We start from the raw sequence: 576,716 nt of genomic DNA on the forward strand, positions 1-576,716 counted from the left end.
GCAATCAGTAAGAATAAGCAGCAATACGTGCTCCACCATAATTTTCAACACCTGTGTCCCGCAAGGCTGCGTACTCAGCCCTCTGCTATACCCCTTTATATATTCATGACTGTGTGGCCACATTCCACCCCAACTCCACTTACAAGTTGGCTGATGACACCACCTTTGTGGGTTGGATCTCGAACAATATCAGAATACAAGAAAGAGATGGATACTTAGCAGCATGGTGTAAAAACACCCATCTCTCCATCAATGTCAGCAAAACAAAGGAACCGGTCATTGACTTCCGGAACCAGAGTGGAGGGCACACCTCAATGGCGCTGAGTTGGAGATGATCAAGAGAATCAAGTTCCTAGGAGTGGTGATCACCAAAAATCTGTCCTGGCCCACCCACATCAAGAAAGCGCAACTATTTTTCTACTTCCTCAGGAGGCTAAGAAAATTTGGCATGTCCACAAGGACTCTTACCAATTTTTATAGATGCATCATAGAAAGTATTCTTTCTGGAAGCATCACGGTGTGGCATGGAAACTGCTCTTTCCAAGACTGCAAGAAATTAACAGAGAGTCATAAACACAGCCCAATCCATCAAACAAACCAGCCTTCCATCCATTTCCTTCATCTATATTTCCCTCTGCCTCAGGAAAGCAACCAACATAATCAATTTGCCTCCCACCCCATTTATATTCTCTTCCACCTTCTTCCATCATGCAGAAGATATAAAGGTTTGAACACATGCATGAGTAGCTTCAAGAACAGTTTCTTCCCCACCGTTATCAGACTTTTGAATGGACCACACAAACATTACTTCTGATGTATCTCTCCACACCTTCTCTGCAGCTCTAACAGTGTACTCTGCACACTGTTCTGGGGTAAGCGGGACCTCTATAAATGGGATGGTCTACACCTGAACCAGAAGGGTAACCATATCCTGGGGGGGAGGTTTGCTAATGCTCTTCAGAAGGATTTAAACAAATTCAGCAAGGGGATGGGAACCAGGATTGTAGCTCCAGTGTACAGGAGGTTGAGAGTAGTGAGGTCATGAATAAGGTTTCAAGGTATCAATACTGTATCGGCAGGCAGAAAGGTGGTTTGAAATGTGCCTATTTCAACACCAGGAGCATCCGGAATAAGGAGGGTGAACTTGTAACATGAGTGGTGCCTGGGACTTCAAAGATGTGGCCATTTCATAGATATCCATAGAGCAGGGACAGGAATGGTTGTTGCAGGTTCTAGGGTTTAGATGTTTCAGTAAGGGTAGAGAAGATGGTAAAAGGGGAGATGTATGGCATTGTTCGTCAAGGACAGTGTTACAGTGGTAGAAAGGACATTTGATGAGGTCTCATCTACAAAGGTAGTTTGGTCTGAGGTTAGAAACAGGAAAGGAGAGATCACCACGTTGGGAGTTTTCTATAGGCCTCCAAATTGTTCCAGGGATGTAGAGAAAAGAATTGCAAACATGATTCTGGATAGAAACAAAAGTAACAGGGTAAAAAGAAAAAAAGTAACAATCCAAATATTGACTAGAAATGCTATAGATTGAGTACCTTTGATGGGTCAGTTTTTGTCCAATTTGTGCAGGATGGCTTCCTGACACAGTATTTAGATAGGCCAACAAGAGGCGAGGCCACATTAGTTTTCGGAATAAAGAATGACTAGAGTAAGTTTAGGGCCTGTCAAGGACAGTAGTGGGAAGTTGTGTGTGGAGTCTGAAGAGATAGGAGAGGCGTCCAACACCACTCCGCCCCCCCCAACACTGCCCCCCTGCAACACCGTCCTCAACCCCGCCCAACACTGCCCCCTGCCACACCGCCCTCAACCCCACCCAACACAGCCCCTGTCACCCTGCCCTCAACCCCACCCAACACTGCCCCCGCCACCCTGCGCTCAACCCCGCTCAACACTGCCCCCGCCACCCTTCCCCACAACCCCGTCCACCACTGCTCCCTGTCCAACACCCCCCTGCCACTACGCCCTCAACCCCGTCCAACACCGTCCCCCGCACCCGTCCCCCAACCCTGTCCAAAACTACACCCCGGTCTGCCCCCACCACCTCTCTGGGACAGCTGGACTGTACACCAACAACTAGACTGCTGCTGCAGCTGCCTTTGTGGGGTAAGTCTCCAAATAGCGCGCGCGCGCACACACACACACCTTTTTTACTGCAACTTTTTGACAGGTTCCATGTTTGCTCTGTACAGGACAATGTTGGAGAGATTATCTGGGGGTGTGTGGTTAGGGTACACCCCTGTGTAGAACTCCAGGGAAAGTGTGGGGTGAGTGAGACGGCGGAAAGTCAGTCATTTGGAGACGCTGCTTGTTTAATCACTGTAAACAAAGACGCGATCACTATTGGAAACACGTCTTTGATGTAATGTTTCTATCGGGACATCAAGATCTCTTTCGGATAATCCAATTTTCGGATAATTGGTATTCAGATAATCGAGGTTCTTCTGTATATGGATTTCAGTAAAGTGTTTGATAAGGTTCCCCACAGTAGGCTATTGCATAAAATATGAAGGTATGGGGTTGAGGGTGATTTAGCAGTTTGGATCAGAAATTGGCTAGCTGAAAGAAGACAAAGGTGGAGATCTACTGCATCTACTGCTCTGCCCTCATCAATCCTTTTTGTTATATCTTCAAAAAACTCAATCAAGTTTGTGAGAATGATTTCCCATGCACAAAGCCATGTTGACTATCCCTAATCAGTCCTTGCCTTTCCAAATACATGTACATCCTGTCCCTCAGGATTCCCTCCAACAACTTGCCCACCACTGATGTCAAGCTCACTGGTCTATAGTTCCCTAGCTTGTCCTTACCACCCTTCTTAAATAATGGTATTACGTTTGCCAACCTCCAGTCTTCTGGCACCTCACCTGTGATTATCGATGATACAAATATCTCAGCAAGGGGCCCAGCAATCACTTCCCAAATTTCCATCGAGTTCTAGGGTAAACCTGATCAAGTCCTGGGAATTTATCAACCTTTATGCACTTTAAGACATCCAGCACTTCCTTGTCTGTAATATGGACATTTTTCAAGATGTCACCATCTATTTCCCTACATTGTATATCTTCTATGTCTTTCTCCACAATAAACTTGAATGCAAAATACTTATTTAGTATCTCCCCCATCACTTGCGGCCACCTTGCTGAGATTTGAGGGGCCCTATTCTCTCCGTAGTTACCCTTTAGTCTTCAATGTATTTGTAAAAACCCTTTGAATTCACCTTAACCCTATTTGCCAAAGCTATCTCATGTCCCCTTTTTGCCCTCCTGATTTCCCTCTTAAGTATACTCTTACTGTCTTTATACTCTTCAAAGGATTCACCTAATTTATCCTGCCTATTCATGACATATGCTTCCTTCTTTTTCTTGACCAAAACCTCGATTTCACGAGTCATCCAGCATTCCCTATACCTACCAACCTTTCCTTTCACCCTAACAGGAATATACTTTCTCTGGACCCTCGTTATCTCATTTCTGAAGGCTTCCCATTTTGCAGCTGTCCCTTGACCGGTGAACATCTGTGTCCAATCAGCTTTTGAAAGTTCTTGCCTAATACCGTCAAAATTAGCCTTCCTCCAATTTTTAGATCTGATCTATCCTTTTCCATCATTATTTTAAAACTGATAGAATTATGGTTGCTGGGCCAAAATGCACCCCCACTGACACCTCAGTCACCTGCCCTGCCTTATTTCCCAAGAGTAGGTCAGGTTTTGTACCTTCTCTAGAAGGTTATCCACATATTGAATCAGAAAGTTTTCTTGTACACACTTAACAAATTTTTCTCCATCTAAGCTCTTAACACTATGGCAGTCCCAATCTATGTTTGAAAAGTTAAAATCCCTATCATAACTATCCTATTATTCTTACAGATAACTGAAATCTCCTTACAAATTTGTTTCTCAATTTTCTACTGCCGATTACAGGGTCTATAATACAATCCTATTCTTATTTCTCAGTTCCACCCAAATAACTTCCCTGGATATATTTCTGGGAATATCCTCCATAAGTACATCTGTAACACTATCCTTTATCAAAAACACCATTCCTCCTTCTCTCTTGCCTCCCTTTCTGTCCTTCCTGTAGCATTTGTATCCTGGAACATTAAGCTGCCAGTCCTGTCTACCCCGAGTCATGTGTCTGTAACTGCTATGATATCCCGGTCCCATGTTCCTAACCATGCCCTGGGTTCAACCACCTTCCCTGGTAGGCCTCTTGCACTGAAATAAATGCAGTTTAATGAATCAGTCCTACCTTGTTCTCTGCTTTGTCTCTGCCTGCCTTGACTGTTTGACTCACTTCTCAACTGTACCGGCCTCAGATTAATCTCTTTTCTCACTGTCTCTCTGGGTCCCCCCTCCCCCCCCACACAAACACACACACACACACAATAGTTTAAATACTCCCAAGCATTTCTAGCAAATCTCCCTGCCAGGATATTAGTCCCCTTCCAATTTCGGTGCGATCCATCCTTCTTGTACCGGTCACTTCTACCACGGAGGAGATTCCAATGATCCAAAAATATGAATCCTTCTCCCATACACCAGCCCCTCAGCCACACATTCATCTGCACTATCCTCCTGTTCCTACCCTCACTAGCTCATAGCACTGGGAGTAATCCAGATATTACAACCCTCAAGGACATCCTTTTTAAATTATGTCTAGCTCATTATATTCTCCCTTCGGAATCTCACTCTTTTCCCTTCCTATGTCATTGGTTCCAATGTATACCATGACCTCCTGCTGGTCCCTCTCTCCTTTGAAAACATTCTGCACCCTCTCTGAGACACCCTTGATCCTGGCACCAGGGAGGCAACGCGCCATTCTGATTTTTCACTGCTGGCTGCAGAAACGTCAGTCTGTGCCTCTGACTAGAAAGTCCCCTAACACAATCAATCGCTTGGAACCCCACGTACCCCTCATTCCATTAGAGCTTGTCTCCCAGAAACTTGATTATCCATGCTACATTCCCCTGAGAATCTATTGCCCTCTACATTTTCTAAAACAACATACTTGTTTGAAATGGGGATAGCCACAGAAGACTCCTGCAATACCTGCCCACCTCTCCTACCATTCCTGGAGTTAACCCATCCATCGGGCTCTATCTGCAGTTTTTTTCCTTTTTTTCCTTAACCAAACCCTCAATTTCTTTAGTCATGCAGCATTCCCTATACTGACCAGCCTTTCCTTTCACCCTAACAGGAATGTACTTTCTTTGGATTCTTGTTATCTCACTTCTGAAGGCTTCCCATATTCCAGCTATCCCTTTACTTGCAAACATCTGCGCCCAATTAGCTTTTGTAAGTTCTTGCCTAATACCGTCAAAATTGGCCTTTCTCGAATTTTGAACTTCGACTTTTAGATCTAGTCTATCCTTTTCCATTACTATTTTAAAACTCATTGGCCCCAAAGTGCTCCCCCACTGACACCTCAGTCACCTGCCCTGCCTTATTTCCCAAGGGTAGGTCAAGTTTTGCACCTTCTCTAGTAGGTACACCCACATACTGAATCAGAAAATTTTCTTGTACACAGTTAAAAAATTCCTCCACATCTAAACCCTTAACACTATGGCAGTCCCAGTCTATGTTTGGAAAGTTAAAATCCCCGACCATAACCATCCTATTATTTTTACAGATAGCTGACATCTCCTGACAAATTTGTTTCTCAATTTCCTTCTGACTATTAGGGGTCTATAATACAAACCCAATAAGATGATCATCCCTTTCTTATTTCTCAGTTCCACCCAAATAACTTGCCTGAATGTATTTCCAGGAATATCCTCCTTAAGTACAGCTGTAATGCTATCCCTTATCGAAAATGCCACTCCCCCTCCTCTCTTGCCTCCCTTTCTGTCCTTTCTGTAGCATTTGTACCTGGAACATTCAGCTGCCAGTGGTGTCCATCCCTCAGCCACGTTTCTGTAATCGCTATGATATCCCAGTCCCATGTTCCTAACCATGCTCTGAGTTCATCTGCCTTCCCTGTTAAGCCTCTTGCATTGAAATAAATGCAGTTTAATTTATGTGTCCTACCTCGTTCTCTGCTTTGTCCCTGTCTGCCTTGACTGTTTGACTCACCTTTGTTCTCAACTGTACCAGTCTCAAATTGAAATCTTTCCTCACTATCTACCTGAGTCCCACCCTCCCACTTTACTAGCTTAAATCCTCCCAAGCAGCTCTCACAAATCTCCCTGCCAGAATAATAGTCCCCTTCCAATTTAGGTGCAATCCATCCATCTTGTACAGGTCGCTTCTACCCCAAAACAGCTTCCAATGATCCAAAAGTGTGAATCCTTCTCCCATACACCAGCTCCTCAGCCATGAATATCTGCTCTATCCTCCTATTTCTGCCCTCATTAGCTCGTAGCACCGGGAGTAATCCACATATTACTACTCTCAAGGACCTCCTTTTAAAATTCCTGCCTAACTCTCTGTAATCTCCCTTCAGAATCTCAATCTTTTCCCTTCCTATGTTGTTGGTTCCAATGTGTACAATGACCTTGTGCTGGCCCCTCTCCCCCTTGAGAACATTCTGCACCCTCTCTGAGATATCCTTGATCCTGGCACCAGGGAAGCAACACGCCACTCTGATTTTTCGCTGCTGGCCACAGAAACATCTGTCTGTACCTTGGACTAGAGAGTCCCTGAACACAATCGATCTCTTGGAAACCGAAGTACGTCTCATTACATTAGAGCCAGTCTCTATACTAGAAACTTGGCTGTTCATGCTACATTCTCCTGAGAATCCATCACTCCCAACATTTTGCAAAACAGCACACTTATTTGAAATGGGGATAGCCACAGAAGACTCCTGCACTACCTGCCTACTTCTCTTACCTTTCCTGGAGTTAACCCCAATGTCACTCTCTTGCTCTTGTAAATGCATCACACTCTCTTGCTCTTGTAAATTCCTCATTGCTTCTATCTTTCCAACTGACCCATTCGATCTGATAGGATTCGCAATCCGTGGCATTTGTTGCAGATCTAATCCTCAGTAATCCGTAAACTCTCCCTAAACTCCCACATCTGACAAGAAGAGAATATCACTCTACTGAGGGCCATTTTTGCTTCTTCCAATCTACACACCCAGAAAATAGCACTGTCTTGTTCCTCTACAAAACACTGCTCCAGGCTACTTAATACTTATGACTTCAGAGACATATCTCAATAATACATATAATCAATACAGAACTCACTCTACTCACTATTATAGATTTACAGCAAGGCTATTCTTAAACCAATTCATTTATTTGTTTCTGTGCTGTGACCTGTCCCAAACTTGTTCCTCCAAGATCAGTTCTGAATTTCGCTGTTTGTTAAGTTTTTCTAGACGCACTCTGATGTCCAGCGATGCATGAATTCAAACAGCAAACGCAGTAACTGTGCAGGTTCACTGTTGTGTCGGTTAGCAGTGTGAGTTTCTTTCTCTCTTTCCCTCTTCCTGTCCCTGTCCCTCTCCTTCTCCCCCTCCTGCACTGACGTGATCATGTGCTGCCTTTGTGTGCTCTTCTCCCTTTTTAAGAGTGCTAATGTTTTGACTTCTTTTCTCCAAAGTTCCAAAACAATGCAACAGCATATAAAACAGTAATTGCTGCTCCTGGAATTCAAGCAAATCATCTCCAATACCTAAAATACCTCAAAACATGAGCAGCCTGTTACAGCCAGAAATTGTCCCGTCCTCCATCTTGGATTAAAAGGGACCTCGATCCTATTGACTTCATTTTGGAATGTAGTCCCATGAACATCCAATACAACATTGTTCCTCCAGGCTCCCATTATACATGCTAAATCTTAATAGTGAGAATTTAGCCAAATTGGGGTTGAGGTAGCATAGTAGTTGAGTTTGATCCTCTTAGTTATTGAGCATCCAGCTCAATACATTCACACATCCAGCAGGGGTCACTACATAGCAATCAAGAGGAGGAATCAATTTTTATTCCTGGCACTAAACCAGTTTTCCTACCTCTTCTTCCACACCCTACCAAGGTTAACTTAGCGCATGCAGTGTACTCAACTTGGGCAGGATTGTTTTGTATGGTTCTGCTTATCATGGGCTAACTCCATCCATTAAGCCATTTACTGATGTCTAAACCTGTACATAAAACATGCCCTGTGTTTTATATCTGCTTATTATACCCAATTTTATTCATTCATTGGGTTATAGACGATGGTGGTCAGATCAGCTTTTATTGCCTATTCCTAACTGCTTTCGACAACATGGTGGTAAACCATTAAAATAGAAACAGGAGTAAGCTATTCAATTCTTCGAGCCTGTTCTGCCATTCAGCATGATAGTGGCTGGTCATCTAACTCAGTACCCTATTCCCACGTTTTCCACATAGCCTTTGTTGAGCTGCCTTCTTGAAACACGGCAGCCCTTGGGCCTTAACGAAACCCATTGGAATTCCAGGAGTTTGACCCAGTGACACTGAAGTCAGGATGGTATACTTGGAGGGGATATTGCAGATGGTGTTAGTGTATTTATGCATCTGCTGTGCTTGTCCTTCATGATGACAGAGGTTGTAGATTTGGAAAGTGCTGTCAAAGTAGGCTTGGTGATTTATTGCAGTGCATCTTGTAGATGGTGCAAACTGCTGCCACCGTACGTTGGTGGTGAAGGACATGAATGTTTAAGTTGGTTGATAAGGTACCCATCAAGAGAAAAATACTATTAAATGTAGATAAAGTACGACGTAAATGAAAAATAATATAATTTTGAAGCAAAATAGAAACAGAAAATGTTGGGAACAGGTCTATACCATCTGTTTGGAGTGAAAGAAAGAACGTTTCAGCTGTTGACTTTACATTCGCTCAGTCGACAGTGTCCATCACCATTCCCTCACACCGACTCCCAATTCACCTCCCCCACACCCACACCCACACCCCATTTTCTTCGCCACCTCCACAACCATTCCCCACTCTCTATCTGACAAAACCGTGGCAGAATTTTCTTTTGAGTGTCAAGGGGAAAGGGTCTCAAATGTTCACTGTACATTGCCTGACTTCATTGAGTATTTCCAGCATCTTACTCATGGAAAATCATGACCGAGGTCGAGTTTCCAATTGTCAAAACCTAGCAACATTGTTATGGTTTATCAATGCCCGTAGGATGAATTGGTTTGTAACAGATTGATTAATCTAGACTAAACAAGATTAATCCAGTGTTTCGGATTGGAACAGCCGTTATCTCACTTTGCAAAGAGATAGTGCAGCTCCGGATAAGCTTATAAATCTCGGGCCTGGTATCGAGGGCAGTTCTCGCGTTGCGCCTCGCGGTGGAAATTGATCCCGGTTCAACTTTCTTGAGCAAGTTTCACTTCATTCTCGCCCTCAGGATCTTAAAATGGCAACATACGCGGCGAGGCGAGAGTTACCCAAATGCAGATTGCAGGGAAACGAGAAAAGCCCAAAAGACTCCGTTGACACCAGGAAAAGGGGCTGTGATATACTCAGGGACCCGCACTTCAACAAGGTAAAGTGCGAGGTCAGCATTGTAGGAGTGGGCGGAAAGGCCGCGAGCTCAGCGGTGATTGACAGGTCAGCGCGGGGGCCCGGGGGCCGGTGATTGACAGGTCAGCGCGTGGGGGTCCGGGGATTGATAGGTCAGCGCGCGGGGGGCCCGGGGGCCGGTGATTGACAGGTCAGCGCGCGGGGGCCCGGTGATTGACCAGTGCCTTTGCACCATTGCAAGAAACAGCATATGTTTAGGAGGTGGCTGGTTAATTTTTTTTATATGGGGGGCGCGGTGTCGGTGGTGGAGGTTGTCATCTTGGTGCAAGGTATATTATATGCGGTGGCACTCGTGCTTTTACTTTATTATCTCCAAGCTTCCGAGGAGTGAGTCACTCCGTGAAATTCTCAGTGAAAACGGAGAACCTATAATTCACCTCACTGAAGGGTGTGGCAGCTGGTGAAACCCCCGCCCTGGAGATGGGTTATCTTGACTTCTTCGATCCATTGACACTCCCTCGCCGAGATCAGATCTGTGGCCTGTGGGTAGCGGGTGTGACTGCATCAGCTGGGAGCGTGGAAGCATCAAAAGTGATTTTTAAAAAAATGATCAAACGAGACTAACGACTGTAATCTAATTTAAATTCACAAAGATAGAGATGCAATAATTCAAAACATTAAAGCAAACTTCATTCTTGGAATAAGCAAACGTGGCTCGATGTCAGTGTAGTTCGGCTGCACTGTGGTCTGCCGCAAAGCATGACACATTTAGTTATACAGTATATGTTTGCAGGTTTGTGGTTCCATAAGGTTGAATCTGTACTTAAATCTTACATTAATTCAGCTTTTGCAGGATGACATATCTGTTGGGCTTTTTCAATGTAACAGGCTGAAGATTTAGTTTCCGCAGGGCATGAAATGCAACGCAACTATGTTTCCAAAGTTGTACTGTCACCATGCAACTAAAACTGTTTTGTATGGATATGAAAATTCTAGTCTGTCCGCACTTAACTTACATAGCGTAGAGCCGACTAGTAGTGCTCTACTGTCGCTGACTAAATAAAGAAGATTGACTTTCATCTGGATCCATCCTACTCTTTAGGAAGTTTAAATTGTTTGATTCCTGGGGTAGCAGGGAGTACCTCTCTAATGTGCTTGTAAGTTTGTTCAGTTGCAAGTTAATGTCTTTTCTGTATGCTGAACCCTTTTACTTTCATTGCATTGTTTTGAAAAAGCTACTTTGTAAGAATTTGCTCTGCCTTTACAAACTTCCAATGCACAAGAATGTGAAGAAATTGCATCAATAACTTCCCTTTTTGATTTTCCGTCCTTACTTGTTAAGGAAATGTACTGGTTTTCTTTTTGACTCCTCACTGTAGAAAGCCTCCCACAACTAGTGTTTTTTGTCATGGATTTGTAGATTCAAGTTTTTACCGCACAGAAAAGGCCATTGGCCCATTTTTTCTCTCTGCTAATGATCAAGCATCTACTCGCACTAATCCCTTTTTTTTTGTATTTTAGCTTAGTTTGCTATGGTATTTTGTGTTCCTGTTGTCCACCCCCTCTGGGTGGGTGGGGGAGCCTTTCCTAAATTGAGTCCCTTGCTTCTTTCTTTAAAATTATGCTCCCTAAAACGTTTTGCCCAGTCTATACCTCTCGACACTGTACACCCCAATTAACCTCAGCCTACCTTGTCTCCATAGCTCAATTGCTCCAGTCCAGGCACATCTTGGTGAATCTTCTTTGCACTCCCTTGTGCAATCACATTCTTCCTATTATATGGCACCAAAACTGCATTGTTCCAGCTGTGGCCTAACTAGCATTATATTTGGCTCAATTACGACTTCCTTGAATACAACAGCAATGCCTTGAATAATAAGGCCAAGTATCCATATGTGTTCTTAACTATTTTGTTTATCTGTTCTGCCTTCAAGAAACTATGGACATGCATGCCAAGGTCCCTGTGATCCTCTGTACTTTTGATGGCCCTGCTACCAAGTGTATTCTTTTGCTTCTTTATTCCTTCCAAAATGCATCACCTCAAACTTTTCAGGATTAAATTCCATTTGCCAGGGACCAGCCCATCTATATTGACCTTTAGTCTAAGGCATTCCTCCTCCCTATTTAGCACACCAGTTTTCATGATGTCTGTGAACTTGGTGATCATGCCTTCTATGTTCATGTCTAGACTTTTTGAAAGAAGTATACATAGGTTTGGTATCCTTTTTATCTACATGTCCAATAAAACCTAAGGGTTTTTCAAAAGTTGATCTGAATGACTTGTAGACTTACTGAGTTTAGGAGAAAGAAGCTTTGCTTTGACATCCATTTGAGTTAAGCAAACCTTTTTCCAAGAGGGTCTGACTGATCTGCAGGAGACTTAAGTATATCTTGTAAGTCTTTTGGTGATTGTTTTGTGCCTGATTCTTCTCCTCTGTAAATAGTTATGTAAATAGTAAATAGTAAATAGTTCCTGAAGAAGGGCCTGTGCCCGAAACGTCGAATCTCCTGTTCCCTGGATGCTGCCTGACCTGCTGTGCTGTTCCAGCAATAAAGTTTCAACTTTGATCTCCAGCATCTGCAGACCTCACTTTCTCCTCAATAGTTATGTACATCCATGCACCCAATCTGATTGATTGATGATAATTGGGTGCATGCATCACATGAGGTAACAATCACTCTGAATTATTTAACTGACTCCTTTAAGCAGATTTCCCAACACAATTGTAGAACTCGACAGGTCCCAGAAACACTCTCAGACACTGTCACCTTGATTCTTAACACTATTTGCTGAATTAGGATGAGTTTAAAATGAAGTGCCAATTGATTTATTGTCTTCTTTCTGAAAACCAAAACTTTCCTTCATCTGAAAAACCATTAGTTCTGAGGTTTTCAGATAAAGGATACTTAAGATGCATTCTGAATTGTGTTCAATTACATGTGTTCCTTGTGCCTCTTGATTTCTGTACTCTCTAGCCTCACAAACCTATGTAAACATTTGTTCCTCCATTACTGGTCTGTTGTGCATCTGACTCCCCTCTTCACAATGAATGATTGTACCATAACATTCATGCATTGTGAAGAGGGAAGCCAGATGCACTTTTCACAATCAGGCTTTTGGTTATCTGCAAACTGGTCTTAATTTTTGTCCAATTATAATTTTATGTAGTATGTTGCAGTTATATTTAAAGCCCTATTATAAATGGTTGAGATTGGTAAACTAAGGTACATTCTTTTCTCTAAGTATTTCCAGTTCCTTTTAACACGAATATGTTGTTGGAAATTTTATTTATTTTACTAATGCAAAGGTGGAAGAATGTTAAGCAAGTAAATAAGCTTAAAATGGTAAATTTGGTTTCCTTGAATTTTTTATGACACTTAACAGTACATATCCTGGTTATAATTAAATCAGTGGTTTGCTTGATTGTATGGTTAATGTTTAGGGTTATGACTGCTCCATATTGATGATTCTTGCAGTAAGCATGGTACTTGTGCTTGAAATAAAAATGCTCTTTGAAATGTTGTTAACTTCTGAAGTTTACAATAGTTAGCGTGCTGCAGAGCCTTTTGTTGCAATGCTGTTTTTGGTTATTATGTAGAGCTTTTATTCACTTCCATTGTTAGGCACACTTTGTTCAGTTGCATTATCTGCTTTTTAAAAAAAGGTTTTAAATTTGCAAACCAATACTGTAGTGAAAGCTTTCTATTGGAGCAAGGTTTAGTTGAGTCTCTTGCAGGATGAAATTGGATTCTGACAGAAAAGGTTCACATTGTTTTGCTTGTGTGAACTGTCAAAGTATAGAAATGCACTCTGATGGAATGTCAACTTTGGCTTTTATGATCATTTTTTTGGGGCTTGTTTTGAGCTTTGTTCTTAACATTTGTCAAATTTTTATTCAATGAGATTTTCAGGTAAAACCTGAGCACTTTTCACTTCAACTTCAGATGGTGGTTGTTGAAATCATTGCTTACAAGCACTATGGAGACAAATTTGCAGAGTCAAAATAATTAAAGCAGTCTTTTTTGGAATGCTTGCTTCATTGTATAATATAGATTGTTTTAAATTTTAGTGTGGCTGTTTGATTTTTGACAAAGGCCCTAAGCAGTTTGTTATAACTACTGAAAAAACTGATTAACCACCTGAGAATTACTGTATCTGAATAAAGCTAGGTTAGAGCTTCTGCGATCACCTGAAAGTGCTACTAAATTTAAAATCCTGCTAACTCCTCTCTCCACACATAGCACATAAAATATGTTCTAGATCCAATAAGAAAGCAGGAAGTATTAGTGTTGATGATTATATCCTTGCATTGTCAACCCAACAGCAAAAGGAAATTTTTTTTTTTATCCAGCGATGCAAATTCAGTTTTTCATTTGAACAAGAGAAATTTAATGCTGTCACTAACATTTTGGATTTTGATCAGATTCATTGTTTTTTTTTGAGAAATGTCAGAAACTGGCAGTGACAAACTAATCAGGACTGTGATCTCCTGACCCCAGATAATTGGGGAGGTATTCAACAATTGAATTTAAATACATGACCAGCCTAAACTCCTGAGGCTGTGGCACTTGTGTTCTTTGGATTGAAAGATTTCTTCTCAAATGGATTCTTGGGATGCACCATTGCACATTTATGTTTCTCTCTATCTTGGTATCGTTTTAAAAGCATTCAAATTTTGCCGCGTTGTCCAACATTGAGGATCTGCAGCTAATTGCTGTATTTCTTAGGACTAAACCAATATGGAATGTCACATTTGCCCAAGTTTGATACACTGATAGAAGCATAAAATTGTAAGATTTCAAACAAGTCCTGTAGTTGTAATGCCAAATAGGCTTCCAGGCAGATATGTGTAAGACTGTTTGTTTTTGACATTTGGATGATTGGGCACCACAGAGGCATACTTTCCATTTAATGTGGTAAAGATGAGCCAGTGTTTTATTAAAACTGCAAAGGTTAAATTATGATGGATTATACAAAGGTTTATTTCCTAGCTTATAGAAGGTCATGGGTGATTTGACTTGGGTTTTCAGGATTTTGAAAGGAAGAGATAAAAACTTTCTGGTGAAGTTTAGGAAAAAGAGGCATAACCATACAGCCAGGCTAGGCAAAAGTGAGGACTGCAGATGCAGGAAACCAGAGTCAAGATGAGTGGTGCTGGAAAAGCACAATGAAGGGCTTTTGCCTGAAACGTTGATTTTCCTGTTCCTCGGATGCTGCCTGACCTTCAGTGCTTTTCCAGCACCACTCTAATCTAAACTATAACCATACAGTCAGCTCATTTCAGGCAATTAATTTGGATTAGCTTCCCACAAATGGTAGTAAAATGGCAGAAAACATTCTCTCCAAAAAAAAATCAGAGCAACTAAATTTTAAAATGTGAATGATAGAATTTTGCTAACCAAAATTGTTGGAGAATTATAGAGCCAAGACAAGTGGATGGTGTGAAGTCACAATCAGCTGTGATTTCATTGGATGGTGAAACAGTCTGAATGAGCCGAGTGAGTAATTCCTTTTGCTAGATCCTCTTTTGTAATTTCTGTTTTAATTAACTTTTCCAGAAAAACTATATACTGTGCTAGAGTTGATGTTTCAGTCAACTTTTGGTGGTTTTTGTATTTCCAGTTCCAGGACCTGTAGTATGTTGCTTTATTCATTCCTCAGCAATTGTTGCTTTTTTCATGTTTACTTATGCCAAGTGTGTAAAAACATTAATTATGCAAACTTTTGATTTTGTAGAAGTTATTTCTTGATGGCTTATTACTGACCTAACCAAATAGAGTGCCTACAGTAGAGATTGCATTTCAATCTTGATGTCCAGCTAGATGACTATTATTTATCAGTAATAAAGCTTTATCTGTCTTTTTTTTTGCCATTTAACCGTTGAATCCACTGGTGATTGATTTGAGACATCATGTTTCTGGCCATTTTGAAACCCCACATTGTGATTGTGCAGCTAATTTTAAGCAAGGGGGAGAACAAAGTTGGCTGTCAGTGGCTCAGTGGTTAGCATTGCCTCACAGTGCCAGGGACCTGTATTCGCTTCTAGCCTTGGATGACTGTGTGGAGTTTACACGTTCTGTGTTTGCGTGGTTTTCTGCTAGATCCTCCAGTTTTCTCCCACAAAGATGTGTAGGTTAAGTGGGTTAGCCATGCTAAGTTATCTGTACTGTCTAAGGACATGTAGGCCAAGTTGATTAATCATCGTAACAAGGGGTAATGGGAATGGGGTGAGGGGCTGGTGTTCTTTGGGGAGATGGTGCAGACTTGATAAGCTGAATGGATTCTTTCTGCACTGTAGGGATTCAATGATAAATTTTAAACCGCATTTAATGAGTGGTGTGCACTAGTTCCAGGGGTCTGTGATCCAGTGATCCCGCACCCCACTTTTTAGTTTATACTGCCTTCCCATGCTCTGCAAATCTTTGACTTTGAATGGGTTGACAAATGGCAGATTAACATTTGTCAGTTTGTCCCTGTTATCCTCATCAATACTTCCAAGTGGGTTGTATCACCTGCACATTTTGAAATGCTGCTTTGTCACACTAAGATTGGGGAAAAGTGGTGGTCTTGGCATGAACCTTACTGCACTTCAAAAAGTAACTGCTCACCACTACCATGCTCATCACAGCCAACCTTGTATACATGGGCCTCAACTTGACTGATGGGCAGAGTTTGGTATGGATGACATGGATCAGTCTATTGTTGGGAGAACCAGGTAGTAACCCATGTTCCTTCAAAGGATGCATAGTACTGGCGGTGGGCAGCGCTTGACCTCCAAGAGATGAAAACCTACCCAAAAAACCGCCAGTCATGCCAAAGCTGGCAACTGGCGATAACTGGCAGTGACGCTGGGAGCAATGATTGCTGCTGGTAGTGCTCGGTAACTTCACTCGGGGATTGCTGGATTCCTGGAGAAAGGGAAGGGGGTAGCAGTGGAGGTGTCCTTTGGTCTGCACCCCCTTCCTGAAGCTGAGTTCTGCAAACAGTGTGCCTTGAAAGAACCCCTCCAGGAGGTTGATGGAAAACTCAGCAGTGAATTTCTGAGTCACGACTATATTCTGGGAGCTAAGATTAGTGGCTTTTTTAAGTGGCTTAATTAACGTAGTATGTAGTCAGTTTCCAATAGCCTGTATACAACACATTAACTGCATTACGCTCATCAACCTTCTCTGGGTTGATCTTGCCAGTAAACTCAACTAAATTAGTTGATTTGCTTTTAACAATTCAATATCAATTAACTTTCCTCCATTAATCCTTGCTAAAAATGTGTTGCTGGAAAAGCGCAGCAGGTCAGGCAGCATCCAAGGAACAGAAGAATCGACGTTTCGGGCATAAGCCCTGAAGGAGGGCTTATGCCCGAAATGTCGATTCTACTGTTCCTTGGATGCTGCCTGACCTGCTGCGCTTTTCCAGCAACACATTTTCAGCTCTGATCTCCAGCATCTGCAGTCCTCACTTTCTCCTCAATTAATCCTTGACCAAGTGACTGAACTTTATCTTGTGTGAAGACTCTTGTTCACCAGACAATAATGTAAGAAAACTGAGACAGGATTCTGAATTCCACTCATGCAGCAAAGAATGACTTGCGTTCACTTATTGCTTTTCACAACACTGCTTATCTGAATACTTAAGCCAATTTGTATTTTGTCTAATTCAAAAGTTGTAGTTTAGAAAAATAGCAGGTGATTTACATACAAAAATCTGTTTATTGACATAGCTGTGTGATGTAATTTGAAGAATAAAATTTGGGACATTGGGGCTAACTCCATTGTTTTCCTATAAATGTGTCATGCAATCTTTTTTAACATTCATGTGAGCTGGCAGGTGGGGCATTAGTTTAACATTTCCATTGAATCCTCTCTGTAGATGTCGCACTGTGTACTGCACGAGAAATGTCCACCTTGATCTTTGTTTGCTACCTCGGGTGGAATTCAAACCCAAAACATTCTAACTTGGGAAAGAATGCTACCAACTGAAACCAAAATACGATTAAAGCAGACTGAATTTGACCTATCTTCAGAATGTTTCTAGAGAAGTTAGTTGGTGCAACTTCTTGTTTTCTGGGTATTTTCTTTTCGTTTGGGAAATTTGAAGCCTAATGTTAAGACAACTCATTTGTAAGAGCGATATCAGAAATAAATCTTCCTCCCACAGGGTAGTGGCAGGATCAGTTTAGTTGCCAAGAGTGAAAGAGTGGCAATTTTGCAGGAAAGTATTAGTTGCTTGCTGTTTGAAATCTGTGATGCACTTTACTGTGATTATAGATGGAAATTGAAATAAAATGTAAAATAAATCTCCCCGTCTCGCTATGTGGAAGGTTGTATTTTTTAATGCATGTTATCTCAGAATGGTAAACATTTTGACAATTTTCGTTAACCACTGCAGGGTGTTGAACATGCTTGCCTACATTGGCTGATATGGTTTTGTGTAATAGTGGGTGAAGGAATTTTAAACTTTCCAATTAATGTCATAAAAGGTCAATGCTCCTTTTGTCTGTCGTTTTACATCTGAAAATCTGATGTGTGGTTTGAACAGTGCCCTTCTAACAATGGCAGTGTTAAGAAAAAGCTGCTTAAGCAGGAACCACTTTTTTATACTGTATAAATGGAAGGGCTTGTGGTGTGGTTTTACTTTTGTGGAGCTGAGACCACCCAGAGGAAGCAGTCTTGCATAACTTGGCTTCCAGTTGTTGTAAATGAGCTGGTGCGAAGCCAAATACTTAAACTCATTCTCCCCCCACCCCACCCCACCCCGAATGTCTGGTGGTCCACTGTCTCCTATGGAAACCAAGTACACTGGAGTTTTGATAATATATGTGCAAAACATCTGTGGATCACTTGAAATATGTTGAACTATATGTTTGGAGTGTGTTTTTTTTTGTTTTTGGGCAGGGTGTTCTACAGGTCACTGCTGACCAGCCTTCAATCCTGCACGGTCTGTAAATGTAGTTCATCCAATAGCTCTGCTTTCAATGCCCTGTTTTGCACCTAGCTGTATTCCGATGTCCCGTGCTGATCTGTAGTGGCGCCTGGCTTGGCAATGACTGTCCTTTTTAAAATTAAATTTAAATTTTGAATTCATGGAAGGAACCTTCTGACCTCTGTGTAACCACCTCTAACTCTCAACCTTCCAGGTTATCAATTAGTGCTTCTAACTTTCAATCATTCACCTATTGGCCTTCAATAGTCTAGATCCTAACCTCAAGTATTCATTCACGGAACCTATCAGACATGCTACCTTGCACATCCCTTTTGTGATGAATTCTAATTTGATTTGTACCCATTTTGTGCTGTCAGCTATCAAGCTGTGAAAATTGTAACATTTTAGGAAACTTGTCATTCCAGTATTTTTGATTTTTCCTAGCAATATGGGCAGGATTTGTACACATTGTTAAATTGGTTACTTAACACTGACAACAGGTGGGTGTATATGACAGACAGTAAGAGTCAAAAGCAGGGCCCATGCAGAAAATTGCTGTTGTGCTGTGCTGCTGAGAAGTCATTAGTTTTAAAATCATAGAACCATACTGTACAGAAGAGGCCCTTTGACTGAGTCCATGTGGTTGAGATTCAGGGTAAAGTCTCAAGAGAAAGAGAGCCCCGTGCAGTTAGGACTTCCCTCCAGTCCTTAAGAGCTGGTTGGTGCAAATAAGTGTTGGCGTTGGAGCTAAGGAAAAGCTTGGAAGCAGCCTGCAATCAATTAATATTTCAGTGCAGCTGAGTATGGGGATTGAAAAGCCCATCAGAACTTGCTTGAAAAATTAGCAATGACGTGGGCTCACTAGCATCTTGAGAAAGCTAGCTGTTTGTTTGTGAAATGCTGGAATATCAGTGGGTGGATGCTGGAATACAGTTCTGAGAATCCAAACAAGTGCAAACCAGAAGGGAAGCTGAACAACTCAACATGAGCATTGGTTGAATCATTGACATAATGAGGTGGCACGATGGCTGTGGTTAGCACTGCTACCTCTCAGCTCCAGGGACCCAGGTTCAAATCCAACCTCGAATGGGCGATTTGTCTGTCAGTGTGGAGTTTGCACGTTCTCCCTGTCTGTGTGGGTTTCCTCCCCGAATCCAAAGATGTGCAGGTCAGGTGAATTGGCCATGCTAAATTACCCATAGTGTTCAGCGAAGTGTAGGCTAGGTGCATTAGTCAGGGGTAAATCTAGGACAATAAGGTAGGGGAATGGGTGTGAGTGGGTTCCTCTTCAGAGGGTTGATGTGGACTTGTTGGGCCGAAGGGCCTGTTTCCACACTGTAGGGATTCTGTGATCAATAGCTTAGAGGGGTATCTGAAACTATGTCCTTGGAAGAGAAGAATTAGGATCTATTGTCAAGTTTTTGAATGAGATTGGATGATTCAGTGTCCATGGAGTTGTTGAGAAATTCATAGTATTGTCTTGACTGCATTAGCTATTTAATATGCTTTATGGTGTGTTCAGCCAGTTTCTGTTACCTGTATTTACCACTGGTTTATACCATATGTAAGAATACCAGGTGCAGGGATGTGGGTGAGTGTGTGTGCTTGCCTGAACCTTTCTCTTCTTCTCAAAATTTGGGCTGTTGTAAACTTTGTTCTGGTCTGGGGTCAATATACCAAGTGCTCCTCTGCAGTCTAACTCTGTTAATTCACCTTTGGCCTCTGGCCTGCTCTAATTTAATGTGGCTTCCAAATGTTGGGAGTTCCGGAGAGTTGGTGGAGGAAGAAATGGAACACTTGGGTGGATGGGTAAACCTTCAACATACCTGAGGAACTCTACACTACCCAGGGCAAAGCATGCCGCTTGGTTGGCACTTCAGCTACCACCTTCAATGTTCACTCCTTCTACTTCTAATATCCAGCAGTAATGTACACCATCTACAAGATGCAGTGCAGAGATTATCTCAGGCTCCTGAAACAGTGCTTTTCATACCCTGACTACTAACTCCCTAGAAGTACAAGGACAGCAGATATATGGGGATACCACCTGTCCAGACTACTTGCCAACCTGATTTGGGATTGTGTTGCTCTTCCCTAAGTGCTGCTAGATCAAAATTCTGTTACTCCCTTAGTAATGGAGATGGCTGCAGTTCAAATGCTAGTTCACCACCACCTTCTGAAGGTCAGCTAGTGGGTGGGGTAAATGCTGGCCCAGCCAGTGACACCCACATCAGTGTTTTTAAAAAAGAAATTCAAAAAATCAAATGCTACATGAAAAACTTTATACCATGTGCAGTGAGAATCTAGAGCAAGCTGCCTGACTGTGGTTAAAATAGATTCAACTGCAGTTGTAGGGATGTACAGCACAGAAACAGACCCTTTGGTCCAACTAGTCCATGCCAACCAGATATCTCAACCTAATTTACTCCCATTTGCCAGCACTTGGGCCATATTCCTCTAAATCCTTCCTATTCATATACCCATCTAGGTGCCTTTTAAATGTTGCAATTGTACCAGCCTCCATTTCTGGCAGCTCATTCCATACTCTCTCCACCTTCTGTGTGAAAAAGTGCCCCTATCGTCCCTTTTTATATCTTTCCTCCCTCACCCTAAACCTATGCCATCTGTTTTTTTATCTAATTCAGAAATTTGAAAGGATATGGAAGGTGTTGGGGGGGTAAGGATTGGCATTAAATGTATTAAGTGATGTAAGGAATTAGCACTGACACAATGGGCCAGTGGTTAAAGTGCAGGAGGCTGTCATTTTGTGATTCTGTTGGTTTATAAATTTGTAACTCCCAAATGAGATTCCACTTGACATCTCACTCAATAACTTGTGATCAGTAACCTCTTTTGCTATGTGGATATTGGTGGGGAGGTTATGTAGGGTTGGCACTGGTATTTCCAGATAGGTTAGCCAATAATCCTTGCATCTACAAAGATGCATATCGATTGGATGACCAGATAGTTGAACTGAAAAAACTGGCATGAGAGAATGGAAGGGGTGGAAAGAGCTGGGGATATGTTGTGGATGGAAAGGGAAGCAAGCCAACAAAAACATTGGTCTTAAATTTTAAATGAAGTAGTTGAAAACTTTTAAAGCTATGAACTAAAACTGTATCTTTTAGTAAACCTATACCCAGAATGCTATAGCCTAAATAAATGGCATTTTTATCTGAAAGCTGCCTGCAACAGTCTAAGCTATAGCATGCTTTTCCTATATCCAAATGTAAGCTAGTTGGGAGTTTAGCAGCTGCCTGCACTTGGAGAAGACTTGTTTGTACTTTTCACATTTTCTTTGAAAAACATCTACAATTATTCAATTATCTGAATTCATATTTTGGAAAAGTTGGAATTTAAAGGAGGCAAAACAAAAAGATTAGCATTGAATTTAGATAAATGTGAGGTGCTGTATTTTGGAAAGGCAAATCAGAGCAGGACTTATTCACTTCATGGTAAGGTCCTAGGGAGTCTTGCTAAACAGGACCTTTGAGTGCAAATTCATAGTTCCTTTGAAAGTAGAGTAGCAGCTGGATAGGTAGTGAAGAAGGGGGTTGGTACACTTTTATCAACCAGAGCATTAAGTATAGGTGTTGCGAGGTCATGTTGTGGCTGCACGGGATATTGGTTAGACAATTTTTTTGGAATATTGTGTGCAGTTCTGGTTTCCATCCTATTGGAAGGATGTTGTGAAACTTGAAAGGGTTCAGAAAAGGTTTGCAAGGATGTTGTCCGGGGTTGGAGGATTTGAGCTATAGGGAGAGGCTGAACAGGCTGGCGCTGTTTTCCCTGGAGCGTCTGAGGCGGAGGGGTGATTTTATAGAAGTTTATAAATAATGAGGGGCATGGGTAGGATAAATAGGCAAAGCCTTTTCCCTTGGATGGGGGAGTCCAGAACTAGAGGGTACAGGTTTAGGGTGAAGGGAAAAATTTAAAAGGGACCCAAGGGGCAACTTTTTCACCCAGTGGAGGTACAGGTATGGAATGAGCTGTCTGAGAAAGTGGTGGAGGCTGTTACAATTACAACATTTTTAAAAACTCATTTGGATGGGTATATGAATAAGAAGGGTTTAGAGAGACATGGGCTGGGTACTGGCAGATGGAACTAGATTAGGTTAGGATATCTGGTTGGCATGGACGAGCTGAACTGAAAAGTCTGTTTCCCTGTTGTACGTCTCTGACTCTATGATCTTTTTATCCCTGGTTGCAGTGTGAGCACTAGACATTATTCTGGCTTTTGTATTGAGCTCCAATCTGAAGAATTATAATCAGTCCACTATAATGTGTAACTTCCTGTTAGTTTATTTACTGAACTTCATTGTAGATTGGGATGACATGTTGTCACAATGTTTGGTTTAAAAGTGACCAGTCAACAGTTGGAAAGCTTTCATATTATGTATTTTAGGTGCATTTATTTATGAATAATATAGATAGTGCTATCTAACATTGCTATGTTGGATTATACCTCTGTACAGAGAAACCATGCCAATTGTGTAGACAGTGGTGTTTAATGCTTTCAATGGTATTGGTTCAGTTCTTAGCCTGCTGAGAGAGACTGACTGAGATCAACTGACAGGAAATCTAATCTGTTAGTTGCACACAACTATGGGAGTAAGATTAGTTAAATTAAAAAGTGCTCTGACAGATCAGATAATCAGCATTGAATCAATCGGCCATTCAAAGATCGATCCATTGATAGTTCCTTGATTAGGATAAAAGAATAACAGGACTAAAGGACAATAACGAAGCATTGTGTGTTGTCATAGGTTAAAATCTAAAGTTCTGATGTGGCTGTCTAAACCACTGCTTTCTTTTGAGGAAAGTGCTATCAACTTAGTCCAGCTACTTAGTATTTGCCATGCATTCGTGGTATGTGCAATATTAAGTTGTTTGTTTCTGATACTCCTCTTTGGGTTCATGCTTGCTTTAATATTTAACGTAAAATAAGTGGGCAAAGAATATTGGCAACTTGGGTAGTTTTTTTATCGCACATTTTAAGTAGCATACGTTAGTAGATATGTTTAAGTAGCATATCATGAAACTCTGGCTGACAAAACAGCATCGATCATTTATGCACTTAGCACAACCTAGTCTCTGCATTGTATGAACCAAAGTACTGCCTTCTGCATACAGTATTTAATGAACCATTACTGTTGAAATGGACCACTTTAGTTTCTGATCATTTGTCACTGGAAATGAAGCAAGCGTTCTCTCTCTTCTTTGCCTTTTTGAATGATAGCAAAATAACTGCCACAGCCTACTTATTCCCTGTAGAAGTATTTCAAAGCAAATTTGTTAATTTGGCTTGTGCTTCAGTGAGGGGTTGCCAGTATTTACTTGCATGCCAATAAACCAATATTGTTGAACCAACCGCAAACTGTTAAATGAAAGACTACTAGTTTAATCCTTGCCGTGATATCCCCTTCTGCAAGAATTAATCCTTGACTTAATCTCTCTTGTTTGCAATATCTGATAATTAAAAAAAGGTAGCACATGGCTTCTGTGGCTAAAAATGAACTCCTGAGCATCCCAATCTCTAACATCATACTCATTTTCTGAGGAAATGTGTACATTGTTTATCATGAGGATTTGCGTGATGGCTTGGAGTCATTACTTTATAAATGGCCATGCTACTGATTTTGATTGAGCAGGCAGAAAGATCCATCCATGCATTAATGAGTTTTTTTACCTTGTAGGGTATCTGAGGTGTAACTTGATTTAAATCCCATAACATAAGAACAAGACTTGGGAGATGTCATATGAAAAGTTCAGTGGATTTTTATTACAGCTCCTGGTATTTATGCATTACAATCTCAGACACAGTAAGTAATTCGGGTATGCACTATGGTGATTTCCCTCTGTGTCATTTTGCAAGAGGACACAGCAAGATGGAGATTGAGACCATTTTAATAGGCCGGTGAGTCTCACTTCTGTTGTGGGCAAAGTCTTAGAGAGAATTGTAAGGGATAGGATTTATGCACATCTAGATAGGAATAATGTGATCAAGGATAGTCAGCATGGTTTTGTGAAGGGCAAGTCGTGCCTCACAAACCTTATTGAATTCTTTGAAAAGGTGACGAAGGAGGTTGATGAGGGGAAAGCGGTAGATGTGGTATATATGGATTTTAGTAAGGCGTTTGATAAGGTTCCCCATGGTAGGCTACTGCAGAAAATACGGAGATATGGCATTGAGGGTGAGTTGGAGGTTTGGATTAGGAATTGGCTGGATGGAAGAAGACAGAGGGTAGTAGTTGATGGCAAAGTTTCTTCATGGAGTGCCGTCACTAGCGGTGTTCCGCAAGGATCTGTTTTGGGACCATTGCTGTTTGTCATTTTTATAAATGACCTGGAAGAGGGGTTAGAAGGTTGGGTGAGCAAGTTTGCGGATGACACGAAAGTTGGAGGAGTTGTTGACAGTGAGGAAGCATGTGGCAGGTTACAGCAGGATATAGAGAAGCTGCAGAGCTGGGCAGAAAGGTGGCAGATGGAATTCAATGTAGCTAAGTGCGAGGTGATTCACTTTGGGAAGAATAACAAAAAGATGGGGTACTGGGCTAATGGTCGGATACTTGGTAGTGTGGATGAGCAGAGGGATCTTGGTGTCCATGTACACAGATCTCTGAAAGTTGCCACCCAGGTAAATAGTGCGGTGAGGAAGGCATATGGCGTACTGGCTTTTATCGGTAGAGGAATTGAGTTCCGGAGTCCTGAGGTCATGATGCAGTTGTATAAGACTCTGGTACGGCCGCATCTGGAATATTGTGTGCAGTTTTGGTCGCCATACTATAGGAAGGATGTGGAGGCATTGGAACGGGTGCAGAGGAGGTTTACCAGGATGTTGCCTGGTATGGAAGGAAAATCGTATGAGGAAAGACTGAGGCACTTGGGGCTGTTTTCACTAGAGAAAAGAAGGTTTAGGGGTGACTTGATTGAGGTGTACAAGATGATTAGGGGGTTAGATAGGGTCGACAGTATGAACCTTTTCCCGCGTATTGAGTCGGGTATTACAAGGGGGCATAGCTTTAAATTAAGGGGGGGTAGATATAGGACTGATGTTAGGGGTAGGTTCTTCACTCAGCGAGTCGTTAGTTCATGGAATGCCCTGCCAGTAACAGTGGTGGACTCTCCCTCTTTATGGGCATTTAAGAGGGCATTGGATAGGTATATGGAGGATAGTGGGTTAGTGTAGTTTAGGTGGGCTTGGATCGGCGCAACATCGAGGGCCCAAGGGCCTGTACTGCGCTGTATTCTTCTATGTTCTATGTTCTATGTTCTATTTGATATGCAATGATCCAATGATTACCTTGTGCGTAACTCTTTGAAGGCATGCTGCATATTAGCTCAATGACAGAGGTATCACAATAGGCATCAGTTTTAACAAACAACACACTTTTTCCCCCCTCCCCCCCAACTGCCTCAGCCCCAATCTCCGACTGTTTCTTCATCTAAAGTTTCTCTGATTTAAACTACATATTAAGTTTTAAATGCAGCTTTATTTTCAATTTGGGCTGGACAATTCCCAATGTTTGTTACAGGACCCTCCCTGCCCCATTATTACTGAACAAAAGCAAAAAACATGTTCCTAATTTAATGAAACAGCTACTTGATGCATGTGCTGGTAGAATTTGCAATTTCAATATTTTCTTTGTTTCAAAAGTCTGATCCTTTCAGAGTTGATGTGCTGTTTCACAGCCTCACACAATGTAATAGCCTCTAGAAAGGCATAACTTGTACATGTGAGAGTGTTAGTTCTCACAATGTAAGAAAATTCTGCCATATGTTTTTGATTTGCACTGACTTTGCAAAATTGTTAAAATTGGTCACTGGCTGCTAGAACTGCAGGGCTTCTTGCATGTGCACTGTAGGAGTTTTAAAAATAGGTTCAAACATTCACTGCCTTTTTGTGTATGGCACAGCAGTGTGCTCAATAAGTGAACTTTCTAGAAGTGAAGATGTCTGCGTACAGAATGCACACCTCCAATAGTAGCAGTCGCGTGAAGGGATGTTTGTACATGAATCAGTGTTCCAGCACAGAGCAGCCATTTGGCCCATTAATTCCTGGATCGACTCATGAAGTGAGCATCATTACCTAGTGCCGACCTCCTGCTTTTACCCCATACCCTTTGTGTTCATTTTTGTCCAAATAATTATCCAGTGCTCATCCTTTATGCCTCAATTGAACCTGTCTCCACCAAATATCCAGGCAGTGAATTCCATACCCTAACTACTACGTGTGTGAGAAACAAGCTTTTTTTCCTCTGATCACCTTTGCTTGCTTTTGCAGATCACTTTTTAAGTACAATGGATTTCAATCCAAATAGGCCCATTTTTGCACAAAAAATTATAATTGATTAAAGTCAGCAAATATATACATGCATGCTCTTAATAGTAATAGTTCATTTATTGCCTTTAAATAATTGGGTACATATGAATGTTTTTGTCATTGGCTGTTCATTCTGGTGGTGTCCTTTTGGGAGGTGCTGGTCTTATGACATTAGCTATAGTTGTAGTCATACTGTTGTTTGGTTGCCAAGGATCTCTGGGTATAATGGTTGTATGTTCTGCACAGGTGGTGTGTTCACCTGTTCCTGATCAGCCACCTGCTGCTGAGGAACAGCTTCTGCAGTTGGGTGTGTGGTATGTGCCTGCTTCTGTCATACACTTCTACTGAGTAGCAGCAAGTTGCCACTTGGGCTGGCTTTTATTGACCGTATTAATGGTTTATAGATGTTTTTAATTAACCTGTTCTGATGTGCTCTGACACACCTCCAGAGCTAGTGGGAGTTGACCCCAAGGTGGTGTAGTGGCAGCATCCCTACCAAGAGCTCGGTAGAGATTTTTATATCTTGACTGGCTCCAGTGCTGAACTCTGGCAATTGCTTAGCCAATTTTTCATTTTGATAAGATTGCTCTCTGTCTTTATTTTAAAAACTGGATTTTGTCACTCTCACCCATTAATACCTCAGGCTTTAGTAGCTTTTACGGGCTTGGAAAAGTTTTCTGTGCGTTGTGACATTTGTCTTTTGCACTGAAATACTATCCATGCCTTCAGTAGCTATGTTTCTTTGCTGGAGGATTATCTTGTATACATCTTATATGCTTCTTTGATTCCTTTGGTGATTTTTCACTGCCACCTCTGCCTTTCCATTCGATTGGGTGTGGTGTTGAATTTCTCATCCTTTATGAAGCAACTGAGTTCTTCACTTGTGAACTGAGGACCTTTTGTTGCTCATGACAAATGTCAGGAATGCCATAGTGGCTGAATTATCCTTTTAACCATTTGACAGTCTGTGGTCATTGAAATCAACTGGTTAATTTCCCAGTAATCAAAGTAAAAGTCTATAGGGGCAATATATTCAGATCCTGGGCATGTGAAGTGATCTACTCTCTGCTTCTTCCATGGTCTGACTGGGATGTCATATGTCATCAGTGGCTCTCTAGCTTGCGTAGCTTGGTACCTATTATGAGCACTGCACTAGTTGATGCTGTCCTTGATTCTAGTTGCTCCTGTTCAGCCAGAAGAGTATACATTTCTTGCTTTCCCTTGACTTTAATCCATTCCTTGGTGACTTTCATAGATGCACTATAGAACCTCTTGTCTGAATTTCTTTGGGGATAATTTATTTCCATTGTATACTATGTCATCTTGGATTGTCAATCCATCTCTGTACACTCTTATAGCAACAGGTGTGTCCTTGATGCTCTTGGGTCACCCTGGCAACATCTTTGTAAATCTTTTCTGAACCCTTTCAAGCTTCACATCTAACAGTAATGCAAAAATCAATTGTAGATGCAAAGCAACACTGCTATAGCCATTTTTAGGATATTGGCAAAGACCTTTTGCTGTCAGCACACTTTTTTAAAATAACATTTCTGAATCCTTTCAAGGCTGTTGCAAGGGTTTAGAGAGTTTGAGCTTTAGGGAGAAGCTGAACAGGCTGGGGCTGTTTTCACTGAAGCATCAGAGGCTGAGGAGTGACTTTATAGAGGTTTATAAAATCATGAAGGGCATTGGCAGGGTAAGTAGACAAAGTCCTTTCCCTGGGATTGGGAGGGTGGGGGGGTGTGGAAGGAGGAGAGGAGTCCAGAACTAGAAGGCGTAGGCTTAGGGTGAGAGGGGAAAGATATGAAACGTAAGGAGCAACTTTTTCATGCAGAGAGTGGTGTGTGCCAGAGCTGCCAGAGGAAGTGGTGGAGGCTGATACAATTGCAACATTGAAAAGGCATCTGGATAGGTATGAGTAGGAAGAGTTTGGAGGGATATGGGCCAAGTGCTGGCAAATGGGATTAGATTAATTTAGGATATCTGGTCGGCATGGATGAGTTGGACCAAGGGGCCTGTTTCGCTGCTGCACATCTGACTCTATACATCGCCTACGTATTTGACTTCAGGCATCTTTTTAATTCTCTTCTTATTCAGTTTTAGGTTTGTTTGGTGAACTCCATCGAACACTTAGGTTATTCTAAGCACAATAAAATCTAACTCCAGTCTCTCTGCACCCATCAATTAGTGCATCATCCCCCACCATAGCTTCCACTCTAGGAGCATCACTAACTATCTTGTCTGCACTGGCTCATTTCCTCTAGAGCAGTAGATATGCCAGATGAAATATGCAACCATCTGTACCTCCCAAAGGACTTTGAGAATGTAGTTAGAAAACTGTGGCTTTCATCCTGCTTCACCTTGCCAGTAACCATCCCTTGTATCCTAGGTTGGTGAATTTCTTTGCATTTCGTAAGTTATGGAAAAATCCCTTTGGTTGGCTTGGGGCAGTGGGAACTCTTTAGGGCTTTATTTGGCTTCTTTGGGTCTATACATAATATGTTTCATAATAGTTTTACAGCAATCATTATTGTCTTGTTTAGTCCCTTTATTTTCCAGCTGTTCTATCTTGGCTGGCCTTGAGGGTAGCTAGGGGATTAGTTTTGCATTCTTGTCTTTAAGGAGATAGTCTCCTGCAAGACATCTTCACACTGTGAACACATCTGTGTAAATTATTTAGGATCTCTTCCACAGTCAATGATTGTGTGCTGTGACACTTTTTTGCACATCTTTTGTACATTGAGGGTGATCAGTCCAAGGTTTTGAGTTACTCTGGCTGAGGTGAGGGGCACTTTTTTTTCTTTCCAAGTATTCAAAGTTTGTGCGAAAATTTGTAGCTCGGGTGCTCGTTGTTGTGGTTCTGTTTGCCGAGCTGGAAGTTTTTGTTGCAAACGTTTCGTCCCCTGGCTAGGCGACATCATCAGTGCTTGGGAGCCTCCTGCGAAGCGCTTCTTTGATGTATAAACACCGGAGGAAACATCAAAGAAGCGCTTCGCAGGAGGCTCCCAAGCACTGATGATGTCGCCTAGCCAGGGGACGAAACGTTTGCAACAAAAACTTCCAGCTTTCCAAGTATTATCTGGTGTTCCAGATCCTGATTGATATTGCATTGGGTTTGCAGAGTAATCTGTCCTCTTAGCATGAGAATGGTGCCTTACTATAGTTTTTTTTTTTAGTTTGAGTGCTTCACTTACGGTGAGTGGTTCACTGAATCTTTTGAATTTCAGAATAAGTGACAGCTCAACTGTGAAATGTTTAAAAAATCTTATTAGATAGCAGGCTCACTGAGTAATGGGCCCTGAGACAGAATTGGAGTTGGGTTAACTGATTAACACAGTTGTTCGGTGCGCAATGAGATTAAAAACTTCACAAACAAACCTTCGGATTTTGGTTAGAGTTGTCTACCTGTAGTATGGAACATAGAACAATACAGCACAGAACAGGCCCTTTAGCCCACGATGTTGTGCCGAACATTTGTCCTAGCTTAAGCACCCATCCATGTACCTATCCAATTGCCGCTTAAAGGTCACCAAAGATTCTGACTCTACCACTCCCACAGGCAGCGCATTCCATGCCCCCACCACTCTCTGGGTAAAGAACCCACCCCTGACATCTCCCCTATACCTTCCACCCTTCACCTTAAATTTATGTCCCCTTGTAACACTCTGCACCCGGGGAAAAAGTTTCTGACTGTCTACTCTATCTATTCCTCTGGTCATCTTATAAACCTCTATCAAGTCACCCCTCATTCTTCGCCGTTCCAATGAGAAAAGGCCTAGCACTCTCAACCTATCCTTGTACGACCTATTCTCCATTCCAGGCAACATCCTGGTAAATCTTCTCTGCACCCTCTCCAAAGCTTCCACATCTTTCCTAAAGTGAGGCGACCAGAACTGCACACAGTACTCCAAATGTGGCCTAACCAAAGTCCTGTACAGTTGCAACATCACTTCACGACTCTTGAATTCAATCCCTCTGCTAATGAACGCTAATACACCATAGGCCTTCTTACAAGCTCTATCCACCTGAGTGGCAACTTTCAAAGACCTATGAACATAGACCCCAAGATCCCTCTGTTCCTCCACCTCACTAAGAACCCTACCGTTAACCCTGTATTCCGCATTCTTATTTGTCTTTCCAAAATGGACAACCTCACACTTGGCAGGGTTGAACTCCATCTGCCACTCCTCAGCTCAGCTCTGCATCATATCCAAATCCCTTTGCAGCCGACAAGAGCCCTCCTCACTATCCACAACTCCACCAATCTTCGTATCATCTGCAAATTTACTGACCCACCCTTCCACTCCCTCATCCAAGTCATTCATAAAAATTACGAACAGCAGAGGACACTTTATCTGACACTTTCGTTTGGTTTGATATTCTCCTGCAGTCTTTGTTCTGATACTTCCAAACAATCTGTCACCTATTGACTTGCCTGATCCAACTTGTTGTATGGTGTGTAGTGATTCATCAGAATTTTCAATATCTCTCCAGTGGTCATCTTTGCTTGTTGTAGTTTATTTTAGCTAGCTGGTCATCTGCACAAAATGATTTGCTTCTTGCAGTGAAAACACTGCTATCCCCACACTGGATGTGCTGCCTTCTCTTTTGTATGATGCCTTTGCATCCTGCCCTTTGTCTGTGATTGTTTTACCATCTGTGCCTGAAGGATCTGTCAGCATCATACAAGACCTGCTCTGTTCTAGCTGTTGATTCTCAACCTTTGCACATCTGAAAAAATCGGTATGTTGCACTCCTGAGAGTATGCTTCTCTTCTCTCTCTGGGTCTCTTTTTTATATTTAATACCTTATACATCTCCATCTTTAATCATCTAGTAATTGTTCAAAATTACACATTTCTGTGAGCTGAGTTAATGTCACATTGATCAATAGCCTTCTGTTCACTTTGATCTTGAATATTGTGTGTGTACCATTTTAATGGTAATCAAAGGGTCCTTCAAGGCTTGTTAAATTTCAATAGTTTTTTCCTGGAGAGATTTAAGATGAAATATAGTTTGAGATAGTAATTCTTCTGGTTTGCAACAACAAATCTGATGCTATTTAATCATTCCACCATTGTGCATGGAACGACTTGCAACTTTTGCTTCACATTCCCCGTTGTTTGACCAGGAGCTGGGAGGAGAAAAGATGTGATCATTTTCTTTAACGAGTTTTGTTAACTGTGGTGGCTTGCTCCAATGATTCTTTTTAAAAGAAAATTCTACTGATGGCTGTTTAATTCTGCATCTACCAATGTCTTCCTCATGGCTAGGCTTGCTACCAGCTCTGAAGCACTTGCATCAATCCCACTTCTGACGCCATGTTTTGACTGTACTGCACAAAGATTTGGAAATAGAGGTTTGCCTACTGTGACTATGCTGCTGCTTGACCAAAGTTATGCTGTCCCTGGCTTTCCTGTTTCAGAGAGATCATAAAAGTAACTATTCAAGTATCTGGCGTGATGGGTTTCAGGGCCAATTTGATTATAGCTAACAGATACTGCCTCAGGCAAAAGCTTTTCAAGGTTTTTAGTTTTAAACAAAAACCCTTGTACAATGAAAGGGGAGTGGCCTGTCCTCCCAGCTCCGCTTACCTCTGGTTTGGTTTGGGTTTTTAGCAGTCTGGCTGTTCACTGAAAGCAGTCTGTTTGAGGCTGCTGATCCAAGAAACAGAAATGTGTAAGAGGGTGGTCTGTATGTCCTTCCCTTTAAACTAAGTGGCTTGACCAGCTGCATCCCTCCTGGCATTTCAACTTAACACTTGCTCAAAACAACTAGCCCAGTTCGGGTCTGGGCTACTTTCTTCAAAAGTTTGTGTGAGTGTGTCCCAAAAGATAAACTGAGATCTGACTGAACCTGTTTACACAAGTCCTGAACAAATGTTCGTTTAAGGTGTTAATGGTTAGTCGCTGGCAGGCCTGTGATTGGTACATGGTTTCCAGTCAGAAGTTGCCATGTATGCTCTAACACCAATGTGCATTGCTGCCAGTGAATTATATTCTGTCTTGGATCACCTAACTGCAATTGGTCATAACTCAATGAACTGACTGCTAATCTTTTAAGTCATACAGTATTAAACCTAGCCGGATATGCATACAAGATGAGAAAATGTGTTGTTTGAATTTCATTTGAAATAATGACTTGCTTTAGTTTGTTTAAATGAAACAATCTGTTACTGATGACTTTAAGAATCCATCCACTTTGTTTTAACATTACATGTAACCCTACCACTGAAATGTTTCAAACGTGTTGCCGTACTCTCTCAGTGCATTGCTCGCAAAGCAGTCTCAATACACTTTTATTTCCTTGAAAATATTTGTGATGCAATTTTGAAAATCCTATTATGTTTGCTTTGAAAACACAAATATGAAATAATCTAATGCTTTCAAACATTTTAGGTGAAAAATATTTTCCCAAGAAGTGATTTTTATTTAATGCTGCAATTGAATCTTTCTTTTTCCTTTTTCGCATAATTTATAGTTTGTTCAAATAACACATTAAATTTTCTCATCCAGAAGTTGCTGTCTAGGAAAATTTTCTTTTTTCACTTGTTCTATTGTCAGTCTCTTGTTGCATGTTTCCTATTAGATGTATGTAATCTTAAGGCTGCTTGTTTGTTGCTCATATAGAACGGAGCTCCACCTATTGCGATGGTAGGTGATGTGCATACAGATGGTGGGGGTTGGAGAATCTAGGAGAGATGTGACAATATTTTTAAGTTTATCTGAGAATTTTGTTTTGCTCTGAGCTTGACATGAGGAATTGTTCAAGATTATTTTGCTTAATACAGGTGTTTGATACTTGTGTTTCCATAAGCTTTTTATATATTGTAATTGTATGCCTTTATACGAACTTTCATTATGAAGCTCACTTCAGCATTGGAATTAATAACTTTTTATTGTGTAATTTCAAGTGTTTTTAGTGCAGTCATTGACATTTGTTCTATATTACGCATTAAGGGGGTATCTCAAATATTCTGCTGGCTTCATGTGAATGGTGCAATTAGTTTGGTGTCAGCTCAGTTATCAATAGCATGAGTCTTAAGTGTTCAAATCCAGTTCTCATTTGCATTGGGAAGACTAGCTGCGAAGTGCTAAATGATCCGGCCATACTATACCAAAGACCAGCAAGGAAGAAACTATGAAGACTTGGGATGAGGGAGCAGGGTTGAATTAGTTTTCAATTGATGACATTGATTAGACTGCTGACCTTTTGTGCTTGGGGCTTCTGTAGGGTTCACAGTCAAACCCTTCAATTCATCATTAACAGCAGCTACAAAGAGATTTTGCTGTCTGTCAGAAGATGTGGAGATTAGTTTGCCAAGAATGCTCCTGATCTCCTAGTCAATTAAGTTGTAAGTGCAAGGTGCTCTGTAACTAGTAACAGCCCCCATACTTGAGAGCAAGAAAGCAGATGTACAGACAGATAAAGCTTGAGGTCTAACCAATAAAGCATGGCAAAGAACACCGGAAATAAAGCAAGTTGCTGGCATCTCTCATGTGCTTGGATTCTTCATTGTAGTCAAGGCCATCTGAGGATCAGTGATGCTCATGAAGGACAAAGGGAATGAGCGCTCTCATTGAGGGAGTACTTAAAGCCTCAATCTTGACTGGAATGTCTTAAGTACATCCCACAGTGAGGTATTCCTCATCAGCTCAGCATGCCCCTAGCCTGACATGAAGCTGAAAGTACCATCTGATAACTGAAAAACAACAAGGTTGATGGGCAGATGAAATCCCTGTGAAATTGCTAACATATGTTGGGGAAAGCATTCTTTGCTTGGATGCACGATCTCGCGGATACAAGGAGATCTGGTTCAACTGATCATTTTATTAAATTTTTGAAAGTAGGATGGGGATTGTTAACTTTTTTCCCTCTAAGAAGGAAAGTGGATAATTGCTCAGGATAGCATTACGTATGTGATTTGTCAGTCAGGAAGATTGCATTACTGGCATTTTTATGGTTGTCTTAACCTTCAAGACAGAATTGAGGCTTGAGCCTCTGAATTCAATTGCCTGGATGGAAAAAAAGGTGTCAGCTGCAGGAATTCGGTCAGGGAAATGTGCTCAAACTCAGTCTGAGATTATGATGCCAAATTAGTAATTTTGGAAACATTATTAATTCACACTTGGATATTAATCATTGTACTGAGACATTGGGGAAACTTGATTCTGGATTGGATTAATCAAATTTAAATTAGTATCCACATTAATGACATGAAGTTACTGGATTGTCCATCTAAAAATCATCTGTTTTACTGTTGGTCTTTTTTTCTTTAAGAAAAATCTGTCATCCTTGCTCAGTCTATTTGGTATGTGACTCCAGACTACATGTGGTTGCCATTTAACAGCTTGAAATGGCCAATCTTGTATACAAGAAGACAGGCTCATCACCACTTTCTCAAGGGCAGTAAGTGCTAGTCTTCCCATGATCAGCCCACATCTGATGATTGAATTGGGCGGATGGAGGTGTGGAAAAATGATCCTGCATCACAACTGTTAATCACAGCCATGTTCATGATGAACCAGCACCAACTAAGTATTCTAGATGGACCATGAGCATTACCTGTTGCTGTGAGGCACAACACACCATGCAAAGTACCTTTTTTAAGGAACATATATCATATCATGGTCTAAATGTTATTCTTTTTCAGCACAACATGGAGGGAAGTGTTACAATACATCAGAATTGCTTCATTTGAGCCAAGACATTTAAGTGCCTGTGATTGTAGTGTACGTATGTAAATACCAGGTGCTGTAATAGAAATCTCACGTGGTACTGAAGAATTCAGTCAACATGCCGCATTCATAAAAACTAACAAGGGTTGCATTTATTCTAGTTGAAGATCTATCACTCAATACTGTGACAAAAATTCCTGTCTTTTTCCTCCTTGATCTCCCAAACAGTGTACCAGCTATTTTGGGGGTTCTGGGCTTTTCATGCTGTAGACTAATAGTTTAAAGTTTTGGGTAATTTTCTGCAAACTGTTTGAAGATCTTAAGTTATTTAAGAGGCTATTGCAGTTCAGATTTTTATGGGCCAGACCAAATCTCCTTAATGTGTTAAGATAACATTGACCTCAAATTTTCCTTTTTTTTTAAAGGCAAGTGTAAGGCATGATGTTCCAGATGTAATTGGATTAAATTTCCAAGCTTGAAGCAAAACAAAGAAAGAACTGGAATAACTTTATTGGAAACTTTTAAAAATAGATAATGTAACTCCTAAACAGCAACTGCTCCAATATATTAACCTAAACACACCCTTGACAAAGGCAAATTCAGTAAAATAGATTGTCTCATGTACAATCCTAGCAGCAGGAAGAGAACCCCAGCTTTTCTCTGTAACCGAGGTATAATGGCTTCCACATCTGGCTTCAAGACCTCAGCAACTGAAAATTAAGTTAAAATCCTGGTTCTGTGGGAACTTGACCCCACCCCTTCAGGCTGCTTCTATTCTAATTTCTAAAGAAAAAGCTAAGGTACCTCAAACTGTTAACTTTACCTTGGAACAGACTGCTGGCACCTCTTTCAATATTTCTCTTCATTTAAAGCAAAAGCCAGGGCAAAATACACCTGAAAGCCATTTATCTCAAGTTCTTGATTTCAGTTTTGAACTATTATAACTAAATAATCAGGCCTTTTGAGTGTCTTCCTGTAATATCTTAACTGTTGCTTTCTGTTATATCTGGAAAGCTGGATTCTTTAAATACATTAGTGGCAAAGATATTGGAAGATATCAACTGGATTTGCACCAGTTAAAAGTAATGTTTATATCTCTCTGTTCTGTGGAAGTTGACTTTCTGTAGCATTTCTGATTTATTTTTGGCCTTGAAAGTTGACCATAACTTAAATGTTCCAGATAATCTGATCTATCCACACAATATCACTATTTTCAGCACTACAATGTAACTTGAATAATGTTTACTGGTCTTTAAAAGTTGATACTTCCAGACAATTAAAGCTTTCACTTTAACTTCCCGTGCAGATTGTGCTCCCAAAGGAAAATGCCTTGCACTGTGATTAGGTAAAAACAATGACTGCAGATGCTGGAAACCAGATTCTGGATTAGTGGTGCTGGAAGAGCACAGCAGTTCAGGCAGCATCCGAGGAGCAGTAAAATTGACGTTTCGGGCAAAAGCCCTTCATCAGGAATTCCTGCTTGCACTGTGATTTATTTTAAACTTCTACATATTGGGCAATTTGAGACTTACCAATAACTCCATCTTCAATTTAAATTTGACAAAGTCCAGAAACATGGCCTGATCATAATTAACATCCTGCTTGTTAATGAGGCAAATAAAATATTAAAATAAAAGGCAACTGAGATCTGCTTGACCATCATTTAAGGGAGGTACTCAATGTCACAATGTGGATTCTGTCCATCAAGAGGAACGTGAGCAAGTCTTCACAGCCGGTTCATTCTAAGAAGTAGAGTGCAGGAACCTCTGATCAAAGTCTCTGTTTTTGAGCTCAGTGGCCTTTGGTAGCAAGGAGAGATTATAGAGCAACATCTTCCAGTTTGGCTGTCCAGAATTTTGTTGGCCTGCTGTATGACGGTGTGATCCTTGATCCTTACCTTGGATCCAACGCATGCCCAGTATGAGTGCATTCTGGGGTCTCAGCTGTATTGGGCAGGCCCCATCATCCGCAGGCTTGACACAATAGTCCTGGAACTTTTTTCCCCTTTCCAGTCTGTGTTGTGGCAGATGGTTAGCAGGAAGACTGAGGAATCTCTTCAAGAATGTCTAGCACCAGGAAAATCATGCATCCCCACCGACTTAATTTGGAATCTATTGTCAGAAACTGCCCATACTGGAGAATTAGTTATCCATGGTCATGAGGGATGGCCTTTAAGAAGCTATTCTTCATCTGCCGTGCTTACTATTTTCACGGCCAGGATTTTTTCATAGCAGTGGATGTCTGCTGTCTGTGACTCGAGGCAAGAGGTTGACTTTCCTTCAGCAGGTGACATGACCCAGGGCTGTATTTTACTGGCAGCAGCTAATTAAATAATTGCAAAGGGTGAGGGAGGGGGCTGTCTGCCCACTAATGAAGGGTACAAGTGCAATGACATACCTTCCCACTTGTATCAGACATGAGCCTTCCTGCGTCTGAGTTGATTCCCACAGACCTGGTAAGATTCCAGCTCGCATTCTTGTAGTTGAAATCAGAAACATGCATTCATATGGTGGGCTTGCTTTCTTTGGATTAAACCCAGACCTCTAGATTATTAGTTATGCTTGGCAGAACTGTTACACTGAGTCTGACCTTTGTGGTGGGTAAGTTGTTGGAGACAATTCTGAAAGGTAGAATTTTATATGCATTATGAGAGAAAAGGAATGATTAGGGATAGTTGGTGTGGTTCTGTGTGAGGGAAATCATGTATGTTAAACTTGTGTTTTTGAGGAAGTAACCAAAAAGATTGACTATGCAGTGGATGTTGTTTTAGATGGACTTCATTAAAGTCTTTGATAATGTACTGCATGATAAACTAACTTAGTAAAGTTAGATCACATGGGATTCAAGGTGAGCTTGCCAATTGGATGCAAAGTTAGCTTGATGGTAGGAGATAGGGTAGTGGAGGGTTTTTTGACCTGGAGACCTGTGACCAGTGGTGCTCAAGGTATTAGTATTGGGTCCACTTTATTTGTCACTTCTATAAATGCTTTAGTTCAGAATATAGGAAGCATAGTCAGTAAGCTGATAGATACCACCAATTTTTGGTTATAGTAGACAGAAAGGGAAGAAGGTTAGAGCCAAGAGTGTGAAGCTGGAAAAGCACAGCTGGGTCAGGCACCATCTGAGGAGCAGGAAAATTGAAGGTTCAGCCAAAAGCCCTTCGTCAGGACTTTTGCCAAATGAAGAAGGTTACTTCAGAATGCAAAGAGATCTGAATCACTTGGGTCAATAGGCTGAGGGGTGGCAGGTGGAGTTAAATTTGGATGAATAAGAGGTAAAACCAACAAGGACAGGACTTGTACAATTAATGATAGGGCCCAGGGTAGTGTTGTAGATCAAAGACCCAGGGATTCAGGTATATAATTCTTTGAAATTTGTATCACAGGTAGACCAGGTGGCTTAGGTGTTAAGCACACTTGCCTTCATTGCTGCGACCTTTTGAGTATCGGAATTGGGATGCCATGTTGACGTAGGTGCAGGATGTTGGTGAGGCCTCTTCGAGAGGACTCTGTGCACTTTTGGTTGCCCTGTTTATAGGAAGGACATTATTAAACTGGGGGAGGTTCAGAAAAGACTTACCAGGATGTTGCAAGGAGTGAAGAGTTTCAGCTATGAAAATAGGCAGGAGTATAGGAAGTTGAGAAGTGATGTTTTGAGGTTTATAAAATCAATGTTTTCCTTTTTATTGGTCAGAGTATGAGTATAGGAGTTGGGAGGTCATGCTGTGGCTGTACAGGACATTGGTTAGGCCACCTTTCAAATATTGTGTGCAGTTTTGGTCTCATTCCTTTTGGAAGGATGTTGTGAAACTTGTAATTCTTTTCTGAACCCTTTCAAAGATATTGCCAGGGTTGGAGGATTTGAGCTACAGGAAGAGGCTGAATAGGCTGGAGTTGTTTTCCCCAGAGTGCTGGATGCTGAGGGTGACCTGATAGAGGTTTATTAAATCGTGAGGGGCATGGATAGTTTAAATAGATAAGGCCTTTTCTCTGGAGTGGGGAGTCCAGAACTAGAGGACATGGGTTTAGGGTGAGAGGGGAAAGATATAAGAGACCATAGGGGCAACTTTTACATGCAGAGGGTGGTGTGTGCATGGAATGAGCAGTCAGAGGAAGTGGTGGAGACTGGTACAATTACAGCATTTAAAAGGCATCTGGATGGGTATATGAATAGGAAGGTTTTTGAGGGATATGGGTCAGGTGCTGGCAAATGAGACGAGATTAGGTTGGGATATCTGGTAGGCATGGACGAGTTGGACCAAAGGGTTTGTTTCTGTGCTCTACTTCTCTATGACTGTGTATGAAGGGCACCCACAATAAGATGAGTTGTAAATATCTTTATGCTAAAGGGGGGGGGGGGGGTGGAGGAGAGAAGAGGAAAGAGTTTTAAAACTGGGGAGGAGGAAAAGATTTTAAGGATTTGAGGGGCCACCATTTTTTTTAGTGGTTAATGTGTGGAATGAACTGTCAGAGGATGTAATTGGTGCAATTAGTGTTTAAAAGACATTTGGAGAAGTGCATGAATAGGAAAGGTTTGGACAGATATGGGCCAAACACAGCCAGGTGGGGCTAACTTAGTTTAGGAGCATGGTGTGCGTGGACGGGTTTGACCGAAGAGTCTGTTTCCATGCTGGAAGTCTCTGACTGTACTTTAGGTACATTTTTTTGCCTCTTTAGAGCGCGGGCAGATTTTGGTAGATTCTCAAAGCTTTACATTGATGTCTTTTTTTAATAGTGACTGCTTATTACATTAAGACTTTTTTTAATTCCATTTTTAATGGGAAAGCAAAAAAAATCCTATTTTCAGTTTTTTGAAAGGTGAAAGTCCATGCATTGTATCCAACAGCAGCCACCTCTACTTATGAATCTATCGATTAGTGCAGTGAATGATTTCAGACTATCTCCGGGATCTCCGCTGGAGCCCCCTTCCCTTGTGGTGAGAGATGAACAATTTATAAAACTGAAAATCCATGGCCCCAAGCTTCACAATTTTCTTCTGGGTAATCCCTCCTTGTCTATTTGCAATGACACAAACTGACTTCTGAGATCATCCAAGGAATTTGCATGTATTAACTGTAAAAGGTTTGTCAATTAAATCTATTCAGTTGCCTTTTGGATTATGACCAAGTTAAATATATTAGTGGGAAATGGGGCCAAATAGAGGCACGTGGGACTAGATTAGTTTGGGAAATGTTGGATGGCATGGACACATTGGACAAAAGGGTCTATTTCTGGACTCCATGATCTTAGTCTGTAACTGGATTAAATTTGGTTGGCTTTCTGTGTATTTCCAGTTCTGCACTTGCCAGCCCCCAATTTTCCATTAGTTGAAATGAGCAGATAGGAGTCTCTGGATGGCAAATGTTACAGTAGAAAACTGTTGTGTATTTATAAGAACTAATGCCCCTAACTAAATTATCACTTTGTCCCATTCTTTTTCAACTACCTTTTGCTCTCTCTTCCATCTCCTACTCATAAATTCAAGCTCATTCTTAAAACATCTCTACCAAAATAAAGTTGAACAGGAATTTCTTTCACTGCCCATTTTGAATGCTCCTACAATTCTAACCATTTTACAGAAAGTTAGAATAACCCACTTCTGCTTCTCAACTTTTTCAGAGCACTGGTGATTTTTGATGCTATTTTGATAAGCTAATTAGTTACACCAAACTACATTTGTCTACTCTCTCAGCCACCGAACACAAATGTTGACAGCCAGACTATTGAGGTACCTGTGGATTCATGCAGCAATAAATCTAAATTAGACTAATGCCTATAAACACCAAGGAATAATTAAGATGAATTTTGATGTATTAAAGACTACTTCAGATTCTCTTTACTGTATTTAACTTATCAATACTCTTTGGCTGCAGAACCTTAATGGAATTGGACGTATAGCTATATCAATTTTGATGTGTTTGCCTCCAATAGGGGTTACCTGATCATCTGCTTTTGTTACCTTCCATAACGCATTGGGCATGGATAACATGATATCAAAGAATCCAAAGGCCATGTACTACAAATAACTGCACGTTTATATTCCATGGGACCATAATGCTGGGCTCATATTAAGCTGTTAGTTTGCAACGGAGACACATGTTTCCAGTAGTGTTGTGCTTCAAGCAATGAAGAAGTACATTGGAGTATAAGGTCTATATACCCCAGAGTAATATACACCATGCTATCGCTATATCATAACATGTCTCTGTGAAAGGCATATTGACATACTGTCTCAAGGGTATACTGATTTGTGAGCCATAATACAACAATGCAAACCTTGGGAGCCCATCATAACAAAAATTACATCATATAAGCAGAACTTTAACTTAGAACAATTTCCAAACTGTCATCTTCAATTATGATCAGAATGGCAACGATAAATCTGTAATCTCTAAGCATGAGAAAGCTCCTTGGCTAAGTTCGTCAAACAAGAGCTGAATAATTTTAAGTTGAATAAAGTCATAATTTGTCTTTTTTTTAGTGAAATGCGGAAAAGTGTGTCTCTGTGTCTCTGTGTCTCTGTGTCTCTGTGTCTCTGTGTCTCTGTGTCTCTGTGTCTCTGTGTCTCTGTGTCTCTGTGTCTCTGTGTCTCTGTGTCTCTGTGTCAAATTTGCAAGTACATTCTGTTTTGTTCAAAAAGCACACAGTTTGTAGACGGTCAATGTGGCATTTTATTATTTCATATTTTGCAAATAAAACCCGGTCTGGCTCCAGGATGACATACAAACAGACTGGAAATGTTAAAAATCTCACAACACCAGGTTATAGTCAAACAGGTTTAATTGGAAGCACACTAGTTTTCGGAGCACTGCTCCTTCATCGGGTGATTGTGGAGGACACCATTGTAAGGCACGGAATTTATAGCAAACATTTAGTGTGATATAACTGAAGTTATATTTTGAAAAATACCTTGATTGTCTATGGAGTCTTTTGTCTGTTTGAATACCATGATAGGTGTTGTGATTTTTAACTTTGTGCACTCGAGTTGAACACCAGCATCTCCAAATCATGACTTGAAATGTGGCCTCACACCTAAAATGCATTATCTGACTTAAGGTGTCACCTTTTTATTCTGATTTAAAACCTGAAGTTATGTTGGGGCAGGGATATTAATCAATCGAAATCTGCACTGCCATTCTAACTAATTAAAGACTTAATAGCCATCTAGGTTTGTTTGCAGTATGACACTTTTACTAGAAGTCCTGTGTTTGATATATTCTCGCTAGCCGCCTGAGGAAGGAGCAGGAGCTTCCGCAAGCTTGCAGGTTCGAATAAACCTGGTATTGTGATTTTTGACTCTATTCAACATTGCATTGCAGTTGAGTTGAAAGCAGAGTTGCCTATCAAGCAAAGATGATTTACATTGTCCTTTGGATATTGTTACAGCTGCTGTCTTCTGGCTTTGTTTTAGAGTTTTTGATTTGAACTTTTTTTAGTCTAGACATTCATAAATCCCTATACAAGTATTAATTAGCTACTTTTTTTTGTTTTTATAAAGCTGATTTGAAATGTTAAGATTTCTGGGCTCCTATTAAGTGTAACTCCCTATGTTTTTAAGATGTCTGGTTTAAGGTAGTTATGCCAATTTGCTTCACCCAGATATATGCAAGTTGTTCTGTGTGTGTTAAAAGTTTTTTATTTTAGCAGCTGTTTCCTGTTTTGGATCTCAAGTGTTGCTGACTATCTGATATTAGCTTTTAATTTCAAAAATTAGTGGAGTTCAGGTTCACAGTGATACATGGTTTTGTCAAAATTCAGTTGTTGCATGCTCGTTAATGTCACCACAGTACTCCCCTACTTCATCTTCTAATCAGAAGATAAAATTGGGCTTTCTGCTTTCAATCTCAAATACGTGTGGTAATACGCATAAATCATTTGCTTAGTAACATATTTTGTACAGAATGTGTTCGGAAATCCACTTAATCTTTTTGTGCTTGTTTTACTGTTTAGATCCAGAATGCTTTATTGTGGTTCTTGTTAGAAATTCTGAGCCAAATACTACAAACAGATACCAAGTACAGAAATTCACGGATTATATCCATCAGCTCTGTGGAGTCACTGTCTGAAAGTGCTCAGTAAAGAATTAATCGTAACTAATATAATAAAAGGAGCATGAGGTAGGATTTGAGTTCCTAATCGGAAAAGGGAAAAATATTTTCCATCCTGCACAGTGCAGGATATTAGTTTTCCAAAGATTTGGTGCCAATGTCATCTAAAGCCACTAATTTATAAGTACTGTTCAGTTCTATCAATGCAAGAAATCACAAATTTTGTTTTAAGTTACAGATGACTTTAATGCAAATAATAACATTTTTAGTGTTTTTCTTTCTGTACACATGAAACATGTATACACCTGAGCAATCCTATTTTAATGTTTTGTTTTGATTCTGTTTTTCTCCATTCTGTTGTTCTTCCAAGACTATTGCACACTATGAAATAGTGCACGCTCTTTAATGAACTTAGTGTGTCTCCATTAGAAAACTATATCCAACAGCTATCTGGTGCTAGGGCTGACCAGTATGATCGATTTTTTTTTTTTGATCTGAAGAAGCTCTATGCTTCTGTTCAGTTGCTGAATTAACATTTAACTGATAACTATTTATCTGGAGAGCCTTAGCTGCACAGTTCTGACTCTGCATACTATGCCTGTGCTTGCTTGCCATTCCATGCCTTGCATGCTAAATAATTCATTAAACTAAATTTGTTTTGGATTGAAAATTGATTTAGATCAGTGAGGGCAGTGGGATCAGAACCTTGGGCCATTGATATTTGCAGTGAGTTTGGAATCTAGGAGAAAAACCAAGCCTAATCAAATTTGGGAAGCTTTCAAATAGAGGTGGACTAAGCATTGAGCATCTATGTAGGCTTGGAAGGTACATTGGTAATAGATGTTGTGATGAAATGAAAAAATGAGTTTGGAGAAAGGCAGAATAGAAACTGTGGCTGTAATCTTTCCAAGCTCTGGAATAAAGGTGTTCTTATTTTGAAAAAGCTTCTTTACATGAAAGTCCTGTGCCCTTTGGATCTCTTTCCCTCTCTCTCTCTCTCTCTCTCTTTCCCCTCCCCCTCCAGCCCCAAGTGAGTAGTAATCTATGCCTTTAAGCATCTTGGCCAGGCCTTGGAGAGAAAATACTCCTGCACAACTGCTAGCTGTTTATTTTAATGTAATGGTACATCTCAAGGCCCCTTTGGGGACTTTGGAGGTATATGTGCATAATTCACTGAAAAAAGCAGGACAAGTGTATAGAATGAGTAGCCAGAGGAAGTGGTGGAGGCTGGTACAGTTACAGTATTTGAAAGTCATCTGGATGGGTATATGAATAGAAAGGGTTTAGAGGGATACGGGACAAATACTGGCAAACAGGACTCTATTAATTTAGGATATCTCATCGGCGTGGACGAAAGAGTCTGTTTCCGTGTTGTACATCTGACTCTTTCTCTCTCTAAATGAGAGGTCAGTTAATAAAGTAAACAGTATTCTACACTTTGATAGGGGCCTAAGGCAGAAGAGCAAGAATGTGATGCTGAGTTAGTACAGGATACTAGTTCAACCTCCGCTCAAGTATTACCCACAGTAATGCAGTTTAGCAAGGACACAAACATAGCACAGGATGCAGAAAAGATTCAATAAAATAGTTTCAGGGATGAGGGGCTTCAGTTAGGTTGGAGAAGTTGGACTATTATTCCTTGAAGAGAACACTAAGAGGATTTTTTTGTGGAGGTTTTTAGAATCCTGAGGTACAGACTAGATAGTGAGAAATTGTTCTCACTACAAGGAACAAGAATGAGAAGGCACTGGTTTTAAACTAAATGACAAAAGGAAAAGCAACCTGAGGACAAATCTTCACACTGGTTATAGTCTGGAACACATGGACTGAATGTGGAGAAAGCAGGTTCCGTTGAAGCATTCCTAGTGATGTTAGAAGTTAAAAATCACGCAACACCAGGTTATAGTCCAACAGGTTATTTGGAAGCACTAACTTTCAGAGCACTGCTCCTTCAGGTAGTTGTGGAGTATAAGATTGTAGGACACAGCTTTTATAGCAAAAGGTTTACAGTGTGATTACATATTGAAAAAGACGTGGATTGTTTAAGCCTCCTCTTTTGGAGTGGCCATCTTGGCTTCAGCTCTTAATATGTAAATCCCAGAATTTAAAGTTACATTCTCAAGAGAAGTTAATCTGGGCCAACATGGCACCTATTGTTACTACATTGAAGGTGTGAGGTGCCCTGTGTGAGGCTCTCTATGCCCCAGTGTTCAGACTGATCCTATTTCTAATAAAAGGATTTCCAGAATCTTGCATGGATTCATACATTTTATTTTGCTCAAAAACTGTAATTCTGCAAGTACTAATTCACCCCACATACTTGTGTGCCTGCCAGTTGAGGGGGCGGGGTGTGAGTGTAAAGAGGTATAAGTCTGAGAGGGTGCAAGTGTATGTGTGAGCATATGAGAGCGAGAGAGAGCGCTTGTGTATGACAGAGGGTCTGCATGAGTGTATGGATCTGTAGGAAAGTGTGCCTGTGAGGTGCAGTGGGGGTCACCTGTAGTGTGACATGAACCCAAGATCCCAGTTGAGGCTATCAGCCTCTGCTCGGCCACTTTGCGTTGCCTGTTCCGAAGTCCGCCTTTGGAGGATGGTCACCCAATGATCAGAGGTCGAATGTGTCTGACTGCTAAAGTGCCCTCTGATTGGGAGGGAGCACTCCTGTCTGTTTAAGTGGTAACCAAGGGAAGTTAGCTGTTGGTTATAAAAAGGAGGGTGTGCAGGAATGTGGGGAGAAAGAGTGTATGATATGGCACTTGGTGAAATGGAGATCAAGTACATCTATGAATGTGCAGAGTGGCTACCTTTGACACTGTAACAATTCTCTGACTCAGTTGTTTCCCTCCTCTGTTTTGAGTTGGTGCTTTAGCTTGGGCTGTTGGCTTTTGCAAGCTGTTTTTCAGCTTTTGAGTTTGAGTTGGGTGTATTAGGCTTATGCTGGTTCAAAATATTTAACCTGTCATCCTTTTTTTTTTAAAAAGAAAGTTCTCTATGTTAACTTTCAGTTCCAGTGCATCCAAGTGTGTGCACATGTGGGAGAAAAAAAAATCTATACACCAGTATCGGGATGGGCTTAGTTTCCTATACAGTTCTAATGGTGTCCCTCATCTCCAAGCTGGAGGATGTTTGATTCAGTTGGATTGATAGCTGTTACTCAATTACTTCTGTTCCCATGAAATTATGGAATATTCCAATTAGGTAGGAAACCATACTCCAATCAATAATCTAGGCTTTAGAATTTTTGTTCCCAACTGGGGAGGGACAGCACTTAAGCAAGATGGCTCAATCAAGAATTACAAATTCACTGTCAAAACCGAAGGGGTAATGTGGGAGATTGAAGGTAAAAGCATTGGTGATGCTCTTATCATTACTGTACAGCTTTGAAATGGTGATATTACTGAAGGACTGCACTCCCCAAAATATAATTGGGGCACCCACCCTTGCCATTGCCCTGTCGAGAAGGGAAGGCTTTATAAAGTAGTGGTTCTGAAAGGTTAATTATGGAACTGCATAAGCTCCACCCAATCTGATGCCAAACAGTTTTGGATGGGGAAACCTAGGACAATATCTCCTGGATGTTGAAGGGTGAATGTTTTCTATGCCTCTGAAAAAGTCTTTAGTAATCATGTTTTTTTTTAAATGTGCCATTTGTACCTAATTGCCGTTGTGCAATAAACTGCATTGTGATAAGGTGAGGGCCTCCTCTTGTTAAGACTCTCTAGTGGCTGTTTCTCTAAAATAGGCCCTTACTCCTAGTTAAAGGAAAGGGGAATAGTGGCAGTATCCTTCTGCTCCCACGCATCACTCTAACTGGCAGATCTGGGGCTGGATCAATTTGGCTCAGTGTTTTAACCCCTTACTCTGATCTCCTGGGATGAGTATCTGCAAATACTTGCTGCTCCTCAGACAGGGTTCCTCACATGGCATCTCCACCCTTGTAAAATGAGGTGAATTGTTTTTTGTAATGTGAATGACTAACAGGATAAGTGGGTTTTTTTGGTATGGAGAGAAGATCCTAAACGTAAGTGATAAGGTATTTTCTGAAATGCTTCAAATGTATCTTGAGGGGTGGAGCAAAACTAAAAGACTGTTTTCTCCATTGACAGACTGCATCTTCAGTCACAAGGAGAAAATCCATAAAGCCAAAGTACAAAGGGATCTTTGTGTATTAGTACAGGATTCTGTAAAGGTTGACTTGCAGGTTGAGTCCATGGTTAAGAAAGCAAATGTAATGTTGTCATTTATTTCAAGAGGGTTGGAATGTAAAAGCAGTGATGTGCTACTTTATGAAGCTCTGGTTAGGCCTCATTTAGAATACTGTGTCCAGTTTTGGGCCCCACACCTCAGGAAGGACATACTGACACTGGAGCATGTCCAATGGCGATTCACACGGATGATCCCTGGGATGAGCGGTTGAGGATCCAGGGATTGTATTCATTAGAGGTCAGGAAGTTGAGGGGAGATCTAATAGAAACTTAGAAGATAATGCATGGCTTAGAAAGGGTGGACGCTGCGAACGTGTTTCCATTGGGTGGAGGGATACCAGGACTTGTGGGCACAGCCTTAGAATTAGGGGGGGTCAGTTTACAACAGAAATGAGGAGACATTTCTTCAGCCAGAGTGGTGGCCTGTGGAATTCACTGTCACGGAGTGCAGTGGAGGCTGGGATGTTAAATGTCTTCAAAACAGAGATTGATAAATTCTTAATCTCTCAAGGAAATGAGGGATACAGTGAGAGTGTGGTTTTAGTGGCGTTGAAATGCCCATCAGCCATGATTGAATGGCAGAGTGGACTCTATGGGCTGAATAGCCTTACTTCCACTCCTATTTCTGATGGTCTTCAGGAGATTTCAAATCTAACATGATTGAAGCATCTCAGTCTTTAGGTTGGCTCCTCCCAATAGAAGCTGAATTCGGCAATGCTAACAGCTGTCATATCCATTCTATTGCCTCCATATTAACAATGTAATCTGACCCCAGTTGCACCTGAAACATGAGTTCACTTGCATGGAACTCTATCTAATTTTTTTATTAATTCCTGTCAACCATCTTGCCATTCCTTGTATGTGTTCTACAAGTCTAAACAAATCTGATACAATATTCTTTGACTAAAATGTTGTTTGGACTTTGCAAAAACATTTTTTTACTGTTAATGTTGTTAAGGCTAGCGTACATTGCCTTTTGAGGAAGTAGTGATGAGCTACTACTTGACTGTACCGTCCATGTGAACATAAAGTCATACATAGTAGAAACAGACTCAAACAACACATACCAAACTATACTCATTCTGTTTACCTGCACTTGGTCCATAGCCAACTGTGGAGGAGTACTCATCAGATGCTGCTTAAATGTGAGAGCACCAGCCTCCACCATAAACCTACCACTCTGCGGATGGAAAATATCTTTTCTCCAGCCTCCATTCGCTCTTCACCTTAAACGTGTGCCCATGTCTGACGTGGGAAAGTAATTCCATGCTATATATGCCCCTCAATTTGTATACTTCAGTCAGATCCTGCCTCAGCCTCCTTTGCTCCCAGGAAAACAAACCCAGCCTACCTTGTCTCTCCCTCATAACTGAGACCTTTCATCCCAGGCAGCATCCTGGTGATTCTCCTCTGTATCCTCTCCAGTACAATCATGTCTTCCTGATATTGTGATGATCAGATTTAGGAAGGGAAGGTCTAGGAAGGAGAGGGAGGAGTCTGAGACGGTCCAGGTAAATTTGAGGTCGGGGTGGAAGGTGTTGGTAAAGTGGATGAACTGTTCAACCTCCTCGTATTGGCGCTGCCTCGTGCTCCCACGAGGAGGTTGAACAGTTCATCCACTTTACCAACACCTTCCACCCCAACCTCAAATTTACCTGGACCGTCTCAGACTCCTCCCTCCCCTTCCTAGACCTTTCCATTTCCATCTTGGGCAACCGAATCAACACGGACATTTACTATAAACTGACCGACTGACTCCCACAGCTACCTAGACTACACCTCCTCCCACACTGCCCCCTGTAAAAACGCCATCCCATATTCCCAATTCCTTCGTGTCCGCCGCATCTGCTCCCAGGAGGACCAGTTCCAATACCGTACAACCGAGATGGCCTCCTTCAAGGACCGCAATTTTCCCCCCAGACATGATCAGTGCCCTCCACCGCATCTCCTCCACTTCCCGCCCCTCCGCCCTTGAGCCCCGCCCCTCCAATCGCCACCAGGATAGAACCCCACTGGTCCTCACCTACCACCCCACCAAACTCCATATACATCATATCATCCGTCGTCATTTCCTCCACCTCCGAATGGACCCCACCACCAGGGATATATTTCCCTCCCGTCCCCTATCAGCGTTCTGAAAAGACCACTCCCTCCGTGACTTCCTCGTCAGGTCCACACCCTCCATCAACATAACCTCCTCCACTCCCGGCACCTTCCCCTGCAACCGCAAGAAATGCAAAACTTGCGCCCACACCTCTTCTCTTTCTCCCCCCCCCCCCCCTTATTTCCCTCCAAGGCCCCAAGGGATCCTTCCATATCTGCCACAAATTCACCTGCACCTCCACACACATCATCTATTGCATCCGCTGCACCCGATGTGGCCTCCTCTATATTGGGGAGACAGGCCGCCTACTTGCGGAACATTTCAGAGAACACCTCTGGGACACCCGGACGGACCAACCAACCCAACCACCCCGTGGCTCAACACTTCAACTCCCCCTCCCACTCCACCAACGACATGCGGGTCCTTGGACGACTCCATCGCCAGACCATAGCAACACGACGGTTGGAGGAAGAGCACCTCATCTTCCGCCTAGGAACCCTCCAACCACAAGGGATGAACTCAGATTTCTCCAGTTTCCTCATTTTCCTCTCCCCCCACCTTGTCTAAGTCAAATCCCTCGAACTCAGCACCGCCTTCCTAACCTGCAATCTTCTTCCTGACCTCTCCGCCCCCACCCCCACTCCGGCCTACCACCCTCACCTTGACCTCCTTCCACCTATCGCATTTCCAATGCCCCTCCCCCAAGTCCCTGCTCCCTACCTTTTTATCTTAGCCTGCTGGACACACTTTCCTCATTCCTGAAGAAGGGTTCTTGCCCGAAACGTCGATTCTCCTGTTCCTTAGATGCTGCCTGACCTGCTGCACTTTTCCAGCAACACATTTTCAGCCCTGTCTTCACTTATCCCCACTTCACCACCCTGACCCCACCACCCCTTTTATCAGCAGCTCCCCATCTAAATGTCTCCCCATTTAGATAATAGATCACCTTGCCATTTTTCCAATCAAAATGCAAGACCTCTCTCTCATCCACATTAAGCTCCATCTGCTACATTTTGGCCCACTCTCCTAACCTATCTATATACACTTGTAAGGTTCTTACTCCCGTCTATTTTTGTCTTTTGCATATTTGGCTCACGAGCCTTCTATCCCTGTATCCAAGTCATTAATGTAGATTGTGGATAGCTGGAGCCTGTGGACTGGACCCTGTGGCACCCTACTAGTTACAACTAGCCATCCAGGGAGAAAAAAACACCACTTAAGCCGATTTTCTCTTCTGTCCATCAGCCAGTCACCTATCCAAGCTAACAAATTATTCCTAATCCCATATGATCCAACCTTGTGAATTCACATTTCATACAGCACCTTATCAAATGCCTTCTGGAAGTCCAGATATATTACATCTCCAGGATCCCCATTATCCACTTTGCTTGTTACATCTTTGAAGCAAAGTGGACCAAATGATCTATATCTGTGTTGTACAACAGTCCATGATTCTGAGATTAAAAAGCCCTGCTAGAGGTGGATTCACATTGTAGCTGTGAGAGCTCACATTGTTCATCATTAAATGGTCTTGAGATTGTGGCGACATGACTTGAATTGCTGCCATCATTGATGTATAGTGTTGCCTAAGTCACTCTGGGTTTTATCCCTGATCTGTTTGGCTTTGTCCAGTCAGATGTATGTTGTGTTATGTTAAGTGCGATCATTCAAATCAGGTATCAGAGCTGCTTTTTTTCCTTGATTTTGGTTCAGGTAACAGTCGTTGTGTATGTGACTGTTAGCATGTCCACTCAGCTTGAGCAACTAGCAGTCTCTCCACTCTGTTTCAGCCCTTTCCAGTCCTGGCCAACAATAGTTACAACCAAAGTGGAAGGATGTTCGATTTGAACCCAGCGACAGTGGGAGAGTGTGATCTAATTTCAAATCCAGCATGGTGTGATTGAGGGTAACTTGCAGGTGGTGGTGTTCTTATGTATATGTTGCTGTCAAAGTCGTCTAAGTTGGTTACCAATGACACAATTGGGGGGTGGTTGGGGGTAAGGGTAAGTTTTTGCATGGTATTGAGGTGGTTGTTGTTGTTGGAACTGTACTCATTAGGTAAGTATACTATCACACTCCTGATGTGTGCCTGGTAGATGGCTTCACATCTCGTGACTGAATTGTTGTAAAATGTCTGTCTGCACTAAACAAGTAATATTCATAGGCAGTCTGCTTTTGTAATTTTTTTTTGTATTTACATTTTCCCCATGTAGGGGATTGATAAGTTAAAATAATGAATAAGTGATCCATATTGAAGAATAAATGTAGTGAAAAACATATACAATTTGTTTGGTGATATATGCAGCTGGGTAGGAAGGTTATGGGTTCAGAGCTGGCTTGAACTATAATATAGACTAAAATGCTGATGCACTACTGAGTATGTCATAAGGTGTCTGTTTGTCTGAGACTGACCACTTCCATCTAGCTTAGAGCATAAATCATCTCTTGGATTTATTTTGAAGAGCATTAGGAAATTTCTCCTGTTATTTGTAATATCACAGACTGCAGCTCACTATTTCATTGTTTGAGACCTTGGTGAGTGCAACTTGGCTGAGATTGCATTTTCACAATAATTAATTTGTTTGTGAAGTATGATGGATTTGCAATGCATAAAATCAAAGGACTTCAGTCTTTGTTTGCAGCTCAAGGCACCAGCCCAATGTGCTGTTATCACTAAGAAAGCACATGAATTTGACCTGGCTGAACATCTTATCTAAATGCCAGAGAGGGAAGAACATTGAGTCAAATGTCTATTTATAATCATTAGGTCATACAAGCTTGAAACACTGTTAAATGCCACTACACAGATGCTAATCTAGGTCATTATGCTGGCTCTTCAAGGCTGCTTGTGAATCATCTAATGTATTAGTCTGTGTCTCGTTTATTTCGTAATGGTTACAGGCATGGAATTTATGTTGCTTTCTTTTTAAAAAAAAATCTCCCTTCCCATCTCTAAATTTCCTCCCAGTTTTGTTTTTGGTTTGTTCATGAGATATAGGGGTTAATGTCTCGGTCAACATTTTATTGCCTGTTTTTATTGCTGAGGGGCTGCTGCCTTAAACAGCTGTTATCCTTATTGTGCCTAGGGTGGCCTGTGTAAGTGAATCCCACTGACTATGACTGTGTCATACGGGTGAATAGGAAGAAAAGTTTTTAGAAGCTCTGGAGGAGTAAGAGCTGGCATCAGTGTCCTGTCTTATTTTTAAACTGATGAGAATGCATTTTTTTGTTTTAAAAACCCAGCATCCAATTATAACTTTGTTTTCCCCCGATTCCTTCAGGTAGGGGTGGAAGAAATATTCAGGTTATCCTGAAATGTTAAGTAATTGTATTTTGGTACATTTATTTGTGTATTTCTGGCATTATAAACATGTCGTGTGATAGCCATTTATAGTTTGTTTTTTTGGTATACTGTATTGTATGCATGCATCTTAAGTGTGTGCCTAAGCTTTATGGTCAGTGGCAGTGCCGTAGCAGTCATCGTAACTTTAGGGAAAGCTACCAACTGAATCTTGTCCGATCGAATGGATAGGTTGGAGAGACCGTTAGAGGCAATGATGAATTTGCAACAGCAATGGTATGTGATGGATGGCAGTTATGGGGGCGGGGAGGGCGTAAGTCTCAGATACAGACACATAGATGGGTTAACTCCAGGAAAGGTGAGAGAGATAGGCAGCTAGTGCAGGAGTCTTCTGTGGCCATATCCATTTCAAACAAGTATGCTGTTTTGGAAAATGTAGAGGTGATGGATTCTCAGAGGGATGTAGCACAAACAGCCAAGTTTTGGGTATTGAGACCGGGTCTAATGCAACAAGGGGTACATCTGGTTCCAATAGATCAATTGTGTTAGGGGATTCTGTAGTCAGAGGTACAGACAGACGTTTGTGACCAGCAGCGAAAAAGCAGAATGGTGTGTTGCCTCCCTGGTGCCAGGATCAAGGATGTCTGAGGGAGCAGAATGTTCTCATGGGGAGAGGGAACAGTAAGAGATCATTGTACACATTGGAACAAATCCAATAGGAAGGAAAAGGTTGAGATTCTGAAGGGTGATTACAGAGAGTTAGGCAGGAATTTAAAAAGGAGGTCCTCTAGTAGTAATATCTGGATTACTCCCAGTGTTACGAGCTAGTGAGGGCAGGAGTAGGAGGATAGTGCAGATGAATGCATAGCTGAGGAGCTGGTGTATGGGAGAAGGATTCACATTTTTGGATCATTGGAATCTCTTTTGGGGTAAAAGTGACCTGTACAAGAAGGACGGATTGCTCCTAAATTGGAAGGGGACTAACATACTGGTAGGCAGATTTGTGAGAGCTGTTCTAGAGGATTTAAACTAGTAAGGTGGGGGTTGGGACCCAGGGAAATAGTGAGGAAAGAGATCAATTTGAGACGGGTACAGTTGAGAATGGAAGCGAGTCAAACAGGTAGGGACAAGGTAGGACGAATAAATTAACCTGCATTTATATCAATGCAAGGGGCCTAACTGGGAAGGCAGATGAACTCTGGGCATGGTTAGGAACATGGGACTGGGATATCATAGTAATCACAAACATGGCTCAGGGATGGGCAGGATTGCAGCTTAATGTTCCAGGATACAAATGCTGCAGGAAGGATAGAAAGGGAGGCAGGAGAGGAGTGGGGGGAAGAGTGGCGTTTTTGATAAGGGATAACATTACAGCTGTGTTGAGGGAGGATATTCCCAGAAATACATCCAGGGAAATTATTTGGATGAAACTGAGAAATAAGAAAGGGATGATCACCTTATTGGGATTGTATTATAGACCCCCCCCCCCCCCAATAGTCAGAGGGAAATTGAGAAACAAACTTGTAAGGAGAACTCAGCTATCTGTAAGAATAATAGGGTAGTTATGGTAGGGGATTTTAACTTTCCAATCATAGATTGGGACTGCCATAGTGTTAAGGGTTTAGATGGAGAGGAATTTAAGTGTGTACAATAAAATTTTGAGTCAGTATGTGGATGTACCTACTGGAGAAGGTGCAAAACTTGACCTACTCTTGGGAAATAAGGCAGGGCAGGTGACTGAGGTGTCAGTGGGGGAGCACTTTGGGGCCAGCAACCATAATTCTATTAGATTTAAAATTAGTGATGGAAAAGGATAGACCACATCTAAAAGTTGAAGTTCTAAATGTTGAAGTTCTAAATTGGAGGAAGGCCAATTTTGATGGTATTAGGCAAGAACTTTCAAAAGCTGATTGGGGGCAGATGTTCGCAGGTAAAGGGACAGCTGGAAAATGGGAAGCATTCAAATAAGATAACAAGAATCCAGAGACAGTATATTCCTGTTAGGGTGAAAGGGAAGGCTGGTAGGTATGGGGAATGCTGGATGACTAAAGAAATTGAGGGTTTGGTTAAGAAAAAGAAGGAGCATATGTCAGGTACAGACAGGATAGATCGAGTGAATCCTTAGAGTATAAAGAGCAGAGCAATATTTATTGGGGACTCGATAGTTCGGGGCACAGGCGGTTTTGTGGGGGCGAGAGAGACTCACGTTTGGTATGTTGCCTCCCAGGTGCAAGGGTACATGACATCTCTGATCATGTTTTCCGAGTCCTTAAGGGGGAGGGGGAGCAGCCCGAAGTCGTGGTCCACATTGGCACCAACGACATAGGTAGGAGGAGGGCTGAGGATATTAGGCAGGCTTTCTGGGAGCTAGGTTGGAAGCTGAGTTAGAACAAACAGTTATTGTCTCTGGATAGTTACCCGTGCCACGTGATAGAGAGTCGAGGAATAGGGAGAGAGAACAGTTAAATGCGTGGCTACAGGGATGGTGCAGGAGGGAGGGATTCCGATATCTGGATAACTGGGGTTCTTTCTGGGGAAGGTGGGACCTCTATAAACAGGATGATCTACACCTGAACCTGAGGGGCACCAGTATCCTTGGGGGGAAGTTTGCTCGTGCTCTTGGGGGGGGGGGGGGTTTAAACTAACTCTGCAGGGGCATGGGGACCTGGAGTGCAGGGAGGTTAGGAACATGGCATCAATCTCTAGGAGGGTGCCTGTAAACAGGAAAGTGGCTTGAAGTGTGTATACTTCAATGCAAGAAGTATACGAAATAAGGTAGGTGAACTTGCAGCGTGGGTTGATATCTGGGATTTCGATGTTGTGGCTATTACGGAGACATGGCTAGAACAGGGACAGGATTGGCTGTTGCAGGTTCCAGGGTTTAAATGTTTTAGTAGGGTCAGAAGTGGGGGTAAAAGAGGGGGAGGTGTGGCATTGCTTGTCAAAGATAGTATTACAGCGGTGGAAAGGACGATGGATGAAGACTCGCCATCTGAGGTAGTTTGGGATGAGGTTAGGAATAGGAAAGGTGAGGTCACCCTGTAAGGAGTTTTCTACAGGCCTCCTAATAGTCCTAGAGACGTAGAAGAAAGGATTGCGAGGATGATTCAGGAGAAGAGTGAAAGTAATAGGGTGGTTGTTATGGGGGCCTTTAACTTTCCAGATATTGAAAGGGAAAGCGATAGCTCGAGTTCGTTAGATGGGTCGATGTTTATCCAATGTGTGCAGGAGGGTTTCCTGACACAATATGTAGACAGGCCAACAAGAGGTGAGGCCATACTGGATTTGGTTCTGGGTAACGAACCAGGCCAGGTGTTAGAATTGGAGGTAGGTGAGTACTTTGGGGACAGTGACCACAATTCGGTGACTTTTACTCTAGTGATGGAGAGGGATAAGTGTGCACTGCAGGACAAGTTATAGCTGGGGGCAGGGAAATTATGATGCGGTGAGGCATGACTTAGGATGCGTGGCTTTGAAAAGTAGGCTTCAAGGGAAGGGCGCAATTGATATGTGGAGCTTGTTCAAAGAGCAACTATTGAGTGTCCTTGATAAGTATGTACCTGTCAGGCAGGGAGGAAAGGGTTGTGTGAGGGAGCCGTGGTTTAATAAGGAATTGGAATCCCTTGTTAAATGGAAGAGGGCGGCCTATGTAAAGATGAGGCGTGAAGGTTCAATTGGGGCGAATGAGAGAGTGAAAAGGTAGCCAGGAAGGATCTGAAGAGAGAGCTAAGAGCAGCAAGGAGGGGACATGAAAAGTCTTTAGTTGGTAGGATTAGGGAAAACCCAAAGGCTTTCTATAGGTATGTCAGGAATAAAAGAATGACTACGGTAGGAATAGGTCCAGTCAAGGATAGTAGTGGGAAGTTGCGTGTGGAGGCTGAAGAGATTGGGGAGACACTGAATGAATACTTTTCATCAGTATTCACTCAGGAACAGGACATTGTTGCTGATGCGAATACTGAGTTACAATTAATTAGAATGGACGGCTTTGAGGTATGTAGGGAAGAGGTGTTGGAAATTCTGGAAAGGGTGAAAATAGACAAGTCCCCTGGGTCTGATGGCATTTATCCTAGGATTCTCTGGGAAGCAAGGGAGGAGATTGCAGAGCCATTGGCCTTGATTTTTATGTCCTCGTTGACTGGAGGATAGCAAATGTGGTTCCCTTGTTCAAGAAGGGGAGTAGGGATAACCCTCGTAACTATAGGCCGGTGAGTCTCACTTCTGTTGTGGGCAAAGTCTTAGAGAGAATTGTAAGGGATAGGATTTATGAACATCTGGATAGGAATAATGTGATCAAGGATAGTCAGCATGGTTTTGTGAAGGGCAGGTCGTGCCTCACAAACCTTATTGAATTCTTTGAAGGCGACGAAGGAGGTAGACGAGGGTAAAGCGGTAGATGTGTATATGGATTTTAGTAAGGCGTTTGATAAGGTTCCCCATGGTAGGCTACTGCAAAAAATACGGAAGTATGGCATTGAGGGTGAGTTGGAGGTTTGGATTAGGAATTGGCTGGCTGGAAGAAGATAGAGGGTAGTAGTTGATGGTAAAGGTTCATCTTGGAGTGCAGATATTAGCGGTGTTCCGCAAGGATCTGTTTTGGGACCATTGCTGTTTGTCATTTTTATAAATGACCTGGAGGAGGGGCTAGAAGGTTGGGTGAGCAAGTTTGCGGATGATACGAAAGTCGGTGGAGTTGTTTACCGTGAGGAAGGATGTGTCAGGTTACAGCAGATAAGCTGCAGAGCTGGGCAGAAAGGTGGCAAATGGAGTTCAATGTAGCTAAGTGTGAGGTGATTCACTTTGGTAGGAGTAACAAAAAGATGGGGTACTGGGCTAATGGTCGGATACTTGGTAGTGTGGATGAGCAGAGGGATCTTGGTGTCCATGTACACAGATCTTTGAAAGTTGCCACCCAGGTAAATAGTGCGGTGAAGGCGGCATATGGCGTACTGGCTTTTATTGGTAGAGGAATTGAGTTCCGGAGTCCTGAGGTCATGTTGCAGTTGTACAAGACTCTGGTGCGGCCGCATCTGGAGTATTGTGTACAGTTTTGGTCGCCATACTATAGGAAGGATGTGGAGGCACTGGAACGGGTGCAGAGGAGGTTTACCAGGATGTTGCCTGGTATGGTAGGAAGATCGTATGAGGAAAGGCTGAGGCACTTGGGGTTGTTTTCATTGGAGAAAAGAAGGTTGAGGGGTGACTTGATAGAGGTGTACAAGATGATTAGGGGTTTAGATAGGGTTGACCATGAGAATCTTTTTCCACGTATGGAGTCATCTATTATGAGGGGGCATAGCTTTAAATTAAGGGGTGGTAGGTATAGGACAGATGTTAGGGGTAGATTCTTTACTCAGCGAGTCGTGAGTTCATGGAATGCTCTGCCAGTAGCAGTGATGGACTCTCCCTCTTTATGGGCATTTAAACGGGCATTGGATAGGCCTATGGAGGATAGTGGAGAAAGTGAGGTCTGCAGATGCTGGAGATCAGAGCTGAAAATGTGTTGCTGGAAAAGCACAGCAGGTCAGGCAGCATCCAGGGAACAGGAGAATCGACGTTTCGGGCATAAGCCCTTCTTCAGGAATGAGGAAGGTTTGTCCAGCAGGCTAAGATAAAAGGTAGGGAGGAGGGACTTGGGGGAGGGGTGTCGGAAATGTGATAGGTGGAAAGAGGTCAAGGTGAGGGTGATAGGTCAAACTGGGGTGGGGGCGGAGAGGTCGGGAAGAAGATTGCAGGTTAGGAAGGCGGTGCTGAATTCGATGGATTTGACTGAGACAAGGTGGGGTAGGGGAAATTAGGAAACTGGTGAAATCCGAGTTCATCCATTGTGGTTGGAGGGTTCCTAGGCGGAAGATGAGGCGCTCTTCCTCCAACCGTCGTTTTGTTGTGGTCTGGCGATGGAGGAGTCCAAAGACCTGCATATCCTTGGTGGAGTGGGAGGGGAAATTGAAATGTTGAGCCACGGGGTGGTTGGGTTGGTTGGTCCGGGTGTCCCAGAGGTGTTCTCTGAAACGCTCCGCAAGTAGCCGGCCTGTCTCCCCAATATAGAGGAGGCCACATCGGGTGCAGAGGATGCAATAGATGGTGTGTGGAGGTGCAGGTGAATCTGTGGTGGATATGGAAGTTTCCTTTGGGGCCTTGGAGGGAGGTGAGGGGGGAGGTGTGGGCGCAAGTGTTGCACCTCCTGCGGTTGCAGGGGAAGGTGCCGGGAGTGGAGGTTGGGTTGGTGGGGGGTGTGGACCTGACGAGGGAGTCATGGAGGGAGTGGTCTTTACGGAATGCTGATAGGGGAGGGGAGGGAAATATATCCTTGGTGGTGGGGTCCGTTTGGAGGTGGCGGAAATGACGGCGGATGATGCGCACCTTGTGGTTGGAGGGTTCCTAGGCTGAAGATGAGGTGCTCTTCCACTGACACCCTCCTTTGACTGCCTGAACCCTTCCACTGACACCCTCCTTCGACTGACTGAACTGGTCCTCACCCTGAACAACTTCTCTTTCCAATCCTCCCACTTCCTCCAAACGAAAGGAGTAGCCATGGGCACCCGCAGGGGCCCCAGCTATGCCTGCCTCTTCGTAGGATATGTGGAACAATCCATCTTCCGCAACTACACTGGCCCCACCCCCCACCTTTTCCTCCGCTACATCGATGACTGTATCGGCGCCGCCTCGTGCTCCCACGAGGAGGTTGAACAGTTCATCCACTTCACCAACACCTTCCACCCCGACCTCAAATTCACCTGGACAGTCTCAGATTCCTCCCTCCCCTTCCTCGACCTTTCGATTTCTATCTCAGGCGACCGAATCAACACGGACATCTACTACAAACCGACCGACTCCCACAGCTACCTGGACTACACCTCCTCCCATCCTGCCCCCTGTAAAAACGCCATCCCATTCTCCCAATTCCTTCGACTCCGCCGCATCTGCTCCCAGGAGGACCAGTTCCAAAAACGCACAACCCAGATGGCCTCCTTCTTCAAGGACCGCAATTTCCCCCCCAACGTGGTCGATGTTGCCCTCCACTGCATCTCTTCCACTTCCCGCTCCTCTGCCGTCATTTCCGCCACCTCCAAACGGACCCCACCACCAAGGATATATTTCCCTCCCCTCCCCTATCAGCATTCCGTAAAGACCACTCCCTCCGTGACTCCCTCGTCAGATCCACACCCCCCACCAACCCAACCTCCACTCCCGGCACCTTCCCCTGCAACTGCAGGAGGTGCAAGACTTGCGCCCACACCTCCCCCCTCACCTCCCTCCAAGGCCCCAAAGGAAACTTCCATATCTGCCACAGATTCACCTGCACCTCCACACACATCATCTATTGCATCCTCTGCACCCGATGTGGCCTCCTCTATATTGGGGAGACAGGCCGGCTACTTGCGGAGCGTTTCAGAGAACACCTCTGGGACACCCGGACCAACCAACCCAACCACCCTGTAGCTCAACATTTCAATTCCCCCTCCCACTCCACCAAGGATATGCGGGTCTTTGGACTCCTCCATCGCCAGACCACAACAAAACGACGGTTGGAGGAAGAGCGCCTCATCTTCTGCCTAGGAACCCTCCAACCACAAGGGATGAACTCGGATTTCACCAGTTTCCTCATTTCCCCTCCCCCCACCTTGTCTCAGTCTAATCCATCAAATTCAGCACCACCTTCCTAACCTGCAATCTTCTTCCCGACCTCTCCGCCCCCACCCCAGTCTGACGTATCACCCTCACCTTGACCTCTTTCCACCTATCACATTTCCGACGCCCCTCCCCCAAGTCCCTCCTCCCTACCTTTTATCTTAGCCTGCTGGACAAACTTTCCTCATTCCTGAAGAAGGGCTTATGCCCGAAACGTCGATTCTCCTGTTCCCTGGATGCTGCCTGACCTGCGCTTTTCCAGCAACACATTTTCAGCTATGGAGGATAGTGGGCTAGTGTAGGTTAGGTGGGCTTGGATCGGCGCAAACATCGAGGGCCAAAGGGCCTGTACTGCGCTGTATTTTTCTATGTTCTAAAGGCAGTAGGAGTATACTTAAGAGGGAAATCAGGGCAAAAAGGGGACATGAGATAGCTTTGGCAAGTAGGATTAAGGAGAATCCAAAGGGTTTTTACAAATATATTAAGGACAAAAGAGTAACTAGGGAGAGAATAGGGCCCCTCAAAGATCAGCAAGGCAGCCTGTGTGTGGAGCCGCAGAAAATGGGGGAGATACTAAACTAGTACTTTGCATCAGTATTTACTGTGGAAAAGGATATGGAAGATATAGAACGTAGGGAAATAGATGGTGACATCTTGAAAAATGTCCATATTACAGAGGAGGAAGTGCTGGATGTCTTGAAACGCTTAAAGGTGGATAAATCCACAGGACCTGATCAGGTGGACCCAAGAACTCTTTGGGAAGCTGGAGAAGTGATTGCTGGGCCTCTTGCTGAGATATTTGTATCATTGATAGTCACAGGTGAGGTGCGGGAAGACTGCGGTTGGTTAACGTGGTGCCGGTGGTAAGGACAAGCCAGGGAACTATAGTCCAGTGAGCCTGACGTCGGTGGGCAAGTTGGAGGGAATCCTGAGGGACAGGATGTACATGTATTTGGAAAGGCAAGGACTGATTAGGGATAGTCAACATGGCTTTTTGCGTGGGAAATCATGTCTCACAGACTTGATTTGAGTTTTTTGAAGAAGTAACCGAGGCTTGATGAGTGCAGAGCAGTAGATGTGATCTACATGGACTTCAGTAAGGCATTCAACAGGGTTTCCCATGGGAGACTGATTAGCAAGGTTAGATCTCATGGAATACAGGGAGAAGTAGCCATTTGGATACAGAACTGGCTCAAAGGTAGACAGAGGGTGGTGGTGGAGGATTGTTTTTCAGACTGGAGGCCTGTGACCAGTGGAGTGCCACAAGGATCGGTGCTGGGTCCTTTACTTTTTGTCATTTACATAAATGATTTGGGTGCGAGCACAAGAAGTACAGTTAGTAAGTTTGCAGATGACACCAAAATTGGAGGTGCAGTGGACAGCAAAAGGGTTAACTCAGATTACAACAAGATCTTGACCAGATGGGCCAATGGGCGGAGAAGTGGCAGATGGAGTTTAATTCAGATAAATGAGGTGCTGCATTTTGGGAAAGCAAATCTTTGCAGGACTTATACACTTAATGGTAAGGTCCTAGGGAGTATTGCTGAACAAAGAGACCTTGAAGTGCAGGTTCATAGCTCCTTGAAAGTAGAGTTGCAGGTATATAGGTTAGTGAAGAAGGATTTTGGTATGCTTTCCTTTATTGGTCAGAGTATGGAGTACAGGAGTTGGGAGGTCATGTTGCGGCTGTACAGGACATTGGTTAGGCCACTGTTGGAATATTGCATGCAATTCTGGTCTCCTTCCTATCGGAAGGATGTTGTGAAACGTGAAAGGGTTCAGAAAAGATTTACAAGGATGTTGCCAGGGTTGAAGGATTTGAGCTATAGGGAGAGGCTGAACAGGCTGGGGCTGTTTCCCTGGAGCGTCGGAGGTTGAGGGGTGACCTTGGAGGTTTACAAAATTGAGGGGCATGGATAGGGTAAATAGATAAAGTCTTTTCCCTGTGGTTGGGCAGTCCAGAACTAGAGGGCATAGATTTAGGGTGAGGGGGGAAAGATATAAAAGAGACCTAAGAGGCAAACTTTTCACAGAGGGTGGTACATGTATGGAATGAGCTGCCAGAGGAAGTGGAGGCTGTTAAAATTGCAACATTTAATAGGCATTTGGATGGGTGTATGAATAGGAAGGGTTTGGAGGGATATGGGCCGGGTGCTGACAGGTGGGACTAGATTAGGTTGGGATATCTGGTTGGCATGGACTGAAGGGTCTGTTTCCATGCTGTATATCTGACTCTGACTGTGGTATGGACTTGGCCTTTCCCAATTTAGCAGTTTTAATCCAGTGTCAAGTCCAGGTGATCCCCAGCTGTGTTGTTGCAGTGGATGCTAGCGTGTACATAGAACATAGAAGAATACAGCGCAGTACAGGCACTTCGGCCCTCGATGTTGCGCCGATCCAAGCCCACCTAACCTACACTAGCCCACTATCCTCCATATGCCTATCCAATGCCCATTTAAATGCCCATAAAGAGGGAGAGTCCACCACTGCTACTGGCAGGGCATTCCATGAACTCACGACTCGCTGAGTAAAGAACCTACCCCTAACATCTGTCCTATACCTACCCCCCCCCTTAATTTAAAGCTATGCCCCCTTGTAATAGCTGACTCCATACGTGGAAAAAGATTCTCACTGTCAACCCTATCTAAATCCCTAATCATCTTGTTCACCTCTATCAAGTCACCCCTCAACCTTTTCTTCAATGAAAACAACCCCAAGTGCCTCAGCCTTTCCTCATACGATCTTTCTACCATACCAGGCAACATCCTGGTAAACCTCCTCTGCACCCGTTCCAGTGCCTCCACATCCTTCCTATAGTATGGCGACCAAAACTGCACACAATACTCCAGATACGGCCGCACCAGAGTCTTGTACAACTGCAACATGACCTCAGGACTCCGGAACTCAATTCCTCTACCAATAAAAGCCAGTACGCCATACGCCTTCTTCAACGCACTATTTACCTGGGTGGCAACTTTCAAAGATCTGTGTACATGGACATCAAGATCCCTCTGCTCATCCACACTACCAAGTATCCGACCATTAGCCCAGTACCCCATCTTTTTGTTACTCTTACCAAAGTGAATCACCTCACACTTAGCTACATTGAACTCCATTTGCCACCTTTCTGCCCAGTTCTGCAACTTATCTATATCCCGCTGTAACCTGCCACGTCCTTCCTCACTGTCTACAACTCCTCCGACTTTCATATCATCCGCAAACTTGTTCACCCAACCTTCTAACCCCTCCTCCAGGTCATTTATAAAAATGACAAACAGCAATGGTCCCAAAACAGATCCTTGCGGAACACCGCTAGTGACGGCACTCCAAGATGTAGGGGAAGCAGTGTGTCAAATTGAAAGGTTTCTCAGTAAATCAGGAATTTTGAATGCTTTTTGAAATCTTTATTTAAATTTTAGATTGAATGCTAAAAGAGACAAAGTGATCACAATGACAAAGCTTGACATTCCGCAAACACATTTCAGGACCTCTGGTTGTTGCAGTAATTGTGAATATGATGCAATGGTGTAACATTTACAAGGATGTTGCCAGGGTTGGAGGATCCAGGCTACAGGGAGAGGCTGAACAGGCTGGGGCTGTTTTCTCTGGAGCGTCGGAGGTTGAGGGGTGACCTTTTTTTAAGAGGTTTACAAAATTGAGGCGCATGGATAGGATAAATAGTCAGTCTTTTCCCTGTGGGGGGGGGGAGTCCAGAACTAGAGGGCATAAGTTTAGGGTGAGAAGGGAAAGATGTAAAAGAGACCTAAGGGGCAACTTTTTCAGAGGGTGGTGTGTGTATGGAATGAGCTGCCAGTGGCTGTGATGGAGACTGATAGAATTGCAACATTTAAGAGGCATTTGGATGGGTATAGGAATAGGAAGGGTTTGGAGGGATATGGGCCGGGTGCTGGCAGATGGGACTAGATTGGGTTGGGATATCTGGCCGGCATGGACGGGTTGGACCGAAGGATCTGTTTCCATGCTGTACATCTCTGACTCTAGTATCCTGGGCATAACATGAAGTTAGCCAATTCAAATGATTAAAACTGCAACCAAAACTCCAGTATCCATTTAACAGCTATTTGCTACATGTATCTATTTTGGAACAACTCATTTCTCAACCTGTCCATCAGGCAGCTGAGCCTGCACTTCAAGTTTACTTAAATTCAGAAAAGACTTTGTATTTTAAAATAAACATATGTGCTTTTGACTTTGTAACACTCGATTAACAATGTAGAAGTGGATATTCTCACCAATTCAGATTTGGTATGACTAGAAGGGATGTGCGGATGCTCTTTTATATCTCTGCAGTGGGTGCTCATGATCTTTGTCATGACTTAAACCAAGCACATCTGATAATGAATGATTCCAAAACTAAATTGGATGGATACTTAATGGTAAGCTCCCAAGGGAATGGGATTGATTAGATTGTCCACTCAGTGTATGGCATCGATTCAATGAGCCAAGTGGCTACCTTGCACAGCGATGTCTTTTTTTTTATTGGTTGCTGCTTGTGAGGACCTCAACAGCGTATCTTATGAGGAGAAAGGGAGGACTGCAGGTGCTGGAGATCAGATCTGAAAATGTGTTGCTGGAAAAGCGCAGCAGGTCAGGCAGCATCCAGGGAACAGGAGAATCGACGTTTCGGGCATAAGCCCTTTTTCAGGAATGAGGAAAGTGTGTCCAGCAGGCTAAGATAAAAGGTAGGGAGGAGGGACTTGGGGGAGGGGCGTCGGAAATGTGATAGGTGGAAGGAGGTCAAGGTGAGGGTGATAGGCCGGAGTGGGGTGGGGGCGGAGAGGTCAGGAAGAAGATTGCAGGTTAGGAAGGCGGTGCTGAGTTCAAGGGATTTCACTGAGACAAGGTGGGGGGAGAGGAAATGAGGAAACTGGAGAAATCCGAGTTCATCCCTTGTGGTTGGAGGGTTCCTAGGCGGAAGATGAGGTGCTCTTCCTCCAACCGTCGTGTTGCTATGGTCTGGTGATGGAGTCGTCCAAGGACCCGCATGTCCTTGGTGGAGTGGGAGGGGGAGTTGAAGTGTTGAGCCACGGGGTGGTTGGGTAGGTTGGTCCGGGTGTACCAGAGGTGTTCTCTGAAACATTCTGCAAGTAGGCGGCCTGTCTCCACAAAACAGGAGGCCACATCGGGTGCAGCGGATGCAATAAGTGGTGTGTGTGTGGAGGTGCAGGTGAATTTGTGGTGGATATGGAAGGATCCCTTGGGGCCTTGGAGGGAGGTAAGGGGGGGAGGTGTGGGCACAAGTTTTGCATTTCTTGCGGTTGCAGGGGAAGGTGCCGGGAGTGGAGGTTGGGTTGGTGGAGGGTGTGGACCTGACTCGGGAGTCACGGAGGGAGTGGTCTTTTCGAACGCTGATAGGGGAGGGAAATATATCCCTGATGGTGGGGTCCGTTTGGAGGTGGCGGAAATGACAGTGGATGATACGCTGTACATGAAGGTTGGTGCGGTGGTAGGTGAGGACCAGTGGGGTTCTGTCCTGGTGGGGTGGGGCTCAAGGGCGGAGCAGCGGGAAGTGGAGGAGATGTGGTGGAGGGCATTGTCGACCACGTCTGGGGGGAAATTGCGGTCCTTGAAGGAGGCGGCCATCTGGGTTGTACGGTATTGGAACTGGTCCTCCTGGGAGCAGATGCGATGGAGACGAAGGAATTGGGAATATGGGATGGCGTTTTTACAGGGGGCATGGTGGGAGGAGGTGCAGTCTAGGTAGCTGTGGGAGTCAGTCGGTCGGTTTATAGTAAATGTCCATGTTGATTCAGTCGCCCGAGATAGAAATGGAAAGGTCTAGGAAGGGGAGGGAAGAGCCTGAGACGGTCTAAGTGAATGTGTGATCGGGGTGGAAGGTGTTGGTAAAGTGGATGAACTGTTCAACCTTCTCGTGGAAGCACGAGGCAGCGCCGATACAGTCATCGATGTGGTGGAGGGTGGTGCCAGTGTAGCTGCCGAAGATGGACTGTTCCACATATCCTATGAAGAGGCAGGCATAGCTGGGACCCCTGCGCGTGCCCATGGCTACTCCTTTGGTTTGAAGGAAGTGGGAGGATTGGAAAGAGAAGTTGTTCAGGGTGAGGACCAGTTCAGTCAGTCGAAGGAGGGTGTCAGTGGAAGGGTACTGGTTGGTACGGCGGGAAAGGAAGAAGCAGAGGGTTTTGAGTCCTTCGTCATGGCGGATGGAGGTGTACAGGGACTGGATGTCCATGGTGAAGATAAGGCATTGGGGACCGGGGAAGAGCAAATCATAGTGGAGGGTGTGGGTGGTGTCCCGAACGTAGGGGGAGTTCTTGGACTAAGGGGGACAGGATTGTGTCGAGGTATGCAGAGATGAGTTCGGTGGGGCAGTAGCAGGCTGAGACAATGGGTCAGCCGGGGCAGTCAGGTTTGTGGATTTTGGGCAGGAGGTAGAAATGGGCGGTGCGGGGTTGTGGGACTATGAGGTTGGAGGCGGTGGATGGGAGATCCCCTGAGGTGATGAGGTTATGGATGGTCTGGGAGATGATGGTTTGGTGGTGGGAGGTGGGGTCATGGTTGAGGGGGCAGTAGGAGGAGGTGCCTGCAAGCTGGCGTTTAGCCTCAGCGGTATAAAGGTCGGTGCGCCAAACTACTACCGCGCCTCCCTTGTCTGCCGGCTTGATATTGAGGTTGGGGTTGGAACGGAGGGAGTGGAGGGCTGCACGTTCTGAGGGTGGGGGGTTGGAGTGGGTGAGAGGGGTGGAGAGGTTGAGGCAGTTAATGTTGCGGAGGCAGTTGGTTATGAAGAGATAGAGGGCCGGTAAGAGGCCAGCACAGGGTGTCCAGGTGGATGGGGTGTATTGGAGGCGGGAGAAGGGGCAGTCAGAGGGTGGACGAGAGTCTTGGTTGAAGAAGTAGGCACGGAGGCGAAGGCGGTGGAAGAATTGTTCAATGTCCCGCTGCGTGTTGAACTTGTTAATCCGAGAGAGTAGAAGAATGAAGTTGAGGCCTCTGCTGAGGACGGATTTTTCATCCTCAGGGGTAGTTCTGGAGAGATGGTGAAAACACGGCAGAGCTGGGAGCTAGGACCTGCTGTGGGGCTGGAGCTGGGAGTGGGGGCGGGGTTGGGCGTGGGGGCGGGGATGGAGATCAGCGTGGGGGCGGAGTTGGGTGTGGTGACGGAGATTGGCGTGGGGGTGGGGTTAGGCTCAGATTTCTTCAGTTTCCTCATTTTCCCCTCCCCCCACCTTGTTTCAGTCAAATCCCTCGAAGTCAGCACTGCCTTCCTAACCTGCAATCTTCTTCCTGACCTCTCTGCCCCCATCCCACCCCACTCTGGCCTATCACCCTCACCTTGACCTCCTTCCACCTATCACATTTCCAACGCCCCTCCCCCAAGTCCCTCCTCCTACCTTTTATCTTAGCCTGCTGGACACACTTTCCTCATTCCTGAAGAAGGGCTTATGCCCGAAACTTCGATTCTCCTGTTCCTTGGATGCTGCCTGACCTGCGCTTTTCCAGCAATACATTTTCAGCGTATCTTATGAGATGACTATCTTTCCCTCAACGCCCGCAAAATGAAAGAGCTGGTCATTACTGCAGCAAACAAGGTGGAGGGCACACTCCTGTCTGCATCAATGGACCCGAGTTGGAGATGATCAAGAGCATCAAGTTCCTCTGGTGATCACCAACAATCATCAGTCCTGGTCCACCATCTTGATGCAGCAGTCAAGAAAGCTACTTTCTCAGGGGGCTAAAGTAATTCAAAGTGTCCATAAAGACACACCTATCAATTCTAATAGATGCAGCATAAAAAAGCATTGTATCCAGATGCATCGTGCTTTGATATGGCAACCACTCTGTCCAGAATCGTAAGAAACTAGAATTGTGACCACAGCCCTATCCAGCACGCAAGCTAACTTTGCGTCCATTGACTCTATCTGTACTTGCTGCCTGAAAGGCAGCCAACATAACCAGGTTTAGAAGTAGTCTTTGATTATAATCTCTTCCAACCTTTTCGGTCAGGTAGAAGATACAAAAGCTTAAATACATACAGATTCCAAAACAGCTTCTTCCTCACTGTTTAGATGTCTGACCTCTTAAATTTAAAATTTAATGTTGACCTTGCCCTTTGTCACAGCTGCAGAGAAGATCTGCACTGTATTCCTAGCTCTGTTCTATGGTACGATTTGCCTGCAAATCAACGTTTTTTCATTGAATTTGTTGTCACATGTACCTAGATACAATCAAATTTGAAAAGGAAAATGGAATGCAGCCAGCCTTCACTAAGTTTCCTATTTTCTTGAAGTATATGGCTGCTTTCACCTGGAGTAATAACTGTAAATGCTGAATATTTTGTTGTCTGAACCACTGCAAAACCTGAAGCAGTTTATCATTTTGTCTTTGTAGATTTAAAAGAAAATTTGCATTGCACAGCAAATTTAAATCCAGCATTATGTAGAAAGCTCCTTAATCATGACAAACTGCAAACTAAAAGGGAGCAAGCCATGTTGAAGATAAGCACTTATCATTTACCATGTTGGTTCCAGTCAAAAGCAAAAATAAACATTTTGTTTGGTAAATCCTTTTTGAAACCATGTTAATTGCTTCAATTTCAGTTATCAAATGCTTTAGATCCATGGTACGAGTTAATTGAACCTAGACTCCAGCTTCCTTTTAATTAACATTAACAGATGCTTGTGAAGTATTTTAAATAACAATAAATCAAAAGCCTTTTGAAGTTATTGGCTTGATTTGTAGTAGTTTCTTAAGAGGTGACTTGAGGACTGGCTAAGTGTTGATTTTTGCCTTGCTTTTTAAACTAGCAACATTTTGGAACTTGGTTAATTCAAGTAACACTTTCAGATCTGAAAATCCACAGCAGGGCTGAAAGGGTACATCCTCTGCCAAATTCTGCTGTGATGCGAACGGGTACCAGTTTCTGGTAAATGCAGCTGTCACTTTCTATTTGGCTTGCTTTGTAACTTACAAAATTAAACCAATTAACACAAAATGTGAACCTCTTGAATATTTGAAGTTCTTTGTTTTTACAAAGACCAATCTGTTGGTTGAGAATTAACACTCTATATTCAATGACTATGCAAAATACTGAGGGGGTTGAAACTCCTTTCCTTTCTAGAATGAGGTAGTGTTTAGTGCATTGAAGGGGGAAGAGGAGAAATATATGTTCGGGCAGCTGCTGGATCTCTAAAATCAGCCCATGCTATGAGTCATTGTTTCCTTCCTACTATATTAATTGCAGTTTTTTTTACCAAAGTTTTAATTTTAACAATGAGTTTTATTTTAAAAATAAAATAAACAGTGGCTTCATTAAATACTTGTTCAAAAATGCTTTGTGATTCAAATGCTCATTTCAAACTGAGATTGTGGTTTGTTTAGCTTGGAATCCAGTGTTAACAAAAAAAATCAACCGTTCATGTGTCTGGGAATGCTGATTTTAAGGAATGTAATTAAGTGAAATAAGATCCATAATTGCAAGCAAACCAATCAATTTCCTACTTAAACAGAATCCTGCTGAATATCTCCTCACTGTTGCATCTGTGCTTTTAAGTGTGCTCTTGAATTTTTGAAGAAGCAGCATTGTTGAGATGAGGGAAGGCAAATATAAATTGATACGATGTTGTTTTGATTTACTTAGAACTGGTCTGGTCATTAGTTGCTAATAATGAAGTGATACCACAGGTTTTGACCAATTCTCTACAAAGCCCAGACTTCAGTATTACACCCCAAATCATAGATGTATAGCATGGAAATCGACCATTTGGTCCAACTCGGCCATACCAACCAAATACCCTAAATTAAGTGGGACTAGATTAATTTCGAATATCTGGTCAGCATGAAGGAGTTGGACTGAAGGGTCTGACTCCATGATGTACACCTCTATGACTCTCATTCATTCAATTTTGGGGCCTAATGAATTCTGGGCTTTGAAACCGCAGCAGTCTGCAGAGATTATTTAACACTAAAATTGGGTAAAATTCTGGACTTTATCCGTTCTTCAAATATGCATGGAGCTATCCAGCTGTTTGCCTCAGCTGTGAAATTATCGTTCAGGATTCATTGTAGGAAACACTTTTGTATTCTGAACCCAATATTTCCAGTATTTTAGTGGGGTAATGATTAACTCATGTTTCAGTTTTGCTAACCGAAATCCTTTTGCAGATCTTTTCAAGTACCATTCCTGTTATGAAAGCTGTGTTAACCACTTTAGTTAAATGTTTAAACCAGTTAAATTTCCAGCACCTTTTTTTAAGTGTACACTTGGATGCTTTTTCTAAAATTGCTGTCTCTACTTGCTACCTAAGCACTCCACAGAAAATCAAGGTTAGTATGTAGGCAACCACATTAAATTTAAATATCTAAATAAATAAAATATATCACTTGTGCAAAAATGCATATGGAGTCATAGAGATGTACAGCATGGAAACAGACCCTTCGGTCCAACCTGTCCATGCCGATCAGATATCCCAATCCAATCTAGTCCCACCTGCCAGCACCCGGCCCATATCCCACCAAACCCTTCCTATTCATATACCCATCCAAATGCCTGTTAAATGTTGCAATTGTACCAGTCTCCACCACAGCCTCTGGCAGCTCATTCCATAAATGTACCACCCTCTGTGTGAAAACGTTGCCCTTTAGGTCTCTTTTATATCTTTCCTCCCTCATTCTAAACCTATGCCCTCTAGTTCTGAACTCCCCGACCCCAGGAAAAAGACTTTGTCTGTTTATCCTATCCATGCCCCTCATAATTTTGTAAACCTCTATAAGGTCACCCCTCAGCCTTCGACGCTCCAAGGAAAACAGCCCCAGCCTGTTCAGCCTCTCCCTGTGTAGCTCACATCCTCCAACCCTGGCAACATCCTTAAATCTTTTCTGAACCCTTTCAAGTTTCACAACATCTTTCTGATAGGAAGGAGACCAGAATTGCATTCAATATTCCAACAGTGGCCTAACCAATGTTTTGTACGGCCGCAACATGACCTCCCAACTCCTGTACTCAATACTCTGACCAATAAAGGAAAGCATTCCAAACACCGCCTTCACTATCCTATCTACCTGCAACTCCACTTTCAAGGAGCTATGAACCTGCACTCCAAGGTCTCTTTGTTCAGCAACACTCCCTAGGACCTTACCATTAAGTGTATAAGTCCTGCTAAGATTTGCTTTCCCAAAATGCAGCTCCTCGCATTTATCTGAATTAAACTCCACCTGCCACTTCTCGGCCCATTGGCCCATCTCGTCCACATCCTGTTGTAATCTGAGGTAACCCTCTTCGCTGTCCACTACACCTCCAATTTTGGTGTCATCTGCAAACTTACTAACTGTACTTCTTTGCTCGCATCCAAATCATTTATGTAAATGACAAAAAGTAGAGGCCCCAGCACCGATCCTTGTGGCACTCCACTGGTCACAGGCCTCCAGTCTGAAAAACAACCCTCCACCACCACCCTCTGTCTTCTACCTTTTGAGCCAGTTCTGTATCCAAATGGCTAGTTCTCCCTGTATTCCATGAGATCTAATCTTGCTAATCAGTATCACATGGGGAACCTTGTTGAACGCCTTACTGAAGTCCATATAGATCACATCCACTGCTATCATTAAAATCCCTAGTGTGGAAACAGGCCCTTCGGCCCAACAAGTCCACACTAACCCTCCAATGAGTAACCCACCCAGACCCATTCCCCTACCCTATATTTTCCCCTGACTAATGCACCTAACCTACACATTGCTGAACGCTATGGGCAATTCACCTAAGCTGCACATCTTTGGGTTATGGGAGGAAACTGGAGCACCTGGTGGAAACCCACACAGACACTGAGAAAGGGCGAATATCTGTGTGGAGTTTGCACAAAGCTAGACTTGAACTTGGGTCCCTGGCGCTATGAGGCAGCAGTGCTAACCATTAAAGTCACCTTGTTGCCCCCCCCCCCCCAAAGTTCCAAATTTGTTTTAAACTGCAAATAAGTAACAACTACGTGGAATATGTGAAGGGATAATTTTATGTTGCATTTTACATGAAGTAGCAGGAAACAAAGTCCTTGACAAGATTGAACTCCACTTTTTGGGTCTAGATTAGAAGACATTTGGTTGTAAATTCCTCCACTAAGTATATCCAAAGCATGCCATTTAAATGAAGTAGTGGTAGTTTAAAGTGCAGCTTGTTAGTTAGAATGTGCAGACTCCCAAAGTGGTTTACCTTGTTCGTATTCTTTTATGGAAGTTTCTTGCACTACTGATTTACTATGTTCTTCAGATGTAATGAAGTATGCAATTCCTGCTTCAGCAGCTTGTAAATACTGGCACATGCCCTAAAACTAACCATGAGATCCTGTGCTTAATGGAGGGGAAGGGAGATGGGAGGACATGCTATCTATTTGCAGAGGGTGAGGCAGGGTGAAGAAAAACTTGACACAGCATCATAGTGTTGATGAGATGGCTATGACACTGTTTAAAGTTACATTAATGTTGTTTTGCTTTTAATGTTAACAAAATAGTGACAATATACTTTAGTGCTGTTTTTCAGTTTAGTGTTATTTGACAGTCTAGCTGTCTTTGTGTTCAGCCTTCTCTTGACCCCTCTCATCATGTTTGAGCTCCTGCACTCAGCCTTTAAGATCCCCTGAGTATCCTACCCCTGTGCTCTGCCCTCAAACGTTCTTCAGCATCCCCACAACTTCCATCCTGTATTATCCTTAAGCCTCTAGTGTTAATTGCCACCACAGGGGAATTTTGCTGCCCCTCTTATGGCTCCTGCTCTGAACTTGCACTGATGTCCTGGGCCCCATCTCCACCTGTTTGGAGCAGGTAATTTTGGAATTCAGCTGCAATGGCACTGACCAGCATTTACCACTAGATGGTGTTTTCTCTATTAAAACTCTACTAAAAAAAATGACTTTTTTACACTGAAGTTTTCTGAAGAGTCACATTGGATTCCAAACAACATTTAACTGTTTTTCTCTCTCCACAGACATTCAGGCCTGCAGAGTTTCTCCAGCATTTTCTTTCCAACTTTCAGCATCTGCAATATTTTGCTTGAGTGTAATTTTTTAACATTTTGACAATACTTTTGTGTTTGTTCTATAACTTAAATGTATTTTGCAACTTATTTTGTTTGAAATGGAGGCATTTAGGAATGTACCCCATTTTTTCAAATGTGGTAAAGTTGAAAGGTCCTGGTATAGTTAGTTGTATAGTGTTTTTATGTTTAGTGGTTTAAGTTATTTCAGCTAGGAATACACAGCACAGAACAATATTTCCCATTGTTCTTTGATATTTCTTGCTTAAAATCAAAGGAACGAAACTCCAATTTTTGATTTATTTTGCAACCACAGAATGAAAGCCACTTTTAATTGAGAACCTCTCAACACCAGCCCATTCAATTACTACAAATTTTCATACCATCAAATCTATGGCTTTCAGGATATAAAATGGACATTTTGCTGTTTTTAATTAAATTCTTTTAGTTTCTTGTGTTGAAATGTGTGTGGGCAAATGTCTGCTTGCACAGCCTTGCTAATCAGACTCATTTATCTCTGGTTTGGAGTCCTGCTAACCTTGTGCAGTCTGATCCCATCTCATACTGATTATGATTTAATCTTGCTTGCCTTTTTGAAGTGACTTAGTTGGCCGTTGAAAATAAATCCTTCCTGTTCCTCTTAATGTATGTGTCGATACTGATGCCCTTTTTCTTATGCCCAAAACATCGATTCTCCTGTTCCTTTGATGCTGCCTGACCTGCGCTTTTCCAGCAACACAATTTTAAGCTCTGATCTCCAGCATCTGCAGTCCTCACTTTCTCATACTTTGGGGTCAAGTGACCCAATCAGACTGATCCAAGGCTCATCAGTGATATAATGTTCAGTTTTTTTCTCTTCTATTACTGAAATTTTAAAACATTGAATGAACTGTTATTGCTCTCTTAGCAAATAGCACCACCTTCTGCACATTGTATTCATTCCTGTCTTTTCTTCTCCTACAATGACATTTCTTTGAATTAAATGTTTCGTGCACAATTAGAAATGTATTCTACGTAGTTCAGTGACTTGGACATGGGGCATGACCTGACTCCTGTTGTGACCTACGGCTTAAAGTTCTGATTTTGGCCTTGATATTGAGGATAGTAGCTGTCCACATTCTAGGTTGGGAACATGATATGGAGGTGCTGGTATTGGACTAGGGTGGACAAAGTTCAAAATCTCATCACCAGTTTATAGTCCAACAGGTTTATTTGGAAGTACTAGCTTTTGGAGCACTGCTCCTTTGTCAGGTAGCGGCTCTCCGAAAGCTAGTGCTTCCAAATAAACCTGTTGGACTATAATCTGGTATTGTGATTTTTAACTAGGTTGGGGAAAGCATTGAACAAATGTATTCCTACTACTGTAGGTCTCCTCAAGACTAGCTCCGATCTAGAGTTTGTACTGATTTGGTGACCATCTGCCCACCACGTTTTGGGATCAAAATGCCATTTAACATAGTTTTTGTCCAATTTTAAGTGGACAAATCCCCAAGTCTGGATGAGTTGTATTTTGGGCTGCTGTGGGAGATAAGGGAGGAAATTGCAGGGGCCCTGACCCAACTTTTTAAATCATCAGTTACCGGGGAGGTGCTAGAAGATGGGAGAACTACTTAGGATGTTCCACTCTACAAGAAAGGTGGTAGAGATAGACAAGTAAGTCTAACGTAAGTGGTAGAGAAACTATTGGAGAAAATAATAGAGAATTAATTTCCATTTAGAGAGGCCGAGTTTGATGCATGCTTTGTCAGAGAAAGTCATGCATAACAACACATTTTGTGGAATGTTTGGGTGACCATTTATTTGGATGAAGCTAGGGCAGTTAATGTAGTTTGTATGGATTTCAGCAAGACCTTTGTCAAGGTCCCACATGGAAAATTGAAGATAAATGATTTTGGGATCCAGGATAAGTTGGCAAGATGGACCCAAAATTGACTTAGTAACAGGAGACAGAGTGATGGTAGAGTGCTATTTATGTACAGAGAGTCCAGGAATCCGTGCTAGTTCCCTTTTTATTGTGTGATTGCCATCTATATAATTTATGAATATGTGGGATGGATGATAGTAAGTTTGCCGATAACAAAATTTGGCTGAGCAGGTGATGGGGAAGGTATTTAGATTACAGGAGGATATAAACTGGTCAGATGGGCATATTATCTGTGCTTTGGACACTATGAATGTTATTCATTAAAGAACACTATCAAACCAACTCATCAGTGAGAGAGAATTTTGGTTTGCGATTCAACTTTACTTTTATTAACAAAGTACACCTTCTTAGAACACCTGAGCATTTTCAAAATTCTCTCTATTTATTTTCTGTCTAGCTCTATGCGTCTCAAGATATTACCTGCAAAGATGCACCTTTTATTGCAAAAATATACTTTATTCACAAGTCTTTTGGTGTCATTAATGGTACATGTGCCATTGAGATCTATACTCTCTTTACTTAGAACAAATTAAGTTTTTGTTTACCATTCTCTATATTTACTCATGATTTGGAGATGCCAGTGTTGGACTGGGGTGTACAAAGTTAAAAATCTCACAACACCAGGTTGTAGTCCAACAGGTTTAATTGGAAGCACACTAGCTTTCAGAGCGATGCTCCTTCATCAGGTGATTGTCGCTCCGAAAGCTAGTGTGCTTCCAATTAAACCTGTTGGACTATAACCTGGTGTTGTATGATTTCTAACTATATTTACTCAACCTCTTGGCCTTTAGCTGAGGTGTCAACAGCGCCCAATTACTGAATGGACCCCTGTTATACTTCAGCAGAACACTGCAATGATCCACATGTTTTGAGATGGACTGTTGGAAGCTTCTCCAAAGTAGGGTGCACTTCTCAGGCGCTCACTCCACCTCCCTTGCTCTCCCTTTCTCTCATGCATACTCTTTCACTCTTGTTTGTTCTTTCTCTTGTGCACTTTGGTAGAAGGAACAAGAGGGAAGCATTTAGTATTTTATTTCAGATTTCCTACATTGGCAGTCTTTTCATTCTTTTTGTGCTGCTGTGTAAATGTTACTGGAGATCTAGATTCCACTTCTAGAATTTAGATTGCAGTCTAAAGATGTGCAGGTGGAGTGGATTGGCAATGTTAAATTTCCCTTTTAGTGTCTAGGAATGTTCAGGCTAGTTGGATGAGTTGTGGGAAATGCAGAGTAAGTGGGATAGTGTGGGTGGATAGGTCTGGGTGGGATGCCCTTCAGATGGTCTTTGCGAATTTGGGCTGAATGGACTGCTTCCACACTGGATTCTGTGATGCTATTGCAATTAGATCTCCTTTTTGAATCCTGGTCATTTTGATATCTGCATTTGCAATCATGGTTAGGTTTACATAATGGATTTTCCAGCAAAGGTAGGAGGGAATTCTGGTGTGGGTTCTTTCCTGCAATTAAAGTCCTACTGATGGGATCTGTCAGCAAGTGCATGTGAATCGTGAGCAGAAAATGGGTAAGTTCAGCTTAACAAAAGCAAATACAAGTTTTAGTCACTGATTTGCAGAGCTTTGTGAAGCACTGAATGTTTTATAGTAAAAGTATAGTAAAGGCAGTCCTTTCCTGGCCATCTTTCCCTTTCAAATGTAAACTGGTTGCTTTGACAACTAGAAGCCCTTGGTCTTTTCAGGTACAATGGCATGCAAGGCTCGGTCTTCCTCGAAAAAGAATAGTGACAGGCTGGAGCATTGTCAACTCGACTAATATTGTGACCATGCTTCAGCTCACAGCTTCGCATATTAAAAATGAATTATTTTGGACATATCATCAGGCTGGAAGCTTTATTCATTATTTTCACAGATGTCTGTTTATTGAACGGATCTGAAGTAGAAATAATCTGCAGGGATAATCCACACTGCACTGTGTTTAAAAGCAAGTGGGTTAAGTCCTTGCCTTTCTGGAGGATCCATTGTCCCTCCTTAAACCTGGAAGGATGTAGGCAGTAATGAAATCAAGCAGGAGGAAGCGTGGTTAGGAGTGGGGGTGGCAGGAAAATAACTAGATTGCAGTCACATAATGTCGTTATGTCCTTGATTTTTAAATTGATTTAGAAATCTGTCTGAAAGAGTGACTTTCTAATAGGACAGTAGTAGCATGAAACATCAGCACGGTTTAAAACAATCAGATAATAGTGTAGAGGTCTGGACTAAACTGGGTGGTCCCTCTTAACGAACATCTCTCTTCTCAGCTTTTTGCTCCATATGAGGCATGGTGACCCTCCGGTTAAACCACACCACCATCTCTGTAATGGGAGAGAAACCATGCGACTTGTTAGGACCGTAGCAACTTTACTTTTACCTAGGAGGTCAGGATACAGCATGGAAACAGACCCTTCAGTCCAGTTTGACCATGCGGACCAAGTTTCCCCAAACTAATCTAATCCCATTTGCACTTGGCCCTTATCTCTCTCAACCTTTTCTTTATTCATATACCTGTATAACTGTCTTTTTAAATGTTGTAACTGTACCTACATCCACCACTTATTCACTCAAAATCCATCGACCTGACCAGTAAACAAACAACTTTACCTTTTAAGTCTGCAACCAAGACTTCCATTCACAGCAGCTGAAGCAGTTGTTCTGAAGCTAGAGTCACCTAATTCCTGTAGAGGCCCTTCAGTTATTGAGTCTGTATTGCCAAAACTTCAATAATCCTATAGATTCCAATGTTATGACATTCCAAAGTGCTCATCTAAGGACTTTTACATGCCTGGACTACCTTGTAGCCAGTGCATTGCAGACCCCACCAACCTCTGAAAATATTTCCCTCCAGTTTCCTCTAAAACCCTTCCCTTTCACCTTTTAAACTGCACCCCTTTGTTATTTGCCCTTCAGCCAAGGGCAACATCTGCTATCCATTTTGTCCATGTCCTTAATCAGGTCCTCTTCAGCCTTCCCTGCTCAAGAAAATCACCAAAGTTTATCCAGTCAGGCAATATCCTGGTGAATCTCTTCTGCATCCCCTCCAGTATAATCCCATCCTTCCTATAGTATGATGACTAGAGCAGCACCATGTACTCCAGCTGTGGTCCAAATTCCTGTACAGCTCCAAGTTAGAAAATAGGAGCAGGATGAGGCCATTTGACCCTTTGAGCCTGCTCCACCATTCAGTATGACCACAGCTGGCCAATTTAGAATGAGCCATGTTGGCTTCCTCGTTGATTGCTACCAGCTTTTAACTTTCTTGAATATCGGCTGATCTAATTGGCTTGTAAAAATAAATTAATGTATCTGAAGATTTAAATTTTTTTGTTCTAAGGTGACGGCTGTGGATTCTTTTAAAAAAAATTAGAGCTGTGGTTTAAAGGTTAAAAGGGATGTTTTTATTTCATGAAAGCCATATGTGATCCATCTGGATATTTCAGTTATCTCCTTTTAAAAACTGAAATTCCTGTTCAGTTCAGCAATTGCCATATGCTGTTCACATTTCCCTCATTTTGTAGTTTTCATTTTGTGGGCAAACTACTTGCATTTTGTAGCAGCTCAATGTGTTAACATGTTGTTCCTTTGGGATGCACTGCACAATAGATTTTATTTTTTTTACTTCATGATGGTTTACCCTGTACTTTTTAGGTTAGCACTGCAACTAGCATAGTTATATACTACTTGTCTCTTAACCAGACTTGCTAACCTGGCTTTTAAGTGAACTAAAGTTCTAGAGTAGTACTAATTTCCTGGTGTATTTTACCATTTTGGTTTCTTGAGACCATGAAACATAGCAACATAGAAAATAGGAACAGCAGGAGGCTGTTCGGCCCTTCAGACCTGCTTCATCGTTCATTATTATAGCTGATCATCTAACTCGATTGCCTCTGGTATATCTGTTCATAATCCCCTTCTGAATTCAGCCTGTGAATATTCATTTTCTAAATAGTGTGGCTGTCTAACTGATTTGAGCTAATCCTCTTTTTTTTTTTGTTCCTTTGCATCAGTACCTTTTTATAGTCTTGACCTTTCTCTACCTCATTTGAAGATGAGATGGAGAGCTTGTCACTTTAATACTTGCCTCTGAAATGAACTGTCTGAATCCCTTGTCTAGATTAGTGGTGCTGGAAAAGTACAGCAGGTCAGGCAGCATCCTGATGAAGGGCTTTTGCCGAAACATTGATTTTTCCTGTTCCTCAGATGCTGCCTGACCTGCTGTGCTTTTCCAGCACCACTCTAATCTAGACTCTGGTTTCCAGCATCTGCAGTCCTCACTTTTGCCCATCTGAATCTCTTGCCTACTAATGGAGGTCCGTTGTTTGATTTGTTTCCCAGAGGAGCTAATCTTTGTTCAGGGAAGGCAATTTTCTGCAACTATTAGTCCATTGTGTTCAAATCCAGTCTTGCTACTTCATTCTATCGGGAATAGTATCACTGGATGGTGATGGCCTAGTGGTATTATTCTGGACTGTTAATTCAAAGACACAGGTTATGTTCTAGGGACCTGGGTTCAAATCCCACCATGGCAAATGGTAGAATTTAAATTCAATTTAAAAAAAAACTGGAATTAAGATCTGTTGATCATGAAACCATGCTCAGTTTAGGGAAAAACCCAACTGGTTGACTCGTCCTTGAGGGAAGGAAACTCCCCTCCTTAACTGGTCTGGCCTACGTGGGACTCCAGACCCACAGCAATGTGATTGCTCAGAGGGTAGTTGAGAACCAATTAGGGATGGGCAATAAATACTGATCCAGCCAGCGATGCTGTCATCCCATGAATCAAAATTTAAAGTAGTCTGCTGGGACTAAACAAATCTTCATCTTGAAGTAGAATAATTCTGTTCTTAGCCTTGCTGGAAATTTAAGAAATTTGATGCAGTTGCCACCTGACTAGTTATGATATGTGAGACACCAGATTAAATTTTCTTTCTTTTAAATTGCCTGACCGCCATACTGATTGGTGAGCTGTTGGTCTGTCTTGTGTGTGTGTGTGTGTGTGTGTGTGTGAGAGAGAGAGAGGGGCACGGCTCCCGTACACCCCCTTATCCCGATGACATGGGAATAACTATTGTACCTGTACACATGGCGGCCTCCACAGCTGTTAAATGTTTGTGCTTCTGGTACCTGTTTTTTTTAACAATACATGATCTACTGGACTGTACTTGGACTGCACTTGTACAACTATCTGACTTTGTGTACTCCTTATCTGATTTAAGTTGCACAAATTTCTTTTCCCTCAGTTGCTGGCTGTGTACTATTAATTGCAGTGGAATGTGACTCCATTTTATGTAACTTCATAATCTCGGAATAGTAACACTTTCTGTTCCTAATTTCTTAGATTTGCAGTTTACCTTATGATTTCTGGTTTGGCTGGAAGTTTCCCTTGGTAGGACTTTTGCTTTGTTTTATACGGTGATGAAGGTACTGCTTCTACCCTAGCTAAAAATGTGTTGCTGGAAAAGCGCAGCAGGTCAGGCAGCATCCAAAGAGCAGGAGAATCGATGTTTCGGACATGAGCCCTTCAGGAATTCCTGAAGAAGGGCTCATGCCCGAAACGTCAATTCTCCTGCTCCTTGGATGCTACCTGACCTGCTGCGCATTTTCAGCTCTGATCTCCAGTATCTGCAGTCCTCACTTACTGCTTCTCCCCTAGTCAGGACATGTTGTGCTTGAGTGCTGCTTTAACATACATCTTGAACAAAATATGGAAATAGATGTGGATTGCTGTTCTGTTTTGATGGGTATTAGAGAGGGTGTCAAAGCTATCTTGGAGCCTATCCATTTAGTGGCATCAAAGGATCCCTGTTGTTTTTCGTGAACAGTCCGATATTTTGTGCCTTGGTTTTCACCCGATTAGCAAATTGGATCCCTGCTGTTCCTTAGATTGAACAAAATTTGAAAATTATTTGTCTCTTACAGCAACTACACAATGCAAGTTTCTCAATTATTCTAAGACTTCAAATGCATAATATTCTGCTAACGCACATAACTGTGCTGGAAGGGCCTCCATTGATTCTCCCTGACACTCACTCATAAAATTGGATCTCTTTCATAAAATTTCCCTTGCAAGTTTTTAATTTACTCTTTCTGTAGTACAATGATCCAGGCTTTGTCTTAGCAGAACATCATCTGCTGTTGGATGTACAACATACAAAAGTGTGCTGACATGGTATGGTTGCTCCTTTTGTGTGGAAGTATGGGACAGTTTCTATTGTGCTGAAACTGTCACTCTGAAGTCCCATTTCTGGCCTCCTTGTAGGCCTTCCATGTTTTCAAATAGTTGTGAAAATGAAATGTTTCTATTTTTGAAGAAAAAACCTTTTTTGCTCATCTAGAGGGTTGCAGGGGTCTGGAATGCATTGCCTGGGAGGGTAGGTGAGGCAGAAAACCTCAAATCTTTGGACAAACTACTTTGAGCATTTGAAGTGCTATGACATTGAAGGCATAGTTCAGGAAAGTCTTACTAGTATAGGTATATTTCTTGCCCTACAGACTTGATGGGATGAGAGGTCTCTTCTAGAGTATATGATTGAGCTGCTATCTGGATCAGTTATTGCATTGCGTTGACATAGTTGAATACTTGGATTGTTTTTCCTTGTTTTAGTTGAAGTGTTTTTGTTCGCTAGAATTTCTCAACTTTGGTTTCCATGTCTTCTTAGTTCTGTCATGCACTTTGGGATCTTCCTGCTCCTTCTACTTTGTCTGTGGACTATAATCTGGTTTAGGAGGTTGACCCAGTTGCCACGATGCAGCTATGGTTTAGGCTAATACTGCAGGTCACTAAAATGTAGTTCTCGAGTGCCTTAAACATACATCTTCACATACTACAACCTCGTCTGACATCCAATCCATTTTTACTCTTGTTGATTTCAGAGTAACATCAGTCTTATCACAGTTAGACATGACATTTAATGTCTCTGGGCTGTGGGTGTCTGCAGATATGCTCTTGAAAACTAAATTCCTTCTTACCTTAGAGTAAGGTTTTGCAATCTTTATTCCAGTGTTACAGCTATACATAGGTTACTAAATTTAGCTCTCTAGTGCCTTAACCTCTTTGCCTGCTTTTTAGTCTGACATCCACTCCACTGTCCGAGTAATATCATTGTTATTTGCATCTTCCATTATTTCATGTTAGTTTGCCATTTTGAGGTGACCAGTCCCTTGTATATGGGTTGTTGCCTTTTGAAAGGCACTTTCTCTTTCTCTTTCTCTTTCTCTTCACGTTTCTTCAGGGAAGAAGTTCTTGCTTTGCCTGCACTCAGTTCTTGGTTTTTATGTAATGTTCTGTAGAAATCTATTGAGCCTTCCCCTGGAATACACCAATTGTTTTTGAAGTGTTCTGGTTTCCTAATGTAATAAAACTACACTGTTAATACTGAGAGTGGATTCTACAACATTGTATAGTTGCTCTTGGGTGAATTTTGGATTTAATGAAGTTATGATGTGAATGTGGCTGTGAAATGTCTCACTGTTCTCCTCTTCACTTCAAGAGGATAGGGTTGATCTGAACAAGCCAGCAATAGTGAAAACACTAGTCCATGCAGTTGAGCTGAAAAGTCATCTAGAATGGTGACTTTACTTGAAATATGCTGACAGTGGAAGCATCTGACTATTTACTGTCTCACATTGAAAAGTCTGAAGTATTGGGCAACGTAATCCCTGAAAGTTTTCTGCTGCTTTCCTTAACACTGGTACTACTTGTATAATACTGTTTGATGGGAAATGCTAATCTATCCATTCTCTTTGTAGACCTCTGATTTTATTATGATTTCCCTTTTTGGTTGCTTTCCCTTGCAATACAGGACTTCAGATCTGAACCATGTGGTCTTCGCATCTGAGACATCTGGTTGACTAAATTTGTGGAGTGCAACAGAGTTTTGGCTTTAGGACTAAGTTTATTTTAAGATGTTTCTTTATCTTAATCAGTTTTGCTTGTGCAGTGTTTTTAATTCTGCGAAGGATACAGCCACAACTATTTTAGAGTGGATGGTTTTCCCCATATAGCTACACCAAGTGCTAGCATGTTTATGGACTTAATAAAAAGGAATGGTCAGAGTACAGCTTCTTTTCATATTCCACGAACTGTTCTCTATTTAGTGATGTCGACAAAGCCTGCATAGTTTCAAACTTTGCACAAGTCAATCAATTTATTCTCTAATATGTCCAATGAACAGCCATCTATTATAACAAACCTGCATTAGAATGAAATTGAAAGTTGTTGTTTCTTTTGGATTTGTACAGGCCAATTGCATAAAAATTCTACTTCCAAATTAATACTGTTATGCCCAAGTGATCAATTTGCTCCTTGGGAAATGGAAACCAGGGCAATGGGGACAATGCCTCTGCCTCTGCCTCTGTATAACAACATCTAATTATTTATAACATCATCACAACTGCTGGCTTTGAGCGTGCTTTTTAAGATTTAAGGATTTCAAGAGCGGTTTCTTGCCATTGCCAATTTTAAACTTTTTTATTTGTGGAAAGAAGCTTTGAAACATTGTCTTTTGTGTAATATGATTATAAATGGAAACATCATACTGCTTTTTAAAAAGTCTTATTTGCAATTATCAACTGCAGTAAATCATACTGAAATGATTAACCAGTCTGTGAATTGTCTACACTTGAATATGCAATGGCCATTATCTAAGTTTTGACCACAGATATAAATGCGAGCCAAAAGACACATGGAAATAATGAGCTCATGCGAGTTGTGGCATTAACATTTCAATCTTGTCGATTTTGTTGTTTTTCCACTTCATGGAAATAACCTGTGAAATGGGTTTTTGTTTGCATTGATTAAGAATGAACTGAGTTTGCACTTTTTTTTCTTAAAAGCACAATGGAGGGCATAAGAGACTGATCACGAACACTGGTAGGAGGTACAGGAATAATGTTCCCCTTGACCCACCTTATACAAAGATTGCACAGCCAGCTATCACCTACATAAGACTGGGGAGGGACATTCTTGTGCTTGCTTAATTTCAGCTGGTCAGAATTCAAAGCCTGAGCCCACAACGTGGATTTGTTTGCTCTGAGGATACTATATATTTTCTTTGTTTTGCAAAGAGATCTGTTGTGATCAAAACTGATTGATTTAGGTTTTGTGCAAAACTTGTCAGCTGGATGTATACTGAAGTGGCTGAACGATTTTGCATCGAAGTTGTCTTCGATGTTTCAAACAATTTTCATGGGTGGTATGTCTGAGACTGATATTTGGTTGTTCAGGTCACAAGGGGTCCCTGACTGTTAAATTTTTGTTTTCATGTAATTTAGATGTTGGTCATGGAACACTCCTGATGAGAAATAGCTTTGACCTCTCTTTTAATGAATGATCAGTGTCACTGTCCCCAAGTCAAACTCCAGACACAGACAGAAAATCTGTGACTTTTGTATTCCAGGTGCGCATAAGGTTGGAAAGTTTTAATAAAGGTGAGAATTGAGCAAGTCAAAACTGGGCTAGGTTTACCCAACATACACTCTGCAGAAAGAGTCTTGTGCATAATAATAGTAACATCCTTATGTATGAACCAGAAGCTCAGCTTCAGCTTCAACTTCAACTTCAACTTCAACTTATTCCTGAAGTTTGTCATTACATGTCTGAGTTGATTGATTAATTATCAAACTTGAGACTAAGGCATATAGAACTGACATGATGAAATTGGCGATTGGATTGGTTCACCAAGTAAATTTTGGAACATTTAATTGTAACCATTTTTGGTCCATATTGTAAATGAGCAAATTTAAGATCTTCTCTGATGCACTGCTTTGTTGATAGATTCTGAACACAGATTGGTGCACTTGTTATGAGTGGAAAAAGCTGCTGAATCGCACCTTGTCTATGAGCTGCAGCTGTGTGCTAGAAATTTAAAAGTTGGCTTTATTTTTGATAGTAGGCATTGATGCTGTAGAAATAGGAAACTTGAGTGATGGGCAGTATTCCCAACTAGGAATGTGCATTTGGAAATTGCTAGAGCATTGGCAATCTTGCTGTTCTCACTCATACTGTGAGGAAAGTCTGGCCCTATGGGATTCACTCCTTCGCTTTTCTGAAACGTGAAATAATTTTAAGCTAGTAAGGGTTTCAGTCTACTGCAGTGTTTCCCAAACTTTTTTTTTCCCCCTCTGTATGACCCCATCTTCATGTCCTGGTTTTAGAGTTAGTGAGGGTGATGTTAAGGGTGGCCTTCTGCTTCTGAGTGTGAGAGTAAAGTGTTCCAGTTGTCTCTTTTTTTTTTTGTCTTCCTTTTCTCACCTCCATCTTCTTTCCTCCCAACTCCCCACCCCCACTTATTCCTCACACCCACCCAATCTGTCTACTTTGAATCTCTCTCCCTTGCTTTTGGAGGAATGATTGAAAAGGCCAGGATTTTCCAAAACACATACATTTATATCTGTTCAAAGGATTGTGCTTTTTTTAATTTTTTTTTTCGCAGCAATTGGATCTGGGGAGAGCATTCCATTAGGCCATGTTCACCAAGAAACAGCACATTCTGCCAAGGATAACCCCATTCCCATGTCATCAAGGAATTTAAAGGGTTTCATAGTTGTCAGAAAGCCGTCCAAGCTCCATGTTAGTCACTGCCTCTGACCTTTCAGTCCCTTCTACAGGCTGTGATGCACCATTTGTGGAGCCTGGTTGGTTATGTCAACTGTATCCAATTAAATTGTGTTATGCAATTAATAGTAACTTGGCTGTGTACACAGCTTTCAACTCATTGGGCCAACACCACAGGTTATTCAGCCAGTGCCTGCTTCACGTTATGTATTTACCTAGATGCATTCCGTAACACAGAATGTTTTGATTTGGAAACCGCGATTGCTTTAGAAATCTTAAAACCAACCTGTAAATGGAAGTGTACAAAACACTGAATGCTTGTGATGGGTGCAAGACCATTCCAATTTTAGTTGTCTCATCCTCTTGTAAGATGGGCAGTGAAGAAAGCGTTGCGAGCTTTGTACAAAGTTTCTGTCTGGATTGTGGTTAGATGAAGTAAAAAATTGACTTATGGAAACTTTATGGAAAACGAGTGTTATTTGCCTATTCAAGCAAAGCATAACTTGTCACAGATTAAAATAGTTTACACATTGGCTAAGTACATGTTGCTAGGGCAAGGAGTATCAATGTTTTCTTGTGGAAATGAAGTGTCAGCCATTAGGAGATGGATATTTATGGACTTTGCCCAAGCCACATGCATATGGCTGTATTTGCATTCTTGTGTGCTGAGGCTGCCAAGCTTGTCCACAATTTCCCACGCTGAGATTGCCAAAGTTTTCCTGCAGATTTCCTCTGCCTCCTGGATGTGGTCAGACTCCTGATTCATGTGTGGGGTTTCTGTTCCAGTATACTCGCTAGTCTCTTTTTTAAAATTGCCTTTTTTGAAAACTTCCACATTTTTAAAACCAAATTTTAAGAATACCAATTTCATTTTATTAGTAGTGACTCATATAATGGGGGGGGGGAGTTAACCTTCTGACATTCAAATGACAAACCTGCACACAAGTTGTTCAAAGTAAATCTTTTCCATGGATTCTTTTGTAGCTGCCATTTAATTTTTTAAAAGTCTTTTGTATCATGAATTCTGTTAAATGATAATATTGCTAAACAATCCCCATCGTGCCTGACTCATTTTTAATTTCCCACTTGCCACCATTTTCCATTGGCACAGTTCTCAAGATTGAGCAGAGGGAGAGGGGAGTGGGATTCATTTACTTAGATCTTGGAAAGGGGCAGCACACATTGTGTGTGTGTGTAGTTATCAAAATATCTGGACTCGATAAACGCTATTATTGTGTACAATAGCAGGAAACTTGTGCTGTTCTTTATGAAGCTGTTACTGAAGCCACAATATTGCATTCACTTGTAACCAAAATGTGAGGATCCGTGTGCTGGTGCACAGGACATTTATCAGAATGGTTTCAGCAATGAGGGATGTTAGTTGCAATGTTGGGTAGGAGAAGCTGGTAATCCTCCTCTGAGCAGAGAAGGGTGAGGGAAGATTCAAAACCGGATTACAATGGCTTTAGATAAGGCAGGTAAAGAAAAGCTTTTTCTATTGGTTAATGGTGGAAGCTTTAGTGGACAGCAGACTTTAGACTTTAGGCAAGAGGAAGCGGTGTTAATCTTAAGCCTACTGCTTATGAAAGTGGTGGAAGCAGAGATGATGAATGGGCGGCACTGCTGCCTCACAGTGCCAGAGACCCGGGTTCAATTCCCGCCTCAGGCGACTGACTGTGTGGAGTTTGCACGTTCTCCCCGTGTCTGCGTGGGTTTCCTCCGGGTGCTCCGGTTTCCTCCCACAGTCCAAAGATGTGCAGGTCAGGTGAATTGGCCATGCTAAATTGCCCGTAGTGTTAGGTAAGGGGTAAATGTAGGGGTATGGGTGGGTTGCGCTTCGGCGGGGCGGTGTGGACTTGTTGGGCCGAAGGGCCTGTTTCCACACTGTAAGTAATCTAATCTAATCTAAAAAAAAAATTGGATAGGTGCTTGCTGGAAGCAGATTCTCTTGGCTGTAAGCATAGCATAAGGGAATGGGCTAACTGGGTTGCTCTGTGCAGCCATTGTAGAATTAAATGGCAGAATGATCTCCCTTTTTGTGCTGTTATGACTCTGAAAAGAGGTGCTGAAATGCCAAACCAGTTTCATGTACCTGTGATGGGAAAGTGAGTCTGTGCTGCATGGAATACAGGGAGTTTAAACTTCCAAGCTTGGCTGACAGAATGAGATGTGGCTACACTGCCTTTCCTCAGTATTCCTTGGATAAGCTTTACCAGTATTGTCAGATCAGCTCTGACAAATGAGGACTTTATTATTGTTGAAAGTTTGAAATGTTCAAAAGCTCACTTCTGGATTGTTGCCAGATTTTCTTTCAAAAATCTAAGTTTTGATAGCTGGGGTGTGAGAACACTACATGCCTTGCAGTGTGCTGACGATAGTGCTGCCAAATTAGAGCAATGCTTAATGCTGGGTTATTAAGTCTTAAAACTGATTTTGAAAATTCAGTGAACAATACTCATTGCCACAACAAGTTGAAGCTAAGCTGGAGATTGACTGCCTCGCGTCAGCTGTCCATGGAGTGACTTACAGGGAGATTGCAAACCTTTCAAAACAGTCAGCCGAACAACACAAGTGATTTTAGGGAGGCAGTCTATGTAGAGATAAGGAGTAACTGAAAAATGACTGTACTTCTGTCCAAAAAAAAAACAACTTTTATGCATAGTTAATTTTTACATCACTAAATGTTGATCCAACTCTGTTGTAGAATTAGAGAATCATATAGAGCTGTTACAACATGGAAAAAGCTCCTTCGGTCCAACTCATCCATCCCAACCAGATTTCCCAAATTAATCTAGTCCCACTTGTCAGCATTTAGCCATATCCTTCCAAACCCTTCCTATTCATATACCCATTCAAATCCCTTCTTTAAATGCTGTAATTATACAATCTCCACCACTTCCTCCTGGCAGCTAGTTCCATATATGCACCACCCTCTGCATGAAAAAGTTGCCCCTTTGATCCCTTTTAAATCTTTTTCCTCTCACCTTAAACCAATGCCATCTAGTTTTGGACTTTTCCCCTACCTTATGGAAAAGATCTTGGCTATTCACCCTATCCATGCCCCTCATGATTTTATAAATTTCTAACTTCATCCCTCAGCCTCCAGTGCTCCAGGGAAAATAGCCCCCGCCTATTCAGCCTCTCCCGATAGCTCAAATCCTTCAACCCTGGCAGCATTTTTCAAAGGGTTCAGAAAAGATTTAAGTTTTGCAACATACTTTCCACAATTAGGAAGTATAATAGGAAACACAGTATTCCAAAAGTAATCCATGCACTGTACAGCTGCAACATGTCCTCCCAATTCCTCTACTAAATGCACTGACCAATAAAGACAAGCATACCAAACATCGTCACCATTATCCTGTCTACCTATGATTCCACTTTCAAGGGTACCACATTAATTTCACTCTCCAAGTTTATCACAATTCAATAAATGTTTCTGTCCTTCAAATATTTGTCCAATTCTCTTTTGAAGCAACTCTTATATCCCATTTCATACATTGCATTCCATATTACAATAATTTACTTTAAAACAAACCGCTCCTGTCACCTTTGCATCAATCTTCAGCCTGTCTTCTAATGACCTTTTCTGCCACTGGAAACTGTTCCACCATGTTTACGCTAAGGATCACAAATCTAACCTAGCCAGCCTTTCTGGCTCTTGAGAACAACTACAGTTTCTCCGGTGTCTCCAACTAACAGCAGTCACTCATCCATGGCATCATTCTTTGAGGTCTTTTCTTTTTTTTAGATTACATTACAGTGTGGAAACAGGCCCTTCGGCCCAACAAGTCCACACCGACCCGCCGAAGCGAAACCCACCCCATACCCCTACATTTACCCCTTACCTAACACTACGGGCAATTTAGTATGGCCAATTCACCTGACCCTGCACATCTTTGGACTGTGGGAGGAAACCGGAGCACCCGGAGGAAACCCACGCAGACACTGGGAGAACGTGCAAACTCCACACAGTCAGTCGCCTGAGGCGGGAACTGAACCCGGGTCTCTGGCGCTGTGAAGCAGCAGTGCTAACCACTGTGCCACCGTGCCGCCCACAAGATAAAACAATTGAATTAATGTTTCAGCCAAAAGTAGAATGGTAAGGAAAATTAAGCATTGTTAAAAGGAGACAAGAAATCACAGCTTTTCGTTATTAGAACAAGGAAACAAACTTGAAAAAAAAGGGTTCTGGATTAGTGGTCTTGGAAGAGCACAGCAGTTCAGGCAGCATCCAAGGAGCAGTAAAATCAACGTTTCGGGCAACGATTCCTGATGAAGGGCTTTTGCCCGAAACGTCAATTTCGCTGCTTCTTGGATGCTGCCTGAACTGCTGTGCTCTTCCAGCACCACTAATCCAGAATCTGGTTTCCAGCATCTGCAGTCATTGTTTTTACCTCGTTGAAAAAAATGGTGCCGAGTTACACCAAAATAAACCATTTCAAAACATCAGCTGAGCCCAGTGTTATTTATTTGTACATGCCAGAGACTAAAACCGAACTACTCAAGGCCCTGTTTTCTGTAGATAAAGCAATTTGTATATACATTGTCCCTTTCGGAAATAAAGGGGTCATCAAGACAGTCAAACACTGCCGTCACACCATGGCAACAGTCTGACCAATCAAAATCTACCTGCTTGTTGGAGAATATTTATAGGTGGCAGATTCTTCTTGCTTACCTCCATGTCAATTATCTCACACACAAACTGACAGCATCCTCTTGTTACTCTGCATAAAACAATGTCTCTTTTCTTCACACCAATTTCTTGCATCTTGGTTTGAATGAGCACAAAACAAAAAGCTTCAACTCCTAGTCTCCTTTCAAGAATTTTAAGTTCTGTATTACCAGGCATCTTTTTAAGGAAAGTGAGCAATTCCTTTAAAATACATGTGGAATCCACAATTGTTCTTAAAGGATATTTGTAACTTTTATAAACAGTTTGCATCAATTGTAAATGCAGTGATTGCAATTCTGAGTGACAAGAAATACTAGTTCTGTGACCTGATGACTCTTGGCCTAGAAGCAGTACCAATAGGATAGATCAATACTGGAGATGACAAAGGAATACGGCAGACAATCGAGCATTGCAGCAGAAAGAAGTACACCGGCATGTCTACAAGGAGCTGTGTGTAAAACGGTTTTTAAAAAGGACTGAAATCCAAAAGCAAGTTTACAGCAGAGTCAAAATTTGACAGTTCCATTGCTTTACTTTGGTTTTCCCAAAACCGACCAGATTGCGTTATGATGTTTATTAACTGGATTCAGATGAAGAGGTCCCTGGGGGAAGTATGCATTGTCAAGATTATGAACCTAGCTAATGAGTTACTGCAGAGGACATTAGAGTGACAACTATCTTCAGGAGATTCTGATGGAGTTGAGCCATATAGCAGGTGACTCCAGTTGATGTTAAACAGGCAATTCTATGCTTCAAATTCAGGTGGCCCACTTTCTCTGAAATTGAGACAAGAGACTAGAGCTTCAAGTGAACAGCAGTCATTGGCTGATTGCTGCTCCACATGACTGTAAACCTGCCTTTTTCAGCATTATTGCTGTTTAGACAACTGGGCTTCTATTTTTGGTCTAATGTTTCTGATATAACATTTCAGCTGAATTGCATAGAACTGTCAAAGTCTCCAATTTGAAGTTGGAACTGGAAACATTTGCAAAGCATCCTGGCAGACAATAGAACAGCCCATAATTGAAACTTTGCAGACTATCGCCATTGGTGCCAGCACGCTGTGGAGGGTCTGGATGCACATTTCCGGTTGTACACCTGGTCACCAATCTGAGCCTTTTTGATCTTTCCTTTTTGAGATGCTGGAAAAGTGTAATTCTTTTTGTTCCGTCTTTTTTTTTTCTCTTATGGATGGCACAGGACTCTTACCATTTTTTTTCTTTTCAATCACCTGGATGCCTGAGGAGTAAAGCCTTGCCTCCACTGTGCTCCCTTTCCTCTCCAAAGTCCCTCAGTCCTCGTGCATTTGCATCTTACCTGGAAGTCCATGTTTGAATCGCATCAACAACTATTCCAACTCCTTCCTCAACACCAAAAACATCTCTTATGGCATTTGTGTGACTGAATCCTTGGTATTTTTCTCAGTCTGTATTGAGTCATGGACATCTGCCTCTAATGTCTTCCCAGGATCAGTCACTGAGGATGATTCTGCTCATAATACAATCCTAGCTAGAGAATTGCTTGCCATGACTTCTCTCCCTGTTTCTGAACCATTTGCTTCTGTCTCCCAGTGGTCTGACCTGGGGCCCTGCCATGCTTCTGTTGAGAGACAGCAAACATGATTTGAAAGCATAGTGGTAATCTTTGCATGTACCATGATGGTTTCCTGCTTTACCTTCTATCTCTTGTGACCTCTCCACTGTTGTTAAGTTAGTGGGCTGCTTATTCATCACTAAGAATTGGATGAGCACAAGTTTCCTCCAATAAAATATTGGAAACTGCAGTTGTTGTTTTTGTCCCCACTCCAAATTTTGTTCCTTGGTTTCAAAAACAATTGTGCTGTTGCCCAAAAGAGCAGTTGTCATATTAGTCATTAGTTATCTTGACACAGACTGCCTCCACTAATCACTCTTCTGCAGTTGTGCCAGCCATTCTGAAAGTTTTACAACATTCCTGTTCAGTCACTCCATAGTCAGCTGACACAGTCGCAAAAGTTCTTGGCTTTAGCTCATGAAACTCACATCTGCATTTGTACAGTAAGCATCATAGAGATGTACAGCACAAAAATAGACCCTTCGGTCCAACCCATCCATGCCAACCAGATATCCTAAATTAATCTAGTCCTGTTTGCCAGCACTTTGTCCATATCTCTCTCAACCCTTCCTGTTCATATATCCATCCAGATGCCTTTTTAAATGTTGGAATTGTACCAGTCTCCATCACTTCCTCTGGCAGCTCATTCCATACACGTACCACCCTCTGTGTGGGAAAAGTTGCCCCTTGGGTCTCTCTTTTTATCTTTCCCCTCTCACCTTAAACCCATGCCCTCTAGTTCTGGACTCCCCAGCACAAGGAAGAGACTTTGTCTATTTATCCTATCCATGCCCCTCATGATTTTGTAAACCTCTATAAGGTCACCCCTCAGCCTCCGATGCTCCAGGGAAAACAGTCCTCGCTTATTCAACCCCTCCATAGCTCAAATCCTCCAACCCTGGCAACATCCATGTAAATCTTTTCTGAACCCTTTCAAGTTTCACAACATCCTCATAGGATGGAGACCAGAATTGCACGCAATATTCCAACAGTGGCCTAACAATGTCCTGTATAGCCGCAACATGACCTCCCAACTCCTGTACTCAATACTCTGATCAATAAAGGAAAACATACCAAACACCTTCACTATCCTATCTACCTGTGACTCCACTTTCAAGGGCCTATGACCCTGCACTCCAAGGTCTTTGTTCAGCAACACTCCCTAGCAAGACTTATACACTTAATGGTAAGGTGCTAAGATTTGCTTTCCCAAAATGCAGCACCTCACATTTATCTAAATTAAACTCCATCTGGCGCTTCTCAGCCCATTTTCCCAACTGATCAAGATCCCGTTGTAATCTAAGGTAACCTTCATCCATTACACCTCCAATTTTGTTGTCATCTGTGTGTCACTGGCTGCCATCCTGAAAAGGACCAGTGTCCTGCTCTCTGCCTTCTGGCAGTCAGCCAATCCTCTATCAATGCTAGTCTAGTAATTAACCCTTAACACCATGGGCTCACATCCACTGGTTCTCCTTTGTCTCAACTGTTTATTACCACCTCCAAAAAAAAAACAGGTTTGTCAGGCATGACTTTCCCTTGAAGGAGCTGTGCTCTTTTTATTTTATCACGCACTGCCAGGTACTCCGCAACCTTTATCCTTAATAATGGATTCTAAAACCTTACCAATGACCAAGATCAGGCTAACCAGCATATAGTTTCCCCTTTTGCCTCCCTCCCTTCTTAAGCAGGGATGTTGCCTTAGCTATTTTCTAGTCCTTTGGGCCCCTCGATTCCTGAAAGATCACCACCAATAACTTTCTTGAGATTGTGGGGCAATATCCTTCAGAACTCTAGGCTGATAGGTTTGAAGGCAGATAAATCCTCTTTCAGCTCCTCCACCACCACCTCCTTTAAATGGTCATTACATACACCTCTGCCAACTCTCAAGTTCTGGTACTCTGCTGATGTCTTCCATTGTGAAAATTGATGCAAAGCAACTATTCACTTCCTGACATTTTGTTCCCATTACTCCATTTTCCAAAAGTCTATTGTCTAGACTTGTCTTTTTTCTTTTTTGAGATCTAAAAAATTCTTGCAATCTCATACATTACTAGCTAGCCTACTCTCATTTCATAATCTCCCTTCTTATTGCTGTTTTATTAACCTCTGGTCCTTAAAGGCTTCCTACTAATCTTCACCACACTGCTTTTTGTTTGCTTTTATGCTGTCTAACTTCTTTCAGTCATGATTGTCTCATCCTCCTCTTTGGATGAATTTCTGCTGTATCTCCCAAATTTTCTCCAGAAATTCTTGCCATTGTTGCTGTACCATTTTTTTCCCTGATAGACTCCCCTTCCAATAACTCCAGCCAGCTCTTCCCACATCTCCATTGTTTGATCTGGGAGAAAACTACATGCCTTGTAATGCTGCCAAATGGAACAAAGCTTCATGCAGGGTTAATGAAATTTAAATTGAATCGTGCAGTAAATTCAAAGGTAATTACATTCATGAGGGGCATAAATAGGGTAAATAGACAAGATCTTTTCTCTGGGGTGGGGGAGTCCAGAACTAGACAACATGGGTTTACGGTGAGAGGATAAAGATTTTAAAAAGACTGGGTGCTGACAGGTGGGACTAGATTGGGTTGGGCTATCTGGTCGGCAAGGACTGGTTGGACCGAGGGGTCTGTTTGTGCTGTAAATCTGACTCTGACTGGAGGTATCCAGGGGTCAGTGGAACACTACTATTCACGTAATACATTTAACGATCTGGATGAAGGAATAGAGGGCATTGTCGCTGAGGTTGCAGATGACAGACAAACATAAATAGAGGGATAGATGGTACTGAGGAAGTTTCGAGGCTGCTAGGAGAGTGGGCAAAGAAGGGGCAGATAGGATACAATGTAGGAAAATGAGAGGTTCTGCACTTTGGGAAGAATAGAGGAGGCGACCATTTTAATGAGGAAAGGCTTCACAATCTGCAGCATAAAGTTCAGGACTCCCAAGGTTAACACGCAGGTTCAGTTGGCAATTCGGACAAATGAAATGTTGTTTATTTTCAAGAGGGCTGGAATACAAGAGCAGGGATATACTGCTGAAGTTGCATAAAGCTCTGGTCAGACTGTTGAAAATATTGAGAGCAGTTTTGGGCCATGTATCGGAGGAAGGATATGCTGGCCTTGCAGGGGTTCTGAGGAGATTTGTAAGAATGATCCTAAGGTTGAAGGGCATGTCTTGAGGCGTAATTGAGGACTCGGAGTCTGTACACGATGGCGTTTAAAGGGTGAATCTAATTGAAACTTAGAGCATATTGATAAACCTGGATAAGTGGAGAAGATCTTTCCACCAGTAGGAAAGACTAGGCCCCGCAGGCACAGCCTCTGAGAGCTTCAAGAGTTATGGGGAGAGGCAGGAGAATTGTTTACACAAACATATCAGCCATGATTGAATCGTGGATCAGACCAAGACTGGCTTAGTTCTGCTCCATATTTTATAGTTTTATGGTCTTTAATCTATCATTCCATCCTCTTCCTGGCAACTGTGTGCAATTCAGCCAATCTGTTTTGAGTCCTAGTGTCATGTTTGACACAGCAATAAATCCCACCATGATTTATGACTGTCTATTTCCACCTTTTGGTGACTTTTAGCTCCTGACCCTACTCATCTGCTGAAGTCCTCATTCAAGCCCCTTGTTCACCATTCCACTGCACTCCTTGCAGATCTTCCATAAACTTCAGGTCATCCTATCTTTACCTGTTCCCTAACTGGTACCAAGCACTATTCACTAACACCTTGTTATCACTGGCCCACCATAACTTCTAGTCAGGCAACATCTTTATTCTTTTAAAATTCTCATCCTTTGTTTTCAAATCCCCAGTTCCTACCTGTTTATGTAATGTCCTCTGGATCCACAACCTTCAGAGGGTTATCTGTGTTCGTCTAATTCTGATCTCCTGTGGATCCTGAATTTGCTCCAGCATTGTTGGCTGATGCTTGGGGTCAAGTAGCTTTAAGTTCTGTAATTCTTTCCCTGAACTCCTCAACAGCTGACCTTTCTGCTTCATCCTTAAAACCTACCCCTTTGACCAAGCTTTTGATCACCTACATAACATCTCCTTATGAAACTTTACCTTTTTTTTTGTTTTTGCTCTTTTTGTGATGCTGTGAAGTTCTTGGGTTGTCTTTTGTACATTAAAAGCCCATTGCAAACATTTTTTATGGCTGACTCTTGCCTCTTTAAGGTAAAAACAATGACTGCAGATGCTGGAAACCAGATTCTGGATCAGTGGTGCTGGAAGAGCACAGCAATTCAGCATCCGACGAGCAGCATTGTCGCTGCCTGAATTGCTGTGCTCTTCCAGCACCACTGATCCAGAATCTTGCCTCTTTAAGACCTACACATGGGCACATTTTTTTGTTTTGAGGAATGTCTTCACTGTATTGCAAGTATGGTCCTAATAGCTGCACCCACGGGACTTGAGCACACATTCTTTAGATTATTGCCTGCACATTTCCATAGTGAGCTAGCATTGGGCTTCTTAGCCAATCTCTAAATCTAGACACCTCCCTTAAGGCATTATTTTGCAAGTAATATCAAATACACAATGAGTGCCTGTACCACCAACACACAACGTTCCAGTCTTGGCAGTTTTGTGTTTCTGACATTTGAACTCTGTTCAGACATTTGTTCATCTATTTTCAATTTTCCAATAAAGCCCAGTTGAGCACTTTAGTGGGTATATTCTTTGAGCAGTAATTGCTGTTCTGAAAATGTCTTTGACCTGTTGAGTACCTCTGTTCTTATTTGGGATGTATAATTGAAGAGTACATACTGTTGTTTATATCTTGACTTCAGAACAGCATCTTTAGGTCTTGCTTAGTAGAAAATCATTCCTTTTTAGGATATATGCATTTGTCTTACTTCTGACTTAATACTGTAACTCTTCCACATTCCCTCTTTTTATATATAGCCTGTATTAGAAGCTCTTGTCTTTGAATTTACATTGGTACTGACTAGAGTGTTGCAAACTATAAAGCCCAAACATTAGATTTCAGGATCAACTTCCTCCAAGTAGGAGTCCAAAAAAGCGCAGGACATAAAAGTATACATTTTTGAAGGACAAATTGTGTAAATCTGGATTTAATTCCTTAAAATGGTTGAGTGCCAGGTGATCCAATGAGGGTATTTTTAAAAGATAAAAGGATTCAATGGCATGTAGCTGCTCAGTGTCTATTCCTTCACGGAGTTATCCAGAATGAGGAGCTATAACCTTAATTAGAGTTGGTCCATTTGGGAGTGAAGCCAGAAACATTGTTTCCGGGTGAGGGGAATTGACATCTGGAATGTTCTCCTTCTGTGGTTCCATCTCTCTTGATGGGCATCCCTTAAGCAAATCATCAAACTTCTCACCAAAATAAAACCAAGAGCTTTCATCTGTTTTGATTGTAAATTAAAGAGATGAGTGATACAGACTATACGAAATCTTTTCAGCAGCTCTGAAAACAATTTGATTAATTGTCTTGATTTAACTTCACCAGAAAGTTTTTTTAGGTTGTAAAAGATGAAAGCGTAAATAAGGCTACAACCTCAGCAGGACAATTTTCAAAGAATCTGGAAGTGTAGTGCAACAATGATAATCAACTGTTATCTGCATCCATTGCATCTTGAAGGGAATTCCAAAGATTCTCAACCCTCAAATGTTTCCTGTTCTCTTATTTTCAAACTATGACCACCTAGTGTTCAATTCTCCCACAAGATGAAGTATTTTTTTACCATCCACCCCCCTCAGGATCTTGAATATTTCATTTAAGTCACCTTTATCTCTTCTGGGCCTAGCTTGTTTAGTCTTTACTCATGATGTAATCTGCCTATCTAGGCATGAATCTAGTAAACATTCTCTGAACTGTTTCCCAAGATTATTTCCCAGGGGTAAATTCTGGGGGTGTGGGTGGGATGCTCTTCAGTGCAGACCTGATGGACTGAATAGCCTCTTTCTGTATAACCTTAAGCATAACATCCCTATGTATGCATTCAATTCCCTCTCACAATAAGCCATAATATTTTAAAATTATCACTCCTGATTTAATGTGCTGTACCTGCATACTAACTTCCCTTGATTCATGCGTTAGGACACCCAGATCTCTCTCCATTTCAGATCTCCCCATTAGATAATGTTTTTATACTTTCTTCCAAAGTGGGCAGTTTCACCTTTGGTACACTGTACTCCATTTGCCAGATTTTTGCTCACTCATTTTACTTATCTATATCTCTTTACAAAATCCTTTATATCCTCTTCACAACTCCGTTTTCCTTTCTTCCTAATCCTTTTATCAGCAGATTTAGCTACCATACGTTTTGGTCACTTCCCAAATCATTCATAAATTCTAAAAAGTTGAGGATCCAACACTGACCCCTGTGGGACACCACCCATGTAGCAGGAGCTGAGTTACTCACTGCTGAATTCCTAACCTCTGACTTGTTCTTGTTGCCACTGTATTCATATTGCTAGGCCAGTTCATTTTCTGGTCAATTGTAAGCCCCAGGATGTGAATTGTTGGGGATCCAGTAATAGTAATATTGAGTGTCAAGGGGCATTGGTTAGATCCTCTGCTTGTGGAGGTGGTCATTGCCTGACATTGTGTGGTACAAAGTTACTTGCTACTTTTGATTTCAAGCCTGGATATTGTTGAGGTTTTGTTGCATTTGGACACTAACTGCTTCAGTATCTAATTCATGAGTGGTACTCAACAATGTGCAATCATCAGGTAAAGAAAATCCTTCTGACCTTCTGATGGAGTGGAAGGTCATTGAAGCAGCTGCAGGTCAGGTGTTGCATTTAGGACACTACCTTCAGGAATCCATGCAGTGGAACTGAGATAACTGATCTCCTCCAATAGCTACAGCCACCTTACTTTGTGCCAGTTACATCTCCAACCAGTGGAGTGTTTCCCTGATTCCCATTGACTCCAGTTTTGCTAAGGCTCCTTGATGCCATATTTGGTAAAATGTGTCCTTGATGCCAAGGGCAGTTTTGTCCCTCCCCCTGAATCTCTTTTTTTTTCCCCCATGTTTAGACCAAAGCTGTAACAAGGTCAGGAGTTAAGTAGTCCGAGTGGAATACTGTCTGTGAACAGTTAATACCTCTGCAAGTGCTGCATGGTGCCACTGTTTATGACACATCTTTATTTTGCTGATTGACGGTTTTAGTGATTTAGAACATAGGACATTACAGTGCAGAACTGGCCCTTCAGCCCTCGTGGCTTTGATTTGTTTACAGGGCATAATTTCACATTTTGGTATCTATTGGATGGTGTTGTGGTTGTACTGGAAGGGTTTGGCCAGGGGTGGGGCTAGTTCTGGAGTGAGGATTTGCAGTACTGTTGGTGAAATGTTGTCGGGGCCCATAACGTTTTACCAATTCCCATTGTCTCCAGCTTTCTCTTTACTGTATACAGTAAATCAAGTTTATTGAGGACTGATCTATATGTATGGTGAAAGCGAGGACTGCAGATGCTGGAAATCAGTCTAGATTAGGGTGGTGCTGGAAAAGCACAGCAGGTCAGGCAGCATCCGAGGAGCAGGAAAATCGATGTTTCGGGCAAAAACCCTTCATTGGGTATCTGTAATGCTAGGGATTTCCCTGGAGGTGGCCAAGATGGATTGTCCATTGGCATTTGCCAGAAGTGCCAATGCTTCAGCTTTCTTTCATGTAATATGCTGGACCCCTTTTCACTATTTGAGGTTGGCAATATTTATGGAGCAGCTTCCTCCAGTGAGTTTTATTGTCCACCATCCTTCATGACAGAATATGGCAGGACAGTAGAGCTTTAGATCTGTTTTTTTTTGCTTGTGAAATCACTTGGCTATGCCTGTTGCATACATTCTGTTATTTGGCATGTAAGTAATACTCTGTTAGTGTCCTCATGCTGACTCTACATTTTTAGGTATGCTATCAAAGAGCTGCTGTCCATTGGGCGTAAATAGAACTATTAGATTTGAAGAGAAGCAAAGACAGACAATAGAGTCCTTTTGAAGCAGTGGTAAAATTTAGAATCTGGCATATCAGATTATTGTCTGATTGTAGATGGTGTTAATATGTAATAAACAATCCTACATAAGTCCAGTTTTGAAGATGATTCTTGACTTTCCTTTCTTCTTGACCGGTCTATCTTAAACCCAAACTCTCGGTGTGACTCTTAGACGCAAAACACGCGCACTTTTTTAACTGAAGTGAGTTCCAAATGTCTGCTCGTCCATTGGGCAAGATAGTTGCCAGCTGCAAGCCCATCCACTAGCTTGGGCAAGTTTTTTTTTTGTTGGAGTTAGAATTTTCATACATTTAGCATTTCCCACTGGCTTTCCAGGTGCAAGATTTGTTCATCTGCTCTTTCATTTGTTAATTTCAAAAGGAATAGTTAATGTGAACTGAATCCAAATGATAGCTGCAGTTGTTGAATGGAAATCTGACAATCCGTGGGAGTTATCAGAAACTGGCCAGAAACTCAACTGGACTCGCCATATTAATACATGGCTACAAGAGCACATGAGGCTAGGAATGGTGTGGTGAACAACTGTTCTCCTGCCTCCCTAAAACCTGTTCATCTACATGTCAGGAGTGTGATGGAATACTCCCCACTTGCCTGGATGAGTGCAGCTCCAACTGAACTCTAGCTTGACACCATTCGGATAAATCAGATTGCTTGATTGGCACCATATCCACAAACATCCACTCCCTCAACCACTGATGCTCAGTAGCAGCAATGTGTGCTATATCTACAAGTTGCACTGCGGAAATTCACCAAGTGTCCTGAGACAGCACCATCCAAACTCATGACTACTTCCATCCAGATGGACAAGGGCAGCAGGTACATGGGGACACTCCCCTCTGCAAGTCTCCCTCCAAATCACTCACCACCTGACTTAGAAATTATATTGCTGTTCCTTGACTCTGGCCAAATCGAAATCCTGGAATTCCTCCCTAAGGGCATTGTGGATCTATCTACAGTGCATTGGACTGTAGCACTTCATTAAGCCATAACTGAACCAATTCACTTCTAAAATTAATGTCTTCACTGAAAGCGACATGTTGCTCTCTGTTTTGATGGCTTTAGTTGTGAGTAAGAATTTCATACGTTGTAAGATGGGATAGTATTAGATTGCACAAGATTTATTTCTGGTCATTTGTATGTCTGAGCTGATTCAGTCCAATTACTTGACTGTAGAATTAATAGAAAGCATATTTCCTGATGTCAGTCTTGCTCATGGTCTTTTTTTGGTTGGTAAATACATCCTGGTGTTCTATAATTACATTCCTACAACAAACGCTACTGCATCAAAGTTTTCTTATTCCACTTAGAAGCAAAATACTAATGTGTTTAGCAGCATGAAATATTATTTTTGAAAATCTAGCCGCTGGGCTGCTGACTCGCTAAACTTTTCTCATCCTACTTTCTCAGTAGCATGGGGGGAGGTCAGTGGGGTGATGGTGCAGTGAATATTCACCTCGTTTGCCAGGGGTTATGTGGGAATGGCAGACAGGTGTAGATGAGTTAGGTGAGTATCTGGAGAAGATAATGTGGAAGTGTATTGAGTTAAAATCAGACACATTTATGCATAAATGGAGTGATGTACCAGCCAGATGACTGCATGATTTACTGCAGTGCTGTATCTGTAGGTAGTGAGGTCCATTGCATGCTACATACCTGTCTGCTGCTCTTGCTCTTCCCTGTGTATATGAACTTTTTGCTGATGCCACATTGGGTCCTCTCCTGCCTGGGCAGAACTGGTGCCTGGTCTCTAACAGTCCTGAGTGCCGGTGTCAGTATTTTGGGCTAATGGATAGTGTCAATGCTTCCTCTGTGTCCTTGGTTCTATCATTTCAGATGTCCAGGAAGGCATTTCTTTGCAGAAGCCACACCAGGAAAGCCAACAACAGATCGAAACAGCATACCGCAATACAGATTTCGTTTCAGCATTTTAAAGAACAAAAGATTAGAAAAAGATGAATTGCAAACATCTGAGCATAAATTTACATTCTGATTCTCTCAGTAACTGGAAGTCAATCTTTGACTATTTACATTGGTATGAGAATTCAATGTTGTTGATGAACTTCTTCAAGACAACAAGAATTTGAAATATTGTGTGCAATTCTGGCCTCTCTGCCTGAGGAAGGATGTTGCGAAAGGGTTCAGCAAATATTTATAAGGATGTTGCCGGGAATGAAGGGTTTGAGCTATAGGGAGAGGGTGAATAGGCTGGAGCAGCTTTTCCCTAGAGCATGGAGGCTGACTGGTAGCCTTTTAGAGGTTTATATAATCATGATGGGCATGGATAGGGTGAATAGACAAGGTCTTTTCCCTGGGGTGGGGGAGTTCAGAGCTAGAGGATATGGGTTTAGGGTGAAAGGGGAAGGATTTAAAAAGGACCATCGGGGTAACCTTTTCATGCAGAGGATGGTGAGTGTATGAAATGAGCTGCCTGAGGAAGTGGTGGAGACTTGTACAATTACAACACTCAAAAGCCATAATGTGTTAGGCTAGGGTGGACAATTTTAAAAATCTCACAATGCCAGGTTATAGTCCAACAGGTTTATTTGAAAGTACAAGCTTTCAGAGCTACCTGGCAAAGGAGCAGCGCTCCAAAGACTTGTACTTTCAAATAAACCCATTGGACTATAATCTGGTATTGTGATTTTTAACATTTTTAAAGGACATCTGGGTGGGTATATGAATAGGAAGGGTTTAAAGGGATATGGGCCAAGTACTGGTAAACGGGACTAGATATCTGGTCTGCATGGACGAGTTCTATTGAAGAGTCTGTTTCTGTGCTGTACAGCTCTGACTCTAACTCCGACTCTGTGGTATGTTAAGGTGAGCTAACATACAGCACAGAACTTTGACAGTGTTATGCTGGAGGTAGTGTTAGACTGAAAAGAGATCACATACCTGACTTGTCTTGGAGGTCTTTATATCTGATTCATAGCCTTTTTTGTGTAGTTGAGATGATGTGTCATGTGCTTCTGTACCACAAAACTGTCAATTAAGTTAAGTATAATATGAGTGGACTTAATAAAGGATTTTCAAATGTTTACAGAAGTTGTCTAATCTGCTTTTAAGAGCACTTAGTTTGAGTATATTATGATAAATATAAGGCAGTTATTGTGGATATGACCACCATGACATTGCTTTCTGCCAGAGTTTCTCTGATCTCTAGGGATCATATGCTCTGCAGGGTTGTCTTCCACGCTCCCTTATGCTTTGATTCATATTTCTGATTCATTTGGCTAATCCCTGTCATTCCTTTCTCAATGTCCATTCTTACTCTAATTCCTCTTTGTCTTTCTAACTTGAGAAAAATGAGGATATGAAATGGAAAGGTCAGCTATTTTGACTCACTATTTGCTTTTGTCATTCTTGGCCATGTTCCAGGCAACCTTTCCCAAAGAGCATCTATACAAACTGATTTGTGTATATGAATCATTTTTGATCAGCATGGAAAAAGCAGACTTAGTAGAAAACAGCTGTTTGTTTGTTGGAAACTGGCAAAGTTAGATATGTTGTCCTTCATAAAATAAAATGCAGAAAACTCTCAATTAGGTCAGGCAGTATATGTGAAGTGATTATATTTCAGGATTATGATCTATCTTCATTATTGCTTTCCTTTGCAATTTCGGAGCAAAATATTAATCAAGTACATTATACCCTTGGGGAATCTGTGGTTTTAGTTATCTTAGAGGCTTACATTTCTAGTTTCTTTCTTAATCTCAGGATGTCTGAAAGCACTCAACATATGGTATTTTGAAATGTAGTTGCTATCGTGAGTGCAACCTTTCTTGCTTTTACCCGTCAGGGGTTGTAATACCTGGGAAACCTATTTAAAGATGGAATTATTTGTAAAACACCATAGCCCTTTTTTTTAATCTTAAGTTTCACTGCCCGACCTGCCACCCTGATGCACATAAGCAGGATGAAAGGCCAGCAACCAAAGTAAAAACTGTTTCACTGTTAGGATATTAGTATTCTGGGGCATACCATTGACCAGAAGTTGAACTGGATCACCCACACGCCTACTGTGTGGCTAGAGGAACAGTTCAGAAATCCTGCAGTAGGCAACTTGCCTCTTGTCTTCTCAATGCCCCAATCACCATCTGCATGACAAAACTAAAACGTGCTCTGAGGAAGTGTCGTTGATGGACTTGAACATTAGCTCTGTTCATCTCTCAGATGCTGCCAGAGCTGCTTGGTTTCTCCAGCACTTTTATTTGTCTTTCAAATTTTCAGCACCCACTGCACTTCTGTTTTTATCTGAGGCAGAAGTCAAGAATTTAATGGAATACTCTCCACTGACCTTAATGTGTGCAGCTCCAACAACACTTGAGATGCTTGACACTGTCCAAGACAAAACATGGCTCTTGATTGATTTTCCCCATCCACCACCTTTTAACAGTTCACTTCCTCCAATTCTGTGCAATGGATCAGCAAGACTTTTTTCCCCAAGGTACCTTCCAACCCCTTGACCACTACCATCTAGGGCATCATGGAAAGCAGATACATGGGAACATCATGAGTTGCAAGTTCTCCTCCAAGCAACAAGTCATCCTGATTTGGAAACACATGTTATTCCTTCACTGTCACTGGATAGTAATCTTGGAACTTCCTTAACAGCACTGGGTTTTCTACACATCAGAGAATAGAGCCATTCAAGAAGACAACTCACCATCACCACCTTTTAATGCAATTATGGATGGATAGTAAATGCTGGCTTTTATTCAGCAACACACATTGCTTTGAATGAATAAAACATTCAGTCCACCTTTAAGCGACAAAGAGCATAAAGGTTTCAGACTGCATCTAAACTTCGGCTACTTGAAACATGACATTGATTTAAAAAAAAAAGTAGCTCTTTTGGGTTAACCCCAAACTACCCTGTTCTAGATACTGACATGTTTGTGAATGTTTGTTTGGTTTGCAGCTTTTAATAAAGTTGGCTTAATATGTAGCTTAGTGTTCAATCTGTGTTGCTCTGTTTGTCAGAGTTAAAGGAATTTGTAATGAAAATCCTGATTACATCAATCTGTAATTCATTGTTATTAGTTATTTTCCTCTGGACTGCAGTTGTATTGATGTTGTGAAGGAGTGCTGCATTGAAGTGTTACTGGCATAAAAGCTAAGTACAGAAAACTTGGATCTGAACAATGCTGAGGCAGATGTAATAGTGCCTTGATTTTTAAAAAACGTAAAAGCCTGGAACTTAAATTACTACAAAAGGCAAGTTCCACATTTTTAATTAAGACAATGGGGAACTTCAAATAAAGTTTTTTTACTTTTTACATCCAGTGAGCTGTAAACATTGTTGGATCTTTCAATACCATGTTGCCTACATCTGGATTCCTGTGTTACAGGAGATAATAGAAGCATTGCTGCATCATCTTCTGCCAGAGGCAAAACTGGAAATGATGGGTTGGAGATGGACAGGGTTCCCTTTTTTTGTTTGGTTTTGAATTTCTTTTCAACCTTGAACCAGATGCATCTATTTGGAAAGTTTTTAAAGCTGACCCCCTCTAAATCCATCATGGTAAATAATGGGGAAATTTAAAGATAAATCTTAAATGTATAACTAATGGAGTAAGAGAAGGATGGCAGAGGGTAGAATTTTAATAAACTAAGTGTTTGCATCTTGGCAAGAATTTTGCTGTAAAATTACTTTGGTGGCAGAGCTAAACTGTTCAGGGTAAATCTGGAAATTTTACACTAAGCACAGATCTTTATTTTGAAGCATATAATACTATATTTTAATGTCATTGTACATGTTGTGTCCTGGACTTTTTAATCACTTTTTAAGTGCTTACTGTTGAAAGCAATCTGCTTTAGTGCATTGCCACATTTTATCTGGAGCTTGACGTCAATTATCATTCAGTCACGCATCCCAGGCTGAGGGGGAGATGGGTCAGCAGTCAAATAGATTTCTGTTGTAGCAGGCATATTGCCCAGGACATCCCTTGCTGTTGGATCATGTTGGAACCAGCTTCGCAGGGATCCCAGTGTTTGGGGCTTCCCTTTTGCCATTGTTTTCCATGTGAACAGAGACAAACTGAGGAGCCTGCATTTGTCCTTATCATTTAAATAAAGATTGGAAATTGTTTAAAGTATTGCTAATGTTTCTGGATTTGTTTGAGGTTTTGCGAGGTACTACGCTTATAATCTAAAGAGATTTATTTGCTGTTGCATCTGTGTTTGTAAAGTTGGCTAATTTGTAGTTTAAAGTGTTCAATCTGTGTTGCTGTTTGTCAGAGGTATAAGGAATTTGTAATGAAAATCCTGATCACTTCAGTGCGTACTAAATTCATTATTATAGCTATTTTTCTCTGGACTACAGTTGTATTGATGTTGTGGAACGATATTACACTGAAGTGTTATTGGCATAAAATGAGTACAGAAAATCTGTATGATCTGTGAACAATGCTAAGGCAGATGTAACATGGCCATAATTTAAAAAAAATTAAAAATCAGCAACTTAAATTGCTTGAAAAGGTAAACTCCACATTTTTAGTTAAAACTATGTTGAACTTGTGAATAAAATTTCACTTTTACTTCCAGTCCCATTTTTCCCACATTGATTCCTTGATGTGTGATAAGTGTTTTATTGGTACTGCAATTTAACCAAAGAAATATTGTGTATAATGCAGGCTGCATTACAGACAATAGCATTACAGACAATAAGTGTTTACCTTTTTGAATATGAATTATACTGAACAGGTAATTTTGAAATGTTTTTGGCTACTGTATTGTAAATATATTAAGGCAATCCTCTCATTCCACATGTAGGAGCAAATTACTGCAGACGCTGAATTCTGTACTGAAACCAACAAATGCTGGAGGTCACAGCAGGTCAGACAGCATCCATGGAGAGAGAGCAAACTAAAGTTGCGAATTTGAACAGTCATCTAGACTCAATGTTAGCTTGCTCTGTCTCCAAGGCTGCTGTCTGACCTGTGATGCCCAGCATTTGTTGCTCTCATTTGACATTGGTCTCAAACCTTTTCTGAATTGCTTCCAACAAATTAACATTGTTTTATCCATATGGTGAACGGTACTGTACATAGTGCTCCAGATGCAGCCTCACCAACAGCCTGTACAATAGAAGCATGACCTCCCCACCCTTGTATTCAGTTTACCTCACAATGAAACAGTGTTATTAATTTTCCTGATTGCAGATACAGCAAGCATACAGTAGCGCCTCAACTTACGAACTTAATCCATTCTGGGACCTGGTTCGCAAACTGAATCAATTTTTTCCATTTGAATTAATGTAATTCCAATTGATCCGTTTCGTCATGTCGTACTGCTTAGTGAGGTCAGATATCCGAGCACCATTCTCGTGTTTAGCTATTATTTTCTTCTTCGTTTCCACAGTAATACATTTAGGCTTCTTAACACCAATATCACTACCACTTTTCACTTTCTTGGGAGCCATAATGAGGGCTAATTTAATGCAAAAAACAAAAAAACAACAAAAAGTGTAAGAATGCTTGGATGTAGCAACAAACTGTGTTCACAGCACGCGCGCCAAAGACTAACTGAATGAGATCACGTGGGGTCCGAGAGCTTTTGCGTTCAAAGTGTGCTTAGCAAAGCAAAGCAAAACAATGAAACCACGTGGTCGCACACTGGCGTTTTGCGTTTGTACCTTCGTTCGTACCTTGAATTTCGTACGTATGTTGAAGCAAGATTTTACGTGCAATCCTGTTCGTAAACAGATTTGTTTGTGAACGGGGTAATTCATATGTCGCGGCACTACTGTACTAACCTGCTCTGATTCATATACTATGGGACACCTAGATGTCTTTGCATTTCAGCTCTGTAATCCCAATGCCATTTAGATAATATGCTTTTAAAAAAATATCTTACTACTACTTTTGTACTCTCATTTGTCAGATGTTGGCCCACTCTTAACCTATCTATATCCCTCATGTCCTCTTCATAGCTCAAATTCACTTTCTTCCCTGTTTTTGTCATCAGCAAACATAGCTACGATACCTTTAATCCCTTCATCCAAATCATTTAAATAGATTGTTGAAGCCTCAACTCCTTATTTCAACCCTGTGGGATACTACTCATGACATCCAACCAGCCTGAAAAAGACCCATTTATTACTACCCTTGGCTTCCTGCTATCCAGCTAATCTTCTGTTAATTCCAGTATGTTGCCCTTGACTGCTTTTATTCCCGCAATGACCTGTTGATGTGAGACCTTATCAAACACTTGAAAATTGAAATCCAATACGGCTACTATCTTTCCTTTATCCATAGCACAGCACTTTTTCAAAGAAGCTGCTTGCCCTTTGATAAAACCATTGTGGTTCTGCCTGATCACTTTGAAGTTAGCCAAGTGCCCTGTTATAACATTTTAGCTTCTAATGTTTTCCCTGATTTTAAAAGACCTGATTTTAGAACACCTTTTATTAACCAAGCTATATAAAAGATAAGAAAACATTCCATGTGCATCATAGGATTAGAATAAAGGAACACCAAACACTAAGCCACTGGAACTTTACAGCTAAGGACATGGGCAGCAGAGTTTGAGTTCCTCAAAATTACTAAGGCTGGAATGTGTGGGACCAGCATGATCTTATTGGAGATGCCAATGGCATGGATGAGGGTTTCTGTAATGGATGGGCTGAAACTAAATTAAGTCTTTAGCAGTGTTATACAAGTGAAACCTGGTGGCTTTAATGACAGCACAGTTGTGTTTGAAGCTATGCCTAGTGTTATTATCAATAGACTATTCATCCAGAAACCCCACAATGTTCTGGAGACCTGGCTTTAAAACCTGCCTTGGTTGTTGATAGAATTGGAAATTGAATTCAGTTTTTAAAAAAACCTGGAGTTACCTTTGACAAAAACAATTGTTGGCAAAACCCATCTGGTTCATTAATGCCTTTAGGGATGCGAATTGCTGTCCTTACCTGGTCTGGCCTATTCGTGACTCCATACCCATAACGATGTTGACTCTTAAAGTTCTCTCTGGGCAATAAATGCTAACCTAGCCAGTGATCTTGTGAATGAATGAACATAAAGCCAAGGTTGTGAGTTGTATAGTTCGGTCGAGGATTCCTTTCTGTGGAAGGATAAAGCCAGCAGTGATGGAATGGTATTTCCAATTGGGACAGAACACCAATGGCTCGTCTTTCCCAAGTGAAGTACAGTAGTTTGCTTTTTGATGCATACAGGAATTTGTGCTGTCATTTGAAGTCAAAAGTGAAAAAGTTGAGGAAAACCATTCAGACTAACCTTGGTTCAGTGACCCACCAAGTCAGCACAATTTCTCTCTCCCTTAAAATATTAATTTGCATGGATAGAATTGATTGTGTGAAAGGTTTCTTTTGTAATGGCCTTTAAATTTGCTCCTTTGGGGGTTGTTTGCAGGGGGAAGTCAGGAACAAAATACATTCTTTTATTGATAGCAAGGTCAGCATTTATTACCTGTCTCTCATTGCCCTACAAGGTGAGGGTAAGGCTCCTCCTTGAGTCACTGCAGTCCGTGAGAGTAGGTACGCTCTTGGTGCTGTTAGGGAGAGAGTTCCAGGATTTTGACTCTACAACTGTGAAGGAGTGGCAATTATAGTTCTAGGTCAGCATGACGTCTGACTGGGAGGGGGAATTGCAAGTGGTAGTGTTTGCAAGCCTCTGCTGCCTTTGTCCTCTGAGGTAATAGAGGATGTAAAGGTCTTGTTAGAGCTTCTACACTTGCTCTGCGCCTCCCTCCCATACGATTTACTCGTTTTTGTTTCTGTAGCAGAAAATTTGAGTTTCTTCTAAGGGAAAACCCAAGTTAGTTCAGTCGTCTTACTCTGGATTAACTTGAATTACCTTTAGTCCTTTTTGTCTTTGGTTTAAAACTGGATACTATGTGAGGAGTCGTTTTGGATAGTGTGCACACTTCAATTTTTCTACCTGGTAGGATTCTGTTGAACTTTGGGCTTTTTTTGTTATATTGAAGCATGTAGAAAACAGTGGTGTTAATCACTAGTAACTAGTAGCTTGTTGAGTCCATCTCCATGCATAAGTAGGCAAAATGATAAATCAACCATTGAATGTATTTTGACAAAATAATGATGAGGATTGAGATTAACTTCAGTTGTCTGGCTTTGTATAAGCAATAGGCATATTTTATGCTTGTTTAACCCTAGTAGTGATGTCTATTTTGCCACTATGATGTTTTACTGCCAGCTGTTTATATCATAGTGACGTACTTGATTGCCATATGGAATAGTGGCAGGTTTCTTTTACTATGTCAAAACTTGTACAGAGTCCAAGCTGTAATGTCTATGGTATGCTCTCTGACACTAAATTGCAAGGTATTGAAATAGTACTTTAAAGGAGTGGTGGAAACTTTGGGGTTGAGGTTTGTATCAAAGCCAACAATAATCTCTTGACTTAGAAACTTTAAGTAGAGCCATGTGACACAAGCGGGCCTATTATTTTATCGTATGGTTTGACTTTCTGATAACATGCAGTTCCCTTCTCGTATCTTTGACTAGTTTGACCACTTGGGCATAAAATCTTCAAATTGTACTTTTATGGTATGGGAATAAATGCAATAAAAATTCAGCTCAAATATCCAGAATTGTTTTGCAAGCATCTTGTGCTGAAATACACTAACAGTCAGGAAACATCCTAGCCCCAGATGTTAGAGTAATATTGTGGCCGATCCACTGTGTTGGAGATCATGGGAAAATCAAAAAACAGAGCTTTTGGTTTTTTTTCTTACACCCCTGGATTGGCATTTGAGTCCTAACCCTGATCATTACAACTGCTTATATTACCAGCCCCCATACCACCAAATACTACAGTCAGAAATAGTATGCTGGTGAAACTCAGCAGGTCTGGAAGCAGTTATTGAGACAGTTATGTTGCCAATTCAGTGTGGTTCTTCGGGATTGAAGAGAGGTGGAAATGTGGGTTTGATGCTTTTTCCAAAACAATAGGAAAAGGTGGCACAATAGTCAGGGACAAGTTGGGGACCAGGGGAGATTGAAGGACTAAAAGTAATTTTAAGGAATTATGTTTGTAGGTAAAGAACAAAGCGCAGATCCACAAAGGGTGTCAATAGTATAACTGAATGAGAGACAATAACTGCAGATGTGGAGTCTCAAGTAGAAAAGCAGGAGGCTGGGAGAGCACAGCAAGCCAGACCGCATCAAGAGGTGGAGAAGTAAACACTTCAGGTGTAACCATTAAGGACTGGGGGTGGGTGTAAGGGGAGCTGCAGATAAAGGGGATGTGGGGGGTGGTGCAGGGTGATGAGGTGGGAATAGGTGGAGACAGATGGTATGATCTGGTTTGTCAATGGGAGGGGTCAATCCAATAGGTGGCTAGGAAGAGTGAAAGGGATGGAGCTGGGCTGGGAGTCGGGGGAGTGGTTATTAGAGATTGGAGAACTCGACATTTGAGTCCTCCAAGCTGTAGGCTGCCCAGGTGGAAGATGGAGCAGCATGGTGGCTCAGTGGTTAGCACTGCTGCCTCACAACACAAGGGACCCAGGTTTGATTCCCACCTCGAGTGTCTGTCTGTAGTTTGCATGTTCTTCCAGTGTCTGCGTGTGTTTCCTCTAGGTGCTCTGGTTTCCTCCCACGTTCCAAAAGATATGCAGGTCAGGTGAATTGGCCATGCTAAATTGCCCATAGTGTTGGTGCATCAGTCAGGGGTAAATGTGGGTGGGTTAATCTTCAGAGGGTTGGTGTGGACTTATTGGGCCAAAGGGAATCTAATCTAATCAAGGCGAGGTGGTCTACCTCCAATTTTTGGTTTGATGCGTTGTGGCAATGAGGAGGCCAAGACCATTAAAATGGACGGTGACTGGGAGGTCAGGTCGGTCCCTGCAAGCCCAGCTGAGCTGCTCAGCAAAACTGTTCCCTCAGTTTACGTTTGGTCTCCCTGATGAAGAGAAGACCACCGGGAGCACTGAATACAGTAAAGTAGGTTAGAGGTGAACCTTTGTTTCACCTGGAAGGACTGTTTAGGGGCCCTGGATGGAGGTGAGGGGGGGGGGGGGGGTGGTGTACCAGCGGGACTTGCGCCACTCCCCCACCCACCCCAATCAACTCTCAGGTACCTTTCCCTGCGACCAGAAAAGATGTAAAAACTGCCAGCACACCACCCCCCTCAGCTCCATCCAAGGCCCTAAACAGTCCTTCCAGGTGAGAGAGGTTCACCTGCCTCTCCTCCAACCTAGTTTACTGCATCAGGTGCTCCCCCTGTGGTCTTCTCTACATCAGGGAGACTGAACATAAAGTAAGGAAACGCTTCGCCGAGCATCTGAGCCGGGTTTGCAGGGGCCGACCGGACCTCCCAGTCACCGCCTGTTTTAATTCCCATTCCCACTCCCTTTCTGACGTGACCATCTTTGGCCTCCTCCATTACCACAACAGATCAAATCACAACTTGAAGGAACAACACCTCTTCCACCTGGGCAGCCCACAGCCTGGATGATTCTACGCTGAATTCTCCAATTTCAAATAACTTTACTTCCCAGCCCCTCCCTTCCATTCCATTCCACTCAGCCACCTACGGATTTGCCCCTCCCATTGACTAACCAGGTCATACCCCCTGCTGGTTTTCACCTATCCCCACCTTGCCACCCTGCTCCTCCCCCACCCCCGCTCCCCTTACACCCATCCCCAGCCTTGAAGAAGAGTTACTTTGAAATGTCTACTTCTCCACCTCCTGATGCTGCCTGGCTTGCTGTGTTCTTCCAGCCTCCTGTTTGTCTACCTCTAGCAGAACTGAAAGCAAAGACATGAAACCAAGAAACAGGTATGGGTGGGGTATGTGGGGGTGGGCGGTGCGGTGGGGAGAGGGAAATGGGGATAGTGTAAAATGGCGGACAGGGTTCATGGGAAGAAGTTGAACTTCATTTTGAGTTCAGAAGACTGTAATGCGTCTAATTAGGAAATGCTGATCCTCCAGCTTGTGCTGGGCTTCACTGGAATGCTGTTGAAGGTTTCTGACATAAATGAGTATGAGGGCAAGGTGGTGTATTGAAATGACCAGTTGGGCTTATGCTTACCAACTGAGTAGTGTTCTGCAACCTGATCATTCAGTCTGCACTTCACTCTCCTAATATACAGAAGACCACAATGAATACAGTAGATTGAAAGTAGTGCAAGTGCTGGTTCACCAGGGAGGAGTGTTTTGAGGTCTTGAACACTGAATGAAGGAGGTGTATGTGGAAGTGTCAGATACCCCAGCAATTCTGACTGGGTTACTTGAATAACTGCAGATCATGTATTTTTATCCTCCATTTTGATTTTTCTCCCACTGACTGAAAGTATCTTGTTTTCAAGGCTTTTTGCTTTCAACCAGAGTTGATTTGTAATTCTGCAATAATGCCTGCTGTGGATCCATGTGTTGCCTCTGCTGTACAACCATGACTATTCTTTCTTCTATTCTGACAGCTTTTGTCCTTTTTAACCTTTTCCCTAACCCACCCTCCCCCTTCTGAATGATATAAAACCGTCATATTTCTGCTTCTCATTGTTTCTGAAGAAGTCCTTTCTAATTCGAAGCACTAACTGTTTTTCTCTGCACTTTGCCAGATTAGCTGGGTTTCAATCACCAGCAACCATAGTATTATGCTCCTGTTGACATACTGTACGTGGAAGTCACTGTTTTTGTCTGTCTCCTCCTTCCTGTCTCTTGGGTCTATTCCCATCACCTCTGTCCTCAGAAACCAGAGGCTGTGTATTGAATTCAAAATCCTTATTCTAGTTTGCATAAGGTTTTACCTGTGATGTCAACCACCTCCTCTCTCGAGCTGCCGGAGGAAGTGTTTGGAGGCTGGTACAATTACAGCATTTTAAAAGGCACCTGGATGGGTATATGAATAAGACAGGCTTAGAGGGATTATGGGCCAAATGCTGAGAAATGGGACTAGATTAATTTAGGATATCTGGTCGGCATGGACGAGTTGGACCAAAGGGTTTGTTTCTGTGCTCTCCATCTCTGACTCTGCTCTGTACCCCAAATTGTGTGATTTGAGCTCCATGTCTGGCTGCTTGTACACAGGCAGGCTCCTCCAATCCTCTGCCATTGGGTAGCTCATTCATCTGTTTTTTTTTTCTCTACTCTTTGGAACACACACCTTCCTGTGACTCATCTCCTTTATTCTGTCTACCATTTAGATGGAATTTTCTTCAAAAACCTTTGAACAATTTTCTAAAAAGAGTAAAAGTAAAGTTCTTCTGATTCTATAGCAGCATTCACTTCCTGGGGAAATGCAGTTAGTGGTTTACGGAGGTGTAATTATTTAGAAATGTAATTGCGCAGTAAATGTAGTGGCCAATTTGTACACAGTTAGGCAAATGACAAATAAATGAATGACCAGATAATATGCATTGGCGTTTGAGGGGGAATGTTGGCGAGTATGTCAGAGACACACCCTGGTTTTTATTTGTACGATGTTGTTACAGCTTGCTCTCGATTTAAGGAGGCAGACAGCACCTTGATTTTAATCACTTTTTAATAACTGACACATTTTGACTATGCAACATCCCCATGATTCTGCACTGATGTGTCAGCCTGGATTATGTGCTTCTGTAAATGCATTTGAACTCTCATTGCTCAGGCTGAAGAAGGGACAACAGACCAATTGGTGGCATTTATAGTTTACATTAAAAATTTATGGCTGGTTTTTTAGTAAAGATATGAAATGCACTAAATGGAATTGTAAACAGTAACACAGTAGTGCTTCAAAATAATTTCATATTATAGGACAAACATTTGTAAACAGAATGTTCCAAACTGAAATCACTAACTATAGTGAGCATTGCTATCTCCTGTTGTATTCCAGGTAGAGATCATAGAGCACAATCTCAAGGTGATAATAAGTGGTGTTTGGGATGTTATGGAGAGTACTGGGAATGATGGTTTACTTTTCCCTTTTATCCCTCCATCGTTCAGTTGATCACCAGGTTTTTTTTCAGATGGAATGTTTTTATACCACTTTTTCCCCCTCATGATGTGACTTTGAAGAATAAACAAGCAACAGGCTTTGTCAAACTTCAATCAAAAGGAAAGATGAATGTTTATTCTTGCAATACCTGGGATGGGAGTGTCGCTGGCTAGCTTAGCATTTATTGCCTGTCTGTAATTACCCCGGAGAAGGTGGTGGTGAAATGCTGCTGGTGGGGATGGAGTTTGAGGATTTTGATGTGGCGACAATTGAACAGTGATTATGATTGTAGTCTAGGATGATGTGTGGTTTCAAGGCGAATGTGCATGTGACTGAGTTCCTGTTTATCTGCTGTCTTTGGCCTTTTTAGGTAATAGTTATAGTTTGGATGGTGTTGTCAGAGGAACTTGGTGATTTCATGTAAAACTGTGAACAAACTTTTAATAAAGACAAATTTTGCAACCGAAGAAAAATTAGCTCCTCTCAATACCTGGGATAACTAATTGTATTCAACAAGGTTCCTTTCTTCCAACTGGAGGATGTTCCTCTAGAGCTCTTTGCCTACCTCTGGGGAGGAAGTTTGAGGATTTTGACTGACACCTGAAGAAATTAATGAAATATTACCTAGTCAGGGTGGTGTGTGACATTGAGGGGAACTTGTTAGTGGTGGCCTATCTGTCACCTTTGCCCTTCTAGGTAGGATGGTTATGGGTTCAGAAGGGGTTATCTGAGCTTTGGTGAATTTCAGTGCCATTTTGTAGATAGTGCACTGCTGTTACTGTGTGTTGGTGGTAGAGGAAGTGAATTTTGGTGGATGTGGTGCCAATCAAGTGTGTTGCTTTGTCTTGAATGGTGGCAGACTACTTGTGGTGTTGGAGTTGCACCCATCCAGGCAATAGGGGAGTGTTCCATCACACACCTGACTTGTGCCTTGTAGATGATGGACAGACTCTGGGGAATCGCTAACTGTCACTGCGTCAAAATCCTCAAACTCTATTTTTAACAGCACGGTGTGTCACCCTGTGACCCAGGGACAGCAGCATTTCAACATGGTGCCTGGAGTAATTAAAAACCAGCAATAAATGTTGGATTAGTCAGCGACACACCCATCCCTTGAACAAATAGATTGAGGTTTGCAGAGAACCAAAAGGAACTCTGGCTTTGAGAAGTCAGGAGATGAGATATTTGCTGCAGAATTCCTAGCTTCCAATTGGCTCAAGTAGCCATGGTATTTATATGGCAACTTTAGCTAATCGTGAGGAGAATCAAATATAAAGGAATGGAGATTTTGCTTAAATTAAACAGGGCAGTAGTGAGTCTGCAGCTGGAGTGCTCAGTGTTGGTTACCTTTTTAATTTAAAGGATATAAAAGCATTGAAGGTCGTTAAAGATTTTTTATTAGACTCCCACCATAAGTGGTTGGGCATGTTGGATCTGTGCCTGCTGGAGTTCAAAAGAGTAAGAGTTAGCTTGATTTGGAAATGTGAAAACATCCGAGATATCTCCAGTGTATATGTGAAAAGGTGGTTTTCTCCTATGGAAGAATCTAGAACTTGGGGTCACTAATTAAAAGTCAGGGGCTGCTCACCTAAAATTGGAGGTTATGCAAAAAAAAGTGGGGAATGTGAGCCTTAGAGCTATGCTTTAAGGAAGAACATTCTTCAATATTATGGCAAAGGCACATAGATTCCTGTTAAACAAGACTGTTCAGGATTTTTGCAAGGTTTGAAGCTCAGGTTGAGATTTAGGATGTAGGTTTGCTTGCTGAGCTGTAGGATCGATATCCAGACGTTTCATTACCTGGCTAGATAACCTCATCAGTGGCGACCTCCAAGTGAAGCGAAGTTGTTGTCTCCTGCTTTCTATTTATGTTTGTCCTGGATGGGGTTCCTGGAAAGAAAGGACAACGGAGAACTACAAACCTGCATATACAGAAAACTGACAAACGCTGACCAAATACTTAACTACACCAGCAACCAGCCCAACACACATAAACAAAGCTGTATCAGAACACTATTCCAATGAGCCACCTCACACTGCAGCACAGACGAACTTTGGAAAACAGAGGACAACCACCTATACAACGTATTCAAGAAGAACGGATGCTCAAATAATACAGTCCGCAGTTTCCTCAAGAACAAACCACGACAAGCAGACCAAACACAGCTAGAAACCCTAACCACCTTACCATACATCAAAGAAGTTTCAGAAATGACAGCCAGACTACTAAGACCCCTCTGAATTCTAGTAGCCCGTGAACCCACCAACAGTCAAACAAAAACTAACAAACTTAAAAGACCCAGTACAACCCATGGACAAAACCAATGTCGTCTACAAAATTCCATGCAATGACTGCCGCAAACACTACGTAGGACAAACAGGAAGAAAGTTAGCCACCAAGATACATGAACACCAGCTAGCCACAAAAAGACACTACCCTCTCTCCCTCGTAGCCCTACACACGGATGGAAAAAAAACACCATTTCGACTGGGACAGGCTCTGCTAAGACATGCCAGAGAATTCCTAGAGGCCTGGCACTCCAACCATAATGCCATAAACAAACACACAGATCCAGATACCATTTATCACCCCCTCAGAAAATGAACAGGAAATGACATCACCACAAACCCCAGGAACCCTATCCAGGGCAAACATATAAATAGAAAGCAGGAGACAGCAGCTTCGCTTCACTTGGAGGTCGCCACTGATGTTACCTAGCCAGGTAATGAAACGTTTAGATATCAAACCTACAGCTCAGTGAGCAAACCCACACCCGAAGTGAAAGACTATCACTGGCAGATGTGAATGTGGATTTGAGGTCCCAATGATCTAGTTGAATGGTGGAGTGGGCTGAATGGCCTACTTCTCTTAATTCATGTTTGTATGGAGTAGAACTTGACGTGAAAATATCCTGCAACAGAAATAAGGGTAGAAGAGGAAAAAGGGGTTCTTATTGTGCAATGATAATCAGTCTGTCAGAAGGGCAGTATTTGCTGCAATGACCTGTCATAATCTTCAATCTGTTCAGATATGTTTAACTTTTTAGAGAAAAAATAATTTCTGTAGGCTAAAGACAGGATTCCTCATCTCAAAGACAGAACCATCCAGAAGGCCAGGCAGTGTGCCGGTTCAGTCAGCAAAAATATATTGTTGGTTTATTAGTCAACAATACATCTGAGCTGAGGATAAAATCCTGAGTGAATTCAGAAGTAACTGACAGGATGGAAAATGTTTGATCTGAAATAAGAAAGTTCCAGAAACAATGATAACTGCACTGAATTAACATGAAACTTTAAAATGGAAGCAATATGATCTGTTATTGAGGTTTCAATGTTTTCAAGGGTAAAAAGTTTGCATCTTTAGAAGGCCATTTTTATTGCTGCTTGTTTGGTGTACTACAGTTAAAGTTCTTCTTCCTTTTGTGTAGAATTAACTCTGTTCTTGTGCTAAAATAATGTTTGCAGTCTTTATGAATACTTTCAATGACTCATCATCGTTGTAAACAAATTGACCTTAAAATGTATTTTTGCTATCAAACTAGCTTTTGCTTTGGAATCTGACTTTCTCATATTACCATTAGCTTGAATCCTAATACTTACAAACTTTTAACATTAGGCAATGCCTAAATATATTGAAGAAAAAGCGTACATCTCTGGAAGCTAAGGGTCAGGAAAAATGTTGTGTGGGATAAACGATTACCATATTGATTGGCAGAGTAGTCTGTGAACTGAATGGCCTGCTTCACCTATTTGAGACTTAAAAATGGAAATTAAATTCCATTAGCAACCATGACTGGATATGACCCTAGAGCATTAGAATGAACCTCCAGGATTACCAGTCAAGTAATATTATCATTGTCACCATCAAACCAATTAAAGCAAGCATTTATAGCTTCTGTCTAATTGCCCTGATGATTAAGTAGTTACCTTGGCCATTTCAGAGGGCACTTACAAGGGAACATTGCCTTTGGCCAATGCGCCATTTGTCCCTCCCTTTAGTGGATAGTTGGAGAAAGCTGGGAGATGATGGAAGGGAAGTTCCCCATTTACCCTCTCCGTTGCTGAATTCACATCTTCGGGGAGACTAGAAAGTGAATTATTTAGGTAGTCTAGATTTTAAAATCTAAACTGTTTGCCATACTGCAAAGTTAAAAATCTCTCAACACCAGGTTATAGTCCAACAGGTTTAATTGGAAGGACTAGCTTTCGGAGTCATTGCCTCCTCTTCATGTAGTTGAACAATCAAGTCACACCATACTGCAGGATTTCTTCTGTGACTATTTTTTAATGTGCAACCTCTTGAATTTATTTCTGCACTGATAGAACAAAGGATGCCTCCGTTTTAAGGTAGAATTGTGCAGGGACTTGAGTCTTTGAAACTTTTTGGGGCAAAGTTATTGAATATTTTTGAGTGCGTTAGATTCTTGACTAATGAGGAAATCCAGGGTACTGGGGAGTAGGCAGGAAAGTGAAGTTGTAGGCACAATTACATCAGCCACAAAATTATTGAATGGCTGAGCGAGCTCAAGGGGCTGAATAGTCTACTGCTCCTAATTTAGGGTGGTTGTACTTCCAAATGGTTACCTGACATCTTTTCCATAGCTATCATTGTCTTTCCCCTATCATGGGTACACTTTTGCAGTTTACAGTGCAACAGTGAGATTGTCATAGTTTGGTACTTTCACATTCAAAGCTGCTGTTTCCATTTGCTTTCCAGGAAACTGAGTTGGAGTAGCATTGCAAAGCATTTACTTTTCTGACTAATTTGAAAACCTTCAAATGAAATCAAATCATACACTGGTTTTGATCAACTCTTGTTTACTTTGACAGCCATGGTACTTGTACAACTAATTTTTATGCTATTTGAAATTGTTTCTTTATCTCCGTTGTAACTGATGTTTGGAGCAGCATAATGGCGAATGAATGAGTGGGAGGAGAGGAAGAACATGTTGATTTGTCATTTGGGAGGTGATCTTCCTGCTGGTTAAAAGTTTGCTTTTATTTTTTCTCCCTTGAGCATGAAAAATGTTTCCTCCAGACTTACTTAGTAAGTTTCTTGATGCCAAATGTGATGTATTAATTTTGTTTAAAATTGACAGGTTAACTTTATAGGTTTCTGAAGATTTGGTATGAAGTTTCTAAGCAGTATGTGCAAAGTACAGTGATTTGAGGAATCCTGTTGATGCATCTGTATTGAATTCCATGCCCACTGGCATTCTATCCAATGTTAATTACAAACCTTTTCATTATTTAAGTCTTGTGCTGTTTCTATTGTAAGGATCTCAAATTACCCCTGATTGAGCTACTGCAGAGTGAAAACCATTTGCAGTGATTGCCATTTCCTTCCATCTGTATTCTTTCCACATACCACCTTCAGACACACATCTTGCTAAGATGACCCTTCTTACTGATATAACAGAATTATCCATTTTATGAAGGTAATGCTGGTTTACACGTCAGTAACAAGGCTTTGAGACTGCCTTTTGTTGGGTCCTTTGGCTTGCTTGGCAATGGTTTGCTTTAAAGAAAGTAAGAACTGCAGGTGAGGACTCTAAATGCTGGAGATCAGAGTGGAGAGTGTGGTGCTGGAAAAGCACAGTAGTCAGGCAGCAGCCGAGCAGCAGAAGAATCAACGTTTCAGGCAAAAGCCTGGTGAAGGGCTGACCTACTGTGCTTTTCCAGCACCCCATGCTCGATACTGGTTTGCTTTGGCACATTCCTGACAGTGAGCACTGACTTATCTGGACTCCAGTTTTGCTATGCCCGTGGGCATTGCTGAATTGAAAGTTTAGGTTGCTTTTGGAAATGTCAGTCAACTGTTGCAAATGCTGTTCCGTTTTAAACCACATACAAATCTGCCCCATAATGCTCTTTCTTGAAATGCTCGAATATTACAATCTGTGGATAACATTTTCCAAGCCACAATACACACTCCAATATTGTCACTAGGTAACTGATCATGGTTGTACTTTCCCAGTCTCCCAATAATAGCTGTTAATGCAGCTATCTCTGAAGATCAGTCAGTGCACAAACAGCATGTCTACAAAGATCATATCATATATTTTGAAAAGTATTTTTCAGCCAATGAGAAACCATAATTCCTCTACTGACTTGCTGCCAGTTTATTGAACCCAAATGTGTTTGGCTACCTGAAGAAGGGCTTATGCCCGAAACGTCGATTCTCCTGCTCCTCGGATGCTGCCTGGCCTGCTGCACTTTTCCAGCACCACACTTTTCAACTCTTGTCTCCAGCATCTGCAGTCCTCACTTTCTCCTTTTTACCACAAATTGTACCTTGTCAGCAAATGTGATTCCTTTTGCAGGATAGCCTAAAACAACATGCAGTATGTAAGAATGAATGCGATCTATAAACAAGCTTATCTTATTTGTACAGGTGTTCAAATAGCCACAAGATACTATTACAGTTAGCAAGGCAATTTTGATCACCCATTCCTAGTTGCCATGTGTGCTAAGAGTCAGCAGAACTACATTGAGTCATGTGGGTGCCCTGAGCTAGTACCTTCAGTGCTAACCTACACAGTATCAGGCTGATTCAATGGCAGGGTGAGCGTTTTGGATATCTGGTAATGTAACCCATTAGGTTGCTATGCCATTCTATTATCCAAGTTACAATATGCTTGATCTATTTGCAAGCTAATTCATAAGACTGTGTAATGGGATATTTCTGCTGTTTTTGAGATTTTACTTGTTATTTATGCAGATTCAGGATTTGCATTTTAATGGACAAGCATTTATTTATAAATCAATTATCTTCACATCTGTATTATGAAATTCTGACCAATTTTCCCTCCAGTTAGATTTGAATGATGCAAGTTCACAACCTGATGGATGAAAATCTATAAATAGTATGGACATAGACAGAGACTAATTCTAGGCTTCGGGATGATGTTGGAAGGTGAAATGGCCAGTAGCATGGCAGATCAGGTCAGTCCGCAATGCTACACGATGGACTATCGGAAAATCACTATCTTAATGATAGATATTTTTAAACTCTGCAGACATGTTATAATGCACTTTTTGGTGCAGATCGGACTGAAACTGGGTCCCAGGCTAGAGGTAGTTACACTACCACTCTGTCACAGGCATTTGCTAAAAATGGTATGATTCTGATCAATGTGGATGAACAAAATGACCTGTGTCCACATGCAGATGACAGGCTAGGGGTTGATAGTGGTGAATAAATTGAGTAGGTTATAAAACCAAAGATCATACTAAACACTTTTTTATAAGTGACTAATTAGGTCTCTTCTGGATATTGTGAATAATTCTGGGCATTCGAAAAGAGGAGATCAAGGATTTTAAGGGCATTGAGGATGTTTAGCTTTGAACTGCTTCAGTTATAAATGGAGGTTTGAAAAGTAAAGACTGCCTAAATACCTCTGGCCCAAAGAAAACAATGATTAGGTTTTCAAAAAGATGGAAAAGCATTTCCCGGGGCGGGTGGGTTAATGGACTTCCTAAATTAAAGATCATTCTGAAAAGGAATGAAAATGTTTTACTGAGTTGTCGATCTGGAATGCTCCCTTACAAAGGTGGTGAAAGCTGATTCCATAAAGAAATTTTAAATAAGCAAGTATTGTATTTGGGGTCCATGAACAAAAAGCAGACATATAGGGTTAATTACCAATTAGTCAAAGAAGCCGAACATACTGGTAGAACAAAAGACTTCCTTTTGTGCTACAGTTTAATGGTTTTCTACCAGGCAAGATGCAGGTGACTCACTATTTGCAACATCTTTTGTGAAGAGCTCTAGATTTCTGCAAACCTTCTTTCGGTGAAGGAATTGTTCCTCATTTCACTTCTGAAAGAACTAGCTTTGAACTTTGCTCTATCATAATAATGACCTTCCAGTTGTGAAACCCTTTAGCAAACTCACCACTCACTTTTAACCTGAAGGAAGTACACATCAACTTTTTGCAACCTGAACTCTTAACATAATCCATCAAGACCTGGTATCTTCCCTTGGGCAATACAATTTTTCCTAATACTGGGTGCTCAAAACTGAATGCATTATCCAGATGGGGCCTAACCAAAGCTCTGACTGAAGTGCCACTTCACTTTCTTTGAATTCTACCTCTTGAGATAAGCGTCAAAACATTCCTTTAACGATATGTACAGCTGTTGCATATCTGTCCAAATAATACTGAAATGGTGATAGGTACCAGTAATGTTTATAATGCCCTGATTCAGAGAGCCGAAAGGTTAATTTTTCTTGAACTGGTGACACTACTTGCCTTCCTCTGAGAATTATACATGGATTATTGCTTGTGAAGCTAGAAATGACAAACCCAATTGCCTTTTGTATATTTGTTTTGCATGCGAGGAAGCTGGCTTGCATTTTTAACCTTGCATATCTGGAGAAGGAAAATTATTTTAACAGGAGCAGTGTAGGTGTTGGAAGTGGTTATGGACATAGGAACAGGTTACCATTACTGATATCGCATAACAGGAGCAAGAGGAAAATTAATTTCCATCCCATATGTGAATATGAAACAAATGAATGTTATCCCATTTTGTTTTGTTCTTCTCTGAAGCCTCTTGTAAAACTCTTGAAATATTTTAAATGAAAAGGTTAAACCTGTATCCAGGAAGAACCAGGAATGAAAATTTAGTTAGAAATGACACCTCAAACTGTAATTGATGTTTTTCGGGGTCAAATAATTAGAAGAAATTAACATCTCATGAATTGAGGTAAACCGTAGTGTTAGGTGCAATAAATTTGGAAATCTGAACTGTGCGCAGGATAAATGACAATATTTATAATATGAAAAAAATGAAGTTGGTTCTGTACCAAAGAATTCAAATATGATTAACTGTTGATGAAATAGGTGGGGAGTTATTTTGCCGCCATTTCTTCCACATAAAACCATCTCTGATATACATCAATGCAGAAGTGGCAGTATACAATAACTTGATTACTCCCTGCGTGGTTACCAAACGTATTTAAAGACAATAAATGGAGTTTGGTGTACTAAAACCTGCGTTTTAGGACCATGTATAGTCTAGAAATATATAAAACTTGGAGTCTTATAATGCTGTAATGAAACCATTGTCTCTACATTAAGTACAATGTATTTGTATTTGAGCAGTTGGGATCCCTTCTTGTATCCACTGAAGGTCTGTTAAGGATATATTGAGATCTATATTTCAACTGTTATTGGGGAAGGCATCTGAAATAGATCATATAAATGGACTCAAGATAATTGTGGTATGTCAGTGAAAATGGGAAATAATGGATTGAAGAATACAATGAGAGGATTTGTTGACTGAAATGGATTTTTCTTTAAAACTTATCAGTTCATGTATTGTTTTTTGAGGCAATTCCTTCCAAGAATTATTGTTCGTTTGAAACACTTTTGAGAAGCTGTTATTTGGGTGCATGCTACTCTCTCTTTTTGTTTTTAAGATAGATGTTAATGAAGGAACAATATAATTGTTTATGTTGTGATTTTCATGACTTCAGGGTATCAACACCATTACAGCTAATTCAATACTTTTTTGAAGAATTGTCCTCATAATAGTGGAAATATGACAGCCAAGTTGTGTATGAAAATCCTTTTGAAGTTTTATTATCTGAGGGACAAATATTGGTTTAGGCATTGCAGCCAGCTCTCCCTTTGAAAGGTAGTACTGAGATCTTTTACATTTACCTCAGCAGATAGATGGAGATTTTTTTAAACAACAACTTATCTAAATGACAGATGATTGTTACAGCAGTATTTGCTCATTGTAGTGCCGATGTCTCATTTTGGATTGCTTTAATTCCTGGAGTAAACCTAGAACCATCAAGCCAAGTACAATGATTAAGTTACAATAAAATACATTTTAGAAAGGTGAAACAGGTCAACTTTTCTGTATCTAATTCTAGTTCCTTTATAGTTTGGGTATCTGAGGCTATTTATTGTCTGGGTTGCATTGTTGTATTTCTGCTGTGAAGATATAAATATGATAACTATATACTGTCCCAAATGGGATTAACTTAGAGCATCACTAAGTTTAACCCTCCGACCTCCTTGCGCTGTCTGTTGCGAGTTGAAGGGAATACAATATGGCTTACAAAATGGTAATCTGCAGTGAATGCCTTATGGCAGAGGCCACATGACTACAGCATGCCAGGGTAGATGTTTTGTACATGATTGTATTTCAATTCAAACATCTGTCTCTTCAATCACTTGTAATTTAGTTATTGAAGTTCCACACTATACACAAATGTTTCTCATAATTAACAAATGTTTGTATCTAGTAATGGTATACTTCCCCCTGCCAATATCTTCTGGTTAGAATGATATGCTGTGTGTTTGAAAATCTCAAAAAATGCTGCTGATTTGTTGTTGCTTTGGGCATCTCTCCCTCTCTTTTTTTTTAGTTTGTCTCACCTTATTTGGCTGATCATTGGTCAACGTTACCTCTGAAACCCCCTAAACCTCTTCTGACTGTTTTAAGGGATTTCCCTTTCTTCGAATTTTTGACTTCTGCTGGGATGAGCTGCTTTAGTTTGCAGTTAATATTTGGAAGTCCAAGCCTTCATTATAATCATAGCATTGGGCTCTCCGATAAATTTGTCACCTTGGAGTGAGCATTGTTCTGTCACAGAGCTTCATCTTTTACTACTTTTCAGGGTTTCATTTTTGGGCCACTATCAATAGAGTTGCTTCCCTCAACTCTGAGCTTCACAGATCTGTGTAAAATAATAGGATCTATCTTGCAACCATACTGAATGTGAGACAATGCCATAGTGGTAATGTAACTGCATTAATAATCCAGAACCTAGACCAATATCCTCGGTTGCATCAAGTTCAGAGGCTTATTGATCCTTAGCTGCATTTATTTCCCTAGTATTTTTTAACTAATATATTATGTTAATTTCCTGTCCTTGCGCCCCCTTGAATATTTAGTAATTTAGGGATTTGACTAGTATCTTCTAATTTGAAGATTGATGTAAAGAGATGAATAAATACTATTTTTCCTGGTTTCCCATTATTATTTCCCAGCTTTGTTCTCTAGGGGATCTGTTTTTTTAAGCTTGTTTTTCCACATTTTCTCCTTCTTTATTCCCTTGGTTATCTTTTGTTTTGATTTTAAGACTTTGCCAATTCTCTGCCTTCCCACTAATCCTTACCACATGGTATTTTGTTTCTCTAAATTTGATGCTATCCTTAACTTACCTGGTTGGCTTATCCCCTTTTCTAGAACCCACCTTCCCCTCAATGATGTTTTTGCTGTGAGCCATGAACTATTTCCTTTTAAACATCTGCCATTGATCCTCAACTGTCTTTGCTGCTGAACTTCTTTCCCAGATATCTTATTTAGTAAAGGAGGTGATGCTGAGGCTGTATATAGTGTTTAGTTATGCCATAGCTGGGGTACTGTGTGGTGTTCTGGTTGCTACGTGGGAAGGCTGTGATTGCACTAAGAAAGTGGAGAGTAGATTTGCCTGAAATGGAGTGTTTCAGCTATAAAAGATGAGAGGCTGGGGTCATTTTCATTTTCCTTCGGCCGAGGGGGCAGTTATATAAATGATTTTGGAGGAAGGTTGCAGGTGGTCTGATTAACAAGTTTGCAGATGACACGAAGCTTGCAGAGTAGCAGATAGTGAAGGGAACTGTCAGAATACAGCAGAATACAGGTAGGTAGGAGTTGGGTAGGTAGGTAGGAAGGAAGGAGTTGGGCAGAGAAATGGCAGATGGAGTTCAATACAGGCAAATGCAAGATGATGCATTTTGGAAGATCTAGTTCAAAACCGAACTACACCGTAAGTGGAAAAGTCCTGGGGAAAATTGTGCAGAGAAATCTGGGTGTTCAGCTCCATTGTTCCCTGAAGGTGACAATGCAGGTCACTAGTGGTCAAGAAGGCATACAGCATACTTTCCTTTATCGGACGGGGTGTTAAGTACAAGAGTTGGCAGGTAATGTTTATAGTTGTATTAGACTTTGATTCGGTCATATTTGGGATACTGCGTACAGTTCTGGTTGCCATATTAACACAAGTATGTGGTTGCTTTGGAAAGGGTGCAGAGGAAGTTCATCAGGATGTCGCTTGGTATGGAGGGTGCTAGCTATGAAGATGTTGAGTGGATTAGGATTATTTTTTACTAGAAAAACTGAGGTTGAGGGGGGACCTGATTGAGGTCTACAAAATCATGAGAGGTGTAGACAGGGTGGATAACAAGAAACGTTCCCCCAGAGTGGGGGACTCGCTCACTCATGAATTCAAGGTGAGAGGGGAAACGTTTAAGGGAGATGTGTGGCAAGTTCTTTATGCAGAGGGTGGTGGATGCCTGTAACATGTTGCCAGCGAAGCGGGTAGAGGTGGGCACGATAACTATATTTAATCTGTATCTAGACAGATACATGAATGGGCAGGGAGCAAAGGGATCCAGAACCTTAGAAAATAGGTGGCAGTTTTAGATAGAAGATCTGGATCAGTGCAGGCTTGGAGGGCTGAAGGGCCTGTTCCTGTGTTGTAATTGTCTTTGTTCTTTGAGTCTGCATGGTCTGCCAAGTTTTTTTTTCATGGGTGTAGAGGAGGAGAAATGTTTTAGGAGAGTGGTCAATAATCAGAGGTGTAGATTTAAAGCAAGAGGTAGGAGGTTTAGAGGGTATTTGAGGAGAAAAAGTTACCCAGAGGGTGCTGGATATTTGGAATGTTCTACTTGAATGTTACAGATGGGAACCCTCTACACTTAACAACTGTTTAGATGAGCATTTGAAACATCAAAAACTATGGGCCAAGTGGTGGAAAATGTGATTGGGTTAAATGGATATTTGTCTAGTGAACATAAACTGAATGGCCTCTTTCCCATGCTGTAAAAACTCTGAATTTATGATAAAGCTGCTTGATTAACACCAATCCACCATTTTTAACATTCACTCCCTGTGCCACTAATGCAGTGGTAACCACATTTTACACAATCTACAAAATGTATTGCAGTAAGTCATCAAGGTTCCTCTTCCAACCCCATGACCTTTCTAAGGACCATGGCAGCAATTCCCTTCCAAGCTGCATACTATTCTGACTTAATTGACAATTAAGGAATAGTGATGCATCTCCGTCAAAATACTGGCACTCACTCCCTGAACAGCATTGTAGGTGTCCCTACACTAGAGGGAATGTAGTAAATCAAGAAGACCGTTCACCACCATCTTCAGGGCGATTAGGGATAGGCAATAATTCCTGTCCTAGCCAGGAATAAACTCATCCCATTAATGAATGAAAAATGAGGTACTTTGTTTTTGGAGTAAAATGTAGTAGTCAGCTCTTATATTACAAAAGTTTAATGTAATAATGACTTTTACATCCAGAAGGAAGTTTTGCTCCAGCTCTACAATGGTAGATTATGTTACATCTGGAAGAGTGTTCAGCTTGTTTTGAAAGTTTTATATATTGGCATGCTGATCAGATGTAACATGAAGTAGGCTTTGGATATAGTGTAGAAGTTTAAAAGCTATTTTAATTGAGGTCTTAAGATGTCAAACAATTGATGAGGTCAGTAGAGGGAATTTTTTTCTCTGGGGTGGGGCAATCTATCACAAGGGGACCTAACATCAAAATCCGAGCTTGGCTATTTGAGAGCAATGTTAGGCTGCATTGGATATTCAGTGTGATGGAAGTTTGGGAATCTCTCCCACAAAAGACTGTACATTCTAGTGGCATTAATAATTTAACATCTGTGACTGGTGATTTTTTTTTCTCTGTTTGGGTATTAAAGAACAGAGCCAAAATGTATGGTGCTTGAGATTAAGCAGATCTTGATGGCCTACTTCTGTTTGCACCCACAGAATGGGTGAATGTTTTGAATGAATTACCAGGGGGTGGGTTACATGATGAAGGCGAATCACATTGGTTGTTGGTGTGTCTATTGTACAAATTAACCGCTTTTGATGGATAGTGTAATTGTCCTTGTAGGTAAAAGATTCCGTGATTTGCAACTGTTACAAGTGCCTGGTTTCGGTTGAATTTTATACAGACTACGAATGCCCTGCTGAGTCCAATTCTTACTTGGAACCTTTTGCTCACCTCAGCTGGCCAAGAGCAAGCCCTTCATCAGAAATTCTGAAGCAGCGATTCTCCTGCTCCTTGGATGCTGACTGACCTGCTGTGCTTTTCCGACACTACACACTCAAGTCCACCTCCTGAGCAAAGGGGAAGCTTCTAGAGATGTTTAAGCCAAACAATATGAAGAGGCTCCTGACCCCCTACCCAGCTGAGTTTGATGTAGAAAACTGTTGATCAGAATTCTTTTGTCCCGTAAATGTCATTTTGCCACCTTTTACAGTTTTCAATGTTTTAACCTCTGCCCCCCTCAGTCATGAGTGCACACATACAATTTTTTAAATTTCATTCACTCAAACAATATGGGGATCCCCAGCTAGGCCAGTATTTGTTGCCCCACCTGCTGCAGTTCATTTGGTGTAGGTACATTGGTGCTGGTAGGAAGGAAATCTCAGGATTTTGACCCAACAAGGCTGTAGAGATGGCAATATAGTTCCACATGAGGGGATGTGGGGATAGGAGGGGCACTTGAAGGTGATGGTGTTCTCCTGTATTTGCTGTATGGTGACAGCTGTAAAATAGTCGATCAATTTCTGACTTTCATTGTGTAATTTTTGTAAGACCTTTCACAGAGTACAGTGGATTGCAGATAAGAAAATCAAACTTAGAATGGTCATGGACTAGCTGGAGCCAAGCTCATCAAACCATCTATATACAAGCTGCAGTCTGAAATGAAATAAATATGTCAATCACTCTGATCTGTAAATCCTGCTTGGTTCACATCTTTTGAGCATCTTCACATTGAGATGAAAGTCACGTGCAGGTTATCCAGCTTGGGGGAACAAGAACAAAACCAGGTATGGGAATATACAAAGGAACATTAAGGTGGGGAGGAAGATGGTTGGGTTTTTCTCTTGTTTTGAGAAGGTCATTGTCTTACACTAGAATGATGCAATCTCACTTGCCACTTGTCAGACCAAGCCTGAGCGTTATCTTGGTCTGGCTGTCTCTGGACGTGGGCTACTTCAGTACGTGAGGGATCATGAATGGTGCTGAATGTTGTGAGCAAGCATCCCCACTTCTGACCATGTACTGGAGGGAAGGTCACTGATTTTAAACAGTTGAAGATGGTAGTATCCGGAACATCTGCCTGAGGAATTCCTGGAGCTGAACTGATTTTATTTCCAATAATCTCAATCCTCATTATTTTTGTGCTGAGCACCACTCCAATCAGTGCAAAGCTTTTCTGCTAATTCCTGTTGGCTCCAGTTTTGTTAGGAGTCCTTGATGCCACACTAACAAATACTGACTGTCATGAGCAGTCACTCTTGCCTTGTCTCTGGAGTTCAGCTTTTTTCTGTTCAGGTGTGAACTCAGGCTGTAATGAGGTCAAGAACTGAGTGGCCATGGCAGAAGCCCAAGTGATCATTCTAAATACATTTAATAAAAATCTGAGTAAAGTACATCGTACTGTAGTTTTCATTAAAAAAGCTTTTGTCATGCTAATTAAAAATTTCATTTTGCTAATTAATTATGTAAGTGGGAGATATGTGAATGCTCCTTGTATTGCCAAGTCAATTTGCTGCTGTTATGACAAGTGTGTGAGCCATGTAGCAACTGAGTGAATTCTTTCCTTTGTCATTTTATATTCTGACTACTCACTTGTCTCTATGGTTATTGGGTTGTTCATTGATTTCTTTTACCTATTCTGCCTGTGAATATACCAAAGGTTAATCAGTTATTGGATCATAGAACCATAGTGTACAGAAGAGGCCCTTTGACCCATCAGGGGCAGCATGGTGGCTCAGTGGTTAGCATTGCTACCTCACTGCATCAGGGCTTTAGTTTGATTCCAGCCTCAAACGACTATCTGTCTTGTTTCCACATTCTCCCTGTGTCTACATGGGTTTTCTCCCACAATCTAAAGATGTGCAGGTTAGCTGAGTTGGTCATGTTAAATTGCCCATTCAGGGATGCATAGATTGGTTGCATTGGTCATGGTTGAAAAGTGTGGCGCTGGAAAAATCCAGCAGGTCAGGCAGCATCCAAGGAGCAGGAGAGTCGAAACTTCAGGCATAAGCCTTTCATTAGTCATGGGAAATGTAGAGTAATAGGATAGGGGAATGGGTCTGGTTGGGATTCTCTTCAGAGGGTCAGTGTGGACTTAGGCCAAATGGCCTGTTTCCTCACTGTAGGGATTCTATGATGATTGAGTCTGTGCCACCAAAGATGAATTTAGTACATTGGATTTATATTTGGAGATGAGTGTAAACAAAAGTTGGGGAACAATTTACCAAAATCTTTGACACTTGTCTTTCAATAAGTATTGACATTTTAAATTTGAAGCTATGCAATTCGCCCTTAGTAATGGATAAAGACTGGAAAACCATTTTGTTTTCGGAATGAAAAATAAGCAGAGATGATTTACTGTTTAAACTTATGATGGGTTAGGACCGTAAATAGAAACAAGAGAATTTTTGAGCAATTGGAGTCAAACCTAGAGATGTACAGCATGGAAATAGACTCTTCGGTCCAACTTGACCAGATATCCAAATTTGGCCCATATTCCTCTAAACCTCTCCTATTTATATACCCATCCAGATACCTTTTAAACATTGCAATTGTACTAGCCTCCTTCACTTCCTCTGGCAGCTCATTCCATACATGTACCACCCTTTGAAGGAAAAAATTGCCCTGTTGGTCCCTTCTTTAAAATCTTTCACCTCTCGCCCTAAAACTATGCCCTCCAGTTCTGGACACCCCAATCCAGGGAAAAGACCTTATCAATTTATCCTATCCATGCCCCTCATGGTTTTATAAACCTCAATAAGGTCACCCCTCAACCTCCATCACTCCAGGGAAAATAGCCCCAGTATATTGTGGGATCTGGAACAAAAGGACCACCACCCCTTGACAGTCAATAGTTACCTTCACTGAATCCCCCCCCCCCCACTGTTAACATCCTGGCGGTTACCACTGAACTGGACTCACCATTTCAATACTGTGGCTACAAGAGCAGGTTAGAAGCTAGGAATACTGTGGCAACTAATTCACTGTGACTCTTGAAAGTCAGTCACTATCTGCAAGGCACAATTCGGTAGTGTGATGGAATGCTCCCTACTTGGCTAGATGGGTGCAGCTCCAACGACATTCAGCTTGACACCATCCAGGACAAAGCAGCCCACTTTGAATGGCATGGTCTGCATTGGTGCCACCTCGTGATCCCGTGAGGAGGTTGAGCAATTCATCAAATTCATCAACTCATTCCACCCCGACCTTAAATTCACCTGGACCATCTCTGACACCTCCCTCCACTTCCTGGATTTCTCCATCTCCATCAACAACGACCGACTCAACGCTGACGTTTTTTTACAAACCCACCGACTCCCATAGCTACCTGGATTACACCTCTTTCCACCCTATCTCCTGCAAAAATACTATCCCCTATTCCCAATTCCTCTGCCTCCGCTGTATCTGCTCCCAGGCGGACCAGTTCCACCACAGAACACACAAGATGGTCTCCTCCTTTTTAAAGACCACAATTTCCCCTCCCACGTGGTTAAAGATGCCCTCCAACACCTCTCATCCACATGCTGCACCTCCGACCTCCAACCCCAACAAGAACAGAACCCCCTGGTCCTCACCTTCCTCCCCACTAACCTCTGCATAAACTACATCATCCGCTGACATTTCTGCCATCTACAAATGGACCCTCCCACCAGGGATATATTTCCCTCCCCAACCCTATGTGCTTTTTGCATAGGCCGTTCCCTCTGTAACTATCTGGTCAGGTCCACGTCCTCACCCTCCACTCCTGGCACCTTCCCCTGCCACCACAGGAATTTCAAAACCTGCACCCACACCTCCTCCCTCACCTCCGTCCAAGGCCCCAAAGAAGCCTTCCACATCCATCAAAGTTTCACCTGCACTTCCACGAATGTCATTTATTGCATCCGCAGCTCCTGGTGCGGTCTCCTTTACATGGGGACGCCTTCTCGCAGAGCGGTTTAGGGAACATCTCCAGGACACCTGCACTAATCACCCACACCAATCAACCCCACCGCCCTATGGCCGAACATTTCAACTCTCCCCTCCCACTCTGCCGAGGACATGCAAGTCCTGGGCGGCCTCCACCGCCGCTCCCTCCCCGCCCGATGCCTGGAGGAAGAATGCTGCCTCTTCTGCCTCTGAACACTTCAACCCCAGGGCACCAATGTGGACTTCACCAGTTCCTCATTTCCTCTCCCTGACCTTACCCCAGTTCCAACCTGCCAGCTCAGCACCATCCACATGAGCTGTTCTACCTGCAAATCTTCCTTTCCCACCTATCTGCTTCACGCTCCTCTCTGACCTTTCATCTTTATCCCCACCTCCATCCACCTATTGCACTCTTCACTACCTTCTTCCCAGCCCCCCCCCTCCCATTTATCTCTCCACCCCGGAGTTTCCAGCCTCATTCCTGATGAAGGGCTCCTGTCCAAAATGTTGATTTTCCTGCTCCTCTGCTGTCTGACCTGCTGTACTTTTCCAGCACCACACTAATCTTGACTCTGATTTCCAGCATCTGCAATCATCCCTTTTGCTTACCACATCTACAAGCATCTACTCCCTCCACTGCCAATGCTTAGCAGCAGTGTGTACTATCTATAAGGCTCTCTGCATAAATTCACCAAAGTCCTTTAGACAGCACCTTCCAAACCCACAACGCCACCTATCATCTTGAAGCACAAGGGCAGCAAATACATGGGAACACCACCTTCAAGTTCCCCTCAAAGCCGCTCACCATTCTGACTTGGAAATGTATCACTCTCCCTTCACTGTTGCTGGGTCAAAATCCTGGGCTTTCTTAAGGACATTGTGGATCTACCTACAGTGTATGGACTGCAGCAGTTCAAGAAGGCAGCTCACCAGCACCTTCTCAACGGCAACTAGGGACAAGCAAACATTGGTCAGTCAGCGACACGCAGATCCCATGAGTGAATTAAAAGAAAGCTTAGACAAAATGATAAAGGGGCATGACCAAGACTTAGAGTGCATTAACCAATAGTTGGGAGTAGAGTGGAATAGACAACCAGAGTTGGTAATTGACGCAGCGACTGTCACTATATTTTTGAGGATAGTAGATGAAGGGAAGAAGAGAATATGGAAATGGGTGCAAGAGAGCAAGGATACAGCAAGATGAGAGGAAGGCAAACACCAGTGGGCAGGATTGTTCTCCTATGCCATATAAATGGGAATACAAACTTAGGCTGCCCAATTTGTTCATACACAATCACAGAATTGTATATTAGTAAGCAGACTTTGTATGTATTAATTGTTATCAGCATGTTGGTTCTGCTAACTGGAAAACATTTTAATATTAAAAAAAGTCAAATTTTATCCTTGTGCATGCACATGAAGCAGTGTGGCACCAGTTGGTACCGGACTGAAGTGGGTGTGTATTTGGACAAGATGGATGCAGTTATAAAATTACTGACTATTTTTGAACTTCTAGCAGGATGAGATCATCTTGTGGCAAATGTAATGTGTAATTGGAGCCTGGAAAACCCTGTTATAATATGGCTCAAAGACGTTTATAGTACTATAACACTCACCGGATGAGGAAAATCATGAAAAACCTACAACTATCATCTTGCAGCAGGTATTTTGCATTTAATTATGGTTTTTAGGTGGAAAAAGTGATCGAATCTGACACAGGCCAAGTAAAATATTGGCCGGAAATGAAAGTTCAGCCTTTTGAGATGAGGAATCCTGCTTTCCCTATTCCCATGTGCTTTCAAAAAGTAGTACACTGTAAGATTTAACAATAAACAACAAAGTATAACTTGCAAACTTTTGTCACCACTTGTCACGCTCTGGTTGTCCTGTATTACAGTCAGTAAGAATGCTAGCACATACTTGCAGGCAGCTGTATTGAACAGCCTTCTTTGCACTGCCCTGCACAGCAGAAAAGGCAATAGAATCAAATGCTTCAATCTTCCTGCACTCTGTCCCACAACTTGACATTTTCATGCACAAATTATTTATAATGGTGCATGTACACAAATTCCCGGAACACAACAGGACTAAAATCAACCTTCAACAGTCTGTGTAATTTAGAAGGTTGGTTTGCTTTTTGATGATTAAAAGTTGCTGAAAGGAGCGAGTAGTTGAAGCTTTTGTCTTGCATCGTCATCCTAAAGAATGCAAGGAGGAGAGTTTGGGGGAGAAAAGGGATGCTTGTTTTTATTATGATCACCACTAAAGCATAGTCAAGAGAGGAGTCTAGGTATCTCTCGCTATTAGAGAGCGAGACTGTTCAGGTATAGCTTAAGTGGCACTGCTCTGCAAGTGTGGGACAAGCCTAAGAGGCAGGCCACCATGAACCACTATGGTCGGTACGCAGATTGAATCCATGCTATGATCCACAACCACCTGATGAAGGAGCAGCACTCCGAAAGCTAGTGCTTCCAATTAAACCTGTTGGACTATAACCTGGTGTTGTGATTTTTAATTTTGAATCCATGCTGTTAGTGTCATTCTGCATCAGGCTTGTTATCTCACCCACTGAGCTAACCAATTCCCACTGATGCTACCTGAGTAGTTTACATGTAGATGGAAAAATCTGAACAACAATATGCATATAACGTAAATATCAGCATATTTGACAATTATTAAAAAGAACAATTTATTTCTTATTCATTTTAGTAATGCAGAACTTAATATCATTGAGGCTGAAAAGGTTATTGAAGTTTTAAGCTTGCATTCATCAGGACAACCCCAGAATTACCATCGGAAAAGGAAAACAACACTTCATATGTGAGCATCATTGGCTGGTTGCTGTCTGAGATGTTTGCGCACAGTTTCACTTCAGCAAAACAGGTAACAGCCATAATCAGAGTCCCTTCTCAGGGCAATACCTTGATCAATCATCCAACCTACTGGTTGAAAATTTAAAGCTCGGCTGTTAACTTTGTCATCATCCAACTGATGCATTTTCCACAGTAGCTTTACCACTCTGAGACTCATTGCCATTCAATCATCATTCTTTTCTTCAAGAGTACAGGTGAAGTTTATCTTTGACATTGGTAGTTTTTGCAAATAGTCTGATAATTGCAAGACAAAAAGTTCCAACAAATGTCTTTTTACTTGTTTTTTTCCTCCTTTCCTACATTTTTTTAAACTAAAACTATGACTTCTTTCCCTTGCAATACAGATTGTTCTGTTATAACAAGCATTTTGTCAATTCAAATTCACTGTAGCATGATGCATTGGGGAGTGCTGTTTTTACTGTGTGAACTTTGAAAATGTATTGGCTGTAACACGATTACAGCACTAACACTGTAAGCAGTTTCTAAAGTGTGACCTTTCTATAACATAGGGTGTACAAGAATGCAGCTATCTCAGAAGAACTGATTTGTATTTGTTTCTCTTTGTCTGGGTAACTCCTTCTGCTCTGTTTAAAATGGCTGCTCTCTAGGCTGCTGTGTGAAACCTCAACCTCAACTTTGACCATCAATTCCACTTAATGGTTGGGACTGTGACGTGCATTGATTTAAAAAAAATTTTTTTTTGTTTTTAATAAAAAGCCTGATTCACTCTGCTCTACTTAAGTAGGACTAGTAATTTTTTTTAAGTTTCTTTTTGACTTTTCACTTCTGTTTTGGGACAAGTGAGGAATTAGGGGGGGCGGTGGGGGGGGAATATTGGAAATTTCTTGAGCTCAGATTTCCTTTTTTCCAAAGCCAAAGATGCATACGATGTTGACAAACTGTGGTCTTCACTAGATCTGATGTACTTAGACTCTTTACTCCAATTGCCTGCTTTTCTCTCCTTTTATCACTGATTTTTGTTTCACATCTGAGCACTTGATTCTGAGTTTCATTTTTTTTTGATTCATGATTCATTTACACTTTGACTTGACTTGCCTTTCTCATTACTATTGGCAGTGGACCGAAGCAACCTAATCCTCTCATAAGCACCTGTTTCAGCACTTGTTTTGTTTGGTGAACAGCCTGTCTTGGGCTATTGAGCTATTCTGTTGGAGAATGCTCCATTTGTGTGAAATACTCCTGCCATTTTCTCAACACTTTGTTTTCAGGCCAGCCACGCATGCCATAATTGAATAATCAAAATAGTTTTAATAACCACACAATGTAGTTTTGATTTGGAAGAATCAACATGGATTTGTTAAGGAAAAATAGTTCAACTTGTTAGAGTTTTTTGAAAACTTAACAGAAGGTTGAGGGGGAAGGCCATTGATCAGTGTACATTGACTTCCAAGCACGTTTAATAGACTTAAGGTAAGTTGTTTTTATCTCATGGAGTAAAAGAGTCAGCAACTGACTGTGGGATAGGAAACAGTAATAGTTTATGGAATTTCTTTGGGGATTGAAGGTTTTTAGTGGAGTTCCCTCAGGGGTCAGTATTTGAATAATTGCTTTTTCTGATATTTATTATATTTTAATCTTGGTGTACAGGGGACAATTTTGAAGTTTGCAGGCATCAATGCTTAGGAGAATTGTAAACCATGAGGAAGACTACGTAGGGCTTCAAAAGGACATTGACAAGTGGGTGGAGAGGGAGGATAAGCAGCAGAGGAGGTTCAGGATAGAAGTATGAGGTGATGTGCTTTGGTACAAAGAACAAGGTGAGATAGTTAACTAAAGGTTACTATTGAATGCTATGCAGGAGCGGAGAGACCTGCGTGTGTACATTTGTAAGCTATTAAGTGGACGAAGGCAGGTAGGGAGAACTGTTGTTTAAGCATACAATATTCGAAGTTTCGTAAATGAGGGTAGAGTTCAAGAGCAGGGAAGTTGTGCTGAACTTTAAGGCATAAAGTCAGTTGGAGAATTGTGTACAGTTCTGGGCGTCATATTTTTTTTAGCAAGCATGTGAACGCATAAGACCTTTTCGAAAAGGCTCCGTGATTCCAGGGATGAGAGATTTCCTTCATTTCACAGAAAATATTGGAGAAATTGAGACTGTTTTTCTTGGAGATTTAACAGAAGTTTTGAAAAACATGAGGAATCTGGACAGATTGAAATAGGAGAGACTGTCCAACTCCTAAATGGATTAAGGAGCAGAAAGCACAAATATAAAGTTTTGCAAAAGAAATGAGAGGATAATTTTTTTTCTCAAGTGAGTAGTTAGGGTTTGAACTGCACTGTCTGGAAATGGAGGCAGATTAAATTGAAGTGTTCATGTGAGCGTTGTTTCTATTTAAATAATTATCCAAAGTGCGGGGGAATGGGCTGGACAATGTTAAAATGCACAGAAACTGAAACAGGCACATTGGGCTGTAACAATTCTGTGATTGTGATTTGACTTCAGGCAGACACTGGCTTATCATTTTGAGTATGAAAAATAATTAAGTGGTTAAAAAGATTCTCAATGGGGAAATTCAGTAAAAAAATTTTAAATTTGCTTTGGGATTGGGTGTCACTAGCTGGGTCAGCATTGATTTCCCATGAAGGTGGTGGTGAACTGCTGCCTTAAACAGCTGCAGTCTGTTTGATGTAGGCAGACCCAAATGAGAAAGGGATTGAATGATGTCCACAGTTGCATAATCTGCTGATTTTCAGGATATTAAATATCTTGATGGCTGGCTGATTTTAATCTTTTTTTCCTCCTTTCTCAATTACCTGTGCTGTCTGGTGATTCCTGAATGTTACTCTTAATCTGTGCCGTAAATATCTTGGCCTGTTTTAACAACTACTTTGCCATCCCAACGCATCCCAATGCCATCCCAACCTTATTCCCAGTAACTACCAGTGACAAGTAATTGAATGTATCATGTTGTACCTGCACTCTGAATTGACCTAATACTGGAACACTGTTATTGGATTACTGTGTCAGTTTCACACCAGTTTTGCATAAGCAAAAGTGACTTTGGGATTCATGTATTCTCCATCTGAGGTAACAGACTGCTGTAGCTGCATCAGTGATAACAGTAAGCTGGGAGTATCCAACTTCATTTCCATGGTGAGCACTGAAATTATATCATCTTCTCATCTTCCATGTCCTGCTTAACATGTTCTCTGAATGCGTGTAACCGGAAAAGGTTTTCTTCCATGTCAGCTTACAGCCATTACTCAGAAGTTTGGTATGGATTTTTATCATTGTTTAGATCACCAGTGAGCATGTTTAAGTTCATCCTGTGTTCATGGTGACATGCAAATACCTTCAACTTGAGAATGGAATCTGAGACAGTCCCACTTTATTAACTGAAGCAAATGAGCATACAGGTTCCTGGAGGAACTTGTCAGGTGTAGCAGCATGCGGGGAAAGAAAACAGTTAATGTTTCCAGTCCAGTGACCCTTCTGAACTTCTGAAGGAGGATGGAAGTTCAGAATGCTCCATGTACTGGAGTCTTATGGGCATGATTGCTATTCAGTAAGTCAAAAACATCCTGGCACCATTGCTATGAGGAAAACAATTACTTTAACCACTTGCAAAAAGAACAAGAGGGCATAGATTAAAATTTAATCTGCAAAGAGGCAAGGTGCAGTGAGGAAAAACTTTCACTCAGTGAGTAGTTAGGGTAAGGAATGCACTGTCTAGTAGTGTGGCGAAGGCAGGTTCAGCTGAGGCATTCGTTGCGGGGTGGGTATTGGATGATTATTTGGATAAAAATAACATGCAAAGGTATATGGAAATAGAAAATTGGCACTAAGTGGTGATGCTCCTTGAATGAGCTTGCACAATGTGCCAAAAGGCCGCCTATGTGATTTTGGGATCTGCAGTTCCAGTTTTATTTATTTATTTTTTTTTTTACACAAAGTGCACTAATCTTTATTGCACTCTTTTTTTTTTTGCTTTTTTTTTTTAACCCCCACACTACCACCTAAGTGCGGTAGTGCTTATTTTATCCCCAGCACCCATGGTGTGTGTGTGTGTGTGTGTGTGTAAGTGTGAGACACAGTGAAAGACATAAAGTGCACGAATCTTTATTCAATTTCCACCACCAGGAAGATAGGAAAACACCCGGGTGGCCAGTGACAAACACTGCCCTTCACATCAAAGGGCAGTGCTGTGTGATCAAAACAGTGAAGGGGAGGGTAGGGACTAAATCAAAATAGAGTTGGAGGGAGAGATGATGCACTCCACTCCCTGCAGCGCCCACCTCTCCCTGAACAACTCCAGGGTGTTGGTCGACACCGCGTGGTCCTTCTCCAAGGACACCCGGGCTCTCAGTTCCAGTTTTATTTGCTTTCAGCCAAATTTGTAACTTTAATTGCTAATTACAGCTGCTGTCTTTGGGTTGAATTCTCCAAGATCTCCAAATATGTCGCTATTGCCATTTTGTTTTTTATTTTATGTACCATGCTGACTCATTTCTGCACTAACTTGGAGTTAATGAAAAATGACAGCATTTCACATCCCTTACTTTGAAAGAAAAATGTAAAAGAAATTTCATCCTATCCTCATTGTCACTACTTTGTTGTGTTGTACTGACTAAAATTTAATGCATGCTTAACTTCGGGCTCAACAATATTTGATTTATTTGCACTCTCCAGCACAGAACAATTTTAAAAAAAAAAGCTCAGATCTTGCAATATTCTTCACAGTTCTCATCATGAGATCCACAGCACAGAAAAGGCCATTTAGCCCATCGGATCTGCGCCAAAAACAACCACCTAACTATTCTAATCCCATTTTCTGACCCATAGCCTTGTATGTCTTTGTAACAAGTGCAGATTGAAATACTTAAATGTTGAGGGAATTCAGACTTTTGAAAATTGAGGTTTTTTTTTGCTGTAGTACCAAAATAATGCTTTGTTAACTTGAATTCCTAGACATGAAAGCATTATTTGAAAGCAGAAGATAATTACTTCACAGAATCCCCTTTACTTTAAGGTGGAAAGCTGACTTTATTTTTAAATCTGAGGCTGCGGTTTTTAGGACTTCCACTCAATGAGTTCAGTTTGTACCAACGCATCATTTACAAATAATTGTAAATGTTAAGGCTTGTTTGTTTGACAGCCGAATAAGTGAGAGTTAGAGAGGCAAAAATATACCATGAAGTGTCAGTATTTCTGTCTAAAATGTTTGCTTTTTCTAAACAAAAAAAAAAATCTTTTACTGTTGAACAGGCTGGAGGATATCCAGTGTTTCAGCTAAGTGGCTGTACTGCATGTGTTTATTGATACAGTGGCCAGTTACTAATGGGAGCTGGGAACCTGCAGTCATGACAAATCCACTCCACATATGCTGGACAGTAATGGGGGCACACCCTAAACAGAATACTTGGTCAGCCACAATTAACTCCCTCCCTCACTCATTCAAATATGCTGCTGCCATGTTTCTACTTGTAGTTTGGTGTTGACCTTTTCATGTGGCTCGTTGACTTGGTTTCATGGAATCTGCTAGAATTTATTGTTGCAGTTCAAACCATTGAATCACTGCAGGTATCTGTGCTCTTTTTGTGTCAGTGACCCCAAGAGCTATGTCAAATTGTTGCCTTGCGTAATGTGTGCTGGTGTGGCTGTAACAGAAAAAAAAATTAATCTTGCCTATGTCTATCTCTGTCTATATTGTAATCTTACAAATGGCCCCTTGCATAATAATGTAACATTGGGAGTGGCATAGTTATCATGGGTGTACTATGGTGTACGAAACCTCCTATCGATTCAGTAGAAAGGTAAACTTCGATTTCTTTTGTGGATTTTATTTTTCTCCTGAGGTCAAAGGGTAGGGAAATGATTTCAAAACTGAGTTTGATGTAGTTCTTGGGGTGAAAGGAATCGAAGGGTTTGAGGGGGGACAAAGCCAGAATGGCAGAGTACCATCAAAGGGCCGAATGGTCACTTTTTTAAAAAAAAAAATTCTTTAAAATGACCAGAGGGCAATGGGAACCCACTTAAGTGTATATGAAGACCTGCAATCAATAGACTGCTTATTTGAGATGTTGTGCAATGGGATTGGGTATATTTGTCTACCATTTTGGAAAGGATCTGGGCAACCATTCCAGGCCAGTGGAGAGAGGCTTATTGGTTTCAAGGTTGTCCTGTTTCCTAAGTAGGGCCTGTAATTGCATAATTAAAGTAAATAAACTTAAGTGTTGCAAGAAGGAAGCCTGTTCATTCAAGCTGCTAGTTTTTGTTTGTTTTTGGACTAAAAGCAACCAACTGAGTCAACTGTAACCCATGGATCACAGAAATAAGGTGTGTAAGGAAGCAAACTCTTTGTTTTGAAGCATGATACTTGCCTGTCTTTAATCTTTTGATTAAAGGTAAAATAATTGGAAGAAAAGAAGTAATTTTGGTTGTCTTGGATGGGGTGGAGAGGTGGGGGAGTATTGTGAATGTTGCAGGGCCTTTCTGCTTTTTCTGTTCTCACAGCTGTCAGGAAGTCCCACAGCAACAAGACAACTGTTTTTGAAAAGTCGTCCTCCACAGCCAGCTGTCCCTGTGACTGCATCCGAACCATTTCCGGGGTCAGCAGTCCTGACCTGAGCCAGACCAGACCCTGGGGATCACTACTTCCAAAGTGGATGCATGAAGTCCAGAATTGTGCTGGCTTCGGGTGAAGGTCTGGCCTTTTTTAAAATCTGGCCATCTCTCCAAATGGCTTTGCTATGTCTGAGTGCAATGCCTCATCCAGCACTAAAATCTCGGTAATGGGAGAAGTATGTCCCTCTATTCTGCCCAAGTATTACAACTACATCAGGTGTGCCCTCGATGGGTGAACTGCATGTCTGCGTAGATCCCTTTGCAGTTTTTCAGTGTTTTCAATTTGAGAGAAAAACAGCACTTTAAGCAAGTCAAGAGGTTTTGTTGCATGCACAATTGATGCACTGTTATTCCACTAAGGGTAAAGCTATTCGCTTAAAAAGTACAGATGCAAAAATTAAAAGTTGGTTAGCATTAAAATATTTCTAAAAGATTGATCTTAAATCTGAGATCATGCAGATCTGGCTTATTTGAAGATTTTCTCTCTTCCCAAGGTGAAGGGGTTGAACACTTGAAATCAGATTAAACAACTGCAATGACATCTGTAGTCCTCAACAATTGCATTCTGGGTGAGGCACTTCCATGTCCAACACCAAGACTGGCTCAGTAGATTCCTGAAGCACATATCTGCTCAACTGGGTCTGCAGCAGGGATTGAAGGAACCATCTAGATGGAAAAATTACTTGATCTTGTCGTCACCAATTAATATGTTGCAGATGCATCTGTCTGTGATAGTATTTGCAGGACTGACCATTCCACAGTCTGTCTTGTTCCTTCAAGGCAAACCCTCCATAATGTGTTGCATTACCATCACCCTAAGTAGGATAGAATTCCAGCAGATCATGCAGACCAAAGGTGGACATCCATGACCCAATATGGGCCATCATCAGCAGCGGAATTATAATCCCTGCAATCTGTAACCTTATCACTTGTTAGTCAGTGAGTTGACTTCGATAACTCTGTCCTCCATTATTATCCTGTCTTTATGAAGTACAGTCATGATCAGTAGTTTCTATAAATGGTAAATGGAATTTGAGTATTACATTGTTAATTTCTACTATCACTATTGCCCCCTATATTCAACTTTACAATCTTATTGCACAGTTATGAAATTCTAAATGACTACATTTTGTGTAAAGTAGGGATTTGACTTATTATGTTTTGAGGCTCTCTAGTATCTGGTTAGTAAATGAGAAAATGTGAATTTACCAGAGGTGGTGATCCAATTTACTTAGATCATATATAAAGCAAGGGGAAAGTGAAGACTGCAGATGCTGGAGATCAGAATCAAAAAGTGTGGTGCTGGAAAAGCACAGCAGGTCAGGCAGCATCTGAGAAGCAGGAGAGTTGACGTTTCGAGCATGAGCTCTTCATCTCCCTGTCCCCTTGGGGCCTACCCCCCACCAGTCCTGATGAACAGGGTGGGGCTTGGGGGTGCGGGGGGGAAGGTAGCTTGGAATAAGAGAGCTAGATGAAGGTGAGGGGTGATGGTGCAAGGTCTGAGTGGATAGGTGGGCAGGAAGATGGATAGGTAGAACCGTTCAAGAGGGTGGTGCCAAGTTGGAGGGTTGGATCTGGGATGTGTTTGGGCGAGGGAAGATCAGGAAATTCGTGAAATTGACATTGACATTGATCCTGTGTGGCTGTAGGGTCGCAAGGCAGAAGATGAGGTGTTACACTCGATTCCTTTGCCACATCTGGCTCCCATTAGGACTAATTCTACTCCAGAACATCTCAGATCGCCTCCTATTTCAAGGACCACAATTTCACCTCCCACAGGGTCAACCATGCCCTCTAGCACATCTCTTCCACTTCCTGAACCTCCACCCTTGAACCCCACCCCTCCAACCACAACAAGAATAGGACCTCTCTGGTCCTCACCTACCACCCCAACCAGTCTCCAGATACAATGCATCATCCTGCCACCTCCAGTCAGACCCCACCACCAGAGAGTTATTTCCCTCCCCACCCCTTTTCAGCATTTTGCAGAGACCATTTCCTCTATGACTCCCTTGTTAAGTCCATGCCTCTCCTGACACCTTTCTTTGCCACCGTAAGAGGTGTAAAACCTGCACCCACATCTCCCCCCCCCCCCCCCCCCCCCCCCCCCCCACCCCCAAACTCCCTCCAGGGCCTCAAAGGATCCTTCCACATCTAGCAGAGATTTTCCTGCACATCCAAACACCTCATCTACTATGTCCGTTGCTGTCAATGTGGCCCCCTCTATATTGGGCAGACCAGATGCCAATTTATGGAAGGTTTCAGAGAACATCTCCAGGACACACGCACCAAACAACCCCAGCACCTTGCAGCTGACTGCTTCAACTCCCCCTCCGCCAAGGACATAGAAGTCCTGGGCCGCCTCCACCGCCCATTCCATGCTGCCTGGAGGAAGCATGCTTCATCTTCCGCTTTGGGATCCTCCAATTATACGGTATCAACATTGATTTTTCACTTGCTTCATCTCTCTCCACCCCCCCAATCCCAGATCTAACTTGGCACTGCCATCTTGAACTGTCCTACCTGTTCCATCTTCCTTTCCACCTATTCGTTCCATCCTCCTCTCCAACCTATCACTATCGTCTCCTCTCACCTTTATCTACCTATTGCATTCCCTGCTACCTTCCTGCTCCCCCAGCCCTACTCCCTTCCTTCCATTTATCTCTCAGCCGCCTTCTCCCCCACCCCTCACCCCACATTCCTGATGACAAGCTTATGCTCAATATGTGGACTCCCCTGCTCCTTGGATACTGCCTGACAGGCTGTGCTTTTCCAGCACCATGCCTTTGACTCTACATAGAGATGTGGTGTTTGAGCCAAACTGGTAATGATGAAACCCTAGTAAATACTTCATACAGGTGCCAGGAACATAACTGAGTACAAATACAAAGCCCATTGTTTGACTATAAAGTTTGTACTGGAACTTAAACATTTTTCCCATCTGAAAACCTGTGTCCAAAAATGCTTAGATGTTTTTAATTCTACTGCCTGTTAGAGGACATCCACTTCAGATGGTACTATATTATTTTGGGCACCCATTTTGTTTGGTATTGACTAAAACAGTCAGCTGATTAATACTATTGTAACTTTGTTTTATAAAACAAATTGTCTCCTTGTGGGCTGCTGCTGTAATAGGCCTTTGCTTATTGCAGAATACCTCTTGCTACTTGTTCCCTCCATTACATTTGACTGAGACTCCTAATGTGAAGTCTGAGTGTTGTAAATGAGAAAATAGGGCAATAAAAGAGGAAGGACAGTAACTATGATTGGATGTTGTACTCTGCTAACTTGTTTTCTAGAACTGGAAGTCAACATTGTGAAAGACATTGGCATGTTGAATGCCTTATGTGGACTTGGGGATGTGGGTACTGCAGATGCTGGAGACTAGAGTCAAGATTAGAGTGGTGCTGGAAAAGCACAGCAGGTCAGGCAGCATCAGAGGAGCAGGAAAATCGACCTTTCAGGCAAAAGCCCTTCAGGAGTTTCCCATTCTTCCCTGAATTATTACAACTTCACAAGTTCACACTCCACATATAAGCACATTCATATGCTGGACATAGACAATAGCTCATTTCTACTGATCAGTTAATTTGATCTCTGAATGACGATTTCTGGTGCCTGACATGATAGGCCCTGTTGTTACTTGAATGGATTTAGTGACTCAAAGTAGAAGTGATGTAAAGTTTGAGCCTGGTCATCAGAATGGCAAACACCCAATTGTTTAGTTAGGAATCTATTGGGTACTGAGATGATGGTACAGACCCTGAACCTGCTATTAATTGTATGACCTGTGAACCTTTCTGGAGCCCATGATGTCTGGTTTGCCTGGAGGACACCATTGTGGGGATCTAGATAGTGGTCGTTGAGTTCCAATCTTTCAATTTGTCCAGTATGACACATGCAGAGTCTGAAAATTTCATAAAATTTGGACACTGACACATCCATAAGCAGTAAGATGTGAGTTCCACAGTGAACTGAGATGCTGTCATCTGTGTCCAATGTCAGTGATGTATTTGCTGTTTGGACTGTCTGTAGTTAAAATGCTAAAAGGTAAACTATCCACAGAAGCCATCTTGATAGCTAGTTGGTTTCCAACTTTTTAATATTGGCTGAAGGTTTGTGATTTGACATTGTATTTGGCCTGACAAATATGGATACAAAGGGAGGTAGACTTGCCACAGCCAGATACTTCATAAGGTGCCACGTAAAAAGTTATTGCACATGAATGGAGCACAGTGTATTAAGGGTCATGTATTAGCAAAGATGGAGGACTGTGCAGAATATAGAGTGAGAGCACTAATAGACGTCTTTATTTACCCCTAGGGTTGGGAAGAAATGACTAGTGGAGTGCCATGAGGATCAGTCTTAAGGCCTCGCTTATTTGCCACCTATGTTAATATTTGCTCTCTCCTGCAAGTCAATTTGTTCAAACTTCCTATCAAATATAGGAAGGGGCAGCAAGCTCTGAGGACATACAGAATCTGCCAGGGGATAGAGATTGAGTGAGCGGTCAAACACTTGGCAGATGGAGTTTAATGCAGGGAAGTGTGAGGTCATGTGTTTTGGTAGGAAATGTCAAAAGGAGACCAACATTTAAATGAAGATGGGCTTCCAGTAAGAGAGGGATCTGGGTGTCCTTGTGCTTGAAATGTAAGAAGTTAGCATGCAGTTGCAATAAGGAATTAAGAAGATCAGTTGAATTTTGGGCTTTATTGTTAAGGGTTTGGGGCTTAAAAACATGAACTTGTTTCAGTTGTAGAGAGTGTTTAGTAAGGCTGCAACAATTTTGCTTCCCATACTTCAAAAGGATATACTGACATTTGAGACGAGTTTAAAGGAAATTTGCTTGGAAATAAGGGGCAGAATTGTTTGTTTTTAAAAAAGTAACCTTGTCTCATTAGACATGAGAAGAACGAGGCTGATCTTACTGAAACTTAGATTCTGAGTGGGGTTTGACTGGGTAGATGTTGAGAAGACAATGGGAAGATATCAAACTAGGGAAATGGCTACAGAGCAAGAACATTCTTTTAAAACAGAGTTGCAAAGAAATCTCTTCACCCAATGGACAGTTTGTCTGGAATTTTCTATTCCAGAAAGTTGTGAAGAGGCACAGATTTTTGAAATTTTGGGGAATTGAAAATTCAGTGCATGAAAGAAGAGTTGAGGTCTGGGGCAGATCAACACGATCTTGACCTTGTTCAAAGGCAAGGCTGGCTTGAGTGGTTGAATGGCCTACTCCTAGTTCTTATTTTGGTATTGCTAGTCTAAAGACCATCATATTGATCTGATGAAGCACTTTATACAAATAAAGTTCCTTAGAACATCAACTTTTGCTCAACTGCAACAACCAACTTTCCATAATTTACAGTATGGGAAAGAAGCTGAGTATTTCCATAGATTAAGTTAATTAAATAGACGACAGTATTATGGATTCTATGGAAAGAATGAGCTTTACACATTGCAGTGCTTTCACATTCCATTTCCTTGTGATAACTAATTCCAAAGTGAAGACTTTCCACTTACTATCAGCAGGCATTAGAACATAGAACATAGAAGAATACAGCGCAGTGCAGGCCCTTCGGCCCTCGATGTTGCGCCGATCCAAGCCCACCTAACCTACACTAGCCCACTATCCTCCATATGCCTATCCAATGCCCGCTTAAATGCCCATAATGAGGGAGAGTCCACCACTGCTACTGGCAGGGCATTCCATGAACTCACGACTTGCTGAGTGAAGAACCTACCCCTAACATCTGTCCTATACCTACCCCCCCTTAATTTAAAGCTATGCCCCCTTGTAATAGCTGACTCCATACGTGGAAAAAGATTCTCACTGTCGACCCTATCTAAACCCCTAATCATCTTGTACATTTGATTACTTTGAAAACTTTTCTGGTGGCTGGTGCACCAGATTTGTTCCTGTATAATACATTTTTGCAAAATCTTGATGCTATGTTTTAATTTTAATTTAGAAAAGTAAAAAGATTTAAGTTGAATGTTTGCACGTGTGTCAGAGTTGTAGCCTGATGCAAAAATGGGTCAAAATGCAGACTACCTTTGCCTTCAATTAACTTTTCTGACTGGACAAATTCAAACAAAAATATGCTTTTTTTTGTTTCAAGAAGCCCCAATTGTGCAAATGAATCCATGATTGATCCATGACCTGATATTAATATTAAGTTTAAAAAGTGATTCGCGTTTACCTCCAACAAGGTACTTTACCTGATTAGGAGATGTAAGTATTGCTAAGACATAGAAACTGGGTATGGATATTATCATATTAAAGAATCCAGCAGATGTTTATTGCAGCTAACGATTATATACACGTTAGATTCCCCAGGCCCATAGTGTCTGGTCTGATGTTAAGCTATTCTATTTATAAAGAGAAGCATGCTTCAAGTGAACCCTAAATAAAATGGTGAATGGGATTGTTGTACTCTGTCACTGTTAGACCATGTGATGTATTTCATCATCATGTCTCCATGTATTGACTGAGATTAACACCAAGTTCCCCTTTTTCAAGAGAGAAAAGCTTATAGCAAGCAGGTATACATTGGAGTGACAACACGTGTGTACATATAGATGTCATTTATACTAACTAGTACAACAGTTTGCAAGATTACATTGAAACTTGAAAAATGTTAATGCTTTGAAGGTTTCACAACTTGTGGTGATACACCCACCTGAAGAGGACCACGTTGTTCTCTTCTGCACAATTTTTGGTTTCCTTTGTTGCTGGTAGTTGTCACGCAATAACAGCGCAATCATTATTGTCTTAAGTGTTCTTCCTTACTCTGTACATGGGTGGTATGAATTGGTATAAATTGATCTGAGCTGGTATCTGTTCCTTTGCAATCTAATGCTATAATCAGGAATAGATTTTTGATGTGGGCTGGTTGCGATTTTCAAAACCCTTCCTGGTATCAAAGTATTTGTATTTTCAACACTAATGCTACTCCGTCCACTGTTTTGATAGTTCCGTACTTGATCGTACGTTGTGCTTCTCTCTTTTCTACAAAGACAAAGAAAAATGAAAGTCGAGTGTTTTTGGAACAGTTTGACTATTGATTGGGCATGGTCTTTTGCACTTTCCCTCAAAGCATAGGTTGTGCTAGGGATGGTAATCCCTTCCACATTGGTGTTGGATGAAAATGCAGCAATGCTTTGTTGCTCAACCCAATGATCATTGATTTGATGGTACCCACTGTAATTCTGGGAGCACCAATAGTGGAGTGATGTGATATGGGTTACTCCCTGCTTTGTACAGGTCTTGAAATGGTTCGCCAGTGAACTGCGGTTTTTGGTTTGACATTACTCTTTCCAGCATACTGAATAAATTGAAAATAGCCCTCGTGTCAGCAGTGATCTTGCCTGTTGTATTGCAAAGTTGTAGATAATGAAAACTTATTGAGGAGGTTTGACAAAACTCCTCCTGGCTGAATTACTTGTCATTGATTAGGCAGAATTTATTTTCAACAATACAGGATGTCTTAAGTAATCTTTAGAATACAGGCTGTTCCGCTATAACATGCGTTTTGTCTGCATGAATTCACTATAATGAGTGATGAATTGGCGGCACTGTTTCTAAAGTGCAAACTTTTAAAACGTGTTGGTTGTAATGTGATTACATTGCCAATACTCTAAGCGCTGTTTCTAAAGTGTGATTTTTCTATTATGTGGCTTTGCATAAGGATGCAACCATCACTTTTTATAGAATAACTACCTGTATTTCAATTTGCTTCATTTAGTTTCTCATTAGCATTTCCATGTGTTTGAGTAAGACCGATTTGTACACCACGGATTTTGGTGAGCTGGAAAATTTGGGGGTTTCCTTATGCTCCATCTTGGTTCCAGAAATTTGAACACACCAAAAGGTTCCCTGTGGATTGAGACATGTGGGTCTTGTTTCTGCTTTCGGCTTCTACATTCCTCCACCACCACTTGCTCATCCTTTGCATAGGATAGTATTAATCCTGCTTGGCATGGTTTGTCACTAACATTGCTAACTTTGCTCAGGTCCCAATGAGAAGCTAAACATTAAAAATCCCACAGATTGTAACACCAGATAGAGAACATTGATTTTATTTGATTTTTGTGTTTCTGAGAAATGAAGTAATTATTAACTCCAGCAGCCAGTTTACTGACCAGGTCCCATACAAATTGTAGCAAATGTATATGTCTTGGGAAGTGTATTTTTCTGCTGGTGCATAAATTATTCCTGTCTGACCTGACGCTCCTTATCGTTGATAATGGCTGTAATATTCAAATGTAAATGTGCTACATATTTGTTACCAGCCAGTGTTCAATCAAGTTTTTAAGGGGTGAAATCATTTTCTCATGATGAACCAGGAAAGTTTGGATGTCTGCTTTTCCTGTTCTCCCAGTTGATGGAATTATTTGTTTTCGGTTTTTGCTACTTAACTGTAAATGCTGTTGGCCAACGTTTTAATGGATTTTTAATACCGACCATTGGATACAGATTTTTACAGTATTCCAGTCTTCATTAGATTAAATTCCTTACAGTATGGAAACAGGCCATTTGGCCCAAGAAGTGCACACTGACCCTCAGAGTAACCCACCCAGACCTAGTCCTTCTCCTGTATTTACCCCAGACTAATGCACCTAACACTGAGCAATTTAGCGTGACCGATTTATCTGCCCTGCACGTAGTTGGGCTATGGGAGGAATCCAGAGGAAACCCATGTAGACATTGGGAGAATGTGCAAACACCACACAAGACAGTCACCCTAGGCTGGAATTGAACCTGGGTTCCTGGTGCTGTGAGGCAGTAGTGCTAACCACTGAGCCACCATGCTGCCCTAAAAAAAGGATGTAGAATAACAACAGATGTTGTGCTGAGCTTTTATAACACAACATGATTAGACCTTGGCTGGAGTATGTGTACAATCGTAGCACCATATGATCAGAAAGATGTGAATGCATTGGGGACAATGCAGAAGAAGATTACAAAAATGGTTCCAGGGATGAGCTATTTCATTGAGGATAAATTGAAGTTGGGGCTGTTTTTTCTCTGGAGAATGAAAGGGGTTTTCAGTTATGAATCTGGAGAGAGTAAATGGGGAGAAACTGTTCTTGCTTGTAAAAAGAAAATCAAGAGCCAAAGAGTACAGCTTTTAAAATGTTTCCGAGATCAGTGTGGGGCGAGAGAACTTTTTGATACGAGTAGTTAGGGTATGAAATGCTCAGAACGAAGGTCTGGACTTCTTCAATGGAAGCATTCAAGAGTACATCAGGTGATGATTTTTAAATGGAAGCAACATTCAGGTTTTACAGGGAAAAGGCAGGAGATTAAAATACTAAGAGCTAGTGCAGGCAAGATAGGCTGAACAACTTCTGCACTCTGAATTTGAAAGATCTGCTTTTCTTTGCACAAGACATGTGGTAGTTATCGAACAGTGAGGAAGTTAATTTTGTTGCCTGAATGCAAGCAATAATTTTTCTGTAGAGCCAGATTATGGTATACGTTTGAGCCCCGAATCGCATCTGAAATCTGATTTTAGATTCTTTTGGAGGGGAAGCAAGCAATTTGTTGGCAAAGGTCAGGCAATGCAGATGGCTTTCCCTGCAAAGAAAAATAACAACAGTGCATTTCGTGCCATTGTTTTGCTCTGGATATATGGAGCACCAGTCCAATAGAATCGTTTAATGTTTGTGCATCATTTGTTTAGCTTTTGACTGTTAAAGAATATTCTTTTTCTGTAAATTTTTGACAATCTAATAATTAACTAACTGGCTGGCTGACTGACTTTCCCATTGGTGTGTGTAGAGATCAGCAATGTGCTTCATATAATCTGATTAAACCAGGTAACTCTAAAAGCATGAAGTCATAAAATTCATTTTTTAAAAACAAAACCTACATTCATAAGAGAACACGACTACGAATAATGCCACACCATCTCAAATAGGAGTTGTGTTAGCTATATTAAAATTACAGTAAAAGGGAGGCTGAAACTTTTAAATCCAAACTTTCTAATTCCACCTTCCTTCTACATTTTGATTTACATCTCCGATAAATTCAACTCTGATACTTATCAGTAATTGGATGATTAATCATTTGCCTGAGTAGTGTTATAATGATTTATTTCAGGGCTGATGGGTGGTCATTGTTGGCCTAGCAGGTGACCTTCACATCCTGAGGAAGAATTAATAAAATTTACCAGGCCCTTTTACTTCATTATGGCAAGGTTTCCACTTCAAAACCCCTCCACCCAATCCTCAGTTGTGTAATCCACAGGCATTGTTAACATCTTGGCCCAGAACTATATTGCTATTTTATGTTAAATCTGGAGTTGTACTTCTAAAACTTACACTTGTTTTTCTCTCCAGATCTCGCTCTCATGCTCTTCCTTCCCCTCCCCCAGTCTGTCTCTTTCTATCTCTTTTTCTCTCTTTTTGTCTCTAAGTTAAACTCAACTCAAGGGCTCCAAACAGTAACAAGAAGTTTAAACTCTTTTAATGGTTGCACAGAATTTCTAACAAATTGTGTTAGAGATTTTGAGATGTTCTGCAGCTAGATTATTCTAAATTCAAACCTAGGGACCAAGGCAGCTTGATTAACTGCTTTTACAAGAAATCCGTCCAAGACACCTAGTCCCTTTTTAACAATCATCTCGAGGAAGTACAGTTCTTTTCCCCAGAAGTACCTGGGTCTCCACACAGAAGGGAACAGAGTATCCAAGTTGTATGTTCCCATCATGAGCAACACACATCAACCATGTACCTTCAGTAACCTTTTTAATGTACACCATTGTATTTGCTTTTGGACAATCTGCATCAAGGGACCATACTAATCCAAAATCACGTTCTGTGCATTTTTTTTTCCATTTTATGTTCCCATGAAGTTGGGAATTGCTGGAGTGGAGTTCTTCTGATGGATTTGTGACAATTTGTGCATTTTGAGCAATGCAAAAGGTTAGCAAATTCCCCATGGCAGTGATTACTTGTGATATTGGTGAGCAAATAAGAATTGCTTTTATCATAATTGAAAACTATGCCTTCAAGTTTTAGCTTGTATTCACCTGGTTAGCAAAGGAGATTCGGTTCTTCCACAGCGCAATGGCTGCGTTCTTGTGCAACCCCATGTTATAGAAAAATCATGCTTTAGAAACAGCGCTTAGTGTTGACAATGTAATTGCGTTTCAGCCAACACGCGTTTTAAAGGTTCTGGCTTTAGGAGCAGCATCCCCAATTCCTCAATCAAGTTATAACAAATTTGCATTGACGAAACGAGTGTCCTAGCAGAACAGCCTGTAATTTAATGTTTGTGTTTAAAATATACATTTCAAAGCCATGCAAAAAGAAAAGCAAATTTTGTATTTGCAGGATTAGCAGCTTGAATGCAACTTGAGACTTCACTCTGCTACCACCCCTACACACAACAGTACTCCCCCTCCCAGTCATTGATCCAAATGAATTTCTGCTTGATATTTCCTCAGGAGCTGATGAAAGATATTTGTTCTTGATTTTTAATCAATATCTCAATGAAATTAGTCCTGTTTCCCCTAGTTTGTGTTTTTCCTCATCCATTTTGGAAGAAGGTCAAAAATAGTCAGTGCTGTCTCTCGAGTTGTGTAATCTTCAGGGTAGACAAATGAAGTACAGAAGGTCATGCTTCAGTTGCATCAAGGTTGGAGTGGGTTTACTGCATTAGCTGGACTCTTTTTTTTTTGTTTTTCTTCTCTTTTTGTCTCCTTATTTATATGAAGTCTTGCTTCTTGATCATCATCATAAACTTCGAAGAAAATGTCAGCTTTGTTCACTTGGAGGTCAAATGCTGGAATTTGCACTCTGGCAGGAATTCAAGTGAATTCTGGTACATTTTCAAATAAAAGCTTTAGCTGTCTCTGCTGGTGGGAAATGATACGTGATGATAATACAATATGACACGCTGACATGGCAGTCAAGAAACATGCAATAGAAGAAAAACTACATACTGACAACAAGGTCAAACAACTAGGATTTAGGATGTCATTTTGGAAGTTTTATAGAGATGAAATTAATTAAATTTGCACTCTTGCATATGCATAGTTATAAGTAACCTGAAGTAGATAAAGGTAAAGTCCCAATAGTCCCATATTAAAGCTGCTCTCATTAGAGGGAGACTACTGCTGTTGAATTTAACTTGAAGGTCATCACTCCTCTGGTGAGGTTGAGAAGGTGGGACCTTAATGATGACCTCTGGGAGCTGGACCCACTCTGAAATACTCTGCATCCCAACCTAGCTGTCCAGCCAACCAAGCTAACTGAGCTCCTAATTTCATCTGTGTAATTTAAAATCTTGACTAAATTTGTGTTAGAATCCAATAAGTTGGCTTCATCAGTCAGCATTGAGTTGGGATATCATTTTACAGCAATACAAGGCATTGGTGAGGCCATCTTTGGAGTACTGTGCACAATTCTGGTTGTCCTACTGTAGGAAGGAGGTTATCAAACTGGAAAGATTGTAAAAATGATTTAAAAGGATGTTGCTGAGATTGGAAGGTTTGAATTACAAGGAGAGGCTGGATAGGTTGGGACAATTTTCCCTGGAGCTTAGAAGGCTGAGAGGTGACTTTTTTAATAGAGGTTTATAAATTTTAAGAGGGGCATAGATAAGGTGAATAGATGGGTCATTTTCCCAGGGTAGGAGAATCTAAAACTACTGGACATAGGTTTAAGGGGAGAGGGGAAAGATTTAAAAGGGACCTGAGGGCTATTTTTTTCCCTGCAGAGTATGGTGCATACATGGAACGAGGTACCAGAGGAAGTGGTAGAGGCGAGTACAATTACAACATTTAAAAGACACGTAGACAGCTGCATGGTTCGGAAAGGTTTAGAGGGATATTGGCCAAATGCAGACAAGTTGGACTAGATTAATGTAGAATAACTTGCTGGCGTGGTCGAGTTGGGCTGAATGGTCTGTCTCTGTGCTGTATGACTCTTAAGTCGATTTGTGTAAATGTTGACTTCTCAAGTATGTAGTTTTGAAGTGAGAAATACTATTCCTGTGATAAGAACTTGATTCTGAAAAGTCTACCTCAAATGTTCCCTCAAGGTAACGGAGTTGTTGGTTTAAACATTTACCTTGAATATAACAGCATTCTGAGAATTGTCAGCAAGACCAAGTTTTTCAAAAAAAAAGGACAATGTTGCAGTTCAGCTTTATGATACAATTTTATAGCATTTTGCAGGCCTCCAGCTTAGGAATAAAGCAAACCTGTTAGCTACTGGAAATTTCTAGAACTACTTTAAACCTAGACCCAATCCATATCATTGGCACTGCTGGCTCTATATGTGTCTGAATTATATGTTTTAAATAGGAAATGTGTTTGACATCTATAAAATAGAGACGTGTTGATATGGTAGATGGAGAACATATGGGGGAGAAACATTTTTCACCCTGGAGACTAGTTGGAACCTGGAAGTCACTGCCTGTTTGGGTGGTGGAGGCAGACACCCTCGTCACATTTAAGTATTTTAAATGTGTACATCCAATGCCAAGGCATACAATATTTTTGGCTGGCATGGTTGCGTGGGTCCATGCTTTTCCTCCAAATTATGCAATCAGCTTCTATAATAACTCTAAAGATAAAATAAATTTCTGCTCCTAGACGTTTTGCAATGAAGTTAAGCAAATTACTTCCTCTCTCTTTTTAAATGCATTGCTTCCATTCATTGTAAACTCAAATGCTGGATAATGTGTGCTGTATTTATGCAACACATTTCACTGTAGTTTGTAATAAAATACACATGCCAATAAATAAACCAGTAATCAAAATTTAAAATGTTTGGAGGTGTGAAACATCAGAGCAAACTTATTGAATAATTCCTGTGATGTCAAAACGTGTAGTTGAAAATCTTTTGGGGAATGTTTCCACCTCAATTTCTTGGATACATGTTTAATTTGTATATATTTTGTGCATGGTAGGCTTGCTTACCACAATGCTTCCTAAATGTTTTTTTTCCTCTCTAACTGCTTTTCAAGTCTGAAAAGTCTGTGTGACCCCTTCAGGAAGATGCTGAGATTGGTGATTGGGAGCAGGGTTTGAGGCTGAGAGCACAGGCCTGTTAGAGAAACCATATAACTGTTTAACCCAATTGGAGCTGCACCGCACCAGTGCTGCCTCACAATAGATAACCACAAACTTGCAGGTCCCAACACCAACCCCTCTGCCCCCTTTGTTTTGCAAGTTTTCCAGCTTGTTGATTGGGGTTTGGCCTCTGTATTGGTTGGCAAGACCTGAGAAATCCATATAACCTGCCATTTCTCTCTTTTAAAATCTTTTTTTCTAGGGCTTGGCCTTCACGTTGGAAGAGAGACAACAACTAGGTATCCATGGTCTTCTGCCCCCTTGTGTTCTTGACCAGAATGTTCAGGTTCTTCAGGTGCTGAAAAACTATGAAATGATAAAAGATGACCTTGACCGGTAAGAGTGGCACCACAAATTTACATTTTTAGTAAGACTGATTTGCCTCGTTAAAGCTAATTCCATTTTATTCTTCATGGGATGTTGCCCATCCCAAGCGTTGTCTTTGAAATGGTCTCTCAAGTCATTCAATTTAGAGTGCAGTTAAGATACTATTACATTGCTGTGGGTCTGGAGTCACGTAGGCCAAACGAGATAAGGATTTCCTTTTTCTTAAAGACCTGTTAAACCAGATGAGTGTTCACAAAACTTGACCATGGCTACATGATCACCATTGGAGTAACTTTTTTTGTTAAATTTCCAAGCTGATCATTTTTACTGAACTTTTGTCACTTCAAATAGCTGTCTATCTCCCTTGAAGAGCTTCTGTAATATTCACATCAACCACTCCCTGTCATGGAATTTTCTCATTGGATTTAAAGAACAAAACCATACAGCACGGGAATAGGTTCTTTGACCCTTACATACTAAAACTGTCTTCACTTCTAGGATCTGTATCCCTCTATTCCCTTCCTTCCCATTCATGTATTTGTCCAGGTTCTTGAATGCTGCTATTGTCTGCTACCACCACCACTTTTTGCCAGCCCATTGTAGGCACTCACCACTCTTTTTGTGTAGAAAAATTTGCCTCGCGCATCTCTTTAACTCATCTCTCACCCCAATTCCTTCAACCTGTGTCTCCTTTTAATTGACCCCTCCTTTCTAGGAGAGAGTCTCATACTTTTCACTCTATCCATGCTATTACCAATCTTTTAACCTTCTTTCAGGTCACCCTCTAGCCTCCTGTGTTCCAGTGAAAACAAACCCAGTTTATCCAACCCTTTTGTTTTTCATAGCTGAAATTCCCCCATTGCAGGCAAAGTCATGCTAAGCCCTTTCTGTACCCTCTACAAAACATCCACCTCCTTTCTGGTAGTGTGGCGATCAGAACTAGATGCAATGTTCCAAGTGTGGCCTCACAGTCTATAAAGTTGCAGCATAACTTGCCATCCTTCTCAATGCCCCTTCCAATGAAGGCAAGCAGGTCATAGGCATTAGCTTTTAAACTACCTTTATCTACGTGGGCTGCAACCTTCAGTGATATGTGGACTTGTAAACCCAGATCTCTTGGCACATCAACACTCCTATTGGTTTTGCCATTTACTGTATAATTTCCACCTGTACTTTACATTTGAAAATGCGACACTTCACATTTGTCAAGATTCAACTCCATCTGCCATTTTTCTACCCATGCCTCCAACTGATCTATATCCTGCTCTATCCTCTGACAATCCTCCTCACTGCTTCAGTTCCACCAATCTATATTGTCTGCGAACTTGCTACTTGATCTTATTGACTGTTTTAAGCTAAGATCTTCTCCACAAAAGGAAACATTCTCTCCAACAAAAACAGAAGTTGTTTGAAAATCTCAGCAGGTCTGGCAGAATCTGTGAAGAGAAATCAAAGTTTCAGGTCTGGTGACCCTTGCTCAGAATTAGAAGACTGGAACTGAAATATTTTCTCAAATCTATCAAAACCCCTCAAATGTAAAGATTTTGATTTGGTCAAGAGACAAAAGACCCTGCCTTTCTTGACACGTCTACACATTTCAAATAAAATCCTTGAATATCTTCTGCAAATTCTTGAATGCATTTTTATAATATGGCAACAATATATGGCAACAAGTCGGTGCATAGTACTGTTTAACTGTGGCCTAACCAAGGTTCAGTACAGCTTTCTTTTAACCTTCCTACCTGTTTACCCTTTTTATTTTTTAAGGGAAAAAAAAATTAATACTGGGTTGTTCTCCAAGATCCCTTGTTCCTCTACCCCACTTGTCCTCTCCAGGTAATGAGTGACCACCTTATCCTGCCCAACAATACTAGCATATATTTATCTTTTGTCTTGTTTTTCCATTCTGCAAGTTTATTCATGATCTATAATTTTTTTCTGTCATCTTCAGTATTGATATAATTCTCAAATGTAGAACTTGCTTTTGATTCTAAAGTTCAAAACATAGTTGTGAACAATAGTAGTCCCAGCTGATCCTTGTGGGACATGGTTCTGAATAACTGATCTCTAGTTTCATTCTCTGCTTTCTACTTAGAAGCCTACCAACAATCCATTCTGCAACTTGTTTCTTGGACATTGTTAATCAGCCTACCACGAGAAACCTTATTGTCAGATTTTAGAAAGCCTAGATGAATGACCTCTACTGCATTACTGTTAACCACCATACAAAAAGAGCCAAGCCAGTTGGTCAAGCACCATTTTCCCTTTTGAAATCCAACCTGACTACTCCTACTTATATTTTACATTTCTAAATGGGGTCTTTTATATTCCGCTTTTGTGGGGATTTAATTGTTTCTTATCACTGATGCTTCTAACAAGAATTTGTTACTTGAAATTAATTTGTACTATAATTATTTGTACAATGCCTTTAATTTAGTCAAATGTCCTAAAGCACTTTGCAAGAATGTTATTTAGTTGCTTTGATTGTTCCCTGGTCAGGTTCTGTTACTCTTCCTGAATCAAATTATACACTTAAAATAACTATTTAAAGATCTTGGATGTTTCTTATGAGACTTAAGCTTAAATGAAAAATTTGAAGCATTTATCTGTTAATTTTCTTGCTTTTTTTTTTTAAATGTTATAAAGACATTTCAGAAGTACTATTGAACAACAGAATTTAGTCCAGAGCTACAGAAGGTGTTAGATAATTCCTTTACTGTTCAAAAAAAGTAAAGGGTTATGGTGAGAGGATAGGTAAGCAGAGCTGAGGCTGTGAAAAGATCAGCCATGATCTTATTGAATGGCAGAGCGTGCTCGAGGGGCCAGATGATTTACTCCCATTTCTTATGTTCTTATTAGGGCAGCTTACTAAGAACTGAAAATGTGTTGCTGGAAAAGCGCAGCAGGTCAGGCAGCATCCAGGGAACAGGAGAATCGACGTTTCGGGCATAAGCCCTTCTTCAGGATTCCTGAAGAAGGGCTTATGCCCGAAACGTCAATTCTCCTGTTCCCTGGATGCTGCCTGACCTGCTACGCTTTTCTAGCAACCCATTTTCAGCTCTGATCTCCAGCATCTGCAGACCTCACTTTCTCCAGCTTACTAAGAACAATGACACACAGGTCCATTTTGAAGGAGGAAAGAGAAAGCGGTTTATGCAGGGAATTCCAGACCTTAGGTCCTTGTTAGTTGAAGATAAGGCTGCTGATGGCGAAGCAATTTTACAAATGGGATTGCACTGGGAGGCAAATTTGATTAACGTGGAAATATGTTGGATGGTTATGGAGTTGCAGGAGATGATGGAAATAGAGAGGGGGAGGTCATGCCAGGGTTTGGAAGCAAAAGATTGTGAATTTTAAAAGCAGTTGCTTAACCCAGTTCTGATGAAGGGGTCAATGAATGGAAGTGTGATTGAGTGGGACTTTATGCAACATAAGACCAGTGTCTGAGTTTTGGATGAGTTCCAGATTAGAAGGTGAATGATATGAGAGACTGGTCTACACTGAGGTGTAGATTTTTTTTAAGGTAGTAAGGTTATGCTCGAACTCTAACACTTCTTGCCTGGACTTGAGTTAGTTATGAAGTGAGATTGGGTAGACTAGGATTGATTTCTTTTGAAGTAGGGGAAACTGAGGGTGCACATGATTGATGCATGAAATTTCAGGGACATACAGAAAGAAAATTTTTCTCTTGAGGGATCCATGACCAGGATGCACAAATTTGAGGTAAGGGCAGGCGGTTTATAGGGAATCTGAGGAAAAACATGCTTTCACCCTCAGGATGGTGGAAATCTGGAACTCGCTGCCCATAATGGTGATAGAGGCAGAAACCATCAACATTGCACTCATGATGCCAAGGTGCACAATGCCATGAGCCAAGTGCTAGAAAATGGGATTGGAATAATTAAACTGTTTTTGATTTGGTATCGATTCAATGGTCCTAAGAGCCTTGTGTGCTGTAGACCTCCAGGTCTCTAAGGGAATGGTCAACAGTTTCAACAGCAGATGGTAGGAATCTAGAAATGCTGTGGTGATGGAACTAGACAATCCATTAACCCTTGTGTGAAAGTCTAAGTTAATAAAAGAAATGGTATCTTTTCCAGAGGTATTTTTGATTTGCATTACTCATATATACTCTGCATCTGCGTACCATTGCATGCAAAATACTCCATTAGAGGCAAGATATTTGCCAGTTTCTGATGGAAATCTTAATGAAATCTTTTGCCAATATAAGTGTGAAATCCAAGAATGAAAGCAAGTATTAGCTAATGATGAAATCTCATATTTGGAAGTTTGTGTTCTCCTTGTTTATACAGTACATTTTTGACATGCCATTATGTCCCAAGAAAATAAAACTGACTTTCAGATTTGATTCCTCAATGGAGTTTTGAGGCATGCAATGATTTCCCAAATAAAGGCCAAGTTTCAGATTTCTGATTTCTAGTGCCAGATTTTCAGCACAATAGAATGTACACAGAAGGATTGAGCTACATAACTTAAATTGTTTGTTAAATATCTACTAGGAAAAGGTGTTCCTCTACTAAATGGATATTTTCTACATTGTCCTCTTCGAGATATTTATTTGTTGCCATTTGGCCGATTTGGTTCCTGCTGCCAACTTCCACTGGACACTGAAGTAACATTGAAACAATTTCATTGTTACTTGAGTTGTACGTGGTGGTCAGTGAGCCTGGCCTGTTTCATCTGTTTCACTTCCGAGCTGGCCAGAGACATTGCACGGCATCCACAGAAACAAAGTATTATAAGAGATGGATCTCCAAACATTCGAGTGGAATGCCTGTTCCATGTTTCATTGCTCAAATTGAAATGAATTGTACTTACATGAATTAGTGATTGAACAAAGACATTTACTAGTTTGTGTACTAACTTTGCTTGAAAGTGAAAAAGGTGTGCCAAGTTTTGGAAATTTTAGAGATCCACTTTACGTAAGGATGTCTATTCAGTGATTTTAATCCATTTGAATTTAAGACTGAAATATCATGCAAAATCGATAAGTCTTAAATTCCTTATTGATGTCACAGTAAATTGTTAATGTGCTCATCATGTAGCTACAACTTGACAACAATCTTTGCCATATCATTGTTTTTTTATAGATATTTTTATTAGAAATTTAACATTTTTACAAGTTTACAAAAATAAACAAAACTCTCAGATATAAACATTGATATACAATTAGCTCAAATATACAATAGCCAAAATTTAACAAAAAAAAACGAAAAAAGAAAAAAAAACAAACAAAACTCAACTATCTAGTAATCTAACCTACAACTAACCAGAGTGTATATTTAAGTCTCTTACATGCTCGGAATGTGTTAACATCAGATGTAATAAAACCCGTATTCGTGCGGGATTCCTCCCCCGAGGGGCCCCGGACCAGCCAGGTTTGTAATCTCAATTAAATAAAAGCCCTTGTTAGGATAGCCGAAATATCTGTATTTATGTAATTCAAGAAGGGCTGCCATATTTTATAAAATAATTCGGTCTTTCGGTGCACCATATTTGTAAGGAAGTCAAGGGGAATACATTCCATAATTAATCTGTGCCAATTTGAAAGTCCAGGATGGCCCTTAGCCACCCAGTTCACCAAAATATTTTTCCTTGCACAGAAAGAGAGAAGAGAAAATAGTCTCTTCCCGTACATGTCCAGGGAGGGAAAGTTCGAAAAGCCCAAGAGGAGAGATACAGGGTCCACTTTAATTTCCGTTCCTAAAATTTCTTGTCAGGGTACTTGCTACTTTAGTCCAATATCTACGGATCTTATGACAGGTCCATAAGCAATGTACAAGAGTGCCCACCTCTATTTTGCATTTAGGACACATTGGAGATGCTCCTGCCTTACATTTTGCCAGTCGATCCGGTGCTATATGGGCCCTATGAAGTATCTTCAGCTGGATAGCCTGGGTTCTGTTACAGATAGTAATTCTTCTAGCGTTTTCCCAAATATCATTCCATGTTTCTATAGAGATTTCTAGTCCCAAATCCTGATCCCATGTTTTAAGCAGATTATCCATATCTCCCAATACATCATCATGTAGTAAATGATAAATAGTACTGATGGAAGATACCCCCACTGGTCGTAGGACACTACATTCTCTATCTGATTTATAAAGACTATCTAATAACGTAGTCTTCTTCTGTATATAATCTCGAATTTGGAAGTATCGAAAGAGGTCTCCATTGGGTAATCCGAATTTCTGACGCAGCTGTTCGAAAGACATCAGGACCCCGTCTTTAAATAGATCCCCTAAACATGAGATACCCCTGGATCTCCAGAGTTTAAAAGTGGCATCTGTTAACCCCGGTTGGAATCCAAATGCTCCCACTATCGGTGCATAGGGGGATGTTTTATGTGAATTGCCCTCATTTTGCCGCATTATATTCCAAGCCTTGATTGTATTTAGTATTATAGGGTTTTTACAGTGATCTGTAATGATTTTCCTCTTGTCTGAGAAGAAAAAGGTGAATAAGTGGGTATTTTACTTGAGAGGCCTCGATGTCCAACCAGATTGATTGGGTCTTGTCTGATCCACAATCAGCTATGTAACTTAATAGGGAACTTCACTGATATTTCCTAAAGTCTGGGAAGTCCAATCCACCCGTTGCCTGTGGAAGCTGTAGCTTCTTCAGCTTAATGAGGGGCCGCCTATGATTCCAGATAAAGGAACCCAGCCAGCCATATAATTTACATAAAGCCGTCCTCGGCAGCATCACCGGAAGCATTCTCATAGGATGTAGGAGACTGGGCAGGACATTCATTTTGATTAGTGCTATTCTACCCAACCAGGAAATTGGTAGGTCTCCCCATCGCTGGAGGTCCTGCCTTATCCTTTCCAGTAAATACACAAAATTAGCCTTATACAACTGACCAAATACTGGGGTAATAAAAATGCCTAAATATAAGAAGCCCTCCAGGGACCAACGAAAGGGAAAAAGGGATCCGTCCGCTAAGCGGGGTATCATAGCAAGGCCACCCATTGGCATAGCCTCCGATTTTGATAAATTAATTTTATAGCCTGAGAATGCACTAAATGTATTGATAACTTGGATTAGGCGAGGTACGGACATCAGAGGATTACTGAGGAATAGAAGAACATCCTCTGCATAAAGGGTAATTTTATGTTTACCTGTACCAATCCTTGGGGCCACTATATTAGGATCAGCTCGTATAGCTTCTGCTAGTGGTTCAATTATTAGCGTAAATAACAATGGTGAGAGGGGACATCCCTGACGGCAGCCCCTACCCACACTGAAGCTATCCGAACCTAATCCATTGGTAACCACAACTGCTTTGGGATCACTATACAATGTTGAGACCCATTTGGTAAACACCTGTCCAACGCCAAACCTTTCCAATGTGTAAAACAAATACGACCATTCGACCCTATCAAATGCCTTTTCCGCGTCTAATGAAACCACTACTCCTGGTATCTTTCCCTGATGACAGGCTTGAATCCTATGCAGAGCCCTTCTAATATTATTGGATGATCTACGGCCCTTAATAAACCCCGTCTGATCCTCCTTTATAATATGTGGCAGTATCCTTTCTAGTCTCAGTGCTAACGTTTTAGAAAGGATTTTAAAATCTACATTTAGCAAGGATATTGGTCTGTATGATGTACAATCTTCTGGGTCCTTTCCTTTTTTTAAGGATGAGAGATATTTGGCGCTCTCAGCGAAGGCGGGAGACAGCCCTGACTATATGCATAGTTATACATGTCCATAAGTGGACCAGCCAATATTTCTGTAAATTCTTTATAGAATTCAGCTTGAAAACCATCTGGGCCCAGTGCCTTACCATTCTGAAGTTGCCTAATTGCATCAAGTATTTCTTGGAGTGTAAGAGGAGCATTTAGGACCGATACTTGTTCCGGAGTTAGGCCTGGAAAAGTCAAATTTTTAAAAAATGACTGCATCCTCTTCGTCCTATCTTCACAATCCTGTGATTTATATAACTGAGAATAAAATTCTCTAAAGATCGCATTAATCTTTTTGTGATCATGAGTCAAAATACCTGTACTTTCCTTGATAGATGTAATAGTCTGAGGGGCCTTTTTTGTCTTTGCAAGAAATGCTAAATATTTACCCGGTTTGTCGCCATATTCATATAACCTTTGCTTTGCAAATAATATTTCCCTCTTAGCCGTTTGAGTAAGCGTAGTGTTTAGAGCTGTGCTAAGAGCTGTAATCCTTTGCAATTTAATAATAGGTCTATCAGTGTATGCTGTTTCAGCCGCTTTTAAGCGGGCTTCAAGCAGACGCTGTTGTTCTCCCTTTAATTTCTTCTGGGTCGCTGAGTAGGAGATGATCAAGCCTCGCGTGTAAGCTTTGATGGTCTCCCACATCATTGACGGGTTGCTAGCTGTACCTGAATTAATTTCTAAAAAAGTTTTAAATTCTTGAGAGAAGTACTTTACAAATTTACTATCTTTCATTAGGAAGGGGTCCATACGCCAATGCTGAGGGGATGTCCCATTGTTCCTCGCCTTCGTTTCCATATATACAGCAGCGTGGTCGGAAATTGCTATACTACCTATTTTACAGGATGATATGGAATTTAAAAAATCGAGGGGGCAAAAAACATATCAATTCTGGTATGACATTTATGTGGATTAGAGTAGAAAGAAAAATCTCTGCCCTGTGGATGAAGACATCTCCATACATCTACTAATCCTAATTCTTTGTTCAGATCCATCAATTGTCTAAATCTGGGAGATACTCCTGCAGTACTCTTGGGAATCCTATCTATTTCCGGATCCATAATACAATTAAAGTCTCCCCCTATAATTATATGACGGGCATCAAAAGCCATCAGTTTTGAAAAGGCTTCCGTTATAAATTTAAAGGGGTGTGCCAGGGGGGCAGTACAAATTTAAAAACCCATATTCCTCTCCATTTATGAGGGCTTTAATCAAGATATATCGTCCAGATTCGTCTTTTATCTGCTTTAGGATTTTGAAAGGGAAATTCTTCCGAACAAGAATAACAACTCCCCTGCTTTTTGAGCTAAAAGAAGAAAAAAGGGCCTGATCAAATCCGCCCTGTCGTAAGTTCAAGTGTTCTTTATCTGACAGGTGTGTCTCCTGTAGGAGAGCTATATCAACTCTTTCCTTCTTAAGATTTGATAATATTTTCTTCCTTTTGACTGCCTAATTACTCCCCTTGACATTCCAGGTGCACCACTTAACCGACTGATCAACCATAATCCTCTGGGCCAATCCGAGACCCCTCGGGAGGGGGAAACCCTATCCAGAACATCCCGAGCGTAGAACATATAAAATTTACAAAAATAAAACCTCTTTAATACACCCACAACAATACAGTAAAAAACTATTGCTAAATTTAAAAAATATAAAACGTATCTAAGTGGAGATTTTCCCCCTTGTTCCCAGGGGGTGTCACTTCCTCTCAAAGTCCATCATATCCTCTCCCAACTGATGCCCCACCCTTGACCCAGGCACTCCTCAATAAAATGAGGAGAATTCAAATATAATACAATGCTAGAGTTAACAGTGAGCACCCTACCCCCACCCATACCAACACCTGGATATATTTGGTAATGTTAATACCATATATAAACATATAACTATAAAACACACATATACATACATCCCTCATATATACATAAAATAATAACAGATAACAACCCCAAGGGGGGGGAGAAAATCAAATCCCTCTCCCCAACCCCCATGATAATATTAAACAGTAAGGTAAGAGAAAAAAAAGGGGGGATATAAACCAAAGCGGGGGGAAAGGCAAACCAACATCCATTATGTCTTACAGTTTATCTAAGAGAGTCCAAGAATTCCTTAGCCTTTTCTGGTGATCCAAAGTTATATACGGATCCTTCATGGTTAAAGCGTAACGTCGCTGGGTAGCGTAAGGAGTATTGAATATTTAAGTCCCTTAAACGCTTCTTCGCCTCGTCGAATGCCTTCCTCTTTCGAACCAGAGCTGGGGAAAAGTCCTGAAATAGCATGATCTTGGATCCTTTATCGATCATAGCTTGGGGGTCTTTTCCGAGATTTCTAGAGGCTTCTAGGAGTATCTGCCTCTTCTTGTAGCTCTGCAGCCGGAACAGGACCGGGCGTGGGCGCTGGTTCAAGCCGGGCCCGCGTATCGCGACCCGGTAGGCCCATTCTACCCTTACCTGGCCTGATCCAGCTTCCAGATTTAAAGGTTGTGGCAGCCACTGCTCCAGGAATGCTGTAAGCTGGCCTTCCTCTTCCCGTTCAGGAAGGCCCAGCAAACGAATATTTTTTCGACGATCTCGATTATCGAGGTCGTCAATATGATTTTCCAAGGTCCGGACTCGCTGCTTGAGAGTCCGGACCTGATCCACGGCCGATTGAGCGGTAGTTTCAGAGGTCGCGGCCTTTAACTCCGCCCCTCCAACTCGGCGCTCACTTTCTTGGATTTCTCGGTCGTGCTTCTGCAGCGCGGCCGAGAGCGAGTCCCAACGATTTCTGGATTCTGCAATAAAGGCATCGATCTTCGAATCCAGCTTGGAAATCATTTCTGCAAGGCTTGTCACTGTAGGTAAGTCCCCCGGGGCAGTTGTGGACGCCTCTGCTGCAGCTGGAGAGGGTGGGGGAGGGGTTCCTGCTTGCTGAGAGCTGCGGGCTCCCTTCCCTTTAGTCATTTTTACTTAGGATTAAATTGTTTAAATGTAATATTACACAACTAATTAAATTACACAACTATTATAAATGATTTGGTGAGTGTGGTAGGGGGTGGGTTACCCACTGTACCCAAGCCTTGGGAGGAGCACTATAGACTCCGTCTTGCTGGGTCGCCGCCATCTTGGATTCCCCTGCCATATCATTAAGGAGTTGTTTGGTACAGAGCTTGAGCACTAATGAAAGGGCAAGAAATGGAAACTTCCTTTCTTGTACTCATCAGGACTAGGTCACAAACTGACCAGGATAAAGGAGCAAAGTTTATACAGCATGAGTGTGGGCCCTGACTGGTTGGTGCATTATTGACATGGATATGCAGTAGAATCTGTTAACTGTCAATCTTAGTTTTCAGACCAACCAAGTAAACTGTGGGCTGTGGTGTTGCTATGTGACTGGAGCAAAGATTTGCTGTCATCATGACCCATTTTTTTATTTTAATGAAGGTGCACAATAAGTGTATGAGCTAATTATATTTACACAAAGCAGTATTATATCATAATAATACATAGAGCTTCCAGCATGTGCAAGTGCATCACACACAACCTGACTGGTGATCTTAAATTGATTTTTGATATAACTCTTAGCACAGAGCAAATTTTTTAGTAGACTATTTCCAATAGCAGCATCATAATGGTAGATGTAAAATACTGTTCTCAGCCATGCAGGCAATGCCCTTGATGGGCATGATCACGCTGCCTGCTGGGAGTGGTCAATAGGATGTGTTGCTTGATCAGATTCACCAGTTCTGAGGACATAAGGTCTATGTACCTGACACCACAACAGCACTGAAAGTCATACATCATATTGCTTATTTGCGTGAAAGACGAAAGAATACTTTTGGCTTGCTGGGAACAAAAGATTGACTTGCATTCTTGATACCTGTACAGAATTGTACAATTTAAATGAATTGTATTGATTTATTGGAGGGTTCATCCTGCACCTTGTGATTTTATCCATTTATCAAGTTTGCCTTTCTGTTGTGGAGTGAACATTTTGTAATAGGTGAATTTGACTGACACGGCTGTGTACTTGTATTTATCATAAGCATGAATAAGATGTTGTAAACTCACTATTATGATTACGAAGTAATAGCTGTTAAATCTGTAAATATGGCAGGATTCAACTCAGATTCTATTAAAATTTCAAGTTTTCATGTTCTTTAACAATTTATAGCTTTAAAGAAAGTGCACCCTGTTAACAAAATAAATACATATTAGCCTTTTGCTTTTTCTAACTGGTCTAATGGGGTATGCTTTATTTGCTTGCTTCAACAAGTTGTTTCTTACTTTGCACTTCTATCATTTTAAGGTATGTATTTCTAACTGCCCTTCAAGACCGAAATGAGAAGCTCTTCTACAGATTACTGACCTCAGACATTGAGAGATTCATGCCTATTGTTTATACACCCACGGTGGGCCTGGCTTGTCAGAATTATGGACTTGTATTTCGCAGGCCAAGGTAAGTGATTGATGCACTGCAACACATCTATTGTGAGGACAATTGATCAATTTAAAAGAGTAAATAGATCCTTGTTTTGTCGTGACATATGTTGGTGGCAGCTGTAATTGTGTATCAGACTGACAACCAGTTTCCTAACCGGTCAATAACTATTCAAGCACACAAGCAGATGAACTTTGGTGCTAGTACTACCTCAGACTTGTTTTTACATCTCAAAACATATATGAATGTTTCACACTGCTGAAAAGAATTATTAACTTTCTTGAAGAACCAGTACATTTTCTAAATCTGTTGCTAAGACTTATGGAGATAGTCCTTTGTATAGCTATGTTGATTTGCTCACTAATAACATTCCACACTATCAAATCCTCAGACGTTTAACCTGAGATACTGTTTCCCTTCATTTCTGTTGAGCCATCAGATACTTCAGTTAGAGATGTTAGAAAAAAATATTGTGAGCAGTGAGCACTGTAAATGGGTGAGACAGGTGTCCTCTAGAGAGGTGAGTTTTGATTGCTCAATGTTCTTCCCTTTGTCAAGGCAGGATGGGGGTGGGTATGGGGAGGAGGTAGTGGTCAGAGTGGTAGGTGTGGAGCATTAGGTGGGAGGGAGAAGATGTGTGAGTCTGCAGTCAGTTTCACGTATTGATGCTGGTCCTAATCTGGAATCTTGGTGGACAAGTACAATTCAAATTTTAGTTTACTTGATTTTCTTTTTTCAAATTATTTTTAATTTATTCATTGGTAGGCTGTGTGTGTTGCAAACAAAGTCAGCACTTATTGTCCATCCTAATTATCAGCGATTCTTGAACAATTGCAGTCTGTGCATGATGGATGGCCTCACACTGTGGGCTGCTCTGAAGATGCTCCGAGTATCCTGACACAGGATGTCGCTGAATGTTGGTACGTTTTCAAGTCAGGATTGGTGTTACTTGGAGGGAAAATTGAAGCTGATGTTCTTGTTGCCTTTGTCTTCCTAAAGTGGAGGAGATTGTGTTTCAGAGGAGTTATTCTGTATACTATTAAAATGAACTTCTATTGGCAAGGTCCTTTTTATTGCCTGACTCTCGCTTTTATACCAAAGCTACCATGGAAAGAAACTCCGATGGTCCTAAAAGAGGAACATTTGTATTTGTTTTTGATGGTTTGAACCACCTCCTCCCAATTTTTTCAAAGTAGGGCATTTTTCCTTGGGAATCTGGAATTGAATCTGTTGCATTCCCTGAGTTATTTGCTGGAAGTAGCAATTGTGCTGTCCGTTCATCAAAACCAATTTCAAGCCTGCTGTGTAGCATTGTAGGTGATCTGTGATTGTTTCAACAGTGCTTAATATGGACAGTATGATGACAACATAATTCTCCCTTAAGTTGAATTTGAACCTGTGAATTTAACATATCACGTTTCTGCCAAGTTGAAATCTAGTACAAAACCTCAAGTAGAAATTGCAAACAACTGTGTGGTTTTAAAGGGATGAGGTTATGGTGCTGCATTCAGATCAGAAACCATGAGAAGAGGTTGTAGTGGAGCATGATCTGATCAGCCCATATGGCCTGTTTGTGTCACTTATCCCAAATAAAGTGGTACGTTGAAAAAGTCATTGCAAACCGTGGGGATTCTGTCAATAGTTGAGAATGTACAAGTGTCTTGACATAATTTTGTTTGTCAGAGTTCATCCATGTGATCTTTTAAAAAAGTAATACACCAGTATAGTAACACTACCTTAGAACGTAGAAAACTACAGCACAGAACAGGCCCTTTGGCCCACGATGTGCTGAGGGTTAATCCGAATGTAAAATAAAATAACTTAACCTATGCACTCCTCAACTCACTGCTATCCATGTGCATGTCCAGCAGTCACTTAAATGTCCCCAATGACTCTGCTTCTATCACCACAGCTGGCAATGTATTCCATGCATTTACAACTCTCTGCATAAAGAACCTTCCTTTGATGTCCCCTCTATACCTTTCTCCTAATATCTTCTAACTATGACTCCTTGTACCAGTCAATCCTGCCCTGGGGAAAAGTCTCTGGTTATTGACACTATCCATTCTCTCATTATCTTGTATACCTCGATCAGGTCACCTCTCTTCCTCCTCCTCTCCAGAGGAAAAAATTCGAGCTTATTCAATCTTTCTTCATAAGGCAAGCCCTCCAGTCCAGGCAGCATCCTGGTAAACATTATTTGCACCCTTTCAAAAGCCTCTATCTTTCCCATAGTAGGGCGACCAGAACTGGACACAATATTCCAAGTGTGGTCTCACCAGGGACTTGTAGAGCTGTAGCAAAACCTTGCAGCTCTTAAACTTGATCCCCCTTAAACTCGAAAGCTAAAACACCATATGCTTTCTTAACAAACGTATCCACATGGGTGGCAACCTTTGAGGGATCTATGTACTTGCATATGAAGACCCCTCTGTTCCTCCACACTGCTAAGAATCCTGTCTTTAATCCTATATTCAGCATTCAAGTTTGACCTTCCAAAATGCATCACTTTGCATTTATCCAGGTTGAACCCTATCTGCCATTTCTCAGCCCAGCTCTGCATCCTGTCTGTCGTGCTGCAGCCTGCAATAGCTCTCTATACAATCGAAGGCACCTCCAATCTTTTGTGTCATCTGCAAATTTACTAACCCACCCCTCAACCTCCTCATCCAAGTCATTTATAAAACTACAAAGAGCAGAGGCCCAAGAACAGAGCCCTATGGGACCCCACTCAACACTGACCTCCAGGCAGAATACTTTCCATCTATAACCACACTCTGTCTTCAGTCAACCAACCAATTCTGAATCCAGATAGCCAATCTCCCTGTATCTCATATTTCCTGACTTTATGAATGAGCCTGCCATGGGAAATCTTATCAAATGCCTTGCTGAAGTCCATATACACCACATCCACTGCTCAAACTTCATCGACCTGTCTTGTCACCTCCTCAAAGAACTCAATAAGATTTGTGAGACCTGCTCTGCCCCTCACAAAGCTATGCTGACTGCCTTTATTCACACTATGCTTTGCCAAATGGTCATAAATCCTATCCCTCAGAATTCTTTCCAAAACTTTGCTGACCATAGATGCAACACTGACTGGTCTGTAATTGCCAGGGATTTCCTTATTACCTTTCTTAAAAAGAGGAACAACGTTTGCCTCCTTCCAATACTCCATTACGATTCCAGTGGAGAGTGAGGAGGCAAAGATCTTCGCCAGTGGCTTAGCAACCTCCCTTTCTCACTTCCCGGAGCAGCCTAGGATAAATCTGGTCTGGCCCTGGGGGCTGATCAATCTTAATGTTTGCTAAAATTTCCAGCACATCAACTTCATCAATCTTGATCTGGTCAAACCTGTATCACCGCTCCTCAAAGTTCTCATTCACAACAACGCCCCTTTCCTTAGTGAAAACTGAAGCAAAAAAACTCATTTAGGGCTTCCCCTATCTGCTCAGACTCCATGCACGAGTTCCCTCTGCTATCCCCGATTGGCCCTATCTTCTCCCTGATCATTCTCTTATTCCTCACATATGAGTAAAACACCTTTGGGTTCTCCCTAATGCTTCTTGCCAAACCTTTTTCATGCCCCCTCCTGGCTCTCCTCAGTCCATTTCTGAGCTCCTTTCTCGCAAGTCTATAGTCCTTTAAAGCTGTGCTAAATCCTTGCTTCCTCCTCCTTATGTAAGCTGCCTTCCTTTTGATGAGAAGCCCCTCTGTTCTTGTCATTCAAGGTTCCTTAATCTTACCCCTTCTTACCTGTCTCCAGAGGAACAAATTCATGCATCACTTTTTAAAGTGCATCAGTTTTTAAAAGACCTGAGTAAGCAATATTAGTTCAGACAACATGTTTATGCCTCATGAGAGTAGTGGGCTGCTATTCCTAGAGTTTCCACAAAAGTTACCTATTTTATGAAAGTATGCAAAATGCCCCAATTTACCTGACATTTAGATCATTTTAACAGGGCAAAAAAAAAATCAGCTTTGCGTACTTAATAGGTTATTGTTTTTTGCAAAAAGAAATTCTAGTTGAGGTAAACCAATTCTGAATCACTGAACTACACCAGGTAAAACTTTAACCCCTTATAAAGGACCCCTACACAAATGGAGAGAGATACGAAAGTAAAAGCCTGGATGTACGGGTAGAGGCCAAGACTGGGAAAGAAGTTTAATAGTCCGTGTCCATAAAGTTTGCTGAGAACTCTTTTTTTTTTTTGCTTGATGGATTTGTTACTTGTCTGTCTGTCCATCCATTCATTCATCCATCAATTGACTGGTGGGAGGCAGAGTGATTCCTTCATATTTGTGAAGTCTCTGAATTATTGGTTAAGAGTCATAGCTTATGGTAACTGTTGAAGAACACCTCCAGTCTAAAGAAAACCAGTTTTTTTTTAAACCTGTAGAGAGAAAGAAAGCTCCTATTCGTGAGGTCTGCTGGCTTATGACCAAACATTCACACCCGCATGTTGTTCAGCTAGCTGGGAGCTAATCCGAGTTTTTGATAGGCAGAGGCCTTTATCATTGGTCTGGGATAGGTGATCAGTTGTCAATCAGCTACCTGTTACTGGACAAATCTCATTTTGCACATACTCCCTGGTGCCAGTTGGCAACTAACTCCCCCCCCCCCCAACACCACCATTGCTTGAACAGGCACAGCAGCAGGATAAATAACACCTGCAATGAGTGGTCCACAATCAAGAATATAAAAAAAAGATTACAGAGTCGTGTCGCCTAAATAGGGATTTACAACTTCCTACTGGCTTTTTATTTGGAGAGAAGTCAATTCTCAGTTTAATCTTAAATGGAAGACCCCAAAGGATTTCAAGATTCTCCGTCGTGTGTCTTGAGTGATGTGGGCAACAGTAAGAACTGTGGGAGAGAACGTTGGGAATGAAGAGAATCTGATTTTTGACATCTAGGAGGTAATTTCTGATTTTATTTTACCCTTCGTTTTGATGGCAAGATCAGAATTTTGCTGATAAGCACCCTGCCTTATTTGCATCTCAGTAATAATCCTTCTCCCCTCACTGGTATAAAGCTTGCAATTCTCCCCTTGTCCTCTGTGAAATTAGATGGTGACATTTCCTAAGTTACAGGTTGGAGTAGTTACCTGGTGGCTGCTGATCGCCACGTACATCACGATGCTTACGTTTTAATGTCCTTTCACCAACATTTCTTTAAATGCTGTGTACATTATCATCCTCCACCCTTCATTCACGAAACTTTGCATTGACAAAGCATAAGCCTCAGCATGTAATTATGGTTGCACACGGACTGGCTCTGGATCCATTGCTGCTTGCCAGGACCCCAGTGTGGTGGTCAGGCACACCTTTTTGACTTGAAGCTCCAACCAGGTCAATTTCTGAATCAGACACCCCAGTCACTAACTATCAGTTCAGGGTGGACCTTCTGGCTCTTCGCTTCATTTCTTAGTGCTCCCTCACTTTGTGCTTATTTGGAGATTTTCAGCCTCTGCATTGCACAGCCTTTCAGCTAGAGGGAAGGTGGTTAATAGTTGTAGAGGAGGAGATGATGCTAGGCTGAGCCACTAAGTTGTTCAGGGAGATTGGGGGACGGGTGGGGTTGGTTGTCCATGAATATCAGTAAGGTTTCTGTGCAGTGGCAGGGTTACAGTGAAAGTGAGGTAACAACAGGTAATGAGGCAGTTGACCTTGTGGATTGCAGAAGATTTAGCTGAACTACTTGCGGATGTGAATGTTTGGTCACAAGCCAGCAGACCTCCGGAATAGGAGCTTTTTTTTTCTGTAACGCTGTGCATTCCATCTGATTGAGGAGAGCAGCACTGACCTGGCCTGCTATCTGAATCCAGACTGAATGTGCTTAGCATCTTGTTGATCATCTAGGTAGAGGAAAGTCATCCTCTAGACTACCCTGTCCACCAAAACCTCCAAATCCCTATTTGGAAAGCTTGGTACTAGCTTCTGTTTCTGAGACATTGTTGCCTAAGAGGAGGACAGAGGGTGATGTAGCTCTTGGCTTGCAGTGTTTGAGATGGTATGCAGTTGGGCTTTAACAATGGCCTGTATGCAGGAATGTTCTTGCAGCCACAGGAATCTCATCTGCTGCTGCATGATGGCCAGGTGATTTTGTGGTGAGAAGTGGAAGATACTGTGAGAAAAGTCTCTTCAGCCAGACTGAACACCTCATGAAATTCCCTGAACGTAAAAACGAGGAAATCCAGCCCAGAGTTCTAGAATGTTCCCTCCAAAGGAAAATACTCTATCAGAATCCACCTTCCATTTATTAGTTGTTAGAAGTTTGCGACAAAAGGAAAAAGGAGCTGAAAAATGCTACAAATAACTACTAAATAGTTGAAAGATTGGGGGGAAAAAAATCAATTCTAATATAGTCTTACTGGAATTGCTGTTGAACTTGAACAATATCGTTTGAGATCACTAGCTGTGATTTAGAGATTAATATTGGTCTGTGTTCAAATTAAATTCCTGGCCTTCCTTCAAACTGTTGAATGCGTCAGATGGGGGTCAACCTGAAACAGTAAGCCAATTGCTACTTTGTACGCTTTCCCATTCCATTTTGAATGCAAGAAATTAGTGAAGTCTTCTAGGTAAATCCATCTTTTTTGTTGGTACACAGTAGCAATTGGAGTGTGAGCCATTCCTGTGAGAACTACTTCGTTTTCACCAGTTTTGAGGCCAAATTGGACGTCTCCACCAATAATTAGCTCTGTGATTTTGTAAATGGTACAGGGATTTGTTGCAGATGTTTTTCACCCCTAATTATGCACTGAATTGGCTGTTGATTGCTGTAATATAAAGAAGCACCACTGGTAGTTGAAGCCAAGTGGATGTTCTGGAGAAGCTGTAAATTCGGAAAGCAAATTTTCCAACTTCTAATGTTTCAGCTAATTTTTAGAGTCTAGTGTGATACCTGTATCTTGAAATTATTGCCAAGTTGTGTTCTTTCTATGTTGCTATTGCCATCATTAGCAACTGATAAAATGGAGGTATAAATAAAAATTGGATCCTAATAGATTCGAGCTTGTTGGGAGAATGTTTTAAATTCAAATATAGATCAGTAAATATGACTATTTTAGAACTGGATGCATGTACAATTGAAGTATAACGTATTCAGGACTTGATTTCCTATTTTCTCTTTGAAATATTATTGATTTACCACACAAATTATGAAACTTTGACATTTAATTTATCAATTTTTAATCACTGAATTTTTATGCAATATGAAATAAATTATTTTCATGACATTTACACACATTGTAGGCAGGGTTTTGACTTTTGCGTCAGACACCAACTTCTGATAAGTCACAAGCTTGCAATGTTTTGAACCTGACTGATTTTACCCTATATAATATTGATTTAGTGGGTGGAAGGTGGGTTTGGCATCCAAGTACAAAGAAGGTGGACCAGTAGGATATCTTACAGCTGGAAAGGACTGTAAGAATGTGACAGAATTATCCAGAGTGCTCCAATTTGACGTGCCATTCTGAAACTTGAACCGTATAGGTTTTTGATGAAGGCATGTCCTGTTGGGAGCATAGTCTGGTCAGTTATCGAAAAGAACACTTGCAACTCATGCTCATGTCAGTTATGTTGCTTACATTTTAAATAGTGTGCTGTAGTTTTAGCTTTAGCACCTTCATTCTAAAGTTTACAGTTGACAGATGTTGCCTGCAAATAGAATTTGCATTTCTCTGTACATTTTATATGAAGCTATGAAGAATTTACATGTTATCTAACTAATTCTGATCATTATTTATATTCAATCAAAATACTAGTTGGAGATTAGTGTGCCTAGAGTTGTCATCGGCATACAGCACAGAAACAGATACTTCAGGCCAACTTGTCCATGCTGACTAGGTTTCTGAACTTGAGCTAGTCCCAATTGCCTGCATTTGGCCATATCCCTCAATCTGTCCAAATGTTCTTTTAAACGTTGTAATTGTACCCGCCTCTATCACTTTCTCTGGCAGCTCGTTCGATATACATGCCACCTTCTGGAAAAGTTGTCCCTTAGGCCCCTTTTTTTTTAATGTTTCCCCTCTCTCCTTAAACTAGTTTTGGATTTCCCTACCCTGGGAAGAAGACCTTGGCTATTCACCTCCTCTACGCTCCTTATGACTTTCTAAACCTCTACAAGGTCATCCCTCAACGTCTTGGGTTCCGGGGGGAAAAAATCCCCCTTCCTGCCGCTTATAAAGCAAATCCTCTGGTCTCGGTAACATTATTTTTGTAAATTGTTTCTTGCACCCTTTCCAGTTTAATACCATCCTTCCATAGCAGGCTAGACCAGAATTTATGCAGTACCCAAATGTGGCCTTACCAATGACTTTTAGGGCCATAACATGATATACCAACTCCTGTATTCAGCGCTTTGGCTAAAGAAGGCAAGTATGCCAAATGCCACCTTCACCACCCTGTCTACCTGTGTTGCCACTTTCAAGGACTTGGGTACCTGTACCCCTAGTTTTGTCCCACTCCACCAAGGTCCTTGGACGACTCCATCGCCATTAAGCATAACTCCATCACCACGCCTAACCCCGCCCCCACGCCGATCTCCGTCCCCGCCCCCACTCCCAGCTCCAGCCCCACACCAGGTCCTAGCTCCCAGCACTGCAGTGTTTTCATCATCCCTCCAAAACTACCCCTCTGAGGTTGAAAGATCAGCTCTCAGCAGAGTCCTCTCCTTCATCCCCCTATGCTCTCGGATTAACGAGTTCAACACGCGGCGTGACATAGAACAATTTTTCCGCCACCTTCGCCTCTGCGCCTACTTCTTCAACCAGGATTCTCTTCCACCCTCTGACCCCTTCTCCCACCTCCAACACACCCCATCCACCTGGACACCCCATGCTGGCCTCTTACCCGCCCTCAATCTCTTCATAGCCAACTGCCGCCGCGACATTAACCGCCTCAACCTCTCCACCTCTCTGACCCACTCCAACCTCTCACCCTCGGAACGTGCAGCCTTCCACTCCCTCTGTTCCAACCCCAACCTCACTATCAAACCGGCAGACAAGGGAGGTTCGGTAGTAGTTTGGCGCACCGACCTTTATACCGCTGAGGCTAAACGTCAGCTCGCGGACACCACCTCCTACTGCCTCCATGACGTCATTTCTGCCACCTCCAAACGGACCCCACCACCAGGGATATATTTCCCTCCCCTCCCCTATCAGGGTTCCAAAAAGACCACTCCCTCCGTGACTCCCTCGTCAGGTCCACATCCCCAACAACCCAACCTCCACTCCCGGCACCTTCCCCTGCAACCGCAAGAGATGCAAAACTTGCGCCCACACCTCCTCCCCGCGCCCCCCCCCCCCTTACTTTCCTCCAAGGCCCCAAGGGATCCTTCCATATCTGCCACAAATTCACCTGCAACTCCCCACACACCATTTATTGCATCCACTGCACCCGATGTGGCCTCCTCTATATTGGGGAAACAGGCCGCCTACTTGTGGAACGTTTCAGGGAACACCACCTCTGGGACACCCGGACCAACCAACTCAACCACCCTGTGGCTCACCACTTCGACTCACCCTCCCACTCCACCAAGGACATGCAGGTCCTTGGACTCCTCCATCGCCATTAAAGCCTGAAGAAGGGCTCATGCCCGAAACGTCGATTCTCCTGCTCCTTGGATGCTGCCTGACCTGTGCTTTTCCAGCAACACATTTTCACCCCTAGTTTTGTTTGACAATAGTACCCAAGGCCTTACTATTAACTGTAGAAGTCCTGCCCTGGTTTGTATTACTAAAATTCAATGCCACCTATTTATTTAAATTAAATTCCATCTGCCACTTCTCAGCCCATTGGCCCAGTTGATCAAGATCCAACCTGGCCTGGCACTGTCTATAATGAGAAATCAGTTAACCTTTCTGGTCTGGGGATCCCAAGGAAGGGTCACTGGACCAGAAACGTTAACTCTGACTTTTCATAGATGCTGCCAGACCTACTGAGCTGTCCAGCCATTTTTGTTTTTGTTTCTGATTTACAGCATCTGCAGATCTTTTTGGTTTTGATCAAGATCCTGTTGTACTCTTAGATAAGCTTTCTTCACTGTCTACTTCTGGTGTCATCCATGAACGTACTAGCCATGCCTCCAAAATTCTCATCCAATTTTTGTTGTAAGTAACGAGCAACAGTGGACCCAATATTGATAGTTGTGGCACACCACTGGTCACAGGCCTCCTGTCTGAACAATAACCGTCTACCACCACCCTCTGAATACAACCATCAAGTCAATTTGTGTCCACTTGGTTAGCTCTCCCTGGATCCCATTTGATCTAACCTTATTAACCAGTCTACTATGCGGAACCTTGTCAGAGGCCTGGCTAACACCCATGTAGGCAACATGTACTGCTCTACCTTCATCTATCATCTTGGTCACTTCTTCAAACAATACAGTTCATGAGACATGATTTCCCATGCACAAAACCATGCTGACTCTTCCTAAATCAGTCCTTGCCTTTCCAAATACATGGAGTCAGAGATGGAAACAGACCCTTCGGTCCAACTCGTCCATGCTGACCAGATACCCTAATTTAATCTAGTCCCATTTGCCAGCACTTGGCCCATGTCCCTGGAAACCCTTCCTATTTATATACCCAGCCAGATATCTTCTTTAAATACTGCTATAATTGTATTCGCCTCCACCACTTCTGGAAACTCATTTGCCCCTTTGGTCTATTTTAAAACTTTTCCCCTCACCCTAAACCTATGTTCTTCACTTCTGGACTGCCCCAACTCAGGGAAAAGACCTTGTCTATTTACCCTGTCCATGCCCCTCATGATTTTATAAACCTCTATAAGGTCACCCCTCAGCCTCCAACGCTCCAGGGAAAACAGCCCCAGCCTATTCAGCCTCTCCCTATAGCTCAAATCCTCCAACCCTGGCAACATCCTTGTTAATCTTTTCTGAACCCTTTCAGGTTTCACAACATCCTCCTGATAGGAAGGAGACCAGAGTTGTGCACAATTCCAGAAGTGGCCTAACCAATGTCCTGTACAGCTGCAACATGACCCCTCAACTCCTGTCCTCTATGCTCAACCAATAAAGGGAAAAAATACCAAATGCTGCCTTCACTATCTTATCTACCTGTGATTCCACTATCAAGGAACTATGAACCTGCACTCTAAAGTTTCTTTGTTCAGCAACACTGCCACGACATTACAATTAATGTAATGCAGCATTTCATTTACCTAAATGAAACTCCATCTACCACTGTTTGGCCCATTGGACCATCTGATCAAGATCCCATTGTAATCTGAGGTAACCTCCTTCGTTGTCCACTACACCTCTACTTTTGATGTTATATGCAATCCTACTAACGATATCTCCTATGTTCACATCCAAATCACTTATATAAATGACAATGTCATAGAGATCTGCAGCATTGAATCAGACCCTTTGGTCCAACCCGTCCATGCTGAATAGATATCCCAACCCAATCTAATCCCATTTGCCAGCCCTTGGCCCATAACCCTCTCAAAACTTCCTATTCAGATACAACATTTGAAAGGCATCTGGATGGGTAATTGGACCAGCCTCCTCCACTTCCTCTGGCAGCTCATTCCATACACACCGCCCATTCTGTGAAAACTGTCCCTTAGGTCCCTTTTTAATTTTTTCCTATCTCCCCCCCCCTAAACCTGTGCCTTCTAATTCTGGACTTCAGCCCAGGTAAAAGACCTTATGTATTTACCCTATCCATGCCCTTCATGATTTTCTAAACCTTTAAGGTCATCCCTCAGCCTACGCTCCAGGGAAAACAGTCCCAGCCTATTCAGCCTCTCCCGATAGCTTATACCCTCCAACCCTGGCAACATCCTTGTAAATCCTTTTTGAACCCTCAAGTTTCACAACATCCTTCCAAATGTAGGGAGACCAGAATTGCACACAATATTGACCTTGATCAGCTCCTAGGGATTTATCCACCTTTTGTGTGTTTTAAGACCTCCAGCACCTCTTGTGTAATGTTGACCGATTTCAAGACATCTCTATTTATTTCCAAGTGCCTTAGCTTCCATGTCTTTCTCCACACAAATACAGATTTATTTAGGATCTCCCCCATCTCCTGTGGTTCCACTCATAGATAACCTTGTCAATCATTTAAGGGACACTATTCTCTCACTAGTTAGTCTTTTGCTCTTTTCACAGGATGGATCTAGTCCCGTGAGGTGTAGGGCTAGTACTTAATATTAGTGTGTGTATTTATGGCATGCCATTTACATGTATAAGAAGGCTTGGCAGAATGAATTTGGATGTAGTTTCTTGTATTTTCTAAGGATCAACAAAGTACATGCTCTTGCATTTTAAGTCTCTCTCGTGCATAGTCCTTAATACTCAGCTTGACAAATTTATTTTTGAGAGGCAGTGCGTCTAATTATAGTTTTTCATTCCTTCCATTTTTGCTCAAAGCACTGCAAATAAAGACATTTTTTCAAATTATGGTTATTTGCATAAATAACATTAGCAGATCTGGTAGATTTTAATTTTGCCTTTAGTGAAGGTTTTTCTGAACATTTTTCCTTTAAAATATTTAAGCTGCAGCTCTTAGATCATCATCTAGCCCGAGGGGTATGTTACATTTTGTGCTATGTTCTTGCCAAACTTGAAATATTGTACCTTCTTGAAGAAACTGTTTGATATAAGAGATGGATAGAGTATTATTTTACATTTTCATCTGTTTGTTTTGACACATGTTCAAATTTATCACAGATGTTCAGTGTTTAGTTTTGAAATGTTGGACAAAGCGGGGATTCATTTCCTTTGTTTTTTTTCTTCTTTTCTCTTTAACCTATCGAGCATTGTTAACTTTTCAGAAGTTTAAGCAATTCTAATGCCCTGCATTGACTTTACTGAATAAATATTGTACAATCAAGAAAATAAAGCTGATATCCTATTTTATCATAACTTTTAAACTCCTTATCCATAGAATCTCTAGTGAACCAGCATTTATTCTTCCCCAAGTGAAGAAGTCTGCAGTTTTGGTTTCATTTCTGGCCACTTAAAGATCTGGTTCTGCCCCTGGTGCTGTAATGGTTGGGGAGTGGAATTTGGGAGAGAGTGGGATGGCTGCTTTTTTAAGAAGTTGGTGAAATGGTAGGACTGGGGTGGTGAGGGTATATCCTTTTTGGGCAAGGGGTGGGACCTTGGGAGCATTTGAGCCAAGCTGAGATCTCTCACCTTTTTTTGTGTGTCTCTATCTACCTCTCATATGCATCCATGACCAAGCTCACTCCCCTCCCTAGGATGCCTGTTCCTCCCTCACTCCAAAAGGCCTGTCTCTGGTACTCATTAGAGTCATGGAGATGTACAGCACGGAATCAGACCCTTTGGCCCAACTCACCCATGCCAACCAGATATCCCAATTTAATCTAGTTCCGTTTACCAGCACTTGGCCCATATCCTTGAAACCCTTCCTATTAACATACCCATGGAGATGCCTTTTAAATGTTGCAATTGTAACAGCCTCCACCACTTCCTTTGGTAGCTCATTCCTTACACACACCACCTGCTGTGTGGAAAAAGTTGCCTCCTCGTTCCCTTTTATATCTCCCCCCCCCCCCCCCCCCCAACACCCTAAACATATGCCCCCTAGTTTTGGATTCCCCCACCCCAGGGAAAAGACTTTGTCCAGTCACCCTATCCATGCCCATTATGATTTTATAAACCTTTATAAGGTCTCCTTTCAACCTCCAATGCTCCAGGGAAAACAACCCCAGCCCATTCGGCCTCTCCTATAACTCAAATCTTCCAACCCTGGCAACATCCTTGTAAATCTTTTCTGAACACTTTTTCAACTTTCACATCTTTCTGTTAGGAAGGAGACCAGAATTTCACACACTATTCCAAAAGTGGCCAAACCAACGTCCTGTACAGCCACAACATGACCTCCCAACTCCTATACTCCATGCTCTGATCAATGAAGGAGGGCGTACCAAATGCTGCCTTCATTATCCTATCTGCCTGCAACTCTACTTCCTTGTTATCCTTTGCAGTTCTTATACCCTCTGTCCCTCGTCCATCTCTTTCCCCTCGATGGTTCCATACTAGTCAGCAGTTTTCGAGTTTGGCACTTCCTTGTGTTTTCAGTTTTGAAAATCCAAAAATAGCTAGTCTTTATTTCAAAACCTTGCAGAATTTTGGTCAGGCATAATCTTACATTTTGAAATTCATATTGATTTGTTCTTTTGTGTTGATTTCTCCATGTTTTCCTATTGCACCCATTATCATTTCTACTGAGTAGTTGTATTTCCTTTCTTGAATATGGGGATAGCATTAGCTGTCCACCAGCTGCCTTTCAATTTGTATATATCTTTATATAATTGTGCCTCTGAGTTATTTGGATTAGGGATTTTATTCACTAATTTGGTTTTATTGTCTCTATCCTCTTTCTATCTTAAATTGATCTTTTTTGAATGCCACTTGCAACTTGTTAACCTTCCTGGTAAATGCAGAGCCAAAGGATTTGCTTCATGTCGCTTTTGCTGCTCCTATCTTGTTTAATCCAGTTGGAACCAAAGCAGTCCCGTTGAGGAAAGTAATTAATAAAGCACATCCAAGCAGGCATTCTGTACAAATAATGAGTTAATGTTGCCTTTTGATACAACAACGTTCCCAGCTCAATAACAGATGTGTTTGAAAATCTGGAATCTCTTTAGCCATAGTGTGTTGACATAAAGTAGCATTTCAGTGCATAGAAACCAAACCGGCTGTATTTTCAATAGCCTGTCAAAGAAAATGTATTCGATAAACTGACAGGTATGCATATTGGCCATCTCCTTAGTAACGTAGCCACACAGCAGAATAAATCTTATTCAGACATGCCAGCGACAGAGCTAGTTGAAGAACTTCTTTCTAAAATTTGGATTTGCCTGATATAAAATCATATACAATAACCACAACTGCTTGTGTTGGTCACAGTTTGAAAAGTTGGATGGGCTGACCAGTTCTATATATGGAGCAAATTCTCCATTTTACTTTCCTGAATGCTGTAGAAAGGAAAGAGACTGTCTTTGTCTGGAATTATTTGCTGTCTCCTATTTTTGGTAATTTAAAGCTAGACATTCTAATTCTATTGTACAACATGCTCCGATTTATTTTGTCTGAAATCTAGTTGTTTAAAGTACTACTAGTACAGTCTGGGAACAATATAATTCCATTTAAGCCTTAAGTATTAAATCAGAAGAATGGAAGCCAATTTTTTACGGCAAAATATTACCCCCTTATCACGTCTAGAAATTCAGATCCGCTCCATCTCCAGACTGGTGAAATGAAGTGTTGCATTAAAGATGTTTTGAACAATCTTAAAGTTGTTCTTTAATGTGCAGATATAGGCATCAAACTGCCTGTAATCGAGTATTTATTTTCCGGGTCAGTGGATTGGCAGCTAAATAAAGAGAATATGACGAATTGATTTGCTTGGAATGTTTAAAGTATTTGTTTTTAAAAAGGTGTCTAGTTTGTGTTGTGTAGTTTACTTTTCAATAATTGAGCTAACTTTCTGGATATCAACAATTTGTCCCTTGCAGCTTTTTAGTCTTGACTCTGTGGTCATACCTTTGCCTCTGAAGCAGAAGATTGTGTTCAGGACTTATTCCAGTGACTTAATCATCAACCATAATTGTGTGTCTTTCATGCTTGATTGTTGGAAATGCTGTTTGTTTTTAATGAGAGGTTAAAATGAAATCTTATCTGCCTTCAAGTGGACGTAAAGATCCTATGCCATGTATTTTGTTTTGGTATGAATTGCTTCTTCACAGTTTTTGAATTGGTTGGTTTAATAAATGCTTATGCCTTTCATGAGAAATGATCCAGTTCCTTTCCCATGATTAATTGGATACTGTGATCACTTCTTCTTTTCTGATCTATTACAATGTGATGTTAGAATATTTGTGCCGGTCAGGCACAAGGGGGAAGCCTGTTGTATGTATTGAAATGTCATACCTTGAGCAGGAATCTCCAAATCCACTCTTAAGGCAGCAACAATTAATTTGTCAATAGAGTTGGGTCTGGTTATTTTAAGGCCGGAATGTGCAGTTGCTGTAAATTTTTGTAATAAATGTTCCAACTCATTACAGGTTAAGCTGCAATTTGGAATCCTGACTTTGCTGGATCAATGAGAATTTTTGCTGGGTTAGTTGGGTTTGGGATCTCCTTACAAAGGCAGGATGCTAGAAGAACACAGCAAGCCAGGCAGCAGCAGGAGGTGCAGAGGTTGACGGTTCAGGTGTAACCCTTCAGCTTCCCCACACCCACCTCCCAGTCCTGAAGATAGAAGGAGTGGCAGTGGCAGGGTGGTGCAGTGGGGTTAGGTGAAGACCGAGGGTACGACCTGGTTAGTCAATGGGACGACTGAATCTGGTTGATGGAAGGGAGGGGGAGGGGCTGAGAAGGGAGTTGTTTGAAATTGGAGAACTGAGTCCTCTAGGCTGTAGGGCGCCGAGGTGGAAGATAAGGTGTTCCTCCACTAGGCGCTGAGGTTCGTTTTGGCAATGGAGGAGGCCAAGGATGGTCATGTTGGAAAGAGAGTGGTTGGGGGAAATTGAAATGGGTGATGACTTGAAGGTCTGGTCAGCCTCTGGGCCTGGCTGCGACGCTTGGTGAGCCGTTTCCTAAGTTTACGTTCAACCTTCCCGATGTGGAGAAGACCACACCAGGAGCACCTGATAGAGTAAACTAGGTTGGAAGGGAGGCAGCTGGACCTCTCTCTCATGGGAAGACTGTGACCTGATGGAGGTGAGGAGGGTGGTGTACTGGCAGGTTTTGCATCTCTAGGTGACACCCACAGGATGCAGAGAGCTTTGAACCTGCAGGGAAGAAAACTATGCACAAGAGGCAGAACTGTAAATCATAAAAACATGGGAACCTACTCCCATTCCTGTCCCTTGCACTGTTGACTTGGCTGGACAGAATTTGCAACCAGAGCACTTTTGAATCGAAATCCCCTCCATGTTAGACCTGGCCTTATTTTTGTTTGTTTTAATGCACCTTATCAGCGCGAAGTAACAGGAACTTGCTGGATGAGCTGAGGTTTTGCGTCCATGCTTTTTATAGCAAGCCTGTGATTTGACTTTTGATGCACGTTTTTAGCAAATTGGGTTGTATATGGTTAAATACTCTACTGTCGAGACTAATGGTTTGCAAATGTAGATCACTTTCTTAAGATGGACACATTTAACAAGACTGGATAGCCTCTTAGTTAACTGCTTTTTAATGGTTTTTGCAGAGCAAGGAATCCCAGGCGTTTTTCAAACTAAAAGCTACTATTAGATATGCAGCATGTTACTGCTTTCTCCTGTAATCTGTCATTTTTTAACAGCTATCTACATGATTGTGACCCCCAACACTAGGACTGAGTATTGTTTCTCTTTTTGTTTTAATTGGGACACCTAACTTTTCCTTTCAATAAAAGAATTCATGTTGAGCAGTCTTTCAAGAATGGTGCTTAAACTTTGATATCAGCCTCTTCATTTTTCATCTGTTACCTTCCTCAAGTGCTGTTGAAATGGTATTATATTCACACTTCATGCATATTTTTCCATATCAACCTGCATAATCATACCTCCCGACTGTATATCACTGTGCAGTCACCTTTCAATCATATTCACCGAACCATACTTTACAGACTATGTAAGGCTGATAAGTGACTAGTCTGTGAGACTGCTGTCCCAATTTTGGCACTCTCCACTAGATCTTTGTAAGGAGGACTTTGCAGGATCAACCGGATTGTTTCTGCTGTTGTCTTTTCTGGTGTCTAGTTGATGCCAGGTGATCTGTCTGGTTTCATTTCTTTGAGACTTTGTAGTGATTGATACAAGTGCATGGTGTGCCAGGCCATTTCAGAGGGGAGTTGAGTCAACTACATTGCTGTGAATCTGGAGTCACAGACTGGATAAAGATGGCAGATTTCCTGCCCTGATGGACATTTCATGAGCCAGATGGACTTTTCTGACATTAACAATGGTTTTGTGGTGATCAGTAGAATCATAAAGTCAGTTGTACAGCACGGAAATGGACCATTCGGTCCAACTCGTCTGTGCTGACCATCGTTCCAATCTGACCTAGTCCCTTTTGTCAGTACTTGGCCCATATCCCTCTAAACCCTTATACCCATCCGGTGCCTTTTTAAATGTTGTAATTGTATCTGTCTCCTCTACTTCCTCTGGCAGCTCATTCCATCCACACACCACTCTCTGTATGGAAAAAGTTACCACTCAGGTACTTTTTTTAAATATTTCCCCTCTCACCCTAAAGCCACCATGCCAGGGAAAAAACCTTGGCTATTCACCCTATTCATGCCCCTCATGATTTTGTAAACCTCTATAATGTCCCCCATCAGTCTCTGCTCCAAGAAATTCAGCCTCTCCCTTCAACTCAAACCCTCCTGCCCTGGCAATATCCTTTGTAAGTCTCTTTTTTTTTTGCACCCTCAAGTTTAACAACATCCTCCTTTTTATAGAAAGGTGACCAGAATTGAACGCAGTATTCTAAAAGTGGCCTCACCACTGTCCTGTGCAGAAACAGCCCTGATGACATCCCAACTATTATACTCTGTTCTGTCTAATGAAGGCAAGTGTGCCAAATAACACCTTCATCACCCTGTCTACTTGTGACTCCAGTTTCAACCAGTTATGAATCTGCACAGCTAGGTCTCTTTGTTCAGCAACACTGCCTGGGGCCCTACCATTTATCTGTACATGCTGACTGCCCTTGACTTTGTAGGTGAGGAAAGCCATAGGTTTGAAAGGTGCAGTTGATAAAGCTTTGGCAAGATGCTGCAAGTGGATCATACACTTTGTAGCCAGCTACCAGTTAGTGAAAAGCGTGAATAGTTAAGTGGATGGGATGCTGAGCAAATAGGTGGCTTTGTACCGAATGGTTCACAAGCTCCTTGGATGTTGGAGCCACATTGATCTAGGCAAGTGGAGAGTGTTCCATCACACATTTCCCTCTGCTGTGTAGGTTGTAAACAAGCTTTGGAAAACCAGGATGAGAGTTGGGCACTTCTGAGAACTCCGCTTGTAGTCTGTTCTTGCAGCATCGTGTGTATGTGACTGATGCAACTGAGTTTCTGGAGACCCTCCCATCAGTTACTCAAAATCAACTCCCGTATCACCATGGAGAAAATTACACTCCATGGTCTATACAGAGCCATGAAACACCATATGCCACTTATCCACTCCGCTATATATGCTATGTATTATCCAGTAAGATAGTTTAGGAATATCTGATCTTGAAAAAAGTACGGAGGGGAGAGAAAATGGAGGAAGGGATGATTACTGTCAAAATAAGGTGGGGATGAACAGGTGGAAGATGTTTATTGGTAGCTGGTCATGGTGTTCAGATTCTTGTGGAACTCAAATGAAACTTAATTATTTTTAAAAAGTTTTCTACTTAACACTTTGGTCACAGCTGTCTAGCTATTAGGTGAGAAGGGATGTGGTTAAGAGCTGAATAGAGTTGAAGCCAAAGCTAAATCATACAGCAGGACAGAATTCAAGGTACAATGCAGAATGGAGCAGGTGCACTGGAAGATAACAGACCTCAAACTCTGGCCTGAGCACTCTGTGCAGGAGTAAGGGGATGACATGAGGAATAAAGACCAAAAGGGAACAGAAGCAGGTTTAACAGATTGGGAACTGTCTAAGTTGAAAATTATTTGATTTATCACTTCTTGTCTTGCCACAAAACCAAGTTTGTAAGCTGGACCAGCACTGACTCTAATCTTAGTTAAGCAAATTCACAAACATGAATTTTAATACGAACAGATATTCAGGAAACTCGGTCTTTGAGATGTTATGGAATTTTATGTGCACTGATTATTGTCTCTTATTGTGAGATGATGGGAAATGATCCAAGGTCTAGATTAGAGTGGTGCTGGAAAAGCACAGCAGTTCAGGTAGGATCCAACGAGCAGTAAAATCGACGTTTCTGGCAAAAGCCCTTCATCAGGAATACAGGCCTATATTCCTGATGAAGAGCTTCTATCCGAAACGTCGATTTTACTGCTCAGATGCTGCCTGAACTGCTGTGCTTTTCCAGCACCACTCTAATCTAGACTCTGGTTTCCAGCATATGCAGTCATTGTTTTTACCACGCTGAAAGGTAAGGTACATTAACAGAATACCTCTGCCAATAGGATAGGAAGAGTGGAGAATAAGTTTAGGCTTTGAAACAAGTGGAAACGGCCGTAAAAAGAGAAGGTATTGAGGATATGATGGAAGGTGGATAGAATTATGGAAAAGTAATGGATTGATTAGGACAAACATGAAGGCAAACAAATTAATAGATGAAATAAAACAAACATTAATCAACATTAGCCACTCAAAATCAAAAGATTTCAACTTACGTAAGAGGAATTGAAAACAGGCAGTTGAGCAAAGCCCACAATTAATGGAGATTATTCTGCAAAGGTGTCCTTGTAAATAGCAAACTGTTTGATTGTAAACTCCCAAACTGTTTCAAAGATCTTAGATTTTTCAAAGCTTCTTTAATTCCTGATATCTTTTATTGCATCCAAATTCCAATAACTGCTGTGGTGGGATTCGGGACAGGATCCCAGAATGTTAGCTGAATTTCTGGATTAGCTGTCTGGTGGTGATGCCACTAGGCCATCGCTTTCTGGACCCTGTGCTGCCAGTCGCTGGACTGTAAAGTGTATACCCTCTGCTCTGAGAACTTCCAAGTTGCAGCCTGGCCTCTTCACCTTCCCAAGGCCAACCTTCCATTGCTTTGTTTGATCAGAAACTGGAAAGCCATTGAAGCTGCTGTGTGAGCACTAAATGAGCAATGGTTCAGAAGTGTTGGCCTGGGATTTGTGGTCATGGATGCACAAAGAATGACAGGGTGTCTGCAGATTCTTGTCCTGATGTGCAGCCAGGCATACAGACAGCTTACACAGACTGTTGTTTCCCAATGAATGCTTGCCAAATTTCAAAGAATATCTTCCAATCTCATCTGGATAGGCTTACAGGTTCTACATCAAATTCTTTCAAGTTTTCTAGGTCATGCTGAGTATGTGTGGACTACTGAGCTCAAATAAATTCAACAGACATCAGACAAACTATCTTGAATTTCAAAAGGAGCTTCAGATCATCGTCATCATCCATTTCAGTGAATAAGTATTATTGAGTTTTCACTTTGCTAGCCATTTTTAATACATTTATTACAACACCTGTCAATAATTCACTCCTCCAAGAATAATTACTGAATAATTATTAACAAATGTAACTTTTTTTGTCAGAAACTAGCATTAAGAAATATCAAAACATAATTTCATATTAGCATTCTTTAGAGATTATTGAAGATTGGGAAAGCTGAGTAAATTGGGTGGTCATGTGTCATCACTAGCATGGAGCATGACGTTGGTGCGTCTTAGTGTAGTTAAAAGATGCAACAGTACTAGAGTGTAGTTCTTGAGCCATGGCGAAATTTGAGTACAGGGTTAGTGTGAATGTTCGCCTTGTAAGTGAGAGGCAGCGCAGTGCAAATGGTGGCACTTAATTTTGCGAAGCGCAGAAGGTGATCTATGTTTTTCTTGCATTGCTGAGCAATGCCCCCCCCCCCCCCCCCCCCTCCACACCAGGGGCACAGCCCCAACCCAGGCTATGATTTATCTCCAGGTTGGCTTGGTGGTGTGGAGGTGAGCTCGATAAGAGGTCTGCCAGCTGCTCCACCACCCCATCCTCCAGGACCCAGTTCACAAAGCACAGAGTGGGCTTTCCTTTCCTCTGGATCATGCCTCCAATGATAATCGAGGACCACAGCGTGAGCGGTCATTCTCGGTTTGTGGAGTCTGAAGGGGTATGCAGCTGGACTTCAAATATGCGATTTGGCAATGGGAATGCTGGAAGCTCTCAGCAGTGGCAAGCACTTGTGCCTTTCCTGAGTGATTTTCCCCAAAAGTACAACCCAGAGCCCAACTGAATAATGAATGGAAGTAGAGTGGAATGTTGTGTGAGGAAATAGGCTGTGAACGAAACCTGTTGGACTATAATTTGGTATTGTGATTTTTAACTTTTTTTCAGCCCAATTCAACACCAGCTCCTCCAAATAATGGCTGTGACTCTCTCTCGACAAAGCACTAGGTGAAAATGAGAGAATTCTGTCTGTTGTATTCATTACGTAATTATTCAAACAACCCAAAAAACCACAAATGGTATCATATTAACTTCTGCAAAGAAATACAAATTATACTGTGAAAAATTACAGGTGATAACATGTAAAAGTGGGATTTTGTAATATTAACTCCAATAGTTTCTGCAGTTTTGAAAATTGAAGCTACCCTTTAGGGTAGTGTGTGATGAAGTAACAAAGCCTTTTATTAGTGTGCCAACTTGACTTTTGGCACAAATCAGTTTCTAGTTTTGTTTTAATCCCTTCATATCAGTGTGGAGCACCATTCTTTATGGCACAAATTGCGAAATAAAACTCTACCAAAGAAATGTCAGTCTTAATTGCACAATATTGTACAGCCCTGCATAATACAGCATTTTTCCTCCTCCTTAATCTATAATGGTATGACTGATAATAGCATGCTCTGGCAGTGAGTTACTGCAAAAATCAGTGCTTTGGCTCCAGTTATTCACAATATCTACCAATGAATGATTTGGATGTGGAGTCCAAATAAACCTCAAAATTTGTTAATGAAAATAGGTGAGTGGTATGGAGGATTTAAAAAAGGGCTTCAAGGACTTGAGCAAGCTAAATTGGCAAGACCACGGTAAATGAATTATAGTGTAAATAAGTGAGGTTATTCACTTTGGTAGGAACAAAACAGAGTATTTCTTGAAAAGAGAGGAGATGGGAAGTGTTGATGTCCAAAGAGACCTGGATGCCCTTGTTAATGAGTCACTAAAAGTTAGGAAAACAAATGGAATGTTAGCATGCCTTGCAAGGACGTTTAAATCTAGGAGTAAAGATGCTGTGCTTGGGTTTTATAGTGTTAGTGCACTGTTTTAGTCTCGCTTACCTAAGGAAGGATGTACTTGCAATGGAGACTAATCTCTGGGAGGGTAAAATTGTCTTTGTAGATTGGAAAAAAAAGTGGTCCTGTATTTGCTTAACTTTTGAAAAATGAGGGCAATTGTATCGAAATTTCCTCAATTATTGTAGCACAAATTATGGCAGGGTCAATAAAGCAAGGATGTTTCTCTCCGGTTACATTTGACAAGAGAGTCTCAGAATAAAAATGCTACGTCATTGTAAGATGAGGGTAGTGAATCTTTGGAATTCTCAAGGGTAGTGAGTCTTTGGAATTCTCTAGGCCAGAAAGGGCTGTGGAGGCTTAAATCATTGCGCAGGTACAAAACAAGTTAATAAATCTGTGGAGTCAAGGGAAAGTAAGATGGTGGAGGGGAAATGGTGCAGAAATAGATAAGCAGCTCTGATCTAGAAATGCAGAGCAGAATTAATAGTCTGAATGTTAGCCACCTGCTTAAATTTCCAAGTTCCTGTGTTTACATAATTAAGGATTTCTAATCCAATCATAGTTCCAGAAACTGAAGTTGGCTGATCGAGGGTCCAGAACCATCAAGAATAAAACTTTTTTATTTTGTATTTTTATTCTGATCTTTTGTGCAAATTAATGCATGGATGATTACACAGTTAGAGCCAGTAAATCCATAACATTTGTTAAAACATATAACAATAGGATGTAAAGTATAAAAAATATGACAAGATATTGTAATTGCAGAGTGGTTAAACCATGTCAAACATTTAGAGAATGAGCCAAAACTAAAGACTACTTACTTATTGAGTGAATAATAATCAGCTAATAATTTGTATATAGAAATGTGGCTTGCAGCTTTTAAGGTTGCCACATTATGGATAAGTCTCCAAACTGAAAACTTAAGTAGACATTCAACAACATCAGAGACAACAAAATAAAAACACAATGTTAGAAATACTCCAAGTCTGGCAGAATCTGTGAAGAGAGAAAGTTAACACTTCAAGTTATTAACCCTGCCAAGATTCAGTTCTGTTTTTCCAGAAATTTTCTCCAGCCAGATGCTGGTAGACCACCTGCATTTTGAGCGTTACACTGATTAGTTGTAGTTTAGCTTTTGGATGAGAACTTAATTCGGGAGAGGTGGAAGCTGGAGGGGACAAAGGACACTAGCCTGAGGAACTGCTGCAGAGATGTCCTGGAACTGTGATGACTGATCTACAACAACCACAACCATTATCACATCTACCAGACGTGATGTCAACCTGTGCAGACCTCTTTCTGCCCCATGCCTGATGACCACTAATTTTAAGGAAAATGTGAGGACTGCAGATGCTGGAGAGTCAGTCGAAAAGTGTGGTGCTGGAAAAGCACAGCAGGTCAGGTAGCGTCCGAGGAGCTGGAGAGTCAACATTTCAGGCATAAGCCCTTCGTCAGGAATGTGTGGTGGAGTGGGCGGCTGCTGAGATAAAATAGGAGGGGATGGGGACAAGGTAGCTTGGAAAGCGATAGGTAGATGCAGGTGGGGGTGATGGGTCAGAGTGGATAGGTGGGAAGGAAGATGGATAGATAGGACAATTCAAGAGACAGTGCTTAGTTGGAGGGTTGGATCTGGGGTGAGATGGGGGAGGGGGGGAAGGGAGTTGAGGAAACTGAAATCAGCATTGGGACCCTGCAACTGCATGAGATCAAGGCAGAAGATGAGGCGTTGTTCCTCCAGACATCTGGTGGCTACAGGAGGCCAAGGACTTTCATTCCTTGGTGCAGTGGGAGGGGGAGTGAAGTGGTCAGCCACAGAGTAGTGAGGTTGTTTGGTGCTTGAGTCCTGGAGATGTTCTCTGAAACATTCCGTGAGTTGGTGTCCTCCCCAATGTAAGGAGACCACAGCTACCTGGGACCACGCTAGGACTGCAATTTCCCCTCCTACATGGTCATCAATGCCCTGCAGTGCATGTCCTCCATTTTCTGCACCTCTGCCCTTGAACCCCATCCCTCCAACCACAACAAGGATAGAACCCTCCTCATCCTCACCTTCCATCCCACCAATCTCTGATTACAACACATCATCCTCCACCATTTCCGTCACCCAGATTCCACCACCACCTGACATATATATATATATATATATATATATATATATACCCATCCCTTTTAAGCATTCCGCAGAGACCTTTCCCTCTGCAACTCCCTTGTTAGGTCCATGCCCCCCATCAACTTACCTTCTAGTCCTGGCACCTTCCCTTGCCACTGCATGAAGTGTAAAACCTGTGCCCTCACCTCTGTCCAAATGCCCGAAGGATCCTTCCACATCTGACCGATGTTCCTGCACATCCAAACACCTCATCTACTGTGTTCGTTGCTCTTGATGTGGTCCCCTCTACATTGGGGAAACAGGACGTCAACTCGCAGGATGTTTCACAACATCTCTGGGACACACTGACCACTTCAGCTCCCCCTCCCATTCCTCCAAGGATATGCAAGTCCTGGGCCGCCGCATCTGCCAAATCCTGGCCACCTGATGCCTGGAGGAAAAACTACTCCTCCTCCCCTCTGCGACCCTCCAACCACTCTGGATCAATGTCGATTTCACCTGTTTCCTCATATTCCCCCTCTGCCCTCCCCCGCCTCATCCCAAGTCCAACCCTCCAACTCCGCACTGTCATGCTGAACTGACCCACTTATCCATCTTCTTTCCCATCTATCTGCTCTGAACTATCACCATCACCCTCCCATCTGCTTCTACCTATTGCCTTTCATGCTATCTTCTCCTTTTTCGCCCCCCCCCCCCATTTATTTCTCGACCCTTTCACCCCCACATTCCTTATGCTTGAGATGTCTACTTTGCTGCTCCTTGATACTGCCAGACCCGCGTGTTTTTCCAGTGCCACACCTTTTGACTACCACCAATTTTAGTCTTGCTCAAACTCCTTGATGCTAAAATTTTGTTAAACATAACCTTGATGTCAAGGATAAACACTCTCTCCACACCTCCTGGAATTCAGCTCTTTTTCTTGTCGATGTTTGTTTGAACAAAGGCTGTAATGACATCAGGAGCTGAGTGGTCCTGGCGGAACCCAGGCTTGGTGTCACTGAGCAGGTTATAGCTGTCTAGGTGCTGCTTGATAGCACTGGTGACCCCTTCCATCACCTCCCGGATGATCGAAGTAGACTAGGGTGGTAACTGGCTAGGTTGGATTTGTTCTGCTTTGTGTACAGGTCGTGTCTGGGCAATTTTCCACAGGCCAGGTAGATACCAGTGTTGCATCTTGGACAGGGGAGTGGCAAGTACTGGAGCATGTGTCCTCAATACAACGACTAATATTGTCAGGGCCCATAGCATTTGCATTATCCAGTGCCTCCAGCTGTACCTTTGATATCTTGTGGGCAGAATTGGTTGAAGACTGCCATCTGTGATGATGGCACCTCTTGTGGACAAAGATTGTTGCAAACACTTCACTTCAGTCTTGTCTTTTTCATTGTGCTGGGTTCTCCCATTATTGAGACAGGGTATATTTGTGAAACTTCTTCCTCCAGTGAGTTACTTACCCACCATCATTCATGACTGGATGAAGCAAGGCAGCAGAGGCCAGATTTGATGTCTGGTTACTTAACTACATTACTTTAGTCTGTCTACCACATGCTGCTTATGCTGTTTGGCATGAAAGTCATCCTGTTTAGTAACTCCACCAGGTTGCACCTCATTTTAGGTATGCTTGGTGCTGCTCCTAACGTGGACCCTCCTTTGAAGCAGGGTCGCTCCCCTGCCTTGATGGGACTGGTACGTTTGGGGATATGCCATGCAGTTGTAGATTGGGGTGCAGATGGCTGATGCTTATGGTTCAAAGCCCATTATGAATATGTGGTCTGAGCTGCTCGATCTGTTCCAAGTATATCTCATCTAACATGGCAATTGTGCCACATAGCAGGATAGGCAATACCTAACCTAATGGTGACCACAACCACAGTCTAGTGTTCTAAGCACATTTGGTTCATTAATGTCATTTTCAGGGAAAGGAATCTGACATAATTTGGCCTGACTTGCACAAAAATCCAGACCCACAACACAGTGCTGCCTTAGAGCAGCATGGTGGCTCAGTGGTTAGCATCGCTGCCTTGCAGTGCCAGGGACCCAGGTTCGACTCCTGCCTCTGGCAACTGTGAGTGGAGTTTGCACATTCTCCCCGTGTCTGTGTGGGTTTCCTTCTGGATGCTCTGGTTTCCTCCCACAATCCAAAGCAGTGCAGGTTAGGTGAATTGGATATGCTAAATTACCCATCGTGTTAGGTGTATTAGTTAAGGGTAAACGGGTTACTTTTTGGAGAGTTGGTGTGGGCTTGTTGGGCTGAAGAGCCTGTTTTCAAACTGTAGGGAATCTAATCTAATCAAATCAAACAGTTTGACTCTTAGCTGCCATCTGAAGCAGCCCTAGCAAGCCAGTCAGTTGAAGTAGCAATTAGGGATGGGTCATAAACGTTGGCCCAGCCACTGATGCCCACAACCCTTGAATGAATTTAAAACAAGACTTGGTCTCCATATGAATTGTGCAGCGATTTACTTTTAATACTTATTTGGACAGATGTGGAAGGAAAGTTGGTGTCAATGAAGTCGAGCACGTTTTTTCCTCCTTGCGTATACTTGCACAGTGGAAGGACTTGGAAGGAAGCTCGTCAACAGCCTTTCATGCTCTAGATATTCAGGTCCAGCACAACTGCCAGATCTAAATGAGACGTTTTTACAAAGGTGTTATCCACCATGATGCTGATATCTCTTCCATTGTATAGACTGTAACCCCCTATCACTGTGGCTATTTTAGCTTTTTTGTGAAAAATCTAAGCCTGAGATCAGGTCTGGTTTGGAGTGAACTCCAGCATTGTACACCTAGAGTTATAAATGGCAAAGCAAGATTGTTCAGACTGTCACCTTTTATGTCTGGAAAAACATTACAAGAAGGACAAGAGCAAAACTCCCTTCAACCCCCTTCAGTGGATTTCAGAAGTGCCATGCTGAAGCTGAAGTTTATATTTGTCTAGATTAATACAGACTAAAAATTGAAGTTCTTAAAATGAAGGCAAACAAATTAATAGATGAAATAAAACAAAAACTTTAAGTTACAAACATTGAGAAGGAAGAAATTGACTGTTTTGTCAATGCCTTGCAGTGCAGAATACTTAAAATATTTCATTCCTTCATCAATATTTAAAAAAAATGTAATGGTCTTATCATAGTGTAATGGTAGGTTCTGATTTTGTTTTATTTTAAGGTGTAGTTAAGATACAGTCTTACACATTCCGCTTTTATCTGAAAACAATTATGTTGAACCAACAATGCAATCTGAAATATCTAATAAAAGGTGATTTCGCGGAGTAGGTAGATTTTAGCATGTCCAAGGAAGTCTCAAGCAATGATGGTGCTGGAGAATACAGTTAGAGTTGGTCAGAACTAAACCATGGAACAAGTTTCTTCCATGGCCTGGAGTTGGCATCAAATACAGTTTTATAGAAAGCAAGCAACTAGAACAGCTCCTCAATTGTCATGTTGAAATCTTGACCAGAACTACTTTTATATCTTAGAGGCAAATTTGCTCTGCAAGATACCAGAAAATGGTGAACCAAAGTAACTGTTGATCATGACGTGAGAGAGGCCTCCTGATCTGCTGTGGTAAACGAGACATCTTGTATCTTGCTGAACAGGAATGCGATGCAAGGCCTAGGATTAATACCTTATCTAAAAGGATATACTTTTACTTCCAGCAATATTGGAATTGCAAAGCCTAGACTTTGTACTGATTCCTGAAATACTATTTGAGTGAACACCTTATGGCTTGTGGACAGTTTGCAATTTAGCAGATGACTTGCATTTATAAAGTGCTGTAGTAGCTAGGGAAATCTTTATCATGGATGTGTGGATATCGAGTCTGGTGGAAAAAAGTAGCTTAACTGGGATGGTGAAACCATGATTGAAAGGGAGAGTTACCTTTTGTTAATGAGGGATACAAATGGCAAGGCACAGTAGGGAAACAAAAATTAGAGGGCAGAAGAGCAAGTAGTGTTTGGATTGTTTTTATTTATCATATGATTCGAATACTTAAACTCTTCTGAAGATCAGAGTTTCATTCCTGGCAACGCGTGCACTCTACTCATAAATCACAAGCCCCTTATTAAACCCCCAGAGACCCAAAAAATCAGCAATCCACCCAGAATACAAATATTTCATCATTTGTGCATTTTTCAGTTTTTATTGTTGTTAACTTGAGTTCAAACTAGGTACACAATTTTTCAAAAGTTCAAATGTCATTATGCCTGTCTTCACTCTAAGCCAAGCTGACTGCAAAAAGACCAGTTTCTCATTTAGTTGCAAAGCTAATGAGGTCATCTTACCACAAACATCAAGTGTAGCCCAAAGTAACAGGCATTACATCAAATGTATTTGCTGAAGAGTGACAAATGGATTTATATTCAATTCTTTCTAGCTCTCACTGAGTCACACTGAATACATTAATCAGTTTATCATTGCTTCTATGTAAAATTAACAATTTTCTAAATATATAATATTTGTTAAAGCATGCTTTTCTTTAGTTATGGCTTTGAAGCCAACGAGACAGAAGTTTCAAAGGAAGGAGGACATTAACTATAATTTTCCAAAGTTATCCCATATCTTCAAATTGAAAACATTTATTTACTCTGCTTAAGAAATTAGTCAAGGAAAATGAAAACAATTAGTTGAACAACAACTATTGGGCAATAGTTTATCTATAATCAAAGGTATGGTGACTGAACATCTTGTTAATTTTCAACTGATCAAAGAGCATCAGCATGGGCATAAAGAGTAGATTATGTCTAACAAATCGGACACAAGTTTTTAGAAGTACTGAACAAAGAAATTGGACAGGGCAATGTCTATCAGTTTTATTTACATGGGTTCCAGAAGGCATTCCATAAAGACCCTTTTTAAAAAGCAATTGGATAAAGCTGAGTTCATTGAAACAGTGTGGCAGAGGAGGGATCTTGAACTGTTGCTGTAATAGGTAGAATATGACTGACTGGTCGTGTTCCACATGATTTGTGTTGGGGTTCAACTATTTATTGCGTTTATTAATAGTTTAAATGGCCATATATCGAAGTTTGTTGATGACATAAATGTTGTCAGTATTGGAAGCTATGCAGCTTTATATGTCCCATACAAAGGGTTATTGATAGGTTTAAGGGAGTAGAGAAAGTTGGTGAATCAGATTCAAAGTATGTAAAGGTGAGGTTATCCGCTTGGAATCTGAAAAGGATCAACAGACTACCTACGAAGTGGTGAAAAGCTAGAAACAGTGGAGGTCCAAAGAGACTGAGGGGTCCAAATATTTGAAATGTTACTGGAAGGTACAGAATATTCAAAGACCAAAAGAATACTGGCCTTTATAGTTAGAGGATTAAAGAGATAAGACTTGTACAAAGTCCTCGCAAAACCACACTTGGGGCAATTTGAGGAGTTCTCTGCATAACACCTTGAAGGATGTATTGATTTTGAGAGAACATTTTCTAAAAATTGCCAGAACAATACCTGATCTCCAAAGGTGAAAGGAAAAATTAAGATTGTACTGATGGGAGAATGGGCAACCTTTCAAATGAACATCAGTTACAGCAGCACTTCATTGATCAAGCTGGTCCGGTCCTAAAAGACGTAACTGCTGTACTGGGTTTGTGGCAGTCAGTGAGAGCCAACAAGAGGAAAAACACACTTGACTCCATCCTTACCAATCTGCCTGCTGCAGATGCAGCATCAGTAAGAGTGACAACTGTACTGTTCTTATGGAGACAAAGTCCTGCCTTCACAGAGAATACCCTCTTGTGCTCTGTGGCACAATCAGTGTTAAATGGGACACAGTAGGAACCCATGAGGTGCTGTGAGCCATCAACAGCAGCAGAATTGTATGTCAGTACAAATTGGCAACCTAAAGGCTTGGTATATCACCTACTCAACCATTACCCTCAAGCCAGGAGGGTCACCCTTGTTCAACGGAGAGTGCAGAAGGCGCACTACCAGACATAATAAAAATGAAGTATCAAACTGGTGAAGCTACCAAGCAGGACTAGAATGCCAAACAGCGATCAAAATTCCAGAGCTGAGGTGAGTGTGACAACCCTTGACATCAAGGCTACTTTTGACTGAGTGTGGCTTCAAGGAGTTCTATCAAAACTGGCATCAATGGGAATTGGGGCAAAATCCATGCTGGTTGGAGTCATACCTGGCACATAGTGGCTGTTAGAAATCAGTTAACTCTGTTCCAGGGCATCTCTGCAAGAATTTCTCCGGGTAGTATCCTAGAACCAGCCATCTTCAACTGATTCATTAATGAACTTGCTTCTATCATAAGGTCAGAAGTGGGGATGTTCACCAGTGAAATGCACAATACTCAGCACCATTCGTTAATCCTCAGATATTGAAGCGGTCCATGTAGAAATGCAACTGGATCAGGGCAATATCCAGATTTGGTTTGACAAATGGCAAGTAATATTTTCTCCACGTGCCAGGCTACGACCATCACCAGTAAGAGACAATCTCGCCACTGCCCCATGCCCCACTATCAACATCCTAGGGTTACTATTGACCAGAAACTCCACTGGACTCCCTGTATAATGCAGTGGCTACAAGAGCAGGTCAGAGGTTATGTCAAGATGAATGTGTTTTATTTTATTCATACCGGACATTCATGATCATGGGGCTAAGTATACAGCAATTATTGAGAACTGATACAGTGAAATGTACACTTCTGAATTTGTGGAGTGTTGACTTTATGCAAAAAGCATTCTTGAATAAATTACACAAATCACATGTTCATAGTCACACCTATGTCTGAGGTTACAAAGGAATCTCTCTTTCTCAAACATCCCCCTTGCCTGAGGCATGGTGACCCACCATGAATAGTGTCTCTCAAGACAGATCAGCTGTATGGTGGTAAGGCTGTTGACTTTACCTTCGTGTTGATCCTAGAAGAAAGTAGTCATTTCAAAAAAGCAAAATTGTATTTTGTACATCAGATTTCAAAAATCTGATATTGTTTAAAGACTATCTTTTTGAAAGTGACTGCTTACGACATTGTAACGCAATCGAGCAATTTTACATTAAGTGAGCTTGATTTATGGAAGATGATGCTTGCATCACACACCACGTTTGTTTATTCTTAGAAAGAAAAGTAGCATAGTGACAGTATTGCAATGTGAATCCAAACAATTGTTGGAACAGAATTGTGTACCTGAAATGATCTTGGGGTATATGATGCTTGGACACAGGACTCAATTATGAATGCATTGAAATGCTTCAAGAGCAACCTATGAAGAAAGGGCAAGTTGAATATTTTTCTAATGTCAGTGTGATGCAGTGGTAGTTTGACCTCTGAATGTAGAGAGTTCATTGTTAAGACCCTTTGCATTAAGTACGCCAATGTGAATCTACAATGTCTTGGTCAAGTACTGCAGAGAACAAATGAATAAATGCAATGTTCCAATATTGCCTGAAAATGCTCACCAAAGCCACAATAGTTTTGTGTTGATGGCTCTGAGTGATGTTCCATGTGAAATGGTATTGCTGTGGTAATTTTCAGTTGTTTGACAACAATTGAAGCTATGCAGTTTACAAAAGCTAAGATGAATAAATCGACTCCGTATCTCTGTAGCTGTGTTTACTGGAGTGATGAAGTTAAGATTCTCTGCTGTTGACACTGATGTTGACACTGCTACAGTCCTTCAATCTATGTGGCTGCTAGGTAACCACCTGAAAAGTAGATGTCTGCAAGTGGAATTTAAAGTGGCATGCTTTTGATCAGGCTGCAGTCACCACTTTATTCCTGATGAAAGGCTTTTGCCCGAAACGTTGATTTTGCTGCTCCTTGGATGCTGCCTGAACTGCTGTGCTCTTCCAGCACCTCTAATCCAAAATCTGTTTTCCAGCATCTGCAGTCTTTGTTTTTACCCTGCAATCACCACCAAGACAACTCATTCTTTTCCAAATCCATAGGTGTAGTGCAATTGATATTCTCTTACACTAAACTATGATGGAAGTGTGGCAACAAATATGTGAACAGTATTCTGATTTCAAACTTTTGTGGCAATAGTTCAGACGCATTCTATTCAGACAGTGATTTGGTGAATTCTGCCCTTTAAAGATGACCAGTTTTGAAAAATGTTCATTCTTGACATTTGTGCAACATTCCAGGCACCAAGTACTGACTATGAACATGGATTTAGCCTCATGACCTCTGTTATTTCTAAATCCAGAAATAAATCAAATCGGCAACTTGATCGGAATTGAGTCATGTAAAACCTGGATACATATACAATCGCTGGGCAGCTTTTTAAAAAAAAAAGACGTGTGCTAAGCTGCCTGCAAAAGAATGAAGAAATTATTAACATCACCTTTTTGGTCATTCATTTATATTTTGCATGCGTAGCATCACCACTGAGTCCCCAGATGACTGAACTGAGCAGCCAATTTTTTGTTTTATCAGGTAAAATAACTGTAATTGTAAAATTTTTAAACATCATTTTTGTGGGATGTGGGTGTCACTGGCTGTGCCAGTATTTATTCCTCATCCCTAGTTGCCTTTGAAGGTGATGGTGAGCTGTCTTCTTGAACTTCTGCAATCCACCTGCTGTGGGTTGACCCACAATGCAATTAGGGAGGGAGTTCCAGGATTTTGACCCAGCAACCGTGAAGGAACAGCAATACATTTCCTAGTCAGGATGCTGAGTGGTCTGGAGGGAAACTTGAAGGTGGTGGTCTGCCCTTGTCCTTCTAAACGGAAGTGGCCATGGGTTTGGCAGGTGCTGCCTGAGGGACTTTGATGAATTTCTGCAGTGCACCTTGTAGATAGTATACACTGCTGCCACTGAGTGTCTGTGGTGGAGGGAGTGAAAGCTTGTGGATGCTAATCAAGCTGGCTGTCTGCGCCTGGATGATGTCAAACTTCTTGCATGCTGTTGGGGCTGCACTCTTTCGGGCAAGTGGAAAGTATTCCATCCCACTCCTGACTTATGCGTTGTAGATGGTGGACTGGCTTTGGGGAGTCGGGAGGTGAGTTACTTGCCACAGTATCCCTAACCTCTGACCTGTTCTTGAAGCCACTGTGCTTTTGTGGTGAGTCCACATAAATGATAACCCCCAATATGTGCATTTTTAATACTGGTTAGCCACATTGCTATCTCCCTATGTCCTCTCCCTCGCGGGGGGTGAAATTGGTGAGAACCGTTGTGAAGTTTCAGGATCATGGTATTGAAATCAGCTTTGTTTGTCTGATGTTTCATGAGTTAATTTATGCTGAAGGTTTCCTTTCAACAGCTGACAACAAATGCATCTTTCTGCCATTGTTAATCCACCTCTGCTCAAGTGAATGTGAATGGTGCATTGGCCCTGAAGCAGCTAATTACACTGCATTCTGAATTGGCATGTTTTTATGTCAATGCAATCAACACATGTTTCTTTTAAACAAGTACCAGACAACTGGGTTGGAATGTATTAATAACTTCAATTGAGTCTTCGTCATTTAGTTGTGATTGGCACAAAGGCAGCTCAGACTGTGGAATCCTAATAGCTTTGTGATCTGGGCACAAGTTTTATTGGGATAGCCAGGTTTGACACTGTTTGTTGATTTAGAAAAACCGATTTCTTTCACGCGCTGTATTTCAGGCAAGTCTGAATAAAGAAGAATGTCTTGCAAAGTTGTTCAACTTTACTGTCAAGTACAATGTATTGTATAGGACATGCACATGCATTGCTGTTGTAAAGGACTGTTAATTTATGGGATTTTAATTTTGGACCTGCTATATATGATTAACTATCATTTTGATTTGGCTTGGCAACATTTTGTATACATGGCGTGCCAATTCAGATCACTGGGGTCCCTATCTCATGGGATTGACCTCACCCACCTTCCAAGGTTTGCTTGTTAAGTTGTGATACACTTTTAATGAAAGCCATAAAACTAAAATCATTTCTGATCTCTCTCTCTCTCTCTCTCTCTCTCTCTCTCTCTCTCTCTCTCTCACACAGGGGTCTTTTTATTACAATCCATGACCGTGGACATATTGCTACACTTCTGAAGTCCTGGCCTGAGAATGATATTTGGGTATGTTTTGAGTTGCTGTGTATTTACTGAAACCTTGTGTCTTTTGGCTTTTCTCTTTGCTGGTTTCCCCACGGGACATTTTCTCACAATGCCGTAAAGGCCAGGCAGGCAATCTGTCCGCAAGTCACAATTGTTAACACATGAACTTCAAGTCCATACAAGGGTGTGACTCATCTATTCATTTGGCTCTGGTGGGGAGATACTATAGACCTCCTTTCTGTGGTACAGTGCATAGAATTCCAGAATACTCTACAGCACACTGTGTTTTGGCATAGTTTAGCTGGTGAGAAGTTGCAAAATTGTGAAGAGTAGGATATCTTTTCTGAAAAGATGAGATTAATAATAACTATTTGTTTGATTTCTTGCCTGAGCTTACTCACCTATCTATCCCAAAATGAAGACAGCTGAAAGTGCAGTCAGCTGGGGTCTTCTGAAAATAAGTACCTTTTTTTTTTATCTCCCACTCCTGGTCTTATTCCAGTGACCTTTCGCACCCTACACCACTGACACTCAGTAACAGCAATGTGTACCATCGACCTGATGCAACAAGGCTCCTCCAACAGCACTTTCCAAACAGACCTTAGCTAGCTGGAAGGTCAAGGCAGCAAGTGCATGCTCCTCTCCCTGCCACACTGACCAGCAACTATATCACTGTCCCTTCACTGTCACTGACGCAAAAACCTCAGACTCCTTTCCAAATGGAACATTAAATGTCCTTGTTCCATGAAGACTGTGGTGGTTCGAGAAGGCAGCTCACCAACTTCTCCAGGGCAGTTGAAGATGGGCACCAAATGCTGACCTGGCCTAAGACACCCATATCCCATGGACACTCATTTTTTTAAAGAAAAACTCCTTTTCATTTGTTTGCGAGAGGTTAAGATTAGGTTCACGGTGAAACAGGTGCGTGAGTCTATTGCTTGTTAGGTGGTCTTGATTTTCACATGAATGTAGTTATTCAGGTGTGATAATACAGGGCTGCTGACCCCTGTCGTCGATCAGGAGTTAGCAGTAACTATGAGAGGGAAGGGATTTGAAATTGAATCACAAGCAGGGTGTTTCAATTGTAGGGTTAATTGTGTGTAATAGTCACGAATCCTAAAGTAATACCTATTTTTGACAGGTTTTTGGCTTCAAATACATTCGCTATATTGTAGTCAAATAACCACTTTATCCATTGCTTGTGCTAACTGCAAAGATGAGTGTCAGAGAAACTGAACCACAAGGTTCATCACCTTCCACTTTCAATTTAAAATTTAACGCCCCTTAAATAATTTTTCACTTGGCTTATGAACTAAAACTTTTCAATGGAAATGATTGCTGTAAACTGAATTGTGAATCACATTCCCATTGCCTCACCCAGACTTCACCCTGGGATTCTCAGTTATATCCTGACTCCACAGGTCACCAGTGGAATTCTCAAGGAAGCAACTACCTTGATCCAAGTCCAATGGAATCTCTGCCAGTTATGTTGAGACCTTGCAAAATTTCTGTACTTGTATATTTTTCTTTTTTTCCTAATCGAAGGACCATCAATTAACTGTTTGGATAGGTTTCTAACTATCTGGTCTCCAGAAACATTTTTCAAAGCCAAGCTAAGATGAAGAGCAGTGACAAGTGTTGTTTCTAACTCCCCTCCCCTCCTCTAACATATGTTTGAGATTAAGAATTCAGGTTGTCTTTATTATGTTGATGAATGATTCTGCTGCTATCATATATAAATCTTGCCTTTGTCTCTAACTCTCTATTTGCTATTTGTCAAGGCTATTGTCATCACAGATGGAGAACGTATCTTGGGTCTTGGAGACCTTGGGAGTTATGGAATGGGCATTCCAGTCGGTAAGCTAGCACTCTACACCACATGCGTTGGAATGAATCCCCAACAGTGTTTACCAGTGATGTTAGACGTTGGCACTGATAACGAGGTAAAACAATGACCTATGTTACAATTTTACAGCAGTATATTGTCTGACTTTTTGGTTTTATTTTCAGTGGAGCCCTTTCATTAGTTCAAGATTATCAATGTACAACAAATCAAATACACTGCCTGTCAAATCGTAACAGTGCAATTTTTATATGCAAAGCTTCCAGCAAAAATGTCCGTCCTGAGGGAATTCTTTTCCAGCATCATTGTCTGGCATGTTGATTTAGACTTGGGCTGAACACACAATTTAATGTGTGCACTGAATTATCAGATAATGATCAGTGCTCTGATATTAAGGCCAACTGAAAGAAGTGTTTGCATCAGTGTGATGGTTGCGCTGACTGTAGAGATGAACCAAGAAAATCGAATATGTAATAAACCAAAATTGCCGGTTATGAGAAGGAATGATCACATGGAGGAGCTGCGGGATGTAATGAGGCAATGGAAAGGTTTGAAATTTTAAATTGTATGCGCTGTAGTTGGACCATGAGAACAAGATAATAGTCGACCATAAATTAATGCAACAGAGAATGTAGGCAATTGAATGTCTGACATGTTAGTACGGAGAATAGAAGCTGAGCAAGGACGACAAGGAAAAAATTTGAGTATAGGAGAGATTGAAGTGTGGATTAAAAAAATCTATATTCCTTCAGGGTCCAAATGCTGGCATCATCAAGGGATGGAAGTGAGGTTGTAATTGTTGGCTTAACTGGGAGCTCAGCATTCCAGCTCATTGCTGAAATGGAAAGACCCCATGAATTGAAGATGGTGCAAGATGGGCAATTTTAATAATAAAAAAATCCTGTTACTTTTTTCAATATTAGGGACTGAAAAAATTGGCAATCTCGTCCAATAGTTTTCCCATCATCCATCATCCTGGTAGGTTGAGGCAAGAGAACTGCTCTTTGCATCTTGATGTTGGATACTTGGCCTCTGAGCTGGAGCTTAAAGTCTAAACATATTTGGATGCAAATGAAAATAGAACTAAAGTGGCAATTCCTTTGCTGTCTTATCTATAGCTCTTCAATTGATTTGATTGATTCAGAGTTTAAGCCTTTGAGATTACTGAGATGTTTAAAACAGTAATCTGTTAGTATGTTATAGTTCAGCTCGTTAGCATTGTGTCAGTCAGGATGTAGGAACTTAAATTCACATACATTTTTAATACTGACACAGTTTTATGATTGCCTTGGGCTAGCAGAAATCTGAGAATTGTGCTGAGCTCATATTTGACTCTGCTGCAATTGCCCTGTTTCTCTTCTTGCTATTAAGAGTTAATATCCCACTGATCCTTCAGGATTACAATCAATACTTTATACTCCTAAGATTATTTCAGGTGTACATTTAGATTGGATGTTTTTCTCTTATTATCTTGCCAGCATGCTCTTGGTACTGACTACCTAAAAAGACAACTATTCAGGATAAAGCAGTCAACTTGATGGCACCCTATCTAACTCCTTTTAACTTTAACTGCCTTGACGTGTATGATCTACATGATATACTGCAATGACCCATCAACTCTCCATAGACAGTACCTTCCATACATGTAACCTCTGTTACCTGGAAGGATGCATGGGAGCACTGCCATCTGAATTTCCCCTCCAAGCTACACACCAAGCCTGGCTTGAGATTATATCACTGTTTCTTTTAATGTCAGAGTCAAAATCCTGGAACTCCCTTCCTAACACCACTATGGGTACACATCAGCAACAAGGACTCGGGAGTTTGAGAAGGCAGCTCGCCACGAGCTTTGTCAGCGCTGGGATTAAATTCTCGTCCAATGATACCCACATCCCATGAATGAATACATTTTACAAACAAACATTGACTGTTTTTTAAGAAATTGCCTCCTGACTTCCCAAAGCCTGTCCATCATCTTGAAGACACAAGTCTGATGGAATACTCCCCACTTGCTTGATTTGTGCAGCTCCAACAACACTCTAAGCTTGACATAATCTAGGACAAAGCAGCCCACTTGATCAGCATCCACGCCCTCCACTATCCACACTGCAGTTACTACCGCAAGATGCGTTGCAGAAATTCACCATGACCATTCTTATGTCAAGGGTGTGGTGCTGGAAAAGCACAGCAAGTCCCGCAGCATCTGAGGAGCAGGAGAATTGACATTTCGGATATAAGGCCTTCATCAGAAATTCTGACTCTGATCTCCAACATCTGCAATCCTCACTTTCTCCCATGACCACACTTGCCTAAAGGATAAGGCCAGTGGATACATGGAATGCCACCATATGCAATTTCTTCTCTAAACCTTGATGACTTAGAGTATGTCACTGTTCACTGAGTGGCTGGGTACATTCCTGGAGCTCCCTCGCTAACAGCATTGTGTGTTTGTCCCTGCGCCAAATGCCCTGCAGAGGTTCAAGAAGGCAGCACACCATGACTTTCTCAAGGGTAACCAGGGATGGGTAATAAATACTGGTTTAGCCACTTTTACTTACATTCCATGAGTGATTTAAAAAAAAAAGACTGCTTTGCATCCTTGACCAAAAGAAAAGTTAATATTTTGATGAAATCTGTAATGAGTTATGTAATCTTTACCAATTCAAGTCCATGTGTTACATTATTTAATCATTGGCCATTCATTTATCAGAATAGTCAATACTGAAAAGTACAAGGTGTAGATACAGGTATCCAGTTCCAGCCAATGGGTCTCTTGGCAACTTGCCCAAAATCAGAAGCCTAACAAATGTATAGGCAACAGCCAGCATGGACACTGCCTGTGTGCACTCAGACATATGAAGGGGTGCTTATGAAATCAGCACAAAATGCATCTGACTATAATGGTGCTGTTTTCAAGCTTGCTATTTCAGTTTATACTCCGTTAATCACCTATAGTTTAATATGTGTTCAATATGCATTGCAAATGGGAAGGGCTTGATTTTCTCTTTATGGTCTACTCAGACCACTCGCTGTCAGCCATAAGTCTCCCTTTCTGCAGACAGGCCTGCAACCTCAAAGTAGGAGAAGGGCAGCATTGACAGAGACAGAAAGACCCTTACCATGATCTACTTGACTTCGATTCTTCTAGGCTAGAGGGGACATCTCCAACATCTAACAATGAACTCCATGCAGTGAGAAAATCGAGGTAACCAATTCTGTGGCCAAAGAGGAGTGCAATGTATTCCCTTTCCAGTTGGAAGCAGGTGGTCCGGGTGTGTGGCTTCACTGGGCTCAATTTCATGGTGCAGGGTGTCATTGGTCACGTTTATGTATTTTGAAAGAACAATGTAGAAATTCAGAGATTCCCAACTGAAAAAGGTTCCCCAAGCTCCAAGTGCAATTGAATTGTTACATAGTGCAATGCACTTGTAAATATCTAATATTGTAGCAGCAGCCATGGTGCCTTACACTTTGCAGGTCCAACATACTAATAACACTTCAGATACATTCCTGAGTGGCTAATGGGCAGCAAGGGTCATCTTGAACAATTAGCTCATTACTGTGGTGCTCCACTGATATGGAGTGGGCATTGAGAGCCATAACTACATTCAAAATTTGATTGAGCAGACTATTGTGTTCTTGTGCAATGCTTTTACTGTCTAGACCCCTCAGTGAGAGCTCAGAGGTATGAGGCAGGGGTGTCACAATTCATCACTGTCTCTGTCTCTATCATAACCTCACCATGGCGTGGATATCCCTCACCAGGGATGGGAATGTGGGTGGGTGGGGATGGAAAAGTTGGAGTGGTGGCGGGGGGGGGGGGGGGGAAACAACTGATACGTCTCCTTTCTGGCCAGACTGGACTGTTAATGATCAGCTCCTTTGACTGCATTAACGCTGAACAGAACCTGTGTTCCCTAATCATCAGCTGAACCAAACCATGACAGTTCCTTGGCCACAGTGCTGAAACAAAATCCACTGCAAGCTGAGTAGTGTAAACCAACTCTATCCAACAAACTATTCAATATTTTAGAGCGGAAAATGTGTTGCTGGAAAAGCGCAGCAGTTCAGGCAGCATCCAAGGAGCAGGAGAATCGACGTTTCGGGCATAAGTCCTTCTTTGGGAATGAGGAGAGTGTGCCAAGCAGGCTAAGATAAAAGGTAGGGAGGAGGGATTTGGGGGAGGGGCGTTGGAAATGCGATAGGTGGAAGGAGGTTAAGGTGAGGGTGATGGGGCGGAGAGGTCAGGAAGAAGATTGCAGGTCAAGAAGGTGGTGCTGAGTTCGAGGGATGAGACTGAGACAAGGTGGGGGGAGGGGAAATGAGGAAACTGGAGAAGTCTGAGTTCATCCCTTGTGGTTGGAGGGTTCTTAGGCGGAAGATGAGGTGCTCTTCCTCCAGCCGTCGTGTTGCTATGGTCTGGCGATGGAGGAGTCCAAGGACCTGCATGTCCTTGGTGGAGTGGGAGGAGGAGTTGAAGTGTTGAGCCACTGGGTGGTTGGGTTGGTTGGTCCGGGTGTCCCAGAGGTGTTGTCTGAAACGTTCCGCAAGTAGGCGGCCTGTCTCCCCAATATTGAGGAGGCCACATCGGGTGCAGCGGATGCAGTAAATAATGTGTGTGGAGGTGCAGATGAATTTGTGGCGGATATGGAAGTATCCCTTGTGGCCTTGGAGGGAAGTAAGGGGGGAGATGTGGGCGCAAGCTTTGCATCTCTTGCGGTTGCAGGGGAAGGTGCCGGGAGTGGAGCTTGGGTTGGTGGGGGGTGTGGACCTGACAAGGGAGTCATGGAGGGAGTGGTCTTTTCGGAACACTGATTGGGGAGGGGAGGGAAATATATCCCTGGTGGTGGGGTCTGTTTGGAGGTGGCGGAAATGACGACAGATGATACGATATGTATATGGAGGTTGGTGGGGTGGTAGGTGAGGACCAGTGGGGTTCTGTCCTGGTGGTGATTGGAGGGGCGGGGCTCAAGGGCAGAGGAGCGGGAAGTGGAGGAGATGCAGTGTAGAGCATCGTTAATCACGTTTAGGGGGAAATTGCGGTCTTTGAAGAAGGAGGCCATCTGGGTTGTACGGTATTGAAACTGGTCCTCCTGGGAGCAGATGCAGCGGAGACGAAGGAATTGGGAATATGGGATGGCGTTTTTTACAGGGGGCAGTGTGGGAGGAGGTGTAGTCTAGGTAGCTGTGGGAGTCGGTCGGTTTATAGTAAATGTCCGTGTTGATTCGGTCGCCCGAGATAGAAATGGAGAGGCCTAGGAAGGGGAGGGAGGAGTCTGAGATGGTCCAGGTAAATTTGAGGTCGGGGTGGAAGGTGCTAGTAAAGTGGATGAACTATTAAACCTCCTCGTGGGAGCACGAGGCAGCGCCGATACAGTCATCGATGTAGCGGAGGAAAAGGTGGGGGGTGGTGCCGGTGTAGCTGCGGAAGATGGACTGTTCCACATATCATACGACAAGGCAGGCATAGCTGGGGCCCATGCGGTTGCCCATGGCTACTCCTTTGGTTTGGAGGAAGTGGGAGGATTGGAAAGAGAAGTTGTTCTATTCAATATTTCAACTCCTTTGAATTTGTCTTGTGTGCTTTGCTCTTTTCACTGCACCTATGCAATGTGATGTACCTCAGTGACTGGCATGTTGCTGATTTTCTGTTGGAGGAGACTGCAAATGGGCATGTACGAGACCCAACTGTGCACTACACTACCTTATTCTGTGGTGAGTGGATGCAGGCTGGGATAAGATTAAAAGCAGAAAAAGGTTCTCCTCTGTTCTCCACGTAGTGCCAAATTTTTGTTATCTTCCAAGCCAAATTTGCTAGCTACGTGACTGCCAACTTGGAACAGTACATTTTCCTCTTCGGAGGTTCAGGTTATTTTTAAGACATGCTGGCTAGTCAAACCTTTTGATGCTTACTGCCAGTAAACAGTAGAGTTATTGTTCAAACAAGCAACAGCACCATGTTATATACCATGTATTACACTAAATGGATAGAGGTTAAGACCATCACTATCCCAGTGGATCTGCTGCCTAATGGGCAATTTTAAACAATTATTTTAATTTTTATTAAACAAACTGGTGTAATTATATACTGATTAGGAAGAATCTACCTCACCTTGGGACATTGTTTAACAACCTAATTCATGTAAATTGACTGGTCAAACTATGTCCTGTATGAGTGTGTCATTGTGCAAACACAGGAACATTGGCTGTAGTGGAAAGTTGTTTTTCAGCTTGTTGTCAATCTGGGTCAGATTTTTCTCCACAATAAATTGCTGATTACAAGTCATTAAATAATTTCAACTTTCTCTTTTGATTAGTCATGATGACTTGTGCAGATACCAGAAGAAACTGTAATCATTTATCGGTCCTTTATCATTTAAACATAACAGCTGGCTTGACTTGATGTGGGTGTAACAGGAGCATTCCAAATCATTATTGGTTTGTTTTCTAATTTTCCAAACAAGAATGATCTCTTATCAAATAGTGAATAAAATACTTCGGAAAATTGCAGCCAGGGTTTGTTATAACCTCTACCTTGGCTAACATGGACCTAGTTTGTGATGTGGGATTCTGGAAGGGACAACAACATTAAGTAACTGGAAGCAGGCAGTATTCTGAAAAGCTTAAATACAACTGAGACAAAATACAATGCTCTGCTTCTGCTATTTTCTTTAAATCTGTGTAAATGAAGGCAGTACATGTTATTTAAAAAAAACTCAGACATTTTAGTTGTGACTTGAAGCAGGATTATTAATGATTGGTGGCTTTGGTTTCTGTTTTCCAGACAGTAATCTGAGTTTGTTGAAAAGAATGAATACCGTGGAAATAGGTGTGAAATTATTAAAACCGTAATTTCCTTTTCTTTGCCCATTTTTGCCTGTCCTCTTCATTTACAGTTATTGTAGTCCTTGTGTTGGATTTTGTTGGAAAGGTTTTGAAAACCGTGTTGATTTTATCCTTTGCAATATCATTTTACATGAATGTAAGTAACCATTCAGGAATTGTTCATTTATAAAGCGGTCATCAGTTCCACAATGCTGTTTGTGGCAGCATTTTTTACGTTATGACAGTGACGATGTTTCAAAAAAGGTATACATTGGCTTTGATTTTCAACAATTGTGAAAATGCAATGTAACTGCAAGACTTTCTTCCTTTGAATAACAATTTTTTGCTCTTTTGCTTATACGTATTTATTTTGTATATGTCAAAGCTTGTTAGTAGGATTACTTGATCACTAGATTTACCTGAATGAAAGCTATTTCCGCTCCAGAAGAAAGCTGCATTGAAATATGGACCATAGTACATGCACATTTTCTACACGGTCCTGTGATTTACATTTCTGACATTTCAAGGTTTCAATCTTCAATTTATTCAATGAGCTAGATTTAAAAAACTTGAAGTATGAAAAGAGTGGTGAGTGGTTAGCTTTCAGACTGGAAGGAAGTATACAGTGGGGTTCCCAAGGGACCTGTAGGAGAGAATTGCATTTCTTTATTGTTACAAAAACATGTGTAATAAAATATTAATTGGCTAGACATATCTCTAACATTTTAGGGACAACTTAGCAAAGCAAAAGGTGTTGGTTACAGCAACAATTATGTATTTACAAAGAGTCAGCTCTTGAATGGAGACAGAGTCCCCAATACTTGCAGGAAGGAAAAAAAAAGTCTCGTGAACCAATTTGGAAGCATTTTGAATGCATGGCTGGAGAGAACTTGCCACAACATTTGCTCTCATTGTCTGAAATCCCCCTTGATTGAATATCCACTGAAAGGTCTTAATACGTATATACTCCTGTGGTTGTCTGATGTGGTTATAAGTGTCAACAACCTTCTGCCCTCTGCAAGAGTGCCATTTGGGAGGAGGGGGAGGTGGTGGTTGTTGGGAAGAACGGTGAATGGGGATGTGTTTTATTTGCTGTCCACAGGTAAAACCTGGGTCTGGTGCAATGAGTTATCTGCAGACAATACCCCATGCTAAATCCCCAGCTCCTCAATGTATACTGACGACATCATATCCAGCCAGTTGAATCTGGAACAATCCCTGCCATCTTGAGATGAATGGAGTGACAGTCGATAAATCAGAATGGATGGATTTATGGAAGATGAAATTTGGAACATAGTGTTATGAAAGCCCATACTTTGATTCATTACAATTCTAAGGGAGCTATCGGAACAGCAGTAACTGGGATTTACTTCTATCTTTCACTCTTGAATAAATGAGAAACCACGAACAAATTAATGGAACGCCCATGAAGGGAACCTAAAGTTTGCATGAAGATATTATTGGGGTGGGGTACAGATGCTGAATTGCAGCTTGAAGCACTGAGAGCCACAGTAACCTCGAAAGAAGTTGGATGGTCAGAACGAACCACCAGCCATCTAGATGTCCAGTGACTCGCACCATGCAAGTGGGGTTGGTGACATAGTCATACAGCACGGAAACTGACCCTTCGGTCCAACTCATCTATGCTGACCAGATATCCAACCCAATCCAGTCCCACCTGCCAGCACCCAGCCTATATCTCTTCCAAACCCTTCCTACTCATAAACCCATCCAAATGCCTCTTAAATGTTGCAATTGTACCAGCCTCCTCCACATCCTCTGGCAGCTCATTCCATACACGTACCACCCTCTGTGGAAAAAGTTGCACCTTGGGTCTCTTGTATCTTTCCCTTCTCACCCTAAGCCTATGCCCTTAACATTCCCCAAAGATGGCCACCTTGGCAGTCGAGCCTTTCTCGTGCCAGTGACAGTGGAGCTGTGGGTCTCTGGAAACAAGTTCTTTGTGAAGGTTGTGAGCTTTCCCATCTCAACTACTGTCCAGTCAGTGCATTCCAGACCTCCTCCACTCTGAGTATAGATGTTTCCCTCCAACCCTCACTAAACATCCTGCTTTTCACTATAAAATTGTTCCCTTGTGCTGACCCTTAACTAGGGGGAAATGGCTGAGTTCTAATCACGCTGTTGTAGACAGTCATAGTCATACAGAACTTCTGTTTAATTCACCCATGCCAACCAGGTTTCCCAAACTAAGCTAATCCTATCTGCCTGCGTTTGGCCTGAATCCCTCAATCTTTGCTGTTCATGTACCTGTCCAAATGACTTTTGAAATGTTGTAATTGTACTCCCTTCTACCACTTCCTCTGGCAGCTTTGATCCATATGCACACCACTGTCTCTGTGTGAAAGAGTTACCCATGAGGTCCTTTTTAAAATCTTTCCCCTCACCTTAAACATATGCCCTCTAGTTTTGAACTACCCTACTCTAGGGAGAAGACCGTTGCTATTTACTGTAACTGTGCCCTTTATGATTTTAGAAACCTCCACAAGGTCACCCTGCTACGCTTCGGGGGGGGAAAATGTCTCAGCCTATCCAACCTGTCCTTGTAACTCAAATCTTCCAGTGTCAGTAACATCCTTGTAAATCTTTTCTGCACCCTTTCCAATTTAATAATATGCTTCCAAAGGCAGCGTGACGAGAAATGCACAGAGTATTCCAAAAGAGGTGTCACCAATGTCCTATACAGCACAACATGACATCCCAACTCCTATACTCAATGCTCTGACCAATGAAGGCAAACATGCAGAACGCTGCCTTCACTACCCTATCTACCTGTGATGTCACTTTCAATGAACTATGTACCTGCACCCCTAGGTCTCTTTATTCACCAACACTTCCTGGGGTCCTACCAAATACACCACCTCATGGACCTATCACTCTTTTTGGCCCATTGGTCCAACTGATCAAGATCCTGTTGTACTCTGAGGTAACCTTTGTCACTGTTCACTGCACCATCTATTTGGTATAATACTCAACCTTGCTAGCCATGGTTACTATATTCTCACCTAAATCACGTGTATAGATGACAAACAATGGACCAGCACTGATCGGGGAGATCACATGGGAACTGCACAGAGCTTTGGTTAGGCTACAGCCAAAGTACTGCACACCGTACTGGTCACCACACTATAGGAAAGATATGGCTGCACAGGAAGGAGTGCAGAGGAGATTGACCAGGATGTTGCTTGGGATAGAGAATTTCGGCTATGAAGAGGGTTTGGATAAGCTAGAGTTATTTTCTTTTGGAGCAGGAAAGGTTGAGTGGGGACCTGAGAGGCATATAAGTTGAATTGCACTAAACTGCACCATTCCGTGCAATAAAATGCACATAGTCAAATAAAATAAGGTACTTCCAGAAGTCAAAAGCCTGATTTAGAACAATTGAGGTAGTTCATGGAGTAAGCAAAATCACTTGAAATTTAAAATTGTAACGTTGCCTTTGCCTTGCTGATCAGTTTGCTTTATCTCCCATTTGTCTAACTTAGTTTTGATCATGTAACCATATAATCAGGAAGAATCGGGCTGTTTCCATCTTTATAAAGCCAACATATTTCAGAATTGCCAAATAATATTGTTGTTGAACTGCAGCCTTATAACCACTTTTATTGAACCTGTTTCAGCAGGTTCGAAAACACCAACTCAGCAAATTTGAATTGGACCTGGATCTCCTGGCCCAGAGGAAGGGGCACTACCACAGCACCAAGAGCCATTAATTATTGTTGAGCTGTTTGTTATTTTTGATCAAAAGTACCTAGATACTGATGGTCTTGCAGATAGTTTCCTAAACAGCTTTTAAAAATGTTATTACACACCTCTAGAGCAGGTGGCACTTGAAAGTAGGCCTCCTGGCACTTCATGTTGGTAATGTGGTGAGGTGATCGATATATCAATAGTACATCAGCTGCCCCTTGAAGTAATTTATTGTCTCTGGTTATCCGTGCTGATATGAGAATTGTGAAATAGTTTAATTTTATTTGTTTTTAAGTTCTTATCATATTGTAATTTATGTTGGTTTACATTCCAGATTTGGAAAACTCACTTGACATTTAAAATAGCACTCCTGTTGATTTCACTTTCCCTTCCTCCAGGTTAAGCTGACTTGTTTTTGCAGAGCATCAAGATAGAATTGATTACATCATCCCCCTTGAAGTTGATGCTGTTTCTTGTACTGAATCGATTCTGACTAAGATTGCATGAATATTGGCAGTTTTCACTTGTGAATCTTAGGCCTTTCTATAGCCTGATTCTCAAGGGTACCATGCAGTGTGTTCTGGTAGCTGCAATCCAGCTTCTGTTGATCAAAGGATTGACACAGGGTTTTCAAGCGTGTGATTAAATATAAACCTCTAAGACTCTTTAGTTTTAATGTTCAAGCCATATTAGCTTGGTGAAAGCTTGCACACTGACCTGTCGTAGGAGATCAGCCATCTGTAGGGGCAGCTTAGTTCACTCAGAACTCTAACGGTTGTCTTTTTAGAATTTTAACTGTATTTTGGCAAATGGTTTCAGTCAATTCAGAATTACAATAGAAGCTGTTCTTAAATCAATAAAATAGTCTGCAGGCAGACAAATAAAAGTTTGATATTTGCATTGACCTAAGTCACTAATTTGCTGTTTAAGACTATGAATGGAGTAACTAAAGTCCATTTCTGTTTGTTGTTTTAACTCCATTAAGCTACACACAAGTGCTTGTATGAAGAGCACTTTTTTGATAAGAGTTTGCACGTAAACACATTTGAGAGTGATAAACTTTTTTTTGGTAACATCGGTTTGCTTTTTGGTATGTCATGGTTAGTGATTTTGCTTTTTTTTCCAGGTTTTAGTTATCCCCAGTTCTTGTAACCTAATTGCAAATATTGACTGAAGCATGAATTTGATTTTACTTTATAAATAAAATAAATATTTATGCAATTTTTTTCTTGATATTATGTTCTTGCACAATGATTTTGTGCAATGATTAAGTTTGTAGAACAGTCTTAAATCTATAATTCTTGTTTGTTCTTCATTTTTCTGCTTAATTTGTGAAGTGAATGGCTTTAATATTGAAAATTTGGTTAAAGTGATTTGACTTAAAGCTACTAGGACATAAATTGTGAAGTCTCTGGTTCTGTGGTCAAGAAGCAGTGAGAACTATGTGGCATGCTGCAGCATGCTACACTGCCTTAGATGCTCATCCAAAGTGTAGATTGTTATGAGTGTCGAAATCTTATCAGTTCAGTGATACCAACGGATTCGATTATACTTGTTTTTGGGTTATATTCCCTCCAGCAATGGTGTAATTTTGAAATTCGATCTGTGCCATAGCTTAAAAAAACTAACCTGACAAGTGGACAATTAACCTCTGAACCTTGAGCATGTGATTCTAATTTTGCATGCGTTCTGAAGGTCTAGTGAGTTTAACAAGATTTGCTTGAAACTACCTGATCTTCAGAGAACTGCTCTGTTCATAGGTGAAAGCCAGAAACCAAGAAAATAGATGTCTTTAACTGGCTTCTGTTTGTTAGCCTTGATCAGTATTGAGCTGCAGATATCATAGATCACATGTCCCTTTGCATGTTACAGTTTTAAATTATGCAAAATATTGCAATATTGTACAGTAAAGTTTGGAAAAAATATTGGGTCAGCTGAAGAATAAAATGGTATTTGCAAATTTCCATAATTTGAATTAGGTGACAAATGAAGAAAGCAAAAAAAGTACTATTTGCATTTAATTCCAAAACACACCATGGAATTATGCTGAGAATGATGTTAATCACAGCCTAATGGACATTTCCTTTACATTTTCCCATGCTGAACCATTATAAAATAATAGGAATTTTGAAACACGGAAATTTTGTCCACTTACTCCTCCATATCTGTGCCAGGTGAAAAACAAACCGCCTAGCCTCATCCCATTTTCCAGGATTTTGTCCACAGCCCTGCAGGTTGTGACACTTGAGGCACATTTCTGGCCACCTTTTTTAAAAATTAATTGAGGCCTGCTGTCTCAGTTTACACATTTTCAGGCAATGAGTTTCAGCCCCCTACCTCCTGGATGAAAAGACATTTTCCTCACGTTTGCTCTAATTTGTTGACCAATCACATTAAGTCTATACCCAACAGGTAACTGACCTGCCTGCTAGAATAAATAGGCCCTTCTCATTTATCCATTCTCTCTCTTTTGGTCCCTCGCAATGCCCTAAATCTCAATTAAGTTGTGTCTAAGTCTTCTCTGCGGAAAGCAAACCTAGTCGATCCAGTCATTACTTATTGCTGCACTTTCTCCGTTCTGGTAAGACTTTTTGTAAACCTGCTCTGTATCCTCTCTAATACAATTATATCCATTCTCTAACATGGTAATCAAAACTGTATACTGGACTCTAACGTTGAGGTGAGCATACGTCTATCAACATGCTATTTACATGGCTGTTAGCCTGACAGATGCACTCCAGTGCTGTCAGCTGATTCCCAAGCTTTTAAAACTAGAGTTCAAGCTGCTGGTACTAATTTCCAACATAAATGGTTGTTCACATAACAATGTAGAAGCCTCCCGAAGATCCCATGTAATACAGGAGAAACACTACCATCCCTTTACTAGTTGACCTTTCGCTGCTAAAAAAAGAAATCTTGGCCAGACACCTTGCAATTAATAATAAAATCTGAGTACTGATAAATGCTACTAACAATTAACAGCTCGCTAGTTTTCTTATTCACTCATGGGATGTGGGTGTCACTAGCTGAGTCAGCATTTATTGCCTGCCCCTAGTTGCACTTGAGAAGGTGGAGAGAGCTGTATTGTTAAACTGCTGCAGACCATATGTTGTAGGTAGACTTGCAATGCTGGTAGGGTGGGATTTTCAGGATGTTGGCCAATTGCACTGAAGGAAGGACAATCTCTTCCCAAACTAGAATGAGCAGTGGTTCGGAGAGATACTTGTATGCTTTTAGTTGTAGCTTATTTAAATATTCAGCAGCCTGCTTGATGTTATAACACTTTTGTTTTCTTTCTCTGAATGCGACTCCAATTGATATCAGGCATTAGTTCGTCCTGTTGATGTCAGCATGCATTGCCTTCTCTCTGATCTTTATAGTCCCCTCTGGTCTCACTGAATCATGCTGCTCTGACTCGTGTGACAAAAGAGCAAAAAAAGTATTATTTATACTTTAATTCAAAAACCACCCCACGGATTGAAGCAGGGAATGGTGTTTGTCACAGCTAAAAAGACAAATTACTTTGTAGCTCCCTACATTAAATATGGAGCTGGTTTCCTAAATGCATTGTTCCCAGCTTTTGCTCAGTTATGTGGTGGTGATGTGTACATTACAGATTTGTATTTGAGATTTCGGTGACCTCTACCAAAACCATTTCTTTTAACATGGAAAGTCTCTGCTGCCATTTCAACTAAACACAATAGGTAACAGTAATTTATTCTCAGGACAGTGCCTTGACCAGAATCAACCAGCATGGTTTAGACCAAGCTCAGCAGATAACTGTGAATCATTATTAACTTATACATTTGCCACTCAACCAGAATCCATTTAGCAATGAAATTGGGAGGGGAGAGTCAATACTGAGGACATTAAGGGAGACAATGGTCTGGGGTTCTGGATTGCTACTCTAGTTTCCACTACACCAATGTTATAGAGACGTGCATTCAAATACGACCAGGGCAAGTGATGAAACTTGAATTCAATCAAAGGAAGATCTGGTAGTGATCAGTCAACTGTCATTTAAAAAAAAAAACCCATCTGGTTCACTAATATCCTTTCTGAACAGAAGTCTCCCTTGCATGGTCTGGCCTACATGTGACTCCAGACCAGCAGCAATGTGGTTGATTCTTATTTACCTTCTGGTCAATTGGGCTGGGCAATAAAGCCTGGGTAAGTGGGGGTGGGATGAAGAAAAAATAATGTCTTCACTGGAATTAAATTTAAGTTTTGATTAGATAAAATCTGGAGTACAAAGTTAGTCACAGCTGGTAATTCCCACATCTCTCTATGGTGATGAAGACAATGCAATAAAATTGTAGTATAGGCACATAGTTGGTAAATTACGTTCAATGAGATAAACGAGACAGAACGTTTTAGTGGGAAGAATAGGAAGATGCAGGTCTTGATGAGGTGGAGAAACAAAGGGTCTCTGGTGTATTTGCACTCAATCAATAAAGGTGTGTCACAGTTTAACATAGCCATTTTTTTTTAAAAAAAAAGCAAACCAAATGCTTAGTTTTATTTTGAGAGAAACTGTACCACTGATAATATACTGCATCAAACCTTGGGTGAGACTATATTTTGAACATTGTCCTGATGCAGTGTTGGACTTTGGGAGGTGGAAAAGCCATTTGGCCCTTGAAACCTACTGGCATTTGATAAGATCACCGTTGATCTGGTTGTGGTCTCAGTTCTGCTTTCTTGTCTGCTCCACCTTCCTGTGACCCTTTTTTTAATCCCTTCTCCATCACAAAGTTAACTCCATATGTTCAGTGATCCAGCCTCTACTGCTTTCTTGAGAAGAGAATTCCACAGACTAAAAGCTGTCTGGTAGAAGAAGACGTTCTGACACCCATGAGTGTGCAGCAGCAGCAAAATCTCGGAAATAAATAAAAACTTTAAAAATGAAAAATAGATGAGAACAAAGTAGAATTGTTTTGCAAGTTAGTTTTATATTGTGTACAGCATATGACTGTGTATATTTTTTAAAAATCCAAGGTTAGCTGGCACAGTCTGAATTATCATTGAATGAGTGATTTGCTGTCAACAGACACTTCTCCGAAATCTCTCTTTTTTTTAAACTCAGTTGTTGGCTCCTTGCAAGAGAAAACATGTTCTCCGAATCTAGTCTGTCAATTCCCCTCAGGATCTTATATTTCAATATGATCACATCTCTCTCTTTTAACCTCCAGTGGTTTTTAAACCAAGCATGTTTAATCTTTTGAGTCTCATTTAGGCCTCTTTTCAGCTTTTCTGGTCACCACGTTACAAATAAATTATGAAGATTTTGGAGAGAGTGCAGAGAAGACTTTTAAGGTTGATTTGTGATAAATGAGTGTATGCATCAGGGCTGATTAATTTTTTTTTAAACAAAGACTGAGGAGTTACCTAATAAAAGCCTTTCAGATTATGACAGGTTTTTGATAGTGAATACAGAAAGAATGTTCTCTTATGTTCTTCCCAATAAATCTCGAGGCCATTGATAGAAAAGAATCACCAGAAATCCAAGAGAATATTCAGATAAAACGTAATCCAGAGTGGTGTGAATGTGGAACTTGCTGTGACAGAATGGTACAAATGCATTTAAAAGGAAGTTAGACAAATGTGAGAGAAGGGAATAGCTGGTTATGATGGCTAATTTAAACAAGGAAAGATTGGAGGAAGCACAAAACACCGGAAGCTGGTTCTTCCAAATGGGCCTCTTTTCTGGACCAAAAATGGTACAGTCTTAAAGTCAGCTTTGACTCGTGGTTTTCGGTGTGGAGCTAAGCAGGCGTGCACCAGGGAGAGTGGCTGTAACAGGAAAGCTGTGTTGTATCACAGGCACTGTTTTAGAAGCTATATTCCGATCGACAGTGTGAACCTTTTTCCACTTCACATACGGTATCTCTCTCAGTTTCTGAGTCAAGTATCGCACCGACCTTTCAGGACCTTTTGCTGGACTGGATACAACTAGCAACCTTGAACTCCAACTCTGACTTCAAGGCACTAACAGAATGTGTGGTCACATTGAGAATTAACAAGTAGAGGACAAAATCAATAATTATGTACATTTTGGCTTCAGATTTATAAATCTGGAAAAAAAAAGTATATTCTGTGCTTTGAGTAGATTCTGGGTTGGACTAAACTTAAGATCACTTTTTGAATTTCAGGCTGGAGACCACTGATCTCGGCAGTAACTGGGAGGTGCTTACTCCAGGCGCATCTGTGAGCACTGTGGTGGCTTTCCTCATTTCATTTCCCTGTCTGTAAGCCAAAATTGAACTAAGAAGTCTAGTTCAATACCAGAAATCCAAGAGAATATTCAGATAAAACGTAATCCAGAGTGGTGTGAATGTGGAACTTGCTGTGACAGAATGGTACAAATGCATTTAAAAGGAAGTTAGACAAATGTGAGAGAAGGGAATAGCTGGTTATGATGGCTAATTTAAACAAGGAAAGATTGGAGGAAACACAAAACACCGGAAGCTAGACTGTGAATTAATCTTCCAATTTCTCTTTCCATGGAACAAAGTCTGAATGGTTAATACTGTTAACCTTTTGTAATTGTGCTGTAAAATACACAAACATGAAGTCAAATTAACAGCTTGTTTTAAAGGTATATGTTTTGCATATAATCATTGACTGCTATCTGCTCTGCTCTGTTAATGCTGTATTTCTCTGCATTATGTAACACTTGGCTTAGTAGTTGAATTTATTCAATTGCTGTGCAAAAACTGGAAGCAAGTCAGTTGATTTAATGCAAGTAATGGTGGGTAATATTTTCTCTTGAAATGAAGTGGGGAGGAAAAATTGCTGACTGTTGGAACTAGCTAATTATTCAAAGTGCTCTGAATTTACATAGGACACATGGCACAGAAACAGGCAACCTGTTAATGCTTATGCTTCACTCAAGCCTCCTCACATGCTTTCCAAACTAAATGAATGATTGCACCCATTTATTCTTTTGTTTTCCAAACGTTTGTTAAGTTTCCCCTGAGTTGAAACTCTCCTGTTTGGTTTTTATCCATTCTCTTGAGCTTTAAATTCCCGTCTCTTGGGCACAGAATTTGCTTCCTAATTTCCAACTGGATTTCTCAGTTAATACCTTGTAGTACCCTCTGGTCATGAGCCATTGAAAGTTTTAGTTAACAGATAGCAGGAAATAGTGTACTGTGAAAGATTAACCAAGAAGTTAAAATATTTGGAAAGATAAGGTATGTACTTTTTAAACAAGGCAATAAGATACAATTTAATCTGGAAGGTACTAGCTTGGCAAGGGGATGCAAAATTCAGGCTTGGTATGGAAGGGAAAATGTACCAAGGTTGCTGCTATACAGCTGCTATTTAGTTTTCATTTCTAGAAATGAAAGCCAAAGAGGATAAGAAAGTTTGGCTCTGCGCACAGCCAAGGATATCAGAAGGCAATTGGTTCCTGGAACTGTGCCCAATGAGTGGGTCAATGCCTTTCAAGGGTGGGTGGAAGAAAAGATGATTAGAAAGATGATTTTTTTTTTTAAGAACCTTCCATTCCACTACCACTATCATGAAAAAAATGTAGTCTGGAGGTGGTCCATGTGATTTTATTTTCCCTTTTAGATGAATTCTATTAAAGGTTATCATTAAAAGCATAAAAATATTCCATGGTAATTGTGTAGATGAAAGGTTGGTAGATTGAATGTTTCAGCTTGTGTAGTGGAAAGGCAGCAAGACACAAGGCTTGTGTAACAGAATTACTGTGGTGCTTTTGTGTTTCATGTACTTTTTCACTGAATGACTGAAAGAAATTATATTCATAATGTAATTAATGTAGATGTGGCATTTGGTTGCAGTTCTTTTTTTAAGAAAAGCTTTTCGTTTCTCATTTACTTTCCAACATAGTTGACCAAAGTATCATTTTCCCTTTATCATGTCAGTTTTTAAAAATTTCATCAAGGTACAAACACACATTTGATTATTCCTATTAGTCTTAAAACTAGTAAATGTGCCAACGATGTCCTTTCACAGGGAGAGTTTATGGACAAAAGTATTTCACTATTGTAAATTGGTCAAAAGGTCCATCGAATGTTCTTTAAAATAAAGAACAATTTTTCCGTGGTGTTGACATGCTGGCTCTGTTCCTAGATATTCTGTATACTGTTTGGAGACAGATTTATTGTAATATTGGTGTGGGAAAGAGGGATTCCACTTCATGGGGCATTGGCATCACTTTTGGAACTGGGGGGATCTGTACCGTTGGGACGGTCTCCACCTGAACCGATCAGGTACCAATGTTCTAGCGAAGAGGATAAATAGGGTGGTCAGTAGGACTTTAAACTGAGTTGGGGGGAAGGGAAAGTGAAAGAGACGGAGTATGGAGTTAAATGGAAAGATAAGCAGCAGGATAGCATATATGCAGGCGGATTTAAACTTGAGACAGACTGGGAATGCAGCAAAAAGGAAGGATAACTTAGGACATCTTATGACTTCCAATATCTCTAATGATAAGAAAGTTAACATTAAAGCACTTTACCTGAATGCTTGTAGCATTCATAACAAAGCAGACGAACTAATGGCACAGATCATCGTGAATGATTATAATGTGGTAGGCATCACAGAGACGTGGTTACAGGGGGGTCAGGACTGGCAGTTAAACATCCAAGGGTTTTCAACTTATCGAAAAGACAGGGAGGTGGGCAGAGGGGGGCGGGTTTGCCTTGTTAGTTAAGAACAAAATTAAATCTATGGTGCTGAATGACATAGCGTCAGGTGATATGGAGTCTGTGTGGGTGGAATTGAGGAACCTTAAAGGCAAAAAACCATAGTGGGAGTTATGTACAGACCTCCTAACAGTGGTCAGGACCAGAGGCGCAACATGTACCAGGAAATAGAGAAGGCATGTCAGAAAGGCAAGGTCACGGTGATCATGGGAGACTTCAATATGCAGGTGGACTGGGTAAATGTTGCCAGTGGATCCAAAGAAAGGAAATTCATGGAATGCTTACAAGATGGCTTTTTGGAACAGCTTGTCATGGAGCCCACAAGGGAGCAGGCTATTCTGGACCTAGTGCTATGTAATGAACCAGACTTTATAAAAAATCTTAAAGTAAGGAAACACTTAGGAAGCAGCAATCATAGTATGGTAGAGTTCAGTCTGCAGTTTGAAAGAGAGAAGGCAAAATCGGATGTAATGGTGTTACAGTTAAATAAAGGTAATTATGAGGGCATGAGTGAGGAACTGACGAAAATAGACTGGAAGCAGAGCCTAGCAGGGAAGACAATAAAGCAAAAATGGCAGGAGTTTGTGGGTAAAATTGAGGACACTGTACAGAGGTTCAACCCCAAGAGGAGAAAGATTATCCGGGGAGGGATTAGACAGCCATGGCTGACAAAGGAAGTCAGGAAATCTATCAAAGAAAAAGAGAGATCCTATAAAGTGGCCAAGAGCACTGGGAAATCAGAAGATTGGGAAGGCTACAAAAACAAACAGAGGATAACAAAGAGAGAAATAAGGAAGGAGAGGATCAAATATGAAGGTAGGCTAGCCAGTAATATTAGAAATGATAGTAAAAGTTTCTTTCAATACATAAGAAACAAACGACAGGCAAGAGTAGACATTGGGCTACTTCAAACTGATGCTGGAAGCCTATTGATGGGAGATAAGGAAATAGCAGGAGAACTTAAGTACTTTGCGTCAGTCTTCACAGTGGAAGACATGAGTAATATCCCAACAATTAAAGGGAGTCAGGGGGCTGAGTTGAGTATGGTTGCCACTACAAAAGAGAAAGTGCTAGAAAAGCTAAAAGGTCTTAAAATTGATAAATCTCCTGGCCCTGATGGGTTACATCCTAGAGTTCTGAGGGAGGTGGCTGAGGAAATAGCGGAGACATTGGTTGAGATCTTTCAAAAGTCACTGGAGTCAGGGAAAGTCCCAGATGATTGGAAGATCGCTGTTGTAACCCCCTTGTTCAAGAAAGGATCAAGGCAAAGATGGAAAATTATAGGCCAATTAGCCTAACCTCGGTTGTTGGTAAAATTCTAGAATCCATCATTAAGGCTGAGGTTTCTAAATTCTTGGAAGAGCAGGGTCGGATTAGAACAAGTCAACATGGATTTAGTAAGGGGAGGTCGTGCCTGACAAACCTGTTGGAGTTCTTTGAAGAGGTGACAAGTAGGTTAGACCGGGGAAACCCAGTGGATGTGGTCTACCTAGACTTCTAAAAGGCCTTTGATAAGGTGCCACACGGGAGGCTGCTGAGCAAGGTGAGGGCCCATGGTGTTCGAGGTGAGCTATTGGTATGGATTGAGGATTGGCTGTCTGACAGAAGGCAGAGAGTTGGGATAAAAGGTTCTTTTTCGGAATGGCAGCCGGTGACAAGCGGTGTCCTGCAGGGTTCAGTGTTGGGGCCGCAGCTGTTCACGTTATATATTAATGATCTAGATGAAGGGACTGGGGGCATTCTAGCGAAGTTTGCCGATGATACAAAGTTAGGTGGACAGGCAGGTAGTACTGAAGAAGTGGGGAGGCTGCAGAAGGATCTAGACCGTTTGGAGGAGTGGTCCAGGAAATGGCTGATGGAATTCAATGTGAGCAAATGCGAGGTCTTGCACTTTGGAAAAAAGAATACAAGCATGGATTACTTTCTAAACGGTGAGAAAATTCGTAAAGCCAAAGTACAGAGGGATCTGGGAGTGCTAGTCCAGGATTCTCTAAAGGTAAACATGCAGGTTGAGTCCATGATTAAGAAAGCGAATGCAATGTTGTCAGTTATCTCAAGAGGGTTGGAATATAAAAGCACTGTTGTGCTACTGAGACTTTATAAAGCTCTGGTTCGGCCCCATTTGGAGTACTGTGTCCAGTTTTGGTCCCCACACCTCAGGAAGGACATACTGGCACTGGAGCGTGTCCAGCGGAGATTCACATGGATGATCCCTGGAATGGTAGGTCTAACCTATGAGGAACAGCTGAGGATCCTGGGATTGTATTCATTGGAGTTTAGAAGATTAAGGGGAGATCTAATAGAAACTTACAAGATAATACATGGCTTGGAGAGAGTGGAACCTAGGAAATTGTTTCCGTTAGGCGAGGAGACTAGGACCCGTGGACACAGCCTTAGAATTGGAGGGGGTAAATTCAGAACAGAAATACGGAGACATTTCTTCAGCCAGAGATGGTGGGCCTGTGGAATTCATTGCCACAGAGTGCAGTGGAGGCTGGGACGCTAAATGTCTTCAAGGCAGAAATTGATAAATTCTTGATGTCACAAGGAATTAAGGGCTACAGGGAGAATGCAGGTAAGTGGAGTTGAAATGCCCATCAGCCATGATTAAATGGCGGAGTGGACTTGATGGGCCGAATGGCCTTCCTTCCGCTCCTATGTCTTATGGTCTTATAATGTGATTTAATGTCTAGAGTTTGATTGCATATCTAACATGTCTTGTTTGTGTGATTCTGTGAAAGAATAATAAGTATTTTGAAAGATTTTTTTCTTTTGAGCATAATGTTCAATGCAAGGGAAAAAATGGAGTGGGGCGAATTGCACATCTGTTATGCAGCTTCCTTGATAGTGTATCCTTTCGAATTAACAAGTGTGTGACTTAGTCAGTGATTCATAGAATTTGCTTGCCCAGAACTCTTTTGTGTGTTGCCCTGGTGATTTAAAAAAAAAGCCACCTTGCAATTCATTGAGCAAGATGGTGCACTGTTTTTATCCACATTTATGTAGTCTTCTGGATTAGATTTGAATCTAAGACCAGATTGGCTCCATTTCTCTTGCCCACTTTGTGACAGCTGATTTTTTTTTTTTATTGCATTGATAACTTTCTTCCCATTTTATCACTCTCTGCCTCAAAAGTGCTGACCCATGCTTGATATTGGATTGGTGCCACCATGGTGGCACGGTGGCTCAGTGGTTAGCACTGCTGCCTCACAGCACCAGGGGCAGCTGAATTGGCCATGCTAAATTGCCCATGGTGTTAGGTGCATTAGTCAGAGGGAAATGGGTCTGGGTGGGTTGCTCTTCGGAGGATCGGTGTGGACTGGTTGGGCTGAAGGGCCTGTTTCTACACTGTAGGGAATCTTTTTTAAAAAAAAAAAAGGGTACCCTCCCTTTTCCAAAATTGTTCATGTAAGCTAAGGTAGTGAGTGTCAGTGGGTACTCAGCCACAGAATATAATCACGATTCGAGCTAATTCTTTTCCCTCAGTACACCCTTTAAATACATGAGTATGTGAGACATCAATGTTCTGTGTCAGATTTCCTGGACTATGAATTTACGTATTCACTACTGGGCCAGTTCGTCACTGAGACTTGAAGAAATTTTTGATTTTCTGTGGGATTGTCAAATCATTTTGTTAGATGCACACCCATGTGCAGTGGAATAAATCCCTAACTTGCAGCTGGAGTCACCTTATTGTGCCAACATCTAATTTACAAAAAATGTCCCTTAAAAGAAAGCGAATTAAAACTTTCTGCATTGATTTGGAGGATTACAGACTGACCGCTTGCGGCATATTCAAACATCTCTATTGAGTGCACATGTTAACTGAAACACGTTGGTCTCAAACAAAACAAAATCCAGAAATTTCTGGAGAAACTCAACAGGTCTAGCAGCATCTCTTGAGAGAAAGCAGAGCTAATTTTAGAGTCTGGTTACCCTTCAGAGCTGGTCAACTTTCTTTTTAGATTAGATTACTTCGTGTGGAAACAGGCCCTTTGACCCAAGAAGTCCACACCGACCTGCCGAAGAGCACCCTACTCAGACCCATTCCCCTACATTTACCCCTTCACCTAACACTACAGGCAATTTAACATGGCCAATTCACCTAACCTGCACATCTTTGGACTGTGGAAGGAAACCGGAGTACCCGGAGGAAACCCACGCAGACACGGGGAGAATGTGCAAACTCCACACAGACAGGTGCCTCAGGCGGGAATTGAACCCAGGTCTCTAGCGCTGTGAGGCAACAGTGCTAACCTGTTTAAAGAATGACACAAGCATAATTTCCTTTGGGTGAGAGGAATTAAATTGTGCAAAGAAGATAATAGAACCTGAAGCTTTAATGAGAAATGCATATTCCGAAAGCAATACTGGAAAGTAATTGTTTTCCCTTTAGAAAATGCAACATCATGCTCAAATCAATTGAAAGTGCTAAATCTTAACATATATCTGAGCTCAATGTCATTTCCACTGAGTTTGTGGAGTGCCTCTCTGTGAGGCCTTAGATTTTTTTTTTTCTCCCTATCTTCCCAAACCTAGCCCTGTGGCCCTCCTCGATGTAATGTTAGCCTGATTCTCCCACTTGGAGAAAGTGAGGACTGCAAATGCTGGAGATCAGAGTTGTGTGTGTGGTGCTGGAAAAGCATAGCAGGTCAGGCAGCATCTGAGGAACAGGAGAATTGACATTTTTGGGCATAAGCCCTCATTCCTGATGAAGGGATTATGCTCGAAACGTCGATTCTCCTGCTCCTCTGATGCTGTCTGACCTGTGTTTTTCCAGCACCACACTCCTGACTCTGATTTTCCCACTAGCCAAACCAGAAGAATTGCTACTGGTTGGACATCTTGATTTAGTCTAGCAACCCCAGTGCCCAGACATTCTGTAGTTGTCCTGCATGGCTGCACAGAGGGCATGGCAGATGAGGGGAAATTGGCACTGGGATTTGTCAGCAGGGATTGCATTGTCCTGATGCCAGGATGGTGCAGAAGAGAAGTGTGTTCTGACATTTTTTTTGATAGATTGTAGCATTTCCCCGAATACTGATATTAGATTGATCAGTCTGTAATTCTCCCTCTCTTATTTTAAACATTTTGGAGGATGGAAAATATAACCTCCAATGTGCCAGAACTGTTCCAGAATACACAGAATTTTGGAAGATGACACCCAATGCATCTACTTTTCTATGATCACCTCCTTTGGTACCCTCAGTTGTAGATTGTCGTGCACTGGGGGTTTATCAGCTTTCAGTCCCATTGATTTCTCCAATCCTACTTTTTTGGTTAAAACTAATGTCTTTCAGTTCCACCTTCCCAAAGACTCTTGCTTCTCTCGCACTTCTGAGAGGATTTTTAGTATTGTCTCTTGTGAAGACAGAACCAAAACGATTGCTTAATTGCTCTGCCATTACAATGTTCTCCATTGTCCTGTTTCAGACTAAAGGGTCCTACATTTGTGCTCATTAATCATTTTCTTTTTGCATACATAGAGAAGCTCTTACAGTCCACTTTTGTTCCTTGAAAGTTTGTTCTCATACTCTCTTGGTCCTCCTTTGCTGATTAATTCTAAACTGCTCCCATTCCTAAGGCTTGATACTTTTTTTGACCAACTTTATACAATCCTCTTTTGCTCCTCTGTTGATCAAATACTATCCTTAATTTCTTTTGTTAATCACTTTACCTGTTGCATTAATTTATTTGCAGGAATGAATCACTGCTGCAATGCATGTTTATATTCCTTGTGTTAATGTTTGCCTTTTTAATGAAGTTGTCCAGTCCATCAACTCAACTTGCCCCTTGTGTATGTAGTTCCCTTTTGTTTAGATTTTGGATCGATTGGACTGGTCATTTTCTATCTTGATCATTTTTCCCCAAAGGACCCCTCAAAACAGGAAAGTTAATTAAACTTATCACATTTCCAAAATAAAGTCCTAAAGTGACCTGTTGAGTTGGCTATTCAGTGTATTGGTCTAAAAATCAACATTGTGAACCCTTCAGGAAATCATCCAGCACTGTATGATTGAAATTATGGTTTCCAGGTCTCTAAATAGATTGAAGTCACCTATGATTACTGTGGCCCACTTGCATGCATTTTCAATTTCCCCTACTTCAGCACTTCAGTTTGGAGGCCAGAGATATGTCCCACTTAAGAAAAAGATCCCATCTGAAGAATGGTCACTGGACCACACACATTAACTCTGCTTTCTTTCCACAGATGCTGTCTGACCTGCTTAGATTTTCCAGCAATTTCTATTTTTTAAATTTCCAGCATCTGGAAGTCCTTGATTATTTTTTTCCCGACTAATATTCTCTTGTTGTTTGGCGCTGTTCAGATTGATCCATATCTAGACTTTCTATGGCAATATCCTTTCTCACTATTTCACTGACTTCATCTTTCACTATTAATGCCACCTAATCTCCTTTACCACTTTGGCCTTTTCTGAAGATGGAGTACCTTTTGACATTCAATCCGTAGCTTGGTGAATCCACAGCCATGCCTCCGTAATCACAAGCATACCTTAGCTGCATACAACTTTTTGCATTGTTAATTCATTGACTTGACTGCTGTTATGAAGATATAGGTGTACTGTACTTTTTTAAGAGAGTTATAAGCTGGCAGTGACAGTGCGAAGTCTTCTCAGTAAGATAGAATATAACCTATGGTCCAGCTATTAGAGTAGTGAGGGTGGCTGGTTGCCTGGAGACAAAAACCGATTTGAATTAGGCCAATCAGTTTAAATTATATACACCCACCCACAAAAAGAAAATATCAAACTCCCAATCCAGTTTGGCTTTTAAGATTGTCGATATACAAAATTCAATGACCCAATCCGATGCTTTGGGAGTAGAAGACCAGGGAAAATTGAACAGTTAGGAGGAGAACTGCCAAGCCACCAGTACGTAAAAAGACTGCCTGAAAAATAGCTCTCTTAAAGGTACCTTTATCAATCAGTAACCTGTGAAGCAGAATCCCCAAGAAGAAGACAGGAATACAGAGAAGAACGGAAAGCTGCCTGGTTTTGAAATAAAAAGTTTTGTTTTGTAAATCAGACTAGAATTATAGAAGGGGAGGTAAAAGATAAGTTAGAGGAAGGAGTTGTAAATAGTTATTCTGTTATACTTTAAGAAATAAAGTTGTTAATTTTTACTTTAAATAGTTCTTGGCCTCTCAAGTTGTCACAGATTACTGCACGGAATAAATCTTTTGTGTTACAGGGTTGAATTGAGCAGGAGGGTTTATCCTGTGTTGTAACACTGCAAAGGCTCCGTGCATTCAGCTAGAGTGCCTTTTAAGCTTGTCGCTTTTGAGCTTTACAAATGTTATATTCGTATGTTGTCAGTCATGCTGAAGATTTTGCTTTGGGTGACATTTAAGTGCATTGGAGTAGAAATCTGAACCAAAACTTTTGTTAATACTAGTGTAATGCCACTCTGAACTCTTGGAGACCCAGCCAAGGATTTTAACCTTGGTATTTTCACACTGCTTCCATTATTAATTATATAGTTAATGCTTCTTTGAAAACGCTTTTTGGCTCCTGTTGAGAATCAGATATGACACCCAATATCTACTCTTATGTACGCCCTTCCTAAATAGAATCCCTACAATGCAGTTTCAATCATTCTATGAATGACTTCTTCACCATGAATATATTTTGCCTGCAGCTCGGTTGGCTTTTATCTTTTAACATAACTTTTTAATGAATCCAGATTTACTGGAGTATTATGCATTAACTTATGAACTTGCTAGTGTTTGGCATTCTAAAATCATGCCTCATATAATCATTGTTTGGAGGACTCAAGTTATGAAGGATTGTGGAAAATAAATTTAAAGTTTTATGGGAAATTTCTGGAGATCCTTAATAGGTCATTTGTGGGTATTGGGAATTTTTAAAACCAGGCTTCCTAACAGTTGATAACTGCTTGCTTGATACATTGATATAAAGCCTGACTGGGACTGATTTTTGAACTGGCTTTGTAGAATCATCGAATCCCTACAGTATGGAAACAGGCCATTTGGCCCAATACGTCCACGCTGACCATCCAAAGAGTAACCCACCCAGAACCTTTCCCCTGCCCTACTACTCTACATTTACTCCTGACTAGTGCACCTAACCTACACATCCCTGAACACAATGGGCATTTTAGCATGGCCAATTCACCTAACCTGCACATCTTTTGGATTATGCGTGGAAACTGGAGCACCTGCAGGAAACCCATGCAGACACTGGGTGAATGTGCAAACTCCATACAGACAGTTGCATGAAGCTAGAATCTAAGATGGGTCCTTGGTGCTGTGAGGCAGCAGTGCTAACCACTGAGCCACTGTGGTGCCCTTGGTGAAGGCTGTTGTTTTATCTATGCTGGTTGGAAGAACCCTTGCTAAGAACTAACTGAGTTGAATGGAAGACTCTTTTTGGGAGTGGGGCCCAAGAAGAAGCTGAATTGGAGGAAGAACAATAGGACAAGGTTACGAACAAGCTGTCCAGTTGATCTCCATCTCATTTCTGAAAAGAACGTCCTCTTGTTGAGTTTAGGGGAAAAACCAATTTGGTATTTTGAAAGAATGATTGAAGAAACATAAGATTGTATTGCTTGAGCAAGCTGTGACTGCAAGATGTCAGACAACTGTGCTTGATTACTGATACAGCCACATACGTCAAAGCAACAGACTCCAGAGCAGGTTACACTTCATACTTTTATGTTCAAGCATAACCAATTAGCCATAGCATTTGCTTTTCACCAAAGACCATCTCCACAGATAAATCTTTTTTTCTTTTTCCTGAAGAGGTTGTATGTAGTTGGGGGATATTTAAATTAATGCTCCTGAACATAGCGTCATAGAAATGTACAGAATGGAAACCGACTCTTTGGACCAACTCGTCCATGCTGACCAGATATCCCAACCCAATCTAGTCCCCCCCTGCCAGCACCTAGCCCACATCCCCCCAAACCCTTCCTATTTATATACCCATCCAGATGCCTTTTAAATGCTGCAATTATACTAACCTCCACTTCCTTTGGCAGCTCATTCCATACACGTACCATCCTCTGCGCGAAAAAGTTACCCCTTAGGTCTCTCTTACCTTTCCCCCCACACCCTAAACCAATGCCCCCACCCCAGGGAAAAGACTTTGTCTATTTATCCTATCCATGTCGCTCATGATTTTATAAACCTCTCGTTTATAAACACACCACGTTAGAACCCATCTACCACCCCTGAGAAAAGGAACAGGCGGTGGCGTCACCACAGGAAATAACATCACCAACCCAAAGAAACCCAAACATAGAAAGCAGAAATTATCAGCAGTACTTTACCTTGGGCCCACTGGAGACGCTCCCTAGTAGGATGATGAAACGTCTGGAAATGAACTTTCCAGCTCAGCAAGCAAACCTACAGCCAAAACCTCCAACCTGAGCTACAAATCTTCTCAAACCTCGTTATAAACCTCTATCAGGTCACCCCTCAGCCTCCGACGCTCCAGGGAAAACCGACCCAGCGTATTCAACTTCTACCTTTAGTTCAAATCCTCCAACCCTGGCAACATCCTTGTAAATCCTTTCAAGTTCCACAACATCCTGTCTATAGGAAGGAGACTATAATTGCATGCAATATTCCAACAGTGGCCTAACCAATGTCCTGTACAGTTGCAAAATGACCTCCCAACTCCTGTACTCAATCCTCTGACCAATAAAGGAAAGCATACCAAATGGTGCCTTCACAATCCTATCTACCTGTGACTCCACTTTCAAGGAGCTATGAACGTACACTCCAAGGTCTCTTTGTTCAGCAACACTCCCTAGGATCTTATCATTAAGTATATAAGTCCTGCTAAGATTTGCTTTCCCAAAAAGCAATACCTTGCGTTAATCTAAATTAAACTCCATTTGCCACTCCTCAGCCCATTGGCTCATCTGATCATGATACTGTTGTAATCTGATATAACCTTTTTGCACTGTGATCCTATTTTGAGGCTTGAAAGCTGTTGTGACTGCTTAGTGTACAAAGGGGAGGAGAAGACCTATTAGAGGGGGTAGGTCAGCCATTGCTGCTTTGGAGTTCAGGATTCCAGTATTTCAGCTAATGACTCTCCTTGACCAGTACTGGCCAGCACTTTGAGAAGCCTAAGCTGGACAGAGATATACATAGTTCTATATTACTGACTGTGTATGTTGACCAAGTATTATATCTTTATTTCCTAAGTGTTATTTTGAGGATAAACTAATAATTATGCTTTAAGAAACCTGATTGATCTTGCTAACTGGGGCAAACTATTTTTCAATGTTGTGGAGGTTCTAGAGCATTGATGGGGCTCCTCAGCCTCTGTTAAGAAGAAACCACTGCTCCTATTTATCATCAGTCGTTTACTTTGTTATATAATCTTACTGGAAGAGACTGACTTTTAAAAATATAGTACTTTAAATATGGGGAAACACAAGGCCTATTTTCTGTTTCTCTTGCTGTCTCCTTGTCACACCATGTCACTGAGTGTGTGAACAGGCCACAGATAATTACCAAACCTCTTAATATAGCTGGCTGTGTTTGTCAGTGTCTGGCACCAGTTTTGTCTCAATGTCTTTTTAACTGCGCAGAGCTGCTTGATCTCTGGCTGAGTTTGGATGTTCGCTATGTGAAAAAATGTTGGTAATTCTTGTCATGACATTGCCTAGTGAGCTAGGGTTCTGATGCTTGAGTCGTGGAGGAGGGAATAGTTTCTATTTGTACAAAAGCTTCAGTGTCCTTTAGAAGTGGTGTTAAACAAACAATCATTTTTGATGAGCAGACGCTATTGTAGGGAAACTGAAAACAGCAGCCAATATGCACCCAACAAGGTTTGTTAATCAGCACAGAGATATAATCAAGCACTGTTTTTGGCATTTGGATATTCTACCATATGATGTAGGATTGCTGGTAAGGCCAGCCTTTGCCTATTCCTGATCGCCTAGCAAATCACTCAATGCCAGGGTAATTTCAGATGGCAGTCTGTTTCAATCACATTGCTGTGGGTCTGGAGTCATGTAGGCCAGACTGGTCAGGATGGATAGATTTCCTTCCTGAATGATCATTAATCAGTAATGTGCCAGATATGTTATATCAGCATTACTGAGACATTAATTTAATTTGGTTTAAATCCATGTCTGCAGATCCTTAGCCTGGGTCTCTGAATTACTAGTTGAGTCACAGTAACTATTGGTGCAGTGGTAAATTTTTTTACACTGCAAATAATGTCTGGGCTCATTTATGTCTATCTGATGGCACTTTGACTTAAGATTTCATCAGGAAGATGACATTTCCAGCAACAACACATTCCTTCAGTCCTACACTGAGGTACTGTATCCTCTTGCATCACCTACTCAAGTGAAACTTGAGCCCATAACTACTTGCCTCTGAGGCAAGGCAACTGCTACTGAGCTCAAATTGAGACTACCCAGAGTGATTTTTTTTTTTTTGGTAAAGCAACTTCTGATAAATGATATGCTTTTAATGAATATGATGTTTGTATAAATTGTTTCCAGAAAACTATTAATAGCAGTTAATGTAAGAGTGTGACTGTTTAATATGTGGCCGTGCCATCCCCACACAAGTCATTAAAAACAGATGAATGACTTGTATGATTCTTTTATTTCCATCTTTAAACCAAGTTTAGCAGCAGTTAGAATCAATATATGAAGAACAATATATACCATTGTGCTGTATGCTAACTGCACTACTGTGAACCTATAAGATTAAAGAAACAATATTTTAGTGTACTTCAACAGACTTTTTTTTTTCTTCTTTGCAATTGCTGAGCTGAATAACTGATGTGGTTAAGGTTTCTTTGCTTCTCACAGATCCTCTGAATTGAAGACGTAGTGTAATCATTTCCCCCTTGAGAGGCTTTGAAAGAGCTGCTGCTGTGAGCCAAGGCACCAGGGATAATTGTCTTCACTCTGTCATCCATAATTTTCTTCCATCAAAAGCAATAGCATCTATGTAGTAAAGATTGAAATAAGTACTTCAGTGCGTTTCAGAAAATACAAACCGATTTATAGCTTTTTTTTTCCCTGCAATGATTGTGGAAGAATGAACAGCATTGTTACTAAATATGTGCAAGTATTTGTAAAAGGAAAGAAAACTCAGATTTTTAATGTTAACTAAGTTATCTAGTTTGTGTCCGCAATTATTTCAAGACTGTAGTGGACAGTGAAGAAGGTTACCTCCGATTACACCGGGATCTTGATCAGATGGGCTGAGGAGTGGCAGATGGAGTTTAATTTAAAAAGATGCGAGGTGCTGCATTTTGGGAAAGCAAATCTTAGCAGGACGTATACACTTAATGGTAAGGTCCTAGGGAGTGTTACTGAATAAAGAGACCTTGGAATGCAAGGTCATAGCTCCTTGAATGTGGAGTCCCAGGTAGATAGGATAGTGAAGGCAGTATTTGGTATGCTTTCCTTTATTGGTCAGAGTATTGAGCACAGGAGTTGGGAGGTCATTTTATGGCTGTACAGGACATTGGTTAGGCCACTGTTGGAATGTTGCATGCAGTTCTGTTCTCCTCCTTATCAGAAGGATGTTGTGAAACTTGAAAGGGTTCAGAAAAGATTTAAGGATGTTGACAGGGTTTGGGGATTTGAGCTATAGGGAGAGGTTGAATAGGCTGGGGCTGTTTTACCTGGAGCATCAGAGGCTGAGGGGTGACCTTATAGGGGTTATAAAATCATGAGGGGCATGGATAGGGTAAATAGTCAAAGTATTTTCCCTGTAGTGGGGTAGTCCAGAACTAGAGGGCATAGGTTTAGGGTGAGAGGGGAAAGATATAAAAGAGACCTATGGGGCAACTTGTTCACGCAGACGGTGGTAGGTGTATGGAATGAGCTGCCAGAGAAAGTGGCGGAAGCCGGTACAAATACAACATTTAAAAGGCATCTGGATGGGTATTTGAATAGGAGGGGTTTGGTGGGATATGGGCAAAGTATTGGCAGGTGGGACTAGATTGGATTGGGATATCTGGTCGGCATGGATGAGTTGGACTGAAGGGTCTGTTTCCATGCTGTACATCTCTATGACTCTGACTTAAATCATTCTGTATTTACAAAAATCTATTCACTTGATATTTACTCACTGACATGTAGTTTTTGATCTCAGTATTGTAGAGATCGATACATGTTTTGTCAGCTTACTTCTGACCAATCTGTTATGCTTTATAGAAGTTCATAGAATCCCTATAGTGTGGAAGCAGGCCATTCAGCTCATCAAGTCCACACTGACTCTGAAGAGCATCCCACCCAGATCCACCCCATCCCCTTTCCTATCCCTGCATTTCCCCATGACTAAACCACCTAGCCTGCACATCTTTAAACATTGGGAGCAAACCGGAGCACCTGGTGGAAACCCTCAAAGAAACACTGGGAGAATGTCCAAACTCCACACAGTAACCCGAGGCTAGAATCGAACCTGGGACCCTGACACTGTGAAGCAACAGTGCTAACAGCTGAGCCACTATGCACCAGCAATTTTCCTACTTTGCAGTAGTATGTTTATATGGAGAGATCTGCAATTTCTGAAACTTATCATCTGAATGTGGGAATGAACACAAACTGCTATACCAATTGTGGGAGTCTGGTTACTACCTAATTTTAAAATAATCTGCTCTAAAATATTATTGTTGGCAAGCACATAACATAGGCTTAATGTTGGTGTTTTGTGCCAATAGAGGTGGGGTGGGCAGCAAGGAGGGGGTAAACATTGCTGATCTTCATGGTACAGTAGTTATCACCCTATCCCTGCTCCATCAGCCATTTTCCATGTGGGTTTCAGGCACCCAGCAGTTTTCACCAATAGCCAAATTTTATTGGCTGTGTTCGCTACAACTGCGGGAACGTGCTCACCAGCCACACAGTCTGTGTCAGTGAGACCACTGCCCAGTGACACTGGTCCAATGCCTGCAGATACTGCTCCATTCCTAAGCTCTCCCTGCCTTGCTTTCACACCACTCACCCTTTAATCCTTTTTGATGACCCCTCTTTCTGCTTCCAACACTTGAACCCTTACTGTTTCACCCTCTGCCTCCTTTCACATTCACTGCCTCGATTTGTGAGCAAAGCGATACACTGGGTGACATGTCTGGCAGTGAATGGGGTGTCACAGGGAGCAGGAAGCGACATGCAGCACTGTCAGAGATAGCAACTTGCTGATCCACTCCTGTATAGTTGCATATTCGTGATGTCCAAACTGTTGTTCAAGTTCATTGGCAAGAGATGGTGATTTTTAATCTGCATCTTGGGTTCCACATCAGTTCAAGAACTCCAGTGCAAGTTTGAGCTATCAATGAGCAGAGCATCCATTGAGCATTCCCTAGCGAGTAGGCATCAAAGGGATCACTGCCGACTCTGATCGAGGCAACTAGGATATTTTTTCAAGGATTCTTGCCTGATCAGGAGGAGCATGTCTCTCCGAGTTCTAGCTCGGTATGTCTCCCCACCAGTCAACAATTGTTGACTAATGTGTTTACTATCCAAACGCCTCCTTCAGAATAGCGCCTAAAATATAGGCCTCATGATTTGGAGATGCCGGTGTTGGACTGGGGTGTACAAAGTTAAAAATCTCACAACACCAGGTTATAGTCCAACAGGTTTAATTGGAAGCACACTAGCTTTCGAAGCGACGCTCCTTCATCAGGTGATTGTCGCTCCGAAAGCTAGTGTGCTTCCAATTAAACCTGTTGGACTATAACCTGGTGTTGTGATTTTTAACTTAAAATATAGGCATTAGTGTAGCCCCTACAACTTTCTTCATCTTGAGCTCAGTGAGCAAATGTTGAAGTATTTTGAGAGTCAGAAATCCTGCATGAAATGCACACCAAATTCTGTGATGGGAACTTACCTCAAGGATATCTGCAGTATGACCATTGCAAAGAGTAGCCTGTTAGTAATGGATTCTGTGGGCTGGTTACCGTTCCTCAATAAATTCCATTCCCAGACAGCTCGGTTATTGACGTCAACTACAGCAGGATTCTTCTCAAAGTATGGGAAGTTTTTTGATTGGAAATTGCCAACAATTGTTCAGTTCCAGCATTCTCACAGCCAGGGCAGATTTGCTGGCAATTGTTCAACACTTCTCTAGGTTTCTAAATGCAAATCTTATCAAATGGACCTATTCCAGAAATGACTTTTTGATAGCCACTGAGAACTACATGATGATGGATTTAAAACAAAATTGTGTAAAATCCGTGTAATCTGTTGTTTTTTAAAATCTGCTTTAATAAAGCACAGTAACAAACAACTGTGGAGGGGCGGGGGGGGGGGAATGAATTCTTCCTTTGGCAGAGAATAGAAAGCAGCTTTCTGTGTCATGGGCACTGAGCTGCAACTTGCAATAAATGAGCAATGAAGCATTTTTGTATTAATCACATTAAAGATGCACACCCAATGGAGCTCGAAACAGAATCATACTACGGATTAAATCATGAGAAAAATTACAAAACAAAACTAGCTTATTAGGGAGCAGGATGGAGGAAGGTGATTGGTTATTATTTATGAGTAGAATTGTGAATTCTTTGAGAGGGTTAGCCTTGTAAATTTATGAAAGCAAAATATAGTGTGGATGTTAGAAATCTGAAATAAAAACCTGAAACTGCTGCAAATACTCAGTTGCACTGCCAGCATCCAGTAAAGGGAAAGAGGGAGGGAGGTAACCTTTCAGGTTCATGACCTTTTGGCAGAACTGGAAGATCCTAAGCACATAGAGTTGGGTAAAAGGTGTCTGTGGGAGTAGAATAATGAATGAATCTGGTACAGGATGGAGGGAGGGCAAGAGTGATTGATAGAAAAAGATAGTAGTATTAGTTGAAGGTGAGTGACAACAGGACAATGGATAAACAAAAGCTGGGTCCACATAGTTAATCAGAGGGGAATTTAAATGCCGTGAAATGTAGCTGTCAAAAGCTATTCTATAAACTGAGTAAACATCTGTGAGAGGCTCTCAATTATTGCTCTGAATGACTGTATCATTTGAGGTTATTAAGAACGCGAGCTTTTGTTGAATCCATTTCGTAGAATTATTGCAGGACATGGGAAAAATGGATTTCTTATGGTTTAACAGTAATATGCCAACACTTTATGCTCCTGGATGCCGCTCTGTGACCTCTTGACTCCTCCCCTTCCAAAGGTGCCTTTCCATGTGAGCGCAACAGGAGATGTAATACCTAATCATAGCCTCTGTTCCCATCATACAAGTGCTCCTTCCAGCTGAGAGTAATTTTTCTCATCCTTAATGTCATAAACTATGTTTGTTGCTCACCGTGCTGTCTCCTGTACGTTAGGAAAACCAGACTCCGATTGGAGGCTGCATTGTCGAGACCCCACCCTCTCGCTTCCACCTCAAAGCATGAACTAAGCTCATGATCATCTCTTATTTTAATTCTCAACCTTGTTCCCACTCTGACCTTCCTGTCCCTGACTGTTTGGGTGTTCTCGTGGGCTACGTGGTTAGTGGTTAGCACTGCTACCTCAGTCACCTTGGGTCTGTCTGTGTAGAGTTTGCACATTCTCTGTCTATGTGGGTTTCCTCTGGCTGCTCTGGTTTCCTCTCACAATGCAACAATGTGCAGGTTAGGTAGATTAGCCATGGGATTTGCAGGGATACGGTAGGGAAGTGAGTCTGGGTGAGAATCTCTTTGGAGGGTCCGTGTAGACTTGATGGGCCAAATGGCCTGCTTTAATGTTGTAGGGCTTCTCTGGTTATCAGGAGAATCATTGTAAGCTTCAGGACCAGCAGTGTTCAGTCATTATTTCATGGCCTTGCAGGTTCAATTCTAACCTGTGCTCAGATTCTTTTAAGATGTCATATGGTTTCTTTCTTCATGTTTGCTTCCTTTCCCTATCCCCATGTCATTTCTTTTTGCCTTGAGCTATCACTGGTTAGTCACTTAATCTTTCCTTCCCTCCAACCTTGCTGATCTCCATTGTCCCTAAGTTTCTTATTTTGCCAACACGTTGCTTAAAACCCTCTTTTTTTTTTTTAAGATCTATATTTTTTCAAACTCTGGCAAAAAGCCACAGATGTAAAACATTGGCTGGGATTTTCTTTGTTTTCCCATCTGCATCTTTAAGTGCAAGTACCCGCTTGTCCCTGAACTAGCCAGAAAACCTGCTAGAACTAGTGCCAGTCAGGAGCTCGAGCGCTGACTGTTGGGATTTTCTGACTTTTACCGAGCTGCAGCTCTGAGTTTCTTCCTGCCTGAGACTGCTAGCCATGCAGAGGTTAGCAGCTGCTGGGATTTGGAGAGCGTTTATTGGGTGCCTGTGCTGATCAGCCATGGAAATTTGGATCAGGGAGAACATGAGTGGTTTCTTTTGTGGATATGTTGGAAGATTTGGCGATGCGCTGGGGGTGGGAGTAAGAGGCTGACAGGAGTGGGTATGGTCAGAGGCAAGGGCATATGCAGTGGCTGTCACCCTCCTCATCTGTGGTCCCAACATGTACTCCAAATTTCCATGGATTGAGACAATTAGAGGCACCTTCTTTCCCAGCCCTAAGATAACAGACAGGCTATCCTGCTTTTCCTATCAAAAAAGCAGCGTCTTTACTCACCTGCTGGGAAACTTGTCAGGGATACCAACCTGCCACCAGTACAATTTAAGTCAGTTGGAGACACAAGAACCTTAATTGCTGGCAGGATGGGATGATTATCCTTCAACCACAATTTAATTGCTAATGTGGTCAAGAAGAGGGCAGAGTTCTCTCCAGTTCCAATCTTCCCAAACATTAGCTATGCCAGTAATCTGCTCTGCAACTTACAGAGAGGGAAAAATCCTGCTTTTAACTTTGTTTTTCTGTCTCCGCAGATGCTGCCTGAATTACTGAGTATTTCCAGCACTTTTTGCTTTTACCTCAAATTTACAGCAGCTGCAGATGTTAATTTTTTTGAGATATGGAAAATGGTAACCAAATGACACCACCCCAATATAGTCCTATGCCGTTGATTTGTCCCAGCTGCAGATTTTGCATGCTATGTACCCTTGTGGTTCCATTTTTAATTTTATTATTAAATGTTTATAGTAAATGTGTCAGTTGTTTCAAGTACATTATGAATTCTTGAAAACCCATCCATCGCTGATATTTTCTTTTCTCATTTTGTTTCTCCTTTCATTTCCACAGAGAACATATGGAGTGTTATTTTTCCATGTTGAAAACTTCTATCATGTTTAAGCTATTTAATTCCTCGAAGCACAGACCACAAATTATTAAAGTATTCAAATATGGCCTTGTGCTGAATTTGCACAAGCACTGGTTAGATGCTACCCACCGCACACACTCTGCACATAAAATCTTGTGCATGATAGCTTTGCATGCAAGACTAGCCTTGGTGTTTCCCAAAGGAGTTTTACTCTTAAGCTAGAATATGGATTCTGTAGTGTTTCTCAGCAAAGCATATGGGCTGATGTGTGCCCTAAAACCATTACTTTTTCTTTGCTGTGCTTGCATTAAAAGTACAAAATTGTTTTGGCACTGCAATGGGCTTCTGCAAAGCTGTGAATGTGGGGCTCACTGTTGATTCCCTTAATGCAACCTTGGTGGTAATTTTGATCAGACTCAATGGAATCCCTGGAGATTCTTGTGTACTTCTAGTTTTGCATCTTTGCAATGCCAGCAACTTGCATTTATATCACCCCTTTTAATGTTGTAAAGCATGCCAAGGCTGCAAAACACACAACATTTCAAAATGGGACTATTGTCGCATATCCATGTCAAGAAAATTTTAAGCAATTTTTTTTAACCTTTATTTTTGGGGTGTGGATGTCGCTGGCAAGGTCAGCATTTATTGCCCATCAGGGATTACCATAAAAAGGGTGGTGATCTGCTTTCTATGAAGAATGGCTGTGTGTGTGATGTGGCTTACTATCAGATTAGATTCCCTGCAGTGTGGAAACAGGCATTTGGCCCAACAAGTCCACACCGACCTCCGACGAGTAACCCACCCAGACATACTTCCTTCTGACTAATGTACCTAACACTATGGGCAATTTACCATGGTCAATTCACCTAACCTGCACATCTTTGGACTGTGGGAACAAATCCAAGCAGACACTGGGAGAATGTGCAAACTCCACACAGACAGTCGCCCGAGGCTGGAATCGAACCTGGGCCCTGGCGCTGAGAGGCTGTAGTGCTAACTACTGAGCCACCATGCCACCCCAAAGTAACAAAGGCCCCAGTGAGATCATTTGGAAGATAGTTTGACACCTCCATAGTGTAGGACCAACAATAATGTTCCAAATCAGCATGGGCTCCAACTTATTTGGATGAGAATTTGCAGGTGATGTTCCCATGTTTCTGCTGCTGTTGTTTATTTAGGCTGTAGAGGTCATGGGTTTAGAGAGTGCTGCAGTTCACAGCATTACACAAGTAGCTGCAGACAAAGCCTGGTTCTTATCAGGAGCTGTTTGAGATTTCATGTAATTTGGAGTGCAGTCGCTTGTTATGGCTAACTACTTCATGAGTGGACCATTAAATAGCATCTTGATGGCCACACTGCACCTCTTTTGTTACTGCAGTGAAAAGTAAGGTTAGTTTTCATGTCTGGAGTAGAACTTCAAGCCACGTCCTTCTAAATCTGAGGTAAGAATGATACATTGAGTCAGGTCAGACAGTTTCATACTATCTACTATGTTACCGTATGGGCCAAAAAGACAGAATAAGGAGTATAGAATGACTAGGAGTATTTTGTGAACTACAGAATTTTGAGTTGCCACTAAATCACATCAGTGTGTCCTCCTTTGACTTTTTTTTTGTGGTGTTTTCCCTGTTAATATTTTTATTTTGAATAGCTCATGGAATAATGGATCTATGGTCCCACTTTTTATCAAATATGTGTACAGTTGAATGTCTTCCAGAGTGTGTCATAGTTAGAGTTCATGCCTACACACAATGACCTTTTATGATGTAGATTTGGTCTAATGAGCTGTTTCATTCAGATTAATGTATGCCACTTATTATTTTGTTTTCCGCAACAGAACAAGGAGTGTTTGTTATGCTTGCTAAATTTATTATGCTGACTTATTCTAACTTTCTCCACCCAAAAAGTCAGTCTGAGTCACTGGAAAGGTATGCTAATTGCCATACTTTAAACAATCTTTCTCTAAGAAAGGCATGTAAGATGCACGAAAGAAAGCTTTTTGTGCTCTGATGAGATACAGAATTTTCAAATTTCAACTATGCTGCTTAAATTCATTAAGGAAAATTAAATAAACTTAAAAGACAAGACAACGCAATAAAGAAAACCTCCTTGATTATTGTTTACTTGTTCTTGAAATTGGCAACTTATTTCAATTTATAACCAGGATAAGAATAAGTACAGATTTGGCTTAATACATGGAACATTATAATTTCGAAAGTGAATTGTATGTTTGCCAAGTTGTGCGCAAGTGAGAAAAGTGATTTTGGTTTTAAAAATGTGTTGTGGGTAGAAGTTAATGGAACTTGTGGAGGGGGAGCATTCTGCCTTTTTTAAAGACTTTTTTATTCAATAATATATCTGTGACTCAAGTGTAAGGGAAGCCATTTAGGCAATCAGTTTTTAGATTTAAAGAGTGTAATACTGCTGTGTCTAAACAAGCACAACTTGATGGATTTAAAGTTAATAACTTACAAATTTTCTGTTTGTGATTGAAGCCCTGAGTTACTACCCCCTTCCTTTTAATTATGAGCAGTATTCCATGCTCAAGTCATGTTTGGTAGCAATTTTGTGAGAACGAAAATGCTCATAAAATAATGTTCTGTGTTCGATGCCTGGTGATTTGTGGAGTGGAGCTCTGCATGTTTAAAGTGATGAAGGAAGGTAAACCTTCCATTTCTTTACCCCCTTTACATTCTCAGGACATGCCAGATCACGTCACAATTGATTAGGAAACTTTTGAAGTGAGGTATGATTCTGCATGGTGTGATATGCTATCTGATTTTTAAAAATCATTTGTGTTTGCCTGCAACATTCTGGCCCGCTCTTTGGAGGGTCAGTGTGGTCTCGATGGGCCGAACAGCATGGTTCCACAATGTAGCAATTCTAACTGTCGCACACAGTTAGCTTTGCTAAAGGTACTGGATTGTCACTAGTACGTTACTTTTCAAATGATGCCATGCTCAACATCAACAATGCAATTCCTGGTGTTATAGTATTGTTGAATGGTCAAATAGAAAGATTGAAATTAGTTGCCTGAATTACTGTGAGCCATCTTTTCCAGTGTAACCTTGGTTCAAGTGATAGCAAGTTGATCTCTTGAGTTGGGTAAAGAATTCTATGACCCGGTATAAACGTGAACTTTTAAGCTAAGCTGATAATTCGGTGTAGTAGTTGGGGACTGCTGTATTGTCAGATATATTGTCTTTGAGAACTAACTTGATTAATTCATTTAAACATAATGCAGTAGGTGTTGGGTATATCAACCTTCATAAGGCATTTGATCTAATGTCACATTATAGATCTGCCAACTGACCTGAAACCCAAGGAAGGACATCGGCAGGTTGGGTGTGTTGCATTAAACAGCGGTGGTGAATGGTTAGTGGTACGTGTACAGGACACAATTTCGGAAATGTGCAGATGAGCCACAATATGAAACTGAGAACGGAAGAGAATAGTGATGGACCTGAAGAGGACATAGACATGAGGCTGATTAAAAATTTAATACAGAAAAATGTGAGGTGATGCATTTTGTCGAAACAATATAAAGTCAAGGGTAAAATTCTAAACTGGATGTAGGAACATAGACCTGCATGGAGCCATGATTTAATGTTGCTGCAGTAAAGTGTTGAATAAAATAGTTGTTCAAATTGGGTTGTTCAAGCAAAGACATAAAGCTATAATGACAAAGCTTGTGCAGAGCAGTCTCGTGATTAACTATTTGGCTACTTCTATACACTGTGACACTGCTTGACCCTTTACTCACCTCTCAGATTGAAGCAGGCAGGAATTGACAAACCCAGTTGTGACTGGCACTGGATATTAGACCTTCAGAATTCAGAAACCGGTCTCGCTTTAAACAATGTCAGGCATACCTCCAGCCTAATCAGAGGCTTTGCACATTAAAACAGCAGTGCAGAGTTGAGAGCTGAAAACGATCTGGGTGTCAGGTTCCCTACTCAGTCCCAATTGTGTATGCAGTGAAGGGTTTCAGCTGAACATTTCAGTAGAAAGAGCCATTCCTGTGATGCTGCTTTCCCTCAATTCAACTTTGAGGTGTCAATTCGGGTTGTGTCCTCAAGTCCAGGAGTACAACTCTTACATACTGCCTGTCTTTGGTAATTAAACACTACCAGTAGATTTACTGTTAAATGTGAATTCAAAATAAAAATCAAGTATGGCTTTGTCATTTTTGTTCTGTTGTGGTTGAATTCTTGAGCCTAAACCAAATGTTCATATTTTGAGATATCCTTGCGGCTTCCTCTTTTGATATACATTGTCGTTGCCAAAGATGAGATTACAATAATGTATAAACAATTTTAAGAATGATTATAATAATAGATTTATTATTATTGACTTGATGGAAAACTAAAACTTTTTTTTATTTGCCAGGAATTGCTGAAAGATCCATTGTACATTGGATTAAGACAGAAGAGAGTGAGAGGTCAAGTGTATGATGATCTTTTGGATGAGTTTATGCAAGCTGTGACTGAAAGGTACATGTAATCTGTATATAAACAGTAATTTCCTTCTTTCCAATATATGGGAGAATTTAACCAGTGTGCCTTTTTTCCTTCTGTGATATCCTCTATAAGATTTGGTTATTTCCTGTTGTTAATAGATATATTACAAATTTACTTTTGAGATTTACCCTGAAACTTTCCAGACAATTCTGGAGCCTGTTGGGTGAAAATATTTTTTCCCCCTGTTCATGTAACTTTAGTCGTCCTCAGTGGCTTTCTTTCACATGATCAAATTCCATTATAGTCTGCCTAGTGTGTAGGAAAACTTGCTCATCAGTCTGTTCTTAGTGGTTTCACCCACAAATTCCTGTTCATAGGAACTGAATCTCAGTACATTGAACCGTTTCACCCACAATCTGCTGAATCTGCTATTTCGCAAGTGTACTGCCAAATATGCACTCGTTTCCTGATTCTTCTGGGAAAGTGGGCCACATTTAAATTTTACATAACCTTTTAATGTCAATTAATTTTCATATATTTCCTTTCGTGGAGCACATTTAAATAAAACTACTGAAGAGTGGGGGACATTTTTAATTTGGGAACTGAGTTTAACATATGATTTTGGTGTCTTTTAGATTAATTACAGCTGGCCCATTCTTGCAGTTCAAGCATTTTCCAGCATAGGACAGTTAAAAGGAGAAAACTATTATCCGTTTCTGTAAGTTCTCCACGCTTTCCACGCTTTCTCCTTTAACATTAGCACTTGACGTAATCATAGTCTAGTTCTAAGATTTTTATTGATAAATACCATACTAAAATTAACAGAATATTCCGTCAAAATATCCTCTTGAGCTGTTAACTTCATTTATAATTAAATAATATACAGTAGCAAAAATAGATCTCTTAGAAAAGTAGGATTTAAACATTGTTTATTTCTGGTTTTCCAGAATTTCCAGTTAATGGGAAAATGTATCATTATATTAATCTTCTTCATTCTTATGCTGTTCTTTGCTGACAACCATGCATCCTGAAAAACGAAGGTGCAAAAACCAAAGAAGCTTTGTTGATTTGCCACTTTGCAATATTGAGTGGCTGAAGAGTCTAGTTTCTGGGCAACAGTCCTTGAGACCAATGGTCCAAAGGAACAGCACAAAGCCAGATGAAGAAGTGGACACAATATTTAACATCTCTTGAAGTCTTGTGTGCATTACTCTCCTCTCCTTCTCAGCCACCTCTCTTTAGCCCCTTCAACTACCTGATACAGCACCTCACTTTAATGTAAGGTGAAACTTGTGATATTGATGTGAGGAGTTTTCCAATCTTTAAACCTTAGCCTGGGATGGCTGGGCAGCCTGGGAGAGCATCGGCAAGTTCCCCATACAGATGATCCTTCAAAATATGACCGTCTACAATCCAAAAAGATGGTCAAGCCACTGGACGTTTCACTTCGATGAAAGTTATTAGCAATTTAGTTTTCTTAAGGACTTTCATGCCAAGAATTGTCTTCTGTTTACAATCAAAGGTGGTATTGTAGAAAGGTTTAATCTTGTTATGCCTGCTGGATGTGATGCAGGTCTTGCTGTCACACAACATCTCATTCTGATTGCATATTTGATGTATATTTTTAGTAATCAATAATAATTTCCAATTATTGCCATACACTGTAGTTTAACAGTTGGCTATATGTGTTTGCTATCTTGCCAATGTGAGAACTTAACTTATGATGAGTTAACTGATACGGTAAAAGAGAAGTAGAGTTTATAGAAAAGCTTCTGGTGTAGTGTTGACTGTTGAAATTTCTGGTTTGGTGAACACACTCTGTAATGAGTTTGTTGTCATCTTAACTTGGTTAGTCCAAGTTCATCAAGTTTGTGTAAAGCTCTGTAAGCCCCACTTTGAAGTTGAGCACTGCTTTGCTGGCAAGAATTGTTTTGTTTCCATATTGTGGCAATTCCAGAAGGAGCATTGCCTGAATTATCTGAAATAAACTAATGACTGCATGTATTTGCACCAGATGGCAAAGGGACATCCAGTTTATTGTTCAAAAGCAGCTGCAAAAGTTAATCAAGACAATAACTAGCTGTATTGCAAATAGTTTCCAAGAAAAAGTTTTTGGAATTGAGTTTGAGCAGCTCATTTATTAAATGTAAACATTACTTTTCAGAGTGAACAATTCCAAAATGCAGACTTCACTGGAACTCCGTGAAATCAAACACTTTTTTTAAAAAAAGTGCCATGTGTTTGTGCCCTTAAGACAATAGAATAAGTTAGGAATGTAATTGCTAATTGCTTTAGAGTTAAACTTGCCATCTTTTGTTTCAGCACCAATCATCTAGTGGGGCTACTTGCTTAACTCACCTTTGCTTGTCTGTGTGAACATGCCCTTTGAAGACTCATCCTATATTAGATCCATTGGAATCACCAGTGCATGATGCCCGGTTTGTTCAGTGATCTCTGTCCTGTCTCAATGACCACTTCTTCCATCATTTCTACTTTTACCATTTAATTGTATTTCATGCCTGAGTTCCTGGCTCAACATTTCCAGTATGGTTAGTGAACGGTGTGTGTTCAGTTACAAGTTGTTCATACCCCAGTGATTCATTCAATGCTTTTACTGAGGTGTTGAGCTTTACACCCTGAACCACTTCGACACAGAGCTTCTCTCCCCCCCCCCCCCCCCCCCCCCCCCCCCCACCCCCCCCACCCCCCCTCCCCCCAAAAACCGAGGAGGAGTTGGAGGTAGCGAAGTGTCTGTAGCTAAGGTGTTAGTGGCTGCATTACTATGCAGTATCACTGCAAAGGCACCTTCCATCATAGTGTCCTGCCACACAGTTAAATGCCCCTGTGTTAGATGGGCATGGAGATGGCTACGAGGAGTGGCATTGTCATCATCCTCTGTGACTGTCTCAGCTCTTTCTTTCTAGCTGTGTCCGAGGGCTCTGTGATATAACCATATCTGCTGATGGCGAGTCTAATTGATTGAAGTGATGGTGCTGGCTCTGCTGATTTTTGTTTCCGTCAGGTCCCAGTGTTGTTCCAGTGGGAGTGTCATGTTCCACCTCCGCAGGAGACCTCAGCAGATCATGAGACATCTCCTATGATAGCAGACCTGCTTGTAGAGTTGAGGCTTCCAGCTGATTTGTTAGCATTCTGTCAGATATAGAGCAGTGCACTCTATCCCTTTTCTATCTTTTCATACTCTTCGACAGACATTATCATCTCTGTATCGTCTGCTTCCTTCAACAACACCATTCTCGTGATACTGTGCTGCTGCCTCTCCCTAATGTCATGTGGAAGGGCAAGTTATGTGGGGGGGGGGGGGGGAAAGAGAGAGTGAGAATTCAATGCTTACATCCTCCTCCAATTTCAGTAACTTATCTAAATGAGATGAGATATGTTTGTGCTGCCAACTCCTCGGCATCAGGATTATAAGCACAACTGATAGGTCATGCATGGTCGCTCAGTGGTTAGCACTGATCGTAGAATCATGGAATCCCTCCAGTGTGGAAACAGGCCATTTGGCTTGTCCATTCCATACTGACCCTCCAGAACCATTCCCATACACTATTATTGTATATTTTCCCCCAGACTAATGCACCTAACCCACACATCTGAACGCTATGGGTAAGTTAGCATGGTCAGTTCACCTGACCTGCATGTTTTTGGATTGTGGGAGGAAACTGCAGCACCCAGAGGAAACTCATGCATACACAAGGAGAATGTTCAGTCTCCACACAGACAGTGGCCTGAGGCTGGAATTAATCTGAGGCTGGTCCCTGGCACTGAGGCAGCAATGCTAACTGCTGAGCCACCATGTCACCACAAGCCGGGTTGGGGACCAGCCTTGGGTGAACTGTGAACTGCCTGTGTGGAGTTTGTATGTTCTCCATACATCTGCATGGATTTCCACTGGGTACTCCCTTTTCCTTCCAGAATTCAGATGTGTAGGTTAGGTGGAATGGTCATTCTTTGTTTTCCCATTGTCTAGGATTAGACACGGGAAATGAAGGTTACGAGCATCGTGGCAAGGTGGATCTGGATGGGATGCTTTTTGGAGGGTTGGTGCAGACTCAATGGGACAAATAGCCTTTTTTAGCACTGCAGGGGTTCCATGATTCTGTGTTATCCCAGGTACACTCTGGTCCCACGTTCAGGTGGACAATGAGTACTGCTCAGCTAGTGTGTGCACTGATGGCTGCAGAGATGGAAGCCTGCCCTCTGGGTTTTGGGGTCATAATGACCCTCTTTGCTCAGGTAAGAGGAGTAAGTTTCTTGCATCACTGGGTGCAGGCACTCCTAGTTGCTGACCTTATTTACCACTTCCAACTATACCTGCTTAAATTGAGCAAGATGACCTCCTGTCTCATCTCTCAAGGAACAGTCTTGTGAGCACAATTCAGATCCTTGGTGGAATCCTAGAATTACTTTCACTTCCAAGGTGTTAGGCTGTGTGTGCAACAATTACAGTGGGCTAATTCAACTTTTAGCACAAATCATAGTTCTTATGTTTTGAACAAATTGTTGCTTCCCTTGGAACAGTTGTTGAGCCTTTTTATATATGAAGGTGAATCATCAGGATAGCCATTAATCCACAATGCAATTTCAACTTTATTTCCTTTGGTATCACACTTAATGATTCTATAAAATCGTATTTTGTAATAGTTAATTTGAACAAAAGGTTAATAACTAAAAATTTTTAAAAAATAGTTAAATTAAACATTTTCAGCCAATTAGTTTGCATAGAAGGTGTGGGAAACAAATTTGCGAATAGCACCAAATTTGGTGGCACAGTAGACAGTGAAGAAGGTTTCCTAAGATCACAAAGGGATCTTAATCAAATGGGTTAATGGACAGATGGAGTTTAATCTGGATAAATGAGATTTGTATTTTGGAACAACAAGCAATCGTAACGCTTATACAGTAATAGTAGTGTTGTAGAACAGGGGGACCTAGGGGTGCAGGTACATAATTCTTTGAAGTTTGGCTCATATAGGCAGGGTGATTTAAAAAGGCACACTTGCTTCATTGCTGAGTCCTTTTGAGCATTGGAGTTGGAAAGTCATGGTGAGGTTGTACAGGACATCATGGAGGCCTCTTATTTAGAGAGTCATAGAGCCATGCAGCACAGAAACGGGCCTTTCATTCCAACCAGCCCATGCTGAACGTAATCTCAAACTAAACTAGTCTCACCTGCATGCTCCTGACCCATATCTCTCCAATGCTGTGTCCAGTTCTGGTCACTCAGTTATTGGAAGGATATTATTAAGCTGGAGAGGGTTCAGAAGAGATTTACCAGGATGTTGCCAAGTATGGAAGGTTTGAATTATAAAGAAAGGCTGGGACTTTTTCACTGGAGTTGAGAGGTGATCTTATAGAAGTTTATAAAATAATGAGGGGTGTAGATAGAGTTAATGGTAGTTTTTTTTAAAAAAGACATGAGGGGCAAATGTTTTTCTCGAGGGTGGTTCACCTGTGAAATGAACTTCCTGAGGAAGTGGTGGATGTGGGCACAATTACAATGTTGAAAAGAATTAAGGTGCATAGGAAAGGTTTGGAGGGATATGGGTCAGGAGCAGGCAGACGGGACTATTAGTTTGGGATTATGTTTGGCATGGGCTCGTTGGACAAATGGGTCTGTTTCCTTGCTGTATGACTCTGACTCTATAAAGGACTATTCATACACCCGCTTCAAAGAGAAGACAATGATGCTGAGGCAATTTCTTGTTCTGTCAGAAATCCAAGAGGTGGTTTCCAGCATTCTGTTTTGGGAAGCTTGCCGTATGGTCAGGGGAGACCTGTATATGACCCATTGCATAGGTTGTGGAGTTATGAAGATTTCCCAAAATAAAGACCTTAATAGGTTCTGGCAGAATTTAGAATCTGTTATCTTTCAATTTATTTTAAAGTAGATCTCTCAAGAACACCTTTTGAATACTTGTGCTAGCCTGCAGAAACCGCATGGACCCATGATATAACCCGCATGAATGTTTGTCTGCCTGTATGTCTTAAAGTTCCTGTTTCTATTTTCTTCCAATTCAGAATAAATAGATTCTGTTGCTGGACGTGTGTAACCTTCAGCTTGACTTACCAGTGGGAACCAAACCCAATTCTCTCTGACTAATGGGAAGTGAAACTATAGCCTTTGATGTGCCATGGCCTATGGCGCAGTAACTACTTTCAGCCAAAATCACCTATAATCTACATCACCTTGCAAATGAATTTTGGGGTATGCCGTATGGTTGTGATTTTTAATTTTTGCTTTAATGCCATTGCTAAGGTGTTCATTGTGAGGAAGCAGCCCAAACATGTCCTCCTGTCCAACTGGATTATTGCTGTTCAAGTTACTTATCTCTTTTTTTTTTTTACCCCTCAGTATATTTCTGATCATTCAGAATAATGGATTTAGGCAGATAGGTTTTTTTTTCCCACACTTTTAATCCTTCCATAAGAAATAGTGTATTATAATACTTTTCTGCACCACCAGTCCGGTTTATGCCATTATGGTTTTGGAAGAACAAGTATGGAAATCTCTAATTACCATATTGGTTAAGTCAGGCGTTCAATGTAATTTTCAGGGCTGCATGTTAACCCAGTCATCTTTTAATACTCTTCACGATTGAACTGTTGATCAGATTCCTCAAGTAACTGTTTACTTAATGGGATTGATCTTGGTTTTTATACTCCACTTTAACTGTAAAGATAGAAATTTTGTGCTGTGTTTGAGATGGTTAGTTAGGGTGAGCGGGTCCAGTTGCTGGCCCAGATAATTTGCTTAAAAGTAGGCTAATAAACACTCATTAGCTGAGAGATTTTTCTTCTTTATTATAGTTAGGACATACCTGAGAAAAAATTTACATGGTGTTAGGTCAGTATTCGCACCAGGTGGCGGCCTCCTTTTAGAGATCGCAATTTCCCTTCTCACATGGTTGAAGATGCCCTCCAACGTATCTCATCCACATCTCTCATCTCCGCCCTCAAACCCCACCCCTCCATCCGTAACAAGGACAGAACCCCCCGGTCCTCACTTTCCACCCTACCAACCTTCGCATGAACCATATCATCCACCGACATTTCAGCCACCTTCAAACTGACCCCACCACCAGGATTATATTTCCCTTCCCACCCCTTTCCGCTTTCCGCAAAGACCGTTCCCTCTGTGACTACCTGGTCAAGTCCACGCCCACCCCCAACAACCCACCCTCTCCTGCCACCGCAGGAATTGCAAAACCTGCGCCCACACCACCTCCCTCACCTCCATCCAAGGCCCCAAAGGAGCCTTCCACGTCCATCAAAGTTTCACCTGCACGTCCACCAATGTCATTTATTGTATCCGTCGCTCCCGATGCGGTCTCCTCTACACTGCGGAGACTGGATGCCTCCTAGCAGAGCGGTTTAGGGAACATCTCCGGGATACCCGCACCAATCAACCCGGTGGCCCAACATTTCAACTCCCCCTCCCACTCTGCCGAGGACATGTAGGTCCTGGGCCTCCTCCATCACCGCTCCCTTATCACCCGACACCTGGAGGAAGAACGCCTCATCATCTGGTTCAGAACACTTCAACCCCAGGGCATCAATGTGGACTTCACCAGTTTCCTCATTTCCCCTCCCCCCACCTTACCCTGGTTCCAACCTTCCAGCTCAGCACTGTTCCCATGACCTGTCCCACCTGCCAATCTCCCTTCCTACCTATCCACTCCACCCTCCCCTCTGACCGATCACCTCCATCCCCATTCACACAGACAGACACACACACACGCAACAGACAGAGAGACACACACACACACACACACACACACCTCTGCCCTGGAGGCTTCCTGCCTCTATTCCTGATGAAGGGCTTTTGCCCGAAACGTCGATTTTCTTGCTCCTCGGATGCTGCCTGACCTGCTGTGCTTTTCCAGCACCACTCTGATCCAAATTGGAATTTATTTAAGTATACATAATCATGGATGTGTTTTTGCATTCTGTTTGTGGGGAACAATATCTTGGCATGTTTCAATAAGCAGCTTATTTAAATATATCTAATGCAACGTTGGGCCCAACCCTATGAACCCAATCCTTGACACCATTCTAATTAACAACCTTGCAATTTAAATGGGGTGTGTATAGTATAACTGATCTGGACATGATGTCTTGAGTGCATATACAGCTTGTATTCCTCTGGTTCGGTTGGGTACAAGGAAATATAAGTCGTACTTGAATAAGCTTCACGGTTATAATTTTACAATCAACTGTAGTGATCATCTAAGGTCAATGATCAAGTAATATTCACTTCATAAAATGAGTCTGCTTATACTTCATTTAATGTCTTTTTTTAAAAATGGATATTTCTGTCCCAGGTTACCATATAATTTGTGACTGCGGTATGGAGCAATCCAAAAATGATCTTATTCATATTTGTTTGGAAGCATTTGCTAAACCTGGAAAAAGTATTTGGTTTTCTTGGCGTTATGATGTCTGAAAATAAAACGTGTTTATACAAATTCCATAACCATTGCCTCAATCTGTTTTAAACCTTCCAGCAAGATGCTATCTTTGGCAAATGGAAAGCTTGCCCTTATCCTTAACATATCACACAAGCCCTGCCTAGTATTTTATATAGTGAAATAAATATATTAAGAATATATTTCTTGAAGAAACTGCTCAGCTGCATCTATGCCTGTCCAGCCTTAACCAGCCCTGTCAGTATTCTGACAATAGTACTGAAGACTAGTAGTGCACTAGAGGATGCTAAACCACTCGCTAGGCTATTCTCGTGCATCTACCTAACGGTGTGGAATATTGCCCAGACATGTCCTGTGCAAAAACAAAATTCCATATCGGGCAATAACTGCTCCACCAGTTTACTCTCGATCATTAAGGCGTCATCAACAGTGCTATCAAGCAGCACCTGCTTAGTAACGTCCAGTTTGGGTTCTGCCAGGGCCACTCAGCTCTTGTTCACAGTAAAGCCTTGATTCAAATGTGGGCAATAGAGTTGAATTCCAGAGATGAGGTGAGAATGACGGCTCTTCACAAAGTCTGCGTTTGACAATGTTGCATCAAAAAGCCCTGACAACCTCAGAGTTAACAGAAATCAAAGAAAAACTCTTCGCTGGATGGAATCATACCTGGCATGTAGGAAGATAGTTGTGGTTGTTGGTCAGTCATCAATGCTTCAGGACATCTCTCCTGCATCTGCTTCATTGATAACCTTCTGTCTGTCGTCATGACCGAATTGGGATGTTTGCCAATGATTGCACAGTACTCTGCACCAATCTCAACTTGTCAGATACTGAAGCGGTCCATGTCCAAGTCCACCAAGACCTGAACAATATCAATGTTGGGTTAACAAGTGGTAAGTGACCATCTCCAATAGGAGAAAATCTCCTCTTGGCATTTAATGACATTACTATTACTAAATAACATCTTGGGATTTACCTTTTGAGCAACTATTATGGACTAGCCATATAAACATAGTGACTATAAAAACAGGTCAAAGATCAGGAATTCTGCAGTGAGCAACCCATGTCCTGACTTCCCAAAAACTGCCCAGCATCTACAAGGTACAAGTTAGAAGTATCAGAACCCCGCCCTTTGTGTCTGGTGAGTGCTTCACACTCAAAACCGGCCAGACACAGCAGTCTGCTTGATTGGCAACATGTCCACAAACAGTCAGTCCCTCCACTACCAGTTCTTCGCAATACTTCCATGCGGCATGATGGCTCAGTGGGGCGAGTGGCACGGTGGCTCAGTGGTTAGTACTGCTGCCTCACAGCACCAGGGACCTGGGTTAGATTTCTGCCTCTGGCAACTATCTGTGTGGAGTTTGCAAGTTCTCCCCATGTCTGCGTGGGTTTCCTGCAGGTGCTCATGTTTCCTCCCACATTCCAAAGATGTGCAGGTCAGGTGAATTGGCTGTGCTAAATTGCCCATAGTGTTAGGTGAATTAGTCAGATGGGAATGAGTCTGGGTGGGTTAATCTTCGGAGGGTCACTATGGACTTGTTAGGCCGAAGGGCCTGTTTCCATACTGTAGGGAATCTAGTCTAATCAATGCAGTGCAGAAATTACAAAGGCTTCTTCGCACCTTCTGAAGCAGTGATAAATACTATCTAGAAAGCCAAGAACAATAGAAGAATGGGAATAGCATCACTTTCTTCAAGTTCCTCTCCAAACTACACCATCCTGACTTGGAAAGGTAAAAATCACATGACACTGGCTTATAGTCCGACAGGTTTAATTGGATGCATTAGCTTTCAGAACGCCCCGAAAGCTAGTGCTTCCAATTAAACCTGTTGGACTATAACCTGGTATTGTGATTTTTCAACTTTGTTCACTCCAGTCCAACACTGGCATCTCCAAATTCTGACTTTGAAAGATATCCTCCTTTCTTCAGTGTCACTGAGTCAAATCCCTGGAACTCCCTCTCTCATGGTACTATGGGTCTATCTACATCAAATTGACTGCAGTGGTTCAAGAAGACATTTTACCATTAATTTCTCAAAGGAAAATGAATGCTGGCCAAGCAAGTGACCCTCCATTCTATGGATGAATCAAACCTAGTCATATGACATAACCTGCTAGAAACTTGCCGGGCCAGTTGTACACTGGCTGTTTCTGTGGCACATTTCCTTTTGTCTTGGATACTTAATTAATGCATTTGAATCTCTCAGCATGGTGGCAAGCCTGTTAAAAGGTGAGTTTCTTGAAGGAATCTCACTGAAACACAGAAGTGAGCTGTTGGCTGCAGAAAGCAGTTCCTTTCACTTTTATATAGTTATATGTATTGTCACCAATGTATTCCTCCACTATTCTGTAAATATTAAAATCAAAGTTTTCTTCTTATACAAGAAAAGTGTATATGTTTGATTTTTAGGTTGTGTTTATGATTTACTATTTGATTCATAAAATACACATTCCAACAAAAGCATAGGTGTGGTGATGGTGGCAGCATGTGATAATGACTTTGGATCAACCATTCTGAACCCTAGGCTAATGTTCTGGGAACGTGGGTTTGAATTCCAGCACGACAAGTGGTGAAATTTGAATTTCATTAAAACCATCTGGACTCAAAAACAACTCTAATGGTGACCATGTACCCACTGTTGATTGTCATAGAAACCTATCTGATTCACTAATGTCCCTTTTTAAGGAAGGGAATTGGACTTACTTACCTAGTCTGGCCTCCATACCTGCAGGAAATGCCTGCCAGGTAATCAGGAATGGGCTGTAAGTGCTGGCCTAGTCAGGGATGATTCTTCCCATGAATGAGTAAACAGAAAAGATGAGCATAGGCCAAATTCCCAATCCAGAAGATAATCTAGGCTGCCATTTCAAAGCAGTATTGAGCGTAGTGCACTCAGCTGCCTTTTGCATGGCATTTTAGAGAGATTTTATTCATCCTGTCAATTGTGTATAAGACTTGCTGTGGCATTATTCAAGGAAGAATTGGGGAGTTTGCTTTGTCACCTGGCCGTTATTTATCTCTTGATAAACATCACTTCAGATTTTCTAATTATTATTTTATTGTGGAATCTTAGTAAGTTGGAAGTTGTTTTACATTGCAGCAGGTGGCTATACTTGAAAAGCACTAAATTAGCTGTAAAAGGTTTGCACTTTCCTAAATTCACATTAGTTCTTCCTTTCTCTTTTTTATGACATCAAAATTCTGAACAAATCTTTTCCAGGAAATCAAAGCATTATTACCTTGAATTATGATTAATGCTATCATGTACAAACATTGCTTCTTTGGCTGTTGGGTTTAACATTTACACTTGTCAGTTTTAATAATTCAGCTTATTTTGTATAACTTCAACATAACAATTTAATTTTAGTGCTTACATTTGATTTCAAATTATCCATGTATGTGTTGACTAATTTAATGGAAAATGAGACTTGGAATCTCCCATCCCATGCAGACCATTGGACAGCAAGATTCCCCCAGTGTCCCGGTCTCTCTTGTTCCAGCCCATTCTTACTGTACAATGCGGTGTACGTTCTTAGGATGTCTTTAGCAGTCTCATCATCATTTGCTGTGTGTTTTTCTACTGTCCTACTGCCACTCAGGCACAGAGCACATCTAGAAGATGAAATAAAAGTCCTGCTATTCTTAAACATCACAAAATCCTGTAAGTATTTCTGACCAGTCCTGTGAAGCACTGTTGGTAATGCACACTTTCCACGGGTTATGCAGGATCTTGCATGGACAGCATTCATGAAAGGCATCAGAAGAATGTGGGTAGTAGTTGTATAATTTAAATAAATCTCCTAATTTATATCCTATTCATACTTTCTACATCTGAATAGAAATGGTGGATTTATGTTCTTTTAAATATTTTATCCTTTTTCTTTCAATTTGCAATTTCATTGACTTTTGACTGCAGAACTTGGGTCATAAGTTAGAGCAATCAAGGATCTAATTACTCAACCTAATTGGCCAAGTGGTTGATACCAGATTAATTGCCAGCTATTCAAGTAAGTTGAGCCCTTACAAATGAAATAACTGCCAACCTCAATTTGGTTTGGCAAAGCATGCTGGAAAACAATTCTTGTTTACATCAAAATAGTATGTCGATTAATTTGTGAGGCACACAATATGCTGCCATTTGTGTGTAAATTTTGGAGGCTGGTTAGACAGAGTACTTTGAACACCAGTCAACTAGCATACACCATTGAAACTTTAAATGAAAAGACAAAGGAGCAGAATTAGGCCATTGGGTCTGCTGAATCCTCTTCCATTCAATCCTGACTGACTGATACATTTCTTAACCCCATTCTCCTGCCTTCTCCCTGTAACCCTTGAACTCCTTACTAATCAAGAATCTGTCTTAAATACACTCAATGACTTGGCCTCCACAGCCTTCTGTGGCCACAAGTTGCATAGATTTTGACACATTTTATTCCCACTTCCTGGTTAAGAGGTGTAGACTTATGAAAAATATTTCAAACTGATTTAGGTTTGCAGAATTATGTATGATGCAGTTCAGCGTTCTTGCAAATATCTTGAAAGTATAACTTTTTGCCATTTATTTCTAAAGAAGGAAGTTCTTTTTGATTTTTGCAATGATAGGTTAAAGTTAGAATTTATTTTACTTGAGAGGACTGGAATCTAATTGACTGTTTAGCGGCAGGCTCCACACCCACAGCAATGTGATTGACTTTTCATTGCCCTCTGGGTAATTAGGTATGAATAATGTTGGCCTAGCCAGTGACATCGTCACTCCATGAATGATTTTTTTTTTTTAAAACTCTATGGGATATCTTTCTGCTTCTGCATCATTGAAGTGCATCCACACATTTCCAAAGAGAGGCTGAATTGTTTATGTTGCAGTTTTATGGCAGTATTACTGTTTGCTACTGGGAGGGAGGAAGGGAGAGGAATTCAGCCTTCAAGGGAAGGGACTGCAATTGCAACTGATCATTGACCCCATGTCTCTAAGCGGTCAGCTGTACAGCATTCACTGAGCTAGAGTCTTGGAGAGGATGGGGGACAGATCAGTAATAAGAAGGGCTATTAGCATGTTCTGGAAATGTCCTCCAACATTAACAGCAGTTGAATCTGGATGAGAAGAATTCCTTGGATGAAGAGGATTCTGCACCCAGTAAGAGGATGGTCAGAAATGTAGAGGAAAGTTGAGGAGGAAGGCAGTGCAGTCTTCAGCCCACATAATGGCACCAGGAGATTAGCCAAGGAAAATTAAGATTCAGCTCCCCATGTATATTCTGCAAGAAAGATACAGGAATGATTCACTGCCTTACTACTAAGTGTTCGCCTTAGTATCCTAAATAAGATAATTAATACGGAACCCCTGCATTCAACAATGCAACAACCATGAGAACTTATTACTTACCACAGTGAGTTTTGTTACCCATAAAAGAAGCGTTTAAACGTAGAGAATCTACACCTTCAAGTTTGTGGGTGGTATGCATCCAGTCCATTAACATCTCAGTGACATTCAAACCAGTTTCATGCCTTTAGCTCTATCCTTCTGTTGTAAAGGAAAAGATAAAAGTCGACCAGTGCCTGTAAACGGCCACTGGAAATTATGGGATGTTTAATAACTTGTTCAGATTCATATAGGGCTTTGAGAGCGTAAATAAAAAAACTCTTCTTTGTGGGGAAGCATCTGTAACTAAATGACTCTCCTGTTTAAGGCAGATGGATTTAAAAAAAACCCTATGAACTAATTTACAAAAATTGAAAGAACTGTGGATGCTGTAAATCAAACAAAAACAGAAATTGCTGAAAAGCTCAGCAGGTCTGGGAGTATCTATGGAGAGAAATCGCAGTTAATGTTTCGGGTGCCAGTCACCCTTCCTCAGCGTTCTGCCAGACCTGTTGAGCTTTTCCAGAAATTTCTGTTTAGGTTTGTGAATTATTGTCTAATGCTGAGAAATAAATTGATTCATTCCTAATGAATGGCTTTTGCCTGAAATGTCTGTCTGCTCCTCGGATGCTGCCTGACCTGCTGTGCTTTACTTGCACCACACTTTTTGACAATGAATATTTAGACAATAAAGCAATGACAGAAAGGTTAATGGAAGCAAATTCATATAATCTTTTCCCTTGGTAAGTTACTGCATTTCCTTCCTGACTCTCTGCCAGTGCAACTTGATTAGTTCTACTTACCACAACCCACTCCCTGCCCCATCCATGTTTGACCATGAGCTGAACTTCAGACCTTTGCATTATTCTGGATGATGAAGATTCTTTCTGCCTCGGTAGCATTGTTTGCCTACATTCCTACTCTTCTATTTATCCAAGTTTTTATCACTTAGTTCAATATTGCCATGCCAGCCTCCCATTCTAAGTAATACCTTGTTGAAAAGGTAGATATTTGTCTCCAGGTTTTCGCCATGTAATGCTTCCCATTTCTCCAATCCTCACTTCCCTGCGTTAGATTTTTGCATTCAATGTTATTAACTTTCTCTTCCTCCAATTCTTCCAAGCTGTTATGCAATTTTACATGGCTCATCATTCCACAATTCTTGATGCTGCCTCTCTCTCTGTTCCCCCTCTATCATAAGAACAGAAGAAGCTGTAAACACTCAGCTTTAAGTGACGTCAGTAATGTTATTGGCTTTCATTAACAAAAATACACCGAGAAGGGTGGGAATAAGGATAAAAGGAGAAGCTATGCAATAGGACAGGGGAAGAGTTAGAAGAACAGTTTAAATGCCATTCAGATGCACACTTGAAGTGACATAGCATACAAGGCTACAGACCATGTGCTGGATAATGAGGTTAAAAAAGATGAATGTTTGCTGACTGGCACAGACATGATGGGCCAAAGGGCCCCCCTCCATGTTGTAAAGCCTCTGTCACTCTGATTCTTTGAGATAGAATAAATGGTAAGATTTCGAGTTGCAAAGTCAAAGTGAAGTCGTAGTGGAATAAGTAAAGAAATGAGTTTTATTTACAGGTGTGTAAGGCTTTCGTCTCAACGTAAATGAAATAATAATAAAAAAAAAAACCCAATGCAACACAAATGCATTAAAATGAGGGCAGAGGTGTGATCTAAAGTTATTGAGTGCATTTGAGCCCAGAAATCTGTCAGGTGCCTAGTTGAAGGAAAAGGTGCAATTCCTTGTGGTCCCATAGAACTCCATTTGAAATGTTGCAGTAGACCAAGGACAGAGTTCAGAATGGGAGTGATGTGGATAAGTAAAATGACATGCCTCTTGAAACTCAGTCAGGTTTGCAAACTAAGACAACCATCCACCCCTGCAAGTTGGCACAACCATGTGGCAAGCATCCAGAACCAGGGGTCATAGTTTGAAGATTTGGGGTGGACCATGTAGGACTGATGAGATATTTAGAGTCATAGAGATGTACAGCATGGAAACAGATCCTTCGGTCCAACCTGTCCATGCTGACCAGATATCCCAACCCAATCTAGTCCCACCTGCCAGCACCCGGCCGATATCCCTCCAAACCCTTCCTAATTATATACCCATCCAAATGCCTCTTAAATGTTGTAATTGTACCAGCCTCCATCACATCTTCTGGCAGCTCATTCCATACATGTACCACCCTCTGTGTGAAAAAGTTGCCCCTTAGGTCTCTTGTGTTTTCCCCCCCCCTCACCCTAAACCTATGTTCTGGACTCCCCAACCCCAGGGAAAAGACTTTGTCCATTTATCCCATCCATGCCCCTCATAATTTTGTAAACCTCTATAAGGTCACCCCTCAGCCTCCGACGCTCCAGGGAAAACAGCCCCAGCCTGTTCAGCCCCTCCCTATAGCTCAAATCCTCCAACCCTGGCAACATCCTTGTAAATCTTTTCTGAACCCTTTCAAGTGTCAAAACATCTTTCCGATAGGAAGAAGACCAGAATTGCACACAATATTCCAACAGTGGCCTAACCAATGTCCATTTCTTTACCCAAAGAGTGGTGAGCCTGTGGAATCCATTGCTGCATTAGGTAGTTGATGCCAAAACATTGAATGTATTCAGTGGGTAGCTAGATATAGCACATGGGGCGAATGGGACCAAAGGTTATGTATGGAGGGGGGGGGGGGGGGGGGAGGAAAGCTGGATTAGGCTATTAATTTGGATAATCAGCCATGATCATGATGAATGTTGGAGCAGCTGAATGGCTGCTCCTTGCTCCTATCATGTCTCTGTTAAATTGAGGGAAGTCGCTATTTCGCAGGAGTGTGAGAGACCTTGGATGGTGAGAAAGTGGGAGGTAAAAGAATACGGATATTTCTCTCTCAATTCTATGATCCACTGCTTGAACTGCTCCACCTCTGTTTCCTTTCTACTTTTTAAAAGTAATGTCAAAAGCTACCTTTGTGACCTAGGGTCTTTGGTATTTTCTAACTTTCTGCACTGTAAAATGGTGCCTCTATTTATGTTGTTATGCAACTGTTTCCACAGTATCAGAATGCAAAGTATTTTAGCTACTTTTGAAACAAATGCTTGTTGAATTTGGGAGTTGTGGTATGTGATTGTACTTTGATGCTGAAGGACAGTGATGTGGCAATTTGGACTTCATTTCTGCTTTTGCTACTTTTTTTTTCTTTTACCCATGTCAATCAACAAACAAGTTGTTATTGTAGTGGCTGTTATGATTGACACCATGTTAGCCTTCTCTTTCTGTAATTTCTGCCAGACTTACAATTGTTCCGAAAGATTGGCTCTTTTTCAGTTCTGTCCTCTTGAGCATTTTGATTTTATTGCACGGTCATTGATAAGTGTATCTTCAGCTGCCAAGGTCCTAAACTTTGAAGTTGGCTCTCTCAGCTTCTGTACCTTTTTTCTTGTTTTTTTTTGTCCTGTTTTGATGCTACTAGAAATCTTTTAAAAACAAAATCTTTGGTTATCTACATGAAGATCAACTTATGATGCCTAACTTAACTTTTTCTTTGGCATTGTCCCTGAGAAGTGCCTTGAGATGCTTTCTTCATTCTTGGTACTATATAACTACAAAATCTTGTCACATTAGATTGTTGCCCAGATGTAAATGAATATGAAATAAATCTTTCTCCATATCCCATTGAATTTTACTGCTTTGCGTGGGAATTTCATCCGTAGATTATTAATTGAAGATGGATTTTCTAGTGACACAAAGTTTTAGAAGTTTTGAAGAAATTTAGATTTTTTTTCTCCAAGTATCAAGGTACTACAACATAGTTCTAGATGTGATTGTTGCTGCACAGATGGTTATTCATTTCCTCCCAACACTGAAAATAAAAATCTTAAGCTGTTGCATCAACTTCAGAATATTGGCATTCATTCCATCTGCCAGGCAGGTTGCTGGAATAAAATAACTGTACTTAGAATGAAATCAGTACTAAGACTTCTTCCTGCTATGGATTTTTCAGTGGAAAAAGCATGACAGCTTAACCATAAATTTCTTCAGAAAATGATGGCCACGACTGACATTCCAACTTGCTATCTAATGACTTGATTTCCAAGATGCAATTTTCCCAATTACACAATGCTTTACTAGCATTCAATTTGTTCAGATTATCTATTTGTCTCTGTATGTTGTTCAAGAATTGAGCCTTTTATTATGTCAAAAGAGATAAAAAGAAACACTTAATTGGAATAAATTGATAAGATTTCTCTTTTGGGTTTTAATTGCTTTTAATTGCCTCCTGAGCAGGAGGCTGATTTTACAACATACTTGCTGTTTATGCTTGCAGGATTTTTACTTTTCACCAATGCTACTGTTACAGTAATGCAGTCTGTATCCCAAAACAATATTTTGCTGCTTTAAAGCTAGATGCAAAAATGTCTTCTGCTTGTTTTAGACCCAGTTCAGTCATTAATGTCCAGTATGTTAAGATTGCTTTGCACTGATAAACCTGTCATGCCACATGGCTCATAATTTCTGCCATGATGTGGAGGAGCCGGTGTTGGACTGGGATGAGCTGAAAAATGTGTTCTGGAAAAGTGCAGCAGGTCAGGCAGCATCCAAGAAGCAGGAGAATCGACGTTTCGGGCATAAGCCCTTCAGGAATTGGGATGAACAAATTTAAAAATCCTATAACACCAGGTTATAGTCCAACAGCTTTATTTGGAAGCACTAGCTCTCTGAGCACTGCTCCTTTCATCAGATAGTTGTCAACCACCTGATGAAGGAGCAGCGCTCTGAAAGCTGGTGTTTCCAAATAAAGCTGTTGGACTATAACCTGGTGTTGTGATTTCTTTTAACATGATTTTTGCAACAGGTAGTAAGTCTTATGATGTAGGTGGTTTCTCTCTTCTGCCCACCCCACTTTCTTTTTGGATTGAGTGAACTACTGTTTTATATTGGTCTTCAAAGGGACTTTTTCCAAAGGATTCCATTGGGCTCTTCTGGTAGATGGAATGTTATTTGAGAAATTAAATGAAATCAACACTTCAATTCATTCTTGGGCCAGTATCATCACTAACCACACAGAGTGATAGATTGCAAAAAAGATTTGACTTGAAAATGAATCTTACCACCTGCAGTTAAGTGTTAACATAAATTTCTACTGTGTCATTTCTTCGATTTAAATACTCAATTGTGAACTTCAAAAAAACCTTAAATCCTTGTTCCATCATGCTCCAAAATATAAAGTCAGCATTTATTAACTCATTTAGAACATAGAACATAGAAAAATACAGCGCAGTACAGGCCCTTTAGCCCTCGATGTTGCGCCGATCCAAGCCCACCTAACCTACACTAGCCCACTATCCTCCATATGCCTATCCAATGCCCGTTTAAATGCCCATAAAGAGGGAGAGTCCACCACTGCTACTGGCAGGGCATTCCATGAACTCACGACTCGCTGAGTAAAGAATCTACCCCTAACATCCTATACCTACCACCCCTTAATTTAAAGCTATGCCCCCTCATAATAGCTGACTCCATACGTGGAAAAAGGTTCTCACGGTCAACCCTATCTAACCCCCTAATCATCTTGTACACCTCTATCAAGTCACCCCTAAACCTTCTTTTCTCCAAGGAAAACAGCCCCAAGTGCCTCAGCCTTTCCTTATTCGATCTTCCTACCATACCAGGCAACATCCTGGTAAACCTCCTCTGCACCTGTTCCAGTGCCTCCACATCCTTCCTATAGTATGGCGACCAAAACTGTACACAATACTCCAAATGCGGCCGCACCAGAGTCTTATACAACTGCAACATGACCTCAGGACTCTGGAACTCAATTCCTCTACCAATAAAAGCCAGTACGCCATATGCCTTCTTCACCGCACTATTTACCTGGGTGGCAACTTTCAAAGATCTGTGTACATGGACACCAAGATCCCTCTGCTCATCCACACTACCAAGTATCCGACCATTAGCCCAGTACCCCATCTTTTTGTTACTCTTACCAAAGTGAATCACCTCACACTTACCTATATTGAACTCCATTTGCCACCTTTCTGCCCAGCTCTGCAGCTTATCTATATCCCGCTGTAACCTGACACATCCTTCCTCACTGTCAACAACTCCACTGACTTTCGTATCATCCGCAAACTTGCTCACCCAACCTTCTAGCCCCTCCTCCAGGTCATTTATAAAAATGACAAACAGCAATGGTCCCAAAACAGATCCTTGGGGAACACCGCTAGTAACTGCACTCCAAGATGAACCCTTATCATCAACTACTACCCTCTGTCTTCTTCCAGCCAGCCAATTCCTAATCCAAACCTCCAACTCACCTTCAATGCCATACGTCCGTATTTTTTGCAGTAGCCTACCATGGGGAAACTTATCAAACGCCTTACTAAAATCCATATAGACCACATCTACCACTTTACCCTCGTCTATCTCCTTTAGTCACCTTCTCAAAGCATTCAGTAAGGTTTGTGAGGCACGACCTGCCCTTCACAAAACCATGCTGACTATCCTTGATCACATTATTCCTATCCAGATGTTCAGCTTGCTGCTATTTGCACATGAAAAAGAAACTCTGATTTCTATTAAAAAGAGCAAATGCTAACAAGAAAATGTAGTGATTTCAGTTGGTGTTTTGAGAGAAGTGAAATTGAATAGTTCTGTTGGTTGCCACTTAGAGTCATAGAGATGTACAGCATGGAAACAGATCCTTCGGTCCAACCCGTCCATGCCGACCAGATAACCCAACCCAATCTATCCCCACCTGCCAGCACCCGGCCCATATCCCTCCAAACCCTTCCTATTCATATACACATCCAAATGTCTTTTAAATGTTGCAATTGTACCAGCCTGCACCACTTCCTCTGGCAGCTCATTCCATACATGTACCACCCTCTGTATGAAAAGGGTGCCCCTTGGGTCCCTTTCATATCTTTTGCCTCTCACCCTAAACCTATGCCCATGAGTTCTGGACTCCCCCACCCCAGGGAAAAAATTTGTCTATTTATCCTATCCATGCCCCTCATGATTTTATAGACCTCTAGAAGGTCTTCCCTCAGCCTCTGCCACTCCAAGGAAAACAGCCCCAGCCTGTTCAGCCCCTCCCTACAGCTTAAATCTCCAACCCTGGCAACATCCTTGTAAATCTTTTCTGAACCCTTTCAAGTTTCAGAAGATCCTTTCTATAGAAAGGAGACCAGAATTGCACACAACATTTGCAAAAGTGGCCTAACCAATGTCCTCTACAGCTGCAACATGACCTCCCAACCCCTGTACTCAATGTTCTGACCAATAAAGGAGAGCCGACCAACCGCTGCCTTCACTATCCTATCTACCTGCAACTCCACTTTCAAGGAACTATGAATGTGCACTCTAAGGTCTCTTTATTCAGCAACACTCCTCAGGATCTTATCATTAAGTGTACAAGTCCTGCCCTGATTTGCCTTTCCAAAATGCAGCACCTCACACTTATCTAAATTAAACTCCATCTGCCATTCCTTGGCCCATTGGCCCATCTGGTCATGATCTCGTTGTATTCTAAGGTAACCTTCGCTGTCCACTACACCTCAAAGTTTGATGTCATCTGCAAACCTACTAGCTGTACCTCCGATGTTCACATCCAAATCCTTTTATAATGGAACTACAATGAATGCCCAAAACCTACTAGGCAAAATGCCAGCCCCAGCCCATCCCCAGTGACTCGTTTTTTTGTAGACCTTTAGACCCAAACATTAAAAAATTTCCATGAGTATTATTTTTTCAAAGCAAAATCAATAAATATGTTCGGCTCAATGCCAAAATTCACAAAGCAGTACACATTGGAAGTCTGATCATTTTTATGCAAATGTAGGTTTGTGCTGACTGTTAGTAATTTACTGGCAGGAGTTTTTATTGTACAGATGGAATTACTAGCTTGACACAAAGATGTGAAAAGGTGTATGTTTGTGAGAATATTTAGGCAAAAAAAGTTGGGGGGGGTCAAATTATACATGAGTCATACTTTTGAGGAGTTGAAATTTCTCAATTTAACTTTGGTTTGTTGTCGTGCCTTCCATTTGCATCGTCTCTGTATCTAAGTATTTACGTTGCTGCATAGCTGATTGCAGTGTTGGCAGGTCAGAGTTACTTTTGGAAACCCCACCCCTAAAACTAGCCAGAATGTTGCTAATCTGTAATGTTTTTCTCCGATATTCTCCAGTTGCTGCACAACTATTTTTGTCAGCAAACTCAACAACTTAAAGTTTTGAACTGGGCTCTGTGACAGCTGTTCCTTTTCAGCCATGTTTTGAGAAAATTACCTTACCAGAAGTGTCTCCTCTTCACAACCAGAAAGAGATTTCTGAGCAGACAAAAATGTTCATTGTCCAAAAAAGAATTATTCACTATATTCAGGAAGTTAAAATTACCAGCTTTGGCTGGTTTCATGGGGACAGTGGGAGAAACAGTTTCTGACCTGGTAATATTATTGATAGTGTCTGTTGTTCTGCAAGTGTCCCACCTCTGAATTCATAACTGGTATTTCTCATCTCAAATAGCAAAAAGATGTAAAAGAATATAAAACCTAGAACTGTACAGCACAAGAGTGGGTCCTTCGGTCCCCAATGTGCCGAACCACATGCCAAATTAACTAAACTAATCCCATCGCCTGCCCTTGGTCCATATCCATGCATTTGCTTCCATCCTAGTATGCTTATCTAACTGTCTCTTGAATACCCCTATTATATCTACCTTCTCCTCCAACCCTGGCAGCACATTCCAGACTCCTATCACTGAGTACAAAAAGAACCAGTTCATTTGAATTTTTTCCCCTATCTCCTTAAATGCATGCCCCCTAGTTTTAGACATTTCAACTCTGGGTGAAAAAAATTCTGACTATCAACCCTATCACTGCATCTCCTGATTTTACAAAGAGTGGTTACAGAGAACGTGATTTAAAGTATCAATAATCTCATAGTGCTATGATGAAAACTGTAGGAGTGTATGAATTGGTACAACATTTTGACATCAACTTTTTGTTGTAAAAAGACATGTTCAACCACCTCCTCTCAAACACAGGATAGACTAATACGCAAGATGCATAAATTCTAAAGATCGTTTGGGATCAACTTTTGAGGTCAGCTATTCCTGAAGTATATGAATGTTTACATCATTATGTTCCAGATTGAACCTCTCTGCAGAGATTGTTTGGGCAGAATCTTCTCAGGCCATCAATAGTGTGGACTATGGTAAGAAATGTGTAAAGGGTGGGTGAAATTTTGATAAAGACCCTCCTTGATTTTTGAAGCTGAAAAGTCCCATTTTTCCAACCAAATCCTGAACGGAGAAATAAAACTCTGGCCAGTGAGTGAGGAGAGGCACAGTAATAAGGATTATTGCTCATCATTAACCTCATTGTTTTTCTTAATTTGCATAATTGATATCCACCCCACCATTCCATGACTCATCAAATAAAAAGGAGGCATGGAGAATTCCCAACCTGAATTTCCAACCGCAACGTTTATTTACTCGTCTGCATGTCTCTCTTGGACACCAGCATCATAGGCATGCTCCATATACAGCCTGCACCTCACATCAGAATTGTTAGGATCTGACCTGTATAAATATTATTACAACTTGATGGCACAGCTCCAATCCATTTATAGTATGCTTCTGCACTTTAATGTTGCAATTTGAGATGTATCCGCGCCTTTTGTTGCAGTCCTGCTGCAAGGACCATGTACGTTTGGACAAGCACCCATTTTTGGATTGGATGAGACCTCATCTCAGGGCTGCTCCCTTGCTGTGCTTGTGCTGACTCACTTTGAACCTAGCTGGATGCTCGCGTTATCCCTGTCTTGTCTTTTCCCATTCTGCCCACTCCTCAGCCAGAGCTAACAGGATCACAGTATTTCTGTCTTGCCTTGCCGCCTTAGCACAGACACAGCCAGGAAACTTGTCCTGATTGTCAGTAGTAATCAGTCAAGTGCCTAGACATGTTGTGTGGTATTACGTTCCAACAAACTGTGCTTCAACCAAGCGGCCATGTATTAAATTTACGGTGAATAGTCCTTAGTTAAACACATTTCAGTCAGTGGGTCCCAGCGTTGCAGGTCAAGGGAAACCTCTCGTAATAGACTAAGAACTTGGGCACGGTCAGTCAAATGCTCGAGACAATCAGGGTCAGGATTCTTTTCCTGTATGGTGTGAGGAGCCAAATGTTGGGCATGCCACCCCTAGTTGACTCTTTCTGTCTTGTGGGCGGTGTTCCCTTGAGTAAGGGAGGGATGAAGTGAGACGAATGTGGTATCGTTATTCATGACTGAGGGAATGCAATAGTAAGAGTGATAGAACGTGAGTCTTGGTGGGAGGTCACGACAATAGCAGAGGTGGTGAGTGTGAGGTATCAGAGGATAGCCTTTTTCCTACATGGCTGGGCATTTAGAATCCTAGATGTGCAGCACGGAAACAGACCCGTCAGTCAAACTTGTCCATGCTGAACAGCTATTCCAATCCAATCTAGTCACACCTGCCAGCACCTGGCCAATATCCCTCTAAATCCTTCCTTTTAAATGTTGCAATTGTACTAGCCTCCACCACTTCCTCTGGCAGCTCATCCCATACACACTTACCACCCTCTGTGAAAAAGTTGCCCCTCTCACCCTAAACCTATGGCCTCTAGTTCTGGACTCCCCCACCACAGGGAAAAGAGTTTGTCTATTTATGCTATCCATGCCCCTCATAATTTTATAAACCTGTATAAGGTCGCCCCTCACCCTCCGATGCTCCAGGGAAAACAGCCCTAGCCTATTCCTCCAACCTAGGCAACATCCTTGTAAATCTTTTCTGAACCCTTTCAAGTTTCTCAACATCTTTCCAATAGGAAGGAGACCAGAATTGCACACAATATTCCAAAAGTGGCCTAACCAATGTCCTATACAGCCACAACATGACCTCCCAACCCCTGTACTCAATACTCTGACCAATAAAGGAAAGCATATCGAACGCCTTCTTCACTATCCTATCTACCTGTGACTCCACTTTCAAGGAGCTATGAACCTGCACTCCAAGGTCTCTTTGTTCAGCAACACTCCATCTGCCACTTCTCAGCCCATTGGGCCCATCTGATCAAGATCCTGTTGTAATCTGAGGTAATTTTCTTTGCTGTCCACTACACCTCCAATTTTGGTGTCATTAGCAAACTTACTACGCATCTTATGCTCACACCCAAATCATTTATATAAATGATGAAAGGTAGTGGACCCAGATCCTTGTGGCACTCCACTGGTCACAGGCCTCCAGTCTGGAAAACAGCCCTCCACCACCACCCTCTGTCTTCTATCTTTGAGCTAGTTCTGTATCCAAATGGCAAGTTCTCCCTGTATTCCATGAAATCTAACCTTGCTCAGCAGTCTCCCATGGGGAACCTTGTCAAATGCCTTACTGAAATCCATATAGATCACATCTACTGCTCTACCCTCATCAATTTTCTTTGTTACTTCTTCAAAAAAATTCGATCAAGTTTGTGAGACATGATTTCCCCCACTATCCCTATCAGTCCTTGCCTTTCGTGTACATCCTGTCCCTCAGGATTCCCTCCAACAACTTGCCCACCACTGACATCAGGCTCACTGGTCTATAGTTCCCTGGCTTGACCTTATTACCTTTCTTAAACAGTGGCACCACGCTAGCCAATCTCCAGTCTTCCGGCACCTCACCTGTGACTAGCGATGATACAAATATCTCAGTAAGAGGCCCAGCAATCACTTCCCCAGGTTCCCATGGAGTTCCAGGGTTAACCTGATCAGGTCCTGGGGATTTATCCACCTTTACCCGTTTCAACTAATCTGATGGACATAGTGTTTGGCAATTACCTTGTCCTAAAACACTACCTCACAGGGACTAGTTTGCATTGTTCTGCTCAACTGCCAGTGTAATCCAGCAATGGATTCAACTTCAAAGACCACAGTGCCCTCTAAAGTTTCAAAAGGATCCTTTTCTTCAACTTGTACATGCCTTCCTTTGTTCAAGTTACACAAACCTAGAAACCACCATTTGCTGTGCAAGTTCCAAATAGTCCCTGAGCAGCTATCAATCCTTGGCTGAATTAGATATTTAACCAGTGTGCTGAAGGTTCATGTCATTTTGGGTTATAAAATAGGAGCAAATGGAGTGTTGTTTTTTTTTAGTGCTGGAAGATGATTTTGAAGAAGAGTTAGAAATTCGTGGATGAACAATCGGAGGGCTCAGGGCTGACTTGAGGTCAGTGAGCTGAGGGGTTGGGTGTAAGGGGCCTTTTAAACACTTTGGAACTGTGGTATTGTGTTGGATAACTAAGGCATGCCACCTAACTGGCCGACCTCCACTTGAGCAGCTGTCAAGCCACACTACAAACCTGATCCCAGGGTACAAAAATGAAAATGATGTGTAACATCACATGAGTTAATTGTACAATTTACAAAAGGCAGAAGTGTAGGCTTGTGGTCCCCTGAGCTGAGGGCAATATTTGGCCTTGAGAATCCAATACAAAATGACAAGATTTTTTTCTGTTTATAGACCAATAAACTTTGAAATGTGATGCAGCACTGGGCCACCATGTTATTAGGTCAAAGTTACCTGGCTGTTGTTGTAGCTAATTATCCTGTCCACATCCTGGATTTTTCTCCCTTTTGCTATTTGATATCCAATTGTGTTAATCCAGATTTCCAGTTCAATATGAAGTGTATTAAATTAGAATTTATTTGGTAGCCCAAAGTAATAATTTCGTGCATAATGATTTCATGCTCTCAGTATACTATCTTCAGCAAGAGGAGCTTCATGGTGTTTCTTGTTTTACAATAATCCCAAGGTTAAAGCTTTTATTGCACTGAGTGGTGAATTCCAGAAGGCAGGTAGAAGTGACTGCTCATAAGAGTTGGAGATATAGAGATGTACAGCACGGAAACAGATCCTGTGGTCCAACTCATCCATGCAACCAGCTATCCTAACCTAATCTAGTCCCATTTGTCAGCAGTTGGCTCATATCCCTCTTAGGAGGAGAAAGTGAGGACTGCAGATGCTGGAGATCAGAGCTGAAAATGTGTTGCTGGAAAAGCACAGCAGGTCAGGCAGCATCCAAGGAACAGGAGAATCGACGTTTCGGGCATGAGCCCTTCTTTGGGCTCGTGCCCGAAACGTCGATTCTCCTGTTCCTTGGATGCTGCCTGACCTGCTGTGCTTTTCCAGCAACACATTTTCAGCTCATATCCCTCTTAACCCTTTCTATTCATATACCCATCCAGAACTCGATAGATGTTGTTATTGTACAGCCTCCATCACTTCCTCTGGCAGCTCTTTCCATACACACCACCATGAAAACATTTCCCCTAAAGTCCCTTTTAATTTTTTTCCCCTTCACCCTAAACCTATGCCTACTAGTTCTGGACTTCCCCATCCCAGGGAAAAGACCTTGTCTACTTACTCTATCCATGCCCCTCATGATTTTATAAACTTCTATAAGGTCACCCCTCAGCCTCTGATGCTCCAGAGAAAACAGCCCCAGCCTATTCAGCCTCTCCCTAGAGCTCAAATCCTCCAACCCTGGCAACATCCTTGGAAATCTTTTCTAAACCTTTCCAAATTTCACAGAAGATCCCATTTCACGTAACATTTCACAATCAAGCCCTGACACTAAACCAGAACTTGCCTTGAATTGCTAAATTGTTTTGAAATTATCTATCCCATTGAATACAGTGGTAGTGCTATACAGCATGGATAGTATTCTCAATGTGAAGATGGGACTTCATCTCCACAAGGACTATGCTGTGGTCACTTCTATCAATACATTCATGGGCAGTTACATCAGCAGTGGCAGATTGGTGTGGGTGGGATCAACTATATTTTTCTTTCTTATTGATTCCCTCACCACCGTCTGCAGGCCCAGTCCTTTTGTCCTTTAGGATTTGATCAGCTCAGTCAGTAGTGGTGCTGCCAAGCTGTTGTTAATAGACGTTGAAGTACACCACCCAGTATGTAGTCTGCACCTTGCCATCCTCTTGAGTGTGGTGTTTGGGGCAGGATGTGGTCATTTGAGACATGGATAGAGTAAAGTCAGGAATGGATGTTACAGGTTACAGGGTTTAGATCTTTCATTAAGATCAGGGAAGGTGGTAAAAGAGGGAGAGGTGTGGCTTTGTTAGTCAAGGATGGTATAACGGTGGCTGAAAGAACTTTTAACGAGGACTCGTCTACTGAGGTAGTGTGGGCTGAGGTTAGAAACAGGAGAGGAGAGTTCTTTATAGGCCTCCAAAGTTCCAGGGATATGGAGGAGAGGATTGGTAAATCGATTCTGGGCAGTAGTGAAAGGAATAGGGTGGTCATTATGGGGCACTTTAACTTCCCCAACATTGGCTTGAAGTGCTATTCTAGTGCGTCGAATGGATCACTTTTTTTGTCCAATGTGAGCAGGAGAGTTTCCTGACACAGTATGTCGAAGGGCCAACAAGAAGGGAGGCCACACTGGATCTGGTACTTGGTAATGAACCAGGCCAGGTGTTTGATTTAGTGATAGGTGAGCACTTTGGAGAGACTGACCATAATTTGGTTACATTTAGTTTAGCGATGGAAAATGGATAGGTACATGCCACAAGGCAAGAGTTATAGATGGTGGAAGGGCAATTATAATGCAATTAGGCAAGACTTTGGAAGTATAGAATGGGGCAGCAAAATGCAGGGGATGGGGACAATGGAAATATGGAGGTGGTTTAAGGAACAGATATTGCATGTCCTTAATAGGTATATCCTTGTCAGGCAGGGAGGAAGTGATAAGGTACGGGAACTGTGGTTTACTAAAGAAATGGTATCTCTTGTTAAGCGGAAGAGGGAGGATTATGTGACACTGAGGCAAGATGGTTCAGATGAGGTGATGGAGAGTTACAGATTAGCTAGGAAGGATTTAAAGAGAATTAAGAAGGAGGGGACATGAGCAGTTTTTAGCAGGTAGAATAAAGGAGAACTTGAAAGCTTTCTATAGACATGTGCGGAATAAAAGGATGACCAGGGTAGGAATAGAACTTGTCAAAGACAGAAGTGGGAAGTTGTGTGTGGACCCTGTGGAGATGGGAAAGGTGCTAAACAAATATTTCTCAACTATTTTCACTCAGGAAAAGGAGAATATTGCAGAAGAGAAGGATGAGATATGGGCTATTAGACTTGAAATGATTGAGGTTAGGAGGAGGAGGTGTTATCAATTCTAAAAGGTGTGAAAATAGAGAAGTCCCCTGGGCCGGATGGGATTTTTCCGAGATCTCTCTGGGAAGCTAGGGAGGAGGTGGCGGAGACTTTGGCCTTGATCTTTGAGTTCTCATAGTTCTCTGGTATTAAACCTGTAGACAGGAGGATTGCAAATGTTATGTCCTTGTTCAAGGTAAGTAGAGATGACCCAGGTAATTATCGACCAGTGAGCCTTATGTCTGTTGGAGAAAAGTTTTGGAAAGGATTAGAAGAGATTGGATTTATAATCCTCTAGCAAGCAAAACTTTGATTGGAAATAGTCAACATGGATTCTTCAAGGACAGGTCCTCCCTCAGCACAGCTGTAATGCTATCCTTTATCGAAAATGCAACTCCTCCTCCTCTCTTGCCTCCCTTTCTATCCTTCCTGTAGCATTTGTATCCTGGAACATTAAGCTGCCAGTCCTGCCCATCCCTGAGCCATGTTTCTGTAATTGCTATGATCTCCCATTCCCATGCTCTGAGTTCATCTGCCTTACATCGAAATAAATGCAGTTTAAATTATTAGTTCTACCTTGTCCCTGCCTGCCCTGACTGTTTGACTCACTTCTGTTCCCAACTGTACCGGTCTCAGATTGATCTCTTTTCTCGCTATCTCCCTGGGTCCCACCACCCACCGCCCCCCCACCCCCACCCAAACCTTACTAGTTTAAATCCGCCCAAGCAGTTCTAGCAAATTTCCCTGCCAGTATATTCATCCCCTTCCAATTTAGGTGCAATCTGTCCTCCTTGTACAGGTCACTTCTACCCCAAAAGAGATTCCAATGATCCAAAAATGTGAATCCTTCTCCCATACACCAGCTCCTCAGCCATGCATTCATCTGCTCTATCCTCGTATTCCTGCCATCGCTACCTCGATCACTGGGAGTAATCCAGATATTACTACCCTTGAGGACATCCTTTTTAAATTTCTGTCTAACTCTCTGTAATCTCCCTTCGGAATCTCATCCTTTGCCCTTCCTATGTCGTTGGTTCCAATGTGGTCAATGACCTCTTGCTGACCCCTCTCCCCTGTGAGAACATTCTGCACCTCTGAGACATCCTTGATCCTGGCACCAGGGAAACAATACACCATTCTGCTGACCCGGCTGCACATGGAATATTGTGTAGTTCTGGTTGCCCCATTACGGAAAGGATGTGGAAACATTAGGAAAGGTGCAGAGGAGATTTACCAGGACGTTGCCTGGTCTGGAGGGAAGGTCTTATTAGGAAAGGCTTGAGGGACTTGGGTCTGCTCTCGTTGGAGAGAACAACGCTAAGAGGCGATTTAATAGAGACATACAAGATGATCAGAGGGTGGACAATGAGAGTCTTTTTCCTTGGATGATGACATCTGCTTGTATGGGGGTGGGGGGGCATAGCTCCAAATTGAGGGGTGATAGATTTAAGAAAGATGTCAGAGGCAGGTTCTTTACCCAGAGTGGTAAGGGCGTGGAATGCCCTGCCTGCCAATGTCGTTAAATCAGTGACGTTAGGGGCATTTCAACAGTCTTTGGATAAGCATATGGATGATGATGGGATAATGTGGGGTGATGGTCTTAGATTAGGTTGGTGCAACGTTGAGAGCCGAAGGGCCTGTTCTGAGCTGTATTGTTCTATGAGGCAGGCCATATGTGGAAATCAGCAGGAGCTTAACTTGCCCAAGTTTGACCTGATGACATGAGAAGTCATGGGATCTGGAGTCAATTTTGAGGACTCCCAAGGTAACTCCCTCCTTCCTATCTTCCCACTCCTGGTATTCTGTCCTGTGCTGGCATTGTGGTAATGTTGTCTGTGATGTGTAGAAGGTATGATTCCATGAGTATGAGTGTCAGGCTATTGCTTGACTGAGAGAAAGTGAGGACTGAAGATGCTGGAGATCAGAGTCGAAAAGTGTCGCGCTGGAAAAACACAGCAGGTCAGGCAGCATCTGAGCAGCAGGAGAATCAATATAGAGTAATAGGGTAGGGGTTTGGGTCTGGGTGGGTTATTCTTTGAAGGGTCAGTGTGGACTTGTTGGGTCTAATAGTCTGTTTCTACACTGTAAGAATCTGTGATAATTATATGAACCAGTTAAATGTGTTCTCAATTGACCATGGTTTTGTGGTCACTATTAGCCTTTTCATTCCAGATTTCTTCTTTGAATTCTAATTCCAACATCTGTTGTGGTAGAATTCAAGGGTTTGAAAAGTGTGGTGCTGGAAAAGTGCAGCAGGCCAGGCAACATCCGAGGAGCAGGAGAATCGACGTTTTGGGCATAAGCCCTTCTTCAGGAATCCTGAATCATTCCTGAAGAAGGGCTTATGCCCGAAACGTCGATTCTCCTGCTCCAAATGCTGCCTGGCCTGCTGTGCTTTTCCAGCACCACACTTTTCAACTCTGGTCTCCAGCATCTGCAGCCCTCACTTTCTCCCTGTGGTAGAATTCAAGCCTCAGTCACAAAGGTGGGTCTTTGAATTACCAGTTAAGAAATGAAGCCATATTGTCTTTGCCTCATCATTTCAGCAGCAGTTGTGCTGAGATAGGAACAAGGCAGGATATGATACAGAAGTAGGTGAATTAGCTCATGGATCTGGCATCAAAAGGTAAGTTTGGTGTCACCTCAGGTCCTGATATTGTCATGTTTTGGAACTGGGAGCGTGATGGAATTTTTGGCTAATGAGCAGGTGTGAAGGTGCCAAATATGATTGCTTCTGTCTTCGCAATATGCAATTGGAGGAAATTTTTTGTTTCCCCCTCTCCAAAACAAAAATAATATTGCAGAGATTTCTGCAACAAATTGAGGAAGAGGTTAACAGAGAGCTACGAGGTGATCAAGCGTTCCACCACCTTGCAAAAGTTAAGTTATTACTTCACTTGTTGGAGAAATGGGTGAATCATGAGCAATGGAATTGAGATGGGCATTTGGGGCAAATAACAGTTGAGTTTTTTTTGTGTGGGATGGGTGTTTGAATGGTGTGAAACTGTGATTGGGTGAGTAAGAGAAGGGGAAAATTGATTTGTATTTTCTTAACATATCTTCCTGAGTGATTGCAATAGTTGAATTGAAAAAAGTTGGATCCAAGCACACACTGGATGGAATTTAATCCTTACCTGCTGGCCAGCTTGATGCTTGATGTGGCTGGCATTTAAATGGGAAGGAGGGTGCCAGGCAGTGACTTTAGTGCCGACTGCCTCAAACCCAATTAATTAATGTTCAGCTGAGGATGCACTGACTATCAATGGTAATGGCTCAGCAGCAGACAAGATATTTTCCACATAGGGAGCATAACCAGCAATCCATATCATATTGCCTATGGCCACTACCCTGCCATCTTCCTTCCACCATCCCTCACCTGTGGCCTGGGTTCCTAGGAGACCCTGAAACTCAGCTGTGTATTACCAGGAGCAGCCACCATTACTCTGGTGCTGCTGTTCAAAAGTGGCTAGCAACTCCCAGCCAATACAATTTGTGTCCAGGTGTCTTTGGTCCTGTGTCATTATCATTTTGTTTTTACTTTTTTTGTATTTTTAATTGCAACTGAAATGGGAGAAAGACAATCGAAGAGATTGCTGCACTTTTTAAAAGCAAGTTACTTGATGCGCATTGTAAGTGCTGTTTACACTGCTGCTGCTTTGAACAATGTGGGGAGGACTGCAGATGAGCTGGAGTTAGAGGACGGGTACAAAGGAGATTCAGCTAGCAACAAGTGGCTGATTGTTATTGACAACTAGTCACCAAAAGCCTTCTGTCTGCCAACAACTAGGCACTTCAGGGCTTCACGGTGGCTCAATGGTTAGCACTGCTGCCTCACAGCGCCAGAGACCGGGGTTCAATTCCAGCCTTGGGTGACTGTCTGTGTGGAGTTTGCACATTCTCCCCGTGTCTGCAAGGGTTTCCTCCGGGTGCTCCGGTTTCCTCCCACAATCCAAAGATGTGCAGGTTAGGTGAATTGGTCATGCTAAATTGCACATAGAGTTAGGTGCATCAGTTAGGGGGAATGGGTCTGGGTGGGTTACTCTTCGGAGAGTCGGTGTGGACTAGTTGGGGCAAAGGGCCTGTTTCCACGCTGTAGAGAATCTAATCTAATCAATTAGTTGCCAAGTAGCTGAAAACTTTGGAGGTGTGAATGTTTGTTCAGAGGCCACCAGATCTCTGGAAAGAAGTAACTATTTTGTTCTCTGCAGAGAAAAACCAGTTGCCTGAAATCATTTCTCAGTGTTATTTTAAACAATAACTCAGCGACTTTAGAAACGTGAACCAGTCGCTCTGTGCCTCAAGCAATCGTGCAAGTACGTGGAGAAGGAAGATAGAGGAGCAGTAGGTCCCATTACTGCCCAGTTAAATGGCTGTGTGGCTGTTAATACGGTAGATCTTCCTGAAAGAAAGTCTCCCACTTAGCGGGATCCCTATTACCTTCAATAAATACAGCCCAGTGTCTTGTTATGGGAGTATTGTATTGGAAAAAATAGAACTGTAGGGGACAAAGCTAATTTGACGGGAATGAGGACATTAAAGGCAGATATGTAGGTCCTGTTTTACAGGACTCCAAGAAGTCACAACTGATGAAGTACCAGAGGAAGCAGTTTGAGAATGTTTTGGGCAAGTGGCTTGCAGGTAGTGGAATGTTTTCCTCAAGTGCGGAAATGATAATGGGCTTGAAGGTGGACAGCCACATAAATGCTAAGAGTGGAGGAAGTTGTTAAAGATTGCTGCATCAACACCAGAAATCCCTCCGCTTATGCAACAGTCAAGTGAGCTGGTAAGTGAGTATGAAAAGGGGAGTTAAGGAAAACAATACAACTAAATTTAAGACCCTAAGAAATAGGATCAGGTGTAGGCTGTCAGGCTTTTCAAGCCTGCTCCACCATTCAGTAGGATCATGGTTGGTCCAATAGTCTTCACATTCACTTTCCTGCCCTTTCCTCATTGTCCTTGATTTCACCTGGTGATCCAGAATCTATTTATCTCAACCTGAAATGTACACAAGGACTCTGCCCCCACACTTCTCTGGCAAGGAGTCCCAAAGCCACACAGACCTCTGGAAGAAGAAATTCTATCAGTTTTGAATTGGCACCCCTTATTGTGAGACCATGCCCTCTGGCCCTAGACTCCCCCATGAGGGGAAACCTCCTCTTAGTACTACTTCTGTCAAGCTCCTTAAGAATTTTTCCATGAGATCACCTCTCATTCTTCTAAACTCCAGTGAATAAAATCCCAACCTGTTTCGCCTTGTCTCCTAAGACTGGCCCTCCATACCAGAATCATCCCAGTGAACTTTTTCTGAGCTGACTCCAATGAAATATTATCTTCCTTTAAAGAAAGGGACTATATCTGCTCCAAGTAATCCAGAATCATTTGTACAGTTGCAGTAAGACTTCTCTACTTCTATATTTTTGCCCACTCTTAAATAAGAGCCAACATTCCAAATAGCTTTCCTCACATCCTGGGAGTAGGAGAACTAAGGGGTAAAGGATAAGACAAAGCATAATCGCTCAGTTTCCCATTACTTTGTTATGGCAATTCAAATCTGTAAACTCAATAAATTTTCATAATGAAAGAATTCTGTTTTTTTTTTAAAATGCTGCGTTTGGTCATTAACTTGCAACCTAATAAAACAATCTTCAGATTTGTCAGGGAGGGATTTCCAGGATTGAGGTCCAGGCATCTTGAAGGCATTGCTCCCAATGTTAGGACAATGAAAATTCAGGGCATGAGAGGTCAGAATTACTGTAGTGCAGGGGGCCATGAAAGGTTATAAGACAGGAGGAGTTTGCAGAAATAGGGACATTTAGAGGGGAATCAGGGTGACCGTGGGGAACGACTTGCAGTTTTCTATCGGCCCTCCTCTCTCAATCTGGTCTCTAGGAGTGCATAGAAAAGAGCAAAGTGGTGAGTTGCTGTTTTTACTCCTCTCTTTCCAAGTAAAAATCACACAACACCAGGTTATAGTCCAATAGGTTTAATTGGAAGCACATTAGCTTTCGGAGTGACGCTCCTTCATCAGGTGATAGTGGGGCTCGATCGTAACACAGCATTTATAGCAAAAATTTAGAGTGTGATGTAACTGAAATTATACATTGAAAAATTGATTGTCTGTTAAGCCTTTCATCTGTTAGAATACAGTGATAGTTTCGCTTCTTTCATGTGTAAATCACAAAACCTTTTTTTTAAAAAGTTGCATTCTTGGGTTAAAAGTGAGATAACAATCTAAACATCAGGTCATAGACAGAGAACACAGGGGGCTAACACCTTCAACATATTGTCTAGCTATCACCATTGTTAACAGCTAACCTGAGAATACAACTTTTTTAAAAAAAAGGTTTTATGATTTACACATGAAAGAAGTGAAACTATCACTGTATTCTAACAGATGAAAGGCTTAACAGACAATCAATTTTTCAATGTATAATTTCAGTTACATCACACTGTAAATTTTTGCTATAAATTCTGTGTTACGATCGAGCCCCACTATCACCTGATGAAGGAGCGTCGCTCCGAAAGCTAGTGTGCTTCCAATTAAACCTGTTGGACTATAACCTGGTGTTGTGTGATTTTTAACTTTGTACACCCCAGTCCAACACCGGCATCTCCAAATCTTTCCAAGTAAGTTGCATAGTTCTGCCTCACCTTGATTTGAATTTCATGATGTTTGACATCACGCAGCTAATCTGAACTGATATCTTGCTTTTCTAGCTCCGCATTGCACAGTATCAATGAATAATCGTTTGTTATTATCGTTTAGCCAAATATTTGGCTATCACTGTTGCAAATGTATCAACATGTCAGTCTAGCAGGTTTATATTCCCCTTTTTTAGGAGCTGTAAAACGCATATTCTTTAAAGTGCATTGACCACCAGCAACTGATTAACATGAAATTTCATTTGTGTCTTTATCAGAATATTTGTACAAAGTGTTTGGGGTGAGGAGACAGCGAGTGCTTTGTGAAGCTGTCAGTCATTGACTGTAATATTTGGTTAACAACCGTGAAAGTCGAATTCTGAAATGCCAGAACGCGTTACATCCACCTGTTGTGAGTGGATAAGCTGAGGGCTTACATTTTGAATACCTTTGACTATCTTAAAACTCAACATTCAGGAATTTTGCATGTGTGAGAAGCTAGTGTTCTAACTAAAGCATTATCATAGTGGCAAGTTCTCTCTTCCCCCCCCCCCACATGTGGATGTGATTTCTGTTCCTGAACAGAACCTAAAAATCTTGTGATGATTCTGTTGAGACTTTGAATGATCACTGAAAATATGTAACCATCTTTTTCAAAATAGTGTCAAATGATATAATAAAATTAATCCCAACATTCTGCCGTATAAATTGAGACACTTATAATGTTATTTGTTGTGAGTTTGGGTTTCTGGTTTTGAGTTAGTAGTTACAGTTTTCTGTATGACTGCATCAGTCTTTACAGTTGAAGATACTTTGAACATCCCATTAATACTAAAGAATAGGAGAGAAATTCAGTCCCACCGCCATTGCTGGAGAATTAGACAAACTAATTGGGCTGAAGGCAGAGAAGTTTGCTGGCCTTGATGACTTGTAACCTAGGATCCTAAAACAAGTAGCTGCAGAGATAGTGGATACATTGGTCATAATTTTCCAAAGATCCTTCGATTCTGGAGTAGAACTGGAGGAGTGGAAAACTGATCATATAACACCCCAGTTCAAAAAGGGAAAGAGGTAAAATGCAGGTATCTATAGGCTGATAAACCCAACATCTACTGTTGGGAGGGGGGAATTAGAATCAATTATGAAGGAAGTAATAGCAGAACATTGGGAAAATCATAATCAAATCAAGTAGCATCAGCATGGATTCACAAAAGGGAAAATCGTTTCTGACTAATTTATTAGGTTTTTGAGGAAGTCCCCAGCAGATTTGGATAGAAGGGAACCAGTAAATATGTTGTGGTTGGATTTCCAGAAGGTATTCAAAAAGGTGCCCCTCAAAAGGCTAAGTCATAAGAGCCATGATGATGTTAGTAATAGATTGGCATGGACAGAGAATTGGCTTATGGGCAGGAAATAGCAAGTGGCAATAAGGGGTTATTTTTCAGGTTGGTGACCTGTGACCAGTGGGGGGCGGGGGGCAGGGGCAGAGTGATAAGTGGTGGGACGATACCTGTTTGCAATATAGATTAATGACTTGGAGGAAGGAAGCCAATGTACTGTAGCCACATTTTCAGACAACAAAAGGTGAAAAGGCAAGCTTTGAGAGTGATAGTTTCCAGAGAGATTTGATAGGTTAAGTAAGTGGGCATGAAGTTAACAAATGGTGTTTAATTTAGGAAAATGCAAAGTTGTTCATTTGGAAGGGAAAACAAAATGTGTTATTTAAATGGAGAAAAACAGCAGAAAGCTGTAAAACTAAGGGAGCCAGGGTTGGTTGTTTGGGGGTGGGGGGAGAGGTGGTACTTGTGCATGAAACACAGGTGCAGCAGGTAGTCAGGAAGGCTAATAGAATGTCAGCCACTGTTCCAAGGGGCTTGGAGTATAAGAGTAGGGAGGTCTGAGTGCAAATCCCCAAGGATTTGGTGAGGCCACATCTGGAGTACTGTGGGCAGTTTTAATTAATGAATATGATTTCATTGGAGGCATTTCAGAGAAGGTTCACGAGGATAATCCCCTATATGAAGGAATTGTCTTGGGAGCAAAGATGAAACCGGTTGGGACTCTCTTCATTGGAGTTTAAAAGAATGAGAGGTGATCTCATTAAAACATATAGGATTCCTCAGAGGCTTGATAGGTTAAGTAATGAAATTTCCCCTCGTGGGAGTGTCTGTCACTAAGGGGCATAGTTTCAGACCAAAGGCGTGCCAATTTAAGACTGATGTAGGAATTTAGAGTCATAGAAATGTACAGCATGGAAACAGACCCTTCGGTCCAACCTGTCCATGCCGATCAGATATCCCAACCCAATCTAGTCCCACCTGCCAGCACCCGGCCCAAATCCCTCCAAACCCTTCCTATTCATATACCCATCCAAATGTCTCTTAAATGTTGCAATTGTACCAGCCTCCATCACATCCTCTGGCAGCTCATTCCATACACTTACCACCCTCTGTGTGAAAAAGTTGTCCTTTAGGTCTCTTTTATATCTTTCCCCACTCACCCTAAACCTATGCCCTCTAGTTCTGGACTCCCTGACCCCAGGCAAAAGAATTTGTCTATTTATCCTATCCATGCCCCTCATAATTTTGTAAACTTCTATAAGGTCACCCCTCAGCCTCCGACGCTCCAGGGAAAACAGCCCCAGCCTGTTCAGCCTCTCCCTCAAATCCTCCAACCCTGGCAACATCCTTGTAAATCTTTTCTGAATCCTTTCAAGTTTCACAACCTCTTCCCGATTGGAAGGAGACCAGAATTGCATGCAATATTCCAACAGTGGCCTAACAATGTCCTGTACAGCCGCAACATGACCTCCCAACTCCTGTACTCGATACTCTAACCAATAAAGGAAAGCATACCAAACGCTGCCTTCACTATCCTATCAACCTGTGACTCTACTTTCAAGGAGCTATGAACCTACACTCCAAGGTCTTTGGTCAGCAACACTCCCTAGGGCCCTATCATTAAGTGTATAAGTCCTGCTAAGATTTGCTTTCTCAAAAATTTGAGAGTCTTTGGAACTCTTGCCACAGAGTTGTGGGGAAGATCTTCTCTATATTTAAAGCTGAGATAGATTCTTCATCAGTGGGAAATTAAGAATTATAGGGAAAGGGCAGGAAAGTGGACGTTAGCAATGTCTGATCAGCCATAATCCTGTTAGTGGTGAAGTAGGCCCGAATGCCCTACTCTTATTTCCTACTGTGTTGTTGAAGCCTGGTTTTGGAGCTTTTTGTAGTACTGATGGAACTCTGTTTGCTGGGTTGCAAAGCAATCTAAAATAAAATAATTAATGGGTTCTGAAGGTTTGCTGGAGTGTTGTGGAATTTATTTTTTTTTCAATGTTGAATAGAAACAGAGAGGGAATCTATTTCACTTTGGCTTTGAGTTGGGCAGTCTTGTGGAGTCCTTAGAAAGGATGACTCTGCAGAAAGGTGTCTCTAAGAAGTATAGGATATATATCGTGAAAGAATGAAGATTAGTGTTAATTTTATACCAGAGGTGTTCAGATAGCACTGAAGAGATTCCTTAAAGCTAGAAACATTGAAACTCCGATGTATGAAAGCTTAGGAAGAAGCTATCTGCAATTCGAGTGTAAAGTTGAAGCTACAAATGACTTAAACCTACTGTGTTGTTTGAATGGGGAATGGTGGTGTGAGTATAGTGCAAGTGGTGTTTTGGGTACTATACATAATTTTGTTTTTTCCAATTTATAAAGGAGTGTTTTGGGATTCATGGGATTATACTTTAATTATGTGTTTAAAATTCCACGTATTTGTAATATATGTAGATAATTTGGATTATTCTATTTTATCTTTGTTTCTTTTGTGGTAAACTTAAATGTTGTTGTTCAAGTAAAATCTGCAGCATTGCACATTTCTGTTTTTGAAAGAGAGCACTTGGTTAAAAATCAAAACGAATGAAAATATGATCTCTCTGGTCAGGTTCCTGTCTCGGATCTGACGTGTCCGGTAATAGCATCAGCAGGGATCATAACTGTGATTCAGTCAGCCAAGGGAAATACTGCTTGCAATGGGTACAAATCCTTCAAATCCTAAAAGCTAGTTCTTTACATTTACAAAATAGTCCCAATAAGGTTCTTGCCAAATCATTCACTACCTTTTATGATAGCATATTTGTCCAGTAATTGAGATCTATTTGTATCAAAAAGGGAATATTGTTGGGGGGAAAAGAATACACTAAGTGTAAAGCCAGTGAGAGTGCAGAGTCCTCGATGAGCTTGAATTAGCTGTTGCCAATTCTCCTTTTGTCACTGTAATGCTGGTACTGCATTGCCATTCTTTTTGGCTTTTGCACCATAAAACATTTTTTGGTTAATCTTTCCTTCCTTTTCTCCTCTCTCAGAACTTTTCCCTTTGTTCTTATCATTTCCCCAATTTGACTGCCTTACAAATATTCAGGTTATTTTTAATTCATCCATTAGATGTATTTTGTTCCCTTTTCTTCTTTCCAATTTCCAGCATCCAGATTATTTTGCTTAGGGTGCAGGTGCTCCTTTTGTCTGACTTGCTGTATATTGCTGCTCATGGTGTTTAGCAGTGAGAGGTTTTTTTTCCCCTATTGCTATTGATAGTAGATGGGCCCTTTTGAATTGGCTACATCTATCCACCCTCATTCCATTGGTCCTATTTCTCTGTGTCAGGAATTACTTTGACATTCCAGAAGCATTCTTGTGGGACATGCCACTATCCACTAACTTTGCAGCAAATTCAAGGTGCACAATGTTGCATTTATAGGTTGGATCTACACATTTTGTGTGCTGCTGTGTTCTCTGTGCACTAGCATTTCTGAAAAGCCAGCATGCGATGCTTGACTGTAATAGAAATGTTGCTTATTTGAAAGGCAGAGGCTGCTATTACCAATTTAGGTTCTGCCTCGGATGTTCTTTCAGGCTATACTGGTCCTGAACATTGCCTTAACTGGTCTGAGTATCTAATTTTGGAATTGCTTGTATATTGTCCAATATTTAATCATATGGCAGTATAACAATAGGACTCCCCTGTGATCTAAGTGCAGTTTTTCGAGGTAGTCTGAAACAGTTGGCTAGACAAGGTTAGATGGGAATCAGTGACCTGTTTTGTTTCACAGACTGAAAATGAGTAATTAGCAACAGTCAAAAGGAAATTTCACTACTCAATGCAATTTCATTTCTACTTTGGCACATAGGAATGTGCTCTGTCCCTGTTGTGAACTGATTTAATTTTGACACTATCTTTCTTTCAGCTTACTCTATTCATAAAGCCTGCCCACCTGCATTTTAGCTTCCAGCTAAACTGGCTTCAGAACTCACACAGCCGTATCTCCCCAGTGAAGGAGAGGTCTGAACGGTTGGCTTCTACCTTGGTAATTTGGCTGTTGCCTTCTGTCAGTATGGCAGTGTTCTCTCCTTCCCTCCTGGAGTGTAATATTTAAAGCAAGCAGCATTTATTTTCCACATCCTGTCTCTACAGGGTCAAGAAAAGATGTCTGCCCAAATCCAACAATAATCGTGGCTGATCTCCTGAGTTGGGTGGTAATTTGTGGTGGTATTTCCATGAGAGAGAGAGTCCCCCATTCCCTGCAGAAATATTTAGATGGCCCAGAAGAACAAGCCAAACTTAATGGGCATTAAAGGTTCAAGTATTTCAGCATTTCTCCTAATGAAAGATCTCAGCTGAGACTGAAACCTCCATGAACATAGTGGTGGCAGTGAATTGGAGCAAGAGTAGTTTTCCATTCAGTTCTCTGCAGTACCAGCTGCATTCCTGTTAGGCTAAAGGAATTTTAGGTGTAGGAATACAGCACACCCATTTGTTTTGTTCCTTTTTGCATTTTTCCACTGTCTCACCCATTTTTGATTTTGTTGAATGGCAGAATAGGTTCAAGGGTCAAAAGAGGCCGATTCCTATTCCTGATGTATTGAATGCCGTCCTTTATGGGATAGACAGTTAACCGTTACTGCATCATTTCCATTAATTGGTTGTCACATTTAAAAGCACAGCTTAATCCAAGATACTTAACAAACCCAAATCTCACTTTGGTTCAAATTTCTAAAGGTATATGAAGGATCAAAGCACATCAGAGTTCAAAAATGTTGTCTCTTTAGATTCTTATCCTGTATCCTCTGCTTAACCAACTGGCACTGGTCTCAAGTGGATGGCACTTATTTCCTGTTCCTAATCCCCCTCTTGGTCAAGTTAAGCTATGGCAATCTTGAAATGTGTAGGTACAGTTATATTAAAGGGCTTATTGTGAGATACCCAATGAACCTGATATACTGAGCACTAAAATGTGATGTAAATTGAGCCCAATATCACCATTTTTGTGGTGATGGAGGGAGGGCTCTGATCTGTGTTGAGAAGCAGTTGCGTTTAGAGCAGGGCTTGGCTGGTGCCCATGGTCTGCTCAAATTTTGTATTTGATAATGTTGTGCTTGATGGACCTTGGATGTTGGTAGCGAAACAACTTGGTGGAAGTTATCATGCCATTCCGTCCAAAATGACACTTTCTGCATGAAGTGTATGATAAATGCCAAGTAGTTGGGGAGGCAATAGCCAAGTGGTATTATTGCTGGATTGTTAATCCAAAAACTCAGCGAATGTTCTGGCATCCTATGGTTGATTCCCAATACAGGATGTAGGTGCATTTGAATTCAATTAAAAATACACATGGAATTAAGAACCATGAAACCATTGCTGAATATTGAAAAAAAACATATTTGGCTAACTAATGGCTTACAGGAAAGGAAATCTGCCATTCTCAACTGGTCTGGCCTCCATGTGGCTCTAGACCCACAGCAATGTAGTGTCTTAACTACCCTTCGAAATATCTTGGAAGCCACTCCGTTACATCAATCACTACAAATTAGACTCCTCTTCATAGCTAGCACCTTCCATATCAGGCAACATCCTCGTAAACCTTCTCTGCACCCTCTCCAAAGAAACCACATCCTTTTGGTAATGTGACCAGAACTATACACCGTATTCTAAATGCGGCCAAACCAAAATCTTGTACAATTTTAATATGATCTGCCAGCCCTTATATTCAATACCCTGTCCAATGAAGGTGAGCATACCAATATCTTTGACCCTCTAAGGTCCTCCTTGCTAATGCCAAAACCTCGGAGAGCTGTCTCTCAGACTAGTCAAGCAACAGTCTCACCAAGTCTCTCACACTGAATCGCACCTTACAGACAATATCCCAGTCACCACCACCATCATCCCTGGATATTTTCTGTTCCAATGACAGGACAGACCCAGCACAGGTGGCAACACAGTGATACACAGGGAGTTGCCCTGAGAATCCTCAACACTGACTCTGGACTACATGAAGTTGTGGTTTCAGGTTAAACATGAACTAGGAAATCTCCTGATTACCACATACCATCCACCTTTTGGATTATGAATCAGTACTACTCCATGTTGAACACTTGGAGGAAGCACTGAGAGTGGCGAGGCTGCAAAATGAACTCTGGGTAGGGGATTTCCATGTCCTCCACCAAGAATGGCTCAGCAGCAGCATTACTGATCAAGCTGGGAGGAGCATAAAGAATATATTTGCTAGGCTGGGTCTGTGGCTGGTGATGAGGGAACTAACAAGTGGGAGAAACATATCTGACCTCATCCTAACAAACCTGCTGGCTGCATGACAGTATTGGTAAGAGTGACCACCACATAGGTTTTATGGAGACAAAGTCCTGCCTTCACATTGAGAAAACCCTCCCATGTTATGTGGCACTATCACTGTGCTAAGTGGGACAGACTACGAACAGATATAGCAACTCAAGACTGGACATGCATGAGGTGCTATGGGCCACTAACAGCAGCAGAACTGTACTCTAGCGCAATCTGTAATCTCCTGGCCCAGCATATCCCCTAGTCAACCATTACCATCAAGCCAGGTGATCAGCCCTAGTTCAATGGAGAGTGTAGATGGAAGGCCAGGAGCAGCACCTAGCATACCTAAAAGTGAGGTTTCAACCTGATGAAGCTACCAAACAGGACTACTTAAATGTCAAACACCATAAACAGCAAGTGATGGACTGAGCTAAGTGATCTCTCAACCAACGATCAGATCTAAGCTCTGCAGCCCTGCCACATCCAGTTGAGAGAGGTGATGGACAACTAAACAACTCACTGGAGGAGGAGGCTGCACAAGTATCCCCATCTCAACAATGGAAGAGCCCAGGACATCAATACAAAAGATAAGGCTGAAACATTTGCAACAAACTTCAGCCAGAAATACCAAGTGGATGATCCATCTTGCTCTCCCAGCATTACAGATACCAGTCTTCAGCCAATTTGATTCCCTCCATGTGATATCACTAAATGGTTGAATGCATTGGATACTGCAAAGGCAACGGGCCCTGACAACATACTGGCAATAGTACTGAAGGCTTGTGGCTCTAGAACTTGCTGTTCTCCTGGCCAAGCTGTTCCAGTACAGTTACAATACTGGCATCTACCTGACAATGTGGAAACTTGCCAGGTATGTCATGTACTTAAGCAGGATAAATCCAACTTGTCCAATTACTGCCCCATCACTCCAATCTCAACCATCAGTAATGTGATGGAAGGTGTTGTCAACAGTGCTATCGAGCAGCACATGCTCAGTGACACCCAGTTTGGGTTCTGCCAGGGCCACTCAGCCCCTGATCTCCTTGCAGCTTTGGTTCAAACATGGAAGAAGAGCTTAATTCCAGAGGTGAGTCAAGGGTGCCAACCCTTGACATCAAGGCAACATTCTACTGAGTGTGGCATCAAGAAACTCTCAAAACTGGAATCAATGGGGACCAGGGGGGCAAATTTTCCTATGGTCAAGATCAAGCTGACACGCACAGGAAGAAAGTAGTGCTTGTTGGAGGTCAGTCTTCTCAGCTTCATGATATCTCTGCAGGAGTTCCTCAGGGTAGTGTCTGAGCACCCCATGGAAATGGTTATCTTCAGCTGTTTCAACGATCTGCCCCATCACAAGATCAGATGTGGGGATGTACAGTGGTGATTGCACAATGTTCAGCACAACTCATGACTCCTCAGATACTAAAGTAGACTATGTTTAAGTGTACTCACTGTGCCACACAAATTCCAGGCAATGACCATCTCCAAAATCTAATTACCACCATTAACATTTAATTTGCCATCACCAAATTTCCAACTATCAACATCCTTTAGGGTTACCATTGATGAGCAACTCAACTGGACTTACTACATAAACACACTGACAAAAGAGCAGGTCAGAGGCTGGGAATACTGTGGCGAGTAACTCCCCACCTGACTCCCAAAAGCCTGTCCACCATTGACAAGGCACAAGTCAGGGATCTGATGGAATACTCCCCACTTGTCTGGAGAGGTGTGCTGCAGCAATACTCAAAAACATTGACGTCATCCAGGACAAAGCAGGCCTCATGATTGTCACCATATGCACAAATATCCACTCCCACTACCACTGACTCTCAGTGGGAGCAGTGTGTATTATCTACAAGTTGCACTGTAGAAATTCACCAAAGATCCTCAAACAGCACCTTCTGAATCGACAACCACTTCCCATTTATCTGCTTTTCCTTCTAGTTGGAACACCACCCTGTAAGTTCCCTTTCAAGCCACTCACCATCCTGACTTGAAAATATACCTTTGTTTCTTCACTTTGAGTCAAAGCTCTAAGGGCCTTATGGGTCAACCTATGGTTGTAGACTGCAACAGTTCAAGAAGACCGCACAACCCCACTTTCTGACGGGCAACTCGGGACTGGCAATAAATGCTGGCTAGCCAGCGATGCCCCCATGTCCCATGAGTGATTTTTTTTTTGAAAAAGAGAGTTTGATTTGAACTATATGCCTAATATAGTGCTGTGAGAATTTACTTTTCTGAATCCAGGCAGCAGGATGAACCTACCTGACCTTTGTCAAGGGCAGAGTTCTGAGAAGATTTGTAGCTCAGGTTCTGGATGCAGATTTGCTCGCTGAGCTGGAAGGTTCGTTTTCAGACGTTTCATCACCATACTAGGCAACCTCTTCATTGAGCCTCCAAATGAAGCACTGGTGATGTAGCCCGCTTTCAATTATATGTTTGAGTTTCCTAGGGTGGTTGATGTCATTACCTGTGGTGACATAATATCCTATGGTGATGTCATTTCCTGTTTTTTTTTCTCAGGAAGTGGTAAATGGGATCCAAGTCAATGTGTTTGTTGATAGAGTTCTGGCTGGAATGCTGTGCTTCTAGGAATTTTCGTGTGTCTCCTTTTGGCTCATCCTAGGATGCATGTGTTGTCCCTGTTGAAGTGGCATCCTTCTTCATCCATATGTACGGATACTAGTGAGAGTGGGTATGTCATTTTGTGGCTAGTTGATGTTCATGTGCCCTGGTGGCTAGTTTTCTGCCTGTTCGTCCAATGTAGTGTTTGTTACAGTACTTGCACGGTATTTTGTAAATAACATTAGTTTTGCTTGCCTCTGTAGGGTCTTCTAAGTTCATTAGTTGCTGTTTTAGTGTGTTGGTAGGTTTGTCGGCTACCATGGTGCCAAGGGAGCTGAGTAGTGTGGCAGTCATTTCTGATATGTCTTTGATGTAGGGGAGAGTGGCTAGGGTTTCTGGATGTGTTTTGTCTGCTTGTTTGGGTTTGTTGCTTAGAAATCGGCAGACTGTGTTCATCTGGTGCCCATTCTTTTTGAATACACTGGTCAGGGGCAGTTTATAAGGTAAAAACAATGACTGCAGATGCTGGAAACCAGATTCTGGATCAGTGGTGCTGGAAGAGCACAATTTATACACATGCATAGTGATTGCCTTGTTGGATCCTTGTCAGTCAGTGAAAGCCTGTTAGCACCTACTTGAAAAATTTCAGAGATGCAAACCCAAAGAAAAGATAAGGATATCAACTTAATGGGAGGGACAGTGCTTTCTCCATACATCAATTCTTCAGGTTGAAAGGTATTCAATCAATATTTTAGGAGGCTAAAGGTTTGGGGATGGGGAGGGTGCTGGACTTTGAATCAAAATAGAAGCATTGAGAAAACAATGAAACAAATAGAACAAGTTATGGGGTTCTGCTGAGAACTAGAATCTAAATTAATAAAATTCAAAACTGGCAATCTCTTGATTGTTGCCAGAGTGTGTATCAAATCTGCCGAGTGTCAGATCAAAGAGTTGAAAGAATGGCGTAAGGTTGTTTGGGGAGCAAGAGCTTTGACACATTGGATACCGGCACTAGTACTGAGAGTCTGGGTCAGTCTTCTGGTGAATCAAGTACTTCAGACTTCAGACTGATACATTTGGTGTGGGTGTGTGATGACAAGACTCCAGTCATGGAAACTTTTCAAACCATAAACATCAAAGTCATACAACAATGCAGCATATTGTGTATAGTGAGTAGGTTGTAATAAAAAGGGATAGAGAATTGAATGGTTATAGCACACCAGTGAATAAACTCAAATCCGAGAAAGTTTCAGGATGTATTCAGCAGGTGAGGTGACATGGATATAGTATCTTTTAAATTTCCAAAGTATCCTGTAACAACACTAGCCTTTTGTCTTTAACTTCCTGATTTTCCTGTCTATGAAGGCATGTAAGTTGAAATTAATTTCTCTCTATCTTCTGTTCTTAATGTTTTTCCAATCCTCTGGTTTATCACTAATATTGGCTACATTACATGTTACTTTTCTTTCAACTTAACGTTATCCTTTAATGCCTTTGGTTTAACCATGATTGGTTTGTCCCCTTCCTAGGATATTCCCTCTTCTCTGGGGGATATCTTTGCTGTGAATCATATGAACTATTTTCTTGAATTGCCATTGCTCATCAACCAACTTTTCTGCTAAACTCCTTCTTCTGCAATCCACTCCAGCCAATTCTGCCCTATTCCTGTTTAGTAGCATGTCTTTAACTTTAGCACAGTTGGTTCTGACCGAGGTTTCTCACTCTGAAACTGTGAATACTTGATTCTATTATTTTGTAAAACCGAAAGAACTGTAGATGTTGGAATTCTGCAGAAAAACAAATGCTGGAAAATCTCCAAGTCTCGTAGCATCTGTGGAGAGAAATCAGTTAACGTTAAAGTTGACTTGGTTTCTGAGAAAGGCTCACTGGACCTGGAATGTTGATTCTGATTTCTCATTCCCAGTCCTGCTGAGTTTTTCCAGCAATTCTTGTTTTTTTTTCTATTATTTTATAGTCACTCTTAGGGTATCCTTTTACTCTGATTTAATTTATTAAATGTGCCTCATTGCACGTTAACAGGTCCAGTATAGCCTGTTCCCTGTTTAAATCCAGTTTTAGGAAACTGTCTTAAATATAAACTCTTCCTTGTGGCTGCCTCTGCCAAGTTGAATTTTCCTAATTGACATGAAGGTTAATTTCACCCACAACTAATGTACTGTCATAGAGTTGTACAGCATGGAAATAGACCCTTTGGTCTAACTTGTCCATGCCACCTAGATATTTTACACTAATCTAGTCCCGTTTGCCAGCATTTGGCCCATATCCCAGTAAACGCTTCCCATTCATTTGGATGGCTGTTGTAATTGTACCAGCCTCCTCTCCCACCTCTGTTAGCTCATTCCATACATACCATCCTCTGTGTGAAAAGTTGTCATTTAGGCCCCTTTTAAATATTTCCCCTGTCACCTTAAACCTATGTCATCTAGTTTTGGACACCCCTACCCTGGGGAAAAGACCTTTTGCTCGTCAACCTATCCACTCTCCTCATGATCTTGTAAAACTCCTGTTATCCTCTAGTTCCTTTACATGCTGTCATTATCTTATGTATTCTCTGTTCTGTAGTTAGGCTACTAATAGAGTACCTATGAATTGCTCCCACAACTGTTGTTGTCCTCTTGTTATTTTTTACTTTCACTCATTGGATCCATCATTTCTTACTATCATACCTATTTCATCTTGTATGAACAAAACTACCTTATCACCATTTCATCTTGTATGAACAAAACTACCTTATCACCATTTCCATCTGCTTGTCCTTTCAAAATGTTATAAATCCCTGAACATTCAGTTCACAGCTTTGATCTCTCAGTAAGTATGTATTTATTACATTTCTAAGATCATACCCATTGACTTTTAGTTTTGCTATAAATTTATTTTTTATGTATCTGATTACTGCATCTTTTTATATAAAGAGCTATCAGTTTTGCTTTTTATCATATTTCTCCCTTTGACCCAATTTGCTGCTGCTTAAAATTTTATAGACCATGTCCTTTCCTGTCCCACTTTGGGTACCATTAACTAAATGGCTGTGTTGCAATGCAGTCGTGTCCTTTTGCTTTGTAAGCCTACATGTCTCCTCTCCATAACCTTTCCAATTCCTTCATTGAGGAAGTGGGAAGCCTCTCCTCGGCCCACTCCGATATTTGCAGTCATCTGGCTTCTAGATGGCAACAACGGTGTATAGATTTCCTAATCTGGATAACTGAGTCAGATAATCAAAGTTTGTGAATTTTGGCTGCCCAGTTGTTGTCATCTTCAATGTTTGTAAGAAACGTGTAATTTTCCTCCCCTTTTCTTTTTCACCACCTTTTTGTTCTGGAACCTTTTGAATCAGGATTTTCAATGATGAAAGTGGAAAATTAAATTGAAGAGCCCATCAATATTTGTGGGCTGCACGGTGGCACAGTGGTTAGCACTGCTGCCTCACAGCGCCTGAGACCCGGGTTCAATTCCCGCCTCAGGCGACTGACTGTGTGGAGTTTGCACATTCTCCCCGTGTCTGCGTGGGTTTCCTCCGGGTGCTCCGGTTTCCTCCCACAGTCCAAAGATGTGCAGGGTCAGGTGAATTGGCCATGCTAAATTGCCCGTAGTGTTAGGTAAGGGGTAAATGTAGGGGTATGGGTGGGTTTCGCTTCGGCGGGTCGGTGTGGACTCGTTGGGCCGAAGGGCCTGTTTCCACACTGTAATGTAATGTAATCTAATCTAATCTAATCTAATATTTGTTTGCAGTGGTTGAAAGCTTGTTCCAACTTTACAAAATTTTTGTTTTTACTTTACAGCTGCTCTCCATATATACAAGTGCACGTATTTGTCTTGGGGGTGGCACGGTGGCTCAGTGACTAGCACTGCTGCCTCACAGCACCGGGGTACCAGGTTCAATTCCAGCCTTGGGTGACTGTCTGTGTGGAGTTTGCATATTCTCCCCATGTCTGTGTGGGTTTCCGCCGGGTGCTCCGGTTTCCTCCCCCAGTCCAAAGATGTGCACGTTAGGTGAATTGGCCATGTTAAATTGTCCATAGTGTTAGGTGCATTAGTCAGAGAGAAATGGGTCTCTGTGGGTTGCTTTTCAGAGGATCAGTGTGGACTGGTTGGGCCAAAGGGCCTGTTTCCACACTGCAGGGAATCTAATCTACAAGCAGTAACTATAAGGGCCTTTGCTTTCCATAGGCAGCCATCACCGAGGCACCAGACAGTTTCATGCTATGTAACTACTATTCCATCCACCCTCGCCCCGAGTTCCTGCCAATGCTTGAAGCTCCATACTAAATGTGCAGTTATGAGTCTAATATAGTACATTCTTCTATAACATGACAAGTCGCGTTCCTCTGTAGCCTCATGCTATAGAAAATTACAGTATGGAAAACCTCTGTAGAAAATTGCGCTGTAGAACATCACTAATAGAAAATCGCTATACCTATTCAGTAGAACATTTGCATTATCCAAACAGCATACCCAATTTGTTGATTGCGTTATAACCAAATCGTGTTGACAAAACGTGCGTTATACCAGAACGACCTGTATTGGCGTTGAGCACCAGTATGTTGTAATAAAATGGATCATTGGCTTCTACCTCAATTAATTATACCTTTGATACTAAACCTTAGATACGGTTACAAATTTTCTACATCAGGTATTTCCATGACACAAGATACTCAAATTGTGGCAGTTAACAACATTGTTAAAAAGTGGGTTGAGACTGTGCAAATGGGATTTAACCCAGACAAGCAAGATGAGATTTTCAGTCAGTCTGGTTTGGATTTAAGCCCACATGCCAGAGGCTCAAGGATTTTGGTAGCCAGCTAAGTCTTTTGTCCTTAAATTTGGGCCAAGAATGTGTTGAAGGCTTTTTTTTTGTAAACTGCTTTTCACTGACATGAGTCGAAAGGATTTGACACTCCTTATGACCTGGTTTTGTATAGACTTGTGCCAAAATAAAGATGTTCATACCTTATGTGATACAATATTCAGGGTATGTAGGAATGGTGCTGGGTACCTAACATTGCGTGTTTATTTGCTGAAGAACCTGAATATTTAGGCCGAATTTGAATTTTCTTGTTGAATATGAATGAAATATACCTTAAAAGCTTGCCCCACTCCAAATTTATAAGAGTTGGCGGTCGATGTGTTGTTTTTGGCTTGAGAATTCTTATTGCTGGAAGACAATGTGAAAAGTTATTTTCCAGTATTCATTTATAACAGTCAGAAAAATGGAACTAAAATATTATGTTTCTGAATTTAAGACCTTTTGATATCTTGGTCCATTAATTTCCCTTCTCGCTATATGCTTCTGTCTCCAAACCCGTTCCTTTTATTCTCTGGGCCACCAGGGTTGCTGATTTCTCCATCCAAAAGCAACCTGAAGAAACCTTGCTGTGTAGGCGTTGGCTGCTCCATATGCCTCTAAAACAAAAATGACTACACTTCAATCACAATTTGTTTGCTGTAAAGTCTTTTGACAGCTCCATAGGATATGAAAGGCACTGTACATGTGTGCATTTCTTCTAACGAACTTAATCCAACTTGATACACAGAGACGACACGTAGACCAGAAGTGATGACCAAAATTGCAACCACCAGAACATCTTAAAAGCACTTAATTGTAAATGTCAGTTTAGCTTAGTTGGCAGCACTCTGGATTCTGAGTCATTTAAGTTGTGTGTGGAAGTTCAGCTCCGGGACTCGAGCACATTTAATGTTGGCTGACACGTATACAGTACAAAGGGAGCATGACACTTTTGCACATGTCATATTTTATCGTGGGACAAGGAAGTGAGTCTGTTTAAGTGAGTAGATTTCTTCTGGAGGACTGGCTAACATGCCTCAACATTCCTCATATATCGTGACTAATCAGACATTTCTTTGCTGTTTGGGACATTTTGGTATGTGCAAATTGAATGTTGTTTTGCTGACACAAATAAAATAAAATGGTTTCAAATATATGTGGCTGATTATGAAGCACTTTAATACACCCTTGTGTATGCCAATGTAAGCTCCTTTACTTGTATTTTTTTATTCATCCTTTTCTTTAAGGGTAGGGGCTGGTAAAATGAGCAGGTCATTCACATATGGGCGCATGTGACTGCAGGGTGAGCTTGAGTTAGATATATATCTAAAACAATTATGCATTATTTTGTCTGGCCTAATTATTTAATTTAAATCTCAATTCCTGCTCAGTCCACCCTCACCCACCCACTCAATTACAACTGCTACCACTACCACCACCACCATGACCACCAGTTCCATCTGGAGATTGGTAAACCTCAGTTTGACAGATGAGCATCTGAAGGTACAAGCACCGAAGGGAGAAGGAGATGCATAGGGATTAGGATTAACTTTGGTTACCCTTTTAAGCGCTGGACCAAGATGAAAATGTAGAAAGACAACCATTCTAAAGGGTGTGTAAACGCAAGGTATATCAATGAGGCATACCTTAAGGTGGGAACTGTTGAAGTGCAGACCTCTAAGATTTGAGGAAGCTAAAATTGGTGAAAGGTGGTGGATGGGAAGCCAGTTATGAGACAATTAGAGTAATAAAATCCAGAGGTAACAAAAGTATGGGAGCAAGATCTAGCAGCAGATGGGCTGTTATAGCTATGTAGTTAGGTGATATTGTGAATTGGAAATAGGCATTATTGTGTTAAAGAGCATAAGGAGAAGAGGTCAAAGTGGATCAGCAGGCTGAGGTTCTGACCAGTCTGATCCTACCTGAATCAGTGGAAAGGATAAGGATGATGCCAGGGTTGAAGTTACAGTTTGTGATCAAGACTAAAGATTATAGAATTGATCTTTCCAATACTTCACTGAAGGCCATTATTGCTACCCAAGACTGAGTATCAGTTAATTAGTCTGATGAATAGAAGTGTAGAAATCCGGTCAGCAGCATGGCAATGGTGGGTCTCTTATGCTGCGAGTCCTCATATTAAACATTTTGTAACTGTCTCCAATCTTCACAATCATGTCAATAGTCCATTATAATCTCAATTCGTCAAATTCACATTCCTTTAAAGGTTGTGAGCATCTGATAGTTTTTTGCAGCTGTGTTTTTTATTTGTTGAACTCTTAGGTTCTAAGATGGGAACAGGAACATAGGAATCTGTATGTGAGCTCAGCGACAGCAAAGGTGAGATAAGTCAGTGGGATCATTTGCATGTAAGAGTGAAAGAGGGATCCAATAGAGCATGTGAGCAGGAGAAGGTGATACACACAGGACACCTCTTGCTGCCTCTACCTCTACAAGGTACAACCAGGGAAAGCAGTCAATGACCCAAAACTGGGTGAGAGCCGCCTACCTTCAGATGTCACTGAGAACATATCAGAGATGTTGGAAGCACTCCTGGGATGTAATAACTGAAATCGTAGAATCAGAGAGCTGTACAGCATGGAAACAGATCCTTCAATCCAATTCATCCATGCCGACCAGATATCCTAAATTAATCTAATCCCACTCTTCTTATGTGACTGTATGGCAAGGTGTGGGAATCCCATGCCAGTTGACCCTCAGTGACCATGGCAGTCAACATTTTCAATGCCAACACATAACATATCACAGATTGTTGGACACAGGCCCGTAAAGGAGGTAACCAGTGTCCTCTTTGTCCTGTGAAGAAATTAATCAACTCTCCATTAATTAGGACAGCTATATTCCAAAGGCTTGAGCTCTGTGCCTTTGCTTGTTTCCATGGAGTGCAACCCTGAAGGAAAAACCAGTAGAATGTGCAAACGACACACCCTGGTCCAACTTCATAAACCTCCAAAGTAGAGTTTCTGTGCAATTGTACATTAATTTTTATGTATTCCTGGATTAATTCTGGTCTCCTTCCTATTGGAAAGATGTTGTGAAACTTGAAAGGGTTCAGAAAAGATTTACAAGGATGTTGCCAGGGTTGAAAGATTTGAGCTATGGGAGAGACTGAACAGGCTGGGGCTGTTTTCCCTGGAGCGTCGGAGGCTGAGGGGTGACCTTTATAGAGGTTTACAAAATTGAGGGACAAAGTCTTTTCCCTGGGGTCAGGGAGTCCAGAACTAGAGGGCATAGGTTTAGGGTGAGAGGGGAAAGATATAAAAGAGACCTAAGGGGCAACTTTTTCATGCAGAGGGTGGTACCTGTATGGAAGGAGCTGCCAGAGGAAGTGGTGGAGGCTAGTACAATTGGATGGGTACATGAATAGGAAGGATTTGGAGGGATATGGGCCGGATACTGGCAGGTGGGACTATATTGGGTTGGCATATTTGTTTGGCATGGACGGGTTGGACCGAAGGGTCTGTTTCTATGCTGTACATCTCTATGACTCGAAGTAGAATTTGTGAATCAAGGCCTTTGAGTGTGTAACTTGTCTGTGATCATCAAGAATTTTGATGTCCGAGTTCGTTGCCCTGGGAACGCTCATAATTTATGCAGTTTGTATTTTTCTCGCCTCCTAGAGCTATTTGAAGCCCCAGCCTATATTGATGGTAGGATCCCGCATGACTGCTCGTGAGTCCTGTGCATACCATCAGCTTTTTAAATGTTTTACTAGAATTGTGAGAGCCGCCTCAAAAGTAAGTTCCACCTCAGTTCCACTGGTGGAAACTGCACTTCATAAAATACTAACTAACTGTGGGGCTGTCCTTTTCTGCTGTGAGAACAAGGGTTTTCTTAGCTGCATCGTGATTGGGGAGACATTGAAACATGGGATTTTAACAAAATGTAGCCATTTACAAAGACAATAAATACGATTAGCAAGTTGGTAATGTATTGAGCAATTCATTGTGTTCTGTTGCTTCTGTAAATTTTACATTGTGGATTCTAATTCATTAGCAAACTTCACTTTATGGCTGGTTTTGAACTGCTTGTGTAGCTGTAAATTTCAGACAATTGATACGTTAGCATAGATTATTAGCAATAGACTTTTTAAAAAATGGAAGATGCAGGCTTTTGAAAATAACCGTTTGTATACTTAACAAAAGTATAAACATTAGTGGGTTCACTGTAATTAGCATTATTTTCTGTGCTGAAAAGTGCAGGCAGAAAGCTGGGCCGGATTGAGTAAGTGCGGCTCTGACTAAAATGTGGTGTACTGCAAACTTTCCAGTGTATAATGGTGAAAATAAATTAACATGGAATGAGAAAGAGACACATTGAATTCCATATCAAAATTCATTGCACTTGAGCAAAGGATACAGAATTCTTTTTTTCCAACTAGTTACATAGAAAGTTCATAGAATCATGAATTTAGCAGCATAGGATGAGACTGTGTGTATTATTAAACCTTTTTGTTAGTGTTGGCTGTTCAGCTGAACCTCCAATCCAATTTGTAAACCATCACTTAACAGTATTTTATATTCCTTTTTAAATACACATCCACTTATTTTCAGTTTTGTAGGCTTTAATTGAATTACTTTGCCCTAATCTTAACATGACTGTACTAGCTTTGCTGAAATCTGGTGTCTGGAATTAAATGTTAAGTTGCAATTTGTGAAGGTTGATTAAATGTTAAACTGCATCTCAGAAGATTAAGTTGAAAACCTTGCTGTGACCCTATTAGAGATAGTGTGTCTATATTGTGGTGCAGTATTGGACATCCTAATTTTGAAATGATATTGCAGCATTAGTAAGAGCTCAGAGGAAGACCAAAACCTCCGATTTCTCCAAAATGTTTGGTCTGAGAGTCGAGAGACTCTTGAAGCTGCATTTGTTTTCATTGGAGAAGAGAATATTGAGAGAAGGGATGACTTATTGAAATACTCATAAAATAAATAATGTAAGTATAAGCAAGCTATTTAGCTTGGAGTATGTTTACAGGACCAGAGGAAACAATACCAGAAAAGCAAGATGAGTGGTTTCTTTCCTATTAAGCTGTTAATAAAGTGTGTTTATTAATCCTTTATTTCGGATTGACTAATTTTTTTTTTGGAAAAGCAAGATATTCATTGGTCATGGCCAATTCCTACAAGATGAATTCTTGGACTTTCAGCCTTTGGGAAATACAGTGCTTCCGCAAATGAAATCTGAACATTGCAATGTATTGGCTTAATTTTCAATCTTTTGTATCATTTGCAATATTGTTAAAAGTGGTCTGAATCCTGGACTTGTGTTGATGATTTATCACCAGTTCGAAAAAGAGAACCTGTGCAAAAAGCTGAAAGGTTTCCTATTCTATCCTCTGGTGTAGTACATATGTTTGGAAGAAAGAGAAGCATAAATATCAGTTATGAGAAGGAGTAGCCCCTCAAACCTGCTGTGCTGCTTGATCAGTCATGGCTGATCTGATTGTAACTTCTGCTTTTCTGTCTTATCCCATAGTCTTTGACTTAGTTATTCATGAATCAATCTAACTCAGCTTTGAATATGCTCATTGACCCTGCCTACACTGTTTTCTGGAGAAGAGAGTTACTTTGAATGTGCAACAACCCAATGAGAAAAAGAAACATCTACTTTTGCCTTCATAGGATACACTTTTTAGACTGTATCTCCTAGTCCCAAAAGGGAAAACATTCTATCACTGCCCATGTTAAAGCTTATTTCGTACTCTCCTGTAAGCTATCTGGCTCTTAGCAGAATATATTTGTTTGTTCCTTAGGTATGGCCAGAACTGTCTTATTCAGTTTGAAGATTTTGCCAACACCAATGCATTTCGTCTTTTGAACAAGTACCGCAATAAATACTGTACCTTCAACGATGATATCCAGGGTATGTGCATTTGTTTTCAATTTGACTTGCTAATTCCATATAGCCAATGACATTTCTAAAGGATAATCAGTGGGTACTATTAAATCCCATCGGGTACCAACTTTTCAGGCTAGTTTTTACAATGCATGTCAGAGAGTTGTCACATGCTCCTGTTCAGTGTTTGTTTGTTTGAACTTGCTCTGAGTCAGCATTTGAATTACTGAAGTTTCAAGATTTCTACCAATTATGTTAGTTTAAAATACATGATTTAAACTGCGGTTGATTTAATTTATAATGTTTTAAGTTGAATAATAAAATTTGATTTCTGAAGACGAGAACAGTTAGTTAGTAAAGAAACCTTAGTTTGGAAAGTCGGCACATCTTCAACCTGATTCCTGTATAACTGTACTGATTTCATCAGTTTGAAATGGCGAATTAAGCAGACTTAGTTTACAGCTGCATGAATTTTTAAAAGATTTTTAGATCAATAAGATCTTCTGTACAGAATGTATGTCACTCATTTCAATTTGCATGTTTGCCTACTTGGATTCTGTTTTCCACATCATTGTGCTGAGCAGTTTTTTTTTAAAAAAGTCCAAATGATGTACATTTAGCTTTAATGTTTGACTACTTTCAGTTATGGAGCAAATCATAAAGTCAGAAGTCCCCAAGAATGTGCTTCATTAACACTTTACAGTAAAGTGCAGTTTTTCAATGATCCATAGCTGTGTCAATGCTGATTTAAACTAATTCAGCAGGGGGATGGAAACTGAAATTGTAGTTAGAGTATACAGGAGGATGAGTGTAGTGAAGTCAGAACTAAGATTTCAAGATCGCAAGAAGGCACTGGCAAGCAAGAAGTTGGTTTGAAATGTCTACTTCAACACCAGGAGCATCTGGAATAAAGTGGGTGAACTTGCATCATGGGTTGGTACCTGGGATTTCGATGTTGTGGCCATTTCAGAGACATGGGTAGAATAGAGATAGGAATGGTTATTGCAGGTTCCAGGATTTAGATGTTTCAGTAAGAACAGAGAATATGGCTTTTTTAAAAAAAGGGATGGTGTGGCACTGTTAGTCAAGGACAGTATTACGATTGCAGAAAAGACGTTTGAGGAGTTCTCTACTGTGGTAGCATGGGCTGAGATTAGAAACCGGAAAGGAGAGGTTATCCTGTTGGGAATTTTTGACAGGTCTCCAAATAGTTCCAGAGATGTAGAGGCTAGGATAGCAAAGATGATTCTCAATAGGAGCAAGAGTGACAGAGTAGTTTGTTATGGGGTCTTTAACTTTCCAAATATTGACTGGGAATACTATAGTTCAAGTACTTTAGATGGGTCAGTTTTTGTCCAATGTGTTCAGGAGGGTTTTCTGACTCAGTATATAGACAGGCCAACAAGGGGTGAGGCCACATTACATTTGGTACTGGATAATGAATGGGGCCAGGTGTTAGATTTGGAGGTAGGTGAACACTTTGGTGATAGTGACCACAATTCGGTTATGTTTACTTTAGTGATGGAAAGAGATAGGTATATACCACAGGACAAGAGTTATAGCTGGGGGAAAGGCAATTATGATGTGATTAGGCAAGATTTAGGATGCATAGGATGAGGAAGGAAACTGCAGAGGATGGGTACAATTGTAATGGGGAACTTATTCAAGAACCAGTTAGGATGAGATGTGATGGCTCAGTTAGGGCGCTTGAGAGTTTCAGGTTATCTAGGAAGGGCCTAAAGAGAGGGAGCTATGAAGAGCCAGGAGGGGACATGAGAAGTTATTGATGGATAAGACCATAAGACATAGGAGCGGCAGTAAGGCCATTCGGCCCATCGAGTCCACTCCGCCATTCAATCATGGCTGATGAGCATTTCAACTCCACTTATCCGCATTCTCCCCGTAGCCCTTAATTCCTTGTGACATCAAGGATAGGATCAAGGAAAACCCTAAATCTTTCTATAGCTATGTCAGGAATAAAAGAATGACTAGAGTAAGATCAGGAGGTAAAAATCCACCATAGAACACACCAGATGGCCGCCTTCTTTAGAGACCGCAATTTCCCTTCCCACGTGGTTAAAGATGCCTCCAACGCATCTCGTCCACATCCCGCACCTCCGCCCTCAGACCCCACCCCTCCAACCGTAACAAGGACAGAACGCCCCTGGTGCTCACCTTCCACCCTACAAACCTGCGCATAAACCAAATCATCCGCCGACATTTCCGCCACCTCCAAAAAGACCCCACCACCAGGGATATATTTCCCTCCCCACCCCTTTCCGCCTTCCGCAAAGACCGTTCCCTCTGTGACTACATGGTCAGGTCCACTGCACCCTACAACCCACCCTCCCATCCTGGCACTTTCCCCTGCCACCGCAGGAACTGTAAAACCTGTGCCCACACCATCTCCCTCACCTCTATCCAAGGCCTAAAGGAGCCTTCCACATCCATCAAAGTTTTACCTGCACATCCACTAATATCATTTATTGTATCTGTTGCTCCCGATGCGGTCTCCTCTACATTGGGGAGACTGGATGCCTCCTAGCAGAGCGCTTTAGGGAACATCTCCAAGACACCTGCACCAATCAACCAAACCGCCCCGTGGCCCAACATTTCAACTCCCCCTCCCACTCTGCTGAGGACATGGAGGTTCTGGGCCTCCTTCACCGCTGCTCCCTCACCACCAGACGCCTGGAGGAAGAATGCCTCATCTTCCGCCTCGGAACACTTCAACAGCTTCCTCATTTCCCCTTCCCCCACCCCATCCTAGTTTCAAACTTCCAGCTCAGCACTGTCCCCATGACTTGTCCGGACTTGTCCTACCTGCCTAGCTCCTTTTCCACCTATCCATTCCACCCTCTCCTCCCTGACCTATCACCTTCATCTCCTCCCCCACTCACCTATTGTTTTCTATGCTACTTTCTCCACACCCCCACCCTCCTCTAGCTTATCTCTCCATGCTTCAGGCTCTCTGCCTTTATTCCTGATGAAGGGCTTTTGCCCGAAACGTCGATTTTGCTGCTCGTCGGATGCTGCCTGAATTGCTGTGCTCTTCCAGCACCACTGATCCAGAGTAAGATCAGGGCCAATCGAGCATAGTAGTGGGAAGTTATGTGTGGAGTCAGAGGAGATGGGGAAGTGCTAAATGAATACTTTTTGTCAGTATTCACACTTTTTAAAAAAAAAAAGACAATATAGTTGAGGAGAATACTGCGATACAGGCTATTAAACTGGATGGGATTGAAGTGCATAAGGAGGAGTTGTTAGTAATTCTGGAAAGTGTAAAGATAAGTCCCTTGGGCCGGATGGGATAGAACATAGAAGAATACAGCACAGTACAGGCCTTTTGGCCCTCGATGTTGCGCCGATCCAAGCCCACCTAACCTACACTAGCCCACTATCCTCCATATGCCTATCCAATGCCCGCTTAAATGCCTATAAAGAGGGAGAGTCCACCACTGCTACTGGCAGGGCATTCCATGAACTCACGACTCGCTGAGTAAAGAACCTACCCCTAACATCTGTCCTATACCTACCACCCCTTAATTTAAAGCTATGCCCCCTCGTAATAGCTGACGCCATACGTGGAAAAAGGTTCTCACGGTCAACCCTGTCTAAACCCCTAATCATCTTGTACACCTCTATCAAGTCACCCCTAAACCTTATTTTCTCCAATGAAAACAACCCCAAGTGCCTCAGCCTTTCCTCATACGATCTTCCTACCATACCAGGCAACATCCTGGTAAACCTCCTCTGCACCCGTTCCAGTGCCTCCACATCCTTCCTATAGTATGGCAACCAAAACTGCACACAATACTCCAGATGCGGCCGCACCAGAGTCTTATACAACTGCAACATGATCTCAGGACTCCGGAACTCAATTCCTCTACCAATAAAAGCCAGTACCCCATATGCCTTCTTCACCGCACTATTTACCTGGGTAGCAACTTTCAGAGATCTGTGTACATGGACACCAAGATCCCTCTGCTCATCCACACTACCAAGTATCCGACCATTAGCCCAGTACCCCATCTTTTTGTTACTCTTACCAAAGTGAATCACCTCACACTTAGCTACATTGAACTCCATTTGCCACCTTTCTGCCCAGTTCTGCAGCTTATCTATATTATCCTAGGATTCCTGTTACTCCTTCCAAAGTGAATCACCTTCACTTAGCTACATTGAACTCCATTTGCCACCTTTCTGCCCAGTTCTGCAGCTTATCTATATTATCCTAGGATTCCTGTTACTCCTTCCAAAGTGAATCACCTTCACTTAGCTACATTGAACTCCATTTGCCACCTTTCTGCCCAGTTCTGCAGCTTATCTATATTATCCTAGGATTCCTGTTACTCCTTCCAAAGTGAATCACCTCACACTTTGCTGCATTAAACTCCATTTGCCACCTCTCAGCCTAGGATTTATCCTAGGATTCTCTGGGAAGCTAGGGAGGAGATTGCAGAACCTTTAGCTTTGATCTTTTTCGTCATTGTCTACAGGGCTAGTACCAGAAGACTGGATGATAGCAAATGTTGTTCCCTTGTTCAAGAAGGGGAGTAGAGACAACCCTGTAAATTATAGACCACTGAGCCTTACTTCGGTTGAGGGTAAAGTGTTGGAAAGGGTTATCAGAGAAGATTTATAATCCTAGAGAGGAATACGTTGATTAGGGATAGTCAACATAGTATTGTGAAGGGTAGGTTGTGGCTCACAAACCTTTTTGAGTTCTTTGAAAAGGTTACTAAACAGGTGGATGAGGGTAAAGCAGTTGATGAGGTGTATATGGATTTCAGTAAGGCGTTTGATAAGATTCCCCACGGTAGGCTATTGCACAAAATATGGAGGCACGGGATTGAGGGTTATTTAGCAGTTTGGATCAGATATAGATCATTGAAAGAAGGTAGAGGGTGGTAGTTGATGGGAAATATTCATTCTGGAGTTCAGTTACTAGTGGTGTACAGCAAGGATCTGTTTTGATCCACTGTCAATCATATTTATATAACTGGCCTGGATGAGGGCATAGAAGGATGGGTTAGTAAATTTGCGGCTGATGCTAAGGTTGGTAGAGTTGTGGATAGTGACGAAAATGTAGGTTACAGAGAGAACTAGATAAGCTGCAGAGCTGGGCTGAGAGGTGGCAAATGGAGTTTAATGCAGAAAAGTGTGAGGTGATTCACTTTGGAAGGAGTTACAGGAATGCAGAGTACTGGGCTAATGGTAAGATTCTTGGTAATGTAGATGAACAGAGGGATCTCTGTGTCCAAGTACACAGATCCTTGAAAGTTGCCACCAAGTTGATAAGGTTGTTAAGAAGGCAAAAGGAATGTTTGCTTTTATTGGTAGAGGGATTGAGTTTCTGAGCCATGAGGTCATGCTGCAGCTGTACAAAACTCTGATGCGGCCACATTTGGAGTATTGTGCACACTTCTGGCCTGGGAAAGTCTTACGAGGAAAGGCTGAGGCACTTGAGGCTCTTTTTGTTAGAGAGAAGAAGGTTGAGAGGTGACTTAACTGAGATATATAAGATAATCAGAGGGCTAAATAGTTTGGACAGGGAGAGCCTTTTTCCTTGGATGGTGATGGCTAGCATGAGAAGACATAGCTTTAAATTGAGGTGTGATAGATATCTGACAGACACCAGAGGTAGTTTCTTTATTGAGAATAGTAGGGGTATGGAACGTACTGCCTGCAACATTAGTAGACTTGCCAACTTTAAGGGCATTTAAATGGTCATTGTTTAGGCATATGGATGAGAATGGAATATTGTCAGTTAGATGGGCTTCAGATTTGGTTCCACAGGTCGGCACAACATCGAGGGCCGAAGGACCTGTACTGCCCTGTTATGTTCTATGCTGGGATAATCAACAAGAGTTTCTTTGTTTGCTTTGCTTGTTGTGATTAGTATATTACTGGATGTTACAGATATACCACTGTGGCCACATTTGAAGAATTCTAATGGTGATCAAATTGTTTCAATTTCCAAAGAATTGCATTTGTTGTTATGTCAAAAAACAAAGTAAATCGGGCAGTATGTTTATACACATACATCAATTAAAAACAAATGTGTACTTTAAGGTAGGGGAGGAGATCATTTGTTTGTTTGATATTTAATTTCCATAAGGGAGTCCTCGCTAGACACATTTGCACAGTGGACGTTTGCACACTTTTGACTCTGTGGAAGGTGAGGGGAAGGTGTCTGTTGTTTGTTAAACTAAAGCTGACTTTGTTGTTGAGTGCAAATGCTGTTGAGGCTTTTGAAAGGAGAAATAGTGGTATGTGGTAAAGTGAAGAGATTTAAATAAATTTGGATAAAGCTCTTTACTTAAAATCCAGAGTCCCATATAAAGAATGAGTTGTACTCTGTAAAAAGGAAAGAAACACAAAATTAGCTATGTAACTTTAAATTTAGCTACAAGGCTGGTTGCACCTTAAGGCAGCATTTGACCAAGCATGCATCCAGGAGCTTCTGTAAAACTGGAGTTAATGGGAATTGGAGAGAGTTGGTTGGAGTTATACCTAGCACAAAAGATTGGCTGTGGTTGTTGGAGGTCAATGATATTAGTCATCTCTGTGATCCTCAGGGTAAGGTCCCAGGCTGAGCCATCTTCAGCTGCTCCAACAATGACCTTTCCTCCAACGTAAGGTCACAATGTTCAGCCATTTGCGATGACTCAGATTCTTAATCAGCCTCCATTCAAATGCAGTAAGAGCTGGACAGTATCCAAGCTTGGAATGACAAGTAGAAATAACATCATACCATACCCACGGGCAATCACTATCTGAAACAAAAGGGAATCTGTCTTCAATTTTAATTTTATTACAATTGGTGAAGACCCCCTAATCACGTCTTGAGGTTGCCATTGAATAGTAAATGAACTGGACCAGCTATGTAAATACTGTGGCTACAAGAGCAGGTCTGTGGCGAGTGACTTGCCTCCTGTCACCAAAGTGCAAGTTGGGGATGTGATAGAATACTTTCCGCTTGGCTGGATGAGGGTAGTTCCAACATCACTTGAGAAGTTCAATGCCATCTAGCTCAAAACAGTTGACGTGACTGGCACCCAATCCACCACCTTTAACATTCAGTCCCTTCACCACCACTGACAGCAGTATATGCTACCACAAGATACTCACCATCCCGAGCTGGAAATATGTCGCTGTTCCTTCACTGTTGCTGGGTCAAAATTGTGGAATTCCTTCCCTACGGATCTACCCACAACACATGGAATACTGTGATTCAAGAAGGTAGCTCATCACCACCTTCTTGAGGGCATTTTGGGATGAGCAATAAATGCTGCTAGACAGTGATTCCCTGTGAGTGAACATAAAAATAGCTCCGAAATGCTATTGTTTTATGTCAATTTTTTAAAAAAATGCAAGTTTTGTTTACTTATGCAAAATAGAAACATAAAGTTTCCATTAGACAGATAAAACTTAAGGGAAGTTGCTTTTTGTTATTTTGATTCTTTTTTCAGTAATTCTTCGATTCTTTCTCCTGACAGTAATATGGGAGAAAGTGAGGACTGCAGATGCTGGAGGTCAGAGCTGCAAATGTGTTGCTGGAAAAGCGCAGCAGGTAGGCAGCATCCAAGGAACAGGAGAATCGACCTTTCAGGCATGAGCCCTTCTTCAGGAAGATCCTGAAGATCATGAGCCCTAACTGAAGAACGGCTCATGCCCGAAACGTCGATTCTCCTGCTCCTTGGATGCTGCCTGACCTGCTGCGCTTTTCCAGCAACACATTTTCAGCCCTGACAGTAATATGTTAACATTTGAGACAGTCTTCGAGGCAGAAACTTTCCAAATCTCTCTCCTTTTGCTAGCGATATTTTCTTGTTGCACCTTTTTTGTCTCTTGCTTTGGGAAATGCATATTGAAATTTACCTTGATCTTTAACCGCTGCACATGTGCACGATCACCTGATTCAGTCGTAGTAGGAATAAACGTTCATTGTAACAAAAACAATGAGTGTGAATACAGTAGTCATTGTACTGTCTTTAAGAAAAACTCAGCTGCGAATACTATTAACATTGCTTGTTATTTTAATCTGCATTGGCTCTTTTGGTATGAAATTTGACAACCAAAGGTTATTTGCTTATCTGGAGAGATGAGTAGAACAGATTCATGGGGCTTAGGGCCCATTTCCTATGATGGTCACGTATTTATTGTCATCCAGTGCAAACACTGCCTACTTTGGCTAAATTTCTTTTGCATTAGTTTGATTTTGAGTGTTTATCCTGAAATCTTAATATTGGCTGTAACCATGCTAGATTCATTGTTACTTTCTACTCCTCTCAAAATGTTAATTTATTTAAACGTATCTAACAATCATTCCTTTCAGGTATGTCATTGTTATTGCCTGAGATCTCAAACAGGTTGTCATATAAGTTATCTGTAAGGTAGTTGCTTTTAGTCATATATCATCTCTGCTGTCTTTTTTAAAACTCTGTGAAGGGAAGGTAGTTCACTAGAGCTTTCTTTGGCATTGACCTGCATCCAAGCAGGTCGAACCTTATTCATTGCTGTGAAGTGAGCGTTTTGAACAACAAGTTATATATAGCTGCTTAAAGTAGATGGATTATTTTCGATGAAGTAGTCCCTTTGCAAATGGAATTTCAACTGCACTTGCAATAAATGCAGAAGTTTGCTTGCAGGCTTCTTGGCTGTATGTACCTTGGATTGATTCTTTCATTATGGGCGGCACGGTGGCTCAGTGGTTAGCATTGCTGCCTCTCAGTGCCAGAGACCCGGGTTCAATTCTCGCCTCGGGCAACTGTCTGTGTGGAGTTTGCATATTCTCCCAGTGTCTGCGTGGGTTTCCTCCGGGTGCTCCGGTTTCCTCCCACAGTCCAAAAATGTGCAGGTTAGGTGAATTGGCCATTGCTAGTGTTAGGTGAAAGGGTAGGTGTGGGGGTGTGGGTCTGGGTGGGTTGCTTTGCGGAGGGCCCGTGTGGACTTATTGGGCCAAAGGGCCTGTTTCCACACTAAGTAATCTAATCTAATCGAGTGTACACCAACAGTTATAGGAGTTTCACCTTTTGCAAAAGAGTGAAGTTGTAAATGTTTTGTTTTTGTTAACTGCTGATACTTTTGCAAGCTTTTACGCAAATCTCTTATTCTTAGTGTCTTGCTTTAAAGTTTTTCTTTCAGTGTTAAAGCTCACTGCCATTTTCCACGCATGATGATTGTGCTGTTACCTCCTGTCAAACTAAATTGGAACTGACCAGGTATAGAATTAGGATTGCATACAAGTACAATCCAACTAACCCATGCTGATGTTTGTACTCCACATGATCCTTCTTTGTCCCTTTATCAGCTAGCTACTAGCATAATGACATCTAACCTCACCAACACTATCAGAAGGTGTTTTTCACATGAGGTTATGCACCAATCAGCCCATTGGTTTTCTGAGCGAAGAAATTAATCTCCTGTGTCTATTTTACCTGGCACTGCTGATTTATATGGTGGTCAACATTATTAATATTTTGTAGGTATATGGATCTACATTCATTCATTTAAAGGGACATTTGTGTCCCTGTGCATCCTTTTTTTTAGCAAATAAACTTGCATAACAAGTTAGCATAGTACATCGACTTTTGGATGCTTCCGTTACTGCTTTTTGTACTGGTGATTAGAGACAATCTAGCAGAGTTCTCTTCTATAAGAATGTAAGCTTGAGAAGGGCAGTCACTTGAGCCTGCTTTGCCATTCAGTAAAGCGACAATTTTACTCCCTCCATTTCACCTTGCTGCGTGATCACCCCATCCCTCTAATTATAATCCCTTAGAATTATAATCGGTCAACAGCCAATCATCCACTTTTTTTTCTAGGAGAGAATTTCAGATTTCCAAACCTTTTGAATGAAATGTTTCTGCTGTCAGTTCTCAAAGTTGAAATGTTAGCTTAGCAGCTCGGGAAAACTGTATCTAGTTTTGTCAAGTCCCGTAAGAATTTTACATGTTTCAATTAGATCATCTCCCCTTGTCTAAACTAGAGGAAATATAAGTCCAGTCCACTCAATCTCTCTCTCCCTCTCTCTCTCTCTCTCTCTCTCTCTTTTTGGACAATCCACAATTGAGGAATCCTAAATGTTTACTTTAGTAGCAGGCTGACTCAATCAACTTGGTTGGGATTAGTGCTGCCCATTTCATCAATTTAGTCCTTTCAGTAGAGGTCATTCAAAGAAGAATCTGGTATATTTGTGACACTCTCTTCATTAAACTTTGCTTCCTTTAAAGTAGGTTATTTTGTTTAAATTCCAAGTTTCGGCTGAAAAATTTGATGTCCTATTTACATACAGCTTGAGATGCTTTAAAACCTCACGTTTCAGAACATAGGATTTATTAAAACATTGGCTATAGCACTTAGATCATTCTTTGCTTAAAATATAAGTCATTTCTGACTGGTGTCAAGTTTGTGTTCCTGCTTCCTTTTTTGGATATCCAATGGCCTTGTCAAAATTAAAAGGGAATATATGTTTTGTTAACACTCCATTTCAGCATACGTCATTGTATTTGATGATTTCATGCCCTTCTAGTAGGTTAATGCAATGAATATTTGTATATGTTTATACATTCGCAAAAATGAAAAATCATAAATTTTACCTACAGAAGTAAAAATGGAATTTAATAATACAAAGAAACTTCTCAATTCATCATGTCATTCAGAAAGGCTTCTTTAAATAGATCACTTAGCTCAGGGTTGTTCTATATAGATATATTCTCCATGTTGTAAAATTATAGGGTGGTGACTATTCTCTCTCGTAATTTAATTTGTAGCATGACTGTTGGTATTGGAAGTTTTGAAGTGCATGTTCATTTTTTCTGAAAGTACTTTGATATTGCCTTTAGTTTTGGTGATAGTGTAATTTCATTTGAATTATAATTTGATGTATATTTACTTCATACCACTAATTATTAATAGACCTGATACTTTTTAATTTTCAGGATCTCAATAAATATTAATGTCTGTGTTCCTCACTATATAAAAAGATAATATACTAGCTCCTTGAAAGTAGAGTTGCAGGTAGATAGGATAATGAAGGCGGTGGTTGGTATGCTTTCCTTTATTGGTCAGCGTATTGAGTATAGGAATTGGGAGGTCATGTGGCTGTACAGGATGTTGGTTAGGCCACTTTTTGGAATATTGCGTGCAGTTCTGGCCTTCTTTATAATGGAAGGATGTTGTGAAACTTGAAAGGGTTCAGAAAATATTTACAAAGATGTTGCCAGGGTTGGAGGATTTGAGCTATAGGGAGAGGCTGAACAGGCTGGGGCTGTTTACCCTGGAGTATCGAAGGCTGAGGGGTGACCTTAGAGGTTTACAAAATTATAAGAGGCATGGATAGGATAAATGGACAAAGTTTTTTCCCTGGGGTGGGGGAGTCCAGAACTAGAGGGTATAGATTTAGGGTGAGAGGGAAAAGATATAAAAGAGACCTAAGGGACAGCTTTTTCATGCAGAAGATGGTACCTGTATGGAATAAGCTGCCAGAGGAAGTGGTGGAGGCTAGTACAATTAGCACATTTAAAAGGCATCTGGTTGACTTTATGAATAGGAAGGGTTTGGAGGGATTTGGCATGGTGCTGGCAAGCGGGACTAGATTGAGTTGGGATATCTGGTTGGCATGGGCGAGTTGGACCGAAGGCTGTGTTTCCATGCTGTACATCTGACTCTATGACTTTGAGAAAGCCTAATAATATGCAGAATAGAAACTCCAGTATAAATTTAAAGATAATTCTGTAATTTGTTTTAAAATGTTCTCATGTAGTACTGAAATTAATTGCATGCATTTCCAAAGATAAGTTGCAAGGAAGCAATTTGTATTTTCCGGTATTGTAAATTCATAAAATCTTTTACAAATGTCAATCATACAAGATGAAGAAAAGCACAACAAAACCTAGATGAAATAAAACAAAGTATTGCCCTTAGAATTGCAAAAAACTTTTATGACCATCTATTAAATAATTTTTCCTCCCAGTAAGTGCGTGGTGGTGTCGTAGCATTCATGAACTGTGTGGTAATTACCACTTATGTGTGTATTCAGGAGAGTCCTGGACAGTCATTTGTTGCATGTGACCTTCAAGAATAATTTCTTAATTCATTTTCTGTCAAAGAACATTACTTATAAAAAGTAAATATTTCACTGTTCTCCAAGACCGTCTCCTTTCATTTTCAGTCCCATCATCATCATCATCCCTAACTCACTTTGCAAACCCCCCTTATTGCAACCTTTGCTCCAACTACAGTCACCTCTTCTTTACATAGGTCTTGAATGTGTCATCCAAAGTTCAAATCCATCTCTCCCACAACTCCGTACCTAAGTTTCTGCCTTGCAACAGTAACAATATCACCTGACCCAAATTCAAAAATGACATCTATCAATGATCATTTGCCTTATCTCTTTTTGACCTCTCATGTTGTGCTCTTGAGGAAGGCCATCAATTTTTAAGACAAAATTCACATTTATTTATTAACTGAGGTAGTCATATTAAAGACTTTGTTTTAAACTCTTTACAGTCCAGGAACATAACAAATCAAGTACCACTAACTTAATGCTACATTTCATAAGACTTTATTATTTAAATCTACAAATTTCAACAAGGCACTCTCTATTCTATATATTTCCCCTGCGTGTCCCACTAAATTTTCCAAGATCTTGATTCCTTCACTTATTATTTGTAGTCAGGATGCCACAGCTCTTGAGAATTCTCCACCGTTTCTCAGTCTGAACTTTGATTTCCAGAGATTTCCCCCTCTGTGATGATTCTACCACCATCATCATCCATTAGGTTTGTCAGGTAAAGTTAGAGTTATACAGCACGGAAACAGATCCTCCAGTCTAACCAGACCCTGCTGACCATGCTCCCAAACTAAACTAGTCCACCTGCCTGCGCTTGGACCATAATCCCTCCGAACACTTCTTATTCCAGTATTTCTCCAAGTGTCTTTTAAACTTTAACTGTACCTGCATCCACCACTTCCTCTGGAAGTTCATTCCACACACTAACTGCTGTACAAAAAAAGCCCCTCTTGTCTTTTTAAAATCTTTCTTTTCTCTTTCTCAAACAAAAATATGCCCTCTAGTCTTGAAATCCCCAACTAGAGGGAAAAGACATTTGCCATTCACTTTAAACTATACTCATTGTTTTATAAACGTCTGTAAGGTCACCCCTCAACATCCTATGCTCTTGGTAGATCTGATAAGTTTGTTTCCTCATGCTCTTGGATGTTTTTATTCCAAGCTTGAGCCCCATTCTCAATTCCAACTTAGTGATTTCTGATCAGGAGCAAAATGTCTCGTGGCCTCTGCACACCTTGTTTTGGCTGCTGGCACGTAGACCACTGTCTTCTCCCTGTCTTCCAAGCTGACTGATGGCAGATTTCGGAGAAAGGAAATCTACATCCCTGCTGTCTTCACAGCAACATGCAGCTGGTCTAAGTCAAGATTTCCATTAATTAATTGAAAAGAATGCTGCAGATTTTGGAAATCTGGCGAAAAAAACAAAATCCTGAGGGAAAAGAGGTCAGCAGCTCAGGCAGCATCTGTAGAGAGAGAGCAGAGTTGACATTCTGAATCTGTGACTTTATCTCATCAGAACAGTTCTGTTTCACAGAATTCTTATGATGCAGAAGGAGACTATTCAGCCCATCAGTACTACACCAGCTGCCTGACCGTTTTGACTTGGTGGCAGTCTCCTGTTGTTTCTTTGTAACCTTGACATGGCGTGAAGATTTGATTAGTCTCCCATACCAGCTTCTGGAAGCCCAAAAAGTAGAAAGCTGAGTTTGAAGTATTGCCCTTTGCTTGGATGAACTGAGAAGGTGACCTTTGAACATTTCCAGATGTATGAGCGTAAAACAATGTATTGTGAAAGCCTTTAAGTAATCTGGCCAGCTTTGATAATTTCTATCCCTTTAGCTGGATTTGTTCATCTGTTTGTCTTTTGTTAAAACAAACGTTTCAAGTCTAAACCATACATATTAGTAAGATTAACAGTGTAATTAAACAACAAGATAAACTTATGTATTTAATAGATTGTTGAGTCTTTGTTCAAGATACAAAACTGACACCTGGAATTAATTATTTGCAAAGTCTGGCTAGGAACCATTCAAGTAACTGTTGGGTGTCTTCAATGTTTTTAATTTGACTGTGTTGTGAATTCAAAGGTAGAAGCACTGATTTGATTTGGCAATCTGTGTCATAACAACACTACATGCTCCATTCTCACCCAAGTGAATATATATTGAAATAATTGTGGCCTGAACATTCATCACTATGGCATTCTACTAGTTACATGTTGCCACTCCTGAAAATGACCCCTTATCCCATTTATCTTCATGCTAATATACAACCATGTTCATGTTCCCATGTTCATGCTAATATACAACCTCCAACACATGGGCTATTGTCTTGGTAAATAGTCTAACGTGTGGTACCCTAACATATACTTTCTGAAAATCCAATATACTACATATAGCATTATATTTGGAATTCTCTGCAGAAATGGCTCCAGTTGAGAACACGTGCAATTACCCACAGTTAGGTGTGTCAGTAGGCACTGCCATTTCTAAATGTTCAACTATTACATTCTTAATAATAGATTCCAACATTTTGCCAATTATAGAACTTTTGCTAATTGATTACATTTAATTACATTTGTACATTTTGCCCTGTAGATATGTTTTTGTCTTTTTTTAAATAAAGATGTTACATTGGTAGTTTTCTAATCCTCTAGAACTTGTAGAGTCTGAGGATTCTGGAATGATTTCTACCAGTTCTTCCACTATCTCTGCAACAGTGTATTTTTGGAAGAAAGATGTCCTGCCTCCAAGATTTACTAACCAATCGAAAGACTGGTAGCTCTTTAGCCCCGACAGTGTCACCAGGAGTGATGACCACTGGGACTGCAGCAAGCATGCCCTGGGACAGCAATAATGGAGCAGGCAGGTGGGAGAGTCTACTTTACACACCCTAGCCACCCTCATCCCAATGAACCTCAGGGTGCTCCTTCAAATGAGCCATCTGATCCTGTGGGGATGTTAGCATCTTTACTGAGCAGCTTTCCTCCTCCTTCCCATTTGATGTACTGTTGTCTGTCCCCCTGCTGTGACAGGAGGAAACCATTAATTGGTGATTAATTTTTAAAAATTCAAACCTTCACTAATTTTCAGATATTAAATTAACCCCCTGTTGAAGTTGTGCTTTTATTTTACCAAACACACTTTTTTTATTCTTCTGTACCACTGAATCAGAAGCTTATTCTTGTAATTTTACATACAGGTCAATCAAACAAGAGAGTTTCATATCTTTAAGACAAGGGTGCAGTATTAAATGGACGTAATGTGCGAGTCTTTTTAAAATGTTTATCTTTTGAATTTTTTAAAAGAGTCTACACAAGCTAATACCTACCCTAGCTAACTCAAAACATCTGTACAGTAATCAGCATTTTGCAAGTCCTTGGGGTTGCCACGTACTCGGATGTCATTGAGAGCAATATTCATATGTTTACACATCTCAACATCATGTGCTATGTATTATTCAAGCGTGCCTCTTATACTTTCAAATCAGCCTTGAAGCAGAAAGTTTTTTAGACTGCAATCTTTAGAGTTGTGGATAGTGATAAACAATTACAACAATCCATGTGCGTTTTAATATGAAAAGAGCATCTTGTATCACCAATAAGATGATAAGGCTCAGTCATTTTTTTTGCTTGTTTATGGGATATGGGAGTTGCAGACTAGGCCAGTGTTATTACCCATCCCTAATTGCCCAGAATTCCGTTATGAATCAACTACCTTTCTGTGGGTCTGGAGCCACATGTAGGTCAGACCAGGTAAGGATGGCAGGTTTGCTTCTCTAAAGGACTTCAGTAAACCATTTAGATTTTTACAACAGTCAACAGTCATTGCCATTAAGCTAGCTTTTTAATTTCAGATTTTTTTTATTGAATTCACATTTCACCACCTGCTGTGGTAGGATTTAAATCCATGTCCCCATTTTCGGTTACTAATGTCTAACGACATTACCAGTATAAATATAAAATTGGCATAGTCCAACTGGACCATAGGGCTACTACCTCATGAGAGTGTGTGATGACTGGGGCTTAACCTGAGGGTCAACATGCCTCAGGCAAGGGCAGTGGTTGAGAAGGAGTGTCCTTCATGATAACGTCAGCTGGTGAGAGATGAACAAACGGTGTTGGTGTTACTGTGTTGCAAACATGCCATCGAGCCAAGCGAGCTATCTGACTGACTGACTCCCTGCTAGCTGTATGCCAGCATTGGTACTCGAGATTATTTAGAAGTGGGACAAAATAATATAACATGTTGAGAAAGTGTTGGTGAGTTGCTTTTATGAACTATCATCATGCATGTGCTGTACGTAGACTTATAATACCATTATGGGGAACATTGAAGTACAGATACTTAAAAAAAAGTCCATATATTTCCAAATCAGGATGGTGGTTGACTCTGAAGGGCACTTGCAGTTTGTGGTAATCCCATGTATCTGCTGCCCTTGTCCTTCTAGATGATTGTGGGTTTGGTAGGCTCTGTCTGATGAATTCTGATTCCTTGGGGCAACATGATGGCTCAGTGGTCAGCACTGCTGCCTCACAGTGCCAGCAACCCAGATTCAATTCCAGCCTCGAGACTGTGGATATTGCATGTTCTCCCTGTATCTGTATGGGTTTCCTCTGCATGTTCCAGTTTATTCCCACAGTACGTCGATGTGCAGGTGAGGTGGATTGGCAATGCAAAGTTGCCAGTATTGTCTGGGGATGTGTACGTTAGGTGGACCATGCAAGGGAATTGCAAGATTACAGGGTTGGGTAGAGGTGAGAGTCTGGACGGGATGCTGTTCGGCGAGTCGGTGTGGACTTGGTGGGCCGAATAACCTGTTTCCACATTGTAGAGATTCTATATCTTTTTGAGCATTAATTTGAGTTTGGACTCCTTTTTAATGAAACTTTTAAAATAGATGTTTTCTGCATGTTCTGATGTAAAAGATCAGTTTAAAGAACACACTATTATTGAGATTTTTTAAAAATCAGTTCTTGTCCTTTTACCAAAATCATTTTGAAACAAGTTCATCAGTGTTCAAATTTTGTTTGGTATTTTTGTGTTCAAATTGAATTGTGTAGTTTTGCTTTCTTCTAAAGTATTCCATTGTGATGTACTGAGACATCTTGAAGATGTAAGGATGAAATATCTTTTTTTCAAAAAAAAAATATTTTTGCAATTTCTGCTGAGTTGGTCAGGAAGAAACAAGTTAGAAAAATAGAGCAGAAATTAGAGCAAAAGTGAACATGAAACGAAACAAAAATACCATCTTCTTGTGGTTCTTAAAATATATTGGCTCTCTTCACAAATGCAAATAAGGGCCATATTTGAATTGTTACAGTTTTGTGAATTAGGGAAGATGAAGTTGCATGTGTAATGGTCAAGCACATATTAAGTAGAGCTTCCTAGTTAACGCCGCCCCCATCATCCAAATTACTAGCAGTATGAAGATAGTTTATAATAACTACTTATTTTGAACCATAAATGCCTGAAATACTAAGATTCCTTTGGGTATGCAGACATAATAGACTGAAATGAAAGGCATAAGTTGCAAACCAGATTTGTGTTCACTCTAAAATGCATGATAATTGTGTCAGAGGTAGATGCTGGAAGATGTACCATCTGTAGGATCAAGTACACTGGTAAATGACAGGATAACGAGTGCAGCGCTGCTGTCAGAGTTCTACTCTTTACACAAGAACTGCACCTGACTTCAGTTACACTCATAGAGAAGAGGATAAGTTACCAACAACACTTCATGTCAAACCTGAAGCTGATTGATTTCACAGGATCTATAGCTGCAAGCTTTATCTCACATATCAGGTTTGACTGAAGGGATTAGACAAGAATCTTTTCTCAGCTGCACTGCCTGGAGATGATTTTTCACACAGTATGAGACTGCAGCATAGTCCATGACAAATGAGTTGCTTTTTAACCAACGTCTAATAGCAAGCCAATTCCTTCAGTGATGTCTCTGAAGTCTGCTTAAAGAGGCAATGATTTTAAAAGAAGCTATAAAAGAGAAGTCATCTCCTGTTGCAAATTGATCTTCAAATATCATCCCATAGGCAAATAAAAAGGACAGATGTACTTCCAAACAGTGCATTTCATACCACCAAACATGCTAGTATGGAATAACTCTGTATTGTGAAGATAGTTGTTTGTTACCACTATGTTTACAATATGAGCTACATGTATCTTGATGCCAGGCTGAAATGAATACCAGAGGGGCAGCGATGGTTTGGCTGTTTGTGATTTTTGTGGGCTGCTTGTGATTTTTGTGGGCTGCTTGTGACTGGCCTGGGCTACCACCCAAGGTTTCCATGTTTGAGAGCCCCTGTAGAAGGTTGTCATCACCGTATGTGTGTAGGTCTCATACTGTCTGATCTGCTACAATACAGTAGTTGCGTTCTCGTGCAACATCTTGTTATAAAAAATTGCATAATAGAAATAATGGGGCCTGCAGGAACAACAGGGTAAGGGCAAACCACCAAAAATATAAGGAAAAATTGAAACAAAAATAGTAGTTGGCCTAACACAATGATAGCACAGTCTAAGTAATTGTTAAAATAATATTTTAATGAAATAATACAATGAATTTAATACTTTATGGGGTTGCTGAGTTCAAGTACTATATTAAGACAGGGGCTCAGGGTTATAATCAGCATCATCATTACTTTCAGGTGCAGTTCTGGGTGCACAGTTAGTCCAAAAGTGGATGGCTGTGGTTCATTGTCCTCAGACTGTGTTTCTTGGGGGTTGGCTTAAAAAAAGCATCTAGTTTTTGCTGCTTTGTCGTCGCCTTTCATGAAGAAGCTGTTAGTATGCCAGCTAAGACTTTATGCCATGAACTGTTCTCCTGCTACGTTCTGCATTGTAGTCATTGTCTTCTAAAAGCTGCAACTGCTTCTTAACTTCCTCCAGGATAGAAGATAAAAGAGCAGTGGAAAGTTCTCACTCATCCTAGACTTCATAGTCACCTTTTTGAGCTTCAGTTTCCCCCACAGCAACAATTGTTGTAGATCAGCTGTGGAGAGGTCTTCACAATGGGACTCCAGCAGCTCGACATCCCTGGTCTCTACTACTTCAAATCCAACTCACTTTGCAAGAACGACAATGTTCTTTGATTGCTGGCAGCTGCTCTGATGTGTCAACGCCTTTAAAATCTGGGAGAAACCTCCTGCAATCTGCATGCAAGCATTACTTACTGACATCAGCCCAGGCCTCCACAACAATGTCAATAGCATTCTTAATGTTAAAGCTCTTCCAAAATTGAACGTCCATCCTCATTATCCTGCTCAGTAGCTGCAAGCAGCTTCCTGAATTTGTGCCCTAAATAATAATCTCTTAAAAGCTGCTGTTACCCCCAGTCCATTGGTTGAATGAGAGAGGTTGTTGCAAGAGGTACAAATAGCACTTTGTTCCTCAAAAGCTCACCAGTGGTGGGAGGATGGCTTGGTGCATTGTCCAGATTAAGGAGAATTTTGAAATCCATTTTTTCTTCTGCAATAATTTAGAGTCATAGAGATGTACAGCCTGGAAACAGACCTTTCTGTCCAACCCGTCCATGCTGACCAGTTATCCCAACCCAATCCCCACCTGCCAGCACCCGGCCCATATCCCTTTAAACCCTTCCTATTCATATACCCATCCAAATGCCTCTTAAATGGTGCAATTGTACCAGCCTCCACCACTTCCTCTGGCAGCTCATTCCAAACACGTTCCACCCTCTGTGTGAAAAAGTTGCCCCTAAGGTCTCTCTTACATCCTTTTTCCCTCTCACCCTAAACCTATGAATAGAACATCGAACAATACAGCGCAGAACAGGCCTTTCGGCCCTTGATGTTGCGCTGACCTGTGAACTATTGTCAGCTTGTCCCCCTACACTATCCCAAAATCATCCACGTGCTTTTCTAAGGATTGTTTAAGTGTTCCCTAATGTGGCTGAGTTGACTACATTGTCAGGTAGGGCATTCCCCGTCCTTACCACTCTCTGCATAAAGAACCTGCCTCTGACATCTGTGTTAAATCTATCACCTCTCAATTTGTAGTTATGCCCCCTCGTACAAGCTGACATCATCATCCTAGCAAAAACGCTTTCACTGTCTACCCTATCTAATCCTCTGATCATCTTGTCTGTTCTCTACAAATTGCCTCTTAGCCTTCTTCTTTCCAATGAAAATAGACCCAAGTGTCTCAGCCTTTCCTCATAAGACCTTCTCTCCAGACCAGGCAACATCCTGGTAAATCTCCTCTGCACCTTTTCCAATGCTTCCACATCCTTCCCGAAATATGGGGACCAGAACTGTACACAATATTCCAAGTGTGGCCGCACCAGCGTTTTGTATAGTTGCAGCATGATCTTGCTGCTCCGGAACTCAATCCCTCTATGAATGAAACTAACACGAGTTTCACAACATCTTTCCGATAGGAAGGAGACCAGAATTGCACACAATATTCCAACAGTGGCCTAACAATGTCCTGTATAGCTGCAACATGGCCTCTCAACTCCTGTACTCAATACTCTGACCAATAAAGGAAAGCATACCAAACGCCCTCTTCACTATCCTATCTACTTGCAACTCCACTTTCAAGGAGCTATGAACCTGCACTCCAAGGTCTCTTTGTTCAGCAACACTCCTTAGGACCTTAGCATTAAATGTATAAGTCCTGCTAAGATTTGCTTGCCCAAAATGCAGCTCCTCACATTTACCTGAATTAAACTCCATCTGCCACTTCTCAGCCCATTGGCCCATCTGATCCAGATCCTGTTGTAATCTGAGGTAACCCTCTTTGCTGTCCACTACACCTCCAATTTTGGTGTCATCTGCAAACATACTAACTGTACATCTTATGTTTGCATCCAAATCATTTATGTAAATGACAAAAAACATCTTTGAAAACATAACAATAAGGTCAGACAACACTTGACCTGAAGTGAACACCTCGCATGGACTTCGGGTAACCGGGGATGGAATTGCATAATAGCCAATGGGAGTTCACATTTTAGAAAAAATAGTTCCCCGATTCACCAATCACCTGGGTGAAATGGGCATTGTAGGAGAACGATCTGTATCCTGTTACATTCATGGCTGGAGTTACATGGTGGAAAGACAATATTATGAAGAAGCATTTTAGCCACAGTATGTTGATCCCCAAATTTGAGTGTCCATGTCAGTTGGAAAATAGATGTTAGCTTCAGGGAGATCCTTCAGAACCTGAAACAGTGTCCTGAAACTGACATAATTGATTTTCATCATTATTTAAAATGGTTGCCCACCAGTCCCCAAGACTTGGAGTATAGTGGTTAGTGTGTCCATTTAGTTGGTCATGCTGGTTTGGATGTGACTGAGTTGGTAACCTCTGAACTAGATATTTGAGAGTTCAATTTTAGCTCCAGGATATGAGAACAAAAGTAAGTTTGTCACTTGCATGTGGAACTGTGTGATTATTTGCTAAAACCAAGTCCTGTCTGACTTCATGGAGGTAAGAAACATCCCATAATCTCTCCCTTGTATCAGGTCAATCTTGATTCGCTAATCAACAACATAAGAAACCTATTATCTTGTCATTATCACTTCGCTGTTTTTGGGACTGTCTACTTTACAACAACAGCCATACTTACGAAATGAAAAATATTTGACATTCTGGGTGATTGCACTGTCATCATAGCAATACTGAAAATCTGGCTGAGGTGTGATGCCACTGCTTCCTCTTAATGAAGTCTCTTTGCCTTATTACACCTGTCACCACTTGGCTTGTCAAGTCTGTTGCATCATAGAATCCCTACAGTGTTGAAGCAGGATTTGGCCCAACGAGTCCACACCCACCCTCCGAAGAGCATCCAACGCAGAATCCCCACCCTATCCCTCTGACCCCATTTTTCCCAAGGCTATTTGAACAGTGGGAGGACTTAGGAGCACCCGGAGGAAACTCTCACAGACACACGGAGAATGTGCAAACTCCACACAGACAGTCCTGTGAGGCTGGAGCTGAACCTGGGTCCTTGGCACTGAGCCACCGTGCTGAACCTGTTGTGAAGATCATTTGATATTTTATCATCAAATCCACTTGGCTGACTCTTCCCACTTCGGCACTCCTCTTTTCGCTACCTTGCCTCGTTCCATCCTTCTCTCTGTTTTCATTCATTAGTATCATTCTGTATTACCCTTACAAGTGCAATAAAAATGTCCTTAAGATGCCATGCTGGAATACGAGGATAACTCTGGGCATCCTCTCTTCTAACTATCTTCCTCAAATCTTTTCTATCTCTGTTTCTCCTCACCACCAACAATAAGTTAGAGCAGTTCATGGACTTGATGTCAGTAAAATCCATGTGTTCCAATCAGCTGTTTCTACCAAGTCTCTAACCCCAACCCACCAAGCACCATTTTCTTCTAAAGGTGTCTCATAGCTGGCCCTGAACTTGTATTATTCCTGACGAAGGGCTTTTGTCCGAAATGTCGATTTATTTATTTATTTATTTTTTCCTCTGCTGCCTGACCTGCTGTGCTTTTCCAGCACCACTCTAATCTAGACTTTGATTTCCAGCATCTGCAGTCCTCACTTTTGCTTTGTATTATTCTTGAGTTTATTTCCTCCTGTTGCCATTTACCTATTCCCCAAGTTCATCTCTGTAAAATCCATCTACTATTCCATCAACACTATTCTCTCTCTATACTGCTGGCTGCTCAGTTTTCATTTCTGGACCTGATGTGAATTAATATTACCAATATTTGTCTCTTCAGATATTTCTGCTTTTAATCTGCTGTCATTATTCCTCAAAATAAAAATTGCATCATCCTTGCAAACTGTCACCCCATCTTCACACTCTGACTCAGTTGTCAACATCCAAGTTCAGGTCTGCCTTTCAATCACCCCACTCCGCTTTCTAGCACCGTTACAGTACCGCATCATAATGACATCCTACATGACTGCCAAAGATAAATGCTTTTTGTATTGCTTAACTGATCTGCAAAATTTGACTTAGTTGACAACGTTATCCTCTTTCATTTACCTTTCTACTATCATCCAGTGTGTGGAACTTTTATACTTGGCTATATATCTATCTGTTTATTTATTTATATCCTGAGCATCACTTGTAATAGATTCTCTTTCTAACACTACACCTGGCGACCTTGAAGGAATATTACTTGGCTCCCCCCAGTTTCACATCTACTGGCTTCTCCCCAGTATTGACCTCTTAAAGCAATACTGTTGCTAAATTGTCAGACTGTTTACCTAACACTCATTAATGAATGAGCAGAAACTTCTTCCAATTAAAAATTGGGATCACTAACGGTTGTTTATTTGCTCCAAACACATTTCTGTAAACTACTGACATTATTCCCATGGCAATAGTCTAAGTTGAAATTGTTCTTTCTGTGGTGTCACAGGTAACCTAGCAATGAGCTTCTGCCTACATATTCATGTCATCACTCAGACCATCAATTTCTACCTCTGTAACCTTGCTCCATTTCAGATCATTTGCTATTGGAAGCCTCAGTCATGCCTTTGTTATCCTTAAACTTGACAATTCCAATACCCTTCTGGCTTGTCTCTCTCATTCCTGCACAAGTATAATGACATCATTGAAAACTGTGCCAAATGTGTTTTGCTTTGTGCGGGGGCCAGTTCACCTATCACCCCTCTGCTTCCAGAACTATATTAGTTTCCTGGCAAGCAAAGTGTCAATTTTGAAGTTCTTTGTTTTAAATCCTTCCAATGGCCTCATGCTCTCTTAACTCTAATTCTCTTTGCTCCACCACACCGCATCCCTAATCTCCAAGGTAGCCATGTGCATCTAATTCAAGCCTCATGCGCATCTCTTATTTGAGCAAGCCTACCATTGGTGGTCATACCTGCAGCTGCCTAGGACATAACGGGCTGGAATATTTTACCTATGGTGTCTCCCATCTCACTTTCTCTTGTAAGATGCTCATTAAAACCATTTACTTTTGATTAAGATTTTTGGTCATCCTGTGGTTCTTGCAGAATGTTTGGGACCTTTGTTACGTTAAAAGAGCTACATAAGTTGAAATTATCCTTGTACTTTACTGCTGTAACATGTTTTAAGATAGTTGGAGGTTGTCAAAGGGGTTATCTCAATTGATGTCTTTTTCATTTTGGTTGGAGAACAGATGTGGTGATATGCCTCTGAGGGATTTGTTCTGTCTTGTTCTGTCTTGATTCCTGAAGAAGGGCCTGTGCCCGAAACGTCGAATCTCCTGTTCCCTGGATGCTGCCTGACCTGCTGTGCTGTTCCAGCAATAAAGTTTCAACGAGAGAGCAAGTGAGCAAACTTTACTGTGGAAAAGGATATGGAAGATATAGACTGTAGGGAAATAGGTGGTGAAATCTTGCAAAATATCCATATTACAGTGGAGGAAGTGCTGGATGTCTTGAAACGCGTAAAAGTGGACAAATCCCCTCGACCTGATCAGGTGTACCCTAGAACTCTGTGAGAAGCTAGAGAAGTTATTGCTGGGCCTCTTGCTGAGATATTTGTATCATCGACAGTCACAGGTGAGGTGCCGGAAGACTGGAGGTTGGCAAACGTGGTGCCAATATTTAATACAGGTGGTAAGGATACGCCTGGGAACTATGGACCGGTGAGCCTGACGTCGGTGGTTGGCAAGTTGTTGCAGGGAATCCTGAGGGTCAGGATGTACATGTATTTGGAAAGGCAAGGACTGATTAGGGATAGACAACATGGTTTTATGCGTGGGAAATCAAGTCTCATAAACTTGATTGAGTTTTTGAGGAAGTAACAAAGAGGATTGATGAGGCAGAGTGGTAGATGTGATCCATATGGACTTCAGTAAGGCGTTTGACAAGGTTCCCCATGGGCAACTGATTAGTAAGGTTAGATCTCTCAGAATACAGGGAGAACTAGCCATTTGGATACAGAACTGGCTCAAAGGTAGAAGACAGAGTGGTGGTGGAGGGTTGTTTTTCAGACTGGAGGCCTGTGACCAGTTGAGTGCCACAAGGATTGGTGCTGGGTCCTCTACTTTTTGTTATTTACATAAATGATTTGGATGTGAGCATAAGAGGTACAGTGAGTAGGTTTGTAGATGACTCCAAAATTGGAGGTGTAGGGGACAGCGAAGAGGGCTACCTCAGATTACAACAGGGTCTTGACCAGATGGGCCAATGGGCTGAAAAGTGGCAGATGGAGTTTAATTCAGATAAATGCGAGGTGTTGCATTTTGGGCAAGCAAATCTTAGCAGGGCTTATACACTTAATGGTAAGGTCCTAGGGAGTGTTGCTGAACAAAGGGACCTTGGAGTGCAGGTTCATAGCTCCTTGAAAGTGGAGTCGCAGGTAGATAGGATAGTGAAGGTGGTGTTTGGTATGCTTTCCTTTATTGGTCAGAGTATTGTGTACAGGAGTTGAGGTCATGTTGCGGCTGTACAGGACATTGGTTAGGCCACTGTTGGAATATTGCTTGCAGTTCTGGTCTCCTTCCTATCGGAAAGATTTTGTGAAACTTGAAAGGATTCAGAAAAAATTTACAAGGATGTTGCCAGGGTTGGAGGATTTGAGCTATAGGGAGAGTCTGAACAGGCTGGGGCTGTTTTCCCTGGCTCGTCAGAGGCTGAGGGGTGACCTTAGAGGTTTACAAAATTGAGGGGTGTGGATCGGATAAATACACAAAGTCTTTTCCTGGGTGGGAGTGTCCAGAACTAGAGGGCATAGGTTTAGGGTGAGAGGGGAAAGATATAAATGAGACCTACGGGCAACTTTTTCACACAGAGGGTGGTACATGTATGGAATAAGCTGCCAGAGGAAGTGGTGGATACTGGTACAATTGCAACATTTAAGAGGCAATTGGATGGGTATATGAATAGGAAGGGTTTGGAGGGATATGGGTGCTGGCAGGTGGGACTAGATTGGGTTGAGATATCTGATCGGCATGGACGGGTTGGACCGAAGGGTCTGTTTCCATGCTGTACGTCTCTCTGACTCATGACTCTAAATCTGTTTTGCTGAATTTACCTTTGCCAAGGGTGTGTTTATGGGATGCTGCTATGTTGGAACAGTTTGCGTAGTTGTTAAATATATTGTAAGTATGTTAATAGAGTTAAGGTGCCAATTTCTTTTGGTTGTATTTTAACTGTAGTGTAAGAATATAAAGTGTGTTTTGATTAAGGTCTAATAGTTCGACCAATCAAAACATTTGGAACAGGGTATCTTACACTTGCCAAGATAAAAAATAGTGTCTAGGCTATCTCTTTCATATATTTTGAAGGGGATTAGCCTGGTCCACAAAACATGTGAAGACTGATGAGGAATCACTTGTTTCAAAGATTGCTTGTTTTGTGTTAGATATAGATGTTGAGGATTACATGGAAGTAAATAATAAGATATAAGAGCAGAATTAGGCTATTTGACCCATTTGATCTGTTTCTCAACTCCATTCTCCTCCTATGTCTCCCTAACCCTTGATCTTCTTTCTAATCAAGAACCTATACCTTTTTCTTAAATATTTTCAATGACATAGCTTCCACAGCCTTCTAAAGATTGTTCCTTTAGTCTGAGGTTGTGTCCTTGTGTCTCTCAGTTGATGTATCTCAAGTTCACTCTATCCAGGCCTCTAAGTAGTCTATAAGTTTCAATGAGATCCCTCTCAACCTTCTAAATTTCATCGAGTATAGACTCATTATCCTCAACCACTCCTCGTGTCATAAGCCCTTCTTCCCCGGTATCATTCATAAATACCATCTCTGGACCTTCTCCTGTGCCAGTACACCCTTCCTTAGATATGGGCCCAACATTGCTCAGAATATTCCAATGTATGGTCTGACCGGAGCCTTATACAGCTTCAACACTATATCTCTACTCTTGTATTCTAACCCTCTTGTAATGAAATGCTAACATTGCATTTGCCTTCCTAACTGCGAACTGATCTTGCATGTTAACCTTGAGAATTTTGACCTAGGACTCCCGACTCCCTTTGTGTTTCTGGTTTCCCAAAGCTTTTCCCCATTTAGGAAATCGTCTGTGCCTCTAATCTTTCTACCCTCACATTTTCCCAGAAATATTTCATTTCCACTTTCCTAGCATGTTCAAGTCCTTCTGCAACCTCTCCACCTCCTCAACACTCCCCGATCCTCCACCCATCTTTGTGGTGTCTGCAAACTTAGTCACAATGCCCTTAGATCCTTTGTCCAGATCGTTAATGTATAATGTGAATAGCTGTGGTCCCAACACCGATCCCTGTGGAACTTTACTACTCACTATCACCCTGAAAAAGACCCCTTTATTCCTGCCTTCTGTCCACTGCTAGTCAGCCAATCCTCCATCCATGTCAGTACCTTGCCCTTAACACCATGGGCTCTTACCTTACTTAACAGTCTTCTATGTGCCACCTTGTCAAGGGCTTTCTGGAAATCCAAACAGATCATATCCACTGGCTCTCCTTTGTCATTACCTCCTCAAAAAATTCTAACAGCTTTATCAGGTGTGACCTCCCCTTGGTGAAGCCATGCTGACTCAGTCCTATTTTACCATGATTTGGAGATGCCCCTGTTAGACTGGGGTGTACAAAGTTTAAAAATCACGCAACACCAGGTTATAGTCGCTCCGAAAGATAGTGTGCTTCCAATTAAACCTGTTGGACTCTAACCTGGTGTTGTGATTTTTAACTATTTTACCATGCACTTCCAAATATTTTGCGGTCTCATCCTTACTAATGGAATGGGAAATCTGACCATGGTCAGGCTAGCCAGCCAAATTTTCTTGTCTTCTGCCTCCCTCCCTTCTTAAACAGGGGTGGTACATTAGCCATTTTCCATTCCTCTTGGATCTTCCCTGATTCCATTGATTCCCAAAAGATTACCACCAATGCCTCCACAATCTCCTCAGCTATATGCTTCAGAACTCTGGGATGTAGTTCATGTAGTTCAGATGATTTATCCACCTTCAGACTTTTCAGCTTGCCCACCACCTTCTCCTTTGTGATAGCCACCACACTCACCCCTGCCTCTTGACTCTCTAAGTTCTGGTAGGCGGTTAGTATCTTCCACTATAAAAACTGATGCAATATGTCTATTCAGTACCTCTGCCATTTCCTTGCTCCCTGTTACTATTTCTCCAACCTCATTTTCCAATGGTTCTATGTCCATTCTTGCCTCTTTCTTTTTTTAATCTGCCTAAAAAAACACTCTTGCGATTTTATTATATTACTAACCAGTGTATGCTCATATTTCATCATCATCCCGTTTATTGCTATTTTGATTGTCTTCTGCTGGTTTTTAAGGACTTCTCAACCCTCTCGCTAGTCTCTAACCTTCACCATATTTCTTCTATTTTCTTTTGTGTTTATGCTGTCCCTGATTTCCCTTGTCCGCCATGGTTGCCTCATCCTCTCTTTAGTGTGATTCATTTCTTTTTGTTCCTTGGGATGAATTTCTGCTGTGCTTCCCAAAATGCCCCCAGAAACTCCCTCTATTGCAGTTCCACCATCTTCCCTGGCAGCTCCAATCAACACTGGCCAGCTCTTTGTAGTCACCTTCTACTCCATTGTAATACCATTAATGTTTAGGTACAATCTTTTGTGAAAAATGTGAGTTTGATGAAAGGTTCCTGCTGTACTTTTAATCTTTTTTGATGCTTCTGTTCAATGCTGATTGCCCGAAGCTTTTCCAGCATTCTGCTTTTCAATTTGTCTGCTGAACAGATGAAAAGTAACCAACTGACAAGTTGTTTCGTGCTCCTCCCTGCTGTGCAAGGATCTTTCCTATTTAGGTATACAGAACAACCTCGGTTATCAGACTGTCAGTTATCCGAATTTCAGATTATCCGAACAAGATCTTGAGGTCCCGTAAAAACATTATCCGTTATCCGAACAATCAGTTATCTGAATAAAATACTCCCCACCTGTCTCATTCGGATAATCTAGGTTGTTCTGTTTGCTACAATCGTCTGTTTGAACTGTTAATGTTGACAAGCAGTGGCTTTTAATGAATTGGTAACACCCACTGCTGATCTGTTGCCTTAAATTTATAACAACTTACACAATCAATGAGGAAAGATATCAAACTTTATAAAAATAGTGATACAAATGAAACTTTGTGTTTCCTTAGTTTCCCTGATATGATAATTGTGCCTGTTCCAAAATGCAGCTGTTGTTTTAATATTTGGTTTGTAGTGTCATCTTTTCTGATCATGCCTAATGACCCGCAATTACTTTAAGATCATGCACAACCCTAAAGCATTAAATTACAACTTTCGGTATTAACATCCAGTTAATATGATAGTTTTGCTGTATTATCATAGAAATCTGAAATATGAGTGACATTAAAGATAACTTAATCCCTTCATCCAGTTGACATCAAATGCAGATATATTATTAAAGGATGAGTTATGAAATTGGAGTTGTACTGCACATCAGGAAGAATTGATGACCTGGGGTTTTTACACCTTACTTAAAATGTATTCTTTGTTGAGAGCAACAGCTATATGGTTTGTATTAACAAAACTTATGGTGATTTATAAAAGGTGATTGGGAATCATTGCTAAATTGGGTAGATTTTGCTGGGTGTACATAATTGAAAATTTGACTAAAGATGTGGGGTTGAGGACAACCAGTAACGTAAACATTTTATGTGGAAAGGCAGTGAGGTCTGGGTATGCCAGAGAGCAGGAATAATTAGATCACAATGGGTGGTGAACAACAAGGCAAGTGAATGCTCAGTTTGTGGTATTGCAATGGGGTGCTTGGGATTATTAATTGGGATACAGAAGTTTACAGAGACTGTTTGGAACAAAACAATGAAACAATTTATAGCAAAGAGGATCTTGTTCGGATAATCTGAAATTCGGATAACTGACAGTCTGATAACCGAGGTTGTTCTGTATACCTAAATAGGAAAGATCCTTGCACAGCAGGGAGGAGCACGAAACAACTTGTCAGTTGGTTACTTTTCATCTGTCCATATTGAGGTGGAGTGACTGATCGGTTATTGTGGGTAGGACCTGTGGCTACATGCAGGAATGGCAGTCCTATTACTAGATTAGCAATCCAGAGATTCGAAACTTCACCATGCCGAGTTGTGACATTGAATTCAACAAATTAGGTATTATGTAGACTTGTACAGGAAAAAAACCTGTAGGACAGAAACCGGTTATTCAGTCTAACTGACCCAGGTTGAAAAATGATGATTTCTGAAAGCTGCTGGCTTATCATTTTAACAACTCGATTAGCTCATCAAGTTCCTCCTAGGGAAGGAAGCCAACCTTCCATATTATGGTATTTGAGGTCATAGTTGCAATTAAAGCAGGTTACCATTTTCTCATAATTGTGATTGAATTAATACTGCGATTGCTTTACTGAAGTTGACAAAGAATATTACTCACTAGTGCTATACCATTGACTATGGATAAGTAAAAGTTTGTTAACTATCTAGAATAATTTCTGAATATGCCATTTTCAATGTAAAGATTGTGCAAAAATCAGATCAATTTTGTTTTTTGTGTAGCCTCTTATTTCCTGAAAGGTTCATTTTTTGCTTGATTCTTGAGGATCAAAAATCCAATCTGTTTACAATTAGCTGCTGAATTTTGGTATTATTATGAAGAAAGTAACACATACACAACTTTCAATATGACAATACATAAAAAGATGTGAAATCTTGAAACTGAACTTCTGCGTTTCATTCGTTAAATGAGCTACTCCGCAAAATATTCGAGTGTACTAGCTTCTTCTCTTCAGACTGTTAATATCAAAGTTGAAATTTAAAGCAATTTCATTAATCATACAGCTGCAAGTTAAACAAACCTGCTATTCTATTCATGATTGTTTTTGAGCTTTATGGAAAAGAAAAGGCAGACTGACTTGAAGTAATGACTGAGAGAACTATTGTTGGATTTTTTAGTTTATGACTCGATGTAACTGTCGTCATACAAATTAGTGGGGGGAATTGAAATGACTGTTCAGGACAGGATATTAAAAGTTTGAATAATTATGAAAGCTTCAGTTATTTAAGCTAATAAAAAAACATTGCTTTTATTAATATATCAAAACAATTTTGGTTGTATTTTAGATGTCTTAAATGTTGCCAAGTTCCATCTGCTGTGCATTTGGCAGGTTATGTGCCATGGCTCTCTTGCTGAAGTTATTACGATGTTGAAATATTTATGTTGAACCAGCTTCATAATTAAGTTTTGGGAATGTTGTATGCAATCTTACCTTTTGAATAAAGACTTTCCTGTTCCATTGTTATCGGTGAGCAAATCTAATTTTGATGTGGACAAAGTCATGTTGCAGAGTTTATTTTTAATTGTATCATTAGCTGCTTTTTCTTTTAAGAATTTTGTTGTGGAGGTTATGTAAGCAATTGATTTTAAGCCCAGTTAATTTCACATTGTGGTTATTGAAATCCCATTTCCATTAATGTGCATATCTAAAATATGTCAAAAATAAGATTGTCTTTTGATTGTTCCCAACATGTGTTTAAAGTTTTTTTTGTATGGAAGTAAACTAGCCACAAAGGGACAGAGTCACCACCTCACCACTTTTCCTCCTCAAATCATACTTCGATGGGAAGACTAGCTTCCCTGTCTGTTTTGCAATCAGTCCGATATCTGAAGACTGGCATTTGCTACCTCTTCGAACAATATAACTGAGATTGCAGGACCTCAATAACTCTGACTCCAATTACCTAGAATCTATTCTAGATTGCGCTTTCATGGTTTTTAAATTATTAATTATTAGCAAATGTTTTGATGTAATCAATTAAGTTGTCAGTTATGGACCTTTTTATAACTGGATACATTAGCATGAAAATAGAATTATTCCTTCCTTCCATCCCTCCCTCCTTCGCCAGCGTTCGTTGCCTGTCCCTAGTTGTTCTTTAGAAGGTAGTGGTGAGCTGACATCTTGAACTGCTCCCATCCATGTGCTGAGAGTCGATGCTCAGTGCCCTTGTGGAGGGAGTTCCATGATTTTTAACCCAGTGACAGTGAAAGAACATCGATATATTTTCAAGTCAGGATGGTGAGTGGGAGGGGAATTTGTTGGTGTTCCCGAATTCTTCTCGATGGAAGTGGTCATCGGTTTTTAATTTGCTGTCTAACAATTGTTGACTGTCTGCAATGCATACTTTACATCATACACACTGCAATCACGAAGATCAGTGGCGGAGGGAGCAGATATGGTGCCATTCAAGCAGACTGCTTGTCCTGGGTGTTGTCAAGTTCTGAGTGTTTTTGGAACTGCACTCATCTAGAACAATTGGGGAATTCCTTTCTGACTTGTGCTTTGTAGATGATGGACAGGCTTTGGGGAGTCAGGAGGTGACTTACTTGCCTCAGTATTCTTAGCTTCTGACCTGCAGTTGTAGCCACTGCATTTGTATGGAGAGCCAGTTTCTGGTCAATGGTAGCTTCCAGGTGGTGGTTAGTGGAGGATTCAGTGATAACTCCACTGAATGTCAAGGGATGGTGGTTAGATTGTCTCTTACTGGAGATAGTCAGTCATTGTCTGGCATTTACGTAGTGAATGTAACTTGCCAGTTGTCAACCCAAGAATGGATGTTGTCCCGATCTTGTAGCAGTTGAACATGGTATGCTTCAGTATCTGAGGAATCTGAAATGGTGCTGAACATTGTGCAAATAATGGCGAGCATCCCCACTTCTGCCCTTATGATGGAGGGAAGGTCATTGATGAAGCAGCTTGAGAATTGTTGGGCCGAGGACAGCACCTTGAGGAACTCCTGCAGAGGTGTCCTGGATCTAAGATGACTGACCTGCAGCCACCATGGCCGCCTTCCATGCCTGGTATGACTGCAACCAGTTCAGAGTTTGCTCCCTGATCCCCATTGATTCAAGTTTTGTCAGGGCTGCTTGATGCCGCACCCAGTAAAATGCAGCTTTGATGTCAAGGGCTGCCACACTCTCCTCACCTCTGGAATTCAGCTCTTTTGTCCATGTTTGAACCAAGGCTGCAATGAGGTCAGGTGCTGATCGGTCCTGGTAGAACCGAAACTGGGTGTCACTGAGCAGGTTATTGCTGAGCAGCTGCTGTTTGATACCACTGTTGAAAACACCTTGCATTACTTTACTGATGAACGAGAGTACACTGGGGCGGTAATTGGCTGGGCTGGAATTGCCCTTCCTTGTATGTACAGGACATACGTGGCAACTTCCCACATTTTTAGATAGATGCTAGTTTTGTCGCTTGGTTAGGGGAGTGGTAAGTTCTGGAATACAAGTCTTCATTACTATTGAAGGCTATCAGTGCCTGTAGCCTTTGCTGTATCCAGTGTCTCTGGCCATCACTTGATATCATGTTGGGTGTATCAAATTGGCTGAAGAATGGCATCTGTCCTGCTGGGGACGATCAGAGGATATTTCACTTGGCACTTCTGGCTGATGATTGGAGCAGTTGCTTCAGCCTTATCTTTTGCAATCATTTGCTGGGCTCTTCTGTCATTGAGGAGGGGGATACTATTGCAGCTTCCTCCAGCGAGTTGTTTAATTGTTCGTCAGCATTCACGATGGATGTGGCAGGACTTCAGAGCTTCGATCTGATCCACTGGAGTAAAATTCTACTGCTGTTGATGACCACAGCATGTTATGGATGCACAGCACTGAGTTACTAGATCTGTTTGAAGTCTGTCCCATTTAACATCTCAATTGTGTCACACAACATGTAGAGTATTCTCAATGTGAAGGCAGGACTGTGTCTCCACAAGGACCATACTGTCATGGACAGATGCATCTGCTGGATGATGTCAAATATGTTTTTCTGTCTTGGTTCCCTCACCACCTGCTGCAGACCCAGCCTAGTAGCTATGTCCTTTAGGACCTGACCAGCTCAATCAGCAGTGCTACTGCTGCATTAGGACAACAAGATCCCCACACCCTTGACACCCTCCGTGATTCCTCCAAGTATTATTCAACATTGAGGAGTACTGATTCATCAACTGAGGGAGGATGGTATGTGGTAATCAGCAGGAACTTCATTGTCCATGTTTAACTTGAAGCCATTAGACTTAATGGTCCAGAGTCAATGTTGAGAATTCCCAGAGCAACTCCTTCCTGACTGTATGCTACCATGCTGCCACCTGTTCTGCCGGTGGGGCAGGACATATCCAGAGATGGTGATGGTGGTATGTGGGGTGTTGTCTGGAAGGTATAATTCTGTGAATAATTCTGTCAGACTGTTGCTTCACTAGTCTGAGAGTTAGCTTTCCCAAGTTTTGGAATTATCCACCAGATGTCAGAAAGGAGGAATTTACAGGTTGGACAGGGCTGTTTCTGCTGTTGTCGGTTCCCAGTGTCCAAGACAATGTCAGGTGGTCTGTCCAGTTTCATTACTTTGTTGAGGTTTCATGGCAGTTCATCCAAATGACTGGATTGCTAGGCCATTTCACAGGACACTTTGCTGTGGTTCTGGAGTCACATGTAAGCCAGACCAGGTCAGGAGCGCCAACTCCTTCCTGAAGGACATTAGTGAATCATTACTATATATTGATAAATGGCAATGGTGTGTGTGTGTATGTATGCATGTATGTACCATCATTTATCTATGTGCTAATAGGTTTTATTGAATGTTGTACATGCACTGAGCTGATGTTTCTTTTCAATGATAACAAATTGGTGGAAATGTGCTGTCCATTCAATTACTGTTCACGATTGATAGCTGTGAGACAACAATGGATTAGAGTCAGAGAGGTACAGCATGGAAACGTACTCTTCGGTCCAACTCATCCATGCCGACCAGATATCCCAACCCAATCTAGTCCCACCTGCCAGCACCTGGCCTATATCCCTCTAAACCTTTCCCATTCATATTCCCATCCAAATGCCTTTTAAATGTTGCAATTGTATCAGCCTCCACCACTTCCTCTACCAGCTCATTCCGTACACATGTACCACTCTCTGCATGAAAAAGTTGCCCTTGGGTCTCTTTTATATCTTTCCCCTCTCACCCTAAACCTATGCCCTCTAGTTCTGGACTGCCCCACTACAGGGAAAAGATATTGTCTGTTTATCATATCCATGCCCCTCATGATTTTATAAACCTCTATAAGGTCACCCCTCAGCCTCCGACACTCCAGGAAAAGCATCCCCAGTCTGTTCAGCCTTTCCCTGTAGCTCAAATCCTCCAACCCTGGCAACATCCTTGTAAATCTTTTCTGAACCCTTTCACGTTTCACAACATCTTTCCAATAGGAAGGAGACCAGAATTGTACGCAATATTCCAAAAGTGGCCTAACCAATATCCTGTACAGCCACAACATGACCTCACAATTCCTGTAGTCAATACTCTGACCAATAAAGGAAAGCATACCAAACACTGCCTTCATTATCCTATCTACCTGCGACTCCACTTTCAAAGAGCTATGAACCTGCATTCCAAGGTGTCTTTGTTCAGCAACACTCCTAGGACCTTACCATTAAGTGTACAATCCTGCTAAGATCTGCTTTCCCAAAATGCAGCACTTCACATTTATCTAAATTAAACTCCATCTGCTACTTCTCAGCCCATTGGCCCATCTGATCAAGATCCCGTTGTAATAATCTGAGGTAACCTTCTTCGCTGTCTACCGCACCTCCAATTTTGTTATCATCTGCAAATGTACTAACTATACCTCTTATGCTCACATCCAAATCATTTATGTAAATGATGAAAAATAGTGGACCAAGAAACGATCCTTGTGGTCACAGGCCTCCAGTCTGAATAACAACCCTCCACCACCACCCTCTGTCTTCTACCTTTGAGCCAGTTCTGTATCCAAATGGCTACTTCTCCCTGAATTCCATGAGTTCTAACCTTCCTAACCAGTTTTTCATGGGGAATCTTGTTGAATGCCTTATTGAAGTCCATATAGTTCATGTCCACCGTTCTGCCCTCATCAATCCTCTTTACTTCAAAAACACAATCAAGTTTGTAAGACATGATTTCCCACGCACAAAGCAATGTTGACTATTCTAATCCTTTCCAAATATATGTACATCCTGTCGCTCAGGATTCCCTCCAACAACTTGCCCTCCACCGATGTCAGGCTCACTGGTCTATAGTTCCATGGCTTGTCCTTACCACCTTTCTTAAACAGTGGCACCACGTTAGCCAACTTCCAGTCTTCCGGCACCTCACCTGTAACTATTAATGATACAAATATCTCAGCAAGTGGTCCAGCAATCACTTTCCTAGCTTCCCACAGAGTTCTAGGGTACACCTGATCAGGTCCTGGATATTTATCCACCTTTATGCGTTTCAAGACATCCAGCACTTCCTCCTCTGTAATATGGACAGTTTTTCAAGATGTCACCATGTATTTTCCTCCAGTCTATATCTTCCATATTCTTTTCCACAGTAGGTACTGATGCAAAATACTCATTTAGTATCGCCCCCATCTCCTGTGGCTCCACACAAAGGCAGCCTTGCTGATCTTTGAGGGACCCTATTCTCTTCCTAGTTACCCTTTTGTCCTTTAGTGTATTTGTAAAACCCTTTTGGATTCTCCTTAACTCTATTTGCCAAAGCTATCTCATGTCCCCTTTTTGCCCTCCTGATTTCCCTCTTAAGTATACTCCTACTGCCGTTATACTCTTCTAAGGATTCACTCGATCTATCCTGTCTATACCTGATATGTGCTTCCTTCTTTTCCTTGACCAAACCCTCTTTCTTTAGTCATCCAGCATTCCCTACACCTACCAGCCTTTCCTTTCACCCTAACAGGAATATACTTTCTCTGGATTCTCGTTATCTCATTCCTGAAGGTTTCCCATTTTCCAGCCGTCCCTTTACCTGCAAACACCTGCGTCCAATCAGCTTGTGAAAGTTCTTGCCTAATACCGTCAAAATTGGTCTTTCTCCAAATTAGAACTTCAACTTTTAGATCAGGTCTATCCTTTTCCATCACTATTTTAAAACTAATAGTATTAATCGAGTGATACCTCAGTCACCTGCCCTGCCTTATTACCCAAGAGTAGGTCAAGTTTTGCACCTTCTCTCTTAGATATATCCACATACTGAATCAGAAAATTGTCGTGTACACACTTAACAAATTCCTCTCCATCTAAACCCTTAACACTATGGCAGTCCCAGTCTATGTTTGGAAAGTTAAAATCCTTTACCATAACTACCCTATTAATCTTACAGATAACTGAGATCTCCTTACAAATTTGTTTCTCAATTTCCCTCTGACTATTCGGGGGTCTATAATATAATCCCAATAAGGTGATTATCCCTTTCTTATTTCTCAGTTCCACCCAAATAACTTCATTGGATGTAATTCCAGGAATATCCTCCTTCAGTCCGGCTGTAATGTTATTAAAAACGCCACTCCCCCTCCTCTCTTGCCTTCCTTTCTGTCCTTCCTTTAGCATTGTATCCTGGAACATTAAGCTGCCAGTCCTGTCCATCCCCTGAGCCACATTTCTGTAATTGCTATAATATACCAGTCCCTTGTTCCTAACCATGCCCTGAGTTCATCTGCCTTCCCTGTTATGCCTTTTGCATTGAAATAAATGCAATTTAATTTCAGTCCTACCTAGTTTTCTGCTTTGTCCCTGACTGTTTGACTTGCCTCTGTTCTCAACTGTACCAGTCTCAAATTGAAATCTTTCCTCACTATCTCCCTGGGTTCTTCCCCCAAACTTACTAGTTTAAATCCTCCCGAGCAACTCTAGCAAATTTCCCTGCCAGTATATGAGTCCCCTTCCAATTTAGGTGCAATCCGTTCTTCTTGTACAGGTCACTTCTACCCCAAAACAGCTTCTAATGATCTAAAAATGTGAAGCCTTCTCCTTACACCAGCTCAGCCATGCATTGATCTGCTCTATCCTCCTATTCCTACCCTCATTAACTCGTAGCACCAGGAGTAATCCAGATATTACTACTCTCGAGGACCAACTTTTTAAATTCTTGCTTAACTCTCTGTAATCACTCTTCAGAATCTCAACCTTTTCCTTCCAATGTCGTTGGTTTCAATGTGTACAATGACCTCCTGCTGGCCCCTCTCCCCCTTGAGAACATTCTGCACCCGCTCGGAGACATCCTTGATCCTGGTACCATGGAAGCAACACACCATTCTGATTTTTCACTGCTGGTCACAGAAACGTCTATCTGTACCTTGGACTAGAGAGTCCCCTTAGACAATCGCTCGTTTGGAACCTGACGTACATCTTGTACGTTGTGAGATTGTGAAATCTCAGGCTCCATTTCCTTAAATATGTATGGAAAGCTTGAATTCATAAAATGTAATGTTAAGCCATACAAATCAGAGACATATGCTGTTGTTTCTTACTGTTGGACTAATTTGACTCTGAAGTTTATGATAGATTTGTCTGGGAGCATTCTACCCATTTCTATAAATATCACTTTTGTCTGAATGGTAAACTGCAATACAGTTCCCTGACTATGTTTCATAACTACCTTTTGATATAAGAAATAAAGCAGAAACCTACCTTTTATGGGATATCTTTGTACGTTGCCTACACGAAAGAATGGTTCCCAGCACCTTAAATGTTGTAAATGAATTTGAATGGAAGGAGGAGGATAGTAGGTTAACCCATTACTGAGGCGGTGTGAGTTGATCAACAAATATGATGGACACTTGACATGGATTCAGACAACCTCAGAGCAATATGCTATTTCTCATTTGTTTTTTGTCTTCCCACTCCCTACCCCCACCTTTCATTCAGAAAAATATTCACTTCATAATCAAATATACAGAACGGAAACAGACTATATTTGTTTGACCTGACTTGTCCATGTTTCACAAAAGCGGTCTTCCTGTCTGTTAGCAATGCTGAGCTACTCCCACTCCTGCTCATCTAGCTTTCACTAGACATATCTATACTAGTGCTTGCAAACACTGCCTGTGGTAGTGACTTGTGCATCCTCATGATCCTCTGCGTAAGGAAGTTTCATTTCCATTCTATTGGATTTTAGAGGTGACTACCTTGTATTGATGACCACTGGTTTTATTCTTTACAACTGGAAATACACTGTTTATTCAACTAGAGGTGTGACCTTGCAATTGAGGTATCATCCTTACACATCTTTATTTGACTGTCTCTGGAGTCTGTCTCATTGTTTTCATAATTTGGCGACCAAAACTGTCCAATGCTCCGAGTGGTCTAACCAAGCTTTGCTACATAACATCAGCACTGCTGAACAATGTTGCTGAACAAAGAGACCTTGGAGTGCAGGTTTATCGCTCCTTGAAAGTGGAGTCACAGGTAGACAGGATAGTGAAGAAGGCGTTTGGTATGCTTTCCTTTATTGGTCAGAATATTGAGTACAGGAGTAGGGAGGTCATGCTGCGGCTGTACAGGACGTTGATTGGGCCACTTTTGGAGCATTGCGTGCAATTCTGGTCTCCTTCCTATCGGAAAGATGTTGTGAAATTTGAAAGGGTTCAGAAAAGATTTACAAGGATGTTGCCAGGTTTGGAGGAATTGAGATATAGGGAGAGGTTGAATAGGCTGGGGCTATTTTCCCTGGAGCATCGGAGGCTGAGGGGTGACCTTATAGAGGTTTACAAAATTGAGGGGTATGGATAGGATAAAGAGACAAAGTCTTTTCCCTGCGGGAGGGAAGTCCAGAACTAGAAGGCATAGGTTTAGAGGGGAAAGATATTAAAAAGAGACCTAAGGGACTACTTTATTCACGCAGCGGGTCGTACGTGTATGGAATGAGCTGCCAGAGGATGTGGTGGAGGCTGGTATAATTGCAACATTTAAGAGACATTTGGATGGGTATATGAATAGGAAGGGTTTGGAGGGATATGGGCCGGGTGCTGGCAGGTGGGACTACATTGGGTTGGGATATCTGGTCAGCATGGACGGGTTGGACCGAAGGGTCTGTTTCCGTGCTGTGCATCTGATTCTGTGACGATTAAACTGGGGCTCAGGAGAGGATGATGCAAGTGGTGGTAATCATTCTGGTATGGAAGCACAGTTTAGCTAACTTGTGACACGTGATCATCATATTTCATTAGTGTTCAAGAGAAAATTTGGTATTTGTCACTTTGTAGCTGCAGTTTTAGTACTTTACTCAAGTGCTGACCTGATGAAAGGTATGATTTGTCTAAATAGCACCCAAAACAATACTTTTCTCTATCTTGGTACATGTGTCAATAATAAATGAAATCAAATTAAATGCCAGCTTTTCAATGTAAAGGCATCGCTGAAGAACAGCTTGGTATCAAAGTAGTAACTCTGGATCATGTTATGATCCCAGCTGTTGCTATTACTGGGTAAGACACATCCCGGACTGAAACCTGCCCCGGTACCATGTTTTATTTTCGCTCGATGAATGGTATGATTAGTAATGAGTGATGTGTTGGGATATCTGGTCGGCGTGGACAGGTTGGACCGAAGGGTCTGTTTCCATGCTGTACATCTCTGACTTTATAACACAATCATGATACTGAATTATAATTTTTAAAAAAACTGTGCAAATGTGAACATATACTAATCACATAGGATCTTGTGACAGCTGCATTCACTTCTTGGTGTAATACTCATTCATCAGAATGCAATTGGAACTTGCGAGTTAGTTTGTCCTGATTTTGGATTTTCCCATTATACAATGGCTGCCACAATACTGGTTGAGAATGTTTCATGTCGACTCGTGTTCAGAAATGCTTACAAACAGTGTTCGGTCTATTTTTTTTTTTCTGGTTGCTGAAGCCTCTGAGGTTCTAACAAAGTGGCCTTTCACTGAAATGTAAGCACGCGATGCTGCAGATTCTGTTTTAACAATAAAACAGATGTTAAATAAGAAAAGAAATGAAAGTAACATCAACTCTCAACTGAGGTTCAAGGCTTTTTAAAAACAGTAAAAGAATTCTTATTAATCCCAAACAACTTTTTTAAAAAATAAATGGAAAAGGAAAACAAATGTGTTTTTTAGTACCCAAAACGCACCTTACACAGTGTCCAAAAGCACCACTCCAAATTTACTTTCACCAGAGTTCCTGTCTCTAACACCTTAATGCTTTTAAGTGACTTTTGACTTGAATTCATCGATTGGAACTTCAGATGTATTTTTTCCTGGAGCTTTTCGTGCACCTGAGCTTAAGCATACTCAACTTCAAGCTAACCTCTTCAGGGTTTTATCCCAGCACTTCTGATTGGAGACTGAAACTAATTCTTTACTTTAAGGTAATCTAGTTTTGTTGCCCTTCCCTTTTTCAGAACGACACCATTGTTGAAGTACATCATAGAACTTCATTCTTCAAAATCATCAAAAAGCTCTTTCTAAGCTATGGGTGTTTCCCTTGGTTGTTCTTGAAGAAACAAAATCGCCGTCCCTTCTAAATGAAAGCTTGTTTGTAAAACAATATCAATGGGAACACAAATCTATTGATTTGAAAGCTAGGCCTTGTTTCCTTATCTTTGTTGCTTAACTGTTCATGAGGTAAAGTTGCCAGAGTCAGAGTGGACCAGAGGGCTGATCTCTTAGAGACAAATAATGGTTTAACCTGAGCCTTGGGTGAGGCAGAGAATGTGGGACCTTTGGTGTCACTCTGCATCGGGAAACCAGCCCCCAACTGAGCTAACCAAACCCCATGACAAACCTGCTGCAGGGACAGCATATAGAGGAATGAGTTCTGTGGGGTGAAAGAAAGCTGATTACTGCAGGGAATGTTGAGAGACATTGGATATTATTGATCTATTTGGCTTTTCTCCTGCAAAAACGACCTTATCCAAAAAGTAATTAGTAGATGGAATAAAGTTCTAACTGAAATTATTAAATTGTTTTGATTCCAAAGTTGTCATTGTTGAGCACTGATTTTGTTGCAGCTCCATGGGAGATGTACCCTAACACCATGGTTTTAAAGAATTTTTTTTAAATTGCTAGTGAGAATGAAGGATTTATTTTAGTTACATCAAAGTAAGTTTGTGCACTAAAGGCAGAGAGTAAATAACCAACATCACAAAGCATTGGTAGCATGGCAAAACAAAACATTATATTGAGCCACATGAGATGGTGAATATCGAAGAATTAGAGTTTAGTCCTGAGCAACTGAAGGCATGGTTACCAACAAGGAAGAGGTTAAAATCTGGGACAAGATGAACCCTAATACCTTGGCTTGTAGGACAGGACAAGATTATAGAGATCAGGAGAGGCGAGGCCACATGGGGATAGTGCATATAACACAATATGTTGCGAAACCAGTAGCACCATTGCCCAAATCTGGCGCACAACCCAGGGATAATATCTTCTCAGCAGCAGCAGCTTGTTGAGGGTCCCAGTGAAAGTTGAACACCCTGACTTGGTGCAGCTGCTTTAAAAGCAAAGATGATAATTTTAAAAACTAGATGCTGATTTGCCCAGACACCAGCACAGGTAAAACACGTGTATGGGTGGTAAAGGACCAGGGACATGTTAAAATGCCAGCAGTGAAGTTTGGAAGACTTCAAGTTCAAGAGAATGGAAGGGAACAGCCAGGAATGGATTGGGATAATCAGTCTGTAGGTAACAGACATGAATGAGGGTTTTAGAAGATGAATTGAGAGAGCACAAAGCCAGCCAAAATCACATTGCTCTGAGGGGGGTGGTCAGCAGAACTGAAATGTCAAATTTCTCTCCACAGATGCTGCCAGACCTGCTGACTTTTTCCAGCAACTTCTGCTTTTGTACCACATTACATGGTCTTGGTGATGGCATGATCATGTGGACTGAAGCTTATACCAGGGTCAAGTTTGCAAACAGCCTCTTTTAATGTCAGCCACTTGCTGGGGATAGGGCTGAATTTCAAACCATGACTAAAAACACTGGCTTCAGTCTCCCTATTATTTAATTGGAGGAAATTTCTGCCCATAGTAGTGGAGGCCTTATCAGGCCTCCACACATTTTGATTTAGCATTAGTGGAGGAACGAAAGAGGATATAATTAATGTACATGTGAAAATTAACACCATGTTTTAACAGGTGACAAAATGCACAAGAATTTTGGAGAGGATAGGAAACTAGTTTGTAAATATGATGGAGTTAAGAATTTTATTCGAGGATAATGATGAAAGATTTCAGATAGAGAGGGGTAATGTGTAGAGAGAGGTAATGAGTTGAGTGATCGGCAATTTTTGAGGGAATTCAGTTGAAGGAACAGGAAGTGTCAAGATAAACTCTGAGTGAGCATGAAAGGAGAAAGGTTTAAGATGGTTCAGAGTAAAGAAAAACATCAGGGCATTCTAGTCTGATCCTAGAATAGCGAGCAGGTTGGCATTGTACAAAATTAGAAACAATTTGTACACATTACATTTGGGGATATTCCTTTGTCCAAATAATATTAACCAAATCGATTCGTAAATCATATTGGTCCAGGGTGGCATGGTAGATCATGAATGATCATTTCATCAGTGTGTCATTATCTACCAAACTGTCTTCCGTAGAAGATCCTGAATGGAAATTGTTGTCTTGAAGATTTTGAAGAAACCAAATGTATGTGTTGTTGAGCCGTCTGCTTAACAGAGAGCCTCGACATCACGACTCCATTCTAAAATTGAAAATCTTCCCTGATGATTTTTAAACATCTGGTAAATACTGAGTTTTCATCAAATTATTTCATTTTGAGGAGGGGCACTCCTCAGGAGAATTACTTCCATTATCAGCCTTCAGCAAGAATTAAAACCTCGGTTCAGGTAGCAACTTGCATTCATCTCGCAAGGAATAGGAAGTAACATATATGTGCTTTATTCAGTATTCATTGGTACTGCTTACAGAGCTGCTCTTTGGTAATCTTCAGTTATTACTGAGTCATGTACCCTGATAATTACTGGAAGAAATGCCATGAGCCAGTCACCGATTGCAAATAATGTGAAACAGATGGTCTCACAATGAGAAGTGCGGGTGGTGACTGCAGTGTAGAAGCAGCTGGTGTGAAGATTGCCAATAGTCCAAAAATAAAGAAAGGTTTTAAGGATGAGGCAAATTCTGGTAACCTGTTGAAAATGTCAGATTTGAAGTGATTGAAAATAACTTTTTTTTTCTATTTTATGATATTAACATTTGAGAGAGTGGAAAGCTTTACATTAGCACGAGTCTAAATGCTGGATTTTCCTGCTGGCTCCCAGGCCCCAAATGGCCAGCAGGAACACAGTTATCAATAGCAAGGTCAAGTCCAGCAGTCTTCTAGAGGTGATCTCCTAATTGCCTCTCTCTGAGCTAACTCTTGATGTTGCAGGTCCCTATGGGCTAGATGTAGGTGCTGCTGAACTTGGAGTAAGAGGGAATGTTAACTTTGCCGACGAAACGCTTCAATCAGGAAACTTGTAACTGACAAGAAATGAAAAGAGCGGGTCCCTTGGAGCATGTCGATATCTCTTAAGTACCCTCTGGGGTGGGCAATAAATGCTGGCCTACTCAGCGACGCCCTCATCCCATGAATGAATTGAAAGAAAAGGTGCTTCTGAGTTCTTGTCCAAATGCTCATTCTGAGACACTGGGGTGTCGTTATCTCATCACCGTACATCACAGCCATTCACTTATATGCTCCACATAAGATTTATTTTCAAAACATGCTCTCGAATGTACGACACTTGTTTGTTATCTCTTGTACTGGAGAGTCCGAGTCAATTCAGTGAACCCTAAAAGTATTCTTTGTTTTGCCAGGGCTCCGCAATGCCAATTATGAATCAAGAACAATTAAATTAATAAGGATACAACCTAGACAGGATATTACTTCTCTTCTAATCATAACTTGTGTAATTATAGTACTTTGAAATTGTAAGGAAAATTCAAGTTCCAGCTGTGCTTATGTCATTTTCTATTACCTAAAATGGGCTTATTGTATTTGCGTCTTGGTTTATCTGTTAGATTTTAAGTACTGAATGTGAATAATTCAATGGTATAAACTACTGAGGTCAAACTCAAAAACAAATTTCACACGATTTTGCTGTTGTAAATAAATTACTTTTGTTGACTTCTGATTGTTCAATCAAGCAGCATCTTACATGAAACATGACCAGATATTCAAAAAAAACTCAAGACACTTAAGTACACTTTCTTTTAGATGTGTTTCCGGAATGTTAATGGAAGAAAAATTAGTATTTATTTTCCAATCTATTTCTTCCATAACCAGCAAAAGGGTCTGTTCTGTATTCAGTCTCAATGTGTTTAAGCGTAATAAAATTACTAAGCGATAGCCGAATAATAGCTCTTTGTGGACGAAGATGTCATAACACTCTCTACGCAGGGTGTTGAATTTCACAAATCATTCAGATCAGAAGTGAAATTAGAAAGTCTCCATGTTTTAACCTGCTGTAATAGCTGGTGGCATAATATGTCAATATAAGGATGCCAACTTTTGCTTCCCCAACAGTGAGTATTGTTCTTGGTGAATCAAGGATATGCTATTAATTAAAGTTAAAAATCAAAATTACAGTCCAGCAGGTTTATCAGGTAACCTGCCAAAGGAGCAGTGCTCTGAAAGCTAGTACCTCCAAATAAACCTGTTGGACTGTAGCCTGGTGTTGTGATTTTTAACTTTGTCCACACCAGTCCAACACCGACACCTCCAAATTATGGCTATTTAATAATGAGAGGGCTGTTATATAGTTGGTCATCTATTAGCTTTGAAAATGCAAAAAGGAAAGAAAAAATTCATCTTTCTATCAGGGTTGGAACATGATGTGAATGTGGGTCTATCTTTGCAGGAAGGTAGCAGTTTTGACTTATCAGGATAAGGAGAGTTGAGAAAGTGGGAATTTAGGTAGGACAAATTGTGAAGGTTTTGGGTTATGAAGTTGAAACCAGATGGATGATCAGTTCAGTTATGCAACATAGCCTTGCTGTGGTCTTGCTTAAAGTCTGACCAAGATACTAAAACGTGACCAACTAGGAGCATATCCGTCAGTGTTCAAACAACACTTCAGCCTGAGATCTCTGACTCAGGCCAGCTATTTAAGTTTAGGCTTGGTCTTGAATCAGTGGCACAATCCCTGCAGAAACCAAAAAGCTCTTTGTAAAACCTTGAATTAAAGAGACCGTTTAAAACCTGGCAAAATTCTACCTCTCCTTTTGCATTTGTAACTGTGTTTTGATAAATGTTGTGATTTTAGGTGTGGGATTGATTGGAAGCGTGGACAGCCCCTTTTATTGGATTTGTCTGCTGTGTTGAACCATATCCCTTCTATTTACACTTGGAGCTCAGGGACATTTGGAATTTGCATGCTTCTAGCAGGTTGTTTTCTGCACAGGTCAAAATGACAAACTCTTAACACATCTTATTCATATTTGATTGAAACACAGGTTAATAAGCATTGTTAACTTTTTCTTTCAAGCATTGATTTGAACTTTTTTTTTACAGAAAACAAATTCCATCTTAAATCCTCATTCAAAACTTAATGCCTGCTGTGCCTAAAACAAAGGGTGGAATTTTCCACTCCCTTGAGTAGTCTAGGCATTGGCAAAAATAAGGAAAACAGCTCCTTATGTCGAGAAAGAAAGTTGCAATTATCTTTTTGAACTTAATGATTTATGTCAGAAACTCTCTTATGAGCACCAACTACCTTATCTTCATGCATTTTCACCTCCTCAATAATCCCAACAGCCTCCAATTCTCTCCTTCCCCAAGAAACTAGATGGTGAGGTGCCAATGCCTGCCATTTAAAGTCAGTGATTTATCTGAGGGTATCAGCATCTCACTACTTGTTTCTCTGGGCTTTCATCTCTGACTCTTCATTCAAGCAGATCTACAACAGTAAACCACCAGCTTCACCACATCATGTCTGCTTTCGCTTCAACTCTTGCACTATTTCACCCCTTTGGGGACACCGTGGACCTGCATGCTTTTGTCAGTTGCTTTGTAAGCGGGGATTATATGTGTCTCATGCATTTTATGGATCTTGGCTTCATTTTTTTTAGTTTTTGCTCAGTTTTGAGATTGCATGCAGGTAGGATCCTGGGGTGAAGGACGGTGATGATGCAGGATCACAGTGCTGGTTCATATGCAGGGTTATAGTGTGGGCTGACACAGGCTACAGCAGACCAGCTGGTATTAAAATCACTTTGAAAACATGTTGCCGAAAAAGGGAAAATGCAGCCTAAAGTGGAACTAGTGATAAGTGAGACTGCAATGCCCAGCACAGCAGTGAGTGTATTTAGACTTGATTTTAATTGAATGGAATGGCAGTGCTGTATTTAAAGGATGCCTTAGCTTTTGATCCAATGTCCAATATCTCCTGCCCAACAGCTAATTACACTTTCCCAAAAAAAAAGCCAGCCAGCCACCAGCACCTGCCTCCTGTGAGGCCAGCTCCAGGTTTTCTATTCATGTGCTGGCCATTTATGCTACACTGACCCCACTGTAATGAGCCCTCAGTCCTCACCATTCGGGCCCACCAATTAAACCACATATCATTGTGTGTCTGAACATCTATCTCGATAACTCTGATTTTGGTCAGCTAAAGAAAAAATATCTGTTAAGTAAAGATAATGAGCATGGCAGCCAATGCTTTAAAATAAATTATCTTTTCTCTCTCATCTTATTGGTTAAATCTGTGTCCTCTGGTTACACATCCTGCCATCACTGAAAACATTTTCTCACCATTTACTGAGTTGAAATGGTTCATAAATTTGAACAGCTTTATTAAATCTACCCTTGACATTCTCTTTGATACTTGCATAACTGAAATCCTTCAGTGCTTTCACCAAACAAGCACATTTTCTTCGTGTCCACCAAAGTCTTTAGGTTAGACCAGGGAAACCCAGTGGATGTGGTCTATCTAGACTTCCAAAAGGCCTTTGATAAGGTGCCACACGGGAGGCTGCTGAGCAAGGTGAGGGCCCATGGTGTTTGAGGTGAGCTACTGGCATGGATTGAGGATTGGCTGTCTGACAGAAGGCAGAGAGTTGGGTTAAGAGGTTCTTTTTCAGAATGGCAGCCGGTGACAATCGGTGTCCCGCAGGGTTCAGTGTTGGGGTCGCAGCTGTTCACGTTATATATTAATGATCTAGATGAAGGGACTGGGGGCATTCTAGCGAAGTTTGCCGATGATGCAAAGATAGGTTGACAGGCAGGTAGCACTGAGGAGGTGGGGAGGCTGCAGAAGGATGTAGACAGTTTGGGAGAGTGGTCCAGGAAATGGCTGATGGAATTCAATGTGAGCAAATGCGAGGTCTTGCACTTTGTAAAAAAAGAATACAAGCATGGACTACTTTCTAAATGGTGAGAAAACTCATAAAGCCAAAGTACAAAGGGATCTGGGAGTGCTAGTTGAGGATTCTCTAAAGGTAAACATGCAGGTTGAATCCATGATTAAGAAAGCGAATGCAATGTTGTCATTTATCTCAAGAGAGTTGGAATATAAAAGCAGCATTGTGCTACTGAGACTTTATAAAGCTCTGGTTAGGCCCCATTTGGAGTACTGTCCAGTTTTGGGCCCCACACCTCAGGAGGGACATACTGGCACTGGAGTGTGTCCGGTGGAGATTCACATGGATGATCCCTGGAATGGTAGGTCTAACATTCGAGGAATGGCTGAGAATCCTGGGATCGTACTCATTGGAGTTTAGAAGATTAAGGGGAGATCTATTAGAAACTTACAAGATAATACATGGCTTGGAAAGGGTGAACGCTAAGAAATTGTTTCTGTTAGGCGAGGAAACTAGGACCTGTGGGCACAGCCTTAGAAATAGAGGGGGTCAATTCAGAACAGAAATGCGGAGACATTTCTTCAGCTAGAGAGTGGTGGGCCTGTGGAATTCATTGCCGTGGAGTGCAGTGGAGGCCGGGACGCTAAATGTCTTCAAGGCAGAGATTGATAAATTCTTGACGTCGCAAGGAAGTAAGGGCTACGGGGAGAATGCGGGTAAGGGGAGTTGAAATGCCCATCAGCCATGATTAAATGGCGGAGTGGACTCTGGGCCGAATGGCCTTACTTCCACTTCTATGTCTTATGGTCTTATGGCAGTTGAGTTTAATGGTAATGATGGCTGGGCAGAGAGAAAAATGCAAATATTGCAGGGATAAGGAATTAATTACTGTGTTTAACATTTCATAGGAGGAAAAAAGCTTAAAACTTACAGGTCCTTTGAGAAATTAGGAGAATTGCAAAATAAAGAAGAAATCAGGAAATGATGCACATGTTAACCTAATCCTTTATATCAATTTGGACTAATTCCACGTGCAGTCAAACAGGCTCTAGAATTTTGAACGTCTAGGATGGTAAAACATATGTTCTACAGCAGTTCAGCGTTATGTGCCAACGTAGAAAACCAGCAGTAGCTGGCCTTTGAAAATGCTGACATCTAGAGCAGCCCTGGTGTGGGGAAAAATAATTACTTTGGCCTTCTAATTTAAGTAGACACAATATCTGTTCGTTTGTGTTGGAGGGGAAGCCAAGAATTAGCATGAAACCTGAAAGGAAAAATCAAATATCGATGACCCAAGGTTTCAAGATTTTATGCTCGGAAACTTTTAAAATCTTCCATTAATTTTGATGCATTCCAATCACTTTAAATATTTTACCTGCAATTTGACTGAAATTTGAAGCAAAGTTTCAGTAATACAAACATTTTATAATTTCTGCAAAAGTTATATTAACATGGATGTCCATTCCTTCCTAAAATTGTACTTCATAGCTAATTCCATCTACTTGCAGACAGAATTAATTGGGAAATTTTCTCTCCTTCAAGTACCTACTCATTTCATTGAAGAATTCTGTTTCTGTGATTGTCCTTCAGGCTGGCACAGCTCATTTCCCTGCTGTACCACATTCCCCCCCCCCCCCCACCCCACTACCCCCCCAAAAAAAAACACATCCCTGGTCCCTCCGTTCAAATTCTGCTGCTTTTGCCTCTCCAGTGGACCTTCAATGCTCTTATTCATACCCTTGCATCTGCCACTCTCCTCATTCTCTCTCGTTAATGTTCCACTATGTTCTTCTGTCCTCCTTCCCCCTCATGTTTTATTACCATCCATTTTTCACCTTCCTTCATATAATGCTGCTCTTACTCAAGTCCAGCTGCTCTTTGAAGTCGTCCAACCACTAAATATTGAGTGGGAATTACTGTTCTTGCAAGATTTCTTTCCTGACAATACAGTTCTTAACACAAGTCCTGCTGCTTTTCAAATAGTTCCAGACACGACATACCATAGTTGGGAATTTCAGCTCCCTGAGCAATTACCACTCCAGGCAGTCTTTCTGATCATTTTAAATAGTCAGCAGCACTTTTATACAAGTTAAGGCTGAGAGCAGAATGGCCCACGTCAGTTTTGTCAGACATGTTGATTTATGCACTCCGCTGCACAAATAGTCTACATTGACACAAAGGAGTCTGTTGGCATCAGAGTTCATGGCATCATTTTGCAAAAAGTTATGCTATCAACGTGTTGCTAGAAGGCACAATTAAGAAGATTTGAACCAGGTGATGGGACTGGTATGAGTGGACTTGAAGTATTTAAATGTAGACTTTTGGCACCATCTCGGAACGCAATGACCACAAATTAGCCTGCCTTGTAGAAACTCTGCGCCATTGTTTAAACAGGTGGGCCCTGCTTGGAAAGCCCTCTGAAAGCTATTTTGTCACATTTTGAGGTTTGAAGTTGGAGCATTTTTGTTTGCAGTTAGTAAAAATGTTTATATGTACAAGGGGGATTTCATTTGCATAGGGATTCCATGAGTTGATCGAAAACTAAACTACTACTCCAAGTCATTTTGTGCATGAGCTTCATGGACTACTCATCTTATTTTGTTACATCTCCTGCATCCAGGACCTTGAGAGCACTTTGTCCAAAAAGGACATGCTATCCTCCCACTCATTACTTTTATAAAGCAGCGTCGGTTGTTTGTGAATTCTATCTTTCAGGATAAGTAAATTATTTTCGGATTTTGCTGGCAGAGCTGGATTCTGCTAGAATTCCTGGTCTGTTATCCCCATGTTTTCCATGTGGAAGGCAATTGGATGAATGAGGGATTAGGCCTGGCTTTTAAAATATAGTGGGATCCATTACCATACTGTGGGCATGGATGTGTCTGCAGCCTTGGATTATATAGCATTGTAAACTGTGTGTCAGCAGGATATCTGGAACAGGTGTGATATACTTTGAGCTTAGTGAGCAGAGATGAAGTTCTGAACATGAGAAATTTCTTTGAAAAGAAATGTTGAAGTATGTTAAGAGATGCTGTCAGTGTCCCAAAGGCATAGAGGCCATAAAAAGGAGGTTAACATTGTTTAAGGGAAAATAAGTCATGCCTTGTGAATTTATTGAAATTCTTTGAGGAGGTAGCCAGGTTTGTCAAGGAGGGCGAAGCAGGGGACTTATTTCCATTGGAATGCCAGAAGGTGTTTAAACATTCCACATGTGGACTTCTATAAAAGAAGAATGGAATTAGTGAAATAATACTGAATAAGTTAGTTGTGCAACCAGCTCCACTTTTTTTTTAAATTTTAGAGTTGGGGAAAAAAAATCAAATTATCAAAATTCAAATTAAGTTTAAATGCAGTGGCCCAAGAGACTCTTCCGATTACATGATCATGAATTTGATATTGGAAATTATTCCTTCAGCTCAAAGCAGGAAGGAAGTGAAGTCCTATGGTAATCAGCATTGTGACCCAAAGCAGCCTGCTATTTTAGAGAAAGGGTTCACAAACAAGAGTCTGCATAGAATTTTAAGGAGCTTGCTAGTGATTTGAAGTTAATGTAAAGCTGATCTGACCCCTAAAGGTTTCAGTATTCAGGTTACAGAGTGCTTCCTTCTACTCCGAAGATACTGACACCAGTGCATCATCACTATAGTGCTGGACCCTCAGAGGACGTGAGGAATTGGAAACCTGCTGTTCGGCCTCAGACTCATGATCATCTTGTCCTGCACAGTGCTTTGTAGAAACAGCATTTCATGAGGTGTGTGCCAGTCAGCTTGCTTAGATAGAACAAGGGCAGAAGCAAGAACTGGTATGGTCGTCATCCCCATTGGTCTCATATCGTTAACATACTCCGATTCAGTCGCAGTTTACCCACTTTACAGAGGCATTCTGTGCCCACTCACCCTTTCCCAACCTTGTAGCAGTAGTCAGTGACTCGGTTGAGCCAGAAGGAACTTCAACAAGCAGGCACGAATCTCGTGTTGAAGATACCTCACGCACTGAGAGAACTGCTGCTTAGCACTAACAAGTTTCACAACGAGCCTGACCAAGGTTTGAATTGGCAAGTTACGAATGGTATAGAACAATTGAAGGACACGTCGCCATTTTTCTTTCTAAAAGATTAATTCAGATTCAGCAGAGCTTTTCCAGATTAACTCATGTCTTTAGTTGCATTTATTTCTGTTCATCTCACGCATGGCCTAGCATATTAAATTTGCTACAGCAATAAAGTCTTTTCACTGGCAACAATGGAAGGTTTTCTGAATCTTTTTGTATATTAAAATCTATATTTAAAAAATCTTGCATTCTTGTGTATTTCCTGACTCCAAAATGTTGTTCCTGTTTCCAATGTTTCTGACACATGGTAGCTTTTTCCCGTTAGAAATGTCTATAATAACGACATTGGCATGGGTAAACCCAGCAACCTCTAGTTGTAGAAGATGCCCGTTGGTGGTGGTTGTCTCTTTGTTTCCTCAAAATTGACTTAAATTGCTTTGTGAAAATATTTCAACTGCCATTTTTTTCAATAACTTTCTCATATCCAAACTGAGGCTTGAAATAAAACGAAACAAATGAAACGCTCACAATAATGTTACTATAATTAATGTCTTTTGTGTGTGCACGTCTTTGTAGATATTTCAATGTCTCAACCTATTTTGTGTGTCTGGAGTTAAATGTAATATTTTTGTCCAAAGCACTTATTCAGATCTTGCAAGCTTGCTCATTTTCAAAGTAGGAGTTGCACTGAGCATATAAAGTGGATTTGGTTTTCAATTGCATCCATGCTATTCACTGAATTGTAATGATGGCACATTTCCTTTGGCATTTAGCAACTCTTTCTTGGTTAGTTTTCAAAATTAATTGAACCAAACATTTGAATGTAAATTTCAAGAATCTTGATTAGTTATCTTTGTTCACTGAAATGAAAGCAAAATATCGTGGATGCTGAAATTCTGAAACAAACACAGAAAATGCTGGAAAACAGGTCTGGCAGCAAGTTTGCAGAGAGAAATTGTTAACCTTCTGATTCTGACATGACTTCTTCAGAACTTATGCTGTGTGTGTGTAGGAGTTTTGGAGGTAAACATTCTGCCTCTGTAAGTTGCAGCTTAGCAATCGTGGTCTGTAAATTTCAGTAAGTGCAGCAAAATGAAAATGAGCTGCAAATCAAATGGAAGCCTCCAATAATGATATGTCTTAATGATTGAGAATATAATGATTGGAAAGATTTTATGCAATTCCTAAGATCCAGAACAATTAAAATCTGTGGAAAATGTATTTATTTGAGGATACAGTTGTCATGCCATTGGTGCTATCTCTTCTTTGTTAATGTCGTGCTGCATGAATTATGTTTCTAACTTTATAAAGAATTTGCACTTATGCACAGTAAAGGTGTAACCATTTCCAATTCAATTCAATTCAAGTATTGAATAAAACAGTGTACAGAAAAAAATAACTTTAATTAGCTTGTATAAATTTCAAATTCAGTCATTTAAGTATTTGCATGGTATTGATGTTAATAAATGTATTTCTGTTTAGGGACGGCTGCAGTGGCAGTTGCTGGTTTATTGGCGGCTTTGCGCATCACTAAGAATAAATTGTCAGATCACACATTCTTATTTCAAGGTGCTGGAGAGGTAAGTCAGTAAGTGACCATCGGTAAGATTGGTTAACTCTCCTTTTATTTGGCATTTACTTCTTAACTCTGAAGATCTTTAAGAGGGGAGGTTGGTACAGATATGATGGGCTGGATGATTCTTGCAAATGAGTTCAATATACTATTTATCGAAAACTTAGTTTTCGAAAGATTTGTAGAACTTTGTTTGGTAAACGTGAATGTATTCAGTACCATGTCTTGCTGTCCCTTTGTTACCTGCCTGACATAGCCAACTGGCTTAAAATACCATTTTTTATCTTAGCCTTTTGTTGAATGTTTAAAATTGAAATTATTACACGCTTTGCAGCAAATCCCAAGATTGTAAATTCTGCACCTTCAATGTAAAGCCTCTTTGAGAATTATCCAAATAATGGAATGTGTAACAAAATTGCTGGAAAAGCTCAGCAAGTTTAGCAGCATCTGTGGAGAGAAATCAGTTAACGTTTCAGGTCAAATAACCTTCCTAGAAATATATTGTTGATGCACGTCAGTGATTGACACTCCTGCCATGCTTGGGTTAACAAAGTGTCTCCAACGTTGCTACAGTTATTAATCTTTAGCGTCCCAACTCCCAGATGTTGATGCAATGGATCCAAATCTATTGTGGTTCGATTGGAAATCTATTGATGTGCAGGTATACTTTAATATTTGGGTCGCAAAATACTAAGACATCAAAGTGCAAAGAAATTTGATGTCGCGTCAAATTGGACCTCCCATATTGGCAGCTGCATCTGAACTAAAATAATTTACAATCACGAATTACTTTGGAGATAATATAGTCTGTTGAATCTCCATTGTATTGTGCAGCATTAAATGGGATGTAGTTTTATTCTCCGTATCCATACATCTTTGAGAGTATAGTTAGAGCCACAATCTTGAAGCAGAGGTCAGGTAGTTTTGACAGAGAATGAAGATCAGAGAGTGAATCCCTTCTTGTTGCTCAAACCACCAAGCCTGTAGTTTTGGAATACAATTGTTGTTACTCATGTCATCAACTTAAAATGGTGCATTGTGTGCCAAGACATGACCTGTTAAAAGAGGAGAAAATCTTTTAAGTCCGGCACGGTGGCTCCGCGGTTAGCACTGCTGCCTCACAGTACCAGGGTCCCAGAGCCTTGGGCGACTGCCTGTGTAGAGTTTACACATTCTCCCCATGTCTATGTGCATTCCTCTGGGTGCTTCAGTTTCCTCCCAAAGTCCAAAGATGTGCAGGCAAGGTGAATTGGCCATGCTAGATTGCCCATAGTGTTAGGTGCATTAGTCAGAGGGAAATGGGTCTGGGTGGGTTACTCTTCGGAGGATCGGTGTGGACTGGTTGGGCCGAAGGCCCTGTTTCTACACTGTAGGGAATATAATCTAAATAATTTTAAAAAGAAACCACATTTTTAAATTGAAAATCCAAAAGGTTATATTGCTAATTTTTAACTGTTCAACATATTTTTTTTGCATCTAATTTTATTTTCCTCTGTTTCCTAACATAGGCTGCCATGGGAATAGCGGATCTCATAGTGATGGCAATGAAGAAGGAAGACATACCTGTACAGCAGGCTCTTTCTAAGATTTGGATGGTTGACTCTAAAGGCCTCATTGTTAAGGTAAAACAAAACGCAAACATTTAGGGATAGATTCACTGTCTTGATGGTAATAAAGTAAGTGCTGTGCCAGATTTTAATATAACAAGTATATAATTCTATCATACTCCAATACCAGATGTTAGTTTTAGGTTTGTTGCTCTTTTTTTCTGCTTATCACTGAGATAGTGCCCCCTCCCACATGTTGCTTTAGGATGTGTTGACTGTGGATTGAAATGTTTATCTTCTATTGTGAACATTCTGTCTAGGCTACTTTAATAAATGGGGTTTAAGGAAGGGGTAGCAGCTCTCTCAAGCAGGTTGATAGCAATTCAAGTCAAGTCTTAAGAGAAATTCTTGAGTATCTCATCCTGTATTAGTCCTCATCCAGCTTTCACCCGTGGCTTCAAGTAGGCCACACCCCAGGAAACCACTTTGGGCAGCGCAAAGCACGTGAGGGCAGCCATCCTGTCTTGTAACCTGACGTGCAAAGACAAATTCTGGTGGATTTGGTGAATAAGTCAAATTTAAGATCCATGGTCTTGAAGGCATGTCAGTACAACATTGAGGGCATAGAACTGTGGATGAGACAGAAAATATCCTGGTGACCAACTTATTACTGACAGGTCAAGAATACTGATGGACAAAGTATAGAAAGCTGGGCAGAGAACTTTAATGCCATTCTAATTGGCTTTCATCCATTGATGAAGAAGTAATCAAAAAGCTGTCACACTGTCATCAACTATTCTCTCCACAGATATCCACACTGTTAGAAACACAGAACACAATCAAACTCCTGTTTAGTGGAAAATCTCCAAGAGCTGATGCTTTTCTCGCTGATGTCCACATGGCAACTACTGCCTGGTCAAGAAGTTCATTGAACTCTTTCCTGCCTTTTCAGATGTAAAGGAGTATCCCATAAAATTACAGAATGTCAACCTCTGCCAAAATAAAGGAAATTGGTAATCACAAATTAATTTCACTCCCTGTCCATTGCCATCAAAACATTCATCAGATTTTTTTCAAAATGCTTAGTGCATTATCCCCACCGTGACCCATTGCTGGAGAGTTGGTGTGCTTTCAGAAAAGGTAGGCAACATGTAAATAGTGCTCACAGTTAGACAGCTTCAGGAAAAATCCTAAGAAAGGAACATAGCCCTTTACACCACAGTTCTTAACCTGGTGAAGATCTTTTTCAGTCAGTCATATGGGCCTTCACTTAGGTAATGTTGAAAATTGACTGCCTTGAGAAATTTATCATAGTTCAACAGTTCTGTGAAGGCATTCTGTCATGCATCTTGGATAATGCGTAGTCTTTTGTTCCATTCCTAGTCATAGAGTTAAAAAGGCTATGAGTTAAGACTAAGCATTTTCATTATTGTCTCCACCAAGATGTTTGATGATGTGTACCATTACAATGATCGTGACGTGAACTACAACGTGGAGCAATGACCTTTTGAATGTGGCTTTCTGTCTTATTTCTGCTCAAATCACAGAAGTACTCAAGTTCATTGTTGTTTATTCTCCTATTTTCACAACATTTTTCTTACTACTTAACACTGGTCAGCAATTAGCATTTCCCCATCTTCTGATGTAATGTGTTGGAATCATAGAATCTCTATAGTGTGGAAAGAGGCCATTCAGCCCATCAAATCTGCACCTTCCAAAAAAGCATCCCACCCAGACTCCGCACCCCACCCTATTCCCATAACCTCCCATTTCTCATTTTCCAATCCATCTAACCTCCGCATGTTTGGACTGAGACGAAACCAGAGCACCCTGTGACAATGCTGCACCTTTAACAAGGTTATGTTGTCCTTGTTTTTTTTTCCCCAGAGAAGTTGTAAAAGATTTACAGACTCCAAAAAGTCTAAAGTTGAAGGGTTTTAGGGCCAGTTTGATTATGGCTAACAGATACTGCCTCAAGCAAAAGCCTTTTAAGTTTAAAAAAAGCATTTGGACAATGAAAGGGGAATAGCTAGTTCTACCAACCCAGCTTCCCTCTGGTTTGCTTTGGTGTTTGGTGGTCTAGCTATTTACGAAGGCAGTCAGGCAGTTTTGATGCTGCTGGACCCAAAGAAGCAGGCCCAGGCTGGTCCTCTCTATCTGACATCTCTCCTGTAAGACCCTGTGTTTGAGTTTTACCTTTTATGCCAAGGAGTGTTAATGGGGATTGTCGCAAGTATTTGGAACAGCATCATGGGCGGCACGGTGGTACAGTGGTTAGCACTGCTGCCTCACAGCGCCAGAGACCCGGGTTCAATTCCCGCCTCAGGCGACTGACTGTGTGGAGTGTGCACGTTCTCCCCGTGTCTGCGTGGGTTTCCTCCGGGTGCTCCGGTTTCCTACCACATCACAAAGATGTGCAGGGTCAGGTGAATTGGCCATACTAAATTGCCGGTAGTGTTAGGTAAGGGGTAAATGTAGGGGTATGGGTGGGTTTCGCTTCGGCGGGTCGGTGTGGACTTGTTGGGCCGAAGGGCCTGTTTCCACACTGTAATCTAATCTAATCTAATCTAATCTAATTAAGTTGGAATGGTCTTTTGGGTTTTTGGCCAACTTATGTTATTCTACATTCTGTTCTCTTATTTGTGTTTCATTCGGTAATCTTGGAAATAAATTCTGTTCTGTTTAAAACTAAATGGTTTCACCAGTGGCATCTCTTGGAATATCAATGTGTTACACCTGCTTCAAGCAACTCGCAAAATTAGGGTCTGGGCCACTTTCTTAAAATGTTTTGAGGGGGTCTGGCCTGGTCCATGACAACCCAGAGGAAACCCTCAGACACAGGGAGAATCGTCAAACTGCACACATCGCCCAATGCTGGATTCGAAGCTCCCTGGCACTGTGAAGCAGCAGCGCTAGCCACTGTGCCACTCTGACATAATACATTATATTTTAAAACTTTCACTTTAAGAATTGAGCTAATTCTTTGTAAATCTTATTTAAATAGTGAAGCAGTTCTCTCCTTTTTCTATTGTTACACAATTTTTGCAGTTCAAGCTAATTTTTCTCCCTTAAACCACATAGTTCCTCCAATAAATTGAGCTAAAGTGTGGTTTTGTGCTATCCTTTGATGCTGGAGGTGGGGTGGGAGAACGTGTAACTTTTTGTGACCCATTCAGATTGAGAGGAAGGAGGCCATGCAATTTTAATGCTCCACTTTATCTGCATCATTGGAGCCTTGCCCAGGTCATTGCAGCACAGCATCTCTTCGTCTGAGCTTGAGGTCTCCACATGCAGCAGCAGGACTGGCTGAGACCCAAGAGAACGGGGGAGGTAGGGGATTTCACTGCCCGAGGGCAGCCAGTTCAATTGCTGTGTCTCTGGGAGCTCTGGGAAATCTGGTCAATTGGCTCAGTTTGAAATTCAGGGGTTTCAGTGCAACACGTGAATTTGAGTCACAGATGGTGGGGGGAGCTACGGGTAGAACAAAAATTCAGTTTTGCTCGGACCTTGGGTGGGTCTCTCTCATGGTGTGAGGCAGCCTCTTGAGAGAAGAACATACTGCTTGAGCCCAGCCCCTTGGTGGAATGTGGGCCCCAATGATTGGCCACTGTTTGCATCACCTTTTCCCATGCCCTGCTGGGAGAAGCTCGTGCAGGATTTCCATTCCTGGTGTAATGAAAGAATAATCGGTCTGCTCTCGTTCGAATTGAAATGCATCTCGGACGCAGCGAGAAAACACCAGGAAAGGAAATTCTGAGTGAAGTCTCAATTGCCTATGGTATTTTACGGTTATTACTAGGAACTTTCCAGGCACACATTGATCATGGCCATCTCCTACATGCTCACTGAAGCCACATCAAACACTGCAGATGATGAACATTGCTGCTTCGTCCTTGGAGGACAAATGAGAATTATAATTGATGTATTGAACGGGTTTGACTAGGTCTTAAGACTAAGGGGGGATCAAAGGGTGTGGGGAGAAAGTGGGAACAGATACAGAATTGGTTGATTGCCTATGATCAGATTGAATGGTGGACCAGGCTCAAAGAGCTGAATGGTCTATTCCTCCTACTTTCTAGGTTTCCATATGTCTGTGGCAGACAGATGTCATCAATCAGGGAAATATAAGCTACAACCCTCATGTTGGCTTTCACCAGCCCCAACAAGCTCAGTCTTGCCCCTGTGACATTTAGGTCTTGTCTAATTCAGTCCATTCTATCAAGGGGCTGGGCTCAGGCAGTATGTCCTCCTTTCAAGTGGCTGCCTCACACCACGTGAGAGACATATCCAAGGCCCTAGCACAACTGATTTTTCGTTTTGCCCATGGCTCCCCCCACCATCTGTGATTCAAATTCACTTGAGCTGGCTTGGTTGCCATTGATTCCTTCTCCAGGTACCTCCTGTGCTCTTAGTTTTGTCTGAGCTTCCTCCACCTTATGATTAACATTGGTTGTTAGGAGGCCTGATGAACTTCAGCTACTGGTGTACTGATCCGAGAAGAACCCAAATGTGGATGTCCATGCAAAACATTGGAAGCTTTATATTCTATAGACATTTTGGGAGCTAGATTTTACAACCTTGTGGTGTCTGATTTATTCTAGCTGAAATCATATGGTCTGTCTGTAACTGTGTTTTCCCTTGGTGTTTAGAGGGGATGATTGTTATAAGCTTTTAAGATGTCTTTATAGCCCAACTTGGCTATAATATCAAGATTGCAATTCACCGTAAAAAGCTATTTTAGGAATTTGAACAATGTGACATGTTCAGACAGGTTTAACTGAACAGTTTTTCTTTCAATCATGGTTTCAAATCCAGATTTATTGCAGCTCGTAGCACTAAGCACCAGATGTCATAAGGAGATACTGATGACACACTGCAGAGAGTGAAAGTGCTGGTTCCTTTTACATGAGAGCAGTAGAGGGTCTTTGACTGACCTGTAAGGATAATAAGGACAACAGTTTGTATTATTGACTTCTGTTAATTGATTTAACTCCTTTATTCCTGACGCTGTTTCTGCTCAAGTTTGTCAGACAGCCAATGTGAGTGGTTTCCACCTTCTGTGACAGCATTTTATCAAAGAATCAAAATCTGTCCCTGAAGTTGGGTGTATCTTGTTGATCATAACCACTGTTTGAATGGATTATCAGGTATAGGCTGCTAGATTCCAAGATTCTTTATTTCATAGATGGGCTAAAATGCTGTGGCACATGAGATTAAGTGGAAGGACAGTGGCTGAATGTCCTCGTGCATTTGGGTATATTAAAAGCAATTGTCAGTAAATATATTTCAGATCAGGTAATGACTAGCAGGTTTCTTTGGCCTTTTGACCTGAAAAAGTGAACTTTCCTATTCAGAAACTGAATTATTGACTTGTTCTCACCTTTTGAACTTGAATAGACTATGCTTTATTTCTAGATGTCCTGCCTTACCAATAGGGAAATGCATTCTGATTAGAAGGAACTCGAAGGCTATATGGATTTGCCTTCTAATTCCTTTGCAGAGAAGTAATGTCAATACATGATATTCTCAGACTTGCATTTATATACTTTAATGGGAATTACTGTTCCCAGTTTTCTCTGCTGTGTTTGATTTAATTGTACATTCTTCAAATAACTGTTAATAGGAGTGCCTTGGGAGGAAAGAAATGCTTCTCTGTAATGCTAAGACTGTTATAATCACACGTTATAATTCCTTTCAGTTTTGTGTTGATGGGGAAAAACAGTTGTTTGGAAAGAAACTAGAAGGAAATAAAACTGAAATGGAAGGAAGTGGAACTAAATGCTATTTAGATAAAGACATCATTAAAGAAAGCTTCCAAAAGTAAACTGTAAGCAAAAATGAAGGGATACCAAACACCTGGAGGGCACAGTGTGCATTCCACAAAGCAGATTTATCATGTAAAATCCATTGCAACCCAACAGTCAATTTTTAGTTGAAGCTACTGTACAATATTAAAATATTGAAGAGATTTGAACAATAAAATGGGTGTAATCAGTGATTTTCATCTTAAAAAGGGAACAAAAAAACTTGAAAGTGATTGGATTTTAAATCTTATGACAAGCTGTGGAATGTTCAATAGCTCAAGCCTATTCCACCGTTCAGTTAAATAATGGTTCATTTCTATTGCAGTTCCATATGGCCATCTTGGCTCTGTGTTCCTTTAATACCATTCAATCCAAATCAGTTGTGGAATTTTCAATTGAGCTAACCCAAGTAGTTCTCTGAGGAGCTAGTTCCAGATCCACACTGTTTATTGTGTGAAGAAGTGATTTTTGACATCACCTTGAAACGATCTGGCTCTAGTTTAAAGACTATGCCCCTGTTTTAAGGAAATCTCCATCAGAGGAAATAGTTTTCATCTATCATATAAAATTCTTTACTCTAAATAATAATTGCCCCAGCTGGATTGCCCCTTAAACTTCTACGCTGTGACTGTAGTGCGCAAATTCAGCAATGAACTGCTTAGTCATCTCTGGGACCCACAACTCCAGAGTGGAAGAAAATCATTGTATCTTGAGGGACTATATAAGAAGTCTCAAGGGAGGCTCTTAAACCGAGTAAACTATTCTTGTTACTTAATTCTTTTAGACCCAGTATTATTCTAGTTTATGCTGTGCTAAAATGAAAGCCATTTTAGCTTTCTTAAGGTTTACAGAACACAGACTGTAAAAAGGTGTCTAATCAGAGCTTTATAATGATGTAATTTTCAACCCTTTGTATTCCAGCTCTCAAGATAAAGGCAAATATACCGTTAAACTACTTGTACCTGTCCATTAGCTTTTAGTTTCTACCTTTGAACCCTGAAATATCTGTACTGTTCTACAGTTCTGAGTGTCACTCCAATTTGAACATCCCTTAATGATCTAAATTGGATGGGCTCCAATTTCCCTAACTGAACTCTATTTCCCACTGTTTTATTGACCTACTTAGTGTGTCCATATGCAACTTTGCTATTGTTCTTTTGTATGTTTATAAGCTCTGGAATTGTTCAGGACTGGAGGTGGTCCGTTAACTCAATAGGTTAGTTTTCTGAAACAGGTACCAATTGGTTCCTTGTCTCTATTCTTTCCCTATAGCTTGTCAGTTTATCCTTGAATTGTGGGTTCTTTTCTGATTAAATGTTTTTGAGATCTGAATCTTGATTAACCTTTAACAACTTAAAGCATAGGTACTAGGTTAGCTTGGAGCAATGCTTTTAGAGCAGTAAGACAAGGCTATTTTCTGGGTCTGTAGATTAAGGTGCAAAGGTGGCCTTTAGTAGAATGATGTGCTTGTCCTGTCGAATGTGGGAGATTAAGGAGAGTTTCCATGTTACTGCTGATTGTCTGCAGGAAGTGTTTGGTTGCAAATCCTATCGTATTGCACAGATCAGTTGGAGCAGCAATTAAAGGAAATGAGGAATTTACAGGAGCTGGGGATGTGATGGATGGGAGAAAAACTGCAGATACCTCTGGTAGATGGGTTACCTCCAGGAAAGGCAGACAGGAATCTCTTGTAGCTATCCACATCCCAAACAATTACGCCATTTTGGAAAATGTAGGAGGCGTTGCACTCTCCGAATGTAGCACGAACAGCCAGGTTTCTGGTACCGAGACTGGCTCTGATGTACCGAGAGGTTCCTCAGGTTCCAACCAATTGATTGTGATAATGGACTCTCTAGACAGAGGCACAGATAGATGTTTCTGAAGCTGACACGAGACATCAGAATGGTGTGTTGCTTACCTGGTGCCAGGATCAAAAGTGTCTTAGGATGCAGAATGTTCTCAAAGATGAGAGGGACCAGTAGGAGGTTGTTGTACACCATAGGAACTCTCGACATAGGAAGAGAAACAGATAGAATTCTGAGGAGAGACTATAGGAAGTTAGGCAGGAATTTAAAAAGTAGGTCCTTGAGGGTGGTAGGGTATGTATTATTCCTGGTACCATGAGCTTTTGAGGGTAGGAATAGAAGGATAGAGCAGGTGAATGCGTAGCTGAGGAGCTGGTACAAGGGGGAAGGATTCACATTTTTGGATCTTTGGAATATCTTCTGGGGTAGAAGTGATCTATATAAGGATATATTGCACCTGAATTGGAAGGGGTCTGATATACTGGTCAAGTGGGGGTGAGACCCAGGAAAATGGTAATAAAATGGATCAGTCTGAGACTGCAGTTGGGAAAAGGAGTGATTCAAATAGTCAGGGAAGGCAGGAACAAAGCAGAGAATGAGTTAGGACTGACAAATTAAACTGCATTTATTTCCATGCAAGAGACTTAACAGGTAAGGCAGATGAACTCAAGGAATGGTTAAGAACATGGGACAGTGATATCATAGCAATTACAGAGACATGGCTCAGGGATGGACAGGACTGACAGCATAATGTTCCAATGCATAGATCCTATAGGAGGGACAGACAAGGTTGGGGGGGGTGGAGGTGGTGTGCAAGAGAAGAGGGAGAGTGGTGGTTTTGATAAGAGATAGCATTACAGCTGTATATACGGAGGGCATTCCTGGGAATACGTCCAGGGAAGTCATTTGGGTGGGACTGAGAAATAAGAAATGGACAATCACATTATTGGGATTGTATTATAGATCCCTTAATAATCAACAGGAAACTGAGAAACAAATTTGTAAGGAGATCTCAATTATCTGTACGAATAATTGGGTGGTTATGGTAGGGGATTTTTAATTTCCAAACACAGATTAGGACTGTCATAGTGTTAAGGACTTGGATGGAGAGGAATTTAAGTGTACACAATAACATTTTCTGGTTCAGTTTGGATGTGCCTACTTGAGAAGGTGCAAAACCTGACCTACTCTTGGGAAATAGGCAGGGCAGGTGACCGAGGTGTCAGCGGGGAGCACTTTGGGGCCAGCGACCCATAATTCTATTAGTTTTAAAATAATGATGGAAAAGGATAGACTGGATCTAAAAGTTAAAGTTCTTAATTGGGAGGAAGGCTAGTTTTGACAGTATTAGGCAAGAACTTTGAAAAGTTGGTAGGGGGCAGATGTTTGCAGATAAAGGGATGGCTAGAAAATGGAAAGCCTTCAAAAATGAGATAATGAGAGTCCAGAAACAGTATGTTCCAGTTAGGGTGAAGGGCAAGGCTGGTAGTTGTATGGACTGCTGGATGACTGGAGAAATGTAGGTTTTAGTCAACAATAAGAAAGCCTATCTCTGGTATAGGCAGCTGGGAACAAGTGAATCCCTAGAAGAGTATAAAGGCAGCAAGAGTATAACTTAAAAGGTAATCAGGAGGGTATAAAGGGCACAGAGAGCTTTGGCAAATAGGGCTAAGAAGAATCCAGAGGGATTCTACAGATATATTAAGGACAAAACAGCAGCAAGGCAGAGAATACGGCCCAGTAACAATCAGCAAGGCTGCCTACACTTGGAACTGTAGGAGATGGGGGAGATACTAAATGAGTATTTTGCATCAGTGTTTACTGTGGAGAAGGATATGGAAGATCAGGAACATGGGGAAATAAATAGCAACTTCTTGAAAAACCTCCACTTTACCAAGGAGGTGGTCCTGGACATCTTAAAATGGATAAAGATGGATAAATCCCCAGGATCTGATTAGGTGTACCCTAAACGCTCTAGGAAACGAGGGAAGTGATTACTGGGACCCTTGCTGAGATTGTTGTATCATTGATAGTCACTGGTGAGGTGCTGGAAGACTGGAGGTTGGCTAACGCGATGCCACTATTTAAGAAAGGTGGTAAGGAAAAGCCAGGGAACTATGGACTGGTGAGCCTGACATCGGTGATGGGCAAGTTGTTGGAGGGAATTCTAAGGGACAGGAAAAGCAAGAACTGATTTGGGATAGTCTACATAGCTTTGCATGGGAAGTAGTATCTCATGAACTTGATTGACATTTTTGAAGAAGTCATAAAGAGGATTGATGAGGGCAGAGCAGTGGATGTGAACCTTTTGGACTTCACTAAGTCGTTCAAGGTTCCTCATAGTAGACTGGTTAGCAAAGTTAGATCACTGGGAGAGAGAGCCATTTGGATACAGAACTGGCTCAGTGATCGAAGACAGAGGGTGATGATGGAGGTTTGCTTTTCAAACTGGAGCTTGTGCCTCGTGGTGTACCACAAAGATTGGTGCTGGGTCTACTGCTTTTTGTCATTTATATAAATGGAAGCACGGTTAGCAAGTTTGCAGATGACACAAAAATTGCAAGCATTGTGGACAGCAAAGCAGGTTAGCGCAGAGTGCAATGGGATCTTGATTAGATGGGCAAATGGGCAGACAAGTGGCAAATGGAGTTCAGTTTAGAGAAATATGAAGAGCTGCATTTTGGAAGGCAAATCAGGGCAGGAATTATACACTTAATGGTAAGGTCTTGGAGAGTGTTGCTGAACAAAAAGACCTTGGAATGCAGGTTCATAGTTCTTTGAAGGTGGAGTCGCAGGTAGACAGGATAGTGAAAGTAGCGTTTGGCATGCTTTCCTTTATTGGTCAGTGCATTGAGTACAGGAGTTGGAGGTCATGTTTGGCTGTACAGAACATTGGTTAGGCCACTTTTAGATTACTGCATGCAATTCTTGTCTCCCTACTACAGAAAGGATGTTGTGAAATTTGAAAGGGTTTAGAACAGATTTACAAGGATGTTGCCAGTGTAGGAGGGTTTCAGTTATAGGGAGAGGCTGAATAGGTTGGGACTATTTTTTTCCTGGAGCGTTGGAGGCGGAAGGGTGACCTTCAATTATAAAATCATGAGGGGCATGGATAAAGTGAATAGTTAAAGCCTTTTCCTCTGGGTGAAGGAATCCAAAACTAGAGGACATAGGTTTAAAGTGAGAGGGGAAAGATTTAAAGGGAGCGTAAGGAGCAACGTTTTTATTCAGAGGGTGGTGCATGTATGGAATGAGCTGCAGAGGAAGTGGTGGAGGCTGGTCAAATTACACCATTTAAAAGAGATCTGGATGGGTACATGAATAGGAAGGGTTTAGAGGGATGTGGGCGACATGTTGGCAAATGGAACTAGATCATTTATGATATCTGGTCGGCATGGATGAGTTGGACCAGAGGGTCACTTTCCATGATGTACAGCTCTGACTCTAAATGGTTTAATCTATTATGGAAATTACTGCGGATGAGCTTCTGCCACCTTTTCCAGATCATCATAAATAGCTATTTTTAAAACAAACCTTGTCTTCACCAGTGCTTCCCCCAATTTTTTCTTGTCCTTTACTCTGACAACGTTTCCCTTATTAGTGCAAACTGGTTCTCTTTAGCTACTTTATCGAAATGCCTTAATTTTGACACTAACAGAAGAGATCAGCACAGTCAATATGTCAAGTTGCTGATATCATAGACAAAGGGGAGATGAGAATTAAATTAGTTTTACTGTTCTGTCTTGGACAGAGGTTGGTTTTAATTTGTTTCTTATTTTCCCCTTCTTAAAAAAAAATGGTTGTGATGCATTTCCACAAATCCTCTCTGCAAAGTCCATTTTTAACATGACCCACTGCTCTGTTTATTGTTCAGACAAAGTAAGGTTTATTCATCTATTCAAAATCTGGCAGTATGATTTGCAACACATGCAAGAATTCAAGGAAGAGGAAAGAGAGAAGGAAATAAGTTACAGTCGTGAATTACACAAAAATCAAATAAATTGTTTGGAATAGAGTGCAGTAAATCAATGTTTAGTGAAGATTTGTCATTGGCGAGTGTGGCAGAATTATGTTTTGTGGAAGCTCAGTTGGAAGTGGATTTTAGTGAACGATAGAGGTATAATTCTTGTATCTGGGAAATTAATTTATTTTTCAGGTGAAATACAGAATTCTTTCAGAAGTCAGAGAGAATTTGCAGTTTGGAGGCTTGGCCAGGAACTGCTCTTGCTGTATCTGTTCAGGTGTAAAAAGCACACTGAAGACAGATGTCAGAACTGTATAATCACAGGTCAGGAAACTGTTGGATAGGTGCAGGCAGTGGCTTTATTTGTACTCGGTTGCATCCGGAACCTGGAAAGGAGGCACTCCTGCCTTTCAGTTGCCAACAACCGGCAAGGTCCAATTTGCTCAGCTGCTTGCTGATCACCACCTCTCTTGCATTGCATCTGATCTTATTCCTTTTGAAGAATTCTAATAAATTGGTTCAATAGAATTTCCCTTTCACAAAAACAACTCTTTCCAATTACCTTGAGTTTTTCGAAGTATGCAGCGACATTCCCTTTCAGGATCATTTCTAAGACCATCCTTATGACTGATGACAAGCTAATTAACTTAGAGATACCTGTTGCTCTTCCTGAATAGAAAGGTTTTGTTTGCTGCTTTCCAGTCAGATGGAACCTTTCCTGAATCTGGTGAACCTTCGAAAAATTACCATCATTGCATCTTTTTCCTCCTTTAGGACTCTGTGATAATGTTCATTTGGACCCAGAGATCTGTCAGCTCACAGCTCCATCAGTTTGTTTAGTACAGCTTCCCTCGTGATTGGAATTTCAATAAAGTTCCTCTCTCCCATTTACCTCCTGATTTAAAGTTTTTATAAACACTTACAGGCCACTTACAGGATGGGAGTAACATGCGCTGTGGGTAGACACTATAGAAATACTATAGTTAGACTTCCAGAAGACATTTGATAAGATGCTGCATTGAAAGTTATTGTGGAGAATGGAGGTTCATGGTAGAGGATGTAGCATGTTAGTATGGATAGATGACTGGCAGAAAAGAGTGTGCATAAATGGATGTACATCTGAATGGCAGAATGTAATGAGAAGAGTCCCACAAGGATCTCAATGTTTTACAACTTACATCAATGACTAAGAGAGATGGGGATGGAAGTCATGGTAGCTATATTCACAGAGGACGACCAAAATAAGCAGGAAAGTATGTTGTCAAGAGGCCGTAAGGCGATTTCGGGCTGATATAGATGGGTTGAGTGTGTGGAAAGTCTATCCAGCAGATGGAATACAATGTCAGAAAATATGAAGTTATTTACTTTGGCAAGAGTAATAAAAATTAAGCAGAGGTGCCGAGACATTTAGGTGTTCTCATAGATGAGTTACATAATGTTAGGCAGGTGCAGTATGCAATCATGAAGACTAATGGGATATTGGTTTTTCAATGAGACAAGTTGAATATAAAAGAAATGATGTTGTGCTTCAGTTATGCATTGGTGAGTCCACATCTTGAATATTGGATCCGGTTTTCATAGAATCATGAACCCTACAATGCAGATAGAGGCCATTCAGGCCATCTAGTTTGCACCATCATCCAAAGCGCATCCCACACCCCACCCTATATCTGGATTTACAATGGCTATCCCACCTAGCCTGCATGTCCCTGGAGACACTATGGACAATTTACCATGATTAATCCACCCAACCCGCACATCTTTGTATGTGGGAGGAAACCAGAGGAAACCCACGCAGACACAGGGAGAACATATCATAGACAGTCACCTAAGCAGGAATTGAACCTGGACCTCGGGTGCTCTGAGGCAACAGTGCTAACTATTGTGCTGTCCCCCCAAGGGTTTTAGTCCATTTATTTAAGGAAAGATGCTCTGGAGGTGGTTCGAAAATGTTGACTAGTTTTGGTACTTGGAATGAGTGGGTTGCCTTATGAAGTAGACAGGCTGCAATTTAGCAGAATGAGAGATGTTTGATTTGAAGTGTATAAGTATTTGGATAATCTTGACAAGGTGGATATTAGAAGGATGTTTCCTCTTGTGGGTCAGTCCAAAACTAGTAAGCGCTATTTAAAAATTAGGCGTCACCCTTTTTGAGAGAGCGACAAAAAGAATTCTTCTTGGGGATTGTGTGACTATGGCATTCTTTGCCTCAGCAGGCCCTATAAATGGGGTCATTGAACATTAAGATGGATAGAAGAATTTGGTCATCTGGGTGGATGGGAATGTGGAATTCAAAACACAAACACATCAACCATGATATTAATGAATGGCTGAGCAGGCTTGAGACACCAAATAACCTGCTCCGATTTGATATGTATGTAATCCAGCCCCATCAAACCTAAGGAAGGTGAAGGAAAGGACCCAGTCTCCTTGGTTAAGATGTGTTCCTGCCAGCGCACTGATGTTTGGAGCACCATGTTGACCTGATCCGTATGTTCAGTTATGATTCACAGGGCAGGAGATACAGTTGTCATCGCAATTTGTTCTCTGATTGGAAGTTTCATTTCAGGATGGCTTGAGATATTTGGAGTATCACCTGAGGTGATCAACTTTCCTAGTTTTGCTCAAGAATGGAAAGAGTGTTAATAGAGATGCATTTTATCATTATCCCTTTATTTTACAAGTCTTCAGAAAATTTGAGAAAGCTGAGCAACATTGGGGCTGTTTAACCTGAAAACTGGGGGTTTCCATCTTGGTCAATAAATTGGACTCCCACAGGAGAGAGCAAACTTAAAAGATCTAATGAGCCTTTCTGGTCTTCGTGTTGTGACCTTATTTAAATTCTTTCAATTAATACCGCCACTGTTTGAAACTGTTCTGTAAAATGAAGGTTATTGTCTTGTAAACTAGGTTGTCACTGTATTTGGTTTCAATTCAGAATTAGTGAACTACAAACATTGAATTTAGGTCAGTGAATTTGATTTGGTTTTCTGACAAGACTCCCCTCTGAGTTCCAGTGAAATTTGTGATGAAAGTTTGTTTCTCAATTTCATTGGAGACAATTTCTTGATCTCAATCTCCTAAGTTTTGGAAAGGCCAATAATTAAGTCCAGAGCCGTTCCATGCTGGATCCAAAGTGGACAAACAGGAGGCTAGAGGATGTCAGCAAACCAGGAGGTGGAGAAATTAAGGGCTTCCAGCATTTTTTTGTCTCAAAACCCGCTGGATCCTGGCCTGTGTTCGAACTTCATAGGAGACTCTGTTTAAAATTCACCCTAGGGACAACAACTGTAGAGGAAAGAGACTAAGGCACCTTCTCTTGGCCTATTGATTTCATTGCCAGTTGATACAGGAGTGGGGGAATCATAGCCTTTGTCTGACCATGTGTATTCAGGTAGGGCAAATACCAGTGGTCATTAATGGCTCATTCATTTCCATCATGCAGATGCTTCCAAAGTCTATTGTTAGTTTTCGAGCACAGAATGCCTTAGACTCTTGACAGTTATTCACTTCCTATTGCTAGGGTATAGGGTAAAGACTTAACGGCAAATTGTTAAATAGTATATTAAATTTCATCTATCATCATTCATCATTCTATCATCATTCAGGCAAAAAGTGTAAGGGAACAGCTTTTATTTTCTATGACCACATCTGAGCCATTTCTCATTCAGAATCCAAATGACTGCTCATTAAGTGCTATTAACTGGAGCATCTCTAATGTAAGATGCAACATTCTCCTCAGTGGATCAATCTGGCTTGCTTGTGTTATAGTTGTTATTTCTAGACCTTCCTTTCCTAGATAACTAGCATTTTGCTACATTTGTATAATGTGAAACAAAGAAAATGAACGATCATCTTTGATGCACATTGTGTAGCTACCGTGGTCCCATCCATCACAATGATTTGAAGGGATTTGTTTTAAGAAAGTTGCTGTTATTTCAAAATCAGCTACTGCTAGTTTTGAGATTCCAAGTTCAGAAATTGAAGACTGAACAACAGCAATACTGCAGTATTGTTGATGTTTTTGTGTTGATTTCTGTCTGTGAGTTCCCCAGAACCTTTGAAATTTGGCTGCACTTCAGTGATTTATATGTGATGCTCACTATTTTAGGATTAAAGACTGTTTGACAAGTTGATGTTTTCATTTGTTGGTAAATTATTAAGTATGAATTACACGTTCAGGTGATTTAGCCATCAGACATTTCAGCCATGCTTACATTAGAGCTCTGGAATTTCTCTTGACTGCCAAACTGTGTAGGAAATGAAATAAGGTCACTTATTTTATATAAAAGTACTTACCATCACTTATTTAAAATGGGGATACTTTTTTGTTATTTATCTTTGGTTCTTGCAGCTTTTGCTCGATCAACTTTCCAGACCCATGCTTTATACCATTGTCTCTATGGCTTCTGAAAGGCTAGCAACCCTCAGGCTCATAAGAAATAACATTTAACATAGTTATTGAAATTGCATGGAATTAATATGCTGGTACTGAATGTATTTGTATTTTGTTTACTCTCTTCTCTGCTTAAACACAAAGTAGCCCTTTTCAAATAATAGATTAAAGTTTCTAATCAACTAGCAAAGGATTTTCATACTTTAAGCATTTATTTACTAATATTCACAAAACGCAAGTTTAAGGTCATGATGTTAAGAGGCTTGCATTTACATAATCTCCGGATATCCCAAAGCAGTTTATACCCAATAAACTGCTTCTTAAGTTTAATTGTTGTTGTAATTTAGGTTAACTAAGCAACCAGTTGACCATTGCAACATCCTACAGAAAGCATTGTAATAATCTGTTTTGGTTAAGAGTTAACTAGAGGTCAGAACATCAATTTAAAATTAACACAGTTTAAAACAACTGCCAAGAGACCACATAATCAAGCATAAAGCAACTGGAAAAGGTAGTGCCTGAGTTGTCATGGTTAAGTAGGGCTTGAACAATGGTATTGGATTTTGTCAGTTAAAATATTGAGGATATTATTCATATGTGTTTAAAATAAATGGTTTATATATTTAAAAATCACAGAACACAATCACACTTCATCCAGCAGAGCTTTGAAAGCTTGTACTTCCAAACAAACCTGTTAGACTATAACCTAGTGTTGTGAAATTTAACTTTGTCCACCCCAGTCCAACACCGGCTCCTCCAAAACATGAATTATATATGTAAAGGTTCTCCTATGTTAAACTTGATGCTCTATATTCACATCCTGGCTCCCTCGCCTTTTATTACTAAGTTTGGACATTGTAGTGATTGTAACAAGGTCAGCTGAGTTCCCTGATTGGACCAGACTAACAGCCCCAATCAGGGACCCCTGGCTAAACAGGAGTGTCAGAGGTACATTCACTCGGAGTCTGCTCTAAAGAAGCCAGAGCAGTGCATGTGTGGATAAAGGGGGACTTGGTGACAGGATATCAGCCCCTGTGGAGTTATTTCAGACATGGTTAGATAAAACAAAAGCAGGGTACCAAGAAGCAGAAACTGGTGAAGTGCATCTATATTCCATTCTGGAATCAAAGTTATCAACATGTTCCACTCAGCTGTGCTGCACAGCTTGTATCTAATAACTATTCTGGTTGACTGTTGATAACTCAGTGTTGCTGAATTCAAATTTCATAGAATCATGAGTGACTTGCAATTAACAGTCGATGATTTAGCTCAAGCACTGTAGATTAGACCTTTGTGACTTCTTGTGCAACCTCTACTGGCAGGAGTTGTAAGCTAGATAAAAGCTGAAACGCTTGGCATTGTGCACCTGTCAAAGATGAATCTGACTTTGGAAATATTCTCTGTATTCAACGCACTTTTATCCATTCAATGGTATTGTAGATGGAGCAAAGCAGAAAGTTACTTGCTCAATCAATGTCTTTTTCTTCCATCGGTTTGAATAACACCATGGCAGATGTTGCAAGCTCACCGCCACTAACTTCCACTAGGGACAGGCAAGAAATGCTGGCCAGTCAGGCTCATGTCCCATGAGTGAGCGACTTTTTCTGTTAGAAAAATGAATGAGTAATGAATCTGGAATTAAACATCAGAACCATTGGCAGCTCTGTAACCACTATCAATTGTAAAAATCCATTTGATTCAGTAATGTCCTCTAAGGAAGGAAATTTTCCATCCTTACTTAGTTTGGCCTACATGTGACTCCAGAGCCACAGCAACAACTCTTAATGACCCTGTGAAATGGCTCAAACAAGCCACTCATTTCAAGGACAGTTAAAGATGGGCAGCAACTGCTGGCATGATCAGTGAGACCCACCTCCGAGAAAGAATCAAGAAGAAAAATGCATACAACAGGCAATTTCATTAAGATTAGATTCCCTACAGTGTGGAAACAGGCCTTTCAGCCCAACAAGTCCACACCAGACCCATTCCCCTACATTTACTCCTGACTAACATACCTCACACTATGGGCAATTTAGCATAGCCAATTCACCTAACCTGCACATCTTTGGATTGTGGGAGGAAACTGGAGCACCCGGAGGAAACCCACGCAGACACTGGGAGAATGTCCACACAGACAGACAGTCACCCAAGACTGGAATCGAACCCAGGTCCCTGGCGCTGTGAGGCAGCAGTGCTAACCACTGAGCCACCGTGCCCTTGTTAACTTAACACACAGTTCTCCAGGTTTTGTAGTCTTAGATACTCTATTTTAGCCTTTTCATAAATAATGGTTCTTACAATTTTCTTTATTTTTAATGGAATACCTGCCGTGCGGAAACGGGCCCTTTGGCCACACTGACCTCCGAAGAGCATCCCACCCAAACCCATTTCCCTACGTTTATCCCTGATTGCTGCACCTAACCTACACATCCCAGAACACTATGGGCAATTTAGAATGGCCAATTCGTGTAACCTGCACATTTTTGTTTTGGATTGTGGGAAGAAACGAGCACCTGGAGGAAACCCATGCAGACATGGAGAATGTGCAAACTCCACACAGACAGTCTCCTGAGGTTGGAATTGAACCCGGGTCCCTGGCGCTGTGAGGAAGTAGTAATAACCACTGAGCCACTGTGTCACCCTGTTGGATTCTGCTGCCAATGTTGGATTATGAAAAGTCTTGGCATTGTCTGGTCCCGTTGGTGGCTGATTGAGAAATACATTATGTTGCACTGTTCATCTTTCAGACCTGTCCTTAGTTCTCATCCTGGTATGTGTCAAGTCAACCGGTATCAGTTGGGGAAATCCTGACAGCACAGTAGTGCACCCTTGACTGGGAGAAGAGAAACGCCCCCTTGTCATCCAGTTGACACTGCTGGAAGCTGAGTTGCTCTGGAACTTGGCCCAAGTTAGGATTTTGTCACAAGAATGTAGACTTCAGCAAAGGGATACGGGCAGGTTTAGTGAGTGGCTCCAAAAATGGAGAGTGGCAGTATAATGTGGGAACATGTGAACTTGCCCACTTTGGCAGGAAGAACAAAGCAGTAAACTATTAAAATAGAAAGAGATTGCAGATCTCTGTGGCACGTGTGTGTCATGGTGCATGACTTCAAAGTCCATGTACAGGTCCAACAAGTGATTAGGAAGGCAAATGGAATGTTAGCCTTAATTGCAAGTGGAATAGAATATAAAAGAATGGAAGTTTTATTGCATCTGTACAGGGCCTTGCATCTAGAGTATAGTGTACAACTTTGGTCGCCTTATATGCGAAAAAGCTATGGAAGCAGTTCAGAGAAGATTCACTCAACTCATTCCTGAGGTAAAGATCCTGCCTTTGAAGAAAGATTGTGCAATTTGTGCCTTTTCCCTTTGGAGTTTAGAAGAATGAGTGCGGATTTTATTGAAACATGTAGAACCCTGATGGAATTTGACAAGGTCGATTGTGAGAGATGTTTCCCCTTTTTGGAGAGAAACCAGTGGGAGGCACACCTTGCTGTGCCTGCACGCCAACTTTGAGAGTCATGTATCTGGTCACCGAGGAAGTTTCCCTTTGAATTGAGGAATGAGATTTTATTTCCTTATAGAAAGTTATTAATCTATGGAATTCTGTACTCCAGAATACAGTGGAGGGTCAAAATCATGGGAGTTCAATGAAGTTGAGAGCCCAACCCAGATCAGCTGTGATCTAATGAATGGTGGAGCAGGGTCAGTTGGCTGAAGCTCCTTGGATGCTGCCTGAACTGCTGTGCTCTTCCAGCACCACTAATCCAGAATCTGGTTTCCAGCATCTGCAGTCATTGTTTTTACCTCTATTCTTGCTTCTAAACCCTATGTTTCTGTGTTCCAAGTAGCAAATTATCTTTTAGCATTCACTATTAATGCTCTTGCCTGAAGAGATGTGATTAGTATACACTGCAAGTGGCTATACCCCTGAGGCTATGCCCAGTGGAAAGGATAGGGGAGAAAGATGCAAAAGTGTGATTGTTTGAAGAATTGCTACTTGGCTTCATTCTGTACAGTTCAGCATTTCTACAAAGGAATGCAAACCATCTGGCAGATATTATTCGTCCATGCAATGAGCCTTGATTGATGGAAATATCATTAAAATTCTTTATATTAAAAAGACATCTGAAAATATTCTTTGCAATAAATTGCGCTTTTTAAAGTTGTGGGGTTTGAGCAAGTGCTGGAGTGGTCAGCATTTGTTGTCCATTCCAGTTACCACTGTACACAGCTACTTACACGACCCTGCTTAAAACACTGAAAAGTTCTGGTTGTCAACATTGTTTCATCTGTGGGACATGTAAAACGTCAGATATTCCACATCCAGTCACACCTGGTCCGAATGTAACATTCTCTCATGAGAAAGCCCTGTGTTAGAGGGAGACGGAATACCCAAAGTTGATTTCTTTAAACTGAAGACTTTGTATGTTTCAAATGAAAAGAGAGATAATTATTTCCTGGGAAATGGTGCCATCTGGTGGATAAGGAACAAATCAGTATACAGTAATTCCCAAGTTTCCTGATCAGCCTCCCACAGTTCCAGCAATTTGGAACATTGATTCTCTGATCATTAAATCTATGAAACATAGATGATGCACTTTTGATTTCCCAAGATTCATTATGTATCATGTAATCATCTCTTGAAAAGATTTGGCATGAAACTTGGGAACCTGGTTAACAATGAAGATCATAACATTTTTAATGAGGACATAGACTGATGAAATGGGCAGATATAATGCAGATGGTCTTTTATTGTGGTAAAGTATGAGATGATGTGTTTTGATAGGGTAAGCGCAGAGGAAACATTGGGTACATAGTGCAGTTGTAAAAAAAATTGTAACTGAGACTTGTGTGTGTGCGTGCAAAACCTGTTGAATATGGTTGACCAAGTTGAGATGGCTGTTGTCTTAAAGAAAGCATATGGGATCTCTGAATAAAGGCAGAGAGTACTGAAGCAAGTTGAGCTCAATTCTAGCATCTTGATTTTAACTGCTTCAGCATTGTCACCTTGTAGCTGACAGAGCTCTGACCTCTGGAATTGCCTCCATAAACCTCTGGGCTTCTCCACGAGTCCCTTTATCATCATTCTAATATTTGTTATGTGGCTCAGTATCAAATGTTTGCTTGATATTGTTCCTGGGACGTAACTTGTGATATTTCACTTTGTAAAAGGCATGTATAAGAGCGAGGGTGTCGCTGCTGTTGTAACCTTTTCCATGAGAAATAGCCCATCCTCTGGTGCATTGTGTCCAATCCTGACTAGCACAGTCTAGACTTTCCACTGGCCAGGTGAGGGTTCTGCAGCAGAGATGGAAGTTGTGCTTTTGGACCCCACAGAATCCCAGACATATTAGATTGAGGGAATTTCCTGGGAAGTTGAATATTCCAATGCAACTGGAACCTGCCAGAAATTTCCATTTGAATCAGAGAATTTAGAAAGTTCTGCTGAAGTTAAATAATCAGTTGCTCGGAATATGTTTTAGACCATTATATACCTAGTTTTAGCTACTGAGTAGCTATTAAACTGACCCTCCAACTTGGCATGCACGCTTCCAACTCCATGTCCCCCGAAACCCTGATCTGGACATCCTTTCTATTCTCCAGGACCTGTCATCTGTCACCTCCAGGAACAGTCAAATCCAGTTTTTCACCTGGGGCCAGACTCTCTAGGATGTCTCTCCACACAACCACTCCCCCCCCCACCCCCCCCCCCCCCCCCCCACCCCCCAAGATTTTAAAAATCGTGAAGACCTTTTTAACAGGTTAAATAAGGAGAAAGTGTTTCCACTGGCAGAGCAGTCAGTAACCTGGCAGACACTGAATTAAGATGAATGGCAAATGAACCAGATCAGACTTGAGGGTTTAAAAAAAGTTACACAACCAAGTATGGGTTGGGCATGCAGTGCCTGAAGGGCTGGTGAAGCAGGATCAGTGGTAAAGAGAATAAAATAGATTCTTGGAGTGAAGAAAATTAGAGCTCTGGGAGAGAACAGGGAAGCGAGACTAATTGGATAGCTCCACCAAATGGCTGCTGGGCTCACCATGGACTTCACAGTTTCCTTCTATTCTCGCTGCATTGTACTTTGATTCTGTGGAAATTACCTTTTAAACGAACTGCCAAAATTCTCAAAAGATTCTTAAACACATGTATAAAGTGCCTATTGATCATTTGTTGCCTCTCCCTTTTCTCATCTTTATTTCTTACATTAAAGTTTCCCTGAAAGCTGATCAGTGATGTCATTTTGCAGATTTTAAGATCATTATATAAGGTGGGATTTGAATGGACATGTGCGTGATGTTGAAACAAAATGAAAATGTTGAGAGCTAATTTTAAACTAATCTGCCTTTTGGGGAAGTGACGTAGTCAAATGGGTCACCCATTTTTAAGTGAAATCAAAGGAAGGAAAACGTCAAACATACTTCACTATTTTCCATCAGACTTCATGATTAAAATTACTCCTTTTAAAGCTGTCCAAAGTAAAACATCCTTTTAGTCTCGTATACGCCTTTTCAAGTATAAAATATTGTGGTTATCTATCTTTTGTGGTTTGTGCTCTGCCATGTTTTGTAGACTGTTCTCAAACCAATCTGGTGTCAACAGCTACTGGTTGCAATTCTGTCTGGTTAAGGTGAGGGTACATCTCTGTTTGTTCACCTGTAGTCATCAGCCCTGTCTCTCCAATAGTTTTGTTTTGTTCAGACTGATTTATTTTAGCAGACCTTTTTTTGTGATTAATGTTTGATGTTTTAAGCTAAATGTTCATATAAATATCAACCAATTTCCAGATACTGTCTGGATGGATTGAGCTACCACTGGGAACCTGCATATACCGCACAATGCATTTTCAGCTAATGGCATCAACAGTTTAGCTGGTGATGATGAAAGGCTAAATATCATTTAAATATGCAATTGGTGGTGTGTCCATGTTCCATACACTCTTTACTGCTGTTTTTGGGTTGCAGGATGTACATAATACTTGTTTGCAATGGTGTTCAGTGGTAGTATGTTGACAGGAGAGTATTGATAGTCACAGTAAAATGAAAAGGGGTGTAAGAAAGCCGTTTTGGCCATTTCTTATTGATATATCTTTTCTTTTTCTGTGGCCCTGTAAATTATATTTTTATCCCAGCACCATTCTTGGCGTGATAGCATTTCCCAGTATGAATTCTCCAACTCTGAGAGGTTTGGAACCTGTTGTGATGTCTGAATGGATGCCAGGCTGCATGAGAGCTTATCTGTGCCCATATAATAGTATATGCACATTTATTCAGTGGTAGGCTTTACCTTGTCCACTGGGCTGAAGGTTCCTCTTAAAGGAGTTGGGACAGCAGGTATGTGAAATCCTGATACTACAATAATTTGATGTTCTCCTAAAATCTCTTGTACTTGTATTCCAAGCAGCTGGTGTGAATGGGACCTACATGGCATTACAAATTATTTCTCCAGAGTTTGATTCAGTCTACGTTAATAGAAGCAAAGGCAATAGAAGTTTTTTTCAATATGATCGACTTGTTTATGAGTGCGTGTATGGCTCGCTCGTGCATCTGACCCACGACAGTATCTCTAAGCATTTCTTTTTAAATTAGAGATGAAAAAGAAAAGCTTTAAATAATTTTGTCTGTAACATTTTAGTATGTTTGTTTTTCTGTGTCTTTAAGGGGCGTGCCAACCTGACTGAGCAGAAAATGCACTTTGCTCATCCACATTGTGAGCTGAGGAACCTGGATGATGTTGTTCGGTCTCTCAAACCGACTGCAATTATAGGTATATGGCATTTTAAAATAAACCTTCCTCTGCTAACTCCTACATTCTGTTTGCCTCCTCATTAAATATACTTTTTTTAAAAATACTTCATCACACTTCCCTCTCATAGAATGCATGAAAAGAAATAGGAATTTTTTGGCACTGTGAACTAGCCAGCACACCAGTTTATTCTTATGATCCTGCTATCTGTGTCAATAGACAATAGGTGCAGGAGTAGGCCATTCTGCCCTTCGAGCCTGCACCACCATTCATTATGATCATGGCTGATCATCCTCAATCAGTATCCTGTTCCTGCATTATCTCCATAACCCTTGATTCCACAATCCTTGACAGCTCTATCCAACTCTTTCTTAAATGAATCCAGAGACTGGGCCTCCACTGCCTTCTGGGGCAGAGCATCCCACACACCCACCACTCTCTGGGTGGAGAAGTTTCTCCTCATCTCTGTCCTAAATGGTCTACCCCGTATTTTTAAGCTGTGTCCTCTGGTTCGGGACTCACCCATCAGCGGAAATATGTTTCCTGCCTCCAGAATGTCCAATCTTTTAATAATCTTATACGTCTCAATCAGATCCCCTCTCAGTCTTCTAAACTCAAGGGTATACAAGCCCAGTCGCTCCAATCTTTCAACATAAGATAGACCCGCCATTCCAGTAATTGACCTCATGAACCTACGCTGCACTCCCTCAATAGCCAGAATACCTTTCCTCAAATTTGCACACAATATTCCAGGTGCGGTCTCACCAGGGCCCTGTACTGCTGCAGAAGAACCACTTTGTTTCTTTACTCAATCCCTCTTGTTATGAAGGCCAGCATGCTATATTAGCTTTCTTCACTACCTGCTGTACCTGCATGCTTGCCTTCATTGACTGGTGTACAAGAACACCCAGATCTCTCTGTACTGCCCCTTTACCTAACTTGACTCCATTTAGGTAGTAATCTGCCTTCCTGTTCTTGCCACCAAAGTGGATAACCATACATTTATCCACATTAAACTGCATCTGCCATGCATCAGTCCACTCACCTAACCTGTCCAGGTCACCCTGTAATCTCCTCACATTTCACCCTGCCACTCAGCTTTGTATCATCAGCGAATTTGCTAATATTACTATTAATACCATCTTCTATATCATTAATATATATTGTAAAAAGCTGCAGTCCCAGCACTGATCCCTGCGGTACCCCACTGGTCACCGCCTGCCATTCCGAAAGGGAGCCGTTTATCACTACTGTTTCCTGTCAGCCAACCAATTTTCAATCCAAGTCAGTATTTTGCCCCCAATACCATGCACCCTAATTTTGCTCAATAACCTCCTATGTGGGACTTTATCAAAGGCTTTCTGAAAATCTAGGTACACTACATCCACTGGATCTCCCTTGTCCATCTTCAGAGTTACATCCTCAAAACATTCCAGAAGATTAGTCGGGCATGATTTCCCCTTCATAAATTCATGCTGAGTCTGACCTATCCTGTTACTGCTATCCAAATGTGTTGTAATTTCATCCTTTATAATTGACTCCAGCACCTTTCCCACCATTGAGGTCAGACTAACTGGTCTATAATTTCCTGCTTTCCCTCTCGCTCCTTTCTTAAAAGATGATAACTACTGTCATTCTAATGGTATAGCAGGTTTTGTGCTTTTTTCCCTCATCTGGCCTGCATTTGTTCATATTGGTCTGTTATTTTAAAAAAAACTTTTAATAATATTGATTATTAAGCAAAGTAAACTACACTGAATCAACACCAGCACTGCAGACTTGCCACTAGAGCTTAAATCATTCTTCCAGCAGCATCAAAGTGCAAGAGAAATATGGAGCTTTATGACAATTTTTCTTTTTAAGCTTCCTTTCACAATTTTCCCTCCTATTTCCACTCTTGCCCTCTAAAAGCTCATCTCCACCATGAAATCCCCTCCTGCTCCTCAAAAAACCTGCAAGGCAACAATCCCCTCCTGGCTTCCATCTGAGCCCAGAATGGGTTCTCATTTTAGGTATTGACCTGCCTATAATCTATCTTTCAGCCAACATCACCTTGGCATCAAAAACACCACACTTAATTCTATGTCCTTGCAATGTACCATCTCATCCCCACTTTCCTTTTCCTTTCCAAAATCCCTGAATCATTTCCCAAGTCTGTTCCCAGCTTTCCTCAGAACTCACCGCTTAAATCCCTTCAATTCCATTTCCAGCCCTGCCACAGTACTGAAACGGAGCTTTGTGACTGTAATGAAGGCCAGCTTTATCGCCTTTTGCTGCCTGACTTGTCTGCAGCCTCCACACTCTGTCGCCCAGCTGAGTTGGACTGTTCTCACCTGGTTCCATTCTTATCCAACTAGTCATAGTCAAGATATGCTTACACTTACAATGGCTTCTCTTCCCCATTCTTGAATTACTATCGCTGGAAAACTTGAGAATCTACAATTGAACCATCTCCATATTTCTCAGCAATGTCCTGCTCCTTGGGGTATTATCCAAGGTTGCAGTTAGTCTTCACATGTACACTAATGACACTTAGCTCCACCTCTCCTCTCCTCCCTCCACTCTCTTTCACTATAGCTAAATGGTCAGATTGGTTTATCTGACTGCCAGTACTGTGAATGAGCAAAGATTTCCTCACATCCAGCATTGGTGAAGAACGAAGCTATTGTTTTCAGTATCCACTCAAAACTACATTCCTCTCCCAGGCAACAGTTTGAGATTAAGCCAGTAATTTTGCAAACTTGGTGTCACATTTGATCCTGATGTGAGCATTTGACTGTATTCATGTCATTAGTCAGGTTTCCACCTCCATAACCTTGCCAGAGTTGATCCTGTCTTAGCATCGCTGCTGCTGAACCCCTCATTAAATGCCCCTGTTTCCTTTTAGTGAATCTGCACAGATGAAAAAAGAGCAGCCTTTATGCATGGGTTGCAATCACCTTAATGTGTCTCAATATATTTTTCAGTCAAATAATTTGTAATTAAAATTGTTGGAGCTCAACAATAAATTACAGCACAACATTGATATGCAGAATATTACAAAAATTAAAGTTTAATACAAATTGTTCTCAAATTGGGTTAGAAACAAGCTCATGTGTAATCCTCCTTTGTATGTTTGTTTTTGTGAACATATTGTCATTCAAATCGATCGTAAAATTGTTATATTCTGCATATGTGTTGTGCTATAATTTATTGCTGAGCTCCAAAAAATGTAATTGCAAATTATATTTACTGAAGAGTATATTGAGTCAAATTAAGTCAATTGTGCTTGCAACCTTTGCAGATAGGTTAATGAATAGAGACTACTGCTTTTTAAAAGAAATTGTTGATTATCATAGAAATATAGGTACTTCATTGAGGCTTCAATCATTATTAGTCACACAACATAAATAGGTCTACAAACTCTAATCATCTACTTTATCTTGTCTTGCACCTATTCTCAAACATGGTTTGCTTCTTTCAGCTGCAGAGCTTCCTGCTTCATGAGAAGTATCAATGTGTGGAACATCCAGGACACATTTGAAGCTCTATTTTCCTGTTCTGGTACAATGAGATGACCAGGAATCTCCTACATTGTTACTTTTTCATATTTGGGAGATTTGCGTGTAGGAAGTGTGCATGCAGTACTCATTGATGGTATTCTGTCTGGTGTAAGCCAAAAAATGTTTTTGACTTCCAGTTCTGATTTTGTTATGGTATCTTGTTCCTTGCAGTTGTTTTCCCCTTTTGTGATGGTGAGCAGTATTCTTAAAATACAGGGAGACAGGACCCTGTGGATTGATTTTATCTGACTGCTTGTTTCTTTCAGGAGTTTCTGCAATTGGTGGTGCATTTACAGAACAGATCATCAAAGACATGGCAAGCTTCAATGAGCGTCCAATTATATTTGCTTTAAGTAATCCAACCAGCAAAGCAGAGTGCACCGCAGAGCATTGCTATAAATTGACTAAGGTAATATCTCCCCTTTAATTCCATCAGAAAGTGAAATGACTTAGTTATATTGCCAATATGAATGATAGATGAGCTCTGTGAATGCCTCACTGATTAAAGTAACATTATTAGAATATTACGACACATTCTCAATGTAATGCACAACCTTACAAAAATACAAAGGTAATATGCAGGAATTGCAGGGTAGACAGTTGAATGATGAAGCATACAAGTGGTTGTTTATAATTGCTTGTCAATATTATTTTGCATGACCTATGTCACAATAGTGGCTCTTTTTACAAGGTTACTATGCCCTTGAGTATTTCTTTCCAGAAAGGGGGTAAATAGCCAGGCTCCAACTAGGCTGGGTTTGAAAGTTTTATTGGGGCCCTTTGTTTACCCCCTAACAGATGGTGCTTCAGGCCAAAACTTTCACATATTTAACAAAACTGGTATAATCTAATGGGAGCGGCCAGCTAGCTGCGTGGCGAGCTTTAGTTTAGATTAGAGTAACTTTTGATTCTGTTCAGAACTTTCACCAGTTCAGTTCCAGCAGGGAATGTGTGAAACATGTTGCTGACCTCCCTCTCTAACTTCAAGCCTGTAAGGTCTAGTTTGTTTCATTTTTACTCTGTGCTCAGGGATGTGTGTATTGGGACAGTTGCAAGTATTTTTGGAACAGCATTATTAGGTTGGGTTCGGATAGAGTAAGTTATCCGGTATTCAGTTTTCTGTTCTTTGTGTTTCATTCCGTAGTTTTGTAAATAAATTTTGTTTGTTCAAAACTTGGCATTTGAACCAGCTAATTTATTCCGGGAATATCCACTATACACTTAGCTGAAACAAATAGCAAAGTTATGGTCTGGACTACCTGCTTAAAAATGTTTTGAGGAGTCTGGCCTAGTTCATAACATCCACAAGTATAGAATTAATTCAGAGTAATAACTTAATTTTTTTCTTTCTGTTTTGGCGAAAGCTTTACTTTGATTTAGTGTTTAGTTTAGATTAGAGTAACTTTTGATTCTGTTCAGAACTTTCACCAGGGGTAAGTAACGGGACTCAGGTCTCTGGCACGGAGCCTGTCCCCGTTACTCAGAAGGGAAGGGTGAAGAAGAGCAGAGCAGTAGTAATTGGGGACTCGATAGTTAGGGGCACAGATAGGCGGTTTTGTGGGAACGAGAGAGACTCACGTTTGGTATGTTGCCTCCCAGGTGCAAGGGTACGTGATGTCTCTGATCGTGTTTTCCGGGTCCTGGAGGGGGAGCAGCCCGAAGTCGTGGTCCATATTGGCACCAACGACATAGGTAGGAGGAGTGCCGAGGATGTTAGACAGGCTTTCAGGGAGCTAGGTTGGAAGCTCAGAGTTAGAACGAACAGAGTTGTTGTCTCTGGTTTGTTACCCGTGCCACGTGATAGAGATTCGAGGAATAGGGAAAGAGAACACTTAAATGCGTGGCTACAGGGATGGTGCAGGAGGGAGGGATTCCGGTTTTTGGATAACTGGTTCTTTCTGGGGACGGTGGGACCTCTATAAACAGGATGGTCTACACCTGAACCTGAGGGGCACCAGTATCCTTGGGGGGAGGTTTGCTAGTGCTCTTGGGGGGGGGGTTTAAACTAACTCTGCAGGGGCATGGGAACCCAGATTGTAGCTTCAGGGTGCAGGGCCTGGAGTGTAGGGAGGTTAGGAACATGGCATCAATTTCCAAGGAGGGTGTCTGTAAACAGGAAAGTGGCTTGAAGTGTGTATACTTCAATGCAAGAAGTATACGAAATAAGGTAGGTGAACTTGCAGCGTGGGTTGGTACCTGGGACTTCGATGTTGTGGCTATTACGGAGACATGGCTAGAACAGGGACAGGATTGGCTGTTGCAGGTTCCAGGATTTAAATGTTTTAGTAGGGTCAGAGGTGGGGGTAAAAGAGGGGGAGGTGTGGCATTGCTTGTCCAAGATAGTATTACAGTGGTGGAAAGGACGATGGATGAGGACTTGTCACCTGAGGTAGTTTGGGCTGAGGTTAGGAATAGGAAAGGTGAGGTCACCCTGTTAGGAGTCTTTTACAGGCCTCCTAATAGTCCTAGAATCATTGAAGAAAGGATAGGGAAGATGATTCAGGAGATGAGTGACAGTAATAGGGTGGTTGTTATGGGGGACGTTAACTTTCCTGATATTGATTGGGAAAGCTATAGCTCAAGTTCGTTAGATGGGTCAGTGTTTGTTCAATGTGTGCAGGAGAGTTTCCTGACACAATATGTAGACAGGCCAACAAGAGGTGAGGCCATACTGGATTTGGTTCTGGGTAACGAACCAGGCCAGGTGTTAGAATTAGAGGTAGGTGAGCACTTTGGGGATAGTGACCATAATTCGATGATTTTTACTCTCGTGATGGAGAGGGATAAGTGTGTACTACAGGGCAAGAGTTATAGCTGGGGTCAGGGAAATTATGATGCGGTGAGGCATGACTTAGGATGTGTGGCTTGGAAAAGTAGACTCCAAGGCAAGAGTGTAAATGATATGTGGAGCTTGTTCAAGGAGCAACTATTGAGTGTCCTTGACAATTATGTACCTGTCAGGCAGGGAGGAAAGGGTCGTGCGAGGGAGCCGTGGTTTAATAAGGAATTGGAATCCCTTGTTAAATGTAAGAGGGCGGCCTATCTCAAGATGAGACGTGAAGGTTCAATTGGGGCGATTGAGAGTTATAGGGTAGCCAGGAAGGACCTGAAGAGAGAGCTAAGAGCAGCAAGGAGGGGACATGAAAGGTCCTTAGTCGGTAGGATTAGGGAAAACCCTAAGGCTTTCTATAGGTATGTTAGGAATAAAAGAATGACTAGGGTAGGAATAGGTCCAGTCAAGGATAGTAGTGGGAAGTTGCGTGTGGAGGCGGAAGAGATTGGGGAGACACTGAATGAATACTTTTCTTCAGTATTTACTCAGGAACAGGGCATTGTCGTCAATGTGAATACTGAGTCACAAATAAGTAGAATGGATGGCTTTGAGGTATGTAGAGAAGAGGTGTTGGAAATCCTGGAAAAGGTGAAAATAGATAAGTCCCCTGGGCCTGATGGCATTTATCCTAGGATTCTCTGGGAAGCAAGGGAGGAGATTGCAGAGCCATTGGCCTTGATTTTTATGTCCTCTTTGTCTACAGGAGTAGTGCCAGAAGACTGGAGGATAGCAAATGTGGTTCCCTTGTTCAAAAAGGGGAGTAGGGATAACCCTAGTAACTATAGGCCGGTGAGTCTCACTTCTGTTGTGGGCAAAGTCTTAGAGAGAATTGTAAGGGATAGGATTTATGCACATCTGGATAGGAATAATGTGATCAAGGATAGTCAGCATGGTTTTGTGAAGGGCAGGTCGTGCCTCACAAACCTTATTGAATTCTTTGAAAAGGTGACGAAGGAGGTTGATGAGGGGAAAGCGGTAGATGTGGTATATATGGATTTTAGTAAGGCGTTTGATAAGGTTCCCCATGGTAGGCTACTGCAGAAAATACGGAGATATGGCATTGAGGGTGAGTTGGAGGTTTGGATTAGGAATTGGCTGGATGGAAGAAGACAGAGGGTAGTAGTTGATGGCAAAGTTTCTTCATGGAGTGCCGTCACTAGCGGTGTTCCGCAAGGATCTGTTTTGGGACCATTGCTGTTTGTCATTTTTATAAATGACCTGGAAGAGGGGTTAGAAGGTTGGGTGAGCAAGTTTGCGGATGATACGAAAGTCGGAGGCGTTGTTGACAGTGAGGAAGGATGTGGCAGGTTACAGCAGGATATAGAGAAGCTGCAGAGCTGGGCAGAAAGGTGGCAAATGGAATTCAATGTAGCTAAGTGTGAGGTGATTCACTTTGGGAAGAATAACAAAAAGATGGGGTACTGGGCTAATGGTCGGATACTTGGTAGTGTGGATGAGCAGAGGGATCTTGGTGTCTATGTACACAGATCTCTGAAAGTTGCCACCCAGGTAAATAGCGCGGTGAGGAAGGCATATGGCGTACTGGCTTTTATTGGCAGAGGAATTGAGTTCCGGAGTCCTGAGGTCATGATGCAGTTGTATAAGACTCTGGTGCGGCCGCATCTGGAATATTGTGTGCAGTTTTGGTCGCCATACCATAGGAAGGATGTGGAGGCACTGGAACGGGTGCAGAGGAGGTTTACCAGGATGTTGCCTGGTATGGAAGGAAGATCGTATGAGGAAAGACTGAGACACTTGGGGCTGTTTTCATTAGAGAAAAGAAGGTTTAGGGGTGACTTGATTGAGGTGTACAAGATGATTAGGGGGTTAGATAGAGTTGACAGTGTGAACCTTTTCCCGCGTATGGAGTCTGGTATTACAAGGGGGCATAGCTTTAAATTAAGGGGGGGTAGATATAGGACTGAAGTTAGGGGTAGGTTCTTCACTCAGCGAGTCGTAAGTTCATGGAATGCCCTGCCAGTAGCAGTGGTGGACTCTCCCTCTTTATGGGCATTTAAGCGGGCATTGGATAGGTATATGGAGGATAGTGGGTTAGTATAGGTTAGGTGGGCTTGGATCGGCGCAACATCGAGGGCCAAAAGGCCTGTACTGCGCTGTATTCTTCTATGTTCTATGTTCTACTACTACTGAATATTGGCACTCAGTATGTTGTCTTGTGAGAAACTTCAGAATTAGCAAATAAAGTCCCAGTTTTGAAGACAGCATTGTTGCTGTGTGACATGGATAGATGTTGTTACACAGGATAAATTTTTGTCAGATTCAAAAAGTGTGATGCTTGGAAAGCACAGCCGGTCAGGCAGCATCCGAGGAGCAAGAGAGTCAATGTTTTGAGTATAAGCTCTTCATCAAGAATGTGAGGACCAGTTCAGCTAATCGAATGAGTGAGTCAGTGGAAGGGTACTGGTTGGGTTGGTTGGAGAGGACAAAACGGAGGGCTTGGGAGCCTTTGACATGGTGGATGGTTTGTATAGGGGTGGACATCCATGGCACAGATGTGACACTGGGGGCTGGGGAACTCAACATCATGGAGGAGGAGGGCATAGGTGGTGTCTCAAATGTATGTGGGGAGATCCTGAACCATAGGGGACAGGATGGTGTCAAGGTATGCGGAGATACGTTTGGTAGGGCAGGAGCAGATGGAGACGATGGGCTGACTGGGGTAGTCAGGTTTGAGAATTTTGGGTAAGGGGTAGAACTGGGTGGTGTAGGGTTCCCAGACTGAAGTTGGAGGCTGTTGCTGTGAGATCCCCTGAGGTGATGAGGTTGTGTATGGTCTGGGAGATGATGGATTGATGATGGGAGATGAGGTCATGGTCAAGGGGGCAAAACCCCTGGTGTAGAGGTCACTACACCAAACTACCATTGCCCCCCCCCCCCCCCCCGTCTGAAGCTTTGATGGAGAGGTTGGGGTTGGAGTGGAGGGCTGCAAACTGCAAGGGTGAGAGGTTGGAGTGGGTGAGAGGTGTGGACATGTTGAGGCGGTAAGTGTCATGGTGACAGTTGGAGATGAAGGGATCGAGGCTGGGTAACAGAACAGCACTGGGTGTCCAAGTGGATGGAGTGCGTTGGAGGTGGGAGAAGGGGTCCTCAGAAGGCGGATGGGAGGCCTGATGGAAAAAGTAAGCACGGAGGAGGCAGAAAAAAAGTTTGATGCCGCAACACATGTTGAATTCATGGATGTGGGAGCAGAGTGGGATGAAGATGAGACCTTTATTGAGGACTGATCGTCCATTCTCAGTGAGGGAGAGGTCTAGGGGGATAGTAAAACATGACAGAGCTGGAAGCTAGGACCTGGTGTAGAGCTGGAGTTGAGAATTCCGGGCAGAGAGTGGGTGTGGTCATAGTAACGTGGGTGACATCACCAACGGATGTGACGCGCACGATGAGGGTCGGGGGGGTGAAAACTGTGCATTTGGTGGCATCCGCTGGGGCAGTTGTGGCGTTAATGATATCTTTGGCAGTTTTCCGATGAGTGATGTCGGTGGGGGCGGAAGTGGCTGAGGCTGCAGCAACTACAGAGGCGGAAGTAATGTGCTGAGTAGTCTTCACAGTGGTTCTGGTGGCAGTTGTGGAGGTAGTTGCCTTGGCAGCAATTGCGGAGGTAGTATGGTCAGCAGTGGCTGCAGTCTGTGGGTTGGCGGGGGTGGAAGTGACATCATCATTTGCCACGGTGGTGATGGCTGTAGCAGCCCCATGGCCAATGGTGTCTGAGCGGTTCCAGAGACTGGGAGAAGGTTCTGGGATGATCGAGGAATCCCGAGTATGGAGGTAAGTACATGAACGCTTTGCGTACTTACATTCCTTGATGTCCAAATGCTGGAGAAAAAAGCGTTTGTTGAGTGTGTGGATTCTTCTCAGGAAGAAGAACCGTAGAGATCCTTTGCAGGTCTGGGAGAGTGTGGCCCTGAGGGCTGACTGCAGGGAATGTAGGTGGTGGGGCATGACTGTGCGCGTAGAGTGGAGGATCTAGAGGGAGAACCATTTCTGGAGGCTTTGGATTTGCTGTAGACAGTAGTTGTCCTGGTCAGGTCCAAATTGTGATGGTCTGAATATAGTCTGGAGTCCATGTGGGATCAGTTGGTTCCATAGGCAGGCACTGAGGAAGGAGATGTAGCTCTAGTTGCAGGTCTGCTTCAGGTGTGGCTGAAGAGCTTCAGGGGAGAGGAGACAACCTGGGGGGGGGGGGCAGTGAGAGAGAGACTCACTGAGGTCCTTGTACAGGGAGGAGGAGACCTTCAAGGTGGGCTCTCTTGGAAGAGTCTTTGCAATAAGGCTATAATCAACTAGGAGAAAGTGAGGACTGCAGATGCTGGAGATCAGAGTGAAAAAAAGTGTGGTGCTGGAAAAGCACAGCCAGTCAGGCAGCATTTGAGGAACAGGAGAGTTGACGCTTTGAGCACAAGCTCTTCATCAGGAACATGCTCGAAGCATCAACTCTCCTGTTCCTTGCATGCTGCCTGACTGTCTGTGCTTTTCCAGCACCATACTTTTTTCACTCTGATCTCCAGCATCAGCAGTCCTCACTTTCTCCTCAGATAAATTGTTGGAAGACCAATGTGCTTTAGGAAGAAAAGAGTAACCAACAGAGGGCACATCCACCCAGGGCGTTCATTGAACAATTCTCCTACCTCAGTAAGGAATGCTGTGAGCCTGTTCTTCTTTAATGATGTCCTCATTGAAGTCTGCCCCCTGTTGCAACTATAACTCCAAGCTAATCCCCAGGGTGAGGACACCATTGTCTGTAGCTGTGAAGGTGGCTGTGATGAATGTTTGTTTGTGTCTGGCTTCCAATTGAAGTTGCTGGGATTAGAACCGATTCTAGTTTGCCATTCACTGTTGTGTAAAGGAGGTTACTGTGGCTCGCCATCAAGTGGAACTAACTCAATTTAATGCTTTTCTTGCCAGACACACAGACTGGCAGAAAAAAAAGACCTATCTTTGACAGGATTGCAGGCTAGCCCATTGTACAGGGGGTTGTCCAAGTGTTGTGTATTCTGGGCTAGTAGGTCCAGGTTAAAGTCCAGATGTCCTGGAGGAGTCACAATATTTTTAATCCACCTGTTCAGAAATATTATTACAACCATCTGGAGCAGGTGGGACTTGAATCCAGGCAGCCTGACTCAGTAGTAGGGGCACTACCACCGTGTCATATTGAGGTTTAATCCTTAAAACACAACCTTTCTGAATGGGATGATTTAAAAAAATTACTTTGAGGGGCCATTGACAGCAAATGCATTACTTTGTGGTGGTCTCATGCCAACTCTGCCATCTACAGGAAATGAATGGGATTTCACTTCTTCGAGGTACATCTGGTGTGTAAACATTGGCAGTGAATCATTTACATTGATGCCAGGTCGCCTGACAGCAGTTACGGTATTTTCTCTCTGCCGTCCTTTTGTGTCAGCTCCATTTTAGCCACCATGACGAATTGAAGGTTGGTGATTGACTGGAAAGATTTATTCGTTGACCACTTGGAAGACAGCTGGCTTTCAGTAGAGCAGATGGTTAATGCCTTTGAGGAAGACCTCAGTGCTTCCTCCAAGTGGTGTACAACATGGAGGAGGTTTGATTCATCAGCCATGGTGGAGGGAAGGGTTGCGCTATATGGTAATCAGCAGGAGGTTTCCTTACCTATATTTGACCTGATGCCATGAGATCTCGTGGAGCCCAGAAGCAATGTTGAGGACTCTGGGACACCTCCCTCTTAACTGTGTATACCACTGTATCCTACCTTTTGGTTCTGTCCTGCCAGCAGAACAGGACATGCCCAAAGGCAGTGAGAGTAGTATTCGGTACATTGTAAGATATGATTCTGTGACCATGCCTATGTAAGGCTATTGCTTGTCTGGTCTGTGGGAGAGCTCTCCCAATCTTGACACTAGTTGCCAGATATTAGTAAAGAGGATTTTGCAAGGTCAATAGGAGTTTGCTTTTGTTTCCGGCAGTTTGGTTGATTCAAGGTAGTTTATCTGCTTTTGATCCTGTGACACTGTCCATATGGCCCAATTTCAGACTGAACCAACACCACATTGATGGCAGCAATCTGAACTGGTTGTGTCTGAGTTATTGGGCAAATTAAATTGCCCATTGTGAATTTTTGGAGGTTCTCTTTAACATTGATTGTACGCCCGAGACTGAGGTTGAGGGAGCCAATCTAGCAGTTTACCAGTCCAGGTTAGTTACAAGACCCATTCCAGGTACAGATGCTTCAGAGTTTATATTATTTATCAAAACAAAAGCAAAAGGAATGATACTTATCCAAAGATGTTTCAGTCAATCCCTTTTGGCACCAGTTTGGACACAGGTTGACTGAATGTACCTTTCTTCTGTTGATTGAAGTTCTCCTCCTGTATTCAGTCTTCCTTCTTGCACACTGAACTATTTAAAAATCACCAATTGTTAATCCTTACTAGCTACTACCTCTGTGCACGATCAGAGACGTCCTGAACTCTCATCGGCTTGTCATTACCTGAACAGCACATCATCAATCTCAGATTATTTATGACATTTGTGTCAAATTCCTGTTCAGTTTCTTTAAAAATGATGGACATCTCGGTGACATCACTTGGACTTGCTGCTCGTTCCTTCTTTGTGTTGATCATCTTTTATTATGCCAGCTTACCTCTGTTATTAACTCCAGAGATATTTTCCATGATAAAGTGACACCAATAGAAAATGTATGTGTTTACCTAGAGTATGTAATGTTAACCCCCTACCACATGTGATTTAATATCATCCCATGTGTCCCACTGATACATCCTGAATGTTCTCCAAATCTTGCAACTGAAAGAACTCAATGACTCTACAATTACTGTTGGTATCTAAAGAAAATTAAAGGTCAAAGTAACCACACAACTAATAGACACCGACCTATTACATACATTAAACTACAAAACTAAATCAATTGAGAAAACAACTGTGTATCTGAGTAAAAGCATTTCACTTGAAACTATTTTCACATTCACATTTGTTAATCTCAATGTTCAAACCATAAAGGCAACCATAAACCCGTGACCTTCTTTTGACCTACACCATGTAGCTATTATTTCTTACAGAAGCTGTTTTACAACTGACCACAATTAAATAGAATATAATTTGGTTTTTCACTTGCTTAATTAAGTCAAAATTATTGATGATTAAAAGTTAACTCAAATCTGACACCACTTTTGAGAAAATGGACTCCAGTCTTTGTGAATTTCTGTGATGCCTGCTGCCTGGTGTCCCATCATGTTTAAATTGCATCTTTGTTCTCCTCCTTTGGAAAATGTGCAGTATTAGTATCTGATCTTGGAGCTAAGAGCCCAAAATTGATGGATTGAGTTTTCAACATCACTGTTTTCTTCCACCATTGCCTGACGAGAGTGTGTTTTCTTGCTGGGTATCTGAAAAGCCCGTGGCACAGTGGTAGGTTGGTCATGTAGAGCAGGAGAAGGAAAATGGAGAGACACTTATGTCATCTGCAGCTTATACTTTATTCATTTTTGGGATGTTGCCTTTCCTGGAATGCTGGCATTTGGTCCACATCCCTAATTTGAAACTTTATTGCTGGAACAGCCCAGCAGGTCAGGCAGCATCCAGGGAACAGGAGATTCGACGTTTCGGGCACAGGCCCTTCTTCAGGAATGAGCAGAGAGTGTTCAGCAGGAGAAGATAAAAGGTAGGGAGGAGGGACTTGGAGGAGGGGCGTTGGAAATGTGATAGGTGGAAAGAGGTCAAGGTGAGGGTGATAGGTCGGAGTAGGATGGAGGCGGAGAGGTCAAGAAGAAAACTGCAGGTCAGGAAGGCGGTGCCGGGCTGGAGGGATTCGGCTGAGACAAGGTGGGGGGAGGGGGGATGAAGAAACTGGTGAAGTCCAAGTTCATCCCCTGTGGTTGGAGGGTTCCCAGTCGGAAGATAAGACGCTCCTCCTCCGACCGTCGCGTTGTTGTGGTTTGGCGGTGGATGAGTCCAATGACCTGCATATCCTCGGTGGAGTGGGAGGGGGAGTTGAAATGCTGTGCTACAGGGTGGTTGGGTTGGTTCGTCCGGGTGGCCCAGAGGTGCTCTCTGAATCGCTCCGCAAGTAGGCGGCCTGTCTCCCCAATATAGAGGAGGCCACACCGGCTGCAGCAGATGCAGTAGATGATATGGGTGGAGGTGCAGGTGAATCTGTGGCGGATATGGAAGTTTCCTTTGGGGCCTTGGAGAGAAGTGAGGGGGGAGGTGTGGGCGCAAGTGTTGCACCTCCTGCGGTTGCAAGGGAAGGTGCCGGGAGTGGAGGTTGGGTCGGTGGGGGGTGTGGATCTGACAAGGGAGTCGCGGAGGGAGTGGTCTCTACGGAAAGCTGATAGGGGAGGGGAGGGAAATATATCCTTGGTGCTGGGGTCTGTTTGGATCCCTAATTGTCTAGGAATAAGGTGGTGAGCTGACAACTTGAATTGCTGCAGTTTATCTGTTGTAGAAAGGGCAATGCAGGTTTTTTGACCCAGCCACAGTGAAAGATTAGCACAGGCTGAACACAGAAATCATTGAAATCAGCAGGCAGCGTGGAGTTGTCAAATTGCCTTCATTAGAGATGGGCGGGGGAGGGGGGGGAGCAGGAATAAGCGACAGCAGGATAGTTCCAAGTTAGGATGATGTGTGGCGTGCAAAGGAACTTGAAGGAGGTAATGTTCCTGTGCATTAACTGCTGCCTTTGTCCTAAATCAAAACAGAATGTGGCATAACTGGAAAATAGTGTGTTCGGAAGAGGGGTAGTGATGTGAATGTCATTATTTTCAGTGGTTGAAGTGATGTCGCTGGCCATGATATCAGTAATGACTGACCATCATCTCCATCTGGAGGGGAAGGTACATCTGTGCCTGGCTCCCTGGCTAGTTACAACTGCCCTTTTTGGCTATCAACTTACTTTCCTCCTGTTTGCAAAACAAGTCAGTGACCATTCTGCAGTTTGTTTGTGTAATATGGTTGAATATCTGCCGCAGTGTTTGCAGTTGTGGGATGTGTTTATAAGGCTTGCGTGCTAAGAGTATAAGGGTGTGACAAATGATATAAATGCACGATATAAGTCCCGATAGAAATTCTTGGTAGATGAACAATGAGGCTGTGGTGAATTGAGCAATGTCTGAGGCTATTAATGCAGCTTGTTGGATATGGTGATGGAAGATCTACTCATTGAATTTGATCATTTGTGTGGGGTATGCGAACTTGTTGCAGCACTGCATCTGGGTTCATGGAGCTAGATGCCTGGTATTGACTCTCCCGCTGTATGATCGGGTAGGCTGGAGGGCTTTCTGGCTCCCTTCAATCTAGTTTTGTCAGCCAGTCAAAATATTGCAACCATCACCACAAGTCTCTTCCCTCCCCGCCCATTCAGTGGACAAGTAGCACAAAGTTGTTCAACAGCCACCTGTCACATTTCAGTGGATACTGGAATTGATTTTTTTTAAATATAAAAAATTATTGCTGGTCAAATTTTGGGTGTAATTTGGCTGAAAGCAGGAATGATTGCATTTGTTGAAGGAAATTTGCACAGTTACAAGCTTTCCTTAAAATATTGCACAGAAACGTTTTCTTGAAGTCCAATTGGGCCATGTTAGCTGGTAGGCAGCAACCTTGCTGTTTTGCATGTTTATACAGGCGAAGGTTTGACCTGATTGATTTTTTTTTTTTTTGCATTTTCTGTTCTAAATGATGTGCTATTTGTCACTGAATGGATGTGGGAGCTCAGAAACCGAGAAAGTGAGCAATTGATCTCCGCTTCAAAGCTCCTTCACATGTGATCAGAATTTGACCACCCTTAGTTCCTTGGAATCACATTTTCTGTGTCCTTAGCACAACGTACATGATTACCCCCTTTTTTGCAAAAAAAGCAGGCTTTGTTGGGTTCTATTCACTCATTGTAGAACTCAACAGCTTTAATCTTGGATCTAGCCTTGTAGACACAGAAAAACTAAAAGCACAGGATATCAATATAGACATTTGGTTTGTGCTATTAAGTCAGAGGTATTTGGATCTGATAGTTGCCTCTTCGTTTCAATGTCACTACCCTGCATATGTATGGAGGGGATAGTATGTTTCACTTATATGATACCCTGTTCAAGTATTTAGCTTTTCAGTCTTTCAAATTTAGGGATCATCTAATTTGTACTTACCAAGCAATTGATACAGGATCTTGATTTAAATTTCATAGTATTGTACCCAAAGTATTTAGATAGTCCATAACCTAATTTTAACCTCTGACATAAAATCCTGGAATCTGAGAGATCGGAGTTAGCTGTGACCCTGCATATTTTAAGGATACAAGGATACTTTACAGTAATAAAATTTAGATTTTATTTCTTTAGCTAAGAACTGGAGTGGAATTGATGGATGAAGTAGTGAAACTGAACTTGTGTTCTATTCCTGGAGCAATGCTTCCCAAGATCCTATTTATATTCCCACCCCCCAGCATTAGAGGAAGGCGCCTGCTGCAAACTAAAGGTTTTATTTCTGGATACTGTGACTCAACTGTTCCGACCTGTGTGGTCCTAACATACATGTATTTTGTGAGGTTCAAGTTAAAGTCGTTTAGAAGTGATCCTTTCAGTCCTTTTCTCCTGTAAAATTGCCAAGTCTCATTGAATGTATTTGAGTAGACTTTATCTGAAGGACCCCAACCCCGCCAGGCACACAGACTTCTCCTTTCAATTATCAGTAATCTGACTCATGTCCATCATTCTGGGTCCTGTTCTTGCGTGCTAATTGGAAACCAAACCGACTCCGATAAGCCTAAGTGGACGACTTTTGATTGTCAAATAATGGTTGTCTTTGCCCTCATCTGATTTCCTGCCTCTGATTTTTCTTCTCGGCGACTCATGCCAGTCACGCCTGGCAGATTAATCTTTAATTGCTAGAGATTACTGAGCAATCCAGAAAATAATGACAAGTCTGTTTATTTAAGTTTTCAGATATCACTTTTTGATCCTAAAACAAACTCTAACAGCTGTGTTTTAACATGGAAATTTTTCCCCTGTCTGCAGTAATTATATTTATGCAATACTAATTTTTAAACGGAAAAATAAATATAAACTTCATTAAAAATGTATAAACATCACATTTTACACATTGCTTTCTCTTGTGGTATTCTCATCTTTTCTGTTCCCTCTTTTTCTAACTTTTTCCATGTACATTTTGCCTAATGTAATAGGCACCCCACAGTTCTTCAAATGAAGAAAGCCCTTTCACCTCAAAAGAATTTATCAAATTGTGATGGATTTTGAGTATTTTTTCAAATGTCATTCGACACACCCCTCCCCTTTGTAATCTTCTGCTGTCAATATAATAAAACAGGACTTGCATCGCAACTTCATTCCTGAGCCAGACTGTCCAAAATACAAATTCCTTTAAGACTCTTTGACCATTAAACAACAACGATCTCAACTGACCCTCAGGAGTAACCACATGGAGGGGCATATTGCAGTTCAAAGAATAATGACTTTTAACAGTGTTCTCAGTCCTTCAATTTAAGAAGACCGAGGGTCCAACAAGGAAGCACTAGTTCTTGTCACCGATACACGTCTGCCAAAAATATTATTCTGTATGTTAATCACCTTTGAGCAGCAGCATCTTGTGTCTGAAAACAGGAAGTTCCACATAGTCACCCTGGAGGCACTGTAAATGCAAACATACTAGGAGACGACTGCAAAGTAGACCATAAATGTTTATCGGTTAGGTGATATAGTGGAGAAATAGTTTTATAGGCCAGAGATTGATGAACAAAATAATTATAATGCTACTTGTAGTGCCGTCTTAAAGATAGTAAGCTACAAGTTAGATATTTAAAAGGGCCAGTAATCTATGAAGCAGTACATTAAAGTCCCAATAATGAAGGCAGGTATATTTGGATACAACCTCTATGCTGCTTTTATGAACTGAAACCCCGATTATTAGCACAAATATCTGATAAAATAAAAGGTTTAAGTTCATATCCTGGTTTTCATTGGGAAGTAGTTCACTGCCAAATCATAACACCAACTCATGGTAGAGCCAAAAAATTCCAATAATCTGCACCCAAATTCAACAAGCCTATAAATAGTAAAAGGATAGTAAAAAGAAGTGGAGTGCCAATTAGGGATTTATGCAGGATGCAGGCTGAGGTACAAAATGACAACCTTTTTTCCATCTTCAGTACAGATGTAAACAGCCTCCCTAGCCATAGTGAAGAAAAGAGTAATTGAGGCACTTGGTTAGTCTAAATCTGTTAAAGAGTAGATATTGGAAATGTTGGCTGTACTTATAACTTGAGACACTGTAAGGACCACATCATATTCCTCTTGAGAATGCTGGGGGAATTAAAAGGTACAGGCCTCGGATACAGGCATGGTGCCAAAGGACTGGAGCTTTGCAAACATTGCTCAAAATAAGGTGAGGACAAACCCAAGAACTTGACAGTTGATTTTACTGTAGCATTGTACAGAGAGCTTGTAGAAATACAGTCCAGGACAAAGTTGCTTGGACAAACATGGGTTAGTTAAGGGAAGGTTTATGTTTAACAAACTACCTTTTTTTTTGTTGAGGTCAAAGACTATTGATGAGAAGAATGTGGTTGATGTGATTTCAATCACCTGATTTGGCAACACGACGCCTGGAGGAAGAGCGCCTTATCTTCCGCCTAGGAACCCTCCAACCATAAGGGATGAATGCAGATTTCTCCAGCTTCCTCATTTCCCCTCCCCCTACCTTATCTCAGTCTCAACTCTCGGACTCAGCACCGCCTTCTTGACCTGCAATCTTCTTCCTGGCCTCTCCGCCCCCACCCCCTCTCTGGCCTATCACCCTCAACTTAACCTCCTTCCACCTATCACATTCCCAATACCCCTCCCCCAAGTCCCTCCTCCCTACCTTTTATCTTGGTCTGCTTGGCACACCTTCCTCATTCGGGCATAAGCCCTTCTTCAGGAAACGTTGATTCTCCTCCTTGGATGCTGCCTGACCTGCTGTGTTTTTCCAGCAACACATTTTTCAGCTCTGATCTCCAGCATCTGCAGTCCTCACTTTCTCCTGATTGTCTTGTCAGCAAAGCTTATGCCTAGAAAGTAAAAGGGGCAATGGCTGCATGGATATAAAATTAACAGCATGAAAGAAAACAACGTTGTGGTGAGCAGTTATTTTTCAGATCAGATGAAAATGTAAAATGGGGTTCTCCACGGATCAGCATCAAGGCTTTCCTCATCTAACTAATGACTTAGTTTTTGGGAGTGAGAGGCAATTTGAAATTTGCAGAAGACACCACAATCGGAAGTGTTGTGAACTGAGAAGCAGATTCAAGAGGGCAAGATGTTCAGAGAGTAGTTAATAAATACAATTTTTGTCACTTTTAAAGAGAATTGAATAATCATCTGAAGATAAACTATTGCAGGGCTATAATGCAAAGGGAATGACTGGGATGAACCTTCCACTTTCTCAGGAAAATAGTCCCAGCTTCTCCAATTCATGTCCATAACTGAAGTTTCTCATCCCTGGAGTCATTCTTATGAACTTGTTTTGCACTTTCTCCAATGCCTTCACATCCTGTGAAGGTTACACAATACTCCAGATGAGATCTAACTAGTGTCCTACACAAATTCAGTGTAATCTCCTTGTTCCTGTAGTTTAGGCCTCTTCTAATAAAACCTAGGACACCCTATTTTATTAATTGCTGTAGCAAAGTGTCCTGCCACAATGAACCTCTTTCATGCATGTACAACCAATTCTTTCTGCTCCTGCACACCCTTTTGTGTAGCACCCTTTATTGTATACTGCCTCTCCATGTTCTTTCTACTGAGCATATCACACTCAATCTTTGCTTTGAATGTCATCTGTCGCCTATCTACCTATTTCATCAACTTGTCGATGTCCCACGACATTCTGCAATATCCGCCTGACAGTTTACAGTGCTCCCAGGTTTTATATCATCTGCACATTTTGAAATTGTGCCCGCTACTCAAGTTTAAATCATTCCTAAAGATAGGAAAGGCAAGAGTCCCAACACTGACCCATGCAGACCTTCACTACAAACCTTTTCTCAGCAAGATAAACATCCGTTAACAATTGCTGTTTCCCGTCACTTGGCCAGGTTGGTAGACCTTGTTACTGTAGTTCTTTTCCTCTGTAAGCTCCAGCTTTGTTCATAAAATTGTGTGACATTGTATGAAATGTTTTCTGGAAGTCCATGTACACTACATCAACAGCATTGTCCTCATCAACCTTCCCGTTATCTCTTCACAACACTCAAGTAAAATGTCAGTTAAAGGTTTGATTTTGATTTGATTTATTGTAGTCACATGTCCATAAGTACAGTGAAAACCTTTGAGCAGTAAAGGCAGATCGTAGTGAGCAAGAACATACGAGCATAGGGCACTTAGAACACGGCATACAAGGTTACACTGCACAGGAGTGCATAAAGCAAGATCAACGTTAGTAAGAACATGACTGTCCCTTCAGAAATCCAGTTGGATCTCCTTAATTACATCATATTTATCCATATGTCCCAAATTATTATTTCTCAAAGTTTTCCAACTACATGTTAAACTAATTGGTCTGTAAATCTTAAGATGAACATACATAATTTGCATTGTCCTATTCAGTTTATTCTTGCTCCTGTTTTGTTTAGCCCAGGTTGACTCTGTTGTTTGTACCTACATGAGTGTAGTTCAGGGGGTATAGTAAATTTGTTTGAATGCTGCTTGTGGTGTACTAAGGTTTTTGGAGCAGCTTCTAAAAATAATTGGTGGATACCATGAGATTGGTTAAGCACAACATGATGCTCACTATGTCTGTGAATCATGAGAAACTACTTCAGAGTGAGAGAAACCATCTTCAATTTAAAGTGATACCTCCTCGATGTATTTTCAGAACTGCCAACGTGCTGCCAATTAGGTTTGTTCAGACTATTAAAAGGTTATGGAAATCTTATCATATCCATCTGTTGTTATTTGAGGATAACCATTTTTGCAGAGGGGTGGATTTTTCAGGTGCCTTAACAAAGTTGTTGAAGAATGATAGGTGGATTAATGACTTAAGCCACTAATAGCAAATAAAAGAAAGTTAATGCGGTAATTCTGTTGGCATTAACATTTAACTAGCACTTAAGCGCCATGTTTCACTGACCTTTCATGATCTATTATTAAGGGGCCTTTTGTTCAATGTAAAGGACGTGCTTGCATTCCTTATCTGCTTGTCTGTGACTGACTTTCCAAATAAAAGGGTTGTAGATTAGATAAAGATTTTGAGAACTGCATTGACATGTTGACAGCTTAGAAGTGTATTGAATTTCTCAATTTCCATAAGACCATTTAGCAAAACATCTATGATATTTGGCTGAAATGTTATGCAGGAAAACAGAAGCAGGTACCTCACTGCAAGCAATATTGCACGTGTTGTGTCACAGTCTCCCTCTAATAAAGATTTCTTTTTTAAATGAAAAGACCACCAAATACTTACTCACAGTAGCACATTCTCTGGTTTCCCTGAGATCAACTAACGCTCTAACACTGATACAATAGAGCTGTGTACCCAACACTGGAAAAATCTGCTCCATGGAATGGTGATAGGAATTAAGGCACAGAGTGGGGAGGGTGGGCAGTATTTGAATCTTATGTGCACTAGTAAATAGGGGGGGGAAGTCAGAGTGATTAACGGAATCTTGGGTGATAACATTGAAGAGGGCAGTGTTGTATATGGGTTTGAAGAGATTAATACCGAGAAGTACCATAATCACCAGCCTCTATACTGGGAGAATAGCTTAGTATCTTAAAGGGATGAGATGTTTCATTTGGTGGTCCTTGCTCTCTCGGACAATGTGTGTCTCTTATCAATGTTAGCTGTAACATACAAATAACTACATCTTGTTAATTACAAATTACTATTCTAGTTGGAGCAGAGAGTGGTTTTCTTCTTCCACACTATACAGCGCAGGCCCAGAAATACGATGGTAGAAGCAACATTTATTTTGGGCAGCAGCCCAACAAAATGTAGCAAGATACAATAGTTAGCAACAGGGAGTGAATTTGAATTGTATAAATAAATATCTGCCAAGCATTTTACATTAATTTGTTTGAATATTGTTGTATTTTTATGGCCTGTTTTATTTTTATGGTCTATTCCTTTGCACTACCTTGGCCTTTCCAATTTAATGTTATTTTCAATCCCAGTCCCTTCCAGCACTGCCTCCGTACCTACTAGTGTGCCTCCCAGTATTGCCACTTCCTGGCCATGCTTCCCTCCAGCATGTGCCTCTTTGCTTTGGTCCCAGATATGCTTCATTCTGCTCCCTTCTCCTGACTGTGGTTCTCAACTTGCGCTGAATTGCCATCTGGTGGCAAAAATTGATTAGGGCACTTACTGTATTACCAGGACTGAGTGGCTTGGTATGAACTGATTTCTACCACAAGATAAAGCAATGTGAAAATAGTTGTTTTAAAAACCTTGATTAGAAGAATGCTATATTTTCTTTCTTCTGTTTAGCAATTGCCTTGCAATTTGGTTCAGGTAGGCATTGGACTGTGCTATGCACGAATGGTGTAGTGACAAAAAGAACCTAAATCTGGCTTTAACATTAATTCCTATGGAACCCATGATCCATTTAAAGTCACTTTGCTTAAAGTAGTGATTCTTCAAGAATGGAACTATAACTGTATATAGGATAGGTGCAGTAAATTAGTAATAGTATTGCTTACTACTAATGCATTATTGAATAAGCAGGAGTGAGATGATACTAAAATAAAAACATGAGTAGTATACAGACTTCTAAGTAAATGATGGGACACCAAGACCAATGCCACTCTTTCCTACATTATGTAAGAACTGCAGAATTAGAATTAGCTTTATTGTCCCATGTATTCATGTGATTACAATGAAAAGTCCACAAACTCGCCACTTATGGTGCTACAAAGGTACCTAGGTACAGATTCTTAGGAATAAATTAGAAAACTAAAGAAATAAAAAGTCCAGCATTACAAATCTTTGCGCCATCTTTGTGCAAACTGTATCTCGGTGCAAAAACTAAGAAATAAATCCAAACAGTAAAGAATGAACAAGTTCAGTATTACAGTCCTTCCCACGCTGGGCCCTGCCTCTGGTCTGGACACCCCTCAAGCTCAGAAACCCGTTAATGTCTGCAGGGGTGGGGTAGGGTTTGCAGGAGGCTGAGCTTCTTGAAGTGCACAGAAATATCTGGATAATAACTCAGGAGAGGCAGTCAATCCATTGGATGCGTGACATGCTGAAATCAATTTTCAGTGTCACATTAACATAGAAATATCCACCTCTGGGAAATGATGAGAAATATTTCTGGAATATTAGGATATTACAAGTCCTGAGCAGCTCTGTGATGAGGCTCAACCGTCTGTTCCCTGGGGCTCTCACCGAGGCAAACATTGACTGTGTCAGGAGGCCCATCAACTCGGGAAAATCACTCCTTGGTCTATCCAAAGCTTGTCGATCTCGTAGACAAAAGGGTTGAATTCGGCTGAGTGTTGCTAATATTGTAAGGTCCAGGACTTTGCACTGTGGATGCACTAAAGCTTGAGGCAACTGCCACCAAGGTGTAGTCAGGGAAGGCCACTGTCCAGTGCCTTTTGGCCCAAGTATAATGGGGGATCTGTTCAGTTTTTGGACCCTCCCGGTGCCTGAAATATATATAAATATATGTTGCACAGGTAAGAATTGTCTTTGGGCTGTTGGTAAAGTCAAACTCCAATGTTTATTTGTTCTCAATATGCTAAGACAGTACAGAACCAAACTGCTCTAGTGGTTGTGTATGTATATAAAGATTATTAAGCCAGAATGGTTTCTCTGTGTTAGCGCACAATCTCGTGATGACTGCAGGGATAACATCCTTCTCAAAGAACACCAAAGGCTGGCAGTTAATAAATCACTGCCAAAGACACGTAGGACCTTAACATGGAGTGGCACTGGTGTTAGTGAACTGCTGTTCTGTGCACACCTTGATTCACGCTGCACACCAAGATGAGCCTAGTGTAAGAGATCCACCATTCTTCTCCCCTCTGATTATTTTGTTTTGATTGTACAGGGGTATCACTGGCATGGCTTTTTTATTTTAACCCATCCCTAATTGTGGTCCAGTTTGGAGTCAACATAAAGTCACATTGAATACTCATTGCAGATTTCCCTCCCTAAAGGACATGAGTGAATCCAGTGAGTTTTTAACAACAACCAGTGATAGTGATAGTTTATGGCTGAGATTACTTTCCTATTCCCAATTTTCTTTTCCTACTGAAGTTAATTTGCACCAGTTGCTATAGTGAGATTTGAACACATGACCCAGAGCATTTAGTTCGGATCTCTGGATTATAAATCCAATGATCTAATCATTAGACTACTCCCTAAACGGAAATCCCAGATTGTACATTTACTTAGACACCCCTCCTCTAACTGCTGTATCATCCTTGAAGTTAAACAAGAGCAGCTGAAAGTCTGAGTTTTGTTCTTTCCAATTTAAAAGGAAAGTATTTTATTTATCATCCCTCATCTCCACTTTTTTTGACTGACTGTTGGATTGCTAGACTCCAGGTAGATAGCTGGGCAGTCTGATTACTGGGCCTCAGCTGTTTCAACTTTGACTCTCTCCTACTCTGGTTAGGATCAGGAGCTAACCTTATCGGGCAACCGTCCATATTCTACCAGAATGTAGAAACCGTGATCGTTTGTCATTCTTTTAATTAAGCATAGCAAGCAAGAGAACAAACTTATCTTGCCTCAAAATCAAAGGATTGTATCCCCACTAGTGTGGAAATATGTAAGTTGAGTATTAATGAAGGAAGTGCAAGTGTTTTATTATGGATATTTTCAGTTGGTCATGATTGATGTTTCAATGATTAAATGAAGTAAGTTTGCTAAGAAGCCATTTCCAACACTTTGTTTAGCAGTGAGTTATTTTAAGACAAGTTAAGCTATTTAGTGGTGTCTAGACAATGGCATCAAAGTAAAGGAGCTAGTTTGAAGCCAATCTGCCTGATGAGAAATTGACTCTGTTGGATTGACTAGGTAAAAACAATGACTGCAGATGCTGGAAACCAGATTCTGGATCAGTGGTGCTGGAAGAGCACAGCAATTCAGGCAGCATCTGACGAGCAGCAAAATCGACGTTTCAGGCAAAAGCCCTTCATCAGGAATAAAGGCAGAGAGCCTGAAGCGTGGAGAGATAAGCTAGAGGAGGGTGGGGGTGGGGAGAAAGTAGCATAGAGTACAATAGGTGAGTGGGGGAGGAGATGAAGGTGATAGGTCAGGGAGGAGAGGGTGGAATGGATAGGTGGAAAAGGAGCTAGGCAGGTCGGACAAATCTGGACAAGTCAATGGGACAGTGCGGAGCTGGAAGTTTGAAACTAGAATAAGGTGGGGGAAGGGGAAATGAGGAAGCTGTTGAAATAAGCAAATGTGGCTGTGGTACCGAGTTTGTTTCACAACATGGTTGAAGAGGTTCAGGGCAGAGGAAATGACCTGGGAGTTGCAGTGGGAGAGGGACTCCCTGAGATTCTTGTAGAAATAGGAGGAAAACTTCTTCAAGGCTACCTACCCAATAGTTTCTGCTGAAGTCAATGGGGGATTAAAATCATGAAGGATGTTAAATGGGTGGGTTTCCTTGAATGTGGAATTGCAGACAGACTGTGGTGAAGGAGGTGTTTGGTATGCTTGTCTTTATTGGTCAGAGCATTGAGTATAGAAGTTGGGACATCATGTTGCAGCTTTACAGGATATTGGTTACTTTTAGAATGCTGTTCAATTTTGGTCTCCCTGCTATAAGGAATGACTTTAAGAAACTTGCAAGGGTTCAGAAAAGATTTACAAGAGTGTTGCCAGGGTTGCAGGGTTTAAGCTAGAGGGAGACGCTAAATAAGATATGGCTATTTTCCCTGGAGTATTGGAGGCTGAGGCGTGACCTTTAGAGGTTGTTGAAATCATGGGGGGTTTGGTTAGGATGAATAGTCAAGGCCTTTTCCTCCGGTTAGGGGAATCCGAAACTAGAGGGCATAGGTTTAAGGTGAATGGGGACAGATTTAAAAGAAATCTAAGGGGCGACTTTTTCATGATGAGGGTGATGCATGTATGGAATGAGCTGCCAGAAGAAGTGGTGGAGGCAAGTACAATTACAATGTTTAAAAGACGAAAACATGAATAAGAAGGGTTTAGAGAGTTTTGGGCCAAATGCTGGGCAAATGGGGCTAGATTAATTTAGGATACCTGGTCAGCATAGATAAATAGGACCAAAGGGTCTGTTTCTGTGTTGGACATCTCTATAGCTACTCAGTTTTGCTCTGCTGGTTTCCTGCTGAATAGTTATTTTCACCCATCCCGTACTTTTTAAGACTATCCCAAAAAATTCTGTGTTGGCCGAAACCATTGTACACAGTGATTTTTTTTTTTATGGCCCACAACAGCTACAGGTTGCAAATGTTGCACTGTCAGAAAGAGATCAGGAGGAGTGAGGCAAAGGGTTGGGACAGGGGAATATGGAGGGTGTTGGGGAGTTTAGTCAATAATTGGGTGGCTGGAACTGTGTTGATATTGCGAGGTTGCATGTGGGGGATTTGACAGTTCATCTGATGGATCACTACCAGCTGTTAACTTGTTCACTGTAATCTCAGCTGCCATCAATGAAACGGACAAGAATAATTCCCGGGTGACATTTTAACTTGACTATAAAACAAACCACACTTGCAAATCGCAAGTGACCTTGTGCCAATTTAAAATGTGCTCATTTCCCTCAGGATTGGCTGAAGAATAGATGCTGGCTAACAAATCTGCACATATTACATATCTAACCACATGTATTTAACAATTTGATTTGAGTTGGATGCCTGTGAAATTAAACAGATCTTTATTTACTGCCGGAGATTGGCTGATAGAGCTTAGGCCTCCCAAAGAATATCTGACTTTTGTAAGTTGATTAGGATCAACTTGATGTCTAATTTTAAAACAAAATCACTGAGTCTATGTGGGTACAGTGGCTCTTGTGATGCAGTGGTGGTGTCCCTACTTCTGGGCCAGAAGGCCTGGGTTAAGACCTACCTGCTGCAGAGGTGTGTCAGAATATCTCTGAACAGTTTGATTAGAAAATATCTAACCTGTTTTAGTGATTTGCATTGAAGAAACTTGGTTGGCTTGTACAATGTTTAAAAACTCAATAATTCACAGGCTGTGAGCATCACTGCTGGGCCAACATTTATTGCCCATCTCTAGTTGCCCTTGAGCTGGTGATGAGCTGTCTGCACGAATTGCTGGAGGGCATTTGGTGTAGTTAGACCTACAATGCTGATAGGGAGGGTTTCCCAGGACTTTGACCCAGTGACACTGAAGGTATGACGATATTATTTCCAAATCCGGATTTTAGGTGGCATAGAAAGGAACTTTTGGGTGGGAATATACCCATGTATCTGTTGCCCTTTCCAATGGTAGCAGTTGTGAGTTTAGAAAGTGCTGTTTCAGGAGCCTTGATGAATTTCTATGGTGCATCTTGTAGATACCCACTGCTATTACTGGGTGTTGGTGTGAATAGAGTGAATGATTGATTGTTTCTGGCTTTCATTTGTCTATTTACTAAGCAGTTCCATTCAGTAACCAAGTAGGTCAAGCACTCATTACATCAAGGAACTCTTGCCTTTTTTAATCTGACCATTTTATGAACACTAGAGTGTTATGACGAGGGATAGTAAGCTGAACCAAAACAGCCCCATTATCATGGGATTCACAACAGTGAAATTAAAACCTGCAATGACGCTCAGATTTGTTCAATTGTTCGTAACCAGACTTTATGATTAAAAGATATTGGACGCCAAGTTTATAACTTCAACAAAAATTAATAATTTTTATTTATAATATGACTTCAGCAGAAGAAAGATAAACAACAACGTAATCTAATCAATATCTATAATCTAAGCCCAATCTTTGTCGATCATAAACTCCTGCTTCTTCACTGGTTGGCACAGTGAAGGAATAAATTTTAAAGAAGTAAATTAAAGAATTTTATTTGCCAGGTGGATAATCATTTCAATGAAGGATACCAAACCTTCATGAAATCCTTTGAATTGTAGTACAGACACATAAGACTGCATATTTTGCTTGAATTCTAAAGTCACTGGTCAATGCAGAGAACTTCCACAGACCTCTGGAGACTGACTTATAGCAAACGTTTTGTTAATGGCACCTATGGGACTAGGAGAATGTTGACTGATCAAATATTCTAGTTGAACAAGAATGTAAAAGCATATGCTAAATAATAGAGAAGTATAGGGGATATAGACATCACTGTTACTCTTTTATTGACAGAATAAGTCACTTAAATAATAATGCAACTTTGCCTTCAATAAAACTTAGCAGCAGAAAATCGTCTTGCACCCTCAACTGACTATTCCAACATCGCAGATGGCAATAATATAGCCATAAAATTTCCAGTATTTGAGTTTTACACTGTTTGATACTTTGAGAGTGCCAAAGTTTAAAACAAAATCTTGTGTATTTCCTACAGACTGAGGTTCTTTTCTCAAAACTTTTAGCAAGTTGATAACTGGAAAAGAACTAGAGAGAGCGTAAATAATAAAACAGCCCCAGTCCAGAAGCATTCTAAAACAAAACTGCTTCCTGCCCAAAACCCAGTCAGCACCAATTCATTTTTTCCCCTTTACTGCACCATAATCTGTGATTGGCTGGCCAGCACTGATCCTCTCTTGATTGACCAATTCGACATCCAATCAGCTGCCAGTCTCTGAACAAAGCAACACCTCGATGCTCGTTCATCTACAGTGTTCTTAGAGCAGGAATTAACCTGCACTACCTTTCCAGGCCAATTCCAAATTACAAGCATCGGTCATTCATTCTCTCTTTAAAACAAGCTATATTGGAAGTCCAATTTTCAGCTTCGACTCCATTTCAAACCAAAACTTGGAAAAATAAAAGTGATGGTCTCAATAAAAGTAAAAGTTCAAGTATACATACGTGCATCATAAAGAAGAGATGTCAGGAGTACAAGGATGACAGATGTCTATCTCTCATTTTTATTTTCTTGTAATCTCTCTTTGCGGGGTGAGGTAGGGAAGCAAGAAAAGTCATAACTCTGTCCTCGTGCATCTCTTGCTTTCAGTTATGCTGTGCCTCTCCCGGGGATCTGTGATGTTGACATTGGATATCTAAAATGTGAAGTTTCTTTTAAAACAATCTAATACCATTACTCTTTTTTTTTATTGGGAGAGAAAAAAGCTTGTCTGTAATAATTTTCAGTAGTTGGTGGCATTATGGACTTAACACATCTGCATGTGGTCCAGTGCCTAGATGTGCTGACTGCTTATTTGCTGCAATTAGACTGTAAACTGTGCTAGGTAAAAACAATGACTGCAGATGCTGGAAACCAGATTCTGGATTAGTGGTGCTGGAAGAGCACAGCAGTTCAGGCAGCATCCAAGTAGCTTCGAAATCGACGTTTCGGGCAAAAGCCCTTCTTCAGATAAATCGTGCTAGCTGTAGCTACAGGATTCTCTTCCTAAATCTGTTTCTTCATTTAGCTCACTTCCTTTAAGACCCAATGTATATCCCAAATCTTTGTCCACATTTTTGGTCACCCTTACTCTGTAATTTTTTTTATCCCTCTGTGGACATGTGAACATCTCTGGCGAGGCCAGCATGTGTTGCCCACCCTGAATTGCCCCTGAGAAGGGCACTGTACTCCTTCCAAACCCATGACTACTTCGATCTAGAAGGGCAAGAGCAGCACATAAGTGGGACCACCACAAACAAGTTCATAACCAAGCCATTCATCTCGGAAATCAATTGCTATTCCTTTTTGATTTTTTTTTTCTCTCTGTTTGATCCAATAAGAAGGCAATGTATTTTCAAGGTGGGATAGTGTGCAACATGGAGGTTTTAGGCTTGGAAGGTGCTGTAAAAACATGCTTAGTGATTTGCTGCAGTCCGCCTTGAATATATTACTACTGTATGGCAGTGGAGGGATGAGTAAGTTTTTAAATGAGTGAATGGAGTGCCAATCAAGCAATCTGTAAAGGTTTTGAGTTGTATCAGTGTTTTTCATACAAGCAAGGAACAATAGTCCATTTGGCCCTTCATGCTTGTACTACTGTTCATTGAGGTCATGGCTGATCTGATTTTCACCTCAACGCTATATTTCTTGGTAATCAAGAATATACGCCATTAGCGAACAAGGTAGATATTTCTGACAGTCGACAAATTTCATGGTCATCTTTAGACTTTTGACTACTGAGGTGTATTTTTAAAAAATTGAATTTGAATTCCACCATCTGTTGTGGGGCCATCATAACCACCACCCCCACCCCCCCCCCCCCCCCCCCAACAACACCGCCGTCCATCCGTACATCCCTCTGTGCCGGAGTTGTGTAATGGCATATCTGAACAGGCTGATTTGAAAATGTCTATATTTTAGTGGTTTTGTGGCACAGTGCAGTGTCCCTATCTTTGAAGCAGGTAGCCCAAATTCAAGTCCCAGCTACTTCAGAGGCGTGTCATAACATGTCTGAATGGATTGCTTAAAAGTATTGACCTTCAGGAAACTGATGTCCTCGGATAGAGATAATTGACTCCAACAACTACAAGTTTTATGGTTGTGCCAAGTATGTCTCTAACCAGGAGCTGTTTTCCACCCAATTCTCATTGATTTCAATTTTGGTAGGAACTTCCCATACCCCCTGCTATCCCTGGTCCTGATGTTGAGAGGAGTCACTCACGCCTAGGTCATGTGTTAGCATCTCGTTCATATTGGAACTGGAACTGTAATGAGGTCAGGAGCTGAATGGCTGTGCAGGAATGCTGAGCATTTATCCAATCTGTTAGTTATGTGATCAGTCAATTCTAATTAAATCCCACTCCCAGCTCCAGCCCAACACCAGGTCCTAGCTCCTAGCCCTGCTGTGTTTTCACCGTCATCCTGCACCCCCCCCCCAACCAGACCTCCCCTTAGGTGAGGCCAAACGATCAGTCCTCAGCAAAAGGCCTTACCTTTTCCCCCCTCTGCTCTTCCAAGGATGCCTACCTTGAAGTTTTCCTCCTCTCTCTATAACTAAATTTCCCCCTCCTTTGGCTCAGTGTCATTTTTTTCATTATATTCTTTCCATACATCAGGCCCTATAGAAATGTAACTTTTTTACATGGGATTGTCTAACGAGATCAATTAGGATTGCACTTTCACATGTACCACATCAGCGCTGACACAGGTTGGTTTCAATGGCGCACCATTGGACAATGTGTTACTTATAAAAACAAGCATATACCAGTGTAAAAAAGGAGAAGGTAATTTTGTACTGGCACGTTGGAAAAGGGAAGGATTGTTAAAGGAAGGAATTACGTACATGTGCTGTCTTTGCAATGTCTGAGATGCTTCATATCCAGTGAATTACTGTTGAAGTCCAGTTACTATTATGGTGCATCCAAATTTAGGAACCATTTTGCAGACCAGTTTCCACAGCTAATTAATTAAGTTAGTCTGTTTGTGTGATGACTAGGACAAGATGTTGGGTGAGACAAAAAAAACCTCTTGACCATGTAGTGTTCCCTCAATACTGCAATGAAAGATGGTTGTGAAATGACTACTAGACCCTACACCACAACATTCTCCAAACCAGCTCTACTCACCCCCACCCCCCTCCCAACCACCACAATTGGTCTATGTCTCCCTCTTATTTCACCATCTCTCTTCCTTCCTCAAAATGTTTCTTAAAATCTATATCTGTCAAAACATTCACCTTAATGTCGCTTATGTGACTTGATAGTGCATTTTGTTCTATAACATTCCTGTGTGGGATTGTGTATTAAATTGAGGCTTTTGCAGAAATGCAAGTTGTTAAGCAATTCTGAATTGAGGGAAAGATTGTAGAGCATGAAATCAATTATGTTGACACTTTGTCAGAGAGAGAAATGGAGATGTTTGCTACTTGTGCATTCTCTCTGAATGTATTTGGATGAAAAATGATGGCAAGAAAGTGAGCAACGTTCCAGCTGTATTCAATCCAAATAGCTCATAAAATGTTGCATTTTAAAATTGTTTTTGTAGCAATAATTTAAGAGATTCTCAAATTTTTATGACTACTCCCCTACAAGAAAAGGTCAATTTGTGCCCAACTCTTCTAAGCCGACCTAGTAGAGAAGGATGTGTAAGTGTAACTAGCTTATCAAACTAGCAGCAGTTTTCCCCAAAAGAAATTCTCTAAATCTTTTGAATTACATAGTTCATAGTCCTGGAGAAAAATGGATCTCGTCTGCTGCTTCTGCACAGGAGGCCCACTCTATTTGTGATTACATTTTGGAAAATCATTTCTTTGAAAATGTCAGGGTAGACTTTTATTTTGTCTTCACCGATTGAGTGGAAACTTGTAGCTCAGTACCAGTACATGATAGAAGCTGAAGCTCGTTCTACTGAAATGGAACCCATGTGAGTTCTGCATTGAGCAAATAATCCATTGTGCTTGCTTTATAGGAAAGAATGTATAACTGCAATTAATTTGTCAAACCTGGCAAATTTTTCCACGTACTGAAAATCTAACCACTTGCATGTTAACGATTTATGAAAACAGCATATTATGAAAACAGCAACCAAATGCAAGATTAATAAAAAGGATAAAGTTTTGCAGAATCCCAAATAAAGATATGCTCCTTCAAGATTTGACCAGCTGATCACAATCATAGTCACAAACTAGGCTGGTAGCATTGCATCAGAACATCAGTTTATTTTTGTTCTGTGCAAGAAATTCAGCTTTAACATCCCAGGAGGTTTCCTTCAAATCCTGTTCAGAATCATGGTAAGGAATAGAAAAAATTGCACTTTTCAACTTTGTTTATGATGTAACTTTTAGTTATGTTTGTTCATGGTATGTGATCATCACAGGCTGGACCAGCATTTATTTCCAATCTGCAGCTGTCCCAGGGAGGCTGCTGGTTAGCTCCCACCTTGAACTCCTCCTGTTCTTATGATATATGGGCACTGAAAGTGGTGTTAGGAAGGGAGCTTCAGGAATGTGACCCAGTGACAGTGAAGGAGCTGAAATATACTTCAATGGTGACATAGGAGGGGAGCTTGCAGGTCAGGATGTTCCCATATATCTGCTTGTTCTTCTAGGTGGTGGAGGTAGAGAGCGTGAAAGGTGCGATAATGCATCTTGTAGGTGGCATACACTGCTACCACTGTGCATCAGTGGTAAAGGGAATACATGTTGAAGCTGGTGATTTGGGTGTCAGTCATGTGGGCTTGTTTATCTTGAATGACATCAAGCTCCTTCAGCACTGCTGGAGCTGCACTTATCAGACAAGTGGAGAGCATTCCATCACACGGTATATGCCTTGTGGACAGACCTCTTGGATTCAGTAGGTATGTTATGCATTGCAGGTTTCTCATTCTCTGACCTGCTCCTTGGACACCATATGTAATGGCTGGTCTAGTTGCTTTCTGGAGAGATTCATTGCGATCAGTCTGAAGAATGGGACACACAGCCTAACCCAGGGCACCTCACACCTTCAGTGTATTATCTGAGCTGACATGGCATCTCTTGTTAAAGTTCACTTGAGAATGTAACTTTAAAAAAAAGTTCTGGGATTTACATTATGAAAGAACTGAAACCAAAATGGTCATCCTAAAAGATGACCGACTTAACAAACAATCCAGGTCTTTTTCAATGTATAATATCAGTTACATTTATGCTATACATTCTGTGTCTTATGATCTTACACTCCACAATCACCTGATGGAGCAGCACTCTCAAAACTAGTGCTTCCAGATAAACCTGTTGGACTGTAATCTGATGTTGTGATTTTGAACAATGCAAATGAACTATGCAATGCAGGAATGCACCTGAACTTTGATCAGAGATTTTGTTTCATTTTATAAATGCCTTCGTAGTGCATAAACTTATTTATATAAAGGTGTTGCACTTAAATAAACCCGCTGCAAATGTGTCTGTAAATCGCTAGCAATGAGAAACAAAATGTAAAGTTTAACAGGCAAAGGACAGTTCTATTTGTGCATCACAAGTATTTGAGAAAAGGGTGGAATAATCGACCAAAATCAGATTCATAATCTACAAAAGTGCCCAATCAGTAGTTTGGTTACTGATGCAGGTTGTTTTGCAGGTTGTTAGTAACAACAGCATCAGTCAAGTGTTCGTTCACTCACACACTTCACTCTGTCTCTCATTCTCACACACACACACACACACACACACACACACACACACACACACACACACACACACACAGTCACTCACTGTCTGTCTCTCATTCTCTATAGCTCATTCGTGCTGTGGCTTGTTTGTGCTCTGGCTCGTTTGCGCTCTCGTTCTAGCTTGTGCTCTGTCTCATTCTCTCGCTCACTCTCTCTTGCTTGCTCTCTGTCGCACTCGCGCTCTCTCTCATGCTCTCTTTGTCTCAAAGAGGCAACATACCCCACCTCTCAATTTTTTCACTGGGCTTCTTGATTGTACAACGTGCCTAGCGGAAGTACACAGGTAGCTATTTATTAATACAATCTGAACTCCAGCATCACCTGATCCATTTCTTCACTCCTTCAGATTTGACAGGCAGTGAATAGCCTAAACATCTGAAGGCTAGTACAGGAGCAGACTGGTGCTTTTCTGTGGAGATGAGAGGTTCAGGATTATTCCTCCTCATTTGGGAAAAAATAGTGACCGGCAATTGGGTGAACCCTCAATAATTTTACCAAATTCTTTCCCCCAAAGGTCCCTTTTTAAGGGCTATTGATCAAGCCACCAAATACATGTCTATTTGCACCATTTTACACCACCACTCATGTCACATGAGAGTCCATATTCTACTAGTCCCAATCCTCCATGCTCTGGAAAGCACACAGGAACTAGCTGCTTTCTCCTTTTGGCCTGTTCCACTGTAAATGCCTGGCCTTGGGCACTGTAGGTAAAGGATGCAATCTTTGCCACTGGCACTTGGAAAAGAAAGAGAAAAGTGGATGATAATGAACAGGAGAAAAATGTTGAGTACACACGGGAGGGTTGCTTTCGGGGAAGCTATGAAGTGTAATGGAAATAAGGATATCTGTCCTTGCATTGTCGGTGAATATGGAGTTTGATTGCAGCATTCAAACATAAGATTGATAGTTCGATGTTAGGTAAGGGTATTAAAGGCAGACACATGAACTTGAGTATAGAATAGCCATGATCCCAATGATTGCCAACAGGTTTGAGGGATTAGATTAGATTAGATTAGATTAGATTAGATTAGATTAGATTAGATTAGATTACTTACAGTGTGGAAACAGGCCCTTTGGCCCAACAAGTCCACACCGCCCCACCGAAGCGCAACCCACCCATACCCCTACGTTTACCCCTTAACTAACACTACGGGCAATTTAACATGGCCAATTCACCTGAACTGCACATCTTTAGGACTGCGGGAGGAAACCGGAGCACCCGGAGGAAACCCACGCAGACACGGGGAGAACGTGCAAACTCCTCACAGTCAGTCACCTGAGGCGGGAATTGAACCCGGGTCTCTGGCGCTGTGAGGCAGCAGTGCTAACCACTGTGCCACCGTGCCGCCCACGATCAGGGGACAGAGTGGGATTGGAAGTTTAGAGGTGTAGCACCAGAGGAAGGAGCTTTCACAGGGATGGAAGGGAGCAAAATGGTTAGATTTAACATGTAATAGGAGCATGCTGATGAATTGAGATCATTAGATGACAAGTGGCTTCTACTGTGATCTGGATTTTGAGGCAGTGAAATGTTGAGAACTGAAATGCTGGTGTTAAAGTCAACGTCACTGTTGATTCGTTTATTTGATCTACTAAATACTAAGCTAACATATTTCACTTTTAGAAAGCACTAAGGGTGGAGTATTTGCAGGAATGGAACAATCTAGCAATCAGCACGAAAGCTGGGAGAATCATGTGAGGTCAGCAGTAAGGAGCTTCCTGCTGTCAAGAGCTAGATTTCAATTTCCAAGCAAGTGTGCAATAGCCAGATGAGATCCTGCAAGTGAGGAGCAAGAGGCTTATTTGCATGCATTATTCTCATTATCACATTACCTTGTTTCATTGAATGGCAGCTTCCCATACTCGCGCATGTCTGATCAAAAACGAGAAGGCAACAATTTCTGATATGTAAGTTAGAGCAGTAACTTGGCACCTTTAGCTCAGCTTGCCCTTCCAGCCATCCATCAGTTATTAACATCTCAGGCACATTCCATGGGTAGCAAATATATGCAAACCACCCCCACCCCATTCATTCAAGACCTCCAGGTCTCTGTCAGTAAAACAGGTTTAATTGCCCCCCACCCCACAACCATATGGTCTTATGGTAACCACGCAGGACAACTATGGACTGCCAGTGCTTGATCGGGTGCGTGGCTGGTCTTTAAATATGGTATCAGTACCAGGAAAAGTTAATGGACTTGGTAATGGCTAGTACTTCTGCCTGTAACAAGTAGGAGAATAGGATACACGAGATGCCATCTGGGCATGGGTAACAAGGTAAGTTTGGCATGAATGTTTGGTGGGGGTTGGGGTGGGGGTGGGGGGGGGAGGGGGGAAGAAGGGGATGTAAAAAGAAACCCACTGGGGCTTGTGGAGAGAGAACCTCCAAGAAAGGCACAGCGATTTTAAACATTTTACAGTCCCAAATGTTAGGTGATTGCAAATTACTGACTTGGCTAAACTTAACCAGACTGCTTAATGTTCAGCGTAAAGTGATAATGTTTACTGTGCAACCATATTCCCAGACCCTTAGAAATGCATCTAAAATTTTGTCCATCAGTATTTGCATTTGCCCTTCTATGCTGTTTGAGGTTAACTATAAAACTCTAGTATAAACGATGTTCTGTATACCACAGTATATAATTTGCAAATGCTGTATTATTACCTGTTTATGCATATCACAGCTAAGCTGGAGTTTTTGTGCCCTGAATCTGTTTTCTTTTATTCAATTAGTCAACTTCTGCCAATTTGCTGGGTTGCCATATTCACTGCAGCATTATACTACAGCCTGAAAGAGTAGCATATTTGAAGAGCACAACCTTGTAGGAGAATGGATAAAGCAATACTTCTACTGTAAAGAAAAGCATTGTTTATATCTTCTGAAAGTTTATTCAGTTGAACATAAATTTCATAATTTAAGCAAGAAATGTTTGCCTTGTTGAGGGTAAATTTTAAATGTAGTTGAAATCCCTTTTATAAATATCTATGTTTAAGCAGTAGAACTCATGTTTTTGATCAGAGCAAATAGATTTCTTCATGGAAAAACAAGTCTCTGAACTATAGGATGTATATGATTACTAATGTGGTGGAAAAAGTTGGCTCTGGTATTCTGTAGGGAAACGTGCTTTATATTTCTGGTGATTATTTTGCTAACATTAATGAATGAAGGAAAATGTACCTCATGATGCCTGGAATTTAATTACAGTTATACTGCAGGTGTATTTAAACTGGCAATACTGTGTGCCTCTTTATGTAATTGCAAGGACTAGTTTCAATTAATAAATCATTCTTTCTAAAACCCCTTTGGAGCCCTAGTTTTGCGAGTAATGTTGATGCCCCTTACCACTTTTGTGGGATGCTTCGGAAATGGCTGGCATGTAACCTTGCTAAATTTGTGTCATAATGAAAAGCTACAGAATAAATGTATTTCTGAATGACACTGAAGGTTTTCTATCCAAGCGAGAGCCTGAACAGGCTCCTTGCAATGCCTGTTATTGTACAGTTTGAGTGGCCACACAGGGATTGGAATGTTTGTTCTTTTCAGCAGACTGAGCTGCAAGTTATCCAGGATGCATATGTAGGCATCTCCTGTCTCAGCATTAATTTCCATGCCAGCAGTCTTTCAAGATGATTGCACTGAAATTTGAGCCTGATAGAGTGAAAAGGCCAGTTCTGTCTTGAAGTTGGTAAGGTACTCCAGATATGTGGGATATGTCCCATTTGTTCAATAAATTTTTTGTCAAGGAAGAAAGGGTTCAAATTTCTACCTGGTTTCCATATCTGCTACGCCCGCTCTCCCTTGCCATGCATTAGGTCGGGGTCTGGGCATCCTGGGAGTTGTGCTTTCGATAAACCTCTGGTAGAATTTGAGCCAGTGAAGAAGAGTTATAACTGACACCATAGATCTTCGCCAGATAATTGGCCTATCTATGATCAGTTACTTTCCCCCAAGTAGCAACTTCTTTCACTGAAAGCAGAAGATCAGAAAAGGAAAATGACCTTTAAGATCCCCCGAACTTTCTGTCCACTAAAAAAGCTCTGATGTTCCAATGCGCTCAGCATCTAGGCTCTGCAGTTAACTTGGTGCTAGGATTTGGGATTGGATCACTGTCACTGATTTGGGGCAATAATATCCATGGTTATGTGAAACTTTTTTGAAAATTTTAAGCTCAAATATGTGAAAGAAAAATAGTTAGCCAATTATTCATGTGATCTTTTTTCTCCACTTCATTTTTTTTTTGTTTGTAATCCTGATTAAAAATGTGATCTAGCCTTGGTCATACAATTTCCAAATCATTTTATCTCTTTTCCCTTTTCTGTTGCAGGGCCAAGCTATTTTTGCAAGTGGGAGTCCTTTCGACCCAGTTACCTTGGAAGATGGACGTGTGTTGTATCCTGGCCAGGGTAACAATGCTTATATTTTCCCAGGAGTTGCCCTTGGGGTTGTAGCCTGTCGAGTGAGGCACATCCATGATGAAATTTTTCTTATTGCAGCAGAGGTAATGTGTTCCTTGTTCAATTAGTTTATAGACTATAACATTAGTGCTGTGGAGATAGCAAAATGATTAATAATTAAAGATGATCTCCAGCATCTGCAGTTCTTTGTTTATTGTTCAGATACAAAAGGTGTACAGTTTGTTGTCTGCACACTCCATCTTCAGCACAGTATGTCTGCTCTTTATTGGATTACTGTGGAACACTGATTTAATGAACTGTATTTCTTAATTTCAATAAGTGTAATATTACAGTTGAGCCCCCATGCTGCTTTTCCCTGAATTGTAGGGAGACGGCCTTAATTTCAAATAAGGTAGCATTTCTATAGTGTTTAAGGCTCTATTTTGAATGTGTGAGCAACAGACTGGAACTATATTTTTCCCCAAGAAATTTGCCAATGTTGTTTTGTATTGCGTGCTATATGATTTAGTGACTCATTGATGGGTTTGCTACTACATCTAGCAGTCTGATTCACCCTGTGCTTTACTCTAAGAGGAACAAAAACAGGGTAAAGAATAGAGTAAATAATCCACTTAAAAAGGCATGCAACCAGTCTTGTACCTGCAAAATTAAATACACGATATAACATGTCTCATTACTTTGTTTTCATATAGTACTCTAAATGAATGATTGAACTCATTTACGGCACGGTGGCTCAGTGGTTAGCACTGCTGCCTCACAGCGCCAGGGACCCAGGTTTGATTCCTGCCTTGGGTGACTGACTGAGCAAACTCCACGCATTCTCCCTGTGTCTGCATGGATTTCTTACGCATGCTCTGGTTTCCTCCCACAGTCCAAAGATGTGCAGGTTAGGTGAATTGGTCATGCTAAATTGCCCATAGTCAGGTAGGAATATGGGGAATGGGTCTGGGAGGTTACTCTTCTTGGGGTCGGTATGGACTTGTTGGGCTGAAGGGCCTGTTTCAATACTGTAGGGAATCTAAGTTAATCTAATAATCATTTACAATGTCTGTGAGGCAGCCCTGGATGTTAGATGTTAGTCTTCAGAGATCCTTTTTGTTCATCACCACAGAATGTGATGCTTTGGCACTCCTCAGTGTTAACCGATTCAGACCCAAATACAAATGGACTAACACAAACAATGGAGGAAGTTTGTTTGTAATGGTTTGTTTCTGTGGTTAATAGTAAATTGACATACTTGTGACTAGCAACACGGTAATAGTTTTGAAAGTAGGCTTTTCTCTCTCATTTGTTGGAGAATATTTCCAAATACATAAAACAGAACTTCTGGTGCATTTATAATCTTATAATATGTGAGGTGTTTATCTTTGTAGCTTTCCATTTGAAGGGTAATAGACTTTAGAACAAGTAATAGTGCAATATCAGACATCCTTCATTTTATTTTTTAAGGTCAGCTTCATCCAAAATAAGCATCAAACTAATTCTAAGCAAACAGTATATCATGGCATGGTTCCACAGCAAGATATTTGAAGTTTCCCCTGCTGTTCAGTTAAATGTAGCATGATATTTCATGGTTGGGAGTTCAATATTTTCAAAGATGATAAGGTGTCAGTGTTTGCAGCCTCAAGATAAGAGGTTTTGGGATAGCTTGCTAGAACAGACTTTTTTATTTGAGTGTTGCCTGTTTTATTTCTAATGCTTTATTCATATCCTTATTGTTAGCACTTCCTTGTTTGACACCCAGGCAGAGTAAGTGGGGAATGCAATTTAAAAAGGGGTAGTCCAGTTTCCACAAAGTTATGATCTCAGCTGATGGTATCCAATCGCTGAGTGAGACCTGGCATGATAGAGCATAAGCTTTATTTTTGTAATTTGTTTACAAAGTTGCGGTTGTCAGTCACTGAACACAGTCACAAGAAACTGCCAATTAACAAAAGAACCTCATATAGAGAACACAGATTACATTATGCTATACAAGAATCATCTGAAATGGTTTTATAACAATAATAAAAATGAAGATTCAACTCTTTACTCTCAACAACAATCTTACTCAACCCTCAATGAACGGTAACCCCGCTTCAACTTTAAAGGTTCGTGCTCAGTGGGCATGGCTGTAATTGCTTTTCAGCAAACACCTACATTCAATCGCTGCTAATTCTTCAGTCAGTGTCTGCTGCTGAGACCTTTAAACAAATTACTCAAGCGGCTCATTTATTTCTTAATTTTGGGTCCTTTAAACTCCTTTTCCCGAAACAGAAGGCAGTGGAACTTTTGTCTTACTGACATTAAGCCAGTCAGGATTGATTTCCATCAGCTCTGACTGTACTGCTTCTGCTTCAAGCCTTTTTTCTCTGACTTGCTTCTCCCTCCGAAAGGCCCCTGCACGTTACCTGACCGCCTTGGTGGTTCTGTCTTTTCTAAGGAACTTGTTTCTGTCTCTATCTTCCAATGTCATAGGTTCTTGTCTCTTAGCAACAGAGTCCTATGTTACTTTGCCTTTGCTTCCAAGGCACTGAATTCAATTGTTTTAAAAGCTTTATAGAGATATATGCAAATGAATTTCCAGACAGCCCAGAACCATTCACAGAACTCAATATGAAACTAAAACTATCTTTCCATTCCTAATGCTTTCTAAAACACAGATCACTCTTCCTTCAACACTATTACCCCGTATCCCCTCCAGATTGATCTCAAAACTCTGAGACCTAGCTCTCAGCTCTGCCCTCGCAACTGGATGTTCAGCTTCCTGGTCCATAGACTGCAATTGGCAAAAGGTAGACAACTGCACCTCCTCCATGTTAACCCTTGGAGACCCCCAAGCGCATGTTCTCAGCCACCTACTGTACTCTCTGTGCATCCACAACTGTATAGCCAAATTCCGAATTAACCCCATCTACAAGTTAGCTGACAAGATTGCTGTGGTATCGAACATCGATGAGTCAGAATACAGAAAGGAGATAGAGGGCTTAGAGTCATAATGCAATGATAACCTCTCTCTCGATGTCGGCAAAACATAAGAACTGATCATTCCCTTCAGGAAGAGAGGAGGAGGAGGACACAGCCCCATTGACATTAACCGAGCAGTGATGGGGTTGAGAGCATCAAATTCCCAGGAGTGACGATAACAGAACATCGGTCCTGGACTTCCCACATAGAAGCAGCGCTCAAGAAGGCGCAACAACGCCGCTCATCCTCGGGTGGCTTAGGAAATTTGGCATGTCCAGAAAGTCCTTCGCCAACTTTTACAGATGCACCATAGAAAGCATTCCATCTTGGTTCATAACGGCCTGGTGCAGCAACTGCGCTGCTCCAAACTGTAAGAAACTACAGAAGGTGTGCACAGCCCAAGACAATATGTAAGTCAACCTCTCCTCCACAGACTATATCTACACTTCACGTTGCCACGAAAGGCTGCCAACATCATCCAAGACCCTGGTAATGCTCTCCTACAACCTTTTCCATCAGGCAGAACATACAGAAGCTTGAACTTTCACACCAACAGGTTCAAGAATAGCTTCCCTACTGTTGTTAGTGTGATAAATGGAGTCTCTAACTTCAAATAATGTTGGTCTTGCTTTGTGTGCCACCTGTGCAGCTGTAACCTTGTATGCCTCACTCTGTCTAAGCACCCTATGATCTGCATGTCCTTGTTCGCTATGATCTGCCTGTACTGCTTGCAAAACAAAGCTGTTCACTGCACTGAGGTACACGTGGCTACAATAAATCAAATCAAATCAGATCTGATGTGCTGTGGAATCTTATAATTGCAACTCCCACAACTCACAAGTGAAGTTGAAAACCATTATTTTTGGTTTGAAGCAACTTAATAAATCAAAATTCACTAGACTCAGGATATCCAACTTGTATGTCAGCAGTTGAAAAGTAGGTACTTAGCTAATAAGGCTGTGCGGTTGACTTCATCACTTCCCTTATAAGCAGCATTGATAGTCTCAGACTATTTTACTGGCGAAATAAAATTTTTAAAAATGCCAAAACAATTAGTCTCAGGGATATTTAAGCATAACTCAACACCTCAGCTGGTTCTGATCAAACGTTACATCTGAAATGTTTAACCAACTCTTCTCGTGCCAATAGATGGTGACCATGATGTGTGTGTGTCATTTTATTCCATCAATAAAATGTAAATTGTATCAATATAAAGTCTTTCTGAAGTTTCAGAAATTTGACGATTAGTTTGGCTGATGGGCCAGCAGGTTTGTCTGTTATTTTCCACATATTCAATGCTGAGATTGATAGTGCAAGTCAGGTTTGCCCATGACTTTAAGTGGGTTGCAGTTCCAAGTCAGTATTGTAGTAACAGTCTACCTCTGACCTGTTGCACTCGGGCTCAGTGGAGATGGTTGGGAAGCACATTGCACTTGTCTGCCTCTGAGTTTCAGCAGGATCTCCTGAGAAATGGTTCAAACTAGCTCTCTGTTCTTATATCTGAGTGGTTCTGGATGGGGGCTGTTGTTAGAGGGGGGTTGCGGGGGGTGGATGGCAGGGCAGCTAAGACAATATGGTATTGAGTAAATGGGCTTTTTTTTGTTTTTGGAAGAAAGCTGTTGGAGAATTCAAGTAGTATTAAGTTTAGTTAAGTCTGTAGATAATTGCTGTAAGAGATATGGACACAAGTAATTAATCCCTGATTAGTCTAACTTCAGACTCAACAGATAAAGGGACAGTATTGAGAAGGGGTAGTGCTCAATGCAGGACTGAGGGTGTTTTCCTTGTGTGCTATATATGGAACAAAGGAAATGAGCTTGCAGCGCAGATTGAAATTGATAGTACAGTGTTATGGGTATCATGGTGACATATTGACAAGGTTATCAGGACTGGGATCTAAATATCCAAAGATACCTTTCCTGTTGAAAGGATAGGTAGATGGGTAAAGGGGGCGGGGTTGCCTTGTTAGTTAAAAATGAAATTAAATTGATTAGCAAGAAGCTATAGCCTGAAGGCATCGAATCTGTGTGGATGGAGTTGAGGAACTGCAACAGAAAAAAAGACTCTGGGAGTTGTGTACAGGCTACCTAGCAGTAGGATATGGGGCGGAAAATAAACCAGGAGATAGACAAGACATGTAAGAAGGGCACTACCACAATAATCATGGAGGACTTCAATATGCATCATTGGAGTCAGAGGGTCCTAGAGGTTTGGAAAATGGCAATTGTAACACCCTACTGTCCAAAGATATGCAGGTTAACTGCATTGGCATGCTAGATCATGTCCAGGGGATGTGCAGGTTAGGTGACTTGCACAAGGACTTCGACAGGCTAGGAGAGTGGGCAAATAAGTTGCAGATGGAATGTAATCTGGAAAAGTGTGAGATTATGCACTTTGATAAGATGCGTAGCGGTGTAGATTGTTTGTTTGTTTTTTCTAATTGGGGGAGTCTTCAGAAATCTGAAGCACAAGGGGACTTGGGAGTCCTAGTTCAGGGGACACCTGTGAGTTCACTTGGAAGGTAGGAAGGCAAAAGCAATGTTAACATTCACTGAAAGTGGACTAGAGTACAAGAGCTGAGGCTGAAGATTCACACACCATTTGGAATATTCTGAGCAGTTTTGGCCCCTTTATCTAAGGCAGAATGTTCTGGTGGTGGGGGTCCAGAGGAGATTTACAAAAATGATCACTGGGATGAAGGGATTCACATATGAGGAGCAGTTAAGGCCTCTGGATCTGTACTCTGTGGTGTTTAGAAGGTTGAGGGAAATATGATTGAAACTTAGGCCTAGATGGAGTGGATGTGATGAAGGTGTTTCTCGGAGAAACTAGGAGTCTAGAACACAGCCTTAGAATGAAGGGACAACCTTTTAGAACTGAGGTGAGAAAGAATTTCTTGAGGTGAATCTGTAGACCTTATTGCCACAAAAAACTGTGGATGTCAAGTCACAGAGCTTATTTAAGTTAGAGATAGGTTCTTGATTAGTAAGAAGATCAAAGATTATGGGAAGAAGTCAAGATTAGAGTGGTGCTGGAAAAACACAGCAGGTCAGGCAGCATTCGAGGAGCAGGAAAATTGGCGTTTTCGGGCAAAAGCCCGTCATCAGGAATCAAGCAGCAGAGTGGGACTGAGAAAATTATCAGCCGTGATTGAATGATATAGCAGACTCGATGAGCCAAATGGCCTAATTCTACTGATTATATTTTATGGTCTGATGCAGCCAGCTAAAATATATTATGAAAACTATGTAAATCTTGGCTGAGTGACTCAAGGTATGCAATATAGTCTTAAACATGAACAGATTTATTGAAAGGTTTTGATTTACTAATTGAATGATACATTTTCAATGTACACAGGAATTTGTGCACCTGTTCATCATTATATAGTTTGCAGCAGAGAGAGTTCAGCTTCTATAGTAGCTCTAAAATTAGTTTTCTGTATTTGTGTGACTAATATCTATTATTTATACATATAAACAAAATGGTGATTGTCAACAATTATTAAATGTTATATAATTGTTCACATTTACTCCTTAGCGTAGTTGAGTAAAGAGAAGCTTAATTCATTAAACTCAGTCAAGAAGTACCAATTGATGATGGAAACTGATTCCTAAATCATTCAAATGGATAAAACTATTCTTAATGAACCAACCCATATCTACAAAACTGAATAATCCAATAACCCGAACATCACTGACCTAACTTATCATGTTTTGTCTGTAAACACCACCACAGATAATCAATTATGTTACATAACACAGTTGTGTAATGAATTTGACTGCAATTAGTTCAAGTTGTTTAGGCTTTCAAGGGAAGGACCCAGGTAATGTTTTGGGAACCCAGATTCAAATCCTGCCATGACCGATGTGGAATTTGGAATCAACAAAAAAAGTCTGGAATTAAGCATCTATTGATGACCATGAAACCATTGTCCATTGTCTGAAAAACCCATATGTCTCACTAATGCCTGCCATCTTCACCTGGTCAGACCTGCATGTGACTCCAGGCCCACAGCAATGCCGTTGACTCATATGCCCCTCAGTTGTACGAATTGTTACAGAGTTTCAAAGAAGTGAAACTGGACGATAACCTCTCATCGACCTAGTCACCAGAAAAGATAACAGCAGAAACAGACCTGTCAACCCTGCAGAGTACTCCTTCCTTAACATCTGGGAGCTAATGCAGAAATTGACAGAACTTTCAGACTAGTCAAGCAACAGCCTGATGTAGTCATACTCACGGAATCATACCTTACAGACAATATTCCAGACGCCACCCATCACCATCCCTGGATATGTCCTGTCCCACCATCAGGACATACCCAGCAGAGGTGGCAGCACAGTGGTATACAGACTGGAGGGAGTTGCCCTGGGAGTCTCCAACATTGACTTTGGACCACATGACCTCCTGCTGATTACCATGTACCATCCTCCCTCAGCTGATGAATCGGTACTCCCTCATGTTCAGCAACGCTTAGAGGAAGTGCGGAGTATGGCAATAGCATAAAATATACTCTGGGTGGGGGATTCCAACATCCACCACCAAGAGTGGCTCAGCAGTAGCAACTACGATTGAGCTGGTTGGGTCCTAAAGGATATAATTGCTATACTGGGGCTGTGGCAGGTTGTGAGGGAAAGGTACTCTTGACCTCATCTTTTACCAGTCTGCCAGCTGCAGATGTATTTGTCCATGAGAGTATCGGTAGGAGTGACCTCCGCACACTCCTTCTGGAGACAAAGCCACGCCTTCACATTGAGAGCAACCTCCATGTTGTATGGCATTATTCACTATCCTAAATGGGACAGGCTTTGCATAGATCTAGCAACTCAAGACGTGGCATCCATGAGACACTGTGGGCCATCAACAGCAACAGAACTGTACTCCAGCGCAATCTGTAACCTCATGGCCAGGCATATCCCCCACTCAAACCAGGATCAGCCCTGGTTTTGATGGAGAGTGTAGGAGGGCATGCCAGAAGCAGTACCAGGCATAACTGAAGACCATGCTGTATATCTCGATGACTCTGAGGTTTCAAACTGGTGAAACCACCAAACAGGACTACTTGCGTGCCCAAACAGCATAATCAGCAAGTGATGGACAGCTCCGAGATCCCATACCTAATGGATCAGATTTAAGTTCTGAAGTCCTTTCACATCCAGAAGTGAATGGTGCTGGATGATTAAACAACTCATTGGAGGAGGCTCCACATATATCCCCATCCTCGATGATTGATGAGCCCATGTGTCCTAGGGCCAACCATCTTCACTGCTTCATCAATGACTTACCCTCCATCATAAAGTCAGAAGGGGGGATGTTTGCCAATGTCCACCTCAGTGGATGTGGCGAGTCGGGGAAATGATTGGCTGATTTGACCAAAAGGGGAGACTCATCTTCTTGCGGCCTTCAGAGTTTGGTGCTGGGCAAGTAGGTCCCCAGTGGGGACTTAAGGGCCAGACCCATCACCTCTCCAATTAACTGCCTTCCCATCAACAAGAAGGACAGCTGGTCTCTGAAGTGGTTAAACCTAGGTGACCTGCCTACTTAGGGCTTCCAGTTGCCTGAATCTGGGAACTTGTGGGCACACATGGTGCTAGGAATACAGAAAGGTGGATTGTGAAGCCATCTCGTGCTCCTATTCCAAACTGTCCTCTTCCCCCCACTCACCACACTCTGAAAATTAAAAGGAAGAGACCAACCTTTTTGGCATTGAATCTCCTGAGGAGTAGGTTGTGGCTGGTCTTTGGGGCCCTGAAGCTGCCAGTCTCTGATTAGAGGGCAGCTGCTGAAGTGCCAGGGCACAACTGTCTAAGAATGTGGCAGATCAAGATACTCATCAAAGGTCACTGCTTCTCCTCTCCAGTGGTCTCAGTTTCTGAGGGTGCAGCACTCCTTTCCAGCTGCACATTGCCTAGAGCTTAGTTGGAATCCAGATGGTCTTTCCTACTACTCTGCGTACTCCATGCCAGATGGGTGACCACCACCTGAGCTGATAAAAAGTCTTGGTGCTAGCTCCTCCCCTGACCCAAAATGGGCTGCTTCCACTTTACGTTCAATGAGATAAGCTCTTCAAACTTTAAAAAAACATTTTTAATTCTCTATATAATCTCCTCTCACCTCCATAACTTGCCCCAAACCTGTTGGTCACTTTCACGGAGCTGGTCTGACTCAGACTGCTACTTTACTCTGGCCCCCTCTGTGCAAACTTCCAAAGTTTCCAGGGGATGATCTGTCAATGCGCCCTCAATATGGATTAGTTACACCATAGATGGCAGTTGGAGGCTCACAGACACTCTTGCTCTGAAGAAGATTGACGGGGCAAAAAAGGGACTTGGACTTCTTTTTGGGCTGTCTTTATACATGCCTGCTTCTGTTCTGGCACTTGTTGTCTAAATGTCATTGAAAATCATCACTTTCTCTTTTATACACTGCACAATTTTCAGTCAAATATAGCCAACTGCGACTTGACAACTTTGAAGGTTTGGATAAGGACTTGAGGCTGATTATGTTATGAATTTAGAACTAAAATATTTTTGCCAGCACTTCTTTCAGCATGTACTCTTACTGTGTACAGCTTGGATTGACTTTATTTTGCATCAGAATCCATATCTTGTGTTGGTGTAGCCAATGCTGAGTATTTTGTAACTTAGGAGCTGTCAATGACTCACTTTTCCCTTTCATTGCGCAGGTTTATTCGGTCTCAAATTTTTGGCTTGCAGAAGTTTTTTTTTAATTAAGCTACTGTTCCAATAATACCGATGTAGATCAAGAATTTAATTTGACTACAGGGCCAAGTACATAAACTCTGGCATGCCGTCTCATTCATTGAGAGAGCATCTTGGAAACTTGTGGGCGTATTTCCCATGATTTCCATCCATGTAAAATTAATTAACTGAAGATCTTAGGAAGTCCATCTGCAGTCCCTGTGGGCAACACTGTTGGGCCATGCTTTAATGAAATTGGCCTCAATATCTGCCAAATGAGTAAGGCTGAAAGTTATTTCTTTAGAAAGAAGTCGATCAGCAGCTGGATTGGGTTGCTTGGAAGAGAGTGGTCAAGTGAGGATGCTGGACACGATTCAGCAACAGCTGGATGATAGCATGGGAAAATGGCTGAGTGGTAATTCTGGAAGGATTAAATCAAATTGAATGAGGGTGTTTTCCATGTCGACGTAGCTTCTGATCCGAGATCCCCGGCCCACGTAGTAGTGGATGTGTGGCATCGGCATTCACGAAAAGGTCTTTTTGATTTAAAGGAAGTTTATTTCTTCTGAAGAAACAGAAAGAAGTTGATGAAGTGGAGCCCTTGAAATTCCCACTATTAAAAGGGACGGATGATTGAACAGATTAGATTAGATTAGATTACTTACAGTGTGGAAACAGGTCCTTCGACCCAACAAGTCCACACCGCCCCGCCGAAGCGCAACCCACCCATACCCCCTACATTTACCCTTTACCTAACACTACGGGCAATTTAGCATGGCCAGTTCACCTGACCTGCACAGCTTTGGACTGTGGGAGGAAACCGGAGCACCCGGAGGAAACCCACGCAGACACGGGGAGAATGTGCAAACTCCACACAGACAGTCACCCAAGGCTGGAATTGAACCCCGGTCTCTGGCGCTGTGAGGCAGCAGTGCTAACCACTGTGCCACCCACAAACATGGGGAGAATGTGCAAACTCCTCACAGATAGTAGCCTGAGGCAGGAATTGAACCTGGGTCTCTGGCGCTGTGAGGCAGCATTGCTAACCACTGTGCCACCGTGCAACCTTTTTTGACAGGTAGTTATACCTATAGTTGAGTTTGTCTCATTTCTGTGCCTCCTTTAAAATTAGCATATTCCGCGACCCCAAGAAAATTCCACATCTTTCGGATAGTTTCTAAACAACCTGGTCAGAGATGTTATTACATAACCTCCCGAGCAGGTGACATTACCACTGTACCACAGGAATCCCCTGGGATCTTTCAACACATCAGTGAGATTCAGGCTAACTGAAAGTTTCTTTGAGTCACTTTTGAAGGCCACAAAACCTTATTGGATTAAGAATTGGTGCAACGTGGAATCAGAAGTCTGGCTTGGAAGCAGAATGGTGCCTAGGTTTAGGAGTGGGAGGGGTGGATTTTGAATGGAGTGTAATGGAATGGCGATATTCCATCTTTTTGAAAAAAAAATCTAAGTTAACTGGGCTGGGATAGGCAATTTGAAAGTGCTTTTCCAGCTATCAGCAGCCTGCGACTCTAGGAGAAGGGAGGTCTCTGACCTGGAGACATTACAAATGGATATCCCGCTCTGTCACACTATGGGTTGGATTTTGTAGCGTTTTCAGGAGCTAGCAAGAAGGCAGGTGGGTTTGAAGAATCTTGAGAGGCTGCATGTTAGATCGCTGGCAGTTATGGTGATGAGTATCCTGCTTGCTTTTCATCTCATTCATTAGCAGTGGGAATCTAGTACCTGTTTAAAAATCAGCTACTTGCAAGCAATTTACATCAGTTTACTTTGCCTTTAACGCAGTCTCTCTGATTAAATAAAACTGCCTTGATTCTCCTGTGTCTAATAACCCTCCCAGAATGTTAGAGACTTAAATATGACCTAAGCTGACTCTCTGACAAAGTTGTTTTGACTCTGTGTGTTCAGAGCTATTCTTCTGCCATGGTTGGAATGTTTTGGTTTTGCTTTCCTCCTCCCACGTTTGGTTGACTGATTGCAACAATAGTTCACTGTGTGGTGCTGGGAAAGCACAGCAGGTCAGGCAGCACCCGAGGAGCAGCGGAATCAACGTTTCAGGCAAAAACCCTTCATCAACTTTTGCCCGAAATGTAATCCTGCTCCTCGGATGCTGCCTGGCCTGCTGTGCTTTTCCAGCACCACGCGCTCAACTCTAATCTCCAGCATCTGCAGCCCTCACTTTTGCCCTGCAACAATAGTTCACTTGAATCTACGTTAGAGAATGCAAAACCTGCAAGTAATATCTATACTGTGGCCAGTGCAATATATGACGGGATGCTGATTACTGATTTTATTGCTGTAATCCATTAAACAGTTTGGTAAAAATAATTTTTGTATAGACATCTGATTTGCTTAGCGTTTTGTTCTGAGACCTGTAGAAATGAGTATGAAATAATGGTGACTCTCTTAATCCCCTCCCCTCAATTCTCCTCACTTGCTGACAGTGGCATCTTGTGCTGGGAACACTACTCCATTATTACTAACAGTATTCCATGCTGCGTGAGGTTAGAAAGTGAGAATTGGCAGTTTAATTCCTCTGGGAATTGAAGCTAAACCTGGCCGTCTCCTTACCCGGCATTTAAATGTGTGTATTTTCAGCAGATGGAGATTATTATACAGTAATCCACACATGTAATGTTCCTCATTAAAACTCAATACATTTATAGAAGAATTGAGAAATGATCTTAATGTTACATAATAGAATCGAGAATTGGGAACAGTGCAAACCACATGAAAGACTAAAATAATTAGCCAGTGTTGGTCTCAATGAGTCAAAAGAGAGTTTAATGCTGGGTACTTCAAAAATGTAACATAGTATTTCCTCATTATTTTATGTAACAGTTTAAATTGTAATTCTAATTTTAAAAAGTTGGTGACAAGTAACAGTTCTTACCTTTTTACATTTTCATTAAAGCTTTGGCTTCATTGTGCCTAACATTGGAGAAAATGGGGGTTGGAGATAATTAGATGTGAGTGCTTAGTAGCTCTTGCCTTTTGTAATCTTCCAGTGGCTGGGGGAGCTGATAATTAGGTCAGAGATTTTGTTTTGCCACTTTCAATACACTCGCCAATCAGTGCATACCACTGCAGTGAGATGTTTGGTGTTTTGAAGAACCCTTCCTCAAAGACTGGTAGACAGATGTCAAAACAAATTCTGCAAATAGTTGGTTGATGGGAGTGAAATTGCTAAACACTTGAAACAGTTGCATTCATGAAGGGAATGAATTAATATACATTAAACTGTGTTTCAAATCCAGTTGTTGTGCACATGCAGAAGTGTGTCAATGACTATTTCTGAAATAAAATAGCCATGTTAAACAGTCTTTCTTGTATCATGGTGAGAGTGCATTCCAGATACCGGGCAGCCGTTACCCAGACTGTTGCAGCAGATCTCCTATCCAGCTTGTGGATGATAGCACATTGTACTGCACAATGCCTTAGCCGTTATTAAAGCTTTATTGGCATCTGAAGTCTATTTTTCTTCTTTGTGATTTAACATTGTCCAGACACATTCAATTTAATGTTAGTGCAGTGCAGAAACACTAGAGCAATTGCATTCATATTTCGTCACACAGTTGAGCCAAAGCAAGCTTAGCTGTTCAGTAATGTGTGTACCATTTCCACACTACTGTGTGCAGCAACTGAAACAGGTAGGATTTTTGATTAATAAACAGTATTTCTTGTGGTAAGATGGTGTTTGATACAAAAACAATTACATGTAACATGGCTCAGTGGTTGGCACTGCTGCCTCATGGCATTGGGGACCCGGGTTCAATTCCAGCCTCGGGTGACTGCCTGTACGGAGTTTGCAGTGTCTGCATGGGCCTACAGTCCAAAGATGTGCAGGTTAGTTCGATTAGCTGTGGGAAATATAGGCTTGCAGGGATAGGATAATGGATGAATCAGAGGGTTAGTGTGGACTAATGGGCTGAATGGCCTGCATCCATGTTGTAAGGATTCTAAGTTAATCTGTGATAGCTGGCATTATTTCTCACTTGTGATTTTGTGAAAGCAGAACAAAAATATTCCATGTTTTTGCCACTTGGACATTAGTTAACTTAATGTCAGAGTAAAGGACCATCTCTGACCAGGAATTATGTTGTAAAGGTTCTGAATCCTACCCTTGTACAACCATTGAGTTTACTTGCCTTTCTAATTATATACTATTTGTATAAAGGGAAGTAAGTGTTTTTTTTGTTTTCTTGTTTCTTTCACAATTTTGTCTTGTGTTTTATTGCGAACATAACCCATAATCTTTTTATCTCTTGTTGCATTGCTTGGGATAAAGAGACCTGACACAATAGTGTAGCCGAATTAGTTAGTTATTAAAACTTACTTACAGTAGAGAGAAATTAACAGAACAGTTTGAACTCAAACGCTAAAGGGACAATGTTTTCCCAGCTGGGAAGAGAGGACATTTTAATCTAAAGCTGTCATCAGCATTGAAAGGAAGGCGAAGTATTCAAATAGCCAAAAAAAAACCTATAGGGTTTTTCCCTGATACTACCCAGGCAACTAAATAAACAAGTGCATTGAGACCTATTTCGGAGCCAATTGGATAAGATCAAGAGACCGCAATCAGTTTTGCAACTTACTGCACGGGCAATATGGCTGAAAGTCACCCCCTAGGTTTTTTCCCCTGTCTTATTCAGCTTTGTTTTTTTTCACATTAACTTGTCCATTCATCTTCTAAGCTGAACCAAACTAAAGCGAATGTTCAACTGATGGATGGTTCTGCAGCTAGCAAAAGAGATTGTTTTAGCCAAAGTGAACAAGTGAAAAAAGGGATGACGATGGTAGATTTCATATGCTGAAAGTTTCCAGTAAGAGAAGAGTTATTGCAAGTAGATTTCAAGGCTGAACCTGCCTTGAGGGCTGTCTGCCTACAAATGAAATGAAATTATTATTGTTCTGATCACCAGCAGGGCTGTTTTTCAAATAATGGGCTGGATGTTTGCAGATCCCATTATTTGCTGACAAGGGAAAGGGGTGGGGCAAAAGGCCCACAGAGAGAAATCTGAACTCAACAGGCCCATTTGGACAATGTGCTGAGTTCAAAATCCATTTTGGCTATTGGAAGGACTTAACTGAAATGTGGGAGTTGTGAATTGGTGGAGTAAATGCTCTTGATGGGTGGATAATGTTTTAAAGTATTTTAAATGGCCTGCTGTGTAGACCAAGCTGTCCAGATATAAAGATCTTTGCTGGCTGAATATAATCTTGGTGTGGGTTAAGAAAAAAGCATGAAACTGAATGACCCTTGGTTTTTTATTTACTGGTTCCAAACAACTATTATTATGTAATTACGAACACTTGGCTGATATTCAAAGGCTAAAATTATCTCCGGTTCATTCATTGTTCATTCACAGTTGTTGAAAGTTTTAAGGCTATTCAAAGATAACTGTCTTCCATGCAGGGTTAGACTACAAGTTTGCTTTAATAAAAGATTAACCATCTGTGATTCAACAGCTTTGAATAGAATTCACAAGGGGTGTATATTTTTTTCTGTCAACTACATACGACTGCAAACTCTGTTAGATTAGTATCTGTTTTATTTAACCTCATTCTGAAACCTAATGTCTGCACATGAATGATATTAGGTGAGTGGCTGTGAAGATGGCGTGGGATCTATAAGGAGCAAAAGCTGGCATGGGGGCTGAAGGGCCTGGGTGGGTTCATAAACAGAAGAACTATTATTAAATACAACATATCAGAACACAAAACACCAGCTCACTTAAATACAATATATCAGAACACAAAACACCAGCTCACTAAGGCAAAAGTAACAGGGTTTTAGGAAAAGGAAATCATATTTAACCAATTGATTGAAGCTCTTTGAGGAAGTAACTTGTACTATAAATAAAAGGATCTATTGTATTTACATTACCAAAAGGTACCATATCAAAAATTATTGTGGAAAAGTAAAGCATATGGACAGAAGATTGACTTGCTAGCACAGGAAAGACAATAGGTACAAATGAGTGAGTTTCTGCTTGGCAAGATGTAATGAATGGTGTCTCAAAAGAATCAATATTCGGGCCTCAATTGCTTAAAATGTATATAATTGACTTGGATGACGGGCCTGAGCATATGGTTGCTAAATTTGACACCATTAGTTTCGATGCTTCTCAACAGCTTGTTATCTGACTTGCTAGGACACTGGTCTTAGGCCCAGATTAAAGCAGCACAATGACACAGCTTTTTCTTTCTTCCATACAAGTTCCAATTTCCCCAACACCAATTTGTGAGCCAAGCCTTCAATCCTCTGATCTTATTTCCTTTTGTAATTTTGTTTCCTAGTTTAGCCTCGAATTCCACATATTACCTCAGCAGAACCTCTTTCTCAGTCCTACCTATGTTGTCATTGACACCCATGTGAAGCATGACAACTGGATCTGCCTCCTGTGCCCTCAAAGAAATGTCTTTAAATTTGATACTGTGCATGCAGCACAGCCTGAGAGATTTCCTATCTTAGCTGTAGAGAGCTATGATGTATAATACAACCTTTGTACCCCCTCTCCCACTTTCCACTTAAGTGGATCATATTGCTGTGGTCAGTTTTTTTCATCCACATTAGTCCCTCCTGTCAACCATACAAGCTGCAAGAACCTCGAACCACTGGACTTGTTGTCACATCCTACTGCTATTGATCACAGACTAGATCAGAGGTATTTATTGTGACTGCCTTCAAAGGTGAGACATCTGGGTAACTACATCACCATGCCCCCCACACTCTCTTTCTCTCACTCTCTTTCTCTCACTCTCTTTCTCTCACTCTCTTTCTCTTTCTCTCCCACTCTCCTCTTTCTCTCCTACTCTCCTCTTTCTCTCCCACTCTCCTCTTTCTCTCCCACTCTCCTCTTTCTCTCCCTTTCACACGCACACAGACACACATGTACACAGAGTCATTGAAACATACAGCACGAAAACAAACCCTTCAGTCCATGTCGACCACAATCCCAAAGTAAACTGAGCCAAATGAAGTTTATATTCATTTGGCTCATATGCCTCCAAACATTTCTTATTCATGAACTTAGCCAAATGTCTTTTGAAAGTTGTAACTGTACCTGCATCCATCACTACTTCTGGCAGTTCATTTCACACATGCACCACACTCAGTGCAAAAATAATTGCCCCTCATGTTGCTTTCAAATTTTTCTCCTTTCACACTAGTCTTGAAAATCCGCACCCGAGGGGAGACTCCTGCCATTCACCCTATCCATACCCTCCTTGATCTTATGAACTTCTAAAAGGTCACCTCTCAACCTCCTACGCTTCAATGAAAGAAGTCCCAGCATATCCAGCACTTCATATCTCAAACCCTCCATTGCTAGTAACATCCTGGTCAATTTCTTCTGAATCCTCTCTAGCAAGTTAGGGTTTTCCTGAGTGGGGCAGCCCATGTCAGTAATGAAAACCTGGTGTCTCATGAGCAATTCTGCTGTTATTCCAAAGATGAAGTTTGACAAAGCAGTATAGGGGAGATTTATATTCATAAGTTTAGATCTGAACTTGAGGTTTATTTTAGCAAAGAAAATTGAGAAGGTTATGGTTCTAAATCTTAATTAGATATCATTTAGTAGCAGTTTTCTTTTCGGAGGGGCTTAACTGTTTGGCTAAACAGGCTCATGATTGATAATCAGGCGCTTTTGTGAAAGTGGCAAATACTACAAGCAATGTTTTTTAGAGCTAATATGACGCACAATATCGTCAACTTTATATTTTTCTCATTTAATTTGCAACATGCCACCTGCAGCTCTGCTGTGCCCTCTAGTGTCAGAAGATTACTGCAACCCACCGATGTTATCAACTAAAATATGGCAAAAAACAGTGCACACAATTCCATTTTATAATCCAGATTTTACTTCACTACTGTCAAAGGCACAAATAAATGAAGAAGCATTCAATTAAAATGCAATTTTTCTGGACAATTTAGTTTGAAACAATCACTTCAGCCTAGACCCCCACAATTTATCCTTTAAACTTCAGATCATCCAAAATTAAGCTTCCCACTTCTTACCACATAACAAGTTCCGTTCTCCTCCATTGTTGAACATTTAAATTAAGATGTTTTAGAGCTTTTCTACAAGATTGGTTGGAAATCATATAAATGTATTGTGGAGCTAAGACTCTTCAATAAGGTATGATTTTAACCCCTGTAGTGTAAGGGGTCATGTGCATATATACAGGCATTCCCTTGGTTCTATTCTGGCATCTGTTTGCAAGTCATTTTTTATGCAATTTGGAGCAGAATGCAAAACAATATGAAGGAATTGTTCATAAGTACAGTAATAGATTAGATTTGTGAAATTCCATTGCAGTATGGAATTGTGTTTAGATGAGTGATTGTAAATTGGACATTCATTAATTGGGGCCCCCTGTATGTCGAATTATTGTTATGAAGATGTGTTATCTAAAGTGTTAATTTTTAGCACACATTTTATCAAAGCTTTTAATCTTATGGTTATCAGGGCAATTTGCAAAAAGTACTAAAGTAGAGGAAAAACAACAGTTATGCTGTATGGTAGCAGAGAACTGATTGGCAAGTGAATGTTCATTGGCAAAGGTGTTACCATGGATATTGCACCAGTTAATGATGACTGACCATTAACTGCCAAGCTTTGTTTAAATTTTAATACAGTTAGGTTGACTAGTGGTCAAGGTTGAGAAACTAGAGACTAGCTATCATCTATTTTATTGAGTTTGGAACAGCTGCAGTGTATGTGGTTGTTTTTTCTGTCTGAGAAAAACATGAAATTGTGCATTAATATCTTGGATCGCAGCAAATATAAGTGTGCCACACTGCATGTTTGAATGACAATCTTAATGTGGTTATCAGTGTATTTATTCATGCACTCCTCAGGATTATTTAACAAATATTTTCCAATCTTGAAATCACATTTAATATTGGGCACCTGCTTTACGCATTTTACAAGCATGAGATGGTTGGGTACAGACAGTACCACCTTGGTGCAAGCAGCCAAAGGGAAATGCTGTTTGATATTATCCACCAGTCTTTGGAACCCAGCCTTACTCACCTGGAATTACAACAGCAGCGTTCTGTTAATGATGGTGCTTCATATACTCAAGCTCTGGACTTGTAAATGACTATTATTTTTAATATTATCTGCTGGATATCTATTTTTTGAAAAGCAGAAAATAAAGGACACTGACTTACAACAGCTAAAATATTGCACTTGTCAAGGGTGACGTTTTTGTTTATTTGGAGATAGAATCTACAGAGCTCTTTGAGGACAGTCATATGACTGAGCTCTTGGTTGTTTCAAAAGGGCTGAAGAATGTCTGTCTCGCTCTCTCTGTCTCGCTCTGTCTCTCTGTGTCTCTCTCTCTCTCTCTCTCTCTCTTTCTCTCTGTGTCTCTGTGTGTGTTTCTCTCTCCTTCCCCGTCTGTCTGTCTGTCTCTCTCTCTCTCTCTCTCTCCCTTTCCCCACCTGTGTGTCTCTCTCTGTCTCTGTGTGTGTGCGTGTCTCTCTCTCTCTCTTTCCCCACCTGTCTCTCTCTCTCTCTCTTTGTCTCTCTGTGTCTCTGTCTCTGTGTGTGTGTCTCTCTCTCTCTCTTTCCCCACCTGTGTCTGTCTGTCTGTCTCTCTCCTTCCCCACCTGTGTCTCTCTCTGTCTCTCTCTCTCTCTCTCTCTTCTCTCCCCCCCCCCCCCATTTCCCTCTTTCTCCAGCCTCCAACTCCCTTTTTCCCCTCTACGTTTTGAACCTTTCTCATCAAAACTGAGCTTGTCTGATTTGAACCTGCACTAGAAGCCTTCATTATTGTTGACAGAGTGTCTGAGGGAGAATTTCAAATTGATGCAATTGTTTCTAAGAAAACAAGCTGTTACTTCAGAGCTCTAGAGAAGTCATTCTGGGCTCCAAATGCTGACTCAGTTTTTCTCTGTACAGATGCTGCTAGACCTGCTGGGTTTCTCCAGCAGTTTATGCTTTTATTTTGAAATTCCAGCATCTCTAGTGTTTTGCAACTTAAGAATAGTTGCTTCAGTGAGAATCCTTGCCACAGCAGCTACTGTTGAACAGCTATAAACAGTCCCCCGGTCAATCTGTGAAATGTTTTTTTTGTGACTCATTACTTGGCCTGGTTTTAAGTTTTGATGCCCTACAGAGTTTTATTGCTCATAGTTGCTTGCTTCTCTTTTTTTTCATTAATAAGTAGTAGCTCATAAATCTTTAATAATTTCTGTGTCTTTGCCTGAGTGAGTGCTGGCAATAAAATTGTTTACTTTTTAAGGGACATTATTTCTCATGCCAACCATTTTATACATTGAAGAATATATTTATTGAATTGGCAGCAACACCTCCCTCTCTCTTTTAAATTCAAACTCCGAAGCGGGACAAGGATTAACCTGACTCACCCGGTGTGCGTGATATAATTAAGGAGAGTGGAGCCAGCTATATAACTTGTGCGCTGCATGGCCGCCTAATGAAAAGCCATCACCCTGTCAGTAATGCTATGTTAGATCTGATAGTTTGTATGAAAACAAATGTGTAACTTTCACATTCGCTATTGCATTATTAGCACACCCATTTGGTGGTCCTCATATTTCCATTCATTATTCAGTGCAGATGTTATTTTCAGAGATACTTCCTGCAGCAATTTGGGCCAAAGTGATTGTGACAAAGCTGTTTTGAAGCAGCCTTTCCCTTTGAAACTGCAGTGAAGCATTTTGGATCTTCCACTTTTTCTCCCTCAGTCATTTCTTTTCTTTTTTAAAGGCTTTGTTTCCTTGTCCTTTCTTTCACCTTGTGTTTCCTGTATGTTTGAAGATAATATTGTCAATTTACCATCATGACATGTTTATCAAGAACACCCTGAAAGTACAGACCGCTGGAGTGTGTTTGCATGAATGGTCAAGGGTTCACTGTCATTAATAAGCCCAGTATGTGCCTGATGAATTGCAAATATTCAGGTCGAAATGAAGCAAATGTAACACTTTTTTTTTAAAAAAGGTTTAAGGTATTGCTATCTTTTGATCTTATGCTATGTTACTGTAACTTCAGTGGGATTTCCCTTTACGTTGAGCTGTTTAACTGGGTAAACCCCACAGTTTTGCCATAGTGAGCACTGAAAGAAGCTGCTTATTTTTAACATTTTGTTGACATTAGCAGGATAAGATAAATGTTTTCAACAGGGTTTCAGAAAATTGATGAAATTGGGGCTGAGGTTGGTTAGGAGCGGGGGAGTAAATTTCTTTTAAGACAACACGGTGCACGGAGCTAGAAATTGTCAGGCATTTAACATCCCAGAATGAACAGAGAATGATTGAGCCTGGCATCTCTTTGGAAAATGTAGCCATCCCTCGGTCTTTCAGGGGAGAGGCAAGTCAAGGACTGGGACTGTTCAGTGCTCAGATACAGGAATTGAGAGTTCTGTCAGTATTTGCGCTGGGACATGCCACACTACATATTTAATAAACCTGTTTGGATGTGGTGTGACCCACCTCTGGGACAGTTCAAACTTGAATCCTAATCTTCTGCATCAAAGCCAAGGACACCATCCGAAGACCCCTTCTGTTTTATTTATGTATGCTTGGCTGAGAGACAAGACTTGCAACAACTTGTTGAAAGAAATACACAGAAAGGAATGCATTTCTAGATTGACAGTTTTTTTTCATAGATCTATTTTGTTTAGTTATACATAATAATGTGGTGTTAAGTGCTTGCAGTTCTTGCTATTGATCTGTTACAGGTCTTGTTGATTGACATCTTTGTAAAGTTGTTATAACAGCAATCTTTGTTATAAGAGAATGTGAGGAATGGCAGTTTTTGTAAGTATTTGCACACCTGCTATAGAGCTCATTGTTCCACTTGAGGTAATGGGTGCATAAATGCTATGAGTTGACATCAATGGTATGAGGAACCCTTGGGGGCTCAATGGAAGAATGTGGAATTTGGATGGAGGGATTGAATGGATGATATGAAATTCATGGGATGGGTGCAGAACATCCTTTGCCTTGGAAATACTGAGGGATCATTGGGATTGGATGGGATATCATCAGTCCTCATGGAGGGTATGATGGACGTTTGGGTTTGGGGGTGGAAATAAAAGGATTGAGGACACAAGCATGTCATTCTGAAATCAATGTTCAGAAAGTTCCCACGCATGCACTGTCTCATGCATCCTGTCAATGACTGTGAACTGAGTGCAAGAGAATCTGCTCCAACTGCAAGGAAACCATGTGAGGAATTGGGAAAGGATTATGAGGAGATGTTAATCCATTTGGGGCTGGTCAGGATCAGAATCCCAAAACATATAGGCCCACTCCCTACTCCTCCCCCTCCTTCTGTTGCAAGAAGTTGAGGTCACAGGGAAATGTAGCAGCACTCCTGCAATTGGGCCCATCCCCACCAATTTAAAAGGCCCATAGTTTCCACAACTTTGCAAAATTCCAGGGCAAGCAATCAAGAAATATAATTATTGCCTTATCAAGAGCATTGTTTTATTTGAAAAATGTTGCAGAAAGTCAGATCTTCCATATGAGTTTTTGCTCTTGTATTCCAGACTATAGTTGAGCAGGTACTTGAGGAGCATTTGGCTGAAGGTCGCTTGTATCCTCCACTGGACACCATCAGAGCTACGTCCCTAGCGGTGGCTGTGAAGGTAATGACTTTTTTCTTCCTGTTAATTTTACCTGTTTTTCAGTTGAAACCTGCATATTTCATTTGTTCTAATCAATATAAATTTTTGAGAGACTCCAATATGAAAACTACTGACACTAGCAAGACACACCAGGTTATTTTCTCTACACTGATTTGATTTTATTAAGATTCCAATTCCTATCTTCTATAAACAGACACAATTATTCAAAGCTATCAGGGTTAAAGGGCAGGATAATTGGGTGCAGATAAGGGTGAGGAGGCAGAGGGAAGAGGGGAAATGAGCAGCGAAGGTAGGTGCAGGAGAAAGGACACAAGGAACGCTGTGAGAGTGAGGAACAAGACAGAGTTGAGGCAGCGAAGTCCATGAGATGAAAGGGAATTGAAGAATAGGAAGAGCTCGATTGTTGGTACACAAATCCTCAAGGTGGCAGGGCAAGTTAACAAAGCAATTAATAAAGCAAGTGGGTTCCTGGACATTATAAATAGAAACATAGAAGTACAAAAGCCAGGGTGTTAAGTTAAGTGATTTAAGAAAAGTAAACACACTAGTTTAATTCCAGCTGGAGTATTGTATTCAGCTCTGGGTCCCAGACTTTAGGAAGGATATGATGAATTTAGAGGGAAAGCGGAAGAGACTTACAAGAATGGTTCCAGAGATTGGTAGTTGGAGGGGGAGATTATCGTGACATGGATAGACTGAAGAGCTTATAGTTGCTCTTTAAGTCTGAGAGAGTTTGATGAAGGTCTTTAAAATGATGCTGGATTGGGATCGATTTAATAAATACTAACATTTTCCAGTGGCTGAGAGGCTGTTTCCAGAGGATGATGCTCTCACCAGTTTACAGTTTGAGTGACAAAAGAACCGTGTGCAATATGAGACTCTTATACAACAAGTGCATCCATTCCAAAGGAGGAGAGAGAGAATTAGTCAGAAGTGTTGACACGAAGTCAGTATTGTGTGACCTCCCTCTTGGTTAAATTATTCTACAAATGCAGAATGTGGAAGGAACAAGTTGTCATTAGTAGAAGTAAATGATGAATGATTATTTGATGATGAGCAACATTAAAGAGGGTGTGGTGTCCAATATGCTGCTGATGTCGTGAGAGGAAAACAGGAAGTACATAAAAGCCCTAGTGAAAAATTAGAATGTTTATCTTACAAGGGTGAGATATGTTGCCACTGTTAAATGGAGTCATTTGTAGAGATTATAGACAGCCTGTGAACTCGCAGCCATACTTAGACTTAAGGATGTGGTAGGGAACAGTGAGCAGACAGGGAAACTCTGGTGAGGCCTAGCTAAACAAGATGGAGTCGAAATTTGTGGAACCAGGCATCCACCAATCAGTGACAGGGTAGTGATTGCGTGTGGGAGAAGTGTTGGAATGCATTTTGTTTATGCCTGACAAGGAGCCGGTATAAAGAAGGAGCATTGGGTGAGATGGAATGTTGTTCAGGAACCAGATAACTCACTTCATAATTTGTGAGCAAAATACCTAAACCTGTAAGTTCCAGGAAATCAGAACAGGATATCAAAATACTCTCAAGACAGGCAGCATCTACGGAGGGAAAAAACATCAAAAGGCAGAATCTTCCCAGCCCCTGAACAACATGGGCAGTGGCAAATCAATTGAGGAAATATGGTGAGATCAGAAATGAGATTCTTTGAATTGAATAAAAAGCTCAGATTCTGCTGCTGAGTTCTGAATAGCAAGACCAGAATCTCACTAGTGAGTGGTCAAAGTGTTACATGTATTATTATGCCAATTAGTACGTAATCTAGCCTTATTAATGTGCAGTTTCCTATTCTCCCACCCGCTGGAAAGAAACTAGATGTTGACAATGTCCAAGCTTAAGATCAGAGTGACTCCAGTTCACTGCATACTCCTTCAGGTCTCTATCTTGGTCAGTAGTCAACACATCATACGGAGAAAGTGAGGACTGCAGATGCTGGAGATCAGAGCTGAAAAATGTGTTGCTGGAAAAGCACAGCAGGTCAGGCAGCATCCAAGGAGCAGGAGAATTGACGTTTCGGGCTTATGCCCGAAACGTTGATTCTCCTGCTCCTTGGATGCTGCCTGACCTGCTGCGCTTTTCCAGCAACACATTTTTTAGACCACATTATACGGCACGCTCCATGTGCAGCAGCTGCCTCCAGACTTCATGAGCTTGTATTTGCAGTTAAGTGTCAGGCATGCCGCCTATGTGCCCTTAGGAGTATTTTGTTTCTGTTGCTCTCTGATTGTTTAACGCTGCGTAGGGCACCTCTTGACTGGCACCTGACCTGCTGCATGGTTGAGTTTTAAAGCTGATGCATGCATTCTGGGATGGTGAGTACTTTACCAACTCTGAGCAGAAGATAGCACAAGTGACGTGCCAGCAGGGTGTGGTGCACAGCTAATGAGGCATTGCAGAAAATGGGCTGAGAACCCGTCAGGTTGCCAACAATCTCTCCAAAATCGGAACTGATTGCTGGTAAAATATAGCTGCATGTTCGCAATTAACTGAAAGATATTGCCCCAAAACATTATCTGTGCTTTTTTTCCTCCACTAGTATTAGTGGACCTGCTGGGTATTTTCTGCTTTTCTTAATGGTGTCAGAATTGCAGTTTCTGCAATAGTTTGTATTTATAAAATGTCTGATTTGCTTCCCTGTAGGATCAACTATAGATGAAATATGCTTTTATTAAGGCATTTCCTGCTGAGATAAATATGGAATGCATATTTAGAATATTTCCCAGCTGATTATATCAATGGTATGGGAATAACTGTGAAATCTACCTTTTGTACAAATTGAATTATTCTTAAAGCTGTAGATGACAATGCAGTTGTAGTTTAGAAATAATTGAACGTCTTCAAGAATAAAATGACTTTAACCTAGCTGCAGGACTCATGTGTTACTTTTCTTAACAGATTGCTGAATATGCATTTAGAAATGGAATGGCGTCTCTGTACCCAGAACCTGAAGACAAAGCGGCTTTTATCAGCTCCCTGGTTTACAACACTGACTACGATGATTTTCGAATTGATTCCTACTCCTGGCCCGAAGAAGCCTCAATGATTCAAACATTGACAAAATAAAAGCAGTTTGCTTAGAGTCCATGCATTAAGTAGAGGCACTCCATCAGTTTAAAAGATACAGAAAATTAATCATTAGATTTGTTATAAATTTCGGAATTTTACACATGTTTTAGGGTTTAATTTTGCTGCAACTAAATATTTCTTTACCCGCTATCCAAAGTAGTCTTTTCAATTCTAGACGTCTGTGTTACGGATGTAGCTGGCAGCCCAATGTCTGTAAGATTCACTCATGGCACTAATTCACTGGCAAATGGAGAGTATTAAATGTGACCTACACTGAAATCCTTGCTTCTGCTCAGTTTGCTGCTGGTAAGATTGGGAATGGGTTGCCTGTCATTTTAATGCATATTTAACAGCATTTCTGCAGGTGCTTTCACGAGGGAGGTACACAGAGGACACTTAAAAGCAAACAGGTGATTGGACCATTCTATTCCTTCTCCAAACAGGATGACTCATTTTAAGGGCACATGCTCAGGTCCTTCTTACATATTCAGATCCGGTGCTGATAGCTTTAACTTGGATGCTAAGTGTTGGGGGAAGCAAGGGTGACCTTTCTGCCAAGTCAGATGCATTACTGAAACCCAAATAAGAAAAGCCAATAAGAACACCTCCGGCTTCTCCCAACCCCTCTGTTCACAACTCTCCTGCCATCTTACCCACTTAATGTGGCTGAGCACTGTTTCTGCAGGTCCCGAACAATGGCCTCCTTATTGGCCAATCTTCTTGGCAAGCAAGCATTTCCTGGCTGTTAGAAATGGGAAATAGGCAAACAGCTTGCTCATGAGGCCCACGTGTTCAAATTGACCAAGACTTAGATCGCCTGCAGTCAGATTTCTGGATGCCTTTCTGTACAGAAATTAAAATAGAGCCCACTCTTTTTCTGATTAAATACTTTGAATGTTAGGTAACTACAAAAATGTAATGACAATCATAGCAATAAAAATTACTTTCTAATACTAAATGTAAGGGAATATGTTATAAGGAATCAGTGACTGCTATTGGAATTTCTTTTCTAGTCACACAAACTATATTTGTTTACATGCAGTGTGACACTGATTTTCTTTCTTTGGGATATATTGATGGACACAGTGGCAAACATAGACAATGATATCCATATCAAGTCAAACTCTTCTCTGTTGTAAAAATGTTACTGGAAATCAAATGCCCCACAAGTTCTTTTTCTTCCAAAACAACATGAATGTGATTGACTATTTGATAAGGAGCTGTTTCTTTCTCGTATTGAACATGATGTGACTTTCACTGGCACTTTTGCTAAAGTAATTAACTTGAATTTCAAGAGGTTTAGTATGAGATTCTTCAGCATTAATTTTGAGCATCAGATGGTGGAAAATTCAGGACAGCTGACAATTGTGCTTATCAAACGCAATATTTGGATATTATGTTGCAGCTTTGGGCTTTCAAACTTCATCCTACCCAAGTTTCAATCACTTGAAGATTTCCCATGTCTCTTGAACTGTCATGGTGCTGTTCCAAATTTAATAATGATCAAAAGGGTACTGTATTTCAAAAATGCTTGTAATGGTTACAGGTTTCATCAAATCAAAATAAAGTTGCTGGAATGAATGTTTTTTGTTTTGTTTTGTTGCATCAATTCTTTTTTCTCTTCCATATAGATGAGGAATAACCTTTTCACAGAGCGCAATTGAGACTAATACTGGGGGAGATGGCACCAGTATAAGCTGGAGGAGTTGCATCTAGGCAGGACTGGAACTGATGTCCTAGTATTTGCTGCAGCAGTTGAGGAGGATTTAAACAAAAATGGCAGGAGAATGAAAACCTACACAGCGAGACAAGCGAGGGAAACTAGGGCAAAAGCAAAAGACAATGGTAACGAGCAAAGTGATGGACAAAGTATTCAAGGGCACGAAACCAACTGGGCCACAGTTCAAAATAATATGAATGGGACAAGAATGTTAAAAAAGCAAGACTTTTAAGGCCTTGTGTCTTAATATTTAGAGTACTCACAATAAAGTGGATAAAGGAGTGACCTTATCGGGGTATTAAAGATTATGAGCAATTTTGACATGGTAAAGGACATTCTATGTCCATTAGTTGTGATGTCAGTAACAACGGCCACAGTTTCAAGATTGTCAACAACACAGCTAGGAGTGAGATGAGGAGAAACTACTTTATTCAGTGAGTTGGTAGGATTTTGAATGTGCTGTCTGAGAGTAAGTTGGAGGTTGATTCCACAGGAGGTTCAAAAGAGAGCAGGATAAATATTTGAAATTGATTAATTTCGAGGGCTATGGAGATGGAACTAGAGAATGAGATTAGCTGGGTAGCTCTTGGGAGCTGGCACAGACATGCTAGTTGGAATGACCTCCTTCTGTGCTGTCAAAATTCTAAATTACAGGTTGTTCTAGCATAATGCACATTTCTTCAACACAAGTTGGCTATAATGCGATTGGTGAATTGTGGATGTTGTTTGGATAATGCAAGCTTTCTACTGAATGGCTATGGTGATTTTCCATAATAATCTTTCACAGCACACTTTTCTGTGGTGGTTTTCCATAATGTGATTTTTCTATAGTGAGGTTACAGGAATAGAACTGTTGCATTATTAGTAGAATGATCTGTAGTCCTGCAAGTCGGTATAAATAGGTATGATATGGTTGGAATTACAGAGATTAGGCTGCAGGGTGACCAGGGATAAGAATTGAATATCCAAGTGCTTTTTGTTTTTAGGAATGACAGAGGAAAGTGAGGTGATGTAGCAATGCTGGTCAAAGTAGACATTAACACAATATTGAGGATGGATATCCGTTCTAGTGAAGTGGAATCTATATCGATAGAGTTTAGAACTATCAAGGGGCAGAAAATGATAGCAGGGGTAGCGTATAAACCCAAGAAGCATTTTGATAATTTTGGGCAAGTCATTAAACAGGAAATTAGAAACATGTACAATAAAGGTACAGCTGTAATATGAGCAACTTTATCTTGCATATAGATTGGGCAAACCAAATCTGTAACAATGCCATGAGGGGGAATCCCTGGAGAGTGTACATGATGGCTCAATGATCAGTATGTTGGTGTGTGCAATAAGAAAGGAATAATTGGCAATCCAGCTTAACTCCTTAGCGAAGAGTGGCCATCAAATGATAGAATGCATCATTCAAATGGAGAATGACAGGCAGTGTATTGACATGGATAGGGAAGTGGTTGGCAGGCAGGAAACAGGAATAAATGGGTCTTTTTCCTAGTGTGGGATACAGCAGAGATCATTGTGTAGACCCCAGCTATTTACACACAAACATTAATGATTTGGATGAGGGGGTTAAATGTGACTAGTGTGCAGACTGCACAAAGTTGGGTGGAGGATGAACCATGAGAAAAACACAATTCTGTGTAGTTTGGGCAATTGAATGAGTGGGCCAGTACATGGCAGATGCAGTATAATGTGGATAAATGTGAGGTTATCCACTTTGGTAGCAAAAACAAGAGGACAGTTTTTTTTCAATCTGAATGGCAATCGATTGGGGAAGGGGAAGGTGCAACACTATCTGAGTGACCTTGTACACCAGTCACTGAAAGTAAGCTTGCAGCTATAGCAGGCGCTGAAGAAAACAAATAATATGTTGGCCTCTGTAGTGACAGCATTTAGTGGAGGAGCAGGAATATCTTGCTGCAATTGTAGAGGGCTTTGGTAAGACCTCATGTGGGATATTGTGTACAGTTTTGGTTTCTTTATCTGAGGAAAGGTTTTCTGACTATGGCAAGAATACAATGAAGGTTTACCAGATTGATTCCTTGGATGGCAGTATGCAGATTGGTTAGGATTATATTTGCTAGAGTTCAGAAAGACTGGGGGATCTCATGGAAACCTACAAAAATCTAACCGGGCTCGACAGGATAAATGCAGGAAGGATGTTCCAGATGACTGGGAGTCCATAACATGGGGTCACTGTCTAAGGATACAGTGTAGGCCATTCAGAATTGAGATGAGAAATTTCTTCAGCCAGTGAGCAGTGAATCTACAGAATTCTCCGCCATAGAAAGCAGCTGAGGCCAAATCAATGAATTGCTCATGAACGAGTTAGGTGCAACTCTTAGGGTGAAAGGGATCAAAAGGTATGGGAAAAAGTGGGAAGAGTTCCAAGCTGAATGGTTAGGATAATTATATTGAATGGCTAACCCCTTGGCTAACCTCTATTGGCTAACCCCTTGCAGCAAATTGGAAGAATTGCAGGAACTCAGGAAAAAAGATCTGTGCATTTCTTGTTTACACCTTTTGTCATTTTTGTGGCTCTTTTGCTGAGGTTGTCGGCAGATGCGCAGGCCAACCCCCCCCCCCCCCCCCCCCCCCACCCTGTTCAATATGCAGTGTATGAAGTGAAAACAGCATTGGTGTTAAGAGCTTTAACCTGCATTTAAATATAGTTAGACCCCAAGAACATAAGAAACAGAAGCAGGACCAGACAGCCCATCAGGCTGCCTGTGCCACTTTGTATGACCGTGGTTGATTGCCTTCATACCAAAAATCTGCAGCAAGTAATTCTCAGACTCAACAATTAACCAAGGACTGGGATACAGATGCATAATATCAATGGATAGACTCCCAATAGGTGATGGGAAAGGATAGACCTGGAGAAGCATTTGTTGATGGACAAAATGAAGTGTGAGAAGTGGCTTAACTCCTAACACTTTACAACTCTAATAGAAATTAGAAACCATAGTCTTGGCTTCTACTGGCCTTGATAAAATTGTGTTGTCCAGTGAAACAAACAGACAATTCTGTTGGTTGCATTTACAATATTAGTGCCTTTGAAGTGGAACCAGTCTGACAATGAATTTTAAATAATCTTTGTGTCATCTAATCACTTTGATATTGTACAAATGATCCTTTGTATTACTCAAACACCTATTGTACATTGTTTTTGGCTGTTAGGATTAACTTGATTGTAAGGGAGGAATGAACCATGAGAAAAATCCAGAGATACTTCTGTGCAGTTTAGGCAGTTGAATGAGGTGGGCCAATACATGGTAGATGCAGTGTTAATTAGTTAATACTGCATTAATTAATGCAATATTAATTAAAGAAGCTCCTATTTAAAATGCTTACTTTGTATGCATTCTCTAGCATAATTGCTAATAGAAATGTGGCTTGGCAAGGCAAGATCGTGTTAATCTAACCAGATTGTTGCAAGCACAGCCAAAATTTAAAGGTTTGCAGTCACTTCCATAGGGTGTCGTTACATTTTAGTGTCTTTTTGAAATCGGGATATTATTATTCTTGTCAGAAGCAGCCATGGATTAGTTGCAGGCCCAGATGAGGCAAAGATTTTCTCCTTTGTTTGACACCAAGTCTGCAAGGTCTCAGAAGCATATGCTCATTTCCAGTTAACAGGAGTGGACAGGGGAATCAGTGATCACTCTCTGAGCTCACTCATGATAAATTCAGTGCTGCAAGAGTTATCATGAGGAAAATATGATGAGCTAGATATAATTTTCAGCCTCCTCCTCTTTATCCTGTCAAGAATTTATCAATGACTGAAATTGTCCTGGTCATTCACCGTGTCAATGTGCCTTTACTCTCAGCCTTGCACCATGGACCCACAAGGTATTTAATTATTAATTGGAGAGGATTATTGGATTGGTGTTTCCAAATTGTTATAATGTTTTTTTTGTTCTATTCATCCAAAATCAGAAAATCTGGGCACAAGATTACAGAATTAAAATGTAAATCATCTTAAAAGCAGCTCAAAACTGCCCTGCTAACAAGATGGACCATGATCCATACATGCTTCAATCACCACCTCATTACACTCATTGTCTTCAAGGAGGCTCAAAATTTAAGGGTGATTAGTTTTGAACGTAAGGAGAAGGTAATATGTTTAACAGGTCTTAAATATTTGTTTTGTTTTCAATTTACCATGCAATTGTAATGTTAGTAGTAGCTTGGTAGTGCCACGGCTTAGCTGGTTATGCCACCTGGCCTGGTAAGCATGGGTTCAAATCCCAACGGTGGCAGAAGTGAGTACTGCAGATGCTGGAGATTAGAGTCAAGATTAGAGTGACGCTGGAAATGCACAACAGGTCAGGCAGCTTTCGAGGAGCAGGAAAAATTGACATTTCGGGCAAAAACCCTTCAGCAGGAATGAAGGGCTTTTGCCCGAAACGTTGATTTTTCCTGCTCCGTCTATGCTGCCTGACCTGCTGTGCTTTTCTAGCACCACTCTAATCTTGACTCTAATCCCAGTGATGAAAATGTGTTGCTGGAAAAGCGCAGCAGGTCAGGCAGCATCCAAGGAGCAGGAGAATCGACGCCCTTCTTATGCCCGAAACGTCGATTTTCCTGCTCCTTGGATGCTGCCTGACCTGCTGCGCTTTTCCATAACACATTTTCAGCTCTGATCGCCAGCATCTGCAGTCCTCACTTTCTCCTCTAATCCCAATGATGCCGACATTATAAGGGGAGCCGATAGCCCAGTGGCATTATCACTGAACTGTTAATTCTAAAACCTAGGTAATGTTCTAAGGGAAATCTTGCGGGGCATTCGTAGTGACCCTGAACCAGTAGGTCTGTGTTCAAGTCCCAGTGTAATAACATTTCAAAGCAAGTTAATTTAAAAAATAAGTCCTAGTAAGAGTACTGACCAAACTGCACATAGTTATTAACTCCTAAATATATTGGGAAATATTTTAAATGCATTTTTGAAACATTGTCATCACAAATGATAATCGCAGATTTTATTTTGTTGAAAAGGAAATTTGAAAGGAAAGTCTTAAAACAGGTGGAAAATTGATGGTAAGTCACCTTCCTGAACTACTGCAGATTGTGTGGTTAAGACTAGGCTTTCTCAAATCGCATGAAAGTACTTATACACTTTATAAAGATATGAGAATGTATTTAATAGATGTTTTTTTTTTCTGCAAGTCTATTTTGTTGGCATTGTAAGACTAATATATTAGAGGACCAAAAATAGTTGCCACAGACATTATGTGTAATCTGGAAAGGATTTGGTCACGTAAAAAGAGGCTCAAGGAAGTTTTATTTCAAAGTGTGAAGTTTTTTTTATTAGGTTTAAATAATATGTGAAAATACAAGAATACAATTTGAACATACCAAACTCAACAATGCTTAACAATAACAAATTTCAGAAGCAAGCATTCTGAAAATGTGAGTGATTTAATGTCACTCCAAGAAAGTCCTAACATATATGATTTAGGTCTTGAATCAGCCACGTTATAATCATCCATTCACTCTTGAGGTCCTCTCTTTCCTTTTTGAACTTGTACATCATTTTATTTTCTGACACATTCCACAAGAAGATAAAAGTAAGACAACTAACTTACGAACATTAGACAGAAATTCAGACGGTGTCTCTAATTTAACACCTTTGACGAGACACCAATCTTCACCTGAAGACTTCACAATACTCATAGCTCTTTTTTATTTCTAGAAATGTCGTGTGAAATTCAGGTACATCCTCATGAGGACAGACGTAAAGGTAGTATGAAAGGCATGCACCTATTGGACATTATCATCTTGAGGTGACCATTTTAGATTACAAAAAAATTGAACCTTTTAGATACAATGTTTGTTTTGATTCAACTGATTGTGGACGACAAGGACAAGATAGAGCAAAAGGAAACCCAAAAAAAAAATGCTAAGATCATATTACCATAATATACACTTGATAAATACAATTACATATTAATCTCTTAATATGAGAATATAATTTATATTAATTATCCCAGATGAAACTCTTCATCTCAGAGCCAAGTAAAAATTTACATTTTCAGTCACATAGTGATTTAATAAGGTTACATTACATTGGAATCTATTGAGATTTTTCAGTTGAACTTCAATTATAGGAACTCTTGCAATCACCGTGTGATGTATTGAGACCATCGTCACAAATAGTAATGCGTAGATGTTATCTTTTCTACTGTTATTGTCTAATTGACCTGCTTTGATGGTTGGAACGATGTTCAGGAGGTCTGTCAGATGTCCTGCCCAGCCACACTTTCCTCATCAGTTTGCAATTCTTGTTTAAAGAACAGGGATTCACTAATTCCAACAGAGCAACCATTTTATTTAAACTTTAAGTGCAGTGTTGTGCAAAGTTGTGTCCTGTTAATCACAGAATTTTTTCGAAACAGAAGACCTAAAACCTCTAACGATGTAAGAGCCAAGCAGCGTCAGTTGGGTTGTTTTGAGCTCGATCACTGCATTGCACCTTCTATTTCTAACCATTGTATATCATGTAAACATTGAAACATTTCTTTTGCATCTTCCAATTGAAAATATGTTCAGAAAATGACTTGTGTATTTAAAATTGAGTCCCTGCAGAACACTTAAGGATTCTTACTTCATGTAGTTCTCAAGTATGAGGTACTTGTATCCTTCTCTGGATGGAGTTCATAACCAAAGAAATTCTAATCACTGTAGGTTTATAATTTGGCCCAATTCAGGGCTCCTGGCCTGTGAATTTAACCAGCATGTTGTGGGTCCTGACATCAGGACCAAATGTATGTCCCTAGCCCAGGCAAGCATATATTAGGACCCTGGAGGCTATTCTACAAATTGAGAGACCGTCACTGAAACTGTCATCCAACTGGCAAAGGCAGCTCAACTGTTCAGGTTGCTGGCCCAATCAGATGATAAGGAGCTTTGCAAGCTGAGCAGTGCCGCTGGTAAAATTGGGCACCTCCATATTGACGTAACATACAGCAGGGACAACCACAGTTGCTGATTGCCTTTTTGGGCCATGGGATGGCCAGGAAGGAAATTTCTTGCCGCATCCTGTTTCACCTGCCTAGAAGGAAAAACCAGAAAAACCTGAAAATTATTGTCCTGACCCTTTTGGGCAGGAAGCCATGGGGAGGCCAGTTCAATGTTTCTAGCCATCTCCCAACATGATTGGTGGGACCCAACAGATGTCCATCAATTAATAACCATTTTTCCACCTGTCTCCAGTTGACCAGCTTTTGAGGTGTCGCTTTTTTGCTTCTGGAAATATTCCCTGGTTGTGGAAAGATTGTTCACCTTCCATCTTGGTGCCTTCCGTCACCGTTTTGTTTGAGAATTGCTGCCTCTCCAGGATCGCTCCATGGTCACTCACTAGGGAATTCTGCTACATGTTCCTCATCAATATATCAGCCAGTTTGCACTGTGAATCTCAATTTCGGTGTTTAATTTTTACAGACATCAGAAAGTAGCAAAGTTTATTCATATTCATGTATCTAAAGGTTCCTTGTTCAAGTGTAATTTTACTCAAGATCTTAAAAAAATGAACCCTTAACCTTATCAGCTTCTCCCCTGATTTCCCACATATGGTTGCATGCAAGTTGGTTTTTGTTCACACTCTGATGTATTCACAAGAGAAGTGGGTCCTTGTGAAGTGTAGTCATGGCTTAGTGCTTAAGGTGATGGATTGGCAGACGATGGGTTCTCCCTGGGTAGGTTTGAATTCTGCTGGCATTGGTCACTGTTGTTTTACAGATGTTTTAAAAAGGCAGGAAGATGCCTGAGGATTATCAGATCAGACGTAGTCTCATTGAAGGGTGGTGCAGACTGAATGGGCTGAAGAGCCTGCTTCTGTTTCCACATCTTATTGTGCAGCAGGTCCATTTGAATTTATAGTCCACAAGGATTCACCCAAGGCTGAGCCTTGGGCATGGTTGGCTGTATTTTGATGATGTACACTTAAATGGTGCATGATTCCAGTGCGTGTATTTGTATTTTTCCTAAAATAAACAATGTAGCACTTTGGCAAGAAATGGCAGCCTAAGATGCCATAGTTTGAAGCTAAAATTGCCACCACTTCAACTGCTGGAAGATATTGATCATCAGTGTTGATATACACAGGAACAAAGGAAATCCATACAATTAAGTAGATGAGCATGCTGAATGTTATTAATTTGGCCTCCTTGTAGATATCTGGCACCTTTCTGCCCATAAATGCAAGTAGGAAACAAAAAATTGCAAGTACAGCTATATATCCTAACATTACACCAAATGCTACATTGGAGCCTTCTTCACATTTCAATAGAGTAATTTTAGGAATTTCATAACTGGTTACAAAACGGGGTCCTTTAAGTGTCAACCACAGTGTACAAATAATTACTTGAATTGCATTACAGATCAGCAGAATTGGAATTGGTTTATATAACCTCATCATTTTTTGACGATCAACGGGATCAAACTTAAATGCCAGAATGATCTTGAAAGATTTGATCAAAATCCACGAAACACAAATAGTAAAATTTATGCCAAACAGTGGCTGTCTAATGTAGCAGCCATAACTTGTTGGTTCACCAATAAAAAAAACTGTACTGACAAAACTAAGGAGCAATGCGATGAGTATTACATAGCAGAACTTGCCTCCAATCGACTTCACGGGGGGTGTGTTCAATTTCCGCGTAACCATTATAGCAATCACAATTATTAAAATAACACCCAAACAAGCGAAAACTGTAAGGACAATGGCAAACCCATCATTCCATTTAAAGAATTCCGTGGTTCTGTTAATGCACACTGAACTTCCTGCATCAGACCACTGGTCGATTGAGCATTTCAAACAGTTGTTCATATCTGTAATGAAATATCATTCGTCAGGCACTCAGAGCAAATAAACTAGTGTAGCAATACAGATGGAGGTGAAATATGTGCAGAAAATAGTCATGAACTGCTTTCATATTTTGTCTTGTTTTATAAAGGATCTCTAGATTCTGTATAAATAAAAGGCATTACACTCACAAGATTACTAAATAAATGTGCTCAGAAGTCAATTCAGCTAGCAAAACCCAATAATTGTGCATACAGGGACTCCCTCATTTACAAAGGTCTGATGTATGAACACTTGGATTTATGAACGCAATCCCATACAAGGGTGTAATCTTAAAGATCCAACTTGCAATCATTACCAGTAGTTACAAACACCTACTCTGTATTGTCCTGTATAGTATTGTCCTGCACTGTATTGTATTTTGACTTGCAAATAAACTCAGGAATGGAACTTGTTTGCAACTTGCGTCCGTTTGCAACTTGCTTCCATTAACATGCTTTGTAGATGATTTCAAATATTGATATGTTGTGAGAAGTTTTAAATTGCATTTTTAAACAGACTTAATCGATACCCTTTCCCTTCCATTCTACAGTTTTATTAAACTGAACGTTCACGCTTGCCTTATCTACAGAACTTGCTATTCTTAAACCAAAGTGGTTTGAACTTCTAAGATTTCTTAAGCTTGATGAATTTGGAACAGTAAGGCATTAATTACAATCTATTAACAAAACACTGTGTTTAAGAAATCCTCATATAAGTGGCTCTTAACATAGGAAGTGTATTACACACATGACAATTGCAATTGTAGCCAACGTTTAAGGAAATGAGATAGAAGCTTGAAAAGAGGTATCTCAAACAGCAGGAAAAAGAGATTAGAACAATTAAATTCTAAAGTGCAGTTCTCCAGTTTCTGCTCAAACCTAAGTTTTTATAACTCCAGGGATCAGTTTCATAGCAATTTGAGAGCATCCCACACGGGACAATAGACAGCACTTACCCCAATCTACAGAGTAGTATCCCTCTGCACAAGGCACACAATCATAACAACAGGTCTGTGAGGAATTCGAAATCTTCCTCTGTCCAGGTTTGCAGGACACGGAGCAGTTGGAAAATATAGCCTATGGAAACAAAATTAATAGCTGACGCTTCCAAACTGTCATTACCAATCATCAAGGTCACTTTTTTTATAAAATGCACTATGGGCAAGTTTTACTTTATTTATTGGTACATTAGGAATATTCCTCCCAGTCACATTTTTTGTAAAATACATTTTATCAAGCATTCATAGTGAACAGATGTTGAATTTATGTAGTATTATTACATCGTATAAGCAATCACAAATGTTATATCCTTTTCTTTAAAGTCTTTTCACAATCATGCAGAGATTTCTAACCAGGTGTAAGATGTTAAAATTTGCAATTTATTTTTAGACAATACAATCATAGTTACACTTGAAGTTCAATATCAAGCTTGTGTGATATTAGCAGTTGTGATTTCTTAAGTGAGTTTAATAAATTGGGACTGAGGCAAAATACGCAAGCTGTGTGTAGGAGGGACAACTTCCTGCATTACTTGTATTTCAAGTTTCATGTTTATTCAGTTGCCTTATTCAATTGTTGTTTCAAGGTAATGCAACCACAATATAACTTAAACTGACAAATCACTGTGGTTATAATGGAGTGCTGGATTGTGAGAAGTGATTTCCTTCGAATAAAGTACTAACAAAGATCAATTTGTCTGTGCTGGATGATACAAAAATATGTAATGACTTTATTTAATGAAAAGCAGTGGGTTCTCCTGTTGTACTGGTCAACATTCTTCATGCAATCAACTTCATCAAATCCTAATTATTTGGTTATTATCTTATTCCCTTGCTGAGTGCAAATTGTCTCTTGCATTTTCCGACACATCACCAACACTGATTGCACTTGGAAATGATTCATTGATTGCATCTAGGGAGCATATAGTATGGCCTGGTGAAAATGCATGTTCTTTCTTTTTTGGGAAGCTACTCCCAAGTTTCACTTAAGACAAGGAAGGAGAAGTGTCCTCCTACTATGCAAGTTTCCTCTCTTCTGTTCTCAGTCATTTTACTATCAGAGAGCAGTTTATACATGACACACAAATGCCTGTCCTGCATATCAATCTGTGTGAATAACTGACGGTGCATCACTTTGCTGGGTGGACTGATGGGACACACGCACTAAACAACCCCACTGCACTCTGGTCAACCACTTCAACTCTCCCTCCCACTACCTTAAGGACATGCAAGTGCTGGGTCGCCTCCACCTCCAAATCCAAGCCACCCGACAACTGGAGGAAGAACGCTTCATCTTCTGTCTTGGGACTTTTCAACCACACGGCATCAACATCAACTTCACTAGTTTCCAAATCTCCCCTCTACCCTGCCTCATCCCAGATCCAACCCTCCAACTTGGCACTGCCTTCCTGACCTGTCCTACCTGTCTAACTTCCTTCCCACCTATCCACTCCACCCTCCCCACCGACCTATCACAATCAGACCCCAACTGCTTCTACCTGTCCCCTTCCCAGCTACCTTCCTTGCAGCCCCAGCCCCCTATTTATCTCATAGCCCCCTTCTCCTGCCACATTCCTGATGAAGGGCTTATGTCTGAAACATCAATTCTCTTGCTACTCTGATGCTGCCTGACCAGCTGCGCTTTTCCAGTGCCACACCCTTTGACTCGGACTGATAACTCACCTTATTAGGACATTAGTGATAGTAGTTTGAGTTTGAAGGTAAAGCCTGATGCTTTGCGCTTCTGCAGTGTATTCCATTGGGCAGGGGGTCATGGGAGCTGTGTAGTTGCATATCAGGCTCATACAGAATCTCTGGCCTAGCTCACGTGATGAGCTTAATTTTTCCGCTAAATTCCCTCTGTGGAACCCACAAAGTCCAACTCAGTCAAGTTTAATATTTACCCAGTAACCGTTACAGGGTTACAAATCTACTCTCACCCCACCCCAACCCAACTCACCGCTGATTATTTCCCCCCCGCCACTATGTCCCTGGACTTGGACTGGATCCTTGACAACCATTCCTGACCAGATACCTAACCTCACCTCAACCAAAATTTGTTGGACCTAAGCCACCCTCTCCCCACACTAACCTGACCACCCACATCCCATTCCATCCCTAGAACCTAGGCCCATTATCCCTTATTCCTAACTGAAACCTGGCCTAAATCTCCCCCCAGCATGCTGGATTGGACAAACCGCTAGTACAAACTGATCCTCCACTCTCTCGGCCTTTTCCGTATAGAAGCAAATCCCTCCCCAACTCCCAAAACTGTGTCTAAAGACCCCTTCCACCTATCAAGCCTACCATTCCCACAACCAAAAATGACACGAAACCCAATGACCTTAGTCATGAAGTGCCCACCTCTGGATTCAACACTACCCTCCCACCTATTGTGCCCAGCTTCTCAGATTCCCAGACAGTCCTAAGCCCTAATTCCCTTCTCTGGCAGTCCAGCCACAAGGGGGAGTTGAATTTACCCTGAATTTACACACTAGGCAACCTAAACCTCCCCCTCCAATGACCTTACACATTTAGCTTTTTACAGGAACTGTCAAAGTTTATTGATTTTCCGTTGGAAATTTAAATCACAGCATGACTCACTAACTGCTGCAAAAATGGATGTGATTTCAACAAAGACCTTCTTCATTGCTGGGTTTGTGGGTTTCTGGACAGGTTCATAGCAGGACGCCTCTGTCCAAGAATCTGAAGCGCAGAAGACATCTAAAGACAAGTGGGCAATTGTTGGACCATCTGAGCCAAAATGTTGTTTGACTATTTTGCATTTCATCACTAGTCAAGATATAACAAGGTTAATTTAATTACCTACATTGTACAATGAAATACTGATTTTATTAAAACTGGCATCATTTACTAGTACAGAGAAAATCTTGAGCACATCAGGAAAAAATGATTCCATACCTCTGTAATGTTTTTGATGGTCTTGTCATAAATATAGATTTTTCTATCCAGAACATTATACTCTCCAACTGTTTTAAACTGTACTGTGCCATTGTTCACAATCCACTTTATTATGTCGTATCCATTTACAGAATTTCCAGATTTGTCGAAGTAAAATGGCTTTCCCCCTTCAGTGAAATTCACTTCTTTCAGTGCTTCCAGTAGCTACCAACAAAAGGGTCAATAATTAGTATATTATTTTCTAAGGCAAGATTGGAAATTCAGAGACCAGCTGCAACTATATTTTGATGAGCCTGCTATCTAGCTTGTGTGGAAGCCTACTGGCAAAAAATGAGTCCCATATTCTGTTGATAAGACAATTGGTTACTTCCACTATTGGGTTTCTACTTTCCAATTATGAAGTGTACATGGAATTACTTACAGTGACACATCTCACATTTCTATGGTCAAAAGATATGGCTGCATACTGGCCGAAGAAAAGCTATTTTACGTGAAATCAATAGATGTGGCAACTATAAGAGCCATTTTTTTTCACATTTATGCTACATAATATAACTATTACTTGCATTTACAAAACTGCTTTCAATGAAAGACAAATTATAAGTTTCTTCACAGGTTGGTAAGCTGACTTTAAAATACAACAAGAAACAACAAAACATTCTTTATAAATTGAGATAAGGTCTGCTTAAGAATTAGAAGTGTTTTTTTGGACTATATCATTCTTCAAGTGCCTATGCCTTTTGAATTGTTATTGCTGAACCTGTAAATATTAATCAAATGTCCTGTGCCTGGGACTTACAGGAGGAAAGAGTCATAGGTGAATGCCAACACTGAATTCTATGTAATGGTACAAAAGTGAACCTGATGTCAGGATATGTACACCAGCTTAATCTTTACACTGCTATATAATTGCAGTGATATTTGCCAATGACTTTATGAGAATAATTCCCTGAAAATAAATAATATTACTGCATAATATCTACCTGCCATGGTGCAAAATTGAATGTTTTTTGGCATGTTCCTTCATGACATTTGAGAAGGTTCCTCAGAGCATGAGCAATTGATTGAACTGCTAGGTATGTTGCATATGTGCCACCTTGCTCAATATTTTGAACCAAATAATTATCATTAATATCTTCAATGGATTCATTTACTTTGGTACAAGCATGAAGAGATGCTGGTTTCAAAGAATTTGAAAGGGAATAGTTTTTTAAGCCTGAATTGCTTGTCATTGTATCATTGTGAGACTCATCTGAACATGTAAAATGAAGTTGCATGTATTCTTCAATGAACTTGTTGACAGTCCCAGGTCCTGCCTTTAGGTTTCTTAAGTATTCTGGAAAGCCTGGAATGTCTCCATTCTTGAAAGACAAGCCAAATATGTTTCCAACTTTGTCAATATTTGGTATTGATGCTACAGCTCTGGATATGGACCAGGCATCACTGGCAATCCATGTTTTAGTAACATTGCGCCAAACTATTTCCTTCAACACTTTGATGACAACTTGTGATTTAGCAAAGAGAACAAGAACATTTGCATTAGGAATGGCTTCAATCTTTGAAACCAAGGCATGTATTGCTTCATCATGCTCTTTGTTGCCAACAAATATTGAAATCAGTTCTTGAAAAGCAATACAAATGTCAAACTCCTGTGCATGTGAAATGAAATCAGCCATTGCAGATTTTCCATAGTCATCATCTGTTGCAATGATCCCAATCCAGTTCCAACGAGACTCACGAATAAATTCAGCCAAGGCTTTTGTCTGATGGATGTCACTTGGAATAGTGCGTAAAAATGATAAAAATCGCAACTTGTCACTAAGGGTTGCAGCAGATGATGCAAAACTTATCTGTAAAACAATTATAATAAAGGAAAGTTTTCAATGAAGATTATATTAAACACATATTGAACACATACAGGGCAAGGACTTTCCTGAGATCATATCTAATTTTGAATGTAAGTGGTTTCTCTATAATTTCTCTTTTATGATATCGCTAGGCCTTCCTTTGGCTACATGTGGACTCCTGTTTAATTTTTGGAATCAACTTTTGAACTAACAAGAATAGTTAATATCAAGAAATCTGGCCTTGGTCATTCAGAGTCATCACTACAATCACAAATGCTGCCCTAATTCTTTTTATACTGGGCAAAAAATAACCAACTCTCAATTCTTTTTTCATTAATTTCTGCCTTTTGCTCTCTAAATGTCATGTTAGTTGTAGATTTATTACAATTGTATTTCATAAAGTATGTATTAAAATTCCCCAATTTTGGTGATCCTTTGACTATCAGAGATTTCTTAGCACCAGGTGAAGGTTTCAACAGAATGGCAATGGCATATCATCCAAAAAATAAGATCTGATTACAGGTGGGAAAACTTTCAATCTGTCTGTAGGAATGGTCCTGACCTTCTAATACTCTATTTACCGTGAAGCCATAAGATATCAGAACAGAAGCCGGTCCATAGTGTCTGCTCTGCCATTCAGTGAATTTATGGCTGATCCACTCATTCACAATTTCACTTTGCTGTCTTTCCCCCACACCTCTGAATTAAAGTCTGCCTGTTTAAGCCTTGATTTGGAGGTGCCAATGTTGGACTGGGGTGGACAACGTTAAAAATCACAGAACACCAAGTTATAATCCAACCGTTTTTTTTTGGAAGCACTAGCTTTCATGGTGCTGCCGCTTCATTAGGTGGTTGTGTCTTGAGCATTATTAACAACCCTACCATGACTGCTGTGTATTGTAAAGAATTCCACAGGTTCATCACTATCTTAATTCGGTGACCCCTAATTCCAAGATTATGCTCTGTAGTCCGAGACTCTTCTAGAAGGGGAAATAACCTCTCCACGTGTTCCCTGTCAAACTCCCTAAGAATCCTTTCTTTTTCAGTGACCTTTCATTCTCTCAAACTGAAATGGGTACAGACCCAACCTACTCAACTTTTCCTCATAATTAAATTCTTCCATGCTGTTAAATATAGTAACTATCACTAAAGGAAAGGGTACCAGGGAATCCAATGCAGCTAAAGGCCAATACATTCCCTACACCTGATGAGTTTCATCCCAGAATGTTAAAGCAAGTAACTATAGAAATGCACTTATATTTTCTTCCAAGCCTTGTTAGATTCTGGAGAAGTCCTAATGGATTGAAAAACTGCCAATATTTGAAAAGGGAGAGACACAAAAAGCAGGTAACTATAGTCCAAATTAGTTTAACATCTCTCATTAAGAAAATGTTAGAGTCTATTATTAAGTGTATAATATTAGAGCATTAAGAAATGTGTAATATGATCAAGCAGAGTCAGCACTGCCTCAAGAAGAGGAAGTCATACCTGACAAATTTATTAGAATTCTTTTGGGAGGTAGCAATCTAAAGATTGAAAAAAAAATTAAGTTTCTTCAAGGGTGGGATAGCAAAAGGTGTATTTCACATTATAAAATTCGATGAGATCTTCTTCCTGACCTCTCCGTCCCCACCCCCACTCCGGACTATCACCCTCACCTTATCACCTTATCAGGAATGAGGAAAGTGTGCCAAGCAGGCGAAGATAAAAGGGAGAGAGGAGGGACTTGGGAGAGGGATGTTGGAAATGCGATAGGTGGAAGGAGGTTAAGGTGAGGGTGATGAGACATGAGATAGTATTTAAGTGAGATCAAAATAATGATTGTTAACATTTGTCTTACCATTGTTAATATGCAAACCAATAAGACACAGCATGACTTGTGAATCTTCACAACTTATTTTCAATTTGTCACTTTCTGTTTCCTTATAGCACACAAAGCATCTCACCCCTGTCATCCTCATTATGTTTTTTTTTAAGGCCTTGCAGGAATTTGCACATGAATTGCTCATTAAACCAGCTGTAGATGGTTAGAACTGGTAATTACAAGTATAAGTACCCTCTATTTAAAGGAGGAGAAAGTGAGGACTGCAGATGCTGGAGATCAGAGCTGAAAATGTGTTGCTGGAAAAGCGTAGCAGGTCAGGCAGCATCCAAGGAGCAGGAAAATCGACGTTTCGAGCATGAGCCCTTCTTCAGGAATGAGGAAAGTGTGTCCAGCAGGCTAAGATAAAAGGTAGGGAGGAGGGACTTTCCTCATTCCTGGCACACTTGCCTCATTCCTGAAGCAGGGCTCATGCCCGAAATGTCGATTCTCCTGCTCCTTGGATGCTGCCTGACCTGCTGCACTTTTCCAGCAACACATTTTCACCTCTATTTAAAGGGACTATCAACTACTTTCTGCTTAGTGGCTGATTTCCACCGGCTGGTGCTGAGTTAGAAGAAGTACTTGGTGATTTGTACCACAACTGTTGAAAATTCTAAGAAGTGGTGTGGCATGTGTTGAGGGGCTTACTTTTCCCTTCGAGGGTGCTGCAGTTTCTGTCCCCCACTCGTTCTGGCAACATGACATGGAGATGATGCAGAGGTAACATGGAGGATGAAAGAAAATGCTCAAAGGTATAGCAAGAGGAAGGGCCAAAAACGTCTTATCAAGCAGTCATATTAACCCAGGTCCTTCAGGAGGCATTTCTCCTATCTCAGTTTAAACTACGAGCAATGTATGAAGTAACTTTGAGTCACTAAAGAGATGGTCACTGAAATCTGTCGCCTCTTATAGGCAGACCTGCAACATCAGATGAGGGCAAGAAGTGACTTTGAAGGTGATCACTGGAAAACAAAACTACAACTAGGTAGTTGTAACCATAACTATAAGGTAGTCACAAATTAAGTACTAAGCAGAACCTACATTGTCCAGGAAGTATTAGAACATGGAATATGCTGTTGACCTGAGTAGTATTGATGCACTCAAAGGAAAGGTAGACAAGCACATGAAGGCAGGGATGAGAAGGATATGTTGATGGAGTTCTATAAAGGAGAGTGGAAGGAGGCTTATGTTGAACATAAATACAAACATGGGCATCTTGCAGTAAATGATATTTTGTCTATGTTTCAAATACCTAATGACAACTGTGCAGAGAAATGCAAAGATCCTCACCAGAAAAGTATTGCACAAGAGTAATGCTTGACATACCTGAGGCATAAGTGCTACATTAAATATTCTTGCGATGGGAATCGAAAGTTCAGAATAGGCTTCTCCTACAACAGCTTTTACAATTGGCAAGTAATTTGTGTAATCGCATCGAACCTCCAGACAATGTTCTGAGCTATTTGTCTTGGAAAGAAACTTCATTGCAATTTTCACAGCTCTGGTGGCATCTGTACAGGTGTCATATATCTCATATCCAAGTTTAATTCCCGGTAGTAGGGGAGAGTTGTTAATCAATTCAATAGTGTATATCATTGATTGGAGCCAGATAAATCTCTGAGTGTCAAATCTTTAAAAGAAGAAAGATTTTTCAGTTAAGCATTAAAAGGGTTAATATTTACAGATCATCATATTGACTCCAGAGCTAACCAGAGTACTTCAATATAGAAAAATAAAATTTGAGCTTTTGGAAAATAAAGGCTAAACTGTGACAATGTCCATCTCGATTGCTAGTCAATTTTTAACACCAATAATAATGTTTTACTGACATGTAACTCATGACAAAGGGCACATGGACACTATAGATGTATCTTTATCACAAGAGATGTGATTGTAAAAAGTCCATGGGAGGGGTAGTGAAAATTATACGAGAGCCTCATTTCTGAAGAAGGGTCACTGGAGCCAAAATGTTAACTCTGTTTCTGTCTCCACAGATGCTGCCAGACCCACTGAGTTTTCCAACAATTTCTATTTTTGTTTATGAGGGGGAGAGTATTAGGAACATAGGAACAGAAGCTGACCATTCATTCCACTGAGCCTGCAAATTTAGTGCTAAAATCGGTGGTGTGGTGGACAGTGAAGAATGTTATTTCAGAGATCAATGGGACCTTGATCAGATGGGCCAATGGTCCTGACGAGTGACAGATGGAGTTTAATGTAGACAAATGTGAAGTGTTGCATTTAGGTAAGGCAAATCGAGGGGCAAGACTTATACCGTTAATGGTAGGCACCCTTTGCCAAACAAAGATACAGGTGCAGGTACACAGTTCCTTGAAAATGGAGTCGCAGGTAGATAAGACATTAAAGAAAGCATTTGGCACATTTGCCTTCACTGTTTAGTGCAATGAGTGTAGGAGTTGGGATGTAATGCTGCGGCTGTACCGAACATTGGTGAGGCCACTTTTAGAATACCATGTTCAATTCTGGTATTCCTGCTACTGGAAAGTTGTTATTAAACTTGACAAGGTTGGGAAAAGATGTTGCTGGGATTGGAGGGTTTCCGCTTTAGGGGAGAGACTGAATAGGCTGGGGCTTTTTTCTCTGGAGCATTGGAGTTTTAGGGGTGACCTTATAGTAGTTTATAAAATCTTGAGGGGCATGGATAGTGTAAATAGCCAAGGCCTTTTCCCTAGGATAAGAGAGTCCAAAAATTGAGGGCGTAGGTTTAGGGTGAAAGGGGAAAGATTTAAAGGGAACTGAGGGGGCAATTTTTAATCCAGAGGTTGGTATGCAAATGGAATGAGCTGCCAGAGGAAGTGGTGGAGGTGGGTAAAAAGCATCTGGATAGGTATATGAATAGGAAGGGTTTAGAGAGATATGGGCCAAGTGCTAGCAAATGGGACTAGATCAGTTCAGGATGTCTAGTTAGTGTAAACAAGTTGGACAAAGGGTCTGTTTCTGTGCTGTACAGCTCTATGATTCTATTAGTGGGTGGCAGAGTGGCACAGTGGTTAGCACTGCTGCCTCACAGCGCCAGAGACGCAGGTTCAATTCCGGCCTCAGGCGACTGACTGTGTGGAGTTTGCACATTCTCCCCATGTCTGCGTGGGTTTCCTCCAGGTGCTCCAGTTTCCTCCCACAGTCCAAAAATGTGCAGGTTAGGTGAATTGGCCATGCTAAATTGCCTGTAGTGTTAGGTGCAGTGGTAAAAATGTAGGGAAATGGGTCTGGGTGGGTGATGGGTCGGTGTGGACTTGTTGGGCCAAAGGGCCTGTTTCCACACTGTAAGTAATCTAATCTATTCGGACTGACATCTGTTGTGAAAATAGAAATATAAACAGAAAAATTGTTTTCTTTTAAGTAAAAATAGCAGTGAATAAATTTACTTTTGAAATTTAGTAATAAATTGAAATTGTCTCATCTCCAGTTTTTTTTAACCAAAGTAGATTTTTTGTAAAACGAAAAAACAGGCAATCACTTGAAATATAAGCTCGAAACCATGCTGGTTTAACTATTCATTCCATACAAATTGCAATAATTTCACAAAATAAACAAATAAATAATGAAACACTTACGCTTTGCATTTTGCTGCATCTGGTTTTTTGTGAGGGTTGACATACTCCAAGTACCCATGGATTGGAAAGATTCCCCCAATATTGATGTCTCCTTGGCTTTTGGCTCCAATAAGGTCATCAAAACTATCGCAAGCTTTCACTGGACAACAAAGAAATAAACAGCCCCAAACAAAGGCAGCTTTCACAGTGAACATGGTTCCAAGGAACTTTTTGGTGTCGAAAAAACGAAATGACTGAATAAGAATTTAGATATAACAACATAAAACCTTAAGAAGAAACTATATTTCTCAATATCATAACATTTGCTTTTTTTTAAGTGCAAAGACTGAGAGCATTTTAAAGCAGCTACCTCTTTTGATCTTGGACACTACCAGTGCTGCAGTTTTATCTGCTGCACAATGATTCTCTGAAAGGAGTTTCTTTTGCTTTTAAAGGTATGAAACCGCGTCCTGTCAGATATCAGGAACTTCTCTGCCTAATTAACATGTTCATTTTCTCTCTAAGGTATTCTTACTTCCTACTTTCAGTTTCAGATTTAACTGTTCAAGGTACAGGTAACTGGAAACTTGAACAGTTGATGTTGTAATTTTAGAATGAAGAAAATACAAATCATTCCAAGCTCAGTTTTTCTACACCTATGTATGAAGCATACATGCTCATTTGAAGGTGCTTGACATGGCTATTGTTTCCTGCAGTGTCTAATTAGCTGTGAGGTCTCAGGTTGATTTTCATTCATTCATGAAATGTGGGCGTCAGAACATATTGATCATCCCAAATTGTCCTTGAGAAAATACTGGTGAGGCACCTTGTAGAATTGCAACTCTTCATTTTTTTACTTTTTTTCCTTATTTTTATACTTTCCTCTTACCCCCACACTACCACCTAACTGCGGTAGTGCTTATTTTACCCCAGCACCCATGATGTGTGTGTGCAGGTGTGAAACACAGTGAAAGACAGCAGGCATACAAATTTTCACCACAAGGAAGAAAGGAAACACCCGAGTGGCCAGTGACCAGCAGTGCCCTTCTCAGAGGACAATGCAGTGTGATCAAACAGTGAAGGGGAGGGCAGGGATTAAATCAAAATAGAGTTGGAGGGAGAAATCATGCACTCCACTCCCTGTGGTGCCCACCTTTCCTTGAAAATCTCAAAAGTGTTTGTGGACACCACGTGCTCCTTCTCCAGGGACACCCGGCCTCTCACATACCCGCAGAAGAGGGGCAGACGGTCGGCCATAACAACACCCTCTATGGCCCGCTGCCTGGATCTGTTTATGGCCAGTTTGGCCAGGCCCAGGAGCAGACCCACGATGAGGTCTTTGCAGCTGTTCATTGGTGTCGGTATCGCCATTATGTGTTTGGGAAGGATTTTGTATTAGCAATGGTAAAGGAGCAGTTATGTATTTCTATGTCAGGATGGTGTGTCGCATGGACTGAAACTTGCATGTCGTGGTGTTTAGATTAGATTAGATTAGATTACTTACAGTGTGGAAACAGGCCCTTCGGCCCAACAATTCCACACCGCCCCGCCAAAGCGCAACCCACCCAATACCCCTACATTTACCCCTTACCTAACACTACGGGCAATTTAGCATGGCCAATTCACCTGACCTGCATATCTTTGGACTGTGGGAGGAAACCGGAGCACCCGGAGGAAACCCACGCAGACACGGGGAGAACGTGCAAACTCCACACAGTCAGTCGCCTGAGGCGGGAATTGAACCCGGGTCTCTGGCGCTGTGAGGCAGCAGTGCTAACCACTGTGCCACCATGCCGCCCACCGTGTTCTAATGTGCCTGTTGTCCTGTACTTCCAGGTCATAAAGGACACTGTTTGGAAGATGCTATTGACAAAGCCTTAATAATGCTGCAGAGGTTCCTCCTCAAAAGTCAATCTTTTACTTTGAAGTTATGCCATCTCATCCTAGAATCTCCCAAAAGAGGAAGCAACCTTTTCACAACTATCCTGTCAAATTTCCTGAGAATCCTATATATTTCAATAAGGTCACCTTTCATTCTTTTAAGCTCTAATGCATACAAGCCCAACCTACTCAACCTCTTCTCATAAGATAATCCCATCATACTCATGCATCTTTCCTTATGTAAAGGGCCCAAAATTCTACACAATATTCCAGCTTTGGTCTGACTAGTACCTTTAGCAAAACTTATCTATTTTCATATTCAATTTTCTTTGAAATACATTCCACCATCTTCCCTATTATCTTCTGAACTTATAAACTAGCTTTTTATGATCTATGCATGAGGATTGCTAAATACCTGTGTTGCTGTGGCTTTATACGATCTTTCTCTATTTAAATTATACTCTGCTCTTCTGTTCTTCTGGCTAAAATGCATAACTCACATTGTCCCACATTATATTCAATTTGCCAATGTTTTTTGCCCACTCACTTAACCTGAGTTAGAGACAAAAAAAACCTGCAGATGCTGGAATCCAAGGTAGACAAGCAGGAGGCTGGAAGAAGATAGCAAGCCAGGCAGCTTCAGGAGGTGGAGAAGTCAATGTTTTAATTGTAACCCTTCTTCAGGACTCAAGAACTTAACCTGTCTATATCCCTCTGCATACTTTTTATGTCATCCTCACTACTTGCCTTCCCATGCATAATGTGTCACCCACAAACTTGGTTTTAGTACGTTCACATTCCTTATCCAAGACATTAACATATATTGTAAATAACTGTGGCTCCAGCACTGATCTCTGCAGTGCTGCACTTGTTACAGCTTCCATTTTTGAAATACCCCCATTTATCTCAGCACACTGTGTTCTATTAGTTATCCTATTCTCTCCTTCCAATACCATGGACTCATCACATTAAAAAGCCAAACATGTGGTACCTTATCAAGCCCCTTCAGGAATTCCAAGTACATTACTTCTACTGCTTCCCCTATATATGTCCTGCTTGTTAAATCCTCAGATAATTCTCATAAACCTTTCAGGCATAATTAACCCTTCAGGAAGCCATACTGACTGTCTTGGATTATATTACATATAATCTTCCTGGGAAAGGTGAGCTGAGTGAGAATGGTCTGGGCCTGGAGATGGAGTTGACATCTGCTGATCAAAGCACTAATCATACAAGAGAGGTACAGGTCAGTATACTGCTGACTCAGTGTCCTAGGGATGAGATATCATCTCAGAGTTGCCATTTCATTACCCCAAACCTCGTAGCTGAAGCTGGGAGTCTACCTGATGCACCATCAATCTTCCAGCAGGTCATGCAAAATGTAAACAGTGAAATTTTAAAATGATGGGCATTCATTCATCAAATCCAAGTGACATGTAACTGAAAGGTGATGAGTGAGAGAGTTTCTGGCAGCTTTCCAATGCAGGGATACCATGATAACATGCAACATTTTATGCGCATTGTACTGCATTCATAGATTCCCTACCTGACATTTTTTCCATAGGCGCTCCATCTGAGATTGAACAAACCACTAGATAAAAGAGAAAGAGAGGTTAAAGAAGAAAGGAGCTAGTCCAAAAGGCCAATACAAAGAGTGCTGATTCCTTCAGCGTTGCTGCTGTAGTGACTGTGCTCATGTTTTATTCTGATCATAGAATGTTGAAGTACTGCGTTACTGGGTCTTTGGAACGCTGCATCTCTGAGTCTCTGGAGCACAGGGCCTCTGGAGTACTGGACAGCAGCTCCCTGAGGCTGAATCTCCTTTCCCGAAGGGTAGGAAGTCCTGCCTCTAGATTATTGATCATTGTGACAATGGGGCAGCCATTTGACCCCTGGGCTATGTTGCATAATACACTCCAGCTATTCACATTGGGGTAAGGGAGGCCACTCTCAATATTAAATCCATCCATGTTCTCCATAAAATCATGAGATTATAATAATCATAGGCCATTCAGCCCATATAGTCTGCCCCACTATTCAATGGGGTTCTGGCTGATCTGATAATCCCCAACTCCACTTTCCTGCCTTTTCCTCATAATCTGATACACTGATCAAAAATAAAGGGTAAAGAGGATAGATTCAAAGATTCTGGATTAGAGTGGTGCTGGAAAAGCACAGCAGTTCGGGCAGCATCCGAGGAGCAGGAAAATCTAAGAAGGGCTTTTGCTCGAAACGTCGATTTTCCTGCTCCTCGGATGCTGCCTGAATTGCTTGCTTTTCCAGCACCATTCTAATCCAGAATCTGGTTTCCAGCATCTGCAGTCATTGTTTTTACCCGGATAGATTCAAAGTCCAATATAAGGAATCATTTCAAATAGACACCATGTCTGGTATGTCAGCTACATGGGAAAATTGGCACTGTAGAACTGATTTTATTAGAATTCCAACAACTAATGAAGGAACAGTTGAGATTTCAATTTAGACCAATTTGTTGATAACATGCCTACATTATATAGTACATAATAAAAATATTGCACTACAGAGTATCAGGAAAAACCCTTGATTCTAAGATGGTCATTTGCCCACGTCAATTAGCTGTAAAACTAAATGGAGCATCAACTGTTGGTGACGTATCTAAAACTGAATAGCAATATAAAACTTCATGGCCTGCTCAATTCAGTTCCTAACATTTCTAATTTTAAAAATTAACTTAATCTAACTACTTTAACAATACTGATAGCAAAATTAATCAAAACCTGTACCATCCCATTGGGGAGAAAGTGAGGACTGCAGATGCTGGAGATCAGAGTCGAGAGTATGGTGCTGGCAAAGCACAGCAGGACAGGCAGCATCCAAGGAGCAGGAGAATTGGCGTTTCGGGCAGAAGCCTTATTTCTGATGAAGGGCTTATGCCCGAAACATCGATTCTTCTGCTCCTCGGATGCTGCCTGTCCTGCTGTGCTTTTCCAGCACCACACTCTCAACTCTGTACTATCCCATCCCATACCAAGCTGACATGTTTAATGTGACTGTGAAGCATATTTCAATACAAAAAGGTCAACTCTAAACCATTTAAACATATAACACAAAGAAAACATTTTGAAATATTTCTTATCCAATATATGCCAACTCACACATTGGTCAGGCTATCACTTGTAAATTTTGAAGAGTTTGGAATATATGATTAATTATTTAATATGCAGAACTTTTGCAACCACTGAATTATGCTTAAAGGTCCAGTTAAAATGAGGTCTTTTATTTTCAGCACTTTTAAGATGGTTTGTGAGAATATCTTGTGTTCTCGTGTTGCTTCTCTACCTGCTACAGACAAGGAATGTTTCAAATGACTTGCTTTTTTTACTATTAAGTTTTTATTTTAAAATAAAGGCCACACCTTGTTCAGTTTCTAAAGAAATTGTTGTGGTTCTGTTCGCCGAGCTGGGAATTTGTGTTGCAGACATTTCGTCCCCTGTCTAGGTGACATCCTCAGTGCTTGGGAGCCTCCTGTGAAGCGCTTCTGTGATCTTTCCTCCAGCATTTATAGTGATTTGTATCTGCCGCTTCCAGTTGTCAGTTCCAGCTGTCTGCTGCAGTGGCCGGTATATTGGGTCCAGATCGATGTGCTTATTGATTGAATCTGTGGATGAATGCCATGCCTCTAGGAATTCCCTGGCTGTTCTCTGTTTAGCTTGTCCTATAATAGTAGCGTTGTCCCAGTCGAATTCATGTTCCTTGTCCTTTGAGTGTGTGGCTACTAAGGATAGCTGGTCGTGTCGTTTCGTGGCTAGTTGGTGTTCATGGATGCGGATCGTTAGCTGTCTTCCTGTTTGTCCTATGTAGTGTTTTGTGCAGTCCTTGCATGGGATTTTGTACACTACATTGGTTTTGCTCATGCTGGGTATCGGGTCCTTCATCCTGGTGAGTTGTTGTCTGAGAGTGGCTGTTGGTTTGTGTGCTGTTATGAGTCCTAGTGGTCGCAGTAGTCTGGCTGTCAGTTCGGAAATGCTCTTGATGTATGGTAGTGTGGCTGGTCCTTTGGGTTTGCGGCATGTCCTCATTCCATTGTCTTTCCCTTAGGCATCTGTTGATGAAATTGTGGGGGCATCCGTTTTTGGCGAATACATTGTATAGGTGTTCTTCTTCCTCTTTATGCAGTTCTGGTGTACTGCAGTGTGTTGTGGCCCTTTTGAACAGTGTCTTGATGCAACTTCTTTTGTGTGTGTTGGGGTGGTTGCTTTTGTAGTTCAGGACTTGGTCTGTGTGTGTGGCTTTCCTGTATACCTTTGTGGTGAATTCTCCAACTCCCATTCCTAGACGTGATGGTACAGAGAAAACCGAATGGAGAATTCACCACAAAGGTATATAGGAAAGCCACACACACAGACCAAGTCCTGAACTACAAAAGCAACCCGTTGACATGTTTGTTCATTGCAGTTCCGCAAGCCAACACTTAGTGTGCATCCTCATATCCGAGGCTGTCAGGCTACAATTAACAAGACGAAACTGATTTACTATAAAGCAGTGAGAGAACGAGTACACAATATGATTCCACAAGACGCTGAGAAAGTTTTATAAATTTTATAAACTCAATTCTGGTCTCCCTGCTCTAGGAAAGATGTTGTGAAATTTGAAAAGATTCAGAAAAGATTTACAAGGATGTTACCAGGGTTGGAGGGTTTGCGCTAATGGAGAGGCTGTTTAGGCTAGGGCTATTTTCCCTGGAGCATTGGAGGCTCTCGGGGTGACCTCATAGAAATTAATAAAATCATAAGGAGGCAAGGATAGGATGAATAGTCAAGGTGTTATCCCAGGATAGGGGAGTCCAAAACTACAGGTCTAAGTTGAGAGGGGAAAAACTTTAAAGGGACTTAAGGGATAACTTTTTCATGGTGAGGGTGGTGCATGTATGGAATGAACCTCCAAAAGAGGTGGTGGAAGCTGGTACAATTAGAATATATAAAAGGCATCTGGATGGGTTTATGAATAGGAAGGGTTTAGAGGGATGTGGTCCAAAAGCTGACAAATGGGACTAGATTAATTTAGAATATCTGGCCAGTGTGGACGAGTTGGACCCAAGGGTCTGTTTCTGTGTTGTATGTCTATATGACAGTAAAATCAACGTTTTGGGCAAAAGCCCTGATGAAGGGCTTTTGCCCGAAATGTTGATTTCGCTGCTCTTTGGATGCTGCCTGAACTGCTGTGCTCTTCCAGTACCACTAATCCAGAATCTGGTTTCCAGCATCTGCAGTCATTTTTTTTACCTCCTTATATAACAGTAAATACAGCCATAGGAAGGGCAACTTTGAGTAAGGAAGATTTATTTATTCATTGTATGTAGCTAAGAACAAGAAGCAGGTATAATGTAAAAAGACAGCAACAACAATCATAACTTCCCCTTCCAATGACTTGATCAGCAATATGAACTGACTTTGATCATGGTTTAAAACTATGAGGGCATTGTAGTACATTATGTCAGATTGCGGCATTTGAAGATTGGAGTATTTGAACTCCTATCAGTGTAAATACAATCTCGTAACTCATGTACTGTAGGAAGACATCAGGGAACTGTGCCTGCGGTTTTTTGAAATGCCTAAAAATCTGGTAAATTAACACTGAATATTTTTTAAAATTAGGACACTCTACTGCGTTTTTGATTTTGGTTAAGATTGTAGTACCTATACAAATTGAGTAGTTAGGAGAGGATAAACCTGCTCAGTTATTCAAACTGATGGCAAAAGGTTTGGCGTGTAGAACAGAGCTACAAGTTCAATTGGCTGATACTTCAATGCAAAAGAATGCATTAAACTACAGTACTATGGAAATGAAGTCAAAGAATTGTAACCCATTTATCAAATATTTGCAATGCTCCAGTTAACCTGTATACTGCAGGGATCAAGCACTGTGGGTGGAGCACAAATTATGAACCTGTTCTTTCAACCTGGACCCAACAGAACTGCAAGATCAGAACCTCCTACCAGCAAAATCTTCCATCCTGGAGATGAACTGTTCAGTGGTACTACAGGAAGAATCAATATCACATGGTTCTGAACTTTCAGTCTACAGGTTATGATTTAGTAAATCAAAATTGTATGAAAAATATTGAAGTACACTGCTGTGCTGCACAGTGCCAATACACTGCTTATTGACAATTCACAATATGTGATTTCTCCAAAATCTGTTACCAAGATAACTGCATCATTTCAGAAGATTAGCATTGCAGCCCCAAACCATCTTAACTGAATTTAAAATGAAAGTGAAAATTTGTCTAATTGTACTTAGAAGAATAAGGACCACTCTGCAGTCTTAAATTGAAATTTATCAAAAATTGGTGAAGTGCTAATTTTGGGGACCTTCATAGAGTGTCTGTCTCTGCAGATCATCTCACACAGCTCAATGCTGTTTGCCTTATTATGTATGCACCATGGCCTCTCTGGAGCCACTCTCACACTATACTGTGTGTGACAGCACATTCCTGATGAAGGGTTTATGCTTGAAATGTCGATTTTCCTGCTCCTCAGATGCTAACTGACCGGCTGTACTTTTTCAGCACCACACTCTTCGACTCTGATCTCCAGCATCTGCAGTCCTCACTTTCTCCCTGTGCTTGCCAGCAGACTAAGTACTCCCCATTATTGGGACCTTCCAGGATTCTCACTGGCGGCACCCATATTTGATCTCTGGTTGTCCACCTGGTTAATTGCTGCCAACCTGGAGCTGTCCTTGACAGTTGCAGGTCAGATGAATTGCCCCAGAGATGACAGACAGAGACAAGCTGGTTCAGTGATTTGTTGACCCTGATCTGGAGCTCTTGTTAGATGAGATGATGGACAAGAGAACCATTTTCTTTTCTTTGGACCGCCAGAAGAGACCAAGGCACTAGAGCCTGTTAAACTGGTCTGATGCTCCCACTCAGGACAGTGTCATATCCACAGGCTAGAGGAATGTCCTACAGAAAGAAGGTTAATGTGATTTTGTGTTCTACCAGGGCGAGTGCCATTCTTTTCTTTCTGCTACTATATGCACCTCCCAGCAAGGCACGTATTCTACCATTCTCACGCTTGCATTCCTTCAGCTGTTTCTAATTATCACATGACTAAAGATCACCCTTTCTGATGCTGGGGACCGCAGGAGGAGATGGAAATGTGTTGCTGGAGAAGCGCAGCAGGTCAGGCAGCATCTAGGGAACAGGAGAATCGACGTTTCGGGCATTAGCCCTTCTTCAGGAATGAGGAAAGTTTGTCCAGCAGGCTAAGATAAAAGATAGGGAGGAGGGACTTGGGGGAGGGGGGTCGGAAATGTGATAGGTGGAAAAAGGTCAAGGTGAGGGTGATAGGACAGATTGGGGTGGGGGCGGAGAGGTCGGGAAGAAGATTGCAGGTTAGGGAGGCGGTGCTGAATTTGATGGATTTGACTGAGACAGGCTGGGGGGAGGGGAAATGAGGAAACTGGTGAAATCCGAGTTCATCCCTTGTGGTTGAAGGGTTCCTAGCCGGAAGATGAGGCGTTCTTCCTCCAACCGTTGTTTCGCTGTGGTCTGACGATGGAGGAGTTCAAAGACCTGCATATCCTTGGTGGAGTGGGAGGGGGAATTGAAATGTTGAGCTACAGGGTGGTTGGGTTGGTTGGTCCGGGTGTCCCAGAGGTGTTCTCTGAAACGCTCCGCAAGTAGGCGGCCTGTCTCCCCAATATAGAGGAGGCCACATCGGGTACAGAGGATGCAATAGATGATATGTGTGGAGGTACAGGTGAATCTGTGGCGGATATGGAAGTTTCCTTTGGGGCCTTGGAGGGAGGTGAGAGGGGAGGTGTGGGCGCAAGTCTTGCACCTCCTGCGGTTGCAGGGGAAGGTGCCGGGAGTGGAGGTTAGGCGGTGCTGAATTTGATGGATTTGACTGAGACAGGCTGGGGGGAGGGGCCTCCTCCTGCGACCGCAGGAGGAGGCCAAGATAGATCATAAGCCAAAAGACCAGAAGACATAAGAGTGGAGGTAAGACCATTCGGCCCATAGAGTCCACTCCGCCATACAATCATGGCTGATGGGCATTTCAACACTATATTCCCCCACTCTCCCTGTATCCCTTAATTCTTTGCGAGATTAAGAATTTATCAATCTCTGCCTTGAAGACATTTAACGTCCTGGCCTCCACTGCAGTCCGTGGCAATGAATTCCACTCTGTCAAGTCCCTATAGCTCAAATCCTCCAACCCTGGCAGCATCCTTGAAAATTCTTTCTGAACCCTTTCAAGTTTCACAACATTATTCTGAAAGGAAGGAGACCACAACTGCACGTAATATTCCAAAAGTATTTTTGGTGTTGAGAGTAGGTGAGCCTGTACTCAGCATAGAAGAATGGACAAGATTAGAGTGGTACTGGAAAAGCACAGCAGGTCAGACAGCATCTGAAAAGCAGGAAATTCTCATTCTTGATGAAGGGCTTTTGCCTGAAATGTTGATTTTCCTGCTCCTCGGATGCTGCCTGACCTGCTGTGCTTTTCCACCACACTCTCATCCTGACTCTAATCTCAAGCATCTGCAGTACCTACTTCTGCATCGAAGAATGAGAGGCTATCTTATTGAAACATACAAAATTGTTAGGGACTTGACAGGGTAGGGGCGGAAAGGCTATTGCCCCTTGTGAGAATTAGAAGGCATCATCTCAAAATAAAATGGGTAATCCATTAAACAGAGATCAGGGAGAAATTTCTTCTCCCAAAGGATAATGCATCAATGGACTTCTTTTCCACAGAGGGCTATAGAGGCTGGATGATTAAAGATATTCAAGGTTGAGCTGGACAGATTATTTTTTTATATCAGCAAGGGAATTAAATATTATGGGGAAAAGCCAAGAATGTGGACTTGAGAATGATCAGATCAGCCGTGATCTCATTATGGCCAGATTGGCCAGGCCCAGGAGCAGACCCTCGAGGAGGTCTTCAGACCTGCCCTCCCACCCCCCCCCCCCCCCCCCCCCCCACATCTGTACTGGGTGCCCGAAGATCAGGAGCTTGGGACTGAAGAGCAACCAAAAGCAGAGAAGGAGGTTTTTGTATACACACCTAATGTATACACACCCCTGTTCTTATCTGTCAGCCAGGGCTCCCTGATTGGACCAGATTAACAGCCCCAACCAGGGAACTCATATTCTATGAAGTCCACCTGGCTGACCTTGTAACAAACACTACAGTAACAGACTGCCATTCTGAGAATGATCTGTTTAGTCTTACATTCTGCTTTCAGTCAATCAATTAATTCTCAGTCCAAGCCATCATATTTCCTCAATCCCATACACTATCATTTTATTTATTAAATCCTTGTGTAAAACCTTATCAAAAGATTTTTAAGAATCTAAAGCCAGCTAGCTGAACAGAATGGAAACAACATCGTTTTGTGGGTATTTGCTAATACTTTTGGGGTGAATGTAAAGTAGATTGGTGGGTGATTTGATCCTAACATGCATTTCAGAAGGGCGAGGAATTCAATGGCATTAGAAGTTGAAACACAAGTGAGTCTGGAAGGCAGAAGAAGCATAGACTAGATAAGAAAGGCATGGGGTGAGCAAAGCTAAGAGGACTATTTTTTAATGTAAGGAGCTGGAAAAATAAGGTAGACAAGCTGAGGCACAGATAAACATGTGGGATTAAGGTACCATAGCTATAACCAAGACTTGCCTTAAAGATGGTCAGGATTGGCAATTCAACATGTCTGTTTAGAGGGTATTCTGAAGAGATAGCAAGGGGTACAGGGACACAAGAGGAAGGGAATCACAATATTGATCAATGAATCAATTAAAGCAGCGAGGAGAGATGATATAGAGTCATAGAGCCCTACTGCACGGAGACAAGTCCTTTGGCCCAAACTGGTTCATGTCGACCAAAATGTCCGTTCATACTAACCCCATTTCCCTGCACTTCGCCCATGTCCTTCTAATCCTTTCCTATCCATGAATTTGTCCAAATGCCTTTTGAATGTTGTTGATGTACCTGCCTCAACCAATTCCACTGGCAACTCATTCCACATGTGTACCGCCCTCAGTGTAAAAACATTGCCCCTCGGGTTCCCTTTTATTCTTTACCCTCTAACCATAAATTGATGCCTTCTCGTCCTCAATTCCCCAACCCTGGGAAAAAGACTGAGTGCATTCACCCTATCCATGCCTCTCAAGATCTTACACACCTCCCTAAGGTACCCCTTAATCTCCAACACTCTAAAGAAAACAGTCAGTCAAAAATCTTGGAAGGATCATCAAATGGATGGAAATTTAAAAAAAACACACAAGGGCAGAAATGCTGTTAGGTGTGTATTATATCTCCAAAACAGTTGGGGAGAAGTAGAGGATCAAATATGGAATTAAATTTCCTCCAAGTCTAAGAATAATAAGACAGTAAAAGCAGGGAATTTCCTGCCATTCGGGGGAAAGAAAAGCCTCTTTTCTTTCTTCTCTTTACTTCCCCTCTGTCAAACAACTCTCTATTCGTGTCAATACACTTCCCCTTCTACCATGCAATTTAAGTTTACATGCAAATCTCTTATGTGGGACCTTATCAAAAGCCTTCTGAAATTTCCAGTAAACTGTATGTACAAGCTCTCCCTTATCAACTCTATTTGTTCTCGAAAAGTTGCAGTGGATTTGTTGAGTGTGATTTCTCTTCTGTAAATCCAAGATGACTCTGTTTAATCCTGTCACTATTTACCAAATGCTCTGCCTTTACATTTTTTTATAATGGGATTTATCGACCTTTAATCCCATCAATTTCACCAACACCTTTTCCTGCTAATATTACTTTACTTCCGCTCCTCTCTCTCACTAGACCCAACATTTTCAGGACATTATTTGTGCCATCCATTGTGAACATAGACTGAAATGTGTTCTTAATTAGTCTGCCATGTGTTTGTTTCCCATTATAACTTTCTTTTTCTGACTAAGGAACTTACATTTGTTGTAATTAATCCTTTTCACTTCACATATATATAGCAGCTTTTGTAATCAGTTTGTATGTTCACTCTAAGCTCATTCTTGTATTCTATTTTCCCTCTCTTAATCAATCCCTTTGTCCTCCTTTGCTGCTCCCATTTCTCAGTTCTGCTGTTTTTTTTCATCGAGTTGGATGTCCCTTTATATTCTGTCCCTAATTTTCCTTGTTAGCCATGGTCAGACCACCCCTCCCATTTTTAAAAATGTGTCAGACAGGAATTAATTTGCAGTTCTTTCATGCATTCTTAAAATGTTTGCTATTTCTTACTCACTGCCTTTCTTTCAGTAGCTTTCCCCAATTTATCATAGTCAGCTCAGAGATCTTAACATCATAGTTTCTTTTATTTACATTCAGGATCCTTGTTTCAGATTCAACTACATCACTTTTCATTGAAGCGAAGAATTCTGTCATTTTATGGCCATTCATCCATAAGGACCTTACACAACTGAATTGATGATTATTCCTTTCTATTCATATAATACCAAGTCTAAGGTGACATGTTTTCTAGTTGGTTCCTCAGTGTATTAATCCAGAAAGATATCCCGTGCCCACATAATGTGGCTAATTTGATTTACCCAACCTATATGCAGATTAATGTCACCTATAATTGCAGCTGCACTTTTATTACTTACATCTCTAATTTACTGTTTAATGCTTTTTCCATCATTACCGCTACAGTTTCGGGGTCTATGTACAACCACCTCCCACCTCTCATTTTCTGTCCCTTGATGTTTTTAAGCTCTACCTGTACAAATTCCACTCCACTAATGTCCTTCCTCACTATTGTGTTAATGGCCCTTTTAACCAGAAATGCTACTCCACTTCCTTTTACTTTTTTGTCTGTTCCTGTAGAATACTCCTGGATATTTAGCTCCCATCCCTGACCACCCTGCAGCCATAACCATATCATATCAGCTTATATCGATGTGTGTGACTGGACCAAGGTCACTGGATCCGAAACGTTTGCTCTGATTTCTCTCCACAGACGCTGCCAGACCTGCTGAGATGTTCCAGCAATTTCTGTTTTTGTTTCTGATTTCTACCATCTACAGTTATTTCATTTTCTTTTGCACAGCTAATTAATCCACTTTTCTGTGAATGCTCTGCATATTAACAGCGAAGGCTTTAATACTTGTGTTCTTAACATTTTCACTCCTGTTCATCTTATTTTGCAGCGTAGCCCTGTTTCATACTTGCTCTTGAAATCTTTGTCTATCACTTTTCTTACTTGCCATTCTGTCTTTTGTTTTTTTCCCTATATCCCTCTCATTTGTCTCTCTCTGTATAGATTCCCATCTCTCTGCCCTTTTTGATGAAACCCTCCTGAACTGCACTAGCAAATTCTCCTCAAAGGCCATCAGTTCTGGTCCTGTCCAGGTATGACCCACCCAGCTTGTACTGGTCCCACCTCCCACAGAACTGGTCCTAATGTCCCAGGAGTCTGAAATGCCCTCCCTTGCCACCGTCTGTCCTGTCATATATTCATCTATTTCTACTTTGACTAGCTTGTGGCGCAGGTAGCAATCATGAGATCACTACCTACTTTTCAACTTGCTAACTCCCTGTTTTCTGCTTTTAGGATCTCATCTCTTTTTTTAAATAAAATCTATGCCGATAGTTCTAATGTGTACCATGACTGTTCACCCTCCCCCCATCCTCGAACTGCTCTGAGACATCCTTGACTCCAGCACCCAGGAAATAATACACAATCTTGGAGTCTTTTTTGTGGCCACATAATAATCCCCTTATTATTGAATCCTCTATTACTAAATCCTCCAACACTTATTCCTTCTCTGTCATGCATCCAACTGTGATGTAATGAATTTGGCTGCTGCAACTTGCCTCTGAGAGGTTAGGGTTATTTTCCTTGGAATAGAAAAGTTTGAGAGGGGCCATGACAGAGGTGCATATGTTCGGGTGGATGAACAGCCATTTTTTCCATAACTAGATAACTCCAAGGCATAAATTTAAGGTAAGAGGAAGGACCGTAAGAGGAGATTTGAGAGAAATGATTTTTTTGGCTCAGAGGATGGCGAGAATCTGGAACTCACTGCCTGAAAGGGCTTCTTGTAATCACTTGTGGAATGTGGGCATTGCTGGCTATGCCAGCATTTATTGCTTGTTCCTAATTGTCCTAGAGAAGGTGTTGGTGAGCTACAGTCCATATGCTGTAGGTTGATTCACAATCCCATTAGAGAGGGAATTCCATGATTTTGACCTGGTGACCATGAAGGATTCATGATATACTTCCAAGTCAGGATGGTGAGTGGCTTGCGGAGGGGGTTGGAAATTTACAGATGATTTTTTTCATGTATCTGTTATCCTTATCATTCTAGATGGAAGTGGTTGTAGGCTTGGAAGGTGCTGTCTTAGGCTTTTTGGTGAATTTCTGTGGTGACTGGTTCTGGGTGTCCTGAAGAGAATGTTCCCTGAGGAAGGCTGACCTGGTGAAAATGGTGTCTACTCATCCTATGGATGTGGGTGCTGGTGGGATGGTAGGTGAGGATAAGGGGGACCCTTGATAGCAAAGACAAGGCGTAAGGGCTGAAATGCAATACAAATGCCAGACATGCTGAGGGCCCTATCTGCCATGGTGGTGGGCAGTCTTCTGTTGAGGAAGAAGCCACTTGATGTTTTGGAGTCCCCCTTGTAGAGGATGGCATCATTGGAACAGATGCAATAGAGACAGAGAAACTGAGAGAAATAAAGTCTTTACAGGAAGGAGGGTGTGAGGTCAGAGTCACAGTATCTGTGGGAGTCAGTGGGGGTTTATGTGGAGCTTGCTGGCCAGCCTCTCCCCAGAAATAAAAATGGAGATGTTTGGAAGGAAAGGGAGGAGTCAGAGATCGACCAGGTGAGAGCAGGGTGGAAATTGGAAGCAAATTAGGTTAGATTTCCCAATTCCAGCCAAGACAGAAAAGCAGCACCGGTGATATCATTGATATACCAGAGAAAGATTTGTGGTTGGAGGCTGGAGTTGGATTGGAACAAAGAATTTTTCATGTACTCCACAAACCCACAAGCACAATTAGGGCCTATGAGGATAGCCACACCTTTAAGAAAGTGAGAGGTGGTGAAGGGTGAAAAAAAAGAAAGAATTGCAGATGCTGGAAATCTGAAACAAAAACTGAAATTGTTGGAACATCTCAGCAGGTCTGGCAGCAATTGTGGAGTGAAATCAGCATTAATGTTACTGGTCTGGTGACCCATCCTTAGAACGGAATTAAAGGAGAAATTGTTCAAAGTGAGGACAAGCTCAGCCAGACGGTGGATAGGGATGTTTATGACTTTTTTTTCATTAAGAAGCAGAGGGCCCTAAGATGATCCTGATGGAGGGTCAGTACAAGCTGGAAGAATAGCACCTCATTTTCCATTTGGGGACCCTGCAGCCTTCAGGACTCAACATCAAGTTCAACTATTTTAAGGTCCGAGCATATTCTCCCATGTCCCTACCTCAATCCCAACACACCAGGCCTTGTTATGACATGGGCTGCTACTACAACAATTCCAATGATCCCAATTAGCAGCTATTGATTCTCCAAGGCTGACCTTTACCCATTCCTTTGTGTTGATCTCTCCCGCTGGGCTCCATCTCTATCTATCATCTACTCTTACCCCCACCCCATCTTCAACATATTTGCCAACCTTATCCTAGGTCACTGGACCTGAAACATTCACTCTGCTTTCTCTTCATAGGTGCTGCCAGACTGGCTGAGTTTTCTTAGCAACTTATGTTCATACTTCTGATTTCCAGCTTCAGCAGTTCTTTGGTTTTTTGATTCTTATCATCCTTCATTCTAAGATCTTGTCTTACTAATGTACCGACTCTATCCCTTATTAAGAATGGTATCTCACCTTCTTTTTCTTTTTGTTTATTCCTCCTACACGCCAAAAATAGTCTGGGTGATTCGATAGCCATGTCTCCTGACGAGAATTAAATCATACCCAATTACTAAATTTCTGCATTCAAATCATCAAATATTTTGTGCAGTTGCGTGTAGAAGTTAGCAAAAAAACATGGTTTTCATACCTCCAGCTTGAAGATCAGCATTCTTAAATTATCACCTTTGCTGGAAATTCTTGACATTGTTTCAGTGATGAGATGAGTCTCGCACTCTCCTGATAGCAGAGATGTTATTGAAATGAAAGGTGATGACATACCTGTACCTGAAACATGGCATGGAGAAAAACAAAACTGCAAACTCTGCATTCCTGGGTCCAGCCAATTCAGCTGAGATAAGGAGCGGGATTAACAAAAGACCCACAATATTAGTTAGAAAAATAATTCTAGCTGTGAGGTGCAATCACCAAATGAAGCCACTTGAGTTGAATTGAAGAACAGAGGTTAGGCAGAGCTTTTGCCTTTGCTTTGTCTTGGATCTATCTACTGTTAGACAGTGCCCTACCATTAACTGCCTTCAGAAAATGCATTAATTTTTGATAACAAGAAGGTTTATTGTATGGATACAATAAGTATAAATATATTTGGTTCGGCATTATTATGAGGACCCTAGGAAGCTGACTTAGATACATATGCTCCCCCTAAAAATGAGAGTAGAGCTCCTTGTTTACACCTACAGGATGTGTGTCATCTCTGATAAAATCTTATAGACAGAAGGAAATAGAAGAGCAAATTTATTGTGCAAGAAAAGGATCAGAAACAAATTTAATGCCAACATTAACTTGAATACATCCATGTAAAAGATATAGAGGGCATGGAATTCCTAAAATGCTTGGAGCAAACATTGACTCAGTAATAGTATGTTTGTGACTGGGAGGCTATTGCAAATAGATTTCTGCAGGACTCATTTCTAGGTGTCATGTTTGTCATTGATTTAGACTTTAGTGTTACAATAATAATTTAGAAATTCACAAGTAAGACTGAAAATGGCTATACATCAAGATATGTGCAGACTGCCAAATGATTGTAGTATTTCAACAGAAGACCACACTCAGTGCCTTATGGTATTTGCGACCTTTGTCCGTATGTGGTACTCTGGGTAAAGGTTGTTTGAAATAGTTCACTACTCCCCATCCTCCTTTACCTTTGCTTTGTCTTGGGCCGATCGATGTTAGACCATGCTCCACCACAAAGTCATTCAAAAGATGTATTGTTCTTAGATAACAAGAAGGTTTATTGCATGAATGCAATAAGTACAAATATGTTTTGTCAGGCATTATTATGAGGACCTGAAATAGACACATAAGTTCCCTCTGAAAGCTAGAGTAGAATTTTTTATTTCCACCCACGGACTGGGTGGATCCAATGTAAAATGAATGTAATCTCTTCAGAATCATTACTTGATACACTTTCTCTAATTATTTTATTTTCCATTGCTAATTCATTATACAATCAAATATATAACTATATTATATTGAAAACTCTGCCACCTACCCCTCCCACCCCAAGACTGGGGTAGTAACAGTGGGATAGATTGATGGAGTGTCAGTTCCAGGAATACAATGTATTCTTGGCAACGATTTAGCAGAATCCAAGGTGGGAGTGACACCCTTTTTTGAGGAGAAGCCAAATGAAGACCAGGGAACTAAGGAGTTAAAAGAAAAATACCCTGGATTTTTTTCAGGCTGTGCAATAACAAGATCCCACTATCATAAATCACAACAACAAAAAAAAGTAAAAGACTTGAGGTTCACTTAATTGACAGTCTGTTTGACATAACGGTGCAGGAAAAACCTGAGCAGGTAGAGTGTCAAGCAGAAGTGTTTAGTCCTGAAAGGCTAATGGACTTACAACAGAAAGACAAGGCAACAATACATACATATATATATGCGTTGATGTTTACTGAGAAAAGGAATCGGAATGTATTCCCGAGGGTTATTATCTTAAAGATAGAATCTTAAGACTAAAATGGAGACCACAGCAGGTTAGTGCAGAGGAGAAATGGGCGAAAATGCACCAGATTGTGTTGCTGGTAGCATACAGACAATAAGTATTATGGGTAACACATGAATTACCACTGGAGGTTACATAGATGTAAGGAAGACTCAGGCTAAGGAACAAAAACATTTCTATTGGCTTGGAATGCACAAAGATGTGGTTAAAGTTTGCCGTACATGTCATATGTGCCAAATGGTAGGTAAGCCACAGGCAGTAATAAAACCAGCATCTTTCTTGCCAATTCCCATAAGGAATAAAGTAGAAGTAGGGAATGCTGTTCCAATAAAACAGTACACCTACTGACTTAGTCCTTTCAGAACCACACAGGTCCAGAAGGAAGTGGATGCAATGCTCAAAAAAGATATCATCGAACCGTGTCAGAGTGAGTAGAGTTCGCCAATCATGGTAGTTCCCAGACCTGACAGGACTAAACAATTTTGTGTGGACTATTGGAAGGTCAACGCTGTAACTAAATCAGACACATACCCAATACCACGATTGGAGGACTGTATAGAGAAAGTTCGTCAAGCCATTTACATCACGAAGTTGGACTTACTACGTGGTTATTGACAGGTACATTTATCAGAGGAAGGAGAAGAGGTTTCTGCATTTGTAACCCCAAATGGGCTATATCAATTCAAAGTGATGCACTTTGGAATGAAGAACACACCAGCCACATTCCAAACACTGACGAACAGAGTTGTGGCCAGATTAACAAATTGCATAGTTTATCTGGATGATGTCGTGATCTTTAGCGAATCATGGAAAGATCACATGGTACAGTTGGAGAGCTCTTTGAACGAGGAAGGATACTAGGTAATCCAAGATAGTGGATGGGAATAATTTCTGGTTGTAACAGGCTGCTTCTTTTTTGAGGTATATTAGGTGTTGGAGGTGACTTCCTCTAATTCCAGGAGTAGCAATTACTGTTTCATTTGCTTTTGCATGGTTTTGGAATTTTGGAGAAAAGAAAAGTCAAAACCATGACACTTTTAAAAGGGAGACAGTCAGACAAAGGCAGCAAGCACATGGTCTGTAAGGGAGAGAGAGATAGAAACCCACACTGCTAACTGACACAGCAGTGAATCTGTGCAGTTACTGCCATTGCTGTTTGAATTCATATATCGCTGGACTTCAGAGTGTGTCAGGGAAAACTTAACAAACAGTGAAATTAACAACTGATCTTGGAGGAACCTGTTTGGGAGAGGTCACAGCACAGAAGCAGATAAGTGAATAGTTTTAAGTATAGTCTGGCTATAAATCTACATTAGTGAGTAGAGTGGTTTCTTTCTTGTTTATATGTTTATTATTGGGATCTGTCTCTTGATTAAATTTTAAAAATATAAGCCATACGTATTAAGTTAGCCTGGAGCAGTGTTTTATAGAACAATAAGATGGTGCTATTTTCAGGAAGGAGCAAAATGACCTTTGCTAGAGTAATATTCTCTTGTTGTTGGATTTGGGAGTTTTGGGAGAGTTTAAGGATTACTGAGGATTATATCTGCAATAAATGTTGTTGGTTGCAAATCCTGTCAGAACGAATGGAACAGTTGGAGCGACAGTTAGAGGTAATGAAGAATTTACAAGAGCAAGGGGGTGTGATGGATGGCAGTTATAGGAAGGGAGAAAAGCTGCAGATACAGTCAGGTAGATGTGTTAACTCCAGGAAAGGTAGGAGAGTTAGGGCAGGAAATGCAAGTGTCTTCTGTGGCTATCCCTATCTCAAACAAGTATGCTGTTATGGAAAATGTAGGGGGTGATGGACCTTCAGGGGAATGTAGCACGAACAGCCAAGTTTCTGATATCAACACAGGCTCTGATGTAATGAGGGGTATGTTGTGTTCCAAGCAATCAATTGTGTTTTAGAGGACTCTCCAGTCAGGGCACAGACAGATATGTCTGCGGCCAGCAACGAAAAATCAGAATGATGTGTTGCCTCCCTGGTGCCAGGATCAAGGATGTCTTAGAGAAGGTGCAGAATGTTCTCAAAGGGGAGAGGGATACATTGGTATCAACGACATAGGAAAGGAAAAGGTTGCGATTCTGAAGGGAGAATATAGAAAGTTGGGCAGGAATTTTAAAAAGTGGTCCTCGAGGGTTATAATATCTGGATTAGTCTCGGCGCTACGGGCTAGTGATGGTAGGAATAGGAGGATAGAGCAGAGGAATACATGGCTGAGGAGCTGGTGTATGGGCGAAGGATTCACATTTTTGGATCATTGGAATCTCTTCTGGGGTAGAAGTAGCCTGTCCAAGAAGGATGGATTGCATGTGAATTGGAAGGGGACTAATATGCTGGCAGGGACGTTTGTGAGAGTTGCTCGGGAAGATTTAAACTAGTAAGGAGGGATGGTGGGACCCAGGGAGGTACTAAGGAAAGAGATCAAATTGAGACTGGGACAGTTGAGAAAAGAATGAGTCAAACAATCAGGCAGGCAAGAACAAAGCAGAGAACAAGGTGGGACTGATAAATTAAACTGCATTTATTTCAATGCAAGAGGCCTAACAGCGAAAACAGATGAACTCAGGGCATGGTTAGGAACATGAGACTGGGATATCATAGCAATTACAGAAACATGGCTCAGGGATGGACAGGACTGGCAGCTTAATGTTCCAGGATACAATGCTACAGGAAGGATAGAAAGGGAGGCAAGGGAGGAGGGGGAGTGGTATTTTTGATAAGGGATGTCATTACAGCTGTGCTGAGGGAGGATATTCCCGGAAATACATCCAGGGAAGTTATTTGGGTAGCACTGAGAAATAAGAAAGGGATGATCACCTTATTGGGATTGTATTATAGACCCCATAATAGTCAGAGGGAAATTGAGAAACAAACTTGTAAGGAGATCTCAGCTATCTGTAAGAATAAGAAGCTAGTTATGGTTGGGGATTTTAACTTTCCAAACATCGACTGGGACTGCCATAATGCTAAGGGTTTAGATGGAGAGGAATTTCTTAAGTGCATACAAGACAGTTTTCTGATTCAGTATGTGGATGTACCTACAAGAGCAGGTGCAAAACGTGACCTGTTCTTGGGAAATAAGGCAGGGCAGGTGACTGAGGTGTCAGTGGGGGAGCACTTTGGGGCCAGTGACCATAATTCTATTAGATTTAAAATAGTGATGGAAAAGGATAGACCAGATCTAAAATTTGAAGTTCTAAATTAGAGAAAGGCCAATTTTGACGGTATTAGGCAAGAACTTTTAAAAGCTGATTGGAGGCAGATGTTCACAGGTAAAGGGACGGCTGGAAAATAGGAAGCATTCAGAAATGAGATAACAAGAATCCAGAGAAAGTATATTCCTGTCAGGGTGAAAGGGAAGGCTGGTAGGTATAGGGAATGCTGGATGACTAAAGAAATTGAGGGTTTGGTTATGAAAAAGAAGGAGGCATATGTCAAGTATAGACAGGATAGATCGAGTGAATCCTTAGAAGAGTATAAAGAAAGTAGCAGTATACTTAAGAGGGAAATCAGGAGGGCAAAATGGGGACATGAGATAGCTTTGGTAAATAGGATTAAGGAGAATCCAAAGGGTTTTTACAAATATATTAAGGACAAAAGGGTAACGAGGGAGAGAATAAGGCTCCTCAAAGATCAGCAAGGCGGCCTTTGTGTGGAGCCACAGAAAAAGGGCGAGATACTAAATGAATATTTTGCATCAGTATTTACAGTGAAAAAAGATATGGAAGATATAGACTGTAGGGAAATAGATCGGGACATCTTGCAAAATGTCCAGATTACAGAGGAGGAAGTGCTGAATGTCTTGAAACAGTTAAAGGTGGATAAATCCCCAGGACCTGATCAGGTGTACCCAAGAACTCTGTGGGAAGCTAGAGAAGTGATTGCTGGGCCTCTTGCTGAGATATTTATATCATCGATAGTCACAGGTGAGGTGCCGGAAGACAGGAGGTTGGCAAAAGTGGTGCCACTGTTTAAGAAGGGCGGTAAAGACAAGCCAGGGAACTATAGAACGGTGAGCCTGACCTCGGTGGTGGGCAAGTTGTTGGAGGGGATAGTCAACATGGCTTTGTGCGTGGGAAATCATGTCTCACAAACTTAATTGAGTTTTTTGAAGAAGTAACAATGAAGATTGATGTGGGCAGAGCAGTAGATGTGATCTATATGGACATCAGTAAGGCGTTCGACAAGGTTCCCCATGGGAGACTGATCAGCAAGGTTAGATCTCATGGAATACAGGGAGAACTAGCCATTTGGATACAGTACTGGCTAAAAGGTAGAAGACAGAGGGTGGTGCTGGAGGGTTGTTTTTCAGACTGGAGGCCTCTGACCAGTGGAGTGCCACAAGGATCGGTGCTGGGCCCTCTACTTTTTGTCATTTACATAAATGATTTGGATGCGAGCATAAGAGGTACAGTTAGTAAGTTTGCAGATGACACCAAAATTGGAGATGTAGTGGACAGTGAAGAGAGTTACCTCAGATGACAACAGGATCTGAACCAGATGGGCCAATGGGCTGAGAAGTGGCAGATGGAGTTTAATTCAGATAAATGCGAGGTGTTGCACTTTGGGAAAGCAAATCTTAGCAGGACTTATACACTTAATGGTAAGGTCCTAGGGAGTGTTGCTGAACAAAGAGACCTTGGAGTGCAGGTTCATAGCTCCTTGAAAATGGAGTTGCAGATAGATAGGATAGTGAAGAAGGCATTCGGTATGCTTTCCTTTATTGGTCAGAGTATTGAGTACAGGAGTTGGGAGGTCATGTTGCGGCTGTACAGGACATTGGTTATGCCACTGTTGGAATATTGCATGCAATTTTGGTCTTCTTCCTATCGGAAAGATGTTGTGAAACTTAAAGAGTTCAGAAAAGATTTACAAGGATGTTGCCAGGGTTGGAGGATCTGAGCTACAGGGAGAGGCTGAACAGGCTGGGGCTGTTTTCCCTGGAGCGTTGGAGGCTGAGGGGTGACCTTATAAAGGTTTACAAAATTATGAGAGGCATGGATAGGATAAATAGACAAAGTCTTTTCCCTGGGGTCGGGGAGTCCAGAACTAGAGGGCATAGGTTTAGAGTGAGAGGGGAAAGATATAAAAGAGACCTAAGGGGCAACGTTTTCATGCAGAGGGTGATACGGGTATGGAATGAGCTGCCAGAGGATGTGGTGGAGGCTGGTATAATTGCAACTTTTAAGAGGCATTTGGATGGGTATATGAATAGGAAGGGTTTGGAGGGATATGGGCTGGGTGCGACAGATGGGACTAGATTGGGTTGGGATATCTGGTTGGCATGGACGGGTTGTTGTTCTGTCTCCAATTTTCAAAATGCCTGCCTTTCTTATATCCCCAACATCGGATCATCTCATTGATTTGATGTTAGCAAAACAATAAATTCAAACTTGATTGACTTTTAGTATCCTGGGGCATAATTTGAACTGATTGGTTAAATTTGAATTGTTGTCTAAACAGCAACCAACTCAGATATCCATTTCATAGCAAAATGTTACATATTTTCAATTTTCCAGTATACTCTGAGACTTTCTAGTCAAATCACAGGTGCTTATCAGCTCTCAGTTCAGAAGAGCATTCACTCTCTCTTAAAGGGCTCAGGAAGAAGGGCTCATGCCCGAAACGTCGATTCTCCTGGTCCTTGGATGCTGCCTGACCTGCTGAGCTTTTCCAGCAACACATTTTCAGCTCTGATCTCCAGCATCTGCAGTCCTCACTTTCTCCTCGACAACTTAGCATAGTTCGGCTTCCTCCCACATCTTTAGTCTGTGGGAGGAAGCTGGTGGAAACCTATTTACCCAAGGAGAACATGCAAAATCCACACAGTCACCTGAGGCTGGAATTGAACCTTGGTATCTGGCATTGTGAAACCACAGTTTTAACCATTGTGCTGCATTGCTTAAAAACTATTTCAAATTCTTCAATCATACTGTAAATTATATCAACTTGCTATTTTGCAGTGATTTGCTACCTTTAAGCTCTCTAAATTTCTCTTTGCATTCTTTAAATTATTTTAAAATTAATTTAATTCTTTATTTCATTGTAATAATGTAATAACTTGGTACTGCTTGCATGAGTGTTCGGTCTTTTTCAAGGGTTCCTTGGCCTTTTTAATGAGCAAGATGTTGGCTATCACTTCTAGGTTTCCTTGCCCAGGTGGAGTTTTCCCACTTCTTAGTTTAAAACACCGAGCAGCTTTCTCTCTATGACTTTCTAAATAAATATCTTGGGCTGTGACCTTTTTGAATCTTCCCGCTGTAATTGCAACTAGAGTATTGAGTACTAGAATTTTATAGTCTTGTATTTGACCTGACATTGTGATTCCTGCTAGATATAAGTGACCTATGAACTCTGTTTACACAACCTTTGAGTTGCCTTTTTGGACTTTCCTCTGATGCTCATAAAATTATTCCCTTTTCCCCTTGGGACCCTTCTGTTGTTTTTTCTAGAGCATCTTTCATTAAAGTATCTACATTTTCTGAGTATCGATTTTCTCTTTTTTTTTGTAGCCTACCCTTTAGCTCCAGCAATTTTTTTTACCAGTTTCTGTGTGAAATTTTGCTTCTGAAATACTGAATTTGCATTTGAGTTGATTCCATGGACGGTGCTGTCTTTCTTTGTCGGGATGGTATTTTTGCTGCTGGCACACTGTGTCTTTTTAAACTGGTAATGTCATTAAAGTGATGATGGATGATTTGTTCCACATTCTACATAACCACCTCTTACAAAACCATCTCTTTCACCCACTTGCTTATTAAGAATCTATCTAGCATTGCTTTAAAAAGATTCAAAGATACTGCTCTGAGGAAGCCTTTCAAGGAAGAGAGTTCCAAAAACACAACTCTCTGTGAGAAAAAAAAACCTCTGCCTGAAATGGTCAATTTTTTAAAATCAGTGATTCCTAGTTCTAGAATCTCCCAGAAGAGGAGACATTTGTTCCATATCCCCTTGTCAACAGCCTGCAGGATCTTTTAGGTTTCAAACAAATTGTCTCTTATTCTTCTAAACACCAACAAATACAAGACCAGCCTGACCAACTTTTCTGCAGAAGGCAACTCACCCTTTCCAGACATTAGTATATTAAGCCTTCTCTGAACTGTTTCCAATGAATGTACATCCTTCCATAAATAAGGGGACCAATATTATGCACAGTAGTCAATGTGCAATCTCACCAATTTCCTGTATGCTGAAGTTTATCTTCCCAATTTTGTATTCAATTCAATTTGTACTAAATGGTGACTATCTTTTCTAATTACAAGCAGTACTTACATACTCACTCAGTTGTGCTTCATGGAATAGGACACCCCAGATCCATCTGTGTCAGCATATCTTCAAGAAATGCTGATGATATGATCATTGTCAGAATGTGTGGCCTGATGATATGTAAAGGTCTCATAATCCAGCTAACTTGGTTCACTTGAAGCAAGACATAATACTAGAGGCATGGTGATCAACATTTCTCTATGTAATATAATAGCTAGATGTTACCCCAGACACTGATGTGCCTGAGAGATGTACTATTTGTGTGTAAAAGCTAGCTGTAATAAACATCTGTTGAATTCTTCAATACCACAATATCCATATTCAATTTCTAATGTTCCCAAGTAAGCTAACCAGTTGGAGGCAAAATTGTATCACTTTGGGAAAAAATCACTGCTATCTTTGCCTACTTTACAATATTAACAATGAGGAATAATTCTCATACCAGTTGCTTATCGCAAATACTTGATTTATTCCCAGAAGAGAAAGCACGTGAATACCTGTAAATCACTGGGTGACATTTTCATGGTGCAACTTCTTTGTTTTGTTATAATCGCATTTCACTTTATTCTGCTGACATCAGAACTATTCACAAAGGAAACAAACTATTGCGGGAATCTATTATGGAATGCACATTAAAGAAGTTAACAAAATATGTGGCCTTCTTGGTATACAGTAATTTATCATAAAGTTGCAGTAGAGATATGGCAGGCAGGAAACTGTATCTGTGAAATACAATTAAAACCATATTTTACATTGAGATATAGCATTCATAGGAATGTTAAAAAAGTCACAAAAACAATTAGATAAAATTAATGGGATTTTTGAAATAATACATAACAATTCATACATGTAATGTAGTTCTTTGAACTATTTATTTTAGCAGAGGCACATCCTGTGGCTCCAATGCACCACAAAGTTGTTAAGGTAGATTACACACAGCATTAATCCTTCATGATTAAAATAAAGAACAGGAGAAAACATGTGAGGTTATTGAGTGTTTCAGTATGTAGTGTTTCAGCATTTAAAAACAATATGGAGGGGATTTTTCCAGTCCAGTTACTAAATGTTTATGATTGTGACAGAAAAGACATAGTCAGTTGAATATTGTTATGTATGACTTATTGCTGGCAAAGAGTTTGAATAGATTAAGCTGATAACTTAGGGATTCGTAGGTAGAAGTCTGTACAGGAAACTGTAAAATTGTGAAAAATATCACACAATGAGATTTGTTTTTTACGTGTGGTTGAAGGGGAACATGGGAGTAACTAAAAGTCTTCCATGTTTGAATAATTTACGAGAATTCTGTGAATATGTAACAAGCAATATGAATGATGATGACCATGCAGACGTAGTTTATCTGGACTTTCAAAAGGCATTTCATTACATGGTGCACAGAAAGTTAAGACACAATAAGATCACATGTGGTTAGGAGTAGTTTATTGGCTTGAATAGAGTATTAATCAACTAGAGAAAGTGAGGACTGCAGATGCTGGAGCATCAGAGTTGAGAATGTGGTGCTGGAAAAGTACAAGAGGTCAGGCAGCATCGGAGGAGCAGGAGAATTGATGAAGGGCTTATGCCTGAAGCGTCGGTTCTCCTGCTCCTCGGATGCTGCCTGACCTCCTGTGCTTTTTCAGCACTACGCTCTCGACTTGAATAGAGTATTGGCTAATAACAGAAAGTGGAGTTTTGGGATGAGAGGCTTTTTTTTTCTCAATACCAGATATAACTAGTAGGGTTCCACAGGTTTGATTCTTGGACCCCAACTATTTGCTATCTTTTTAATTGACTTGGATGTCGAGTTAGAGAGTTCTATAGCTAAATTCGCAGCTGACACAAAAGTAAGTAGGAAACTAAGTTGCAGGGAAAAATCAAGAAATTTACATGTGGAAATGGAGAGGTTAGGTGAATGGGCCAAAATTTGGCAGTTGGAGTTTAAGATGGCTAAGCATGAGGGTATGCATTTTCATTGAGCAATAGAAAGGCAACTTATTATATAAATGTAGAGAAACTTCAGAGTGTTTCAGTGAAGTGGGATATTTGCGTGAATAGCAGATAACTAATATGAAGGTACAGCAGGTAACAAGGAAGGCAAATGGAATTTTGGCATTCATTGCAAAAGGAATAGAGTATAAAAGTAGGAAAATGTTACTGCAACTGTACAAGGCCTTAGTGAGACCATAAATGAAATATTGGGTACAAGTTTGGACCTCTCACTTGGGGAGGGATGCAGTTGCATTCCAGGCAGTATTGAGAAGGTTCACGAGACTGATTCCAGAGAGGGTTTTGTCTTCTGAAAAGAAATGGAGTAGTTCGGGCCTATACTGTCTGCAGTTTAGAAGACTGGGAGGAGATCTAATTGAGGTATATAAGATGCTAAAGGGGATCGACAAAGTAAAGGTAGAGAGAATATTTCCTCATGTCGGTAATCTAGAACGATAGATGATAGTTTTCGGATAAGGGATAGCAGATTTCAAACAGAGATGAGGAGAAATTACTTCAGTCAAAGAGTTATAAAGCTGTAGAATTCATTACCCCAGAGTATGCTGGATGCTTTGACATTGTATAAATTTAAGGAGAAGGTAAATAAATCTTTAATTTAATGAGGGGTTGAAGGATAATGGAGAAAGGGCAGGAAAATGGATTTGACGCTGAGATGGAATCAGCCCATAGTGTATTAAATGACAGAGCAGGCACAAGGGTCTGAAATGTCTACTCCTGCTCTTAGTTCTTAGTTCTTATGTTCTCATCACTGCAAGTAGGTTCACTTCAGCTATGGCCTTCATGTCTTCACCAATGGTATGTTGGAGATTTCTGACTTCTGATTTCTACTGGAGATGGATGGGGTGGATTTCAAACAGCCAAATAAGTACAGAAACTATTCAGTGACTTGTTGAACTATAATTTACTTTAGACCTTCTCTGTCACTTGAATGTATTTCAGCTTTAGTGGATGAGTTCCCATCACCATCTTGCAGTAGCCTGTATTTTCTTGTGTTGTTCAGTTTAATGCTTACCTGATTTCATTTTTAAACTACTCCCTACAAGTAAGCAATTTGATTTGTTTTATTGTAAAATGGACCTATTCCTTATTTCTTTCTCATTCTTAATGACTCTTCTTTTTTTGCAATCTTTAAACATCTTCTTGGGTTTGGACCAACTCTTCTGTCACTGTTTTTAGTGCAACGTATATAATCTATACTTCCCATTGAGTTTGCACTGACCCTCAGAATGGTATTCCAAATAGACCTACACCATCACAGTAACCCTGCTGCTGCCATGGCTAATCCACCTCGTCTACAAAACTCTGGACATTACGGGACAATTTAGCATGGTCAATTCATTGATCCTGCACATCTTTGGAATGTAGGAGGAAACCGGAGCACCCAGAGGAAACTCGCGCAAACACCGGAAGAATTTGCAAACTCCACAGACATTTGCTCAAGGATGAAATCCAGCCCAGGTCCCTGGTGCTGTGAGGCCACAGTGCTAACCACTGTGCTACCCAAACAGAAAGGGTCTCTGCAGTTCTGAGGTTGAGGTGAAGCTTCGCTTTGCTCTTGTGTTACATCCGAAATAGTATGTCAGATATGGACACAGGTTATCCGATACAGGACACTATTCCATTCTAGGGTAGTAAATGTTATTTTATGAACTGACAATATCTATCGGAACTCTTATTGTGGGCTAATCCAGAACTGGTCATGCAAGATATTGGTGATAATTTTGCTTGTGGAAGTCAAAAACAATTGTTCTATGTCACTATTCTATGAAGAGCAATTTTTGGATTAGTGGTGCTGGAAGAGCACAGCAGTCCAGGCAGCATCCGAAGAGCAGCAAAATCGATGTTTCGGACAAAAGCCCTTCATCAGGAATAAAGGCAGTGAGCCTGAAGCGTGGAGAGATAAGCGAGAGGAGGGTGGGGGTGGGGAGAAAGTAGCATAGAGTACAATGGGTGAGTGGGGGAGGGGATGAAGGTGATAAGTCAGGGAGGAGGGTGGAGTGGATAGGTGGAAAAGAAGATCGGCAGGTAGGACAGGTCATGGGGACAGTGCTGAACTGGAAGTTGGAACTAGGGTAAGATGGGGGAAGGGGAAATGAGGAAACTGTTGAAGTCCATATCGATGCTCTGGGGTTGAAGTGTTCCGAGGCGGAAGATGAGGCGTTCTTCCTCCAGGTGTCTAGTGGTGAGGGAGCAGCAGTGAAGGAGGCCCAAGACCTCCATGTCCTCGGCAGAGTGGAAGGGGGAGTTGAAATGTTGGGCCACAGGGTGGTGTGGTTGATTGGTGCAGGAGATCTTCCCTAAAGTGCTCTGCTAGGAGGCATCCAGTCTCCCCAATGTAGAGGAGACCGCATCGGGAGCAACGGATGCAATAAATGATATTAGTGGATGTGCAGGTAAAACTTTGATGGATGTGGAAGGCTCCTTTAGGGCCTTGGATGGAGGTGAGGGAGGAGGTGTGGGCACAGGTTTTGCAGTTCCTGCAGTGGCAGGGGAAGGTGCCAGGATGGGAGGGTGGGTTGTAGGGGGGCGTGGATCTGACCGGGTAGTCACGGAGGGAACGGTCTTTGCGGAAGGCGGAAAGGTATGGGGAGGGAAATATATCCCTGGTGGTGGGGTCTTTTTGGAGGTGGCGAAAATGTTGGCGGATGATTTGGTTTATGCGAAGGTTGGTAGGGTGGAAGGTGAGCACCAGGGGCGTTCTGTCTTTGTTACGGTTGGAGGGGTGGGGTCTGAGGGCGGAGGTGCGGGATGTGGACGAGATGCATTGGAGGGCATCTTTAACCACGTGGGAAGGAAATTGCAGTCTCTAAAGAAGGAGGCCATCTGGTGTGTTCTGTGGTGGAACTGGTCTTCCTGGGAGCAGATACGGTGGAGGCGGAGGAATTGGGAATACGGGATGGCATTTTTGCAAGAGGTAGGGTGGGAAGAGGTGTAATCCAGGTAGCTGTGGGAGTCGGTGGGTTTGTAAAAAATGTCAGTGTCAAGTCGGTCGTCATTAATGGAGATGGAGAGGTCCAGGAAGGGGAGGGAGGTGTCAGAGATGGTCCAGGTAAATTTAAGGTCAGGGTGGAATGTGTTGGTAGCAATTACTGACCCAATATACTTAAACTTCAGATTAAGAGACAAAATTAAAATTGATGATGTTTGTAAGGGCTGAAGAGAGCTGCCTACAAAGATCGATGATCTGGAGGTGCCAGGTGTTGGACTGGGGTGGACAAAGTCAGAAGTCACATGACACCAGGTTATAGCCCAACAAGGTTTTGGAGCTCTGCTCCTTCATCAGGTGGTCTGGATGGAGTGCACAGCACAGAATATATAGGTGGAATGATAATGGTAAAATAATTCAAGATAATTAAGAGTGTCAACATGTAAGTCCAAATAGTGCAAGTAGAATGTTGCCAGACTGAATAACAAGTCTTTGCAGGTGATCAAGACTGTCAAATGGTGTGAGTAAAGCATCAATAGCTGAATAGCAAGTGAAGGGATGACCTATGAACTGATTAATTAAGGCTGAGAGATAATTGCAAATAATCAAAAATAAGATGGTGCTAGAAACAAACCAAATGGCTGGAATAAGATGAGTAGCTATCTGAATCGCATAATGAGGGTCGAACCAAAATAACAAGTAATCAAAAACTATACAAATTAATTAAGGTGGAGAAATAATCACAAGTAATCAGCAAGTGATGTCAAAACAGAACAGTAAGTAAGATTCTGCAAACACAGAACAGTGTGGTGGGGTTACATGTAACACGACATGAGGAAAGGCTGAGGCACTTGGGGCTGTTTTCATTGGAGAAAAGAAGGTTTAGGGGTGACTTGATAGAGGTGTACAAGATGATTAGGGGTTTAGATAGGGTTGACCATGAGAACCTTTTTCCACGTATGGAGTCAGCTATTACGAGGGGGCATTGCTTTAAATTAAGGGGTGGTAGATATAGGACAGATGTTAGGGGTAGATTCTTTACTCAGTGAGTCGTGAGTTCATGGAATGCCCTGCCAGTAGCCGTGGTGGACTCTCCCTCTTTATGGGCATTTAAACGGGCATTGGATAGGCCTATGGAGGATAGTGGGCTAGTGTAGGTTAGGTGGGCTTGGATCGGCGCAACATCGAGGGCCAAAGGGCCTGTACTGCGCTGTATTTTTCTATGTTCTATGTTCTATGAACCCAAGATCACAGTTGAGGCCATCGTCATGGGTATGGAACATGTCTATCAGTTTCTGCAATTCTTTGTTGTTGTGTATTTCGAAAGCTTTGAGGATGTTTACTCGAAGATCGTAGGCTGAATGTTCTTGACCTTTGAGGTGTTCCCCAACTGGGAGGGAACATTCCTGCCTGGTGATTGTTGAGTGGTGTCCAGTCATCTGTTGTAGTGTCTGCATGGTCTTGCTGATATACCATACTTCAGGGCATCTTTTCCTGCAGTGCATGAGATAGACCACGTTGGTCAAGTCACATGAGTATGTACCGTGTACCTAGTGGATGGTGTTCCTGCATGTGATATCAGTGTTAATCCTGAACTGAATTAATGGGATTTCCAAATGTCCAACAATAGCAATCTCTTTGTGGAAGGCAGGAAATCAATTATATTGAAATATTCTCATAGATTATAAATGAACCACATTAATGTATATCTACATAGCATCTTTAAAGTAATTGAATTTTGAAGTATAGTCACAAAAAAGGAAATTACAGGGGCTCTGACTTAAACTTTTAATTCCTCTCTTGCCACAGGGTAGATGTTAGAGTGTTGGAGGACAGCTAATGTAGATCCAATTTTAAAGAAGGGTGGTAGAGATAAGGTTGGGAATTATAAACTGTACATTTCACATCAGTGGTAGGGAAACTAATGGAGAAGATTCTAAACAGAGAATGAATCTCCTCTTAGAAGATCAAGTTTTGATCAGAACTAATCAGCATGGCTTTGTTAGAGGTGGTTGTGCCACACAAACTTGAACAGAATTCTCTGAAGATGTGATCATGTACCCGGATGAGAATAGTGCAGTTGATTTAGTTAATTTGAATTTCAGCAGAGCCTTTGACAAGGTCACACAAGGGAGATTGTGAAAGAAGGGAAAGGTAAATGGAATCCAAGGTAAGCTGGCAAGTTGAATCTACAATTAGCTGAGTGGTAGGAGACAGAGAGTTATGACAGAAGGCTGTTTGTGTGACTGGAGGCCAGTATCCACTGGTGTGCTTCAGGGGTTAGTGCTGGGTCCCTTATTATTTCTGATAAATATAAGCGATACAGATGAGAATATGAGGGCAATAATAAATAGGTTTGTCAGTGTCACACAGATTGACCAGCCTTCGAAAAATATAGATAGTTCGCCAGATTGACAGATCAGTCGCAGATGAAGTTTAATCCAGAAATGCTTGCAAGAAGTAACAGTTCCCCTGATGATGAGGAGACATAATTTTAAGATGAAGGCCAGGAGGTTTAAAGGGGATTTGAGGAAAAAATGTTTTCACCCAGATACTGGTGGAAATTTGAATGGTGACAATCTCACAGCCTTTAAAAAGAACATGGATGAGCGCTTGAAATGTCATAGCATTCAAACCTATGGAGTGTAGGTAGGTTGGTACAGACTGATGGGCTAAAGGGCTTCTTCTTTGCTGCATGACTGTACAAAAGGATTATAAAGGAAAATGTCATACTGAGTCACTCAAAGCAGTAGGAGAAGCTTTGAAAGGTTTGTATTGAGTGTCTTAAAGGAGGGAAGAGAGATACAAAAGTGGAGGAGGAAATTCCAGAGCTTGGGACCTAGACATTTGAACATATGACCACCCAATGGTACAGCATTTAAAACTGGGATTTCAAACATGCCAGTATTAAGTGAATACAGATATCTGAGAGGGTCTTTTAAATGGTATTCTGCCATAGAATGTGTGTTATAAGCAAGGCCATCATTTGTTTGCCCATTCTGAGTTGCAATTAAAGGTGACTGAGCTGTTTTCTTGAACTACTGCAGTCCATTTTCTGCAGAGAGAACCACAATGCTCTTATGGAGGGAGTTCCAGGATTTTTGACCATCAACACTGAAGGAACAGCATTATATTTCCAAGTCAGGAGATGACTGTTTTAATGGGGAACCTGCAGGTGGTGGTGTTCCAATATGTCTGCCGCTCTTGTCCTTCTAGATGGAGGTGGATGTGGGTTTGAAAGGTGCTGTCTAAGGAACCTTGGTGAATATCTGCAATGCATCTTACAGACATCTTACTGCTGTACATGTGTACATTTTTAGCAGCACGGTAGCACAGTGGTTAGCATTGCTGCCTCACCGCACCAGAGACCTGGGTTCAATTCCTGCCTCAGGCAACTGTCTGTGTGGAGTTTGCACATTCTCCCCGTGTCTGTGTGGGTTTCCTCCTGGTGCTCCGGTTTCCTCCCACAGTCCAAAAATGTGCAGGTTAGGTGAATTGGCCGTGCTACATTGCCCGTGGTGTTAGGTGAAAGGGTAAATGTAGGGGAATGGGTCTGGGTGGATTGCTCTTTGGTGGGTTGGTGTGGACCTGTTGGGCCGAAGGGCCTTTTTCCACACTGTAAGTAATCTAATGTGTCAGTGGTAGAAGGAATGAATGTTTGTGAGGTGATTCTAATCAAATGGACAGCCTTGTGTCAAACATCTTGATTGTTGTTGGACCTGCACTCTCCATGTAAGGGGATAGTTTCCCATCACTCACTTGACTTGTGCCTGGTAGTTGATGCATCAACTTTGGCAAGATAGGAAATGAGTTACTCACCATAGAATTACCAGCCTCTGACCTGCTCTTTTAGCCACTGCATTTGTGTAGCTAGTCCATTTCACTTTCTGGGCGTAAGTGAGTACTGTTAATGCTGGAGATTAGAGTGAAGATTAGAGTAGTGCTCTCCCATCCTCATTCCTGATGAAGGGCTTTTGCCCGAAATGTCGATTTTCCTTCTCCTCAGATGCTGCCTAACCAGCTGTGCTTTTCCAGTGCTACTCTAATCTTGACATTTCACTTTCTGGTCAATGGTAACCTTCAGGATGTGATGGTGGGAGATTCAGTAGTAGTAACACCTTTGGATCTCAAGTGGCGAATTTTAGATTCCCTCTTGCTGGAGATGGTTATGGCCTGATACTTTTCAGGCTTAAATCTGAATGTTTCACAGATAGGGTTGTACTTGGACAAGCACAGTTTAAGAAATCTTGATGGTGGTGAAATCTGTGCAATCATTAGTCAACATCTCTACTTTTGACTTACGATGGAGGGAAGGTCATTGTTGAAGGAACAGGAGATGGCTGGCCTCGGACACCAATATGAAGAACCTGCCAATGATGTTCTGAGACTGACTCCAACTAATATTGAGAATCTGGAGGAGATTACAGAGATAGTGAGTGGGGAGGCCATGGAGGTACTTTGAAACAAACATGAGAAACTTAAAATCATATGTTACTTAACCAGGAGTTAACATATGTCAGTAGAGATAAGTTGGTATTGGAGTTGATGTGACGAAGATTATGGTTAGCAGAGTTCAGGATGACTGCAATCCTATGGAGAGTAGAATATGGGACGCTGCTCAGGATGCATTGAAATGGTCAATTCTGGAGGTAAAAAAGGCCAAGAATGAGGATTTCATCAGATAAGCTGAAAAAGGGTTGGGGTTGGATAAAACAACGGAGATGGAAATATGCAGTCTCACTGATGGCTTGGACATAGGGTTGCAAAATCCATCTTGGAGTTGCAATGAAACCAAGGTTGTAGATAACCTGGTTCAGCCAGAGACAGTTGCCAAGGTGAGGGATGGCCTGAATAGATGGGGACCAAGTTTTGAGCAGGGGCCAAACACAATGGCTTTGGGTTCCCAATATTTAATTGATGGATATCTCTGTCAATCAGTAATTATTGTTGGCCAAGCGATATGATAATTTTGAAGCAATGGTGAAATCGAGCATGGTGGTGCGATAGAGCTATCATGCACATTATTGCAAAATCTGATGCTACGCTTTTGAAAGATATTTCCAATGGTCAGGATGTAGACAAGAAATAGGAAAGAGGCAAAGATATATCACTGGAGGATACCAGAGGTAATAGTACAGCAGAGGTAGTAGAAGATAGAACATTACAGTGCAATACAGGCCGTTGGCCCTCAATGTTGCACCAAACCGTGAAACAAATCTGAAGCACATCTAACCTTAACTATTCCATTATTATCTATATGTCTATCCAATGACCATTTAAATGCCCTTAATTTTTGCGAGTCTACTACTGTTGCAGGCAGCGCATTCCATGCCCTGACTACTCTCTGAGTAAAGAAACTACCTCTGACATCTGTCCTATTTCTATCACCCCTCAATTTAAAGTGATGTCCCCTCGTGCTAGCCATCGCCATCTGAGGAAAAGGACTCTCACTGTCCACCCTATCTAACTCTGATTATTTTATATGTCTCAGTTAAGTCACCTCTCAACCTTCTTCTCTCTAACGAAAACAGCCTCAAGTCCCTCAGCCTTTCCTCGTGAGCCCTTCCCTCCATACTAGGCAACATTCTAATAAATCTCCTCTGAATCCTTTCCAAAACTTCCACATCCTTCCTATAATGCTGTGACCAAAACTATGCAATACTTCAACTGCGACTGCACCAGAGTTTTGTACTGCTGCAGCATGCTTTCATGGTTCTGAAACTCGATCCCTCTACAACTAGAAGTTAACACACCGTATGCCTTCTTGACAACCCTATCAACCTTGGTGGCAACTTGCAGGGATCTATGTATATGGACACCAACATCTCTCTGCTCATCTACGCTACCAAGAATCTCACCATTAGTCCAGTACACTGCATTCCTGTTACTCCTTCCAAAGTGAATCACCTCACACTTTTCGCATTAAACTTCATTTGCCACCTCTCAGCCCAGCTCTGCAGGTTATCTAAGTCCCTCTGTAACCTACAACATCCTTTGGCACTATCCACAACTCCACCAACCTTAGTGTTATTTGCAAATTTACTAAGCCATCCTTCTACACTCCCAACCAGGTCATTTATAAAAATGACAAAGAGGCGTGGACCCGAAACAGATCCTTGCGATACACCATTAGTGACTGAACTCCAGGATGAACATTTCCCATCAACCACTAGCCTCTGTCATCTTTCATCTAGTCAATTTCTGATCTAAACCGCTAAATCACCCTCAATCCCATGCGTCTGTATTTTGTATAATAGTCTATCATGGGGAACCGTATCATGCCTTACTGAAATCCATATACACCACATCAATCGCTTTGCTCTCATCAACCTTTTTGGTCATCTTCTCAAAGAACTCAATAAGGTTTGTCAGGCACGACCTACCCTTCACAAAACCAAGTTGACTATCCCTAGTACTTTTATACTTTAAATTTACCTTCCTGTCAGGCCTCTGCACCTCCTACTGCAACTGCTGCCGACAAAAATGAAGCTATTTCAGAATCCCTACAGTGTGGAAACAGGCCCTTCGGCCCAACAAGTCTACATTGATCCTCCAAAGAGTTTCCCACCCAAACCCATTATTCAATATTTGCCCCTGGGTAAAAACAATGACTGCAGATGCTGGAAACCAGATTCTGGATTAGAGATGCTGGAAAAGCTCATCAGTTGTTCTTTTCACCCTTCTGGCACTTTGCCTGTATTCCTGATGAAGGGCTTTTTCCCAAAACATCGATTTTAATGCTCCTCGGATGCTGCCTGAACTGCTGTGCTTTTCCAGCACCTCTAATCCATAATCAATATTTGCCCCTGACTAATGCACCTAACCTACACATTCCTGAATACTATGGGCAACTCAGCATGGAGAAAGTGAGGACTGCAGATGCTGGAGATCAGAGCTGAAAAATGTATTGCTGGAAAAGCGCAGCAGGTCAGGCAGCATCCAAGGAGCAGGAGAAGCAAGGAGCCCTTCAACTCAGCATGGCCAATTCACCTAACCTGCACATCTTTGGATTGTGGGAGGAAACCCATGCAGAGAATGGGCAAACTCCATGCAGACAGTTGCCCAAGGGTGGAATTGAAGCCAGGTCCCTTGTAGTGACAGAGAAAATGGATGTATTGGTTGTAATTTTGTAATTTTCCAAAACATTGTTGGATCTGGAGAAGTACCAGAGACTTGGAAAGCTATTGATGTGAAATCCCCCCAATCAAAAAGGGAAGGAGGTAAAAAGTGAGTGACTATGTGCAATGAGCCTAATGTCTATTGTTGGAAAAGTATTGGAATCATTAATTAAGGAAGTAATAGCATAACATTTCAGAAACCATAATCTACTCAAACAGAGTCAACATGGCTTCATGAAAGGGTAAGTGTGTCGGACTAATTTTTTTCGAGGTTTTCGAGGAGGTCTCAGCCAGAGTGGATATAGAAGAATCAGTAGATGTGTTGTATTTCAATTTCTAGAAGACATCTGAAAGATAACTCATGAAAGATTACATATAGAATAACACCCCACGGTGTTGAAGTAATATATTGGCATGGAAGGAGAATTAGCTCATGGGCAGGAAACAGTGAGTGGGGACAAGGGGCTCTTTTTCAGGTTGACAACCTGTGACCAGTGGGGTCCCACAGAGGTTAGTGTTGGGACCACAACTACTTACAATCTATATTGATGATTTGGATGAATGTACTGCAGCCATATTTGCAGAAGAACCAAAATAGGTGGAAAGGCAAGTTGCGGGAGGGATACAAAAAGTTTACAGAATGACGTTATCAGGTTACGTAAGTGGACAAATGGAGCAGAATGTAAGAAAAATACCAAGTTGTTCATTTTGGAGGGGAGAACAGAAGAATGGAATGAGCTGCCAGAGGATGTTGTGGAGGCTGGTACAATTGCAACATTTAAGAGGTATCTGGATGGGTACATGAATAGGAAGGGTTTGGAGGGATATGGGCCGCGTACTGGCAGGGGGGACTAGATTGTGATATCTCATCAGCATGGACAAGTTGGACCGAAGAGTCGGTTTCTGTGCTGTACATCTCAATAACTCTATGACTCTATGATAACAGAGCATTACTTAAATTGAGAAAAACTTCAAAAAGCTTAAATACAAGGGGCTTGTGGGTATTTGTGCACAATATAGAAAGCTAGCACACAGCTGCAGCAGATAATCAGGAAGGCTAATGGAATGTTGGCCCTTATTTCAAGCGATTTGAAGTATCAGAGTATGAAAGTCTTACTTTTCTGCAACTGGACCATATCTGGAGTACAGTGAGCAGTTTTGGTCCCTTAATTAAGGAAAGATATTGTTGCATTGGATGCAATTTAGAAAAGGTTCCCTAAGATGATCACTAATATAGTAGGATTATCTTAAGAGCAAAAGGGTTGGGACTCTATTCACTGGCAGTTAGAAGAATGACAGGGGTTCTCATTGAAACATACTGGATTCATAATGGCCTGACAGGGTAAATACCGATTCCCCTCATGGGACAGTCTAACACCAGAGGGCATAATATCAGATTTAGCACTGAGATGAAGAGGAATTTCTTCTCTGAGGGTTGTGAGTCTTTGGAACACAGACAGCTGCGGGGACAGAATCCTTGTGTACATTTACTGCTGAAATTGATGGATTCTTGATGAATAGGGGATTCATGGGTTACACGGAAAACACAGGAAAGTTGATGTGAGCTACATCAAATCCACCATGGTGCTGTTGAATGACAGAACAAAGTTAAGGGGTAGAATGGCCTCCTCCTATTCCTATTTCTTATGGTTTTAAGGCCTTATGAAAATAAAAGCTTTTTCAGGTAATATTCTGACTATGAGTAAACAGATAAAAATGGCACAAATGAATACAGTGTCATCCAGCTGAATGATGGTTGAGGTATATTGGTGGTCTAGGGCTCTGTAATTCATATCAAAAGCTGAAGACAAGAAATAAGAAAAACATTGAAGTAAAAGATGGAGGTATACATTGGTATGATTACAGCTGATGTTCATACTGGAAACTCAGATTCAAGACTGAAATATGGCTTGGTAATTTGTTTTGTTATTTTTTGATGATATGGTCTTTCATTAAAACCCAAGCATACAATTCTGAAAATTCAGATTTATCAAGAAAAATGCTTATGATATGAAAGAAAATATGTTAATATAGAATAAACCATGCTATTTGTATATAACACAATTTGAAAGATTTCAAAACACATAGATAAAATACAATATTCTCTTTGTCTTATTATTATCATTTTATAGTATGCAAACACTACAGAGAATTCCCTTCTCAATCACGTCTAACTGTTGACTGAGCAGTTTCTTTTAATGCCTGATCCTGAGAGTTTGAAAGCTTTTTCTTTGCATGATTAGTCACATAATTGATCTTAAATTTTCTCAGCTTCAAATAACCTCTTCAGTGTTTGAGCTAAACACTTCTGGTCTGGATCTATCAATGGAAATGCTTACGTTGAGGCAATGTAAGATATGGTAATTTCCCCATCCAAAAACAAAATCAATTCCTCATTCTTCTAAGCCAAGAGCAAGTTAATGTTTTTCAATGTTTATTTCAACCAATCATTAAACTTGCACAATGCAAACAAATTCTCATTATCATTGTAAGAGCCCTATCTCTCTCATATATATTTAAAGAAAGCCATAGCTTTGGAAATAATTGTTAAACCATCTCACAGTACATATAAAAACCTAAATGTCACAAATTTAAAATGTAAACTCTGAAAAAATGTATTTATGAATGTATATCATGGTACCATGGTATGACCAGGAAGCCATTGAAGCAGAAGGAGTTAATAGAAAAGTAGATTCTTACATCTACATGGAATGGGATCTTCCATTTTGGAGTTAATGATTGTCAGTTCTGCCATGGCCCAAAGCAAGTTGTCTTAGATTTCATGCATGTACTTTATTATATCTGTAAGTGTCACAACTCACCAGGGAATGCATTGGAAATCAAACCCACTATTCCCAGAGTTATCACAAATGTGAAAACTTGATTAAATCACCAAATTAGAATTATAGAATTTAGAGTCATAGAGTTTTTTAAGTATTGAAAGAGGCACTTCAGCCCATCATCTCCTCACTGGTCATGAAACAGCTATTTGTTCTAATCCCATTTTCTAGCACATGGCCCATACCCTGAATTGCTCCAATTTTACCTAGTTATCTAATTCAGGTTAATAGAATATACGCATCAAGGTATTTCCATTAACATAAAAAAAATCAAAGAATGACAAAAAATAAACATAAAATGCTAACTTTGACTCTTTAACCCTTTAAAAGTCCCATTCACACATCTGGACAGACACACAACGACAGGTAACATATAACCATTATGGGAAGGTAATAAAAAATGAAAGTGAGAAGCACAGCTGTGGCATCATTCCAGAACTGTGTTACATTCTTATGAGGCCTTAACCAAGTGAAATGTCTGTTTACCGATGCTGTGTTTTCCATAATCTTATGTTGTGCCATTGGAATTTCATGTGATATTTGCAATCTCTTTTTATCATATCTATCAGGTGACATCATCTGATGAGTAATGATCCATTCCTTGTTCACAGGTCTGTGAGGGAGCCTCCACTTCCTTATCTGAATCCCATTTCAATCTCAGAGCACTCCAGAACTCCTTCAGCCTCAGCCTCAGTTTGAATTTCATTGCCTCTGCTGACTTGTTTACCTTCGGATCTGCTTTCTGAATGGCAATGAATGACAACATATCAAATACTTCTATTGAATGATCTATATATTTAAATAAAATTTCAGCGACAATGACATCTGCTTTGTATTACTTTGTCCCTGAGTGATGGGCTATGTTTAACTGTTGCTCTGATCGGTACACATGATTTTAAAAAAAGTACATGTTGTTGCAACTGTTCAATGTCTTTGCCCTTATTTGGACTTTCTGTAATTATGAATGAAGTTATAACTTTTACTCCAACCAAATCATTTTCCAGGAGTAAATCCATTCTGTCCATTTCTTAAAATCTCATAACACCTTTGCTTCGGACAACAGATTACACTCCAGTTGTGTTTTGTACAATGGAGCTGGAATATACTCTCCACTTGACTCATTTCTGAACCCTTTCCCTTTCACTACACTCTCTAGAAGGAAAACTAGAACCTTCTCCAGTGAAAGAGTTTGAGTAGCTTCTGGATCCATTAATATACTTGTTAATTTAGCTGCATCATTTGAAGACAAAAACGGGTTATGTTCCCCTTTGGCAGAAATCCTTTATATCTCTCCTTTATCTTATTCAACACTCCTGCACTCACAGCAGTATTTACCTCCATTCTTGTAGTTTTATCAGGGAGGGCAGGGAGCCTGGAAGCCTTTTCAGAACACTCCAGTGGCTCTGACCCTTTTGGGTAGTGACCCCATTGGCTCCTGCAATAAAGATCTCTCGGCCCAAAGCTGCAACAGAGTCTTCAATATCTTTAGGGAATACCAGTCAGCAGGCATCTTTTATCCCAGCTGTGGATGTTGGGCCTATACCTAAAAGTAGTGGGAAGGAGAGGAATAAAAACACTTCCTGAGGCATATTGGTGACATAACTGTGTAATTATTATATTTAAATCAAGGTTATTCTTTAACTTATGCCAAAAACTCTGTTATTTAAAGCATCCATTTTTCATCCTGCTTTGTGTTTCTTGTATTTCGTAACTGCTTTCTATTGATCTACCAACTGTTTGCTATTTTTTTCTTTTCATGGTTAAGTCAAAGCTCTCCTTTATCTACAAATTTAATCCGATTCAGAATCCTTATCTTTGATATTCTTACAACTCAACCATAGTATGTTCACTATTTCCAAATTGGTTTCCTATTTCCACAGTATTTATTTACCCTATGTCATTTCCATGAATAAAATCAAGAGAGCCTTCTTTCCTTGTGCCTCTAGAACTATGCAGGGTGGTGGTGTTTTATCAGGGTATGGAGTTTTAACTGCAATGGATACTGACCTATGAAGCAGTCATAGATGCATTCTAAAAGGTATTCTTCACTTTGATTACTTGCATTAGTTTTATTTCAGTCTTGCTGAAATAGTAAAGATTACCAATATTATTGTTCTATTGTCTTTATGTACTTCATTGAACTGCCTGCAATTTGGACTGGCTGCTGGCTAGTGATGCAGAATTCTATTTTTGGATCTTGGATGATACAAGAACCTTTTTTTGCAAGTGTTCGTGTTTTAATCTGAATGTCTTGATCAGATTACTGTCTTCAACACACTCCCAGGTTCTTACGTAAATGCAGTAATCTTTTAAACTATTTATTTCCTTACATAAATACATTAAAACTGGAAATGTCAAAATTGAAATGTTTTAATCAGATGACTAAACTGCACCTACAAGCTTCAGTTTAATAGGGGCCACAGGAGGGTGCTAGAGTTTACTTCATATGGTTCCCCAGAATGAGCTTCTCTGCAATAAGCTGTTCGAAGCAAATAATTTCAATAAAACACCAACTTAGAACAGAACAGTGATTAGAGACAGCCTAACAGCTCCCATCAAATCTATATAATGATTGATTTGCTATTTACTTGAAAAGACAGGAGGTAAACCAGGGCAGGAATTATAACAATTAATGGATGAGCTCTAGGGATACAAGTGCATAGTTCCTTGGAACTAGAGTTGCCAATAGACAGGGTCAGAACATTGAGTACAGGAATTGGGACATCATGTTGTGGCTGTATAGGACATTTCTGAGGCCACTTTAAGAATTCTGTATTCAATTCTCATCACCCTTCTATAGGAAGGTTGCTATTAAATTTGAGAGTGTGCAGAAAAGATTTACAAGGATGTTGCTGGGGCTGGAAGGTTTGAGTTATAGGGAGAGGCTAAGTAGACTGGGGCAATTTTCCTTGGAGCGTCAGAGGCAGAGGTTTATATAAGTTTATAAATATAGGTTTATAAAATCATGAGAGACATAGATAGGGTGAATGGTCAAGGGTGGGGGAGACCAAAACTGGAGGGCATAGGTTTATGGTCAGAGGGGAAAGATTTGAAAAGGATCTGAGTGATAACTTTTTCATGCATAGGGAAGCACTTGCATGGAACGAACTGCCAGAGGATTTGGTTACAATTAAAACATTTAAAAGGTAGCTGGATGGGTATTTGAATAGGAAGGATTTTGAGGGATATGGACCAAATACTGGCAAATGGGACTAGGTCAGATTGGGATGTCTTGTCAGTATGGATTAGTTGGACTAAAGGGTCTGTTTCCATCCATCTGTCCGTCCTTTAAATATACACAAGAACTGTGACACCACAGCTCACTGTGGCAATGAGTTCCAAAGACTCAACACTTTGAGAGAAGAGTTCCTCCTCATCCTGGTCTTAAGTTGAAGAAGGCATCTCTCACCTACTTTTCAAGGGTATTTAGGAAAGGCAATTAATGATGGCCCAGCCAGTGATGCCTGCGTCCCATGAACCAATAATTTTTTTAAAAAAAACCTGTATACAATCTATGTGCTTGTACAGCTTTCATTATTTACTGTCAATCTGCGCCAATTCCACAGTGTCAAGCATTCTCTTGTAACTTCAGTTCATGTGGCTCCATGAATATCTCGTTACATCTGCAAAGAATGTAGAAATAATCTAGGTGGTTACTTTAGTGAAAATGTGAGGTGAATGGGTTCAGTGTTACTAAAATATGTGTGTTTGAAAATCTGGTTTTAGCACTTAGCATGCAATTTTAATCCAAATTGCAGGTTACGATTATTTGAATTTACCTGAAGGAAGTCAACCACAAACCTGTCTATTTAACAATATGGAAATGATTGTTTGCTTTTAGATGTGGTGCTGTCAAGAATCCCCCAAGGAGGAGGAATGTCCTGCATTGGAGTGTAAAGGGGCATGGGAAGAGGTCTGTTTCACTTTTCTGTTCTTCCTGTTTTCATTTAGAAAATTCCTTTATGTAATTGCATCCGCTGCACCCGATGTGGCCTCCTCTATATTGGGGAGACAGGCCGCCTACTTGTGGAACGGTTCAGAGAACACCTCTGGGACACCCGGACCAACCAACCCAACCACCCCGTGGCTCAACACTTCAACTCCCTCTCCCACTCCACCAAGGACATGCAGGTCCTTGGACTCCTCCATTGCCAGACCATAGCAACACGACGGTTGGAGGAAGAGCGCCTCATCTTCCGCCTAGGAACCCTCCAACCACAAGGGATGAACTCAGATTTCTCCAGTTTCCTCATTTCCCCTCCTCTCACCTTGTCTCAGTCCCAACCCTCGAACTCAGCACCACCTTCCTAACCTGCAATCTTCTTCGTGACCTCTCCGCCCCCACCCCTACTCCGGCCTATCACCCTCACCTTAACCTCCTTCCACCTATCGCATTTCCAACGCCCCTCTCCCAAGTCCCTCCTCCCTACCTTTTATCTTAGCCTGCTGGGCACACTTTCCTCATTCCTGAAGAAGGGCTTATGCCCGAAACGTCGATTCTCCTGTTCCTTGGATGCTGCCCGACCTGCTGCGCTTTTGCAGCAACACATTTTCAGCCCCTTTATGTAATAGCCAATAAATAGGATCTCACTATGCAGGAAACCAAAAGGCAAGTCCTGGTGTATGTGATATGGGCACCTAAGGGAGGTCTCTTGTTGTTCATCTCTTAATGTCTGCCATTGGGAAAGAAGAAGTCTTTTGCTGACAATCACTTCACCTGTCTTGCTGCTGAACCCTAACACCCTCCTTCTTCTTGATGAAAATGCAACATATAATCATTCATGCAATTGTGAAAATTGTTTGCAAGTTCCCCAGAAATTCAACGGGATGGAACATGCACCCACCTGTCTTTCCCAGCAATGAGGCTGTCCCAGATCTGAGAGGAGGATGGTCATCTTTGTGAGAAGGGCAGATGTTGCTGGGATGCTTGTCGTGAAGGAGTACTGCAATTTCAGAGTATTACCTTAGTACTCTCAGGATGGGTGGGAGTGCAGGGCGAGGGAGCATGAAATTGTCTGGTTTGGTGTTTGATATGGAAAATCTTTGCCACCCATTGCCACACATTGGCTGTGCTGCCTAGCTAATGGTTATTGATCCCTTTGGGATACAGCATCCTGGATGCTTCTTAAGGTTTCATTTCTCAATAATCAATTTCCCTTCTCCAACCTACAAGTTGATGTGAAAGGGATAGAAATCCAGTAGAAATCAAGTCTGCCCTGAATTTATCGCTGACAGAAATAAACACTAATTCTGCATTAAAAAAAATTTGAAGAGAATCAGGGAGAATTTTCCAGGACTCCTCCCACTTACTTATCTGCTATTTCTTCAGCATCATCACATGAATAAACCTGAACCTATAAAATATGGAAACACTACAAGACCATATTGCTCTGTGGTCAACAGTAAATCAGGTGCTTAAACTACTTTGGACATAGTGATTTTGCATCTTCCGAACTAAAACAAATACAAGAGAATTGTGCTAATGTTTTAAAACAAAAAAGAAGGCAAAATTATAACATTTGCAGGTTCTATTAATTTCAACATAGCTTGCTTTCCAATCGTGGTGTCAGGAAATGCAGGCTTTTTAAAAAAAATTACATGATTTCACAATACCTTCAGGCAAAGGGTGTGTTTGTATATTTAGCTCATATAGTTGCATGTTAAAATCAAACTGCTATGCAGTAGCACTGTACCTGTTCAGCACATATTTCTACCCTTTACCAAAACAACCTCTCAGATCCTTGGAGAGGAAGGTGCTTAGTTAAGAAAGGGTGGGTGTACTTAGGCTTGGGGCTAAGTGGGGATAGTGATGACGTACAGGAGGAGGTAGGGCAGTGATCCCGTGTCCTTGTTGTTACAGAAGCTATGACTGAGACATAATTCCCCCAAAACTGTGGGTTAGGGATTCTGTCTGAATTAAGTATGCACAGGAACCTGCCCTACTGGAAGAAAGCACAGCTACAGGCTATAGTCCAGCCTGACAGCTCTGCAGCTGACAGTTTTTGTCTGGGTACAGGAGCTTGGGTTATTGGAGCTTGAGTTGTGGAAAAGTACACTGCCCCATTCCTTTGGCAGAGTTCCAATGACGTGACTCCTTTTGTCTGGCAGGGGACAACATTGACCACCTATGGGAAGCTGACGTAGGAATGGTTGGATTGTTGAGCAATAGGAAACGTCACAGGGCCAAAATATGTAATTATTGTGGAATATGGAGCTTTTGAAATTTTTGTGGCATTAGCTGAGAAAGAAATGCGGTTGAAGACACCAGGAAAGCTTCCTTGCTCTTCAGACAGGGACACGACAACAAAACCCTTTCATTTACTTTCTGTTTTGGTGATGCCTAGTGATAAAGTGAGAATTTCGAGACGAAAAGAGTAGTCTTTCTCTTACTTTCAAACAGAGAACACTATGTGTTTGTATGTTGAAAAATTGGATGTGTGGGAAACCATCCTCACTACTTATCTGTACAAGGTATGTGACTTTCTACAAAAGGGACAGTGAAAATGAGTGGTGATAGGGGATGCAGAACAAAGTATCTTGCCTGATGCTTACTTAACTTTCATAACAGGAGAAAGTGGGGACTGCAGATGCTGGAGATCAGAGCTGAAAATATGTTGCTGGAAAAGCGCAGCAGGTCAGGCAGCATCCAAGGAGCAGGAGAATCGACGTTTCAGGCATGAGCCCTTCTTCAGGAATGAGGAAAGTGTGTCCAGCAGGCTAAGATAAAAGGTAGGGAGGAGGGACTTGGGGGAGGGGCGTTGGAAATGCGATAGGTGGAAGGAGGTTAAGGTGAGGGTGATAGGCCGGAGTAGGGGTGGGGGCGGAGAGGTCACGAAGAAGATTGCAGGTTAGGAAGGTGGTGGTGAGTTTGAGGGTTGGGACTGAGACAAGGTGGGGGGAGGGGAAATGAGGAAACTGGAGAAATCTGAGTTAATCCATTGTGGTTGGAGGGTTCCTAGGCAGAAGATGAGGCGCTCTTCCTCCAGCCATCGTGTTGCTATGGTCTGGCGCTGGAGGAGTCCAAGGACCTGCATGTCCTTGGTGGAGTGGGAGGGGAGTTGAAGTGTTGAGCCACGGGGTGGTTGGGTTGGTTGGTCCGGGTGTCCCAGAGGTGTTGTCTGAAACGTTCTGCAAGTAGGCGGCCTGTCTCCCCAATATAGAGGAGGCCACATCGGGTGCAGTGGATGCAGTAAATAATGTGTGTGGAGGTGCAGGTGAATTTGTGGCAGATATGGAAGGATCCCTTGGGGCCTTGGAGGGAAGTAAGGGGGGAGGTGTGGGCGCAAGTTTTGCATCTCTTGTGGTTGCAGGGGAAGGTGCCGGGAGTGGAGGTTGGGTTCGTGGGGGGTGTGGACCTGACGAGGAAGTCACGGAGGGAGTGGTCTTTTCGGAACGCTGATAGGGGAGGGGAGGGAAATATATCCCTGGTGGTGAGGTCCGTTTGGAGGTGGCGGAAATGACGACGGATGATACGATGTATATGGAGGTTGGTGGGGTGGTAGGTGAGGACCAGTGGGGTTCTATCCTGGTGGCGATTGGAGGGGCGGGGATCAAGGGCAGAGGAGCGGGAAGTGGAGGAGATGCAGTGGAGAGCATCGTTGATCACGTCTGGGGGGAAATTGCAGTCTTTGAAGAAGGAGGCCACCTGGGTTGTGCGGTATTGGAACTGGTCCTCCTGGGAGCAGATGCGGTGGAGATGAAGGAATTGGGAATATGGGATGGCGTTTTTACAGGGGGCAGGGTGGGAGGAGGTGTAGTCTAGGTAGCTGTGGGAGTCGGTCGGTTTATACTAAATGTCCGTGTTGATTCGGTCACCCGAAATGGAAATGGAGAGGTCTAGGAAAGGGAGGGAGGAGTCTGAGATGGTCCAGGTAAATTTGAGGTTGGAGTGGAAGGTGTTGGTAAAGTGGATGAACTGTTGAACCTCCTCGTGGGAGCACGAGGCAGCGCTGATACAGTCATCGATGTAGCGGAGGAAAAGGTGGGTGGTGGTGCCAGTGTAGCTGTGGAAGATGGACTGTTCCACATATCCGATGAAAAGGCAGGCATAGCTGGGGCCCATGCGGGTGCCCATGGCTACTCCTTTGGTTTGGAGGAAGTGGGAGGATTGGAAAGAGAAGTTGTGCATGGTGAGGACCAGTTCAGTCAGTCGAAGGAGGGTGTCAGTGGAAGGGTACTGGTTGGTACGGCGGGAAAGGAAGAAGCGGAGGGCTTTGAGTCCTTCGTGATGGGGGATGAAGGTGTACTGGATACACAGGGACACATCCTCTTCCCATTAGACCAGCAGTGGAAGCCACAATAGCAAATCATGCCAGTGTAATCTGAGGTTACCACCCATGTTGAAGTAGTCTCAGCCATCTGGAGGAAAGCCCAGCCCTATAGCAAGAACGTCAATGTCCTTCTCCACTCCACTTGTGTAAATGCTTCCTTTTGTCTCCAACACCTCATACTCACTCTATCTTTGCTACTGTATGTACCCACCTCTCATCAAGGCTTACCTGAAGAAGAGTTATATTAAACTCAAACAATTATCTCTGTATCTCCCTCTCTCTGCAGAAAACGCCAGAGTTCTCCAACCTTCTCCATGTTTATTTCAGGTTTCTAGCATCTTATCCATATTCAGTATTTATCGAGTATTTTATCTTTATTCAGGACTTATTATCTACTACTCCCATGACTGCCTGCAACATCTTGTCCACATACCCTCATCCACTGCAAACTGCATCAGCACTAAGCCCCCCGCATGCCCTCTGCATTGCTTACTTACTCAACCACCGGGGAAAGTTCCCCAATTGCACTACAGTAGTATTTGAGCCATGCCACCCACACACACCTTGGTAATTCCTCTCTGTCTCTCATTACAGGAACAAACCACTCCACAATAATTCACAAAGTCTAAGATGAATGAAGTGCAGCCTATGATTCAGATCCTCGCTCCTCGTAAGCAAAGCTCCTGACTCTGACTGCCTCAGAATAGGCCCTGGACTGGTATCAGAGGCTATGCTTGACTTATTGTGCCACAGTCCCCTGAGCAAAGGCTATTCTCCTCAGCTGCACTGATGCCCAGTGACAACCATTCTCTTGTGTTGTACTAAATGGCTTAAGAAGACAGTAGTAATTTGAAAGAGATATCTCTGGTTGAGGGGGTAAAGTACATAATGGGAAAGCAAGGCAGATACAGCAAACATCTAGGAAGGCTCAGAGTGAGTGAGCATTATGACAGCAAGTGAACGGCTGCAGCTTGATCCAGTCCATGAGCAGGGTATGTGTGTGTGTCCCTGAGCACTCACTGTCCTGGCTACAGCATGACAATGATAGTTGTCAGTGCAACCCAGGATGAAGAATTAAAGTGGAAAAGCATGCTGTAAGTGGATTTGAGATGTTCCATGAGGGTTCATAGAGGCTGGTACATGTTGGATTTTGATGTCTGTGGTGAGGTGGAACATGGAGGTCTTTGGAGCAAGTGGCAAGCTGAATCCACAAAGAAACCAAGTTGATTTCCATGCCGCGTTTTCTCAATGGTTAGTTTGTATGATGAGTTTGGTAAGATCACATCCTGTGGTGATTGATAACAAGCTATTCAATAAGTAATAAAGAACATCAATTTGGATCTTACTGCTCCCTGGTGAGAATCTCACATACTGCTTGAGATAAACAGGCAAGCTGCAGCAAGATAGTCTCATGTCAAAATGACCCATTCCTACCAATTATCTCACCATATACCAGTTGCTCAGTGTGGTCACTTTGATGGGATTGTACGATAGGCTGCCAATAGTCAGTGGGAAATTGAGGAGCAAATATGTTGGGAAATTGCAGGTAGCTGGAAGAACAGTAATGTTGTAATAATAGGGCACATAGACTGGGATGATCATAGTGTTAAGGCTTGGATGGGGAGGAATTTGTTAAGTGTGTTCAGAAAACCTTTTGCAGTCAATATGTAGATGGCCTTCCCAGAGAAAGGGCAAAACTCAATCCCCTCTTGAAAATAAGGTGGGGAAAGTGCCTGAGGTATTAATGGGAGAGCACTTTGGGATCAATGATAAATAAATCTCTTAATTTTAATATAGTTATGGAAAAAGATAGGTCTGGTCCATAACCTAAAGTTCTACATTGGGGCAAGGCCAATTTTGATGGTATTAGACAGGGAAGGTTGACTGGGGGAGATTGTTCACAGGTAAAGGGATGTCTGGCGAGTGGGAGGTTTTCAAAAGCAAGATAATGAGAGTTCAGGGCTACCACGTTCATGTTAGTGTGAAGGGCAAGGCTAGCAGGAGTAGGGAGTAATGGATGATGAGAGATTTTCAGGTTCTGGCCAAGAAAAAGGAGGAGGCATTTGTCAGGTATTGGCAGCTGGGTCCTTTGAGAGGTATAAGGGATGTAGGAGCAAATGTAAGAGGGAAATCAGGAGGGCTAAAAGGGGACATAAGATAGCTTTGACAGGCAAGGTTAAAGAGAATCCAAAGAGATTCTAAAAGTACATAAAAGGCAAAAGAATAATTGGGGAAAGAATAGGGTCTTTAAAAATCAACAAGGTAATCTATTTGTAAGCTACAGGAGATGGGTGAGATCCTAAACAAATATTTCTTGACAATATTTACAGTGGAGAAATATATGGAAGCTAGGGAACTCAGGGAACTAATTAGTGATGTCTTGAAATGTGTCCACATTACAGAAGAAGAGGTGCTGGAGATGTATAAAGGTAACTACATCTGGGAGACCTGATCAAGTGTACTCCAGGTCTTTGTGGGAAACCAGAAAAGAACAGCTCCTAGCAGAGAAATTGACAGCAGACATTGATAGTCACAGGTTAGATGCCGGAAGACTAGAGAGTGGCTAATGTTGTGCCATTATATAAGAAAGCTGCAAGGAAAAGCCAGGGAACTAGAGACCAGTGAGCCTGATGTCAGTGGTGAGTAGGTTGTTGGAGGGGATTCTGAGAGATAGGATGTGCATGTATTTGAAAATGCAAGGACTGTTTGGGATAATCAGCATGGCTTAGTATGTGGAAAATCATCTGCCACAAATTTAATTGAGTTTTTTGAAGAGGTGACCAAGAAGATAGATGAATGCAGAGTGGTATATATTGTCTACATGGTCTTTAGCAAGGCCTATGACAAGGTCCCTGTATGGTAGTCTGATCAGTAAGGTTACGTCATGTGAGATCCTGGGAGAGCTAGCCAATTGGATACAAAATTGGCTTGATGGTAGGAGATAGATGGTGCTGATAGAGGATTGCTAACCAGACAGGAGGCCTGTGACCAGCAGTGTGTTGCAGGGATTGGTGTTCAGTCCGCTGTTGTTCATCATTTATATGAACAATTTGGATGAGAATAGAGGAGGCATGGTCAATAAGTTTATGGATGACACCAAAACTGGTGATATAGTGGATAATGAAGAAGGTTATCTATGAATACAACAGGATCTTGATCAATTGGGCCAATGCACTGAGGAATGGCAGATGGAATTTAATTCAGGTAAATCCGAGGTGTTGCATTTTTGTAAGACACAGTTAATGTTAGGGCCTTGGGGAGTGTTGTCAAACAAGGAAATAAAGGGGTTCCTTGAAAGTGGCAGCACAAGTAGACAGGATGGTGAAAAAGGTGTTGGGCATGCTTGCCTTCTCCAATCAGACCATCGAATATAGGAGTTGGGACGTCATGTTACAGCTATTCGAGACATTGGTAAAGCAACTTATGGATTACTGTGTACAGTTCTGGTCACCCTCCTATAGGGAGGATGTTACTAAACTGGAAAGGTGCAAAAAAGATTTTCAAGGACTTTACCGAAACTGAACAGTGTGAGTTATAATGAGAGACTGAGAGGCTGGAACTTTTCTCTCTGGAGCACAGTAGGCTGAGGGGTGGCTTTATAGAGGTTTACAAAATCATGAGGGTCAAAGATGAGGTGCCTAGCCAAGGTCTTTTCTGTAGGGTGTAGGAGTCCAAAACAAGAGGGTACAATTTTAAGGTGAGAGGAGAAAGATTTAAAAGGGACCTGAGGGGCAACTTTTCCACACGGGGTGGTGCGTATATGGAACAAGCTGTCAGAGGAAGTGGTGGAGGCAAAGTACAATCATAATATTTAAAAGACATTTAGACAGGGACATGGACAGGAAAGGTAAAAAGATATTACCAAGTGCAGGCAAAAGGGACTCGTTCAATGTAGGAAACCTGGTCAGCATGAACAAATTGGGCTGAAGGGCCTGTTTCTGTGTTGTGGGCCTCTATGACTCAGAACCTGATAAGATTCATCCTTGCTTATGATGGAGCAGCATTTCAGAGCCAAACTTCCAAAGGTCAAGAGCCAGCACCAGTCCAGGAACTTTTCAAAGATCTTTAGTTACCTGCAGCCATCTCATAGGCTGCAGACAGGGAAACCAAGCTGCAAATTATAATTGATTAGTGCGATATGGGAAGATGCAAGGAAGATTAGTGATGAAGGATGAGGAGAAAATGCCCTGAATCAAGACTTGCAGCAGCCAAAGTTACTCGAGCTGCTACTCCTTCTGGTTCCTCAGGCTTCTCATGATGTCTTCTAGTTGCTCTTCAAAGGACTGTTGCTGCAATTGTTTTATGTGTGGACACCTCTTTTAACTGTGAGATTGTTGAGAGTGCACCAGGTCACAGTGATCTGAGAAACTATAATGAGGTTACATGAAGAGATGCTTCCTGACCTGTCAAAGCATTGTAAGCAATGCTTCATCTACTTTCCTATGTGCTTAGGAATAGATGTGGCTGAGGCACTTGACACATTGTCATTATAATGCACCAATGTCAGGAGAAAGTTCCATCTTTTGTTAGCTCTTAAGAACATATGTCAACGGTGAGGATAGTTCAGGCGTATGGATGTTGTTTTGTTCACCCAACTTAAAATGGACTCACAGAACAGGAATCATACTGATTAATTCATTTTTTTGGAGACAAAAGATAGAGAGACATGATTCTGATTTGTGCAGTATCACTTATCAAAATGTCTTTGACTTGTCTCAATTACTCCTGAACTGCTGACTGGGGTTTAGCCCACAGTGCATTTAGAATTGGCAGATGGAAAAGGGCATAATAATACAAAAAAATGGAACTATTCTGGTACATACTTCCCAGGAGCACACCAGTGAGTAACTGCAGACCAGCTGAAAATGTATAAAGCATACTTCTTGTTTGAAATGGAACAGCTTCATGCCATAAACTTATATCCATAAACTCTTCTGTACTAGTATCTAAACTTCAGCATTATCAGTCCATCAAGTTAGTGTAGTTATTTGTGTTAAGCATCATAAATGAACAATTTACCTAAAGGATGGACAAACTGCAAAAAAGACCAATTTTGTAGCATTTCTGACCTGTACCCAAAGTTACCAGAAATAAATCCCACCCCATTCTGTTTGGGTGGTTTCTCAGCTATTCCTGGCAGCCATATTAAAAAAAAACCTCCCTTCACATATTCCTGAGGATTTAATTGTTATGTTAAGATCCGTTCCTGAAAATGGGCTGTCCTAAGTAGAGCTCAAAGGAGTTACTTTTCTGAAGTTTTTTTTTCACAGTAAAGGTGGCAGAAACCTATTGGGCCAGATTTTCTAGGGAGTCACAATCCAGTCCTTCCTTTCTGCAAAAGGTGGGAGCTCTGCATTTCCGAGAGAATATTCTGCTAGGTTTCCCTCAGAAACGTGGAGCCATACTTCTACTCTGACCATTTCTTCATAGCACAGAACTGTCAGAGGAAGGAAAACTATGCCCCCTTTCACAGTTGCTGTATTTTGAAAGTTAAAAGCTTGGACAGTTACTTTGATAGCTGTTGTCAAAGAGTAAGTATATAAATGTAAACGTGAGGGCTGGCTTGTGATGCAATGGTAGTGTACCTTCCTCTAAACCAGGAGGCCAATGTTCAAGTCCAACCAGCTCATAACATGCCTGAACAGATTGATTAACAAAGAATCTACAAGATAATAATGAGGGAGATGGGTTTTAGCTCCTAAGGCGGGAGGTCAGGTCAGGGCCTGGGGACTGTAAGTTTGGTCTAGTAGGGGGTATGTGGGGTAAGTATGAGGTGATTTAATAGTTGCTCAAAAGTTAGATTATGTGTTTAATTGTGTGTTTAGATTATGTGTTTAACCAATTTTAATGAGGCAATAGAGAGCTAGACAAGGTCGAATTGTGAAGCAACCCATAAGGTTAATTAGGCCCATTTAGGAAACTAAACAGCAGCTTAAGAGCTCATCTCCTCGGTCATGCAATACAGAAGAAGCACTTCATTCAACCAAGTCTGCACTGACATATGCACAATAATGCTACTGACATTGTCACAGTGGAACTTGAAGCAAGAACCTTGTGATTCAGAGGTATGAAAGCTGATGAGTGAGCTATAGCTGACATACAAAGATTTTGAAGTTTTCATTCTGTTGTGGGGCATCGGAAGCCTGCACAAAGCTGGACAGCTCCACCCTGACAGGACTGGAATTGGCAGAGTAGAAGCTGTCTCACTAGAGCTTTTGAAGAAAATCTGTTCCACAGCGATGAAATTTTTTATAACATTGACAACTCCCTACCTGATCACAAAATTCAGTTCCCCAGCTACCCTGGCCATTTGAAAATTCAAATGCCTTTTTTTCAGAACATGCACAGGCAACGGACACAGCAGTAGCTGCTGACTGTAGCCAGAATGAGACCAAGGTTCCTGCTGCCCACCTCCATTCCCATCATTCCCTGGCTTTAATTGGCCACTCTTTTGTTGTGTAGTTTCGTAGGATCCCTACAGTGGGCCCATCAAGTCCACACAGAATCTTCAAAGAGTATCCCACCCAGACCCATTCTCCTACTCTTTTACTCTACATTTCCCCTAACTAATGCACCTAGCCTACACATCCCTGAATACAATGAGCAACTTAGTATGGCCAATTCACCTAACCTGCACATCTTTGGATTATGGGAGGAAACTGACGGAGACACAGGGAGAATGTGCAAATTCCATATAGACAATTGCTTGAGGCTGGAATTGAACCCAGGTCCCTTGCACTGTGACGTGGCAGTGCTAATCCCTGAGCAATTGTTTCATGCCCACATCCAAAAGTTTAGGTTCAAGACAGACTAATCGAAGAGAAGTCAAGAACTGTCTTTACACCTTAGAATCATTGAGTCAATGTGTGGAAGCAGACTGTTTGACCCAACTACAGAGGTACACTGTTTATCATGCATTAATAATAAATATTACTCTGTACTCTGAGAAGTAGCAGGCTCAACATATACTATTATACCATTGAAAGACTACGCCATAAATGCTATCACTTAATTCTCTTTGTCTACTCCACATGTTTCTCTGCACAGTTTTACCCCTTCCTATGTAACACTAACCAATTCCACTGACAGTGTGCTATTTGTATCTTGTCTAGAACAGTCCTGTGACATTATCACAGCATTTCTCCTAGGTCCTAACATGCTTTCCCAATACAATTTGCTGCTTATAACACTGATGAACATTTATATGCCTTCTCAAATGAGTTACCTAGTTCATTTATTTTTACTACATTCACTGTACATTTCTCCCTTATGTCTCCCATCCCTCCCAGGCCCTTGACTTGATTTTCCTGTGTCGATGAGTGGGTCATGATAGTCTATAGGTTCCACTACTTTTCATCATTTATATAAATGATTTGGATTTGAGCATAAGACGTACAGTTAATAAGTTTACTGATGCAACCAAAATTGGAGGTGTAATGGACAGCGAAGAAGGTTACCTCAGATTACAATGAGAGCTTGATCAGATGGGCATATGGGCTGAGAAGTGGCAGATGGAGTTTAATTTAGATAAATGCAAGGTGCTGCATTTTGGGAAAGCAAATCTTTGCAGGACTTATACACTTAATGGTAAGGTCCTCGGGAGTGTTGCTGAACAAAGAGACCTTGGAGTGCAGGTTCATAGCTCCTTGAAAGTGGAATCACAGGTAGATAGGATAGTGAAGAAGGCGTTTGGTATGCTTTCCTTTATTGGTCAGAGTATTGAGTACAGGAGTTGGGAGGTCATGTTGCGGCTGTACAGGACATTGGTTAGGCCACTGATGGAATATTGTGTGCAATTCTGGTATCCTGCCTAACGGACAGATGTTGTGAAACTTGAAAGGGTTCAGAAAAGATTTACAAGGATGTTGCCAGGGTTGGAGGATTTGAGCTATAGGGAGAGGTTGAACAGATGGGGCTGTTTTCCCTGAAGTGTCGGAGACTGAGGGGTGACCTTGTAGAGATCTATAAAATCATGAGGGGCATGGATAGGATAAATAGACAAAGTCTTTTCCCTAAGGTGGAGGAGTCCAGAACTAGAGGACATAGGTTTAGGGTGAGAGGGGAAAGATATAAAAGAAACCCAAGGGGCAACGTTTTCACTCAGTGGGTGGTACATGTATGGAATGAACTGCCAGAGGAAGTGGTAGAGGCTGGTACAATTGCAACATTTAAAAGGCATATGGTGTATGAATAGGAAGGGTTTGGAGGGATATGGGCCAGGTGCTGGCAGGTGGGACTAGATTGGGTTGGGATATCTGGTTGGCATGGACGGGTTGGACTGAAGGGTCTGTTTCCATGCTGCACAGGCTGTACATCTCTATGACTCTATTACTCTATAACAAAATATGAAAATATTTGAGATGAAGTTAGTGAGGTTTTTCTCTGCTGGTTTCTATTAAATCAACACTGTTTGCTGAAGGGTCTTCCTTTGGTGTAACTGTAGAAATGTATGGGGATTTCTTCTTCTCTATCAACAGTATCTGAATTGGATAATGGTGTTACTTCTTCAAGAAGAATTATGTTTTTCGTCCTTGTTCCTCATGATAGCAAACCCATTCCATATTAGTCCAGAGAGTTAAGACCTTTACTACTTAAACTTTTCTCAAAGGACAACGTTGTCATCCCGTGAAACAATCTGATAAGCATCAAACGGCATGTTTTTATTTGGAAAAGTAATACATTCACAAGGAGCCAAAAGCTGGAGGAATATTCCTCCTGATTCCAAAGCAATCCCGAGGGCTCTACCAGTTATGATCACCCCTCTGATTCTCTTCCTCGGATTTCCCCAAACCCCGTGTTTTACCTGTGGGTCACAGTACAGATGGCACATTGGCAAGCATAGGAGACACAAGAGACACCAATCATTCATTCTAATTATTCAAATAAGGCACAAGGTCCAATTTCGACCAGCCTTTAGGCTGCTTTTTTCAGTAGCAGGTATTGTTCTCTTCAATCACTTGGCATCAGGAATAATTTTGTCTCTTATTAATACTTACAGGTTAAATTTCATATAAATGATCTCTGTCTATGAATCTTAAATTGGTTAATGCTTTTTAAAAAACAGAACTGACTATGTACATGTATGAAGAGTTAAACCCTTAAAAAAAGCTTTAAGAAGGCATTCTATAAACAATTAGGAAAACAAGTGTAGCACTCCAGGTATTATCCAATAGTCTAGTGATTTGACTTTTGATAAGGTTTGAGGGAAGTGTTTTCAGAATGACAGCATTCTGTCACCAGAAGGATTTTTAAACAATGACAATTTTTGTCAGGCCACTGACATAATTGTGGCAGGCATTTCCCACGATGCTTGAACAACTGCTGGCGTTTGTCAACAATCCTGTCACAGAGAAGTAAGAAAGCCATTGACTTGATAAGCCAGACACTTGGCACTATGCTCTCCTGAGCACTGGCCCAGGTGTTCATTGGGAAACTGGGAACTCCACATACCTATAGTGTCAGGCTGCCAAAAACACAAGAGGAAAATGAGCTGTCATTCTTATTCCCAAGATGCATTGCTGCTTAGCATATCTCCACTGCGCGGCCTGGGCTCTACTGGTCTTTACTCTGACAGATAATTAAGAAGCTGCAGACTGCCAGACTGCTCTGCTTGTCATTTGCATTTTTCGCCAGAGGCAACCAGTTAAGAAAAACATGACTGAAATGCGGCAAGAAGCCAATTAGCCAGATGGATGGAAGCCTGACTGACAGCTCTCCAGTGATATGACATTACTAAGCATCTCAGTGTGTATAAACAATAGATTTCACTTAATTATGTATTACTTGTAAGTATATCAATAAATGGAAGTTATACATAACCAGCACCGCAACTATTGCAATATATTGTACACATCATTTTTACAAATGTAAATATTTCACAGGTTATAAATCTAATTACATTAAAATTTAGCAGCCATAATCTAGAATTTACTATTTAGCAGAATTTTGGATGAAAGAAAAATACTGAAAATTTTTTAAGATTAACTTAAGGAGTTATGTACGTTTCTGTACACTTTTTTTAAAAAAAACTGATTTGGCTGTATGATGCAACTTAGTTTTTAGTTTACTTAAATGATATGAAGGATGAAATTCTCAATTGTTCCACAGGTTATAGGTTTTTATAATTTCACATTGTAGTATTCAATTTAATGTTATGGAAAAACTCTGCAACAAATAAAACACGATCTGATAGAGCAATGCGTGAGATGCAAAGAACATGACGTCCTCAAAGGAAATGAAAAATGATATCCGGGGGCTGGGGGAGGGGGGTGGAGAAAAAAGGAATTTTTACGCTATGACATCTGTTATGCAGCCCACTGACAGTCTAAAGTGTATTTTGAATCAGACAAACTATTCATGTTTGATGTCAAAAGCTCTAAAAGCCTATGGGAAATGCAATGCATATGTTGTATTGAACAAAATTAACAGCAGATACAAACCAGTGGCAAGGAAATGAAACATTCAAAGACAATGGCAAATATGACAGGATTTATCCAGTGCAACAAATATAGTTTATGTTATGTGAATAACTGTGGAGGTCTTGGGATATTAGACCATTTTCTTTGGAGCAGCAGGTTTTTGCCCAATGGTCTGTCCCTACAGCAGTTTCGATCCTCCTTTGCGTGTGCCGTGAATTGTAGGTGTCACTCACCAGTATCTGTTCTTGTGTTACCTCTAAAACAGGCTATAAGCATCCAAATGTTTCTCTGATCTGTAAAAATTTCACTGTGATTCGAAGCATGTAAACCAAATTCCAACATGAATCAATACATGTCTATATTGGTTTCCAAAGCACGATGTTCCCACATTCGATGATATGCAGGTGTTCTAATACCTCTGTAAGTAGAGTTCCACAGGCTGAGCTTGAATTCCAATCATGATAGTTTTTCAAATTTATTTTCTCTGGATGGAGATGTTGGGTGACAAACCTGTAGTTGACATACATCGTAGTTGTAAAGTACTACTAATACAAAGTAAAATCTAATTGCCCTAGTCTTGCTCCATACCAGTGAAGCTCCTTTCACTAACAAAATAAGTTAGAAAAATGTGGAAGGAGGAAAGGACATAATATGCTCACTCTTCAAATGTCCTTATCTTTCCTATCGTTAATTATTCATCTTACCTAAGACCTTTTCTGGAAACCATACATTAATGTTCATGCATTCCAAAACCTCCAATACTCTCACCAGCTACTCTCAAAGGTCTTTGTCTCTGGAATCTCCCAATTTCCAGCAGCATAGAAACCAATAGAGGTGAATTTCTGCAGAATACCTTCTGCTTATCCAGTTAGTGGAGGAGGTGAGAAAGCCCTTGAAGATGCATGAAAACACTGTGAACCACTTTCTTCACTGCTTTGGTAGAGTCACAAAAGACAAAGAACAGAATCTACATGGAAATTCATATCATTGTCTTTTTGGAATAACAAGTCTTGTACTTCTGTAACAACATTTTCTGCTGCAGATGTTATCCATTTGTTGACAAAAGTTTGCTCCATGTAGGAGAGGATGTGGTGGGGAGGTTGGTGGTAAGACCTTCCATTTGGATACCTTCAGTTAATCCACCGTGGACACTGTAACACCTTCCAATTTTCATTCTGTTAACTTTAAGTTCAAAATTGTCCCTTGATCTCCAGCTTTAACAGAAGAATTTTAAAATGAAATGTGCCCTCCAGCTTTAGTGTGAAATAAAATGCATAATGTCTCAACATTTAACACATGCTTTCGGAATTCAGTGCCACTCAGGCACGTAACTGGACAAATGCAGGTTTGTACTTGGATCATGAAACCTGGAGAACAGTTCCACCTACTGAGAACTGTTGGCTAGTCCAAATCTGGCAGCATGGGGGAAGCAGTCACTCTCATTGAGATGACTGGAGAGATTTCAGAAGAGTTTTACCAGGATGTTGCCAGGAATGGAGGGTTTGAGTGATAAGGAGAGGCTGGGACATTTTTAATGGGAGTGTAGATGGTTGAGAGGTGACATTATTAAGGTTTTTAAAATCATGGGGGGGGGGGGAGAGCATAGATAAAGTGAATGACAAGCGTCTTTTCCCTGGGGTGGGGGAATTCAAAACACGGGCATATTTTTAAGGTGAGAGGAACAAGTATTAAAAAGGACTTGAAGGGCAACGTTTTTTTACGCAGGGCGTGGTTCATGTGTGGAATGAACTGCCAGAGAACGTAGTGAATTCAGATATACTTACAACATTTAAAATGTATTTGGATAGGTTCATGAATAGAAAGATTTGGTGGGATATGGGTCAAGCGCAGACAGGTGGGACCAGTTTAGTTCGGGAACATGGTCGGCATGGACTGATTGGACAGAAGGGTCTGTTTCCATGCTGTCTGACTCGACGTTGTGACTCTATCTGATGTTTAGGATCATTGTTGTATCCCATGCTACAAGTGAGTCATTGTGAGAGGGTGGGATCGCTGGGTAGGATTCTCAGTGGAGGTGGAGAAATGGAATCAGCAGCAATCTGCAATGGAGTGAAGGGTGGTGCTAGTGGCTCAACAGATCAAACTTTCCCATGTCTGCACCTTTGATCAGACACCAAGGACCTTTTGTCAAGGGTCCTTACTCCACACCACCCCCCTGCACTGGGAGTTTATTAGCAATGCCTCATTTGTTTGCTTGTTAACTATGATAATCTCGATCATGTTACTGGAGTAATGCCAGTCAGTGACAGGATGAGAGCCTTAGGTAGGTATTAATTAAGCAGTCAAGGGCATCAATTGGTGACAGGTCAGAAAAGCTGTTGGTAGGCCTGTCCTTCACAGACTTATTCAGATTAGAGACAGAAAGGCTGTGGGGTTTCCACTCACCTACCAGCCACCCACCTGCTTAAATGACCCCACCATTAAACTTCTTATGGGTGGCATTATAATCCATCCCAGAATGCATTCCAAACCAATTTTGTTTTTGTCACTGAAACTAAATCCAATCTCAGTTATAGCCTGAGCTTCTCCTATTTTTCTGATGCCCCTTTGAAGGTATGGGATCCTAAACTACACCTTAGACATGGTCTAATTAACCTGTCAGTGATGTTACTATACACCTCTAGAGCAGGTGGGACTTGAGCCCAGATTTCCTGGCTTACAGGTAGGAACATTACTATAGTGCCAAACGAGCCCTTGGAAAATAAGGAAGACACAGTGGCTCAGTGGTTAGCACTGCTGCCTCACAGCATCAGGGACCCATGTTCGATTTCAGCCTCAGGTGACTACTTGTATAGAGTTTGCACATTCTCCCTGAGTCTGAGTGGATTTCCTCCCACAATCCAAAGATGTGCAGGTTAGGTGAATAGACCATGCTAAATTGCCCATAGTGTTCAGGGGTGTATAGGTTAGGTGCATTAGTCAGGGGTAAATGTAGAGCAATAGGGTAGGGGAATGAGTCTGGGTGGGTTACTCTTCGGAGGTTCGGTGTGGAAGGGCCTGTTTCCACACTGTAGGGATTCTGTGATCTTCTAGGATGCTAAATACAATAATGCAGAATCTGTAATTGGGTACTCCTGGTGAGGAATGATGTTAGCAATAATTTTGGTCATATGAATGGAAATAACAGGTGGTGGTTTCATGATTTCCACCAACATAATATTGAGTCCCAAAAGTGGATTTATCTGAAGCCAGCCATAGCTGTGTGTGTGAGACCTAAGTTTTACATTTAACAGAATGCTTTGGTAGTCAGGGCAAAGACACAACATTCCTCACTAACTTTGTGGAAAGGTAGTCAAAAACATCTAATGATCTCTGTGACTTTCCCTTTCAGTTTGAATCTGGCATCAAACCAAAGGAATTTCCAGGCATCTCGCAGCAATCATGTCATCAATCAGGGCAAGAGGCCAATCACATTGACATATTCTCGAAAACAGCAGACCAGGAAACAAAATCTCAGGTTAACTTACACTTTATTATTACAATGTTAGAAATAACTGATTGGGAAATTCGTAACCAAGAAATGTTGAAATAATTACAAAGAACAACCTAGAATCATAGTCACAATGACAAAACGACATTGTACAAATAAAAATAGACTTTTCTGAGGCTATAAGCTTCTTCAGCATTAGTTAGAAATTAGATGCTGTTTTAATACCTGTTATGTTGAAAGAATTTTCTTTTGATGGAGTTTCCAACAACATTCAACAACATAAATATTCAAGTACTTAACCACATTATCTCAAAAAATAGATTCTGCTAAGTCATCCAGAATTGATGTTAGATTAATAGGCCATAATTTGTTATTTTAAGACATAAGACTCGAGAGCAGAAATAGGCATTCAGCCCATTGAGTTTGCTTCAGTATTTACTGATAATCTTCAACTTCAGTTTCCAGCCTTTTCCGTTTAAAACTTGATTCCCTCAGTAATTGAAAGTCTGTCTATCTCACCCTTGAATGACCCAGCCTCCACAATCCTTTGTAACAATGAATTCCACAGATTCATTCTGAGAGAAAATATTCCTCCTCATCTCTGTCTTAAATGTGCAACCTCTTGAGTGTTGTCGGAGCTGCACCCAACCAGGCATGTGGGGAATATTCCATCACACTCTTGGTTTGTGCCTTGTAGATGGTGGACTGGCTTTGGGGAGTCAGGAGATGAGTTACTCAGAGCAGTGTTCCTAGCCTCTGATCTGCTCTTGTAGTCACTGTGTTTATGGGGTAAGCCCAGTTGAGTTCCTGTTTCAATGGTAACCCTCAGGATGTTGATAGTTGAAGATTATCCATATCCTTTATTTAGACGAGCAAAGCAACATAAGAAGATATTAAGAGGCTGCCATTTCCTGTTTAAATTACAAAATATATACAACCATCATTAAAGGGCTGCGAAGGTATTTGTATAAACCTGTGTTCAGTCACTGCATTAAAATGTTTTTCTTCATGTCACCCTTGTTCCTTTTGCCAACCACATTAAGTCTATGTCGACTGTCGATTCTTCCACTGCTGGGAACAAATTTTCCCATTTACTTTTCCAGACTCCTCATGATTTTAAGTATTTTTTATCAAATCTTCTATCAACCTTCACCTCTCAAAGAGAAACAATCCAAACTACTCCGAGCTTCCTATGTAACTTACATTCTTAATTCCAGGAGTGACTCTCATGAATCTTTTCTGTAGTCTCTCTTGTGCCTTCTCATCTTTCTGCAAGTATAGTGCCCATAACTGGATGTAATACTCAACTGGAGGTCAAATCCATGTTTTGTTTAAATACCAGCTTACTATAACTTTCTTGTTTCTGTACTCTGTTCCTCAGGTAATAAAACCAAGGTTGTTGTATGCTTTATTAACCACTCTCTCAACCTGTCATGCCACCCTCAATGATTCATGCACAGAAAGACCTAGATCCCTTTGTTCCTGCAACACCTTCAGAATATTATCCATTATTTTATATTGTCACTCTGTGTTCTTTCCACCAAAATGAATCATTTCTCTGTAATAAATGTCATCTGGCACCTGTTCACCCTTTTTACCAATTTGTTCTACACTATCCTTGTCACACTTCATGATACTTTCAAGTTTTGAATTATCTGTGAATTTTACAATTATGCCTGGTATATCATGGTCAAGGAAATTTGTACATACATCAGGGAGAGCAAGGGTCCTAATACTGATCCCTGTGTGCAGGTTAGATTTATATTCACTGCGATCTATCCAAGAAACACTGAATCCTGGACATAATTTAATGGGGAATCTTATATGTGATGAAAATTCAATGTATTTCAGCTTCAATTAAATGGCAATTTACTCCGTTGGAATTACACTAAATTTTGTCCCTGCCCACAACAGACCCAGGACTATAAACCTTTACCCCTCAACTCTCCAACCCAGCACCAGTCTCCAGGCTCCAATATCTAATTCCATATGGTATATTTTACTTACCATATCATTGTGTTAAAGTTATTAAATTGAACTGACTTAGATTTATTGTTATATGTACGCAAATAAGAGCGAAAAGTTTATAAGTTGCCACTTTACAGCACCAGCTTAGTACAAAGGCACCTGGGTACAGTTTGTCCAGTTACAGATTAGTTACAGTGAAACAATGTCACAAACACATAGAGCCATCTTAGTTACAGAGTACCTGGGTACAATCCTCAGAATAGAGAAATGAAGAAAAACCAGTTACATTACAGCCACATATCGTATTAACATAGGTTAGAAAAACAAAGTGCAACATTAAAAAGACAAGCATCACACTCTCTCCAAGGGCTTTCCACAGCAGGCTAGTTCAGGGATCTTCCACGCGTTCTGACTGCTGGCTGCTGCCACACTCCACACTGGGCCACTGCAATCACATTCCACACAGGGCCACTGCAGCCACACTCCGCACTGAGTCACAGCCACCACATTCCGCACTGAGTCACTGCAGTCGCAAACATTACTGCCACCACACTCTGCAGTGCGGAGTGTGACTGCAGTGATCCAGTACAGAGTGTGGTAGCCGTGACCTAGTGCAGGTATGACTGTAGTGACCCAGTGTGGAGTGTGACTGCAGTGACTCAGTGCAGAGTGTGGTAGCTATTACCCAGTGCGGAGTGTGACTGCAGTGACCCAGTGTGGAGTGTGACTGCAGTGACTCAGTGCAGAGTGTGGTAGCCATTACCCAGTGCGGAGTGTGACTGCAGTGACCCAGTGTGGAATGTGACTGCAGTGACTCAGTGCAGAGTGTGGTAGCCATGACCCAGTGCGGAGTGTGACTGCAGTGACCCAGTGTGGAGTGTGACTGCAGTGACCCAGTGCAGAGTGTGGTAGCCATGACCCAGTGCGGAGTGTGACTGCAGTGACCCAGTGTGGAGTGTGACTGCAGTGACCCAGTGCGGAGTGTGACTGCAGTGACTCAGTGCAGAGTGTGGTAGCCATTACCCAGTGCGGAGTGTGACTGCAGTGACCCAGTGTGGAGTGTGACTGCAGTGACCCAGTGCAGAGTGTGGTAGCCATGACCCAGTGCGGAGTGGGACTGCAGTGACCCAGTGTGGAGTGTGACTGCAGTGACCCAGTGCGGAGTGTGGTAGCCATGACCCAGTGTGGAGTGTGACTGCAGTGACCCAGTGCGGAGTGTGGTAGCCATTACCAATGCGGAGTGTGACTGCAGTGACCCAGTGTGGAGTGTGACTGCAGTGACTCAGTGCAGAGTGTGGTAGCCATGACCCAGTGCGGAGTGTGACTGCAGTGACCCAGTGTGGAGTGAGACTGCAGTGACCCAGTGCAGAGTGTGGTAGCCATGACCCAGTACGGAGTGGGACTGCAGTGACCCAGTGTGGAGTGTGACTGCAGTGACCCAGTGCGGAGTGTGGTAGCCATGACCCAGTGTGGAGTGTGACTGCAGTGACCCAGTGTGGAGTGTGACTGCAGTGACCCAGTGCGGAGTGTGACTGCAGTGACCCAGTGCACAGTGTGACTGCAGAGACTAGAGTGGAGTGTGGTGGCGGTGACGCAGTGCAGAGCATGGAGGCAGTGATCCAATGTGGAATGTGACTGTAGTGACTCAGTGCAGAGTGCGACTACAGTGGCCCTGTATGGAGTGTGGCTGCAATGGTGCAGGCGGAGTGTGACTACAGTGACCAAGACCCAGTGCAAAGTGTAGTGGCAGTGATGTTTGCAACTGCAGTGGCCCAGTGCAGAGTATGATTGCAGTGACCCAGTGTGGCATGTGGTAGCAGTGGCTCAGTGGGAGTGTGATTGCAGTGACCCAGTGCAGAGCGTGGCTGCAGTTGCCCAGTGCGGAGTATGATTGCAGTGACTCAGTGCAGAGTGTGGTAGCAGTGGCTCAGTGGGAGTGTGATTGTAGTGGACAAGTGCAGAGCATGGGGACAGTGACCCAGTGCAGAGCGTGGCTGCAGTTGCCCAGTGCGGAGTATGATTGCAGTGACCCAGTGCGGAGCATAGTGGCAGTGGCTCAGTGGGAGAGTGATTGCAATGGCCCAGTGTAGAGTGTGGCGGAGCATGGTGGCAGTGACCCAGTGTTGTGTGTGGCTGTCGTGGCCCAGTGCAGAATGTGGATGCAGTGACCCAGTGCAGAGTGTGGCAATAGTGATACTAATAGCAAGACTCCGCATTGCTTCACTGCCACCACAGTCCACACTGGGTCAATGCCAACATGCTCTGCACTGGGTCACTGTAGTCACACTCTGCACTGGGCCACTGCAGTTAGACCCTGCACCAGGGCACGGCTACCACACTCTGCACTGGGTCACTGCATTCACATTTCGCACTGGGTCACTGAGCTATGCTCTGCATTGGGTCACTGCCTCTATGATCTGCACTGGGTCACTGCCCCCATGCTGTGCACTGCATCACTGCAACCACACTCCACACTGGGTCACTGCAATCACACTCCCACTGGATCACTGCCACTACACTCTGCACTGGGTCACTGCAATCACACTCTGCACTGGGCCACTGCAGCCACGTTCTGCACTGGGTCACTGCCCCCATGCTCTGCATTGCGTCACTGCAATCACACTCCGCACTGGGTCACTGCAGTTACACTCCGCACTGGGTCACTGCAGTTACACTCCGCACTGGGTCACTGCAGTTACACTCCGCACTGGGTCACTGCAGTTACACTCCGCACTGGGTCACTGCAGTCACACTCCGCACTGGGTCACTGCAGTCATAGATCAGAGTGGTGCTGGAAAAGCACAGCAGATCAGGCAGCATCTGAGGAGCAGGAAAATCAATGTTTCAGGCAAAAGCCTTTCAGCAGGAAGAGAGGCAGGAAGCCTCCAGGGTGGAGAAATGGTCGTGGTGGGGGGGGGGGGGAGGTGTTGTGGAAGGTGGGGGTGGGGAGAAGATAGCAAAGAGTACAATAGGTGAATGGGGGTGGGGATGGAGGTGATTGGTCAGAGGCGAGGGTGGAGCAGATAGGTGGGAAAGGAGATTGGCAGATACCCTGCACTGGGTCATGGCTACCACAATCTGCACTGGGTCACTGCAGTCACCCTCCGCACTGCACCATTGCAGTCACACTCTACACTGGGTCACTGTAGTCACACTCTGCACTGGCTCACTGCCTCCACGCTCTGCACTGCGTCCCTTCCACCACACTCTGCACTGGGTCCTGTAGCAACACTCCGCACTGGGTCACTGCCACCACAGTCCACATTGGGTCACTGCAGCCACACTCAGCACTGCGTCACTGCCACCATGCTCTGCACTGAGTCACTGCCATACACTCTGCACTGGGTCATTGCAGCCATGTTCAGCACTGGGACACTGCAGCCACACTCCACACTGGGTCACTGCAATCACACTCCACACTGGGCCACTGCAGTCACACTCTGCACTGGGTCACTGCAATCACACCCCACACTGCATCACTGCAGTCACACTCCACACTGGGTCACTGCAGCCACACTCCACACAGTATCACTATAGTCACTTTTCACACTGTGTCACCACAGCCACACTCTGCACAGGGTCACTGCAGTCACACTCTGCACTGGGTCACTGCAGTCACATACCGCACTGTATCACTGCCACCACACTCTGCACTGGGTCACTGCAATTGCATTCCACACTGGGCCACTGCAGCCACGCTCTGCACTGCGTCACTGACCCCATGCTCTGCACTGCGTCACTGCAACCACACTCCACACAGGGCCACTGTAGTCACACTCTGCACTGGGTCACTGCAGTCACACTCCATACTGGGTCACTGTAGTTACACTCTGCACTGGATCACTGCCTCCATGCTCTGCACTGCGTCACTGCCACCACACTCTGCACTGGGTTACTGTAGCAACACTCCGCATTGCATCACTGCCACTACAGTCCACACTGGGTCACTGCAGCCATGCTCAGCACTGGTTCACTACCAACATGCTCCGCACTGGGCCACTGCAGCCACACTCCACACTGGGTCACTGTAACCATGCTCTACACTGGGTAACTGCAGCCATACTCCACACTGGGTCACTGCCACCATGCTCTGCACTGGGTCACTGCAGTCACACTCTACACTGGGTCACTGCCATACGCTCCGCACTGGGTCACTGCAGCCACGTTCAGCACTGGGACACTACAGCCACACTCCACACTGGGGCACTGCAGTCACACACTGCACTGGGTCACTGCAGTCACACCCCGTGCTGCATCACTGCAGTCACACTCCACACTGGGTCACTGCAGCCACACTCCACACAGGATCACTACACTCACTTTCCACACTGTGTCACAACAGTCACACTCTGCACAGGGTCACTGCAGTCACACTCTGCACTGGGTCACTGCAGTCACACTCCAGACTGCACCATTGCAGTCACACTCCATACTGGATCACTGTAGTTACACTCTGCACTGGGTCACTGCCTCCATGCTCTGCACTGTGTCACTGCCACCACACTCTGCGCACTGGGTCACTGTAGCAACACTCTGCATTGCGTCACTGCCACCACAGACCACACTGGGCCATTGCAATCACACTCCACACTGGGTCACTGCCACCATGCTCTGCACTGGGCCACTGCAGCCACACTCCACACTGGGTCACTGCCTATATTCTCTGCACTAGGTAACTGCAGCCACACTCCACACTGGGTCACTGCCACCATGCTCTGCACTGGGTCACTGCAGCCACGTTCAGTACTGGGACACTGCAGCCACACTCAACACTGGGTCACTGCAATCACACTCCGCTCTGGGTCACTGCAGTTATGCTCTGCACTGGGTCACTGCAGTCACACCCCACACTGCATCACTGCAGTCACACTCCACACTAGGTCACTGCAGCCACACTCCACACAGGATCACTATAGTCACTTTCCACACTGTGTCACCGCAGCCACACTCTGCACAGGGTCACTGCAGTCACACTCTGCACAGGGTCACTGCAGTCACATACCGCACTGGGTCACTGCCACCACACTCCGCACTGGGTCACTGCAATTGCATTCCGCACTGGGCCACTGCAAACGCTCTCTGCACTTGGTCACTGCCCCCATGCTCTGCACTGCGTCACTGCAACCACACTCTACACTGGGTCACTGCAGTCACACTCTGCACTGGGTCACTGCAGTCACACTCTGCACAGGGTCACTGCAGCAACACTCTGCACTGGGTCACTGCAATCACACTCTGCACTGGGTCACTGCAATCACACTCTGCACTGGGTCACTGCAATCACACTTCACACTGGGTCACTGCAGTCACACCCCATACTGCATCACTGCAGCCACGCTCCATACTGGGTCACTGCAGCCACACTCCACACAGGATCACTACAGTCACTTTCCACACTGTGTCACTGCAGTCACACTCTGCACTGGGTCACTGCAGTCACACCCCACACTGCATCACTGCAGTTACACTCCACACTGGGTCACTGCAGCCACACTCCACACAGGATCACTTAAGTCACTTTCCACACTGTGTCACTACAGTTACACTCTGCACAGGGTCACTGCTACCACACTCTGCACTGTATCACCTCCACCACACTCCGCACTGGGTCACTGCAATTGCATTCCGCACTGGACCACTGCAGACGCTCTCTGCACTTGGTCACTGCCCCCATGCTCTGCACTGCGTCACTGCAATCACACTCTGCACTGGGTCACTGCAATCACACTCTGCACTGGGTCACTGCAGTCACACTCTGCACTGGGTCACTGTAGCAACACTCTGCACTTGGTCACTGCCCCCATGCTCTGCACTGCATCACTGCGACCCCACTCTACACTGGGACACTGCAGCCACACTCCACACTGGGTCACTGCAGTCACACTCTGCACTGGGTCACTGCAGTCACACTCTGCACTGGGCCACTGCAGTCACACTCTGCACTGGGCCACTGCAGTCACACTCTGCACTGGGCCACTGCAGTCACACTCCGCACTGCATCACTGCCTCCACAGTCCACACTGGGTCACTGCCAGCACACTCTGCACTGGGCCACTGCAGTCACACTCCGCACTGCATCACTGCCTCCACAGTCCACACTGGGTCACTGCCAGCACACTCTGCATTGGAACACTGAAGCCACACTCCACACTATGTCACTGCAATCTCTGGGTCACTGCAGTCAGACCCTGCACTGGGTCACTGCCACCACACTCCGCACTGGGTCACTGCATTCACATTCCGCACTGGGTCACTGAGACATACTCTGCACTGGGTCACTGCAGCCATGTTCAGCACTCGGTCACTGCAGCCACATTCAGCACTGGGTCACTGCAGTCACATCCGCACTGGGTTACTGCAATCACACTCCTCACTGGGTCACTGCAATCATACTCCGCACAGGGTCACTGCAGTCACACTCTGCACTGGGTCACTGCCACCACACTACACACTGGGTCACTGCAGCCACACTCCACACTGGGTCACTGCAGTCACACTCCACACTGGGTCACTGCAGCCACACCCTGCACTGGGACACTTCAGCCACATTCCGCTCTGGGTGACTGCAGTCACACTCCATACTGGGTCACTGCAGTCACACTACACACTGGGCCACTGCAGCCACACTCCACACTGGGTCACTGCAGTCACACTCTGCACTGAGTTACTGTCACCACACTACACACTGGGTCACTGCAGCCACACTCCACACTGGGTCACTGCAGTCACACTCCACACTGGGTCACTGCAGTCACACTACACACTGGGCCACTGCAGCCACACTCCGCACTGGGTCACTGCAGTCACACTACACACTGGGTCACTGCAGCCACACTCTGCACTAGGTCACTGCAGCCACACTCCGCACTGGGTCACTGCAGCCACACTCTGCACTAGGTCACTGCAGCCACACTCCGCACTGAGTCACTGCCACCACACTACACACTGAGTCACTGCAGCCACATTCCGCACTGGGTCACTCTAGTCACACTCTGCACTGGGTCACTCTAGTCACACTCTGCACTGGGTCATTGCCACCATGCTCCGCGCTGTGACACTGCAGTCAGACTCTGCACTTGATCACTGCAGCCACACTCCACACTGGGTCACTGCAGCCACACTCCACACTGGGTCACTGCAGCCACACTACACACTGGGTCACTGCAGCCACACTCCACACTGGGTCACTGCAGCCACACTCCACACTGGGTCACTGCAGCCACACTCCACACTGGGTCACTGCAGCCACACTACACACTGGGTCACTGCAGCCACACTCTGCACTAGGTCACTGCAGTCACACTCTGCACTGGGTCACTGCAGCCACACTCTGCACTGGGTCACTGCAGCCACACTTCACACTGGGCCACTGCAGTCACACTCTGCACTGGGTCACTGCAGCCACACTCTGCACTGGGTCACTGCAGCCACACTTCACACTGGACCACTGTAGCCACACTCCGCACTGGGTGACTCTAGTCACACTCTGCACTGGGTCACTGCAGCCACACTCCGCACTGGGTCACTCTAGTCACACTCTGCACTGGTTCATTGTCACCATGCTCCGCGCTGTGTCACTGCAGTCAGACTCTGCACTCGATCACTGCAGTCACACTCCACACTGGGCACTGCCCCCATGTTTTGCTCCATGCTACTGATCTCTGGCATTCCTACTTTGAGACGCCGACCTCTGACCCCACTTTGGATGCCCGGTGTTAGAGGTCAGAGGCCAGGGCTGGGTGTCCAATACTGAGAAAAGGGAGAGAAGGGAGGTAAAAGGGGAAGTAAAGAAAAACCGAATGGGCGGAATGGACAAGCTCTGGATAGAGCGTCTTATTCCAGCGCCATGTGTGCATGTGTAATGATCATCCAATTATTGCTTACACAGAAAAATGGACAGTACAGGGGAATTCAATGCCCAAAGCACCATTGAGATCCTACAGTACAATCAAAGAAAAATTGAAATTTGACTTATTCAGTAATCGTGTGTCAGTGACTCTGAAAACATATTGTATATTACTTTGCATGACATAGCATTATGAAGCAGCATTGCCACAGGAGATCTGCTTGCATGTTACGATAAATTTATAACATGTACATCACATTCCATGTTAGACATTAATCTCTCAGGTAACTTGAGTTCAAATGCTGGCTGTGTACTGCTTTCTTGCAATTTTTTCTGTGACCCTTAATTGGATTAAAAGCTTGTAAGTCACTGAAAGATATCTATCTAAGTATAAGTAGTGACTTTACACCTCTGCTTTGTGCTAAAGATTCATTGATGTGGCTATGTGTGGTCCGCTACGTGTGTAAAATATAATGGAGAACTAGGTCCATACTTAGGCAGAATGATATGCATGATCTCGTGAAAACAGAATAAAATTAGCTTTATGGTTATTTCACTGCTCCCAAAGGTGCTAACATTGCAGTGAACACAGAATTTATAAACACACAGATGTGAATTATCACTTAACAGTGTGTTTTGCATATTTTGTAAATCTGACCTGAGCAATAACCACAATGTACAGAAAATCTATCACAAGGGAAAATGCCTATGATTGCATTTGGGAAAATAAAAATCATTTCTTGTTAACAATGGATCTTATGTATCTCTGAATAAAGATTGGCATCACACCATCCACTGACATCATGTACAGAGCTAACTCTGTTACAGCTTTCATCCCTAGAGCATTTCAAGGTGATTTCTTCTCCCCATTTAACTTCTCATTCTCATTATTAAGTCTTTCTTGTTCTATTCTGGATGGGCCAGCTGCTCCTTATTCTCTATCAATAATGTTCCGTAGTGAGCTGCACGTTGGTGCAAAGAATAATCATTTGTGATCTGACTTGCAATTTTGTTCATTTCTTATTGAAATTAGTTTCTTTAAACTCACAAGCTGACATTTTCATTTCTCAAAAAAACAGGAGTATTGGCTATTCATTCTGTTTTGTCAGTTCTGCCTATAACCAGATCATGGCTGATCTATGATCTATCACCCCCCTGTGACCTATCAATTTCTCCCTCCCCTTCATCCACCTATTGCTTTCTCAGCTAAATTCCCCCAACCCCAAACCCCCTCCCTTTGTCTCTCAGCCCTGACCCACAAGCCTCATTCCTGATGAAGGGCTTATGCCCGAAACATTGATTCTCCTGCTCCTCGGATGCTGCCTGACCTGCTGTGCTTTTCCCGCATCACAGTCCCGACTCTGATCTCCAGCATCTGCAGTCCTCACTTTCTCCATGGCTGATCTATATCTTAACTTAATGACCAAACATAATTGATGTCCCTTGACAACATTAAATAATAAAATATGTTGCTCCTAGTTTTGACCTATCTTGATCTAGCAAACACAACCTTCCAGAAAAGAGAATTCCAGATTTTTATACCATCCCAGATGGGTAATGGCCTTCACTATTTTGATGTTTAGTTTTCGAGTTTAGTGTGCACAACATTCTTACATATGTAAATCACCGAGGAACCTGTCACAAGGAACAAACCACTGTGCACTGTGTATCACCACAAGTTGCTGAGAAATTAGTATTAGTCTGCTGTTTGCTTCACAAAAGCCTCAAGTTCCCTATGAGTTTTACACTACTGCATCTGAAATGCTAATGCAGATAGTCAGAACAAATACTCTTCTCATTATGTGGTTTGTGCTCCAGCAACATCATTTATTTTGCTCAGGCCGGAAAGTTAACAGCTTAAACACATTAAAAAAAATTTGCTGCTTAATATTCCCAAAAAATGTCATCTTATTTTATTGTCTCTCACTTGTTTTTTTTCCTTTCTCTCCCTCTTAAATAATCTTCAATTCCCTCTTTTTTATTTCTCTATCTAACCTGTTGACTATTTAAATGTGGACTATGTTATAAAATGTCTTGAGAGGAATTCCTGGTATCAGATTGACTGCTGCTTTCATAACCGCACAATTTTATAGTCCATTGAAAGTTGAGTCAGGTGGGCTGTCACACATGTGGCTAAACTGGCCTTGCCTGCTGGACAGCTTAGGTTCAAAGTTTCCACTTAAAGTTCATAGAGTAGCTCACTACCTCCTTCACCCTTCTCCCAGAAAGGAAGTTGGAGGTCAACTGACAGGCCAAGAAAGTCTTGCACTGCGCTGTGGGTGAGCAAGTTAGGTGTAGAGTAGGATTTCTGCGGTTCAGTGCCCTTCAGAAGTCAACATTCTTGAGTAAGTCCCAGAGTGGTCAGAGTTTGTAATGGGCACTGCCATTACTATAAGTAGTTCCAAAATGAAGGCCCAATGGAACCCAGATCCCAGGTAAGTCAGGGATTTGGGCACGGAAGCTTCGAATGGGGGAAATAAGGGAGAGAGAGGGTTTTAAAGCCTCTGCGAGGAGAAGGAAGGGTAGGTTCTGGGTCTTCTGAGGAAGGCTCTGATGCACAAAGTGCATCACAACAGAGAGAGAGGTGCACCTCCTTCCTTCCTGTACTTTTAAAAAACTTGTGTGAAAAGTGTAGCCCACTCCCATCTGCTTGTCTGGGACAAACGTGTTATATGTGGACAGAGTGATCCACAGGTTGATTGAGCTGTTAACAAACAGCTTTAAAAGCCTGCACCCAGGTAAGCCTGGATATTCTGATGTTGACCCTGCTCACTCAAGAATGTTTCCGGAAGTTGTTGGAAAAGGGGAAGGTGCCATTGTGATTCAGTATTAGGCAGCTGGAGGACCTAGTTGAGGGGATGTGCAAACAAGGCCAATACACTTCCCAACGAAGAGGCAGAGGAGGCCAAGCCACCAGACCAGGGTTGTGCCAGTGCTAGATGTGGCCAATTTGCTGACTCTCATGCCTATTGCAATCGCCATCCATGCCTTCCAGCACCAATATCTTCCAGCCACCCCATCAGCACACCAACAGCCTTTCCATTTATTTTCTGTGCATGAGCCAACAGGCTGACAATATCCACCCCTTTAATGACCCAGTGGAAAGCTCTGGACAAGATGTCCCCAGGCCCCTGACAGGTGTCTGTACTTATCCCAATTACCTTAGCCCTAGGCCCGGAGTGTCTGCCATTGAGCCGCAGGACAGACTGTGACTCACTCCCTGGACTCCACAGGCATGAGCCCTCCTGAACTATATCATCCCCAACTGGACACCTGACTTTGGTCAATCTTCTGGACTGATATCAGAGGCTGGTCTTGACCTACTGTACTGGCACCCCCTAACTAATGGGTACTGCTGCGGACTTCAGTGAGGACAATCCCCCTAAAGATTTGAGAGAAGGCTGCCTGCTTGCTGCACATGCAGTATGTTTGCTATGCAACCTGCTGATACATGATACAACTGCGAGATTGATGTATCATACTGTCATACAGCAAGATGTCTAACCCTTTGACTGATGATTGCAGACTAGTCAAGTTTGTGTGATTGCACTAACTGACACGGCAAGGCATGGATTGTGCAAACAGGAGATAGACATTAAATGATCAAGCACGAAGAGAGCGTGCAAGCAGTCCTGAGATGTCGTCTGGTCCCAATCATGAACTGGGTACCAGTGTGTGGAGTGTCTCAGCTGCAGCCTTTGAATTCTAGCTGCTGTTGTACTCTGCAAAGGACATCTGTGCTTTCAGAGTGCCTTGCCAATGTATCGGGGAGGTACAATGAAGGGTTGGTAAATTCCTGATGCCAGTGTGAGAAATGTGTGCGGCTGTTGCCTGTGGATTATGCCCTGAGCCACAGTTTGATCAAATGTGAAATGAGATCATTTGGAACAAGCTGACTCTGGCAGGTATCTGTCCTGGTTTCAATGTTGAGTTTTCTCAACATCTACTTGCTTGCTGAGCTTGATAATTTAGAAAGCTTGAATATTGATAAGTGAGTTGGATCGTCAGCAAGGTGTTTAGCAAGGAATAATTTTCCTTAATTGGTGACTCACCACTGTTTTGTGAGAAACCTGTCACACAACTTGTGCAAAGTATTAAAAATGATGTGAGATGTTCCTGACATTCAGATCAGCTTTGCTGGACTTCTGCCACAAATCTTGTCATAGTTCATTTCATGAAGAGCTCTGTAAGACTCTGTATTGTATGTTAGTAAATTGTAAAACTTAAGAGTTGTACCTAAACTCCAATATATACGCCAGTTGCATCTACTGACCTTGGCATTAGGAATTTGCCAAATTCTCATGACCATCATGGTAGCTCCCCGTTACACTGGCAGGGCACTCTGAAAGCACAGCCTTGCATTGCAGAATTCAAATGCTGCAACCAAGACACTCTGCAATTAGGGACATGCCTCAGCTCATGGATGGGACCAGATTGTATCTGAAGCTGCTCGCACACTCTCTTAGTGTTTGATTGTTTAGTGCCTGCCTAGTTGCTTACACACACCAGAGTTTTCTAATGCTGCAGCAAAACCTCGTGACTCTTAAACTCAATCCCCCTGTTAATGAAAGCCAAAACACCATATTCTTTCTTGATAACCCTATCCACTTGGGTGACAACTTTGAGGGATCTATTCACTTGAACGCCAAGATCCTGCTGTTCCTTCACACTGCCAAGAATCCTGTCTTTAATCCTATATTCAGCATTCAAGTTCAACCTTCTAAAATGCATTGATTTGCATTTATTCAGGTTGAACTCCATCTGCCATTTCTCAGCCCAGCCCTGCATCCTGTTTATGTTGTGCTGTAGCCTGAAATAGCTCTCGATACTACCAACAATACTTCCAACCTTTGTGTCATCAACAAATTTACCAACCCACCCCTCAACCTCTTCATCCAAGTCATTTATAAAAACTACAAAGAGCAGAGGCCCAAGAACAGAGCCCTATGGGACCCACTCAACACTGACCTCCAGGCAGAATACTTTCCATCTATAACCACACTCTGCCTTCTGTCAGCCAACCAATTCTGAATCCAGGCAGCCAAATCTCCCTGCATCCCATACCTCCTGACTTTATGAATGAGCCTACTGTGGGGAAGCTTATCTAATGCCTTGCTGAAGTCCATATACACCATATCCACTGCTCGACCTTCGTCGACCTGTCTTGTCACCTCCTCAAATAACTCAATAAGATTTGTGAGGCATGACCTGCCCCTCACAAAGCGACATGACTGCCTTTAATCACACTATGCTTTTCCAAATAGTCATAAATCCTATCCCTCAGAATTCTTTCCAAAACCTTGCTGACCACAGATGTAAGACTGACTGGTCTATAATTGCCAGGGATTTCATTATTCCTCTTCTTGAAAAAAGGGAACAACATTCAATCCATCCAATCCTCTGGTATGACTCCCGTGGAGAGTGAGGGAGCAAAGATCTTTGCCAGCAGCTTAGCAACCTCCTTTCTCGCTTCCTGAAGCAGCCTAGGATAAATCTGGTCTGGTCCTGGGGGCTAATCGATCTTAATGTTTGCTAAAATTTCCAGCACATCAACTTCATCAATCTTGATCTGGTCAAGCCTATATCACAGCTCCTCAAAGTTCTCATTCACAACAAAGTCCCTTTCCTTCGTGAAAACAGAAGCAAAAAAACTCATTTAGGGCTTCCCCTATCTGCTGAGACTCCACGCACAAGTTCACTATGCTATCCCTGATCGGCCCTACCTTCTCCCTGATCATCCTCTTATTCCTCACGTTTGAGTAAAATGCTTTTGGGTTCTCCCTAATCCTTCCTGCCAAGCCTTTTTCGTCTCCCCTCCTGGCTGTCCTCAGTCCGTTTTTGAACTTCTTTCTAGTAAGGGTGTAATCCTCTAAAGCTGTGCTAGATCCTTGCCTCCTCCACCTTACGTAAGCTGCCTTCTTCCTTTTGACAAGAAGCTCCTCTGTTCTCGCCATCCAAGGTTCCTTAATCTTTACCCCTTCTTACCTGTCTCAGAGAACAAATTTATGCATCACTTGCAGCAATTGCTTCTTAAACAGTCTCCACATGTCTGTTGTGCCCTTTCTGTGGAACAATTGCTCCCAGTCTGTACTTCCAAAACTCCTGTCTGATAGCATCATAATTTCCTTTTCCCCAATTAAATATCATCACAGGGTAACTGCTCCTTTCCCTCTTGATGGCTATGGTAAATGTGAGGTAGTTATGGTTACTGACACCAGAGTGAGATCTGATACCTGTCCTGACTCATTGCTGAGCACCAGATTCTAATGGTCTCTCCCCTTGTTGGCCTGTGTACATACTGGGTAAGGAAACCCTCTTGAACACACCTGACAAAAACGGCTCCATCCAAACAATCTGCACTAAGGAGGTCCCAGTCAACATTGGGAACCTTGAAGTCATCCATAAAAACAACTCTGCTACATCTGCATTTTCCCAAAATTTGCCAGCATATGAATACTTCGATCTCCCCACTGCTATTAAATGGTCTGTAGAAAACCCCCAGTGAGGTGGCTGCTCCTTTGCTGTTCTTAACTTCCACCCATACTGAATCAGTAGACAAACCTTCCTCAACAACCTTCATTTCTGTAGCTGTAATGCACTCTCTGACTAGGAATGATACACCCCCTCCTCTTTTTCCACCCTCCCAGCTCTTTTTAAACGTTCTAAACCCTGGAATCATTCCTGCCCCTATGAAACCCACATCTCCGTTATGTCCCAAGTACTGAGCCATGCTCTAAGTTCATCACTCTTATTTCTCACTCTCCTTGCATTAAAGCAGATACACTTTAACTGATCCCTTTGTTTCTTCTCATGAAAAACCTTCCCGATAAATTCACTACATCCTGTCACTACCCCATCTACAACTACCCCTCTCTCAGATGTGTAGCTCTGGTTCCCACTCCCTTGCCAAACTAGTTTAAACCCTCCCGAACCACTTGAGCAAATCTCCCACCCAGGACATTTGTGCCCCTCCAGTTCAGGTGCAACATGTCCTTCATGTACAAGTCCCACCTTCCCCAGAAGGCATCCCAATGCTCTAAATGTCTGAAGGCCTTCCTCCTGCACCAGCTGCGCAGCCGCATGTTAAGATGCACTCGCTACCTATTCCTCACCTCACAATCTCGTGGCACCGGTAGCAAACCTGAGATCACTACTCTACTCGTCCTGCTCTTCAGCTTCCAATCTAGCTCTCTGTAGTCACTTTTCAAATCCTCAATCCCTTTTCTGGCTCTATCATTGGTGCCAACACGTACCATGATTTCTGGCTGCTCACCCTCCCCTTTCAGAATCCTGTAAACCCGATTGGCAACATCCCAGACTCTGGCACCGGGGGGACAACATACCTTCTGGGATTTGCATTCCTGACCACAAACTCTCCTGTCCATCCGTCTAACTATTGAGTCCCCTACCACGAGTGCTTTTCTATTCTCCCCCCTTCCTTTCTGAGCCACAGTGTCAGGCTCAGTGCCAGTGACCTGACAACTATGGTTTCCACTGGTAGGCCGACCTCACCGGCAGTATACAAAACAGTATACTTACCTACCCGGCAGCCCCCACTTCTCTCCACCCTCTCTCCTTTCCACTCTTCAAAATGGAGGCCCGACTCTTAAGGTAAGTCCCTTTTAAATGGGAAAAACTTACCTACCCAGCAGCCCTCGCTTCTCTCCGCCCTCTCTCCTCGCCACTCTGTTCAAAAATATTGTCAGAGTACATATAGCTGTTTCTTATTCTGTGCCATATGACAATTAATATAAATTGCCCTTATTTCCAAATTCCTTCACATTGCTGGCCAAACTGTCTTTGAAAACTCTACTCAAATCTCTCCATCATCTCGATCTAACCTTTGGTGGGATATGGTTTTTCTCTCTATTATCTCCCCACTGGGAAAAGGGCTTTTTTTTTTGTCATAGGTCCGTCTCTGTATTTTCTTTCTCTCTCCACCTTTAAAAGGCTTTTAAAAAACAATCTTTACAACTGAATCTTGATTCAACACTCTCACTATGTAGGAACCAGTTTGAAATTTTAGTTTTCTACATGAGAAATATTTTGGGAGGTTTATTTTTACATTAAAGTTGTGATATCAATGCAAGCTGTTGCTAGTCTCTCTTCTGCAGTATCTCTACGTCAACACCTACCTTAGTTTTTATCCATGCAATCTCTTTCTCTGTCTGGTTGCTCTATGCAAGTTGGAACATAGGAACAGGAGTAGGTCATCCAGCCCCTTAAGCCTGTTCCACTATTCAGTTCTATCATGGGCGGGACCGCACTCTATATATCTGCATTTGGCTCATTTCCCTTAATACCTTTGCTTAACGAAAATTATCTATCGCAGGTTTTGAATTAACAACTGATCCAGCATCCATTGCCGTTTGTGGAAGAGAGTTCAAAACAGCTACCACCTTTCGTGTGAAGAAGTGTTTCCTAACATCTCTCCTGAACAGACTGGCCCGAATTCTCAGAATACATTCCCTAGTTCTAGAATCCCCAGTCAGTGAAAATTTATTATCTTTAACTTCCCTGTGTTGTCCTGATAGTATTTTGAAGGTTTCAAATGGATTTTCCCTTAACCTTCTAAATTTGAAAGGCAGCAGGCTGAATCACTCCTCATAACTTAACCCCTGAAGTTCCAGTATCATTCTTGTAAGCGTACGCTGTACACCCTCCAAGGCCAATATACCCTTCCTAAGATATGGTGATTTGCTTCCCGTACACCAAGTGGGGTCGAATGAGGGTTTTGTATAACTGCAGTATAACTTCTGCATCCTTGTACTCCAGTTCTCGCGGTATAAAGGTCATCATTCAATTAGTCTTTTTAGAGTCATAGAGTCATAGAGATGTACAGCATGGAAACAGACCCTTCGGTCCAACCTGTCCATGCCGACCAGATATCCCAACCCAATCTAGTCCCACCTGCCAGCACCCGGCCCATATCCCTCCAAACCCTTCCTATTCATATACCCATCTAGATGCCTTTTAAATGTTGCAATTGTACTAGCCTCCACCACTTCCTCTGGCAGCTCATTCCATACATGCACCAGCCTCTGAGTGAAAACATTTCCCCTTAGGTCTCTTTTATATCTTTCCCCTTGCATCCTAAACCTATGTCCTCTAGTTCTGGACTCCCCCACCTCAGGCAAAAGATTCTTTACCCTATCCATACCCCTCATGATTTTATAGAACTCTATAAGGTCACCCCTCAGGCTCTGACACTCGATGGAAAACAGTCCTAGCCTGTTCAACCTATCCCTATAGCTCAAATCCTCCAACCCTGGCAATATCCTTGTAACTCTTTACTGAACCTTTTAAAGTTTCACAACATCCTTCCTATAGGACGGAGACCAGAATTGCACACAATATTCCAAAAGTAGCCGAACCAACATCCTGCACAGCTGCAACATGACTCCCAACTCCTGTACTCAATGCTCTGATCAATAAAGGAAGCATACCAAACGCCTTCTTCACTATCCTATCTACCTGCGACTTTACTTTCAAGGAGCTATGAATCTGCACTCCAAGGTCTCTTTGTTCAGCAACACTCCCTAGGACCTCACCATTGAGTGTATAAGTCTTGCTAAGATTTGCTTTCTCAAAACGCAACACCTTGCATTTATCTGAATTAAACTCCATCTGCCACTTCTCAGTCCATTGGCCCATCTGGTCAAGAACCCATTGTAATCTGAGGTAACTGTCTTCCCTGTCCACTACACCTCTAATTTTTGTGTCATCTGCAAACTTACTAACTATACCTCTTATGTTCACATCCAAATCATTTATAAAAATTATGAAAAGTAGTGGACCCAGCACCGATCTTTGTGGCACTCTAATGGTCTCAGGCCTCCAGTCTGAAAAACAACCCTCCACCACCATCCTCTGTCTTCTATGTTCAAACCAGTTCTGTATCCAAATTCTCTCTATATTCCATGAGACTTAACCTTGCTAACCAGTCTCCCATGGGGAACCTTGTCGAATGCATATGTCCATATGGATCACGTCCACCACTCTGTCCTCATCAGTCCTCTTTGTTACTTCTTCAAAAAGCTCAATCATGTTTGTGAGACATGATTTCCCACACACAAAGCCATGTTGACTATTAGATTAGATTAGATTACTTACAGTGTGGAAACAGGCCCTTTGGCCCAAATGTCCACATCAACCCTCCGAAGAGCAACCCACCCAGATCCATTCCCCTACACCTAACACCATGAGCAATTTAGCAAGGCCAATTCACTTGACCTGCACATTTTTTGGACTGTGGAAGGAAACCAGAGCACCCAGATGAAACCCACACAGACATAGGGAGAATGTGCAAACTGCACACAGACAGTTGCCTGAGGTGGGAATTGAACCCAGGTCACTGGCTCTGTGAGACAGCAGTGCTAACCACTGTGCCACCGTGCCTAATCAGTCCTTGCCTTTCCAACTACATGTAAATTCTGTCCCTCAGGATTATCTCCAACAACTTGCCCATCACTAACGTCAAGCTCACCGGTCTATAGTTCCCTGGCTTGTCCTTACCACCTTTCTTAAATAGTGGTACCACGTTAACCAACCTCTAGTCTTCCGGCACCTCACCTGTAACTATTGATGATACAAATATATCAGCAAAGGGCCCAGCAATCATTTCCCTGGCTTCCCACAGAGTTCTAGGGTATACCTGATCAGATCCTGGGGATTTATCCATCTTTATGCATTTCAAGACATCCAGGACTTCCTCCTCTGTAATATGGACATTTTTCAAGCTGGCACCATTTATTTCCCTACATTCTATATCTTCCATATCCTTTTCCACAGTAAACACTGATGCAAAATATTTGTTTAATATCTCCCCCATCTCCTGCAGCTACACACAAAGGCCACCTAGCTGATCTTTGAGGGGCCCTATGCTCTCCCTAGTTACCCTTTTGTTCTTAATGTATTTGTAAAAACCCTTTGGTTTTTTCTTAATCGTATTTACCAAAGCTATCTCATGTTCCCTTTTTGCCCTCCTGATTTCCCTCTTAAGTATATTCCTCCTGTCTTTATACTATTCTAAAGATTCACTTGATCTATCCTGTGTATACCTGACATATGCTTCCTTCTTTTTCTTAACCAAACCCTCAATTTCTCAAGTCATCCAGTATTCCCTACACCTACCAGCCTTTCCTTTCACCATAACAGGAATATACTGTCTCTGGATTCTTGTTATCTCATTTCTGAAGGCTTCCCATTTTCCAGCCGTCCCTTTACCTGCGAACATTTGTCCCCAATCAGCTTTTTAAAGTTCTTGTCTAATACCGTCAAAATTAGCCTCTCTCCAATTTAGAACTTCAACTTTTAGATCTGATCTATCCTTTTCCATCGCTATTTTAAAACTAATAGAATTATGGTCACTGGCCCAAAGTGCTCATTCACTGACACCTCAGTCAGCTACTCTGCCTTATGTCCCAACAGTAGGTCAAATTTTGCACCTTCTGTAGTTGGTGCCTTCACATACTGAATCAGAAAATTTTCTTGTACATACATAACAAATCCCTCTCCATCGAAACACCTTAACACTATGGCAGTCCCAGTCTATGTTTTGATTACTTTCTGCACCCTGTCGTGACATTTTAAGAAACTATGCGCCTGAATCCCAAATGTCCCTTTGGACATCCACTGTATTTAACTTCATACCCTCTAGAAATTCCCTCATCTATCCTTCTTCTGCCCAAAATGGATAACCTCACACTTGCTTATGTTGAACACCATCTGCCACAGTTTTACTCATTCACTTCATCTATCAATTTCCCTTCATCATTTTATGCTATCATCTACACTGCCTATAAAGCCATCTACCTTTGTGTCACCAACAAATTTAATCATTTGCCTTTCTATATTATCCAAGTTGTTAATAGACAATGCAAATTAAACTATTGAAAATAGTTTTACAGGATTGCATTGTTCAAAGAGCACTCCTGAGTTCTGACATTACCTTGTTTCCAAATCATTAGAAAAGCAAACCAATCATTTCTGCTATTAACTTAAAAATAAATTTCTTCAAGGTTTCCTGTAGAAAAGCATTGAAATTGGTGGGGTAACATCTCTGGATATTAAAGGAGACAGACTAAAATTGAGGTCTCCCTCATAGTTTCAGTAATAACATCTATCATACTAATGCAACTTGTTTGATAGCAAGACTATTAACTTGCAATATATTACACCGTGATAAAGACAAGAGCCTTCCTGGCTACAGAACTAAGTGGTTTCATTTACCACACAGACCAGTCTGCTCCTTTAGATTCTAGTCTAAAAGCAAGATGATGATGATAGATTTTTCTTATGTATTTTTCACCAGGGTGACTATGGTGAGAATCCATCATACAAAAAAAAACACATAAATTCCTCTTACTACTTTGCTTCACAGTAAGGGCAGTGTTTCATGGAGATAATGGAAGTCTCATGTGCTACCTGGAGAGAGAAGCCAATGTCATCTTCTTTAGGGATAGCCTGAATCAATCAGCCTGAGTTTAAACTCCCACTCCTAAGTGTTGCCAGCCCCTGAGAGTCGACAGTTGTGCATTGCTTCCAAGCACTACTGGAGAACTGGTGATAGCTGCAGGACCCAGGATTACAAAGGGGCCTAGATCACAGGTGAAAGATGACAGTCTGGGGGTAGTGAAGGAAGGAAAGGAACTGCAGCAGAAGCAGTGATTGACTTTAGGTGGTCTCCCCACTCCCCTCTTTGAGCCATGTGCCTTGATCAGGAACAGTGACTTTGAATGGGGGACCTATTCCACAGAAGACTACAAGCAACACCGCCAAGAGTCACATCTGCAGCTATGGTGTATCCCCTACCTGCTATTGGTATTCAACGAGCAGTGGTGGTTTGAGGGGCTGGTGTTAGCATTAATTACCGATTTATGTGTCTCAATTGGCAGTGGGGAGGCAATCTATAAGCCTTCTCATTACAAATGAGATCAAGGCAGAGATGTGAAAGAGGCAGGGTCCGCCTCCGTCATTCTCCCATCATCAATCTCATTCTGAGGGAGGGCATTAAGTTCAACCTTGAGTATTTTCACACTGTGGAGTACTGCAGGTTAAGATATTCACTGGAAGTTATAAATATTCAGTGGAGAAGAACATAATGGTATGTTTCTCAGTGAATAAAATCTGATTGCAGAGCTCTGGTACTGCAGATATGAGCGGAATCAAAAATTGGGCTATGATGAGATTGGTGGCAGAATCAGACGAGAATCAGAATTGATCTCGACTTTGGGGACACCTTGCTACATCTTTAATGGTTTTAACAAACAGCATGGCAATTTCTCACTGGGCAGCAGTGAGTTCCCAATTAAGAGGGATTATTGCTTGTTAAATTCCTAATTAGTGCCATAATTCACATCAATACTATTCAGCTTTCTAGCTTGCCAAACAAGTAAGACTTTGAGAAAACTCAGCATCATACCCTGAGCAGGTACCAGGCGAAACCAATAGAAATTTCCTTTGTGTTGTGCGCTAGGTATCAACATCTCAGGGCATGCTGCATGGGCACCAACCACATTCATCCCACATCCATGGACATTGGTATTTGGCATGAGCCAAACTCTAAAAACCCTCATGGCACATCTCCAATTCACTTACAATACGCCATTGCATTTTGGCTTCTCTGGCAATGATCATTGTAATACTGTAGCGAGGACGTTGCCTGGTCCTCAACACACACCCAATTTATGAATTAAATCTGGCTGTATCATCCGGCTGTTTGTTCATTGTCATAACACCCCACTCATTCTGCCCCTAACTCGATGCTCACAAGATCCGTGTTTTGCATTGTCTTTCTATGGCTTTCCCCCCTCAGCCCCCTATTTAATACAGACAAAAAGGCAGGGTTTATCATGATTGTCAGTAGTCATCAATCAACTCATGTGGGGTAGCCTTCGCTCAGAAGAACCCAACACTGCAAGTCAAGGGCAGTCTCAGATATCGTCCAGGACCTTGGAAGTGGATAGTCAGCTACTCAGGGTGGTCTGAGTCAGGATGCTGCCAACATAAAGGGTAAGGATCTAAATGATGGGCAGCTCACCATTCGTTTTGAGTCATTCTGCCCTACTGGGGGCTGTTTTCCTTTTGCAATGAGAGAGAGGCATGCACGAAAGGAGATTAAAGTGAATGGTACAGCTTTTACTTTTGGGGGAGGTAGGGAGGTGTCCCAGGTGAATGAGTAAACAGTGCAGACGGCATGCAGGGTTAGTGGTGTTGGGGGTTGGAGTGGGTAACAGTGAATGAAGGAAGATGCTGTTGGCATTAGGAAGTGTCTGGAACATGAGACCTGGTGGGAGGTTGGAAAAATCGCACAGATAGAAGGAGTGACAGAAAATAGTGGCACTTTTGCTGGTGGAACGGAAAGGTAGAGATTGCAAACCATTTCTTTTCCGACAATGATATGCATTCCCTCAAGATGGCTGAGACTGCTTTCACCTCATTGGCAACCTCAGCCCAGGCTGGCATAGTCTGATGTGGTGGCATCTGCTGCTGGTCCTGTGGGGAAAAGGAAGTACTATCCTCGACACCACCCTGTCCAGCAGGAGCTCCAAGATGCTGTCTACAAAATGGACACCAGTTTCACTCGGTCATCCACGTCCAGGAAAACTATCAGGAACCATGCAGGTAGGCTCAAGACTGACAATTCTTCTCTTGGTGCACCATGGGCTTTGTAAGATGGCATAGCTTGGAGCCAGCTGCCTCTTTCCATGTGGTGACCCAGGTAGCAACAGCAGTAGGCCAACAGAAGGGAATCCTAGTGGAAGGAGGGGCAGTCTACATACAACACCTTGACTGCATTCTCTTGCAGCTACTGGATAAGTTCTGCTACCTGCAATCCTAGCAGGAAGAAGGGAGTAAAAGCTCTGGCTGCAGCAAAGAGTGCTGCTGGGTCACAGGATGATATTGAGTCTCAATGCGTGAAATCCCCATCAATTGCTGTCATGATCTCACTAAATCTCTAGTGGCTGAGAAACATTACCTCCCAATTCATAATTCTTGTGCAATAATAAAAACTATGGAGGTATCAAATACAAAGTGATAACCATTGTATCAAAGTAATGCAGACTATCTTCCAACTCACATTGCATGCGAAATTCAAGTAAGTATGACCCTAGCTACAACGTGATTCGGAATTGTGTTCTTTTGAATTGCCTCATAAACTTCAAAGTTCTATGAATAATCATTATCTGTGCCTTGATTTCTACTTTGCATCGTACATTATAACTTAAACTGCTGTTTATGTTAGTCTTGGAAAGAATTCAATATTATTGTGTTCACCTGTAGTAGATCCAATTGACCTATCTTTATATATCACAATCGAAACTCAACTATTATAATCTGAATATCTCCACTAGATGACAGTATTTCCTCAGCCATACAGTGAATTTATGTGAAACACCATGTATAATATAAACAAAAAGAGGAAGTATTCAATGTATCAACATGCAAATACTGTTAATAAATGATGTGAAAAGTGGTTGGATGATAAAGATCATTGGAGTTATTCCATCTAATAAATCTCTCCATTATTTCTATGAAAAAAAAAGATATATTCACATTAAAAACAGCTAAATAGTGCAAAGGGTCATGCTGAAATGAACAATTGCCCATCACGGCAGATAGTAGAACTTGAATTCGACTGAAAACTGAATTCAATAAATATCTGGAATTAGGAATTTAAAGCTGACCATTACCAGGATTACCAAGAAAAAAACCCACCTGGTTCACTAATGCTCTTTAGGGAAGGAAACTACCATCCTTACCTGGTTTGGCCTACATGTCACTCCAGACCTACAGCAATATGATTGACTCTTAACTGCCCCATGGCCAATTAGAGATGGGCAGTAAATGCTGACCTAGCCAGCAATGCCCTCATCCTGTGAATGAATAAAACAAAAATTCAGTGAAGATTATAAACAGATATATTCTATCATACCACCTGATTAACCTTTTACTCATTCTTTGCTTTTTTATTTTGTACTTTTAGGGATTCTGTTAGCTGCCTGTAACTTGTTTTTGTGTATGCTTTGTCTTTAAATTTGATGCTATTTTTAACATTTTTCATCAACAGCAAATGCTAAGTCCTCCCCTTGAAAACTTTCTTACTTGATGGAATAAATCTGTTTTGTGCATTCTGAAATATTACTTTTATTTTTGCAATGCCCTTTCATGCATTTATATTTGCCCTAATTTAAATTTGCAATGATAATCTTTGATGCAAACTTCTCTCACAACTGAATGTAAAATTCAATCATATTATAGTTGATATTATTTGGTCAGTATTGCTCTTATGTGTTGCACCATGCCAAGTCTCATATAGCTTGCTCTGGAGTTGGCTTCAAAATGTGCTGTTCTAAGAAACTATCCTGCAAACATTATATGAATTCCTCAACTTGGTTACTTTTGCCCTTTTGATTTTTCCAGTCTGTATGTAGAAAAATATTCATGATTATCACCATATCTTTCTTCATAAGCTCCCATTATTTATAGAGACATAGAGTAATACAACAGGGAAACATGTTCTTTGGTCTAATTTCTTTACACTCCATCATATGGTGTAGTCACTGTTCAGGGGCCTGCAAATCAATTCCACAAATGATTCCTTATACTTATTATTTCACATCTTGACCTAAGCCATTTCTATATTCTGGTTTTCTGAACTTTCCGAGGGGATACAAGGCATACTGGTGATGTTCTAGTACAGAGCTCCTTGCATGTGAAACAGCCCAAGCTGTATGCAATAGACAGAGGCTGACAGACCCCACAGCCAACACATCATCCTGTGTTGGGTTAATATCATAATTAATTAACAGAGCCAACCCTTTTTTTTGAGTTTCCTATCACTCCTAAATGTCATGTACTACAATTACTCTGCAAACAAAGTTCAATCTTCACATTAAGGATATCCTCCACCATCATGTGTGGCTTCATGAGACCATCCATGAACAGATGTCCCAACTTAAGACTCGGGACCCATGAGATGCTGTGGGCCATCAGCAGCAGTAGAATTGTATTAAACAGCAATCTGTAATCTCATCTCTCAGCACATAGCTTCAACTCTTCCATTACTAATGACCCAGGAAATCCAGAGAAAAATGAGATGGATTGTTGACTCAGCACTACTGGCTGAAGATAGATGTAAATGGTTCAGCTTTGTCTTGGTTCAACCAAGAGTGCCGAGGGGATACAAGGCATACTGGTGATGTTCTAGTACAGAGCTCCTTGCATGTGAAACAGCCGAAGCTGTATGCAATAGACAGAGGCTGACAGACCCCACAGCCAACAGATCACATTAAAGCATTGCAGTCCTGACTGGTGGTGGACAATTAAACAACTCAGAGGGGAAGGAGGCTACATAAATATCTCCATCCTCAATAATGGGTGAACCCAGCACATTTGTGCAAAGGACGAGGCTGACATATTTGTATCTGTTCTCAACCAGTAGTGTGGATTTGTTGATAGACTCTCCTGAGGTCATTGTTGTACTAAGCCTCATGATCAGCATGTCAATAAACTTTGAAATGATACAATGTGTAGCTAAAACAATACAAGGCACTAGTCAGATCTCGGCTGGGACATTGTGAACAGTTTTGGATCCCTTTGTGAGGAAAGATATAGTAGCATTTGAGGCGGTCCAGAGAAGGTTGACTGGGCTGACACTGAGTATGGTAGGAGAGGTTTTATGAGATGTTGAATAGATTGGGCCCATCCTCACTAGAGTTTATAAGAACAAGAGGCAACCTTATTGAAATATACAAGAGGATTTGATAGTGCAGATACAGAAAGGTTGTTCTCCCTTGCAGGAGAGTCTAGACCCAAAAGGCATGATTTCAGACTAAGATCGCCCATTTTAGACAGAAAGTGTACCTTCCCTCCGTAGGTGGTGAATCTGTGGAATTCTTTACCAGATAGGGCTGTCAAAGCTGGGTGGGTAAGTACGTTCAAGGCTGAGGTAGACAGACTTTTAATCATTAAGGGGATCAACGGTTATGGGGAAAAAGGCAGGAAAGTTGAATTAAGGATTATCAATCCAGCCATTGAAAGGTGGAGCAGACTCGATGGGTTGAATGGTCTACTGCTGCTCCCACATCATATGGTCTTACAGGCTTATACTTTAACAGACATGTTCATCATATTATCATTGTATCATTGATACCGTCTTAACTGGGATCATTTGAAGTGTGACATGCTACTAGAAGCATTGCTAACTGCTGTAACCAAATACCCTAATATTAGCCCATAAACATTTGTATTTGTGAATGTAGTGATAATCTATAATAGTCACCAATAATAAACATCTGTTAGATCTTTCAATACCGTGTTATCCATGTCTGGCTGCTTCTGTTCTGACAGATAACATATGTGTTGAACCATCAGGTAATTCACCATTCCAGAGGCAAAATGAACATCAGTACCCAGCTTCACAGATTAACATCTTCAACCAATTTGATTCACTTCATGTGCTATCAAGGAACTAAGACACTGGATTCTGTAAAAGCTATGGCCCTTGGCAGCAGTAGTACTGAAGTCACGTTCTAGAACTATTCATGCACATCGCCAAGCTCTTCCATTGCAGTTATAACTGTGGAAAATTACTCAGGTATTTCCTGCCCACAGAAAGCAGAACAAATCCAACCTACCAACTACCACATTTTCAACCTACTCTCAATTATCAGCCAAGTGGGGGAAAGGCTCATCCACAGTGATGTACTTTGTGGTTTTCTGTATTTTCATCCACATAATGTATACTAGAAAGAATTGCATTCTTTTTGAGCCAGAATGTCTTTAATTTCTTTCATAACACTATTGATATGACTAAACTGCTCAGACTTGTACATGTTGGAAGTCTTCTGTGCTTACAGATGTTACTGTATATTACAAACACATGTCTAACTGACCAAAGACTCTCCACTGATGTTACAAAAACAGTGACTGAAGGTGAGGTGGGTACATTTTTAGTGGAAAGTCACATGTTGTGATGTCATGTAATTGGCTCAAAGGTACAAGCCAGTCTGTATCTATGCCATAATCTATAAATAAGGGATAAGCCATTTAGGACTGAGACGATAAAGAATTTCTTCACTCAAAAGAGTTGTGAACCTGTGGAATTCTCTACCACAGAAAATTGTTGGGGCCAGTTTGTTAGATATATTCAAGAGGGAGCTGGATGTGGCTCTTGTAGCTAAAGGGATCAAGGAGTATGAAGAGAATGTGGGAGGAAGATATTGAGATTGCATGATCAACAATGATCATATTGAATGGTGGTACAGGCTTGAAGGGCTGAATGGTCTACTTCTGCATTTATTTTCTATGATTCTGTGGGTTCATTTATACAATAGACGATGCTATAAAGCATTGCAAAGGAATAACATGCTCAGTAATCCACAGCTTGTATTCTACCATGGCCACTGAACTCCTGACCTCATTAGAATCTTGGTCCAAACATGGATAAAAGAGCTGAACATCAGTGATTGACCTTGACATCAAGGTTGCATTTGACAATGTTTGGCATCAAGGAGCCCAAATAAAGCAAGAGTGAATGAGAACCGGGGAAACCTCTCTGCTGGCTGGTGTTTTACTTCACACGAAGGAAGATGGTTGTAATTATTGGAGGCCACACGTCTTAGTCCAATGATTTTTCATAGATGTTCCTGAGGGAAGAGTCCTAGGCTCAAGCATCATCATCTCCTTCATTGAAAATCTTTCTTCCATCATGAGGTCATGAGTGGGAACACTCACTGATGACTGCACAATGTTCAGCACCATTTGTAACTCCTCAGCTACTAAAGCAGGCTCTGTCCATTTGCAGCAAGACCTGGACAACATTCAGGTTTGGGATGATAACTGGCAAGTAACAGGCGCACCAGACACGTGCCAGACAATAACCATCTTCACTATGAAAGAATATAGCCATCACCCATTGATGTTCAATGGCATGACCATTGTTGAATCTCCACAACCAACATCCTGGAGATGTTCATTGACCAGATATTGAACTAGAAACTTGAAGAAAAGGAGCGGGAATAGGCCATTCAGACTGGTAAGCCTACTTTGCCATTCAATTTGTTCATGGTTGATCATCTAACTCAGTACCCTGTTGCTACTTTCTCTCTAAACTGTTTGATCCCTTGAGTCCTAAGAACTATATTTAACTCCTCTTGAAAATATTAAATGTTTTAACCTCAACAATGTTCTGTGGCAATGAATTCCACAGAGACACCACTGTCTGGGTGAAGATGTATTTTCCCATCTCAGTCTTAAATGGCCTGCTCCACCTCCTTAAAGTGTAACTCCTGGTCTAGACACCCGATCATCTGCAACATCCTTCCGGCATTTATCCTGTCTAGTCTTGTTAGAATTTTATAGGTTTCTATGATGTCTCCCCTCACTCTTCAAAGTTCTAGTGAATATAGTCCTAACCAATCCACATTCTCAGGTCAGTGTTGCATTTTCAGAAATCTGTTTAGCAAACCGTGCCTAGCTCTCCCTCCAAAACCAGAACATCCTTTCTCAGATATGGAGATGAAAACTGCGTACAATATCCTTGGTATGCTCTCACCATGGCCAAGTAAAATTGCAGCAAGATAGCTCTGCTCCTGTATTCAAATCTATGTCTAAGCACTATAAGGGTATAAGAAGACACTATCTTTTATAAGACAGCTAGGGCTGGACAATAAATGTTGGCCTAGCCAGCAATGCCCATATCCCATGAACGTTTGCAAAGACCCCTTCAATTTTCAGCTGCTAATCTATGTCATTCTATAGGAGAAAGTGAGGACTGCAGATGCTGGAGGACCAGAGTTGAAAAATGTGGTGCTGGAAAAACACAGCAGGCCAGGCAGCATCCGAGGAGCAGGAGAATCGACGTTTCGGGCATTAGCCCGTTTTTAAGGAAGCTGCCTGGCCCACATTTTTCAACTATGTCATTCTATAGCCAAGTGTCTGTAATTGTTGTCATAATGTCCTTTTACCGTTTGTGTAATCTGTTCATCTGCTATATTTTGACTGGTCACTTATTCAGATATAGAGCCTTCAGCTTTTCCCTTTAATTTTTGTCATCACATGCCTTATCTATTAACTTACTGTCAGACTTATACAGTCAGTTCTGCTGTAACGTGTGCTTCTTCAACGTAAATTGGCTTTAATGCGATTGAAGAATTTAGACCATTATTTGTAGAATGCAAACTTTCTTTGCCAGTATTGGTTATAATGCAATTCTGGCCCCATTATTTTAAATGGCATGGCTATTATGTGATTTTCTTATAACGCAAGATAGCGCAGGAACTATCGCATTATTTCAAAATTGACTGTACTCTCTATCGCTTCCTGTCACAGTCTATTTATTGTCTCCTATAGTAAGATTTTCCCACTTGTCAAGATTTTTCCACTTGTCAAGATCAAGTTTTGAAAGATGCGATAAGTCAATGACTAAAGACAAGACAAGTGGGAAAATCTTACTATAGGAGACAATAAATAGACTGTGACAGGAAACGATAGAGAGTACAGTCAATTTTGAAATAATGCGATAGTTCCTGTGCTATCTCGCGTTATAAGAAAATCATGTAATAGCCATGCCATTTAAAATAATGGGGCCAGAATTGCATTATAGCCAATACTGGCAAAGAAAGTTTGCATTCTACAAATAATGGTCTAAATTCTTCAATCGCATTAAAGCCAATTTGCATTGAAGAAGCACACGTTACAGCAGAACTGACTGTATAACTCTCAGGAAACCCACGCAGACAAGGGGAGAATGTGCAAACTCCACACAGACAGTCGCCTGAGGCTAGAATCGAACCCGGGTTGCTGGCCCTGTGAGGACCCATTGTTGGTGGTAATAGCAGACAAACATTTACTGCATCCTTATAGCAGTCTTCTGCTTTGTTTGTGCCTGGTCAGCTTTAGTGGCGTGGTATTTATGCTATATGCTATCTTAGTTCAGCTTTCAGTTTATGCTATTGTTTGAAATGTGCTAAGATTTTCTTGCCTTTTGTAGTGCCAATGAAACTAAATAGCGATGGTATTAAGAGCAATCAATAAATGAATAGAACAAATTATTGTTGATATCAGCACGTTATATCTTCTGTACTGATACATCCTATTGTCAGTTCAATACCTTCCAACAGCTTATATTTAGCAATGCCTGGACCAGATGATGTGGAGATGCCCGTGTTGGACTGAGATGGACAAAGTTAAAAATCACATGACACCAGATTATAGTCCAACGATCTTCCTGACAAAGGAGTGGTGGTCCGAAAGCTTGCACTTCCAAAAACGCCTGTTGGACAATAACCTGGTGTTGTGTGACTTTGAACCTGGACCAGATGAGATAATCCAATTACTTTGCAGCAATACAACCTAAGGTAAGATTTAGCTGCCATTTTTGAAAAAGCAAGTTAGATGAGGATTCGAGTGATACAGGTAAGAATGTACTCTGTTGGAATATTCTTACTCTTATGCAAAGGAGAAGTTAGCAAGATCATAACAATTTTCGTTCCTTTTCAGGAAGATTTGCTCTTCAAGTTGACACTCTGGATAATGTACATCTTTAAAATTATACACTTACCAGACCCAATTTCATTGTTCCCCAAAATCAAAATGCATTGTCTTTAATCAGGCTTCTATGTATAGACATTCTTTTCTTTAATATGATGTAAAAGAAAAATGAAAGAGAAACTGAAAGAGTTAGCAAATGTAACTTCCTTGGATCAAATTAATGGGTTATACATGTATAGAAACTTGGATCCTGAAATTACAAATCTTTTTGGCAAGTTTCTGAATTAAAAGCAGCCGACCGTGCTGACAATTTTGAGACAGGACTCATTTTACTAGTTTTACAACCTGCAATGTATGTGCTGTAGTTTGTGAAGCATTCTGGGTCTTTCTATTTGTGTGCGCTTGCAAATGCAGCTGGGAGCTCATTAGCAAAGTTATAATGAGGATGAATGACTTTGGAATTCCCAAATCCCATGACTTGTGTTCCCATTTCACCAAGGGTAACTTAGAATGAAATAAAAGAGGCAAAACTGCTACCCTGATCAGATGACAGCAGTGAAAGTGGTTTATTTTGGAGTGTGTGGTCTGAGGATAGTTGGATTTGTAGAAGAACCTTTAAAGTATTTTCTTCTTTGTGTCTGTATTTGAATTGGAGATTGTTTTCTCTCTGAATTGTGAGGGCCCATCAGGCCTCTTTATTCAACTGATCTCCATGACAAAATGGCCAGGTATAGTATGAGGTTAGCAATATTAAAGCAATAACTATAACCTTGCTTTAATTTTAATTGAACAGTGTCAGCTGTGGCTCAGTTGGTAACACTCTTGCAGTCATTTGTCTATGAATCAGCCACCATGGCAACTTGTGGCTGGGAGTAAAGTGCTGCCAGCAATCCTCCTTTCTGGACTTTTGTCTAAAAATTTGTTTGTTTAATTGTTGCTGAGGATGAACATTTAGTGAGTCTCAACACAACAATGTAGCTTATTGCATGAAAGCAATAGGTGCAAGTGACTTTGGCTGATGAGAAAGAATTGCAAAGACCATCAGGGACCAGAAGTGACATGACTGACTCCATCAAGATCTGAAGCAAGACTCCTCATTCTCCATCCAGAACTGTGTGCTATTATCAGATTGCATTAAGCTGCACCCCATCCCCAACAAAATCAGAGCAGGAAAATAGAGTGTGTTTGCTGGATATTACTTTGATTTCTCCTTTGTTTGACAAAGGAGCCAAAGAGTATGGTTTCAAATTTCACTTTTAAAAATTTAGCATTCAAGTGAATGAATTAGTCAGAATGGAAATGGCTGGGCAGGTGATGTGTTGCAGGTAGGGCTGTACACCAAGTCTTGGCTGCTCGGGGGATTTCAAATTGGAGTTGATGAATCCAAGCTGCAGACGTTGCAACACATTAGGAAGGGAGAAACGTACCTGAACACTGTCTTTCAGGAAGCAGTCATACTGCTGAGATTAATGGTCCATGGTCAGGGACAGTAAGAGACAAGTGCAAATGAAGCAGGTATGGGGAACGAAAATTTAGCTTTCGTAGGAGCCTCAGACATGATTCCTTCTCTAATAGTTATTCGGTTATTGCTCCTGGTGTGGATGAGGGCACTGATTGCAGGGAAGGTGAATGACCTGACCACAATACCACTGTCTAGGGCCTCAGTGAGTGAGGGATAGTGGGGTGAGGAGAAATCTTGCAGTAATTAGGATTGTGTGGTTGGGGAAGTAGATATTATTCTCTGTAGAAAAACAAAAGAGAGGGGTGGTGATGTTGAGATAATTTCACATGTAACCACTGTCAATATTGTAAAAATCCATCTGATTCACTCCTATCCATCAGAGAAGAAAATCTACCATCCCCTCACCTAAGTGGCCTACATGTGAGTACAGACCCACAGCAATGTGGTTGACTCTTGACTGCTTTCTGGGCAATTAGGGATGAGCAATAAGCGGTGACACCCACATCCCAAGGATAAAGATATAAAAGAAGCCCCTAACCACACCATCCTTCACTCACTGAGGCTCCAGACAGTGGTGCTGCAGTCAGTTCATTCACCTTCCCTGCAATCAGTGCCTATCTGGTACAAAGGTTCAGGATATCTCTTTTAATCTGAAGAGTAACTTGGAGAGGGACAGGAAGGATCCAATTGTCATGATTTATGCGAGTCAAGAATAGAGTGGTACTGGAAAAGCACAGCAGGTCAGGCAGCATCTGAAGAACAGGAGAAACCGACGTTTCAGGCAAAAGCCCTTCATCAGGAATGAGGCCTCATTCCCGATGAAGGGCTTTTGCCCAAAATTTCAATTTTTCCTGCTCCTCGGATGCTGCCTGATCTGCTCTGCTTTTCCAGCACCAATCTATTCTTGACTCTGATCTCCAGCATCTGCAGTACCCACATCCGCCATGGTTTATGTGAGTACCAATAACATAAATAAGATTATGGATTATGAGCAACTCCAGGCTCAATTAAAAATCAGAACGACAAAGGAATTATTGGATGTGGACATCTCTGCTTAGACCAGCATTTATTGCCCTTCCCAAATTGCCCAGAGAACAATGAAGAGTCAACTTGTGATGCTGTGGGTTTGCAGTCACATGTCAGCCAGACCAGCTAAGGACAACAGTGAACAAGATGGGTTTTTAATTTACAATCGACTGAGGGTAGTGATTTGTTGGACACTAGGTCACTGAGAGTATTTAAAGAGGAAATGGATAGATCTTTGAAATATTGTGAAACGAGGGCTATGATGGAGTTGGCATGAAAGAGGAGTTGAAGCCTGGGGCAAATTAGCCATGATCTTGTTAAATGGTGGGTAGACTTGAAGGAAGAACCAAAAGGCCTACTCCTGCACCAATTTCTAATGTGCCTGAGTTCTTATACAGATAGTCTGAAATCTTACAATCGTTTCAGACATGTCCACTTCTAATTTGAAGTGTGGCACATTGTTGCCATGAGACCTCTTGATTCTGATCTTTTGTAAATCATCTCTCTGCTGAAGGACTTTTGTCTCTTGGAAGTCATTCATGGAGACTTTTTGTTAAACCCAGTTGTTAGAACTCCCTTTGCAGAATAACCATTGCCTTCTAACTCAGTAATTGCCCGATAACATCGTCTGCAGGATGCAATCACATGATCATCTTGGATTTTCAGGCCAGCAATTTCTTCTTGACCAGCGTCCTGAATCTGTGGGTGTTGGCCTGCCTTCCTGGAGCTTGAATGCAGCTCATCGCCATTTTGTTCAAACAAATCTTTCCCCTCAGTCTGCTGCTACATCTGTGTTGAAGTATGCAAGATCTTTGCTTCAACTTGTTGTTGAGTGTAGACATCTTAATCATCCTCAGAATGTCCTCCTGCAGAATTAAGCATTCTCATATCCTTAATCACAGAATTCGAGGATTTTCATTAACTTAGCACTATCTGTCTCTCTGGCATTATTCCTAATCCTTCAGAAGCCAGAACTTTGGAATGTTGTTCTTGAACTTGTGTCACTGAGAATGGCAGTGTGGGAGTGCCAAGTACACAGCAGCCTTTTAAATATGGCTTGAATGCCAGGTACGCTGGTATTTTAGCAGACATTCATGGCATGGCACACAGTTTCAGGAATGGTGAGTTGCACAATGGGGTTGGAATCAGATTACAGTCATGCTATGGGGTGCGGATGGTAGTCAATGAGGCTCATTTGGCAAGATGCAATGAGAAATTTCACGAGTGATTTCAATGATAAAACTCTCCAGAAAACTCATCACAACCTACACTTTGCCACAAAAGTAAGATTCAACTGAAACAAAGTGCTGGAACTTCATGGTGGTTATTTCGTTTCTGAAGGTTGAGAGTCTTTGGAACTCCTTGCCACAGGGAACAGTGAGGGCAGAGTCTTTGCGTATATTTAAAGCTGAGGTAGATAGCTTCTTGATCATTAGGGAATCAAGGATTATGGGGAAGGGGCAGGAAAGTGAATATGAGGAATGTTGGATCAGCCCTACTGGATGGTGGAACAGATTCGAGGGGACAAATAGCCTTCTCCTGTTCCTATTTTGTATGATCTTACGATCTTGTGGTCTATTTACTCCCTCTTTTGTTTTTAGTCATCTTCACAAATCGGGTTATAATACACTCTATGCCATCATCTAAGGGGACCTCTATAAACAGGAAGGTCTGCACCTGAACCTGAGGGGCACCAGTATCCTTGGTGGGAGGTTTGCTAGTGCTCTTGGGGGGGGTTTAAACTAACTCTGCAGGGGCATGGGAACCCAGACTGTAGCTTTAGGGTGCAGGACCTGGAGTGTAGGGAGGTTAGGAACATGGCATCAATTTCAAAGGAGGGTGCCTGTAAACAGGAAAGTGGCTTGAAGTGTGTATACTTCAATGCAAGAAGTATACGAAATAAGGTAGGTGAACTTGCAGCGTGGGTTGGTACCTGGGACTTCGATGTTGTGGCTATTACGGAGACATGGCTAGAACAGGGACAGGATTGGCTGTTGCAGGTTCCAGGGTTTAAATGTTTTAGTAGGGTCAGAGGTGGGGGTAAAAGAGGGGGAGGTGTGGCATTGCTTGTCAAAGATAGTATTACAGCTGTGGAAAGGACGATGGATGAAGACTCGCCATCTGAGGTAGTTTGGGCTGAGGTTAGGAATAGGAAAGGTGAGCTCACCCTGTTAGGAGTTTTTTACAGGCCTCCTAATAGTCCTAGAAACGTAGAAGAAAAGATTGCGAGGATGATTCAAGAGAAGAGTGAAAGTAAGAGGGTGGTTGTTATGGGGGACTTTAACTTTCCTGATATTAATTGGGAAAGCTATAGCTCAAGTTCGTTAGATGGGTCAGTGTTTGTCCAATGTGTGCAGGAGGGTTTCCTGACACAATATGTAGATAGGCCAACAAGAGGTGAGGCCATACTGGATTTGGTTCTGGATAATGAACCAGGCCAGGTGTTAGAATTAGAGGTAGGTGAACACTTTGGGGACAGTGACCACAATTCGGTTACTTTTACTCTAGTGATGGAGAGGGATAAGTGTGCACTACAGGGCAAGAGTTATAGCTGGGGGCAGGGAAATTATGATGCGGTGAGGCATGACTTAGGATGTGTGGCTTGGAAAAGTAAGCTTCAAGGCAAGGGCGTAATTGATATGTGGAGCTTGTTCAAGGAGCAACTATTGAGTGTCCTTGATAAGTATGTACCCATCAGGCAGGGAGGAAAGGGTCGTGTGAGGGAGCCGTGGTTTAATAAGGAATTGGAATCCCTTGTTAAATGGAAGAGGGCGGCCTATGTAAAGATGAGGCGTGAAGGTTCAATTGGGGCGATTGAGAGTTATAAGGTAGCCAGAAAGGACCTGAAGAGAGAGGTGAGAGCAGCAAGGAGGGGACATGAAAGGTCCTTAGTTGGTAGGATTACGGAAAACCCTAAGGCTTTCTATAGGTATGTCAGGAATAAAAGAATGACTATGGTAGGAATAGGTCCAGTCAAGGATAGTAGTGGGAAGTTGCGTGTGGAGGCTGAAGAGATTGGGGAGACACTGAATGAATACTTTTCATCAGTATTCAATCAGGAACAGGACATTGTTGTCAATGTGAATACTGAGTCACAATTAAGTAGAATGGATGGCTTTGAGGTATGTAGAGAAGAGGTGTTGGAAATTCTGGAAAGGGTGAAAATAGATAAGTCCCCTGGGCCTGATGGCATTTATCCTAGGATTCTCTGGGAAGCAAGGGAGGAGATTACAGAGCCATTGGCCTTGATTTTTATGTCCTCGTTGTCTACAGGAGTAGTGCCAGAAGATTGGAGGCTAGAAAATGTGGTTCCCTTGTTCAAGAAGGGGAGTAGGGATAACCCTAGTAACTATAGGCCGGTGAGTCTCATTCTGTTGTGGGTAAAGTCTTAGAGAGAATTGTAAGGGATAGGATTTATGAACATCTGGATAGGAATAATGTGATCAAGGATAGTCAGCATGGTTTTGTGAAGGGCAGGTCGTGCCTCACAAACCTTATTGAATTCTTTGAGAAGGTGACTAAGGAGGTGGACGAGGGGAAAGCGGTAGATGTGGTGTATATGGATTTTAGTAAGGCGTTTGATAAGGTTCCCCATGGTAGACTACTGCAAAAAATACGGAGGTATGGCATTGAGGGTGAGTTGGAGGTTTGGATTAGGAGTTGGCTGGCCGGAAGAAGACATAGGGTAGTAGTTGATGGCAAAGGTTCATCTTGGAGTGCCGTCACTAGCGGTGTTCCGCAAGGATCTGTTTTGGGACCATTGCTGTTTGTCATTTTTATAAATGCCCTGGAGGAGGGGTTAGAAGGTTGGGTGAGCAAGTTTGCGGATGATACGAAAGTCGGAGGAGTTGTAGACAGTGAGGAAGGACGTGGCAGGTTACAGCGGGATATAGCTAAGCTGCAGAATTGGGCAGAAAGGTGGCAAATGGAGTTCAATGTAGCTAAGTGTGAGGTGATTCACTTTGGTAAGAGTAACAAAAAGATGGGGTACTGGGCTAATGGTCGGATACTTGGTAGTGTGGATGAGCAGAGGGATCTTGGTGTCCATGTACACAGATCTTTGAAAGTTGCCACCCAGGTAAATAGTGCGGTGAAGAAGGCATATGGCGTACTGGCTTTTATTGGTAGAGGAATTGAGTTCCGGAGTACTGAGGTCATGTTGCAGTTGTATAAGACTCTGGTGCGGCCACATCTGGAGTATTGTGTGCAGTTTTGGTCGCCATACTATAGGAAGGATGTGGAGTCACTGGAACGGGTGCAGAGGAGGTTTACCAGGATGTTGCCTGGTATGGTAGAAAGATCGTATGAGGAAAGGCTGAGGCACTTGGGGTTGTTTTCATTAGAGAAAAGAAGGTTTAGGGGTGACTTGATAGAGGTGTACAAGATGATTAGGGGTTTAGATAGGGTCGACAGTGAGAATCTTTTTCCACGTATGGAGTCAGCTATTACAAGGGGGCATAGCTTTAAATTAAGGGGGGTAGGTATAGGACAGATGTTAGGGGTATGTTCTTTACTCAGCGAGTCGTGAGTTCATGGAATGCCCTGCCAGGAGCAGTGGTGGACTCTCCCTCATTATGGGCATTTAAGCGGGCATTGGATAGGCATATGGAGGATAGTGGGCTAGTGTAGGTTTGGTGGGCTTGGATCGGCGCAACATCGAGGGCCGAAGGGCCTGTACTGCGCTGTATTCTTCTATGTTCTATGTTCTAAGGGTGACACACTGGCTAACACTGCTGCTTTAAAGTGCCAAGGACCTGGGTTCGATTCCAACCTTGGATAACTGTGTGCAGTCTCCATGTTCTCTCCTTATCTGCCAGGTTCTCTGGTTTCCCCTACAGGCCAAACCAATGCAGGTTAGAAAGTTTGGGCATTACCCTATAGCATCCAGGGATATGTAGGCTGGGTGGATTAGCCATGGGAAATGTAGGGTTACAGGGATGGGGTAAGGGGGTTTAAATCTGAGTGGGATGCTCTCTGGATGGTCAGTGCAGACTCAATGGCCTGAATGGCTTCTATCTGCACTGTAGGAATTCTTTGATTCATGTTGTTAGTATACATTTTATCACTTACCCCTGTGGTGCCCCCACTAGTTACAGTCTGGAAACCTGAAAATGATTTATTTACCCTAAGTCCTTGCTTCTTGGTTTTTAAATAAGTATTTTTTATTGAAAAGCTTCTTTAAATCTTTCACAAAACACTTATATGTAAGAAAAAGACTAACATCAAAACAGAAAAAAAGTAGTACAAAGAACAAAGCCATAGCATAGTACCTTTGTTAATGAACAACCCACTATTCTACCAAAGCAAACATATCTAATTAATTAAAACTAAACTACAAACATATTAAATAAATACTAGCTTAAACTGCCATATGAGCCCTGTGTAAGATTTCCAATTACATAGCCTGTGCTCTGTTACATACTGAAATTTTCCTTACATTCCCCCAGATATCTTCCCATATCTCTAGTGAAATGTCCTGTCCTAACTCTCGGTTCCACATCTTACAGAGTCCTTCCATATCCCCCAGAGCAGGGCCTTTCTGTAAATGATATAAAATACTAAGTGAAAGAGTAACCCTACACTGAAGTACCCTTTTCTCCACATCTGATTGATAACATTAGGCCAGGAGTGTGATCTTCCTCTGTCCCTGATCTGGAAGTATCTGAAAATGTCCTTATTGGACGGTCCGTATTTCTGACTTAACTGACTAAATGACATCAGGACCTCTCCCTCGAATAAATCTCCCAAACATAGAATTCCTTTGTTCTCCCATGTCTTAAAGCCAGAGTCCATTGCCCCAGGTTTAAATCCTTGCACACCTACTAACGGGGTAAATTGCGAAGTCTTAAACCAATTGCCTCGTCTTGCTTCACTATCCTCCAGGCTTTCACCGTATTCAAGATTATTGGACTATTGCATTGCTGGGTCAATAATTTAATCTTGTCCATAAATAATAAATTAATTAGAGGACATCTCGACTCTGAGGCTTCAATATCTAGCCAGATCGACTCTGAATTCCCCCGTACCTAGTCACCAACATATGTTAACAGAGCACTTACTTAGTATCTCTTCAAATCCGGAAGATCCACCCTTCCCTCAGCCTGCGAAAGCTGTAATTTTGTGAATTTAATTAGAGGACACCTATGGCACCAAATAAAGGACCCTATCCAACCATTCATCCTCCATAATACTTGTCTAGGTAACAACAATGGGAGCATTCTCATGGGATATAGTGGTCGGGGAAGGACATTCATCTTGATCAGAGCTATTCGGCCCAGCCATGATAACGGTAATCCCTCCCATTGCTGCAAATCCTGCTTTATCCTCTCTAGTAATTGTACAAAGTTGGCCTTAGACAGCTGGTGGAAGGAAGGGGTAATAAAAATTCCCAGATATAGAAAACCTTTCGATGACCATCTAAATGGGAATTGTATTCCATCCTTCAAGTTAGGCGCCTCCGTTAACCCCCCTACTGGCACAGCTTTCGATTTTGTGAAATTGATCCTATAACCTGAAAAACTACCATATGAAATAATTGTTTGGATCAGTCGGGGAACAGACTTCTCCGGATCGGCCGAGAATAAAATGATGTCATCGACATATAGGGTAACCTTATGTTTCCCCATTCCCACCTTTGGCGCTACTATTTCAGAGTCCCTTCTGATAATTTCGGCTAATGGTTCAATCGCCAAGGTAAATAGCAGCGGTTATAAAGGACACCCCTGTCGACTACCTCGTCTAATATTAAAATTGTTTGACTTAACACAATTTGGATAACTGCCATCATTATACAGTTCTGCTACCCATCTGGCAAAGGATCCCCCCAAACCAAAGCGCTCTAGACCCTCAAATAGATATGGCCATTCTATCCAATCAATGGCTTTTTCTGCATCTAGGGAGACCACCAACCCCGGAATCAATCTTTGTTGACAGACCTGTACTGTATTCAGTACTCTCCTAATATTGTTAGAGGAACTGCGGCCCTTATCAAAACCTGTCTGGTCTTCTTTTATAATATGGGGCAAAACCTTCTCCAACTTTGATAAAATTTAAAGATCTGCATTCAGTAGCGAGATTGGTCTATATGAAGTACATTCAGTAGCGAGATTGGTCTATATGAAGTACATTCTTTGGGGTCCTTCCCTTTCTTTAAAATAAGGGAGATATTAGCTTCCCCAAGAGCGGACAGCAGACAATCCTGTGTATAAGAATATTTGTACATCCCCAGAAGTGGTTCCACTAATATGTTTATGAATTCCTTTTAGAGTTCAGTTGGGAATCTATCTGGCCCCGATGCTTTGCCGCCTTGGAGATATCTTATTGCTTCCTGCACTTCCTGTACTGTTAGAGGTGCATTCAGAAGGGAAGCCTGCTCCTTACTCACATTGGGAGATCCAGATTTTCAAAGAAGGACTGCATTCCCATTGTACTGTGTTTACTCCCCTCCGACCGATATAGCTCTTCAAAATATTTCCTAGACCTAGCATTGATCTTTTTCGAGTCACAGGTAATCGTACCAGCCTTCTCCCTAACAGAGGTAATAGATTGGGAGGCTTTTTTTCCTCCTAGTTAAATAAGCCAGATATTTACCAGGCTTATCTCTGAATTCAAACAGCCTTTGTCTGGCAAAGGAGACCTCTTTTATTTTTAGCCACTTGTGTGTGTATATTGAGTCGCAGGCAGCCCAGAGAGCTGTGACTCACCGCAGTTTAACCAATGACAGCTTATTATAATCTATTTTCTCAGCTACCTTCAGTGGGGCCTCCAGCAGTCCCTGCTGCTCCTGCCTCTGCCTTTTTCTAATTGTTGAATATGAAATAATCAGACCTTGTAAATATGCCTTCGTGGCCTTCCAAAGCATTGTCGGATTACTAGCTGTACCTGAATTAATATCCCAAAAGGTTCTGAATTCTCTTGTGATATATTCAATAAATTTATTATCCCCTAACGAAAATGAAACCATGTGCCAGTGACATGCATCCACTCCACTACCCTTAGCTTTAATATCTAAATGTACTGGCGCAGAATTCGAGACAGCTATACTCCCTATTTAAATGCAAGTATTCTGTCCAGACCATCAGTTGGCATATAAAAAAATCAATTCGCGTATGACATTTGTGCGGGTTGGAATAGAATGTGAAATCTCTTCCTTTAGGGTGGAGATACCTTCACACATCCACTAGTCCCAACTCATCACACATGCCCACCAACTGTTTCGACTGTGTGGACGTACCTGCCAGGCCCTTTGGCAACCTGACAATCTCTGGATCTATTAGGCGATTAAAATCCCCTCCAATAATCATATGGCAAACCCCAAGATTCATTCATTTATCCATTGCATCAATTAGGCTAATTGTTATTTACATTCTGAAACAACGATACCCATCTCCCCCCACTCATCTTAGCCACAAATATAGTCACCCCAAATATAGGATCAAAAAGACAGTATTAAAAAAACCTAGATAATACCCAGCTGACCGATATATAAAATATTTCCAGTTTTACAAATTTACAACAAAGCCTCACGTGTACAATCAACAATCACAACAAAAGGAAGAGAGAACAGGGGAGAGGGAAATAGAAAGGGGGGTAATAAAAAATATCTCAAACCAATGTCCACAATAATGCCCCTTCCCCTGTCAACTCAACTCAGGTCTTTCATTTCAGAGACTTCACAAAGTCCTTTGCCTTTTCTGCGGAATCAAAGTTATATATTATCTCCCCATGGGCGAAATGCAACATGGCCGAGTACCTCACGGAGTATTGGATGTTTAGGTCCCTGAATTCTTTTTAACATCATCAAATGTCCTTCTCCTCTTGACCAAGGCTCCTGAAAAAACATGATCTTTGAGCCTTTATACGTTAAGACTTGTGAATTCCTTCCCAATCTTCTTGCTGTTTCCGCCATTAACTGTTTTTCTTTATAATACAGGAGCTGCACTAGGACCATGCGGGGCACTGATCCGGCCTGCACCTGCATGTTGCGATCCGGTGGGCCTGCTCCACGCTTACCAGGCCCGACTCCATCTCCAACTGCAGGAACTTCGGGAGCCATTCCTGCAGGAAGCCAACGAGGTCTTTGCCTTCTTCACGTTCCGGCAGGCCCACAATCTTAAGATTCTCCTTCTATTTTTATTTTCTAGATCATTGACTTGACCCTGAAGGACCCGAACCTGGTCTTCCAGCATTCGGGTCCTTCCTCCCGAGACCTCCGCCACAGTCTCCGATGCCACGGTCCTTTCCTTCACTGCCTCCAGTCTTCGTTCCAGAAGCTGCATTT

At 41.6% G+C, this 576,716-nt stretch overlaps 2 protein-coding genes across 2 annotated transcripts; one reads left to right on the forward strand and one right to left on the reverse strand.

The window, feature by feature from the left end:
• The first annotated feature begins 9,238 nt into the window (after positions 1 to 9,238).
• Positions 9,239 to 449,452, forward strand: me1 (malic enzyme 1, NADP(+)-dependent, cytosolic). Its single transcript, XM_043685873.2, has 14 exons — positions 9,239 to 9,476; positions 157,038 to 157,171; positions 169,165 to 169,314; positions 204,275 to 204,350; positions 206,111 to 206,272; positions 247,928 to 248,031; positions 304,396 to 304,505; positions 358,141 to 358,238; positions 359,740 to 359,853; positions 383,410 to 383,515; positions 387,303 to 387,445; positions 422,405 to 422,578; positions 444,692 to 444,790; positions 447,701 to 449,452. Exons 1-14 carry the CDS (start codon positions 9,348 to 9,350, stop codon positions 447,866 to 447,868), a joined length of 1,767 nt encoding a protein of 588 aa, XP_043541808.1. The 5' UTR covers positions 9,239 to 9,347; the 3' UTR covers positions 447,869 to 449,452.
• A 5,432-nt stretch (positions 449,453 to 454,884) lies between these two features.
• On the reverse strand, positions 454,885 to 470,030 carry LOC122547221 (G protein-coupled receptor family C group 6 member A-like). Its single transcript, XM_043685861.2, has 6 exons — positions 469,651 to 470,030; positions 467,402 to 467,705; positions 463,348 to 464,214; positions 462,365 to 462,568; positions 459,401 to 459,521; positions 454,885 to 458,429 (listed from the first exon to the last, which is right to left on the reverse strand). Exons 1-6 carry the CDS (start codon positions 469,842 to 469,844, stop codon positions 457,447 to 457,449), a joined length of 2,673 nt encoding a protein of 890 aa, XP_043541796.2. The 5' UTR covers positions 469,845 to 470,030; the 3' UTR covers positions 454,885 to 457,446.
• Between the last annotated feature and the right edge of the window lie 106,686 nt (positions 470,031 to 576,716).

Source organism: Chiloscyllium plagiosum, unplaced genomic scaffold (assembly GCF_037043375.1).
Source record: "Chiloscyllium plagiosum isolate Xiang-an unplaced genomic scaffold, Cpla_swu_hap1 HiC_scaffold_3, whole genome shotgun sequence".
NCBI classification, from domain to species: Eukaryota; Metazoa; Chordata; class Chondrichthyes; order Orectolobiformes; family Hemiscylliidae; genus Chiloscyllium; species Chiloscyllium plagiosum.

What these genes read in the sequence shown, in the direction of transcription:
- me1 (XM_043685873.2), top strand. Translation starts at nt 9,348, where the DNA reads ATGGCAACATACGCGGCGAGGCGAGAGTTACCCAAATGCAGATTGCAG. An exon ending in CTTGTATTTCGCAGGCCAAG is followed by an intron (nt 169,315 to 204,274) that starts GTAAGTGATTGA and finishes TCTCTCACACAG; the next exon opens with GGGTCTTTTTATTACAATCC. An exon ending in TATTTCAAGGTGCTGGAGAG is followed by an intron (nt 358,239 to 359,739) that starts GTAAGTCAGTAA and finishes TTCCTAACATAG; the next exon opens with GCTGCCATGGGAATAGCGGA.
- LOC122547221 (XM_043685861.2), bottom strand. Translation starts at nt 469,844, where the DNA reads ATGTTCACTGTGAAAGCTGCCTTTGTTTGGGGCTGTTTATTTCTTTGT. An exon ending in TCAATTTTGCACCATGGCAG is followed by an intron (nt 462,569 to 463,347) that starts GTAGATATTATG and finishes TTTTGTTGGTAG; the next exon opens with CTACTGGAAGCACTGAAAGA. An exon ending in CCATCAAAAACATTACAGAG is followed by an intron (nt 459,522 to 462,364) that starts GTATGGAATCAT and finishes TTGTTTCCATAG; the next exon opens with GCTATATTTTCCAACTGCTC.